At 44.1% G+C, this 576,716-nt stretch overlaps 1 protein-coding gene, 6 long non-coding RNA genes, 1 other non-coding gene and 1 pseudogene across 24 annotated transcripts; 3 read left to right on the top strand and 6 right to left on the bottom strand.

Moving 5' to 3' along the window:
• Positions 1–1,488: 1,488 nt before the first annotated feature.
• On the bottom strand, positions 1,489–61,457 carry LOC105495322 (uncharacterized). 2 transcript variants are annotated; one of them, XR_011608818.1, is made up of 6 exons: positions 60,941–61,457; positions 59,955–60,326; positions 57,137–57,204; positions 54,943–55,074; positions 7,472–7,646; positions 1,489–2,926 (listed from the first exon to the last, which is right to left on the bottom strand). It is a non-coding gene; the product is annotated as an uncharacterized lncRNA (long non-coding RNA). The 2 variants fall into 2 exon arrangements; XR_011608819.1 differs by lacking the exons at positions 1,489–2,926; positions 7,472–7,646 and adding an exon at positions 34,368–37,998.
• LOC139356641 (uncharacterized) lies at positions 9,857–25,636 on the bottom strand. The gene is made up of 3 exons (XR_011608820.1): positions 25,579–25,636; positions 25,097–25,440; positions 9,857–10,183 (listed from the first exon to the last, which is right to left on the bottom strand). It is a non-coding gene; the product is annotated as an uncharacterized lncRNA (long non-coding RNA).
• Positions 11,787–46,263, top strand: LOC139356642 (uncharacterized). Its single transcript, XR_011608821.1, has 3 exons — positions 11,787–11,823; positions 25,358–25,505; positions 46,177–46,263. It is a non-coding gene; the product is annotated as an uncharacterized lncRNA (long non-coding RNA).
• Positions 61,458–62,977: 1,520 nt separating the features above from the next.
• Positions 62,978–77,389, bottom strand: LOC139356640 (uncharacterized). The gene is made up of 4 exons (XR_011608803.1): positions 77,377–77,389; positions 74,244–74,358; positions 73,829–73,899; positions 62,978–71,617 (listed from the first exon to the last, which is right to left on the bottom strand). It is a non-coding gene; the product is annotated as an uncharacterized lncRNA (long non-coding RNA).
• A 34,349-nt stretch (positions 77,390–111,738) lies between these two features.
• On the bottom strand, positions 111,739–364,016 carry LOC105495369 (uncharacterized). Of its 14 annotated transcripts, none has more exons than XR_011608805.1 (16): positions 362,209–362,313; positions 358,647–358,749; positions 349,269–349,389; positions 271,976–272,073; positions 256,880–256,991; positions 254,851–254,955; positions 234,194–234,299; positions 226,936–227,129; positions 220,059–220,317; positions 211,812–212,034; positions 153,885–154,000; positions 152,738–152,891; positions 147,572–147,749; positions 135,481–135,632; positions 118,231–118,343; positions 111,739–115,470 (listed from the first exon to the last, which is right to left on the bottom strand). It is a non-coding gene; the product is annotated as an uncharacterized lncRNA (long non-coding RNA). The 14 variants fall into 14 exon arrangements; XR_011608811.1 differs by adding an exon at positions 116,593–116,781 and having other exon boundaries at positions 152,738–154,000; XR_011608817.1 differs by adding an exon at positions 233,784–233,878 and having other exon boundaries at positions 152,738–154,000.
• Positions 135,254–220,105, top strand: LOC112425989 (uncharacterized). Of its 2 annotated transcripts, none has more exons than XR_011608823.1 (3): positions 135,254–135,263; positions 137,417–137,476; positions 220,076–220,105. It is a non-coding gene; the product is annotated as an uncharacterized lncRNA (long non-coding RNA). The 2 variants fall into 2 exon arrangements; XR_011608822.1 differs by lacking the exons at positions 135,254–135,263; positions 220,076–220,105 and adding exons at positions 135,557–135,630; positions 187,851–187,874 and having other exon boundaries at positions 137,436–137,476.
• Positions 359,691–359,785, bottom strand: LOC112429142 (small nucleolar RNA SNORA27). Its single transcript, XR_003021282.1, has one exon. It is a non-coding gene; the product is annotated as a small nucleolar RNA SNORA27 (small nucleolar RNA).
• Positions 364,017–412,322: 48,306 nt separating the features above from the next.
• LOC105495376 (T-box transcription factor 3) lies at positions 412,323–426,658 on the top strand. 2 transcript variants are annotated; one of them, XM_011764822.3, is made up of 8 exons: positions 412,323–414,024; positions 415,689–415,956; positions 416,864–416,923; positions 417,185–417,331; positions 419,239–419,315; positions 420,451–420,608; positions 422,096–422,766; positions 424,614–426,658. In XM_011764822.3, exons 1-8 carry the CDS (start codon positions 413,636–413,638, stop codon positions 425,073–425,075), a joined length of 2,232 nt encoding a protein of 743 aa, XP_011763124.1. In that variant the 5' UTR covers positions 412,323–413,635; the 3' UTR covers positions 425,076–426,658. The 2 variants fall into 2 exon arrangements, with proteins under 2 accessions (XP_011763124.1, XP_011763134.1); XM_011764832.3 differs by lacking the exon at positions 416,864–416,923 and having other exon boundaries at positions 412,325–414,024.
• A 59,174-nt stretch (positions 426,659–485,832) lies between these two features.
• Positions 485,833–516,544, bottom strand: LOC105495527 (osteoclast-stimulating factor 1 pseudogene; annotated as a pseudogene).
• Between the last annotated feature and the right edge of the window lie 60,172 nt (positions 516,545–576,716).

Below are 576,716 nucleotides of genomic sequence, written 5' to 3' on the forward strand. Positions count from 1 at the left end.
ATCGCTGTAATATCATCGTGCTAGGACTTCAATAAGTTTCATTTTCACTCTATGCATTTAAGATGGCATCATCTCCTGCATTGCAGAAATCAAAGGTTGGTTGTCGCTGGCTGCCAAGCTCATTCTCAGACTTCTTGACTCCGGGATTGGTCAGGAATCATTCATTCGATTGCATAGATGGAAAAGCTGATAAAACAGGCAAACTGTGATTTCATCCAAGATTTCCCGGGAATTTGTAAACGGATTTAGAAATATCAAATAGATTAAGAACCCGAGTTTTAAGTTTGAAACAGGCCTGGGTTACAGCCCCTGCTCCATCATTTACTTTAGGAAAATCATTTCCCCTCCGTGAGTCTCAGCTTCCTCATCTGTAAAATGGGAATAACAGTATCTGATGGTGAGTGTGAGGACCCAGTGGGCTCACGTTTGTAAGGCATTCAGCACAGTGTCCTGAACATGGCGACACTCCAGAAATCATAGTGGAATTTATTTTGCACTCATTGACGATTTCAAACTTCCGACAAACGTTCGTTAGAATGTGTATATGTGTGGGTATATATACATACAATGCCATCCAAAAGTGAATATATATTACATATGTGTGTGTAAATGTGTATTGCATAATATGCATATGTGTATGTGTGTTGTATACATATATGTGTATGTACACATGCATGTACATGCCGAGTTTCACCCAAAGGTGATTATGACAACGTATGCATGTGTGTATATGCACCTTGCATGCATATGTATGTATGTATTTTGTATGTATATGTTTATGTATGTGCCTATGAATGGGGTAGGTATGCATATATACTCATGCAAAGGTAATTTTAATATATGCAAATTATATGCATATATGATCATGTGTATGTACATGCATATATGTATTTATGCGTATATATACTATATATATGTGGTGTGCGTATGTGTGCATAGTGTATATGTGTTTGTGCATGTGTGTATATGTGTGTGTGTGCGCATGCATCTACACACACACACAGACACACACACACACACACACACACACACACACACACACAGTCCTTTCTCGAGCTGTTTTTCTCTCCAGGAGCAATGAAGACAAAAACTCCTCACACTCTGTTTGATTCTCAACTTTCCTGTCCCCAGCAGATACTGGGTATATATTCGCAGATGTGGCAGCCTGCCTGGCTGAACCCCAGAGGTCTAGCATGTCTGAGATGAGGCAAAACCCTCTGAATGCCAAGGCAGGAGATAGAATGGTTAATAACTTTAGTGGAGAACCTTGAGATAAAATGGGTTAAAGTGTTTGATTTTTGCAGCTCTGTAAGGTTACATTCAGCTTCCAGTCCTTGTTTCTCTCCCCTACTCTCTCACCCTCTTTTTCTGCCTCCCGATGAAAAATATGCTCCGGCTTAATAGAATTACTCTCAGAGCCATCAATGCAAACGCTGTTTCAGGGCAATCTCATTCGAACAAATGTATTTTTATTTGAACAGTGTTACTTGAAAAATTAAATCGCTGTATCTGTTCCCTTTTCCCTCCCTCCCCCCAGCCATCCACACGGCCCTCACAATGGGGAGGAGAGGCGAGCAGGGCAGAGCTGAACTGTTTTTAAATGAATTTGATCTGATTTAATGATTCCTCTCTGCATTAATTAACAGTGAAACCAGCCAATATGTTGTGTCATTCATAGATGTATCCACCGGCATCTGCTTTATTTTTGGAGTTGACTGAATGTATCACTCTTCAGACTTATTGTCTTTGAAAAGTTCAGAGCTAGATTAGAGGAGGCCTGGTGGAGATGTGGGGACTGGACATGTCCACATGAGTGCAGGTGTGTGTGGGTTTGGGAACATCTGTGGTCCATTGAAATAGGGGCAGTTACCCAGAGGTTGGTACCAAAGAGATCTAGGATCGAATCTCAACTCAAGTGCCCAATAACCATGTGATTTGGGGCAAGTCCTGCCACTGCTTTCTGCCTCATTTTCTCCCTCTGTGGGTTGGGGATAAAAATTGTGACCACTTCCCAGAGAGCTCGTGAGGGTAGAATGACTACAGGTGCCTGCAGGGGATTGGAGATCAAAGATGGCATCATCTCCTGGATTGCAGAAATCAAAGGTTGGTTTCCAAGGCAGCAAGAAAGCACTAGGACATCAGGGAAAAACTCCCCCAGGCCAGCCTGTTCAGGAGGTTTGCACCTCGATTGTGTTATGGAGACAGGGCCAGCTTCATAGCCTGTAACCTGCGCAGCCACACAGAGCCTGCAAACCGAGGGGCTTCTCCTTTGGTCTGATGCTCTCCTGTCACTGTCTTAAAATACTTAATAATTGTATCTTTTTGTTGCATGTGAAGTCTGACGGGACAACGAGCAGAGGAGATGTGTCATGGGCATCTCCTCCACCATTTCGTGTCCTGCATCTGCATTTAACATGTGCAATATCTGAACCTAGTTTTCTAGAACAAGGGACCCACATTTTCATTTGGCACCAGGTCCTACAAATGATGCAGCTGGTCCTGTACAAAGAGACTGTCCTTGAGTGATGATCTGTTTTAAAAAAGCAGTGCTAAGTTTTTTTAAATGATTCTAAAGAAGGTGGAAAAATTGCTGAGCACCTGCTCTGTATTGAGTATCACGCTTGGTATCATCTATCTCATACATTTACGACTTTAAAATTCTCTAAAATAGATACTTTGTCTTCATTTTTCATAGATGAGAGGAACTGAGGTTTGGAAGAATTAAGTAATGTGTTTAGGATCCCATAGCTAAGAAAAGATGACTCCAGACGAAACCTTGTCTGTCCATGAAACATGGACTCAGCTTTCTTCTGCCTTTTTCTTTTGTTTTTTTCCTTCTCTCCAGTCCTATATCCTCTTTCCTTATTCCTTCCCTCTCTCTTCCTCTTCCTTCATACATAGAGGTCTTCAGTGAGCGCGGGTGGATCTAAAGGGAAGTGAAATGAACTGACTGTAATTTTAATGATTGATCAGTTAGTATCTTCAGCAGGCATCTACACTTCCCAGAGTTGGGGTGTAAGCTAAGCTCAGACACCATATGCCAGTCAATAATTATGCAAAAACCATGTTTGATGCGTGGGAAACTGCTGAATTTAATGTCAAATATTCCCGAACCATTCAAGCCTTCAAAGAAAGCATATGGTTGTGTTGAATGAAAGTCCGTTTTTTTCTGATTTCAAATGAGGCATGGCTGTCACTTAGCGTCTTTTAAAAGATAAATTGAAATGACTGTCCTGAAAGTGTACACAGAAAAATAACAGGTTTGCTGTTTAATCTTTCTGATCCCTAGGACAATGCCACCTCTCTCTATAAATTTTGTTGAAACCAAAACCCCCCACAAATCACTTAAAGCAATGACAGCTCTGTTTTCCCCACAGAAAGGTTTGGTCAGAACAATCTTCAGGAGACTGCACTCAGAAGACATGAAAAGAACAGGTCCACGTACAGAATTTGAAGTTATAAAGTCTAGTAGTAACCTGTATTTAGCACCTACTAAGATGACAGGCCCTTTAAAGATTTTACCTCATGGACGGGCCCGGTGGCTCAAACCTGTACTCCCCACACTTTGGGAGGCCGAGGCAGGCAGATCAGTTAAGCTCAGGAGTTCAAGAACCACATGGCCAATATGGCAAAACCCTGTCTGTACTAAAAATACAAAAATTAGCTGGGCATGGTGATGCACATCTGTAATCACAGCTACTCAGGAGGCTGAGGCAGGAAACTCTCTTGAACCCGAGAGGCAGACGTTTCAGTGAGCCAAGATCACGCCACTGCACTCCAGCCTGGGCTACAAAGCAAGACGCTGTCAGAAAAAAAAAAAAAAACTTTGTCCCACTTAGTTCCAAGAACAGCCATAGGTAAATACTGTTAATACCCTCGTTTAATTGATAAGGAGGTAGAAAATCAGAGTCAATAATCTGCCCGTACAGCTAGAAAGGGGAGACACGAAACTTCACAGCCAGGTATCTTGAACCCCAGAACCAAGATTCCTAACCAGGACTCACTCTGAATTTGCTCTTTGAAGGAAGCAAAGGATGGCCGTCTCAGAGGAAGAGGTAAATGATGGCATTCTCATTCCCCTGGGGGCTGACCTTTTCTAACCAGCTAATTATTTTAATGGCAGGAGCAATTCTTATTCACTAAAATATCTGCTCTGGTCTGTTGTGTTTCTTGATCTGTTTCCTTCCCCCTCCATTGCTTTCTGTGCCAACCCACCCTGCTGCTGCCTCCATTATCTAGAAGAGTTGGGTAAATATGCCCCCTTCAGTGTATCTTTTGGCAAGTTCTGAGTATAGCAAGAACCAAGTTGATCTGGAGCCCAACGGACTTGGATTGGAATTTTAGCAGTCTTCTTACTAATGCTGAGCTCTTGAGCAATTTATATCATGTCTTTGCACCTCAATTTCCTCATCTGCAAACAGGGATAACATAGTTGTAGTGGATACTGTAATATGCTACCCAGCCTCTCCCTTTGGGAGTGAGGGACCTGTTCTCTCACCTCATAGGGGCGCTGCCACCTGCTACTCCTCAACTGTCAGTCTTCTTTGGAAATTGCCATAGCTGCAAAGAGAGCTACCTCATCCAAGTATCCCCCATCTTCCCAGGACAGCTGCATCCCTTACCCTAACCGGGGGAAACCCTGAAGTTTATCTGGCTTTAGAGCTCCCCATGGGGTTGACTGAGGCCCTTGTTCAGACTATAAACCTGGCTTCTCCCTTTTCCCACTCCTGCTTCCTTTCTGTTACTTCCCCTGCTACTGACTCTGCACGTCTTTCTCAAACCTCCTGCATGTTCATCTTCATCTTTTGACAAAATCCCTTAAACTAAATCCTAATTCACTGTTAGCTGTTATTTTATGATTTATTTGGTGGAAAATATACTCAATTGCCTTCGATGTGCTGGGCACAGTACTAGGCACCAATGGTAAAAGTTAAGACTTAACAAACTTGAAAGTTCTTGAAAGGGTGATATGAAGGAGCAAAAGTATAGTGATGTTGTCTTTAGGGAGATCTACATTACCAGACTCCACATGTAGGATTCATTGAATCTGAGTTCCCTTACCTTGTATCCACCCAATTGGTTTAGGAAGAGGAACGTGCAGACTCTGACAAGGGGTAGGGATGGACTTGCCCAGGGACATAGAGGAATGGGTGTTTGTTGTGCCTAAAAAGAGAGCCAGATCTTCTCATTCACAGGCCTGTTCTCCTTGAGTGTGGTCCCCAGCCTCCATCTGGATATTCCAGGGAAACTCCTCCCATGTCTTAGCAGGGATGGCTGTGCCAAAAATGATGCTTCAACACAGGTCCCAGTATTCTGGCAGCCAATGATGGGTGACTAAGAATAAATTTTGCCAAGTGCAAGGCATCCTCTTTCTTCATCACCACCATCACCATCATCATCAGTGATTGATGATGATGAGTTCATCATCACTTTAAGGCATTATCCCCCATAGTCCTCCCAATAATCTATTGACATTGTGAAGAAAACAGATGTTCAAAGCAACTAGGCAAGGGAAATCACACAGCTATTTGCCATTACTTTTAATGGCAATAACCACAGTTACTTTTGCACCAACCTGATAAAAAAGAACAGTGCTAGGATTCAACCCCAGGTTGGCTGGCTGCAGAGCACCTCTCTTCACCATTAAGCCATCTGACTGTCTTTGTGTGCCAATTCTTTAAGCATCATACACTCATTCCACACATATTTCCTGAGCATTTTTTTTTTTTTTAGCAATGGCATCTCACTCTGTCACCCAAGATGGGATGCAGTGGGGTGATCATAGCTCACTGCAGCCTCAGACTCCTGCACTCAAGCAACACCCCCATCTGAGCCTCCTTCCTGAGTAGCTGGGCACAAGCCACCTCACTCATCTCTTCTCTCCATTTTTTTATTTTTAGCCAAATAGAAGTATGTCCGATCAGAGACCTGCAGAATAAGCCCTAAGAGGTATACACTAAGAGGTATATGGGGCAGGGACCATGTTTTTTGGGTTTTGTTTTGTTTTGTTTTGTTTTGAGACAGAATCTCGCTCTGTTGCCCAGGCTGGAGTGCAATGGTGCAATCTCGGCTCACTGCAAGCTCTGCCTCCCGGGTTCACGCCATTCTGCTGCCTCAGCCTCCCGAGTAGCTGGGATTACAGGTGCCTGCCACTATACCCGGCTAATTTTTTGTATTTTTTAGTAGAGACAGGGTTTCACCGTGTTAGCCAGGATGGTCTCAATCTCCTGACCTTGTGATCCTCCCTCCTTGGCCTCCCAAAATGCTGGGATTACAGGCGTGAGCCACCACGCCCAGCCCAGGACCATGTTTTATACTCACTCTGTAATGATGAAAATGAGAGCAAACACTTTGCTTATGTTTAACGTTTCCTAGACACCATTGCAAGTCCTTGGCCTATCAATGTGTGACTCACAAAATTCTTACAACTGCCAACAGGTGAAGAAAAGTCACACAGCTTGCGAGTGTCAGAGCTGGGCTCTAAACCCAGGCACAGCTGGGATCTATGGCCCCTGCTCTTGAGGACTAGGCTTTAGTCCAGGGCTTACAAACTACAGTGCATAGGCAAAATCTCACTGTTGACTGCTTTTTAGATAAAGTTTTATTAGAACACAACCATGCCTGATTATGTATCTATTGTCTACGGCTGCTTTAGGGCTACACTGGCAGAGTTGAGTATCGGCAACAGAGATCTTATGGGCCACAGAGCCCAAAAGATTTATCCGCTGACCCATTACTGAACACACTTGGCGCCCCTGCTCTCTAACCTCTCTTACAGCTTCACATGCGGGTCTCTCAGACTTCACAGCATAACTTAATAAGGTGGATATTATTATTTCATAAAGAAACAGAGACCAAAGGGAAGTTAAATAGTAGGTCCAAATTTAGCAGCCAAGGAAACGGCAAAGCAAGGACTTATTCACAAGCCAGCTGATTCCAAAATGCATGCCAGTAACCCCTGGGCTTTACCAGTGTGCAAGGAAACACGTGGGCAGCTGAGCAGTTAGCCCACCGAGGGGAGAAGTCTTGTCAGTCTGCAAGGCTGGTGTTATTTTTTATTTTTTTTTTTTTTGAGACGGAGTCTCGCTCTGTCGCCCAGGCTGGAGTGCAGTGGCTGGATCTCAGCTCACTGCAAGCTCCGCCTCCCGGGTTCGGGCCATTCTCCTGTCTCAGCCTCCTGAGTAGCTGGGACTACAGGCGCCCGCCACCTCGCCCGGCTAGTTTTTTGTATTTTTTAGTAGAGACGGGGTTTCACCGTGTTAGCCAGGATGGTCTCGATCTCCTGACCTAGTGATCCGCCCGTCTCAGCCTCCCAAAGTGCTGGGATTACAGGCTTGAGCCACCGCGCCCAGCCAGGCTGGTGTTATTGAACCAGTGAAATAAACCTCCATGCTCCCCTCATACTTCCCCACTGGGCCTAGCGGCCACTCAACACAAACCGCCCCTTCCCTCCCACAGCAGGTTCCCCCACCTCTGGCAGTTAGAGTGTCGCCGGGACAGAGAAAGCCATCCATCTTCGTGGGAAGTGACCGCTCCCAGCAGGGTGCTGCCTCCCCAGCCGCTGAACCAACAGGACCCTGACAGGCATGATGCATTCTCCATGGGTCACCATCACTGTCCAGGGTTGGGCTCCTGTGTGGGAAGTTCTGGAATCCAGAGGAGTGGAGATGAGGGGAGACACCAAGCAGCTATTTGTAAATGAGCAGCACAAGGGCTGACTCTGTATAGCCACCTGGAGAGGGCAATAGGATGGAGAGAGAGCAGCCTGACAAAGTGGAGTCTTTCTAATGACAATAACACCAAAAACAACCATAATAATCAATGACAACAATAACAATAGCAAACTCAGAGCCCTTATTGTGAGCCAGGCTCAGGTCTCAGGGTTGTGCATATGTCAGCACTTACAGTATGTAACAATCCTATGAAGTAGAATGATTATTCCCCCCATTTTACAGAGATGCAGTTCAGTACGTTGTCCAAGGTTACAGAGAGAGTTGCTGACTACCTTCTGCAAATCAGAACGCAAGCCCAGGCAGTCTGTCTCTGAACTGCCACCCTTGCCGCCCCTTCCAAGGCTCCTGTTGAGAATGCAAAGTACAATAGGTAGAATTCTGCATGCCCTCACTTCACATCACAACTGCATTTCTTCTCTGTCATTTCTGGAAGGGTTCTACTGCTTGCAAAAATTTGACCAGAAGATCAAGCACAGGACAAAGGTTACTATGTGTGTTGGTTTAATCATTTATTCTGCAAATATTTACTCAGCACCTACAATGTGCCAAGCACCATGCTGCACTTAGTGGAGCAATACGAGGGGGAAAAACAAGCAAGTTTAAGGCTTAAAAGGCTTAAAATCTATGGTGCAAACAGACATCAATGCTCAAGGTACGGTTGTAAATTTGCAAGAGGGAAAGGAGGCAGTACTCCAAGCACATGCAATAGCAGGAGCCCAGAAAGGTTCTTGCAGAAGGGAGACTGGCATCGAGATCTGAAGACGGTGTAGGAGTCAACTTGGGGAGGGAAAAGCAACCTAGGCAGAAGGAACAGCATGGACAAAGGCCTGGTGTGTGAGGCCTGATGCAAGCATTCAAGGAACTGAAAGGCACTCAGTGCAGCTGGAGAACTGAGGGTGCAGAAGTCCAAAGCACACTTTGAGGAAAGAGGAGTAGGTAGGACCCCCAGGACTTTGTAGGTTCTGGGAAGCATCTGGGCCTTTGTCCTAAAAACAACTGGGAGCCACTGGAGAATTTTTTTAAGCTGGCTGTTCACAGACTCAGAATAGCAGATCCCATTGGCTGGGAAGAGAAAATTTGGTTTGGGTTTCACCATCCTGCACTAGGCAGTCACCATTCAGGGTCACATCCACCAAGGACATTCAGGACAGGAATCTAGAGAAGGGCCAAGGAAATAGGAGACAGGCAGTGAGGAGAGGGTAAGGCCTGGGCTCTGGCAACAGGTGAGAGGGAGAGAGGGAGACATAAGCAAAGAGAACACTGTGCACTCTGTCCCAGTCATTTCACCACAGTGATGCAGCAAAAAGAAAATCTGGGGACTCCCCCACTCCCTACCACCAACCCCCTCACAATAGAGTCATGCAAACTCTTCTTGCCCTTGTCCCAGCCTACTGCCCCTACTCTTTGGGAACTGAACTGGAGTGGGGGGTTGCCTTCAGGGTGGAAGCAAGTCTGGCCATGTTTTCTGGGTGCTAGCTCAAGCCTAGAGGGGAGAAGTGTGGTAAGAAGGTGAAGAGTAGTCCAGACAAACCCAGAGTGGAGGACTAGATGAAGCCTCATTCCCTAAAACAAGCTGGGAGCTTTCAACAACTATCCTCAAACCCCCATTCTGCTTGTCATATGCTCCCGTGTGGGCCGGACAGAAGTTGGGTTTCTGTATAGGAGATGGCCCCAGCCTCCCACTGCAACCCTGATCCTGGGTTGGAGCAGCCTGGGGCTGGGGCTGCTTTTTCATGAGCCCTCACTACCAAGGGTTAAATGCAGCAACTTTCCCCCCAGGCATCCTCCTACCTCCTGTCTCCATCCACTCCTACCACATCCATCTTCCCATGAAGATGGTCCTTTCCTTCCTAAGACCCAGTAGTATTCTTCATTCGTACATTAGGAGTGGGGCACAGAGAGGTTGTATGACTTAACTAAGATCACCTGGTGAACAAAATAGAATGGAAACAAAAGGGAAAGGGCCTTTAAAATAAAAATCAACTGTAGCACTTTCTACTTTCTTGGGGAGTGGTAATGTTTGACAATTTGTCTCTTGGGATAAGTAATATATATTATCAATTAATAATAAGTGTTCTAGTTACTACTGCTATATAATAAACCACTACAAGACTTAGTGGCATAAGAAACCATTTTATTTGTGCTTACTCATTCTGTGGGTCAGGAATTTGGACAGGGCACAATGGGAACAGCTTATGTCTGCCCCACAACGTCTGGGGACTCAGCTGGAAGATTTGATAGCTGGGGGTGATCCAATGGCCAGGGGCTGGAATCAGCTGGAGGTGTCATCACTCACATGCCAGGCAATTGATGCAGGCTGTTGGCTGTGACATCAACTGGGATGTTAGCCAGAACATCTACACGAGGCTCAAGCTTTTCCACGTGTTCTGTTAGTGTGTGCTGGTTGGGCTTCCTCACAGTATGGCGACTGGGCTCCAAGAATGAGCCATCTAAGAGAACAAGGAGGGAGTACATGGCCTTTATGAACTAGCCTCAGCAGTCACATAGCATCACTTTTTCTAGTCTATTAGTAAAGGCAATCACAAAGGTCCCCCCAAGTTCAAGGAGACATAGTTCTCACACTCAATGGGAGGAGCATCAGGGTTACACTATGAGACAAACACATGGGATGGGAGATGTTGTGACCATCTTTGGGAAATGCAAAGTGTCTAACAGTCATAGCTAACACTGAAGTATTGTGTTCGATGCACCAATCACTCTTCTAACAACATTATGTGAAACTATCCTATCAGGTGGGTACCATTATTATCTGCACTTTGCAGATCAGTAAACCAAGGTAAAGAGATGGTTCTTTTGTTTGGGATGTAGTGGAATGTGGAATAGCCCTTTAGTGGAGAAAGAAGAGGTTATCATACGGGGGATGGGTGGTGGAAATGGGGCTGAGAGAAACAAATTGTTCTATAGCAATTGTTCCCAAAGTGTGGCCCCCAGACTGGCACCATCAGCATCACCCAGGACATTGTTAGAAATGCAGATTCTCAGGTCCAACCCCAGACCTGCTAAGTCAAGAACTCCAGGGTTGGGACCAGGTACTCTGTGTTTTCACAAGCCCTCCAGGTGATTCTGATTCTGATGCATGTTCAAGTTTGAAAAACCCCTGCTCTGTATGATACATGAATGGGCTTTTAGCTTCTGCAGGCAGATCAGAGAAGGGAGGTAAGATCTCAAGGATAGATTGAAGTGGTAAGAAGGGAGAAGGGTCTGGAAAGAATGGGATTTGAGGATATAAGTGGAGGCAAGAGAAAATAGAAAGACAGAGTTAGTGAGAAATTTCCTGGAGCATGTGATTGATAAATGTTTAGAAACAAGCATGCTGAATATTGAACTTGAAGTTGTTTCTTGTTTCAGGCTACAATAAGCCTGTAACAGTAAAATACTGTAAGTATAGGACATATATATACACACACACACACACAGTTTATGTACACACACACGCACACACATTCTTCTTCTTATACCCTGGTATAGTTCTATGTGCTTCCTGCAAAGCAGTTGCTTAGATCCAAACCCTTTTATATTGTAAGTCACAGGCATCCAAATCAAACTACACTAATTTAAAAAGATGTTTTATTGTTGCATGTGACAGCTAAGTGTACGGATGGCACTACCCACAGACTTTGGAGACTTAAAGGACAGCTCTCCCTCCTGCCCAAATCTTGGTTCTGCTGCCGTCTTGTATGTTGACTCATTCTTTTTTTTTTTCTCCTGAAAAATGGTTGTTCTCCATGTGGCTGGAGGTAAAGAGAGAATGTCTGCAGACAGACAGCTCCCTACTAACATCCTTTCCATTTCCTTCCTCTCATGTACGTTTACAGGAAGGGACTCCAATTGGCTCTGTCTGGGTCATGTGTTCACCTTTGAATCAGTCACAGCAGCCAGAACAAGGGGCTGTGATTGGCCAGCATGGGTCACATGTCCACCCTTGAGACCATGGCTGCAGCTAGGTATTATCAACAGATCCAGCTAACCACATGGTATGGAGAAGGAGAAATTTCCTCAAAGAAAGTGGGATGTCTAGGCTCAAAAGCAGGGCGAAGATGTTGAACAACAAAAAAGAATGCACATCCATGTCAGCAGCGATCACATATCTGTTTGAGTGATCATTTACTTATTTAACCTTTGTTTCTCCAACTTAACATCCCGTGGGGAAAGGGACTACTATTGCGGGCCATAGTGCTGTACCCCTAATGCTTAACTCAGTGCCTGGCACTGGTAGGTGCTCAATAAAACCCTCAGATATTGAAATAGGTTCTGGACTTTTTTTGCCATGTGTCTTATAAAAGTTTGAGACTTTAACAAAAGGAATTTGAAGGAAAAGAGCTGGAGAAATTAGGAGCATCCTGCCTTGAGACATTTAAGGGAGAGAGAGGAGGGAGTTGGTTCTTGATGTTCTCCCTCTCATGGTCTCATTGATACCGATGGAGCAGGGACTATTAGTCCCATTTTACAGATGAGGAAATGGGCTCAGAGAAGCCCCTCAGCTGGTAAGTGGAAGAGTCATCATTGAAGCCTAGATTTTACTCCAAAAAATTTAGAGCAAATTATGAACCTCCTAGAACAGAGTTGAAGCTCCCTGCCTCCCACAACTGTCATGTAGACTCCTGAACCTGGCCTTCCCACCCCTGCCAGTTCCTCTCACTGAGCAAGCCGCTAGCTTCATCATATAAGTTGGACTCCATAGTGCTTCAGCATGCAGGAGGAAGCAGTGGTTGGGGAAATGCCATTAGAAATAAAAAGCACATTATTCTCCCATGTTCTTCCCCACTCCAAACCTATTTCCCAGTGGGCCTGCTGATGCTGAACCAAAGAGCTACACTGCAAGTTAATGAATCATAACAGCAGAGAAAGGAGGAAGTGACTCCAGTCAGCACTCTCCATCCAGAAGGCGTTCCGCCTTGAATAATGGTCTGGTGTAAGAAGGGGAAGGAATCAGTATTCCCATTTGACAGACATGAACACTGAGAAAAACAGAGTGAATTTTGGCAAGTGTAACTCGGTGGCTTTGAATCATCAAGGTCCAATCCTTTAGCTGGGCTCCATGGAAAGGGTGCAAAATTCACCCAGAGACCTCTTGGAGACAGTAAGACAATATTTGATATTAGCATTCTAGCTCATTCGTGTACTTTCCCCCTGAGTCCATTCCATATCCCTTTGAGGTAAGTTTTCTTATGAGCCCATTTTACAGATAACAAAACTGAAGCTCAGAGAAAATAAGTAACAAGCTAAGGTCTTGCACCCAGTGACTGGTTTCTAATCCTATAGGTGCAATGCCATTGCTAATTCCACCAAGAAAATCCTCACCTGTTTGTGTAGGGCTCATGCCAATCCTAGCTTAACATGGTAGAAAAAGCATTGAGGGCCTTTCTGAGGACCTACTATGTAGCAGCCACTATGCTAGGCCCTGAAGATACAACCCTATGACCCATGGAGTTTACAGTTGAATGGGAAACACAGCTAGAAAATTATATATGTGGTATCTGCTGACATGAATGTCTTCTCTTTGTCATTGCTGCACGTCTCTCCCCACTTTTTGAGCACAAATCACCCACTTGTGGGAGGAACTGTCTCTTCTCCATGTCCGTTTCTCCATGAGTAATTCTACCCGTTACATCTGCTTCCTGACACCTGCACCCCACTAAAGCCCAAGGGCTAGACATGTGACCTATATTGGCCAATAATCGTGTTTCATCCTTTTGGCTACGGTGATTGATTGGGTCATGAATGGCCATATGATCCAAACAGAGCCAACTGGAGTTCTTTCCTTGAAATTTACATCAAGAAACTGGGAGAGGAGAAAGGGTAAGGATGTAGTTATGGGACTATCTGCAGACACATCTCCAACCCCAGCCACACACAGAAGACCCATTTTCAGAAGAAGAAAATGAGGTCTTATACAAGAGAGCAAGAAAACCAACATGTGGATGAAAGGGAGAGAAAAAGAGATGTATCAAGTCCTGGAAATCCAAGGGTGAGTGTCCCAAGCAGGAGAACCAGAGAGGGGCTACAGCGACTGTCCCAACTTAGCCTCAAAAGTCATAGACCATAACTTCTACCAAATTCTATTTGTTAGAAGTGAGTCACTAAGCCTGGTACATAGTCAAGAAGAGAGGATTTCAATGCCATTTTTTATGAGAAGTATACCAAGGGATTTGCAGATATGTTTTATAATGTTATAACCACTGCATCTCCTGTTTCCCCTTACTCAGCCTGGGACCATGTTCTTATATTCTTTCCAAGGCTAGAACCCACAGCAACTGCAAGTTATTCTTGAATATCTTTTAGTAAGATGATACTGCCTAATTCTGATGAGGAGAGAGGGAGAACAGGAGCAGGAGACAAGGTCCCTATAATCCTTTGTAGCTATTTCCAAGAGAGGAAATGAAAAGAAGCTAGTAACCACGCTTCCCATTAGTAAGAAACTTTACAACTCTCATTATCTTTCATATCCAAACAGCCTTGTGGATTGGACAAGGTAATACTGTCCACATGTTACAGAGGAGATACGAAGGCTCAGAATCAGAGAAGGGAATTGCTTGTGATGGCAGATACTCAATGCAGTCTGGATTCTACTTCTCAGCTCCCTAATTTTCTCGGGGTCCATCCACTTATTTCTAAGTCATGCTTCTTCGTCCTATGAACTACGCACGTCTCAGATCATATAGGAGAAGCTGGTCCCGCCAGTGAGGTTTACACCCATCTTAACTGCTCCATAAAACCTCATGAGACTTCCTCGAATCCAGAGAAGTTAAGTCCTGACACTTTAACAGCTCGTTCACGATACACAAACCAGATGGACCCGAGCCTTGAATCCATTTCGCACCATCAGGCAGCAATCACGTTATAGGCTCTGCACGCTGGCTAGGCACACAACCCTGCTCTTTGTTCTGTCCACAGACACCCTGAGGCAGGGGTGTGGGATACCTATTTCCTGTCTTGCATCTGTTTATAAATGTGCCACCAAAGAAGAGAGGCTGTTGGTCGTTCCCTCTGGATTTAAAACACACTCTCAGCTCCTCATGAACTGAGACAGGTAGGATTTTAGCAAACTGGCATCTTCTGAAGAAAGTAACTGAGAGATGAGATTTCTTTAGTGACAACCTTCATGTTGTAAAAGATAGAAGTGTAGCTTTTGGCTTTTCGGCTTCTAGGAGTGGAAAGGAGCGGTTAGATCACAGACTCCAGGTGCACCAAAACTTTGCACCCTGATGGGTCCAAACTCCAACTCTGCTATTCATGTTTGATTTGGAGCAAACTCCTGATACTCTGAGACTCTCTTTATTCATCTGTAAGATGAGTATAATGATACATTATTGCATAAAGTTGTTAGATGTAGACTAATGGTGAGCACCACATAACTGGTGCACAATATGTGCTCAGTTTGTGGTAGCAATTGAAGATCTAAGAGCTCAGCAAGGCAATACAGGAAAAAGTACTGGCCTTATGAGGAATTCCATCTAAGAAGTATACAACTGAGCGCTTCCCAAAAGGTGATCCAAGGGACACTGGACTCAGATGTGAAGGAAAACACACACAAAAGAGGGTCTTTCTTCAATTCAGTTTGGGAAAATTTGAAAGAGACAAAAATAAACAGGGTCTTGTTTTGTTTGTGCTGCAGTTCTTCTCGGGGCCTTTATCATACTAATATATCCTGTGGACTTTCCAGGTGGTCAGGCGGAAGGATATATAAGGGTGTGTGTATAGAATGGGGAAGAGGTGAGCTTCCAACATATTTGATCACAGCCGATAATAGAAAGATAGATGATAGGTAGGTAGGTAGGCAGATAGATAATGGGATGGGTGGGTGGATGCATGGATGAATGGATGGGTGAGTGAACAGGCAAATAGATGATAGGTAGACACATAGATGGATAGATACATACATACATACAAACACACATACATGCATAGACATGTTTCCCCGTCCCAACCTCCGTTGACATATTACAGGGTCCTTGTATTTGACAGAACACAATTTTTAAAAAGTCATGTAGAAGATGTTGAGAGGTCCCTAAAAGTGGTGAGTTGGGTTCAAGTAAAGGGAGTCATCTTGGACTGGAGAGGGACTTCCCTTTTGTTTTGGCAGAAAGAAAAGGGGAAATTTTGAAATTTTAGTTATGGTTCATAGTAGGATTGGAGTAGAAAAAGAGGAAATTGAGCCGAGAAGTCATGGTTTCCATGTTCTCCCTGAAGCGGGCTGCAAGATGACCTCTTAGAGCAAACCAAAGGGTAAGAAGGATCTTGGAGCAGAGGGAGGTGATGGGGGATTAAGCCTCAGCAGAGCAGGGGTGGGAGATGACCACAAGGGGCAACCTTGTGTATAGAGGAAATCATCATCAATTTTTATCAATGGGTAACCTTATATTTTAGTGCTCTAAAAGGTTATTTTGAGGCTCGTCATGGTGGCTCACGCCTGTAATCCCAGCACTTTGGGAGGCAGAAGTGGGCGGATCACCTGAGGTCGGGAGTTTGAGACCAACCTGACCAGCATGGTGAAACCCCATCTCTACTAAAAATACAAAATTAGCCAGGTATGGTGGTGCATGCCTAGAATCCCAGCTACTCGGGATGCTGAAACAGGAGGATCGCTTGAACCTGGGAGGCAGAGGTTGCAGTGAGCCAAGATTGTGCCACCGCACTCCAGCCTGGGTGACAGAGCAAGACTATGTCTCAAAAAAAAAAAAAAAATTGAAAGAACTTTACAGAATTGTGGCCGGGTGCGGTGGCTCAAGCCTGTAATCCCAGCACTTTGGGAGGCCGAGGCGGGTGGATCACGAGGTCAGGAGATCGAGACTATCCTGGCTAACATGGTGAAACCCCATCTCTACTAAAAATACAAAAAACTAGCTGGGCGTGGTGGCGGGCGCCTGTAGTCTCAGCTACTTGGGAGGCTGAGGCGGGAGAATGGCGTGAACCCGGGAGGCGGAGCTTGCAGTGAGCCGAGATCACGCCACTGCACTCCAGCCTGGGAGCACAGCAAGACTCCGTCTCAAAAAAAACAAAACAAAACAAAACAAAAAAAAACCCAGAACTTTACAGAATTAAGGAACTCATATTTTCCAAAACAATTACTTTTTTAGTTAAAATGTATAAAGAGAAGTGCATTGCCTTTCCTCTCATAGATACCAAGGTCAGTTGGAAGAATCAGGAATATCTGCCCCCCAATTACAGGAGTTACTTTAGAAAGATATGTATATACTAGGCTGAATAAAGACCCCAGAAATAAGCAGGTCCTACCCTGGAGCCAGTGCATATGTGACTTTATGTGCCAAAAGGGTCTTTGCAGACATGATTAAATTAAGGAGCTCGAGATGGGGGGATTATCCTGGATTAGTTTGGTGAGCCCTAAATGCAATCAAGAGTGTCCTTAAAGAGAGAAACAGGAGAGAAATGTGACTATAGGAGAGGAGAAGGTGATATGATGCAGAAACAGAGACTGGAGTGACACAGCCCCGAGCCAGGAATGCCACAGCCACTAGAAACTGGAAGAGGCAAAGGGCTGATTTTTTGCTGAATCAGGATCCAGCCCTACCAATACCTTGATTTTAGTCCCATATGATTCATTTTGGACTTCTGGGCTCCAGAACCCTGGAACATAAATTTTTATTATTTTAAGTCACTAAGTATGCAGCAGTTTGTTACAGCAGCAAAACGAAACTAATACAATAGGTATGTATATATGTATGGATGTGTGTGTATGTATGAGTGTGTGTGTGGGTGAGAGAGAGAGAGAGGGAGAGAGAGAAAGGGAGAGAGAGCATGTGTGTGTGTATTTCCCATGCCACATTATTAGTACTGAGTCTTGCTGTCACCCAGGCTGGAGTGCAGTGGCACAATCTCAGCTCACTGCAACCTCTGCCTCCCGAGTTCAAGCGATTCTCTTGCCTCAGCCTGCCAAGTAGCTGGGATTACAGGCATGTGCCACCACACCTGGCTAATTTTTGTATTTTTAGTAGAGATGGGGTTTCACCATGTTGGCCAGGCTGGTAGCAAACTCCTGGCCTCAAGGGATCTGCCTCTCTAGGCCTCACAAAGTGGTAAGATTACAGGTGTGAGCCACCACATCTGGCTCCCACAACCACCTTACAATAGAGACTGTTAATATCACCTCCACTGTGCAGGTGGGGACATTAAGATGAAGAGATTTTAGATATCTAGCTTTAGGCTGCACAGGTAGAAAAGCGTGGAGCCAGGCCTCAGATGTGAGGAGTCTATGCTCTTAACTGCACTGTGCTTCCCTGGATAGGGTTATGAGTGTTGAGAAGGCAGGAAAAGGAGGGACAGTCAAGAACATAAAATGGATAAGATGGTAATAAGAAGGAATGGGGTCCGGGCATAGAGTGACTCATGCCTGTAATCTCACCACTTTGGTAAACCAAGGTGGGAGGATCGCCTGAGGCCAGAAGTTTGAGACCAGGCTGGGCAGCGTAGCGAGATCCTGTATCCACACACAAAAATTGAAAAATTATCCAGGTGTGGTGGTGCATGCCTATAGTCCCAGCTACTCAGGAGGTTGAGGCTGGAGGATCTCTTGAGTCCAGGCATTCCAGCCTGTACAACAGTGTGAGACCCTGTGTCTAAGAAACAAAAAAAAGGAATGAAAGAATGAATTACAGGATTATTTACAATTGGTAGGATGAACGGGACATTGGGAGCAGCCTAAATATTCCAGAATTGATGATGGGTTAAGCGCCACTAGCAACAATATCGTGAGCACTTGGGGGCTGCATTCAAGTTCACCTCTTGTCTGCCAGCTGTGAATGACTTCACCTCCGTGAGCACCAGTTTTCTTATCTGTGAAAGTGCTGTAATAATAGCAACCATCTTGTATTTTGTATTGTTAGGATTAAATGAGAGCGACATGAAAAGGGTCTAGCTCAGTGTCTGACAGTACCCACTCAATAAAAAGCTATCATATTAGTTTTATTAGTACCACATACTACCACACAGCCATCAACAATCATGTTGGCTTTTTAATATTAAAACAGAGGCATGAGACAGCAAGTAGTAAAAGGTTAAAAGGTTAGAAACTAGTCAATTCTCCGTATCAATGCAGAGAAAGAAAGTTCTTTCACCAAGAGAAAGAACTGTTTTTCTGGGATGTAAAATTATGATTTTTTTCTTTTGTCCTATTTTTCAAATTGTGGTATATACACATAACGTTAAATTTACTATCTTAACTATGTTAAGCATACAGTTCAATAGTGTTAAGTATATTTATATTGTGTCTTTTGTCCATTTTATTTTTTACATTTTCTACAATAAACACAAATTGTTTTAGTTAACAAGTTAACAGCAAAACATTTTAATATAGTTTTTATGCAGAAGAATTAGCTAATAAAAGGAATACAAAGAAAATAAAGCATAGGGCAGTGCCTGGAGGCTCACGCCTATAATCCCAAACTTTGGGAGGCTGAGATGGGAGGATCATTTGAGCCCAGGAGTTCAAGACCTGCCTGGGCAACATACTGAGACCCTGTCTCTACAAAATAAATTTTTTTAATTAGCCAGACATGGTGGTGCACACCTGTAGTCCCAGCTACTTAAGGGGCTGAAGTGGGAGAATTTCTTGAGCCCAGGAGGTCAAGGTTGCAGTGAGTTATGATAGCGCCACTGCCCTTCAGCCTAGGTGACAGAGTGAGACCCTGTCTCAAAAAGTAATAAAAGATAAAAGACAGAAAATAAAAGAAAGCATAGGGTGGAAGAAAATCTTTCCAACGTGTAAGATAGTCTGAAGGACATACTGTGGAATACTACACAGTCACAACTAGAATGAAGTCATGTCCTTTGCAGGGGCCTGGGTAGAGCTGGAGGCCATTCTCCTTAGCAAATTAATGCAGGAACAGAAAACCAAATACCACATTTTCTCACTTACAAGGGAAGCTAAGGCAGGGCGATGTGGCGATGTGGCTCACACCTACAATCCCAACACTTTGGGAGGCCGAGGCGGGCAGATTGACTGAGCTCAGGAGTTCACCACCAGCCTGGGCAACATGGTGAAACCACAACTCCACTAAAATACAAAAAATTAGCCGGGCGTGGTGGCACACGCCTGTAGTCCCAACTACTCGGGAGGCTGAGGCAGGAAAATTGCTTGAATCTGGGAGGCGGAAGTTGCAGTGAGCCGAGATTGCGCCATTGCACTCCAGCCTGGGCAACAGAGTGAGACTCCGTCTCAAAGATAAAATAAATAAATAAATAAATAAATAGGAGCTAAATGACAAGCATACATGGACACATACATGAGAACAACACACACTGGGGCCTGTTGGAGGGTACAGTGTGGGAGGAAGGAGAGGATCAGGAAAAAAATAATAATAAGTAGTAGGCATAATACCTGGATGATGAAATAATCTGTACAACAAACACACATGACATCAGTTTATCTATGTAACAGACTTGCACATGTACCCCTGAACTTAAAAGCTAAAATAAAAAAAAAAAAAACAGTAGCCAAAATTTGTGATAAGGTTTAACAAATAAAAAGACAAAAAGCTGGCCAGGTGCGGTAGCTCACGCCTGTAATCCCAGCACTTTGGGAGGCCAAGGCGAGCGGATCATGAGGTCAGGAGATCGAGACCATCCTAGCCAACATGGTGAAACCCCGTCTCTACCAAAAAAAAAAAAAAAAAAATTAGCCAGGCGTGGTGGGGGGCCCCTGTAGTCCCAGCTACTCTGGAAGCTGAGGCAGGAGAATGGCGTGAACCCAAGAGGTGGAGGTTGCAGGGAGCCAAGATTGTGCCACTGCACTCCAGCCTGGGTGACAGAGTGAGACTCTGACAAAAAAAAAAAAAAAAGACAAAAAGCTGGTAGAAATAACTGGGTAAAAGATATGAATAGTCAGTAAAGATATAAAGTAATGCTCAACCACATTAGAAATAAGAGGTGCATACACATGGGATAAGCCATGGGCAGACATTTTAAGGTGCTATAACCATTGTTGGTGAAGGTTGAATCATTTTCCCTACACCCTCAGTAATAGTAGGAATAAGCTCTTTATCTCATTCTAAAGAGCAGTTATGTTCTACCTGACAGCATTGAAAATCCTTTCTGCTCTGGCAGTTTCATTTCTAGAACTCTCTTCTAAAGGAATGTCATTATATATACAGCGACCTAAGTACTAGAGGTGTATTGCAGCATTTTTGCATTCACAAAATTTGGAAAGCAATCTTTAAGTAAATCAATGGAGAAATGGTTAAATGAATTATGGCATACTGGTATTATGAAATATGAAGTAACTGTCTAAAAAATGAAAATGAAATATATGTACTGACATGGAAAGATGCCCATGATATTAACAGAAGAAAATGGAAATATCAGAACAATGCATGTAGTATGTACCCATCTATGCTTAAACATAAAAATTGTACGAGGATCACTGTGTGTATGTGTTTGTGTGAATATGCATTCAGAAAAAAAGTCTATTAAGATTGACACAAAAATCTTAACAGTAGTTATCTATAGAAAGTAGCATGGGATTTATTTATAGAAAAAATAAATAAATAAAAGAAGTAAAAGCATGAAGCCTGTTGTCAAAGGGGGGTTTTATCATCGCTGAGCATTTGCAAATGACCTTGGAGGCAGATGCAGCTGAAGCATGCTCTCCCTAAAGGGGTCAGGAATCCATGCTGGGAGGCTGAGCTGGATTCCCCCAGACCAATAACTATCCATCTTGATCACAAAATCAGGAAGTTACTTCCACCACCTCTCTCAATAACTCATTCCAGGGCTTAATAACCTTTCCTTGCAGGAAGTTCTTCCTCTCATCACAGCTAAGTCCTTCCTGCTGCCCTGTCAGCCCTAATGAATAGGTCCTCCTTCCGTCCCTTCATTCTTGGGAATCAAGGGCCAAGAGTGAGGGGCAGGGCAGGGGCTGCTTCGATTTTCTGCAGTTTGTCACTTCCGTCCCATATTGTGGCAATGCCTCTGAGACCTTGGCATGGAAGTGACCATAAGCATCTATTACAGACAGAGGTTGCTGAGGCTTCTCTCTGCAACAAAACTCCAGCCCAAGGGGTCCCCAAGGACCCCCAGTCTGCCCATCCCCACTGCTGGACGCTGTGCTCTACACAAACGCTGCCTCCCTGGCCTCTTTCCTGTCATATTTTATGCATCCTGATGGTCACTCAGGCCAAGATTTACAGAATTCATATCCTTTCGAGATGAAGGAAAATGGGAAACTCAAGATTTACTATCCCCCCAGGAAACGCTAGGAAAAGGTAGACCCAGGAGCTTAGGGGGGTATATAGAAGTGAGTTGGGGAGACAGACAAGCATTTATTTGGTCATGGCCTCAGCAAAGTGGTGCCAGGGGTCTGCGTCCCTGAACAGCAAGCACGTTTCTTCTAGAGCCTTCCTTCCTCTCCCGGTCTTCACTAGAGTGTGTGGTGCAGGACCAGTAACTACAGATTCTGCATAAACTTGGGATTCCCAGAAGGGGATAAACCAGTGCCTCAGTACTTCCCACCCACAGCAAAGATGTTCAGACTTTTTTCAGCATGGTAGTGGGAGGCATACACTTGGAAATCAGTAAAGTTCTCAGTAGAGGTTTGTGACTTAGTAGCAGAAGTATTTGTGGAAGTTATTTTAACCTTGTTGGGTCTACAAAGTAGGATTGATAACAGCACTTTCTTGGTAGAAATTATGTGTGTATTTAAGGAAAAGCATTTAAAGGACTTTGAGCCAGACTGTCCAGGTTTCATTCACAGTCGTGTGAATTAAACTCAACAGTTGTGTAATCTTAGGTAAGTCACTTAAATTTTCCATACCTCGGTTTTCACACCTAGAGAATGGGAATGATTATAGGAATAGTACCAACCTTATAGAGCTAATATGAGTTCATATATGTTAGTTGCTTGGAGCATTGTCTGAAACACAGTAAATATCATATGACTGCATATTAACATAACAAATATGTGTAGAAGATACATCTGGGTGTGTTAAATTGTGTCCGACAATTCCAAGACAACATTAAACTTTGGGGATTAGGCGAACATGGCTTAGTGGGTTAAAAGCTGACTTGTTTAGCGATGGTGCACACATGCATAAAAATTAGTCATGACTCATAACATGTGTGTGCTTTCCTGTGTATACATTAGACGTCCATAAAAATAAAAACATTATTATTTTATTTGCATATTTATTTATTTATTTGAGACAGGGTCTTGCTCTGTTTCCCAGGCTGGAGTGCAGTGGTATGACCTAGGCTCACGGCAGCCTCGACCTCCCAGGCTCAAGTAATCCTCCCACTTCAGCCTCCCAAGTTGCTGGGATTACAGGCTAATTGTTTTATTTATTTATTTATTTATTTATTTGGTAGAGATGGGATTTTGCCATGTTGCCCAGGCTGGTCTCAAACTCCTGGGCTCAAACGATCCTCTCACCTCAGCCTCCTAAAGTGCTGAGATTACAGTCATAAGCCACTGCACATGGTTTAAAAACATAGTAATTTTAAAATAAAAATATGAAAAGTGCAGACTCTGTAGTCAGGTTGCTTAAGCAGACATCTGTGATCCACCACTGACCAGCTATATCACCATGGCCAATTTACATAGCGTTTCTGCCTCTTTTTCTCCCCAGCTGTGAAATAGAAATGATATCAGTACCTAACTCAAAGGGTTAGTAGGGTTTAAATGAGATAAAACATGGAAAGTTCTGAAAAGATTGTCTAGCAAACACTATACAATATTAGAATTTTATTGGTCCAATGAGTGGTTTGGAGTGAGAGTCTTAGATTTGAAAGTAGCTATGTCTCTTCCTAGTGGTGTGGCCTTAGGACAGTCACATCTCCTTTCTTAGCTTCATATTTCTGCTTTACCACATGCAATAACAAGGCCTAATTTGCAGAGTTGTTACAAGGGTTAGGAAGAACATATGTAAAATTGCATTGATATGCATCTGGTCCATGGCAACTGATCACCATCAGCATCATCTTCATCATCATCATCATCATCATCATCATCTATAACAACATCATCTTTAACATCTATTACAACATCAATGTCCTCATCATTATCTACAACAACATCATATGATCATCACCACCATTAGTCAGGAGGAAGCAAGTCCAAATTCAAAATAAGAATTCACTTCATCAAGATGGGATGAGATGCAGATGTGGAAGACTGAGGATGCAAAACCAGAGCGAGAGGTGGATTGAAGGACCTCCTGCCCCAGGCTGTGGCCTTATCCCACTCAGTCCACCATCCCTTCTTTGTATTTCAATCAAAAAAGACCCCAATGTTGAAAACTGAGAGGAACAAGTGATTTGAACAGCCCCTGAAATAGGGTATGATATGCCCCATCCCCTTTTTCCTCTCTAGGAAGCCACCAAAACCACTCCCCTACTCAGCAGTGGGGCTGCCTTCTCCAGCTGGGGAGTTAGAGATTCTCAGGTGCCTCTGCTTGGTAACTCCATCACACACACCTCCTGGACTGAGAACCAACTCAGTTTGCAAGATACCTCAGTGAAGTCTGAGGAGATTAGATCTGTAGGTTGCCCTGAGACAATAATAATCATGGATATTTGTATTAGTCCACTTTGTGTTGCTATAAAGGAACACCTGAAACTGGGTAATTTATGAAGAAAAGAGGTTTATTTGGCTTGTGGTTCTGCAGGCTGTACAGCATGGCACCAGCATCTGCTCAGCTTCTAGTGAGGTGTCAGGAAGTTTTTAATCATGGAAGAAGGCAAAGGAGAAGCAGATATGTCACATGGTGAGAGAAGGAACGAGAGAGAAGGGTGCAAGACAGAGGAGGAGGTGCCAGGCTCCTTTAAGCAAATGGCTCTCACACGTGAACCGATAGACCCTACTCATTACTGCAAGCACCAAGCCATTCATGGGAGATCCGGCCCCATGACCCTAACACTTCCCACCAGGCCGCACCTCCAACACTGGAGATCCTATTTCAACACGAGATTTGGAGGGGACAGACATCCAGGCTATATCAGTATTATTATCTAGTGCTAAGAACGGTGCCTGGTGTGCAGTAGGAGCTCAGTAAATTTGTTAAATAAATAAATGGTTTCAGCCTATATTTACTGAGTGCTTATTATGTGCAAGACAATAAGCTCAGCATCTTACACATGTGATTTTAAGTAAGCCACACAACCAGCCCATGAGTAGCCTTCTATCACCATCCCCATCTTACAAATAAAAAATTCCAGGCACAGAGAGGTGAAATCATCTACCCATAGTCACACAGCTAGAGAGTAGCAGAACTAGCCTTCAACCCAAGTTGAGACTGGTTCCCAAGCTGGTACCCTTTCACCTTGTTTTTCCTGCTACTTCATAAGTTCATGTGCCGTCTACCTGCCGCCCCCACTCCTCTGAGCTCTGTACTCACCCAAGTGTCTTGAACCTGACTAGGCTTTCAATAACCGCCTCTTGAATGAATGAACAAATGTCACAGACCATCTGCTGAGGTCTCCCTGGGAAAATACATCTTTTTAAACTTTCTAACAAGTTGAAGCTTCTTTCCTCCCCAGTTCCCTGGAGCCTCTTAAAACTTCGGGAGGATGCAGCAGTCCTCAGCATAGGAGCCAACAATCAATGAGAGATTAACATCCATAACTTATAAAACACTATGATTGTTTTTCCTCTTCAGCTCAGGGCCCCTGGATCTACAATGTTTTCTCGAAGTGACCCCAAGACAAAGGCACTTTATGGTCCTGGTCTCCACAGTTGCACCTGAAAAAGAGCAGGATGTCACTTGCCCCATCACAAGGTTATGTGAGGCCAAGCTGAGAAAGTTGGTGAGTAGAGCAAGCTTGGTATCAGAAAGCGCACAGTTCAAATCCCAACTCTGTCCTTTATCTGCCTTCTGACCTTGAGCAAGAGAACCTTTTAGAGTCTCAGTTGCTGCATCTCTAGAAGGAGAATGTTAAGATGTTAATAGGTATAATGTGAATAACACTTACTTTATAGGCTATTGTGACGTACTTGGGTTGCTGTTAGAAATACACTATGTGTTAAATAAATGGAAACTATTCCCACTCTCTTTGTTTTGTTCTAAGATGTCATGGATTTAAAAATTCCTTTTGTTTTATGGTGGAAAAAAAGAAACTTGGCTGCCTTAACTGTGCGCAGTGACTGTAAGACTCATGTTGGTTTCAGAAACGAGAATATAAAAAGCAGTGTGTCTTAGCATTAAAGATATAGGACATTAATATTATCGCAATGAATGTGAATACATTTTGTCAACCATAAAAAAAACACACCACACACACACACTGAATAAACAAGGAAGGCAAAGAAAGTAACTAAAATAAGAAGGTGGGCTTTATTATACCCTTTGATGGGTCATAAAACCAAGACTGAGAGAAGTCAGTCACCTACTGTAGGTCACACAGCAAGTGATTCTCAGCTTTAGTTTTTTCTTTTCTTTTCTTTTCCTTCACTTGATTTGATTTTACTTTGCATTTTCTTTTCTTGTTTTGGTTTTTTTTTTTTTTTTTTTTGAGACAGAGTTTCGCTCTGTTGCCCAGGCTGGAGTGAGTGCAGTGACTCTGTCTTGGCTCACTGCAAGCTCCCCCTCCCGGGTTCACGCCATTCTCCTGCCTCAGCCTCCCGAGTAGCTGGGACTACAGGCACCCGCCACCATGCCCAGCTAATTTTTTGTATTTTTAATAGAGACGTGGTTTCATCGCATTAGCCAGGATAGTCTCGATCTCCTCACCTCGTGATCCGCCCACCTCCACTTCCCAAAGTGCTGGGATTACAGGCCTGAGCCACCGCGTCCAGCCTACTTTGCATTTTATTTTCTAACAGTTTATGCATCCGGGTCTTGGCTAAATCCCCTGCTCTAGAGAAACTGATATCACACCCTTTATTATTACCTGGTCTGCAGTTGGTAGATTGGTCCATTTTTTGTGTGTGCTGCCAATGCTACACAATTGCAAGAGCCTCCCTGAAGAACTTTGTCAAAAGAGATTTTCAAATTCATACCCGAGGGCAGTGGAAAAGGCTATTGTTATCAACTAGTAACGTCTGTCATGGGTGCTGAATGGGAGCGTGGTATTGAGCGTGCCATGAATTTTCTGTGTCTGAAGCAATCCTCCGAGAGCTAAAGAAAGACCTCGCTCACAAGAGCTGGAAAGGCCACTGGAGATCATCTGGTCCAAGCTTTTCACTCTATACAAGAGGGGACAGATGCCCATAGAGGATGAGCATCTCGAGGAAATGCAGAGAGAGGGCCTAGAATCAGCCGAGCACACTTTCTCCCACAAAGAGTGTCACCAACCACAGGTGTTGGTCCAAGGAGAGTTGCCTATCGGCAAAAGACCTTTACAAAAGCCACTCTGGAGAGTCCCTTCAGGTCCCTGCTTTCTGACTTGGCCGAGCAGGTCCCTCTGACCTGCCAGGGCCACAGGGAGGTTCCCTCAGGGGCTGTGAAGGCATTTCACCCCTGGCACAGGCTCCCAGAGGCATTTGCTGCCTCTCAACTCCCACCTTCCAGGGTTTGAATGTGTTTACTCTGCTCACAAAGTGGCTTCCTGTTTCGAAGAGGAATGAGTTTTTTAAAGGGTTATAAATGTGATTCAAAAGGCTTTTTGGACATCAAATGGCTCATAAAAAATGAAACGTTTCAATGATTTCAGCATAAATGAATGAAAAACACATGGTGTATGCCTCCTACTCTTTTGTTGCAACAAAAGGTTCTGGTAAACGAAAAATAGAAGTGGCAAATGATTTGGACCTCAATGTACCTGAGACTTGAGTTTCCAGTGCCCAGACTAGAGCTTCTATTACAGGCTAGGGAATAGGGAATATCTGAGCAGAAAGGTTGCTTCATACGGAACAAGCTAAACCATAAGGGAAATTATTTCCATAGGGTTTTATTTATTTATTTATTTTTATCTTTTTGAGATGGTGGCTCTGTTGCCCAGGCTGGAGTGCAGTGACACAATCATGGTCCACTGCCATGTCTGCTTCCCAAGTTCCAGCGATTCTCCTGCCTCAGCCTCTCAAATAGCTGGGATTACAGGCATCTGCTACCACGCCCGGCTAATTTTTGCATTTTTAGTAGAGACAGGGTTTTACCATGTTGGCCAGGCTGGTCTCGAACTCCTGTCCTCAAGTGACCTGCCTGCCCCAGCTCCTGTGATACCATAGCGGTGGGATCACAGGCATGAGCCTCTGTGCCCAGCCGGTTTTTTAAAGTTGATTTTAAACTGTCTTGCTGACCTTACTTATATCACCATGTACCCTTCTAAAGCAGAGATTCTCACCCTCGGCACTATGGGATTTGAGGCTGGACGATTGTGGTGGGGGCTGTCCTGTGCGTTGTAGGATGTCAAGCAGCATCCCTGGCCTCCACCCACTAGATGCCAGTAGTGCTTTCCCCCAAGCTGCGACAACCAAAATGCCAAATGTTCCCTAGGGGACAAAACTGCCCACCTCCCATTCAGAACCTCTGTTCTAGAGTCAGAATTCATTATTGTAGAGTGTTCTAGAGCCAGTAATATGGGGATGAAAGTGAGGGTAGATGAATGGATGACCTTCAGGGAAAGTAAACAAAATTAAACTCTAATAGGAAAATTAAAATAATTAAGGGTCTGCATTTCTATAGAAGTCATATGTAAATTATTATTTGCAGTAGTCTATCCTTTACATGAAAGTAATGTTGAAGGGTCACTTAGCTAATGTGCACAAACATCTGAAACACAGCCAAGAGCCTGAAGTTGACTACACTTCTAATCAACTTGATGAACTACTTATATCAAAAGCAACACATTATTGTGTGTGTGTGTGTGTGTGTGTGTGTGTGTGTGTGGTCAGGTGGGAGCTAATGTGACCATCATCCTGGTTAGCCTAAAATTCTGATTTTAGTACTGAAAGTCCTGCATCCCAGGAAACAATGTGGATGCCAGCAAACAGGAACAGCTGGTCATCCTAGTGGGAGAACAAAAGAGCTTTTAGAGAAGCCCATTACATACTGCTGTAAAGATGGATGTTAACACAGAAAAAAGATAATGAACTCCAAAAGTCACTCACAAACACACATAAATCTTAAGTATATAGGGTCATTTGGTGTAAGAGAAGTAGCCTTCTGTCTCTGAACTTGTAGGCACCCTTGAGTTTGTTTCAGCACCACACAGTAACTGAGGTAGAGAAGGACCCCTGAGCATACAATAAATATTAGTTCTTTGGGGGTGAATGTCAGTGAAAATGATGAAGCAGGTAATTCCAAGGACCCGTCTCCCCACAGCAGCTTTGAAAGATCAAGCAAAAATTGGCAGAATCAACTCTGGGAAACAGTCAAAGGTTTATAACAATTAACCAAATGCTAAATTTTGTAAAAGCAACTTTAAAATGGTTGGAAAGCTTTGTGATTGTTTCCTTGCCCTGCCCCACCCTCTTTCTCTGCTTGGGGGTGGTCTTGAAAATGACAGCTGCCTTCCAAGGTGGGGACCATGGTTCTGGTTTTAAGGGATGCAGAGTAGACCTTATTGTCAAAGAATTATGTTTGTCTGTTTTAACTTGTCTGGGGCCTACCTGAAGGAATGTCCAGGGTGTTTGTCTTTATTATGCCCAAATCAGAACTGGGCAGAAAAGTAGCTACTCAGAGGACATTTCATCAAAACATTATAAAGCAAATGAAAAACTTACTGTTGTCTAGGACGAAAGATACATTCAAGGCAAACAGTAAATGTGTAGGAAGTCTGAGAGGACAAGCTAAGGAGAGAGTTTCTTTGGGAAATTAGGGCATTCAAAAGCCATCACATATACTTGGGAATTTAGACCATGTGCATTCCCAGGTTAGGATACATGATCAGAAAAGATCATAAGCTGTTACTTTATGGTCTTCATAAGTTTTAAATTCTGGCTAATATTTAGGCTTGGAACAAACGGGAAGTGAAAGCTAAGGCTAATTTGTAAATGGCCTGGCTACACATTAAAAGTATGTTCCAATACAGAGCCAATCTGAACAGACGGGGATAATTTGTGTACTTTTCTTTTCTTTCTTTTTTCCTTCTTTCTTTCTTCTTTGAGGGAAGGAGTTCTTAAGGCTTAAGGAAATTTCTTTCAAAATACTAGCCAAACACAAGTTGAAGAAAGAGACTTCAGAGGAAACACATTACAAAGACTACAGAATGTGCACAAATAATTTAGAAAAGGTACTAAACAAATCAACTGCTACAATCCACAGCAAGCACCAAAAACAAATTCTGAGGAGGAGGAAGAATCTGATGCCCAGAATCACTACATTTTAATATTCAAAATGTCCAGTTTTCAACAACAACAAAATGATTAAGCATGCAGGAAAAAAGAAAGTATGGACCATGAATGGGAGAAAGCCACAGAAACTGCCCCCGATGAAGCACAGACATTGTACTTCAGTTTATGTCAAACTAGACAAAAACTTTAAACCAACTATCTTAAATATAAACAGATTTTTTTAAGACATGGAAAAAGAGCCAGAGGATACCAAGAAAAGGATGTCTCAACAAATAAAGAATGTCGGTAAAGAGAAAATAGAAAGCGGAACCACGGAGAAATTCTAGAGTTTAAAAGTAAAATAAATAAAATGAAAATTTTATGACAAGATTTCAATAGCAGATTTGAGCAGGCAGAAGAAAGAATCAATTAACTTGAAAATAAGTCAATTGACATTATCCAGTCTGAGTTGCAGGAAGTAAAAAAGGATATAGAAGAATGAACAAAGCCAGGGAGACTGGTGGAACACCTTAAAATGTCATACGTGCAGTGGGAGTCCCAAAGGAGAGGGAAGAAAGAAAGAGGAACAAAGGATATTTGAATAATAATGGCTAAATACTTCCCAAATTTGATAAAAGACAATGGTTTACACAAGACAAGGGTTTCATTGAGAGAAACCCAATGAGCAATAAGGATATATGATAAGGAATCCACGACCTATTGTAATCAAACGTTCAAAAGACAAAGACAGAGAAGAGAAATAACTACAAGAGATTCTCAAATAACAGAAACACCCAGTTTGCCATTAGAAACCAAGGAGGCCATAAGACAACAAGACGGCATATTTAAAGTGCTGAAAAAAAGGGCGAGGTGGGAAAGATTGTTAGCCAATAATTTTATATCCAGCTAACTAGCCTTCAACAATAAGCAAAAAGTTAAGACATTTTGAGATAAACAAAAGCTGAGGAAGTTTTTCATTAGTAGATGTGTCCTACGAATCTGCTGAAGAGAGTATTTCAGGTTAAAATGAAGACACTAGACAGTAACTCAGAGTCATACAAAAGAGATTTTAAAATCTAGTAACAGTAACTACATAGTTAAATACAAAATCCAGTATATATATTTTTTTGGTTTGTAACTCCTGTTTTTTCTCAATTCTACAGAATTTTTTAAGTAAACAAATAAAGCAATAAGTATAAATCTGTATTGATGGCACACAATGTATTAAGACAATACATTGTGACAATAATAACATAGGAGAAGTGCTGTATAGAAATGGTTTTTGTATGGTATTAAAGCTAAATTGATATAAATTAAAACTAAATTTTTATAAATTTAGGATGCTAATGTAATGCTCCTAGTAAATACTAAGAAAATATCTTTAAAAATACAGAAAAGAAAATGAGAAGGGAATCAAAATGGTTCACTGCAAAATATTAATTAAACCATAAGAAGGCAATAAGGAGGAACTTAGGAACAAAAAAGGTATAAACTATACAAAAATATATATATAACAATGATAGAAGTAAGTTTTTCCTTATCAGTGATTACTTTAAATGTAATGGATTAAAATCTTCAGTCAAAAGAGAGACATTGGCAAATTGATTTTTTTAAATGACTCCACTATATATTGTCTACAACAGACTCACTTTATATCTAAATATGCAAATAGACTGAGAGTGAAACGTTGGAAAAAAGATATTCCATGTAAGTGGTAACCAAAAGAGAGTTGGGGTGGCTATTCTAATATCAGATGAAAGAGTCAAAAATTCCTACAAGAGATAAAGGTCATTATACGTGAAGGAATGGAAATTTTTATATGCTGTTGGTGGGACTGTAAATTAGTACAGCCTTTGCAGAAAACAGTATGGAGGTTCCTCAAAAACTTAAAAATAGGACCATCGTATGATCCAGCGATCCCACTACTGAGTATTTATCTAAAGGATATGAAATCAGTCTGTCAAAGAGATATCTACACTCCCCTTTTTGTTACAGTACTGTTACCAAAAGCGGAATGATTCAATCGAAGTCCCATCAATGTGTGAATGGATAAGGAAAACGTGCTGTATATACACACAATGTAATACTATTCAGCTATTTAAAAAAAAAAAAACTGAAACTCTGTCATTTATGGCAACATGGATGCATCTAGAGGACATTATGTTAAGTGAAATAAGCCAGAAACAAAAAGACAAATACCTCCATGATCTCACTCACTTGAAGAATTTTAAAAATCTGATCCCATAGAAGTACGGAATAGAATAGTGGTTACCAGAGTCTGGGGAGGGTAGGGCTGAGGAGAGATTAGTCAGCAGGCACAAAATTACAGATAGGTAGGGGAATAAGTTCTGGTGGTCTATTGCACAGTAGGGTAACTACAGTTAACAATATTGTATGGTATTGTATATTTCAAAATAACTAGAAGAGAGGATTTTGAATGTTCTCACCTAAAGGAAATGATAAATATTTGAGGTGATGAATAAATTAATTACCCATTGTAATATATACATAAACAGTATACATACCATATATGTACATATGTACTAATGTATATATGTACCAAAACATCACATTGTACTCCTTAAATGTGTACAAGCATTATGTGTAAATTAAAATTAAAATACAACTTAAAATTAACTCTGACACTAAAAAATAGATTTATTGGATTAAGACCACTTCAAATTTATTGTATATATGGAGAAGCAAATAGTCAGGCTCACCTGTGAATTTTACTAATGATATTGCTAGTCATATCTGGTTAAAAGTAATAAGAAAAAGAGACAGAGAGAAAGAGAGAGAGAGAATATTGAATTAAGTGTTTAAACTTATAGGAACAAGAGACCCACAGTTAGTGTAGAAGATTATCACACCTAAAGAAAATGTCCCCAAAAGCTAAATATAAAATGATACCTTTCAAGAGTAAAGAAAGAGAGCAAAGAGGAAATATGACACCCCTTCCCCACCATCCCCCAGGGAGACAGGCTGGGCCAAGAGAACAGACTTATCTACTCTCAGAAGCAGGCCCCCACCCCCAAAGAAAAGAAGGTCATTATATATTGAGAATAGAGTAAATTCATCAAGAAGATATAACAATTATAAATATATACACACCAAATAACAAAGGCCCCAAAATATATAAGGAAAACAGTGAAAGAATTGAGAGAGAAATAGACCATTTTACAGTAATAGTTAGACACTTCAATACCCCACTTCTGATAATGGATAGAACCTTCAACAGAAGATCAGTAAGAAATGGATGATTTAACACCATAAATCAAATATACCTAACAGACATATATAGAACATTCCACTTAACAGGATCAGGAGTACAAATGGAATAATCTCCAGGTTAGACCATCTATTGGGCCACACGGAATTCTCAATAAATTTAAAACTTCTGAAATCATACAAAGCATCTTCTCTGACCACAATGACTTGAAACTAGAAATCAATAACAGAAGGAAAACTGGAAAATTCACAAATATGTGAAAATTAAACAACACACTCAAAGAATAAATCCCAAGAAAATTGTAAAATATTTTGAAACAAATGAAAACAAAAGCATAAAATACCAAAACTTATGGGATACAGTGAAAGCAGTGCTTAGAGAGAATTTTATAGCTATAAACACCTTCTTTAAAAAAAATCTCTAATTAGGCTGAGCTTGGTGACTCACACCTGTAATCCCAGTAGTTTGGGAGGTCAAGGTGAGCGGATCACTTGAGGTCAGGAGTTCGAGATCAGCCTGGCCAACACGGCAAAACTCCTCCTCTACTAAAAACACACAAATTAGCTGTCTGTAGTCCCAGTTTACTTGGGAGGCTGAGGCAGGAGAATTGCTTGAACCTGGGACGCAGAGGTTGCAGTGAGCAGAGATCACACCACTGCACTCCAGTCTTAGCAACAGAGTGAGAATCTGTCTAAAAAACAAAACAAACAAACAAACAAACAAACAAAACCCTCTAATTAATAACCAAACTTTACATCTTAAGGAACTAAAAAAATAAGAACAAACTTTATTAAAAACTAGATGAAGAAGAGGAATAATGGCAGGAAGAAAACAAAAGAAGAGATAAAAGAGACTAGGAAAGCAATGAAGAGAATTAACAAAACCAAAAGTTAGTTCTTTGGAAAGATTTACAACATTGACAAATCTTTGGCTATACTGACCAAAAAAACAAAAAACAAACAAACAAACAAAAACAAAAAAAAACTAAAAGATGCAAATAACTAAAATCAGAAATAAAAGTGTAGACATTACTATTCACCTTACAGAAATAAAAAGGCTCATAGAGAATACTATGAACAATATGCCAACAAATAGTATGCCAACAAATTACATAACCTACGTGAAGTATGATAATCCCTAGAAACACACAAATTACCAAAACTGACTGAAGAGGAAATAGAAAATCTGAACAAACCTGTAACACAACAAGAAAAGAGATTAAATTAGTTAAAAAAAAGATTATGTCTTCACCTGTGAATTCTGCCAAATGCTTAAAGAAGAATTAACACCAATTCTTTTGAATCTTTTTCAAAAAAAAGAAGAGAATGAAATACATCCTGATTTATTCTATGAAAGTAATATTGCCCTGATATCAAAGCTAGACAAAGATGTCATTACACACCAATTAATGCAGATGCAAAAATCCGTAACAAAATACCAGCAGACAAAATTCAACAGCTTATTAAAAGGTTTATGCACCATGACCAAATGGAATTTACCCCAGGAATCCAAGGATGGTTCAACATAAGAAAGTTAACCAAATGTAATGCAACATTTTAATAGAACAAAGAAAAAGCACGTAATCATCTCAATCAAGCCAGAAAAAGCATTTAACAAAATCCAATACCCTTTGATAATTTGAAAAAATACTCACAAAATTAGGAATGGAAGGGAATTTCCTTAAATTGAGAAAAAACACTTATGAAAACCCCAAAGTTAGCATCATAGAGAATTATGAAAGACTGAAAACTTTCTTCTAAAATCAAGAATAAGGCAAGGGTTCCCACTTTCATCACTGCCATTTAATGTTGCATGAGAAATTCTAGCCAGAGCAATTAAGCAATAAAATAAGTAAATAATTTGAATAGACATTTCTCTGAGTAAGATATACAAATGGCCAATAAACACATGGAAAGATGCTCAGTATCATTACTCGTTAGGTAAATGCAAATAAAAAAACACAATGAGATACCACTTCACCCCCACTAGGATAGATACAATTTTTTTAAAAGGAGAATAACAAGTGTTGATGAGCATTACATTGTTGATAGGAGTGTACAATGATGCAGTCATTATGGAAAACAGTTTTGCAATTCCTCAAAATGTTAAACATAGAATTAACATACAGTCCAGCAATTCTACTCATAGGTATATTCCGAGAAGAAATGAAAACAGGTACTGAAACGAATTATTGCACAGATTATCATATCATAACAGCACTATCCACATTAGCCAAAAGGTGGAAGCAAGCAAAAGCTAATTTTATGTTACGTAAATTTTATGCCTCTGGGTAAGTGTGTGTGTGTGCATGTATGCATATGGATGTGCATGTGTGTTTCAGAAAAAAGTTTTAAAAGGTTAAGTCTTGTTGCACATTTTATTTTTCTAAAGACAGGAAATATTAAAACTTGTTAAACTTGGTAAGAATGTTTTCCAGGCAAAATGGCTCAAATTTGGAAATGATAATATTAATTTGGATGCCAAAGAATGCAAATAGTAGTTATTTGGAAAGTTCCCCTCAGTGCGGAACCAGTAAGAAACTAGGACAATTGTCAACAAATTATTTCTGTTTTTCAATCTTCAGTTTGATCTCTAGGAAACCAAAATACCCATTTATCCAGAAACAGCTGATAATTTTCTAAATGGCATCTGGTGGTGGGATAGACAAACTAAGCTAAGGTCAAGGACTCCATGGGTTGTGATGTAAAGTGGTTATTTCAGCATAAATCTCCAGGTGGAACAACTTGTTTTCTCACCAACAATCTCCTTTGCTTTTAAATCACAATACTAGTAATAGTAATAGCATCAAGCACAGCAAACTTGTATTAACTGTTTTCAGACACTGAGATAAGAAACATTGCATATATTGCATAACGGAGCACTCTCAAAGAGTTGAAATTATGCCCGTTTCACTGATGGAGAAACTGCTCTCAGAGAGGCAGTTTTAACCCAAGATTTAATCTCTACATTCTAAAGAGAAAATCAAATTTACCAACAAGCATTACAAATGAATATAATGAGTTTCTCCCACGAACTCTGCAAAAACGCAAGCAATTGTACTGCAATCTGACAATCCACTCACCCCTACTTTTCTGATATTGTTGAAGGCAAAAACATCCTTTGTCCTGGAGCTTCACCATTCAATACAGTAGCTTTTAGCCATATGTGGCTACTTACATTTAAAATAATTAAAATCAAAAAATAAAAATTCAGTTCCTCAATTTCACTACCCATATTCCAAGTGCTCAACGTCAAATATGACTAATGTCTATCGTATTGGTCAGCTTAGCTATAGGACATCTTCATCATGACAAAAAGTTTTAGTGGACAGCGTTGTACAGAAACGCTATGCCACCAAATTTCTGATGCTAGACTGACAATCTTGTGGCTCTTCTCTTCTGATTACCTTCCCACATTTTGGCAAACAAAGTGTGTGAACATGCAAGTGTGTCTGCATATCATGCTTCAAAGAGCTGAACTAACAAACTGAGCTTGTCCATAGCAGTTCTGAGCAGGCATGGCACAAATACTCCTGGCCAAGTTGATTTATCTTGATGTTTGGTTGAATTCCTCACATTTTGGTTCTCTTTGGTAACCTTTTCACCCCGTTCTTTTTTAAGGTAGCTGGCTGTTATAATTCATCATGAACGCATCTCACTCCAGGCCTGGCTCCCCTGACAGAAGGAACAGCCGGTCTTCAAAAGGTCAAAGGCAATTTTCTCCTTTCGTCTTTCTCAGTTTCCAGCATAGATTTGTCACTCTGAGAAAGCATGAATTCTGGATTTGATGTACTTTAATTGATTTCACCCTCAACAAGTCAGACTGTCCATCAGCTCTCTCCTTGGGCTTCCCTGAACTTTGCTTAAGGCTAAGGTTTTCATCCATCTCTGGAACCAAGCTGTCACCAAGCAATTTACTCCCCTTACCAACTCTTCAGGACCCATCTCGTTTTCATTCCTGTAACTCTCCAGAGAAAGAGGAAGAGATTATGCAGGAGAGATGGTAGAAGTGAAAATGAAGGCAGAAAAAAAGAATGGATAATGGATGGAAAATCCTTTTCCTTTATTGCCTTTTTCGGTGAATTTGTCAGATTGTTTTCTACAAATTGTTAATGGGGTGAGATCAGGGAGAAAAATGGGTGGGTGGATGAATGAATGGATGGATGCTTTGATAAATTGATGGGGGGGTGTACAAATAGACACACAGATAAATGTATAAATAAATGAAAGAATACCAGGCACAATCACAAATAACTTGATTCATTAACAGATCTTACAGTTTTTTATAGATTACTCTGCATATGCCAGAAACAGTTTTAGGTGCTGGAAGGATGAGAAAACATATGAAGTCCCTGTCACCAAAGAGCTCACACTCCAAAAAGAAAGGAGGGCATGCAACAATAAGAAATTGCAGGATAGATTATATTAAGGATATTTAAAATACTGTGAGAACAAAGGGGGAAGAGTGAGTCTCAGAGACACCTCATGGAAACCCAGTAAATAATGAGTTTTAAATGAATAAATTAATGTATGTCAAAGTATTTTCTGGGAGGGGAAACCCAAGTTGCTTATTCAAGACTATTCCTAGGTCAAATTATAAAGCATAATATGTGGGTGCCCCTGAGTTCTCTCTGTTTTCCCCTTACTCATGTGAACAGCATAGGCTCATGTAAATTTGTATCTTCCTTCATGAAGAAACATTTAGGAATAAAGGCACCAGGCATGATGGTGCACACTTTTAGCTCCAGTTGCTTGGGAGGATGAGGCAGGAGGATTGCTTGAGCCCAGGAGTTGGAGGCTGTAATGAGCTCTGATTGCGCCACTGAACTCCAGCTTGGGTGTCAAAGTGAGACCTTGTCTCTGAAAACATAAAAAATAAAAATAAAAGGAGTAAGGGATTAATTAGATCTATTACATCTCCCAGGCATTTGTGTATTTTGAGAAGGTTTCCTAGACTAAGATTCCTCGTAGTAAATAACTTAGTCATATATTCCATTTAGTCTTCGATTTTATCTCCAGGAAACTAAAACACCCAGTTATCTAGAAATAGCTGATAAGTTTCTAAATGATATGAGGTGGTGGGATTGACAAACCAAGCCAACGTCAAGGACTCCGTGGGTTGTGATGTAAAGTGGTTGTTTCGGCATAAATCTCCAGGTGGGCCACCTTGTTTTCTCACCAACAAAGCCTGGTATGTAATTGTTGGTTTGTGTCATGATGGAAAGAATGTCCACCACCTTCTTTCTGAAGCCTGGAGAAGACATTTGTAAAACCTGGGTGCTGTCCGTGGTTCTAAGGGCGTTCCGGCATGTTATGGATTTCTAGTATGAAGAACACAAAGAACACCCAGTATGATAATGATCTCTTGTACGAAGTTCTTCTAAAGGAACTATTTTAGATTGGCTACCAAAAGTTCCATAAGGGATAATGACTTTGAGTGTGAAGATAACCTTACTAAAGAGAAACGTTAAGACTTTAATCCTGAGTTCAAATCCTACCTTGGTCACTTCTCTGAGCTGTTTTGTCTTCTATCAAATTCTACTTTATATAATTATTGAAGGAATTGCCTGAAATAATGAGAGGAAGTAGAGGATAATAGTAAGGCTGGGCGACAATGCACGTCCATTCTGATTGCCACACTTTGTGACCTTTCTCCTTCTGTGTGTCGGTTTCTTCAATAATAAAATGTGGTTGGGATAATAGTAGTACATATTTCACAGAGTTATTATGTGAGAATCAAACAACTTAACTTATGTGGAGTAACTTGGAATAATGCTTAGGACATAATAAGAACGCATTAAATGCTTGTTGTCGTTTGCTATTATTAGATCATTTCCACATCATGGGTTATCATGAGTCTGGACCCTTTGCTAAGAAAATCCGGCTTTATCAACAATATTTATTCTTTCAGTTATTCTTTCATTCATTCACCCAATTCAGAAAATAGGTACCCAAGATTCACTCTCTTTCTAATCTTCCCAACTACCAATTACAGAGTCAAACGTTTATATGGCAGGATTCCTCGACAAACACTCAAACTGGATTAAAAGCTGAATGTTGTTATTTAAGGTTAAAGTTATTTAAGAACCCTTCCAACTTTATTTTTATAAATTGAATTGAACTGAATTGAGTGTGCTAACTCCATTGGTGCAGCATCTTTGAGCTTCCTTTGGTTCTGCTGATATTTTTGTTCTTGAATTATTCTAACGGATCCCATTTTTAGTGAGATTTTGAGAATGTTAAAATGAAACAGCACATAAAGTATAATTTCAGTTTCTTCCATCTGGGCCAGAAACACAATAGGTGTGTGGCAATTATAAGTGAAGGCAGCAATAAATACATGCATGAATAATGTGAAATTATTTTAGCTTCTATATCTGTTTTTGTTTGTTATTAATTTTAAGATATCAGAAGCAGAAGAGCAGTAGGGGTGAATAACTCACCAAAATTCCAAGTTGGCTTTTAAAAAGTTTGTGAGGGGGTACTAAATAGTAATGTACCCTAAGCTCTCCTTTATTGACTTCTTTATTTCCTGGGCCTCCAATTCAGGGATTAATCCATCCAATTTATTTGCTTTAGCCTCAGAAAGCAGTCCCACTTTCCACAAGGACAAAGGCTTAGAGCTGCTAGAATGAATGGCTCTGGTTAATTGATGTATCCAAAGTCTGTCTGTACATCAGCCACTCCATCTGTCTGCCTTTGCTCAAAAAGGCGCCTTCCTTAACTCACGCTTTTTGTATTTTTCCATGAACTAGTTCTACATTTTGGGAGAAGGAGCCTGGTTGAACATTTCCATCTTCTTTCCTGTTTCAAAAAGAAAAAGAAAAACAATCATCCTGATCTGTCAATTTGAATAGAAGTGTACTTTAACAAGATCCTAGGAGCTTATTTTCTGCCCCATAGCAAGGTACTCATTGTGTAAGTTCCTGCACTTGTGGATTCTGTGAGGTGCTGACATGAAGTCACAGTCTAGAAACCGGTGGCAGTTTTTAAAATGTGTCTTAATATTGGCTGCCTAGATACTTTTTAAAGCAGATTTATGCTGCATTTTAAAAATCCATTATGCTACATTACGAGCTTATTGTCCATCCGGATAATATCGATCAATTTTAGACTTCCAAAATCTGCATGTATAATTGTCCCATGCAATCAAAATTGTTTATGTGTGTAGTATTTTGAGACATTTATAAAATTATAAATCGGAATTATTTATATATGCCACAATATATTTGATTATGTTGAATGCCCAATTTATATCACCATTCATTGTCATTTTTTCCTCTATTTCATAATCTTGGCCAGTGACTTTACTTTTCTCTATAGAAGATACTTCTCAGACCACTCAAAATTACTGTCTTTGACAGATTATTTTAAAGTAGCACATCTTATGTGGTATGTTCATAAACAGTAGAGTTTGTTCATTATTTAAAAATTTGGCATTAAAAGAGACTAAAGAAAAAAATTAAAGTCAACCTTAATTGCGTCTCTTAGAGATAGCCACTGTTATTTTTGTCAATTTTATTTTAATTTTTGTCAAAATTATTTTGGTCTGTATGTGTGTATATGTTGCATGTATATGTTGTTTGTGTGTGTGTATTTAGGTGTTGAATGCCCGCCAGTTAAGATCATATTACCTTTGCAGTTTTATATCCATCATTTTTCCCACTCAACTTTATATCATGTGCAATTTATTCTTTTAAATATTTTTCCAAAACACAAAACTTTTAATAACTACAAAGTATTCCAGCCTATAAATGAGATGTAATTAAGTTTTTTTTTTTTTTTTTTTTTTTTTGAGACGGAGTCTTGTTCTGTCACCCAGGCTGGAGTGCAGTGGCCGGATCTCAGCTCATTGCAGCCTCCGCCTCCCGGGTTCACGCCATTCTCCTGCCTCAGCCTCCTGAGTAGCTGGGACTACAGGCGCCCGCCACCTTGCCCGGCTAGTTTTTTGTATTTTTTAGTAGAGACGGGGTTTCACCGTGTTAGCCAGGATGGTCTCGATCTCCTGACCTTGTGATCCGCCCACCTCGGCCTCCCAAAGTGCTGGGATTACAGGCTTGAGCCACCACGCCCGGCGAGATGTAATTAAGTTAATCATTGCTAATTTTTGACACACAGGTATTTTGCAATTGTTTGCTGGTGTGAATAAAGCTATGACAGACATCTGTATGCTCTAAGTCACTTTGCTGATTGAGTTCTTATATTTAAGTTCTAGAAAAAGAATTTAAGACTTTGATACCCATGTTGTCAAATTCCTGCAGCATCTCTATGATAAAAATTATCTTCTACTCTGTAGTTGATTGAATTATTAGCTTAGATTTTAACTGTGTTCCTCTATCTATGCCCCTTGCCATCTAACTTTGCAGTTAAGTGTACACACTAAATGCACTTCCTCATCCACTGACTTTCACATCCATGTGAAATAAGTCACATGAAATAAGCCATGTGACTTATTTCAGCCAATGGGATGGTAACAGATGTGACATAAACAAGGACTTGAAATGTGCTTGCACCATATGGCTTGTCTTCTTCTACCTCCACAATCTTTATGAGAAGTGCATGTCCTAGATAGATCATTGGTCCCAAAAGGACTGTAGATGTACAGAGCAGAGCTAGCCAACTGGATTGAGGACATAAAACTTGATGCAAAAGCTATTCAGTTAAGCTTAGATCAACCCACTTCCAGGCAATCTGCAGATACATATGAGCAAGCCCAGGTGAGATCAGTAGAGCTGCCTCTAAGGAATTCGCAGATATGGGAGAAATCAATGCTTATTGTTATATGGCACTGGGATTTGGTGATGGTTACGCAGCAATAACTAACAGATATACCCTTAGTAATTTAATGAGAAATTTCATTTTTCATTTAATAACAAACAAATGATGGCAATACAACATAGTGGTTAATAAAAGAGTCTTGGGAGCTATCTGGACCTAAGCTTGAATGACCTTAGGCATATTGCCTCCCGAAGTGCTGGGGTTACAGGCATAAGCCATCACTCTTAGCACAAGAAAATAAATGATCAGTTACTGAGAATTTTCAGGAATAAAATAAAAAGAAGGATGTAGTTCACAGTGATAAGATGATAAGATAATGAGATTGAGTGGTCAGGAAAAACCTATGTTCTCTTAGAACTATAGTTCTCTATGTTTATTGGGTCTCCATTATTTTAAAAAATCTGATGGATTCTATGGACTCTCCAGAAGAAAAAGAAAAACAAAACAAAACAAACAAACAAAGAAACATATACACAGGCACACAGGGCTCACAGGCATTGCTTATATTTTCTTGAATCTCTGCTTTAGACACTCATCTAAGTCCTATCTTTGGCCATGACATCCTGGTAGCAAAAGCAGAAGTAAGAAATATTCACTTCTGTATTGTCTTAGAACAAACTGTCAAAGCATACCACTTCTCTGACTTGGAAAAAACAATTGTCTGAACTCTCAATAGCTGGTGTCTGCATGTTTTGACAGAGGCACTATGTCATATCGTCTCTGGCAGAGGTAGCTTGCTATGTAGCAGAATTCTTGCTGCCTCTATGATAGTTTAAAGTTGGGATTGGGAAGCCACTCTCCACACAAGGACTACATTTCCCAGCCTATTCCCATTTCCTTCTTAGTGGTACAGTGATGGGACTAATTCTTGCCAATGAAATGTGAGCAGACGCCGTGTATGACACTTTCAGACCAAATCTTTTAAGAAGCCTTCATCTTGCTATGGTTTCACTTCATGCCAGCTGAATGCCGGTGATTATCAGAATCAAGGGAAAGGTGAAACCACACGATAGAGGAAATCTGGATTCTGAAATCACTACATGAAGGAAAATTACTCACCAACTAGAAACGTTCACATATTTTACATGAGCGACAAGTAAACTGAAATGGTGTTAAGTCACCAACATTTGCTATTACCCCTAAATGATATTTCCTAAAGTGTGATCCCTGAAACAGCAGCATCAACATCACCAGGGAGCTTGTAAGAAATGCAAATTATCAGGACCCACTCCAGAAGAACAAAGTCAGAAACTCTGGAGGGGTGGGAGGGACCAGAAATCTGTGTTCTAATTGGCTGTCCAGGTGACTGGGAACCACTGCTCTAAATACGTAATACAGTGTCTACGAATGAGGTTTATAAAATCTGATTTCCTTGGTTCAGATCTTGGCCCAACCACTTATGAGCTATGTGATCTTGGGCATGCTACTTAACTTCTAGTGTCTCAGTATGTTGCTAGGTATGGATACCTAAGGGTAGATCACAACAGTATCTAACTCCCAGGCTTTGACATGAGCATTAAAGGAGATCATCCATGTGGAGGGCTTACAACAGTGTCTGATGCACAGTAAGTGCTTAGAAAACTTTAACTGTAGGGTTTATCAAACTGACAGCCAAGTCTCAACCCCAAAGTTTGCATTAAATGGACTTTTCATTTACCCCCTCTGCTTAACGCTAGTCCCGGGCATGCTTGAACCATGGACACATCTGTCCTGGCAGGCATTCATTCCATCAGAAAATGATTATGGAGGTCCTTCCATGTGCCAGACATCATGCTAGGATCCAGACCTGCAAGGGAAAACAAGGCAGACTGGATCTCTGCCTGGTGATAGGCCTCTGACCTGGCCAACCTCACTGTGGCCAGACAAGCAAGGACAGTGAACAAACAGGTGGCTGAACTGGGCCCTGAGGGAGTAAGACCAACACATTTTTTTCATTGTGCAAACTTCTGGCTGATTTTCTTTTTTCACCCATGCGAGAAGATGCCCTTGCTTTTTCCAACAGCCGCCCTGCATGCAGACTAATCTTTGAATCTATGTTCTCTAAGCTGCTTTAAAATATGATGCTCAGTGGTTAATCCAAAGGCTGTAGAAAGAGCCCTGATGCCAGGTGTAAGCATATTTTTAAAGAAGAGGGGATACTTTCAAAACTAGCACCTGGGGCCAGCCAATTAAATTCCTCAATGAAAAATGCATGAACAAATGGAAGGCTGGATGCCTCCACTTTGATTCTTACTCAACTCTGATTGGTCACAGGTTTGGCAGTTTTGTTTCATTGACCAAATGATACCTGTCACCCCCTCATGAGGACTTGCACCTGCCCTTAAATGAACCAAAGCTGCCAGCTCCCCTCAGCCCCTTTGAATGCTCTTTATCAGCTTTAATTCTTAAAGCCCTAGAATTTGTCAGCTTAGATTCCCCACAGTTCAATGGGCAAAGGGGTGTGTGCTCCAAGCAGCCTGCCAACTTCACCATCACAGCTGCAACTCTCCACAGACACTTTGCTGTGGAAATGCAAAGAATTTTACAAAAGAGTCACCCTAACCTCACATAGTCTGTGAATTCCAGTCCCTCCTGTTCTTTCCTGTTCTTTCACAGGAGATCCAATTTCTCTCTGACTCAATCTTTGCCAGGGCACAAGGTCAACTGGCTGGCTTCTTATACTCCTATGGTCCCAGATGTATAGAGTGGGCAAGAAATGAAAAAAATTAAACAAAATCTATGCCCATAGCAGACATCAATAATCAATTACAGGACTTTTATACCTTGCCTAGATCCATCCTCCAAATTTGTGAGTGCTCCAGACAACCATCACTAATTAATCTTGGTGGTTATTTAGACCTATTTGCCATTACAATCTAGACTAGCCCTTATACAGAAAATAAAACAATAAAAGCAAGAAAGGAGAATGACTTATCCATCTTCAAACAGCATGTGTGAGTCAAAATTTAGATTAGAATTCAAGTGTTCCTAACTTCCAGTCTTGTGCCCTTCCTTATGCCAAGAGTCCATCAGGCCCCTTGAAATATCTGGAGATCCACTCCACCTCTCCAGATTAAACAGTCCTAAATAAATGACCCATGAAATGTCCTTGGGTTCAACTTTCATCTCCCACCAGTGTGCAAGATAAATGGTGTATTAGTCAGCTATTGTAGTAATGCTGCATAACAAACCATCCCACAAATCCAGTGACTAATAGCTACAAGCATTTATTCTCACATTCATGGGTCTGCAATCAACTGTGGCTCAGCTGATGTGGGCTTGACTTGGCTCCATGACTCCACATGTACTGCATGTGTGTTTATTCTGGAGTCTTGGATAAAAGGGCAGTGACTACCTGAGTCATGCCTTTATCATCATGGATTAAGAAAGCTCAAAATCTGAACCAAAACATGCAAGCATATTTAAGGAATCATGCATACATCATGCCCTCTAACACTGCATTGACCAAAGCAAGTCATATGACCAAGCCCAAACTTAGCAGCATGCAGAAAATCTCTGCCTACATTAGGAGAGGGAGGAAGTGGATATTTGCTAAACAGTAATATATATTTTTTAAAACATGGCTTTTAAAATTATCAAGAAACCTTTCAGGGAGGGCTTCAGGGGACTTTTTTTTCACAGTGAGATTATACCAGGCACTCACTAGAGAAAGTTGATAAGCTGCTGAGCACCAGACTTAATCTCTGAGAAAGTTAAATCATGTATTGTGTTAATATTGGCTCTCTGGTTTTATTGCTGATTCCCCCACTTTAAGGGAAGCCTGACATGAAAATTCTCACTCCATGTAAGACAGATCATGAATATTTTAATGGCCAGAAAGTGAACTCCTCAAGAGTCACCTTTATGTCTTCCTTAATGCTACTTTACCACTCCTGGTGTTTTGAAAATATATGGGTGTTCTGAAAGAACATGTTAAATAAATGATAAAATCATGGTGGTTAAGAGTAGGGGTTTGGGAGAAAGAGTAAGCCAGATTCAAAGTTAAAGCCATCACTTACTGGCTGAGTATAATTGGTCACTTGTCTAACCTTTCTAATCCTGTTTCTGCCTCTGTGAGTTGGGGGTAGCCATATCTATCTTGCTGGGTACCTATTAAGTAACATAATGTAAGCAAAATGCCTGGTCCACTCTAGGCTGTCAATATATTCTAGCTCATATTTTAATTCATTCTTTATTAAAACTATCTTAAATCACTGAGTTCCTCTGATGCAGTAGCCAATAGTGTCACTAATCTAATATTTCTAATTCTTTTCTTTTCAGGTACCTAGGAGAATTGTACTTCTTGTCCTCTTTTGAGGATATGCATACCCATGTACTTTGCTTTGGCCACTGAAATATGAACAGAAGGGACCTGTGTCACTTTGGAACAGAAACTTTAAGAGCCATGATCCATGATTTCCATGTTCATTTCCCACTGCTGTGGTGACTATGAAAACATTTGTCAAGATGAACTCTGTATCAGCCTGGATCTCTGAGAGACTTCATGGAGCAGAAATCCTCCAGCCTACATGCATAGTGTATGTAGCATGAGAAAGAAATAAACTCATGTTAAACCACTGAGATTTGGAGGGTGGTTCTTACTGCAGCATAACTCAGCCACTGTGCCTGATATACTTGGTATTATTAAATATGGTCTACTTACAGAATATTATGGATTAGATTTTCAGAAAGATTTATGTTGCAAATAAACCAGCTATACCTGCCAGTATACCAGTACTTCCCCATATCTACAGAGTAGACCTCTTAAGTCACAGAAGTTCAAGATTTAGAAAGAAATAAAGAACACTCTAATTTATACAACTAAAGCCTCAGGAAAAGAAGGGGTGGAGCTGGTCTCACAGACCACTGTGTCTAGGAACTGAAATCCTATTCTCTTTTTTCCTTTACTTCTTCACTCTGCTTCTCTCTGCATGCTGCCTTCTTGTGTCTTCCTGAACTCTGACCTTCTCCAGGCAATGAGAAAGTGGCCAAGTGGCCATAGGTGCTCTGGGCTCATGCACCATTAGCTTCAAGATCCTAGGACCATGTTTCCCAAAGTGTGTCTCAAAGACCATCTTGGATGTGAATTACATGTGCATATATTCCAGCTCCCCTCCAACTTTACCATACTGATTCAGAATTTTTAGTGGTTTGGCCTGGGAATTTGTATCTTACCATGTTTATCAAGTGATCCATAACCAAAGTTGCATACCTAATCTAGTAAAGGACCATCAAAAGTCTGGCAGGAGTGGTGGAGTGACAACATGGGCAGGCCCACTAGGCTTACAGGGTTACAGGGTTAGGGTGAAGGAGACACACAGTCCCCAAAGTTGGGAGTCAGGAGAAGGGATGCATGAAGCGTACACACAACCATGGAAAGAAATTGTGAGCCCAGACAGCGCTCCAGTCCAGTTCTTCTATAATTGGGAAAATACTCTGAAACCTAGTCTACCTGAAGACATAAAGCAGAAAAAAACAAATCTTCCTCTCCTTTAAAGCCATTAGCAAGTTTCAACTTCTAAAAAGTGGGCCGGGCATGGTGGCTCACACCTGTAATTCCAGCACTTTGGGAGGCTGAGGTGTGTGGATCACCCGAGGTCAGGAATTTGAGACCAGCTTGGCCAACATGGCGAAACCCCATCTCTACTAAAAATACAAAAATTAGCCGGGCATGGTAGCACGCCTGTAATACCAGCTACTTGAGAGGCTGAGGCAGGAGAATCGCTTGAACCCAGGAGGCAGGGGTTGCAGTGAGCCGAGATTGCACCGCTGCACTCCACCATGGGTGACAGAGGGAGACTCTGTCTCAAAAACAAACAAAAAAAGTGCATTATGAGGAGGAATTATTAGTTCTTGAGCACCTATTCCACGCTAAGTACCCCTTGACACTCTGCAGAGAATGCCAGTGTTTGGCTAACACAGCACCCATTCTCTACCTCTCCTCTTTCCCATGCCTGCAATTCTAGGGGGCGCAATGTCAAATTCCTCCTTTATCAGTTTCTCTTGCAACCATAAGTTATCAAGAATTGTCATGATGTGACCTGAACAACATCATGGCCAATGACACGTCAGTGAAAGTTACTGAGAGCTTCCAGGAAAGACTTTATTTTCCTTAAAAAAAAAAAAAAAAAATCTGACATTTCTCCCATCCTTTACCCTGAAGGTGGACATGATTTCTGGAGGTGAAGCAGGCACTTTACAACCATGAGGTAAAGGCTAGGAGTATCTTAGAGACGTTCCTCTGATATTATTCTGCCATAAACCCATCCCAGCAGGTGTTGACCTCCAGATTCCTTATTGTATGAGATAATTAAGTGTCTTTATGGCGTTAGTCACTGTCAAATTTCCTTTTTCTTGCAAATGAATGAATTCCCATCAGATGCATTTCCTGATTTATTCCTCATAATAACATAGGCATTATCATTCTCACTTTTTGAGTAAGGAAACTGAGGTTAGTCAGAGAAGCAGGTCATTTCTTTAAGATCACAAATCAAAGAAGCAGTGGGACTAGAATTCCAAACCAGATCTAGGTGACTCAAGGGCTCCTTATAAGACGCCTGCCTACCTGGATGGCTACACATTTTCTTTTCTATTTTTCTTGTCCTGCCTCTTAAAACTATCATGTAATTACATTTTTTTTTTTTTTTGAGACGGAATCTCACTCTGTCTCCCAGGTTGTAGTGCAGTGGTGTGATCTCAGCTCACTGCACGCTCTGCCTCCCGGGTTCATGCCATTCTCCTGCCTCAGCCTCCCGAGGAGCTGGGACTACAGGTGCCCACCACCTCGCCCGGCTAATTTTGTATGTTTTTTTTTAGTAGAGATGGGGTTTCACCGTGTTAGCCAGGATGGTTTCGATCTCCTGACCTCATGATCTGCCCGCCTCAGCCTCCCAAAGTGCTGGGATCGCAGGTGTGAGCCACCGCGCCTGGCTGTAATTACATTTTTTATGTAATTACTAACATACCAGGAGAACAACAAGTACAGTGCCTGAGACACAGAAGATAATCTGACCACGTTCAAATAAGTGTTCATTATTTGAGGTTTATTAAGTAAAGGTAGGAGACTTACATCAAAGACTGAGGACAAGGAAGGGTGGATTCAATATTTTGAATTATTTATTCATGAAGTGACGAATCCTCGCCCGTTCTACTAGTATACTTAGCTATTGCTACGTAACATACAACCCCAAAACTTAGTGACTTAAAGTGATAACCATGTATTATTAAAAGTAATTGCAAAAACCTCAACTGCTTTTGCACCAACCCTAATAATGTCTCCTGGGTCTAGGAGATGGCTGGATGGTTGTGTTTATCTTGGCTGAGCTCAGTTGATTTAGGCAGGGCTTATTTTTGTGCCTATGGTCAGCTGGGGGAGTTAGCTGGGGATTTAGAATGGCCTTGGTTGAGACACGAGTTTCTCATATGCTTTGCTTAGGCTGGTCCATGTTAGTTCATGAATGGATGGCAGGGATTCAAGAGTGAGCAGAGTAAGCAGAAATCTGTTAGTGCTTTTGAAGCCCTGGTTTGTATCGCACCTGCCAAGGGCCAAGCAAGTTACATGGCCAAACTCAGAATCAAGGCGTGGGGTAAAAAACTTTGCCCTGGGTGGGTGTGGTGGCTCACGACTATAATCCCAGCACTTTGGGAGGCCAAGGTGGGCGGATCACCTTAGATCAGGAGTTCAAGACCAGCCTGGTCAACATGGTGAAACCCTGTCTCTACTAAAAACACAAAAATTAACCGGGCATGGTAGCGGGTGCCTGTAATCCCAGTTACTCAGAGACTGAGGCAGAAGAATTGCTTGAACCCGGGAGGCGGAGGTTGCAGTGAGCCAAGATCGTGCCACTATACTCCAACTTTGGCAACAGAATAAGATTCCATCTCCATTTAAAAAAAAAAAAAAAAGAAAAAAGAAAGTATCTAAATGGGAGAAGAGTTAGGGACATCACAGCAATAAATCTCCCATAAATCCCATGATGGATAAGTAAGAAGTAGCTATGTCTATGACCTAGGCCTGAATAACTGCTGGTCTTCCTTGGAGAGGTGAAACAGCTGAGCATGAAAGTGAGGAGCTATTCCCTAAGCAGCCCAGTAGGGTAGGAGAAAGAAGGGTTGTGCCTTAGAAGACCTGAATTTTGAGTCCTGGTTCTGTCATACACTTTCTCTACGTGACCTTAAGGAGAGAGACCACTTCCCTTTCCTGGTTTGGAGTTTCTCTACCTAGAAAACGATAGAGACAAACTTTCAGAGGCCAACGACTAGAGGCCCACAGGCTAGATCTAGCCTATGCATTTGTTTTGTTTGGCTTGCCCAGTATTCTAGTTTTAATTGAGCCAACATTTAAAAGTTACAATGTTTCAGATAGAAATCTGGATTTCTGACCGATATGGTTTGGATTTGTGTCCCTACCCAAATCTCACATCGCATTGTAATCCCCAATGTTGGAGAAGAGGCCTGATGGGAAGCGATTGGATCATGGGGGTGGTTTTCCCCCTTGCTGTTCTCATGATAGTGAGTGAGTTCTCACGAGATCTGGTTGTTTAAAAGTGTGTAGCACCTACCCCTTTGCTCTCTCTTTCTCCTGCTCTGGCCATGTGAAGACATGCCTGCTTCCCTCTTAACCTTCTGCCATGATTGTGAGTTTCCTGAGACCTCCCAGCCATGGTTCCTGTACAGCCTGTGGAACTGTGACCCAGTTAAACCTCTTTTCTTTATAAATTACCCAGTTACAGGTATTTCATTAGAGCTGTGTAAGAACAAAACAATACACTGACTTTGCTCAAAAATCCTGAAAGATTCAGCAAAGTTGGGTCAACATTCCACTACGGCAACAATGGATGCAGCTGAGCTGTGGATCCTTATCTGGGATATGCATTGCTTTTCACTATCTGACCTGCTACAATCTCACTTAGTCCATATTGTCTCCTAAACACTAAGATTTTTCTTACAATTGACTGAACTCACTCATTTAAATTCACCTTTTGTCACTGTAGACATTTGAATTGGGTTTCCTGGAACAAATAGTGTGATAGCTGGACTCTGTGAGTCCATGGCATTGTTTTTTTGGTGCTCAATTTCACAGGTCAATACAGAAATTCTCCCATCAGTGCTCTCTGATTTTAGGCCAGTGGATCTTAACCCTATGGGAACTCAAATCCTTTTGAAATTCTGATGACATCTATGGGCAGAAAAGTGCTCATATAAGCACACACATGTTTGAACACATACACACACACACACACACATAGACAATATCACATGTGCTTTATCACATAGTGCTCCATTATCATAGAAGACGCAATTTGTCTGTCCTGCAATCTATGGTGAACCTCAAGTTCTCCATCAAAGTATTCCCACCATAGTCCTGTCTAGACAATTTTCAGATCTATTTAGGACTAATAGATCTAGACAATTTTCAGATCTATTTAGGACTCCAGAAAAGCATCTTCCCCCAACAAATTTCTTATAGTCAGAGGTCACCGTCTGTTCCCAGTTCCCTCCCCATTTCCCATTCACTCTTCCAAAGAACAGAGAGGAAAACAAGCAAGTTATAGCCAAGTGACCCACGCTGAGAAAAGAGCAGAAGTCAGCAGGGCCCTGACCTTCCTGTGTAGGTAACAAATTGGATACCATGTTTGCACCAAGCCCTGGAGGGAGGGAAGGAAGGGGGGAAGTAGGGAGGAGGAGGGCAGTGTGGGATGGAGGTGGGGTTACAGGGTCAGCAGACTTGGCTTTATGCATCCACACAGCAACTCCATCCACCTCTTCCCAGGAAGCAGCCACTGCTGCAGGGCATGCAGAGGGTAGCAGCTGGAGGTCAGCAGAGGCCAATGCATGCACACACAAGGGTGTGTTTGTGTGCTTGAGTGTGCGTGTCCATTCCCAGCCAAGGGCAGGGAAAGCTACTGAGTTGAATTCTTTTCAGAGATCTCCAAGGACTTTCTGACCCAATCCCCACTTATTAAACATATAATTACTTTCTTTTTTTCTTTTCCCGCATTGCCAGAGGACAGTGTAGTTTGGCCTTTAGGTGCATAGTTTCTGGAGCTAAACTCCCTGAGTTCAAGTCCCACCTGGACCACTTAATAGCTGTGTGAATTTGGAGGGTAACTTTTTTTTTTTTTTTAGACGGAGTCTCGCTCTGTCACCCAGGCTGGAGTGCAGTGGCCGGATCTCAGCTCACTGCAAGCTCCGCCTCCCGGGTTCACGCCATTCTCCTGCCTCAGCCTCCCGAGTAGCTGGGACTACAGGCGCCCGCCACCTCGCCCGGCTAGTTTTTTGTATTTTTTAGTAGAGACGGGGTTTCACCGTGTTAACCAGGATGGTCTCGATCTCCCGACCTCGTGATCCGCCCGTCTCGGCCTCCCAAAGTGCTGGGATTACAGGCTTGAGCCACCGCGCCCGGCCTGGAGGGTAACTTAACCCCTAGTTGCCTCAGTTTCTCATTTCAAAAGAAAGGGAGATAGTAACAATGACTTCCTCAAATATTTGTGAAACCTTAGTAAGTTAATATGCATAAAATGCTAATAAGCACAAACTATAATTATTCATTCAGCAGACACATATAGAGGAGCCTATATATGATGTATTAATTTTCTTGAACATCTATTCTGTGCAAAGCAATGTTCATTTTATGTAAATTATATTAATTTTCCCCCAGAACCCTGGCACAACAGATGCATTTAATTCCCATTTTACAGATGAGGAAACTGAGGTTCAGGGAAGTTGGGTCCCTTGCCCAGGTTTATCCCACTAATGAATGATGGAAACAGTCAGGTCCATCGCATTTCAAAGCCCCGACTCCTAATCAATTCACTGTGATCTTCAATTTGCTTTTGTATTCAAAACACCCAGGTCAACGTTTGACCTATTAAGTGAATGAACCAATGGTGGGTTCTGCCATTCTCCCTTTCTTTGCTCTTTCCACTTTAGTCTTTGTCCAGAGGCAGCCCTGAGGAAGTCATGCACTTCTTGGATATGCACATCTCTTTTCTCTTTCCTGCTCCTTGATACTGTTCCATCAGTCTTCATCTTCCCCACTCAACTGCCGTCCATCTCTCCTACCAGTTCCTCCTCGGAAGTAAGGCCCCAAATATTTCCCTGGCGCTGGAGGAAACTCATTCTTTCTGGTTTAATTCGCCCCGTCTGGCCTTAATTGCTTTGCCCTGTTGTGAGAGGAGACCTCCCATGGTGACGGCCCTGAGGATGGGTTAGGGGGTGGGACGGTGGAGGAGGAAATCAGGGTGAGCTGTTGAGTGGAGAGTGGATTAGTCCAAGACCAATGGGGCAACGGAAGTTGGGGATCTCGGAGCCTGTGGCTCCAGACCCACCCTTGGTTGTGACGTTTACGACTGAACTTGGGCAGGAGCATGTGTCTGGGGGCTGTGCCGGCCTCCCTGGCCCCTACCTTGAGTGTTTGGTCCTGCAGCTCATTAAGCAGTGACACTTAGCACATCATCAAACTGCTTTACAGGCACAGCCCACACAGCTCCTGGCCTCTGGAGTCTGCAGGTAGTGGGGGGATGCTGACCTCCCAGCAACTGGAGCTGGGACTGGATGGACACACAAGGGGATCAAAAGACCTTATGGGAAAAACAGACCAAGAACTGCATTAGGGCACCAGGACCCCTGACCTTTCACCCCCAGATACAAGACTAAGGTGCATCGGAAACAGGGGATCTGGGTGTGGTGTCATGGAAAAAACATGGCATTTGATGTCCTGTGAACAAGGCTCAAATCCTGGATTTGTCACTTCCCAGCAACTGTGAAACACAAGCAAGGTTTTTACCTTCTCTGACCCTCTGTTTCCTCAATAAGGCCAATAGAGGGCTGTTGCTAGAAATACTGAGATGAGACATATGACATGCTTAACCCAGAGCAGGCAATAAATGGTGATTATTTGAATTACCTACTCCTACTTTCCCCCTTTCTGAAGACTGAAGAGATCAATGGGATCAGGCTGACAACCATTTGTTTTACCCCTATCCTCCCTCCCACCTCCGTGCCCCTTTTTTGGTGTGTGAGTTCTGCGCTTGGAGCTCTGAAAGTAAACATTGCCTTTTAATGTCAGAAAAAAATCACAATAAGAAAAGCAACAATAAAAATAAAGTAGCTTCGGGTTAACAAGTGTCTACTGTGATCCAGGTGCATTCTCATTCCAGATAGATAGATAGATAGATAGAGAGAGAGAGAGAGATACATACATACATACATAGATAGAATCCCATTATGTTTTCACAACTCTGTGAAGCATCTACAATAATTATTTCCATTTTACAGAGGAGGAAACTGAGGCTCAGAAGGACTAAGTCATTTGTCTCATGTCTCATGAGTAAAGCTATAATGTAAACTCAAATTTTTGACTCTGAGTTTTTATTCCTTCCAACGTTAGAATGGTGGGAGGGAAGAATAGCATGCCCTTAAAAGGGGTTGGAGGGAAGAACAGCATGTCGGAGACCCCTGGCAGATCAGGGGGTGCTTCTGGTCCATGTCCCCTGTCCTGGGTTCTTGGAGGTCCATTTGCAGACACCCTAACTTCAACCATCCTTCAGAAGCCTCAAATATATTCCTAAATCTTCTTGAAACAGCCCTGGCCATGAAGAGCCTGCTTTCATGGTTGATGCGCAGTGATGAGGCAGGGTTAATACTTCATTAGGTCATGGTGCCATTTTGCATTTTATGGATATTCGGTAACACAAGCAACAACAAACTCACAAGTTCCTGGGCCTCACTTTCTCTGGGGGTGCAGGCCCAGGATGAGGGACCCCTGAACCTGGGCATGAGATAAAAGCCTATGCCTGACTCTCATGAATGTGTGGAGATGAGGCTCCGGGACTTTGGGATAGTGGCCCCTCCCTCCCTCCCACTTCTGTGCCCCTTTTTTGGTGTGTAAGTAAGTTCCGGGCTTGAAGCTCTGAGATTAAACAATCCTCTTGGCCTGCCTGAAAGGTGAGTGTATTTTGTAGAGATCCTGTATTCATTTACTGGTCTGCCACAACAAATTACCACAAACTGGGTGGCTTACACAACAGAAATATGTTGTCTCACCAGTCTGGAGTCTAGAAGTCCAAGATCGAGGTGTCACTAGGGCTGGTTCCTTCTGAGGCTGTGAGAGAAGATCTGTTCCATGCCTCCCCTCTCGCTTCTGGTCATTTGCGGGCAATCTTTTGCATTCCTTAGCTATATTAAGTTGGTGCAAAAGTAATGAAAATAATTGTGATGTCTGCCATTACTTTCAAAAGAAAAACTGTGATAACTTCTCCAACAACCTAATAGAAGTATTGCCCCAATCTCTGCCTTCATCTTCCCATGATGTTGTCCTACGTGTGTGTCCATCTCAAAATTTCTCCTTCTTATAATGACACGGGTCATACTGGATTCAGGCCCTTCCTCATGATCTCATTTTAACTTGATTCCCAAATAAGGTCACATTCCGAGGTGCTGGAGGATTAGGACGCTGACCTAGGAATTTTTCAGGGACACAATTCCATCCATAATAGTTCAGAAACAGAAACAGGACTCACTCTTTTGTCAGTCTGATGAAGTCCATGGACCCAGTTCCTCAAGTAAATTCACAGGAACATATGCATTTAAAAATGTTATATGATTTTTAAAAGTTCATGGACTTTCTGAAACACGAGGTCTAGGACCACCAGGTTAGACCTCTGGTAACTTGCCAAGATACAAATACGTCATGAAGTCCATGACAGCAAGGTGGGGAATGTGGTGAGCTAGGTAAGGTCTGGAAAATAAGATGGTAAGTTCAGTTTGGAACATACTGAGTTGAAAGTGCAAGATGAATATGTTGCTTGGCACCAGTACAATATCCAGTTCCAAACTGTCAGCTTGGAAGGGAGTATAGGACTTAATATTGAGTCCTTTATTCTTTGTTTCTCTCCTCCTTTGTTTCTCAAAGGCTTCTCATATAGCCAATACATGCTAGGCTCTGTGCAATATATGCTGGGCATGTTAAAAACAGTGAGAGCATATGTATCCTCAAAGAACTCACAGACTAATGTGAGAGTCAGCAGTGGGGAAGGATGGAGAGACCCCTGTTATGTATCATGACAGGCATTGTAACAGAAGACAGTGGACCAGAGATGATGTGTTTTACGGTGTGAATGTGTGCTGGACAGTGATTTAGGGAGGATTCTCTGCAGGAAAAAATAAGTGAAAAGTCAATGCTGCAGAGAAGTGAGGAGGATATTGGTCTTCCTATTTCTAGCAACAGCTCTTCCCTATTTTTGGTCTACATGATTCTGGTCAAACTAACTGCACCTTGAAGTCAGAAGATGATATGTAGTCCAAGGCTGGTCAATGAGAGCGTCAGATTCTCCCAAGACTAGTGATTGGTGCAGGGATGAAAAAGCGTTCCAAATCAGACCAATTGGAGCAAGTGAAACTGAATTTTGGCACTCTTGTGTGACCTTTTGGCAACAGAAACTCTCCCCTTTTCTATGAATGCAAATGAGAGACTCTGAGGCTGGAACTACCTAGGATCTTGCCAGCAAAAGGAGACAGCCTGTCGGGGAACAGATAAAACCAAGGGAAGGCAGAGTAGGTGGATGGACCACCCCTGTATGAGACCTGGAAACAGAAAACAAGCTAGTCCCTGGGTTTTTAAGTTATGTGAACATATGCATGTAGGTAAATTTATATAGGTATTTAGGAGTATGTGTATATATTACAGTGTGTGTGTGTGTGTGTGTGTATTTATTTATATACATATGCACTTACCTATCTGTATGGATAGCTGTAACTTTATGGTAGGTAATACACACGCACAAACCCTTATTCGTGCACACACACACACACACATATGCACATAGGGTAAGTAAGTGCATATGTACCAAGGAGGGGTAGGTATTAATTGCCTTAACTGGTTGAAAGTTCAAGTTTAGACTAACTTCAGGCATAGTTGGATCCAAGTACTAAAGAAGCATTTGCAGGCCTTGGTCTGTAGTGCTTTATCATTGGTTCTTCTTTCCTCAACTTTGGCTCTACTCTTAGGCAGGACTGCCCTTATGATGGTGCATCAACTGCCTGTAGTTCCCAGTTTACATCCAATTCAGCAACCCCAGTGAAAACAGAATATTTCCCCACCTCAAACAATTTTAGTAGAAGTTATGTTAGCATACATATGTACATATACATATGTATATATACAGGTAGGTAAATGCATATGTATATTAACACAACTTTAATCAAATTTTCTGCCACTTGTTATCAAAACAGTTCTTACCAATGTGACAGTTTCATCCAAGAGGGCCACATCTGAGTTCGAGCATAGAGGTCCCTGTGGAAGGGCATCTGTGCCAAAGAAAAAGCTGAGTAAGGAATGGGAGCATTATTTAGGTTGATCATATACAGACAGAAGAACCAAACTAGTCAAAGGATAACATTTGAAATAATGCTTGCACAAATGTGCCATGAAATATGGAAAGATCCTTGAAGAAGGTAGAATGGGGTTCACCTTCAACCAAATGATTCCAGCTGAAGGTAGTGTTGCAGTGTCCTTGTACAGCTGAAGACTTGTGGAGCCCAGACAGATTAAGTTAATTGTTAAATGCCTTACTATTAACTAACCAATAAGAACAAATCCCAGGTCTTCTACTGAAATTGTTTGAGGTGTGGCAATATTCTGTTTTCACTGGGGTTGCTGAATTGGATATAAGCTGGGAGCTACTGGCAGTCAACACACCATCACAAGGGCAGCCCTTCCTGAGAACAGAGCCAAAGCCTAGGAAAGAACCAATGATAAAGTGTTACAGACCAAGTCCTGCTATTGCTTCTTTAGCCCCTGGATCCAGCTATGCCTGAAGCCAGCCCAAACTTGAACTTTCAATCAGTTAAGGCAATTAATACCTACCTCTCCTTGCTACATGCTGTGATTGATCTACTGTCTCTTTGGCAGTCAGTTTACATGCTGAAAGTCCTTTAGGAACTCTGTGGCTGTACTAATGCCTGTAATTTTGTCTGAGGGTCCCTTCTGCAGCCCCTGGACTAGAAATATTCTTGTCATCATGTAAAAGAAAAGCCAGATGCAACAGAGACTTAAAAAGCTAAGCATAGAAAGACACATATTGCATGTTCCCATTCACATGTGGGAGCCAAAACAGTGGAAACTCATGGAGGTAGAGCATAGAATGACAGATACCAGAGGCTGGGAAGGGTGTGTCCATAGGGGTAAGGGATAAAGAGAGGTTGGTTAATGGGAACAAACACATACTTAGATAGAAAGAATAAGTGCTAATGTTTGATAGCAGAGTAAGGTGACTACAGTTAACAACAGCGTATTGTATATTTCAAAATAGCTAGAAAAGAGGGCTTGAAGTGTTCTTAGTGCATAGAAATGACAAATACACAAGGTGATGATGGATGCCCTAAATACCCTGACCTGATCATGACACAATCATGCATGTAACAAAATATCACAGGTACCACATAAATGTACACAAAAACTACGTAACAGTTAAAAAGCAAAAAAGACAGCAACAGCCCTCAACTAATTATTGCAGGAATTGAATAAATAACTTCCCCAGTTCCCTTGGCCCTCAACTGAGATAACTCGCTGTCAGCCAGCAATTCCCAGGGAGTAACGCTCCAGTTTCCCTCACTACGACTGGCTTGATAATGATGCCCTTTCTTGACTTTCTTCTCTTTCCTGCCTCATTTTCCACTCCTTTGCCATGATCTCCTGGGATCAGCTCCCACATAAATTACACTTACCTCCTTGTCTCAGGCTCTGCTTCGTGGGGAATCCGAAATAAAACTCACATACCATTTTTGTCAGTCTTAGGTCAGTGAAACTTGTGTTTCTACATCTTACAGCCAACAGAGTCCCGACTAATGCACCAGATTACGAGAGAAATGTCCACAAGCCCTGGAAGTTACTAGAACTATGCTCCATTGATGGAGATGTCAACATCCTTATCATAAAGAAATTTCTCCATCCCAGGGAGAAGCAGAGCAGGCACCTTTGATCCTCAATACTTAGCAGAAGTGCCACAGTCTTCCCTGAGGAAGAAGGCTTGGGGCATTAACAGAGAAAAGAGAGGTGCCTGGATCATTCCACTGAGTGTCTCCTCATCCCATGAAGAGCAGAAACCCTGGATCTTCTAAAAGGTCCCATGTTCTTTTCTCATAAATGTTGCAGGCTCCCTGCTCCATATATTGCCGTTAATAAATTATACCCCACCTCTCTTTTAAGGCTCTTTTGTTATAACTCAGGCTCCCAGTTCCATTAACTCTCCATTACTTGAACACTTCATTATGACATTTTTTTGCAAGCAGAGAGCATGGCTCCTGACACCCTCAGCCAGGCAGGAGGCAGAGATCAAAATGGGCCATTAAGTTCCTGTGGCCAATGCACAATTTTTTTTCCAGAGTCTATTTTCTGCTGCTTTTAAAATAATGGACTCAAATGTTTCTCTTCTCTAGCAAACTCATCTGTAGCATGCCAAGGACAGAGCTTGAGACAGAAAGGTTAGAGTGGCCTGAAATGCAACTGTTTCCTCACATTCTTAATTTTTCCCTAGCAGGGAGGAAGGTTTAATCCTACTTAAGGCAAAGCTGTTCTTTTGGGTTATTGGCTGAAATTCACAATGCTGGCCATTGTGAATCATGCTTTAAAGCCCTAAGCAGTGGTCACAAATGTATGATCCTGAGATGTTGATGAGGGAATGCAGCCCTTGGAAGTCTGGGAAAGATAACTCTTCAAGTGTCTTCCAAAGCCCAAGTGCTCAATGCTATGCTTTCAATATGCCATCTTCTATTCTTGTTTCTGATGGCTTCCTCTGGGAACATAAGCTAAACAATGGGGAATAAAGCAATTTGCAAAATATAAAAGGAAAGACAACATAGGCACATGACATTTATACGTGCTTCATACATAAAATGCACATTCAATAGATATGCATCTACATAGCCAACATATGTGGCTGTGGACTTCATGTGCATGACATCATTTCATCCTCCCATGAACCCAGGAAATTAAGAATTAATATTATATTCATTTCTCAGAAGAAGAGACAAAGTCACAGAGAGGATAAATTACTCACCCAAGCCCACACAGGTGTTAAGTATTACAGTCTGGTTGTGGCTTTGATCAGTCTACTCCAAGAACACATGTTTGTAAAAATATTGCTCAGCTGTGGCTGGGTGCGGTGGCTCACGCCTGTAATCCCAGCAATTTGGGAGGCCGAGGCAGGTGGATCACGAGGTCAGGAGATTGAGACCATCCTGGCTAACACAGTGAAACCCCGTCTCTACTAAAAATACAAAAAATTAGCCGAATATGGTGGCGGGCATCTGTAGTCCCAGCTACTCGGGAGGCTGAGGCAGGAGAATGGCATGAACCCAGGAGGCAGAACTTGCAGTGAGCCAAGATCGTGCCACTGCACTCCAATCTGGGCGACAGAGTGAGACTCCATCTAAAAAAAAAAAAAAAAAAAAAAAAAAAAAAAAAAAAAAAGCTCAGCTCCTTCTTAAATTTTCAATTAAACTGAAACACACATGGGCACATGGACATGTTCACTACACTCATCATGCACATACCCAGATATCATACACCCATGCCAACAGGAGAGTGGGTACACTTCACCTTCAGCTTGGCTGCAATGCTCTCAACCTAATAACATAAAAATCAGTCCTTTTATTTGGACAAGGCCTGACTGTTTACAAAGCACTTTCACATACATTAACTCATCAGCATTGAATTTGCTGACAGGGCTAAGACAAGAAATGGACAAGGGAAGAGTAATACATCATTGACCAAAATAATAATTTGGTCCTTTAGATACAGATTTTCATCTAAGGATGAATTACACCTTTTAGGCACATACAGGGGAGATCAATAGTCACAGAATCTTCATGCCATAAGGGATCTTAGAAATGACTGTCTTAGTCAGCCTGAGCTGCCACAACAAAGTACCATAGACTAGGTGATTTAAACAACACGAATTTTCCTGATGTATATGTAACCAGATAAATAAATAAAGGAAGCAAAACAACAACAACCACAATACAAATTTATATCTCATAATACCGGAATCAGGATTTCCAAAATCATGGTGCCAGCATGGTTAGGTTCAGGGAAGGGACTCGTGAATAGTTGACTTCTTGCTGTATCTTCACATGATGGAGGGAGAGTTCTGGCCCCTTTCTCTTCTTATAAGGGTACTGTATTAGCCTGTTTTCGTGCTGCTGATAAAGACGTACCCAAGACTGAGCAATTTACAAAAGAAGGAGGTTTAATGGACTCACGGTTTCACGTGGCTGGAGAGGCCTCACAATCATGGTGGAAAGTGAAAGGCATGTCTTACATGGTGGCAGACAAAAGAAGAGAATGAGAGCTAAGTGAAAGCGGTTTCCCCTTATAAAACCATCAGATCTCGTGAGACTTATTCACTACCATGAGAACAGTACAAGGGAACTGCTTCCATGATTCAATAATCTCCAACTGAGTACCTCCCATAACATATGGGAATTATGGGAGCTACAATTCAAGATGAGATTTGGGTGGAAACACAGCCAAACCATATCAGATGCTAATCCTATCATGGTACCTTCACCCCCCTTACCTCTTTTAAACTTAATTACCTCCCAGAGGCCCCACCTCCAAAACCATCCCATTGGGGATGAGGGGTTCCACATATTTGCTTTGTCAGAGACACAAACATGTAGTTCACAACAATGAACTAGCCCAGGCTCTTGACTTTCCAAGCAGAGAAATGGAAACCCGGCAGGAGGCAAGACTCTCTGAAGATCTTAAAGTCACATAAGGGCAGAGTTGGCTGTGTGAATGAGGCATTCTTCATTCAGCCAGGAGGCCCACAGTAGATGACTGTAGTCTTTGCTATCGGACAATTAAAATTCAGGCGATGGCACTGTATAACTGTAAACAAGTTTCTTTTGTCTCTAGTTCTCAAGTTCTTTATCTATGAAACGAAAAAGTTGGATGTTCCAAAGTATTATTCATGAAAGACTAGTTTCATGGGAAGTAGATAAGTATCTCATCTAGAAGTGTCTCATCATCAAAGATATTTGGAAAAGCTGTCTCGTTCACAGTGAAAGAAGTTTCCCAGCTGCAGGACTTGTCAGTGCCTTTGACGTACTGAAGTTATTTTTTGTTTCTAAGATGATAATATGGAGAATTTTCCAAATTTGCATGACCAACATGGCATCTGCATCTTATGTACTATCTTGAAGGATTAGAGTAGTGCAGAATCCATGTGAAAAAATGTGGCTGAGATGAATTTTGAAGCCTCATCTAGCTTTAATATTTTATAATTTTATAATTTTGAATGTTTTATTCCTTCACTTTTCCTTCATTTTACTGACATATCATATGTTTCCTAGGACTGCTATTACAAGGAATCACAAACTAGGTAGCTTAAAAAAAAAAAAAAAAAAAAAAAAACAGAAATATAGTGTCTCACAGTTCTGGAGGCTCAAAGTCTGAAGTCAGTATCACCGCCCTATGAAACCTCTGAAACTCATAGAGGAGATCTGTTCAGTGCCTCTCTCTTAGCTGCTGGTGGTAGCCCGCAAGCACCTTGGAATTCCTTGGTTTATAGCTGCTTCACTCCTATTTCTGCCTCTATCATCACATGATGTTTTCTTTGGTATCCCTGTCTCTCTGTCACTTCTCCTTTTCTTGTGAAGACACCAGTCATCTTTGATGAAGGGCCCACCCTACTCCAGTGTGATCTCATTATAACTAATGACATCTACAATGGCCCCATTTCCAAATAAGATTATATTCTGAAGTCCCAGAGATTGAGACTCCAATGTATCCTTTTGAGAGACACAATGCAACCCATAACCTATTCAAGCCATACACGAATGGAGGTATGAGAAGAGATTTCTCAGCTTAAAAGAAATGAGGAGCAAAAAATTATACAACTGGCTGTACTGGCCACTTTGTAATCAATCAACTAACAAGTAGTTGGATTTTTGCTTGGTCAACTTAATTGATCATTAAAGTCAACAGATATAATTATACTTCCAACCATTTTCCTTTTACATGTCCCCCAAATTCCTTAAACACACACACACACACACACACACACGCGCGCGCACACACGCAGCATTTTCTCCCAGCTTTCTTGAAAACAGGATCAAACAAGCTAAACTGGCAGATTGAATGGTAGGGTTCAGCTATTTTGATGGCCAGCAGTACCAAGTGTACTTGGTTCATTTTGGTGGTGTTCTAATGCTGGTCACCAGACTTCGAGGCAAGCCACATCTATATACAGGCCAAACTGACATGTCTTTGTCTAGCTATTGTGGGATGTCTTTGGTCAAATTAGTGGTTGCTTTTGGTGCCTTTAATCATCTTGCTTCTGATCTCAATATTGCTCAAGCAACTGACCAGCTTGGTTCATTCACACAAAGACTCAGTTAAAAATAAGTCAACCACACAATCTGTGTGGTATCGTGTAGGCAAAAGAAAATAACAAAACCCTGAATTTTACATGTGGCTTCTTTTTTTCTCTCTTTCTTCCCTGTCTCAACCAGTCACGTAGACACAACTGCAGAAAGACTGCCATGCTCAAAGGAGAAGGGGTGGGGGGATGACAAGAATAAAACATATACACCATTTCCATTGGAGTATTCACGAGATCTTGAAGTTTTACCCCAGCGAGAAAAAGCTTGGCACCTTACTGATTAATCTCCTAGTACATTCAAATCAGAATATGCTGAGAGCTATGTATGCCGTCCAAAACTCCAGGTCAGGGTGGTGGGGAATGGAGGTGGGGGAAACAGGAATTAAACCAGATTGAAATCAGTTTCTCTCCCAGGCTGGGGAACTCTAGGATTCCTCAAACCTCAAAAATGGAATTGCTGTACTCTCAAGTCCCAGAGTGGCTTGATTCCAAGCCCCTGCAGCCAAAGCCTAAAACGTGGCTTTACTTTGGAGAATTCAAATGTGGCTTTGCTTTCAAGAATTTGGCCCCAGCATGATGGGGATCTGGTGAAACACTTGGAAAAATCAAAACTTGAGAGCTCTCAGCAGCCTGTGGATCCCACTAAGACCCATGGCAAACTGGCCTCTGCAGACGGGCTCTCCTTCCTGATGGAGCTGTCTGCCTAGTTGCCCAGATGCCTCACCTTCGGGAGAGAAGCTGTGCTCATGTTTTGGAATGCTCAGAGCCTCTTTGGGCCCCCTCCTTTTCCCCACTGCAACCTTAAGGCTCAGTGATGAGGCCACAGCTGTTTATGTGCTTAACTTTTCTTGGGATTTTTTTACTTAAGTTACTTGGGATTTTTTTTTTTTTCCCCGAGGCCCTGTCTCTTGCTTAGCTCGATGAGGTGTGCAAACTTCTCCAGACTTCTCCATATCTCTGCAAACACGTGCCATGTACCTACGTGGTAATCCAGAACACCAAGGAAATTAGAACCGTGGATGAAAAACAAGGGGCATGTAGGTTTGCTAAAAATAAAGTAAAATTAAAAATTCCAAAGATGACTTTGAAAAACAGCTGCAAGTTTCCTGATCAAAACATAGCCTTCTGGGGTTATTTCCAGGCCAGGCTGCCTGCCAAAGGCTGTGATGAATTCTAGGCTCCATATGGTGTGTCCCATATAACGGAGATTTGGCACCAGTGAATTCCAGACTCTAACCTGCAGTTCCAAGGCCTGCCCTCCTGGAGATGGGGGTTTACAAGGATTGAGTTCCATGACCATCTGAGACCAGAGGTCTTTCTTCAGTTGTAAAGGAGGGTTTCCATGCAGACCTCTTACTTCTACTGTGGTCAAGTGACAAGGCCCTGGGTTTTGGAGTCCCAAATTCATGGGATCAAACCGTTGCCCTTTTACTTACTGGCAATGCATGTTCAGACAACAGATTTAACCTCTCCGAATTTCAGTTGCTGCATCTGTAAGAGGAAAATTATCAAGCCTATCCTGTGTGGCTGAGTGAACTTATGGAGAAGCTAATGAAAGTACCTGGTACTATATCTGATATGCACTAGATGCTCACAATCTGGCACCCAGCCTTATTATTATATCCCTTCCATTGTTCCCCACTAAAACATGGAGCCAACAGTCAGTGCAGGGCATTCTAGGCCAGGTACTGAAGTCTCTAGAAGTCAAGAACAGTATCTGGGAAATAAAGGTTCCATTCCAGAAATGTTTCTTGAGCACTCCCCTTGTGCCAAGCTGTCCCAAAGGAGTTCAATGTGTAACAAAGGAAATGTGTGCATGTGTATTACTATCCACTGATGTATTTTTCTCTTCTCTCTCTTATTCTGCTACATCGATTTTTGCCATTAAGTCAAAGTGACAGAGTGATAGACTTAGGGAATGGAAAGGTGGTTTCCACCTAGAAGAAAGAGCTTGTAGAGTAACAGCAAAAGAGGGTATGATATAAGGGGAGTTACTCATAGGCAGGTAGGAAAAGAACAAAGCACATTCCGAGTTAGGCAGTCAGGGAAGGAAGAGTCTCCGGTCAACCCCCAGCAGGACTCTACATCCCATAACAAGAGTCAGTGGAGGTAGAATCATCTATATAGGTTTGGAAAAATCTAACTACATCTGGACGGTGGCCCCATTTCTCTGGGATGGAGGCTGCACATTGCTGAGAGGTACCTGGGAGCGTGGCTTGAGAGGGGACCTTCAGTTCCCCAGGGTTTGTGGTAGCATCTAAGGTCCCATGTATCCCAGTGGGAAGTGTTAAGAGGCCAGAAACACAGTGTTTTCTGGGATCACAATGTGGGAGACCTTCCAACCCTCGCCAACATCAGGGGTCAACGATGGCATGGCAGCACGGCACCTGGTGGGTAGGCAAAGCCAGCCTCCCATGGCAGAGAACAGTGAAGACTCGGTGGAGGGTCATCCTATCCAACACCCAGAAGCCTCCCAGGAGATGAAGCAGAGAGCAGAGACACCTTGAAAAAGGAGACACAGCCCTTACCAGGAGTTTCAATTGACTGAATATTTATTAAAGAGACAGTTACCTCTAATCGGCAAATTTAATTTTGTATGCCATTAATGGAAATGGACACTCCAGAGCAAAATTACATATAAAAACTAAAGAAAGCTATGTTTTGTTTCGTAAATTCTTCGGGATACATCTGAATCATAGCATATAAAATGGAACCCTCCTGCACATGAGCGCATCACAGTATGCTGCCACGTGAGTGCACAGAAGGCGAAGAGGGAGGGGCTTTTAACCCAGGCTTGGGAAACTGGCTATAAGAAAAGCTTCTCGAGGGAAACGAGCCCCAAGTGAATCTGAAGTACCTGAGGGGTGGGAAGAATCAAGGTCAGGCAGAGAGTGCGGAGTAAATCTGTGGCAAGGCGGACAACATAGACCAAGGCGGGAAGCAGAAATATGTGCAAAGCAGACAGATTCTCTGCAATTTGAAAGTGATGGAATGCCAAGTGCAATTTTTTCAATATTAATGGGTCCCCTACTGTGTGTCGGGTGCACAGTAGGGGGATCCAGAGGATGCAAGAGTGTGGTAGGGAAGGAGTCTCAGCTGGGATCTCAGGAGATGTCATGACCTTAGGATGTGGAAAAGGAAAACTGTGCTGTCCAAAGTCACTTCAGACCCCCGAAGTGTGGCAGAAATGCGCAGTGAAGCACCTTATGTATCCATGTTAAATGTTTGGGTGCAGCCTAGGTGGGCATCAGGATAGGGGAAGGGGTGGGAGGAGTTAATTAAGTCACTTCTGTCTCCCAGATCTGTCCCCTCTAACTCCTGGGCTGACACAGATCACCTACAAAAACCAAGGCAATGGACCCATTGCCTTGTCTCTGTGACATTCTCATCTTCCTTGCATGGGACCCATTCCCACCAAGGCTTAGGTGTCTTCCAGACTCTGTCACAGTGAGTCCCAGGGTGTTCTGATGCTCATGGCCAACTCCATGCAGGCACAACATAGAGCAGGCTAGGGTCTGAACCTCATTTTCTCTCCCGCCAGCTCCTTAAGGGAGAGCATCTAATACTCCTTCAAGGCACTATCACCTGTCTAGAGATGGGCATGAAAGACAAGGTAGCATAGCTTAGCGTATACAATGCAGGAGGCAATGGAACATTATGAATGGAACATCATCACCGGCCACTTACTATAGTATTTTCAACTTAAGAGTTTGCATATGACTAAAAACAATCATAAAATTATTTTACATTATTTTCACAAGCCAAGAAGTGCTTTGAATTCATTTTTGATTTTTTTATTTCAATTGCCTGCTCCTCCTATGCCAGCCCCAGCCCAGGAATAGGAGGAGTCAGGGTGAGGTGACATCCAGGCATGCAACTGAGACTAGTGTGAAGGGTTATAGAACCTGACAGGTCTGGGAACTCATCTTGGATATGCCACTTTGTAGCTGTGTGACTTTGGGAAAGTCACCTGAGCTGTCTATAAAATGAAGATTGCAGTACCTAACTCCTAAGGATATTGTGAAGAACAAATGCATGATAGCTTAGCATCAAGCTTGGCACATAGTTGGTGATAATGATCATCAACAACTGTGGCAGTTCTTTAAAATAGCCACACATTTTTATGACCCTTCTCCTATCAAGAGGTGGTGTCTGTATCCTCCCCACTCAACTCTGGGTGGGTTTGTGACTTCTTTCACCAAAAGAGTACGGTGGAAGTGATGCTGTCTGAATTCCATGGCTAGCTCATAAAAGGCCATGCAACTTCTGCCTTGTTCACTAGAACACTGGAGCACTGGTTCCTGGAGAGAGTATGGTTACTTTGAGGCCACCATGCTGTGGGGAAGCCCAAGCCACAATGAGGAGTCAGATGTAAATTATCTGATCCAATATCTGAGCTAAGCACAGCCATCAGTCATATAAATGAAGGAACCCCCAGATGTTTCCAGCCGCCAGCCTTTAAGAATCTTCCCAGATGAAACTTGGCCATCATAGAGCAGAGACAAAACAACCCTGCTGTCCTAATCTATAATCCTGATCCACAGCACCCATGAGCATAATGAAATAGTTGTTGTTTTGGGGCACTAAGCTTGGACTGGTTTAAGCAACATTAGATAACTGGAATACCAATCTTCATCATTATCATCACAGATTTTTATTCAAGGTACCATTTGGTAGAGATCTTTATTTGATGTATTCTTAAATAAAGTATATATACTGCAATACAGTGTCAAATCTGAAAATAAGCATTCTCCAGCAAATATCAAGTGTGTTTTGTTAACCAATATTCATATGTTTGCAGAGCCTGTAAACAACTGATGAGCTAGTAAGCATTGGCATGGCAGCTGCCAACATGTTCTTGCAGGAATTTTTGCAATTTAGTAGTATAATAAGAGATTTTACAGGTATCAGTGGCATATAATTATGACCCATATTACATGTCACCAGCTTATTGCTTGATTTTACTTCTCTATTAACAAAAAAACGGTGCTGTGGGTTTTACATTAATTGCAATGAGAATTAATGGCTACTTCTAGGCCATTTTATCTGCAAAAGAACATTTTAGGTTTGATTTTGTTTGTTATTGTTATTCAGGAATGAGACTATCGAGACACATGGAAGACTACCTTCCCTACTGTACTGTAAGTTTTTTTTTCTTTTTTCTTTTTTCTTTTTTTTTTTAGTCTGGCTCTGTTGCCCAAGCTGGAGTACGATGGCGTGATCTTGGCTCACTGCAACCTCCGCCTCCTGGGTTGAAGCAATTCTTCTGCCTCAGCCTCCCGTAGCTGGGACTACAGGTGTGCGCCACCATGCTCAGCTAATTTTTGTATTTTTAGTGGAGATGGGGTTTCACCGTTTTGGCCAGGATGGTTTCCATCTCTTGACGTTATGATCTGCCTGTGTTGGACTCCCAAAGTGCTGGGATTACAGGCGTGAAACACCGCACCCAGCCTGTGGGTTCTCTTAAGGCAGGAATTAAGTATTATCTTCCTTCTCCCGTGCCAGGACCTAATACAGTGTTTCATATATAGTAGGTATAAAAGGGTATGGTAACCATGAAGACGTGACACTCAGGTCTCCTTTCAAGAAATAACTTGCCATTCAGCTGCAAGGAGTGTAGTTAGTGGACAGCCCTCAGCTGCAGTACCTTTGAGATCTACTTCAGCTTTTAAATCAAAGCCACATCTTTCCTTGGGAGCCCCCAGCCAAACACTGAGCATGGGAGAAGTACCAGAGCCTGGCCAGTTCTGCCCAGTGCAGGACTCCTCTAACGGGAAATCTCAGCTCTGGAGGAGCTCCTCATTAAGTTGGTTGAGACTTTGTTGGATCTTCAATGTGATCTGAGGCTCTTTTTACTCCTGTTTCCTGTGCCTTTATCTTTCACAGGCATTACCCCCTAAGACATGTCTTGCATTTCTCACTCCATTTTAGCATCTGCTTCCCATAAGACTCAATGGACACAGGGAGGTGCTCGTCAAATTCAACCTGATTACATAAGAAAATATCTATTTGAGAAGATAAAGCTTTGGTTGATGCTATAGACTGAATGCTTGTGTCCCCCCAACCCCCCAAAAAATTCCTATGTTGAAACTGAATCCCCGGTGTGATGCTATTTGAAAAGAGGGCCTTGAGAGGTGATTAGGTCATAAGGGTGGAACCCTTATGAATGAGATTAGCGCCCCTCTCAGTAGTGCTCCGGAGACCTTTCTCACCCCTTCTACCATGTACGGATACAGCTAGCATTTCTCCCACCTGCTTTTCCCAATCCCTCAGGTATGTTTCTAAAGAACATTTACCTTGCAGCTTAAAGTGGATGTCATTCCAGAATTTGCAATTCCTCCAAATATTAGCTGTTGTGGAAACTCATGGTGAGCCTTAAACCTCCCTTATTCTATCTTTTATTTGACAAATGGAAGGAAATGACACAAATAAACCAGAAGAGAAGAGCCTAGGATCTGAAGGCCTATAGACTTTGGTTCAAACCCTGTTTCCCCACTTACTACCTGTGAAGCTTTGGCTGCATAGACTGTTTTCTCTGTCCTCCACTGCCCATCTAGAAAAAGGGGGCTCCCAATATATCATACTGATTTATTTTTCAGCTCATGGTAGACAACATGAAGAAGAGGAAGAATGAAAAAGAGGAAAAGGAAGGGAGGATGAGAAGAATGGCCAATCTGGGGTACCAATGTGATTTTGAACCAGGCAACAAACTAGAAATTCAACCTGGGGAACTGGACTTCCATTGAACCAAATGATCCCGTGTTCCTCTTGGACTGGCATTTGTTTGCTGGATACCTCCATGTTCCTATCCCATGCTAGCCTCTCTGTTGGTGCAGCTCTGAAAACACTGTAAGAATACCATCCGTTCTATGAGGGCTGGGAGGGTGGCTGTATCCATGTCTGAAGGCATAAGGTAGGTCTTCAGTAATAATTTGGTGAATGAATGAATTTGAATGAATGAATGAGCATGTGAAGCTTTCACTAGCCATGAAACAGCCTTTAGTCCTTTGTCAACAACAGCATAGGAATTAGGGATCTTTGGAAGCCTTGCTTCTTACAAAATCCACATCTCAGCCACAAAGAAGGAGGTCTGGGAGTTATTAGAGAACCTCTTGTTTGTTTGTTTTGCAAATGAAAATCAGAGCTGAGGATGTGCACTGCAGCCAGCTGCAGGGTTCTGAGTTAACCCCTTTAGTGTCACAGAGCCAGTGGCTTCTTTTCAGAACTACATTTTGAGGGAGATGAGCCTGAAGTAGTGGGAGGAGAGGGTGCTCTATTGAATGGAGTCCCAGCTCCAGGTTGAAAGTTATGGAGACCTGGTTGTGCTTCTAAAGAGCTCTGGGAGCTTCAGAAAAATCTCTTGATTTCTCTTCATGTTTGTTTCTCTGCCTAAAAGTTATGGGATTAAGCCAGTTAAGCTCCAGGCACCTCTGAATTCTACTATCCCAACACCAAAATCAGTTTGTGCCTGGAGTGAAATGTTTCTTGGCTGAGTTGGAGTGGGAGAGGGCACATATGAGCCTGTCTGTGGAGTCTATGCCACATCACAAGAGGTGTTTTTCCCTCTACATCTAATAATAATCTTGATAATTATGATAATAGTAATAACTATTCATTGAATGTGTACTGTGTGCTAGGTACTCTTTCAAAACTTTATGTGGGTACTATTTTAATCCTCACTATAACTCTGTGAGGTAGATGCTAATATAATCCCCATTTTACTGATGAGAAAATTGAGAAACAGAAAGGTTCAATGTCTCACCCAAGGCTTTGGGTAAGTGGTGGAGCTTGGATTCAAACCTACGAGATTGGTGCAGGATCCTTTATTCTCTACCCTTTGGGTTCTCCCAGACTGCCTATGTCTACTCAGAACTGTCTTAAGCTTTCAGAGAAAGAAGAGGGCAGTGAGAAGAAGCAGTGAGCCACAGGCATAGTGAGAAGGCATAGATAGCACCCAAACCCTGGCTCCAGCCCTAAGTATCCCTGGGACTTGGGGAGTTCTTCTGCCCTGAGGTCTCAGTTTCTCCATCTGTGAGTTGAAGTAGTCACCCATGGGAATATCCAGGGGTGTCCCCAAGCTGATCAGTAAATAAGAGAATCTTACACCAGAACTCAGAGAAGAGCTCCCAAGACTACATCCAAGGAATTGTATGAAAAGTGTTGTGTGTGGGCATTTAGCTATGGGGGTAGGAGGTTCACGGCTCCTATTAGTTTCTTGAAGCGCACACACCAGGGATCTACAATACAACAGCATTGTCAGTGTAGACTCTCAGCAGCTAACACATCAGAGGCAGGTCACTCCTGTGATCATGGTGTCAGGGTTCAACATCTGGCTGTTAAAAAGAAAAAAAGTCAAATACTTGACTTCATTTCATTATCTTCCAACATCTAGAAATTTCCACAGTAGAAAGCAATAACTTGGCACCCTCAGGCTCAAAATCTCTCTCTTTACGCACAGACCCCTTCTTTCTCCAAGAAGGAAAGTCTCTCTTGCACTTAATACCCTTCAGAATAAGCCAGAAATATGCTGTCACCTGCAAGAATTTCCAAGCAGATCCAACAGAGAAGTGTCATATGGACAAGGTGTGTGAATACAGAGCCTGCAAAAATGACCAGGACTTAGCATGCCCTCAGCCAAATGCTTTGGTGCAGAAACCTTCTGCGTGTGTATGTGTATGTGTGTGTGTATGTGTATGTGTATGTGTGTGTGTGCATGCACATGCGCCTGTGTGTGTGTGTGCATGCAGTGAGAGAAGGCAATAGGCTGCTGCAGTAATACACCAGATGGAAAGACAGTCAGATATGGGTGGGAATCCCAGCTCCTCTCTTTATCAGCTCAGTCATTTCAGATGAGCTCCTAACCTCTCTGAGCCTCAGTTTCCTCCCCTGTAAAATTCCAGCAATTTCACAGTGCTGCTCTGAGGACTTAATACAATAACTCATGTAGTGACGAATTCATGTATTGCAGCTGCCCCATGAGCAGAAGTAGCTCAACATATGGGAGTCCAGATGCCTGGGTGACCTTGGACAATTCTTTCTTTTATTTTTTTTCCTCCCTCCTGAGCCTTAATTTCTTCATCTGTAAAATAGAAGTGAAGTGACAGAGAAGGTTGATGTGTTAAGCTTTCTTTTAGTTATGGAGCTTTGGGTTTTTTTCCCACCCCCAAATAAAATCTCATGGGGAAACCCAATGCATATAACCATGAGAAACAGTGGCTCAGGTTCAAGGAGAAACAGCAGACTCCAGCGGACTGAACCTGTCTTAACCACCCTCGTGCTGGTGAACCTCACAAGTGTTGGGCTGCTGTGGAAAACCAGCATGCCATTTCAGTATTTCCCAGTTTTCCTTAATCTGTGCAGCAAACCCATACTTGCCATGGCTATGTACTACTTCCATTATTTATCTACTTAATATTTTTCTCAACTCAATTGCTTATCAATTGCTCAAATTTAATTTAATCGAAAAGGAAGCCACATGTCATGACATCAGGGGAAGACCAGTATCTATTTTCATAAATAGAAGGTCATGTGAGTCAAGAGTATAAGGAATACTGGATTTATTTAACCTGCTGAAGTTTGACTCCCAGGGATGTCATCTCTCTTTCTTAAAAAGGAGGATTCACAAGGGGGTAAGAAAGCGTTCAAGGACCCTAGCACCCAGCTAAGGCTTTTTCCTTAATAAGCAGGATGGAACGAGAAGAGAAGGAACTCAGCACTGAGCACTTCTCCAGCTGTGTTGCTTCAGGATGCTTTTAATTGGCTTCCACATGTGGCATTGTTGAGAAGCACTCTATGATCACTGTAGCAGGTTTAATGGTGTCTCCTGAATACCTAAGTCCAAGTCCTAACATCCCCCACCACATAACTATGAATGTGGCTTTATTTGGAAATAGGGTCTTTGCAGATGTAAGAATCTTAGGATGAGAACATCCTTAATTTAGGGTGCACCCTAAGCCCAAGGACAAGTGTCCCTATCAGAGAAAGGAAAGGGAGATTTGATACACATTGAGAAAGCCATATGAACATGGGAGCAGAGATTGGAGTGATGCAGGCTTGAGCCAAGAATGCCTGGGGCCATCAGAAGCTGGAAGAAGCAAGGAAGGATTCCTCCCTGGAGCCTTCAGAGGGAGCGTGGCTTTGATGACACCTTGATTCTAGACTTCTGGCCTCTAGGACTGTGGAAGAATACATTTCTCTCATCTTAAGCCACCTGTTTGTGGTCATTAGCTGGGGGCAGCCCTAGGAGATGAATGCAATCACTAAATCTGTTCCCAGTGTAGCATTCATCAACCTAATCCCATGAGTATTTTTTCCTCTACATCCTCCCTTACCAGAGATCAGGAGTTGCCATTTCAGAAGAAGCTCCCCCTTCCCATAAGCGATCTCCCTTCCCCTTGCAAAGAAGTGCCATTGGTTTGTCCTCAGAAGCAGGGAAGGTAAAGACATTGAATAGGCCTGGCCAGAAGACGCTTCTGTGTTCTCAGAACTCACTGTCTTGGAAATCTATCATCTCCCATCCTCCCTCCCTTTACTCCCAGTCCTACCTGAAAGATCCATAGAGAGAGGAAGGACGCGTCTTCGTCTTGGTGAACCAAAGTGTAACTTTGGGTCACTACTTAAGAAAAAAAAAAAAAAAAAAAGAACCCTTATGAATAAACCACGTTTTGCAGTTTTTTAAAAGCCATAATTCCAGAGCGAATCAATGGTTGGAACTTCCCAGCTTAATGCGAGCCAGATTCCTGCCTCTTCACCCTGTTTCCCTCTCTCCGGCTCTCCCTCTCTTTTCCTTGTACCAAAAGCTGTCTGCTAAACTTCTAAAACACCCTTTGCCTTTTTGACCCTTCAACTTGTCTTGAACTTCAGAAAAAATTGGGGAAATGGCACTGAGTGAACTATATATAAGTCCTGGGCGTGTAAGGAGGAGGGGGGAGAGGGGGCCATGCGGGGGAGAGGGCTCACCATGAACTTGGGGCCTCGGATATTCGCTTGGGAAAAAAAAATTCCAACTCTCTTCTGTTAATGGAATTAGTAAATATTTGTTGCTCTGTTCTAGGCCGGTGCCCCAGGGGGATATCTGGAGGAAGGGAAAAAAAGAAGGCAAATAAAAATAAAAGACAAGCTACTTTTCTGCTCCTTTTCCCTCTCCAAAGACACTAAACAGACAAGCTGCAGGATTAGAATGAGGCCTTGTGTGGCTGCTGCGAGCAGGAAGTTGCGAGGGGGCTTTGCAGCAGGGAGGGGGCCATGGTGGGGAAGAAGCAGGCCTGCTATCTGGTAATGGGAACGCCATTCCTGCCTAATGAAATGATTGCTGGCGGAGTTCCTGAGTTACAGCGCAGCCTGCACAGCCCCTGGCTGGCTTCCTGGAGCCCAGAGACCCCGGGCTGGGGCCGGGCCTGATGTTCAAAGAGCGTGCAATGAGGCAGGGAGAGAATAAGAAAGTGACAGAGAGGGAGCTGGTGACAGGGATGAGAGACAGAGAAGTGGAGCAGGGGAATCAGAGATCAATGGCTAGATGGAGAGAAAATGATAGAAACAGTGGCAGATGCGCGGCCAGCGAGATACAGAGAAAACAACGGATGGCGGCAGACAGAGGAAGAGACTCGACAAAGAGCCTCTGTCAGGCCCAGGGAGATGGATGGGAGAGAATCAGAGTGGAGGACCCAGCTAGGCAGAGGCTGAGAGATGGATGGACAGGAAGAGACCTGGACACGGAGGGAGAGAGAAGCGGAGATGAGAAAAACAAAGACGTGGAGAGACAGAAAGATGGGGCAAGGCAGAAACCCTGACGTCAGAAGGAAGTGAAGAAGAGGAAGGAGTCAGGCAGTGGGAGAGACAGACATGGAGACAGGGTTTAGAGGAACAGGAAGGAATAAAGATTCAGAGAAAAGAGACAGGAGGTCCAGAGAGCAAGGCAGTACCTTGCTGCACACGGAGAGTTCAGTGCAAATGGATCTTTGTAAGATTCCATTGCCTTGAAAGGAAGTGAGGTCCTAATAGACTTTGATTATAAAATAAAGAACATATTCAAATAGGACAAAATAAGGAAGGGTCAGGAAAGGAGAGTAAAAGTCCTTCCCTATTGTCCTGCTGTAATCATTCTCTGACTTCTTCAACTTTTAACAGATTTTACAATAAATGCGTGGATGGCCTGGAACATTTTCACCTCATGTACATTGTTTCCGGCCATCCAAGGAGCCTCCAAAGAAGATGTTATGACTTCGACTCTTTTTTAATTGAAGAAGCTGAGAATCAGGGAGGTGACATTACTTACAACGTAATACAGAGAGGAAGGGGCTGGAGTTGGGGCTGTAGTGTGGGTGAACAAAAATAATATAAATGCTGGAAACGGGGAAAGGTTGGAGGTTAAGTGTTCTGAGGACCTCATTTTGCTCAGGAAGGGCTATACGAATTATTACGTTGATTACAGTGATTAATCATAAGCACGGTAAGAATCAAATGTGCCTATTTAGACAATAGAAATAGAACCAATAACTTCTGAAAAAAGAGAGAAGAAAAGGTGGGTGGGGAGGGAAAGGTAAAAATAAAATTTTATCCACCTAATACAAAAGAGAAAAGGAGGAAGAAAAAAGCAAAGACAAAAAGAAAAAAAAGATGAAAATGTGATTGAGTAAAAATTGCTAATGAAAATGCAAAATGACACAGCCATTTTGGAAGACAGTGTGGCAGTTTATTACAAAACTAAACATTGTCTTACCATATGATTCAGCGACCACACTCCTGGGTATTTACCTAAAGGAGATGAAATCTTATGTGCACACAAAAACCTGCACACAGATGGTTACAGCAGCTTTATTCACAAATGCCAAAAGTTGAAAGCAACCAAGATGTTCCTCAGTAGGTGAATGAATAAATAAAGCATCGTCCATCCAGACAATGGAATACAGGGTTATTCAGCATTGCAAGGAAACGAGCTACCAAGCCATGAAAAGACATGGAGGAAATTTAAATGCATATTATTAAGTGAAAGAAGTCAATTGAAAAGGCTCACACTGTATGATTCCAACTATATGACATTCTGAAAAAGGCAAAACTATGGCGACAGTAAAAAGATCAGTGGTTGTTAAGAGTTATGGAGGGAGGAATGAAGAGGCAGAGCACAGAGGATTTTTAGGGCAATGAAACTGTTTTGTGTTATACTATAATGGTGGGCACATGTCATTATACATTTATTGAAACCTACAGTGAACTCTAATGTTCATTCTTGCTGTTGTACATTCTGTAGGTTTTGCAATTGGAAGATAATGATGTGTCAATGTGGGTTCACCAATGGTAGCAAAGGTAGCGGTCTGGTGGTGGGAGGGACTGTTGATGATGGAGGAGGCTGTGCATGTCGGGGCAGAGGGTGTTGGGATATTCCTCTGTCTTTTCCTCAATTCTCCTGGGAACCTAGAACTGCTTTAAAAATAAATACAGTCTTAAAAAATAAATGTAATTGAAACCTCGTAATCAGAAGGTAGAGATAAATTCACACTAGTCTGGAATCCCATTAATCATAATGGGATTAAACTCTTCAGTTAAAAGATGATTGGGAATGATTTTTTTAGATCAACAATGTGCTTTTCCTGAGGCATACATAAATTAACAGAAAGTTGAAAATTAAAGATCAAAAAAAGATTCTAAATAAATACGAATCAAAAGGAAGCTGGTTTTGTAATATGAATATCAGACAAAATAAAGTTTGTGGTAACCCAGCTTTCTATGATATCTAACTATGGGCTCTTGCTCTTGGCACCCAGGGCCAGGTCTCTGTGATCAGACGTCCAGGGCATTGCAGGTGGGGTTGTGAACTCAGATTTCACGACTAGTTTTTCATGAGACACACATTGGGCAACCACTCTCTCTTACCCCTTGCCTTTTAGTTTCCCACCCTGCGCTATGAGACCTATTTTCTGGTAATGACGCATCACTGGAGAGGGAATGCAAGTAAACCACCTTGTGAAATGGTGAGTCACAGAGGCAACAGAAAGAATCAGACACTAGGGAGAGAAGTGGGGGAGAACGGGTTTGAGGGGTGCAGACCAGCTTCCCCCTAGAAGGCTGCTTTTCATTGCAGTGAAACACACCATACTTTCTTATGTCTTCTCCTCCCATGATGTCATCTTATTTCCTCAATCTGGAAATGTCCAGGTTGCTGTTGAGTATGGGTAGCAGTTTTCTGTTTCCTGTTTGTATTAAGAAGGCAAGGGCTGAGTTTCTTGGAAGACCTAAGTATGTGTGGGTTCTTATGATGTATTTAACCAAGAACCAAGTAATTGCCAAATATCAACCTTTTGCCCCTTCATTGTGCTGAGGCAGAATAGAGCATTGAGAAGAAGATAGGATGGTGGGAGTGGAGGGGGACGGCCATAAAACAGATAGCTGTCAATTGCTAATGCCTTCGACCATGACTGCATCCCAGTAACACTACACAGCTTACAGTTCCTCGCTCTTCTGTGGCTTTGCACACGCATCTCCCACTACCTGACATGTTTTCCTTGCCCCATGTCCCCCACTCCCTTTAGCTCTTTCTATTACCCATTTTTCATGCCAGAAAGCCTATCCTGAGTATGAATTAAAAGCCCCTTGTCTCAGTGCTCTGTACTTATTTATGTTAAAATACTTATCACTCAACATTGTAATGACCCATGAACTTCTCTCTCCCTCTCCACTCCCTTTTTCCCAAAAGTAACAAAAATCTAAAAGGAAGAAAAAACATCTCTTTTTCCTTTTATCCCTCTGCTCTGCATCAGGCTAGGTACACAGTTCGACAAGAGCCTGACATGTGAGGGGGATGAATGATGGAAAGTCTCCAATCGAGGACCTTTGCTACCTTGAACTGCAGCATCAAGAACTACACCTTAACCCATCCACAGAGACTCTGATCTTTCCACAGATTTGATTTGCAGAAACATGAAACAACAAAGTTAGAAGGCACCTTAAGAGAAGCTCTTTTCCCTCTGGTTTGTAAATGAATTCTAAATACCTCCACTTTACATCAACAGGGCAATCCCACTCTGACCAGCTTCATTTGAAGAAATGGCCCATGATTTTTTAACAAATAAAATTGTTAAGCTACCGTCCATCTGATCAAGCCCTCATTTTACAGAATGGACCTCCAAGGCCCAGAGAGAAGGGAGGAACAGGTTCAGTGTTGCATCTTGCAGCTATATCTCATTCCTACATTTACCAGGTGTAAAATCTTGACCAACTGACTTCACCTCTTTAAACCCCTTTATTTATCTGTAAAATGGGGGAAGAGTGAACCTATCTCATAAGGGGTTGTTGAGAGTTTCAGTTGGGTAAGTTAAGCCATGTCAAGAGTATAGACATTCAATGAATGTCGATGATGATGATGATGATGATGATGATGGTGATGGGTGTTGTTGTTATGCCCTATTATTCTCTCTCCATCCAGTACTCTTTCTCTACACAGCTAGCTCTGAAACATAATATAATATGCCAGTGACCCAGCCAGAGTTTGAAGAAATGAAACACAAACCACCCAGCAGCCTCGTTCTTCAGCTACAGTTACCCCATTAACAGCAGAACAGTCTCAACAATCTGGATCTTCATCTCCTGGCAGCCAAGCCTCAGACAAGGGGCTCTTAAGATACCAAATTTCTCTAGAAGGAAAGATTAGGAGGAAGTTCTCACAGCCCAGTATTGAGGAACTGAGCTCCCTTTTCTCAGCTTGGTTTTTCCTCCCTGCCTAGTGTCTTTCTCCTGAAGCTGACTTGTTGTGGAAGCTCTCATTCTGTAATGAGGGGCTGCAGTGGCATGAGAAGCCTCCAGTTTCCCCTGCCCACCTGGAGAAAAAGGTGAGGCTGGGTTGGTTGCAAAGAGCCTGAAAACTGCCTTGGTACAAGGCCTTACTCTCCCCAGCTTCTAGGAGTGTTGCCAGATGAATGCTTTCCACTCCCAGCCCTCAACTGAAAAGATCCCCCCTCACTCAATATTACATCTTCCTCCAAGGACAGCCCACATCCAAAGATTGGTGTGGCAAGAGAATTAAGGCATGTCACCCTGTCCCCAACAGAAGGTTCATCCCATTTTCAGAACCCCCATGGGGTCGGTTGAACCTTTCCTGAGACTGCATCACAGCTCAACTTCTCTTTCCACCCAATCCTGATTCTTTTCCTTCCCTTCTAGCTCCAATATATGCCCAGTACATTAATCCTCACCCAAGAACCTGGTCCCTAGGGAGTCTGCAACTGCCAAGTCAGACAAAGTGAAAGGGGCCAATGTGAGCCCCTTGTCTGAAGCTTGGCTGCCCAGAGATGGAGAAAATCCAGAATGAGATAGTTCTGCTGTTAATGGGGTAACTGTAGTTGAAGTACGAGGCTGCTGGGTGGTTTGCATCCCATTTCCTCAAAGTCTGGTTTAATAGGTGTCATTTGGCCAGGTTAGCGAGACCCAGGCTTGAAACCCATTTTTCTGCCCAAGACTTAGCCCCTCTACTAGAACAACAGGTGCACCTAGACCAGCTGTGTCCAGGTCTACCAAAGTAGTATCCACATCACAGCAGCACATGGGGTGACTGCAGGTGGCAACAGACAGGCATTTTTAAAATTTGTTTCCAGGTGCATCCAAAAAAATCTACAACTAGAATGTTCAAATCCCCAAGGTAACAGATTTTTTAGCTTTGGATGAGTCTACAGATGTAAGACAATGTACAAACTGAGTGTGTAATAGATTTGGTGGTTTGCTGGTAGGAAGAATCTGGAAATGCCAGGAAAACTCTGCTCTCATTTTGCAGATGGAGAAATAGGAGTATAGGGTGGGGAAGACATGACCCAAGGTCATCTGTCAAGTTAGAGGCAAAACTGGGTCTAACAACCAGCTCTACTAACTGCGGTTTGGGGTTGGTCTCCCCTGCCCTGACCTGCGTGTGACAAATCTTGCTGACTGAGGAACCAGGTATCCTAGGAGGCATTGGATAGCCATGGAAGTACCTGAGATGCAGGAATTACTGTCCAAAAAGTACAAACCTTAGCTCAGTGGTATCTGCCATCCACAGACTAATCTTCCCACAGATCCAGTGTTTGGCCCAGGTCTCCTTGACCTTCCTCCCCAAGCCCATGCAAGAAAAGTTAATAGGTTCACGCCTGTAATCCCAGCGCTTTGGGAGGCTGAGACAGGCAGATCATCTGAGGTCAAGAGTTCAAGACCAGCCTGGCCAACATGGCAAAACCCCGTCTCTACTAAAAATACAAAAATTAGCTGGGTGTGGTGGTGCTCATCTGTAGTCCCAGCTATTCGGGAGGCAGGAAGATTGCTTGAAGGTTGGAGTGAGCCGAGATCGTGCCACTGCACTCCAGCCTGGGTGACAGAGAGACACTGTTCAAAAACAAACAAACAAACAAACAAAAACCCACAACAACAACAAAAAATGAAACAAAAAAACACTGCCTGGGTTCTGGGTTCAAATCCATATTTCACCACTTCACTAGCTGAGTGACTTGGGCAAGTCACATTTACTCTGAACCTCTCTTTTTCTCATCTAAAATGGACATAAATGCCTACTTCATCAGGTTTTTGGTGAGATTTCAATGAAATAAAATATAAAACTCCCATAGCACAAAGTCTGGTACATTGTTGGCACTCAGTAATTGTGAGCTGTTCAAGATAGATGTGTATGAGGGATTTTCTCTTCCTAAGGGAGAATGTTTCAGTTAGCTATTGCTGTGTAACAAACCAACTCAAAACTTCAAGGTTCAAAACAAAAATGATTTATCATTTTTCACAATCATATGGGTCAAGAATAGCTGGGTGGTTCTTTTGCCCCAGTTTGGGGGCATTGTTTGGGTTCACTTACTGCATTTGACTATTTGCTGGGCTGAACTGGAAAGTCCACATAGGCTTCCTCAGATGCAGGGAAGCTCAGTATTTATCCATGTGGTCTTTTGTTCTGTGTGGGACGTTTCATTATTCAGTAGTAATGTGAGCTTCTTTACAACCTGATGGCAGGCTTCCAGAGTGAAGGTTGCAATCACCAGGCCTTTTAGAGACTAGGCCAAGAACTGGCATATCATAACTTCTGCTATAGTCTATTGGTCAAGGAAGTCACAAGTCCAGCTAGATTCAGAGTGAGGAGAAATAGATTCTACCTATCTTTGGGTGAAGCAGTAAATGTGATCCAGAGCTTTCCTGATTATCCAAGTGGTCCAAACCACTGCATCATGCACCCAGACTCCTTTTATATCATGCTCCCCACATCTCCCAGAGTCCTGTGAATTCTATTGTCATGGCATACATCCTCCAAACTCTACTTCTTCTTAGCTACTGTCTTTCCCTCCCTTATCTTTGCCTGGCTAACTTGTCCTCATCATCCTTTGGTCCTAATCCAATCATCACTGCCTCATGGAAGCCTTATATTATCCCCCAGATTGGTGTGATACCCATTATTTACTTCTCTAGCATCCTGTACCTTTTATTCTTAATACTCATCACCCCTGTAAATAATTATAAATTCATTGTCTATTGCCATCTGAATATGGTCCCATGAGAGCAGGTCCCGAGAACTTTGTTCATCACCTCATCTACAGCTCCTGGTTCAGTGCCTGGTACCTAGTAAGCACTCAGGAACTAGCCATGGATGTCTTGAGCAGAAGTCTTGATGTTTGTACTCCAGACTCACATTGGCCCCTTTCACCTTGTCTGACCTTGAGGCTGCAGATTCTCTAGGAAACATTCTGGGATAAAGATTAATGTGCAGAACATACATTGGAGCTAGAAGGGAAAGAAAAAAATTCAGGATTGGGTGGAAGGAGAAGTTGAGCTGTGATGCAGTCTCAGCAAAGGCCTCAACCGACCCCATGGGGGTTCTTGAAACGTGTGACCCTTCAGCTGGGGACACGGTGATATGCCTTAATTCTCTTGCCACATCAATCTTTGGATGTGGGCTGTCCTTGGAGGAAGATGTAATATTGAGTGAGAGGGATCTTTCCAGCTGAAGTCAATACCTAGAGAGGGCTGGGAGCTAAAAGCATTCAGCTGGCAACACCCCTAGAAGCTGGGGAGAATAAGTCCTTCAATCCTGAAATGGATCTGGGTAGCACATCATGCAATTATGACACTTAAGGTTAACCTTTCAGTGCCATCTTTTTTAAGTCGATCAAATGGAGACTTAAAAAGTCTCAAACCCCAAAGAAGGATCTCCAGTAAATCATGGATCTGGAAGTATTTGGAAAAGGAGGATGAGAAGAAGTAAGAACTCTGCCAATATCACAAGTTATCAAGAAGAGGGAGACTCTCTGGTTCCTGACCAAAGCTTGTCAATAGTAAAACGCACTGGACTCAAACACATCCACAGACTATTCCAAGAGAAAGGCCTCAGGTAAGTTCTCAATACCACTATCACCCAGTTCATCCCCTTGGAGAATGACTTGGGTGATGCCCTAGCCAACCTTGAAGCCATCTTCTATGGACCTTAAGAACATTCTCTTGTCTGCAGTGATTTCCTAAGGAGAAATTCCAACATGGAATTCTTTGACCACTGCATCCATGTTTACATGAACAGGCACTGTCTGGCCAGGGAGTGGTGACTTCTGCTCCAAACAAGAACACAAGGTCCTAGGGACGTGAGGAAAAGAATTCAGGTTGTGCAGAGGTTTACGTTGACGGAAAAGCTCCCCCCGCAGGCCGTGTGGCCTCAGCAGTTCCTCCAGGTTCTTCACTGTCTGGAAAACCACAGCAGAGGAACTCAGACATATGATTTCAGACCTGCAAATTTTTGCCACCACTTCTGCTCCCAAGTAGAGGATGTAACCAGGAAACTCTTTTATTTGCATATGTGTGTGGCATGCATCAGATCCTTTAAGGAGCCAAAACACAGGAGTGACATCATTCCCAGTAACCAAAATGCCAGTAACTGTTGGCATGGATGCAAGGACTACTCCCTGGGTTGTCTATCCTAGCAGCAGGAAGAGCAAACAATTCAGATTATAGGGCAGAGCCCGGGCAGCAGAGACCAGTAATAGGAGGGAGAAAGAACCTCAGATGGCCTGAGAAGATGGCAGAATTCCCAAGCTAAGACTCTCAAGCATATTAGATTTTATTGATCACTTACTATGTATTAGACACTGGACAAGGCACTTTAAGCATTTCACCTGGTTTGCTCCTCAAGGTCACCTTGTTCCCATTTTACCGAGGAGAAAGCTGAGGCTCAGAGAGGGGAAGTGACTTCCCCAGTGGTTAATTGATTTCAAATGAATGTAAATCCAAGTTTCCAAAGCATAGGCTCTTAACCATTGGTTGCATTGTATAGCCCGGCCAATTTGCTTCACCTGAAGGAGTGTTAAAGTGAATTCAGCCCAGTCTTACATCTGACTGAGTGGCTGGGTTAAATAATCATAAAATTATGCCGTGGACAATGCAATGCAGTTCTAGAAGTTTCCTGCTCTTTCTGAACTTCCTTTCTTCTATCTCTTACTGTGTCCCTGTTTCTTCTCTCCTTTCTTTCTCTCTCCATTTATTGAGCTCTGATGTTATGTCAAACAGTGCAGATATACAGAAACTTGTACCATTAGTTCTGTCCTCTGTGTGTCTTCTGGGAGACTCAATCTCCTGGGGAAACCAGATATAAAAGCCAATTATTTCAATGCAGTGGCATGTGGGATGGTGCAGAGATTCAAAGAGAGGTCCCCAGGAACACAGAGAGGTGACTTAGATGCCTGGAAAGGCTTTATAAGGAGAGGCCATTGGAACTTAGACTTGATGGGTAAACAGGGAGCCCCCTGGGTAAAGAAAAGGGAGAAAGATAAAGCTGGAGGAAGTCACCGGGTACAAGACTATGGAAAAGGAATGAGTTTGGCAGACTGGGGAGACCCTGGGATTGGGTGGAGGCCCAGGAGAGTGGAGGATAGCCAGGCTCCAGAGAAAACCCATGTGGTTTATGACAGGCCTTAAATGCCATGTTAAGGTGGCCAGACTTGACCACACAGGCACTGGGGAGCCCCACCAGATATTTAAGTGGGGTGAAGACAAGATGGGTGTTGTATTTTAGAAAGATCATGAGGCAGGTGTGTGCAAGATGGACAGAGGATAGAAAAGAGTGCTGGAGAAACTGAGGATGGGAATCAACCAGAGATTGTTCAAATCATTGCAGCCGAGTGGATGAGGGTCTTCTGGTCACCACTTCTTCTGGGGTGTCTGATGCCCCTGACAAACTCTTTATCCCACTGCCTCAGGGATGCCATGTTTTACCCTCTGCAAGCATCTGTCTCTGTATGGGACAATACAGAGAAGGCAATGCCCAACTGAAAAAGAGCAATCAAATGGTGGACTTTCAGGCTGACCAGACTAAAAAGAGATATTTCAAAGGTCTTTTCACACTTCCAGAGTCCACCACTTATTCTAACTTGACTATTGCCAGACTTATGTCTTCATATTTCATTTTATTTCCATAAAGCCTTCATCTGAATACAACAGACTTTGGGCTGAGATTGGGGCCTGCCTCTAATCCTACTGAAGAGACCCAAGGCTGTTTTTCCCCCAACATCCTAGAGCAGAGAAGAAAGGGTCTGGCAATGGCTCCTCTCTCCCAGCCTGAAATAAAAGACAATTTGGCTGGTGTTTTTAGCTCTCAATATCTCCAGCCACCCTCTCCAGCAAAACCCCAGTCTCCATTAATACTATTACTTGAGATGACATTTCCTCTGACTGTCGTCGTCTCTTTTTTTTCCTCCTCCTTAATTCCCTAATTTGTCCTAATATGCCCATTGCCTGTGTATCAAGTCATCCGTGAAGCCGTCCCATTTCCAGGTTTCTTCCTCCCCATCAGCCGAGTCTCTGTCTCCCACAGAAATTAGAGGGAGGCGGCTGCAAGCCCGCAAGGGCAGGAAATAGAATTAGAGGACGTATTAATTGGGACATCAAGTCGGATTTCGTTCCAGGCACTTCCTTCCGTTAACCACTTTGAAGCTTCCCCTCTGTGGCTCTGTTTCTCATTAGAGGGAGCTCTTAATGGTGAGTGGTGTTTACGCATGGTGCAAATATGTCATGCCCTAGCCTTCGGACTGGCAGGCCCAGCTGATTGGTGAGGGCAAGGGGAGGAAAAGGCCAGCCAATGGGGTCAGGGTGGCAAAGGTGGAGGTGGTGCCTGAGAAAGGACATGGGGGAGAAAAGAAACCACAGAGGTGTGTGTTTTAGGCGGATGAGAGGGATTCCACGAGGGTCCCATTATGTTAAACTTCCCCTTCCCTGCAGTTTCCAGGCTCTGCAAATGTATTCATAAAACAAGCTCCTTTCTTCTTGTTGTTATAATGGTGCTTTTCCCAGCCAGTCATGAGTTTTCTGGCTGCTGGGTTTCACAGATGCCTTGGCCAACACCTTGCAAACTGGCTGAGGTGCCCTGTCTGACACAGAGAAAGGTGCCAGGACACCTTGTCCCTCCTAACTCTCAGTCTTGTCAGCATTTCCATTTAGCGACACTCACTGCCCTCCTTGGCTCTCTACCTGACCCAGCCGCCCCATCCACCCCACATCTTTGAGGTCCTGTGTTTGCAAAGGCTTGCACCTTTGTGGGATCCCCACTCAGAGGCGTCTGTGCCAACACTAATTCACGGCTGTGAGAAGAACCCATTTGCGGAAGAGTATTGGTTTTTCCACCAAGGCAGCCAAAGCCACCAGCCTCCCTTGCTGGGGAAGAGAAGAGAGGAAGAGAAGCAGCATTCGTTTCCCATGATCTATAGTGGTCGCCCCACAAAACAAACACTTCCAGGACACTCTAATCAGGTTTTACTGAAGCTCAACTGTGGGTGTGTTTTGTCCTAATCCCCGAGACAAGGAACCCCAGAAAGGAAACTCCTGTTGCTCTGAGGTGGAGGTCAGGCCCTTCTGCCGCCCCTTCGGCTCTGACAGCCAATGCAAACACCACAGCCGGGCCCTGGACACCCTTCAGTCCTCTTGAGCAACCAGAAGCCAAGAAAAAGCAACAGAAGTCCATGTGAAAAGTGGAGAAGACAAACCTCAGCCCTGAGTGGCAACCAAATCAAACAGCAGCGCCTCGTCAGCCAGTTCACAGACGTGAGGACAAAGGGATTTCAGTTTTTCTTTCTCCTCCCCCCTTCAGCTTCCTTCTCCTCCTCCTTGTTTTTTTATAATTAAAAAGGAAAATGAAAAAAATACTCATTACAACCTAGGACCTTAAGAAGTAGGAAGGGAATGGGAAATATTAGGAAGGCTGCTTGAGAGATCCAGTCTTTGTGTTTGCATGGACAAAGACCATAAAGGCTACAATGTCTCATCTCTGGGCACGTACTTTAAGAGTGTTTGGGGGTCGGGTGAGTGGTTCACGCCTATAATACCAGCACTTTGGAGGCTGAGATGGGTGGATCACTTGAGGCTGGGAGTTAAGAGACCAGCCTGGCCAACACGGTAAACCCTGTCTCTGCTAAAACTACAAAAATTATCGGGGTGTGGTGGCACATGCCTGTAAACCCAGCTGCTTGGGTGGCTGAAGCAGGAGAATCACTTGAACCTGGGAGGCAGAGGTTGCAGTGAACTGAGAATGTGCCACTGTACTCCAGCCTGGGCAACAGAGTGAGACGCTGACTCAAAAAAAAAAAAAAGTGTTTGTAATGGCATAAATCAATGTATACTAACTTCAGGGAAAATGTCGAAGAAATTATAAAGATTTGGGGTTATATCTGGGAACTAGAAGAATCTCAGGTATGCAGACATTTCTCTTTCTCTATTTCTCTCTCTCTCTCTCTCCCCAACTCCCCCCCCCTTTTTTTTTTTTCTGAGACGGAATCTCACTCTGTCACCCAGGTTGGAGTGCAGTGGTGCGATCTTGGTTCACTGCAACCTCCACCTACCAGGTTCAAGCAGTTCTCCTGCCTCAGCCTCCTGAATAGTTGGAACTACAGGCATGCACCACCACACCTAGCTAATTTTTGTATTTTTAGTAGAGACGAGGTTTCACCATGTTTACCAGGCTGGTCTTGAACTCCTGACCTCAGGTGATTCACCCGCCTCAGCCTCCCAAAGTGCTGGGATTACAGTCATGAGCCACCAGGTGTGGCCCATTTCTCTTTCCTGAATCAATCTTTCTCTCTCTCTCTCCATCCCTCCCTCCTTGTCTCTTTCTCTCTCCCTCTCTTCTATTCTTCTTCCTCATGGCAGACCATCTTTTCCTTCTTCCTTATCTCATTGGCAAGCAAAAGATGGTTTCCTGTAGTAGTCACATAAGCTTATTACTGTCCCTGCAACACCGAATCTTCATCTAAGCTTCAGTTCTGTCTTCTTGGGAAAGATATTTTTTATTTGTTCCCTGGGCCTAGATGCCATTTCTGGTCAGACAATTGTGGCCGGAAGAAATGAGTCACCTTGGACAAAGGACAGGTGCAGAGAAACTGCCCCTGCGAATTGTGGGAAGAAAAGCAAGGGCACCATTATCTGCTGACAGACACCCTGCAATTCTCTAACACATTCCAGTCTCATTGACTTCATGTTTCTTTCATCCTGGGAACTACTTTCATTCATGTATTTTATCTGTTAACTTCTTTATTCATCAAATATTTGTTGAATATCTGTCACCCTTTGGTCTTATTTATCTTTTTCCATTTACATAATAACTATTCATTTAATAAATATGCCTATCGTGTGCTTGAGATTATTATAATATACTAATATACAAGATACACTAGCAAGTATCTAGTTATATGTAACTTTCCTCTAGCAAAGCAATTCTAATCATTGCATTAAAAAAAGAAATTTACTTTTATGAGCAGTTCTCAAACTACAAAGCAACTTTTGCACTCTCTCAATCCAAAATTACTTGGCCAGGGAAAAAGAAACACTTTTTCTGTTTAATCTGCCTCCTCACAAAAGCCCAACTGGAATATTTCTGTGCTGTAAACTGACAGGGTCAGCAGCGTGGTGAGTGGAAGAGTCCCTCCTACTCTGGAGTTGAAGAATGTTAGATCAAGTCTATTCATCAGACTAATGACAAAACCATTAGCCAACAAGAAGACAGACACATCTCTGCCAGACGCTTGAGACTTGGAGCAACTAATAAGCAGAATCCCCAGGGAAATGAATTAGGGGTCAAAGTAGAATCATTTCATAGCCTCTTCTCGTGGGAGGGAAAAATGGGTGTGATGTGCTTGTCTCTTTGTTTTTTAAATATCTCAACGATCCAACCTGTAAAATGCCAGTGGAATGACATATCTAGCACACGTTCCTCAAACACGAATGATCTAGAATCCTGGTGTATTTCTACCCTGACAGACCTGCTGATGCAGAAAGACAGATTGACACCTTTTTCTTCTGCAAACAAGAGGAGTGAGAAGACAGATCTTCCAGAATGCTATGACTACCCTGGGGTCCCCAGGCGGCAATTCATCCAGCATACGTTTGTGGGGGCACCTACTGCATGCCAGGCACCTTTCTAGGCACACGCTGCTAGAACCAAGGAACTACAGAATTAGGACTTGGCCATTTGTGTTTGGTCGCAGAGTCCATAAGTCCTCCTTGCAACAAAACATCCAGAGGAAACTGACAGAGGAGTCAAATTCATCCCCAAACTGTGCACATTAAAGGGGGAAAAGAATTCCACAGAACGATGAGATTTTCAGCTGAGCTGTAGGAAAACAGACTTCCTCTCTTCCTCTCTAAAAGGCTTATTTTTTTTCCATAAACCTAAAGCCATGGCACAGGGACAGCAAGACTCAGCCAGGATGGCAGCAGACTCATTGGTTGCTGCCCCTTTGAGGAACTTTTCTACTTTAACTCTTCCCTGCCTCTGCCATACAGTGTCAAAACGCTCTTCTCTTTTTCAGGACTCTGTAGACAAACAAGAGAGGTGTTGTAAGCTCCCCCAACTCTGGAGACCTTAAAGTAGGAGGAAACAAGCACCAGCAGGGCAAGGAAAAGGAAGAATAATAGCAGTCACTGTGGCTACCTGGATATCCATTGAAAACCCTAGTCGTGGTTGTGATTTTTTTGCTTAATATCCAACTTCACTCAGTGCAAAGTCCAAGAGAGCAGAAACTGTATTTGGCTTGCTCAATGGATGTGTTCTCAGAGCTCAGCCCAGCCACTGCCACACGGTAGATGCTCCGTAACTGTTGGTGCGATAAATGGGTCTATCTACATTTGCCTGATATAATTCTCCCAGCAAGATTGGGTATTAATGTCCTCATTTTCCTAGTGACAAAACAAACTGACTGCTCTCATCTAGTAGGTATTAATACCCTCATCTTATAGGTCAGGAGAGCAAGGCTAGGAGAAGTGAAATAACTTGCAGGGGACAGATGACTAAGAAGGTAAATGCAAGAGTTTGTTGATGAGCACTGCTCTATTTTTAGTGCCTAGGACAGTGCCTGCCACCTAGAAAGAGCTCGCCAAATAATGTTGAATGAATATAAGTACAGAGCTGGGGCTCCAGCCATGGGTTGTTCCACTACCCCACACAGCCTTTCCTTGGATGGCATTTCTCTACTAGTACCCCCTTCTACTTGTCCTCTGCCACGACCTACACAGAATACAAAGGTCTTTACACTCCCTGAAGCAGATGAATCAGCTAAATATTCAAACTTTGGAATCAGATAGACATGAATTCAAGTCTCTACCACCGGGTGACCTTGGGCACGCTCATGTAACTTCTCAGAATCTGAATCTCGACATACGATGCTTCCAAGAGGGAGCCCAATTATGACTGGGAGGTGAGGCTGCGTGTGACTTTGGGTATTCCTTATGTTGCAATAAAAAGAGAGGTTTATGGTGCTAGCAGGCTGGGACTGGTGACCCTCTCTATCAAAGGAAAGCAGAAATTCTGATTTACAACACGAGCTGGAGGAGTATGAATGGAACTAAGGGGATTCCCTGGGTGTCTTCCAGCCCCATGCAGCTACATACAGTCGTCAAAGTGAATGGAAAATTATGTCAAGTCTTTCCATTTAAGGACATCAAGGATTTAGTTCTCTCAGAAATAAAGGCTTGGATCACCTCATGGGGTAAATAAACTCAAACACGAAATATGAATGGGATGTGGAAGGGTAGCAAATCCTATCCATGGCCTTATGAGTTTTATGAAAATTTATTGTATCTTGTTTCTTTGTGTCAGACATATATTTACATGTTCTAAATACTTTTGATTCTCTTTCTTCTCCTTTTCACAGACTATGGTATATGGGAATAGTTAAATTTGCCATTTCATAGGTTGCAAGATATTGAAAGAGGGCACAAAATAATAGAAGAAAATAAACGTGACGCAGGAAGCTTGTGCTTGTGGCTAACAGCATTCACTAAGAAGATATGGATTTTTTTTACTCCTGCAGGGAGGAGGCAGATCTGTCTCTGCTTGCATAGGGAGGTGCAGATATTTGAGTAGGGCATATTTAAAAGTGTAAATACTTGGCGGGGGTTGGGGGGAAGGCAAGTTGGGCCGTTGAGAGGATGAACAATATTAGTCATATCTTGCGATTTTTTCTGCTTTGCATCTACTGTGGACTGAAGGTCTGTAAATGTTTGTGTCCCCCCGCCAAATTCATATATTGAAATCTTAACCTCCAACATGATGGTATGGGGAGGTGGAGACTTTGGGATGTAATTCGGTCATGAGGGTGCACCCCAGAGAGCTCTCTCACCCTCTTTCCACTATATAAGGACTCAGCAAGAAGGCAGACAAGCCAGGAAGACAGACCTCACCAGAACCCAACTATGCTGGCACCCTGATGTCAGTCCTCCAGCCTCCCAAATGATGAAACACAAATTCCTGTTGTTTATAAGCCACCCTGTCTGTGGTATTTTGTTATAGAAGCTCAGAGGAAAGAAGCTGGGATCCACTACTCCTTCCAAGAAGTAGCACCTGAGAGGCAAATTCTTGTGTAAGTTATTTACTGAGGATATGTTTTCAACCTGTAAGGTGGTGAGGAACGCAAGATAGAGAAGGGGAGAAACAGAAAAGATGTGTTTTCCAGTGCAGTGCAGCCTCAGCCTGGTCCTGAGGGGAGCTCTAGAGTGTAAATTGCATCATAGAGTCAGTATCTTTTTGAGATAAGGGAGAAGTACTGATGGAAAAATTGGTTGCATTGCATGTTGGGAGTGAGAGATGGGGAAAGAGCTAATTCTCAGGGACCTGTGGGTGAGGGAGTGCACATCACACAAGAGTAGTGCTCTGGAGAAGATGGTAGGTTGGAGTTCTTAACAACAGCACCTGCACAGCCAGTTAAAAGAATCTCCTGGGATCTGGGAGGACACTGTTTTAATTACCTATTGCTGTGTAACAACTTCACTCCAAAACACAGACACTTAAAGCAAGAATAAACATTTATTGTGTCTCACAGTTTTCATGAGTCAAGAATTTGGGAGCAGCTCAGCTGGCTGATTCTGACTGAGTCTTTCCTGAGGTTGCAGTCTTGATGTTGTCAGGGGCTGCACTCTCATCTGAAAGCTGGAATGGGACTGGAGCATCTGCTTCCATGTTGAGTCACTCCCAGCTTACACAGCTAGCAAATTCATGCTGGCTTTTGGCAGGAGGCCTCACTTTCTCCCAACGTGGGCCTCTCCACATGCTGCTTGGGTATCCTCATGACTTGACAGCTGCCTCTCCCACAGCAGGCAATCCAAGAGACCAAGGAAGAAGCACAATGCCTTTTATGACCCAACTCTAAAGCTATGCACTGTTTCCTCTAGCATAATCTATTGCTCATACAGACCAGCTCTGATTCAATGTGTATGTGTGTATGTGTGTGGGGGTGGGGAGGGGGTTGCTACACAAGAGTGTAAACACCAGGCGGTGGAAATCATGGATCACTGGGGGAGATCATGGGACTTGACTACCACATCCAAATTTTATTTTGAGGGATCCCATATGGTGCATTGGTGGCCAGGGAATTTTAGGTGTTTGCCTTTCACTACAGAAGTTGGGAGATTCAACCAGAAAATAGCCATGTGACTTTAGTCCACCCAATCAGATGCCCTGTCCCAAGACTTTGCATTTTTAGTGAATTAGTGAATGATGCAACAGGAAGAGCAGTTCCAGGCCATTCACCACAAGCAGAAGTGTGCTGACCTGAAACTTCCCACCATGAGAGTATAGCTATGGCTCTTGCTCTCCTGTCTCCTATAGCTTCCATAATTCATTCCTGCTTTCTAAACCCAGTTTGCAAAACCTCCTGCCAGTGCTTGGTTATCCAGGCCATGCATCAAATAAATTAAGTTTTGCTTAAGCCAGTTGGAGTTGGCTTATGTTTCTTATAGTCATGTCCCTTGACTGATTCACTGCTTTTTCCATATTTTCTGGAATGAATATATGTTTCTTTTATACTTGGTTGGGGGCAGGGTGTGGAGAAAAGTCCTTTTTGAGGTACTAAAGTACTCAGACCAAATTAAAACTCTTCCTAAGCACGTCTTTCTTTTTGCCTGAGTAACGTATTTCTCACCTCATTCAGACACAGACATACACAAATCCACTAAGTTAAAAAGAAGGGAGAAGGTGTAAGACCTGTGGGGTTTTGGCAGTGGGTCAAATTACCATTCAGTCTGTCGATTGTCATCTGATACTATGCTTTTCTGAACATTGGCAAAACACTGCTAATACTGATGGCTAGAGATAGAATACAAGATGCCTGAGACATGAAAACAGCCTCTCACCCCAGGGTCTTCCTTTATACTAGAATCTGTGATGCTCTTAAGACTAAGGCCAGAAAATCAATAGAATGAAGTTGCAAAGTCTGTGACCTGCTGAGATCTGGGTGTTGGAGAATTAAAAACAGGGAAGCAGTCTCATCAACATGGTTTTGTTTTTTGATTTTTTTTTTTTTTTTTTTGAGAGAGAGTCTTGCGCTGTCATCCAGGCTGGAGTGCAGTGGTGCCATCTCAGTTGACTGCAACCTCCACCTCCTGGGTTCAAGCAGTTCTCATGCCTCAGTCTCTTGAGTAGCTAGGATTATAGACACACACTACCATTCCTGACTAATTTTTGTATTTTTAGCAGAGACAGGGTTTTGCCATGTTGGCCAGGCTGGTCTCTAACTCTTGGCCTCATGTGATCTGCCTGCCTCAGCCTCCCCAAGTGCTGGGATTACAGGCATGTGCCACCATGCCCTGTCTGACACAGTCATTATAAGAAAGTCCAACTCTCTGCTCCAGGACAAAGAGGGAGAGAGGGAGGGAGAACTAAAACATTTCACTGTGAGCACATGCTCCGAAGAGTGAGATGGGAGGGCAAATTTGGTCTTCACTCAGTCCAAGCATCCACTATATTGAGTGTCATTCTAGGGGCATATATATATGGTCCTTAAACACAGCTGACTGTTTACATACAACATGCAACATGCCCTTTCAATACAGTCAGCTACTTTTTCTGGTTCTCAAATACAGAAAGAGATCTTCAATGATGGAAAGAAAACTGCATCTGGTAGACTTACAGAAGGATGAGATATTGGTCTCTAGTACAGCAATAGTCTAAGGGAGACTTGGGGATCTTTTTATTTTATGTTCAGATCACTTTAGGCTGTCACTGTACATAGAGTTAACCCCCACATAAGAAGTAATACCTCTGTATGGTTTTTTTTCCTGATCTTCTCCAAACTTATAAAATAATTTTGACCAGTTTCTCAGAGATTGCATAGCTAATGAAGCCTGAATGAGTATTCGGGTTCCTCTCCCATTTAATTTGGAGTGTTTTTTTCTCTTTTTCCTTAGCAAGTTCACAATGGCCCCAAGAGACAGGTGATTTTGAACCTGACAAAGAAGCATTCCTGCCTGCTGGGATGACAGGCTGCAAAAGTTAAGTAAAGATTGAAGCAAAAATAGACAATAAATTTTGAGAGAGAGAGACAGGAATACAAAACTATCCCAGGGAAACTAAAAACTGTCATCCAAACATATGAAAATGTTCCAGATAGTTTAATGATAAGCAGGAAATTGCTGAAAAAACCAACAGTCATAGAAGGAGAAAATTGCAGTTAGAAGGGAGGATTGAACTGAGCTAAGTGTCTGTGTCATAGAGTTTATTATTTTATTAGTTTTAATAGTTGGACAGATAAGCTAATAGCAATAGGATTTACTTTAAAGATCAACACCACAGACTCTGCTGTTTATTATTCGATAGTAATGTGTCTCCAGTGAGGGGAATATTAAATCTCATAAAAAGCCATTCCTGCAGTTGATCCAGGCCCTTTCCAAGTTGCACGCACATGGATTTTCCCCTATTAGTTCCCATCTCTGGCAAGAGTTTTGTTTGTATAATACTTACAGAGACATCTGCTTCTTGGGAATCTGTGAGAGCTATTTCAGCTCCTAGTTTGGGTTCTAGGACCAGAGGATGGAACTAGGGATCACCTTTCTCATTCTTTTAGCAAGAGCTGATTAACTCATCTGGATCCTGAATATACTTGGAGATTTTAAGTTTCTATCTGTATCCATTTATTGGATTCTAGTGTAATTTTGTTAAATGGCTGTATTGTGTAGTGGTGAAGTCAGAGCTTCCAGGGTATTCATCACCCAAATAATGCATATTATACTCATTAAGTAATTTCTCATCATCCACAACCCTCCTGCTCCCCCAGCCTTCCAAGCCTCCATTGTCTATCATTCCATATCCTGAATCTGTTTCTATGACATAGATGGGAAACTAAGTGTGAGAGATGGGACACCCATATCTCTGAAAATTACTGTGAGAGTTAAAAGCACTAACACATTTAACTCAACTAGCATAGTGCCTGGTAGATCCAGAACACACAACCACTATATAGGGAAATGGTAAGCTTAGCAGATGTTTGCAGATTCTGTAGTCAGAAAGTCTGAGTTAAAAGTCCTAGTTCTGATGTTCACATAGTTTCAAATATCTCCCTACAAGATAGTCATTAATTGCACAGGGAAAATTAATCACTTTACAGTGGAGGAAACTGCAGAAACCACCTTAACCAAATGATCAAAGCCAAACCTCACCAATAACAGGGCACAGTGCCAGCATGTACCTTCTGATACAATGCACCGTGGAGAACATAACATTACTTCTGTGCTGTTCCTGTCAAAAGCACTCACTGTAAATCTAATGTGACAAATCCAAATTGATGAACTTTCTGCAAAATAACTGTCCTGTACTCTTCAAAACTGTCAATGCATACAGTACAACCAAAGACTGAGAAACTCTTCCAGATTAATAGAAACTACAAGACATGACAATTGAATGCACTGTATGATTTAGAATTTTTTTCTTTTCATTTCTTTCTTTTTCTTTTTTCTTTTCTCTTTTTTCTTTTTCTTTTCCTTTTTCTTTTTTTATTTGAGACAGGGTCTAGCTCTGTTACCCAGGCTGGAGTACAGTGGTGACATCACACCTCACTACAGCCTTGACCTCCTGGGCTCAGATGATCCTCCCATCTCAGTCTCCAAAGCAGTTGGAACCACAGGTATGCACCAGCACCCCCAGCTAATTTTATTTTATTTTTTGTAAGGATAGGGTCTTGTTGTGTTACCCAGGCTGGTCTTGAGCTCCTGAGCCCAAGTGATCTGACCCACCTGCCTCGACCTCCCAAAGTGTAGAGATTACAGGTATGAGCTACCATGCATGGGCCTTCTTTTGCTTTTTTTCTTTCATCTCTTTTTATATCTTGTTTTTTTTTTTTTCTTTCTTTTTATTGTTTTAGCAATAAGTACACTATAGGGACTATTTGTCAATTGGTGAAATACGAACAAACTCTGTAGATTAAATCATAAAAGTGTGTCTGTATCCATATCATTCCTCTTATTTTAATAGCTGTTCTGCAGTAATGTAAGAGACCATCCTTGTTTTGGGGAAATAAATACTGAAATATTTAGGAATAAGGTGACATTAAACCTTCAACTGATTCTCAAATGGCTTAGAAAAAAATAAAAGCAGGAGGATAAAACCAATGGGGTAAAGTGTTAACATTTGGGGAAACTGGATAAGGAGTATACAGAAATTTGTTTGCAACTTGTGTACAGGCCTGAAATTATGTAAAAAAAAATAAATGGAAAGAAAAAAGCAATCGCAGCTTTGCCACTTTGGAACTTAGTGTGACTTGATTTCTCTTTTCCTCAGTTTCCTCACCCCTAAATAAGGATTTTCGTACCAGCATATAGGGCTTTTTCTTTCAGGTGACATGGCCAAGACACTAAAACATTAGGTAGTTAAACTTTTCCTTGAGTGAGGAGAAGGGTTGCAGAGTCAGGAATAAGATAAAAAACCAGGACATCTACTACACATGTTTCCAAGTAATAAAAACCATGATTTTGGGCTATGGCTGTTCCCTCAATCAACTGTGTCAAATTGGACATAGCAGGGAATCCTCCTTGAAATAACATTTCCATTTCAAGGTTGCTGTGGAAAACAAGATTATCTGGGAAAAGAACTTCATGCAGTGCCTGGCACATAGTAGGGCTGAAGTCATGGCGGTGCACCTTACTGGTTTCATGATTCCTGGAGGGCAAGAAACCTCCACTGTGCCTCATCACTACGTGTTTTGCTCTTGCCTGCTGGTCAAGTGGAAGTTCTTTCTAGAAAGTCAGTTTGTCTCAGTAAATGACACTCTTACCAGGGTGCCAGCCAGACAATCTCACCCACCAGCCTCATCGAAGTTTCAGGCTGGGTGGCTGCTGACTGATGCCAGGACTGCAGCTCAAAGCAGTTTTCTTAAACATACACACACCTGGTTGGAGGCTCATGATGAGCAAATCCAAGCCAAAGTGACTGGGGAAGGGAAATTAGCATAAAATTGACAAGGTTATGATCTATCTCTTCAGAAACAGAGCTCTGCAATGTTCTGCCTTTTACAAAAATTCCCTGTGGATTTCTTCCTGCTCCTTCCTCACTGGCTCTCCCCACCCCCAACCACAACACACACGCAAACACCCTAGCTTTCTATACTCTGAAAAGCACCCGCTTGCTCAAGTAATCCAAACTCTAATTTATTTAGTCCTTATGTTTCCAAAAATCCTCTAAGAAAAGTTTCTCCCCACCATTCTGCAGACAGTAGACAGTAGTCATTCCTGGGCCACCCACCGAGAGCCGTTCTGAGCTCTTAATGAATTGGTCTTAGGCCATAGGAAGTGCACATCCAAGGGGCAAGGCAAAGGCTACTCTGGAAGGCCAGCTCTTACTGAGAATTGAGATGTCTGCAAGAGCTACGAACCTGATATCACTTACAAGGCACCAAAGGAAAAGCAGCAACCATTTATACAAATCATCTCTCTATCCGGAATTCCTTTAACGGAAGTCCATTAAAGCTTACCACAATCCTGCACAGTTACAGTTCCCTCTGACTGCAATGTAGATTGCCACCTTCTTCCCCTGGGGGACCACCCTCTTCCTTCAGGCCCTGCTCCTGCAGGGAGATCTTTTTCCCATAAAGCCCTAGACTTGATTCCCTTCCCACTGCTTGATCCCTCCATAGCCTGAACTTCACTACTGTGATGGTTAATATTGAGTGTCAACTTGATTGGACTGAAGGATGCAAAGTATTGTTCCTGGGTGTGTCTGTGAAGCTGTTGCAAAGGAGATTAACATTTGAGTCAGTAGACTGGGAGGGGCCGACCCACACGCCGAGTAGGCATCATGTAATCAGCTGCCAACACAGCTAGGATAAAAGCAGGCAGAAGAACATGGAAAGACTAGACTAGATGAGTCTTCCGGCCTCCATTGTTCTGGCATGCTGGATGCTTCCTGCTCTTGAACATCAGACCCCAAGTTCCTCAGATTTTGGACTCTTGGGCTTACATCAGTGGTTTGCCAGGGGCTCTCGGGCCCTCAGCCACAGACGGAAGGCTGTACTGTCGGCTTGCCTACTTTTGAGGTTTTGGGAATCGGACTGGCTTCCTGGCTCCTCAGCTTGCAGACGGCCTATTGTGGGACTTCACCTTGTGATTATGTGAGTCAATTCTCTCAATAAACTCCCCTTTATCTATACATTTATCCTATTAGTTCTGTCCCTCTAGAGAACCCTGACTAATACAGCTACACACACACCCATTACACTTAATTGTAATTGCTTATGTAGTTGATTGACTCCAGGGCTACAAAAGACACAGCTAACATTTACTGAGTGTGTATGGTGTGCCACACTCAATGTTCACTGCATGTATTAACTCTTTTATTAATCTCTCAATGGCCCTCTGAAGTCAGTGCCATTATTATTGTCCCACTTTACAGATGAGGAAACTGAGGACCAACAAGGTGAAGTGACTTGCCCAAAGGCACACAGGCAGGAGGGGTTAATGCCCAGGATCACACCCAGGTTGTCCGTTTGCAGTTTTACATGGACAGCTGACTGTACTCTCTAGGTTAACACATCCCTAAGGAAGGTGCCTACCTTCAGAATCTAGTAGAAAACAATGATGGAGGAACAGAGCAAATATGCACAATGTGTGGTAAGTACCTGTGCTCATTATCAAATATCTCCAGTTCTCCCCTCCCGGTCACATGAGAGGCTCTTACTTCCTGGGTGCTTGTGGCTGGGCAGGGCCATGTGACTAGTTCTGACCAATGGGCTGTGAGCAGAAGCTCCCTGTGTATTATTCAGGCCACACTATTTAACAGGTATGTGAAAACTGTCAAAATTATCTTATCCTCTGCCATGAGAACAAACAGCGTTTGAGATGGTGGCCCCTGCATCAGCGGGCATCCCTAAGTGATTCCAATAAGTGGAAATCCCCTGAGACCCATGATGGACAAACAGTGTGAATGTAAAATAAAACAGTTATTTTAAACCATAGGGATTTTTTTAGGTCAGCATAATCTGGCATGTATCCTATCTGATATATAATAATGTAATTAAATGATAGCCAGATGCTTTTAATTATATTGAAGTTAATATAACTATATTGATGTTAGTATCAAGTCTCTGAGTCCAAGGTCTGCTCTTTCTATGTTAAAAGGGAAATAGCCACCATGGAATACTATGCAGTTTTAAAAAAGAACGAGATCATGTCCTTTGCTGGTACATGGATGGAGTTGGAGGCCTTTATTCTTAGCAAAATAAAGCAGAACCAGAAAACCAAATACCACATGTTCTCACTTATAAATGGGAGCTAAATGATGAAAATGCATGGACACGTAGAGGGGAACAGCATACACTGAGGTCTATCAGAGGGTGGAGGTTGGGAGGAGGGAGAGGATCAGGAAAAATAACTAATGGGTACTAGGCTTAATACCTCGGTAATTAAATAATCTGTACAACAAACCCCCATGACACGAGTTTACCTATGTAACAAACCTGCACATGTACCCCTGAACTTAAAAGTTTTTTTAAAAAGGAGATATAGCAAGTTACAGGGAGGAGTTCAATGCTAGCATGAAACTCCCTCGAGTTATCAGAATAATTAAATGAGAACTGGGTGGCAATTATTTTCCCTCTTGTGAGTCAACTTTATTTAAGTACAACCTCAATCATACAGTGGCCAAAATTCCACAAATAGGGTTACATTAATTAATTAGAACCAGGGCAACTTCTCCCCCATACCTGTGGCCCATGGACTGAGATGTTGGTCAAAGTGAACAAATAGCCTTCCTTTTACCTTCTTCCCAAATGCTGCCTTACTCTTTTCTGAAGGTGCCTTATATGCACTCCAGAAAACCGTGATTGGAAATGCAGATGCTAATTTTGAGAATTCAAAGGTAGGTACAAAAAAGAAATTTCTATTGTGCCATAACAGATTAAAATTCTACCTTTCATGAACCTATGAATTTATTTGATGACCAGTGGCCACTTCTTAAATATATGTGAGTTGGAGCCATCCAGGTGTCATAGCCTAGAAGAGGGCTCTTTAAAGTATGACACTTGACCACCCAAATAAAAATCACCTGGGGAAATGTAAAAATATTCAGATTCTCAGATCTCTGAAGATGGGGGCTTGGGAATGTTCATTTTTATCACTTTCTTGGGCGATCTGGTGTCACTAAAGACTGAGAAGCTCTGCCCTTAGACTAGGTTCGCCAGCAAAACAGAGAGTTAGGCTTCTAGATATTTGAGGAAAAGCCCAGGGTGCAGCTCAACACAAGAACATTCTGAAGATCCACAAGTTGGCTCACTGGCCTTCTCAAGGAGCCAAGGTGTCCAGGTAAACAGGAAGGTGAGCACACACAAAACTATGCCTTCCCCCACAGAATCCCATCTCAGTTGTGTGGTCAACTGAAATGCTCAACTGATCAGCAAACAGCTCTCCCTTGACTACTGATAATTGACCCAGAAGTGGGCACATGGGCTCAACTAGATAAAAAAGAGGGATCTATAGCCCATGCCTGCGGGGAGATTTCAAAAGGAGAGATTTTCATTCTCTCCATCCAGGAAAATCAGTGAAATACACAGACCCTTTGCTATTGTCAACTTTGTTCTTACGAAAAGGAGGAAGAGAGAGAGAGAGAAAGAGGAAGGGAGGGAGGGCAGGAAAAGGAAAGGGAAGAGAAAGAAAGGCTAAGAGAGGGGAGGACATGAGTGAGGAGAGAAGGGAATGGAGAAAAAGGGGAATAGAGAGGGAGGGAAGAGGGAAAGGGAAAAGAAAGAAAAGAGAAAAGGAAGAAAGAGTAGAGGAAAGGAGCGAGGAAGGAAGGAAAAGGAAAGAAAGGAAAGCGAAAGGGAAGAGAAGGAAAGAGAAGGAAGGGAGGAAGAGAAGGGAGGAAGGGAGGGAAAGAGGGATAGGGAATGAAAGAGAAGGGAGGAAGAAAGAAAAAGAGGGGGAGGGAGGAAAGGAGGGGAAAAGGGAGTAAAGAAAAAAAAGAAAGAAAGGAGGAAGGAAGGAAGGAATGGAGGGAGTAAAGAAAGAAGGAAGGAAGAGAGAGGGAGAAAGGGAGGAAGGGAAAGGGATGGGGAAAAGGGGAATAAAGAAGAAAGAAAAGAAGGAAGGAAGAAAGGAAGAAAGGGAGGAAGAAAGGAAGGTAGGAGGGAGAGGATGGGGTAAGGAAGAAAGAAAAAGGAAGGAAGAGAAGTAGGCAGAGAGGAAGTGGAGGGAGAAAGAGAGGAAGGAGTCAGGAAAGATGGGAAAAAGGGAGGAGGGAGGGAGAGAGGGAAGGAGGAAGAGTCTAAGTCCATGTGAATCAAGGTTTTCTATTACTTGCTGCCCAAAACATTCTACCTGATATTTATCAGCATCATTGCTGACAACAACATCACCATCAAGGGCTAGGGCAGGATTCACCGTTCTCCATGGAGAACAAGAGACTGCACTTGTCCTCGCTCAGAATACACTTCCTGTCCTATCTGAAACACATGCACTGTTCTAGAATCTATATTGGGAAGAAAAGAAGGGCAGAACTCAGAACTGGTTCTGGTCCCAGCTCTGCCATTGACCATGTGACTTAAGATGAAAGCTGAGGTCTATTTTTTACATCTATAGAATGAAGAGGTAAAATCAGATGTCATCTGTGTACTCCAAGGATTTTAAATGTGGGACCACACAGACAGTTAATGGCCATCTTTAGTGGCTGTATTAGGGAGAGGGAGGAGACAGCTCACAGATTGCTTTTAAAACTTTGTAGTTTTAAAATAGCTGGCAATCTTTTAAAAGACAGATCAATTTCTCGTGAAACTCAAGCTTTTTGGTTTCTTTTGATAAATCAAAACATTAGTCGACACTGGACCTACATTTACACATGGCAACAATTGGCTCAGGGCCAGAAGCTGCTGTCTTTAATTGAGGCGAATTTGCTTGAGTTACCCACACTCTCCACTACTCCCTATTGCCTCCCAACACTGAGACTAAGTGTCAGCTGCCTTTTATCATCTTACACCCAACTCACTTACTAACTTTCATTTCCTGCCCAGTCTGGGCAGACATTGAGTTTGCAACCCCAAATCTAAGCCAATAGTCTAAGACTTCTGGGATCCAAATTCTCTGGGGCCTTTTAAAGTAGACTGTTCTTATCTTCATATCGCATCCTCATCCAGAACCCAGGAGGCCAAAGGCCTTGGGGAACCACCTGGGAATACTGCCCCTGCCTCCGCTTGCATATGGTGATTCTCAAGGACCAGCTTGTTTTTGAGTTATGTTTTCCATTTCCTCTTTGGACACTTCTGTTCCTTTCCTGCTTTGAGATCTATGTTCCAGCTCACGGGTGGTCAGTTCCTTGGGCTAGATGAAGAAGAATTTTTCCATAATCACCACCTCTCCTGAGTCAGTTTAGAGTTTGAGATTTGCAGTTGCATTATTAAGTTATTCACTGCTGGGGAGTTGGCACTTTGCAAACTTTTAGAATAAACAAACACATCCGCCTCTTAAGCATGGATTGCAACAAATGTTCTGCCTCCAAATATTGGCCACATATATTTTTGCCTGACAACAACAGTCTTAAATAATTGATGTGTTCTCTTCAGTTATCTGAAGCTGTAATTCACCAACAACTCAACTGTAATCTCCTGCTCTAGAGTTTGGGAGATTTTGGTTGAAAGCATCTGACGGCCTTCTTGGACACTCATAGCATGTATTACAAATAGCTTGATTACTGAGCTGGACACTAAGACTGTAGATTTCCTTTTTTTTTTTTTTTCTTTCTTTTTTTCTTTTTTTGAGACAGAGTTTCGCTCTTGTTGCCCAGGCTGGAGGGCAATGGCATGATCTCGGCTCACTGCGACCTCCGCCTGCCGGGTTCAAGCAATTCTCCTGCCTCAACTTCCCCAGTAGTGAGATTACAGGCGTGCACCACCATGCCCAGCTAATTTTGTATTTTTAGTAGAGACAGAGTTCCACCACGTTGGTCAGGCTGGTCTCAAACTCCTGACCTCAGATGATCTGCCTGCCTCAGCCTCCCAAAGTGATGGGATTACAGGCATGAGCCACCACACTCAGGTGGGATGGTACATTTCTGATTTAGACTTTGATGAATCCCTTTCTGCACTGGCCTCAGTTTTCCCCTCTGTAAAGAAGGGGGTGAATTAAGTTGACAGTTTTCAAAGCGTATTTCATAGAACTTTGGACTTACTAGAAGGACCCTCCTAAGGACGACAGGGAAAGCTAGGAGGGAAAATGTGGCACTGTCCTTTTCAACCATTGAAAGGTTCTTCACTGTGTTCTGTTTTATATGGCCCAATAGTTAAAGGGGTGGAGGGGTGTTGTTCTGTGAAAGAAGAAAAGAAAAATGGTAGGAAAGAAAGAAGAAAGGAAGAAGGGAGGAAACAAGAAAAAAAGGAAGAGAGAAAGGGAGGGAGGAAGATCATCAGATTAGTTGGAATGACTCTTCTAAGAGCTGAAAATCTAAAGATGAATTTTTTTTTTCCCAGAAATCAAATATGAAAGGGTCTAATTTAATCTGTCTTTAAACTGAGGCATCTTCGATCTATCCCAAAGCAAAGAGTCAGTATGGTGATTAAGAGAATGGATCCTGAAACCAGGCTTTCTGGGTCCAAAGCTCATGCCTTTCACCTTATATCTGGATGTCTTTGGTCAATCTAAGGATAGCATCTCTATATTCAAGTTGCCTTCCCCAAAAACCATGGTAATATTAGATAGTACTCACTAATGATTTCATAAATAAGTTAGCCCATGTAAGAAACTTAGAGCACCTGGCATGTAGGGTGCCATCTCAGGCCCCTTTACAAGCAGTTCTGGCTTCATCAACAGCAGGTTTACATTCATTTATTAATTTGAGCAAACATTATTGAGAACCTAGTCTGTTCCAGGTGCTATGCAACTTATTCTGAATGTTAAAATGGAAGTAAGCATGGTCCCTGTTCCTAAGATCCTTACAGTCTGGGAGAAGAAGGCATGTAAAAAGCTAACTGCAGGAAACATTCCAGTAGCTGCAACTGTCTGGATGGAGCACAGCAGAATCAGGATGGAAAGGAAGGAGCCAAGGTTTTGATACCAGCTGCAGAGGCAGCAACAGCAGCAGTACAAACCCTGTAATATGTATTCTATATGCATCCTCACAACAGTCATGTGAAGCTAGAGTTATTATTTATCCCTAGTTTACAACTGACAAAGCAGAGGGTATAAAGTTAGTCTGAATTCATTCTATGAGCAAACAAGAGAGCTGGGAATCAAATCCAGGTCTTGCTGAGACCTGAACCTATGTTGCTTAGCCTTGCCAAAAGGAAACTGAGCATAAATTCTTGATGGCTGCAATATCTGTTCTCCCATTGCTTCCACAAACCCCTGACTCTTAGCTACGTACATGAGCATTGAGAATAAATATTACATTACCCAGCCTTCTTTGCAGCCATGTGGTCACATGACTCCAATCTGACCAATAGTTATACCCTTAAAAGGAAGGATCATGTCTCTCTCTTCTTGCCCTTTTTTCTTCAGCTGGAATGGAGGTGGTTATGTGCAATCTTAGACCATGTCCTTAAGAGCAACATTCTAGAGTTGGCAGAGCAACAAGTCTGAAGGAGCCTGTGTCTCTGCATGGTCTTACATGATGGAAACTGCCTTGTATTATATATGTGAGAAAAATAAATGTCTATCTTGTTTAAGCCTGGCAAAAGAAGAGAATTTTATGTCCTAATAATACAGATTTATAGATGCATTATATTTCTACACTTCTTTTTAAACTTTTTTTTTTTTTTTGAGACAGAATCTTGCCCAGGCTGGAGGGCAGTGGTGCTATCTCAGCTCACTGCAACCTCCACCTCCCAGCCTCAGGTGATCCTCCTGTCTCAGCCTCCTGAGTAGCTGGAATTACAGGCGTGCACTACTGCACCTGGCTAATTTTTGGATTTTAGCAGAGATGGAGTTTCAACGTGTTGGCTAAGATGGTCTTGAATTTCTGACCTCAAGTGATCCACCAGCCTCAGCCTCCCAAGGTGCTGAGATTACAGGTGTGAGCTACCATGCCAAGTTGTATGCATTTTATTTCTTTAGGTAAGTTGTAGCTCCAAGAAACTAGGCTTCATGTAGTGTATCTTGAGCTTACCCAAGAGAAAAGCTTTAGCCTCTAGTACGGTTGACATTTGGTCTGGTTAGTGTCTACAAAATTCAAATAATCCATGAATGTGAGGGAGGTCACCATGAAAACAACATCTCTCAAGCTATAGAACCATTTTGCCAACTCAGCAAAGCTTTGAGAGGCTTTTGTAGCTGCACCCCAGTGAACTTAGAGCATATAAAACAGATGGTAAGAGATCCCCTGATCATCAAACCACACATATCATGCCCAATACCAGTCCCACTCCACATGCCACCCAGTCAATCCTTCTTCATTAAAATTATTAATATAGTCATTATTGTTAATATAACAGCTGTCATTTAACAAGAGCGCACCTTGTATATTCTCTGCCATATAAAAAATTTAACGTAAGTAGAGGTTTTAATCCCTATTTTATAGTGGGCACAATTGGGGCTCAGAGAGACCAATTAACTTTCCCAAGATCACAGAGTTAAGAGCAAAGGTAGGAATTCAGCATTTTCTGATGCCAGAGTCCTGCCCCTCTTATATAAGAATGTAATCCAGAAAGAGCTGGGTAGACCAATTCCATTGCCTCTGACCCACTTTCAGGAAAGATGTGACCAGTCCAGATTGGTTGTAATTGGGTGTCACCTAAAAGCAGCCCTTTCTCCTCAGCTCTCTGCTTCCGGGACTTCTTTCAGAAACATAATATATTTCTCACTTTTGAAATCACTGGGTATGTTGACAATAACCCATGCTTGCTCTCGTATCTTAAAGCCAGGCAAGTCAAGTCCAAATTCTTTATCTTCCTGGTCTCCAGACATTAGTGGACTAAATCCAGCTTGCTGGGCTTGGTCCCTAGTTCTGTTCCCTTCGTTCTCAAACTTGCCCCTTTCCTGTGAAGCTGAAGCCTGGCATGCCTTTTTGGAGATGAGCTTTGCACAGAGTCCAGCTCTACGCTCTACTTGTACCCTAACCCTTTGACCTATGATAGATCTTGCTTTAGCTTTCTCCAAGAAGCCTAAGCTCCCAAACAATGACATGGCAACCACCGCCCCCACTCTCTGCTGCTCATCTTGCATCTTGGCCAGCTCTCAGCCTATAATTCTTTCCAAACTTGCCTGTATAAAATAATCATGTACATGAAGTAAAACAGGAGCCTCATATACACACTTAATAACTCTTGTGTACTGTACAAGAGGGAATTCAACTTTATAACCCCCAGAGCTTTTGAATGGTTCTCATTTAGCTTTGCATTCCTGGTGTGAGATCTGAAACTTCTCTCCTCTGCCCCAGTGTGTTGCTGCCTTTTGAAACGGTTGTGTCTCCAGATTCCTTGGGACCATTTCATCTCCATCTCTGCTTCTAATTGGGGGATTTGTGTGTTGCTTTTTAGCCCTAGATGTAAATGTCAGGGTTTCACTTAAAATCCCATATTTTGGGAACTGAGTACATTGTACTGGGGAATCTTCAAGTACAAGCATGTCAAAGTAAATGGAATTAAATGGATCAGGTAATCCTCCCATCCAAGAGCTCAACTGCTGGATAAGAAGATGGGCTGTTACCCTCAGTATTCATCAAATTCCCCGTGTGATGTTGGCCAAGTCATTGGTTCTCCATGGGCTATTTTCCGCAAAGATAATTTTTCTGTAGTAGGCGGCAATTTCCCTGTGTCTCCAGTCAGTTAATTGGGCAATATCTATCTTCCAAGTAAGTCTCTAGATTTGGGGGGCAGTGGGCAGTCAATATGAAATCCTTTCTTATACTGACTCCATAGGCATGGTCATACTTATTAAAATAGCAAGAACAATATACAGCTGTGTTTTTAAAATTAGCTTTATTTTTTAAAATATGCACAAACGGTGGCACCAAAGGTTGAGAGATGGAATTGAGAGATGCAACTGATTAATTTTATTAGTTTGGACCTTGAGCAAACATCCACAGTGCTTGGTCTTTGCCAGACACAGTGGTTGACACTGAGAAGACAGATAAGCTGCTGGATGCAACCCTCGGTTTATATCTTCAATCTCATTTCACTCCCTACCTTACTATACACTCTGGCCACACTGGCTTGCTTCAAGTTCTTCGAGCACACAAATTTCACTCCTGCTTCAATGTTTTTGCAAGTGCCATCTCTTCCAGTCAGAATTTCTTCCCTGCTAGTCTTCAGATGCCTTCTGGGTCTCAACACAAATGGCTTCTTCCATGGGAGGACTTCTTTCCTACCATCACTTCGTTCTCCAGCACTCTCACCTTCATCTCCATTATATCATCTTCATGGTGTGTGTCTCATTTGAAATCACGATGGCTATGTGATTGTTTGCTGGTTTATTAAGAGTAGCCTTTTCTCCCACTGGACCATAAGTTCCTTGAGGTCAAGAAGCCTTGTCTTTCATATTTGTCTGTATCTTCAAGGTCTACAACAGTGTTTGGCATGCAGAAACATTCCATAAATAGGGAAGAATGGATGACTAGGGCCACAATCAAATGAGCTTTGGAGTTATAGTTTTACAAATGCACCTAACTAGCTGGGCACAGTGGCTCACACCTGTAATCCCAACACTTTGGGAGGCTGAGGTGGGCAGATCACATGAGGTCAGGAGTTCAAGATCAGCCTCGCCAACATGGCGGAAACCTATCTCTACTAAAAAATACAAAATTAGCCAGGCATGATGGTGCATGCCTGTAGTCCCAGCTACTCTGGAGGCTGAGGTACAAGAATCACTTGAACCTGGTGGTGGAGGTTGTAGTGAGCCAATATCGTGCCACTGCACTCTAGCCTGGGCAATAGAGTGAGACTTTTGTCTCCAAAAAAAAAAAAAAAAAAAAAGAAGAAGTAAAATGCACGCAGCTAAATATGTCAGGCCCATTCTTGATTGTTCCCTTCAACTATTCGACACCTACATTCTATGATAAAAATTTCTTCTAGAACAGTGTATTTGTTTGTCTGTTAATTTAAAAAAATTTTTTAATTATATATATTTATGAGATACATAATGTATAGTAATCAGATCAAGGTAATTAACATATTTATTATGTCAAACATTTATCATTCTTGTGTTGGGAGCATTCAATATCCTCCTTTTAGCTATTTGATACTATATAATGTGTTATTGTTAACTAGAGTCATCCTACAATGCTGTAGCACACTAGCACTTATTCCTCCTATCTAGCTGTAACTTTGTATATTTAATTGGTCCCTATACCCTCTTCCCTTACCCTTCCCAGCTTCTAATATCCTTTTTTCCACTTTTTATTTCTGAGAGAACAGCTTGTTTTATTGTTGTTGTTGTTGTTGTTGTTGTTTTCAGCTTCCACATATGAGCGAGAACATGAAAGGTTTCAACTTTCTGTGCCTGGCTTATTTCACTTAACATAATGTCCTCCAGTTCTTTCAGTGTTGCTGTGAAAGAGAGGATTTCATTCTTTTTTATGGCTGAATCGTGTTCCATGCTATTCATCCACATTCTTTATTCATTCAACTGTTTTTAGACACTTAGGTTGATTTTATATCTTGGTTATTGTGAACAGTGCTGCCATAAACATGGGGGTGCAGATGTCTCTTTGATGTGTTCATTTCCCTTCCTTTGGATAAATGCCCACTTGTGGGATACTGGATCATATGGTAGTTCCATTTGTAGCTTTCTGAGTGATGTGGTTTGGCTGTGTCCACATACAAATCTCATCTTGAATTGTAGCTTCCATAATTCCCATGTGTTGTGGGAGGGACTGGGTGGGAGATCATTGAATCATGGGGTGGTTTCCCCCCATACTGTTCTCATGATAGTGAATAAGTCTCAAGAGATCCGATGGTTTTATAAGAGGAAACCCCTTTCACCTGACTCTCATTCTCTCTTGTCTGCAGCCATGTAAGACATGCCTTCTGCCTTCTACCATGATTGTGAAGCCTCCCCAGTTATGTGGAACTGTGGGTCCATTAAACCTCTATTTCTTTATAAATTACCTATATCAGGTACCTCTTTATCAGCAACGTGAAAATGGACTAATACACTGAGGAACCTCCATACTCTTCTCCATAGTGGTGTGTTACAAACACATAACCCTGAATTCAAAAGAAAGCCAAATCTATAGAGCAGTTACCGTGACGGTGTGGAGGCTGTAGTTAAGGCAAGGGTGAGGTCTGCAGCCCCACCCATTTTGCCCCATCCCACCTTCTTTCTGCTGTCCTTAAGGCACCTGTATAGCCTCTTAGTATAAATTTTCACGTTTTGTAAATCATTCTGCCAAAAAGACACAGGCACTCATATGTTCATTGCAGCACTATTCAGAGTAGCAAAGACATGGAATCAACCTAAGCGCCCATCAGTGGTGGATTGGGTAAAAAATTTAAAAACGTGGTATATATACACCAAGAAATACTACACAGCCATAAAGAAGAATAAAATCATGTTCTTTGCAGCAACATGGATGCAGCTGGAGGCCATTATCCCAAGTGAACTGATGCAGGAACAAAAAATCGAACACTGCATATTCTCACTTATAAGTGTGAGCTAAACATTGGGTACACAAGGGAGCAATAGACACTGGGGACTACTAGAAAGGGGAGAGAGGGAGGGGAGCAAGGGTTTAAAACTACCCACTGGGTGTTATGCTCACTACCTGGGTGATGGGATCATTTGCACTTCAGACCTCAGTGTCACGCATCATACCACGTAACAAACTTGCAAATGTACCCCCTGAATCTAAGATAAAAGTTGAAATTACTTTTTAAAAAATTTGATAGTTTGAGAGAAATTTTCTTTCAGTTCTGGAAAATGCTGGCAAGTATGCTGTGGACAAATAGGGAGCCTCTGTGGTCAAGTCCTTTTAAGAAGTACATGATTATTTCAAGAAATACTTACTAAGTGTGTAGGACATCCCAGAAATTGTGTCAGTTGCTGGGATACAGTGAAGAACAAGACAAGCACAGTTCCTGCTCTTGAGGACCTTATAATCAAGGGATTAAAGGAAATTCTACCAGGGTAAAGAACATAAATGGGATCCCGCGCTCACGGACTGTGCTGTGCATGAGCTAACGTATTCTGGAAATATGTGGGTATATGTTTTGCCTAAAGTTAGTGAGCATGCCACAGGTCTAGTGTTCCACAAAGCAGGCTTTGGGAAATGCTTGTCAGGGCCAATTGCTGTCAGCATCATCAGGGAGTGAACTCTATACCATTACCAATTTTCAAAGCATTACAACATTAAAAAATGTAAATAATCCTGGATGACTTAATCGGTTTGATCTCTGATGATTCATAAGGCATTTTGAGACTGCTGTGTCTTGGATCATCCTCTAAACATGGGTTATCTTTGTAGTTTTAGCATGTGGATGTATCCATTAAAGGACTCAATATCTAGCTGGTCAGCTTCAAGAGGGTTCCTGTTTTGTGTTTATATCAGTTTGTGGTCGTGTCCCTTGTACTCACTTTTCTAGTCATTCATAAGAGAATATATTAGAGCAGAAATGCCTGTAGAGAGATTTTAACCTTGAAAATATGCTTCCTCCCCAAAATTAGGCAGAGAATTCCAATCAAAGGAGAGAGCTCCTGTCATTCATCCTATCCCTGGAATGGAATTAATTGCTTCTTGCTATGTGTTTCCAGAATGTTGTACATGCAACTATAGATAGCGTTTATCACAGTGATTATTACTCATGACAACCAGGCAGTGCACGGTATTTTGTGCCAGGTGCTTTGCAAAGTATTTTCCATATATTATTGCTTCTACTTCTAACATTCATAGGCATTAGGTCCTAGCACTATTCCTGTTTTAAGGATGAGAAGACTGAAGCTCAGAAAGATAAATAATTGCCCAAGACAACATGATGAATAAGTTGAAGTCCATATGAGTAAGTGGGATTCCAGAATTTAAACCTAAGCCCAAATAATTCCCATGTCTACACTCTCTCCTCCATATTTCCCAATTAATAACTTAAGAATCCACCATGACCAGTTTGGATCTTCAACTTCTTGAGTGACATATTTGAGTTTCATTCAGCCTAATGCAGTTCATGGTGTCCAATGAGTGCTCAGGAAAGGCTAGTTGAATGAACTGTGAGAGACAATATGGTACAAAGAAGAGAGCTTTGGGTTAAATAGTAAGAAAACTGTATCTTTCTTCAGAATATGTAAGTAATCTACCATGTGACCCTGAGCAAGCCCCTTCTTCCTCTCTGAACCTTGGTCTTCCCATCTGTAAAGTGGGAGGATTGGGAAAGATGATTGCTAATATGATCCTTCCCTCTGAGTCCAAATGACCTATAGTGGGAACTGGTGCTACATAATTCAAAAAACATCAGGGTTCCCAAGAAGATAGACATAGTGTTGTTTGTTTCTGACATCTTCAATCCTTAGCAAAGTGCCAGGCATACAGTCATGTTCAATTAGTATTCACTGAATAAATGCGTGGATACTGAGCCTCATCCAAAGCTCTGTTGAGCATAAACACATCCCAGATCCCACATCCCAGAAAGAAGCAAAAAGTCACTTCCTTGTAAGGGAAGATGGATCCACTAGTGAACCACAGCACTGGCTCAGCCTTTCAAGAATAAAATGGTTAGAGTCCAGCCACAGGGAAAGACGGAAGCTGGGGATGGAAGGGCCCCCCAGCGTCCCCTCACCACCCCACCCCACTCGTGAACTTAAATTCCTGGGTCAGATCTTTCATCACCAGTATGTAGCCTCTGGGAAACATAAAGGAGAATGGTCCAAATATTGCTTTGTAAGCTTTGCCTTACATATCACCCTCCCTAAAACAGAGGAAGAAGAGACTCAGGAAGCCAAGAGACATGGCCTTCCAAAAATCCCTTGATGGGAAATAAATAAATAAATATATCAATCCAAGACGTCATTTTTTCTTTGTTAGGAAAACATGTTTTTCTTGTTTGCTGACCCTCTAGCATTTTGGAGCTTGGGGAGTTGACTGGGTGCCTAGTATCCATGAACGTTTGCAAGTTCATCACCCTGACCTTCTTGGCTGTTAAATCTTAACACTGGTTGCTGGAAAGTGCTTTGACTTTAAAAAAAAAAAAAAAGAAAATCTTTGTTTGCTTTTTTTTCCCCAAACACCCTCATCATCGAGCTCATACTTTGGGACTATGTGTAAGGTTTTGTCAGGTAGACTATAGATTTCCACGCAGATAGCCAGAGTTTTCCTTTTCCCATGAACTCCCTGGAATTCACCTGAAAACTAACTGATTATTTATATTCTAGCGTACTTTCAGGAAAGCCATCCAGGACTTTATATCCTCAGGGAAACTGACAAATCTAATCAATTCTTGAGATACAGTTCTGTAAAGTCTTATTCATTTGAATGCCATCAGTTCAGAATTTTTGGATAATTCAGACAGTCTGGATAGAATTTCCTTTTGCACAGCTCTACAAAAATAGTTTCTTAACAAATTGATAATGCAAAGCAGACTGTCGGAGCAGAGAATAAATTGTCATCAAGTCCTTCAGAATAGCATTCACGGAGAAGCAGTCAATGGTTAGTTACAAATTATTTTTATCAAATAATTAAGGTGAATCCCAGGCAATTCACCCTATCGTAGGAAAAGCATGGTACAGGGGCAAAAATATGGCTTTCAATGTATCCAGGCATGGGCTCAAATTCCAGCTAGGCAACTCATGAACTTAAATTACTGTGCAGAAGCCACTTGACTTCTCTGAGTCTTAATTCTGACATAAGGGAAAGTTTGCGGGACGGACATGAGAATTGGGACTCACATAGGAAAAGATAAAGTTTCCTAAACTATGCTCAGAAGGATTTTAAGTATGTAAGATGTTAACACTTAGTGCATGAAAAAGGGCTCCATGGTTTAAGAAGTTTAGGATAAGCTAGGCTAAACAAAATTAAATGTGTTTGCATGCTTGCTTTGTTTGTTTATGTGCAGACCTTCTCAGAGCCTTTAATATTATGCTTTATATTGTGAATCTCCAAAAGAAGGTTATCAGTTCTCCTCCTAGGGAACTATGATAAATATGGCAGTCATTATCGACAAACTGGGGGGTATCTATAAGGAACTGGGGATAGTGTTAAAGGGTGGATCCAAAAGTGTCAAGGTTAGTCCCTACACTAATAAAATTGAAAATGGAATTGGTAAGACAGGACTGGTCCTTGGCAAACCCAACAGGAAGGCAGAGGGCAGGAGAGTCCATTGATGTGTCTATATAGGTCAGTTTCCAGAGGCAGAGAGCAGGGTGGGGAAGGGTGGAGGGTGACCTAAGGGAAAAACAGAAAATATTTGGGATTGAGACACTGTTTTAGAAAGAGTCGTCAGGGATCATCCCTATGAGAAAGTGATGTTAGACGGGAGACTTGAATGACAGGCACCAATAAGCTTTGCAGAGATCTGGGGAAAGAACATTTCAGGTAGCACCACTTTGGGATCTTAGGAGAAATTCACGGGGCATGATGAAATAGAAGGAACGAAGGTCAGTTGTGAGGATGCTTGAATGAGGTGAAGAGTATCAGCAAATGAGGCCTAGATGAGCAGAAGTCCAGTAGGGCCTCGAGAATAAGAAATTCATTTTAACAAAAGAGAAATCTCTGATGCTTAGAGCTGCAGAGAATGAAACAGAAACCCCCGCCCCACTCCATCATTTGAATAAATGGAGGGGAGGATAGTATCGGCAAAACAAATGATACAAAAAATGACACAGAGGCAGTAATTCACCTTGCAGGTCGGGGCAACTGGAAGGGAACCCATCCATGGGTAATGTAAACCATTTCTTCCAAATCTCCTCCATTCTTTCTTTCCTTCCTTCCTAACAGCTTTATTGAGAAATAACGTATATATGATGAAATTTACCCACTGAAACTATACAACTAAATGGCTTTTAGTATATTTATGGAGTTGTGCAACCATCACCACCGTCTAATTTTAGAACTTTCCCATCACCTTGGAAAGAAACCTTGTGCCCATTACAGTTATTTCCCATTCCCACTCCAGTCCCAGGCAAACGCTTATCTACTCCATGTCTATACATTTGCCTTTTCTGGACATTTAAATAAATGAAATCATAAAATATATGATCTTTTACATCTGGCTTCTTCTACCTAACATCATGCTTTTGAGGTTCATCCATGTTGTAGCGTGTTTCAGTGCTTCATTCCTTTTTATTATCCACTAGTGTTTCGTTGCGTGGCTTTACCACGTTTTGTTTATCTGATCACCAGTTGATGGACATTTGAGTTCTTTTCACTTACTGGCCATTGCAAACATTTATGTGCAAATTTTATGTGGATGAATGTTTTTTGTTTTTTTGGTTTTTTTAATTAATGCCTATGAGCGGAATTGCTGGGTCATGTGGTAAGTCTATGTTCAATGACTTGAGAAACTGCCACAAGTTTCTTAAATTGTTTTTCAAAGCAGCTGCACCATCAACTCTTTTTCTTAATTTGTGAAATGTGTGAGTCTTCATCTTTGTCTTCAGCTGACTGGAGCAAACAGGAGCACATGATCTAAATTGGACCAATCAGTTTTTCCTTCCTAAGATCTTCTCATGAGGACACATTGGTGGATGTATGTTTGTATCTACAGTAGTTTGAATAATAGACATGTGCAATAATAGACATAGAAAAGCTGACCACAAAGACAGGAAGTTGACCTATATAGAGAGAAACAGGTGACAAGCCAAATGAAACCAGCAGAGGTGGACAAAGTAGTCTCAGGTCCTGGGTTTCTGGGTTCCTGGTTCCAGGCCCTGATGAGGCCTATCATGCACCTTTGACCTTGTCATCTTCAACATATCCCAATGTCCTGTAATATGTTCCAACAACTAAAAATTCCTTAACTAACTCAACACATTTTGCCTATAGCAATGACTGGGTAGAATAATAAAATAGGCTTAACACTTAAACTATAACAACACAAGCATTTATAAGGTACATACCATGTGTTCAGCACTATATGAGTGCAATATGTCCTGAACTTCAAATAGCACATAGTAGGGTAATTAAAGTTCTAGCAAATTGTCACGGAAGAAACAGAGATGAGCAAAAAGTAGATGAACATTTTTTTTTAATAGAGAGCTTTTTAAAAATGTTGTTCAAGTAGGTCCTTGTACAATTTAATGGAAAAAAAGTAATGTAATGAAAAGCTGTCAAGATTATGGAGTTAAAACTCCTTAGGTGCTGAAAGAGCTTGAAATAAAAGACATCCCTTAAGTACCAAGCATTATAATTATATGCTCCTTTAAAGAACCACAGTCAGTTCTCCTGGCGACTAATCCTGATCGTCTGTCAAGAACTGGAGACGGAGGAGTCACACGAATGTTGGGCAGGATTGTCTAATTCTGGGGCCATCTTGTGGCTTCCTCCTTCCCCCAGGAGCCTGTCTGTGTCATAACAAAGACTTCATCACAAATTGCTTCCTTGATTCTCCCAAACCTTGCCGGGGAAGAAAAGATAGAAAAGAAAAAGTAGTCTCAGTGAAGGAAATATGTGAAAGATCATGGGGAAGGAAATACAGCAGAAAAGTTTCTTTTTTCTTTTTCTTTCTTTCTTTTCTTTCTTTCTTTCTTTCTTTCTTTCTTTCTTTCTTTCTTTCTTTCTTTTTCTTTCTTTCTTTGTTCTTTTTTTCTTTCTTTTCCTTCTTTCTTTCTTTTTGAGACAGGGTCTCACTCTATTGCCCAGGTTGCAGTGCAGTAGCTCAATCTCAGCTCACTCCAACCTCCACCTCCTGGGTTCAAGCAATTCTCCTGCCTCAGCCTCCAGAGTAGCTGGGACTATAGGCACATGCCATCACACCTGGCTAATTTTTGTATTTTTAGTAGAGACAGAGTTTTGTCATGTTGGCTAGGCTGGTCGTGAACTCCTGGCCTTATGTGATCCACCTGCCTTGGTCTCCCAAAGTGCTAGGATTACAGGTGTGAGCCACCATGCCCAGCCAAAAGTGAGACTCTCTGGGATAAATTTCTTAATTAAAGGGTCTATATGTTTCCTGTTATTTGTTTGGTCTCTCAATAGAAGATAAGCCCCAGGAGGGTAGGAACTGTGTCTGGAGTGGTCACCATTGAATCAATATTCTTCTAGAGCAGTATTGGGTGTATAGTAGAAATTCTATTACTACTCGTTGAATAGATGAATGAAGCAAAGTATAGTATTTCTTACTTCCTTATTTCTCAGTTGATGTCAACTTAAGATCTTGCCAGGAGGTACACAATGCAAGAAAAATATTACAGGTGATAAACTATGGAATCTCTGACAACATGTGAAAGACCCAGGGGAGCCTCTCACATGAGATGGGAGATTTCAGCAACTGCAGTGAAGCCTAGAAATGAAAAAATGTTTCATTTCACCTATGCATGGATATCCTTTGTTCATCCCATTGTCATTAAATGTGCTAGGCTCATGCTAAAACCAGAGATGATTCAGTGGTAGCTTTTTTTACAGCAGAAAGAACAGACTTGTGAAATGGTCTTTCTTCAGTGACTTACTACGCTGTAGTTCAGCACTGTACACTAGAAATCTAAGGCAACCCACGTTCGTAATTTTAAGTTTTCTACTAACCTGGGCAACGTGCAAGAACCCTGTCTCTACCAAAAGAGTTACAAAAATTAGCTAGGCATGCTGGTGCGCATCTGTAGTCCCAACTACTTGGGAGGTTGAGGTGGGAGAATCACTTGAGCATGGGAGGTGAAGGTTGCAGTGAGCCAAGATCGCATCACTGTACTCCATTCTGGGTGACAGAGCAAGATCCTGTCTCAACAATAATAAATAAATAAATAAATAAATAAATAAATAAATAAATAAATAAATTTTCTAGTAGTCACATTTTAAAAAGTGAAAAGTAACAAAATTAGTTTAAATAATATATTTAAGTGATTGTATCCAAAATATTATCCTTTCGTCATGTAATCGACATAAAACTTATCAGTGAGACACATTACATTTTTTTTGCATCATAAGTTTTTAAAATCTGGTGTATATCTTATGCCAATAACACATCACACATGGATGCTCTATTTTGTTGAAAATTCTTGATTTATATTTAGAATTCACAAAATTTACAATCAAAAAGACTTTAAAAGCCTTCCAATCGCTGAATCATGTCAGTTTTTAAATCTGAATTTAAACTAATCAACTTTAAATAAAATACAAAATTTAGTTACTTAGTTGCACTAGCTACATGACAAGTACTCAGTAGCCACAGTGCCTAGTGGCTACCATATTGAATAGCATTGATAAAGAGCATTTCATCACTGCAGAAAGCTCCACTGGACAGTGTTGCTTCGGGTTATCTAAGAGGACTACAAGCATTGAGAACAGGCACATGTTTTGCCCTGTATTGTATTTCCTACCACAGTAATTAACACATGAAAAGTGTCAGCAAATCAGTGTTGAAAAAATAAATGAATGAATGGCTGTTGTCACATCACAGAGGTTGGAGGGCTTAAAGAAGACTTATACAAGAAGAGACATTTATGATAGGTTTTCACATATGAGTAGGAGCCTGTTAGGCAAATATTAATAATAAGATAAAGACAGAGCAAGAGCCTGGTGGACAGAGGAAGAGCCTGGTGCTGAATTAATTGTTTAAGTCTAATACGTTGTTAAAAGGGTATTTTGTCATTCATTTGTTTTGCAAAATCAAGATGAAATCAAACTTTTCCAAAAGTCAAGATGAAATCAAACCTCACTACTTTCTAGCTGTGCATTCTTGGGAATATCACTTAACCTCTCTTAGCCTCAGTTTTCTCATCTGTAAAATAAGAGTACTAGTTTCAAAGGGTTGCTTTGAGGACTAATAAAATAATAGATGCAGAGTGTTTACCACAAAGCCTGGTGCATAATAAATGATCAATCAATGTTCAATGTTGGCCATTGTTGGGTCCAGTGTTTAGTGAGTTGTGGTAGAAAAGGTGCTAGATGCCACTCCAATATCTCTTCTCCCCTTTCTTAGTGTCAGAACCCTGGCTTTTAACAGTCCAGAGTTATGTCCTGGCTGAAAACCTAATTCTCTCAGTCCTTGTATAGCCAGGAGCAGCCATCAGACTGGGTTTTCATCGACAAAGTTCTACAGAGAAGTGTTGTGTGTTATTTCTCAGATGTTTCTGCAGAGGGAAGGAGCCTTCTGCTTTTCTCCTTCCTGCTGTTCGGAATGCAACTGACATGCTAAGACTGGCAGATCAGAACATTCTGCAGCACCTTGGTTCCCAGTGAGTGAGAAACTTCACGTGAGGGCAGTGGTAGGCAGTCATTTCCAGTCTTCTTTCACTACAGAACCAGCTTGCCAAGGACCATCTCTTGGGACCATCATTCTGTGAAACAGAGTTTGAGAAATATATTTTAGGTGATCTGGAAGGAATGATGAGGTGGTTAGTGGCTGAGATTCAGTGAAATCCATCTATAAACAGTGGGTGAGGCTTCCGACCTTTCGGGATGTTGGAGGGACGGTGAGATTTCAGCAGGGCCAATGGTCACCTCGCAGCCCCATGGCTGGGCCCAGTCATCAGTCTGTGAGGTCAAGGGGACCGTAGGTGGTTTGGTGGCCAACAGCAGTGACTGCTTCACCATATGGCATGGGTTTGTAGTTTTTCTGCCATGCAGCTGCATGTTTATTGTGGTTCTCCTGCTGATTGTCAATTGACATTACACACTAAAGAATGTTCCCGTGCCTCTCAAATGTATCATGGCTTCTCATAAACTTTTGTTTGTTGTGGCTGAAATATGGGACGATGAGACCTTTTTCAGCCTGTATTTTTGGAGCAGCTGTTTGATGTTTGTAAGAGAACATTTTTTGTGTGCTTTAAACCACCGTAGATGGGAGTAAAGTCAAGAAGTGACTCCTTACTGCACTTTAGAGAAATTTTATCATGGCTTTGGACAATATTTTTCTTAAACTCTCTACCAAAACTTGGTACATCAAGCCAAGCAAGTTGAAATTATTCACAGAGAAGAAAGTATCTTTAATCCTTAACTAGGTTATGGTATCCTTATAAAAGAATTGAAGTAGGCGTTATTCCAGAGACTCACATGAATTTTCATTATCGTAGTCCAGCACAGAGCTTAAGCAATTCTATGCTACTAGAGTTATTTCTTTATCCTGCAGCATGGGCCAAAAATTGGGGTCCCTTGATTTGCTGACCCAGTATAGCATTCAGAAGAAATGAAATAGATCCATCGGGCTTCTGTGCTTGCCAGGCCAAGTGAGCACTGAGGTTATAAAACCTTATATGAATATGATATTATCAATAAATGAGAATTACTATTGTTAAGAGTTATTGTGATGATTTTCAAATAACCCTGCCAACTATGTTTCTAATGTTAAGAACAGATAAATTCCATTAGCAGCTTCCCATAAGCATGATGCTAAGTGCTCTACACAAATAATCTCAAACCTCCCAATAATCCTAGGAGGTAGGAATTATTAATGGCATTTCACGGAAGAGGAAAGTGAAGATCAGAAAAATTAAGTAATTGCCCAAGGACACACATCTGAGACTGGTGTCCAACCTAAGGCCACTAGACTCTCAGGACCATGAGCTTAACACATTATTCTGCAATTACTGCTTAACAGCTACCATGCAACAAAGTAATGAGACTGTTCCTTCTTCTTCTTCTTCTTTTTTTTTTTTTTTTGAAATGGAGTCTCACACTGTTGCCCAGGCTGGAGTGCAGTGGCGCAATCTCAGCTCACTGCAACATCCACCTCCCTGGTTCAAGCAATTTCCTTGCCTCAGTCTCCTGAGTAGCTGGGATTACAGGCGCATGCCACCATACCTGGCTAATTTTTTTGTATTTTCAGTAGAGGTGGGGTTTCACCATGTTGGCCAGACTGGTCTCAAACTCTTGGCCTCAGGCAATGCGCCCGCCTCGGCCTCTCAAAGTGCTGGGATTACAGGCGTGAGCCACCGCTCCTGGCTGAGATTGCTACTTCTTCAGTGACCATAATGTTTACTATTACTCCATAGGAAAAGCATTTGGGAAGATATTTTTTCTGAATGCATTAAAGCAACGTATTGGACTTTCCTTTTCTCATCCTTGAAATGGAGTGCTGACTTCAACAGTATGTGGTGAGGATTAATGAAGTAGTGAATGAGAAGATGGTGGTAGGAGCCTAAGTCTCAGCTAGTGGGATTTGAAATGGTGGGGTTTTAAATTTTCTCATCTGAGCTAGTTCTTTCAGTGTATATTTGGCTTGATTTAAAAAAGAAAAAAAAATAGATTTTCAAAATGGAACCCAAGGCTGTTCAACTCAACGCTTTCCATACCATTACAGCCTCTGCAAATGAGGTTGGTGGTTGCAGTTAGTCATGATTAATTCTGTTAGGCACGCACATATCTTAAAACCACAACTGCCAGATTTTGTGAGCTGAGATGTTCCCAGTTCCCACCCAGACATGCATATGTAGGGATTCCAAAGAGGGTCTCCAGGCATGGCTGAAACATCTCACATGGGGCTACTCTTGTAGTCAGGAATGAGGCTAAGTCAATCCATCCTGGGTCTTCAGGAAGCATCTTGGCTTTCCAAGTCTTGGGCACTACTAGCCAAGAATTGTTTATCTGTTTTGATTTTTGCACTCTTTCCAAGTCAAGGACATCTGTGAAGTGTTTTCTTGATTGCAAATATGGACCCTCTTTAGTTTGCTTGTGTGTGTTTGTTTTTGTTTTGTTTTGTTTTGCTCCATCTAGAAGAATCACCAAAGAGAATAAAGGTACTATTGAGGGAAGACGCTCACCTGACAAAAAATAAAATAAGGAATAAAACAGGAGTGTCGCTGCATCTATAATGTTGCTACCAAAGGCCATGTGTGCATTATTGGATGATAGGAGCTGGTGTAACATTGAGGGGAAAAAAGAAAACAGACTAAAGTCAGATTACATTGTGTTAAACTCCTGGCTCTGCTCTTTATAGCTGTGTGACTGTGAGTTAGTTACTTAACCTTTCTGAGCCTCAGTGGCCTTTTCTGCAAATTGAGAAGAAAGGTGGTAAATAATAATTGTAGGCTATATTTGTTGGATGTTTATTATGTGCCTTTAACTCACTTCATTCTCAGAACAAGTTTTTCAGCTCAGTAATGCTATGCCATTTTAAAGAAAACCAAAGTTCAGAGATGTAATACCAGGAAAGGAATTCTGTGCTCTCTGACTCTGGGGAACAAGTGCTTGCCTAATCACAGAGTTAACACATAAAGTTGCTCTGAGAATTCATTGAGAAGATTCACATAAAATGCAGCCTCCTAACCAAAAGTATAGGCAACAAAAGCAAAAATAGACAACTGAGGCTACATCAAACCAAGATGCTTCTGCACAGCGAAGGAAACAAGCCACAAAATGCAAAGGCAACCTAGAGAATGGGAGAAAATAATTGCAAGGCATATATATGATAAAGAGTTAAAAATCCAAAATATATAAGGAATTCCTATCCTGTGTAACAAAAATCAGATAACCTAATTAAAAAGTGGGCAAAGGACTGAAACAGACATTTCTCAAGAGAAGACATTCAAATGGCTAACAGGTTTGTGAAAAGCTGTTCAATATCACTAATCAGAATCAAAACCAGGATGAGATATCACCTCACACCTTTTACAATGGCTATGATAAAAAAGACAGAAGCTAACAAATGTTGGTGCGAATATGTATGCTGCTGAGGGAAATGTACATTGATACAGTCATTATGGGAACAGTATGAAAGTTTCTCAAAAAATTAAAAATCGAACTATTGTATGATCCAGTAACCCCACTTTCAGGTATTACTCAAAAGAAATGCAATCAATACTTCAAAGAGAAATCTGCATTCTCATGTTCACTGCAGCATTATTCACAATAGCTAAGACAGGGAAGCAACGTAAATGCCCATAGACAGAAGAATGGATAAAGCAAATGTGGTACAGATACACAACGAAATATTATTCAGCCTTGCAAAAGAAGAAAATCCTGCCATTTTCAATAACATGAGTGAACCTAGAGGACATTATGCTAAGTGACATAAGCCAGGCACAGTAGGACAAATACTACATCATCCTACTTATACAAAGACCCTAAAGCAATCAAATTTCTAGAAGCAGAAAGTAGAATGCTGGCTGCCTGAGCTGGAGGATGGAGGAATGGGTGGAAAATGGGGAGGTAATTATTAAAGAGGATACAGTTTTAGATATACAAGATGTGTAAGTCTTTAAGAACTACTATATAGCATAGTGTCTACAATTAGCAATATTGTAATATATATTTTTTAATTTGGTGAGAATAAAAACTTAGGTTAAATGTTCTTATCACGATAATAATATAACAAAGAAGATGGGAGGAAATTTTAACAGGTGATGAACATGTTTATTGCATAGATGGTGGTGGTTTCACATACGTATCTCCAAATTCATCAAGCTATATGCATTAGATATCCACAGCTTTTTGTAGGTCAATTATACCTCAATAAAGTGGAGTTTTAAAATTCCCTTAAGCAAGCCCTAAAATTTAAAAAGGAACAGCAAAAAACCCTGCTACCTCCTGGGCATGACATACTCAATTAAAATAGATTTATGGATATATAAATAGAGCGATTGAAAAAAACACACACACACAAAGAAACTTCAACCTCTCAGAGCTAAGGGGAAAAAATGAAGGTGAGCAGAAAGGAATTTTCAGATAATGAGAGGTTACCACTACAATGAAACCATTGATATCCAACATTGAAGGGTCCGGTGGGGAAGAGATTTGACAGAATGTGATCAATGTGGGAAAAGATGAATAAAGCCTCTATTCTCCCTAAGACCCCAGCCACTGAGGCATCAGGATATGACATGGGAACATCAGCTTCCAGTAGGCCAACAGGTCAGGACTGTCAGGAAATACCTGTGGGTCCAACTAACAGGAATGTGGAGAATCTTCCATGTTAGAATCAGTGACAATGAAAAACTATAAAGCATTAATTAGACCCTTGGCACTGAGTCCTGGAATTGATCTCTTCTTATTCCAATTTTCAAAATTTTCCAAATTGCCACTTGCAACTGTGTAGGTAATACACCATTTATTGAGCCACTGCTATTTCAGAGTCCTGACAGGTGCCGTGGGAAACAGGAACATAGCTGTCACCACCATGGAACTTGTAATAAAAGTGGAGACAATTTAAAATCCATGTGGTAGAATTAAAAGTAAGATGGAAATAAAGGTAAATTGCAAAGTATATGAATGACAAAACATCACATCCACATAAACATGAAAAGTATTGAACCAAAGTTCTGATTATCTGAAACTGTCAATTCACTGGAATTCCTTTCTTCTATTTCACTTTTAGGAAAAATAAATGGATCAAAAAAATAAATGAAGCTGGATTCAGAAATTTAGTCAGAAGGATAGCTCAGGGCATAGTCAACTTTATCGCCAGAACATTTCAACTTTATTTCTGGATATCTTTTATCTACTTTCACTAGACTGCCAATTTCATGAGGTCAGGGCCACATTTTCCTGTTTGTTGTTGCATCCCTAGAGTCTTACAGAGTGCATGACACTTAGTAAGAGTGCAATCAATATTGGCAGAATAAATGCTGACCCCCAAGTGTCCCCCAGGTACTCAATCATCAAAGGAAGATTTCAATTGTGATCACCACTGGCCAAGAAAGAAGATGCAATAATTTTATAAAGATTTTCAAAAATGAGGTGTGGTAGATTAAAGCTGACCACAAATTCTTTCTTAATCCTCTCATTGAGAAATGTAACCTAATTCCTTCCCTTAGAATCTTAACTGACTTTAGTGACTTGGTTGACCAATGGAACGTGACAGAAGGGACATTCTCAAACTTCTGAGACTAAGTCATAAAAGGACTTTTGAGTTCCACATGGGCCTCTAGAAAGAATGTTCCTCTTTCTGTAAGGCTTCGGCTGCCATGGAAGAAGCTCAAGTACACTGGGGTCTCTGTGCTTGGGAGAGGCCATCTGTAAGCAGTCAGTTAAGTCTTTGCTGAACTGAGTTCTAGCCAGGTCCTCCAAGTCACTGCAAGGCACCAGAGTTCACAAAATTATTTCTGTAAAAGGCTATATAGTAAATATTTGAAGCTTTGAAGGCCATATAATCTCTGTCATGACCAATCAACTCTGCTGTTCTAGCATGAAAGTAGCCACAATGCATGAATAAATGAGTGTGGCTGTGTTTCAATAAAATTTCATTTACAAAAACAGATGCCAGATTGGATTTTGCCTGAAGGCCATAGCTTGCTGACCTCTGCTCTAGACCAGCCCAAGTGCCCTCTGCTAATACTGCATGGGACAGAAGAATCACCTAGCTGAGCCTGCCCAAATTCCTAACCTGCAAAATTATAAGTTACAATGAAACAGTTGTTGTTTTAAGCCACTAAGATTGGGGCAGTTGTTATACAGCGAAAATAACTAGAGAAAAAGAGTTGGAACCAAAAAAATGTTGGGGGTAAGGAAGGTAGGGATAACTCTCACTCCATTCTCCATAAGCACTACAGTTGCTACACATGAGCACTGAGAAGAAAATACAGGCATAATCACCCAGGACTGGATTATAAGGTGAGACCATCCAGAAGTAAAGAGATTTGAGCTAAGAGTTAAAGAGGATGTTGCAGATGGGGGAAGGACAGTAAGAAGAGGGATAGAGCATTGGCAATGTTGGCAGGATACCCTTGTTGTACCACTCCAGGGACACTGTTCCTATTGTAGTTCATGTGAATAGAGCCACCTGGAGATGGTCATTATGGTAGCCCTGGTTAGGAAAAATCAGGAGGCAGTCTAAACAAGCTTTGGAGTCAGATGGACCTGGGTTCACAACCTGGCTCTATCTCTTGCTAAACGCATCATCCTAAGCAAGCTCTTAAGGTGAAGCTCTGAAGCTCACATTCCACATTTCAATAATACACTTACATGTAAGTAAAATTTCTGGTACATAATAAGTCTTCAATAATACAACTTTAATATATATGTGTAAATATATAGATATGTGTGTGTGTTCATGTACACAGACATATTTATAAACAAACAGAAAAGCTACAAGGGCAGTGGAGTAGAGTGTGATTGAAAAGCAAAGGTTTTCCAGTGCATTTGTTGATGAAAGTCATCAAATGTGCATGCAGCCCTTGCTCAAAAATTGTGAGAAACTTTAACACATTATCTTAAACACATGTCAATGCATTTAAGAATCACTTTGGGGTCCTTATTGAAATGGATACCCACCTCCTCCCCCAAGAGATTCTGATTCATCAGGCCTGAACTGGAATCCAGGGATTTGAGTTGTTGACAAGTACCACAGGCTTTGCTGATCCAGAGAGTCATCTGATCACACTTTGAGAAACTTCTTTCTGTAAGCCTCATAACATGAAGAACAAGCTCAAAGAGGTAAAGTGGCTCACCCAAAGTCACCCAGTTGCACAATGCAGAGGTGGGTGTCTTGCTCCCTGTCCCATCTTCTTGGCCCTATCAAACACCCACCTACAAACCAAGTGTGACGGCCATTGATATTTTTACTGCGTCCCCAGGTTCTCATTTAAAGGCCTGGCACTGAGCAGCTGCTCTGTGACTATTGGTTGAATGAACGGAATCAAAATAAATCAAATGTCAGAGTTGAAAACAGTTGGGGAGGCCGGGTGCGGTGGCTCACGCCTGTAATCCCAGCACTTTGGGAGGCCAAGGCAGGCGAATCACAAGGTCAGGAGATCGAGACCACGGTGAAACCCTGTCTCTACTAAAAATACAAAAAATGAGCCGGGCGAGGTGGCGGGCGCCTGTAGTCCCAGCTACTCGGGAGGCTGGGGCAGGAGAATGGCGTGAACCCAGGAGGTGGAGCTTGCAGTGAGCCAGGATCGCGCCACTGCACTCCAGCTTGGGCGACAGAGCAAGACTCCGTCTCAAAAAAAAAAAAAAAACAAAAAAAGAAAACAGTTTGGGAACGTTCCAGTCCAATCATCCTATTGTACAGATGGAAAAACTAAGATTAAGACAGTAGAAGGTGGTTGTCCTCATCCACATAGAGAACAAAGGCCTGGATTCTCAGCTCAGCATGCTTTGCTCTCCCCCATTTGGGACTTTGCACAAAAGTGACATGCTAAATAAATGTGGCATGCATTCTGGTCGGTGGTAAACTGAAGCCAAGAGTGATCAAATCCCACCTAGTTCCCATGACACTATAAATCTCGGCATTATGTTAAACGTGGTGGGTAGCAGAATTACCAAAATAATCGTGAAATCAGTCCTTTCTTGGTCTGGCAAAATTGCTCTCAACCTGTCACTCTATGATTCCATGTTATGGCCCTTGGATCAGTCTAAACAATCCCCCTTCTATAATTAAAAAAAATATTCCGTTGCTAATGTCCCCAGTTCCCTTTAGTGAAGGGAGCAGCTGCCAGGTGGGATAACGGAATGCCGGACATGCGAGATGGCAGGGCCAAGAGCACAATGAGCTATTACGAGTTCCATTTATTTTCCTTGGACAACAATTCTTAGAAAAAGGGAATTAAAGGCTGGAGTCTACACCCTCTATAAACTTTTCTGGACAATGCATGAACTATCCATTTTTACACAAAGGGTTGTTTTGTCATCCGTTTGGGCTTGTAATTACAGCTCCTGCACTTCACAAACAAGGGAAACTTGAGCAAATAACTTAGCCTGTGTGTACCTCAACTTCCTCAAATGTAAAATGGGAGTGAAATGATAGCCTCTACTTCTTGGGATGGGAAGATGGAAAGGAATAATTTATGCGAAGTTCTTGGTCCAGAGTAAGTGCTCAATAAATGTTTACCTGTGGTGCCATTTGCAGTTAACAGCCTGACAATGGAGTTTTCATTTAGTTCTCTGTGTTGTAGACTCTTCTATAACCCAAAGACTCTTCATTTGGTTCTTCTTTGGGCCTATACACTCTCCTGCATAGTTTCCATGTAGCTGGGTTTAAGAAAGTTGATTTGGATTATGTCTTACTAAGGGCCCATAAAACAATCACTGTGAGAATGGAAGGTAAAGTTCTCTCTTGAAACCAAAAACATGAGACTTCATTGCTTTTATTTCCCTTCAGGGCACCCACAATGTTTTCTGTTTAAAGGTGGGTGAAACTGGGAGAAGTTGTCAGGAGTGAGACAGAGAAAGCCAAGAGGCCAACAAGGCAACTCTCTTCCAACAGAGAACAGAAAACCCCAACATATGTCCCCAAACTGTTCTCTGAGAATGCTAAGGTGGGAGGGGACTGTGGGTTGATCTAGTTTGGTAGTCTCCAAACCTGGCCTTGCTTAAGAATCCCCTGGGGAAGCCTGCAAAAAATACAGATTCATAGGCCTTGGCTTGTAGATTCTGACTGAATAAGGCTAGGGTCTGGGAATCTGTATTATAACACCTTTTCCCCAGGTGGCTCTCACGTAGAAACTCTAAAGATGGAATTTGGGAACCACTGATCCAGCTTAATTATAACAGATGGAGAAACCAAGGCTCAGGGAAATAAATGATTTGTCTGAGGCCAGCCAGTGTCAGAGATGGGTCTCTAATCCAGGCTTCCGATTCAGCTACAGTACATCTCTTGGAAGTATTTCTAGGGGAATCTAGTGTATTTTCTCAGGTTGGTGTTGTCGTTAGATCACACATGGAGAATCTCAGCCCCTTCTCTTCAATCTCTAGGTCTCAGAAAACCATGAGGCATTCTCTGAGAGACCAGTTGGGAATCAGTCATTTAATATTTCCCCATTTTTCTCAGGGGTACATTCTCCACACCCTTATCTTCCCCCTTACCCAACCAGAGCACACAAAATAGGCAGCTAAAACCAAACGGAGGAATAGAAGCATTCTGCAAGTTTGTAGAAACAGTCATTAAAACTATTAGCAGACCATTAACACCAGCCTGACTGGGATTTTTTTTTTTTTTTTTTTTTTTTTAAGACTGGAATGGTTTTAACATCTCTGATTGCAACTACTGATCTAGGGACACAACCCTGGTATTTAACTCTGCATCTGCTGGTGCAGCAGCTCTGTTAAATGGCCCCTCAATAGCTGGGCACCACTCAATGCTCTTAAGATCTTTAATCTTGAAAAGCCACAAGGTAGGGCCCTTTCCCCATTTTTGTTGTATGTGGTTACCCAGGACTTAGGAGCCAATGGATTAATGTTTCAAAGCTTTCTGAGATATTTGGACAAATCCACCTGATAGTCTAGATTCTGGGGGCTCAGGAGACAGAGTTTATGCGCACATGCTTTATGGGGCAGACTTTGCTACAGCCCTCATCATGGAGATTCCACTTATGGCAGGAAATAAGATTGTATACAGAAACCCCAAGATGAGGAGAGCATCTGGTAAAAGGCCATTCTCCAAGCAAGGCTGGTATTCCAGTAGATAGGCTGGGAGAAAAGCACAGAGTGAGAGCATGACCTTTCTGTTGTCTGTTTGTTGACCTAACCTAACACCTTGGTAATGAAGGGACACTATAGATGCTTAATGGGTATTTAGCAAAGTTCAACTCACATCTTTGTCCATTCAGCAGGGAGTTTTCAATTCCTAAGGAAGACAGCAATGAAAAGTGAGATCAACCTTGCAGTCAGGAGACAGACAGACCTGAGTTTGGTTGTTAAGTCATTTACCAGCTGTGTGGCCTTGGTCAAGTTGCTAAACTTCTCTAAGCCTCAATTTCTTCATTTATAAAATGAGGGAGGCGGAGGTTGCAGTGAGATGAGATCATGCCGCTGTACTACAGCCTGGGCAACAGACTCAGACTCTGTCTCAAAATAATAATAGTAATAATTAATAACAACAGTGCCCAGGAATGTAATTAGTGATATAATTTATGGAAGCGCTCAATAAATGGTAGTTGTTGCTGAGGTTGTAGCGGTTATTATTTGGATGGTTCAAGATTCCAACATACCAGATTCTCATCCCCTAGAAAAAGGGAACCTGAGGCTGCTGAAAACCAGGGCTATTCCCCAAAAATTTTATTAATACTTTAGCTAGGACCTCTATGTTTGCAAGAGACAGAAGCCCAACTCAGTGGGTTTAAGGAAATAAAAATAATTTATTGATTCACATAATTTAAAAGTCTAGGGGTGGAGTTGTCTGCTTTCTGCTATGATTGAATTCAGGTACTCAAATGATGTCATCAAGCTTTAGTTTCTCTCCCCATCTTTTAGTTTTATTTTCTACTGGATTGAATTTATTCTCAAGATGGCAGCTTCATCCTTATACCCCACTAGCCTGGCAAACCCAGCAGAAAGAGAACTCCAGTTCTCCAATAGTTTCAGTGAAAACCCAGGGGCCTCCCCTCATTGGCTCTGACTGTGGCAGCTTAGATCACATTCTCAGCTTTGTACCAATCACCATGGCCATAGGGAAGTGGAACTCTCATTGGCTAGGCTGAGTCACGTGATTCTGCCTGATTACTGAGACTGTGCCTAAAGTCACATGGGCTAAGAATGGCATAGGGAGCATGCCTGCAAAGTACTGGGACTACAGGTATGAGCCACTACACCTGGCCTCTGGTGAGGGCATTTATATATATAACCTCCTGGAGGACAATTTAGCAACAGGTATCAAAATTCAAATGCACATACCCTTTAAGAATTCTAGGAATTTATCCTACAGTAAAGGGCAAAATAATCTATATACAAACACTGTTACTAATAGCAAATGATTGGAAACAATCTAAATATCCATTCACCAGGGGACTGGCTAAATAAATGATGGTACATACATACAATGGAATATTATAAAATGACAGCTATAAAAAAGAATGAAGAAGCTCTTTATGTAATGATTTTGGATGAATTATAACATATATTAAGTGAAAAAGGCAAGATGCAGAATAGTTACTATGGTATGCTATTTATATTAAAAACTTGCAGGTATAGCAAAGAAAATTATTCATAATTGCTTTTAATGAGCATAAAAATTCTCTGGAAGGGCTGGGCATAGTGGCTCATGCCTGTAATCCCAGCACCTTGTGAGCCAAGGTGGGAGGCTGCTTGAGGCCAGGAACTTGAGACCAGCCTGGGCAACAAAGTGAGACCCTGTCTCTAAAACATTAAAAAAAAATCTCTCTAAGGAAACTTAAATGGTAAATGGTAGTTACTTATGCGATCAGAAGGGAGCAAGACTTTTCACTGTATACAGTTTTATACTTTTTGATTATTTAGCCATGTAAAATACACGGTGTTCAAAAATTAAACATTTTAAAAACAAGTTATATATATAGTACAATCTTAATTTTTAAAGAAAACACATAAATGCATAGAAAAAAGAAGAAAATATACCTAAATGTTAGAGTGGTTATTACTGCTTAGTGTTGGATTATGGGTGATACTTACTACTTTCTTCTAAAGTCTTTTCCATATTTTCTGAATTTTCAACAAAGAAAATATATTACTTATATATTCAGAAAAAAAAAAAAAAAGAACAGCATAGGGAGCATCCTGGAAGGAGAATCAAGACAAAGAATGAGAGAATGAATTATGAAGAAACAAAAACAAGAGTTAAACCCTCTACAGTGAGCGTTCAGGTAGGTGGGACAGCTGTCCCCAAACACGGAGGTAGTTCCTTAATCTTGGGCGCAGTGGGAGAAGCGGTGTTTGGAGGTCAGGCCAGGTCAGCATCAGATGGAGTTCTAATCCAATTCTTCAATCCTCTTTAAAGCCAGACTCAGCGTGGGCTCTGATGGCACCAGTGGGAAAGATTAAAGGATGCAAAGGGCAGAGGAGCCAGTGCAGGATTCTGATTGTCTAGGCTTGTGTCAGGTGGCCATTTCTGTATTCAGAGGACTTACATACAAAGAATATTGACTTTTTGTATTTTTCAGAGTTCTCCAGAGAAACAGACCCAATAGGGCATGTGTATGTGTATGTGTGCCTGTGTGTGTGAACAGGGAGGAATAGGGCTTCCCTTGCCCTGGTGGTGCAGCTTTCACTACAGTGCAGCCTTCATTGGTTTTCTCTCCTTCCCTATCTCACTTCCCCATCCCTCCCATTGCTTCCTGGGATCACATCCCAAATAAACCACTTCAGCCCAAATCCTGCCTCTGGGTCACCATCTTAAATCCAGCCATCCAGAAACACAACTTGGGCCATCCTATTCCCCCATGTAAAACCCACCATGGCTCTCAGAAGAGCCCAGATTCTTCAACAGGGAATACGAGGTTCTCCAAGCTCTGGCCATGGCTGACGGTTTTGGTTTCATCTCCTGCTCGCCCCCACACACCACTCCATAGACTTCTTGGAGTCCCCTGAAAACACCATAGCGGGGCCGCCTCCAAGCCTTTAGACACACTGCACTGTCTTCCACGAACTCCCTTCCTGACCCCCATTTCCTCTGCTCCCCGCCAGCCCCATTTGGATGAAATGAACTCTTTTCATTGAAGATAAACTCAAAACTTTGCTTATCCTAAAACCTTTTCTAACACTGGCGTCCACCCCCAGGGCCAGATAACCTGCTCATTAGTATTTCAACTTTACCCTGCACATCTTGATTAGAATATTTTCCATGCTCCAGTGTACATGTACATCTTTCCCATTTAAAAAGATTTTTTTTTTTTTTTAGACAGGTTCTTGCTTGGTTGTCTGGGCTGAAGTGTGGTGGCACGATCATGGCTCACTGCAGCCTTGACCTCCCAGCCTCAAGCAAACCTCCTACCTCAGCCTCCCAACTAGCTGGGACTACAGGCGTGTGCCACCACACCTGGCTTTTTTTTTTTTTTTTTTTTTGTAGAGGTGGGGCCTCACTGGGTGGGGCCCAAGCTGGTCTCCAACTCTTGGGTTCAGGTGATCCTCCTGCCTTGGCCTCCCAAAGTGCTGGGATTACAGGTGTGAGCCACTATGCCCAGCCAAGGAGACTTTTGAAAGTCATGACAATATCTTATTTTATCCTCAGATTGTAGTACAGTAACTAGTATGTGTCTTATCAATTACACAATGCTAGTTGGGTGAACAAGGAAATACTCTGAAGAACCCAGGAAATATTAACACCCACTCTCACCCCTTTGCCCATAACTTGCTTTATAAGAAAGAAAAATAAACATATTTTAAAGGGGCTCTGAAGTTGATAGAATATTGATGTATTAAATGTGTACTGGTAAACCTTGGCCCAGCAGCTGGAAAGTTCATATAGAATAATGATAATGAAAGATGCTTTGTAAGCTGTTAAGTACCAAGGATATATTCAGTGGTGTTTTTATTACAAATAGCATCAACAATTTAGGGAAACAAGAAAAGTAGGAACCAGGGTGCCTTGCTGAAGGTCTTTCAGGAAGTAAATAGGAAAGGCAGGATTATAATGAAGTTTCTGAATTTTGTCCCAACATGTTCTACGTGTAAATAGGCATCTAAAACGTGACCACAGATGTGAAATAAAAGATAGTTCAAGCTTTTCCTGAAGTTTGGAGGTAAGAGTCAGAATCTAATGCATCATAAGAGCAGCTCCCACTTGAGTGCCCTGATCCAGGCCCTTTGCAGACATCATCTGTAAGCCTTATGACTCTGCTGTCTCATGAATATTTTAGCTCCAATTTACAGAAAGAAAACAGAAACTTAGAGGGGTTAAGTCACTTATCTGGAGAGAAGTTGAAGGCCACATATGGTGACTCATGCCTGTAGTCCCAGCACTTTGGGAGGCCAAAACTGGAGGACTGCTTGAGGCCAGGAGTTTGAGACCAGCCTAGGCAGCATAGCAAGTGAGACCTCTGTCTCTACAAAAGAATGTTAAAAGGGTCAGGCACCATAGCTCTTGCCTGTAATCTCAGCACTTCGGGAGGCCAAGGTGGGAGGACAGATTGAGACCAGGAGCTTGAGACCTGACTGGGGCAACATAGTGAGACCCTGTCTCTACTAAAAATTAAAAAAAAAAAAAAATTAGCCAGGCATGGTGGTGCATGCCTATAGTACCAGCTACTCAGGATGCTAAAGTGGGGGGATTGCTTGAGCCGGGAGATAGAGGCTGCCGTGAGCCGGGATTGTGCCACTGCACTCTGGCCCAGGTGACAGAGCAAGACTCTGTCTCAGAAAATAAAAATAAAAACAAAAAAATTAAAAGAATTTTAAAAATAAACAAATAACAAAAAATAGAAAGTGGTTGAGCTCAGATTCAAACCCAGATATAGTTAATTTCAGAACCTTTCCTCTCCTGCCCCACTCCACGCTCAGAAAGAGAAGCTGACATGGCTGAGGAGTTCTGTGTGTCAGGCACTCACTGTAATCCTCATACTAACACTGCAAGGCGGCTTCATTATAATCTCCCCAGTTTTGCAGATGAGGAAACTGTTTCATGGGAGGTCAAAGGTCGAACAAGAATTTGGCCCCTTTGAACACGACAGGCCATGTTCTTTCTATGCCTTCCTGTTTCTTAGTTCTGGCTGTTCATCAGAAAAAAACAAAGAGCTTTTGAAAAGCTATGAATCTCCAGACACCATCTTTTTAAAGCCTGATGCAGTCATTGCCACCACAAAAAAAAAAAAAAAAAAAAAAAATGTGGAAACAAATTAGGTGGGTGAAGGCAGAAAGGAGAGGACTGTTTTCTTCAAGCCAAAGCACCACAGAGAAATCCAAAAGGATTTCTGCAAATGTGCACCCCTTGTTCTGATGCTGACAACTTTGCAGTTGAGGAAGTAGAAAACTCTGACCTCGAATGGATATGGCTTACAAGACAGCAGAGAGGCAGAGTCACAAGAGAAAAAACAATTAAAAGTATGGAGTTTACTTTAAGGTGGGGGTTTCATAAGTGGCTGTCTTGGAGTGGTTAAGTGATAGCACAGCCACACAAATAGCTACTTGGCAGCCTTAAAATGGGATGAATTTGTTTTAAAATTCATAGACATGGAAAGATGTCCAGGACATGGTAAACAAGCCGATAGCGAAACACCTCAAACAGTATGATCGTGTATGTGAGTACAATAGGAACATGCTACTGGCACTTTTTAAAAGCCTAGTAGCATATACTGGTGGGGTGTGGCGGCTCATGCCTGTAATCCCAGCACTTTGGGAGGCCGTGGCGAGCGGATCACCTGAGGTCAGGAGTTCAAGAGCAGCCTGGCTGTCTCTACTAAAAATACAAAAATTAGCCAGGCACGGTGGTGCGTGCCTGCAATCCCAGCTACTCAGAAGGCTGAGGCAGGAGAATTGCTTGAACCTGGGAGGCAGAGGTTGCAGTGAGCCAAGACTGCACCACTGCACCCCAGCCTGGGTGACAGAGTGAGGTTCCATCTCAAAAAAAAAAAAAAAAAAAAAAAAAAAAAGACATTGTAGCATATGTTATAGTACAGTATAGTATAGTACAGGGTAATGTAGTAAATACTATATGTGTGTATACAATATAAACGTATGATGTTCATATACATAGCCATCATTCTGTGTAAATACAGCAGTAAATAGTAACTATAGTAGCAATTGTACTGTATTCATTGTGCATAGACAGTATGAATATGTTATATATGAATATAGTATGATCATGTTTGTTATGTAGTTGGAATACACATAAATATATAGAAGGATGCTCATCAAAATATTGATAGTGGTGGAGTTTGGAGGGATTTTTTTTCTTTCCTTCCTTCCACAAATATTTATTGAGTTCTAATTTGTACCAGACATCATCTTTCGTCCTTATATCTTTTTTAAATTGCTTGAAAATTCTAAAAGCATGTTTTTATTTTTACCACAAAGAACAGATAATTTGAAAATAAAATGGGCTCCTGTCAATATCCCCACCAACCACAGATGGAGACTTTGGCGACGTTTTCGGGAGACCCAGGAGAAGAGAAAAGGTAGGGAGAGGAGAGGCCAACATGGACTCCCCTTGCCTCCTCCTCCCTTGCCTCTGCACACTAAGTTTTTTTCTTTTTGTTGGTCGGGGGTCACCATCTGCACATTTGTTCTGCACAAAAATAAAGCCATCCATCTCCCTTACGGTGGTGTCATGTAAGCTCAGGAAAAACCGCAGCGCACAAGGGGGGCCCTCGGTGGGAAAAGCACTGATCTGCCTCGCCGAGTTCAGAGCTCCCCGAAGGCGTCCTTCGCTAGACTCAGGGGGTGGGTTTTGTTTATTCCCCTGGCTCACAATGAAATGTCAGGAACACATGCTCAGGGTGAGGTGGGGCCCTACCGAGGTTAAAAATGGAACAGCAGCTTTGATCTCAGGCCAACACCAATGACGCTCAGCGTTGGGGCCAGAGGGAAACGTCATGTTCCCTCGCTGTGTCTCTGCAGAAGGCGCAGACATTCCCCTCCTGACTCCAAGAGCAGACGCAGCCCCAGACTGAAAATGGACGGGAGGCACCACACAAGGAGTGAGGCCCGGGGAGCTGGGAGAAGGAGGCCTTCTGTGGGTGGAGGGGAGGGCCTTCTCCGCTGCAAGTGGGAAGCCTCCATCAAAGAGTTCACTCTCTGATGGTGCCAGGACTTGGAATGGAATCTTCAGGGGTGGCTGGAGAGGGGACAAAGGTCAGCAGGCCAAGGAATCTCTTCCCCCTTGTGAGGAAAGTGTGGCCGCCATTTTGTACTCACCTCCCTAGACTCTCTTCCTATGGTACTCAGAAGGCCTCTCTTTCCTCAACCAGCACGTATGTGTTGAGGGTCTGGTCTCTTCTAAAACCGGAATGAGTACTGGAGATTCAACAGTGGCAACATCCAGGCTTGGTCCTTCTTTTCCTTAAGGTCTGGTGGGGAAGAGAGATGTGGGACAGACAGTAGCAACATGGCGGGTTAAGAGTTCTAAGGAGGGCACGTAGAGGGTGCAGGAGATCACACTGCGGGTGGTAACCTGGGCTTGGTTGGGGAGGGCAGGGAGGGAATCTTAGAGAAAGCTGGAGATATGTAAATTGAGGCCTGGCGAATAAAAATAAGAGCTCACTAGGTAAAAGAAGTGAGGGAAGAGTGCTCAAGTACAGGGGACAGCATCTGATCTCAAGAAAGGCAGAGTGTACATGGGAAGACTTGAAAGTAGTGTGAGGTGAGAGAGAGGGTGCAGTGCATTTGAATAAACATGAACTGGCTGCTCCCATTGTTAGCTACTTTTACTACCAAGTTGTTCCACTGCTTCTCAGGGAGTTTGAGTGAAGAAATCTCCCTGCATTCGGGCTGCTATAATAAACCACCTTAAATTGCACAGCTTATAAGCAACAGAAATTTACTTCCCACAGTTCTGGAGACCAGAAGTCCAAAATCAAGGTACCCACAGATTCAGTGTTTGGTGAGGGCCACTTCCTGATTTATAGACAGCCATCTTTTTGCTATACTTTCATTTGGCCGAAGGGACAAATGAGCTCCCTTGGGCCTCTTTAACAAAGGCACTAATCCTCTTCATGAGTACTGTCCTCTCCCAACTTAATAACTTCCCAAAGGCCCTATGTCCCAACATTTTTACCTTGGGGCTTAGGATTTCAACATATGAATTTGGAGGGGACACAAATTTTCAGACCATAGCAAAATCATTATTCTAATTAGACTCAACATTTTCATTGAGCATGCACTATGACCCAATAACTCTTAAACATATGATCTCATTGCATTCTCACAAAAAAACTCTACCAATTTAATAATCTGAAGACTGGACACAGTGGCCTATAATCCCAGATACTCAGGAGGCTGAGTCAGGAGGACTGCTTGAGGCTGGACGTTCAAAACCAGCCTGGACAACATAGCAAGACCCTACCTCAAAACCAGCCTGGACAACATAGCAAGACCCTACCTCTAATCATCATCATCATTATCATCATCATCTGAAGGTCAAATAAATTACTTAAACCCACCAAGGTTATATAGCAAGTGTATATATGTCAGGAGGGGGCAGGATTTCAAACCAGTGCTTTGAATACCACTTTTAGCACTGTTCCATCTTAGTAGAGAAGGATTTCCTTATTCCACTTTGGTGACTGAATCGCTTCCCAGATTAGAGATAAAAACTTCATCCATTTGTCAACTGACCCATTCAGTCAGTCAATGGTTGCACATTCATTGGTGTCTACTTTGACAAGTCCTCATCTCTCCCTCTCTACCTTCTCTTGCCTGTCTCCCAAAGCATCCCCTGGAATATTTTCACACCCTGGGTTATAGGAGGACATCTCAGTCTTCTAAGAGAGGATGGAAACTCAGAGATGGAGCTGTTTAAGGGTTTTCTTTGCAACTTTACTTAAGGTCATATTTTAAAATTCAGTTGCCTTATCTGGTGTTATATATCAAAAGCCATTTGGAAGTGCCTCTGGGCTAGGACTTAGAATATCTTAATGTCATGAGATGTGTTAAAGTCTAAGGCATGGACTTCAAATTTTAGAAGTAGAAATAAATTTTGAGATTATCTAGTGAATCTTCCTGATTTCACAATTACAAAATTAGGTACAAAAAGAGGAGGCAACTTTCCCAAGGGCATATGGATATTTGATACAAATGTTTGGTTACATGGCATGTGGAATATACTTCGCTATTATCTTCTAATTCATGGTAGGTTTCTTCCCTGTGCGTAGGTATTCAAAATCTTAAATGGCTTCAAGAATGAGGAACAAAAGTAAGTATTTTTTATTTTTTTCTTCTGATAACAGCAATAATGAAAGTGTCCATCCTTTCTTCCTATAAGTGAGCAAAAATGTGGGAGGATTGAATACCTCCTTGTAGCTCTGAAAATCCTACAATAAAGTGTGGTTAATAGGCTATATTACAGTTATTTTGTAACCAAGATCTAAGCTACAGAAAAGAAAAATAAATAAAGACACACACTCCTCCATTACTGAATTCTCTCATATATAAAATAGAAAGATAGACCAAGACGCAACAACCATGTCATGACAGAAAATGAACTTCAAAGAGAATTTGATATCAAAGATTTGACATCACCTCTGAGTGTCATGATATGATGGATGGTCCCGAGCTGAAAGGGTTTATCATCACCTTCGTGATCATGGAATCTTCTGGGTTAGAGAATTAAACTTGCAGATGTTACTATTTAAGCTTGGGCCCAACACAACGGAGAAAGAGGACAAGGTACAGGAGTCTCTGAACATCACTTCATCCTGAGCACTCTCACTGATCTCCAGTGAGTTAGGACCCTCTCTTCATTAGACCAAATTTCTTGTATAGAATCTAGGTGTCTGTCCTCCCCAGTAGCTTATCAACACCTTGAGAAACCATGCCTATCTGGTTTGTTCTTGTGTATCTACTGCCTATCACAATGCCTAATGTGTAGCAGGCATTTGACAAATAATTGTAGAATGCAATACCAAATGTTTGGGTATTTGGATTACACATGAATTGAGTGTCACCAAGGAAGATTCTAGAATTTTCTTTGTAATTTCAGTATTGGTCTTTTGCTAATCACTAGGATTTAAAAAGAAACTTTATCATATTTCTCATAATTAACACTATTAGCTTGCTTTAAATAAAACTAGTTCTCCTTTATCTGAAGGCTCATGGAAGGTAGGTTTATAAACAAGAAGACTCAGCATGCAGTCTTCACACCCCGAAATTCTGATATGGGCAAGAAGAGAAAAGACGTTTCCTCATTCATTCTGCTAACTCTTTCTGTGAAAGCTGCTAGGGAGAGTCATAAATCTCGCTATTGTGTGAAGCCCATTTTCTCAAAAGCAGCAAGCAGAAAGATGAAGTCATAAAAGTCACTGAAGCAGGTATCCTAAAACCCCATATCTCTGTCTCAGAGGGTGGCGTTCACAAAAGACATCTGGAAAAGAACCCTAAAAGAGCCTGCACCCCATCAGACGCAGATGCAGAATTTGAGCAAGCAGGGTTAGTGACTTCAACAGAATTGCCACCCAAAGAGTGACAGAGCACGACTTTTCTTTGTCTCCCAGTGACAGGTGACACCGTCCCACGGGCGCCTCCCTAGCAAGGAGCCAAAGCATCATGTTCATTCTTCTGTGGCTAAGCCACCATCAGCCTTTTCAAAACAAAGCAACTTTAACACCCAAGGAATGTTGCTATAGCAGAAAATCTCACATCGCTTCTATTTAGAAGCTGGGTGTCATGGAAACAAGCCAAGGGCTACATGCAAGAAAAAGAAATGAGAAACGAAAACAACTGAGGTGGTTACCAAAGGAAAGGAGACAGCCAGATTGGGAGACAAGGAAGTTATTGGTCTCTGGATGTTCCTGGGCTGGGTAAATTTTGGATTTGTACATTCTGAGCTTTATCTCTGGTGGGGTCTTCTGCTGGTCTGTGGAGAAGACAAGGAAAGTGAACCAAGCCATACTGGGGGTGGGCCATCGTGTTCCCTTTAAGCTGCCTATGGAACCACACTCTGAAAATTCTGGATTTTCAGGTGCTACCATCTTTTCTGGATGGAATCATGCCACCTCTTTTGTTTGTTATTTTTCTTAATGCTCTTGGCTGAGAAGACTAAATTCTTGGGTGGGCCCAAGCAGCGTGGCTTCACTCTGCCATTTTCTGGCTGTGTCACATTAGGCAGGAAATTTTATCATCTCCTGAAGTCACACTGTCCTGCTGTGTAACATGGAGACGCTAATCCAAACATCATTGGATTTTAAATATTTAATGAAATCAATGCCTTAAAGAGTCTGATTTATAGAAGGCAGATATTTGCTTCCTTCCCCTTTCCTCTGTTTCCTCTGTGAATTAAAATGCTCCTTATTAACTGTCAGAAACAACTTGGTGGAAATTAATAAGCCAAGTCTGAAAGATGAACAAAGAATTTCATTCCTTTCACTGAGAGAAGATCATACATCTGGAAACTCGGGATATGGTGACCATTCCTTGCATTGTTTTGGTATTTATTTATTTTCTCAAAAATCAACACAATGACAGCAGTGGCATCCTACATTTGAGAAGTTCTTGTACTTGAAAATTACTCCTGAAATATTTGGAGACTTTTATAGAAAGTCGAATAATTCTAGAAACACCTTGCCAGCAAATAAAAGAGTAAGTGGTGGGGGCTGGAAAACAGTCTACCTTGTGGGAAATTTTCAATTTTGAACAAGTGGCATATAATTGAGTAATAATAGTAATAAGGCCGGGGGCAGTGGCTATAATCTCAGCACTTTGGGAGGCCAAGGTGGGTGGATGACTTCAAGTCAGGAGTTTGAGACTAGCCTGACCAACATGGTGAAACCCCGTCTCTATTAAAAACACACACAAAAAATTAGCCAGGCATGGTGGCAGTTCCCTGTAATCCCAGCTACTTGGGAGGCTGAGGCAGGAGAAATGCTTAAATCTGCGAGGTGGGTGTTGCAGTGAGCCAAGTTCGCGCCATTGCACTCCAGCTTGGGTGACAGACCAAGAGTTCATCTCAAAAAATATATATATAAATAAAAATAATAGGAATAAAAATAGATACAATTAAAATAATCATAACAATAATAATAGCTCCCATTTCTTAAACACCTAAGTATGTGTTGGACATTCTCTGAAACACTTTCTGTATATTATCTCATGAAATTCTCAACACGTGTCCCAGAAAGATATTGTATTATTTATGCTTTTTACTGAAGAGGAAGTCATACCGTGAAGATGTGGCATGTCTTGCCCTAAATCTTGCACCAGTATGCAGTGGAGCCAGGACAGGAATCTTGATCCTTCTCTCTTCAGAGTTAGGAGGGAGTTTTTATTTTTATCATTTAGGGACTATTACAAATCTTTTTTTGTTTGTTTTTTGTTGTTTTGTTGTTTTTGGTTTTTGTTTTTTTTTTGAGATGGAGTCTCACTCTGTCACCCAGGCTGGAGTGCAGTGGTACAGTCTTGGCTCACTGTAACCTCTGCCTCCCAGGTTCAAGCAATTATCTGCCTCGGCCTCCTGGGTAGATGGGATTACCAGTGCCTGCCACCACACCCGGCTAATTTTTGTATTTTTAGTAGAGACAGGGTTTCACCATCTTGGCCAGGCTGGTCTTGAACCCCCGACCTTGTGATTCACCCACCTCGGCCTCCCAAAGTGCCAGGATTACAGGCATGAGCCACACGCCTGGCCACAAATCTTTTTCTGTCTGTCTGTGATATTCTGTTTTTATGTTTTTCAGTGTGTCTCTGAATTTTTCTCTCCTCTCTCACACACACACATGCACCCCCCAAGACCCCCACACTACACACACTATACACAAAGATTCACAAACACATACCTATACACATACCATACATCCACACTGCACACACACGTGTCTCACACACTTCATTTCCAGACACCACACTCAAACACAAAAGAACCATGTAGAAATATACACAACACACATGCTCAGGTATACACACACACACTCACACACACCTTCCACCCAGACACACATGCACACCACACACAAACACATATGCATTACATAGTTACACTGCATGTACATACCCATACACACAACACACATATACCCTACAAACACATGTACACACAGCCATGCACATACTTAGCATTCACACCTTACAGACACACATATCACATACATAGTCACACTGCATGTGCATACCCACAAACGTAACACACATACTCTATACGTACATGTATCACACACACTGCCATACACTTAACATCCACACCCTACAGACACACATACCACTCACACACTCCACTCACACACAGTCCACACACATGTCATATGCACATAAACAAACACCTACCAAACCGACACATACTTCATACATACACACACACACATACACAGAAACCCACTGCACTGCTCAGCACTGGTCAGCAGTTTGGCTGACACACTTGATCCTGTATTTTTCTTCTTCTTCTTTTTTTTTTTTAGACAGAGTCTTGCTCTGTCACCTAGGCTGGAGTGCAGTGGTGCGATCTTGGCTCACTGCAACTTCCGCCTTCCAGGTTCAACTGATTCTCCTGCCTCAGCCTCCCTGGTAGCTGGGATTATAGGCGCCTGCCACCATGCCCGGCTAATTTTTGTATTTTTGGTAGAGACAGGGTTTCACCATGTTGTCCAGGGTGGTCTTAAACTCCTGACCTCAGGTGATCCTCCCTCCTTGGCCTCCCAAAGTGCTGGGATTACAGGCATAAGCCACTGTGCCCTGCCTGATCGCTGTATTTTTCTAACCCCACATTTGCAGATCAGTTTTGATAGAGTAAAATAGATGATAACTCAAATGTCTAAAACCACTATTAGACATTTTGTGTTTGAAATATTTTTGCTGTGATTCTTGGATCAAATCTTTCAAAGCTCTATGAATTTTATTAGGTTTTGAGATTGGTTTGCATTTTTGGAATGATTGTCTTAAACCTTAAAACCATAGATACTTGTTTTTTCTAAGAACCAGAAGATCAAGGTTCTAGTACTATCTGTGGCACTAACCAGCTCATGAGGTCTCACTGCCTCCCTGGGACTCAGTTTGCAATCTGTATAACAAGGGACCTGCATCCCCAATTGTCCTTCCGTTACTCCCCAGGGCTTCTTTCCAGAACACTGAATCTTCAGTAAACAGTTTGAAAATTATGAGACCAACTAATCCACCAAATCTCTTCTATCTCTGCAATTCTGCAATGCTGCGAGGTTATGTAAAGTTAATAATAATGATAATAATAATAATATTGAATGTGGAAAATATGATGCAAAAAGAAACAGTCATAGCACATAATCCAAAACCAAAGATAAATGACATCTTGGATATTCATGCGTGTATTATCTGTGCTAAAATGCCACTTGGCGGCATGAGTAATTAGGGGTTTCATGATGTGGTTTTGGCCGGCCTTCAGTAATTTGTACTTTTGCATCCACAAACTCAACCATTGAAATCTCCCAAATCCCAGTCATCTGATCCAATGTCTTTCTTATTCAGGAATTAATGGCTGGGACAGTGAGAGACAGTTCCTACTATAAAATTATAATATATATATGTATATAGAAAATATTGCTTATTGGAGCCCAGTTACTCGTGCCCTCCAAAGTCCGCTCATCAATAACTAACTTGATGCATTTGGAGGGGCCACAGACTGAATTTAGTCTTCACCTCATTTCATTGTGCACCGGTTGATCTTCCAAATTCAACTGGTGACACTGGCATCTGGCCACGTCGAGAAGGTAGAACAGTTGTGTAGATATAAATGTGTATAAATAAATGGATTTGCATTGGGCCAGACTTTGGGTAGCTAGTAATAAAAAGTGATGAACAAACTCGAGGGACTAGAGAACATCCCCATGGTGCAATGCTTTGGGATGGAAGTGTGCGACTTAACTCTCTGATTTGACCAAAAATGGTCTTTAATAACCAGAGCTGTTATGGAAAACTTGGTTGACTACAAGTTAAACTATAACTGTAGATAAGGGAAGAGAACTCCAACTCAAAGTCAAACTGTCAGTGCTTAGAGTAATCAATCAGAAGAATTGCAAGACATATGCTGAATGTGGCACCTCAAAGTGAAAACAGATGGACTAATGTGTATTGATCTCCAATGGCTTGTTGACACCCTTTAGAAACAGAGGCAATAAAGGGCAATGCAGGGCGGGGGTACTTTAAGTGGAGAGGGGTAAACCATGGGGGATTAAAAAACCCTGCAGCAAGGACTCTTTGCTGAACTCTGAGCTTCATTTCAGAATATTACCCTGAAGTCTTTTGAGCCAACTGCTGGAACTTAGAGAAGATGAAGGACTTTGTTTCTATCACCACCTGACCAATTTCTCTACTCCCTGTCACATGCTTATTTTTATTCTCCCACTCATTATTTTTATTTTCTCATCTCAGCTTCCCAAGCTCTTGCATCTTCTAGATAATTCAACAGGAATAACACAGGTCCTACAGGATGGATATTCACGGAGGACTCAGTCCTCCCCTAATAAAGTGCACGTCACTTTTTTAGGGAGTCTCCTAACTTGTGTCTAAACTGGGATTAGGAGCCACACAACTCAGAGGTCATCATCTTGCTCCAGACATTCCCTCTGCACTTTTATTATGTACAACGGCATTGCCACCTTCCTCCTCCCTAATGTTCTGGAGTCCTTGAAATGCCAAAATTAAGTGGAGGGCTAGAGAGAGGTGTGAAAACATGTCTTGGCCCCTTTTTGTGTTACATTAGCAAACTGTGCCCTTGGTCTAGACTGGCTGGCTTACAGATGGCATGGGAATCTAAACCATTCAAGGAGAGTGAGTGTCATTGGATTATCACTTCCCAACAAGTAGAAAAGGCACCCACAACAGAAGGAGGTACAGGTTGTGAATAAATAGGGTTATTCATTATTAATATGGAATCCTTAGGCATATTAATCTCAGACTATCATAGCCCAACTGAGGCCAGGGAGAGATACGGGTCACACTTTCTGTTTCCGTCTCTTCTTCCTATTTTCTCCCTCACCCCCACCTTGATGGTGGAACAGGAAGACAGTTCCTTTGGTGTTCTGTTCAATGCTGTTCCTAAGTATGGCCAAGTGGTTACTAATGAAACCACCAGGCATCACCATACCAGTCAGGGGGTCTCTGAAATAAGAAGAGTGAGTTGGGGTAGCACTGGGTAATCTGAGAGTGAGATCACCAACCAAAATGGGCCAGGTTATTTATATAGCTTGGGCAGAGGAAATCTTGGAACTTTCGAGAATCCCCTTACTGAACCCAAACCGTTCCATCACCTCCCCCTACCCCAAACCTCAGAGCTTGTTTTATCATTTATTAGTGTACAGAATAACCACTCAATATTCAGGGACAAGGGTCTCTCTTGGGCTTCCTCCCTCCTCATCCCTCACTCAAGGAATTTTGCAGATAAATCACCATGTTAATCCACTTGCCTGAGAGTTATGGGCTGTAGTGAAGCAGGAGAATATCAAAATGGGACTTGGGGATGGAAGGAAGCCCTTGATGACAGATGAAGGGTGAATGTGCAGATGGGCTGCCCCCAGCACAGATGGACCTTCCAGAGAAGGGGAGTGACACAGTCATGGGGACGGGGTTCTCTGCTCAAAACAACAGAAGTTGAACAGGCAAAGAGAGAGTTCAGGGAAAGGGAGGAAAAGAATTAACTGCTTCAGGAAAAGAAAGCGCTGTTCCAATTACGAGTGAAGTTGAGGAGGTAACCCTGTTTGATCTGAGATGGCCCCTTCAGACTACAAAGTGTTTGCTCCTGGGGTAAGAGGCTGGCAGGCAATTAATACGGAGGGCTTCACTGGGCCTGGAAATCTCCTTCCACACTCTCTTCTTATGGACAACCAGGCTCGTAGACTTGGCGACCAATGTGAAGGTGGTGAGGACAGCATCAGGCTCTTCACTCCATGAGTGGGGGAGGTTGGGGGTGTGTGACGGGAAGTCTTCACTGATGACTTGGAACTGGGATGAAGGAAAAGTCCAACAGGAAAGGAAGAAATTCTTGGCTTCCATCTTTGCTGGAATTCTCAAAAATCCATTTATGAGGGGTGTGTGTGTGTGTGTGTGTATGTGTGTGTGTGTGTGTGTATTGTTTGTGTCCGGATAATGTGATGTAGTAGAGGAATATTTATCTGACATAAACTCAACTATTGAGAGAGAAAGGGAGAGAGAAGAGTGAGAATAGTAAATAATATAGGCAGATCTCTGCTCACCACTCTGTTTAATAAACAATTTACCCTACACAGAGGGTATAAGATCTGTCTCTGTTGTTCCCATAACTTGTCCGGTTCCCCACATGTCTTTCATAGTGTGGCAATTTAATAGAGTTTTCAAAGATAATTTTATCTTCATCAAATTATCTTGCTGACTTTAGACAAACTTCACTGTCTATATTTGTGTATGTATGCAGGCACTTTGGGGGTGTGTGGCTATGCGTTGTGTTTAAATGAGTGTGTGCTGTGAATATGTGCATATGTGTATATGGATATTGTGCACACTTGAGGGTATGTGCGTGAGTGAATTGTGTTTGTATGTAGGTGTACAATATTGTGTGTGTTCTGCTGTGAATCTGTATATATTGTTGCATTGTGTACCATGCATATTGCTATTCTGCTTATCAGTCGGATGTAACTATGCTGAAGGCAGAGGTAGAAGGGTTTAACACTGATAATCGGGGAAGTTCAGAGGAAATAAATTTCTGTGAAATTCTCAAATGCATTTTCTCCCCTCCTCTAAACAGTTATCTAAGTTCCTGTAGCTGAACTTATCCTCTACTGCTGCCTGGAATTGATGACAATGAGTATGGGAGAGTGTGTATGTGTCTCCATGTACCTCTGTGAGTCTGTTCTGTAAGTATGTGTAACTTTCTCAATTAGATTAGAAGCTGATACAGAATGCTGTGATCCCGTTCACAAATAAAGAATTTATCCCCACCATCATTAGGAGTTCTGCTGATGGGTGATCCACAGATACTCACTCTCTTTGGGGATTTCCAAGGAGGGCAGTCAGTGACTGGTCAACACAAGGGAACGAGACCAGACTTCTCACTTCAACTTGGGACATCTTTGAAGGGGCATCTCAGCTCCCTAACACCCCATAGGGTTGCCTGAGGGCATCCCTGGGACTGCATTGAAGCCCAGCCTCTACCTCCACCTGACCCTGGTTTCTTTCATCTCTTCCAAAAGTGTCAATCCCAAGAACGCTCCCTAAAAAATATCCTGCATGATAATTTCCATCTCAGAATTAGCTTCCAAAGAACCCAACCTGCAATGCTACAGCAGAAACCAATCCTGCACTCACTGGGCCGTAGTGTGGAGTGGATGTTAGGGGAGATATGATTTGAATATGTGTCTCCTCCAAATCTCATGTTGAAATTTGATTACCAATGTGGGCATAGTGGGAAGTGTTTGGATCATGGGGGTGGATCCCTCATGAATGACTTGTTGCCCTCCTTGTAGTAATGAGTAAGTTCTCCCTCTATTAGCTTATGTGAGAACTGGTTGTTTAAAAGAGTGTAGCACCCCTCCATCTCTCTCTTGCACCCTCTCTCTTGCCATGTGACACACTTGCTCCCCCTTCACCTACTGCCATGAGTAAAAGTTCCTCACTAGTCCTAACCAGAAGCCAAGCAGTTGCTAGTGCCATGTTTGTACAGCCTGTGGAGCCATGAACCAAATGAACCTCTTTTCTTTATAAATTACCCAGTCTCAGGTATTCCTTTATAGCAACCCAAAATGAACCAACACAGTGGATGTCTATTTCAGCCTCTGCCACTCCTATATTCAAACTCATTCATTATCATGGTTATAAACTCAGACTCCAATTTTACAAATATGCTTTCAAATCTTAGCCTAGTAGCCATGTGAGAGTGGAAAAGTTTCAACATTTCTGAATCTCATTCACTATAAACTAAAAAAATCATAATGCCTACGTTCCAAAGCTTATGAGAATCAAATGAGGTAAGATAAGTAAAGCCCTTAGTCAGGGGTCCAGCACCCAGTAAACAATGAATAAATAGTAGCAGCTATAACTATCTTGTTATGTGCATGGTAGGTGAATTATACATAATTACTGATGAGAAAATGTAAAAGCTAGAGCTTCTTGGGAGGTCTATATCAAATAAATCAATTACAAAATGAATGCTGTACCAATGTTCCTCTTGTCATAGTCTTGAAATTCTCTTAAATGAGGATGTGGGCACCAAAATCATGGAGGCTGAACAGCAAAGGACATTTGTGCTTGCCAGCACTCTCTGTTCCTGCTACTTCCCAAGTTGCAAGTTTTCAGACCTCCTGGCCAGCCAGATTCCTGTTTAATATGGTGGAGGGAGGAGGAGGGAGGTGGCAAAGAGACTCACCCTTCACATAATACCAAAATGTATCAGGAAGTGTGGAAAGTAGCCACAGGATCAGTAAATTGTTATGTTGCAGAGGAGGGTGGTAAACAAGGTCCCTCCTGGGTGGCCTCCAAGATGAGTCTTGCCTTTTGGTACTCACACACTTTTATACTCCTCTCTTATGCTTAATAGGGCCGACCTGCAAAACCAATAGGTTATTGTGGAAATGTCAGAAGTGACTTCCAAGACTAGGTCATAAAAGGCAATACAGTTCCTCCTTGCTTTCTGTCTTGCATCATTTATTCTGAGGGAAACAGCCAGTGGCCATGTTATGAAAATGCTCAAGCCACTGTGGGAGAGGCCCATTTAGTGAGGAACTGAGGACTCCTTCCAGCAGCCATATGAGGGTGCCATCTTGGAAGTAGATTCTCCAGCCCCAGTTGAGCCTTCAGATGACTGCAGCCCTGGGTGACATCTTGACTGCAACCTAGACACTGAGCCAAATCCACCCAGCTAAGCCACTCCTGAATTTCTGACCCTTAGAAACTGAGATGACAAATGTTTGCTGTGTTAAGCCTCAAAGTTTGGGGGCAATGTGTTATATAGCAATAGATAACTGATATACCATCATGTTTCCTCATTTGGAGAAGACAGAATTTACCCAAATTCAGTTATTAGCTTAAACTATATGAAATTGTCAATATTGGATAATTTTTAATCCACAAAATGGCAATGTTGGCCAGGTGCAGTGGCTCATGCTTGTAATCCCAGCACTTTGGGAGGCCAAGGCAGGCAGATCACTTGAGATTAGGAGTTCGAGACCAGCCTGGCCAACATGGTGAAACCTCTCTACCAAAAATACAAAAAAAAAAAAAAAAAAATTAGCCAGGTGTGATGGTGTGCACCTGTAGTCCCAGCCACTCGGGAGGCTGAGGTGGGAGAATCACTTGAACCCAGGAGGTGGAGGTTGCAATGAGCTGAGATCAAGTGACTGCACTCCAGCCTGAGCAACAGAGCAAGACCCTGTCTCCAAAAACAAAAACAAAATGGCCATGTTGTACGGTATAACCTCTACATTGACCTAGGTAGGGGCTCAGGTTCTGCTGGTAGAGCTACCTTCCAGGAAAGGCCCAAAAGTAGGGTTTTCAGTTGAAGCTGGCTGTGTTTCTGAAAGCTAGAGTCGTTGGAGAGCAAAATCCTCCCAGCTCACCCAATTGCACATGTTCTGTACTTCCCAGGGAGTTCTTAAAGCAAGGAGGGAACCCCAAAGACACTGCTAACAACTCTCTTCCTCTTTCTTGATCTCACAGTGCTGCTTTTTAAAAGCCCTGCAGTTCATCGAAGCTGCAAGTCAAAAGGCATCCTGCAGCAGATAATTAGAGAGATTGGTTCATGGGCCCCGGACACAGCACTCCTGCAAAGCCTCAAAGAGTCCCTGGTGAACCATTTGCCGGCTTTAATTTCTCAGGGGCTGCTTCAGCAGGTGGCCACTAGCAGGTAGTCAATAGGGACCTTCTGGCCGAAGACTGGGGCCTCTTTGGAAAGGTCAAATCCAGAGGCCGGAGGGCATGGCTCAAGAGGTCACGGGGTCAGGATCCATCACTGTGACAGATGAATCTAAGCATGTCTCTCTCCGTTTCTGGAAGCAAGGCCAAGCCTCTTGAGACAGAGAGGTAGCAGGGGGAGGGTGTTGGGGCCTCACAAAGAAAGGAGAGTCTGGTGTCTGGCCGGCACCTCTCAACTGGTCTTCATTAGGCCAGCCCGACAACCCTCTCTTCTGCCGCCCTCTGTCCCGCACTGATGGGGTGCTGTCTCCAGACCTCTCAACTGTTCCTCATTAGGTGAAACAGTGCGCTTTTGTCTGCATGAAGCCTTCTTTGTTCTGCCAGCGTGGCCAAGCTAGAAAGCCAGAAACTGATACAAAACAATGCGACTCTATCCTGAGGGGACCCCCTCCCTCCTCGATCTTCCTCCCCCTGGCCGGGCAAGGAAGGGCGACTTCTGCCTCGCAGTCATATCCCTGGACGTCTAGCTGAGGATGTGTTCACTGGAGCAGAAAAAATGTGTTAAACGTAGACCAGTAGCTCACAAACTTGACTGCATATTGGAATCACCAGGAGATCTTCAAGTCATGTGGATGCCTGGCCTCCAGCCCCAGGAATTCTGATTTGATTGGTCTGGGGAGCAACTTGAGTATTAAGATTGAGAAGACCTCTCCGTGTGACTCCAATGTGCAGCAAAGTTTGAGAACTACTGGCAGAGATGGAGAACTGCTATCGAATGCCATGCGCACCTGCCCTCCTCCGCATACTTTAAAATCAGGGGATGGTACACCTTGCAGGGCATGGTGCATTCATCTGAACATTCATCTGCTGGGCGAGCAGGAAGGGCTATACCTGTACATGACGGGTAAAGCTGGTCTTTGCCAGCTCTGTCTGAGAAGGCAGTGTGGACACAGCCCACTCAGAGGCAGACCGATGTTTTCATCTTGGCTCTCAGCATCTTAAATTGTGCACAGATATTTCAAGATCCCTTCCAGTCATGCACCTCTTCTTCCCACCTGATCCTTACCATTGAGCTGTCTCCAGGGGGTGGGTGGTGGGGGGGGGGGGGTTGCGAAATCCACATCCTCAAAGATGGAACTGGTGATGGAATAACTTGGCTAGAGACAAGTTGTCTTTCCAGCTCCCATTCCCAAAGCAATGTTGAAGGGGTTATTCATGCAAAAGCTATTGAATCCTGATGTGTCTCCATACCTGCTACTTGTCTATAGGCAGAGTAGGAAGATGGGGTGCAATTTCAGGACAAAGAAAGGCTCTCTTTTCCTATTCCAGCAGGCCCTAAATTATTTCTCCTCCCAACATCGACTAGTAAAAGTCTCACCTCTTTGTCGCCCAGGCCTAAAATGGCAACATCACAGATTTACATAGGTGAAAGCCTCACGATACTGTTTTCAAAAGTGGATGTTAAGTAGCAATGCCAGATTTCAAATGTAAAAACATAAGGCTCCCAGTTAAATATGAAATTCAGATGAACAGCTAATAATTTTCTTTTCTTTATTGTTCACCTGACATTGAAACGTAACTGGGAGTTCTGGATTTTATCTGGCAACACTAAAGAAAGGAAAAGGTTAAGAGCTATTTGCAGGCCGGTGTGAATTAATTCAGCTAGTTTGCTGTTTGCTTAACTGATAATAGTGTTTGATGGAATGAAGCTTCTAATGGGGACAAGGAGGTAGCATTTTTTTACTTTGGGATGCTGTCTGGAAGGATTCTAAGGCCACAGCAATAAACAGGGAAAAGAACGTGCTGATTAATTAACCATGTTTGCCACGGGTCTGGGATGGCAAGTGAAGGCACGTAAGACATACATGTACAGTGACAGGCCAGCATCCTAATGACATGTAATAAATGGTATCACTGGGATATTGAACTTGGGGTCATTTTATAAGAAGAAATGGACAAGCAGCATTTGTCAATGAAACTGTACAAGAAATGGAAAATTGGCTGAGTCTTGAAAAATAAGAAACTATTCACTACATAGAAACTATGCTTTTTCCTTCCTGGACTTGTTTCTTGCTCTTCCCCTAAAGCAGCTCTTCTTATGACAGGCACTCAATAGGTGCTTGACACATAAGCACTGACTCAACACTGAATTAGAAGTCACACAGGGAGACTAATGGAACAGATTTGGAGCACTACTCCCCTTTCTTCCATCAGGCATCTAGTGAGTCATCTAAGGTCGTGCAATAGCAAAACTGTTGGGCCTATAGAAAAACTCTTTTAAGACATTCACGTCATTGAGTTTTCCTGCTCTTCTAGAGATCTGGAGTCAACGAGTCCTCACCCACACACCTCCATTCTCCTGTATTACTGAGAACCAAGGCTCCTTCCGGACTACAGGCATTGAACCAAAACGGAAGTGGAGAGCCACCCTTGAATGGGAATGCCCACCTTTGAGTATTTTTCAGATGGCAGACGGAACCCATTCATCAAACTATGAAAATTCCCTGCACTCTCCAGGAAGAATGGCCATGAAGTGCTTGTAAATACATGTCTTCAGGTTTAAACAAATTGCATCATTATTTTTATTTTTTGAGAGGAGTCCATGTGAAGGGAACTAGAGACATACTTGGGTGTTTGTCCTGCAGACAATGCATGCCTGGGTCTTGTGCTGTTTCCGTATCTTCTGCCCAAGCCAACTGGCCAGCCTCATGGCCTCTCAACAGGAGAAGGGTGCCAATTCCTAACATTCTATTTTCGTACTGTTTGATGATAAAAATCACCCCAGTGGGGCGAATGGCAGTGAACAAAAACAGGAAGCAGCCCCCTGATTAGATAGGAACAGGGTGGCTTGTAGAGTAATAAACAAAATGACTAAGAAGATAAATGACAGAACCATGGATGCTGCCATCTCCTTCCTGAACAGGCCAAGAATAAATGGAAAGAAGAAATCAGGAAAGAAGTCATGTCTTGGGCTACAAGTGGGGGTGAAGGAGGCTTGCTCTGCAATATCACTTTGCAGGGGCCTTCTCTAAGTTGCCTCTTGAGTGAAGGCCATCAGGACAACTATCTGGTTTTCAGTGACTTCCATGGGAAATCTTGCCTAAGTGATTTAGTACCTTGCTCTGATATTTGGAGATCCTCTGAAATCTATGATCTTAGAGCGTTAGCCAAACCAAGGGTCCACTTTGTCATGTTGCTACTCTTGGACAGTGGTTCTCAGTTGGGGAGGGACATGGTAATTTGGCTCCCTAGCAGGCATTTGACAATGTCTAGTTGTCACAACTGATGGATTGTGCTGTTGGCATCTTGTGGGTAGAGGCCAGAGATGCTGCTAAATATCCTATAACGCCCAGGACAGCCCCTAGCAACAAAGAATTATCCAACCCTAAATGTCAATAGTAGCAAAGTTGAGAAGCCCTGATCTAAGGCAAGTTAAGATATAAAAATAGGTGTAAGTATGGGTATGGACATAGGGTGGATACGAATGTGGACATAGATGTAAACATAGACATTTATTGAAACCATTCTGCAATGAAATCTCATTTCTTTTTCTTAAAAAGAAAGACAACTTCATTTCTGATGACAAAAATCTTCACAGGGATAAATCACCAGGAAAGTGAGACTTAGACATTCCCCTATAAAGACCCAGAAACTCCAGGTCTGCTCTAAGCATGGACCTCACCTGATCATCCCAACCAGGGCCTCATGATGAGAGCACATGTTCAAATTCCACCTGTAACATTTACGTCCTGTGTGATCTCTGGCACGTTTCTTATTCTCTCTGAGTCTTAGCTCCACGTTTATGATGTTGACTTAATAACTTCTATATCTTATAGCTGTGATGATAATGAATAGGATTGCACGAATAATGGTCAGTACATTGTCTGTACCCTAGTCAAATAGGAGACATTCAATGAATTGCATCTGTTATTGATCATATCATCATCAACATGCTTGGATTTTAACATACATTCAGGTATTTCTCCTTAGTACCCAAAGGGCTCTTTGCCATTGGAAAACATGATTTAGGGTACCAGGACGCTGAGATAGGACTCTGTCTCAATTTCAGCTGATGTCCCAAGGAATTAAGAACCAATAGGTAAGTTCATCAAGTGGTTTCCTTGAAGTCTCATCATCAGGAGGGATCGTGACAAGCTGAGGTACAGCTAGAATGCACAGCCACTTTGGATATAGAGGCCTGCACTTCCAGTAGTCAGGGAACTGCCAGAATGGGCTCTCCATGACACAGATGTGGGCCAAGTGACCATGCAGGAGAGTCAGCCTTCAGGTACTCTCTTGGGCAAAGTGTTGGAAATCCAATTTCCACTTACAAGAGGCAACCAGCAGCTGCCTTCAGTTTGAGTCCGTCCTTGTCCCCTGCACAGCCCCCAGGTCTGGGCTGCCCTTCACAGAACCACACTACTGGTGGGTTTGGGTGTGAGTGTGCACCTGGGTGTGTAAGGAAGGGAGCTACAGAGAAAGCAGATCTTCCTGTGGCCTGGAAAGATCAGCTTTGTGCTGATTTCCTTCTTTTTTTTTTTTTTTTTTTTGAGACAGGGCCTAGCTCTGTCACCCAGCAGGTTGGAGTGCAGTTTTGGAAGTCCCATCCAGGTAGCAGAAGCTTTAGCACCTTCCTTTGGAAGGTGGGAATATTTAGACTGGTTGCTTTCAACCCTTAGCCAAAATTCCATCAGAAAGTCTCATTTAAATACATGTACCCTAGGATGAGTTAAGAATAGAACTCATATCATGATAGGAATACCGTTTATTTTAATAGCTTAGAGTTTTAAGTGATGCATCAAATGATAATATATAAACACAGGACAGACCTGACATCTAGCATCTGTGCCGCCCCGCCATTATTGCAGTGCAGGCTCAGATTGCTGCGTAGACCTCGTCATTGCAGGAGTCTCAGAAGATATTATTCTCCTCAGTACTGTGTTTGCTGTAAAAAATGATGATAAACCTCTGTGATATGTTCTACAGATGAATTCAGAGGTTTTAGAATGAAGAAAAAATTTACCTTTGACTAGTCTTAGTGCTGGACAGGGTCCTTGGCACATAATTAGCCCTTGGTACACATTTATTGAATTGAATGAGCACCCGTGCTGTAGCCAGTTGAATGTGAGATGTGTGCCCACTCTATTTAACAAAAAAAAAAAGTGAGTCATACTAGCCCAGTGTCTTACCCTAATCATGTGGAGTAAAACAGGGGTTAACTAGCTTTGAGAATTCCTGGATGAATCACTGCCCACAGCTCCCACTGAGAAGGGAGCAGGTCATGTGTTCCTGGCCCCAGGCTGGTCCAGAGGAGGAAAGATGACCCATAGGAGATCATCTGCCTACTGGTCAGTCACTGGTGTGTCATACAGGGCACTGTCCACTGAGACATGACTCAGACCATAAATTCTGTTCTCAGAATTTAGAATTGGGAAACCAAGCTGACGGTTGGTGAGGGTCACCAGTAGCACCAGGTCAGGATGTGGGGAGTAAAAAGACAATGGCCATTGCCACTATAAGGAATGACAGACTAGGTAAGAAAAGGAGGATACAGCAGACTCCAGAAGGGAGAGAAAATGAGAAAGGCCACGGGGCCCTAGAGAGGGGCAGAAATGGTACCCTTTACTCTCTAATTCTCAATTCCAGCTTTCTCAAAATGTCCTTCCTCTTCCTGCCTTTCGCCTCTGGGATTTATCCTATTATTAAGAATCCTATTAATAAGTATTATTATTATGAACATTATTCTGTCTTATTGAGAATAATCTTACAATGAAAATTCCTTTAGCTTGAACCTGTGCGAGTAGACATATATTCCTGAAACATACTTTAGTCAAGTAGTGACTAAAGTAGTGATCCATGTGAGCACCATGGCAAATGAAAATCACTCAGCATTTAGTGAAGGAGGTTGTGATCAGAAAAGCTGGCTAAGAGATCCACATGGGGCATCCTTAAGGGGAGTAAACTGGTGGATTAACCTGCTAAGTTCCATTTTCATAAAGAAAAAAGGTTACTCCGTTTGATAAGATATGAGAGGCATGGTAAAAAGGAGTTCTGGGTATGCCGTTGAGGGATGGTGATATCTTTTTTTTTGAGATGAAGTCTCACTCTGTCGCTAGGTTGGAGTGCAGTGGTGTACTCTCAGCTCACAGCAACCTCCACCTCCCGGGTTCAAGCAATTCTCCTGCCTCAGCCTCCCAAGTGGCTGGGACTACAGGCACGCACCATCATGCCCAGCTAATTTTTGTATTTTTAGTAGAGACGGGGTTCCACCATGTTGGCCAGGATGGTCTCCATTTCTTGACCTCATGATCTGGCTGCCTCATCCTCCCAAAGTGCTGGGATTACAGGTTTGAGCCACCGTGCCTGGCTGAGGGATGATGATATCTTTAGACTGTGACACACTTATGTTCTTTCCCAGGGGGAGCACAATCCTATGAGATGGTTCGGCTTCAAGTGCAAGGAATATTGATTCATTTCATTCCACCAAAGAAATTCTATAAAACTCACTGACTTCTCAGGGCCCACACATATAATGTGTCCTTCCATATAATGTAAATTCCGGAATGGCCACTACACAAAAGTCAAAAGGGAAAAAAATATTTGTTGTAGAGGAAAATGATACCAACATGGAATGAGAAATAGTGCTAAAGATGGAACGAGAGAGCCAGGGAGAAAGACAGCAGGACAAGGAGAGAGAGCAACTTTATCTCAGAGTCTCTATAGTCCTGAAAACAAGCCCATCTTTCAACGTCATAATTAGACGAACCAATAAATTACTTTGGGCTTTTTTTTTCTTTATTTAGGTTTCTGCCACTTGCAAGCACAATAGTCACGGCTAATAGAGTACAGGTAATGAAAGAACCCAGTGACGTATTGTAAACTAGTAAACTATGTTCTTACTAAGATTACAATATGGGTCTCCAAATGACACCAATCCCGCTGCCACCAGCCCTGTCACATTCTGATTCACCATAAAATAAGAAAGAGTGTAAGATAATTTTTTTTTTTTTTTTTGAGACAGAATCTTACTCTGTCACCCAGGCTGGAGTCCAGTGGCTCGATCTCAGCTCACTGCAACCTCCACCTCCCAGGTTCAAGTGATTTTCCTGCCTCAGCCTCCCAAATAGCTGGAATTACAGGCACCCATCACCACACCTGGCTAATTTTTGTATTTTTAGTAGAGACAGGGTTTCACCATGTTGGCAAGGCTGGTCTCAAACTCCTGACCTCAGGTGATCCACCCACTTCAGCCTCCCAAAGTGCTGGGATTACAGGCATGGGCCACCATGCCTAGTGTAAGATACTTTTAATGGAACTTTCCTAAAGGGGGTTAAGTGGAAAAATGGACCCATGATCACAATAATTAGTAAAAGATGGAGTTAAATTACTCTTACACTGAAAACTATAAAACATTGATGACAAAAATTAAAGCAGCCACATAAAAATGGAAAGATACCCTATGTTCATAGATTGGAAGAATTAATATTGTTAAAATGTCCTTATTAACCAAAGCAATTAACAGACTCAATGCAACCTCTACCAAAATTCCAAAGACATTTTTTACAGAAATAGAAAAACAACCCTAAAATTCATATGGAACCACAAAAGACTCTGAATATAAACAAAGCATTCGTGAGAAGAAAAAAAAAAGCTGAAAGTGTCACATTACTTGACTTCAAAATATAACGCAAAGCTATAGTAATCAAAACAGTATGGTACTGACATCAAAACAGACACACAGACCAATAGAACAGAATATACAGCCCAGAAATAAACCCAGCAAATTTTCAACAAGGACACCAAGAATATGAAATGGAGAAAGAATAGTATCTTCAATAAATGGTTTTGGGAAACTAGATATCCACATGCAGAAGAATGAAATTGGACTCTTAGCTCATACATAAAAATGAGCTCAAAATGGATTAAAGACTTAATGTAAAGCCTAAAACTGCAAAGCTCCTAGAGAGAAAAACATAGGGAAAGAGCTCCTTGATGTTCCCTTTCTCCTGGCAATTATTTTTTGGAATATGACACCAAAAGCACAGACAACAAAAGCAAAAATAGACAACTAAGCCTATATCAAACTAAAATGCTTCTGCATAGAAAAAAAGTCAATAAAATGAAAAGGCAACATAAGGAATGAGTGGAAGAAAATATTTGCAAACCATATATCTAATAAGGGATTGATGTACAAACTATACAAGAAACTCATATGACTCAATAGCAAAAAACAAAAAACAAACAAAAAAAACCCACAAATGACATGATTTTTTTTAAATAGGCAAAGGAGATGATTAGATATTTGTTCAAAGAAGACATAAAAATGGCCAAGAGGTGTATGAAAAGATGTTCAATGTCACTAATTAGCCAAGGAAATGCAAATCAAAGCCACAATGAGATATCACCTCACACCTGATAGGATGGCTAGTGTAAGAGAGAGAGAGAGAGAGAGAGAGAGAGAGAGAGAGAGAGAAAAGAAAGAAAGAAAGAAAGAAAGAAAGAAAGAAAGAAAGAAAGAAAGAAAGAAAGAAAGAGAAAGAAAGAAAGAAAGAAGAGAGAGAGAGAAAGAAAGAGGAAGGAAGGGAGGGAGGGAAGGAGGAAGGGAAGGAGGAAGGGAGGGAATTTCTGCCATTTTGTTACTGTATTCTGGCAGCTGTGCTCTCTGGACCACCCTGCAGGTCTCCAGTTGGGTTCGGCATCCCTGAAGCTATGCTTCCATAGTGCTCCAGGGCTCCGTGCATTTCCAAGGGCGGCAAAGATGAATAAATTTCTGCTATAATTCCAGAACCTTCTATGTGTTTCCAAAAGCAAAAGAAATGAATACATTTCTGGGGTTGGTATTGTTTAAGGATGTGGCTAAGGACTTCACTTGGGAGGAGTGACCAGATCTGAATGATACTCAGCAGACCCTGTACAGGGACGTGATGCTGGAGACCCACAGCAGCTTGGTATCCTTAGGACACTGCATTATCAAACCTGAGATCATCTTCTGGAGCAAGGATAAGAGCCATGGACAGAAGGGCCCAAAACACAGCCTCCCAGCCACGTGAAGGTGCCTGTTACCACTTTGCTTTGTGCCATAAGTCAGAGTTCCCTGAGACCTCCCCAGAATCAGATGCTGCTATGCTTCCTGTACAGCCCACAGAACTGTGAGCCAATTAAACCTATTTTCTTTATAAATTAAAAAGAAAAGAACACAAGTGTGAGCAAGGATATGAAGAAGAGAACCCTCGTACACTGTTAGTGAAAATGAAAATCAGTGCAACCACTATGGAAAGTAGTATGGAGGCACCTCAAAAAATTTAAATCAGAAGTACCATATGATCCAGCAATTCTACTTCTGGATATATATTCAAAGGAATTGAAATCAGGGTCTTGAAGAGAGATCTGCACTTTTACGTTTATTGCAGCATTATTCACAATAGGCAAGATATGGAATCAACTTCAGTGTCCATCAATGAATAAATGGACAAAGAAATTGTGATATTTTAAAAAGTATATATTTATGGTACATGATATAATCTTTTGATATATGTATACATTGTAGAATGGCTAAATCAAGCTAACTAACATATGAATTACCTTGTTTTTATTAATTTAAAAATAAATTTTTTTTGGACAGAGTTTCATTCTGTCACCCAGACTGGAAAGCGGTGATCTTGGCACACTGCAATCTCCACTTCCCGGGTTCAATCGATTCCCATGCCTCAGCCTCCCGAGTAGCTGAGATTACAGACATGAACCACCACACCTGGTTAATTTTTGTATTTTTAGTAAAGACAGCGTTTCACCATGACTCTCAGGCTGGTCTCGAACTCCTGGCCTCATGTGATCAGCCCACCTCAGCCTCCCAAAGTGCTGGGATTACAAGCATAAGCCACTGCACCCAGTCAATTTTTTTAAAAAAGTAAAGATAATTATATATATATATGTGTGTAAATACACACACACACACATATATATATGTTTACACACACACACAATGGAATGTTAGCCTTTAAAAAGGAGGAAATCCCGCCATTTGCAGCAACATCGATTAAACTGAAGGTAATTATGCTAAATGAAATAAGCCAGACACAGAAGGACAAATACTGCATGATCTCACTTGTATGTAAAATTTCAAGTAGTCAAATGCATAGAGGTAGGTTATAGAACGGCAGTTGTCAGAGGCTGGAAGGAGGTTGAAAATGGGAAGGTGAAAATTTTAGTTGTGCAAAATAAGTAAGTTCTAGAGATCTGCTGTAGAGCATAGTGCTGACAGCTAACAATACTGTATTGTATACTTAAAATTTGCTAGTCGGGTAGATATTATGTTAAGTGTTCTTGGTACCAAAATAATCATCATGATTAATATCATAATGGGGGCAGGAGAAAACTTTGGAAGGTTACATGTATGTCTACGGCCATGATGCGTGATGGCATCATAATGTATAGTTTTTTCCCAAACTCACTGAGATGTATACATTAAATATGTACAGTCCTTTATATGTCAATCGTACCATAATAAGTGGTTCAAAAATGAAAGAAAAGAATTCTAGTTTCTTTATTATTATCAGACTTTTAGAGCCTTTAGGTTGTTAATTATATAATAGGACTCTCTCAAAGAAAAAAAATAATATTCAAATATTCAAAGAGCTAATTAAAAAAAAAACTTTGGAGATGTTGATCAAAGGCTTATTTTTGAGCCAGTTTAATTATCTTTCCTATTCTGTTTAGGACAAACTGCATTGCACCCTATGCTGACATGCATGAAAAAGAAGAGACACGCTAATGGGAGAGGGAGAGCGTAGGGCATTAGGGTGGAGATACATATACTTCTGCCCTTTTCTTTTCATTTACTTCCAGCCTAACAGTCAAGTGATCACTCTGTCTGCCATGTCCAGGCACTGAACGATGTGTTAGTGACACACAGAAAAACAAGACAAAATTCTTGTGTCCAGAAAATTCTAGTCACAGAGAAAGTAATGATACCTCAATACATAGTGGACCCCCTTAAAAGAAGAAAAGAAAGCTTCCTAGCAAAGAAGATGCCCGGGGTATCAGGAAAGGGGTAGAGGGCATTTTGAATTTATGTAAAAAGTAAGCAAGCCCACCCCAAAGCTCTTCTAGTTTTAAAATTGACGAGTCATACTATCTGCATGACCCTTTCCAAATGTATCTGCTGCTGTCCCTCTGTTGGCCTTCCCAAAGCCACATGGTTAACTTTTGCTACAGAACAGAGATCAGCGGAAATAATTGACATAGATTAAGCTACAGGCAGGTTGTATAGATCATGGGCCCAGATCTAATTCCTGCCTGGTCCACTCAATTACACAGGAGCTTCTTACTGGAGAAGCAGGTGTAGTTACTGTAAATAAGTTCAACTTTGGGCATGGATGTCATTGAGTAACTGCATTTGCCATGCTTGGGTGATACATAAAGTAGCCATCAACGGCATGATGGTTGAACTTGCAAAGATATAGCCAGCCCTTCCTGACAGTCTGGTATCCTCAAGGCAGCCTAGGATGGGGGATAGAAAATGCACTGATAGACTATCAGGAGGCTGGAGTGCTAGTCCTGGCTCTGTCTTTGATTCATTGTGTAACCTTGACTTAAATCCTTTCGTTTTGCCAGGTCCATTTTCCTTTCCATAAAATAAAAAATTAGATTAAAATGCCAAGATAGACAAAGAGGGCAGAACAATGGTACATACATCAAGAACTGAGTTAGATAGAAGTGAGTTTAAATCCTGACTCAACTTACGTAACCACTCTAGGTCTCAGTTTTATCATCTATACAATAGGAATCACAATGGTTCCTACTCTTCTATGACACCTTAAGATCATGTCTATTATAGGCCTGGCACATAGTAGGCACTCAGTAAGTATTCATTATTAGCACGACCATTAGTATTAAGATCCTGAGGTCATTTATTTATTCAACAAGGTTATTTAAATACCCTTTATATCTTCGGTACTGTACTAGTTTTTAAAGTACATTATTTATCTATTGCTATGTAACGAATTACTTGAAAACTTAGTAGCTTAAAATACAAGCAAATATGTATTATCTCATAGTTTCCATGCATCAAAATTTAGCTAGAACCTGGTCCTGGCTTAACTGGGTTCCCTGCTTCAAGGTCTTTCATAAGACTGTAATCCAGGTATTGGCTGGGACTGCAGACTTATCTGAAGGCTCAACTGGGAGTAACTATTTCTTACAGGTTGTAGAACAAAGGGTCTTGAGTCTTTGTTAGCTCAGGTCTTTCCTTGCCATGTGAGCCTCTCCTTACGGAAGCTCACCAAGTGGCAGCTGGCTTCCCCCAGAGACAGCGAGCAAGAGAACCAGCGAAGGCGCACAAGACAGAAATCACTATCTCTTTGTAACCTAATCTTGAAAGTGATATTCCGTATTTTTGTTGTATTTTATGCATTAGAGTGAGTCAGTAAGTCCATTCTTCACTCAAGGGAGGGAATTGCACAATTGTATTCAATATCAGGAAGTGGGGATCTATTGAGGGTCACGTTAGAGGCTGCCTGCCACACAGGGGTACAAACATGGGATAGGTCACTTCAAGAAACTTATATTCTAATGGGGGAGACTAAGATGGAAACTAATAAATGTAAACATAGGAGTTTTCAGGGGATAGAGAGCACAAAGAAAAGAACGATTCTGCATGGTGATGGTACATGATGGTTCTGCCTTGAGGGGTAGGGGGATAATGAGGTCTGACGCTCAAGAGTGAAAGAAGCAAGACCAGAACCCAGCTCAATTTCTAGCTCTGTGAATATTACAGTCTCTGGCCATTCTTTCCACATTGAATGGCTAATTCCCTTGCATAAGGTCCTAGGGTTGAGAATTGACAGAGCCAGAATTCAAAACTAGATCTGTAGAAAGTCAGGCTCAAGCTCTTACTAATGTCAGCCTATTGCCTTTTTCTCCCGAGTCCCCAGCTGATACAGTGTGGATATTTGTCTTCTCCAAATCTTATGTAAACATTTGATCTCCAGTGTGGAGCTGGGGCCTATTAGGGTGTGGCGGGGGGTTTGGTCATGGGGGTGGATCCCTCATGACTGGCTTGGTGCCTCATGAGAGTAGAATGCTGGATACCGGGGACAGGGAGCAGAGGAAAAGGGGGAATTGCTATTCAACGGGTGTAAAATTTCAGTTATGCAACATGAATAAGTTCCAGAAATCTGCTGTACAACATAGTGCCTAGAGTCAACAATACTGTACTATATCCTTAAAATTTGTATAAAAGGGGACGTCTTATGTTAAATGCCTTTACTACAATAAAAAAAAGTGGGGGTTGGGGAGGAGGGATTTAGTTTCCCAAAGGACCAAGTGTTGAAACTTAGTGACAAAATGCTTAACTTTGCTCAACCTTACTATCTTCAACTGTTAAATGGGTCTAAAACAGCAGTTACCTTATAGGGTGATCTGAGGATTCGATGACATAGCCCAAGTAAATATTTGGCTTTGCACATGATAAAGGTCTAGTGAATGTTTGTTGTTACTGTTTTTGTTAGCAGCAGCAGCCGTAGCCTTATTACTCCAGCACCCAAACAGGTGCCAAGAATTTATGCTCTCCCATCACATATTGCTTTGCACAGCAATTGTTTCCAGCCAGCTAAAGCAAAAAGGCTGAATGGCAAATCAAAACCTCCAACCCCATCTCAGAATAAGGAATATTCAATAAACTTCACAATCTAATAAAACATTCAAAGGAACACTAGAGAATTTAAAACTCTTCAAACTGAAAATTACAAAAACAAGTTATTTTATCATATCTAACAACAGTCCAGTTGCAATGTCAACAATGTTCTGATTCTTAGAACGAACAAAGTTCGAATCAAGTTTTGGCAAGTTCTCTGAAACTATATATTTACATAAATTATATGATACCATAAGATGACACGTTCCCTTCACATTGGACTTTTTGCAGCAGGATCATAAAGAGGGTAATTTTTCAGAAATACTGGAGGGCTACATCAATTTTCCTAAAGGCCTCTCTTAATCCTTTGATACACAAATCATTCTCGTCTGAAGCACCTGTCCTGTCAACTGGCCTGATGCTACCACATTCCCATCCATCAGATGCTTTGCTTGTAATTAGAGCCGTTCTCCAGCAAAATTTCCATCCACTTTCTGAAATCCTGCATCTTTTGCAAGATTTGCAATTTCACTTTGCAATCAATTTGCATTTCATTTGCATGGTATGGTCAGATACCTATAGCATGTGGCAACCTGTGAGGGAGTGTCCAACAAAGGTATTGATGTGCTAGTGAATAGTTACACTCGTGTAAAACGACTGAGAGGTTTGCTGGGGAATATGTGCTTGAGTTTCTGGTGATTATTTTTATATCATAACAATGTGGGCTTTCTTATACAATGTGTTGTGTAGGGCTTGAATAACAAATTCCTAACTAGTGGGGTCCCCTAAATTTTGTTTCTAACCCTTGAATACACAGGATATCATCCGGTGTCTGTTACAGTTAATTCTCCTGACTTGAACTAGGCTAAGTTTCTGTCCATAACAATGAGTGTTTCTTGGTCAGGCACGGTGGTTCATGCCTATAATCCCAGCACTTTGGGAGGCCAAGGTGGACAGATCAGGAGGTCAGGAGATGGCCATCCTGACTAACACGGTGAAACCCCGTCTCTACTAAAAATACAAAAAGTTAGCCGGGCATGGTGGCCTGTAGTCCCAGCTACTACAGAGGCTGAAGCAGCAGAATCACTTGAACCCGGGAGGTGGAGGTTGCAGTGAGCCGAGATCGCACTGCCGCACTCCAGCCTGGGTGACAGAGCGAGACTCCATCTCAAAAAAAAAAAAAAAAAAAGAATATTTCTTGACTAAACCCTCCAGACACTTCAGCTCTCACACTTTTTTTTTTATTGTTTCACATGAATCAGTTAGTTCAGACTTGCTGGAATTGTGTTAACTTTAAAAATTGAGTAATAGTCCCAATAATAATTTCTAAACAAAGGGTGTTTATAAGCAGAGTCTTCATTACATAAGAATTTATTATCCAACTCTAACACAGTAATGAGGTTACATCAAGAGGCAAAAAGCCATTTTTAATATAAAAAAGAATTGAAAGGCCACTTGTAAAATGAATACCCATTCCAATCTCATTCTCCACATAACTGACTCAGTTGGTGACCTGGAACAAATAATTTCAACTCTCATATCCTCAGTGGCCTCATCTATTGTTAACTGAACACAAAATTATCCCAAATCAGAGATTTGCACATTAGCTGAGATGAAACATGGAAAATATTTTCAATCAGTACATTGAAGTAAAAAGAAGGGTATGTGCAAGCAGAACCACAGAGTTATCCCTCAATGTCAGTTTTTCTTTTCCACGGCATTGACAGAACAATTGAATTTTAGTCGGGCTGCCCATTTCCCACCTCCCTTGCAGCTAAGTGGGAACATATAACTAAGTTCTGACTAATGAGACAGAGAAAAATGTGTGTGATTTTTGTGTCATTCTCTTAGAGTGAAGGAGCTTATTTTCCCTCACATTTATCTTACTGTTTCCACTGTTTATATTACAAATTTGGTGGTGAAATAACTAGAAAAGTCTCAATGACGAAAAATACTCTAAAGATGACAAAGAAAAATGAGAGACCCCAGCCACTGAAAACTCCAAGATGCAGAGCCACCAGATTAGCACAGTCTTTTATGTGCAAGAGAAATAAGTGTCTACCTTGTTTAATCTATGATTTGGGGGGCGGGTGGGTTTCTCTAAACTATCTTCTGAACTATATCATCTGAACTATATTCTACTGAGATTTTCCTCTTACCTGCCACAACATTAAACACACTTTCATTGGAAGGCAATATTGAGGAGTGGCTAACAATATGGGCTCTGAAGTCAGATTGCCTGTCTCCAAATCCAGCTCTACCACTCCCTGGCAATATGGTAAATTTAACCTGTCTGAACCTTAGATTGCTAATCTACAAATTGGTTATAAGAAGAGTAGCTACTGCTACCTCATGGGATCAATATGAAGTTTAAAGAGACAATGCATGGGAAGAATTTAGCATAATGGCCAGCACGTACCAAGTATTCAATCAATTTTAATCATGATTGTTGTAGGGAAAGGTTTTCAAGACTGGAAAACACCCCAATGCTAAGTTCATCTGGGGGCTCTAAAGCTAAAATGGTGTCATTGGGGACTTGTTCATACAAACTTTGGCTCATCTACTAAGTAGATTTCCTTTTGCAATGTGACTGTTTTTCTCTTGGCAAGTTAGCAAATTTTGGGTTGGAAAAAAAAGGGGGGAAGACCATCATCTCTCACCCTTCAGATTCAGTTTGGGTTTGGGAGATGAGTGTCAAGGATATAGTAGAGCCAGGCAATAGATGACACCCACTTTTTTCCAAGACTGTACCCATCCCTCTTGCCACATGTGCCAACCATACACCTGCTCGCTCTCAGATCCTTTATCTGCTCTGTTCTCTTCCAAATCTTAAGGAGCTACGTTTTCCAAGCTCCTTTGCCTTCTTGCTTCCTTGTACACTCAGCCAATAGGAGGCTCTGGTGGAAGACTAGAGCGAGGGAAGAGGACACAGTTGAGTAGCTATCACTTCACACACCCATCCGGCTCTGGCAGAAGCTACAGCTACTTGATAATCTTGGCTATACTTGAAGGTCCTGGCACTTAGCCTCTGAAAGTAAAAATGCCTCTTTTTGTCCCTTTTCTTTAGGGACAGTAGTGACTTCCTGTTATTGGTAAACTCTAGGTTGCTTCATTTTCTGCTTTCTCAGTTCCTCTGTCACCTATGGATTCAATTTCCTCTATTAAATTCTCTCTGATTGAAGGACCTTTAATGATGCCAGTTTTCTTGCTGGACCCTAACAGATACAAGATGCTAACTTCAGTATTGAGTGCACTGGCTCTTATGTGCTGGGGAGTCAATGTCTATTCGTTGAATAAATGAACACTTGGAGGAGAAATTGATATAATCACCCTGAACCTGGCCCTCCAACCACTCTAAGCACTGTGAGACTAAAAACACCCCTTATGAGATGCTCATTTCTGTTCACAAAGGCTCCCTGCTGGCTAAATCACAAAATATATAAAAATATTCATCTTTCAAAACCACATTTCTGGTCTGGTCCCCCAGACTAGTAAACCTCAAGTCCTTAGGCCCTCAATGCCCAAAGGTGGTAAAATGTCTCTTCTGGGGACTTTCTGGTTACAGGATGATCTAACTGAAAGCAAGATAGATGAGGAGGGTGGAGGAGGAGAGGGTGTAGAAGAAAGCCTAACTTCTCTGAGAAGCTATTTATCTCCAGACAGCAATGTCACTCCTGGGGAGCAGCAGAGTGCTTACAATATTTGTAAATATATATTTGGCCCCAAGAGTTCTCTCCCATGGAAACAGCTAATAAACCGAGCTGCCTGAGTTTACTACTAATGCCAAGACATGTTCCAGGGGCTGATTACATTGCTGTTTTACTATATGGAAAAGAAGATAGAGTGTATGTGCAAGGGGCCAGGGGAGGTGATGGAGAACTCAGAGCTGAAAGCAGGAAAGTTACACTTCCAGGTTGATGAGGTCTTTGTCATAAATATCCCGATCTAGAAATGAAAATTAGAATTGGCACCAGCTGTCTCCTTGAAGCAGGAACTGCCCTCTTGACTCAGAGTTCCAAAATGTTCAGGCACATCTGGCTAAGCAAATGGCCCCCTTACCAAGTTGCCAAACAAAACCTGGAGATTGTAAGTACATGGGAAAGGACCTCTCTCCAAGAAAAATAATACCCCCAGGTGATGTCACCGCTGCCGATCTGTGGACCACACTTTGAGTGGCAAGCTGATGCATTAATCCCCTGTTTATGTTTCATAATTTAAAAGCCCAGTATCCAAAGCAGTGAGGTGGTTTCCATCTGCTCACAGCACATTCATGTCCAAGGTAGGACACTGGTACAACTCAGGGTCTGCTGGAGTATGCCCCTTGTCAAGACAACACATTTCCTGCACATGCCGAAATGTGTGCCCTGGGATTTTCCTGGGACGTTACTTGATTTGCCTCTGAGGATTTCACTGTTTGTTAAGATCTTATGAAAAAACAACCCCCCTCCCCAAGAAAAAAAGACAAATGAAGATCACCTTTGCTACTTGTTAAGAACTAAATTTAAATTAGTAAAGAAACTATTTTGAGTGCATAATTTCAATAATTTTTTTCCATTTCATCCAAGCCAACAAGCTTAATTACTTTTTGTGATGACATTATAATGAGAATCATTGATTTTTACAGTTGGAGGCAATGTTGAAGTTCAACCCCCTCCATGGTCACAATAATAATGTGTACCATTCCCCAAGCACTTGCTATGGGTGGTGTGCACTGGTCTAAGCACTTTACCTATTTTATTCACATGGTAGCCTAGACCAAAGTGTGTTCCTAAGAATATTAATCTCACACTATGCTCCACAAATTAAAGATTCTGTGATCCAAAAACTCTTGCAAAACTTGTGACGTCCTAGGTCCTTCTCAGGGAGACAAAATCAAAACACACATGGACATACAAGAGACCTTAAGAAATCCTACAGTGAGAAAGCCATTGCATTTTTTTGAAAACAAGTTGCTTCCAAAACATCTCTGTCTGTGCATTTCTTACTTTCTAAAATCTAATTTGCATTTCATTTAAATTAGTTAGATAGCTCAATTTCTTATTAATATTCATTGTCATATGTAATTAAGATGGAGAAGGCATCTGGTATCTTAGAGTTTTCAACCATGAAGGTTATTAACCAAAGTGCTGCTGAGCACTTTCTTAACCAGAAAAACAATGACTGAAATCCACCCATTTTTGTTAAGAGATTTAAGATCCTCTAAATGAAGTCTTCAAGCAAATCTATGGGATATCTTCAAACACATCACTCGCTCCTCACCCTAGCATAAGTCAGTCTCAGATGCGTTATAATCGATATTTAAACAACTACAAAGGTGAAGGCTGACCCTAAGCGTCCTTCCCATCCTTCCCCACAGTCCACTTGAGATATTATCTGCAAGGAGTAAACAGGCCCGTCCCCAAAGTCTTGACCACCCTGGTGTGATATCAAACAGCTGCTCAGCAGCCCTGGAAGCCGGCTCCCATCTTTCTCCTGCTAAACTTACAGCAAGTTGAGCTTCCTGGCAGGGCTTCTCTTTGAAGTTCAAGAGGACCCTGTTTATGGTATGTGTGGGAAGGAAAACTAAGGTTCATCTCTCATGGAGCCATCTTTTCCATGAGAACAGAGTGTCTTTCAGGAAGAAGGGGTCTAATTCAGCACCTCAAATAATAAAAGTGGTAACAATAGTAACCCACATGACATTTATAAAGCACTTACCAGTGTCAAAAATAGCACCAAGTACTGTCTTAAGTGCTTGCTAGGAGTTAAAAATTTTAATGGTTCCCCTTTTATAAATGGGGAAGCAGGTTCAGAGAAAGTCACAATAGGAGACGAGTGATGGAGGTAGAACTTCCACTCAGAACTAATTTATGTGTTCCAAAACTGGGTGAAACAGTGGAAACAAATGTTAACTCTCAAAAGCGTCTGAGAGCTGGAATTGAGGCTCAGGCCAGAGACCTCTGGACCTCTGCCCTCTGTGATTATATGGGCATTTTCCTCCCGTAGCAGAATGGATCATCATTTTGCACATTCCTATGCCCTTCATCACACTAGTGTAAATGTTTGCTTGCTTGTCTCTTTCCCACACTAAGTTGAGAGCTCCTTGCTGCAGGCACTAAGGTTATTAGCCTTTAGCCTGGTGGCAATGATTATGATGACAGCTACCAATTCTGGAGAGCTTATCATGTGCCCCACCCCAGGGCTGATATCAAGCCAGGTGGTGACCATTCTGACTGCTTATACACAGGTTGTGCTCAGTGCTAAATAATTCCAGTATGATCCCTGTCAAGCACTATGCTGAGTGTCTTTGTCTGTCTTTTCCTCCTGAATCTTTACCGTAACTCTCTGAGGTTCTTCATCCCATTTTACAGATGAAGAAACTGAGACCCAGGGCAGCAAGATTATATTTGCCTGAAGTCACCCACGTAGTCGATGGTGGATGGAGCTAGTTTCTAGCTAACTATAATTAGCCTGAAAAAACAGTTCTTTTATTCATTCATTGATTTATGCATCGGTTTCCTTATTCATTCAAGAAATTTACACTGAGTATAGTATTCATGATCTGTGGCCTCATGACAAGTTACCTCAAAACTCAGTGGCTTCAAACAAAACCAAGCATTTATAAACTCATTTTTGTGGGTCAGTAATTTAGGAATGGCTTAGCTGGGTGGTTGTGTTTCAGGGCTGCTCATGAGGCTGCAGTTACAAATGTCACCTGGGACTATGGTCTCATCTGAAGGTTTGACTGGGGCTGGAGGATCTACTGCCAAGGCAGCTCACTCCCATGGCTGTTGGCTGGAGACCTCAGTTGTTCACTTCATGGACCTCTCCATGGGGCTGCTTGAGAATCCTCACCACAGGGTGGCTGGCTTCCCCTGAGCAAGTGACCCGAGGGAGTAAGGTGGGCATTGCAATGTCTTTTGTGATCCAGTCTCAGAAATTGCACATTATTTTTGCAATGTCTTATTGGTTATACAGGCCAGACTTCTTCAGTGGCATTGGGGGTTGGGGGGTAGGATTTATACAAGGGCCTGGACACCAGAAGGCAAGGTCATTGAGAGCCATCTTAGAGCATGCCTACAACGAGCAACTACTCTGAACCACAACCAAATGTAGGTATCTGAATAATACAGATCTCCTGGTCTAATGGGAATGACAGGCATTATTTATGTAATCACATAAAGGAATACATGGGATTGGGGGCTGGGAGACAAATGATATGCTTCTCTTAGAGTGTGGAATAGAACGGCCCAGCCCTGCTGGGCAGATGTGGCCAGGACTCTAGTCTCTGCAACATATTCTGTATGTGCCTTCAAGTAAGTATTCAACCTCTTAGTCTCAGCCTTGGCTAGAAAATGGGGACAATGTCAGTGACTCTAGGTGTTGACACATCTCAAGTTATGACATGTCTACTTCTTAAGTGAATGGATATAAAATAAAAAGGTTCTGAATATTTCCAAAGGGCACTTTGGTGCTAGAAGATCATTTCTTGTTGCTTCCTTTGCTTATATTTGCCATCAGATTTATCTGAGAATTCATTAATTCATTCAACAACCATTTATTGAACATCTACTATGTGTTCCAGCCTTAATCTCCTGTGCTGGGCACTGGCAATACATTAGTGAACCAGACAGACAAACATCCTTGCCCTGCAGGAGTTTATGATCCACTGTAGGGGCAGCATGTGGGAGGAAGTGGGACTCACCCCACCTGGTCTCAGTTTTCACCAAAGGTGTCCTGATGTCACCATGGACCTCCTGTGTTACTCAACATATTAACCAGAATCAATCAGAAACTTCAGTCATAGAAAAACAAGCCATCTTGCCACTATGGCAGCCAGAGGATCAGGGATTTCATGGGTGGAAGCATCTCGGGACAGTGGTAGGTCTTATGTTTTAACTACCCATAAAGCTGTACCAATGCATCCCAACTTAATGTCAGCCCTGGCTGCAGTTAATGTAGTTCTTGCTCTTGTATCCCCAATTTCTCCTCCATTGAGGGGAAGCCATCAATATCTCCTGTCTCAAATCTCAAAATAAAACCTCGTAAACTTGGTCACTAGAAAAACACTCAGTAATGCCTGTAATGGATTGAATTGTGTCAACACTAAAAAGGTATGTTGAAGTCTTAAACCCCTAGTACCTGTAAATTTGACCTTATTTGGGAAAAAACCAAAGGCCTTTGCAGATTGAGTAATCAAGTTAAGACGAGCTTGTACTGTTGTATGGTAGGCACTCCTGCAATATGACTGGTGTCTTTATCAAAGGAGAGAAATTTAGACCCAGACACAAATTTAGACACACATATGAGGACACAGACACAGAGGAGAGCACCATGTGAGATGGACAAATGCAGCTGCAAGCCAAGGAACCAAGGATTGACAGCTCCCACAGAAGCTGAAAAAAGCAAGAAAGGAGCTTATTCAGAGTACTGAAGGAAGCATGGCCCTCCTGACACCTTCATTCCAGACTTCAGCCCCCAGAATTCTGAGAGAATATATTTCAGTTGTTTTAAGCCACCTAGTTTGTGTGGTATTTTGTGACAGCAGCCCCAGGAAATTAATGCAATACTCAAATGCTGAAAAGAAACTTTACGTTCATTTCCAGCTCAGCATTTCCGTTGTATGGATGAGCAAACAGATGAGACCCAGTTAGAGGAAAGCAGTTGCCCAAGGTTACCAAGCAAATGTGTGCCCAAACTAGGCCCAATCTCCCAGTCCAGGGCTCAGAAGATACCTTTTTTGTTTGTTTGTTTCTTGTCATCATCAAGCTCCAGTCATCCTCAATGCTGTTATCATTTATTATTGCTGCAAGAAAGGAGGAGGCTCCAGAGTCTGTGTTTTCCAGTCCGCCGGGCGGTCTGTTTTTGCTGGCTTTGCATGAAAACGGCCAGGCTGTTGGCTCTGCGGGGTAACAGGCTGACTCGGGGTGTGATGTGAGTTGTAAGTACAATGACAGACGGCTCCAGGAACAGCCCTGGGCACAGTCTAGCAGAGTGAACCAGAAAACCACAGCACGTCAAGAGCATCTAATGGCACCATGTGGTTTCTCAACGCCGCTCTCTGCCCTCCCTGCCAGGGTGCTTGTGAGCCCAGTGGGACTTTCTTAGTCTTTGTATCACTCCTTGAAGAGGAGGAGGAGGGGAGAGAAGGAAGGAGAGTTTCTGCTTGAAGGCCTCAAAGAAGTCATTTTAGTATGCATAATGACAGCCTTTTATGCCAACTCTGATTCAAAGGTGCATAATTTTTGGCATGCCCAAATAACATAGAAGATGGGACCCGGGTGACAACAAAAGATGGAAGAAATAAAGAGCTGAGCCAGGCAGCATCCAGGAACTGGAAACTGTTGGATGGCACTAGAGCCATGAGTCAGCCCCCTTGGAGATAGCCTCACTGCAGAGTGGACACAAGCCAAGCACTTACAGATGACCTTTCCTCACCTTCAGCCATGATGTTGGCCTTCAGGAAATGAGAAAGCATCAACCTTCTGCCTGTCCTTGGAGTCTGAACATCTGGTTTGAGACACTGGAGAACTTGTCTGATTCAGGAGAAGCTGGGGGATTTCTCTGCAGGCAAAAGGATTGCAGCGTCCCGAGGCTGTCCCTGACTTTGAAATCCACGGAAGTTTCAGCCCTGGCTCAGTTGCTCATTTGCTGTAGGACAAAGTCAGTTCGCGCCTCTGAACTTCAGATTCTTCACTTGTAAAATCAAATATTGATACCTTCTGTGGAGGGTTATGAAGCATCACCTACAAGCTTCCATTATGCACCCTAAAGTGAGATGACCAGTGGATATGTAACCTGGCCCCCTCCTCCCACTTGTCGGCTGGGAAATTTGGGGGAAGACACTTCAAATCCCCATGGCTCAGTTTTTTGTTTTTTGTTTTTTTCCCCCCAGCAGGGACCTAAAGTGGATGTTATGGGGCTAGACCCATACCCTCCCTACACCATGCCCATGCAGGCAGACTCAATGGCTTCTGACTGTAACCGTGAGTACCTACGATTCTTTGCCTGAGGGATTTATTTGGCCTGCATGTGGGACCTGCTGGAAATGTTGGGATTGACTCCTGGAGGAGCCCTGCACTGTGATTGACAGGAATTGGGGCCTGATCTCCCCATCTTCCTTGCCATTTGGTGAGACAGCCCTGGGGTGCATCCTTCCTAGAGATTCCCACTGGGACCATATGCAAGTTGCCCACAGTAGGGATGCTGGTGACATGGGGCAAGGACTGAGGCTTGATGAACTTCTTTCCTTTCCCATCTTACCTCCCCACTTCCTTGCACATGCTTCTTGAGATCTCCTCTCAGATCCTCCACTTAGACTCAAATCCTGTCTCAGGATGGGCTCCTGGAGGACCCTGATCTCAGCACTGCCTCACAGAGTTACTGTGAGGATGAAATGAACAAATAGATAGAAAATTCCTAGAGGAGTGTCTGTTACATGGCAGGGTTGAGATAAATGATTAGTCTGATCATTGTGAGGATTTAAATAATCTGGGAGCCAGGCTCGGTGGCTTATACTTGTAATCCCAACACCTTGGGAGGCCCAGGCAAGAGGATCATTTGAACGCAGGGGTTCGTGACCTGCCTGGGCAACATAGCAAGACCTCGTCTTTAAAAAAAATTTTTTTTTTAAATAGAAAATAAAAATAATCTGGCATGTGGTGCATATAAAGAACCTCAGCCTAATGCTGGGCACAGAGTAAGGGCTCCAGCCATGACTGTGTCATTTTGCAGATGTGGAAACTGAGGTTCAGAGGCCTGAGGCAACTGTCCTGAGGTTGCATTCTGCAGTGGTGGAGTTCTGATGTCAACCTAGATTGATCCCGCTCCTTATAACCTCTTCAGAGGGAGAAAAGGGGAGCAAAACTGTGGCTATTAGGACAAAGTGTTAACATCGACCCCTGAGCCTCTGTTTCCCTGGTCGGCTGAGAATCCAGAAGCTTGAACAAAAGCAGCTTTGGAGCCTCAAGCCCTGCAGATACAAGGCGTGTAGAAACAAAGCCGTGTCTCTCAGTCCTGGCTGGTGACCCTTCCCCGAAGCTATCCATCACCTTGAACAGGGATTTTATGCACCCTGTACGCCAATCACCTCTTCAATTACCTCTCAGGAGGAGGGAGAAGCCCAGTGGTATCTGATGTCCCATTTGATTTAGGGTAAGTCACACTTAAGAGGGCATCTGAGGTTAAAGAACACAGAATTCTGGGCCTGTTTATAAATCAACAGGCTTGAGGTTTTCATTATTCACCTTCTAGATCATGGAGCGATATGACTCACTGGATCATAAAAGAGATCAAATAGCTTTGTTGCTAATAATTCTTTCCCTGACCCACTCCCTGGCACATTTGGTTTGTAAACAGAGTTTTAATGGCATCCCTTGGACATAATAACATCATTTCTTTATAGCACCTTGGCCGCCTCGCCACTCTTGGCTGTAATCAGGTTTAGGTTTAAGCCTCCCTCATTTGTGGGAGCTAATGTTGTTTGGTGTTTTAAGAACTACTTAGGGCTGGGGAGATTGCCCTTTGAAAGGATTGAACCAGCTCCTTTCAGAACACAGCACTCTGATGATCTGGCCTAGAAGCCATGGATACTGTGTCCGGGACCCAGAACTTTGAGATCCCTGACTCTGGCCCTCACCCGGGTTCCGCAGGGAAAACCCTTCCTATGCAAGTCCTCAGTGACTTCAAAGGTGGTATCTCAACTTGTCGGGAATGTCGAATCAGCTCTTGAAGCCACGTATCATTGCATGGGTAAGACAGGATTGTTCATTAATTCACCATCACACACACAGATGCTCCAGGTTTGAAGCTTCTTTGGTTTGAAGCTCCAGGTTTGAAGGGGGTGGCTTAGTGATCACAAAATAGTGTGAGAAACAGGAAAAAAAAAAAAAAAGAGTTGAAAGGTCATTAAAAGGATGGAAAATATCCTTCAGGACAAGCTTTCCCAAACATCAGTCATTTCTGTACCACTCTACAATGTGAGCCAAGTCTGAGCACCCTCTTATTATTATATATGTGTTTTGGGGGGTTTAAATGGACTTACTCTAGATACATTTAAAAGTTTGCCATAAATAGGAAGTAACCATAAAAAGAGATGTGGGTCCACATCTCTAATCCAGAACCCCCAGGGCCAGATGTGTTTCAGAATTCAGAATTTTCTAGACTTTAGAAAGGCAACAGGGTCATATACCCCCAGGACTGCACCCTCATTAGATACGTTCATAGTTTTGCAGCATAACATATACACATTCACGTTAAGATAGATTTTTTTGTTCATGATGAAGACCATTATATGAAAATGAAAGACTTATATTTTTAATTTTTTTGACATTGTAATTATACATATTTATACATTATGATTTGATGTTTAAGAGACCTATAGGTTGCATAATTATCAAATCACCTCATGCATTTATCACTCCTTTGTGGTGAGAATACTCAAAAGCTTCTCTTCTGGCTAGTTCACAAAACTCAATGCCTGACTGCTAACCGTAGTCACCCCACTGTGCAACAGAATGGCAGAACTTGTTTCTCCTCTCTTATTGCAACTTTGCAACTTTGTACCCATTGACCAACATCTCCCCATCTTCCCCTATTCCTGCTGCCCCTTCCTAGTCTCTGGTATCCACTGTTCTACTCTCTACTTCTGTGACATAAATTTTTTAGATCGCACATATGTGTGAGATCATATGGTATTTGTCTTTCTGTGTCTGGCTTATTTCACTTAATAATGTGATGTCTTCCATGTTCATCCATGTTGACACAAATGACCAGATTTCATTTTTTATGACTGAATAATATTCCATTGTGTATATATGCCATTTTAAATTTATTCCTCCATTGTTGGATGTTTAGACTGATTCCATATCTTGGCTATTGTAAATAATGCTGCATTAAACATAAGAGTACAGATATCTCTTTGACATGTGAATGTCATTTCCTTTGTATACCCAGTAGTAGGATTGCTAGATCATGTGGTAGTTCTATTTTTAATTTTTTGAAGAACCTCCATACTGTTTTCCATAATGGTTACACTAATTTACAGTCTCACCAATAGCATGTAAGTGTTCCCTTTTCTCCACATCCTTGCCAACTTTTATTTTGTCTTTGTGATCATAGCCATTCTGACTAGAGCGAGGTGATATCTCACTGTGATTTTGATTTGCAATTCCCTAATGATTAGTGATGTTGAACATTTCTTCATATACCTGTTGGTCATTTGCATGTCTTCTTTTGAGAAATGTCTATTAAACTCTTTTGCTCATTTTTTAACTGGGTTACTTGTGAGGACTTTAGGGTTTTTTTTTTTTTTTTTTTTTTTTGCTTTTGTTTTTGTTTGTTTGTTGTTGTTGTTTTTTGATGTTGACTTAAGTTCCTTAAGTTCCTTATATATTCTGGATGTTAAACTCCTTGTCAGATATATAATTTGCAAATGCTTTCTCCCATTCTGTAAGTTGTCTCTTCACTCTTTTAATTGTTTCCTTTGCTGTGCAAAAGCTATTTAGTTTGATGTCATCCCATTTAAGACAAATTTTTAAAAGGCTATACGTAATCTCCTGTCTCTTCAGTTTAAGTATAACTATTAAATGGTTTATGAAAAAAAAATCCATTTTCAGAGCGCTTAAGACTTTGAAATTTCACAAAAGGGGTTATGAGCCCATACAGTGGGGGTAAAAATAAGCGTAATTAAATTCCAGCTGAATATGATAGTGTGCCTGAAGAAACGAGCCAGAGAGAATCATGCTTCCACATTCTAGTATCAACTTGAGCCTCTCTCTTAGATAAAATGGGAAGGATTGGATGGGAAATGAAAAAACAATAACTGCTCAGAATAGACCTCAATGCTGCTTGATTTCAGGCAGTGGATCCCCAACATCATGTCCAGGAACCCCAGTGGCATGTATCCCCCACATGAGGAGATGCCTATCTATAAGGAATGAGTCGTTCAGTAGAACTAGCTAAACCATGGCATAGATGTTCAGATTAAAGGAGTCTTAAGTTTCTATCTATTCCAGGGGTTGGCAAACCCTTTTTGTAACAGACTAGACAGGAAATGTTTTAGACTTTTTAGACCATATAGTCTCTGTCATAACTACTTTACTATTGTAGCACAAACACAACCCAAGAAGATACCTACACAAATGGGCATGATTGTGTTCCAATAAAACTTTATTTACAAAAACAGGCAGTGGGTCATGTTTTGTGCAGCTTTTCACTAACACTTGAGGAAACTGACACCAAGAAGGAAAATGACTCACTCAAGATGATTAGTAGCAGAGCCAAAATCAGAAGCTGTGAATCTAAAGAAATAAAGGAAAGAGGAGAGAGAAAATCTCAGCTTCTATCTTCAACCCTGGGAATCATTTTAAGGCAAAGTTTCTTGGAAGTCACTCTTCACATTCAAACAAGAAATACCAGGTTCAAAGTGAAGCAAAGGTGGGAAATCTGCATGGATATTTAAAAGAACATACTTAGGTTCCAGGATACAATGCTTGAAAGGAAAACAGAACTTCTGTGGAGAGTCCATCTTTACACATCTTCAGCAGGAAAATCACCCTGCTGAAATGGATCTGGCTGAAATTTTTCTGCCCTGGGCAAAGGGGGTCTCAATTTTCCTTATTATTATAGATTAATCTGATCTATTTAGAGAGGTGTGGGCACCAAAGGGGATTAAGTCTAAAAGACTCCAATCAGGAGGATATTATTTCTCCACTCCATTCAATTTAACGAATATTGATGGCACTCTGACTTTGTACCAGGAACTGTGCACGTCTTGTTGAAGATGGAAATATGTATGAAATATGGTCTCTGCCCTTAAGAAATTTATAATTAAGAAACAATGTAATTGGCCGGGCACAGTGGCTCATGCCTGTAATCCCAGCACTTTCGGAGGCTGAGGTGGGCGGATCACCTGAGGTCAAGAGTTCAAGACCAGCCTAGCCAACATGGCGAAACCCTGTATCTACTAAAAATACAAAAATTAGCTGGGTGTGGTAGCAGGCACCTGTAATCCCAGCTACTCGGGAGGCTGAGGCAGGAGAATTGCTCGAACCTGGGAGGCAGAGGTTGCAGTGAGCCGAGATCGTGTCACTGCACTCCAGCCTGGGCAACAGAGTGAGACTCCATCTCCAAAACAAACAAACAAGCAAAAACAATGTGATTACTTCTCATTCTCAGGGAATAAGGTGCTACAGTGATAGAGAAATATTAGTTATTAAACTTGCTCAAGGAACAAAACAGCTTTGAGTTGTCACATTCATGGAAAACAAAAAAAAAGAACAGCAACCGACAGAGGAGAGTACAGGGAAGGCCCACATCACTCTCCAATCAGAACTACGTGGTCAAACAGGCTTCAGTAACCTCGCTGGATTCCCCAATGCACAGTCATTTCAACAGGGAAGGGTGTATTATGAAGTTTCTTCTTCCAATGCCCTTTTGCCCTATACAAAGAGGCGGTGGCCACAGTATGGGATTCTTTCCCATGTCAATTCAGGGAAGAGGCATCTAAGAGAGATAAGCATGGCGTAAAGAGAGAGAGAGATAGGCAGAGAATAAATTTGAGGAGAAAAAACAGGATGGTCAAAGAGGAAGAGGCAGAGAAAGAAAGAAGAAGGAGAAACAAGATGGGAAAGGGAAGAAGAAAGAGAGAAGGAGAGAGAAGGAAGAGGATAACAAAGAAAGGGAGAAATGAGAGGAGGAGAAGAGTAAGAAGAAAAGAGAAGAGAGGAGAGGAGAGGAGAAAGGGTATCCTGGCAATTGCATTCAATTCCAACTACAAAGGGCACAGAGGGGATGCCATATGTGGCATCCGAGGCCTCTGCTTTCTTTGGGAAGGCATTGAGAGGCTTCAAGTGGGGGAATAGTTAGTTAGATTTATACTGTAATACAAACCCTGTGCCTTCCAAAAGAGGATAGGCTGAAGGAGATAAAATGAGACCAGCAAGGAAGCTGTTGCCATTGTCTGGCAAGAAAGATGGAAGAAGGCACAGAATTGAGCTAGCATAAGAAAAATCTGCCCTTGGACAGTGATGGGCTGTGGTGTCAAGAATGAAGTAAGACTTTCATCCACATCTCTGGATCCAGAAACTTGATGTTTACTGAGATAGGAAGCACAAAAAACAAGGCAAGATACATTATGAGTAGAAGAAATTTCAAGAACATTCTTAAAATAGAAAGGGAAGAGGAGAAGAAGAAAGCAGCCTAACTTCTGAGCACTTTAACATGCACCATCTCATTGAATTCTTCCAATGAGCTTATGTGGTTGGCATTATATCCCTTTTTTTACAGATGTAAAAAGTAAATTTCAGGGAAGTTAAGTAATTTGTCCAAGCGCACACAGTTGTGCATCCAAACCATCTTTCTAGCTCCAGTGTCTGTGACCTTTTTATCTCTATCAGAGACACACAAACTGAAAGACATGTGTATTCTATGCCTTCAACCTGGGGTGCCACATATGGGAAATGGGAAAGGAAGATGGCTATAATCTGGTAGTGGATGTAAATGAATCCCAGGTCTCTTTGGACACCAGATGGTAGGCACCTGGTCTCCAGTTCTAAGCCCAGGTCTTGCCAACAGGTGAGACTCCCAAAATAGAGGATCTAGAGGAATCTCTTATTTTATTGTACCAGGAGGGAGGAAAAGGGAGTCTGTTTTCAGGCTGTTATGCAGTGCAGGGCCTGGTTGGCATTTGGGAAAATCAATCCTCCTAGAAGGAACTGAGGCAGGGCAGCCAAGTTCCTAGGATTATATCTCTCTCACCTGGAAGCCTTCTGCCAAATGACCCCAGGGAAGAGTCAGTCCAATGAAAGATAGGTTTCGTCTCTAAGTAAAACTTGCTTCTAGGGCACCATGAAGCCCCAGGAGGCTGAGAAGAGCCACCTTGAGGGAGGCAGAAGCGGTGAGAGGGAACTCAACATAACAAGCATAATAACAGCTCACCTCTGTTGCCCCTTTCATCTGGAGATCTCAGAGCCATTTACCACCACCCAATTAATTTTCTCAACATCCACTACACCAGCAGCTCCCAAAGAAGGTGTCATTATCGTCCTTTTACGAGCAAGAAAACTTAGAGGTTAGTTGGCTGGCTCAAAGCCACAAAACAGTTGTAAGGCAGAAACCAAATTTGAGATAATTGCCTTCCTCTGATTACAAGGAACCAGAGAGAAAAGACCCATTTGTAGGAGGGGCCCTGATTACCACTCTTAATCATTCATTTATTCATCATTCATTTATGCATCCACCTATCCATCCATCCTTCCATCCACCTATTCATTTATTTATTCATCCATCTGGCCATCATTACTTCCTTCCATCCATTTATTCATCCATCCAACCATCTCCATTGATTCATTCATTAATTCATTCATTTAACAACATTAACTGACATCCTGCTATGTTCCAGGCACCGTGCAAAGTGCTGACGATTACAACCATGACCAAAACAAACCCACGGTATTAGTTCATTTTCACACTGCTATAAAGAACTGCCCAAGACTGGGTCATTTGTAAAGGAAAGAGGTTTAATTGATTCAGTTTAGTATGGCTGAGGAGGCCCTAGGAGACTCGCAATCATGGTGGAAGGCAAAGGGGAAACAAAGTGGCTTCTTCACAAGATGGCAGGAAGGAGAATGAATGCAGGAGGAGCTACCAAGTACTTATGAAACCATCAGATCTTGTGAGAACTCACTCACTCACTATCACAAGAACAGTATGGGGGAAACTGCCACCATGATTTAAATACCTTCACTTGGTCTCTCCCCTGATATGTGGGGATTATGGAATGACAATTCAAGATGAGATTTTGGGTGGGGAACGCAGCCAAAACACATCACCCACCATCTAGTGATTCTTCAAATATTTTTTTTCCATCACGACAGGACTTTGCAGCTAACAAATATATTACCTTTTGTAGAGCCTGTGAAATAAGGGTTTTTATTTCTATTTCACAGCTGAAGAAACTAAGACTTAAGCAGGCCAAGTAACTTCACAGAGCTAAGATCTGGACCCATCGTGTGTGGAGCCTTTTCACACCTTACAGCTTCTTTATTAAGCTGATCTCCCCAGTTCCTGGGAAAATCCCCCATGAGAACTTGATTCAGTGAAGGGTTTTGCACACCTTTATCCAGCAGAAGGTCATGTTACCAATAAAGCCTTGAGTTGACTAATGAAGTAGCTAGACTGATGCCCACACTGAACTGGACTTTCATGGGAGCACGAAAATAAAATAATTTACTTAAGCCAGAAAAAATAGCAAGTCTGATTAAAATGATCAGGGTCTTCATGTGTGTGAGTTAAACCATCAACTAAAGCTGAAGGGCACATATGAAGTCAATTGATATGGTAATTTTCTTTGTTTCTGCTCTGATATGGGTCAACTATGATAGTCTCTTCAACAGGCACCCACTACCCTTCATAGATGAACCAATTTTTCTCTGTTTCTGTTAGAGAACACCAAGATAGAGAAATGAGACAAGAGTCTGGCTGGTCATACCAGTATTGTGTGCCATTTAAAAGCAGCAAGGGCATCCCAAGATGACATTAGCACCATTTAACAAACTGCATTCAAAAATGGCCATGTCAAACTTCTCCACTAGATTACGAGCTTCTTGAGGATGGAGTCATGTCTGTCTGACTTAGCAAAACCCATAACCCTAGTCTAATCATGAGAAAAACATCAAACAAACCCCAATTGAAGGACATCCTACAAAATATCTGACCAGTACTCCTCAAAGCTGTCAAGGTCATCAAAAACAAAGAAAGTCTAGGAAATGGTCACAGCAAGAGGAGCCTAAGGAGATGGGACAACTAAATGTAGTGTGATATCCTGGATGAGATCCTAGAACAGAAAAAGGACATTGAGGATACACTAAGGAAGTCTGAATAATGAAGTATGGGTGTTAACAATAATGCATCAATATTGGTTCATTCACTGTGACAAATATACCATACTCATGTAAGATGTTAATTATAGAGGATACTGCATGTGGGACAGGTGAGAGCTCTATACTATCTTGATGATTTTTCTGTAAATCCAAAACTCTTCTGAAACTTTTATTTAAAAAAAAAAGTAAAATTGAACAGTATAATAAAAAGTAAAGCAGAATGAAGAGGAGAAATTTCTTTTTGGCTTTTTAGTTTCAGTCTGATAGAGTTTGTATCTTTCTGAGACTGTGTGGATATTCTTGTGTAAAATGTATTCATCACCCATTCCTTCCATGCATAGGTAGTTGTTGATTTTTTCTATTGATTTCCAGGTTCTTTGGCTACCTAGGGCACCTGTGGTCATCATCTTGCTCATAGAGAGGCAAAAGTTGTATTGGGGTGTATCTCTTCTGTGGGTCCTCAGCCTATCTTATTGATCCTGTTGTCCTCTTTCTACTAAGTCAAAGGTCATACATCAGTGGGACCATAGACTTCAACATGGAAGGACAAACCACCAATGAGGAATGAGGCAATATTCTCATGAAAAGCCACCGTAGCCTATACCCTCTGCCATCACAAGCCAGGCCTGATGTTGGGATATTGCCTGCCCTCTAACTATTCCTTGAGTAAGTGATCACTATGGAGGCTGCTAACTGGGAAGCATGGGTAATCCTAAATTAGTCCTGGCAAATGCCTCTGCACTAATAACCCTTGGCACTCCCCTCACACCTTTCATCCAGGTAATCTCAAATAACTTGTCCAAACGTTCATTAATCTGGCCCACAACACCCCTGCTATTATTAAGCCCATTTTACAGATGGAAAAACAAACATGAAGCAATACCACTTGGGCAATGAGTTGGTGGCTTCATCCCCAATCCAGTCGCAGGTTCTGTGAGGAAAGGAGTGAAGTCAGTAGGTGCAGCAGCTGGGTACTCAGTGACCCCTGGTCTTGCCTCTAGTTTCTTGGCAATATGGAGAGTCAAATATTGGCCACACAGGAACAAAGAGGCTTTAAAGTCAGACAATTGGGTTTTGAGTTTGTGAATTGGAAGTTCACATACTGTGTGATCGTGGGGAAGTTGCATAACCTCTGTGTTCTTCCATTTCCCTCAACTGTTAAATGAAAAGTAAAAATTACCTTACTTCCTCTCACCGGAGGAAGATTTAGAAGATAGCATGAGTGTAGTCAACTGGGGACAAGAAGGAAATGAGATTCTTGCTGAAATTCAATGCCTTAGATTCTCACTTGAGCCTTTAGGATGGAGCACAGAATCAGGGAGACAAGATCTCAGAACGGGGAACTGAAGGCTAAGTATAAGGGACAGAGCTTAGGGAGTGGTTAAAAGGAAGTCAAGTAAGTTTTGATTAAGTCTTCAGCCATCAGTAAAGACGGGGCCTCCAGGAAGCGTGGAGTCACACGGATATTCCAAAGGACTGCTGTTGGGACGATAAAGTTTCTGACAGGAAAGTTGAAGGGGAGAGGGGAATCTTCATTCTGTACCAATCCTCCTGCCCCACCAGTGCACTAGCTTGCAGTGGCCTAGCTGATTCTAGCCAGTCAAAAATTGGAGGAAGCAGAAATCTTTAATCCACAATGGACAAATGCTGGAGCCTGGGCACTGGTTCCATATGTTGTTCCCTCTGAATAGTCAGTGAGATGCATGGTGGGCTGGGCGCCCTCCTCCTGATCACTTTAAACAGGGAGCTTTCCACCTGAGTACCAACTGTGAAAAACATGCCCCCACTTCTCTCCCATCTCACTATGCAGCTGAGTGACCTGCTGGGCAGGCACAACAGCCAAGGTGACTCAGCATTTGAGTCATCCCCTGTGCCCCACACATGCTCACACACATACACTCAGACTCACATACACACACACTTTCTCACACTAACACACATACTAACACACACACTCTCACACGTTCACACACATACACACACTTTTATACACACACACATTCTCACACACTTCCTCACACATACATATGTTCACACATACACACTCACACACACTTTCACACTCTTACACACATGTGCACACACTTTTCACACACACGCTCATACACACTTTCTCACACATTCACACATGGTCATGCACTTTCCTCACACATTCACATATGGTCACACACACTTTCACACACACACATACACACTTTCTCACACACATGCTCTTTCACATACACACACTCATACATTCTCAGACTCACATACATTCTTACACTCACATTCACATACAATTCTCACACTCACACACACACTGACATTCCCACACACACTTTCACACACTTGCATGCACATGCACTCATACTTTCACACACTTTCTCACTCACACACCTTTACACTCTCACACACTCACACATTCCCTACACACTTACATGCATGTGTGCACACACACTCTCACACTGTCACATTCTCACATTCATACACATACACATTCTCTCTCCATGCACTCACACAGTCACACATTCCCATACACATTCACACACCCTTTCACAAACATGTATGCACACACGCTCAGACACACTTTACACACATGTATGCACACACACTCACACACACTCACATTTCCACACACACACTTTCACACACACATGGATGCACACACACACTTTCACACACATGAATGCACACACAGTCACATTCTCACAGTCTCCATACACTCACACACACGCTGACATTCTCATACACATTCTCATTCCACTCTCCCACACACTTTCATACACACACATAGCCTCACGCACATGCACACACAGTCCCTCACACTCTCACACACTTTCACACACTTGTGCACACACATGCACTCTCACATTCTCATGCTCTCCATACACTCACACACACTCACATTCTCACACTCACACACTCACATTCTCATACTCACACATTCTCATCACTCTCCCACACAACCTCTCGCATACAGCCTCACACACATGCACACACAGTCTCACACACTTTCTCACACACACTCTCACACACATACACACTCTCTCACACACACACCCCATTTCAGGTGAACCATGTGGATGAGCAGTTCCCAGGATCCACAGAGCACAAGAGGTTCCCAGAGGAGCCCTCAGTCTCCTGAACTTCCTTCTGAGCAACCATTGCCTGTATCTTGCTTCTCCCACCAATAACCTGGTGTGAAGGAAGAGGTGAGCGAGAGACAAAGAGAGGAGGGAGAGAAGGACAAAGGAAGGGAGGGAGGGAGTTAATATTATACAGGCTTCAGAAGGGATCAGGCATAGCCTTCTCTATCACCACATCCCATCATGTAGTAGATTTCAAGAAATGCTTTACTGAATGACAGTGAATTTCTATAAGATTCCCCCTCTCTGCTGCCTTTGTGGACCTGCCCAGTAAATCTCCCTGCCGTCCTAGGGCAGGGTAAAAGCAGAAAGGCGAAGTCCAGGCTAGAGGGCTTAACTCAGAAGGCGGCAAATAGCCAGGCCATTGAAACGGTGAGTGACTGAGTTGGTATGTGAGGAACAGAAAAACGGAAAGGCGGAAAGTCAGCTTACTCATAATATAAAGTTGTTATAAGGATGAAACAACACAGTGCATGCTGAGCCCTCATCACAGGGCCCACATGCTCCTCACAGGTGCTGCATAAATAAATGCTAATAAGTTGCAAATAACAATGCAAATAATTGGAGCCGCAGTTTAGTGTCTTGTTCCCATCCCAGCCTGAATAAATGCTTAAGGTGCATTCACAAGGTGGGGTGCAGTGAAGCAGGCTGGATCTAAGTGAGCTATACTCTCATTCATTCACTCAACATGGGGCCAGGTGTGGGTACACAGAAGTAGACACGTGTCAGGGCATGTGCACAAACAGATAAGTAGGATATTGTCAGAGTGGCAAGTGCAATGGATAAAATAATAAGGCAGTGGGGCAGAGAATGATGACTAGGTGGGGTATGAGGACAGTTGGAGAGGGCCTCTGAAAAGGTGACATTGGATCAGAAAGACCTAAGTGATGAGGAGCTGGCCATGCAGAAATTGGCAAGAGGGTCACAGACAGTGGGAACAGCAGATGCAAAAGTCCTAATAAGAACAAGCTTGGCATATCCAAGGGCTGCGTAGGGTGGGAGGAGGGGATCCCAGAGTAATTATTGAGTGCAGATGCTGGGAGAAGCTTCCCTGTTCCCATGGTGATCTCAGAGAGCAGGCTGGGTATCGATACTGGATCAGAGATGAGCACAGTTGGATCTGAGAGGGTGGACCTTGCCTTACTGTAAGAATCTGAAGGCCAATGAATAACTTCACTTCCAATCTTGGACACAATGGTCTTCCATATGGGCAAAGAGTCTAAATGAAGGCTATTTGTTGCAGAAATGCAACGTGCTTCTCACTCAATTTGAAAACCTCCACCAGGTGTGGTGGCTCATACCTGTAATCCCAACACTTTGGGAGGCCTAAGCGGGCGGATCACGAGGTCACAAGATCAAGACCATCCTGGTTAACATGGTGAAACCCTGTCTCTACTGAAAATACAAAAAATTAGCCAGGCAAGGTGGTGGGCGCCTGTGGTCCCAGCTACTCAGGAAGCTGAGGCAGGAGAATGGCATGAATCTGGGAGGCGGAGCTTGCAGTGAGCTGAGATCGCGCCACTGCACTCCAGCCTGGGCGACAGAGCGAGACTTCGTCTCAAAAAAAAAAAAGAAAGAAAGAAAGAAAGAAAGAAAGAAAGAAAGAAAGAAAGAAAGAAAGAAAGAAAGAAAGAAAGAAAGAAAGAAAACCTCCAAGGACAAAAAAATAAAGCTCTCTATGAAAGATGATGCTTGGTAATAAACATGATGCAGCATTAGGACAAATACTTAATGCATGCGGGGCTTAAAACCTAGATGATGGGTTGATAGGTGCAGCAAACCACCATGACACATGTATACCTATGTAACAAACCTGCACATTCTGCACACGTAACCCAGAACGTAAAGTAAAATAAATAAAAATTAAAAATAAATAAACATGATGCAGCAATACTCACTTTCCAAGCAAGATGATGACTTTATGTTTGTTTTTTCACTTGGGAAAAGTGAAGCAGAAAGGATGATAAAATGCCTAGTTAAGAATGAAAACACTTTTAAAGTAAATTCTGCATGCAACTCTGTAATCATACGTCTGCATAGGAACCAGAACTAACCGGTAACATTTTAAAATAAAAATTTTGTTTTGTCTTTGGGTGTTGGGATCATAAGCGATAATTTCTTCTTTTTGCAAAATATTTTCAGTATTGTCACACCACCTTTCTAATTTAAAGGGGGAAAAAATGTATAAACACACTCTGGCAACTTCCACTCTATCCCGGAGATGAAATTGCAGCAAGGGGGCCGTTTCACAGCTTGCCTTAATTTTGTTTCATTCTTCTATACCCAAAGGAGGTTGTTCATCATTACCTGGCTACAGAATTGAATAGGTGTGAAATCCAAGCTGATAGCAATACATCACTCCCTATTGAACTTCAAAGCTCAGGCCAAACTGCCTATAAAAATAGTTTTCATTCCGTGCCTTAATCTCTTTCATACATTTTCATTGTGAGGGGTATTTTTGGGGGGGATTTTAAAAGTTTTACCATCCTTTGGGTGAGTAATAGGTGACAGTTAGGCATAGCATAGCGGAGGTGAGAGAGGGGTGGAAAGCCAGAGTTTCCAGAGTATTGATTTTGGTTCATGATGAGGCCAAGCCTGGACCTTATCAGACACCTTTATCTGAGCAATCACTAACAAGGTAAGTACAAAAACCATATAAAGACTTCTCATCATAAATGTCTTTATAAAAGTATTTATCGACTGCATACTGTGGACAAATAACTGAGTTGTATTAGAGTGGATCGTTTTCTAATTCCACTGCCCTAAAGCCTTAGTGTCGTACAACAAAGAACCTGGAAAAAGCCCGCTATGTTTAGGGCTTTGATGGCTAAGATGCCCAAAATTATGGCCTGCATCCAAAACTTCCTTTTTGCAAATAACTGTCTTTCTGAGTTATGAGGGGTCCACTTATTACTCAATTATTCATGTTACTAGTTTTTATAATTAACTAGAATAAATTACAGAATATGAGGGTCTGAAACTGGAGGGATATTTTTATCCAAAGAAGTTAAAATTTCCACCTGCAAATGTAGAAACAAGTTGTAAAGAATAGTAATAACAATAACAAACATTTGTATAGTGCTTATAATGTGCCAGGCACTATTCTAAGTACTTTTGTATTCATTGATTTAATTCTTCTGACAACTCTTTGAGGAAGACGTTATCATCTTTTTACAGTGGAGGAAACTGAGGCACAGAAAGGCTAAACAACTTGCCCAAGGTCACACAGCTCTTAAATAGAGGAAGTGGAATTCCAAACCCATGAAGTCCAGCTCTTATTGAACCATTCTTTTTCATTTTCAAAAAGCATTATTATTACTAATTTAGCTACTGCTGATATCATGGCTATTGGCACTTTATGTTTGTAGCTTGCTTTATAGTGTGTAAAATGTTTTTGCATATCTGTTCCATCGACCTTGCTGGATGTGATAAAGATGAATCGAACAGGATATATGACTTCATTTCACAGATGAGAAGAATGACACTCAAGGAGGTTAAATAAAGTTGTATTTGTACTTGTATTTATGACTTAGAAGCTTGCATTCATCACCCGTAATCAATGTGGACATCGCATGACTTGGGCATGAGATCAACTTTATAATTACATTATAAATAGATAAATCTCCATTTTTTCTGGTTGGATGTGTAGAAAAGAGGAAGAAAAGCACAAAATAAATTACACTGACTTCAAACTAACGAAAGGAGGGAGCGGAGAAAAGGATGCTTTCCCCGGGGACATCCATTTTCAGATGAGATCCAAAATGGCGGTTGTCTTTTGACAAGTAGAGAGGCAGTGTGCTCACCCTTTCAATGGTCAGTTGCAAAGGGTCAGGGAAAAAAGGGCTGAGAAGGAGAGTCTGGAGACAGCCTTTATGCAGTGAGTAATTACTGTGTAGAGTGGGCAACTCCCCCAGGAAGCAGAGAAAGTTGTAACCCTGAGCATATTTGAAGAAGAGGAAGACAGGCACTTATAGGAAATAAATGATGTGTTCTTGGGGAATAAGACAGGCTTACATGAATTGCAGAGACCTCTGCTTTCTGCAAATGCTGCTTTTAAACAGTAGGTAGGAGCTGGAGCCAAATGGCAAGGACAGGTTTATGTGGATGCTCCTTATTTCTGAGTCAATGTCAACCTTCTTGAAAACATCACCATTGTCGGGGATGAGTTCAAAGCACTTGGTAGAGAACAATGCTTCCTTGTAGGCTGCTCTGCCATTTTCTCCAGCACCCTTGTCCGGTGATATCCACTGCAATGCAGATGTGGCTGCTTGTTTCCTTCATGTATCATTTCTTCCTAGCTTTTTCACCTTTACGCTTCCTGTACCCTCTCCCCACCCAGCTCCACCTGGAATGACTTCTATCTCCTTTGCGTGACTGGCAAAGTCTAACTATTTATCCCTGAGCTGTCAGCACCTCTAAAAACAATCATTTCTCTTCTTCCCTGGGCAAAATTAGGATCTTTCTCCTTCACGCCCTCCCACCCCAGCACCTTATAACATTCCTACTTTAGAGCATTTGTATCTTCTTATTGCATCTGTTCCTTAGTCCACCTCCCCAACCAGATTCTGAAAAAACAGAGGGTGTCAACCAAGCACAACGCAGTTAGGAACAGACTTTGTGGTCAGACCACCCATATGGCCTGAAGCAAGCTCCTTAATTCCTCTGAAGCTTAATTTTCTCATCTGTTAAATAGGGATAAGAGTAATAACATGATTGCTATTAAAATTAAATGAGATAATGTAGTTTAGCAAACTGTTTAGCACAATGTTTAACTATAATTATTATCAATTCATCTCTTTTTTGAAATGGAGTCTCGCTCTGTCGCCCAGACTGGAGTGCAGTGGGGCGATCTCAGCTCACTGCAACCTCTACCTCCTGGGTTCACACCATTCTCCTGCCTCAGCCTCCTGAGTAGCTGGGACAACCGGCGCCCGCCACCACGCCTAGCTACTTTTTTGTATTTTTAGTAGAGACGGGGTTTCACCGTGTCATCCAGGATGGTCTCGATCTCCTGACCTCATGATCTGCCCGCCTCGGCCTCCCAAAGTGCTGGGATTACAGGCGTGAGCCACTGCGCCCGGCCATCAATTCATCTCTAAATCCCCTGAGTCTAGCACCATGACAAGCCATAGAAAATAGTAAATGCTAAACACAATACTTTTTGGTATTTCTTTCAGCATAAAGCCTTTGTGTTCAAATGTAAACTTATGCAAAACAGTATAGAGAATTGTTTTGAGCATCAATTCTGGAGCCAGATATCCTGAGTTTGATTCTGCGTTCTGCCACACTAGCTATGTGGCTTTAGGAAAGTGATTTATTCTCTCTGTGCCTGAGTTTTCTCTTCCATGAAATGGGAACAATAATAGTACCTAATTCAAGTGTTGATAAGGAATAAATAATCTATGGAAAATGCTTAGGATGGTATATTTCATATAAGAAGCATTTTATGAATGACCGCCATTAGCTATAATTAGGATCCCAGTATACAAAAGAGTTAAAGTAGAAGAAGGAATGGGATCTGTGGCTCTGCCCAATCTTTCACTTCAATCCCTCCCCACCCCTCAAAAAACCTTCTCAGGATAAAACTATGTTTTCAAAGCAATGTTTAGCAAACGAATTTTGAAATAACTGATGTTAGCCTGGAGAAGCCCAAGTTTCTCTGCTCCTATCTGCATCAATAAGACAGATGGCCAGTCTTGTAGGAGAAGAGATTTCTGTTACAGTTATCAATTGCTGTGTGACGAACCATCTCAAAAACTCAGGAACTTAAGATAATTACGGTCATTCATTTTGCTCACAAATTTGTAATTTAGCAGGGATCAGCAGAGATGGCATATTCTGTTCCATGCAGTATCAGATGGAACATTTCCAATGAGGATAGAGTATTAATTTCCAACATTTCCAATGAGGATAGAGTATTCATTCACATGGCAAAACTGTCATGTCAGCCTGGGGCCTTTGATTCCCCTCCATGTGGACCTCGTCATGAGGTTGCTTGGACTTCCTCCCAGCATGGCTGCTGATTCCAAGAGCAAGTGTTCCAAGAGGCCCCGGGAGAAGCTGAACAGTTCTTATGACCTAGGCTTGAAAGTTCTAGAATAGCACTCCCATCACATTCTACTGGCTGAGCAAGTTGCTAGAGCCAGACATGTTCAAGAAGAAGAAAATGAGACTCCACCTCTCAGAATGAGGAAGAACACAGAATTTGTGCCAGTCTTCAATCTGCCATATCTCTCCCAGGTGACTGGACCAAGCTGGAGACACCCCCATGAGCCCAGGAGCAGCCTTCCTTCCAACTCTGCTAACACCTGAACAGATCTCCTTTTGATTTTGGACTCTCTGAGAAGTTCTACAACAGCTTTTTCTGAATCACTTTTTCTAGTTTTGTGCAAATAGTAACTGGGAAATCCAGAAGAATGTACTAGAGCAGAGAGTTGGTCAAAAATGTGTTAGTCCTAAGAAGAAATAAAAGGGAGCCTGGACGTTAAATCTGGGAAGGAGAACAGCTCGACGCACACGGATTAAACGTATATCACCCACAATGAATGAAATGTTAACAAACAGAAATAAAGAAGTATTAAGTTTCCCTAGTCATAGTACAGAACCATCCACATAGCAAATTCCATGTATATATTTGAAGATACTGATAACAAAGAGCTAAAGGGCACATTCCTTGCCCTTGGGAAATTTATCCTCTAATGTAAGTCAGGCACCAGCAGACTAAAAAGGCTATGAAAGGAAAGGTATTACTGGGGAAGAGTAATGGATTAAGATATTGAAGTCTTGGGTTGGAATCCTGGTTCCACCATTCAGTAGTTGCGTAATCTTTAGTACCTGAAGAATTGATTCAACCTGTCTAAGCTTCAGTTTCTCCATTAATCTCTTCTGTGAAAAAGAAATCAAATCATGTATGGCAACATTCTTGCCAACCCAGCAAAGCACTGTCCTAAAGTAGTCATCAAATAAATGTCCCCAGTATTGTCAATTGCAGTTATAACTAGTAAAGCACCCAAAAGCATCAGGTTGGCACATAGCCAGGAGGGTTAGACCATCAAAACGGATTTGTTTAAAAGGATGCAATAATAATTTCGACCTTGGAAAATTCCAGGAAAGGCCAGGAGACAGACATCTACTCTGGATAGCTTGGAAGACAGCGGATACATTGGAGTTTATGGAACTCCTAAGAACTAAGTGTCCTTAGTCCCTAGGTTGCAAATTCCTGGGTTAAACTATCATCCTACTAAAGATAAAAAGTGGACTCCTGCACCCACCTCCTCCTACAGGCTAGACTAAACTAGGCATCCCATTTTATGCTATATATCTCCTCTTTCCTGCAGCTCCTGTTGTAATTAAATAATCATTTGTGAAATTATATATTTAATTGACAACACACTAGACTCTAAGCTCCTCATGAAAGCAAAGGCCAAGCTTGTCTTACTCACCCACAAATCCCTAACATCAAGCCCCCCTTTGCTACATAGTATGCCCTCAATACATATTAGTTGAATTAATTACATGATCATTTGATGGAATTTCCAGTTGTGGGTTTCCAAGCTCCTACTCCAGCCATCTGACCAGAATTAAGAACAGGAACTTGATCCCAGGCGGAGGTTTCCAGACAGCAAGACATCTAGGCATAAAACCCACAGCGCCAACGCTTTGCTCCCTGGCCTCGCTCAGGGATCCCACAGATTGCACGTGTTTTGCATATGGAACCCCATTGACGTCACTGGGAATTTCACGGATGGAACAAATGAAGAGGTGGCAATGGAAGTTTGCAGCATGAAGCTGTCAAGAAGAGGTGCTTTGTGACTAGGAGACCAGAGAGCATGTGCCCCAACGAATGAGAGGCAAGCGGCATGCTGACGGGGGACAGTCATTGGCTGCCGTTTGAACACACTGGGGTCAAGGCTCTGTCCAGCTCACTTGGTCCCCAACGTTGGAAGCTTGGGCTGGTTCCATAATAACAGCCTGGGCCTGACTTTCCATCCTGCATCCCCCTCCTCACCCCTGGCTCCTGCTCTCTGCTTCCCTCCCACCAGTCCCCAGACAAAAACAAAAGGCCCATTACGAAGTTATTAGCTTCGTCTCGCATATCCCACGGAGTAAGACAACTGCCAACCCCACTTCGACTTAAAATGTTTAACAGATTTGCCCACATCTAATTTCTGTCACTGTGTTTACAGTACAAGGAACCCAGAGAAGAAAGCAGTGGAGAAAAGTAGTAGGGTTGGGGTTGTGGGGGGGACAGTGGAGGAGGCAAAAAATAAATGCCAAACTCCTTCAAAGGGCGACATTCCTCCTTGTGGTTTGCAAACACTTCCTCTTTCCCCAGCCATCCTGTAATCAGGCTCCAGTGCTCACCAGAGGAGTGTTTACATCCAACACCATTACCGGCAGGGGAGACAGGCGAAATTAAGGCCTCTGGTCTCTGTTCTCTGAGGCCCCATTATCTTTTCCCTCCCCTTTACCCCCTTTCATCAAACGCCTCCAATATATGAAGGGGTAAAAGCCTTTAATGGGATTTTGAAGATCTTAAAAGCCAGGCGGTTTGTTTAAAAAGGAAAAAGACCAAGAGTGGAGCATAGCCTGGGATCCCTGGGTCCATTTCTTGAAAAAGGGAGCAAACTTTGTTCTATTTTTTCCCGTCTGCCAAATCAAGTGTTGGGTTTGAGGTTTGTCTTGGATGGACAAGCAGACCACACAGAACTGCCAGTGCACAGCCCCCTTTCCAGGGATGCTGAGAACTCTGTCCACGGCACTCTCCAGGCCTGGCGTCTTCCCCCCCATCTCTCCGTTGGAGCCATCCCCAAGACCCAAATTGGCACCAACATCCCCGACCGCAGTTAGCTGAGCCTAATGGTGGCCAAGGGAACAGGAGAGAGAGGAGACAGCAGTCAAGGTCAAAGGAAATATTGCATGTTGGCAAATCCAATGGGACGGATGTTGGGAAAACCCCAGTCATACACAACCTCAAAGTTTGGTTAGGAGAGAAACTGGGTTTTCCAAAGCAATAGTGCTATTTGGTATTCTCTTTCCACTTATTTGGGCTAGATAGGCATTGCTGAATCAGCGTTAGATTGGCTTGGGACATGTTGCGCCACAGTTGTCTGGAGGAGCCATATTGGGTTAAAGAGTGATTTCTTAAGAACATTGCATCTGGATAGTGCATTGCATTGAGGTGTGTTGTATTGAAGACATCGTTGAATTAGTGGGCAATATTTGAGTAGAATATTGGCATGTAATTTTGTATTGCCATAGTATTATTTTGATCCCTGGTGCCACGTAGGCTGTAGTATTATTTCTGAAGACATGTTGAGATGCAATACTGTTTGTTCAGGACTGTTGTTGAGTTGGACTATAATGTTACGTTGGCATGTGGTATTGTGTAGGTAAGTGATGTGGTGACACCATCAAGCACTGGTTCTGTTCACCAGAGGAACTGACTCTCTCAGCAATAAAACTCAGTCTCCCCTCCCACTGTAGCCACGTGCTCCCTCTACACAGAAGCTGATGGCTTTCAGGAGACAGGAGACAGAACCGTGTCTCCGGGAATCCCAAGGGAGACCTTGAGGTCATCAAAGCTCAATTACTCAGATTGACGATTGGCTGAACAGCAAGTCAGAATCCCTGGGACTCTCCTACAAAGTGCAATGGGGTCTTGAATTACTGCATTCTCTGGTTTCCCTGATGGCAACAGCCTCCCCTCAAACTGCACAGAACTTCCGACCAAATCTGAAGTTCTGCTCCTTTCCTTGTGCACTTCAAGAAGTTTCCTAAACTCACTAGGACTTGGGGCAAAGGCAGTCCAGCCCCAAGGGCTGGGGGCGACAAAATGTTCCCTCCTCCTTACATTGCTCTCTGCACATTGGCAGGCACAGTTTTCTCCCTTGCTTAAAGCAACTGTCAGCAAAGCACCTTATTCTGGGGACATCTGAACATTTTGACTTTTTTTTTTTTTAAATAATGGAACCAAGTGGTGCCACCTCCAAAGAGAATAACAACAATCACAACAATAGCAGGTACCATGAATCACAATGTCACATTGGGCCAGGCACTAAACTAAGCACTTTATATGCCTTGCCTCATCACATACTCCCTACAGCCCTGCGAGGGAGGTATTATTAGCTTTGTTTGACAGATGTGTTCAATTATTTGTTCAACAATTATTTTCAGAGCAACTGCTATGTGCCAGGCACTGTTCTTGGCACTGGGGGTGCAGCACTGAACAAAACATGCAAATACCACTGCTTGCCTAGAGATTCCAGCCTAAGTTTTATTATGATTATGATTATGATTATTATTATTATTATTATTATTATTAAGACAAAGTCTTGCTCTGTTGCCCAGGCTGGAGTGCAGTGGTGCAGTTTCAGCTCACTGCAACCTCCACCTCCCAGGTTCAGGCAATTCTCCTGCATCAGCCTCCTGAGCAGCTGGGATTACAGGCACGTGACATCACGCCCAGCTAATTTCTTGTATTTTTAGTAGAGATGGGATTTTTGCCTTGTTGGCCAGGTTGGTCTCGAACTCCTGGCCTCAAGTGATCTGCGCCCCCCACCCCCCCACCTTGGCCACCCAAAGTGCTGGGATTACAGGCGTGAGCCACTGTGCCTGGCCTGGGTTTTGTGTTTTTGATATCAGCTACACTGTCTTAGATGCCAGTTGCTTGGTCATTATCCATTAGATGTAAACACAAATGACACAGTGTGCAACCTCTACAGGCTCAAGTGCTAATGTGTTCATGGAGGTCTGAGGCTGAGTCCAGAAAGAAAGAACTGACGGGGAGGAAGGGATAAAGTTTGGCTTCCTTGTTGGGTTATAGCTGACATCTCTGAGCTCTCAAAGGCATTACCAGCAAGGCAGAAGAAACATGGGTGAACTGTGGGCTGGGACAATTTACTCCCAGGCCAGAGAGGGCTGTTGTAATGGAAAGGCAGTACTTTGTTTTTAAACTAATAACAGTTTGTATATGGGACCAAGGCTTCCCTTCGTCCTGGTACTGCAGAAGAGACAGAGGTTTACGGAAGAGCAAGGAATCCAAGCTTGAGAGACCAGGGTCCAAGTCCTCGTTGTACCTTTTCTGGAGATTAGGCTGGTCATGTTGCCCCTCTGAGACTGTTTCTTCAACTGTTAAATGGGAATTATTTTAACACCCAATGGACAGAGCTGAGGTAAAGAATGTTAAATGAGAATATTGTTGGAAAGTGCTTTGCCCATTACAAAGAGCTACACAAGTGTTAGATAATCCACCTGTCTTCCAGGGACCAACCTTCAAATTAAGAACGACAAAATTACAAGCTCAGAAGCATCAAGAGGCTAACCAAGGTCTGCAAAGTGGGGAAGAAAGCCAAGTGGAGGTTGTAGGAGAAATAAAATGGAGTTCACGTTGACATATTGTATATATCACAAGTCCTGTGGTTGGTACATGTATGTGTAGATTGATAGATAGACAGATAGACAATTTCATTCAGAGCAACCATATTATCCCCGTTTCATGGTTTAATAAACAGCTGTTCAAAGAGGCAAGCCAGCTTTCCTGTGGTCACAGACAAACAAAATGAAAACACCGGGATTCAAGTTTAGAATGGCCATCTCCAAAACCCATGTGTTTCCCCCAAAATGTCACCACATTTGCTCAAAGCACTCCCTAAAAGAAAACCTACGCAATTAGGTTTACATTTAAAGGCTCAACCTGTCATTATTACCTGTCTCCTCAAATAAACAGACCCCCCCAACCCTCAGTCACGCCACTTACAGAAGCCCCTGCATGGAGCTAGTTGTCTCGTCTGAGTGGCTTCCTGGAGTTAGGCAATGTGTGAAGTGACCCCTTCCTACCCTTGCATCTTCTCCTGTCTCCTCGCCCTTCCTCAAACAAAGCAGACTCTTACATGTCAGGCAGAGGGTGGCTGATGTGGGGAGCCCCTTGCAGTACTGAGGCTCCACGTCTTGTCTTTTCTAAACATAGGACAGCATTCCCGATATGATAGTGTTCCAGCTTGTATGGTTTGGGCCCCATCCTCCAATTCTAGTTCTGGGTCCTATCCAGAACAGCTTTCTTCTTCCAGACTGTCTCCAGACCATAGACTTTAGTGCTCAAAATGCAACCTTCTCCACTTAGTAGCTGGCTAACGTTAGGCAGGTCATTCGACTGTCCCTTAATCTCGACACAAGACTCCACCCTCCATTCGAGTTTTCCTGTCCCAGTCTCTCCAGATTCAAGTCCTGTCAATCAGCTCCCTGAATATTCCTCAAATTCATTCGCTTCCCTCTTTTCCAATGCCACCAGCATTCACTACCTCTATTTCTCTCTCGGATTTGGTCTTACTACTTCCACTCTTTCCCCCACCATCTCTTCTCCTTACTGTAAACAGAATGAGCCTTTTTAAGTATGCAAATTCACTCATCATATTCCCCATCCGGCCATCCAAAATTCTTCAGTGGCTCCCTATTGCCATAAGGCAATGAGCCAAATCACGAACTAGGTCAGCTCTACAGTCTGGGGTCTTACCAGCCTTAAGACATTGGCCAGACGGCTCAACCTCTCTGCTTTGGTTTTGCAAACTGTGCCTGTAACTCAGAGTTGTTGCAAAAATTAAATGAGTTAATAAATAAAGACTCCTTGGAAAAGTATCTAGTAAACAATAAAGAACTCAGTAAATATTGCCTTTTATGGTCATCTTCATCATCATCATTGCTGTGGTTATGATTTGAATACAGTCCAAAACCCTAAGCATGAGCTACAGGGGCTGGAAAGACCTGCTTCTTGCCTACCTATCCAACCCTAGCTCTCTGTGTCACCCCTTATATTCTATGCACCAGCCATTCTGAACAATCTTGGTCCTTGGGTGCAACACAAGGGGCAATGACTTACGCATAAAGATGTTCATCACACTGATGTTAATTATAATAAAGATTTTTTAAAAGCTAAATATCCATCAATTAAAAATAGTAAAATTGTGGTATAATGAGAGATTACACAATAATTTTAAATTATGACTGATGGATATTTAATGACTTGAGGAAATACTCAAGATATGACAGTATATGAAAAATGATGCAAAACTCTATCTACAGCATTATCTCAACCTGAAGGAAATAAATCAAAATGTTTAACAATGAGCATCTATACTGCTAGATTATGGGTGATTTTCCTAAATACTTTGCCTGTTTTTCACATTTTGTAGAATCAGCATGTATGCCTTTCACAGTGGAGAGGGGGATGAAACATAAAAGAAAAATAAGAAAAAGAGAAAAAGACTCACCTTTTTTGTTTCAAATTTAAATATCTAGTATTAAAAGTTAATTTCATCCAAACTCACTCCCCACCACCCACCCACACACATACAATTGTCATCATTTTCCTCCTTCTCCTGTGTTCATGAAAACAGTATTTTCACTTTGGATTCTAAACAACTGAACTGAAAACTTCCAGAAAAATCAATTTTCTCCACAAACTAAATTAATTTGTTAGGCTCCTCTCCCAGAATAAGAGAAATCTTGAAATTAGAAGAAGAAGAAAAAAAAAAAACCACTCCAGTTTAGAATAAAATCTAAAACACATTTAGTGGCAGGGGGCAAATGTATATTAAAGTTAGAAAAGGGAAGATAAATAAATCATACACTTTTATACCAGGATTTTGGAGTGCTGTTTCTATACCTAAGTTACAAATTGTTGCCTGGTCAACATGCTGTATCTCCCAGGAGCCCAGCTATCCCTTAATGTGCTATTTGGTGATAGTGGTGGGATGTGGGGCGTGTGTGTGTGTGCGCGCGTGCGCGTGCACATGATTCTTGGGTTGACCAGATGTTCTGATGTACTCAGACTTAATCTCTGTCTGTGGGATGCTGGGTTGACCAGATGTCTGAAGTGTGTGTGTGTGTGTGTGTGTGTGTGTGTGTGTGTGTGTGTGTGTTGAGAAAAAAGAATAAAAGGGTAAAGGGTACAGCAACTTTTACTATCTCCCTGCTCTAATAAGTTATAATTTCCTCTCAGCCTCCCTTTTTGGTGGGAACAGTAGGTTCCCATACCAACTGGAACAGGGAGGGGGGATGGGTGTGAGGATCATTTGATGGTTTGTCAAGATATGTACTCTAGCAGCTCATTTTTTAAAAAATGTTTTTAAATGAAAAAGCTTTGCCCCATAGACAAAAAGTGGCATTAATATTCTTGCAAAAGAGCAAAGAACCTCATCCTGAAGGATGCGGGATAATATGACTAATATATCATTAGGAAGCCCTAATGAATTAAAATAGTATTCACATTTTCCTGTGATTTTATGCTTGGTTGTGAAGCATTTCAAAAGGAGGGAATGAAAGAGACAAGCACTGTGGCTTACCTTGTTACTTTGACATTACAAATAAGTGTATTTATGATGGCATTATACAGTTCATATATTTTCCTCTAATAGTGCCAATAAAAAGATGGCATTTTCCCAGCGTCTGCTCTCTCAGTTCATGTTTTATGTCTTACTTTCCTCAACAGGCTGTGTGCTCTTAAGCAAAAGGCTAATTTTTTTTTAGTGAAGGGAGGGGAAGCCAGTGTTCTGTCTTTCTACCGCGTGATTGCTATTTTTCTGTTAGTCCTCAGAAGCACGAAATGCAGTGGGTTTTCTCTTTTCTGTCAAGAGACATACCACACACATGCACACTTTACTAACAGTTCACATTTTTCAGAGTTCTTAACTGCCTACCAGGACCTGGACTTTGTGCATATGACTGCAATCTACCTTCATGACAAGTTTATGAGGGCATGTACTCCAATTATTCCCACTTTTGAGATGAAGAAACTGAGGTTCTTAGAGAACCCAAGCCCACTCCACATGATCGAGGACTCGGGTCCCTCAAAGTCAGTGCTTCTGATGACATTCTTTTGCTTTTGTTATTTTCTTTCATGGTTGAGGCTTTCACTACATGTAATGGATAAATGTTCCAGTTAGCAGCACAGGTTTCAGTCTCACCGAGCCTTTAATCAGGCACATCCCCCTTTTGGATGTGATGGAAATACCATCTTAGTTTCTTCTTCCATAGGTCTAGCTATATGACCTTGAATAAGTAACTGAAAACTCCTGAACATCAGTTTTATTATGCTGGCACAGAATATGAGTTTAAGAACTGTGTTTCATTCATTCAAGTAATATTCAGTAACCTCATCTTAGGGTGCTGGAAAGATGCCAGGTGAAGGAACAACAGTGATAGTGACACAGTCCCTCCTCTCACAGAGCATGCAGTCTGGTGCAAGAGAAAAACACACACAGTGGCCAATGTAAGTGACTGTGACTAGTCCTTTGATGTCAGTACCACATTGGAGCTGCTTAAGATTCCGACCAGCATCTGAAGCACCAATATGCAAAATTACTTCAAAGTTATTTAGAAATATTATGCCAGACATGATGGCTCACAGCTGTAACCCTAGTACTTTGGGAGGCCAAGTTGGGAGGATCACGTGAGCTCAGGTGCTTGAGAACAGCTTGGTCAACATGGCAAAACCCCATCTCTACAAAAAATACAAAAATTAGCCAGGCATGGTTGCACACACCTGTAGCCCCAACTACTCAGAAGGCTGAGGTTGGAGGATGGCTCAAGCCTGGGAGGCGGAGGTTGCAGTGAGCCAAGATTGTGCCACTGCACCCCAGCCTGGGTGACAGAGGCAGGCCCTGTCTCAAAATATATATATATATATATATATAATCATAAAAGTTCCACTCAAAAACAAAACAAAAAACTTGTAGAAGTCAACAGGGCTTCTGCCAGATGATTTAAGACATCATTTGTGGATACAGGAATCAAACATGGGCTATCATAACAATAACTTGAGATTATCACATCAACAAGTTACTACTCCTGTCGATCAATATCTTTTTTTATAAATATATATCTGCCTGTCTAGGCATCCATCAGCAGAACTGAAATGTGAAAAGGCTTGCTAAATGACTGCCAGCTAGAGAGTAAAGTTATTTTTAAGGACTCAGCAAGACTGTACTCTTCAAGATATTCTCAGACCCTCTCCACCTTCAAGTCTCAGCGATTCTGCTGAGTCCTCCAAAACGGGGTTTCTCAGCCTGGGTCCTATAAACATTCTGGGCCACGTAATTCTTTGTTGTGGGGGCTATTCGGTGCATTGTAGACTCTTTAGCAGCATCTATGACCTATATCCACTGGATACCAGTAGCACCTCATCCTACCCCACTATGACAATGAATAATGTCTCCAGGCATTGCCAAATGTCCCCTGGGGAGGCAAAATCATCCCCATTTGAGAACCACTGGTCTAACACTAAAAGGACCTCAGTGTCTTTGAAGGAGTTAAGATCAACTTATGATCTAGCCCAGCATGGCCTGGTCCCTTCTAAGATACCTTTTCTTTCTTCAAGTCAGGGATTAGGAAGGAAGTCGTCAAATGTTTCATTCATTCATTCTCTCACTCCCTCATTCAGCAGATATTGATTGAGGTGTAGTGGCAGTCCTCAGGCACACTCTGATACAAAATCGCTGAGCACTGTAACAATGTCCAAGCAAATGTCATTCAGGACATGATCTGAACTACCGAAGCTGACTGTATTAGCCCATTCTCACATTGCTATAAAAAACTACCTAAGACGGAGTAATTTATGAAGACAAGAGGTTTAATTGGCTCACGGTTCCACAGGCTGTACAGGAACCATGGCTGGGGAGGCCTCAGGAAACTTACAATAATGGCAGAAGGAAATGGGGAAGGAATCACACCTTACATGGCCAGAGCAGGAGGAAGAAAGTGAAGCAGGATGTGCTATATACTTTTAAACAACCAGATCTTGTGAGAACTCAATATCATGAGAACAGCAAGGAGGAAGTCCACCCCCATGATCTAATCACCCCCACCAGGCCTCTCCTCCAACGCTGGGGATTACAATTCAACATGAGATTTGGGAGGAGACACAAATCCAAACCATATCACTGACCAAACCACATAAGTTCTTACTTTGACGCTGCTGCTAATTTCTTGAGCTAGTCCCTTTTCTCAAACACTCAGTTTCATCACCCGTAAAATGGACTCGATATGTACTTTCTAAACATCAGTCATTTGGGTGGTATCTTCAGAATTTCTACCATACTCACCATCTGTGTAACCATTTACAAGCATATCTTGTTTATTGTGCTTTGCTTTATTGCACTTTGCAAATACTGCATTTTTTACAAATTGAAGGTTTGTGGCAATCCTGAGTTTAGCAAGTCTATCAGCGCCATTTTTCTAACAGCATGTGTTCATTTCATGTCTCTGTGTTGTATTTTGGTAATTCTCACAATATCTGCAAGTTTTTTATTATTATCATTTTTTCTGTTGCGGTGATCTGTGATCAGTGATCTCTGATGTTACTATTATAACTGTTTCAGGTGCCACAAACTGTGCCCATACAAGACAGCAAACTTAATCAGTAAAAGTTGTAAGTGTGCTGACTGCTCCACCAACCAGTCATTCCCCCATCTCTCTCCCTCTCCTTGAATCTCTCTATTCTCTGAGACACAACAATATTGAATTAGGCCAATTAATAACCCTACAATGGCCTCTAACTCTTCAAGAGAAAGGAAGAGTAGCACAACTCTCACTTTAAATCAAAAGCTAGAAATAATTAACTTAGTGAAGAAACCATGTTGAAAGCCGAGATAGGCAGAAAACTAGGCTTCTTGCCCCCAGCAGTTAGCCATGTTGTGAACGTGAAGAAAAATTTCTTGAATGAAATTAAAAGTGCTACTCCAGTGAACACATGAATGATAAGAAAGTGAAACAGCCGGCCGGGCATGGTGGCTCATGCCTGTAATCCCAGCTTCTTAGGAGGCTGAGACAGGAGAATCACTTGAACCTGGGAGGTGGAGGTTGCAGTGAGCTGAGATCGCACCATTGCACTCCAGCCTGGGCAACAGAGCAAGATTCCATCTCAAAAAAAGAAAAGAAAAGAAAAGAAACGTGAAATGGAGAAAGTGTTAGTGGTCTGGATAGAAAATCACACCAGCCACAACGTTCCTTTAAACCAAAGCCTAACCCAGAGCAAGGCCCTAACTCTCTTGAATTCTATGAAAGCTGAGAGAGGTGTGAAAACTGCAGAAGAAAAGTTGGAAGCTAGCAGAGGTCATTTGATGAGGTTTAAGAAAAGAAGTGGTCTCTATAATATAAAAATGCAAGGTGAAGATCAAGGACCAATGGAGAAGCTGCAGCAAGTTATCCAGAAGATCTAGCTAAGAGAAGTGATGAAGTTGGTTACACTAAACAGATTTTCTTTATAGACATATAGCCTTATGTTGGCTATATGTTGAAAGGAGATGCCATCTAGAACTTTCACAGCTAGAAAGGAGAAGTCAATGTTTGGCTTCAAACCTTCAAAGGACAGGCTGTCTTGAGAGGGGCTAATACAGCTGGTGACTTTAAGTTGAAGCCAGTGCTTATTTCCCATTCCAAAAATCCTAAAGTCCCTAAGAATTATGCTAAATCTCCTCTGTCCATGTCTACAAATTAAAAAAACAAAGCCTGGATGACAACACTTCTGTTTATAGCATGGTTTACTGAATATTTTAAGCCCACTGTTGAGATCTACTGCTTAGAAAAAAATATTCCTTTTAAAGTGTTACTGCTCATTGACAATGCACCTGGTCACCCAGAAGTTCTGATGGGGATGTACAGGGAGATGAATGTTGTTTTCATACCTGCTACACAACATCCACTCTGCAGCCCATGGATCAGGTACTTTTGACTTCCCATTTTTATTATTCAAAAAATACATTTTGTAAGTCTATAGCTGCCATAGACAGACACATAATTACCACTTCCTCTGATAGAACTGGGCAAAGTAAATTAAAAAGCTTCTTGGAAGTATTCACCATTCTGGATGCCATTAAAAACATTTGTGATTCATGGGAAGAAGTCAAAATGTCAACATAAACAGAACTTTGGAAGAAATTTATTCCAACCCATATGGATGACTTTGAGCGGTTCAAGACTTCAGTGGAGGAAGTAACTGTAGATGTGGTAGAAATAGCAAGGGAACCAGAGTTAGAAGTGCAGCCGGAAAATGTAACTGAGTTGGTTGAGTCCTTTTTTTTTTTTTTTTTTTTTTTTTTTTTGCAACAGAGTCTTGCTCTGTTTGCCCGGGCTGGAGTGCAGTGGCGGCACAGTCTCTGCTACTGCAACCTCTACCTCCCAGATTCAAGCAATTCTCCTGCCTCAGCCTCCTAAGTAGCTGGGACTACAGGCACCTACCACCACATGTGGCTAATTTTTTTATTTTTAGTAGAGATGGGGTTTCACCATGTTGGCCAGGCTGGTCTCAAACTCCTAACCTCGGGTGATCTACCTGCCTCGGCCTCCCAAAATGCTGGAATTACAGGTGTGAGTCACCACAGCCAGCCTGAATTGCTTGAGTCTTGTAATAAAACTTTAACAGATGCAGAGTAGTTTCTTACGGAAGAACAAAGAAAGTGGTTTCTTGAGATGGAGTCTACTCTCGGCGAAAAAGCTGTGAACACTGTTGAAGTGACAACAAAAGACTTAGAGTGTTCCATAAACTTACTTCACAAAGTAGCAGCAGGATTTGAGAGGACTGACTCCAATTTTGAAAGAGATTCTACTATGGGTAAACTGCTATCAAACCGCATCACATACTACAGAGAAATCATTCATGAAAGGAAGAGATAATCAATGCAGTGATTTTCATTGCTATCTTATTTTATGAAATTGCCACAGCCACCCCAGCCTTCAGCAACCACCACCCTGATCATCCAGCAGTTGTCAACAGTGAGGCAAGACCCTGCACCAGCAGAGAAATAATGACTCACTCAAGGCTCAGGTGATTGTTAGCATTTTTAAGCAATGAAGTCTACTTTAATTAAGGTGTGTACATTAATTTTTAGCCATCATGCTATTGCACACTTAATACATTATGATGTAGTGTAAATTAACTTTTTAAAAAATATTTTTATTTTAGGTTCCGTGGTGCATGTGCAGGTTTGTTATGTAGGTAAACTCACGTCACGGGAGTTTGTTGTACAGATTATTTCGTCACCCAGGTAGTAAGCCTAGTACTCAGTTGTTATTTTTTTCTGATCCTCTCTCTCCTCCCATTCTTTACCTTCAAGTAGGCCCCAGTGTCTGTTGTTCCCCTCTTTGTGTCCAGGTGTTCTCACCACTTAGCTCCCACTTATAAGTAAGAACATACTTATAAGCTCCCATTTATAAGTAGTTACGCAGGTTTTAGTTCCTGCGTAAGTACACCTTTTCTATGCACTGGAAAACCAAAAAATTGTGTGACTCACTTCATTGCAATATTTGCTTTATTGTGATAATCTGGACCTGAACCCATGATATCCCTGTGGTATGCCTGTACTTCCAGTATTTCAATATTAAATCAACTCTTTTTATTTACTTAATGTCACAAGGAAATTGTATGACATAGGCTGGGTACGGTGGCTCACGCCTGTAATCCCAGCACTTTGGGAGGCTGAGGCAGGTGGATCACTTGAGGTCAGGAGTTCAAGACCAGCCTGGCCAATGTGGCAAAACCCCGTCTCTACAAAAAATACAAAAATTAGCCAGGCGTGGTCATGCATATCTGTAATTCCAGCTACTCTGGAGGCTGAGGCAGGAGAATCACTCAAACATGGGAGGCAGAGGTTACAATGAGCCGAGATTTTACCACTGCACTCCAGTCTGGGTGACAGAACAAGACTCTGTCTCCAAAAAGAAAAAAAAGAAAGAAAAAAAGAAAAGGAAGAGAGAGAGACAGAGAGAGAGAGAGAGAGAGAGAGAGAGAGAGAGAGAGAGAAAGAAAGAAAGAAAGAAAGAAAGAAAGAAAGAAAGAAAGAAAGAAAGAAAGAAAGAAAGAAAGAAAGAAAGAAAGAGAAAGAAAGGAATTGTATAACATAGTTATATATTACATATATATATACATTCATAGTCACATTTATATATAAAAGGTAACCCCAAAAAAGAAAAACAGTGAAAGCAAAACACAGCTATCGAATTCTAGCTGCACATTGCTGTCAAAGAGAGGTTCTAAGCATACTGCCTTCTCTCTCCATATTACAAACCAGGCCAAACTGAGACTATGTATGTGCCAATGAGTAGTGAAAGAGGCTTGCAAAGGGAAAGCCCTCTCACCATGTGATTCAAAACCATTTGTTTTCACATTTTTGGGCCATCTCAATTCATGCACACCTACCAATATCATGCATATCACCTTTTAGGAAACACAGGACAAGCTATGCCAGTACTAATTCTTAATGCCTTGCTTCATTGGCCTTGCTGGATGGCCTTATGTAAATGACATATTCTAAACTTCAGTTTTCTCATCTATCTAATGGAAATATCATAGCTGAGCCTCAAGGCTGTTATGAAGAATTAATATCATATGTAACCTTGTTTTGCTTTCCAAGGTTCCGTGTTAGCTGTAACCTAGAGAAACCAAGTCTGTGGCCAGGCATGGTGGCTCATGTCTACAATCCCAGCACGTTGAAAGACAAAGTCAGGAGGTTCGCTTGAGGCCAGGAGTTTGAGACCAGCCTGGGCTACATAGTGAGACTGTTTCTACAAAAAAAAATTTAAAAATTAGCCAGGCATAGTGGCATGCACTCGTAATCCCAACTACTCCAGAAGCGGAGACCAGAGGATCACTTGAGCCCAGGAGGTCGAGGCTGCAGTGAACTATGATTGCATAACTGCACTCCAACATAGCCAATAGAGTAAACTCTATCTCTAAAAAAAGAAAAACTTATTGCATTGGGAGTTATACCTGATGTAAATGATGAGTTGATGGGTGCTGACGAGTTGATGGGAGCAGCACACCAACATGGCACAAGTATACATATGTAACAAACCTGCACATTATGCATATGTACCCTAGAACTTAAAGTATAATAATAAAAAAATAAATAAGTAAAAAGAATTAAAAAAAAAAAAAAAGAAAGAAAAACTTGGCAAGTGGCTCACACCTGTAATCCCAGCACATGTAGGAGGCCCAGGTGGGAGGATCACTTGAGGTAAGGAGTTCAAGACCAGCCTGGTCAACATGGTGAAACCCCGTCTCTATTAAACATATAAAAATTAGCCAGGTGTAGTGGTGTGTGCCTGTAGTCCCGGTCCTGGTCTAGCTACTCTGGAGGCTGAGGCACAAGAATCGCTTGAATCCCAGAGGCAAAGGTTGCAGTGAGCCAAGATCACGCCACTGCACTCCAGCCTGAGTGACAGAGTGAGACCTTGTCTCAAAAATAAAAAAAAAAATTTTAAAAAGCAAAAGCAAGTCTCACAACAGTATTTGTAGGGGGCCATTTGAGTAATTCTTAGGAGGTGGCATAGGAAAACAAAACAAACCGAAGTCTTTCAAGTTCATCACCCTTCAGCTAATGGTCTTAGCCATTCACTTAGCCCCTCAGAGCCTCAATTTCCTTGAGTATAACATGGAATCAGAAAAGCTATACTGCCTGCCCTTACTATACATATCCACAGGATAATCAAGGCTCTTTATGAGCTGCCAGGTGAGAGATGTGCATATCTGTAGTGACTTCAGAGCTGCTGGGAATGAACTGTACCTCTCCGGGTGTTCTCAGCTGCACCCAGGCAGGTAATGGGGAAGCAAGAATGGGATGCTTGGGGGTGGCTGCTGCTGAGAAGAGGAGCTACGTAAGAAATATGTTGGAAGGAGGTGCATATGCCTGGAACTGGGGTAAAAAGTTCTGCAAGGCATCCAACGAGGGAACGGAGAGGCCAAGAAGTGGGGGGTGAGGGAGAGAAGAAATGGAAGAAGGCGTCAGGAGCGAGGAAGGGGTGACTTGGAAAACGTGCCCTCTGGTATCAGAATCCTTGGCAGGCCCTGCACTTTTGAGGTTCAAGTTTGTTTATTCTTGGCAAAATGCAACTGCCTGTTTCTCAGAGAAAAGTCTTTAAAAGGCTTATAAAATCTACTCAAAAGGCTTTCTGGACATCAAATAGCTCATAAAAAGGAACATTTTGATGAGTTAAGTGTAAATGAATCAGAAACATACGGATTCCATTTCGCCTAATCTGCCGTTGGATTTAGAAATGAAGGGGAAAACTGCTCGGAGCCAAATTCTTCAGGGGCTTTGCAGACCCCCGAAACCTTTGAAAGCCATTGGCAACGTGAGGCGAATCCCCTACAGAACTTTGCATTGCCCTCCTGAACTTGAGCCTCTAAGAAAGGCCCCCACTGGAGGATTCATTCTGAGCGATAAAGAAAAGAAAAGGGATAAACATCACATGTTTACTATGTTCTGGGACCTTTACTTGGCATGTCACAGCTACCATTTGCTGAGGAGGGGACACCTTTGTGTCATCTGAGAGATAGGGGAGCACAGATGATGGTATCACCAAGAAGACGGGGTGCTAATCTCACACAGCTCCCCCACGGATCAGCTCTGTGAACCAGGCCAAGTTCAAGTTATATCCCTGGCCTCAGTTTCCCCATCTGTAAAGTAGAGTTAAAAGAGGCATGAAGGCCGGGCGCGGTGGCTCACGCCTGTAATCCCAGCACTTTGGGAGGCCGAGGCGGGCGGATCACAAGGTCAGGAGATCGAGACCACAGTGAAACCCCGTCTCTACTAAAAATACAAAAAATTAGCCGGGCGCGGTTGTGGGCGCCTGTAGTCCCAGCTACTCGGGAAGCTGAGGCAGGAGAAAGGCGTGAACCCGGGAGGCGGAGCTTGCAGTGAGCCGAGATCCAGCCACTGCACTCCAGCCTGGGCGACAGAGCGAGACTCCGTCTCAAAAAAAAAAAAAAAAAAAAAGAGGCATGAACCAGGTACAGTGGCTCATGTCTGTAATCCCAGCACTTTGGGAGGCTGAGGCAGGAGGATCACTTGAGCCCACGAGTTCAAGACCAACCTGGGCAAAATAGTAAGACTCCATCTCTGCAAAGACTTTTTCTTAAATAAATAAAATAAAAAAATAAAAGGGGCATCTAGGTAGAAGTGCAGCAAGGGTTAAATTTAAATTTTTTATAGAGCGTCCTAACTCGTACCAGGTACCTAAAAAGGACTTGGTCAAGATTGGCCGTCATTATAATACACGAACCTGGTAGAGTGAGCACTATTGTCATCCCCACTTTAAAGTCAAAGGAACTGAGCCCACGAATGGTCCAGAGACTCATCCCAGGTCCCACATCCACCTGGGTAGACACATGATTTTGACTTGAAGTCTATGATTCAACAGCCCCAGGTCTTGTCACTGCTTTCCACCATTTCCCCAGAGGACTCCAGGGTCCTACCAGAACTGATTCAACTCCAGGAACCTGGAATTAATGTCCCAGTAAGGTTGGTGCCGGGGATCTCACTCCAACCCCATACTGGTGGTTGGAGGTAAGCCGAGATGGGCCCTTTTTCAGAATGCCCAAGTTCTATCTGATGCCAAGACCAAACCAGCCCATGCCCTCCATCAGAGGTGTTGAAGGATATTCCTGGCTCCAAAGCTTTTGACAGACAGGTTAATGGAATTACAGAGAAGAAGCCGAAGATGAAAGGAGGGAGAGAAATCTGGAATCTTGCTGCATTTTCCGTTCACTTTCTGGCTAAGTTTGTGTAATATGGCTGTAAAAATCCACAAAGCAAAATCCAAAGTTAAAAAAAAAGTGTATGTAAATCGGCCAGGTGGATAATACTTGGCATGTTGTACATGTTTTCACACATGGTTATATCAAAGGGGATAATTATAGCATATGGAAAATAGTACATATTGTTTCCATATGAGAGATAGAGAGGGAGTGTTATAAATTATTAAAAGGACTTAAGGGTGAAGAACGTTCTCTTAATAAGAGGAACTGTTTGTTTCTTAGAATTAGTATTTTTAAGCAAGAATCACAAAAGTCGGTGGCGAATGCCTGTAGTCCTAGCTACTCGGGAGGCTGAGTTGGGAGGATTGCATGAGCCCAGGAGCTCAAGGCTGCAGTGAGTCATGATCACACCACTGCACTGAAGCCTGGGTGATAAAGCAAGACTCTGTTTCAGTGAGAGAGAGAGAGAGAGAGAGAGAGAGAGAGAGAGAGAGAGAGAGATTAGATAGAATCACTTCATTTTTAAGGGATTATGGGGACAGGTATTTTTTCATCTCACTTCTTCACCAGTGAGCCTCACAGCCAAACAGCTGGTGGGGTTAAGAAAGCCTGGAGCCCCAACAACAAAAAGACAAACAACCCAATTAACAAATGAGCAAGGAACTCGAGTAGGACATTTTTCCAAATAAGATATACAAATAGCCAATAAGTACATGAAAAGATGTTATTCAGTCATTAGGAAAATAAGACCCTACTACACACCCACAAAGGTGGTTATAATCAAGAAAATGAAAAATAACTAGTGTTGGCCAAAAACAAACAAAAACAAGTGTTAGTGAGGATATGGAGAAACTGGAACCTTTACACATTGCCAGTGGGAATGTCAAGTGCCTGTAATGTAAAATGGAATGCCGTCTCTCTGGCAAACAGTCTGGAAGTTCCTCAGAAAGTTTAACATCGAGTTATCACACAACCCAGCAATTCCACTCCTCAGCGTACATCCAAAAGAATGGAAAACAGGTACTCAAAAAAATATTTGTACACTAAGACTTGAAGTAGCAAAATCCACAATAGCTAAAAGAAGGAAATACGGCCAGGTGTGGTGGCTCACACCTGTATTCCCAACACTTTGGGAGACTGAGGTGGGAGGATTGCTTGAGCCCAGGAGTTCAAGACCAGCCTGAGCGACAGAATGAGACCCTGTCTCTACAAAAACTAAAAAATTCTGTGGGTATAGTGGCACACATCTGTGGTCCCAATTACTTGGGAGACTGAGGTGGGAGGCTTGCAGGAGCCTAGAAGGTGAAGGGTAAAGTGAGCCGCGATGTCACCACTGCACTCCAAGCCTGCGTGACAGAGTGAGACTCTATCTCAAAAAAAAAAAAGAAAGAAAGAAAGAAAGAAAGAACCAAATAACCCAAGTGTACAACAGATAAATAGATAAACAAATACAGCATATCCATACAATGGAATATTAGCCATAAAACGAAATGAATTAGTGATACATGCTATGAGCCTCAAAAACATTATACTAAGTGAAAGAAACCAGACTCAAAAGATTACATATTGTACAATTTCATTTATCCAAAATATCCAGATTAGGTGAACCCAGAGACAGAGCAGACTGATGGTTGCCGGGGTGAAGGGGAGGAAGGAATGGGGAAAAACTGCTTACTGAGACAGGGTTTCCTTTTGTAGTGATGAAAATATCATTGAACGAGATATAAGGGATGGCTGCACAACACTGGGATTGTATTAAGCACCACTGAATTGTTCTCTTTAAAATGGTTAATTTTGACTGGGTGCGGTTGCCCATGCCTGTAATTCATGCATGAGTTACATGGGAGGCCAAGGCTGGCCATTCACCTGAGGTCAGGAGTTCAAGAAAAGCCTAGCCAACCTGGTGAAACCCTGTCTCTACTAAAAACACAAAAATTAGCTGGGCATGGTGGCCGGCACGTGTAGTCCCAGCTCCTCAAGAGGCTGAGGCAGGAGAATCGCTTAAACCTGGGAGACAGAGGTTGCGGCAAGCTGAGATCATGCCACTGTGCTCTAGCCTGGGCGGCAGAGCGAGACTCTCTGTCAGAAATAAATAAACAAATAAACAAATAGTTAATTTTATGTTGTGTGAATTTCACCTCAATAAAAATAAATAAATAAATAAATAAAGGCTCGAGCTCACTTTCCTGTCCTCCACCTGCCAGAACCAAGAACCTTGGCATTCAGCTCAACACCAATAGCTGTAGTTGTCCTAGCATTGGCCTCCCAGGGACTGTAATTCCTTTCCTGGGATGAAGCTGGATGGGCCCCAATGGTGAATATCTGCTTGCTTCTTTGAAGCATTTTAATGAGATACAGCTGCACGAGACCTGGATTTTCACAACCTTTTTTCCTTAAATCTTTACCTTTGTTATTCCCTGGAAAAATAATCCTGAGAGATCTAGAAGGAGCTGGCCATTCAGATCTTTGTCATTCTCAGTATCTGGGCAACCTAGCTTGAATGACAAGGAAATCCGCATCCATGAAGAATCGTGTGTCTTTGTAACTTGGAGGTGACCTGCCTTTATGCTGACAGTAATATAGATTCAAGTATTTCTTTGCCTCCTACTTACTGCGAGCCCCGGAGCAAGTCACTACCTTTCTTCATCTGTAAGATGGGAACGAGTATTATTCTTCAAGACGCTGTGAAATTAACAGCTTTTGGCATATAAAAAGTGTTTAAATAGGCCAGGCACAGTGGCTCACACCTGTAATTCAACACTTTGATAGGCTGAAGTGGGAGGTTCGCCTGAGTCCAGCGTGAGATCAGCGTGGGCACATAGTAAGACTTTATCTCTACAAAAAAAAAAAAATTATAAAATTAGCCAGGCATGGTAGTGCACACCTGTAGTCCCATCTACTTGGGAGGCTGAGGTGGGAGGATCACTTGAGCCCAGGAGTTTGAACTATGATAGCAACATGGCACTAAAGCCTGGGTGACAGGGTGAGTCCTTATCTCTTTAAAAAAAAAAAAAAGTCCAAATAATATCATTTATGTTTATTTCTCACTATCCAGACCTGGTCTAGGAATTTTAAAATGGGGATAATGGGCTGGGCTCAGTGGTTCACCCCTGTAATCCCAACACTTTGGGAGGCTGAGGCAGGCAGATCACAAGATCAGGAGCTCAAGACCAGCCTGGGCAATATAGTGAAACCCCGTCTCTACTAAAAATACAAAAATTAGCCAGGCATGCTGGTGCATGCCTGTAATCCCAGCTACTCAGGAGGCTGAGGCAGGAGAATTGCTTGAACCCAGGAGGTGGAGGTTGCAGTGAGCCGAGATCATACCATTGCACTCCAGCCTGGGGGACAGAGTCAGACTCCATCTCAAAAAAAAAAATAAATAAAAGAATAAAATGAAATAAAATGGGATAATGATGCCCAACAGGCCACGAGACAGATGCAAAAAGGGCACATAGGGGATGGTATTAGCATCCTGATGCTCCACCATCCTTGTAAATTTGGAAATAGATAGACTCTCCCCTGCACTACATGCCTAGGAAAACTGCAGCCCAGGGAGGTTAAACAACTTGACAAATGTCACACAACAAATCAGCCACTGAGAAAAATTAGATCTCTGGTGTCTATGACTCCTAAACTGCTCCCTGTGCTTTGGGGTAGAATCTATGAATGAAGATTTAGAAGCGTCCCTCCAACTAGGTAGGTGCTGACTCCAGTGTGACCCTGGGTACTGCATGCTCAGTGAGTGATATGGACCTACCAGGGTCAGGTGCTAGTTCGGAAACGGTACACTGGCAGAGTGAAGAGAGCCTTCCGACTGAAGGCCACCAACTCCCTGCATCTCTCTGGCAAGCAAGAAAAGGAGGGCTTAAAAAATCCTCTTTTTTAGTATTTATTTCCCAGAATTTGTTCATTCAGCAAATATTTATTGATTTCTTGTTATGTGCCAGGTTCCGTTCCAGAAGCCAAGAACATGAGGTCCCTGTGCACATAGAGCTGACATGCAAGTAGAGAAGATAATAAATGTACAAGTTAGAGAAAAATCAAGAGAATTTCAGAGTAATAAGCATTGTGAAGACAATAAAATGAGGAAGTGGGATTAAAATGTGCAGGGAGCCACGCTAATTTCCATTGCATGGACGTAGAGGTCTTCTCTAAGGGGATATTGAGTTGAAACATGAATGATCGGAAAGAGCCAGCAAAGACCTGGGGGAAGAGTGGTACTGGCAGAGGGAACAGCACATACGGAGGCTGTGAGGTAGAAACAAGTCCGACATGTTCAAAGAACAAAGAAGCTCGGTAGTTAGGGTGGAGTAGGCCAGGTGGGTAGGAGACAAAGATAAGAGACAAAGATAGGAACGAGAAGCTCAGGGCCAAAGGATGTAGGGCCTCATGACTTTCAATTACACAAGAATCTTACCATAGACAACTTAGACAATGCAGATCAAGGAAAAGATTGAAGAGTACCTAGTCACCTGTAATCCCAACACCTGGAGAAGACTGATCAATGGTATTTGGGTGCATGTCCTTTCAAACACTTTTATTTCATATCCAATTATGTAAATGTATAAATATGCATTTACAAGAGTAGGATCATATAATACATCCATGAAACTGGCTTTTAAATTTATTTATTACTGGAAACACCATAAACATCTTTCTCTGTCAGTACACTTAAATATACAGTGTCTGGGACATAGACACTCAACAAATTTGTAGAAGAAAGGAAGGAAGAAGGAAGGGAGAGGGGAAAGACAAAGGAAAGAAGAAGGAAAGGAGAGAAGAGAAGGAGGGATGGACGGAGGGAAGGAGAGAGGGAGGGAGGGAAGGAAGGAAAGAAGGAAGGAAGGAAGGAAGGAAGGAAGGAAGGAAGGAAGGAAGGAAGGAAGGAAGGAAGGAAGGAAAAAGAAAGAAGGAAGGAAGGAGAGAGAGGGGAAGGAAGGAAGGGAGGGAGGGAAAAGAAAGAAGGAAGGAAGGAGAGAGGGGAAGGAAGGAAGGAAGGAAAGAAGGAAGGAAGGAAGGAAGAAAGGAAGGAAGGAAGGAAGGAAAAAGAAAGAAGGAAGGAGAGAGAGGGGAAGGAAGGAAGGGAGGGAGGGAAAAGAAAGAAGGAAGGAAGGAAGGAAAGAGAGAGGGGAAGGAAAGGAAGGAAGGAAGCGAGGGAGGGAGGGAGAGAAAGGAAGGATGGAGGGAAGAAAGAAGGAAGAAAGAATGGGAGAGGGATGGAGGAAGAAGAGAAGAAAGGGATGAAGAAAGGAACGAAGGGAGAAAAGAAAGAGGGGAAGAAGGGAAGGAAGAAAGAAAGAAATTACTCTTAATTGCCGTGTAGCTTTCTAGTGCCTGAACATAGCTTCATTTCTTAACCAATCGCCTATTGTTGGCGTCAAGGTCATTTCCAGTTTTTCCTGCCATCAGCAACACCACAGTGATCATCTTTGTTTTCACATCTCCATGCGCTTCTCCAATTACATACTCAGAATTAACATCCTAAAGTGGAATCTCTGGGGAAAATCGTTTGCACATTTTTAGGGAACTTGCCTCTCCAGAAAGATTTATCAAGATGGCCTCACATCAGTAATGTTCAAGGGTGCTGGGTTGCCCTCACTGCTATGAGTAAAATGTTTTCTTAAAAGACAGAGAGGGCTGGGCACAGTGGCTCATGCCTGTAATTCCAACACTTTGGGAGGCCAAGTTGGGTGGATCACTTGAGGCCAGAAGTTCAAGACAAGCCTGGCCAACACAGTGAAACCCTGTCACTACTAAACATAGAAAAAATTAGCTGGGTGTGGTGGCACATGGCTATAATCCCAGCTACTCGGGAGGCTGAGACATGAGAATAGCTTGAGCCCAGGAGGCAGAGGTTGCAGTGAGCCGAGATTGCACCATTGCACTCCAGCCTGGATGACAGAGCAAGACACTAGCTCAAAAAATAAATAAATAAATAAAATTAAAATAAAAGACAAGGAGAGAAAAAAATAAAAGCAGAGGCATCCAGGATCAGTTTCCTGAGCATCGCTGCCTTTCTGTTGATAAAACATCACCTTACTTCACTGCATCACATAAGCATCTGTTTCTGCCTAGAAATTGAGAAACTTCCTCTGCTGGCCCTCCCTGCATCTTGGGACATTTCTAAAGTGAACCATCTTAGACTTCAAGAAATGAGACCAGCTGATGGGGAAACAATCTTTTCCATTTCTAGTGTTGGTGTTACTGAAAGAACTGCCCCAGATGAGATGCACCCCTTTCTCTCTGCAAAATTAAGAGGTGCAAAAAGATTCCTGGTGCTGACTGCCAACCCCTTTCATAAGCCACTGGTTTTAATATTGGTTTGGCAGCTCCGATAATGATTTCTTTTTTTAAAGCACAGGGCTTCCAGGCCAACTTCAGAATGTGGCCATGAACCCAGCTATGAACCCAGCTATGAACCCGGCCATGAACCTGGCCTGAGCTATGACTGTTTACAGCACTTCACACGTCCCTGCCATCTTTTAACCAAGGCCCCTTTCCACAGTTATTCCTTTTGTCTTTCTCCTTCAAGAAAAAGCTCAAGGTTTTCAAATCATAGAGAAAACAAGCGAAGATGAGACAGGCCCCATCTACAAATCTATGGGGTTTCATAACACTAATAACAAGGCAGCTCGGTTGGCGTACTCTCAAATCTTTCCACTTAGGAGAAATACTATTGCTCCCAGTTTGGAGACGAGGAAACTGAGGCCTGGAGTGGAGTGTTAGCTTTGCCCTCTCGTCACATTGTGGTCAGCAGCAGCATTGGAACTGGAGTCAGGATTTCTGCTGCCTGCTCAGTATTCTGTGAACGTGTCTTCTCTCCTATAAGCCTCTGTTTCAGACATCTCCCTAATCAGGCTCCCTTCTTTTCAGCACCAGAGAGTTGGGAATGCAGAGAGCTGATACATGAAAAACTACACTTGCTGGCCGGGTGCGGTGGCTCACACTTGTAATCCCAGCACTTTGGGAGGCCAAGGTAGGTGGATTACCTGAGGTCAGGAGTTCAAGACCAGCCTGGCCAACACGATGAAACCCCGTCTCTAGTAAAAATACAAAAATTAGCTGGGTATGGTGGCACACACCTGTAATCCCAGCTACTCGGGAGGCTGAAGCAGGAGAATGACTTAAACCCAGGAGACGGAGGTTGCAGTGAGCCGAGATTATGCCACTGTACTCCAGCCTGGGCGACAGAGCAAGACTCCGTCTCAAAAACACAAACAAACAAAAAACGACACTTGCCAGGGACATGCTTAGAAAAGTCAAAAGTGAGCAGACAAAATGGAAGGAAAACTCTCTCCTGCCATTTCACCAACCCAATGCGCTGTCCTCAGGCAAGGCTCTTCCTTCCCCTTTCGAAATGGGTGTTGAAGGTCGTGGCTCCATCTCCGCCTCAGGCCCAGCAGACAGGAGTGTGTGCTGGGTGAGATGTGCCCATTCCAGCTCCAGGAGGAGACACAAGCAGTGCCCCAGGCTTCCCAGCCCAGCATTGCTCCGAGGTTCCCGCTGAATCTGGAGACTGGGAGACCTCAGAGATCTGGCATAAAAGGGAAGCAAAGCTTGGAGAAGCATCCTGATTTCTTTGGGGTAGGGATGAGTCTTTTAAATCTTAAGTCTTCACCCGGGGGCCCATGGGATGCTGGGGAGAAGGTGGGGTAGGAAGGACACAGTCTCAGGGACATGAAATACACACAGCTGGGGCTGATGGAAATGCCTAAGCACTCGGACTAAATAAAAGCAACCTCCTCCTTCCTGCGTTAGAAAAAGGAGAAGAGAAAATGAAAGGAAGCAGAAAAAAAGAAAAGAGAAAAGGAAACGACACACAAAAGGCTGCATCCTCAGGCAGGTTATCATAAAAGGAGCCCTTCAGACCCTGAGGCCCTTTCGTCTCAGTTATTTTTCGGAGGTTCTGTTGGCCCTGTTTCCATTGGCTCAATCTGCCCATGCATTTACCTAATGTTTATTATCTATACCTGAAAGGCGAGTCACAGCCATCCCAGAACAGAACTTAGGCCTTTGTTACTCAATGTACCCGCAGCAAACTCTTGGCCCGGAAGAGGCCAGGCTGCCTGTTTATCCAACTCCTCCCTTCCCAGGCCCCAGCCCTTGCTTCCCCCTCCACGCAGCCAGTCAACCATTAAAAAATTATGCACTTGGCCAGGAGCAGTGGCTCCTGCCTGTAATCCCAGCACTTTGGGAGACCAAAGCGGGATCATCACTTGAGCCCGGGAATTCGAGACCAGTCTAAGCAACATGGTGAGACCCCCGTCTCTACAAAAAAGAAAAAACAAACTAGCTAGGCATGGTGGCACGTGCTTGTAGCCCTAGCTACTCAGGAGGCTGAGGCAGGAAGATCCTTTGAGCCCAGGAGTTCGAGGCAGCAGTGATTTATGATCACACCACTGCAGTCCAGCCTGGGTGACAGAGTGAGACCCCGTATCTAAAAAAAAAAAAAAAAAAAAAAAAAAAGGCACTTCAGGAAACAAAGCAAAATGTCACCCATGGCTCACACAGTGAAGAACACAGAGAGAAGAATCCAGGTGAGTCTCTCTTCACCTAGACCAAAGGAGGGCCTGGCCTGCATGTGCAGTAAAATTTGTCGAAAAAACAATGTCAGAAGCTTTGATGTATTTGCCATCTTTCTTTCTTTTTTTTTTTTTTTTTTGAGACGGAGTCTCCCTCTGTTGCCCAGGCTGGAGTGCGGTGGCTAGATCTTGGCTCACTACAAGCTCCACCTCCCAGGTTCACACCATTCTCCTGCCTCAACCTCCCAAGTAGCTGGGACTACAGGTGTGTGTCACTACACCCAGCTAATTTTTGTATTTTTAGTAGAGACGGGGTTTCACCGTGTTAGCCAGGATGGTCTCAATCTTCTGACTTCATGATCTGCCCACCTTGGCCTCCCAAAGTGCTGGGATTACAGGCGTGAGCCACCACGCCCAGCCTTTTTTTTCTGGAGAAGGAGCTTCACTCTTGTTGCCCAGGCTGGAGTGCAGTGGCGTGATCTTGGCTCACTGCAACCTCCACCTCCCAGGTTCAAATAATTCTCCTGCCTCAACCTCCCAAGTAGCTGGGATTATAGGCGTGCACCACCACGCCCGGCTAATTTTGTACTTTTAGTAGAGACAGAATTTCTCCATGTTGGTCAGGCTGGTCTCGATCCCCTGACCTTAGGTGATCCAACCGCCTCGGCCTCCCAAAGTGCTGGGATTACAGCCGTGAGCCACCACGCCCAGCACCACCTTTCTAAGAGCTGTGCTGTATGTTGTGTCTCAGATTTGAAGAACCTGACAGCTATAGGAACAATGATCCGGCCAGGTGCCGTGACCTTGATGTTAGTCTCCTTCTACAGATGAAGAAACTGTAAAGTTAAGTAACTGACCACATTTCCCAACAAACAAGTGGCAGAGCCAGACATGCAAGCTAGGCAGTCCTAGACCACAGCCTGCGTTCTAGAGCTGTGTAATCCACTAATGTAGCCACCGGCCACGCAGGGCTGCTGAACACTTGAAATGTGGCTGGTTAGGATTGAAATATACTGTAAGTATAAAATACATACTGGATTTTCAAGCCTTAGTATATTAAAAGAAAATACTATCATTTTTACATTTTTATCCATATATATTTTTATACTGGTTTTATATTTTTATATTAGTCTCATGTTGAAATAATATTTTTGTTCTATTGGGTGAAATAAAACATGTTAAAAGAATATCAAGTGTTTCTTTTTACCTTTTTTTAAAATGTGGCTACTAGAAAGTTTAAAACTGCATCTATGGCTCACATATTTCTATTGGAACGTGCAAATGGAGACCGTTGCTACTCACAGGATGGACCAGCACCACACTGGCATCCCCTGGGAGCTTTTGACAAATGCAGGCTTGCCAGCTCCACCCCGTATCTACTTAAGGCAGAATTTGCTTTAAAAAATAATATTATTATTAGAGATGGGCTCTCACTTTGTTGCCCAGGCTGGTCTTGAACTCCTGGGCTCAAGCAATCCTCCCACTTCAGTCTTTCAAAGTGCTATGATTACAGGCATCAGCCACTGTGCCCAGCCCAGAATTTGCATTTTAACAAGATCTCCAGGAGAGTCATGTGCACATCAGTGTGAGAATCATGAAAGTCCATGGTTTTACCAGGTGGTTTCCATGGACTTGTAGTATCTGTGTAATAGGAGGTTGTATATATACACATACATATATATGTATACACACACATGTTTTGTTTTGTTTTGTTTTGTTGTTGTTGTTGTTGTTTTTGAGATACAGTCTTACTCTGTCGCCCAGGCTGGAGTGCAGTGGCTGAATCTCAGCTCACTGCAACCTCCGCCTCCTGGGTTCAAGTGATTCTCACACCTCAGCCTCCCGAGTAGCTGGGACTACAGTCCCACGCCACCACACCAGGCTTATTTATTTTTGTATTTTTAGTAGACACAGGTTTTCGCCATGTTGTCCAGGCTGCTCTCAAACTCCTGGCCTCAAGTGATCCTCCTGCCTCAGGCTCCTAAAGTGCTGGGATTACAGGCATGAGTCAGCACACCTGGCTGGTTTTATATATTTTTAAAGGGGAAAGAGGATGTTATAGGAAGTCATAATTAAATAAGTTAGAGCTCAAACTGGCAAAATCAAACAGGGTCCTTTTCTGTAGGACACCGCAGGGCCTTTGATGTGTTGATGTGCCTTGTGAATTCTCAAGAGGAGTACATGGACCGCAGGGCCCCTCAGGTCCATAGTCAACTGATTATGTGAGCTTGAGCTAGTTACCACTCCTGTCTGTGTCTTGGTTTCCTCATCTGTAAAATTGGGGTCACAATGTTATTGACATTCTCTTAACCAACCTCCTCTTGATCTACTCACCAGATTTCCCTCCACAGATTACAGCTGACCGTTAAACAACATGGGTTTGAACTGCACGAGGCTGCTCGTATTTTCTTCTGCCTCTGCCACCCCTGAGACAGCAAGACCAGTCCTTTCTCCTCCTCCTCCTCCTCCTCAGCCTACTCAAAGACCATGAGAATGAAGATCTATACGATGATCCACTTTCATTTAATGAATCGTAAATATATTTTCTCTTCCTTATAGTTTTCTTAATAACATTTTCTCTTCTCTACCTTTACTGTAAGAATAAATAATATAATTTTATATTATTATAAGAATATGCTATATAATATAGCATATAATACATACATAATACAGTATATTATATATATGTAATATTTTTAAAAGATGAGTTCATTGACTATGTCATTGGTAAGGCTTCCAGTCAATAGTAGGCTGTTAGCAGTTAAGTTTTGTGGGGGGCAAAAGTTATATGCAAATTTTTTACTGTGCAAGAAGGGTGGGTTGAGGGAGTACCCCAACCTGCCGCATTGTTCAAGGATCAACTTTGTGTCGATAGTTACTAAGACCTCCGGGAATACTTGAGCTAGGAGACTCCTCAGTGGAGTCTCATTCAAACCAACCCCTAGCAGCAGTTACTTGTCTTTGTTCCTAAAACTTTTTATGCCAGTTGTATTCATAAATGTCATGTAATTTAATTATATATCATGTAAAGTATTAGTAAAAAATGAGATGAGTTGAAAATGGGATAATAAGTTGAACACCTTGAAAACAATGCCCTTTCTGTGTATCAGGCTCTAGTGCTAAATATATGTGTCCCGTCTCATTTGACCCTCACCACAACCCAGTAAAGTAGCTATTATTGTCCCCTTTTTGACAATAAGGAAACTGAGGCACAGAGAGGCAAGGCAACTTGCTCGGAGTCACACAGCTCCTAAGTAGGAAGGCCAGGATTGGAACCCAGGGAGTCTAACTCCTGGCCATTCTCTCATAACCCCTATACTCCTACCTCCAATCCAATGAGTAGTAATTCTTTGCTGCCAGAGTTACTACTGAGGTTCTTTCAAACTTCTGGACTCTTGAACAAGGTAGAGTAGGAAGAACCAGCTTCTAGCCCCAGCCCTTCCCAACTAGGGAAGGTACTGTCCCTGCTGGGTGGCAGGCTCTCCATCCATTCAATGAGGAGTTAGATCAAGGCTTTGCAAAAGCTTCTGCAACATCCTAGAGGATTCCAGAGAGGGAGGGAAAGGCCTCCTACCCCTACTTCACACCCCACATACACACTTCATCCCTACTTTGTCTATTTTAGATACTGCATTACAATTGTGTTTGTTTGAAGGAAAACAACAATGTTTGAAAACCACTAAATGAGAAAGTGTCTTTGAGCTTCTGTTGCCTGCACAGTGAGTGAAGAGAAGCGGGGAAAGCGGGTGTTTAAAGATGGTGCCAAAAGGGAGGAAGCTTGGATCTGTTTCCGGATCATCCCATCCACATCAGATGCCAAGTGAGGGTTTGATCTGAGCAATGAGAAGACAGAGGGTGGTTCAATCAGGAGGTCCAGAGGAGAGGAACCAAGAGAGTGGCATCAGGACAGAGGGATCAGAGCATCCTACAGGCAGAGCTGGAAGAGTGGAAGCCAGAGCTCTGTACTGTGCTGCAGGCCACTGAATCCTCAGCCCCCAACAGGCCAGCCCTCCTTCCCTGCCGATCATCCCATTATACAGATGATAAAACTGAGCCCGAAAGAAGGCACATGGCTTCCCAGGGTCGCTCATTCTTTCATGCACCCATTCAGCATATATTCCCAGAACACCAGCCAGGTTCTCAGAAGTTAAGAGAGTCCCTTCTGTATTTAGAGGCTCCTGAGAATATTCACAGATGAAGAAAGGTCAAAATGGGACATAAAAACCAGAGTGCAGTGGGTGCAGGGGCTCACACCTGTAATCCCAGCACTTCGGGAGGCCGAGGCAGGCCAAAATTTATTGCGAGCTTCCTGAGACAGTGTGCTTGCGTGTATGTGAGGCCAGAAGTTCGAGACCAGCCTGGCCAACATGGCGAAACCCTGTCTCTACTAAAGATACAAAAATTAGCCAGATATGGTGGCGGGCACCTGTAAGCCCAGCTACTTGGGAGGCTAAGGCAGGAGAATTGCTTGAACCCAGGAAGCAGAGGTTGCTGTGAGCTGAGATTGTGCCACTGCACTCCAACCTGAGCAACAGAGTAAGACTCCATCTCAAAAAACAACAACAACAATAATAATAATAATTAAAAGATTTATGAAAAAAATCAAAGGATGTTTATGTATCACTCTCTATATGGGATGCACTCCCAGTATGGAACATACGTTTGGAGTATTGTGACAAATGTCACCTCTTTTCTCTGCTTTTGTGTGGATGTATGGATTGTGTGGATGTGTGACTATTTGGAGATAACCTCAAATGTCTCAATTTGAGACTCTTCATGAACATGAGGTCAAGAATAAATAGTCCTAAAGGCATCTACTGTAAGCCAAACCTCACTGAATGTTGGAAACAAGAATCTTTTCCTCTGTGGCTGGCTCCCACATCAACTGGGGACACTCATGGGTACCCAGAGGCAGAGACAATGCAAACTGCTCAGCATGTGACAGGGAAACCTAGGAAGCTAGGGAAGCCCAGAGAGGAGGAACTGCAAACCAGAAGAAGCAGCAACTCCCAGCCCAGAGAGCTGTTCCCCCGACAACCCGCCAGGCCTCGGGAGCTGATTCTGCTAGACCTGTTCTCTTGCTGCCCAGGATGGACTGCAAGCTCAGGGCGTCCTGTGGCTTGAAGGACTCAGGGAAGAGACCTCTGGGGAAGCCAGCCCTGACAATTTTGCAGCCCAGTGACTCAGCAGCCATCTTGCCAAGACACAGGCTTCCTCCCTGAGAACAGAGACCCCCGTGCACCCCAGCACACCCCACGTCAACAGAGTCAGAACATATTAGAGCGGAGTTTTGCTCCCCAGTGCCTCTTGTCTCAGCAAAGCCAACTAATTCAGATTTAACCTTCCTCTTAATAGGCCGTGTTGCTGAGCCCTCTAATTAATGCCACATGTTTCCCTCAGCTGTCATCCTGAATAAATGTTTACAAAGCTATTAACGTACTGTATTTGTAAACCGGGACCACTCAGCTTTGGGGAGTCATGTGGTATGCATTTTCTCCTCAAAGATGGAAAAGACTTAGTAATAATAAATACATTGTTTTGCAGGGATGGGAGCAAGGCGTTGCCTGAAGAAAAAAAAAAAATTATTGTGAGCTTCCTGAGACAGCGTGGCTGTGTGTACGTGAGGAATCAGAGCTCTTCCCGAGTTCAGAGGAGCTGCCAGGGGCTGGATTTGGCCCAGGTGGGGCTGAGAGCAGGAGAACTCCAGGGGCAGAAAAAAACAATATGCTAGTTTGAGATCTGAAGACCCAGGCTCTGATTTCAGCCTCCTTGTTCTCCAGCTCTGTAGCACTGAGCAAGCCAGTTTTCTTCTTAGGAACTCAGTTTTTCCATCTGTAAAATGGGAAGTTGAGATTTACAAGCGTTTTCTGTGTTTGATCCAGAATTCGAGTCTGATTCCTTCTCTGCTTCAACTTCTACACAAGCCCTAGGGTGGGTCTTGTGTAAATTCTTCAAAGGTACCCGTGCCCCTAAAGAGGAAGTCCTGATGTCTGGACACGAAATCCCAGACCCGACATAATCTGCTCCACTGGCCTGTCCAGACCGAGGTCTGATTATTCCTGCCTTCTATTCTAGCCAAGCTCCATTGATTGTCAGTTTCCTAAAAGGAGCCCACCTCACTCTCATGTCTAAACCTTTGCCTATGCTGGGTTTCCTACCAGAAGCACCTCTTCCCTTCTGTCTGGCCTATTTCTACTCACTATTCATGTCTCAACTTCTAGATAACTTTTCTAGGAAGCCTTCCTTGACTCTCAGTTCTGGATGAGATTCCTGCACCCACAAATGCATCCACAGCACCACGAACATCTCCTCTCTTAGGACCATTTTATAGTGGCTTATTTATATATCCACCCACTAGAGTGTGAGCTCAAAAGGAGCAGGGACGATGGCTATTCGACTAAATGCTGTGTCCCAGATGCCTCACAAATGGGAAATACTTTCAATTAATGTTGCTGGGAACACATGAAGTGACAGGTGACAGGTGACAAAGAACAATGTGAGGGCCTTTCTAAACACTTTGTAGCTCTAGGAATTTTGGCCCATTAACACGCCATCCTGCAGTGCCCTTCCTGTTTCTCTCAGTAGTACCAATAAGGGGCTCAGAGGCTGGGTGTGGTGGCTCACGCCTGTAATCCCAGCATTTTGGGAGGGCGAGGCAGGCAGATCACCTGAGGTCAGGAGTTCAAGACCAACCTGGCCAACATGGTGAAACCCCATCTCTACTAAAAATACAAAAATTAGCCAGGCGTGGTGGTGGATGCCTATAATCCCCACTACTTAGGAGGCTGAGGCAGGAGGATCATTTGAACCCAGGAGGCAGAAGTTGCAGTGAGCTGAGATCATGCCATTGCACTCCAACCTAGGCAACAGAGGGAGACTCCCTCTCAAAACACAAAAAAACAAAAAGAAAATAAGGGGCTTAGAGAGGTTAAGTGACTTGCCTATTATTATACAATTAGTCTGGGACAAAAACTGGGATTTGAACCTAGGACTGTTAGTCTCTCAAGGCACAGACTCTTTATTATTATTATTATTATACTTTAAGTTCTAGGGTACATGTGTACAACATGCAGGTTTGTTACATATGTATACATGTGCCATATTGGTGTGCTGCACCCATCAACTCATCATTTACATTAGGTATATCTCCTAATGCTATCCCTCCCCCTACGTCACCACAGGTCCCAGTGTGTGATGTTCCCCACCCTGTGTCCAAGTGTTCTCATTGTTCAATTCCCACCTATGAGTGAGAACATGCGGTGTTTGGTTTTCTGTCCTTGGGATAGTTTGCTCAGAATGATGGCTTCCAGCTTCTTCCGTGTCCCTACAAAGGACATGAACTCATCCTTTTTTATGGCTTCATAGTATTCCATGGTGTATCTGTGCCACATTTTCTTAATCCAGTCTATCATTGATGGACATTTGGGTTGGTTCCAAGTCTTTGCTATTGTGAATAGTGCCACAATAAACATACATGTGCATGTGTCTTTATAGCAGCATGATTTATAATCCTTTGGGTATACACCCAGTAATGAGATGGCTGGGTCAAATGTATTTCTAGTTCTAGATCCTTGAGGAATCACCACACTGTCTTCCACAATGGTTGAACTAGTTTACAGCCCCATCAACAGAAAGCACAGACTCTTAACCATGGTAATATCCAACCGCCTAACAGTGCCACCAGCAGCAGGGCCACCACCACCCTCTCCTCTCCCACCGAAGTCTATGCCCTGATACCTCACACTTGCTGATGTAAATGGCTTTAGCACTGTACTCCAGCTTTTCTCATGCATTTGTCATCATGGTTACCTAGAATGTGCTAGTCAGGATTCTCTGGTTGTAAGTGACAGAAAGATAATTCTAACTAAAACTAATCAAACATAGAGATGGGGAGGAATAGCAACTCTTCTGTCAAGTCACAGAAGAGGCAGAGGTCAAACTGGCCTTAGGGATGCCTATAACCATGTCTCAGACCCAGCCAGTCCCTGTCTCTTGTTTCTGTCATCCCCACTTCTCCTTTTGGGTTCCTTTAATTCCCTCAGGCCAGAAGCCATCAGGAAGCCAGAATGGAGGCTACACCTGCACAAACAACAGCAAAGACAACACTCTTCTCCACCAAGGCCCTTAGAAAAATCCTAGGGAAGCAATTTGATTGGTCAAGACTGAGTCATGTGCTCAGGCCTGGACCAATCACTGTGGTCAGAGGTGGAATGCTGTGATTGGCCATTCCTGTTGAAGTGCCACAGTTACAAAAGAAGCAGTTTCCAAGAGGAAGTGGATAAAGATGTTTCTAAAAGAAACAGTCCTGTCTATGGCAGAGGATAGATGATGTCCTTTATTTTTAAAGTCCCAGTTCCTTCCTACAGGGCTATATTATGGGAATCTTCATGAAGTTGAAGTTTTACTTATTTCCTTGTTTCAGCTCAATGCTTGGAGAGGAAGACAAAACAAGACAAAGCCAAAAGCCGACACTGGGGAAACAAAACACCAGTTGTTCCTGATGCAGCCTCTCATCCTCCTGGAGTTCACCTTTTGATGGAGAGGATAGGCAAGTTAACATACAAGCAAAGTCCGGTGGGTAACTGCTCCCACAGAGGAAAGCAAAGAGGGATTCATTGCCAACTGAGCTTTGCAGAGTGTTTTTTGAATGGAGAGGAGACACCTGTAATCCCAGCACTTTGGGAGGCCAAGGCAGAAGGATCACTTGAGGCTGGAAGTTCAGGACCATCCTAGGCAACATAGTGACACCTCGTCTCTACAAAAAATGAGGTGGAAAGGTTGCTTGAGCCCAGGAGGTCAAGACTGCCGTGAGCCATGATGGCACCACTGCACTCCAGCGTGATGACAGAGCAAGACCCTGACTCAAAAAATAAAAATATAAAGGTTATGAATGAAGAGGAGAAAGAAAAGCCAGGGTTATAAAATGGAGAAATGAAACACAGAACTGTTACATCTATTGATGCCCAAGACTGCACCTGGCACCTATTAGATGCTCAATAATATTTTGTTGAAGGAATAAGTTACTGAATGAGAGTAACTTGTCACAGTTAAGGAAAGGAAAGTGTCCCTGCTTGATTACAGGGCTTGAGAGTTGGGGCAGCAAGAATTTGAATCTCAATTGCAGCATCTCCAAGTTGTGCAAATTGGGCAAGTCACTTCAGCCATCAGAACCTCAGTTTCAGCCTCTATAAATGGAAAATAACATACCTACCTCCTACTGTTCAGGATCGGATTCAACAAGCTCTCCAAAGTGCTTGGGCTGGTGCTGAGACACCACGGCGTTCCGGTCTGTGGCAGAGGATAGATGACGTTCTTTATTTTAAAAGTCCCACTTCCTTCCTCTGGGGCTACATAGCTTGAATCCTCATTAAATCGACGTTTTACTTATTTGTTTCAGCTCAAATGCTTGGAGAGCAAGACAAAACAAGACACAGCAAAAAAAAAAAAAAAAAAATCAAGACAAAGTTTTTGTAAGAGCTAATGTCCCTTACAACAAAATACAGCTTTCCTGCAGAACCTCTCCATGGTGAATTGAAAACGGCTTTCACTGGTTTCCTTCCAAGCAGCAGAAACAATTGTTGCCGACCTCACAGCTTTTCTGCGGGAGAGCAACCCCTGCAAAGGGTATTTCAGCTTGCCTGTCTCTATTTAAAAATGCATGTGAAATACCAACCCAGTCGAAATAACAACGCTTCTAAAATCGCTGCTGATGTCCTAGAATGCAAAACCCAAGGAACACAGTCCCCTGGCTCTGCTCTAAGCACGACATATGCTCTGTATTTTGACCCTGTAAAGCCAGAAGCCCGGAGTTTTTCACAGATATTGGCAGCCACCTGAAGGTAACAAGACAGCCAGGCCAGAAAGGATGTTGAAACTATTTTGAGGGTTCTATAAATCTACATTAACATTTTTCTTTTCTTGGATCCGTCCTTTCTCTCTCACCTCTCCTAGCCCCTTCTCTTCTTCCAATTCTCTTGCTCCTTCCCTCTTCCATGACAATGGAAGGAAAATATTTATCCCAGCCCATAGTATTAACTACAGAGAACTCATCACCAAACAGGCACATAGATAAGGGCAGTGCCCTCACTTCCACTTTAGAAGAGAGTATCCCTCTCTTCTATTCCTCCTGGTGCCTCCATAAAAACTGCCTCTTAGGTATAACTCTTGGCTCTCCTGGGTTCAGAATTCCTGTACCAGAAGTTTAGCAAGACCATATTTGCTTTCAGCTGCATGAAGAGTCCACAGCTCACATACAGCCTTGCTTTTCTTTCTCTCTCTTTTTTTTTTTTTTCCCCAGATGAAGTCTCACGCTATCACCCAGGCTCCGGTGCAGTGGCACAATCTCAGCTCACTGTAACCCCTACCTTCCAGATTCAAGCAATTCTCCTGACTCAGCCTCCTAAGTAAACTCATATTACAAGCGCCCGCCACCACCAGCTAATTTTTGTATTTTTAGTAGAGATGGAGTTTCACCATGTTGCCTGGACTGGTCTCAAACTTCTGACCTCAGGTGATCCACCCACCCCATCCTCCTAAGGTGCTGCAATTACATTCGTGAGGCATCCCGCCTGGTCAGCATCCAGTCTTTCGATTCCTGGCCACCTCTTGAGTGTCTAGATGGCAGGGCCCCCACTTTCTCTGGTCCAGGAACCTGGGCTGAGCAGGCTGATCGGTTTTATTTAAAACAGTGCTTCCCAAAGCCAGTCAGTGATGGCTTCGTGGGCGTGGGACCTGCACAGTTGCACGGGGCCCTGCCTACAGAAGAGCCCACCACATAGCTAAATGCTCTGCTGTTGCTGTCTAAAAATTCTTAATAATTTTCGACCAAAAAGTCTCACATTTTCATTTTGCACTGGGCCTGCAAATGATGTTGCTGGAGATGCATAACCATGCACTGTACAGGAGATAATTTTAGCTGCTCCACAGACCAACCTTTTCTTAATTCAACTGGCTACATGTGTACATTGCTGTATGTGTTAGAATCGGCATGGACTCAGTGATCACACTCTCCTTTTGCAGCTCTTATGACTGAGGAAGAGGAAGAATCTACTTATGGGAAAAAGTGAGTCCACTTAAAAAAAAAAAAAAAAAGGAGATATATTAACTACAGATCCTACCAAATTGTGGCAAAAGAAAAAGTGAGGGAAGTAAATAAATTTGAGAATTGCTGAACTTAAAGGACCTCCACCAAATCACTAACTACAAAATATCACTAGCCCCACAACACTATTACTCACCTGCTAGCTAGAGTGCCTGGAGTTCTTGTATTGCTTATCAGAATGTACTCTAATTCACTATGTGCCTTTGGACAAGTCTCTCTGCCCATCCCCCCCCACCCCACATCTCAGTGTGCCCATCTGTGAAATGGGCCAGTTCTTTCATCTTAAAAATCTTGGATTCCCTTGAGTTAAACCAATGGTTTGTAAATGCTGGTCCCCATACTGACTGCATCTGAGCCACTGGAGGAGGTCATTAGAAATGCTCATCCCCAGGCCTCAGTCTGGGGGATTCAGTAGGTTTGAGGTTAAATTTTGGAATATTTTAAACCGACCTTCTCAGCACTTTCGATCGGTAGTCAGTTTTGAGAGCTTCTAAGTGAAAATATTAAAAATCACCCATTCATCATTCAACAAGCACTTGCTGAACAATCCCTGTAGGTCTTCCACAGTGCAGAGTAACGGAGAATTAGACCATCTCTACCTACCGATGCCCTGCACTGTCTGGTTGCAGGAAGAACTTGAACAACAAGGTAATCATATCTATTTCCTGTGTACCAGCTACAAAGAGTTGCATGTATATTAACTGTGGCACACTGGATCTTTCCAAAAACAGTCACAGCAATATTACCAGTTCCATAACGTTGCCAGTTCATCAAGCAATGGAGTCTACTTCCACTCTCTTTGAAACTGAGCAGAATTTTGTGACTTCCTTGATGAGCAGAAAGAGTAAAAGTGACTCTCTGTGACCTCCAGGAGAAGTCATAAAAGGCCATATTTCTTCCACCTGGCTTTCTTCTCACTTCTCTCGGGATGCTTACCAATGGAACCTAGCCATCGTCTTGTAAGGAAGCCAAGTAGCTATATGGAGATGCCATGTGTAGGTGTCCCAGCCATCTGATTCAACTGAGGCCTCACGAGTCTCCAAACATAAGAGCGAGCAAGCTCCAACTCCATGCCTGTAGCACTATAGGTGCCCCTCAGAGCTCACCAGCCCCTACCTTGTTTTCCCTCTCATCTCCTCGCTTCCATGCAGCCTTTCTCTACCCTGTGACACACGGGAACCCAAGCATTATTCAGAGCCCTTTGCACTTCTTCGACCAACAGCCTCGTAATACTATTACTGCTGATGGCTTTTCATTCCCAATGCCAAACCTGATTTGGAGTTCACAAGGCTGAGGGTTTCAATCCAGGCTCTGTGGACAGGCTCCGGGAGCCCTAAGTGACTGTAGCTTACAGACAATTCAATTGTTATTGACATTTGTGTCTGATTGTTCATCAAGGAGGAGCTGTCTTGTAGGCCAAATCATTCTATTACCCGGCCCCCCTTTCACCCTCCCCACTAACGACAAAACACATACGCACCATCAGTGGCAGGCCAATCAATCGTAATATCACTCTACATCTATCAGGGTCGCTTTTGTGTGCCTGAGTTTGGGGGCGGCTGGGGGAGGTAAAAAGGGAAATGGGAAGAAAAAGGAATGGATCTAAATGTGTGTGCTTTGAGGGTCTGAAATGGAAGCATCTACTGAAAACAGAAAAGAATCAATTGCATTGCCAAAAATATCTATAAATATCTATGTCTGTATCCATATTTATATCTATATACTCGACTACTTGGGAGGGTAATTCTTAAGAGGCATGTCATTTTTCAGTTCATTCTGCTTCATTGTGTCCCAGGATAATGTCCAGTTTTATCTTAAATGAGACTTGTGTTGGGTTAAGCAAACTTGATCATAATAGATCCAGTAAGTTGATGAGTTACCCTGCCCCCACAACATAAAGCATCTCTCATTCGTATCATAAATCTTTTCCCCGTTTTATCTCATTCTATTTTTCCAGAGTCCCCCATTAGCCAGACAACCCATTTTAGGGTTATCTTGAGAAAGCTGAAGCCATCAGCCTGCTGCAACTGTTGGCCGCGTCTGACTTCCAGTGCTCTTACAATTCTCATTCATTCCAAGAACAAGTGAAGGCCTCAAACCATCAGTCAGATGAAAGCCATTTTGCAAGGAGTGGTGAAAGGCTTGCACTGAACCATCCACACTTCCTCGGACTCTAAACAATAACACACCTTTTTGGAATGGCTGCCACATGGATTGGTCCCTAAGTGGATACAACAATGACCTTGGTCTTCTCAGCAACAGGACTGAGCTAACTCACAAACCCAAGGCTCTTCTTTGCTCAAAAAGAAAAAAGTGGGCACATTAAAGCAACAATGAGTTCTACACACTACTAGAATGGCTAAAATTAAAGGCTGACAATCCCAAGTGTGGGCAGGGATGTGGAATGATTGAAGCCTTCATACCTTATTGATGGGTGTTAAAGGCTGAATTGTGTCCACATTACATTAGTATATTGCAGTCCTAAACCTCAATACCTAAGAAGGTGACTGTATTTGGAGATAGGGTCTTTAAAGAGGTGATCGTGTTGAAATGAGGTAATTAGGATGGATGGACCCTAATCCAATATGCCTAGTGTCCTCAAAAAATAGGATATCTGGATGCAGACATGCACAGAGATGAGGTGATAGGAAGACACTGGAAGAGGCAGCCAGCCACAAACCACAGACAGAGGTCTCAGGAGAAACCAACCCTGCCAATACCTTGATCTCAGACTTCCAGCCTCCAGAATGGTGAGAAAATTAATTTCGGTTGTTTAAGCCACCCAATCTGGGTATTTTATTATGGCAGCCCTAGCAAACCAATACAGCTGGAGTGCAAAATGGTGCAGCCACTTTAGAAAACAGTTGCCAGTTTTTATAAAGTTAACTATGTACCAACAAATGTAACACAGCAATCTCATTCCTTCTCTTCCATCTCCAGAAGAGATGAAAACATATGCTTATACAAAGACCTAAAAATAAATATTTATCGCATAATTATTTATAATAATCCAAACTATTGAAACAACCCAAATGTCTTCAAACTTAGGAGTGAATAAACAAATTGTGGTATCTGCATATAATGGAATACTACACAGTAATGAAAAGAAACAAACCATTAGCACATAGAAAAACATGGAGGAATCTCAAAGCATTCATTGTATTAAGTGAAAGAAGCCAGACACCAAAGACTATATATAATTTCCATTTATATTACATCCTGGGAAAGCTAAATCTATAAGAACAGAAAATATATCAGTGCAGCCCAGGGGCTGAAGGTGAGAGGAGGGAATTTATTACAGAGAAGCACAAAAGAACATGTTTGGGTAATGGAATTGTTCTATTTCTTGATTGCAGTGATGGATACATGTCAAATTCATCAACCTATATCCTTAAAAGAGTACATTTTATTGTATATATTTCAGTAAACTTGACTTTTAAAAATAATATTATAATAATGAGCTATCCTTTTTTTGTCCAAGGGGTAAATTTTTTAAAAAATAACAACATTCAGGGCTGGACACAGTGGTTTACACCTGTAATCCCAGCACTTTGGGAGGCCGAGGGTAGGAGTTGGAGACCAGCCTGGGCATTATGGTGAAACCCTGTATCTACCAAAAATATATACAAAAATTAGCCAGGCATGGTGGTGCATGCCTGTAATCCCAGCTACTCTAGAAGCTGAGGCATGAGAACAACTTGAACCCAGGAAGCTGAGGTTGCAGTGAGCTGAGATCACACCACTCCAGCCTGAGCGACAGAGTAAGACTGTTTCTTAAAAAAAAAAAAAAAAAATTCAGTATTGATGAAGATCCAGGCAAACAGGTACTTGTATGCCCCTGAGAAGCACCACTGAATATTTCTTTTTGTTGTTTGCTTGCTTGTTTGTTTGTTTTATAATTTCAACTCATTTCAGAATCGGGGGTACATCTGCAAGTTTGTTTCGTGGGTATATTGCTTGATGCTGAAGTTTGGAGTGTGGCTGGTCTCATCACCCAGGTATTGAGCATAGTAGCCAATTATTAGATGTTTCCATTAGAAACACCTTTCTGGAAAGCAAATTGGTCGTTCTCCATCAAAATGTAAAACGTATTATCTTTTGACTCAGTGTATCTTCCTCTAGGAATCCATCCTGCAAAACGACTTGCATATTTATAATAGGTACATAGTAGTATTGTTTTTCATGACAAAAATAAGACAGCAACCGTGGAAAGTTATCACAGAAACAAGAGCTCAAAGATATGCACTCAACTAATGACCTGAAAGAAGAGGAAGCAGAGGCGAGGACGGAGGGGAGATCTCTGTACATGTTATTCAATATGTTTCTTTATTGTTTAAATCTTTTATAGAGAGAATTAATTCACATGTTGTATAATATTTATTTTTTAACCCTGGGCCCAGAACTCCATTTTAATAAATAATAAAATGCTTCTTACTCCACTGTCCTCTTAAATCGTCCCCTTCTCTGTTCTCTCTTTATCGATATATGTACTTGTCATCCCAAACTAATTAATTCATTAAGACAGGCCATCCATTTATATTAGCAGATTTTAGGCAAAGAAATTCTTTTAAAAAATATATGCTAGTGTTTACTGGTGCATGATTATCAAAATGATGACAATGACAATACTGAAAGTCGTAAGAGTAGAAGAATTTGGCTGACTTCACTTAGGCAGACCTGATGATCGAAAGTGTCATATGCTTGTGAAGATTCGCTTAGTGTTAGCTCAGGGGCAGGAGCAAAATAAGGATGAGAGGAGGTTGGAGAAACTGTGGACAATTTATGTCACTGAAGGGGGATTAGAAAACGCTTAGGGGAAGAACAGATGGATTGATGTTAGATCCAGGTTTCCTTGACCTTAGAGGGTAAATATAAATCAAATTAACTTCAATTACAGAGAAAAACACCGAGTTCCTTTGGAACGACGCTATAATCAGGGACTTTGACTTTGCAAATACCTGCTGTGCTTGCAACACTCGTCCACCGGGGCCACCGTAGGAGCATGTGCAACTTGGGCTGAACAAGAGCCTGGGTTTCCTCCAGTTCCCCACACCTGGAGTTGAGTAATAAGATATTCCCTTTGTTGTTGAACTCATCAACCTTGGTGAAGCCAAAGGTTTACTTGAGCTACTTGAATCATTGGAAAGTAGGATGGAAAACAGGTATATCCTTGAGTTATAGTCTTTTCCTGTGGCCATTTCTCCTCTCCAATGAGAGAATTATATCTCATCTTGGAGATTACTTGAATTTTACCAGGTAAGTGTTCTACAAGTGATGATCTCATTGAATTATTTCTTAGTGGGTTTTAAGTTGAAAGTGGGAAATCAAATAATGGGGAAAATACCTATTCACTATGAGAGTTCCTTACCAGCAGGTGTCTCGGTGTCTTTGCCAAACCTTGCGATTTTTTGGCCACCCAATCTAGGGTGGGGGTGAGGAGAGATTCCATTAAATTCGGGGTCAGCAAATTATTCCTGTAAAGGACCAGATAATAAAAAGTTTAGGCTTTGTAAACCTTATGGTCTCTATCATAACTACTCAACTCTGCTGTTGTAGAGTAAAAACAGTAATAGATGACATGTAAATGAGTGGCATGTAAATGACTGTGTTCCAATAAAACTTTATGGGCACCAAAATTCAAACTTCATATAATTTTCATATGTCGCAAAATATTATTTTCCCTTTGATTATTTTTTCCAAGTATTTAAAAAGGTAAAAACCCCATAGAGATACATGCACATGTTATGTTCACTGCAACACTATTCACAATGGCAAAAACATGGAATCAATCTAAATGCCCATCAATGATAGGATAAAGAAAATGTGGTACACATAGACATGAATACTATGCAGCCGTTAAAAAGAATGAGATCGTGTTCTTTGCAGGAACATGGGTGGAGCTGGAGGCCATTATCCTTAGCAGACTGACACAGGAACAGAAAACCAAACTAAGTGGGAGCCAAATAAGAAGAACACAAAGAGGGGAACAGCAGACACTGGGGACTGCCTGCGGGTGGAGGGTGGGAGGAGAGAGAGGATCAGAAAAATAACTACCAGATATTGTGCTTAGTATCTGGGTGATGAAATAACCTGTACAACAAATCCCAGTGACATGAATTTACCTGTATAACAAACCTGCAAATGTACCCCTGAACCTTAAACACTTTGTTTGTTTGTTTGTTTAAAGAGAAAAACCATTCTTAGTTCTTGAGCCCTACAAAAAGGTAGTGGACTGAATTCGGCATGCAGTGCCTAGTTTGTCAACACCTGAATTAAATCATCTTCTCATTTACACTTTTTGGTTGCAAATATAATTGTTTTGAAATGTCCCTCTTACTAAAGCAATGTCTTGACAGATAGATTACTAAATAGGCAGATAATTGATGATAGATAGATAGATAGATAGATAGATAGATAGATAGATAGATTTTTTCTAAAGAAATAGTTGATCATTTGGGATATTAGAATTAAGCCCCTTGCAAGTTACGCTTATCGCAATGCCTAGCATGTAGTATAGGTCAGTACATTTCTCTCAAATAAATGGAGAAAAGATTAAAGGAAAAAGAGTTTAGAGTTTTGTTTTCCTTCCTGGAAATGGTTGATTAATTGATTTATTCATAAAAAAATTATTGTACGTTTACCGTGCTTGCCAGATAAGGTTATAGCAGAAAAAAAAGGCAAGTCCCTACTTTCATGGAACCCAAGTTCCAGGAAGGAAGAGAGATATTAAATAGAATCTATCATGAAGGTGTTCAAAGGACAAGCTGCTGATGGAGCATATAAACTGGGTGATCTAACCCCAGTGACTGGCAAACTCTTTATAGGGCTAGAGAGTATTTTTAAGTTTTGTGGTCCATATATTCTCTGTCTCAACTGCTCAACTCTGCCATTAGGGAACATGTAAATGAGTGGGCATAGTTGTGTTTCAATAAAACTTTATTGACAAAAACAGTCAATTGGTCAAATTGGGTTGACAGGAAATAGTTTGTCAACACTCAATTCAAGCCAGTTTGAGAGGTCAGTTAAAATCTTACTGAAGAGGCGTCTTTTAGGACAAGACCTGAAAGATGATCAGAAGTTCATTATGAAGGAAGGAGCAGGGCAGACACAGAGGGTTCCAGGCAAAAGGAACAGCATTTCAAAGATCTAGCTGCGTCTTTAAGGATTTTAAAGAAATCTAAGTATTTTGGAGTAAAACAAGCAAGAAGCGAAGTTATAAAAGATGAGTTGGAGAAGAAGCTGAAGCCAGGGCTTTCTTAATGGTCTGTACTGTATCCTAAGGGCATAGAAAGTGTCTGTTTTTAATAAGGAAGTGACATGATTGGACCTGAATTTTTTTTCAGTTCATTGTGGCTCTTAGAGTGAAGGGATTAGAGGAGCCAAAAGTAAAGGTGAGACATTCATCATAATGGTGAAAATGAAAAATAAAATCTGATAACATCAGATGTTGGTGAACTGTTCTAATTCACAACTCTTCTGACACCCAATGTGTGTGAATTTTCCTCACACCAACTAAATCTCCACCTCTCCAGACACCAACTAGATGTCCTGCAATTCAATTCAGTTCTGTCAACTAACTACCCAAAATTAGTGTCAGACTCCATGCATTTAAGAGCTCAGTCCTCGAAGACCACCCTCACATCAGATACCAGTCACAACTCTTTGGTTCCCAGCTAATCCATCTTGCTGTCCAGCTTGGCTACACATCAGAGGTTCCCAAAACCTCCCACCTCAGGTTCAATATTTTGCTAGGATGGCTTCAGGAGCAACTCAGGATGCAATTGGAAGAGATGGATAGGATGAAGTGTGGGAGGGGGTGGGTGCATGGAGCTTCCATGCTGCCTTGGTTTGGCTGTGTCCCCACCCAAATTTCATCTTGAATTGTATCTCCCATAAGTCCCCTGTGTCATAGGAGGGACCTGATGGGAGATAGTTGAATGATGGGGGCGGGTCTTTTCCATGCTGTTGTCGTGATAGTGAGTCTCATGAGATCTGATGGTTTTATAAATGGGAGTTCCCCTGCACAAGCCCTCTTGTCCACTGCCATGTAAGACATGCCTCTGCTTCTCCTTTGCCTTCTGCCATGATTGTGAGGCCTCCCCAGCCATGTGGAACTGTGAGTTCATTAAACCTCTTTCTTTTATAAATTACCCAGTCTCTGGTACATCTTTATTAGCAGCATGAGAACAAATTAACACACCTGTCATCTCTGGGTGAATCACCCTCCCAGCACCTCCATGTGTTCACCAACATGAATGCTCTCTGAACTCCATTATTTAGAAGGTTTTTATGGAGGTATTGTTGATTAAATCATTGGCCATTGGTGATTAGCCCAATCTCCAGCCCCTCTCCCCTCCTTAGAGGTCAGAGAGGTCAGGGAGTGGAGCTGAAAGTTCCAATCCTTGAATAGCACCTTACTCTTGGTCACCAGCCTCCATCCTGTAGTTATCCAGGGGTCTCTATCTGCCAGTCAGCACATTTGCCTACAAAAACCTTCTTTTCACTCTAGAGGCTCCAGCGGGTTTAGGAGCTGTGTGCAGCAACTGGGGTCGAAAATCAAATATTTGTTTTTTTGTTGTATCATAGTTGGCAAATAAAAGGACAACCTAGGACACACACAAGCTTCTGGTGGGAGGATACATTGGTCCAAACATTTTGGAAAAATGTTTAGCACTTTCTGCTACAGCTGAACATATCTCTTTCTTGACAGCAAATACTTCTACTCTCAGATATACACTTAAGAGAAATGGGAGTGTTGCATTCACCAAACACAAATGTCCGTAATTGCCCTGTTTGAAAAAGCCCAAAACTGGAAACAATTTGAATGCCCAGCCATTGCAGAACAGATAAATAAATCGTGTTATTCTTATGCAGTACATAGTGTCAAATGCAACACTGAGAGTAATCTAATCGGTCCACAGTTACGTGCAGTGACATAGATTAATTTCACAAACATGAGATGTGCTGAAAGAAAGAAACCAGACATGAGAGTACAGTAAGTTCTGCTATGACATCGTACGTGTACCTAAAAACTACTGTGCTATGTAAGTTCATTCAATAAAAGCCACAGAGTTTATGGGGAAAATGGGATTGGGGGACAATACTCAAAAACTTTGTCAGTGACACATTTTTTAAAAAATAGGAACATAGCCTGGTGTGGTGGCTCACACCTGTAATCCCAGCACTTTGGGAGACCAAGGTGGGCAGATCCCTTGAGGTCAGGAGTTCGAGACCAGCCCGTACAGCATGGCAAAACCCCATCTCTACAAAAAATAAAAAATAATAATAAAAAAAAAATAGCCAGGCATGGTGGTATGTGCCTGTAGTCCCAGCTGCTTGGGAGGCTGAGGTAGGAGGATGGCTTGAGCCTGGGAGGCAAAGTTTACAGTGAGCCAGGATCATGCCACTGCACTCCAACCTGTGTGATAGAAACAGATCTTGTCTCAAAAAAAAAAAAAAAAAAAAGTAATAAAAGTGATAGCACAGTTTCACACATGTAAAATGTTTTTTTAAGTGCATACATACTACAATAAATATGGGACTTTAGAAAAGTCCTGAAGTTTGCTTGTGGGAATGTGCATTGGACCGGTAGCAGCTTGTGAGTTTTTGGGAAGCGGCAGGAGGTTGTCTGAAATCAGGAAGTTGTAACACCAGATGGGGATGAGGGTGGCTCATGACAGTTGCTGTGAACTGAGGAGCAGCTGGTAGATGTTAGAGGAATGTGCATTTTGTGTATTCCTCTGTGGCTCAGTTCAGCTGGGTGCAGTTTTCTACATTTATTTAGTGTTTCTCACAACAAAATTACACATAAGCACTTGCAAAATTTGCCTTACACTCAAATTGTTCCCTAATATATCAATCACCTGAGAACAAACTTGCATTTTCAAAACAAGCATTATAGCAGAACTGGCTCTACATATTGGATGATTCCATTTTCTATAGGATTCGAAACCAAGTAAAGCTCTAACCATGTGTAAGAAGTCAAGATAGTGGTTATCCTTGGGTGAGGGAAGGTAATGACTGAGAAGGTGGGTGAAAGGGCTACTGAGGAATATTGTGTTTCTGGGTGCTGGGCACAGGCTGGCTTCATTTTGTGCAAATGTGATGGTGCTGTATCCTCCCCACATTGGCATTTTACTACATTTATGTTCAACTACAATAAGACATTAACTATGGATAAGTGATTACAAACAGGGTCTCACACAAAACAAAGCAGCAAAGGCAGGAGACTAGCTAGGAAGGTGTTCTGGCCTTTTGAGTAAAAGGGGCTATAATCCCAGCACTTTGGGAGGCCGAGGCAGGAGGATCACTGGAGGCCAGGAGTTTGAGACCAGACTGGACAACACAGCAAGACCCCATTTCTACAAAAATTCATTAACTAATTAAAGGGAATGGTGTCCCAGACCAGGGTGTGCAGAGGAATGGGCAGCCATAGACGGATGGAAGGCTCTGTAGGCTATGGAGTGCCATGACTCGATGAATGTAAGGAAAATTGGCAAATGAAGACTCCAGGATAACTCTTAGGTTTCTCTCTTGGGTGAGGAATCAGACTGGCCACAAGAAAGGAAGCTTCCGTTTGAGATAAGCACCGTAGTGTTTCGTACTGTCAGATTTTCCTGCAACTGTGAGTGGAATTGAGCAGCTTGAGGCCAAGTTCACCACACTGCTAACAAACATACAAACATTTATCTAATTGGATCTACAGGATCTATCCTCTTTCTTGAAAGAATAACGATGAGTCAATGTTATCTTACGAAGGTACCTTCAAGATTTCACTAAGCAAAGGCCATAAGAAAGTCAGGGTTAAATAGGACCTTGGCATGGATGGGCAGAACAGAGGAGAATCCAGAGATCCTGAAGGTACCAACCTCAAGACAAAATGGCATCTGTTTGTGTTTCCTTCTCCACCCTTAAAAAGCCATCTTCCTCCCTCACTCACCCCTATACGGTAAATACCTTGGACGGTAAAGTTTAAAAGTTAAAGACCTGTGGTCTGGTGTGGTGGCTCATGCCTGTAACCCCAGCACTTTAGGAGGCGAAGGCAGGCAGATCACTTGAGGTCAGTAGTTCTAGACCAGCCTGGCCAACATGGTGAAATCTCGTTTCTACTAAAAACACAAAAATTAGCCTGGCATGGTGGCAGGCACCTGTAGTCCCAGCTACTGGGGAGGCTGAGGTGGGAGGATCGCTCAAACCCAGGAGATGGAGGTTGCAGTGAGCCCAGATCGCGCCACTGCACTCCAGTCCATGTGACAGAGTAAGACTCCATCTCAAAAACCAAACAAAAACAGTTAAAGACTTACAAAGGAGGTCAAGGAATCTAAATGTCTTTGGCTTCATGGTTTAAGCTGACCTACTGCTCCTCGGTTTAGAGTTCACAAAGAATTCTTTTTTAATTAATTTGTAATAGTGTATGCTGTAATTATTTTTTGTATATCAAGGTTCAACTCTGCAAAGATCCAAACTCAGCCACTCACTTAATCATCTTCTTTATGGGAGGAATAAATGGGTTTAGGGTCGACGTGCCACAGGCATCCAAGCCTTTCTCAGCTAGTGCATTTTCAATCTGAGTAACTTCAATCCCAAATCCCCAGGGGCCCAGAACTTATCTTCTTCATCTCTTGTAAAGGGCTGAGCAGACTGTGGTATTCAACAAGTCATAAATAATGCTATATGATATATCAATAGCATGTGTAGGCTGGTTGGGAAAGGCTGATTCTGATCAAATCAGGGCCCAAACATCACCCAAGCCTTGGGTTTCATCCAAATGTGACCTCATGGTAAGCCTTTTTGAAAATTGAGAGGAGGGATATACCTGTTTCCCTGCATTTCCTCCATTCATATGGATGTCCTTGCAGGTAGAAGGATCAGGATTTTCTAGAACAGAAGGATCTTTTCCCTTTCTACATATTACTCATGATTCCTCTGGTTTCACACTTGATGGGCCTTCCGTTAATACCTTGTTAAATAATAATAATAGCTAACATTTATACAGCTCTTACACTGTGTTGAGCTCTTACACTGTGTTGAGCACTATAATCATTGCTTTACACGATGCATCTCCTTCAACCATGACATTGACACCATGAGGTAGGTTTCATTATTAGCCCCACCCTTCCTTCCTTACAGAAGGAAGGGTGGAGGTTCAGAGGGGTTTAGTCACGTGCTCAAAGTCACCAGCTAGTGAGTGGTGAGCATGATTTTAACCCAGGCTTAGAACCACCCTATTATACTATGTCTGTAAATCATGATTGAATATCCTAACCTTTGTGCCTGAATCTAGACAAAAAAAGGTGGGAATGATTGAGACTCCGGGAAAAAAATAACTTGCCAGGTGATTCTTGAGTGTTTTTACTTTGGTTTTTTGAGACAAAGTCTCACTTTGTCACCCAGGCTGGAGTGCAATGGTGCGATCTCGGCTCACTGCAACTCCAATTCCTGGGTTCAAGGGATTCTTGCGCCTCAGTCTTCCAGGTAGCTGGGATTACAGGCATGTGCCACCAGGCCCAGCTAATTTTTTGTATTTTTAGTAGAATCAGGGTTTCACCATGCTGCCCAGTCTGGTCTCAAACTCCTGAGCTCAGGTAATCCACCAGCCTCGGCTTCCCAAAGTGCTAGAATTACAGGCGTGAGCCACCATGCCCGGTCAGATTCTTGAGTGTTTAAGCCTCTGAGGAAGTAATACATGCTGCATAAAACAGTTGATTGGCTCTGAGTATAACCAACTCCTTAATGTCATAGAAACTTGGAATTGGGCATTGAAAATAACTTCAGATATTATTTAGTCCAACTCCTTATCCTTCCATGGAATAAGGTGTCCTCTGCTTACATGCGTCCAGGGCTTGGAGGCTCACTACCTCAAGTACCTTGAGTGGCTGGATGGGGAGGTTACCCTTTCCTCACCTTTAAACCTAAGCAATAAATTGGTGCCTAAATCCTGTTGCTTCATTAGAAATACAGATCCATCCACATAAGTCAACACCACCTGCTTTGTTCTCTGGAGAAAACAGAGGATACCAGAACTCATTGAGCTCAAGTTTCCATATTCTACACCCAGCTCCATAATCCCCAAATCTATAAAAGTAAAACAAGATGGCACTGTTTTGTGGTGCATTCTGGGAGAGAGAAAATCGTTTTGAAAGATTTTTGTTTTTTTTTTTAAACACAGGGTTTTGCCACGTAGCCCAGGCTGGTCTCAACCTCCTGAGCTCAAGGAATCCACTCACTCAACTTTCCAAAGTGCTGGAGTTACAGGTGTGAGCCACCGCGCCCAACCTCGAATATTCTAAGAAATGCCCAGGTAACCTCTGCAGCTCTTTCTCCCCCTTGGTGTCCTCTCAATGGCACCAGGGGGTATCATTCTGTTTCTCTGAGCACTCAGGGGTTCAGATAGGACCTCTCCCAAGGCTGTCGTCCTAACTTTTAGCCCACCCTACTTCCCTTCTCCTACCAATATCCAGCCATCTCCACCCTCTTAGTCACCATACGCTTGCTCAGGTGACTGTTGTGCTGACAAGTATTGTCCCTGAAACCAGAGGAACCTGTGTTTATGTCCCACATTGATTGTGTGGCCTTGGACAAGCGTCTTAGCCATTCTGAACTTCAACTGTTCCATTCGAAGACGGGGTTAATAATACCTACCTCAGTCCAGGCACGGTGGCTCACTGTAATCCCAGCATTTTGGGAGGCCGAAGCAAAAGAATCGCTTGAGGCCAGGAGTTCAAGACAAAACTGTACAACACAGCAAGATTCTGCCTCTATTTTTGAAGAAAGAAACATAGTAATAATAATAGCTACCTCAGAGGGATACCGCATATGTAAAAGAATTAGTATCTAGTCCCTAGCACTTTAAAAATAAAAAAAGGCTCAATAAATACTAGCTTCTTAATGTTGAATCACGCAACTGTTTTTCTCCGTGCTGAGGGAATTCTGTGGTGTGAATAGGCCCCAAGAGAACTGAATGCTCAGTTCAGCATGACTCAACTGAAAACACATCTTCTCTTCCAGGCCTCCCTGCTTCACGCAGAGTGTTAGTATTCTTTTGAGTTCAATTCTTGGATCACTTCACCCAAGGACGCACAGGCCATATGCAGCTGAGCCAGTGCTCCAACTCAAGTCTGTGCAATGCCCAGACCCCTGCCTGCCGTCCCACAGGAGCACCTGGACATAATTCAGGACAGAAAAACAGAGGTCTGCATCGTCAATCCACACAGCCACTGCCCCCCGCAGAAAGAAGTACAAAGTGGGTACTCACCTATTTCATTCTCCCCAGCCATTTGCAGGGGTGTCATTTTGCAAGATCCCCAAATTCTGAAGAATATAGCATTCCTACCAGCAAATGACTAAGGTGACTTTCAAACCGAACACTCACTACTGGGCCCTCTTTTCACCTGGCATAGGTGTGTCTTTTGCAAAGGGGTTAAGCTAGCTGTGCGGCCTCCCCAGATGTCTTGAATTCTAGCTCAGGGCTCAAGCTGACAACCCTCACCCTTAGCAGATTCTATGAACACGTGCCAGCTTTACCACCTGCTGGCCCTGAAATAATATCCATTTGTGTACTGATCTGTAACGTATCTCTCCCACGCATGTGAGCCCCATGCCAGGAGGGGATTTGTGTGTCTCCAGTGCCGTTTCCTAGTACCTAGAATCATGCCTGGCGCTCAGGAGACGCTGAATATATGTTCGAATGAATGGATGAATAGACTAGTAGGCCTCCATTTAATCAGCTGTAAAATTAAGATTGTACTTTCTGCTGTGTAGTTACTGTAAAGATTCAATAGGAACACGCATGTGTGCAAAAAGCATGTCGTACGAGGACTTACAGAGTGTAAATGTTTGGTAAGTGGGTGCTATTTAAAACAGATACACAGCACATACATAGACCCCCAGAGACAGGGACAGACAAAAAGACAGACACAGACAGACAAGTACAGATAGGTATCGGGGCAGATAGAGACAGAAAAAATGCAGACACGCAGACAGACACACGGACAGACATGTACAGACGTATGCATGGACCCACACTCACACAGACACACAATGGGACACACAGAAAGCAACAGGAATTCATCCCAGCTATGGCTCTGTTCCCTCACACACAGCCAACCTCCGCCCCAGCGCACCCCAACACCTCCCTCTCCCCCGCCACCCCCTCAACTCCTGTTTGGAAAGTTGGGCCGGCAAGGCAGTTGGATTGGCTGAGACCCCTTCGGCGGTTTTATTTTTCCGAGTGTGGTTTTGAAGCGACATGGCAAGTAATGAGAGGAAATAATTCTGCTCATTGTTGAACAACCAGAGTACACCGTGGCAATGTGTATAACAGATGTGTGTGTGGGGAGGGATTTCTATACATGATTGTGTGCCCCGGTCTGCCTCTGAAGATGGGGAATTCAAATTGGCATTTTGATTCTTTTTAAAGGAAAGTAAGCAGGAGGAGAGCTTGAGCCCACTCCAGGGGTGTATTAAGCTGGACAGCCCTGAACACGTGGAGCATTGCCTGCAACCTGGCTTCTCCCGAGAGAAACCACGAATGCAGGCTGATGTTAATTCCTCAAATGTATACGATATCACACAATCCAGTTTTATCTTTACTTCCCCCAAAAAAGAATCTTTAAAAACTTAAACAAAGCAAAAGGCACTTCATGGCACCATCTAGACAAGCCTAGGAGTCTGGCTACCTTTGACTTGTGGCTGTGATGTCAGACCTGTCCCTTGCTTCCTACACAATTCACTTCATGTCTCTTCTTGATGACAAAGCTCACTCTCAGGCGCTCCTGCCTGTCCTGCGCACTGAGTGTCTCCCCTTCCTCTGAGTTCTCCCAGCACTTGCGTTTTAAGTCAAGGATGCATTATCTTATCTTCGTTTTTACTAAAGAGACCTCTGCCAGAGGTCAAGGTCGTGCTCTTTCTCTCTGGAGAAGCCAGCAGCTTCCTCTGGTCCACAGGCAGGCTGCCTGTGAGCTACAATTCAGCCCCCGGACTTGTTTCGTTTGGCTCACAGTGTTGGCGCACATGATATATTTTTTTAAATTTGATTTATTTGCCAACATTTAAAAATCAGAAGCTTTCACACTGAAAAAATCCCAATTTTCTAGCTTTTCTTGAAAACTTGAAAGTTTTAGCAACCTTAAATCTACATTTCTACAAGGTCATAATCAGCTAGTGCTGAGTGGTGGGTGGTCCCTTGAGACTGCATTTTGCCTCAGTCCCCACCACTTCCTATTGCCCCTTGCACTGTGTCAGTTGCTGTTTATCATTGAGCTTCAGACAGTAAAATAGGTTTTATACCCATGTCTCTTGGCCTATAACCCCAGCAACTTAGGAGACCAAGGCAGGATGATTGCTTGAGGCCAGGAGTTTGAGACCAGCCTGGACAACACAGCCAGACCTCATTTCCACAAAAAATAAGATTATATATATATAAATATATTTTAGTTAAAGGCCAGTGAGTGTACTGTCTCATGCTTCTAATCTTCGTATTTTGCGAGGCTAAGGCTGGAGGATTGCTTGAGGCCAGGAATTCAAGATCAGCCTGGGCCACACAGTGAGACTCTGCCTCTATAAAAATAAACAAATTTTTAAAATTAGCCAGATGCAGTGGCACACACCTGTGGTCCCATCTAGTCAAGAAGGCTGAGGTGAGAGGATCACTTGAGCCTGGGAAATCAATGCTGCAGTGAGCTATGGTTGTGCCACTGCACTCCATCCTGGATGAGAGTAAGACTGTGTTTAAAAAAAAAAAAAAAAAAAAAAAAAAAAGTATACCCACATCTCTTTCAAAAGTGGAGAAACAAGTCAGGCATGGTGGCTCACGCCTGACTTTGTTGGTTTAATTCTACCTCATTAGTTTCCCTACATTTTACCTAGGCATTTGTAAATAATCTCTTGAGTAACTGCCCTTCAAATGGCCCAGTTGGAGGGTACCATCATCTTCTGGCCAGGAGCCTGCCTAATACATCTCTGATGTAATCCCAGAACTTTGGGAGTCCGAGGTGGGCAGATCACTTGAGGCCAGGAGTTTAAGACCAGCCTGGCCAACATGGTGAAACCCTGTCTCTACTAAAAATACAAAAATTAACCCAGCATGGTGGTGGGTGCCTGTAATCCCAGCTACTAGAGAGGCTGAGGCAGGAGAATTACTTGAACCCAGGAGGTGGAGGCTGCAGTGAGCCGAGATCACACCATTGCACTCCAGCCTGGGTGACAGAGCGAGACTCTGTATCAAAAAATAATAAATAAACAAACCAAAGTGGTGAAACAAAAGATCATAATGATTTATTTGGCTGGTGCAAAAAGTAATTCCAGGTTTTGACATTACTTTTTAAATGGCAAAAAATGCAATTTTTTTTTGCACCAACCTAAAAATAACAAAAATAAACGCTGGTCCTTACCTGGAGTATTCTAAATTCTTTATGTGAACGCATTCATTTAATCCTCACAGTGAAGCTCTGAGGGCTGGTAATGAGTGCTATCTTATCATCATTATTATCACTACAATTACTCTATTTTAGATAATAAAAAACTAAGATATAGAAGTTAAGATAGATGAGGAAGGCCATGTGTTTCCATGAAAATGGGATATATTCTTTGTGGAAGTGAAACCTGTCCTATATTCCATGTCAGCACCTTCCATTTGTCCCGCAAATCTACTCTCCACCCCTCCCCACTCTGCTTTCTATCCATGGAGATTGATCCTTGCAGATTATCATGGGTCCCTTCTTTGGCTTCAATTTGGAGACACGGGGAGGAAACAGGAGTGTAACTGAGTGAGGCTGGGGTATATACTCCCCAGCTCCCTCCCAGTGGGGTCACTAAGTCGCTGCATGTTGGCTGAGTCCTTTTACCCAAGATCAGAGTTCTCATAGAGGATCTCTCCATAGAATCACCCTCTTCAGTAAGGTCTCTTTCAGCCTCGGGGAGATAACAGCTCCCAGGAATGAGTAGCCTACGCTTCTGCACTATTTCTATTTTTCGTTGTTGTTGTTGTTGTTTGTTTAGATGGAGTCTCACTCTGTCACCCAGACTGGAATGCAGTGGCATGATTTCGGCTCACTGCAACCTCCACCTCCTGGGCTCAAGCAATCCTCCTGCCTCAGCACCCTTAGTAGCCGACACCACAGATACATGCCATCATGCCCAGCTAATTTTTGTAATTTAGGTAGAGACAGGGTTTCACCATGTTGATGAGGCTGGTCTCGAACTCCTGAGCTCAAGAAATGTACCAGCCTCGGCCTCCCAAAGTGCTGGGATTTAAGACATGAGCCAACATGCCTGGCAAGTCTGCACTATTTCTTGTTGGTTTCATTCTACCTCATTAGTTTCCCTACATTTTGCCTAGGCATTTGTAAATAACCTCTTGAGTAAATTCCCTTCAAACGGCCCAGTTGGAGGGTACCATCAGTTTCTGGCCAGGAGCCTGCCTAATACATCTCTGATCAATTTCATTCATCTGTGCTACCTGCCCAACCCTACAAATTTTTGAGTTTACTACCCCTGACCTAAACCTGAAATTTATGGAAGGCACCAGAGGAGTCCAGTAAGCTTACCAGTAGCTTTCAAAATCTTTTTCTCTCCACCAATGTATTGGCAAAACAATCTTTGACCCAACAAGAAAGCAATTTCTAAAATCATTTCTTTGGGTTGAAAGACTCTACGAGGCAAAAAAAAAAAAAAAAAAAAAAAAAAAAAAAAAAAAAACCACTGGCATTTTGGGAGGCCAGGGTGGGAGGATTGCTTAAAGCCAAGAGTTCAAGACAAGCTTGGACAGCACAGCAATACCAACATCTGCAAGAATTTTTTTTAAAAAAATTGCCAGGGATGGTGGCACACACCTGTAATCCCAGCTACTCTGGAGGTGGGAGAAGCACTTGAGTCCAGGAGTTTGAGGCTACAGTCACTAATGATTGCACCACTGCACTCCAGACAGGGTATGACAAAGTAAGACCCTGTCTCTAAAAAAAAACAAAAGAAAAGAGCACTGGAATAGGAGTGAGAAGTCCTGGATTAGAGACAGAATGCCTCCTTCCAGAAATGTAGTTCATCTTCAGAGACAGAGAAGCCGGGCAGCCAGCTAGGCCTACGTCGTCAAAGGCAGTTGTGCGAGACTGTGGCCCCCAGCAGGGCCCTAACAAGCCTGCCCAGGGGAGAAGGCCACCTGCCCCATCCCTACATCCCCTCAAGCCTTGGATAAATCACCCTTCCCCCAAATAATTACAGTTGTGCAGCTATAGCATGAATGTTTGTTTCTCAACAAAACTTAAACACTGTCTATGTGAGAAAAGAACACTTCTCTTAACAGAAAAAATCAATCGATATTGTTAATAAACAATGTGCATGCTATTCGGGAACAATGGGCACTACAAGGCCCACCAGGTCACTTGGCCATCCTAGAAAAGCATGTTTCTGGATAATCCCAGAGCCCTGGCCAGGCCTCTCCCACCGGTCTCTGAGAGTTAAATTAATCTCATTATTAAGGAGTGAATGAGATCGGAATAGTGGAAGAGGCCCCTTACAGACTAAATCAGTCCTCAGCCAGAAGCAGAAGGAGTGAGAATGTGATGGCACACCCTCATTCTTTAGCACGTGTCTGCTAAGGGCTTCCTCAGTGCCAAGCTCTGACCTGGGGCCTGGAGCTGCAAAGGTCTAGTGCAAGATGTTCTCCTGATTCCCTTGTGGTCCACATTCCAGGGGCACCCACACACTCGAAACCCTGCTTGAACAGGGTTTTCAAAGTGCCAAGGGGTCACAGACACAGTGATTTACAGCAGGGATTTATTCCCCCCAGCTCAGGTGTGCAGATGGAGCAAACACTGGAGAAAGGACACACGATAAGCAGTGGGAACGGCACATGTAAATGCAGAGATGAAAGTCCCATGTGAATGGAGAACTACAAGAAGATCTGCATTGCCGATGGTCAGGCATTCTAGAGACCGCATCCATGCATCCACCCACATTAGAACATAAACTCCCTGAGGTTAAGGATCTTTTCTTTGGTTCATAACTACAGTGCCCAACACATAGCAACTGCTCAGTAAATATTTGTGCAATGAATATATCAAAACATCTACCAAGAATGTTCTAGAAGAAATATTCTGCCAGGAAATTAAACACCCAACAGAACACAGACCCAGCTTTCTAGGTGCTCACAAACTAAAGTAGGTGGTTACAGGTAAGGAAATGGACAGCTGTCATACAATGTGACAAATACTAAGATTTGGGAGCAACTAAAGTGAACGTCTTGGTGAATCAAGTAAGAACCCTAGAGAAAGTGATGTTGGCCAGGCACAGTGGCTCACACCTGTAATTCCAACACTTTGGGAGGCCAAAGCGGGTAGATCACTTGAGGTCAGGAGTTCAAGACCAGCCTGGCCAACATGGCGAAACCTGGTCTCCACTAAAACACAAAAATTAGCTCTGTCGCCCAGGCTGGAGTGCAGTGATGTGATTTCAGCTCACTGCAACCTCTGCCTCCCAGGTTCAAGCAATTCTCCTTTCTCATCCTCCTGAGTAGCTGGGATAACATGCATGTACCACCATACCCGGCTAATTTTTGTATTTTTAGTAAAGACAAGATTTCACCATGTTGGCCAAGCTGTTCTCAAACTCCTGACCAAAAATGACCTGCCCGCCTTGGCCTCCCAAAGTACTGGGATTACAGGCATGAGCCACCCTGACTTTTTTTTTTTTTTTTCCAGTCAATCTTGCTCTGTTGTCCAGGCAGTGGTGCAATAATGGCTCACTGCAACCTGGACCTCCCAGGATCAGTCAATCCTCCCATTTCAACTTCTGGAGTAGCTGGGACCATAGGTGCATGCCATCATGGCTGGCTAACTTTTTTTTTATTTTTTTGTAGAGACAGGATCTCACTATGTTGCCCAGGTTGGTCCTGAACTACTGGACTCAAGTGATCCTCCCACCTCAGCCTCCCAAATTGTTGATATTACAGGCATGAGCCACTATGCCTGACCAGTGTTTAGCTTTCAGTCCAAGGATGTAGGTACTACTTTTATTCCCAATTCACAAATGAGAAAACCAGGCCTTCAGGTGCAAAGTACTCCCCATACAGAGTCATAAGGCTTAAATCACACAGATAACTGAGACTTGAATCCAGGACCACGAGAGGAATGGAGGCATCTTGTAACTAGAGAAGGCAGGTAAAGAAAGGAACAGAGGAGGATGAGGAGGCAGGTGAGTCACTTTATCTACATGCTTGTCTTCCTGGCTCATGAATGCAAACCAAGGCCTGGGTAATTAAGGTGGAATGAAGGTGGGGAGGAAGGAACAATAGGGCTCATTCTCCACCTACTTGGGTATGGTGGTTACCATGGAGACCAATCAAGGTGATGGGACCAGAGATCAAAGGCCTCAGGATTTTCTCCCCCACGCCAGTTGAAGGCTCCACTGTTGTAGCTATTGGAGAACCAGAGAACACAGCTTGTTGTCTCAGTTAAAGAAGAGACAGTCTCATAACATCTGCTGCTGAAGCTGGGGGATAAGACGGGGCCAAATAGTTGTGCCCTTTAATGATTATGTTTTGTTATCTTTGATTTTTTTACAACCATGCTTGTCAAAAACTCAAGCAGTGGATACTAAACAGCTATGCCCTAAAAAGAAAATTCTCTCTCCTAATTGGAGTCTGAGCATTGACACTTTCTAAAAAGACACATAATAAATGGAAAACTTTGGCTGCCATTGTGAAGAAAAACTAGGAGGCTATGGACAGGAAAAGGGAGGAGTCTTCCCTGTATATCCTTCTGTGTTTTTGATTTATTTTTTAATTGAAAAAATATAAACTTTAGGTTAAAATAATAAATATAAATACAATTTTTTAAACTAAAAAAGTATAATATTTAACCAACACTTAAACATTGGTTATGTATCTTATAGATCTTTTCTCCTTGTATAGAAACATAGATATTTAATGTATATAATTATTAACTAAAGATGAAATTATTGGAGGAACTTGTACCAGTCTAGTTCATTCTTTTTAAAGATTTCATGAGGCTGGGCACAGTGGCTCATGTCTGTAATCCCAGCACTTTTGGAGGCTAAGGCAGGAGGATTGCTTGAGACCATGAGTTTATAAACAGCCTGGGCAACATAAGGAGACCCTGTCTCTACAAAAATAAAAAAATTAGCCAAGCATAATGGCGCGTGCCTGTGGTCTCAGTTACTCGGGAGGTTGAGGCAAGAGGATCACTTGAGCCCAAGAGGTCGAGGGTACTGTGAGCTGTGATCACGCCACTGCACTCCAGCCTGGACAACAGAGCAAGACCCTGTCTCAAAAAAGAAAAAAATGTTTCGGGAACTTCTGTTAGGGAACGATCTAGTCAATCTGTTCATGAACAAGTAGGTCCCTACCTTTCTTTAAAGAGAGAATTTAAAATTTTGCCCCTCCAGTTTTATGAGCTCACCTAAGTCATCCTGATCTAAAACGGAGCAGGGCAGCTCCTTGGGGACATCAACACGAAGCCAACTCAAAGCGTTAGCATTTTGACAGCTGAGTCAGGCAGGCCCCACAACCTGGTGAACAGATGCAAGAGCTCTTGAATCAGACTCTTTAGCCCCAAATATGAGCTCTGCTCTTTACTATCATGGGGAATTGGGGTAAACCCCAACATCCTCATCTCTTAAAAGGACACCAGGGTGTCTATACCAAAGGGTATCTTTTGAGAAGCAAATTGAAAAAAAATCTGTATGTAACACTCAGCCTACTGCCTGGTATAGAGTACATAAGCACCCAGAAAATGACTGATTTTAGTATCATTATCACCATCGTATTATTACTTCCTCCGGGATGACCATTAGCTAAGCCTCTTTTCATCCACCCCCTCAGTCAAGACATAGTAATGGAGTGCCTAGTGTGTACCCATCTGGGGTCCACCCTGGAAAAAGATGAAAGCTCACATCAAAAGAGAACCGTAGGCCAGGCACAGTGACTTACACCTGTAATCCCAGCACCTTGGGAGGCTGAGGCGGGTGGATCACCTGAGGTCAGGAGTTCAAGACCAGCCTGGCCAACATAGCGAAACCCCGTCTCTACTAAAAATTAAAAAATTAGCCGGGCATGGTGGAGGGCGCCTGTAATCCCAGATACTTGGGAGGCTGATGCAGGAGAATCGCTTGAACCCTGGAGGCAGAGGTTGCAGTAAGCCAAGATCGTACCATTGCACTCCGGCATGGGTGACAGAGTGAGACTCCGTCTCAGAAAAAAGGGGGGAACTGTAGCCAGCATTGGCTCCAGAGCCCAGAATTCCACGTTATGCTTCTGATCTGAGGTTGGCCTAAACCAGCCCTTCCAAAAAGAAGAGTGGGGTGGGAGGGAACTTACCTGGAGTTCAAAGTCCCTGATACGGCTCCAACTATTGGAACAAAGTGTTTGTGTTCAGTACTCAGGAAGACATGCCCAAAGGAGATGCTTCAAGAAAAATTTAAGGTAGGTCCAGGAAGGACTTCCAGAGGCATTTTACTCACACCTGCTTCTAAGCCAGTGGACTCACGTGGGAAAATCCGTGTGGATTCAGGTTTAAGTTAAATCATTATGGGCCAGTGCTCACGCCTGTAATCCCAGCACTTAAGGGGGCCGAGGCAGGAGGATGGCTTGAGCCTAGGAGTTTGAGACTAGCTTGGGCTACATAGTGAGACCCCATCCGCACAAAACATTTTTAAATATTAGCTTGGCTTGGTGGTACATGCCTGTAGTCCCAGCTACTCAGGAGGCTGAGGTGGGAGGATCACTTGAACCCAGGAAGTCAAGGTTGCAGTGAGGTGTGATCACACCACTGCTCTCCAGCCTGAGCAACAGAATGAGACCCTGTTTCAAAAAATAATAATAATAATAAGGTAAATCATCCTAATAATAATAATAATGGTAACAATATTAGCTACTATTTATTAGGTGTTTGTTATGTGCCGGGCTGTGTGCTAAGAGCTGTCCATACATTATCTAATTTAATCTTTCAATAACCCAAGAGAAATGAAGTGTTCAGATCTACAACAGATGAGCCATCAGCTCAGAGAGGTTAAGTGTCTTGCCCAAGGTTACACAGTCGATAAACACCAAGACAGAGTTCTGACTCTAAAGCTCATGCACTGAAACTGTCTGCCACTCACGAGTCAAAGAGAAAAGACTCTTCAAACTTTGGGAGTATGGACTTCGCTAAGAGACTCAGAAAACTGTGGCTCCCTTTTTCATGCTCCCACAAAGGCCATCACAAAGAACACTTGCAAAGACCGTGGGAAACCAGAAAGCCAACAGCAACAGCCTAGTGGTCAGCACCCCTCTGGGTGTGCTCTGGGGCTTTGCACACAGGCTGGGGCAGAGGGGCACAGAAACCTGAATCATTTCGCACATGGCGGCGGAAGACAATGGATGACATTGTAGGCCTCGGCAGCTAAACCTGAGAACCCTGGGGACCTGGCCACATCTCTCTAATCGGATCCGAAAGCTGCATTCCTTCAGTTCCCCCCAGGTTGCTGCAAATTCCTCCAGCTTATTAAGCAGGTAAGACCCGTCTTTTTGATATAAAAACAATAGGCTGTATGCTAGGCTGGGCTGAGACCTCACAGAAAATAAAACCTTAGCAGCACAAAGCCTATCACCTCAAACACACATCTGGAAAGCATTTTCTATTGATATAAAAATGGATGTGCATATAATACATATGTGTATTTATGAATCTGGTGTATCTGCCGTGAAAAAGGGCCATTCTTACCCCAAAACCAGCCCCAACGATGAGCTTTTTGAATGACTTTGGGGTTGCCTTATTTCAATCAAGGTCAAAAGTTGGGTGGAGGATGTTCATATATGCACCCTTTTCTTCCCCATTCTTGGTCTCCAACACCCCAACTAGGCCAAAGTCTGTCTAGTGTTTTCTAGTGTCGTAGAGCACATACATCTGAAACTAGAACGTGCTGGTGAGGTCTGCTGGTTTAAGGCTCTTCTAAAGCTCTTACTTGACAGAAAACCAGGTTTCTTGGAAGAATGAATTTTGCAGAAGAGCTAGTTTGTTTGCATGGCTTCATTAAGAAAAGAACTAGCGTAAGGAGAGAGCGGCAGGAAAAAAAGGTTGCACTATGAGGTTGCAAGTAAAACAAAGTCATCGTGAGTCTTCTACAGCTCCCACTGACACAGGATAAAGCGTGGTGATTGTTGTCTGAACTTCACAGGGTTTAGTCTCCCAGTCCAATACTCTGTATGAATAATATCATGTTCTAAAGGCCTGGCGCAGTGGCTCACACCCGTAATCCCAGCACATTTGGAGGCCAAGGCAGGTGGATCGCTTGAGGTCAGGAGTTCGAGACCAGCCTGACCATGGTGAAACCCCATCTGTACTAAAAATATAAAAATTAGCCAGGTGTGGTGGTACATGCCTGTAATGCTAGCCACTCTGGAGACTGAGGCAGGTGAATCACTTGAACCCAGGAGGCGGAGGTTGCAGCAAGCTGAGATTGCGCCACCTCACTCCAGCCTGGGCCACAGAGCGAGACTCCCTCTCAATCAATCAATCAATCAATCAATGGCTAGGCAGTCATTCCTCAGAGTAATAAACCAATATACACTGAGAGGCTGTGCAACATACCACACTTGTTAAGGTATCAGGAACAACACAAACTCACAACCACAGAAAACACTTGTGAATTCTCTAATCAATTAGCAACTCACTGCTTTTCATGTGAGCAATTCTGGTGTGTTCTATAGTGAAGAACAGCAAGAGGCTATTTACCCAAGAAGGGTTGCTTATTATATTAGGACGGGCTGAGTTATGATGTAGTAACAAACAATTCCAAAATAACTGTGGATTAAAGCAATAAAGGTTTATTTTTTGCTTTCTCTGCTTTTTTTTTTTTTTTTTCATTCAACTGGGAACTTTCCTTGGCCTTGTTCAGGGACCCAGGCTGAGATGGAGTAAGAAGTCACTATGGAAACAGTGTATCTAGCCACAGCAAAAGAGAATAGTGAGTGTCACCATACATACCAGCTCCTAAAGCTTCCATCCAGAAGTGACACATCTTACAGCCACTCACCTTTCAATGCTCAATGTCAATCACTTAGCCACTTTCAGGAACCGTGAATGCAATCCCACCATGTGCCCAGGAGGAGGAAACATGAGAAGTATTTGGTGGACAATGCTAACAAAAATAAAAATAAAAATTTAAAGAAAAACACAATAATTTTTAAGAAGGTGAGTGGGTGATGTCATCATAAAAATAGGGCATAACATTTACAGAATGTTTTATACTTTATAAGGCACTTTCATTGATATCATCACATTTTAAACCTTAAAACCATATTTCAACATGTTACTTTTTGTTTGTTTTTAATAAATATATTCATTCAAAGAATATATATTTGGGGCTGGGTGCGGTGGCTCACGCCTGTAATCCCAGCACTTTGGGAGGCCGAGGCAGGTGGATCACCTGAGGTCGGGAGTTCGAGACCAGCCTGGCCAACATGGTGAAACCCCATCTGTGCTAAAAATACAAAAATTAGCTGGGCGTGGTGGTGGGCACCTGTAATCTCAGTTACTCAGGAGGCTAAGGCAGGAGAATCGCTGAAACCCAGGGGGTAGAGGTTGCAGTGAGCTGAGATTGTGCCACTGCACTCCAGCCTGGGCAACAAGAGTGAAACTCCATCTCAAAAAATATATATATATACACATATATGTATACACACACACACACACACACACACACACACACACACACACACACAGAGCACATAGTAGGTGCCCCAAATATATATATATATGTGCCGGTCATTGTTTCAGGTGCTGGGGATGTGGTCATGAATAAGACAGATAATGTTCTATGTTCTTGTAGTTTATAGTCTAGTAAGGGAGGCAAATAATAGGGCAATAAATGAATGAATACATAATTGGGATGATATTTTAGACTCTAAGTGAGAGACTGTGGGAAACCAGAATTATAATAAACATAAATTATATTCCATGTTTAATATTATTTCTAATATTTATTATTCTATATTTGTTATTGTTTAAATGAAATTGGTTTATGAAATGAACCATGAACCATGAAATGCAGCATTATTATGAGAAATATGAATGATGCCCATTATATATTACTATTTATATTTATTCTAAATTTATTATTATTTATTATTGTTTCTTATTCAGACTTACTCAGTTACTCCGCTCCATGAGTCCTGCCTCCTGATGTTCTCAGCTTTATTTAATTCCCTCTTTGAATATGGGTGGGACCTATGACTTGTTTCTAACCAATAATATATAGCAAACCAATACAGGATAAAAGGTGATGATTGTTGTCTGAACTTTGCAGGGTCTAGTCTCCAAGCCCAGTACTCTGTATGAATAATATCATGTTCTAAAGGCCTAGCGCAGTGGTGGAATGTCATTTCTGGAATTATGTAACCTTATGAAGACTCTGTCTTGCTAGCAGACTCACTCTAGAGATTTTAAGAAACTGTCCACCTGTTTTTCAAACTGATTTGCACCATTTTACATGCCCCCAGCAGTGTATGAGAGTTCCGGTTCCTCCACATCCTCACCAACACTTGGTGTGATTAGTGTTTTGCACTCACTTGGTTTTTTTTTTTTTTTAAGACAGAGTCTTGCTCTGTCACCAGGGTGGTGCAATCTCGGTTTACTGTAACCTCCGCCTCCCAGGTTCAAGTGATTCTCCTGCCTCAGCCTCCTGAGTAGCTGGGACTACAGGCGCGCACCACCATGCCCGGCTCATTTTTTGTATTTTTAGTAGAGACGGGGTTTCATTGTGTCAGCCAGGATGGTCTCGATCTCCTGACCTCGTGATCTGCCTGCCTCGGCTTTCCAAAGTGCTGGGATTACAGGTGTGAACCACCATGGCTGGCCCACTTGATTTTAAAGAGTCAAGGTGCAGCTGGTGGATACTAGAGCTGCCATCCCAGAGCCCCAGAGCAACAGTGAGCAGGAGGGCTAAGGCTTTTTGAATTTAGGGATTCTGAACTTGGTGTATTAGGGCAACACTAGCTGCTATAACAAACTGACTAAAACATTTTAGTGGTTTCACACAATGGAAATGTATTGTTTATGCTCACCTGAAGGTCCAGGGTGGGTATTCCCCCACATGATGATTCAGAGACTCAGGATTGCTACATACTGTGGGTCTGCCACCCCTTAGGAACTCACAGTCTTCTGTAACCAACAACCCTACGGGGGAAAAGAGGACAAAGAAGCCCTACTGCTTTTTGAAGTCTCCAACTCAGGAATGGCTCACTCTGCTCATATTTTATGTGTAAGATCCGGTCACACGGCCCTAGCTGGTTGCAGAGGAGGCCCAGAACTATTGTCCCTACCTACACCATGACCTCCAAGTGACAACTCCTCACTCTGGAAATGCTGAGAGGTCACAAATGTTTGTTGGGCATCTCGCCATCTCTGCCATGCCCAGGCTTATCTAATTCAGCAAGCCCAGATGCTGATCCCAGCCCCAGAAGGACTGAGGAAGAACCACTGTTCTTGACTTCCTGATCTCCCATGGAGACCCAAGAAGGGGAGGTCCAGATCCAGATTCAGCTGAATACTGCAAATTGCCAGCATAGCTTTCCCATTACTACATTCTAAGGTCTGCCCAGCCACTTCCTGCCTGCTCTCCCCACGACCTCTCGGTTCTCCCAAACAACTCTAGGGGCTTAACCACAACAATTTTACTACTCTTGACAGAACCAGCTTTTGGAGCCAAAGCAACATGTGAGCATTTTCTATTCACAGGAAAGTGGGTGGGTTTCAGCAAGCCCTCACAAGGCTCCCACTGAATTCATGCTTTGGTAAAGAGCACTTGGGGGAAATTCTTCCAGACGCAGAGATTTCCAGATCCTCTGAACATGAGAAGTTGACTAACAAAAAAATAATAATAATAGCAGCTACCACTCACTTGGTACTTCCTGTGGTACTTTACTGTACTCAGCATTCAATGTGCATCTTTGATATTTCTCATAATAATGCTGCATTTCATGGTTCATGGTTCATTTCACAAACCAATTTCATAGATAGAAAAAACTGACACAGCCCAGTAAACTGACTTTTCCCATTGTCATTGGGCCATTAGCAGAGCCAGAATTTTACCCAGGGCCATACTACTTCAAAGCCACATCTTGTTCCTCTATACAACAGCTCTTTCCCTAAGTAACGAGGCATCATTAAGAATTTTCTCAGCCTGCTCTGAGAACATCAGCAAACTCTGTGTTTGCCAGCAAACTTGCCAGGACCTTTGGGAATCTGTAATGACCTTCCTCCTCAATCTCTTTGGTCGGTGTTCCACCTGGAAGGTGAAGGGTCAAAGTGAGAGTGGCCATTTAAACAGTTGAAATGGGAGTGGAGTAAATGGTGATAGGAATGAACTGAAACTATCTTGGGTGGTAACTCAAAGAGGCTTAGAGCATAAAGAATGCCCTTTTAGATCCTTTGGATGCTACTTATGGTGGTGGGCACCTGCAATCCCAGCTACTTGGGAGGCTGAGGCAGGAGAATCGCTTAACCCAGGAGGTGAAGGTTGCAGTAAGCAGAGTTTGTGCCACTGTACTCCAGCCTGGGCGACAGAATGAGACTCCATCCCAAAGAAGAAAAAAAGAAAGAAAGAAAAGGGCTACGATAAATGTGAAGATTCTTTCCTTCTCTCTAGCATCATATTCTCAGAAATTCTTCCTGTGTTGCTACATTCCAATTCTTATAAATGATTTTTTTATGTGCTTTTGTCTAGTTTCATCTGTTTTTGGTGGAAGTTATTTTAATACAAGTTACACTGGAACTGACTTTTTAATTGAAGCCTCTTTCCATGCCTGGTTCAAATCAATCCCTATGCTGTAATGGTTATGAGCCCAGAGTTGGAGCCAGGGTCCTGAATTCCCACCTCTGACACCTTCTGGCTCTTAATCTCTGACTACTTGCTTAACACTCTGTGCTTCCATTTCTATATAAGCATTTCTATGGTTATTATTTATTTAATAAATGGAGAAACCAAGACCCAATATGATACCTGGCAATTTGGTGGCAGAACCTAAAGCTCAGGTATCCTAACTTCCAGTTCAAAGCATAGAGAAAACAATGGCATGGAGATAATAGCTGTAAGAATGTTAATTCTCTAGAGCATGCATCAATATTACTAATATAAAGTAAGGCCGGGTGCAGTGGCTCACGCCTATAATCCCAGCACTTCGGGAGGCCGAGGCATGATCGGATCACTTGAGTTCAGGAGTTCAAGACCAGCCTGGCCAATAATGCTGAAACTCTGTCTCCACTAAAAATACAAAAAAAATTAGCTGGGTGTGGTGGCCCATGCCTGTAGTCCCAGCTACGTGGGAGGCTGAGGCATGAGAATTGCTTGAACTCGGGAGGCGGAGGTTGCAGTGAACTGAGATCACGCCACTGCACTCCAGCCTGGGTGACAGAGCAAGACTCCATCTCAAAAATAAAAGGGGGATTTGAGGCTGCAGTGAGCTATTATTGCAACACTGTATTACAAACTAGGCAACAGAGCAAGACCTTGTCTTTAAAAAAGCAAAATACAAACAAAAAACATGGCAGGGTATGGTGGCTCACACCTGTCATCTCAACAGTTTGAGAGGCCAAGATGGGAGGATTACTTAAGGCTAGGGGCTTGAAATCAGTTTGGGAAACATAGTGAGACGTCATCTCCACAAAAAAATTAAAAAAAAAAAAATTAGTCGGGCGTGGTGGTATACACCTGTAGTCCCAGCTACAAGGGAGGCTGAGGCACAAGGATCACTTGAGCATGGAAACTTGAGGCCGCAGTGAGCCGTGATTGCGCCACTGCACTTCAGCCTGGGCAAGAGAATGAGACTCTGTCTCATAAAGAAAAAAACAAAAAGAGAAAAAAATAGCCAGGTTGGGTAGCACATGTCTGTAGCCCTAGCTACACGGGAGGATCACTAGAGCCCAAGAGTTCGAGGTTGCTGTGAGCTATGATCATGCCTGCTGCACTCCAGTCTGGGTACCAGAGTGAGACCACGTCTCTAAAATAAATACATAAATAATTAGCCCAGTTGATAGCCTTTCTCTCAGAGAGTAGAACCGTTGATAGAATGGGAAATCAGATAGGTGAGTTTTGCCGGAGAAGAGATGAAGGAAATGTCTGGAGCATTGGACTGAGGACCAAGGATGGACCCTGATTAGCCAAGGGTACCAAAAACCACTCCTTCAAAGATTTCCTAATTTGTTGTGGCCTACATTGGGAAGAAGCTCATTTCCTATGTCAAGTTCATCCTGAAGCCTTGGCTTAGACCTGAAACACTTGCAGAAACATGGATGGGGGTGGGTTTCTATTTCTTTGCAGTGTCCCAAGTGCCCGGCTTGTAATCCTCTGAAAATGGGTGAAAGTCATTCTCCAAGACTGTCTACACTATTTTCCACCCGACTCCACTCCTCTGCCCACCAACAGGGAAGTAGGAGGCCTCCCACTAGAACCTCAGCGGGTGCCAATACAATTCTGGCACCACTCACAGCTTGCTTCGTGGTGCTGGGAAAATGACGGAACTCCTCAGCACACTCATTTCCCTATTGCCAGAACAACAACAATAAAATCCACTTCTTAGCGAGCCAGGGGAATTAATTACTTGAGCATTTATTAAGTGCTTTGAAGATGAATGTGTGAAGTATTCACTTTTTCCCTTCCTTACCCTCAGGTTTTCCTAAGCAGGACTAGAAGTCAATAAGAGCCAAGTCCACAGCTTGCATGGAAAGTTCAGGATGTTTCCTAAGGGCACGAGTAGCCTATTAACTCTTACTTGAGTTTCAGCCTGGGCAGTACTAGGGATAAAATGAGTTGGCAGAAACTCTCACAGAAAGGCCTTGGCTCAGTTCTCCTCCAATAGCAAGTCAGAAACTTTCACAGAGCTGTTTGAGTCTCTTCATGTATGTATTCAACCAGGATTCATTAACACTTTCTGTGCACTGGGGATTCGTTTGGGTGCTGAGAATACAGGAATATATAAGAGAGCAAAAAATTATTTCATTCTAGAATTTATATTCCACTGGGAGTTTAGGAGAGGACACACAATAAACAAGAAAGACAAGTTTTATATACACACACACAGAGTATGTAAGATGGTAAAGCGTGATAAAAAGAAAAATAAGTCAGGAAAGGCAGATAAAAATATGAGCGTGGTGGAGAGGAGTTGGTATTTGATGAAGGGTAGACAGGCAAGATGGCATTTGAGTAAAAACTTGGGAAAAGAAAAGGGGGAGCTATGAGGACAAATAAGAGATGAGTGTTCCAGGAAGAGGAACGTTCATGAATAAAGGTACGAGGCAGGAGCTGATCTAGAAGGTTGCTTGAAGGACAGTATGGCTGGAGTGGAAGGAATTCAGAGGGGAATAAGGAAGAGATGAAGGGAGATGGGTAGTGGTGTGTGGAGGGGAACAAGTCATGGAAAGACTGAAGGGCATTATATAATACTTTGGCTTTTATCTGAGTGCAGTATAACTAGAGGTGGATAGATATTTGGATGGATGGATGGATGGATGGATGGATGGATGGATGGATGGATGGATGTCTTAATGGATAAATGAATATTTCGATGGTAGATGTACGTTTGGATAGATGTTTGGATGGATGGATGAATGTTTGGATAGGTGGATGGATGGATGGCTGGACAGATGGATACATACACGCATTTGTCAGAGCACTCAAGATTTTTGGTTGTAACCAAATGACTCTAACTGAGGCAGAAAATAAATGTTCAGGAAACTGGGTAGCTCATAGAATGTACAAGACATATTTGAGGCCAGGTGTGGTGGCCTACGCCTGTAATCCCAGAACACTTTGGGAAGCCGAAGCAGGAGGATTGCTTCAGCTCAGGAGTTTGAGACCAGCCTAGGCAACATAGTAAGACACCATCTCTATTAAAAAAAAATCAGAAATTAGCCAACCATGGTGGTGTGTGCCTGTGATCCCAGCTACTTGGGAGGGTGAGATGGGAGGATCACTTGAGTCCAGGAGATCAGGCTGAAGTGAGCCATGATCATGTCACTGCACTTCCACCTGGGTGACAGAGAAAGACCCTGACCAAAAAAAAAAAAAAAAGGAGGAGAGAGAGAGAAGGAAGGAAGGAAGGAAAGAAGGGAGGGAGGGAGGGAGGGAGGGGAAAAGAAGAGAAGAGAAAAGACAAGATGAAAGAAAGAAGAAAAGAAAGAAAAAGAAAAAGAAAGAAAGAAGGAAAGAAAGAAAGAAAGAAAGAAAGAAAGAAAGAAAGAAAGAAAGAAAGAAAGAAAGAAAGAAAGAAAGAAAGAAAGAAAAAGAAAAGAAGGGAGAAAGAAAAAAGAGAAAGAAAAGAAGGAAGGAGAAAGAGAAAGAAAGAAAGAGAAAGAAAGAAGGAAAGAGAAAGAAAGAAAGAGAAAGAAAGAAAGAAAGAAAGAAAGAAAGAAAGAAAGAAAGAAAGAAAGAAAGAAAGAAAGAAAGAAAGAAAGAAAGAAAGAAAGAAAGAAAGAAAGAAAGAAAGAAAGATTTGAGTGGAAAGTGATATGGTTTCACTGACGTGGTTGTGCTGGATGTCCTCCGTTTGGCTCTCTAGATCCACTCTCCACCCTCTTCATCCTGTTCTGTGCCCAGGAGGCTGCCCTGTATGGCCTAATTCAATGTTTTCTCTTGCTCTGGCATGAGATCAGAGAGAGGGGTGACCGTGTTGACAAGGGATCTATGCCCCGAGTCCCCTCCCTGCCAGGTCATCACAGGTTGACTGTATCTATACCAAAGGCCACAGCTGTTCAGGAGACCTCTCTGTACCCTGTCTCCAGATTCTAAAAACTGTTCCTTGCTCTCACCCCTTCAGGCCTAGGGCTGGTAATATTTCCAATCCCAGAGTACTGTGCTATTCCTCTTCCTAAACACAGCCCACACTTTTGTTAATAGTTCCTTTGTGAAACTCTGCAAATTCCCGGATTTGAATATGGTGTTTGTTTCTTGTTATTTCCTGTCCCTGTTGATGTATTCATCTTTTCATGCCCAGTGCCTAGCTCAGTGCCTGTTATGTTAGAGAAACGGATGGGCAAATGATGGATGAATGGATATTTGGGTAGATAGATGGATTTTTAGATGGATAAATGTTTTCAATTGGTGGGTGGGTGGGTGGGTGGATGGATGGATGGATGGATGGATGGATGGATGGATGGATGGACAAATGGATGGACAAATGGATAGACAAACGGATGGATGGATGGATGGATGGATGGATGGATGGATGGATGGATGTTTTCAATGGATGGATGGATGAATAGATGGATGGACAGATGAATGAATGGATGGGTTTTACAGAGCAGCCCAGATTCTTAGTTGCAACCAACTAACTCTAATTGAAGTAGAAAATAAGTGTTTGGGCTATTGGATGGCTCATCGAATTTGCAAGGATAGTGGGAGAGAAACAAGGGAGGCACGGTGGCAAGAACATCAGACAATGCATCAACACAGTAATAGCCAAGTTAGGATGCCTCAGGTCTTGCCATCACCACCACTGCCCACTGACCCTGGAATAAATGCTAAGTGGTTTCAATGTCACTCCAAGGTTGTTATTTCCATCCTGGGCAGGAATATCTAATCAGCTGAGCAGTAATCACTTGACACACCCTAGCTTCTAGGGAATGGGGAGAGAAAATATGCACCACTACCCGCCCTCATCTCACCCCCAGGTTATGTAGAGATTAGAAACCTTGTCTCTCCTGTTTTCTAATTTCCCCTAAATAAGAAAGAAATTCAGATGTTAAGTAGCTACACACACACACACACACACACACACACACACACACGACACACACACACAAATACAGAACATATTGAAAAAATAACTTGTCCAGAATGTAGCCCACCAAAAGTATGCTTAATAAGTGGTTTTGTGAACAAATAGCCCTTCAAAGAAAATATAGGATTATAAGGCTGGTCTCTTCCCTCAGCAAGCTTTTTTTACTGGTACATGAGAAAGAGCAAAAGCAGAAGAAATAAACATTAGAGATCTAAATAAACCTGGCAAGTCAGAGTTCCCAAAATTGGTCACCCACCAAACTAGTGTCTTATGATACTCTATGAGGGGAAAATGCTCCATAATCAATACTGCATTCTTGACTGCCCCCACTTAGAGATTCACATTAAATATTAGCACATAAAAGGCTCTGAAAAAGGACAGGCACAGTGGCTCACACCAATAATCCCAGCACTTTTGGAGGTCGAGGCAGACAGATCACTTGAGGTCAGGAGTTTGAGACCAGCCTGGCCAACAAGGCAAAACCCTGTCTCTATTAAACGTAAAAATTAGTCAGGCACGGTGGCCGGCTCCTGCAGTCCCAGCTACTTGGAAGGCTGAGACAGGAGAATCGCTTGAACCAGGAAGGCAGAGGTTACCCTGAACTGAGATTGTGCCACTGCACTCCAGCCTAGGTGACAGAGCAAGACTCCATCTGAAAAAAATAAATAAATAAATAAAGCTCTGGGGAGTCTGCAGGAAAAAAAAAATATATTGGATTTTCTCTAATTTCAAACTGATCTACCATGGAATCATCTTTCATATAACAGCCCCAGCCGTCATGGTTTGTAAAAGGGAAGCTGTTATCAGATGTTGCTGGAATCTGGAAATAAAATGGATGGAGCAGAACCCTTTTGAAGAAAACTTCATATTGGAACATGATCTCGCACTATGATAGGGGGCTGGTGGGAGGCAGAACCATTTCCTAGGAAGATTTGAGTTGATAAAGAGACTCATATTTGATATGCAAAGATAGAGATGAGGAGATTCTAGAAAGAAGATATTTGAGGAAGCACTCACCTTCCTTCTTGGCCCTGCGCCATCATGGAAGTTGGCAATAGTTCTTGGAGCAAGATTGAAACTCTCCAAGACCAACCCCATTCTTGTCCAAAATACAGACAAGACACAACCAAAGAGAGGTCAGTCCAACTGCTCATGGACTCTTAGCTTGTTCAAATGAAAAGAACATTCAAGATAAATCCAGAATATCTCAAAACCAAGATCCTGTTGAGTTTCAGAGCTCTGTCCGAGCTCTGAGTTCTCTCTGAGTTCTGTCTGTCTCACTGTTGGAGAAACCGTGACTTATACAAAATTTAACACAGCTTCTTGACTACAGGACTTCTCAGAGCATTTAATATACAATCATCTTTGTCAATCTTCAGTATGGGATAGAGGATGCACATTTCCCCAATATATTTGACCAACAATCCTCCTCCACTTTTAAATAGAGGATCTAACAGAATGAGCATTCCATAGAATACACTTTAGAAAATTAATGATAGTCCAACTCCCTTTTACGGAAGAAGAAACTGAGACCCAAAGAGGGAACATGAACCTGCCTAAGCTCACACATCAAGCAGAGACAACAATGAAATTCAATAATCCTGCCTCCTCCTGCATGGTAAGAAGCCATCATTAAATGATCTTGAAACTCAGCTCCAAGAAATGAAAAGTAAAGCTCTCTTTAATTTGTTATGAGGTGCTTATGGATTAAATGCCTAACAAGTGCACACACATAAAATTTTTTTGAAAGGCAATGAAATTTGGAAAAGTTACCATCAATGGTTTAAAACCCAATGTAGAAGGAAGAGAAGTGGTTGTGAGCAAGTGGCTGTTGAGAGTAGACAAGTGTGGATCTCTACTTGGATGGAATGATCAAAGTTTCATAAAGATTTTTAATAACCAGTTAGTTTTTTAACAGGTCCACCTCTATCCTCTGCCCACCAACACTTTTCCCAATGTCACTGTCTTTAGCTCAGAGGCTCAACATCTCTCCCCAGCACAACTACCACAGGCCCCAACCATTAACATCATCCCTGCCCAAGCGGACTTGCTGAAGTTCAAATCTGACTATGTCATTCCACGTTCCCTTCAGAGCAAAGTCCAATTCCTTCATGAAGAATATGAACCCAGCAGAGCTTTCAAGCCATATCTCCTATCATATGTTCCCTCTTGCCCAACACTGGGACCATCTCACTGTCTCCCAGACGTTATCCACTTTTGTATTTCTCTCCATGCCTTTGACTATGCTTTGCGCGCTGCCCAGAATGCACACTCCTGTCTTCACGTGGAGAACTCCTCATCCTTCAAAGCCCATCTTCCATGCTCTCTCCTCCTTTAAGTGTCTCCGTTGTCAATGGGTCAGCCCATAGTAGAGTCTACCTTACATTTATTCATTCAAAAATCAAGGGATTCTTCCCCTAAAAGGCTGGCAGGTTGGCTCACACCTGTAATCTCAGCACTTTGGGAGGCCAAGATGGGCAGATCACTTGAGCTCAGGAGTTTGAGACCAGCCTGGCCAACATGCCGAAACCCCATCTCTACTAAAAATACAAAAATTAGCAGTGGTGTGGTGGCACGTGCTTGTAGTCTCAGCTACTAGGGAGGCTGAGGCAGGAGAATCACTTGAACCCCGGAGGTGGAGGTTGCAGTGAGCCAAGACTGTGCTACTGTACGCCAGCCTGGGTGACAGAGTAAGACTCCATCTCAAAACAAACAAACAAAAAATAATTCAGGGGTTTATTAAATACCTGCTCTGTGCTGGTCACTGTTCCAGGGGCCAGGGAAACAGAAGTGAATAGGAAAAACAAGGTCCCTGACTGCATAGAATTTAAAATCAAAATCCCAGCTACTCAGGAGGCTGAGGCACGAGGATAGCTTGAGGCCAGGAGTTTGACACTAGACTGGGCCACATAGCAAGACCCTATCTATTTAATAAATAATTTTTTAAAAAGAATTTAAAATCTATTGGAAGGAAATAAAACCAATCAACAGGTAAAAAATTAAATAAGCTATTTCATTCTCAAAAATAAAATCTCATCAGTCATGCTGTTTGTGTAAAAGCACAGTCCATCTCCCTGAACATGCCACTTCTCAACCCCGCAGGAGGGCATCTACAGGTTAGAGTAGCAGGCTGGGCATCAGAAGAAGCTGATCTGGGAGCCAGAGCTTATGGCAGAGTCTGGTGCAAGTCCCTTAGCTCCTTTGGTGCCACAGTTCCTCCCCTAGGGCAGAAAATATCAAGGTTAATAATGTGGCCAATAAACTGCAGGCTGGGGTGGAGCGGAGGCCAGAGATCATGATTATTAAACTCTGCCTGATGCCAGGATGAAAGGTCGTCTATTAAAGGAATAGTGCTATGAGGGCGGGGGTGGGGCAGGTCCTGGCTCTAGCCAGTGGCTACAGAAGGCCTGGGGATCCTCTACGTGAAAGTGCCGCTGCAAAGTCAAGCTGTGATTAATCAGAACTGTCATTAGCCCTCACATTACCAGTTTGCCAGGCCTTCACCCGGAGGACAGCTTGTAAAATCACCCTCCAATGCACCTTGAAGAAAATCTCATGGTCCCAACCCCAAATGTCCCCAGCCTTTGTCCGCCATTCAGATCCCTACACACCAGGAGGAGCTAGGTACCTCCTGTGTGCCAAGACCATCCCACAAATGGTATCTAATAGGCTGCTGTAGCAACAACACATTGGATACCAGTGCTGTTGCCCCAATTTACAGGTCAAGAAACTGAAGGCCAGAAGGATGAGGTGACAGCTGGAGTGTGACAGAGCCACAATTCAATCCCAGACTTTCTGATGTCAAGTCCAGAGCTCCTTCTGCCATGCTCTGCTTGTTCCAGGCCCTTCCTAACACACTGTCCTCCGACCAGGGAGTATTCTGTGTGCGTGTGTGTGTGTGTGTGTGTGTGTGTGTGTGTTTGTTTGTTTGTTTTGAGACAGAGTCTCACTCTGTTGCCCAGGCTGAAGTGTAGTGGTGTGATCTCAGCTCACTGCAGCCTCTGCCTCCTGAGTTCAAGTGATTCTCCCACCTCAGCCCCCTGAGTAGCTGGGATGACAGGTGTCCCCCACCACACCTTGCTAATTTTTGTATTTTTCATAGAGATGGGGTTTCAGCATGTTGGACAGCTGGTCTCAAATTCCTGACCTCAAGTGATCCGCCCACCTCAGCCTCCCAAAGTGCTGGGATTACAGGCATGAGCCACCGCGCCAGGCCTGTTTTTGTTTTGTTTGTTTGTTTGTTTTTGTTTTGGAGACAGGGTCTCACTCTGTTGCCCAGGCTGGATTGCAGTAGCACAATCACAGCTCACTGCATCCTTGAACTCCTGGACTCAAGCCATCCTTCGCCTCAGCCTCCCGAATATCTGGGACTACAAGCAGGCACTACCACCCCTGGCTAGTTTTTAAATTTTTTGTAGAGACTGGCCCCACTATGATGTTGAGGCTGGCCTCAAACTCTCAGGCTCCAGTGATCCTCCTGCCTCAGCCTCCCAAAGTGCTGGGATTACAGGCATGAGCCACCACACCCAGCCCCAGGGAAGGTTCTAGGGCAGCAGCTAAGGTATAGAAAGAAAATAAAAACCACCACTGAGAAATCTTGGCTTCAGATATTCATTTCTTCCCTCCTGCTTTCTCTAATAAATTTGTCTTCATTGCTCCAAGGACCTTCTAGATTGTTCCAGATTCTATAGAAACATTGTGGATCTTTCTCAAGAACACAGCATGCTAGGATTCCGTCAGTCTTCAGAGGAACAGCATTTTAGAATGTTCAAAGGCTGAAAAGAAGGTGAGTCTTGGTAGAAATTCAGGAAATATTGGGAATTTTCCTCAAGCTGTGATTGTCCTCAACTACAAACCTATTCATCACGTGTCCCAAGGCTTCCAAATTCATTAGGGGCATTCTACAATAAGAATCATGCTACCTGGAATTTTATGTAGGATTTCCCAGATCTTGAGAACCCTACTTCAGTTTTCCCATTTGCAGAATGGGAACAATTAACTTCCGTGAGATTAAGAATATGAGAAAACGCTTTTTGCTCTCTCTTTTAACCTCCCCTTTTTAATTGCATCAAGCTAGAAGTACTTAGCCAGGGTTTTCATGAAGCATACATTCATTCATTCATTCATTCATTCATTCAACAAATATTTATTGAGCACCTATATGACGCCTAGTGCTGCTCTTGGCCCTGAAGAGAAAGTCAACAGTAAAACATATACGTATATCTATGTGCAGAGAATCCTTAGCTTCCTTTGGATTCTCCAAGAGTTCTGTGAACCAAAGTTAAAAAGCCACAGGGCTATGATATTACGAGGTGGAAAAAAAAAATATTTCTGTTTCTTGGGGTATATTTTCAGAGTAGCATTTTCAATTGATTTAATCCAGCTAATATAGTTCCTGTGTTCCCATCCACTCACCAGTGTGTTAAGACATAGCCACATAAATTCCTTCTGACCCACGGGCATTATGGGTCCCTGTCCCAGCTTCCTCCACCTCCATTTCTCCATCCATAAAATGGGATTAATGATAACCTCCAAGGATAACATCATATTAATGAGCTGAAGAGACGAAAGTGCTTTGAGTTCATTTAAAAAGGGTGGAGCCAAGAGCAGTGGAAGCTGAAATGTAGCTGCTGTGAGAATGTAAGTTTCTTTCCTGCTCATAGGAGCCCAAGAAGTGTAAAAGGACAGTCTAGCCTCCTGCGGTGAAGCCTGAACAGGCATTGGAAAGGGGCAAGTTTCCAGAGTTATGGACCAAAGCGGGAGAGGAGGTCATGCACATGTGTTTACCTCCGGGTCACTGGTTCCAATGCAGCCTGGCAGATCTCAACTGAAAGTTACTGCCATCTGCTCCGTGACCTCAATCCATTTGCTACCGTGCACATTGTAACTGGCAGCCCGAGTGGGCAGGCTGGCACCAACCGAGACTGAAAATGGGTCACTCCCAAGAGCCCCAAGCCTGGCCTGGGCCCTGGAGTGGGGCAGGGAGTGAGGAGGGAGGAACCTAGAAACTCCATCTACAGTAATAGCTGTAAGAGTAACATGGGTGAAGTCTTCATCCTCTAGAAGTTTCTGGACTCTCCACCATTCCTCAGCTAGGGATCCCAGCAAGCCACGCCACGTACATTCCGTGTAACACCCCCATTCACAGGAGCCAGGTGTCGACAAATCAGAAAACAGAGCATCATGGGGCATATGGTCAATTTCGTATGATAATGACAGCTTTTTATTAAGAACCTACAGTGTGCCAAGCAAGAAGTTCAGCTCACGCCCAGTGTTACTTCATGCAATTACCAGCCCATACCCAGGAGGTATGCACTCTTCCCTTCAATTTACAGATGAGGAAACTGTTCAAGGTCACACAGCACGAGGTGGGGGGCCAGATTTGAACCCAAGACTGTGAGGAGTTACTGTTTAATAGGTATGGAGTTTCAGTTTAGAATGATTAAAAAAATATATAGAGATGGATGGTGGTGATGGTCAGTATGGATCTACTTAATGCCACTGAACCGTAGAATCAAAAATGGTTAAAATGGGGCCAGGCTCATGCCTGTAATCCCAGCACTTTGGGAGGCCGAGGCAGGCAGATCACCCGAGGTCAGGAGTTCGAGACCAGCCTGGCCAACATGCTGAAACCCCATCTCTACTAAGAATACAAAAATTAGCCAGACATGGTGGTGGGTGCCTGTAGTCCCAGCTACTTGGGAAGCTGAGGCAGGAGAATCACTCAAACCCGGGAGGAAGAGGTTGCAGAGAGCCGAGATCGTGCCATTGCATTCCAGCCTGGGTAACAGAGCGAGACTCAGTCTCAAAAAAATAATAATATAAAATAAAATAAAAATAAAGAAAGGTTAAAATAAACTTTGCTCTGAATCTAAAACTGCTCTAAAAAATAAAGTCAAGGTCCGATGCCATGGTTCACACCTATAATCCCAGCAGTTTGGGAGGCTGAGGCAGGAGGATAGCTGTAGGCGAGGAGTTCAAGACTAGTCTGGGCAAAGTAATGAGACCCTGTCACTACAAAAAATAAAAATAACAAAACTAGCCAGGCACGGTGGTGCACACCTGTAGTCCCACCTACTGGGGAGACTAAGGCAGGAAGATTGCTTGAGTCCAGGAGTTTAAGGCTGCAGTGAGCTATGATTTTACCACTGCACTCCACGCTCGGCAGCAGAGCAAGACCTTGTCTCTAAAAATATATATGTTAAAAAAAATTAAAGTCAAATAAATGTTTTAATGGCATTAAAATGGTGGCTTTTGTTATGTATATTTTGCCACAATATAATTAATGAATTGGGATATCATTCTCTATCAAGAGGTCCCCGGTTCTTATCCAAGTGCCCTCCCCTGACTCCAAAAAAAGATATCATTCTCGGACTCCTGACCTCCAGTGATCATTCTGCCTCAACCCTACAAAATGCTGAGATTACAGGCATGAGCCACATCATTCCCAGCCTAGGCAAGATATCATTTTTAAAGGAAACGTAAAGTATACATTCCCTTGCGACCCAGTGAATCAGTCTAGCCAGAGACAATTCCACAGGTGTACACAGGTAGACATGACCGTGCGCAGTGGTTCACGCCTGTAATCCCAGCACTTTGGGAGGCCGAGGCGGGTAGATCACGAGGTCAGGAGATTGAGACCATCCTGGCTAACATGGTGAAACCCTGTCTCTACTAAAAGTGCAAAAAATTAGCCAGGCATGGTGGCACATGCCTGTAGTCCCAGCTACTCGGGAGGCTGAGGCAGGAGAATCACTTGAACCTGGGAGGCAGAGGTTGCAGTGAGCCAAGATCACACCACTGCATGCCAGCCTGGGTGACAGAGCAAGACTCCATCTCAAGAAGGAAGCTTAAATGCAGGATTGTTTGTGATAATGAACCACTGAAAATAACATATATGTCTGCATGCCATGCGTATGGCAATAGCTAGTAAATGCAGTGAATTCGTTCAATGAAGTTCATTCCATTCAATGGAATGCTATACAGCAGAGGAAACATGATGAATTTATTATTACTGATAGGAAAAGGTCTCTTAGGAAAGTTGTTAAGCAAATAATAAGAGTAACAATAGGTTACAGAAGTATGTACATGGTATGAATTTTTACAATTTATGTAAAAATACTAATACACCAAAAAAGTACCATTTATTTTATCTCTGTGTGTGTGTGTGTGTGTGTATGTGTGTGTAGTCAGTTCTGCTACAATGCTTGTTTTGAAAACATAAATTTTGGCTGGGCACGGAGGCTCATGCCTGTAATCCCAGCACTTTGGGAGGCCAAGGTGGGCAGATCACGTGAGACTGGGAGTTTGAGATCAGCCTGGCTAACATGGTGAAACCCTGTCTCCACTAAAAATACAAAGTCATCTGGGTATGGTAGCAGTTACCTGTAATCCCAGCTACTTGACAGGCTTAGGCAGGAGAATCACTTGAACCCGGGAGGCGGAGGTTGTAGTGAGCCGAGATCACACCACTGCACTCCAGCCTGGGTGACACACAAAAAAAAAAAAGAAAGAAAGAAAAGAAAACATAAATTTCCTCCAATGTGATTGATATATTCAGGAACAATTTGAGCATAACCAAATTTTGTGTTTGCTATGCATGATTTTATTCAAAAGAAACACTGGATGAATGTAGAAAACTGCGCCCAGCTGAACTGAGCCACATAGGAATACACAAAATAAACACACTGCAAACACCCACCAGCTGCCTCAGCAATGTCTGCGTGCTACGAGCCACACCCATCCACACCTGGTGTTGCACTTTAAGATTTCAGACAACTTCCCTCCACCGCTTTCCAAGAACTCACAAGCTGAAACCCTTCTGACGCCTACTTGCACAAACTTTAGGACTTTTCCAATGTACCATTTGTATTATAGCATTTACATATATTTTAACCATTTAACATGTGTAAAATTGTGCTACTACTTTTATTAGGTTCCTATTTTTTTTTTTTTTTTTTTTTTGAGACGGAGTCTCGCTCTGTCACCCAGGCTGGAGTGCAGTGGCCGGATCTCGGCTCACTGCAAGTTCCGCCTCCCAGGTTTACGCCATTCTCCTGCCTCAGCCTCCCGAGTAGCTGGGACTACAGGCGCCCGCCACCTTGCCCGGCTAGTTTTTTTGTATTTTTTAGTAGAAATGGGGTTTCACCGTGTTAGCCAGGATGGTCTCGATCTCCTGACCTCGTGATCTGCCCGTCTCAGCCTCCCAAAGGGGTTCCTATTTTTTTTTATATGTCACTGACAAAGTTTTTGAGTGCTGTCCCCTTCCCTGTAACTTGTTGTTTTTTTGTTGTTTTTTTTGAGACAGAGTCTCGCTCTGTTGCCCAGGCTGGAGTGCAGTGGCACGACCTCAGCTCACTGCAACCTCCGCCTCACAGGTTCAAGCAATTTTCCTGCTTCAGCCTCACAAGTAGCTGGGATTACAGGCATGCACCACCACGCCTGGCTAATACTTTTGTATTTTTAGTAGAGACGGGGTTTCACCATGTTGGCCAGGCTGGTCTCGAACTCCTGACCTCAAGTGATCTGCTCACGCCTCTGCCTCCCAAAGTGCTGAAATTACAGGTGTGAGCCACCTGGCCCAGCCACCCTATGACTTTTAATGTGTGATTTTGCATAGTGCTTTGATTTTAGTTATTGTAGCAGAACTGACTGCATACTTATTTTTTTTCCTAAAAAGATACTAGATACATTCTTATACACACACATATATGTTCATGGATGTGTGTGTGTGGATGGATAGAGTCCACATGAATATGCTGAAAGCAGTCAATCAATTTATCATTAGGGATGGAGAGATTGAAGGAGGTGGCTACAGAGATTTTAGTCTTCTTTATGTACATTTAATATTTTTTTAAGGAGAGTTTTTAAGTCAGGTCTTAATTGTATAGCTACATTTTTAATTGTTTTAGAAAAAGAATGCATTATTTGTACACCCACCTTCTTAGCAACATTATTCCCGACAGCCAAGCAGTGGATGCAACCCAGGTGTCCATTGATGGATAATGGATAAAGAGATTGTGATAGATCCATGCAATGGAATATTACTTAGCATTAAAGAATAAGAAAGTCCTGTCACATGCCACAATGAGGATGGACCTTAAGGACATTATATTAAGAGAAACAAGCCAGTTACAAAAAAGCAAACACCTTTTCTTTCTTTTTCCGTTTTTTTTTTTTTTTTTTGAGACAGAGGCTCACTATGTCACCCAGGTGAAAGTGCAGTGGTGCGATCTCAGCTCACTGCAACCTCCGCCTCCCGGGTTCAGGGGATTCTTGTGCCTCAGCCTCCCGAGTAGCTGGGATTACAGGTATGCACCACCAAGCCTGGCTAATTTTAGCATTTTTAGTAGAGACAAGGTTTCACCATGTTGGCCAGGCTGGACTCAAACTCCTGGCCTCAAGTGATTTGCCCGCCTCGGCCTCCCAACGTGCTGGGATTACAAGCGCTAGCCACTGCACCTGGCCTCATTTACTTTTTTAACAGCAGCTGTCCTAATGGGTGGGAAGTGGTATCTCCTGTGGCTTTCATTTGTTTTGTTTTGTTTTGTTTTGTTTTGTTTTGTTTTGTTTTGTTTTGTTTGAGACTGAGTCTCACTCTGTCTCCCAGGCTGGAGTTCAGTGCCGTGATCTCAACTGACTGCAACCTCTGCCTCCTGGGTTCAAGGGATTCTTGTGCCTCAGCCTCCTGAGTAGCTGGGGTTACAGACATGTGCCACCACACCCAGCTAATTTTTGTATTTTTAGTAGAGACGAGGTTTCACCATGTTGGCCAGGCTGGTCTCAAACTCCCGACCTCGGGTGATCTGCCTGCCTCAGCCTCCCAAAGTGCTGGGATTACAGGCACGAGCCACCACACCTGGCCAACAAATACTTTTTCTGCGGGGTTATTAAACTAAGGTAACAAAATAAAAAACAAAACAAAACAAAAACCAAACAATGTGTGATTCTACTCTACATGGCAGCTAAAGTAGGCAAATTCATAGAAACAGAGACTAGAACAGTGGTTACCAGGAGTTCGGGGAAGGAAAGACTGGGGAGTTAGTATCTAATGAGTATAGAGTTCCTGGGTGCAGTGGCTCACACCTGCAATCCCAGCACTTTGGGAGGCCAAGGCAGGAGGATCGATTTAAGACCAGTCTGGGCAACATGGCAAGAACTCATCTCCAAAAAAAAAAAAAAAAAGCTTTTGACTAGCCAGGTATGGTGGTATGCACCTCCAGCTACTGGGGAGGCTGAGGTGGGAGGATCCCTTGAGCCCAGGAGCTGGATGCCGTAGTGAACAGTGATCATGCCACTGCACTCTACCCTGGGCGACACAGCGAGACTCTGTCTCTAAAATTAAAAAAAATAATAATAATAATTGGCACAGAGTTTCCGACTTGAAAGATTAAAAAATTCTAGAGATTTGTTGTAAAAAAAATGTGAATAAACTTAACACTACTAAATTGCACATTTAGAAACGGTTAAGATGATAAATTTTATGTCACGTGTTTTTTTAACCACAATTTTTTTAAAGGGAGGATCCACAGTAACAAACCAATATACCACATTAATTGCATAAAGGAAGCAACATACATGCAGGTTATGCAAAAAGATATGGAATAACCCATTCTTTGCAGCTTCTAAAACAATAATTGGTGGCATATAAGTGAACAAATGCTAGCTGGTTAACGCTGGTTAGTGGGCCTATTGGGTTGGTTGGCTGATTGATTGGTGAGGGCACAATGCCCCACCCAGAGGCCTAACATGAGAGCAGAGTCAGGAGGGTGCCATAAATAACACGTTAACGACATGACGTTCACAGGGCCAGGAATTCAGCAGGCGCCGTGTTGCTTTGCCCCTTTTGAATTCACCATGAAACCAGATCCCGCCTGCCTTCTACCAAGAAGGTGCCTGGAAAATCTGCAACCCAGGCACACAAGCGGGAGAAGCTCCGGGCCCAAGTGCTACAGGTCAACCAGGGCCTCCAGCCCCCGTCCTGTTCACCACCCACAGATGCCCCTGCCAGCTGCTCCCGGAGAGAGGCCCAGAGCTGAAATGGCACGCCTGCGTGCGTGCCGCATAGCGGGAGGACAATTTTGGCAGGCCTCTATGGGAAGCTTGCAGAACACCTGCCTCTGGGGTGTGTGGGGGCTGACCCTCTGTAGGGCCCCCACTTTCCCAGGGCCCTCAGTGATCCTCAGACGTGCCCTGGGTCCCAGCCACCGCTTTCAGCAGCAATCAGAGTAATGGCCCGCATCTGCTCCACTGATGAGTGGGTGGGTCGGGGAGACAGCATTTCCAAGCGCCTGTGCTTCCAGGATCTCAGAGCAGCCCCGGAGGAAAGGCAGCTCCAGCCAGCTCTGTCCCCGCCAACACGACTGGGAAGCGCCATCTCCTCATTCAGAATCACCTTTCCCACCTCTTGGCCCACTCAGACAACCTTCAAAACTAGTTAATGTCTGCGTCTCTAGGGATCCTCCCATGAACCCAGGTCTCCCACCTCTGTCCAAGGCTGTGGAGGTTAGAAGCCCTGAGAGTTGGATCCTCCTTGCCCAGTTCTCTTCCTGGCTCAGAGGAGGCTGCTTAAAGCAAACTAAACAACAAAGGAAGGAGGACAAGGCCTTCTTAGTGTGGAGCTGCTGAGCTGGAAGTCAAGAATCAAAGGATCTGGCCGGGTACAGTGGCTCACGCCTATAATCCCAACTCTTTGGGAGGCCAAGGCTGGCGGATCACTTGAGGTCAGCAGTTCAAGACCAACCTGGCCAACATGACAAAACCCTGTCTCTACTAAAAATACAAAAATTAGCCGAGTGTAGTGGTGCACACCTATAATCCCAGCTACTCCGGAGGCTGAGGCAGGAATAATCGCTTGAACTCGGGAAGCAGAGGCTGCAGTTAGCCAAGATCACACCACTATACTCCCACCTGGGCAAAAGAATGAGAATCTATCTCAACAAAGAAAAAAAAGAAAGGAAAAGAAAAAGTAAAATGGTTAATTTTATGTTAAATGAATCTTGACTCAATAAAAGAAAAAAAAAATTCCAGGATTTCAAATCTATCTCTAATTCCTCCTACGTTTAGACCCCCAAAGTAACATCATTTTCCTGTTTCATAGTTGGGGAAATCAAGACCCAGAGAGGAAACAGAAGTGGCCTCTGCTCTTGGTTTTGGAGCTAGAGTCGGGGTCTCCTGACTCCCCATCCAGTACTCTTTCTGTCTCCATGATGCGTCTTGGGCCTCATCCTGCTCCCGGCCAGCTGTGTCCCAGGCCCAAGTTTTCTCTCTTGAACCTGTTTCCTTATACATAAAATTGGTGGCTTGAGCAAGACATAATACCTTTCCTGTGATTTATAAGAGCATCTGGATGGCCACTAATTTTTACTCTAATAGTTCATTTTACCATGTACTAGAAAGTAAAAACAATTGGTGGGGCACAGTGGCTCACACCTAAACCCAGCACTTTGGGAGGCCAAGGCAGGCAGATCACCTGAGGTCAGGAATTCGAGACCAGACTGGCCAGCATGGTGAAATCCCATCTCAACTAAAAATACAAAAAAAAAAAAAAAATTAGCCAGCTCAGTGGTGTGCACCTGTAATCCCAGCTACTTGGAAAGTTGAAGCAAGAGAATTGCTTGAACCCAGGAGGTGGAGGTTGCAGTGAGCGGAGATCATGCTACTGCACTCCAGCCTGGATGACAAGAGTGAGACTCTGTCCCAAGAAAAAAGAAGAAGAAGGAAGAGAAGGAGAAGGAGAAGCAGAAGGAGAAGGAGAAGGGGAAGAGGAAGACAAGGAGGAGGAGGAAGAAGAAGAGGAAGAAGAAGAGGCAGAGGAAGAGGAGGAGGAAGAAGAAGGAGAAGAAGAGTACAATTAGCAAATCAAACTTTCAGCAATAGAGACTAAAGTGTGTGTATCTAAGTGTTTTCTTTTTTAAAAATTTTTTCATGAGCTGGGAGTGGTGGCTGACACCTATAATCCCGACACTTTGGGAGGCCAAGGCGAGTGGATCACTTAGGCCAGAAGTTCAAAACCAGCCTGTCCAACATGGTGAAAAACAGTGTCTACTAAAAAAATACAAAAATTAGCCAGGCATGGTGGTGCACACCTGTAATCCCATATACTTGAAAGGCTGAGGTACAAGGATCACTTGAACCTGGCAGGTGGAGGTTGCAGTGAGCCAAGATCGCGCCACAGCACTCCACAGCTCTGGGCAACAGAGCAAGACTCTGTCTCAAAAAAATAATAATCATAAAAAATGAAATGTTCATGAATGCTTGCTTTCCTCTAAAAAATAATTCTTGCATTTGCCCCACAAAAGCTAGAGAGCTTGACTATGTCTGTATCCCTTAGTGGTGAGAAAAACTCATGTGTGCAGGCCTTAAAATAGATGTTTATTTATTTTTTTAAGTGAGTTGGTTTAGAGGAAAATATGAAGAGAGTAATCCTACAGGTGGTGTAATCATGGAAAAACAGAGCTAAGAAGGAACGTGGCTGACTGAAGTACAGGACTTGCTGGGTGGCAGCTGTGACATTCTACGAGCCCATGACAAGCCTTGGGCTTCCCCTGCCCCCTAGCATGGCTATTTAGGGTTCCAACCTAAAACACAACAGCCGGGATTGGCAAGGAGACAGACAGGTGGGGCCTTGCGGGGACCCTCACTCGGGGAAACATATGAAGCTTTGTCTCCCAGCAGTCCCACGCACCATACCACTGTTGGTCAGGACCCTTGGACTCCATCCCCGGTCTGCCCAGCCCCCTTATTAGCTTACTTCCCCTGGTTCCCCCTTTACCTCCCCAGATATCTACATGGTGACATCACCCTCCAAGCCCAAGCCCTCGGCTAGCCGCCCTGCTGAGAAGGGACTTTGAGGGAAGGACGTAGGTATAACCTCTCCGGGGAAAAGTGTCTACACTGAAACCGTGCCCAAAAAAAAGTATTTAAATTGAAGCCCAGGGGCATACCTTTCTGATGGTGGAATTTGAGGCCATGTGACAGGTGGCAGGGGGAGACATTTTTGGACAGTGGGGGACTTGCCAACATCTTTTGAGCACATCCCCTAGGCAGCTGCTGAGTCCTGCATTTGGACAGGCAGGCAGTTCTTTTTCTGGGCAACTTCATTTCAGGGGTGGACAAGTTCGGCCTGGCTGGGCTGGCTGGAGGCTCTCAACTCCTCCAAAAGTTACCTTGCTACACACTTTCTCCCCGGCAAGCTCAGCCAAGCATTTGGTGGAGGTGGAAGAATGTAGACGTTCTTGGACAGATCTGAGTTTGAGTTCTGGCTCTTTCTCTGGCCAGCTGTGTGACCATGGGTGTGCCCCTGCACCTCTGGGTCTCAGGATCCTGCCTCCAACAGGAGGTGAATAATTCCAAACTTCGGGCTTCAATTTGAGACTGATCAAAATGGATGTCCACAGAAGGCGGCACATTGTAGGTGTGGATACGCAGTGTATTATTTTAAGAAAAGGTGAATTTTCTTTTAGACATAGCCCATCAGACTATGGCTTGGGGACTAAAAAGAAATGTCACCCAACAAAATATAATCTGTGTATATGTATGTCTGGGGATGAGGGATGAAAACATGAGTAGATTGAGAAAGAGAAGAAAACATTCCTTCAGACCAGGCTCAGTGGCTCATGCCTATAATCCCAATGCTTTGGGAGGCCGAGGCAGGAGGATCACTTGAGGCCCAGAGCTCGAGACCAGCCTGTGGGCAACATAGCGAGACCTCATCTCTTCCAAAAATTTTAAAATGAACTGGGGGTGGTGGGAAGCTACAGTCCCAGCTACTCAGGAGGCTGAGGTGGGAGGATGGCTTGAGCCTGGAAGTTCGAGGCTGCAGGTAGCCGTAATTCCATCACTGCACTCTAGCCTGGGGGCAACCAAGCAAAACTTGAAAAAAAAAAAGAAGAAAGAAAGGGAGGGAGGGAGGGAGGAAGGAGGGAAAAAAGGAAGGAAGGAGGGAAAGAAGGAAGGAAGGAGGGAAGAAGGAAGAAGGAAGGAAGGAAGGAAGGAAGGAAGGAAGGAAGGAAGGAAGGAAGGAAGGAAGGAAGGAAGGAAGGAAGGAAGGAACTTTCCTCCAAATACATTCTTATACCTTTGGTTATTGAACCAGGCAACCTTATGACCTACTCTGAAGATGAAATTTACAAACATACATCATGCAGGAGAATAGCCTAATGTCCGCATAGTCACCCCCACCTCACCCCCTGCCATGCACACCCCCATCCCCACCCCCGATTGCAAACAAGGGCATTGCTTTGTGTCCCCCCTTAAGGCAGTTTGTAAAGAGCCCAAGTAAGGAGCCAAAACGAGGGCAACCCTCAAACAAGCTGTTGGACTTCGCCAAGCAACTGGCCTCCCCATTGCTAATTAAGTTAATCCGGGTGGGTTTTTCTTTTGTTTTCTTGCCTGATTCCCTCCTGCAGAATCAGCAGGAACACCAAAGAGAAATGTTCATGGTAACCCGCCAAGCAGGCCTTCTCTTCAGCTGACAGGATGCATTAACGCCACAGAGAAGGGAAACGTCCCCTGTACACCACACGAGTAATAAAAAACCTATTTTGTTTTCAGCTGACCACACAGCGCATGTGCCAGGGTAAATAGATCTCCTTTCTGCGGCTTTTCACCCCCTTCTCCTCCACCATCCCCACCCTCTTTCCATGTTTGGGGAGTTTTGATATGTCATAACATTGTGTCTGTTTATCTGAAATATTTCCACTCAAAATGCTTGTTTGCTCAACCAGACTGACATGTTGACATAGCTCCCGACAGCTGAGTGACTCCGATTGAAATAAAATGTAAAGTAAACACATTTGCATACAGTTTATATACAGCCTGGGTCTGAGGAAGCAGAGGAAGTAGGGAGATTGCAATCGGAATTTCTTATCTTCCATCACCCCAGCTTTCGGCCTTCGGGGACCCTCCCTTCTTTTTTCCAGCTCTCTGCTCCCGAAATGCCTCCTGAGTCATGGCTCAGCCTGCCTTTGGGGGTCTGAAAAACGTCCTTTCTAGTTTCTGCCTGATCTAGTTTCTTCCCTTCCTCGACGTGTGCGTTTGAAGGCCTGAGTAATTTTCTCACGAGCTCTGAGAGCATGAGCCCAGGCGAATCCAAACAAATGAGCTGCGTGTGTTTGAGTGGATTCCATCCTTCTTTGAGCCTCTTTTTGTGAAATGAGGGAGTTGCAGTCAAGTTGATCTCTTGGAGATTTCCATTGTTGATCTTCCGTGTATCCTTTCTCAGATACTCAGGAACACCAAACTTTTCATGGTTGAGCTGTCTTGTCCTGGCACACAGAGACTAATTTGCGTTTTTTTATTTTTTATGTTTTTAGAGATAGGGTTTTAACCTGTCGCCCAGGCTGGAGTGCAGTGGTGTGGTCCCAGCTCACTGCAGCCTCCAACTTTTTGCCTTCAGGCCATCCTCCCACCTCAGCCTCCCAAGTAGCTGAGGTTATAGCCACAAGTCAGCACACGCATTGAAACTAGTTTTCTCTTTCTTCCTTTTTTCCCTCCCTTCCTTCCCTCCTTCCTCCCTTCCTTCCTTCCTTCCTTCCTTCCTTCTTTCCTTCCTTCCTTCCTTTCTCTCTCTCTCTTTCCCTCCCTCCCTTCCCTTTTCTTCTCTTTCCTCTTCCTTTCTTTTCTTTTTTATGAGACAGTCTTGCTCTGTAGCCCAGGCTAGGGTGCAGTGGCGTGATCTCGATTCACTGCAACCCCCACCTCCTGGGTTCAAGCAATTATCCTGCCTCAGCCTCTCAAGTAGCTAGGATTACAGGCGGCCACCGCTACACTTGGCTAATTTTTGTATTCTTAGTAGAGACGGGGTTTCACCATGTTGGCCAGGCTGGTCTCAAGCTCTTGACCTCGTGATCTTCCCGCCTTGGCCTCCCAAAGTGTTGGGATTACAGGCGTGAGCCACCGCGCCCAGTCCCTTCCTTCCTTTTCTTTTTTGAGACAGGCTCTCGCTCTGTTGACCAGGCTAGAGTGCAGTGACATGACCAAAGCTCACTGTAACCTCAAACGCCTAGACTCAAGAGATCCTCCCGTCTCAGCCTCCTGAGTAGCTGGGACTACAGATGTACACCACCAGTCTAGCTAATTTTTTTTAATTTTTTCAGTCTCCCACTACACCCAGGCAAGGCTAATTTCTTTTTCTTTTCTTTTCTTTTCTTTTTTTTTTTTTTTGAGACAGAGTCTTGCTCTGTCGCCCAGGTTGGAGTGCAGTGGCGCAATCTCGGCTCACTGCAAGCTCCACCTCCCAGGTTCACGCCATTCCCCTGCCTCAGCCTTCCTAGTAGCTGGTACTACAGGCGCCTGCCAGCACGCCTGGCTATTTTTTTTGTATTTTTAGTAGAGACAGCGTTTCACCCTGTTAGCCAGGATGGTCTCAATCTTCTGACCTCGTGATCCACCAGCCTCGGCCTCCCAAAGTGCTGGGATTACAGGCGTGAGCCACCACACCCGACCGGCAAAGCTAATTTCTTTTTTTTATTATTATTATACTTTAAGTTCTAGTGTACATGTGCACAACATTCAGGTTTGTTAAATATGTATACATGTGCCATGTTGGTGTGCTGCACCCATTAATTCGTCATTAACATTAGGTATATCTCCTAATGCTATCCCTCCCCCCTCCCACTACCCCACGACAGACTCCGGTGTGTGATGTTCCCCTTCCTGTGTCCAAGTGTTCTCATTGTTCAATTCCCACCTATGAGTGAGAACATGCGGTGTTTGGTTTTCTGTCCTTACGACAGTTTGCTCAGAATGATGGCTTCCAGCTTCATCCGTGTCCCTACAAAGGACATGAACTCATCCTTTTTTATGGCTGCATAGTATTCCATGGTGTATATGTGCCACATTTTCTTAATCTAGTCTATCATTGATGGACATTTGGGTTGGTTCCAGGTCTTTGCTATTGTGAATAGTGCCACAATAAACATACATGTGCATGTGTCTTTATAGCAGCATGATTTATAATCCTTTGGGTATATACCCAGTAATGGGATGGCTGGGTCAAATGGTATTTCTAGTTCTAGATCCTTGAGGAATCACCACACTGTCTTCCACAATGGTTGAACTAGTTTACAGTCCCACCAACAGTGTAAAAGTGTTCCTATTTCTCCACATCCTCTCCAGCACCTGTTGTTTCCTGATTTTTTAATGATTGCCATTCTAACTGGTGTGAGATGGTATCTCATTGTGGTTTTGATTTGCATTTCTCTGATGGCCAGTGATGATGAGCATTTTTTCGTGTGTCTGTTGGCTGCATAAATGTCTTCTTTTGAGAAGTGTCTGTTCATATCCTTCACCCACTTTTTGATGGGATTATTTCATTTTTTTCTTGTAAATTTGTTTAAGTTCTTTGTAGATTCTGGATATTAGCCCTTTGTTAGATGGGTAGATTATAAAAATTTTCTCCCATTCTGTAGGTTGCCTGTTCACTCTGATGGTAGTTTCCTTTGCTGTGCAGAAGCTCTTTAGTTTAATTAGATCCCATTTGTCAATTTTGGCTTTTGTTGCCATTGCTTTTGGTGTTTTAGTCATGAAGTCCTCCGCAAGCCTAATTTCTTAACTCACCCCGTCCTTAGGAAATGGAACTCCACCTAATTCCTCACTCCTTCTCTCCAGTTTCATAAAGGAATCCTAAGACAGCACTCAGAAAATCCAGGGATAGCAACGCCTTGTCTAAGTCTCCGTATTATACCAGTTGCACATAGGACTAAAAAAGTGCAGCACTTTTTTTCTCTAAGCATCACACAACCTCAGAATCCTGCTCAACACAGAGGTCCCAGTAGCTAACACACAGACTAGAGTTGGCTTTCAAGATGCAGCCCATTTCTCACCTCTTGTCTAATCCAGTGGTTCTTAGAGTGGAGCCCCTGGAGTAAGAGCAGTGACACTCAAGAGGTCTTTGGTGGGATCCAAGACTCCACATTTCTAACAAGCTCCTGGGTGGCCATTGCTGCTAAGCTGAGGACCACACTTTGAGTAGCCAGCCTGTGACGCCCTGTAACCTACCCCTCCAAATGCTGCCAGCCTCTCAGATGCCCATTTGCAGATTCACTTTTGTTCCTCATCCTTGTCAGACAGTCCCAAGACTACAGCAAACTGGACCTGACCACCACATGGGTACATTTCAAAACAGATATTGACACACACTGCAAAGAAAAGGAGTATCAAAGCACAGCATTTGCCTAGAGAAACCCAAACGCTGTGAAAGGGCTGAAAGATAAATTCATGCAAATATGTTTGCATATAGTTGACAGGCTTTTTCCCAGACCCAAACTGCTCTCCAGGTGAGCAAAGCCACCGTTACAACTTGCCTGGGGCCTGGCAGAGCTTGACAGGAGGCAGTAGGCCACCCTACGATTGCAGAGCCTGTGCAACTGACCCTCCTTCCTGCCTCTGAGACCTTCCCCTCATCGATGGGGCTGGACCTCAGTAAATCATTCTCACACTCTTGCCTGTTCTCTGAGCAGAATGGTAGCCAACAGTGGGTTACTCATAGCACCGCGGGTTGCAAGCCTCTACCCTAGGGAAGGTGCATGAAGGCAGCCTCAGACTCTGTAAGCGTCACCAGATAAAGAGGCAAGAGAAGGGGTCAGGTTGGTGGCTCACACCTATAATCCCAGAGCTTTAGGAGGCTGAGGCGGGAGGATCCCTTAAGCCCAGGAGTTTGAGGCTGCAGTAAGCTATGATCACACCACTGCATTCCAGCCTGGGGGATAGTGAGATGATGCCAACTGAAAAAAAAAAAAAAAAAAAAAGAGGCAGAGAAGGGAGGACTACAAAGGAATCCTAATTTATTTAATCGTGGAATATGTGATGCCTCAAAGTGGGCTGTGCCTGGTCATACTTCTGGCCTTTTCCTACCTGTCCCATGCTAAACTCAAAATGCATTCCCTACTCTTCTCTACTTGTTCAATCCAATGTCAAACTCACAGTCCTCCTTTTCATCACACCTAACATGAAGCAAGCGCCTAAAACGTGCCACAGACTGGGCTAATAATTTTACCAAAATTAGCTTACCATAATGCCACCACGTATCACTTTATGAAAGATCAGGCCAGGAGAGGGGCCTCACACTTGAAATCGCAGCACTCTGGGAGGCCAAGGTGGGTGGATCACTTGAGGCCAGGAGTTCGAGATCAGCCTGGCCAACATGGCAAAACACTGTCTCCACTAAAAATACAAAAATTACCCAGGCATGGTGGTGTATGCCTGTAATCCCAGCTGCTCAAGAGGCTGAGGCAGAAGAATCGCTTGAACCCAGGAGGCAGAGGTTGCAGTGAGCCGAGATTGCACCACTGCACTCCAGCCTGGGTAACAGAGCGAGACTCCATCTAAAAAAAAAAAAAAAAAAAAGAATTCAGAAAGCAGAGACTTGGAGAAGAAGCTTGTCCAAGGCCACATCACTTATAAGTGGCAGAGCCAAGGCTTGAATCCTGGTCAATTGGGTTGAAGAGCCAGTGCTTTTGAAGGCTCAGAGCAAGCATTCGCTCCTCCAGGAGGTCTTCCACAATTACCCACTCTCATGCAGGCCCTCCTGTGTGTCCCCGGAGTACCCTCTATGTGACCTCTATTGTAGCACTTGCTGCGCCATCTTGCTTTGCACCTCAGGGCCTTTACACTTGCCGTTCTTACCACCTGAACTGCCCTTCCCCAGCAAGTCTCCAGTCTTTACCTCATCTGGGTCTGTATTCCTTTTCTATGGCTGCTGTAACAAGTGATACAAATGTAATGGCTTAAAACCACACACATTTATGATCTTCCAGTTCTGGAGGTGGACAGTTTAAAATGTGCTGGCCAGGCTGTGTTTCTTCTGCAGGCTCTAGGAGACAATGTATTTCCTTGCCTTTCCCAGCTTCTCGGGAACATTCCTTTCCCAGCCACATTCCTTGGCTCATGGCCCCACGTCCACTCCTTCCACCATCACATCTTCTCTGACTCTGACTTGGAACCACCCACCTCCCTCTAATCAGGACCCTGTGATGATCTAGGGGCCATGTGGAAAATGCAGAATAATCCTTTCAACTCAAGAGCCTTCATGCAATCACCTCTGAAAAGTCCCTTTTCCCGTATCAGGCAACATACAGGTTCCAGGGATTAGGACATGAACATTTGTTTGGGACCATCATCCTGCCCACCAGAGGATTTGTGTGTCAGATCTAAACCAGCATCTTCCTTCACTTTCTGCCACCCTTCCCTGATTTCTTCCCTAGAGCATTTGCCACCATCTGATATATCCTGAAGTTCTTGGCCTGTCTGTTACCTGTCATTGTCCCACAAAAGAAGGGAACGTCTCTTGTGCACTGCTGACTCCCTTGAACAATGCAGACACAGAGGAGGTGTTCAATAAAGGCTTTTGAATAACCAGTGATTTTTTTGTTTATTTATTTATTTGTTTATTTATTTGAGACTAAGTCTCACTCTGTCGCCCAGGTTGGAGTGCAGTGGCGTGATCTCAGCTCACTGCAACCTCTGCCTCCCAGGTTCAAGAGATTCTCCTGCCTCAGTCTCCCAAGTGGCTGGGATTACAGGCATGCACCATCATGCTCAGCTAATTTTTGTATTTTTAGTAGAGATGGGGTTTCACTGTGTTGGCCAGGCTGGTCTCAAACTTCTGACCTCAAGTGATCTGCTCGCCTCGGCCTCCCAAAGTGCTGGAACTACAAGCCTGAGTCACCATTCCTGGCCTTGAATAAACAATGATTGATGTAGTGGTGGATTGTCCAGATTTCTTTTGTCATTGGGACCCCAAGGGCAGACGCCCTGTCTGATGGCTTCATCTTCTCAAACATGAGCTGGATGAACCTACTTTTCTCAGCCCCACTTTTTTGCACCTACCAGCCCCAGGGAAAACAGAAGAAATCCTGAACTCCTCACCCTAGAATTCACACAGTTGAAGAGCGTCCCAACACCCCCAGGGGCTCCTAATAGGGAAATTATACACAGGCAGAGGAAAATGGGTTGTTGGTAATGTCACCCCCATCCTGAGTAAGCCTGCCTGGACCAGGCTGTTCTGTCCTGGCCCCAAGTTCTTTCCCAGCCTTGTCAAACAGTCGAGTGATTTAGCAGGAAAGCAGGTTCTTGCCACATTTATCCATACGTGGGTCAGGGCCACATCCTGCCTATGTGTACATTTCTAAGTACAAGAGGAGAAATGAAACCTTTGCAAGAGTGGTCATACGATTTTTTTTTTTTTTTTTTTTTTCTGAGACTGAATCTTGCTCTGTCATCCAGTGGCACGATCTCGGCTCACTGCAACTTTTGCCTCCCAGGTTCAAGCAATGCTCGTGCCTCAGCCTACCAAGTAGCTGGAACCACAGGTGCATGTCACCATGCCCAGCTAATTTTTTGTATTTTTGGTAAAGATGGGGTTTTGGCATACTGCCCAGGCTGGTCTTGAACTCCTAAGCTCAAGCAATCTGCTTGCCTCAGCCTCCCAAAGTGCTGGGATTACAGGTGTGAACCACTGTACATGGCCATGATTTCTTTTCATCTGCTCCCAACTTTCTACCAACCTTATCCCACCTTCCCCTCATCCCAGAGTTGGTGTTTGAAAATGCTGTGGGAGAAATGAGAATGAAAAACAAGAAATAAAATCTGACTATTTTGCTTCTGTGCTTAAAACCATCCTATGACGGGCGTGGTGGCCCATGCCTATAATCTCAGCACTTTGGGAGGCCTAGGCAGGAGTATCACTTGAGCTCAGGAGTTGGAGACCAGTCTGGGCAAGACAGTGAGACCCCACCTCTACAAAATTAGCTGGGCATAGTGGCACATGCCTGAATTTCCAGCTATTTAGGAAGCTGAGGTGAGAGGATCTCTTGAGCCTGGGAGGTCAAGGCTGCAGTGGGCTATGATCGCACCACTGTACTCCAGCCTAAGCAACAGAGTGAGATGCTGACTCAAAAAAAAAAAAAAAAAGAAAGAAAGAGAAAAAGACAAAAAAGAAAAAAGAAAGAAAAAAACCTTGGGTATCATTTTCCTGGCTTCATCTCTTACTAGCTGTGTGGCTTTGGGCAAGTTGCTAAACTTCTCTGTAGCTCAGCTTCCTTAACTAGGATATGAGGAGAATAAAAGTGTCTTAGTCTGTTTTGTGCTGCTATAACAGAATATCATAGACTGGGCAATTTATAAAGAACAGAAATTTATTTCTCACAGTTCTGGAGGCTGGGAAGTCCAAGATCATGGTGCCAGCAGGTTTTGATGTCTGATGAGAGCCCAGCCCTACTTCGAAGAAGTCATCTTGAATGTCTCATTCTACGCTAGAACTTGTTATGTGGCCTCAATCAACTGTAAGGGGTGTCGGGGGCCAAATGGAGTATTTGGGGAGCACTCCTGTGTCCCAAACTTCTAATGGGAGGAACACTACTGCTCACATGGCCAAAGAGCAGAAGAGAATAAACCCACTCGCAAGCCTTTTTATAGCAGCATTAATTCATTCATGAAAGCAGAGCCCTCAAGACCTAAAATACCTCCCATTAGGCCCCACCTCCCAAAACTGCTGCATAGGGGATTAAGTTTCCAACACATGGATTTGGAGGAGACAACAACATTCAAACCACAGCAAATAGTAACCGACCTCTGTCCTCAAGGACAGAGTAACTTGACTTGATATATATAAAGTGCTCAGCACAATGCCTGGCACACAGCAAGTGCTCAAAAACTGTGGGATATATTTTGGCAGTTCCCCAAAAAGTCCAACGTCAATCTATCATATGACCCAGCAAGTCCACCCCGAGGTAAATACCCAAAAGAAATGAAAAAATATGTCCACACATCCACACATTGTACGTGAATATTCACAGCAGCATGCTACATAATAGTCAAATGTTGAAAATACCCCAAATATCAGGCCGGGTGAGGTGGCTCATGCCTGTAATCCCAGCACTTTGGGAGGCCAAGGCAGATAGATCACGAGGTCACGAGTTTGATATCAGCCTAGCCAATATGGTGAAACCCCATTTCTACTAAAAATACAAAAATTGGCTGGGCATGGTGGTGAGCTCCTGTAGTCCCAGCTACTCAGGAGGCTGAGGCAGAAGAATCGATCACTTGAACCCAGGAGGCAGAGTGAGACTCCATTAAAAAAAAACAAAAACAAAAACAACAAAAACAAATGTCTATCAATGGATAAATAGATAAACAAATTGTGGTGTATTCCTAAATGGATTAATTTTCAGCCATAAAAAGTAATGAGGTACTGGCACATCCTACAACACAGATGAAAGTGAAGACGTGATGCCATCAAAGAAGCCAAACAGAAAAGGCCACATATTGGATGATTCCATTCATATGAAATGTCTAGAATAGGCAAATCCATAGAGACAGACAGTAGACTAGTGCTTCCCTAGGGCGGGAGGGAAGAGCGAATGGGAGTGATTATTTCATGGGAATGAGGCATTCTTCTGGGGTAAAAAAAAAGTCTTGAAACTGGAGAGAGGTGGTGGCTGCACAACATTGTGAATGCACTCTATGCCACTGAACTGTACACTTTAAAATGGTTAATTGTATGTTCTGTGACTTTCACTTCAATTTTTTTTTCTTTTTTTTTTTTTTTTTTTTTTTTTTTTATTTATTGAGATAGAATCTCACTCTGTCGCCCAGGCTGGCGTGCAGTGGTGCGATCTCAGCTCACTGCAACTTCCACCTCCCGGGTTCAAGCGATTCTCCTGCTTCAGCCTCCTGAGTAGCTGGGATTACAGGTGCCCGTCACCATGCCCGGCTAATTTTTGTATTGTTAGTAGAGACAGGGTTTCACTATGGTGGCCAGGCTGGTTTCAAACCCTTGACCTCAGGTGATCCACCCACCTCGGCCTCCCAAGGTGCTGGAATTACAGGCGTGAGCCACCATACCCAGCCCAATTTTTTTTTGTTTGTTTTTTTGAGTTAGCTCACACACATAGTATTCAAGAACTGCCCCCATCCCTGGTCCAAGCTCTGACGTTTGCCACCCTCTCCAATCATATTTACCGCAACTGTCCCCTGACTGTGCTTCAGCCTCTCCAAGCTACAAATGCAAATGAGCCTAATATTAGGTTGGTGCAAAATTGCAGGTTGTGCCATTAAAAGAATAGTCGCCACCATTACTGAGAGCTTCTAGCGTCAGACTATATGCTAAGTGGATTCTACTCTTCTTCTCAGTAACTGAATCGGAGAGGTTAAGCCACTTGTCAGAGGTCATGAAGCTAGTAAAGTAGAAGATGCTAGATTTGAACCCAGAACTGACAGATTGCAGAATCCAAATTTCTAACTACGGTGCTATATTGCTTCTCCCCAGTGATCCTGTCTTTCACAATTGTCCCATTGTTCAAGATGTTCCTTTGACTCAAGGTTCCTCAACTTTGACATTATTGAACACTCTGAGCTGGGTTATTCTTTGGGAGAGGCTGTCCTGCGCATTGTAGGATGTTTAACAGCATCCCTGGCCTCCACCCACTAGATGTCAGTAATAGCCCCATTGTGACAATCGAAGTGTCTTCAGACATTGCCAAATGTTGTCTGGGGGACAGAATCATCCCCCAGTTGAGAACCACTGCCTCGACCAAAAACGATCTCACTGCTAACCTACTGTGACAGACACAAGTGCTCCCCAAATACTTCATTTGCTCCCCTATGTCCCTTACAGTTGATTGAGGACATGTGACAAGTATTAGCCAGTTAACTGTGGGTAAAACATATGTGTCAGCTCTAGGTTGAGGCAATGAAAAGCCCATATGAGATTCTCTCATCTCTCCCTTCTCCTTGGCCATGATGACCAAGGAAGTCAAATATTCCATACGGCAAGTCTACAAAATGGTGGCATTTCCATCAGGCTGAGTCCCCGAGTTAACTATGTGGAGTAGAGTCCCCATTGGCCTGACATGCCTGATAGGCATGTAGGATTAGCAAAATCTAACCTTTGTGGGGTTAAGCTGCTAAAATCTGGAGGTCTGTTCATTACATCATAATTTAACCTATCCTGATTAAGACACTTACTTTGCAAAAATTCTTCTTCTTTACCCTTAATCCTCAAGAAAAAGTTACTGTCGTCTCCTTCCGTGTTCTATGTCTTATAGATATTTCTATTGTTACTTTTATAACAAATTGTGTACATCTCTCAGGAGTCCTAATCTGTCCACACCCTCATCACTGACAACCTTGCTGAAGTGGTGTGATTCTGTCACTTAGTTAATACTATGTAATCTCACCCCACCTGCCCATAGCTATTCAGAATAGCAATAGATCTTTGATCCTAGGGGGGTCAACTCATTCTTTCTCCCAGAAACCAGAGATTTCTCCCAAGAATGGAATGGATAAACAAAATGTGGTACTTCCATACAACAGAATATTATTCAGTCCTAAAAAGCAAAAATTTTGGCCAGGTATGGAGGCTCTTGCTTGTAATCCTAGCACCGTGGGAGGCTGAAGCCAGAGGATTGCTTGACTCCTGGGGTTTAAAACCAGCCTAGGCAACAGAGCAAGTCCCTTTCTCTACAAAAAAATAAAAATAAAAATAAAAAATAAGAAGAAGAAGAAAAGGAAATTCTGATACATGCTGCAACATGGGTGAAACATGAGACCATCATGTTATGTAAAACAAGCCACACACAAAAGGACGAATATTATATGATTCCACTTACACACATACTTAGAGTAATCAAATTCATAGAAACAAAGAGCAGAATGGTGGTTACCGGGGAGTTGGGGGATGCGGAATGGGGAGTTCGTGTTTAGCGGGCGTGGAGTTTTGGTTTTGCGAGATGAAAAAGTTTTGGAGATGGGGGTTGTGAGAGCTGCACATCTATATGATGCCACTTAATGCCACTGAACTGTACACTTAAACATGCTAAAAACAGGTCAGATGTGGTGGGTCACACCTGGAATCCCCGCACTGTGGGAGGCTGAAGCACATGGATCACTTGAGGCCAGGAGTTTGAGACCAGCCTGGCCAACATGGCGAAACCTTGTCTCTTAAAAATACAAAAATTAGCAAGGCGTGGTGGTTTGCAACTGTCATCCCAGCTATTCAGGAAGCTGAAGCAGGAGATCACCTGTGCTCGTAAGGCGGAGGTTGCAGTGAGCCTAGATCGTGCCACTGCACTCCAGCCTGGGCGACAGAGCAAGACTCTGCCTCAAAGTAATAAAAAATGCTATAAATTGTACATTTTATATTATGTATATTTTACCACAATTTTAAAAAGTAAAAAGAAAAAAAATTACCTCTGTGGTCCTCCGAATTTTTCTTATTTTATTTTATTTTATTTTTTGTTTGTTTGAGACAGGGCCTGACTGTCACCCAGGCTGGAGAGCAGCGGTTTGATCTTGGCTCACTGCAACCTCCGCCACCCAGGCTCAAGCGATTCTCCTTCCTCAGCCTCCCAAGTAGCTGGGATTACGGGTACATGCCACCATGTCCGGCTAATTTTTGTATTTTTAGTAGATACAGGGTTTCACCATGTTGGCCAGGCTGGTCTTGAACTCCTGACCTCAGGTGATCCACCCGCCTCAGCCTCCCAAAGTGCTGGGATTACAGGCATGAGCCACCATGACCGGCAGTCCTCTTTTCTAAGGGCACTAATCCCATTCATGAGTGCTCCATCCTCATGACCTCATCACCTTCCTATGGCCCCAACTCTTAATACCATCACACTGGAGGTTAGGTTTCAACATATGAATTTGGGGGTGACACAAACATTAGATACGGCAGGAGGGGAAAAGGAAAAGAAGGCCCTCCTCTTCAGTTGGCCCAACAAACCCAGGTCTTCCAAGAGCATGCTGGGTTCAGCCTAGGCCCAAACACCCTTAGCCCGCAGCACTGCATCCCGGCTGTAATGAAATTACATGTGTGTGCCTACACGGAAAGGCAGCCGGTATGGTTTTGATTTATTTATACTCAGCAACTCGGATGCAGTAGGGTAGTTGCTGTTTGATGTCAGAGCCTTTCTGCAAGGACTTTGCAGGAGCCTCATTTCTCTTTGGTAACCAGAAACCAAGGTTAGCTCTGACTAAATTGTCTTGAAAGTCTAAGCAGGGAAGTTGCTCCAAGAAGTAACTTTCTAAAGGAATGCATTCCCTAATTCAAGTAGGTATGAAATAAAGATCCGATTCCCAGGACCCAAGGGCTTCCCCCAAAATTCAGGAACTCAGACTTATTCCCCAACATCTTAGGAGCCTTCTAGCAAGGGGTAATTTCAGAAGAAAGAATAGAGATAAAAGACCTTTGCCAAAGACTTGCTATGACACCAGGGACTTTACAGATATCCCCTCAATCAAACTCTATTTTTCTGATAAGGAAACTAGGCTGGGAGAAGTAAATAGGATGGATTAAGATGTTGAGGAACTGGGCTTGAACCCACAGAGGGCCGATGCATCTAAATTATTTCAGTTTAACCCCTTGTTGCAGTTACTATTGCTGTGTAACAAATTGTCCCAATGCTTGTGATATAAAACAGCCCATTTTATTATGTTCACAAACTCTCTGAGTCAGGAATTTTAAAAAGGCATAGTGGGTGTTATGCATTGAATTTCATCCTTTGAAAAAAAATAGATTGAAGTCCTAACCCCCGGTCCTCCAAATATGACCTGATTTGGAAATATTGTCTTTATAGAGGAAATCGAGTGAAAATGAGGTCTTTAAGGTAGGCCCCAATCCAGTATAACTCGTGTCCTTATGAAAAGGAAAAATTGGGGCCAGGTGTGGTAGCTCAGGCCTATAATCCCAACACTTTAGGAGGCTGAGTTCAGAGGATCACTTGAGGCCAGGAGTTTGAGACAAGCCTGGGCAACACAGTGAGATCCCAACCTCTATATAAAAAAATATATATATATATATTTATATATATATAAAATTAGGCCAGGTGCAGTGGCTCAGGCCTTTAATCCCAGCACTTTGAGTGGCTGAGGCAGGTCAATCACCTAAGGTCAGGCGTTCAAAACCAGCTTGGCCAACCTGGTGAAACTCCGTCTGTACTAAAAATACAAAAATAGCCAGGCGTGGTGGCACATGCCTGTAATCCCAGCTACTCAGGAGGCTGAGGCCTCCGACCTTCTCAGAATCGCTTGAACCCGGGAGGCAGGGGTTGCAGTGAGCTGAGATTGTACCACTGCACTCCAGCCTGGGCAACAGAGCGATACTTCATCTTAAAATAAAATTAAAATTAAAAAAAGAATTAACTGGCTGTGATGGCACACACCTGTGGTCCCAGCTACTTGGGAGGCTGAGGCAGAAGGATTGCTTGAGCCTTAGAGGTCAAGGCTGCAGTGAGCCATGATCACACCACTGCACTCCAGCCTGGGTGAAAGAGCAAGACCTTGTCTCAAAGGAAAGGAAATCAACACATGGACGGAACAGAGTGTTAGGGTATCAGGTCTTCACATTCCCTTCAACCAGCCCCCCGCTTCTTCAATCTATTTTACACATTGGATTTCTGCACATGATTTTGCTTGAAGAGAGGTTTCCAGAGTTATAAAAGCACTTTCATTTTACAAGATGGGAGATGAAAACTGAGTTCCAAAGAGAAGTAAGATTTGCCCAAGGACATCCAATACTCAACAGAGGTCGTAAGAGAAGAAAGGAAGTTTTAACACACAGAAGTGGCCAGGCACAGTGGTTCACGCCTGTAATCCGAGCATTTTCGGAGGCAGAGGCAGGGGGATCACCTGAGGTCAGGAGTTCGAGACCAGCCTGACCAACATGGAGAAACCCCATCTCTACTAAAAATACAAAATTAGCCAAGCGTGGTGGCGCATGCCTGTATTCCCAGCTACTCGGGCGGCTGAGGCAGGAGAATCGCTTGAACCCAGGAGGCGGAAGTTGAGGGGAGCCAAGATCGCACCATTGCACTCCACCCTGGGCAACAAGAGCAAAACTCCATCTCAAAAGAAAAAAAAAAGACATACAAGCAGTCAAGAAACATGAAAAAAGATGTTCCACGTCACTAATCATCAGAGAGATGCAAATCAAAAGGACAATGAGATACCATCTCACACTAGTCAGAATGGCTATTACTAAAAAGTTATAAAACAACAAATGCTGGTGAGGCTGCCGAGAAAAGGGAACGCTTATGCACTGTTGGTGGGAATGTAAACTTAGTTCAGCCACTGTGGAAAGCTGTCTGCAGATTTCTCAAATAACTTAAAACAGGGCCAGATGCATTGGCTCACACCGGCAATCCCAGCATTTTGGGAGGCCGAGGTGAGAGGATCACTTGAGCTCAGGAGTTTGAGATTATCCTGGGCAACATAGTGAGACTCCATCTCTACAAAAGGAAAAAAATCCCCACAAGTGCACATCTGTGGTCCCAGCTACTCTGGAGGCTGAGGTGGGAGGATCACTTGGCCCAGAGAGGTCAACGTTTATAAGAACTTAAAACAGAACTACCATTCAACTCAGCAATTCTGCTACTGAGTATTTCTCCAAAAGAAAACAAATCATTCTACCAAAAAGACACCTGCACTGATATGTTCATTGCAGCACTATTCACAACAGCAAAGACTTGGAATTGACCTAAGTCCTTATCCTTGGATAAGGAAAATGTGGTACATATACACCATGGAATACTGCACAGCCATAAAAAAGAATAAAATCATGTCCTTTGCAGCAACATGGATGCAGCTGGAGGCCATCATCCCAAGTGAATTAACACAGGAACAGAATAGGAACTACTGCATGTTCTCACTTATAGGTGGGAGCTAAACATTGGGTACTTATGAGCGTAAAGATAGGAACAGATACTGGGGACTACCAGTGGGAGGAGGAAGAGAGGGGGACAGGGGTTGAAAAACTGTTGCCGGGTGCGGTGGCTCAAGCCTGTAATCCCAGCACTTTGGGAGGCCGAGACGGGCGGATCACGAGGTCACGAGATCGAGACCATCCTGGCTAACACGGTGAAACCCCGTCTCTACTAAAAAATACAAAAAACGAGCCGGGCGAGGTGGCGGGTGCCTGTAGTCCCAGCTACTCGGGAGGCTGAGGCAGGAGAATGGTGTGAATCCGGGAGGCGGAGCTTGCAGTGAGCTGAGATCTGGCCACTGCACTCCAGCCTGGGTGACAGAGTGAGACTCCATCTCAAAAAAAAAAAAAAAAAGAAAAAAGAAAAAAAGAAAAACTAACTGTTGGGGCTGGGCGCGGTGACTCACACCTGTAATCCCAGCACTTTGGGAGGCCAAAGTGGGCAGATCACCTGAGGTCGGGAGTTCGAGACCAGCCTAACCAACATGGAGAAACCCCATCTCTACTAAAAATACAAAATTAGCTGGGCATGGTGGCACATGCCTGTAATCCCAGCTACTCAGGAGGCTGAGGCAGGAGAATTACTTGAACCCAGGAGGTGGAGGTTGTGGTGAGCCAAGATTGTACTATTGCATTTCAGCCTGGGCAACAAGAAGGAAACTCTGTCTTAAAAAAAAAAAAACAAAACTGTTGAGTACTATGCTCAGTACCTGGGTGATAGGATCGGTCATACCCCCAAGCCTCAGCATCATGACATCTGCACAGGTAACAAACCTGCACATGTACCCCCTGAATCCAAAATAAAAGTTGCAGGGAAGGCCAGGCATAGTGGCTCATGCCTGTCATCCCAGCTCTTAGGGAGGCAGAGGTGGGAGGATAGCTTGAGCCCAGGAGTTTGAGACCTGCCTGGGCAATATAGTGAGACCCTGTTCTCCACGAAAAGGACAAAAGATTTTTTAAAAAGTGTAAAAGTTGGGAAAAAGGAAAGGAAGAAAGCTTCCTGGCTGCCCATCCTGTTTTCTTTCTTTCACTACTCATCCTTTGGGGTGAAGGTCCAGACAGCACGAGGACATAAACATATGACATTCCATAAATGTCTGGTGGCACTATTTCGTGTGACTACACTTCAAAAGCTTGTTTTCCCCAGCTAGGCCCCTGTTAATCACTGTTCTGAGAATAAAAGATGGTGCCTTCATTGTATCAAGTACCCAGGCTCCAAGGCCAACCAGGCATGCGAGCTGGGCCTCCCTCCCAACAGTGGTGGCCTTACTGAATGCCCTTTCAGCAGAGGGGAGCGTGGGCGGGGCTGGCAAAGCAGGCCCAGGGCACAGGGTTAGCCCTGATAACCTGAGATCAAAGCAGCCTGTCAGCAGTGTCAGCTGAGAGGCAGCCAAGACAAGCGATGCGGGCAGCTTCATCTCCCCGCTGGCCCTAGAGCAGGGGCGGGGAAAGCACCACAGTTCCCGGAAACTATTTCTGAACAGGCTGGAGGGAGCTCCTGGTGCCACTGCTCATTCCAGGCTGGCTCTGAGTTGATCTCCAGCTCTCGCCTGCACCACGCATGGTTTCCTCTCCCAGTTCCACTTCAGTTTTTTCCCGCTCTTTCATCTACGATTTTCAATTTTACCTATTTATTTTATTTATTTATTGAGACAAGGTCCTACTATGTCGCCCAGGCTCGTCTTGAACTCCTAGCCTCAAGCAATCTTCTAGCCTCAGCTTCCCAAAGTGCTGGGATTACAAGCATGAGCTACTGCACCGGGCTTTCCATTTTCATATAGACACATGCATACACACATAATTAAGATTTGTCTTCTCAGATTAGACGTGGTGGCTCATGCCTATAATCCCAGCACTTTGGGAGGCCGAAGCGGGTGGATCACTTGAGGTCAGGAGTTTGAGACCAGCCTGGACAACATGGCAAAAGCCCATCTCTACTAAAAATACAAAAATTAGCCAAGTGTGGTGGCATGCACCTGTAATCCCAGCTACTCAGGAGACTGAGGCAAGAGAATCGCTTGAATTCGGAAGTCAGAGGTTGCAGTGAGCTGAGTTCGCACCACGCACTCCAGTCTGGGACGACAAAGTGAGACTCTGTCTCAAATAAAAATAAAAAAAATAAAATAAAATAAAATAAAATAAAATAAAAATAGATTTGTCTTCTCTTCCCTGTGACATTTCCCACTTTCAAAGTCTCTTAGTCTCTTTCTCTCTCACAGGTCCCACACGCAGGGATGCCTACTGTCCTCTCTACCTCCCTGGCTAATACACACACAGCAGTCTCTCCTCCCAGTCTTCCCATTCTCACATTCACAGATACAGTTTTCTTCAGCTTCCCTTACACACACGTGCACACACACACGCACACACACACACACACACACCTGCCCGGGTTACACTCTCCGAACTCTCTTTTAAAAAAAGAATCCAGAGACAGCTGCCAATTAAAACAATAAAATCTCCTCGCCTTCCTTTCTGTTATTATGAACTCTGGGACCATTTCCACCAGCTGATGTCTGGATTTTTTTTTTTTTTTTTCCTACAAGGTGTTGACTCTTTCATTTGCAGCTGGAGTCAGCAGCCACTGTTCCTCTCCAGCTGTGGCCCCTTTGTCAGCTGGGCAGCTCACAGCTGGCTGCTTTTCATAGCCTAGCTACCTCAGCACTTTTGCAAAGAAAATGCAGGGGAAAGGCCAGGTGCAGTGGCTCATGCCTGTAATCCCAGCACTTTGGGAGGCTGAGACAGGCAGATCACTTGAGGTCAGGAGTTCGAGGCCAGCCTGGCCAACATAGTGAAACCCCATCTCTACTGAAAATACAAAACTTAGCTGGGCATAGTGGCACACGCCTGCAGTCTCAGCTACTCGGGAGGCTGAGGTGGGAGAATTGCTTGAACCTGGGAGGCAGAGGTTGCAGTGAGCCAAGATCACGCCTCTGCACTCTTGCCTAGGTGACAGAATGAGACTCCATTTCAAAAAAAGAAAAAGAAAAAAAAAAGAAGAAGAAGAAGAAAAAGAAAATGGGAGGAAAATTTGAAAATTTACCCTTCCAGTATATCATCTGAGAGATTCTAGAATCTTCTCCACACCCAAAGTTTCAATTATTTTCTCTCTCTACCCTTGAACTCACACATGATCTCTTCACTGTGTGTCCAGATAGTTTGCAGGAAGAGAGAGGGAGAGGAGCTTCCACATATCACTACTTTCTGCCTTAGGCATCTTGGGCTTCAGGATTTCATCTGTCAAGCTGGAGGGATGGTGGATGGGCAGGAGCGGGAGAAGATGGCTCAGGGAGCCATGCCATTGCAGAGAGGCAAAGAGAAAAAAAGAAGCATTTTGGCCAGGTGTGGTGGCTCAGTCCTGTAATCCCAGTACATTGGGAGGCCGAGGCAGGTGGATCACTTGAAGTCAGGAGTTTGAGACCATCCTGGACAACATGGTGAAACCGTGTCTCTACTAAAAATACAAAAATTAGCTGGGCATGGTGGTAGGCGCCTGTAATCCCAGCTACTTGGGAGGCTAAGGCACAGAATCACTTGAACCCCGGAGGCAGAGTTTGCAGGGAGCCAAGATGGTACCACTGTACTCTAGCCTAGGCGACAGACTAAGACTCTATCAAAAAAGAAAAAGGAAAGAAAAGAAAAGAAAAGAAAAAGAGCATTTGGCTGGGCACAGTGGCTCACACCTATAATCCTAGCACTTTGGGAGGCCGAGGCAGGCAGATCACTTGAGGTCAGAAGTTCAAGACCAGCCTGGCCAACATGGTGAACCCTCATCTCTACTAAAAAGACAAAAATTAGCCAGGTGTGGTGGCATGTTACTGTAGTCCCAGCTACTCAGGAGCCTGAGAAGGGAGAATTGCTTGAACCAGGGAGGAAGAGGTTGCAATGAGCCGAGATTATGCCACTGCACTCAAGCCTGGAAGACAGATTGAGACTGTGTCTCAAAAAAAAAAAAAAAAAAGAAGAAGAAGAAGAATAAAAGGAGCATTTATTGAGCCCCTGCTGTGTGCTGCATGCTGTGTGTACCTACCTCCTAAGTGCACTGGAAGCTGTCATTGAGAGGCAGTGGGCATGTGTGCACAGATCTCAGCTCACTGAAATCTCCGCCTCCTGGGTTCAGGTGACTCTCCTGACTCAGCCTCCTGAGTAGCTGGGATTACAGGCACGTGCCACCACACCCAGCTAATTTTTTCATATTTTTTATAGAGACAGCGTTTCACCATGTTGGCAAGGCTGGTCTCGAACTCCTGACCTCAGGTGATCCATGCATCTCGGCCTCCCAAAGGGCTGAGATTACAGGTGTGAGCCACCACTCCAGGCTGAGTTCTTTCTTTCTTTCATCCACTACATTGCTTGATAACTCTGAGCTTCATTTTCCATATCTTTTTTTTTTTTTTAATAGAAATGAGATATCGAGCTCCTGGGCTCAAGAGATCCTCCCACCTCAGCTTCCCAAAATGCTAGGATTACAGGCATGAGCCACCACCACACCTGGCCTCATTTTCCACATCTGAAAAAGAGGGGGATATTAAGTCAAACACTATGAAATGACAAGTTTTGTAGGTCAAAAAATAGTCAGCTCTATTGGCAATGTCATGTGGTGCAGCCAATTAGGACCAACATCACACAGGAGACTCAACTGGAAAAAATGCATGTGCAAGATACACATGCTAACTGGCAGATTATAAGCACTCAGTACCTATTACGTATATTTATGACTACAAAAGCAATATGCAACAAAGACTGATACGGTGAGATGTTGTTGGACATACACCAAAGGCCTGTCCTTAAACATTGTAGTGGGGGAGATATGGCTTTGTTAGAGGAAACCAAAAAATGCCAGTTTGGAAGGGACCCTGACAAGGCATAGAACTTAGCTAGAGAGTTCCTTGGTTAAAAAAAAAAAGAAAAGAAAAGAAAAAAGAAAAAATTTTCTTGGCCTCGGCATTGAAAATTCTGATTCAGGATGTCTGAGATGGGGGTCCAAGAATATGCATTTTTTACTCTCTCCCAACCCAGAATTCTCTAGGATAAGTGAGCCAATTTCCAAAACAAGTTAATTGAGAGAAATAAATAAATAAATAAATAAATAGGAAGGGGAAACAGAAGAATAAAGAGAGAATATATAGAAAATATAGAAATGTGGCCAGGCCTGGTGGCTTATGCCTGTAATCTTAGCACTTTGGGAGGCCGAGGCCAGTGAATTGCATGAGCCCAGGAGTTCGAGAGCAGCCTGGGGAACATGGCGAAACCTCATCTCTATATCAACTAATTAATTAAAGAAAACACAGAAATATAAAGAGTAAAGGCAATTTAAGAGACCCAACCAAAGGCAATGTGTGAAACGCATGTGGATCCTGATTTAAACAAAATAACTGTAAATATATATATAACTGTAGAGATATATATATCTGTATATATGTAACTGTATATATATAACTGTAAATATATATATAACTGTAGAGATATATATATCTGTATATATATGACTGTGTGTGTGTGTATATATATATATAACTATAAATATATATATCAGGGAAAATTTGGACAACTATGAGATATTTGATATTTGATGATCTTATTATTAATTTCAACTATAATAATGAGCCAGGCATGGTAGCTCGCACTTGTAATCCCAGTACTTTGGGAGGCCAAGGAAGGCGGATCACTTGAGGTCAGGAGTTTGAGACCAGCCTGGCCAACATGGTGAAACCCCGTCTCTGCTAAAAATACAAAAAATTAGTTAGGCGTGGTGGCAAACATCTGTAATTCCAGCTACTCGGGTGGCTGAGACACAAGTATTGCTTAAACCAGGGAGGCGGAACTTGCAGTGAGTCGAGATCGTGCCACTGCACTCCATTCAGCTTGGGCGATAGAGCAAGGTTCTGTCTCAAAAATATAATGAATAAATAAATAAATAAATAAATAAATAAAGGTAATGTAATTTTGTTTTTAAAAAACTATATTTAAATCCACATACTGAATTACTTGTGGATTAACTGATGCAATGCCTGGATTTTGCTTCAGAAGAATCTAGCAGAGGGAGAAAATTCAAGCTGGCGGAGGTATGAATATAACAAAATTGGCTCTCGGTGATGACTATTGAACTGCATATTGGCATATGGTGGTTCATCCCACTATTCTCTTTGCTTTTGCACATGCTTGAAAATTTCTGTAGCAAAAAAATTAACACATATATCCCACCTGATTCTTAATCAGTTTGGGAGATCATTAAAGTAATCAACCCTCTTTGTACTAATGGGAGTACTGAGACCCAGAGAGGAGAAATGAATTGCCCAATACATTAAGGGCATAACTGGGACCAGACCCAGGATGTCTCTGCACTTACCCATTGACAAGCATTTCTGTTTTCTTTTCTTTTTTGCAGAGGAGACAGAGTCTCGCTCTGTCACCCAAGCTGGAGTGCAGTGGCGCTATCTTGGCTCACTGCAACCTCTGCCTTCCAGGTTCAAGTGATTCTTCTGTCTCGGCCTCCTGATTAGCTGAGATTACAGGTACACAGCACCACACCGGCTAATTTTTGTATTTTTTGTAGAGAGGGGGTTTCACCATGTTGGCCAGGCTGGTCTCGAATCCCTGACCTCAAGTGATCCACCTGCCTTGGCCTCCCAAAGTGTTGAGATTACAGGTGTGAGCCACCATGCCCGGCCTCACTTCTGAGCCCTTACTCTGTGCCAGGCACTCTGGTAGCACCAGATAACATGAGGACAACATGGTTATCCTCAAGTGGAGAACTCAGCCATTTGGATCAATAACTACAGAGTAACAAGGACAGTGATTCCTTGAGGAATCACTGATCCCCTCAGCGAGAGACAGGGAATCTCCCTATCTCTCAGCTCCATGTCTCACATAGTTGACTTCACCCCATGCAAGCTCTCCTTTCATTGTTCTCAAAGACAATCCCAGAAGCTCCAGGCTAACATCCTACCAATTTAGCAACCTCAGTCAAAACAGTGCTCTAATTAATTACTTAGAGTTCAGGAATGAGTTGCGTTGTCCTGGCTTAGATCACATGGTCATCCATGAACCAATCACCTTGGCCAGGAGTCAGAATGCTCTGATTGACTAGATGGTCATGTGCCTACCTCCGGGCCTTGGAAATGGGGGTCAGCCTCCTGCCAATTTTATACACATAGCAGAGAGGAAGAGCATTTTTCAAAGGAGATATAGGGGTAAGTCACACAAAAGGCCAATGCTGAGCAGGAAAAATTGTAGGTACCCACTGTGAATGTCCTGCTGGTTCATGGAGGCATAGCACCACAGTTTAATGCACAGATCTGGGCCCTGTATCCCTGGGTTTGAAGTTGCCTTCACCACTTTTCCAGACCTTAAGCAAATGAGAATCTCACTGAACAACAGTTTTCTCATCTGTAAAGTGTATAGGAAACTAGGGTCAGCTCAGAGATTCACAAACATCAGAAAGAGAACCAACAGAATAAAGCATCTATCACATAGAAGGTAGTAAGGACAGTAGATATTATTACTTTTAAAAATCTTAGTTCTCAGCCAGGTGAGGTGGCTCCTGCCCTGTAATCCCAGCACTTTGGGAGGCCAAGGCAAGGAGATCACCTGAGGTCAGGAGTTAGAGACCAACCTGGCCAAAATGATTAGTAGAGATGGCCCATCTCTACTAAAAATACAAAAATTAGCCAGGTATAGTGGCCCATGACTAATTCCAGCTACTCAGGAGGCTGAGGCAGGAGAATTGCTTGAGCCTGGGAGGCGGAGGTTGCAGTGAGCAGAGATCTCACCACTGCAGTCCAGCCTGGGCAACACAGCAAGACTCCGCCTCAAAAAAAAACCAAACAGTCTTAGTTCTCAATGCCTATAAATATCCTAACTCCTATTTACCAAAGGGGCTTCTCGTATCTTTCTCTGCCCTCTTCCTCATTTATTTGTTCCACTATCTTTTTTCTTGCTTAAAGAAGCACACACACAGAGTCAACCTAATAATGGCACTCATAAAACAGAGGAGGGGACAAAGATCTGTGTTCATCTATATTTAACTGTGAGCAATCAGAGGCTAGTGTAGTGGAAAACATGCAAAGGGCTTGCAGGAGGAAAAAGAATATTAAAATTGCAATCTCCCAATCACATTGAGACGTCTCTTTGACAGAATGCATAGCACTTCTGTCAAAAACTGTGCTACATCTCCAAGCAAAAAGCAAATCCATTGAATTTGTGTTCAGTGACAGTGTGGGCTGTCAGCTTTGTTCCCATTTTTTTTCTTTTTTTTTTTCTCTCTATGGCATTCTTTTGTAGCTGTCTTTGTAGAATTTGTTCCTGGTTTCCCCCAAAACCACCCCCGCCCTTCTTTTTTTTTTTTTTTTTTTTTTTTTTTTTTTTGAGACAGAGTCTTGCTCTGTCGCCCAGGATAGAGTGCAGTGGTGCAATCTCGGCTCACTGCAACCTCCACCTCCTGGGTTCAAGCCATTCTCCTGCTTCAGTCTCCTGAGTAGCTGAGATTACAGGTACATGCCACCATACCTTGTTATTTTTCATTTGGTTTTGTTTTTTTGTATTTTCAGTAGAGACTCATGACCTCAAGTGGCCCACCCACCTCAGCCTCCCCAAGTGCTGGGATTACAGGCATGAGCCACCTTGGCTGGTTTCCCCCTTTATTCTTCCTCCTTCCACAAAGGCTGGATCAGACCTCAGCCTGCATGTGCCATAAGGCTACACTGTAAAGCTGCCAGTGGCCCCACGTAGGCTCCAGGATACGGCATAAAATCTATTCATCAGTTTCCAGCCTGGATGCTGATTTCCCCAGCAGAGCCCATTCCTACTCCCTTTTCAAATGGCCAGTGCTGGAGGCCAAGACTGGTTAGACAGGCCAGGCACGGGGGCTCGCACCTGTAATCCCAGCACTTTGGGAGGCCGAGGCAGGCAGATCACTTCAGATCAGGAGTTCAAGACCAGCCTGGCCAACATAGTGAAACTCTGTCTCTATGAAAATACAAAAACTAGCCAGGCGTGGTGGCACATACCTGTAGTTCCAACTGCTCGGGAGGTTGAGGCAGGAGAATCGCTTGAACCCGGGAGGTGGAGGTTGCAGTGAGCAAAGATCATGCCACTGCACTCCAGCCTGGGCAACAGAGAGATACTCCATCTGAAAAAAGAAAAAAGAAGATTGGTTAGGCAAAGGAAGGCCATCGTTTGGTGTTCTAAGCCTTATGTGGATGAACTGACATTGGCCAGGAGTTGGCAAAGGACTGATGTGATCTATGGCCAATGGGTGAGAGGATGGCACAATCTCAGGGGTATATTTGAACACTTCCTTGTACCTCAAAAGCCCCAGTGGTTTGGAAGCCCCAGTCCATGATGACGTTTAGTTGTGAGCTGGTTCCTGAAACTCCCACTGATATCAAAGGAGCCCCACTAATAAAAGATCAGCATCCTTAGAGGGTTCTTGGCTGCATTTATTGGGGAAACTCCTCCATCATGATGCCCAGGTCACCCTACCTCATTCCTCAAGGCATGGCTCTCCTTCCTACCTTCCAGGGCACTGCTAGGTCACTAGCCTTAGAGAAGCAAGAGAGAGCAAAGGCTGAAGACATAGCCTACCTAAATCTCACTCCTTAACAGGCACTGAGGTCTTGGCAAAGCCCTTAGCAATATGCCCAGAAGGGATGGGGCATTCAAGTGGGGTTTCAATCTGTAACCAATTCAGAAGAATTTGGATCAATTACACTCAAAGAAGACATAGCTGAGGAACTCTCTCAAATGCCTTCCAGGCCAGGCACATTGGCTCATGCCTGTAATCCTAGAACTTCGGGAGGCAGAGACAGGAGGATCACCTGAAGTCAGCAGTTTGAGACCAGCCTGGCCAACATGGTGAAATCCCATCTCTACTAAAAATACAAAAATTAGCTAGGCGTGGTGGTGCTTGCCTGTAGTCCCAGCAACTCGGGAGGCTGAGCCTGAGAATTGCTTGAATCTGGGAGGCAGAGGCAGCAGTGAGCTGAGATCGCGTCACTGCATTCCAGCCTGGGTGACAGAGTGAAACTCGGTCTCAAAAAAAAAAGGGTGGAAATAGCTTACCATTTAGGAAGTTCTTGTGAGAATCAAGGAGTAAGAGAAAGAGGTGGCCTGAGCCCAGACAGTGGGTAAAGAATGAAGACAAGCCAACAGCTCCAAGAAATATTCAAGAAATAGGATTAAAGAGACAGTTTTAGGCAAAGAAAACAGAGTTGATCACCTAAATAAAGACTTCATCTTAGGGGAACCAGTCTAAAATATTCCCCGTACTGTTAGTTTATGTAGCACAAGGGCCCACTGGAATCCTTTTTTCTTAGTAATTGCACTCATGGACCTATTATATCTCTACACATCCTTGTGTCTTGTGCATAGTGCTTAATCTGACTGGCTCTGAAGTCAGCCTGCCTGGCTGTTGTGCCATTATTTACGGTCTTCATTAGAAGCAGGCAGAGTCTAGATGCACCTTCTTTTTTTTGAGATGGAGTCCGGCTCTGTCACCCAGGCTGGAGTGTGGTGGCATGATCTCGGCTCACTTCAACCTCCACTTCTTGGGTTCAAACGATTCTTCTGCCTCAGCCTCCCCAGTAGCTGGGACTACAGGTGCCCATCACCACACTTGGCTATTTCTTTGTATTTTTAGTAGAGATAGGGTTTCACCATGTTGGCCAGGCTGGTCTAGAACCCCTGACCTCAAGTGATCCACCTGCCTTGGCCTCTCAAAGTGCTGGTATTATAGGCATGAGCCACTGCGCCCAGCCTGAGACTAGATACTTTTATTGGTTCTCTTTGATGCTCTATTTAGTAGGTGAGAAGAATTAAGACAATGAGATGTTGAAGGCTCTAGAACCTTCAACACCAGAAAGCCAGTGCCCCGGTCCAAACAAAAAGGCACATGACCTTATATGAGACCCATGGCGGTGGAGTCAGGGGAGCAAGCTGGCTTCCAGGAGATGTTATTCTGTGTACAGGAGAGAACAAATGCTTTCAGGGTCCCAAAGCTTATAGTTAATATGCAAGAACTATTGAATAACCTCCTGCCCCTCTCGGGGAAGGCACATTTATTTGTCAACATGTCCTCAAATGCCAGTTGATTGATGGTACAAGTTGCTCAGTTTGTTCCTTCAGTGGATCATATCCAAACAGATTGTCCTAAGGCGGAGAAGAGCAAGAACCAAAGGAGAATGCTTCATGGGTAAATTCATGACCCTGGGATCAATTCACATCACTCAATCCAGACCACAAATGGGAGAATTCTACAGGGACACTGATGTTCTTTCATGAGTAGAGTGATTGAACCATCCCAATTTGCCTTGGACATTCAGTGTGCTGAAATAGGGAAAGTCGGTCGGGCACAATGTCTCCTGTCTGTAATCCCAGCACTTTGAGAGGCGAAGGCGGGCCAATCGCTTGAGCTCAGGAGTTCCAGACCAGCCTGGGCAACATGATGAAACTCCATCTCTATTAAAAATACAAAATACTTAGCTGGGTGTGGGAGTGTTTGTCTGTAATCCTCTACTCTGGAGGCTGAGACGGGAGGATTACCTGAGCCTGGGAAGAGGCTGCAATGAGTCATGATTGTGCCACTGTACCCCAGCCTGGATGACAGAGGGAGACCCTGTCTCAAAACAAAAAAAGTAAAATTACAACAAGGAAAGTCTCATGCAAACCAGGACAAGCTGGTCACTCTATCCATGAGCCTTACTTTGACCTCATGTTGCCATTTTGAATGATGTCCTTTTCACTTTATTTTATTTTATTCTATTATTTTTTGAGACAGGGTCTCACTCTCTTGCACAGACTGGAGTGCAGTGGCGTGATCTTGGCTCCCTGTGAGCCCTCCACCTCCCGGATTCAAGCAATTCCCTCACCTCAGCCTCCCAAGTAGCTGGGAACTACAGGCACGCACCACCGTGCCTGCCCTAATTTTTGTGTAATTTTTTTTTGTTTGTTTGTTTGTTTGTTTTGAGACAGAGTTTCACTCTTGTTGCCCAGGCTGGAGTGCAATGGCATGATCTCGGCTCAAACCTCCACCTTCCAAGTTCAAGCGATTCTCCTACCTCAGCCTCCCAAGTAGCTGGGATTACAGGCATGTGCCACCACACCCGGCTAATTTTGTGTTTTTAGTAGAGACAGGGTTTCACCATGTTGGTCAGGCTGCTCTCCAACTCCCTACCTCAGGTGATCCGCCCACCTCAGTCTCCCAAAGTGCTGGGATTACAGGCATCAGCCACCATGCTTGGCCCAAATAATGTCCTTTTGGGAATTTCAGAAAATGAATTAGCAATTTTGGGTCAACATTGTTGGGAGGAAAAGAAAATCAATTTGCTGCATTACAACTATTCCATTCATCTTTTGCAATGGAAAGGGAATTGGTTATAGCCATAGTAGTTAAGATTACAGCCTCTGAAGCCAGAGGCAATGAATTTAAATCTTTGCTGTCCCAGGAATCTGAGACTGCAACGAACCATGATCACGCCACAGCACTCCAGCCTGGCTGACAGGATTTTTTGCATTTGAAAAGAATCCTTCTGACTGCGGGTTAGAAAATAGACTCCTGGTCTCTAGGAGGCCAGGCACAGTAGCTCATGCCTATAATCCCAGCACTTTGACAAGTTGAGGCAGGAGGTTCACCCAGGAGTTTGAGACCAGCCTGTGTAATTCAGGAAGACTCCATCTCTGAAAAAAGAAAAAAAAAAAAAAAAAAACTGGGCGTGGTGGCACCCACCTATGGTCCCAGATACTTGAGAGACTGAGATTGGAAGGATGGCTTGAGTCTTATCTTTCTCAGGCAAGCGATAACGTGGTGGTAGCCTTGTTTTGACCATAGCTTAACCTCTTTATGTACATTATCTCACTTAACAACATCTTCAAGGCTTAGAAAACTCCCTTCCCCTGGAGATAACCCATTCCTTCTTAAGGAACGACCTGATTGTCATGCTTTCCTCTTATATTCAACACGTTCAGTAAATTTGGTCCAATCTCCTCAGCTACGCATTTGCAAGGAGCCACCTTGTAAATGAACTGTATCAGCTAAGGTATCCTGTAGGGAGAAGAATAACAGAAATTCCTCAAGGAGCTGCCTCCAATGGGAAATTCCAATTGAGAGATTAAAAAGCTCTAGGGAGCTTGTGATCCAGAGGATGGAGTCTAGGGTGGGGTTTGATGAAAAGTTCTAATAATAACAGCTGATGGTTTTGAATGCTTCAGACAAGCCGATACCATGTTCAGCATTTTCAACGCATTTTCTTATATGCAAAGAATGAATTACAATCATTCTGATTTTACAGAAAATATCAAAGGTTTTTTGTTTGTTTGTTTGTTTGTTTTTTAGAGAGACAGCATATTGCTCTGTCACCCAGGCTGGAATGCAGTGGCACAATCATAGCTTAATGCAGCCTCCATCCCCTGGACTGAAGTGATCCTCCCACCTCAGCCTCCCAAGTAGCTGTGACTACAGGTGTGAGCCATCATACCCGGATAATGTTTTTAGGTCTCATTATGTTGCCCAGACTGGTCTAGAGCTCCTGGCCTCAAGTGATCCACCCGCCTCGGCCTCACAAAGCACTGGGATCGCAAGCCTGAGCTTCACACCTGGTCTGTTTCTTTTCAACCAAGAGTCTATTCTCTAACCTGCTGCTAGAGAATTTTTTTTCAAAGGTAAGGTGGTGATTTTGATCATTCCAGATGTATACATGTATGGAAACATCACACGGTGCCTCATAAATATATAAAATTATAACTTGTTAATCAAAAAAAAAGTTTAAGGCAGACAAAAACTAGAAACCACTCTGGTCTTCATCAACAGGAAAAGAGTTAAGCAAACCGGTGTATTCATATAAAGAAATGCCACTCCACAATAAAAAAGAAACTACTGATACAAGTTATAGCATAGGTGAATCTCAAATTATGCTGAATGAGAGAAAACTTTATACACAAGCCTATGTACTTTATAATTCCACTCATCTAAAGTATTGGAAGACACAAAACCAACAAGGCAGAAAAAATCAATAGTGGCTGCTTCCAGCAGGGAGGGAGGAGTGATGACAATATTATCTATCTTGATAAGGGTTTGGGATGCAGAAGCGTGTGCATTTGCAAATATTTAAAGAATGATACCCTTAAGATTTGTGCGTTTCACTGTGTGTAAATTTTCTCTTAAAAATTTGAACAGATATTGAATTCTAGTTAACGATATGCAGACTAAAGTATCTGGGGATAGAGTAACTGATATCGGTAACTTACTATTTTTGATTTTGCTTGTGCTTTTGCTTTAGAGACTGTGCATGCGGCTAAACCTGTAACTTACTTTGTAATGCAACAAAACAAAAGACAAATTGATGGGCCAGGTGCAGTCACTCACGCCTGTTCCCAGCACTTTGGGAGGCCGAGACAGGTGGATCACCTGAGGTCAGGAGTTCAAGACCAGCCTGACCAACATGGGGAAACCCCATCTCTACTTTAAAAAAATAAATTATTAGCTGGGTCTAGTGGTGCATGCCTGTAATTCCAGCTTCTTGGGAGGCTGAGGCAGGAGAATCGCTTGAACCTGGGAAGTGGAGGTTACGGTAAGCAAAGATTGTACCATTGCACTCCAGCCAGGGCAACAGGAGTGAAACTCCGTCTCAAAAATAATATATAAATAAATAAATTGATGAATAAATGGGTAGATGTGTGATAAAGCAAATATAACACAATGTTAAGGGTAGAATCCATACAGATGTCATATAATTTTTCAACTCTTCTGTATACTTGTAACTTTTTGTAATAAAATCTGAGGGGTATTAAGGGGATAACTTCTTGTTTAAAATAACAAGAAGTAACATTATTCAGATGCAAAACCAAAGCTCTTAACAGTCCTCAAATTCTGCAGGATCTGGGCCTTCCCCCATCACCGACTCTCTGGCCTGATATCATGCCACCATTTGAATGTGTCCTTTTCAATAGCGATTGAACCCTCAAACCCTCTCAACCCTCTTTTTTTTCTTTTTTTTTTTTGAGACGGGGTCTTGCTCTATTGCCCAGGCTGGAGTGCAGTAGTACCATCACAGGACACTGCAGCCTCAATCTTCCACGCTCAAATGATCCTCCCACTTCAGCCCTCCAAGTAGCTGGGATCATACCTGGCTTTTTTTTTTTTTTTTTAATTTTTTGTAGAGATGTGGCCTATCTTGCCCAGGCTGGTCTCAAACTTCTGGGCTCAAGTGATTTGCCCACCTTGGCTTCCGGGTGCCGGGAAGTGCCAGGATGACAGGCATGGACCACTACACCTGAACCTCTCAACCACTTTATTTCCAGCTGTGGCAACCTCCTGGCTTTTCTTCAGACACACCAAGCACATTCCAGCCTCAGGGCCCTTGCACTTGCTGTGTCTTCTGCCTGGAACACTGTCCCCCAGAGCCTGATTCCTTAACTTCTTCCGGTCTCTGCTCCAGTATCATCTCCTCACTACGTACAACAGCATTTCCTTTCTCCCATCACTTTATTCCTTTGCCTGCTTTTAGTGTCATGTTTTTTTATTTTTTTAATTTTTATTTATTTCTTTTTTGAGACAGAGTCTCACTCTGTTGCCCATGCTGGAGGCCAATGGTGCAATCTCGGTTCACTACAACCTCCCCTCCTGGGTGTAAGCGATTCTCCTGCCTCAGCCTCCCAAGTAGCTAGGATTACAGGCGCGCATGACCACGCCCAGCTAATTTTTGTATTTTTAGTAGAGATGGGGTTTCACCATGTTGGCCAGGCTGGCTGGGCTTGAACTCCTGATCTCAGGTAGTCTGCCCACCTCAGCCTCCCAAATTGCTGGGATTACAGGTGCGAGCCACAGTGCCCGGTCAAGTGTCATGTTTGATCACCAGCTGACACAATATTCATTTTGTTTGTTTGCTTGTTTTGCTTTGTTTTGTTTTGTTCTGTTTTTTTGAGACGGAGTGTCACTCCGTCACCCAGGCTAGAGTGCAGTGGCTCTATCTTGGCTCACTGCAACCTCCGTCCCCTGGGTTCAAGCAATTCTCCCGTCTTAGTCTCCTGAGTAGCTGGGCGCCAGCCACCATGCCCGGCTAATTTTTGAATTTTTAGTAGAGATGGGGCTTCACCTTGTTGGTCAGGCTGGTCTCGAACTCCTAGCCTCAGGTAATCCACCAACCTTGGCCTCCCAAAGTGCTGGTATTACAGGCGTGAGCCACCAGGCCCAGCCAATAGTCATTTATTTATTGTCTGTCTCCTCTCACTGCAATGCAGGGATTTCACTTTGTTCCCTGCAGAATGCCAGCACTTAGAATGGCCCCTGGAAGACAGTACACTCAATAAATACATGTTTCATAAATACAGTGATGAATGAGTATGATGCTGACACTACCAACAGTGAAAGCTAATCTCAACTGAGAATTTGGTAAGTGCCTGGCACTGTGCTAAGCTATTTACTTCCATTATCTCATTGAATCCTCCAACAGACCCATTACTATTTTTACAACTAAAAGATTTAGAAAACTCCTACAATTTAGGAAGATTAAGTGATTTATCCCTAAACAAGTGTCAAAGCTGGGAGAGTCCAACCCAGTTTTGTTTTGGGCCATCCCAGAATCTTTCCACCTTGCTGCAGGGCAGGGAAGATCTCCTTCTTCGAGAAGGAGACAAATGTCTCAGCTTGTCACCAACAGGCCCTAACTGCCAACATAAAGACCCAGATGCCTGTAGATTTGGGGGCATCAGACTCTCAATCATCAAACTTCCTATGATACTTTGTGTCCCCTGTCCCCCAGACTGCAAGGGTTAAATGGGCTGACCAGCATTAATGGGCTATCAACTTCTTGATCAGCTCCTCTACTTCAAGGAGGGTGAGACAGGATTGCTTGAGACCAGGAGTTCGAGACCAGCCTGGGCAACATAGGAAAATCTCATTTCTACAAAAACTTTTAAAAATTAGCTGGGCGTGGCCAGACGTGGTGGCTCACGCCTGTAATCCCAGCACTTTGGGAGGCCAAGGCACGTGGATCACAAGGTCAGGAGATCGAGAACATCTTGGCTAATATGGTGAAACTCCGTCTCTACTAAAAATACAAAAAAAAAAAAAAAAAAAAAAACAGCCAGACATGGTGACAGGCGCCTGTAGTCCCAGTTACTCGGGAGGCTGAGGCAGGAGAATGTCATGAACCCAGGAGACAGAGCTTGCAGTGAGCCGAGATAGCGCCACTGCACTCCAGTCTGGGTGACAGAGTGAGACTCTGTCTCAAAAAAAAAAAAAAGAAAAATTAGCTGGGCGTGGTGATATGCACCTCTACTCCCAGCTACTCGAGAGGCTGAGGTGGAAGGATGGCTTAAGCCAGGGAGTTGGAGGTTGCAGTGAGCCATGATCATGCCACTGCACTCCAGCCTGGGCAAGAGAGCAACAGAGCAAGACCCCATCTATTAATAAAAAAGAAGTAACAGAAGCAAATCCTAGTATTGTGAGGAACACAGTAGACCATGTATGGAAAAGGGTCTAACACAGTGAACAGGACCCAACAGTCCAGGGGAAAATGCTAGTTCCATGTCCACTTCCCCAGCTTGTTTTCACAATAAAATCTTCGGGTGGCGGGGGAGAGGGTGGTAAGGGATACATGTCGCTTCTTGTTCACAATAACTTCCCCTTTTATTCAGATGCAAAACCAAAGCTCTTGGGTTGGGTGCTCGCATTTGTCATCCCAGCACTTTGGGAGCCTGAGGCGGGAGGATTGCTTGAGCCCAGGAGGATTTTGTTGTTCTTGTTTCTTGAGTCAAGGTCTGGCTCTATTGCCCAGGCTGGAGTGCAGTGGTGCGATCTCGGCTCACTTCACCCTCCACATCCCTGGCTCAGCCTCCTGAGTAGATGGGATTATGGGCAAGTGCCACCATGCCCAGCTAATTTGGGTATTTTTTTTAGTAGAGACAGGGTAGAAACCCAGCCATGTTGCCCAGGCTGGTCTCAAACCCCTGGCCTCAAGCAATCCTCCCACCTAGGCCTCCCAAAGTGCTGGGATTACAGGCATGAGCCACCACACCCGGCCAAGCCCAGGAGTTCAAGACCAGTCTGAACAACATATGAGACCCCATCTCTATAAAAACAAAACCAAAGCTCTTAACAGCCCAGTTCAGTTCAACAGTTCTGCAGGATCTGCGCCTTTCCCCATCCCCAACTCTATGGCCTCCTCATCTCATACCATTATCTGAACGTGTCCTTTTCAAGGGCAGTTGAATCCTTTCAATCACTCTACCTCCATCCCTTGTGGCCTCCTTGCTCTTCTTCAAACATACCAAGCACGTTCTGGCCTTCAAGGGCACCTTGTCTACTTCAAGGACACCCTGAGACACACTCGGATAATTCTGACTTTTAGGCAATGTCAATCTAAATAACAAACAGAGCGAAGATCTCTAAAAAGAAAAGATGTTAATTTGGGAGTAGAGCACTGCAATGGGAATGTGCATGCCATAGTAAACTATGTGTGCATTCAGAGAGGTAAAGGAAGACAAAGGTTTTTAAAGGACAAAAATGTGGAGGATTACATAATTGTTTTGAAATAATCATCCTTGGCTACAAAGATCAATAACAAGGGTGATGCCGGTCTGAAGCTGGACAGATGTCCTTGCAAAAGTAACTTTTTTGTGCTAAGGTTGCAGTGGCCTTTGTGCAAGACTGTGGTATTTGCAGTCTCTTGTGATGTTTTTGTTATCAGTCATCCAAGCTTGAGAACACTCTGCATGTCCTTCCCCAGCTCGATTTGTCAGGGTTTTCTTAATTATGAATGACTCCATTTCGGGTTCTGACAATTTTCGCGGCAAACTGGGCTAAGTGCTCTGCGTTAGAAACTGATCACAGGCTATGCATTTCTCTCTTTGTCTACACATTACAGATAGGACAGCTAAAGTTCAGAGAAAATAAGCAACTTGTCCAAGATTACAGTTTTTAAGTTGTAGGCACGGTCTGGTTCTTGTCTTGTTCCTCTCAAGGTAGAGAGAGAGAAATTCCAACTGAGGAAATCTAGAAAGGCTCCTTGGAGGAGGTGATGATTTCCAGAGTCTATCATTGTGGCTTAAATATCTGTTTTCTGTAATACCACACTGGACATCCCCCTAGGAGGCTGCAGTCTGAATTCTTTTATTTTTATTTTTTATATTTTTAATACATTTTTAAGATAAAAGAGACAGGGTCTCACTATGTTGCACAGGTGGGTCTGAAACTCCTGGGCTCAAGTGATCTTCCCACCTCAGCCTCCCAAAGTGCTGGGATTACAGGCATGAGCCACTGCGCCCAACCAGCAGGCTGAATTCTATAACCCAGAGCTTTGCCACTTCCTTCTGGCTTTGACTTGAGCAAAAGTAGGCATCAGCAAGAGTCTTCTCTTCTGAGCACAAATTAAACCCTCAGTTTCACAAGGACCTCTGCCCAATAGCACCTACCCACATTTTCCTAATGTTCCTCTCCCCTAATGTTCTCACATCTAAAGAGATTTGAAAAAGACCCTGTTCAAAGACTCTGAAAACTCCCTTCCACTGATTGGTTCTATCAGACCTACTTTTTGTCACCTGGTTAAAAAAAAAGCGGGGACTGGGAGGGATCACAAATACAAAGATATCCTTAGGATGGATGAACCACCATGCTGCCCTTTAAAATATGTATGCTCTGTGTATTTACAATTATTTGTTCCGGAGGGATTTCTTCTCTTCCTTCCACATCTCCTAGCTGTGTATACAATAAAAAGGATGGGGCTGGACGTGTATGATTTTTTTTTTCCCTCTGCTGTGTTTATCCACCCAAGCAAGTATTTTAAGTACTTTGTTTCCATTATGCTATTCTGAGCCCATTACTTGGTAGGGTGATTAAAGATTGCTTTTGGCAAGAGAAGAGAAGACAATATGTTTGTTACTTCCATGACTGTTAGCCTTTCCCAGGCAGTCTTCAAAGGGAAAAACATGAACACATGGCATACAAAATACATACTGGCTTCGTAGTGGGAGCCCTGGAGAACGTCTGGCCCTTCACCTTTGCCTGAAATCCAAGCAGCCAGGACAGGAGGCGTGACAAGGGTTCTTTCTAGGGCATCTTGGAGACCGCCCACCTCTCTAGGCTCTTCTGTCTCCCTCCTTGCTTGTGTGCTCATGAACTCTTTCCCTCGGCTGGGGTCTTCTCGGGAACTTCCCTACTTTTCCACCAGTGTTTGAATGCAGTCATGGACAAGACAGATGAGCTCTCCACTTTCTTTTATTATTATTACTGTTTTGCAAAAAAATTAGGACAGGGGTCTCACTATGTAGCCCAGGCTGGTCTCGAACTCCTGGGCTCTAGCAATCCACCACCTCAGCCTCCCAAAGTGCTCAGATTACAGGCGTGAGCCACCATGTCCGGCCAGGCTCTCTACTTTCATGGAGGTTAAAGTCGAGTGCAGTGCAGAGACATTAATAAAACAATCACACGGCCAGGCATAGTGGCTCACGCCTGTAATCCCAGCACTTTGGCAGGCCAAGGCAGGCAGATCACTTGAAGTCAGGAGTTCCAGACCCGCCTGGCCAACATGTTAAAATCCCATCTCTACTAAAAATACAAACATCAGCTGGGCATGGTGGCACGTGCCTGTAGTCCCAGCTTGGTAGGCTGAGGCAGGAGAATCACTTGAACCTAGGAAGTGGAGGTTGCAGTGAGCCAAGAGAGCGCCACTGTACTCCAGCCTGGGTGACAGGGAGGCTCCGTCTCCAAAAGAAAAATCAAACAAGGAAAAGGGAGTGGGGAGAGGAGAGATTATTCAAAGGGAAAGAAGGTAGGGTAACCTAGACCCACAGAACAAGGACCAGAGTAGCAGGAGATGTAAGCAGGGGTCAGAGAGGTCAAGCGAGCCCATCGTATACACACATCATAGGTGATAAATATTATTTAGTTAAAATAGGAGTGGAAGGAGGAATCTATTCCTTGTGGAATAGAAGCCAGTCCCTGCTTTCTTAACAGCTGGGTGGCTGTTAAGACATTTGTCTTTGGCAAGACATTTAAATTGTCTTTGGCAAGACTTAAAAATGTCTTTGGGCAAGACATTTAACAGTTCTTAACCGCCATTTCCTCATCTGTCAAATGGGAATCCATAAGTCCTACCTTACAGGACTTGTGGTGCATAGTGGGAGCACATTAAGTGTTAGCTTCCTTCTTTGTTCCCAATTGTCTTTGATGAGTTTGACTTTTCTCTTTCTTTTTTTTTTGTTTTTGAGAAGGAGTTTTTCTCTTGTCTCTTGACGGAGCTCTTGAGACGGAGCGATCTCGGCTCACCGCGACCTCCACCTCCCCAGCTCAAGCGATTATCCTGCCTCAGCCTCCCAAGTAGCTGGGATTACAGGCACCCACCACTATGCCTGGCTAATTTTTTTGCATTTTTAATAGAGACGGTTTCCCATGTTAGTCAGGCTGGTCTTGAACTCCTGACCTCAGGTGATCCGCCTGCCTCAGCCTCCCAAAGTGCTGGGATTACAGGCGTGAGCCACCATGTCTGCCCTGAGTTTGACTTTTCTTGCTTCATTTAGCATCTTGGGAGACTCGCAGGAAGCCAAAAATAAACAAATAGATGAAACCCATCACTGTATTTGCGTACATGCTTGCTTGCTTATTTGAATAAATGCCCAAGACCTGTCTCTCCGGCCTGGGGGCCTAATTCCTTGCAAGGTTGTTGTAATCCCTCATCCTCCATCCCTCAGATTGGACGGAGTCTCCTTGAAGTCAAGCAACTGATCTCTCCCCAGAGTCTTGGGAACATTAGCATCTCCCCGGCCTATCTTCCAGACCATTGTGACAAGCAGATGAGATAAACGGTGTGTAAGGCTCACAAGCCAAAGATTCCTGTTGCCCTCCCTGGGCTGGGAAAAACATCTGCACTGATCTAGACAGAGTTACAAGTTGCACGAATGCATTTTCCTTGAATGCTCTCCTTTCAGTCAAGGGCCCCTTGGATTCAAAATGGCATCTGCAAGTTCAGGCATGTCCAGACTGCTTAAAATGTCTGGGAGTCCTTCTCTTCTGGAGCCAAGTGGGCAACTTCAGAAACTCCACCCGCTTACGTGGAGTGCAGGCAGTGGCTGTTGCAGCCCACGTGCTTCCTTTGCACCGAGGTCTCTTGACGGTGGAGCCATGCTTGTTTCTTTTACACACGTCTCTTTGTTTCATTGTTTCCACAATACTGTGAGAGAGGGAATGGCCTTCCCATTTTTACAGAGATCAAATGAGGGATTCAGTAACCAGCCCGAGGTCTCCATCTTGACATGGAAGAACAGAATTCCTGTCACTCTTCAATGGTGGCTTGATGACCAGTTAGCGCTCCTGCTTCCTTCCCCAAAATTAGATTACCTGGGTCCCAGGGAAGCACTCTGGAAATTCTCAGGTCAGATGGGGGCCTCAAGGTGGGATTTCCTGTTCCAAATGCTGGATTTGGATTTCTGGAGACCCCAGGCTAGTTAACTAACATTTCCCTTCACTCCAGCCCTCTTTCCACCACTCTATTAACCCCACTTTAGCTCTAGAAGGTGTAATGACAATAATAATCATAATTGGCACAATTTATTAAGCACCTGCCAAACACTAGGCATAGAACTAAGTAACATGTATTTGCTCATTTAAAGAAGTTAGGAATCCTACAAAACGACTATTAACGTTATCATCCTCATTCTACAGATGAGAAAACTGAGGCTCAGAGAGGAAGAAGTCTTCACTCAAGATTTCAAATAAGTAAATGGTAGTGCCAAATCTAAAATTTGGTCTGGCTGACTCCAGGCTCTGAACTACCTGCTCACTGCCTATTTTTCTGGTTCCACACTTTTACAAAGGTCTCTACTCAAAAAGATTGCACCAACCCACGCGCAGTAGTGTGTACCTGTGGTCCCAGCTACTCAGAAGGCTAAGGTGGGAGGAATGCTTGAGCCCAGGAGTTCAAGGCTGAAGTGAGCTATGATCGTGTCACTATATTCCAGCATGGGAGACAGAAAGATACCTCATCCCTTAAAAAAAAAAAAAAAGAGGAGGAAAAAGAAAGAGAGGAAGAATGAAGAAAGCAAGCAAGAAAGCAAGCAAGCAAGCAGGCAAGAAAGAAAGAAGGGAGGGAGGGAGGGAGGGAAGGAAGGGAGAAAAACTACACCAAAGTCCAGTAAAATCCTGCCCTTCCAAACTCTGAGGACTAGCGCAGGCTTCTGTGGTTCTTCCACCTCCACCTCAGAGCCTCAGTTTCCCCACTTGTGGAATAGGGAACGGGACTAGATGAGCTCCGAGGTCCAGCTCAAACTCTGACAACTGTACCCCAACACGAAAGCAGCCCCCGGTCCTCAGCCCTGTCCCTGACCTGTATCCCTCCTAGGATCTTTCTCTCCTCATATGGAACATGGGTGAGAGCCTCAACAATTCACTGTTCTACTCCCTGACTTCAAAGAGGGAGAGGAAAGTGTTGAAAGTCACAGCTGAGCTGCTTTTGTCCTCACACTACTGCAGCCTGCGCTTCCCCTTCAGGCTACTCTCATTCTGGGAGCCTAACTTGGCGGGTTCCCTCTGGAATTCTCCCTCATTTGACTAGCAGGGGAGTCTAGTTCCCTAAGGTTGGAATCAAGGTCATGCCTTGCAGGCATTTAGCCCCACCTTGACAATGAGCTTCAAGAACTATGTCTTTTTTCTAAATCATCACAATTCTATCATTATCAAAGTTGTCCTTTAAACAAGGACTCCAAATTCTTTACCCAGAGGGCGTCTTGGTTTGTGAAGGAATAATCCAGCACAAGTCTTCAGGCCCACATTCACAGTTCCCACAGCCCAGAACTCTGGAAAGCGGCTGTTATTCCTGACCTCCTTTGAACTTACTTTTTAATTAAAAAATAAAAATTGGCCAGGCGCAGTGGCTCACGCCTGTAATCCTAACACTTTGGGAGGTTCAAGGCAGGTGGATCACTTGAGGTCAGGAGTTCGAGAGGCCAGGCTGGGCAACATGGTGAAACCCTGTCTCTACTAAAAATACAAAAGTTAGCCAGGTGTGGTGGTGCGCACCTGTAATCCCAGCTACTCAGGAGGCTGAGGCAGAAGAATCGCTTCAACCTGGGAAGTGCAGGTTCCAGTGAGCTGAGATGGTGCCACTGCACTCCAGCCTGGGTGACAGAGTGAGACCCTGTCTCAAAAATAAATAAATAAAAATGCATAAACAACAAGATGTTTTAGAAAAGTCTTTTCGTTTTTGTTTGTTTTGGGGGTTTTGTTGTTGTTTTGAGACAGGGTCTTGCTCTGTTGCTCAGGCTGGAGCACAGTAGCACCCTCATGGCTCACTGCTGCCTCGACCTCCTAGGCTTAAGTGATCCTCCCACTTCAGCCTCCCAAGTAGCTGGGACTACAGGCACCTACCACCACATCCAGCATTTTTTTTTTTTTTTAAGAGATGGTATCTGGCTATATTTCCCAGGCTGGTCTTAAACTACTGGTCTAGAGCAATCCTCCCCCTCAGCCTCCCAAAGTGCTGAGATTACAGGCATGAGCCATTGTGCCCAGCCGGAACTGTGTCTTTAAAGCCAGAGAGAGCTAGGTTTGAATCCCAGTTCTGCCATCAACTATCTGCATTTTCTTTGTCCCTGTGGAAGACACTTATGGATTCAACACTTATGAAGGTCCTACTATGTGCTGGGAACTGCGTTATGAGGCACAGTGCTAAACAGAAACAGTGTTACCGCCCTCTTGGAGCTTCCTTCCTCATTGGAAGAGGTGGGAGAGTGGAGGCGGATGGCAGGCAAATTCATAGGACATTTTCAAGGGCAAGTAAGACACAGTAAAGGAAATGGCGAGGGACAGGAACACCTTCCTTATACATCCTCAGAGAGGACATCTGAGGAGAGACTTGGTCATGGAGTCCATCCTAGGAAGGACTCAGGAAAGACCACCAGGCAGAGGGAAGAGCAAAGTTGCCTTCTCCACTTAAAGATCAGAACCAGGTGCAGTGTGGCCGCGGGGGCGCGAACCAGAGGCTTGGTAGGACACAGATCAAAGTTTGGATTTATAATTAAAATTTTAGAAAACATTAAAAATAAAAATAAGAAAACAAAGTTTGGATTTTATTTGAATGCCACGTGAAGTCACTGGAGGATTTTTAAAGCTGTTTTCATTTTTTTAATTACGAAAGCAAACTGTTGGAAGAAACTGACAAACTCCCCACCACTGGCGATCGAATTTGGCATTCCCACCAGTGGAGTCAGAACACTCCGGTTGCTCCCCATTTTCCTCAACACTTGGAATGACCCGTCTTTAATTTCAGCCATCGCTGTGGTATCACACTATGAGTGGTGCCACATTGTGGTTTTAAATTTTGTTTTCCTGATGATTAATGATGTCGTTTTTTTGTTTGTTTTTGTTTTTTTAAGGTGCTTTTTGACTATTCACATAGCTCCTTCTGTGAAGTGTCTTGAAAATCCCTTTGCCTATTTATTTATTTATTTATTTTTAAGACGGAGTCTCGCTCTGTCACCAGGCTGGAGTGCAGTGGTGCAATTTCGGCTCACTGCAACCTCTGCCTCCCGGGTTCAAGCAATTCTCCTGCCTCAGCCTCTGGAGTAGCTGGGATTACAGGCGCCTGCCACCACACCCAGGTAATTTTTCTAGTTTTAGTAAAGACAGAGTTTCACCATGTTGACCAGGATGGTCTCAATCTCGACCTCGTGATCCACCCACCTCAGCCTCCCAAAGTGCTGGGATTACAGGCGTGAGTCACTGTGCCCGGCCTAGTTTAGTAGTTAATTTAGTTTAGTTTAGTTTAGTTTAGTTTAGTTTAGTTTAGTTTTTGAGACAGGGTCTCGCTCTGTACCCAGGCTGGAATGCAGTGGTGTGATCTCGGCTCACTGCATCCTTGACCACCTAGACTCAAGTGATCTCCCCACTTCAGCTTCCTGTGTAGCTGGGACCTCAGTTGTACACCACCACACTCATCTAATTTTTCAGTTTTGTAAAGACAGGGTTTTACCATATTGCCCAAGCTGGTCTCAAAGTCCTGGGCTCAAGCAGTCCTCCCAAGTGAACCACCAGATGTGGTGGCTCACACCTGGAATCCCAGACTTGGCCTCCAAAAGTGCTGGATTACAGGCATGAGCCACCACACCTGGCCGCCCACTCCCATTTTTTTTTTTTCTTTGAGACAGTCTTGCTCTGTTGCCCAGGCTGGAGTGCAGTGGCATGGGATCAAGTGATTCCTCTACCTGAGCCTCACAAGTAGCTGGGATGACAGGCACGGGCCATCACACTCAGCCAATTTTTGTATTTTTAGTAGAGATGGGGTTTTGCCATGATGGCCAGGCTGGTCTCGAACTCCTGGCCTCAAGTGATCCACTCACCTGGGTCTCCCAAAGTGCTGGGATTACAGGCATGAGCCACCGCACCCAGCCAGCCCCTATGTTTTAATCTGGTCATTTATCTTCTGATTAGTGACTTACAAATGTTCTTTTAATATTCTGATACACATCCTCTATCGAACACGATTTACAAATAATGTCTCCTGGACTATGGCTTGCCTTTTCCTTTTCTTAACAGGGTCTCCCAAAAAACAAATTTTACAACCTGATAAAGTCACCTATTTTTATTTTGCAGTTTATGCTTTTCTTGTACTAAGAAATCTTCCCCAGTCCAAGGTCACAAAGATTTTCTAGTGTATTTTCTTCCAGAAGTTACATTGTTTTAGCTCTTAAATTGCTTATATTGGGGTAAAGGTTAAACATACACTTACCGTACACCTCGGTCATTTCACTGTTAAATATCTACCCAGGAAAAAAAAATCGTATGTCCACAAAAAGGCTTACAGTTTTTGTTTTTGTTTTTGTTTTAATTAGAGACAGGATTTCACTCTGCAGTGAGCTATGATTGCACCACTTCACTCCACACTGCATTGCCCAATATGCAGTGGCGTAATCATAGCTCACAGTAGCCTCGAACTTCTAAGCTCAGGTGATCCTCCCACCTCAGCCTCCCAAGTAGCTGGGACTACCAGTGCACACCAAAAATGAAGTTTTTTCATTTTATGGTAGAGACAAGATCTCGCTATGTTGTCCAGGCTGGCCTCAAGCGATTCTTCTGCCTTGGCCTCCCAAAGTGCTGGGATTATAGGCATGGCCACCAAGAATGGTCAGGACTTAAACTCGTATGCTCCTACCAGCATTATTCATAAGAGGAAAGAAGTGGAAATAAGTGTCCATCCACAGGTCAATGACTATACTGTAGTACTCTCCTATAATGGAGTGCTATGCATCGATAAAAAGAAACCACTGATCCCTGCAACAACATGAAAGCTGAGCTCAAAAACATGATGCTGAACAACACAAAAAATGCCAAATAAAAAGAAGTTTATACTGCGCAATTTCATTTCTATGAAAGGATAGAAATGATTGCACTCATCTACAGCAAAGAAAGGCAGATCAGTGGTCACCAGAAGCCTGAGGGAATGGGTGGGGGTGGGCAGGTGGCTGGGGAGTGTGGAGGGGGAATTTTAGGGAGTGAAGAAGAATGTTCTACATCTTGATTGTGTTGGTGGTTACACAACACTATGTTTTGATAAACATTTTATCATTGGGTAGGATTTGATAAGCATTTTATCAAAATTTATTGAACTGTACACTCAAAATTGGTGTGTTTTATTTTGTGTAAGTTACATTTCTCCCTAAAGTGGAATTTAAAAATAATAAAACAGATGTTGGGGAAGAATGGGTGCAGGGTAAGGACAGAGAGGAGAGTTAGGCCTCGGGATCATCTGGGCGGAGGAGCAGGGGAGGTCAGTCCAGGGAAACAACAGGGAATGGTAATTACTGTTGTTGTTTTTCTGCCTTGTCCTCCCCTTGAGCCAGGAACAGGCTCTCATTTGTAGCTGCGCTGACCATTTCCCCCACCCCACAGCCTGCCTTCTTCTCTACTGAGTCATCCCTCAAGGTTATCGTAGGGAACACGGGCTTTGACTTACGCTGGACATCTCCAAGGGCTGACGCACATGCTCAGGAAACCATGTCACCAGCCAAGGTGACGCGGAGAAATCCTGTGATGCCACCCCCAGGCTCCCAAGCCTTCTGTTCTCTCACCCAGCCGCCGTCTTTCCTTTCCAAACCATCTCCTAGAACCTAGGTCCAGCGCAGTGAGGATGGCTGATAAAATGAGAGCGAGACACCTTCTTAGCGACTGTGTTTGTTTCCCATGGTTGCCATAACAAAGTGCAGCAAATTCACAAATCGGGTGACTTAAAACAAGAGAAATGTGTTCTCATGTGGTTCTGGAGTTCAGAAGTCAGAAATCAAGGTGTTCACTGGGTTGGTTTGTTTTTTGAGGATCTGAGGGAGACTCTGTTCCTTGCTCCCCTCTTGGGTTCTGGTGATTACTGGCAATCCTTGGAATTCTTCAGCTTTGTAGATGAGAATGACTCCAGTCTCTCCCTCCGTCTTCACATGGTGTTCTCTCTGTGTACCTCTGTGTCCATTTCTCTTTTCTTATAAGAATGCTGGTGCTGGGCGCTGTGGCTAACACCTATAATTCCAACATTCTGTGAGGCTGAGGTGGGCGGATCACTTGAGGTCAGGAGTTGGAGACCAGCCTGGCCAACATAGCGAAACCTGATCTCTAATACAAACACAAAAATTACCCAGGTGTGGGCAGGGTGCGGTGGCTCACGCCTGTAATCCCAGCACTTTGGGAGGTCGAGGCGGGTGGATCATGAGGTCAGGGGTTCGAGACCAGCCTGACCAACATGGTGAAGCCCCATCTCTACTAAAAATACAAAAATTAGCTGGGCGAGGTGAGGGGTGCCTGTAGTCCCAGCTACTCAGGAGATTGAGGCAGGAGAATTGCTTGAACCCGGGAGGTGGAGGATGCAGTGAGCCAAGATCACGCCACTGCATCCCAGCCTGGGCAACAGAGTGAGACTCCATCTCAAAAAAAAAAAAATTAGCCATGTATGGTGGCACACACCTATAATTCCAGCTACTCGGGAGGCAGAGGCAGGAGAATCACTTGAACCTGGGAGGCAGATGTTGCAGTGGGCTGAGATCGTGCCACTGCACTCCAGTCTGATAACAGAATGAGACTCCTGCTCAAAAAAAAAAGAAAGAAAGAAAAAAGAAAGAAAGAAAGAGAGAGAGAGAAAGACAGAGAGAGAGAGAAGGAAGGAAGGAAGGAAGGAAGGAAGGAAGGAAGGAAGGAAGGAAGGAAGGAGAGAGAGAGAAAGAAAGAAGGAAAAGATAAAAGAAAAGAGAAAAGAAAAGAAAGCAAGCCAGTCATTAGATTAGGAGCCACCCTAATCCAATATGACCTCCTATTGAGCACCTACAGTGTACCAGGAACCATGCTGAGACTTGTTCACACATCATCTCATTTAAACCTCACAATGTCTTCAAACAAATGAGAAAACTAAGGTTCAGAGACCTAGGAAACAGGTGCCCCCACATCCATTCAATCCCCTGAACATCTCCCAATGGTCTGCCTTGATTACATCTGCAAAGACCTTACTTCCAAATAAGGTCACACTCACATGTATACAGATTAGGACTTGAACTTTCTTTTCTTTTCTAAGGGACAGGGTCTTTTTTTTTTTTTTTTTTTTTTTTTTTTTGAGATGGAGTCTCGCTCTGTCGCCCAGGCTGGAGTGCAGTGGCCAGATCTCAGCTCACTGCAAGCTCCGCCTCCCGGGTTTACGCCATTCTCCTGCCTCAGCCTCCCGAGTAGCTGGGACTACAGGCGCTCGCCACCTCGCCCGGCTAGTTTTTTTTTTGTATTTTTAGTAGAGACGGGGTTTCACTGTGTTAGCCAGGATGGTCTCGATCTCCTGACCTTGTGATCCGCCCGTCTCGGCCTCCCAAAGTGCTGGGATTACAGGCTTGAGCCACCGCGCCCGGCCTGGGACAGGGTCTTACTCTGTTGCCCAGGCTGGAGTGCAGTGGTGCCTTCAAAGCTCACTGCAGCCTCTACCTCCTCAGCTCAAGTGATTCTCCCACCTCAGCATCCAGAGTAGCTGGGACAACAGGTGCATGCTACCCTGCTTGGCTAATTAAAAAAAAAAAAAAATGTAGAGGCAGGGTCTCACTATGTTGCCCAGGCTGATCTTGAACTCCTGGCATCATGCCCTCCTCCCACCTGGGCCTCCCAAAGCACTGGGATTACAGGTGTGAGCCACCATGCCTGACCTTGAACATTTTTTTTTCTTTTTGAGACAAAGTCTCACTCTGTCGCCCAGGCTAGACTGAAGTGGTGCTGTCCCGGCTCACTGCAACCTCCATCTCTCGGGTTCAAGAGGTTCTCCTGCCTCAGCCTTCCAAGCAGCTGGGATTACAGGCACCCCTCACCTCGCCCAGCTAATTTTTGTATTTTTAGTAGAGACGGGATTTTATCATGTTGGTCAAGCTAGTCTCAAACTCCTGACTTCGTGATCTGCCCACCGCAGCCTCCCAAAGTGCTGGGATTATCTCCCCCAGATGGCAGTGGGTATGCACAGAGCTTCACACATTGCGTTTCATATCTACCAAATGCCCTGAGCCATTTATCATAAGTACATGGAGAGCCACCATGCCCAGTCTGAACGTTTTTTTTTTTTTTTTTTTTTGAGAGATACAACTGAACACAGTACAGAGACCTTATTTTCCTTTAACCAAAAGGAAGCACCCAGGGGTCCAGCTGGCTGGAGAATAGGAAGAGAGGAGAGAACACTGACCTCGAAATCACAAAGGTGCAGAGTTCAAATCTTGATTCTGCCACTAATTTGCATTTGGTGCTGGTCATTTCACTGCCCCTCTCTGGACCTCAGTTTTACCATTTGCTAAATAAATCTTCACTGGGTGCAGTGGCTCACGCCTATAATCCCAGCACTTTGGGAGGCCGAGTCAGGTGGATCACTGGAGGTCAGGAGTTCGAGACCATCCTGGCCAACATGGTGAAACCCCACCTCTACTAAAAATACAAAAATTAGCTGGGCATGGTGGCGCATGTCTATAATCCCAGCTACTCGGGAGGCTGAGGCGGGAGAATCACTTGTACCTACGAGGTGGAAGTTGCAGTGAGCTGAGATCATACCACTGCACTCCAGCCTGGGAGACAGAGCGAGACTCCGTCTCAAAAAAGTAAATGATAAAAAAAAAAAAAAAAGATAAAATAAAATAAATAAATCTTTTATTCCCTGGATGGAATTGCTGCACTTAAAATTAACAATGGAGAAGAAGAAGAACGAGAAGGAGAAGGAGAAGAAGGAGGAGGAGGAGGAGGAGGAGGAGAAGGAGAAGGAGAAGGAGAAGCACAGTAGCTCATGCCTGTAATCCCAACACTTTCAGAGGTTGACGCAAGGGGGATTGCTTGAGGCCAAGACTTTGAGTCCAGACTGGGCAATATAATGAGACTCCGTCTCTATTTAAAAAAAAAAAGAAAGAAAGAAAAAAAGGAAAATGAAATTACTGAACTTTTAAGATATAATGGATGTGGTTAGCATTTATTGAGCACCTACAGTGTACCAGAAACCATGCTGAGACTTTACACACATCCTCTCATTTGAACCTCACAATAACTTCAAACAAAATGAGGAAATTGAGGCTCAGAGACCTAAGTAACAGGTGCCCCCACATCCATTCAATCCCCTGAACATCTCTCAGTGATCTGCCTCTCTGTGCTGCATTGTATAGTGTAAGTGTCATCATTTCTTGCTTGGATTCTAAAAAGGGCTTCCTTAGTTTTTCCCCTACCCAAATCTATCTCTTAAGCCAGAATGACTTTTTGCTAATAAAACTTTCTTTCATAAAGTTCCTCAGTGGCTCCCCATGACTCTCAAAATTAAGCTGAAATTCACAAGAAGGCTCTCCAGGACCTACATGATCTAAACCCAGCCAGACTTCATCCTCATCTCACCCTGCTCCCTTCTCCAGGTTAATACTTAACTCATCCTTCAGAATTTAGCTTAGATGGCCAGGAGCGGTGGCTCATGCTTGTAATCCCAGCACTTTGGGAGGCCGAGGTGGGAGGATCACTTGAGGCCAGGAGTTTGAGACTAGCCTGGCCAACATGGTAAAACCCCGTCTCTACTAAAAATACAAAAATTAGCCAGATGTGGTGGCAGGTGTCTGTAATCCCAGCTACTTGGGAGGCTGAGGCAAGAGAATCACTTGAACTCAGATGGTGGAGACTGCAGTAATCCAAGATTGCACCACTGCATTCCAGCCTGGGCGACAGAGTGAGACTGTCACCAAAAAAAAAAAAAAAAAAAAAAAAAAATCAGCTTAGATACCACTTCCACCAGGAAGTCTTCCTTGCCTGCCTCTCAGGTATAAGTCGGGTCCCCCTACTTGGTACTCCAAGAACACTCTGTTATCACAGCACTCAGCACAGTGTGGTTTTGTTGCCTGTTAAGTTGTCTATCTCCCCCAGATGGCAGTGGGTATGCACAGAGCTTCACACATTGCGTTTCATATCTACCAAATGCCCTGAGCCATTTATCATAAGTACATGGAGAAAGCCAGGACTGAAAGTCATTGCTGGCTGACTCCAGGGACTGTGTTCTGTCTACTGCTCCATACGGATGTTGCTGGAGACACAATAATCTGTCTAGACTAGCAGGCCCCAGAGGGGCTAGGCCCAAGTGTACAAGGGCTTGGAATGGAAAACACATGCTTCCACTTTCCAAACCCACATCCGTGGCAGACATTATTAATGGATCACCACATTTCTTCTCACTGATCCCAGGCTTAACACAGGGCCCCAGCTAGTCTCCATCAGTTGATTCAAACTTACACCTAAGGAGGCAGGCAGGGTGGTACATACTTATAATACCAGCTAGCTACTTGGGAGGCTGAGGCAGGATGATCACTTGAGCCCAGGAGTTTGAGACCAGCCTGGGCAACATAGTGAGACTCCGTCACTACAAAATTAAAATTTTTAAAAATTTAGCCAGGCAAATTGTTGTTGTTTTTAAATTTCAGACAGGCCCTCAGCTTGCACCTGACATGATGTCTGTTTACCATTGTTATCTATTGCCCAATGACCCTGTTTTGTGGACCAGAAAAAATGAAGCTCTGGCTTTCCCAATATCACGTGCAAGTTCATGTGAAAGCAGAGACAGGCCCTCTCCACTCCCAGTTTGGTGTAATTTCACCACCCCTGCTGGCATCTGGAGACAAGCTTCTCATGCTATGTGGTCAGCCTACCCTCAGGACAAATAGAGAAAGAAGCTTTCTTGTGAAACTGGGCCAGTATACTCACAGAAGACTCTAAGGACAAGAACACCTTCTAGAATGACCCAGGGGTCATTCTAGAATGACCTTAAGTTTCCTGGAGGCAAGCCAGGCATGGAGGCTCACGCCTGCAATCCCCAAACTTTGAGAGGCTGAGGTGGGGGGATCATTTGAGCTTAGGAGGTTGAGACCAGCCTGGGCAAAAAAGCAAGACCCCATCTCTACAAAAAATAAAAAATTAATCAAAAGTGGTGGGTGACCCTGTAGTTCCGGGTACTCAAGAGGCTGAGATAGGAAGGTCATTGAGCCCGGGAGGTGGAGAGACCCTGACTCTAAAAATAAATAAATGAACAAACAAATACAATTTTAAAATTAAAATTGGCCAGGTGTGGTGTCTCACTCCTATAATCCCAGGACTTTGGGAGGCTGAGGTGGGAGGATACCTGAGGTCACGAGTTCGAGACCAGTCTGGCCAACATGGTAAAACCCTGTCTGTACTAAAAATACAAAAATTAGCTGGGTATGGTGGCCCGTGCCTGTGAGCCCAGCTACTCAGGAGGCTGAGGAAGGAGAATCGCTTAAACCCAGGAGGCAGAGGTTACAATGAGCCCAAATCACACCACTGCACTCCAGCCTGGGCAACAGAGTGAGACCCTGTCTCAAAAAAAGAAAAAAAAAAAAAAAAACAAAGTCTTTTAAACTAAGAAACCAACATTGGTTCATTACTCTTAACTAAACTCTAGATCTTCTTCAGATTTCATCAATTTTTCTGGCCCAGGATCCTGTCCGGAGTACCACGTTGCCTTGAGCACATTCCCTTTCTGATAAATACAGTTCCTGGATTACTGCCTTTCTCCTGGCATGTAATTCCTTCTCTCACTCAGAAATGAATTTGTCTGTTGTTTTGCTTTGGTCTGGCTCATCCCCTCTCCCCCATTTTACAAATGATAGTTTAGGGAAAAGTTTCACCTGATTCTATCTAATATTGTCAGCAGCCCTTGTCCACCACATTCATTTTTCCTCTTTCTGTTTTAAAGTCTAGTTCACATCATCAAAATGGCCACTAGCGCTTCCTGAAAAACTTGGCAACACATTTTACTGTATTTCAAAAAAAAAAAAAAAAAAAAGTTCTGCTTTTTTTCCCCCGTCCCCCCACCCCAAACTTCGTTTGTTCTTTTATGACTAAGGATATTTATCTCCTGCTTGCTTTAGAAGTTTATGAGCTGCTTTTCCTTTGAATTCCAGGCCAAGGTCAGTCCTCCTTTTGTCATGATGTCACGGCTTGTTGCCGTGGTTACCCCTGTGACATCATCAGACCAATCTGGGGGCCCGCTGGGGCAGGGGTGAGAGAGGCTTTGAAACCGTTCCTTTCATCTGTCGTTTGTGAGGGCAGTGTTGCTGCTTTTTGTAAAAGTTTTTGAGAATGGCGAGGCAGTAAAGGGAAGAGTTAACAAGAAGATTTACTACACCCCAAAATGCTGCAGACCCCTAAAAGTCAGGCCACAATCAAAGGCTGCAGACTTCTGAAGGGAAAAAAGCTAAAGGAATTAACGCATTTCCAAAAACCAGAACCCTGTATCTGTAAAACGACCACCAGTGTGCCACAAGGAGAAACACGCACGCACGCACACACGCACACACACACACACACAATTGGCCCTCTCAACCAAATTGCCTCTAGATGGAATGTATTTCACGAGGTGTCCCTTGGTCTTTAATCTAATCTGTCTCTCCCTCAGCATAAAAGCAAAAGTAGAGAAAAGAATTACAAACCAGGAATGCTTGGTTTGAAAGGCTTTTTAATAAAAGGAGAAAAGAAAAAGAACAAAAGCCAAGTGAACACTCAACAGACAGTTTTCATGTCACTAAAACAGCATCTTGAAAAATGTTAATCTTTTTTTTTTTCTTTTCCTTAGGGTCAGGGGAAGGGGAAAAAATGTGTTTTTATTGTGAACATGTGTCAAGAGGACTCCATCCCATAAACTCGGTACTCACAATAAGTATATTTGTGTAGTAATTAATGTGAGATCAGAGACACAAGTTTTGCCAAAAGGCCGTTGTCAGTATGGGGTACATTATTTGGGTCAAGAATCCAGTTTTCCAAATGTGGTATACATTGCGCTCGCTGTAATTAAGCGTTTTGTCATCTAACGACAAAGCGAGCAAGAGTGACTCCCAGACGGATTATACCTAAAACACAGTTTCCAAATGTTTTTTCTTGGCAAATCTTTTAAGGAAACTCTATGCAGAAGGAATGTCAAGACATCTGTAATTAGATCTCGGAGAAAAGGGTGGAAGGAAGATTACTGGGCTATTTTTTTTATTTTGTCTCTCAAAGAGACCCCCTGTAATTCCACGACCTGGCTGTCAAGAGCCTTATCCATCACCGGTTCCTGGGTCATCTGTCTTTACATTCACTTTCTTGCCGAGGTCTCCAGTAACACCCTTGCAATGCCAATTCTCCTCCAAGAAGCTTTCTGCAAGCCGCTGTGAAGACAGAAAGGACGGCGTCCAAAGCGTCTTGGGCCAGGCCCATTCTTCAAACTTGGTAGATTTTGTTTCTGAAGGTTTCTGCTTTGTCATGCGCCTGGAGGTCTTATTAAGAAAGCAGAGGCCAGGCACGGTGGCTCACACTTGTAATCCCAGTACTTTGGGAGGCCAAGATGGGCGGATCATGAGGTCAGGAGATCTAGACCATCCTGGCCAACATGGTGAAACCCCATCTCTACTAAAAATACACAAATTAGCTGGGCGTGGTGGTGCGTGCCTGTAACCCCAACTATTTGGCAGGAGAATGTATTGAACCAGGGAGTCGGAGGTTGCAGTGAGCCGAGATCACACCACTGCACTCCAGCCTGGTGACACAGGGAGACTCTGTCTCAAAATAAAAAATAAAAAATTTAAAAAAAAGGAAGAAAAGAAAGCAGAATGGAGTGCAGTTTGTAGGGTCCCAGGGCTGCAATTTGGAAGACATTCGTATTGCAAGGGAAATTGAAGAGGGAGCTGAAAGGATCCTTCCAGCCCTGTGCATTTCAACTTTTTGGAGGGGCCACAGCAGTAGCGGGGTGCATACTGGGGTGCATAGCCCCATCTGGGTCTGATATTGGATGCTGGTTTGCATCTGTTTCTAGTTTTGTATGTTGGTATGGGCCTGCTTGTGCATGAACATGCTCCTGTACGCCTGCGGGTCTTTTGCATGTGTTTGCAAGCATGTGATGCCTCGCTGTGCATGGGTCCAGGGGTGCTGTCTCTGAGCATATTGCTGTGTGTGTTTCAAAGGCCCCTATGTGCTTGCCACACATGCAGGGGCATTTATAACTTTATGTATGTGCAAGAAAGAGCAACTGGGAAATATACTGCATTCATTATACTTTATACTCCCTTTTCTAACCAACAGGCTATCCGCAAACCTCTCAGCTCCTCATCACCCAAATACGATCTTAGGGTGTTCACAAAACGAAACAGGTCATAAATCTCAAGACTGGCTAGAACCTGGGGAGTTTTAGAAAGAGAGAGGAGAGGGGAAGGGCGGCAGGAGGGAAGTGGGTAAGAAGAGTTATTTTGATGAGGAATCTCTGCCCGTTCGTGCAGCACTTCTCCGTGACGCCAACTTAGAGGCAATTTGCTCTTAGCACTAGGTGGGATCAGTCCTAGCGTTTGGGGATTTCTGCTCTCACTCGACCCCCTCCTCTTCTCTGTGCTAACAGTCAAGAACAGATGTGCCCCACTTTAATAATGCTGACCAGCTGGGGAGGTTGCAGCAAATGTCCAGTTTTTTCCCCAAATGCTGATGTCTGAGGAGGCCTCTGGGATGAAGACAGGGGTCTCTCAGGCACATTTGGGACTCTCTTGCTTCCAGAACCTTCCTCAGGTTTCCCTGAAAGAGGACACTAAAGAGAATATGGAATGCCTATGGTCTGTGCTTTTGGCATCCATGTGGCTGCATTAGTGTCCATTATGACCTAAGATGCCAGCAGTGTAATATTCTGGGGTCCCCTGGACTGAGATGGGACCAGCGTGGGTGATAGGATTCAGGACAGAGCTGTGAGGCTACACTTTCCATTTATTTGTTTGTTTGTTTGTTTGTTTGTTTGTTTGTTTGTTTTTAAAGGTAGGATCTCACTCTATTGTGATCTCACTCTATGGAGTGCAATGGCACGATCATAGCTCACTGCAGCCTCGAACTCCTGGGCTCAAGCGATTCTCCCACCTCAGCTTCCTCAGTAGCTAGGACTACAGATGCACTCCACCAGGCTTGGCTAATTTTTTTTTTAGGTAGAGACAGAGATCTCACTATGTTGCACAGGCTGGTCTCAAACTACTAGGCTCAAGCCATCTTTCTTCCTCTGCCTCTCAGTGCTGGGATTACATACATGAGCTACTGAACTGGCCCACTTTCCCTTTATTTTTATTTTTATTTTTTTTATAGAGAGACAGGGTCTCATCTCACTATGTTGCCCAAGCTGGTCTCAAACTTCTGAGCTGGAGTTCTCCCACCTCAGCCTCCCAAAATGCTAGGATTACAGGCATGAACCACCGCACCCAGCCCCATTTTCCCTTTAAATGGCTGAAAAGAGGCAAGCTCTGATTGTCGCCCACGTAGATTATTTTTTCCCCTCCAGAAGATGAAAAGGGCCATTTGTTTGTAGAAGTCTCAACCCGGCACATTGGTCCATTTCATGTGTCAGTTTGCAGTTTTCTCCCCTCTCTAGGGCTGCTTGGGGAACACAAAGGCAGGAAATTCGATTCTACACAGACCCCGTGACACCTCTGTTTGAGGGTGTGTGTGTGTGAGTGAGTGAGTGTGTATTTGTATGGCGGCTGACAACGTGTTCTCTTCAATCAGATCATTGCTTCATGGTCTTATTGTTCCTGCAGCTTTAGAAACAGCTGGGGGGATTCTGTAAGAATCATTTGAATAAAACTTCGAATAAACTGTCCACTACAGGGTTTGGGAAGACAAACCGGTACCATTGGATTTTTTTTTAAGACAGTCTTCTCTGATTTTCCAAATGTATTTCTTTAATATATGTGCTCCTCTCAGCACATATATTCCCTTTTTTTTTTTTTTTTCTTTTTTTTTTTAGACAGAGTCTTGCTCTGTCACCCAGGCTGGAGTGCAGTGGTGAGAACTTGACTCACTGCAACACCTACCTCCCGAGTTCAAACAATTCTCCTGCCTCAGCCTCCTAAGTAGTTGGGATTACAGGCATGCACCACCACACCTGGCTAATTTCTTTTGTATTTTTAGTAGAGAGGGGGTTTTGCCATGTTGGCCAGGCTGGTCTCAAACTCCTGACCTGAAGAGATCCGCCCGCCTCGGCCTCCAAAAGTGCTAGGATTACAGGTGTGAGCTACTGCGCTAGCCTCAGCACACATACACTTCTAATTCAGGTGCAACATACACAGAAAACTACACATATAACATATGCATATCCAGCATCCCCAGAAGTCCCCACAGTGTCTCCTTCCAGTCAGTATGCACTAGGATAAAGCAATCACTCTCCTGACATCTAACAGAATCAATTAGCTCTGCCTATTTTTGTACTTTTCATCAACAGAACCACACAACATCACACTTGAGTATCTGGCTTCTTTCCTTCAAAATTAAGTGTGTGAGGCCCAGCATGGTGGCTCACACCTGTAATCCCAGCATTTTGGGAGGCCGAGGCAGACGGATCACCTGAGGTCAGGAGTTCAAAACTAGCCTGGCCAACATGGTGAAACCTCATCTCGACTAAAAATATAAAAATTAGCCAGGTGTGGTGGCGGGCACCTGTAATCCCAGCTACTCAGGAGGCTGAGGCAGAAGAATTGCTTGAACCCGGGAGGCAGACGTTGCTGTGAGCCAAGATTACCCCACTGCACTCCAACCTAGGTGACAGAGCTAGACTGCCTCAAAAAAAAAAAAAAAAAAAAAAAAGTAAAAAATGGGCTGATTCAGTAGTATCTCGTTATTACCAAAAGTATATCATCAATACTTACAAACAAAATTAAGTGCGTGAGATTCACCACATTGCTCTATGTATTTGTAGATCGATGACTTTTCAACTGGGGTTCACTGTGTGCCTCAGGGGATGTTAGACAATGTCTGGAGACATTTTTGGTTGTCACAACTGGGGGTGCATCTAGTGGATGCATACCAAAAATGCTGCACAACATCTTACAAAGCCCAGGACAGCCTCCCTCCCCGCTGTCCCCCGCCACACACAAATTACCCAGCCCCAAATTTTAATAATGCAGAGATAAAATTTTCCAGTTTGGATCCAGCATTGTCCTGGCTGTGCTTTGATCCCTCTGAAACACAATTTTTAATACTTCCTGGATGCCTAGGCAGGCACAGTGGAGCTAGCCTAAACTTCAAGTTCAAATCTTCAGCTCAGAGGCAAGTTTACTGGCCTCCAGTTTTATCCCCGAGGTGGGGGCAGGGAGAGTGGAAGGGGAATGGGATTGGATGGGAAGATGGAAGGGAGCAAAAGAGGGTCTTTCCCTAATGATTTCTTAATCTTCGTCTGGTGATGAATTTGACCTTAGAAGGACGTTGCAGGCCACATCTGCCTCTTTGGCAAGCAGGGGAAGGAAATGACAGAAAAGTTCTTACAGAGCCACACCGATGTACACAGACATAAACAGACAACCGCACAAGTCCAAACATACACCCCCCAGAGCTCTGAACACACACATACACACGCACGCACATACATACTCACCAGCCAACGCCCGGCCACAACGGCAGGCCCCAGAGACACACACTAGAGGGGAAAAGAAAGACCAACACTGTCCTTAAAGGAGCCTCTCTCCACATCCAGCTATTTAAAGAAACAGTTAAGACAGCCAAGTTCAAGGAAACCCAGCCAAGGCAATGACCACTATCTGTCTTGTTCACCACCATATAACGCTTGGGCCAAAACCCAGGGTTTCTCCACCTCAGCACTCTTGATATTTCCAACTGGGTAATTCTTTGTTATAGGAGCTGGCCTGTGCATTGCAACACATTTAACAGCATCTTTGGCCTCTACAAACTAGATGCACCCCAAGTTGCGTCAACCAAAATTGTCTCTAGTTATTCACAATGTCACCTGGGGACATCACCCCTAGTTGAGAACTACTGACCTAGCCATGCAGTGGGCTTATAGAAGCAGCCTCCAAATGAATTTTTTTTTTTTTTTTTTTTTTTTCTGACAGAGTCTTGCTCTGTTACCCAGGCTGGAGTGGAGTGGCATGATCATGGCTCACTGCAGTCTTGACCTCCCAGGCTCAAGCAATCCTCCCACATCAGCCTCCCTAGTGGTTAGGACCACAGGCCTGTGACACCATGCCTGGCTAATTTTTTTAAATTTTTGTAGAATTGGGGTCTCACTATGTTGCCCAAGCTGGTCTTGAACTCCTGGGCCTAAGCAATTCTCCCTCCTCAGCCTCCCGAAGTGCTAGAATTACAAGTGTGAGCCACCATCCATAATCCCAGCCCCAAATGAAATATTTGTTGATTCAATCAATAAGCCACTCTCATTCCTTCTTGAAAATAAATGGGGGCCAGGCATAGTGGCTCATGCCTTTGGGAGGCTGAGGCAGGTGGATCACCTGAGCCCAGGAGTTCAAGAACAGCCTGGCAAACATGGTAAAACTCTGTCTCTACTAAAACACAAAAATTAGCCAGGCATGGGGGCGGGCACCTGGAATCCCAGCTACTCAGGAGACTGAGGCAGGAGAATCGCTTGAACCCAGGAGGTAGAGGTTGCAGTGAGCCGAGATCGTGCCACTGCACTCCAGCCTGGGCGACAGAGCCAGACCCCATCTCAAAAAAAAAAGAAAAGAAAAGAAATGGGCTCCCAAGAAGAGTCAGCTGATCTCTCCTCTTCAGCATCCACATATATCAAGAGTTAAAAACAAAACAAAGTCGGGCACGGTGGCTCACACCTGTAATTCTAACACTTTGGGAGGCAGAGGCTGGCAGATCACCTGAAATCAGGAGTTCAAGGCCAGACTGGCCAAAATGGTAAAACCCCATCTCTACTAAAAATACAAAAAAATTAGCCGGGCATAGTGGCACATGCCTGTAGTCCCAGCTACTCAGGAGGCTGAGGTAGAAAAACTGCTTGAACTCAGGAGGCAGACAGTGCAGTGAGCCAAGATCGTGCCATTACACTCCAGCCTGGGCAGCAAGAGTGAAACTCCATCTCAAACAAACAAACAAACAACCACCACCACACAAAAAAAAAAAAACCAAAAACAAGGCCAGACGCAGTGGCTCACGGCTGTCATCCCAGCACTTTGGGAGTCTGAGGCGGGGAGATCACCTGAGGTCAGGAGTTCGAGACCAGCCTGACCAACATGGAGAAACCCCGTCTCTACTAAAAACACAAAAGAAATAGCCGAGCACAGTAGCGGGCACTTGTAATCCCAGCTACTCGAGAGGCTGAGGCAGAAGAATCGCTTGAATCCGGGAGGTGGAGGTTGCGGTGAGCTGAGATCGTGCCATTGCACTCCAGCCTGGGCCACAAGAGTGATACTCCGTCTCAAAAAAAAAAAAAAAGTGGAGCTAGGTCCTAGGTTTCTTCCAGATACTGGAATGGAATCCCAGCCTCTGAGACTAAGGCCTATGCTGGATTCTGCCTGGGTGGAGGCCGTCTCTGCCATCAATGACAACCCTTGAAGAAGCAGCCCCCAGAGAGATGCCTACACCACATGTGCTCTGTCATTTGATTGAGGGACATTAATGCACTTTTCTGGATGCTGATTGGGTTTTAATTGTGTTTGGAACATTGTGCTCCCCACACACCAGCTGAATTTGCTTCTGCATTCAGAAATGTGTTCACCTTCTCTTTTCTCTGATGTGTCTGCAATGCTGCAGTTGGTGGCAGTGACATGGGCGACTGGGACCAGACAGTGCATCTATGGAATTTTCCACACATTAGCCAAACCGGATCTGGAGCTTTCTTTATGTTTTAACCCCCTCAAGGACACATGAGTCTGGAAACAGGCTGGGAAGTGGGACTTCCGGCAGACTTAGCTGTAGGCTTAGGCGTCTACTGTCTGCATGTGGGAAGTAGGTCAGCCTTCCACCATCATCTCCAGCAACTGAAGGTCATACAGTCATTCAGCAAACATCCTCCAAATGTCAGAGCAATCAGGCACTGAGGTTACAGAGATAATATACCTGTTTCTGGCTTTCAAGTAGCAAGAGAAAGACTACAACAGCTCATCCAAGCATTTATTGTCAGGTAGTCTTCCTTGCACACTTTATAAATACTCACTCAATGAATCCTAAAAATAACCCCCATAAAATAGTTTGTTGTTGTTGTTGTTGTTGTTGTTGTTGAGACAGAGTCTCACTCTGTCACCCACACTGGAGTACAGTGGTGTGATCTCGGATCACTGCAACCTCCACCTTGTGGGTTCCAGTGATTCTCCTGCTTCAGCCTTCCAAGTAGCTGGGACTACAGGCGACTGCCACAACGCCCAGCTAATTTTTGTATTTTTTGTAGAGACAGGATCTTACCATGTTGGCCAGGCTGGCCTCAAACTCCTGACCTCAAGTGATCCGCCCGCCTTGCTCTCCCAAAGTGCTAGATTTACAGGCATGAGCGACTGCGCCCAGCCAGGAGTGTTTTTTAACACCTTTATTGAGGCATAGATACACAAATAATAGGATATATTTATTTATTTTATTATTATTATTTAAAATAGAGATAAGGTCTCACTATGTTGCCCAGGCTGGTCTTGAATTCCTGAGCTCAAATGATCTTCCTGTCTCGGCCTCCTAAAGTGCTAGGATTACAGGCATGAGCTACTGCGCCCAGCCAGAACTGGATATTGGATATATTTAATGTGTGTAAGTTTGATGAGTTCAAATGTGTATGGACACCCGTGCTACCATCACCACAGTCAAAGTAATAGACATATCCAACACCTTCCTAAGTGTCCCGTGTGCTTTTGTTTTTGTTATTGTTTTTTGTTTGTTTTTCCTGTGATAAGAACATTTCACATGAGATCTACCTTCCTATCACATTTTGAAGTGCACAATGCTGCATTCACTATAGCACAATGTTGTACAGAAGAGCTCTGGAATTTTATATCCATTGAACAACTCTCCATTTTCCCCACCCCCAGCTCCTGGCAGCCACTTTGCTTGTTTGTTTGTTTGTTTGTTTTTGAGAGACATAGGATCTCACTTTGTTGCCCAGGCTGGAGGACAGTGGTGCAAACATGACTCACTGCAGCCCCAACCTCCTGGGTTCAAGTGATTCTACCACCTAAGCCTCCCAAGTAGCTGGGACCACCAGTGAAATTGTTTTATTTTTTCTTTTTTGTGGAGATGGGCTCTCCCTATGTTGCCCAGGCTGGTCTCAAGCTCCTGGGCTTAAGCAATCCTCCTGCCTTGGCCTCTCGAAGTGCTGGGATTACAGCTGTGAGCCACCACGCCTAGCCAAAAAGTTCATTCTTTTTCTTCACCTTTTTATATTTTTTTTCTGTAGGACCAATGTTACTTTTTTTCCAGTTTTATTTGACATACACTGGGAGAATAGGTTTCTCTGTTTCCATCCTACCTAGACCATGGACTCATTTCGGTAAATCATGAAATAATCATCATGAATCTAGATCTGGCTCTAAGCTGCAGGTTCACAGCACACCCAGCAACAGACTGTCTCCACACAGCTTTAGACCTCCCTAGAGCATGGACTTCGTGGCTGTAAGGCAGAGAAAACTCTCCTAAGACAAAACTGGAGCACGGGCCAGGCACAGTGGCTCACGCCTGTAATTCCAGAACTTTGGGAGGCTGAGGCGGGAGGATCGCTTGAGGTTAGGAGTTCAAGACCAGCCTCACCAACGTGGTGAAACCCCATCTCTACTTAAAAAAAACAAAAACAAAACAAAACAAAAAAACAAAATTAACCGGGTGTGGTGGCACATGCCTGTAATCCCAGCTACTTTGGAGGCTGAAGCAGAAGAATTGTTTGAATCTGGGTGGTGGAGGTTGTAGTGAGCTGAGATCGCACCATTGCACTCCAGACTGGGCAACAAGAGGGAAATTCTGTCTTAAAAAAAATAAAATAAAATAACTGGAGCATGGTTCAACTCAAAAGCATCCCATGATTCTAGTTACAAAGCAGAGTTCTCAAGGGTGCAAGTTCTAATGCTACAGAATGTTTCTTCTTGGTAAACATTTCTGGAATCAAGGTTTAACCATTTTTGGGTTAAATGGACATAAATTGTGAAAGCCTCTCTGCTGGAGACTGGGAATTCACAGAAGGAATTGCTAGTCCCTGCACTGTGGAGCTCAGCACTGACTCCATTTGCAAATAAACAAGTCCTTCCAATTTTCCAGCACTTTACAAACTAGGAAGCATCTGCCAGACAGAGGCAAGAGTTGAACAAGAAGCCAAGTCTAGCATGAAGGAGTCCAAATGTATCTCCTAAAGCAAGAGGCCAGACCACACAATAAGAAACGTTAGGGGCTGGGAGCGATGGCTCATGCCTGTCATTCCAGCACTTTGGGATGCTGAGGCGGGTGGATCACCTGAGGTCAGGAGTTCAAGACCAGCCTGGCCAACATGGTGAAACCCTGTCTCTACTAAAAGTACAAAAATTATCCAGGTGTGTGTGGTGTCACACACCTGTAATCACAGCTACTCAGGAGGCTGAGGCATGAGAATCACTTGAACCTAGGAGGTGGAGGTTGCAGTGAGCTGAGATTGCACCATTGCACTCCGGCCTGGGCGACACAGTGAGACTCCAACTCAAAAAAAAAAAAAAAAAAAAAAAAAGAAGAGTTAGGAGCAGGGATTGGAGACATAAGAGACCGGTGAGACAAGGGAAGTTAGAGTCATAAGTGAAGGCAATGCCCAGAATATGCCTAGCTGTAAAGAGAATGTTTTAGATGTTCTGCCTAAACCATTGCTTAGCTGATGCAACACCCAATCCCAGCATTCCTCTCCCTTCCTGCCGCCTACCATGAGTCTGAAAAATGAAAGATTCACGTTCCTGGCCTCTTGGCAGCTACAGCTGACCATGCTGTTTGAGCTAATAAAGTCTTGCTCCATTGCCAAGGCTGGAGTGCAGTGGTGTGATCTCGGCTCACTGCAACCTCCACCTCCCACGTTCAAGCGACCCTCCCATCTCAGCCTCCTGAGTAGCTGGGATTACAGGCACGCGCCACCATATCCGGCTAATTTTTTTTTTTTTTTCCATAAAGACGGAGTTTTGCTATGTCGACCAGACTGGTCTTGAACTTCTGACCTCAAGTGATCCGCCCTCCTCGGCCTCCCAAAGTGCTGGGATTACAGACATGAGCCACCACACCTGGCCAAGTTTTGGTTTCTTATAAAGGAGAAATGCTCAAGAGGAAAGCCTTCCTTCCGGTGCCACTCTTTTGTCTTAATGGCAGAGATGTGATGCCTGGAGCTGAGGCAGCCATCATCGAACAAGAGGCAAGCACGAGAATAACAAGAGAAAATACTGAAGATGGTGGAAGTGTAATCGAGAAAAGTGGGGTGCTGGTGACCTCATAGGGCAGCAGCCCACCTCTGGACTATCCATCATATGAGAAAGATGGGCCCCTCATCATTTAAATGACTGTCAATTGGCTTTTCTGCTACTGAAAACCTTCTGAGAGTAGCCGGGCGCAGTGGCTCACACCTGTAATCCCAGCACTTTGGGAGGCTGAGGCAGGAGGATCGCTTGAGGTCAGGAGTTTGAGACCAGCCTCGCCAACATAGTGAAACCCTGTCTCTACTAAAAATACAAAACTTAGCTGGGCGTGGTGGCCCGTGCCTATAATCCCAGCTACTTGGGAGGCTGAGGCATGAGAATTGCTTGAACTCAGGAAGTGGAGGTTGCAGTGAGCAGAGATTGTGCCACTGCACTCCAGCCTGGGTGACAGAGCGAGACGCTGTCTCAAAAAAATAATAACAAAAACAAAAACCTTCTGAGCATATTTTAATTTCCATCTTGCTCAACAGAGTTGTGGGTGGGGTGGAGAACCTTTGTTGGACAGGCTGTGGGTGGGAAGCAAATTTCATCTGATACAGTATTGGCAAATAAGCTGGGAGAAAAGGTGTTTGTGAACAACCGGAAATCAGCTACCTACACAACTGCAGGGCGCGGGTATTAGCTAAAGCCTGGTGCGTCATAAAATTTTAATTCAATTTAATTTTATTTTTTTGAGATAGGGTCTCACTTTGTGCCTAGGCTGCATGCAGTGCAATGGCATGATCATGGCTCACTGCAGCCTTGACCTCCTGGGCTCAAGGGATCTTCCTGCCTCAGTCTCCCAAGTAGCTGGAACTACAGGAGCACACCACCACACCCAGCTAACTTTTATATTCTTTATAGAGATAAAGTTTGATCATGTTGCCCAGGCTGGTCTTGAATCCCTGGGCTCAGGTGATTTGTCTACTTTGGCCTCCCAAATTAATTGCTGGGCCTATAGGCATGAGCCACTGAGCCTGGCCCATGATGCATCCTGACAGTGAAACACAACTGAGCTCCTAGTGTAGAGACAGATTTACTGGCATGGGGAAGCCCATTCTATATTGCTAAGGTTTGTAAAAGCAGGTTAGCAAATAATCTGAAAAGAGAGATCTAGAAAGGTGTTCACTGGAAGGTAAAGAGTGGGTACAATTTGGTTTTTATTGTTCTTGTTATGTCTGTATTATTTAAATGTATCATAGGCCGGGTGTGGTGGCCCATGCCTATAATCCCAGCACTTTGGGAGGCCAAGGCGGGTAGATCACTTGAGGTCAGGAGTTCGAGATCAGTCTGGCCAACATGGCGAAACCCCGTCTCTACCAAAATACAAAAATTAATGGGGTGTGGTGGCATGCACCTGTAGTCCCAGCTACTCAGGAGGCTGATGCAGGAGAATTGCTTGAACCTGGGAGGCAGAGGTTGCAGTGAGCTGAGATAACACCACTGCACTCCAGCCTGGGCAACAGAGCGAGACTCCATCTCAAAAATATGTATATAAATAGATAAATAAATATACTATATGTAGAATATATTACAATATATATTATATATGTGTATGTATATGATTTACCTGATGAATAGAACCATTGACAGTATATGTGATATGTACCTGGTACAGTGGTTCACACTTGTAATCCCAGCACTTTGAGAGGTTGAGGTGGGAGGTCCTCTTGGGCCCAAGAGTTCAAGACGAGCCTGGGCAACATGAGCAAGACCCCATCTCTACCAAAAAAAAAAGAAAAAAAATTAATTAGCCAGCCATGGTGATGCATACCTGTAGTCCCATAGTGGTGCACACCTGTAGTCAGGAGGCCAAGGTGGGAAGATCACTTGAGCCCAGGAGCTCAAGGTTACAGTGAGGTATGATCACACCACTGCACTCCAGCCTGAGCGACAGAGGAGAGCCCATCTAAAAGAACAAAAAAGCAAGCTGGACTTCGTGGCTCACACCTGTAATCCCAACACTTTGGGAGGCCAAAGTGGGTGGATCACTTGAGCCCAGGATTTCGAGACCAGCCTGGGCAACATAGTAAGCTCTTGTCTCTATAATAAATAAATAAGTAAATAAATACAAAAAAGTATATGTGATATCTTATTTTCATTTTAAAATGTATATACCATACACAGAAAAAGACTGGAAAGATATATGGTAAACTATGAATGGTTAGCCCTATGTAATGGGATTACAGGTGATTTTCATTTTCTTCTCTTTCCTTATCTGCCTTTTCTACTTCTCCTATAATGAATATATATTACTTGTTTAATTTTTCAAGTGTTGTTGTTTAAGAGCTACTCCTCTTATTATGTTTGCCAAAGCCTCAGAGCCTCCATTGGGAAATACGTTAATCCAATCAAGATCTTCTTGTCCTGGAAACAAACTCCAGGGCTGGTCTACTATGATTTTAAGTATCTAGCAGGATATGAAATTAGGGGAGGGTGGAAGTCCCCCATTTTCTGGTCATTGTCAACTTTATAAAGATGGCAGCCTAAGGAACTCCCTAAACTACTCAGTCCAGCCGGTTGGTGTTGTCTTTAAACTCCAAAGCCAAAGAGGGGGTGGTAAGTGGGAAATCCCACTTTCTGATACCAGCGATAAGAGATTCTCCTGCTCTTCTCCTTCGAGATAAATAACACTGACCCTCCATGCAGCCCCTCTTGGAAGAAGAGCCATAAAAATATGGCAGGCAAAAGCATCTGTAAAAGGATGACAGGATGACATAATGCCAGGAAAATTTACGATTGATTTAGCAGACAGAGGTGGCTGTGAGTTTGGGGGCCCTCCAGAGTTCAAGCATGCCCATAAAAGAACTCAACAACCCGAAGACTCTACTGGGAGAAACAGATCTCCCTGCAAATCCACCTGTCGCTGGTGAGCAGAAATTCCCTGAGGGAGTGGGAATTGGTGTATGTGTGTCTGGAACAGTCAAGGATGGAAAGAGGAAGACCCTCGGAGTGGACAAAGGAGACTTCTCCAGTGATTTAGGGCCCTGGATCTCCCCCCAGCAAAAGTCTTTCTGGTGCCCTAGGGGTCTTGAAAAAGTCAGCCCACAGAGGGACAACCATGGAAAACGAAACTCAAGGGGCTTGGGGTGGGAGGGAGTGTCGAGGCCCAGTTGCTGCTGTCTGGTAGAGCTAACACACAGGCCCCAAACATGCGTGACCTCTGGTTCACATCAGCGCTGCTGATCAAAAGCAAGCAGCTCACTCTGCCCGGCCCAGGCCTCCCCATCCAGGGAGGATTCAAAGCTACTGGCTTCATGGCCGGTGTGGCTTCCATTAACCCAGAGGTTGGTGTTGCGGACTTCGAGAAAAGTTGAACATCAAACGTAATGAATCACGAGAAACCAATAGCTTGGGCCAGCCCAGTGACCTTTTAAAGAAAGATAATATTACTTAAAACGAACATAGTTGTGGAACCATTAAGATAAACAGTATTGGTTCAAACTCACTTCAATTTCGACTGCAGACAGCAGTCTGGGAAGACGGGTAAGTGCCATTCTCCTCACCATGGTTTGTCTAGCCCCTATCTTGCTAAGTCGAGCACATGTCTTTCGCTGGCCCCTAGATAAACAGCAAGGAAGATGCCATGCTGGGGATCAGGAGCACTGCAGTTGCTGAAGAGAGCATTTTCCGTCATGAGATCTTTGTATGTCCCAAGAATTTCCAGCATCAAAACCAATGAAATGCTTATCTTGCTTTCCTGCCCATTGTTAGGTACACAGATAAGTATCAATAGCCCTCCCCCAGCATCCACCGCGGTTCTAAAAAATCGTAGACAATCCAAAGGCTAGTGTGTGTGTGTGTGTGTGTGTGAATGTGTGTGTGTATGTGTATGTGAATGTGTGTGTATGTGAGTGTGTGTGCGTGTGTGTCTGCATGCGCATGCTCACATGTCATCCTTTTATTTATTTTTATATATATATGTATATATATATATATATATATTTTTTTCTGCATTGTCCAAACATTTGCATGCAAATAGACATGGGGTATTTTGAGATCCAGACAGAATCCTCACTTCAAGAAATCAGATCGGTTTCAGGCAATTCCTGGGTTCAGCGAGAGGCCAGTCTACCCAGAAACGTAAACCAGTTCCAGCCAGGGTTAGGTGAATACTCACTAGACAGACGTATTGGCCCCACATAGGTTCAGCTCAAACGCACACACTGAAGTACACGCACACACACACACATGCACGCATGCATGCACACACTAATTTTGTGCTTAGCTGTCATAAAACTTAAGACACTTATATGAGGGTGAAAGGTCAGGAGGGGGAAGCATTATTTTCTGTTATTAATTACACCTTATCCATTCTACATGTGCTGCACTCGTCTTAGATAAAGTTACGATTCTGTTTTATTAGGAAGCCTCCAGGATCATGTAAAGGGGGATTTTGGATTGAGACAAAGGAAATCGCAGGATGGGGAAGGGGGGGTCGGGGGTTCATTTGTTCTCCTGCTCAGAAGCCAAGCCAGGCTTCTCCTCTGCCATTTCCGAGACTGAATCTGCACATTCTTGAAATAGCTCATCCTGCAAATGCTAAATGAACCTGGTCCCTAACCATCTCAATCCTGAGCAGACTTTGGGAGAAGAGAAGGAAAGGAGAAGGCAGTGAAGGAGAACGAGTGGGGTAAACCACCGGCCAGGTTGCTGCTGGGTTCAAAGACAAAAGTGAGGCCAGCCAAGGGGAAGACTTGAAAGTTCAAGTTCAAATCTGTGTCACCCCTGCCTGCCTTGCAATGGGTAGCTGCCTGCAGGGATTCTGACTGAACTTGGAGCTCTCCTGAGGGGGGATAGGCCTGGGGATGGAGTGCTGGTTGGTTATAGACAGAGGGAGGCCCTGGTGGTCAGACGGAAGGGGCCCTTGAGCCCCATCACCCCTGGCTAACAAGGAAAAAAAACTGTCCATTGTGGGAAAGAGGGACCAAGACTCCCCAGACCAAAGAGGTTACAAAATGGCAGAGTGGAAAGGGGATTGTAAGAGAGTAGAATGCAGCCAGAATAAAACTCCAAGACTAAAAAAACCTAGATTTGAATCCTAGCACCAACCTTTTCCTTGGTTAAGTCGCTAGCTCGCTCTGAGCCTCAGTTTCCCCCATTTGGAAACAAGGAGAAATAACATCCATAATAGCACGGATAACACTACGGTCACTAACAGCAACAATTACACGAAAACCACTGCAGCACACAGCAATGAGGATAATAAGCCCTTCCTATGGTACTGTAAGGTAGCATAATGAGAAGCACATCAGGCCCCATAAATCATAGTGCAGATATAATTTATTGTTATTAATATGATCTGCCCTGTCCTTCCCCAGCCCCTCGGGCTGCCAGGAAAGTCTGTGCTCTGTCATCATGCACTTGAAGACAGGTTGTTTTGTCCCTTCTCTCTTCTTGTTTCTAATCACAATGTTCTAATTCTCCGGCTGAGGTTGAATTCAATTCTCAGTCGGAGCTCGATGCCATATATTACCCCCTGTCCAGGACAGCGATCTGGCTTCTGTCTTCTAAGCACTCCAGAGCCGCCAAGAGCCGAGCGCTTACTATGTGCCAGGCACGGGTTCCACTTTCAGCATTAGCAATCACATGTACGGCTCCCAGCAACGCAGTCAGAGAGGTATTTGTATAATATCACCCCCATGCCACACAGGAGGAGACTAAGGTTCAAGAAATTGATCTCCTCCCAAGACTGTCTCACTCCAAATGAGCATGTTCTTCTGCCACCAGTGCATTAACACCATGCCATCGGGTCTTTGGACAACTTGGTAAGGCAGACTCCAGCTTAATCCAATGGTCATGGTATACACAAAGAAACAAACTCAAGCAGGACCCTGCTATCTCTTGAGTTCAATTAAGCATTCATCAACCCTCAACTGTGATTTCAAGGAACATGGAAGACTAGGAGGGAGGGAGGGAGGGAGGGAGGAGGCAGCCTGCATGAAGTTGGAGCATCTCTCTCTGCACATCAGAATGTTTCCTGGGGGTTCCGCCAGGAATTGAGGCCTGTGGGCCCCACTGGGAGTCCTGCCAGTGAATCCAAGGCCCCAGCTCCCTTTGATCCTCTCCACAGTTCATCCCTCCCCTGATGGAATCCCACCTTGCAGCCCTGATGTCTAACTTGTGATATCCTACTAGTGTCCCTAAGAGCACCAGGCTTGCCAGGGACTTTGAGGTCTGGTGACACTGAGAGGGACTCAGTGTTCTGGGAGAGAAATGACAGCAAGCTTCCTAGGGATAGAGCACCTCCATGTACCGGATATTACCTTGCAAGTCCCCTCGCTGCTCACTCACTTGTTCCCTTATTTTTTTCTTTTTCTCTTTGAAACAGGGTCTCGCTCTGTTGCCCAGGTTGGAGTGCAGTGGTGCGATCATGGCTCACTACAGCCTTGATCTCCCGGGTGCTCAAGTGATTCTCCCACCTCAGCTTCCCAGTAGCTAGAACTACAGGCATATGCCACCATGCCTGGCTAAGTTTTTGTACAGATGGGATCTCACTATGCTGTCCAGGCTGGTCTCGAGCTCCTGGACTCAAGTGATCTGCCTACCTCAGCCTCCCAAAGTGCTGGGATTCCCAGCATAAGCCATGGCCTCTATTTCTCCTTATGTAGCTGAGTTGTCATGTTTCTGTTTTGCATGTGTTGTCTGTATTTCTGACCCTCTCCTTGGCTCTGTTCTTCTGTATTTCTACAGAAGAGAAATTCTCTTCTGTAGAAGACAGAATTTGTGGGTAATTCTCTGTCTCGCTCCCTTTCCTTTTTTCTTCTGCTGCTTCTTTCATGCTCTCAGACTTTTAGACTTTTAACCTCTATCTCTTCCCTCTCCTCTCTGTCTCTCTCTCTCTCTTTCTCTCTCTCTGCCTGACTCTTTCTTTCTTTGTCTCTCTATTTCTCCTCTGTCTGTCTCTGTCTCTCCTTACATGGCCTCTACTGCATCTCTTCCTCTTTCCCCATATGTGGCCTGCCTGTCCATCCTCTGATTCCCAGAGCACCGGAAAAGTCCAGTCGTTCCACAGAACAATTAGCAGCAGCCACCAGGGAAACATGGCTCATGGTAATGAGATTCACCCCAGTCCAAAGTCCATCCAGGGCACGCAGGGTTTGGACAACCCTGTCCAATACCTTACTCACCTTCTGTCCATCACTGAAAACAAGGCTGTGTTCACAGAGGACCAGGGTCATTTCAAATAACTGAACATGCTATTAGGAGACAAAACACTGCTGACAAGGATTCCTGGGAGGTTTTTGTTATGTGGGGGGTCAACAGCCTCCATTCTCCCTGAGAGGCTTCCAGACGTGCTCATCAATTTTCAATTTACTTTTTAGTCCAACATTGCTGGGGGCTTCCAGGCCCACACTAAGAGGCTGGCTCTACATTTTCATGTTTTCCAGCCAAAAACGTCCCTTTGGCTAAACCTTGGAGCTCATCTACATTTTGAAACATTGTGAACCAAACCAATCCACACGTATGAAGGGCCAGGGTCTCCTTGGCACAGCGCCACCCCTCACCCCAACATACACACACTTACTAGGTCAGTGTCTGCCAAGAACCCAGCATCTGCTGAGCCATTTGACTAAAGTTCCTCTTTTTTTAATATTATTTGTAGAGACGGGGTCTACGTGTGTTGCCCAAGCTGGTCTCTAACTCCTGGGTCTAAGTGATCCTCTCACCTCAGCCTCTCGAAGTGCTGGGATTAAAATTCCTTCTTTTAGTTTTAACTTCTCAATGGAAGTGAATAGTATTAATTTTCTTACTGTAAACAGAAGGCTGAGATTCAGGTTAAACACAGTGACTTTTCCGAGGTCACTCACCCAGTGTGATATAGCAACCCTGCTGAATCGCTCTCTTTCACAGGCAAGAGAGAGAGAGAGTAAGAAATGAGCCTGGGCCAGGCACAGTGGTGCACACCTGTAATCTCAGCACTTCGGGAGGCCTGGCCCGGGGGATCACTTGATCCCAGGAGTTGGAGACCAGCCTGGGCAACACAATGAAACCCCGTCTCTACAAAAGATAAAAAATTGGCTGGGCATGGTGGTGCACACCTGTAGTCCCAGCTACTCAGGAGGCTGAGATGGGAGGATCACTTGAGCCCAGGAGGCTGAGGCTACAGTGAGCTGTGATTGTACCACTGCAGTCCAGCCTGGGTGACAGGGCATGACCCTATCTCAAAAAAAAAAAAAAAAAAAAAGCCAGGCATGGTGGCTCATGCCTGTAATCCTAGGACTTTGGGAGGCCGAGGTGGATTGATCATCTGAGGTCAGGAGTTCGAGAAGAGCCTGGTCAACATGGTGAAACCCATCTCTACTAAAAATACAAAAATTAGCTGGGCATGGTGGTACTCACCCGTAGTCCCAGCTACTTGGGAGGTTGAGGCAGAAGAATCGCTTGAACCCGGGAGGCAGAGGTTGCAGTGACCAAGATCACACCATTGCACTCCAGACTGGGCAACAGAGTGAGACTCTGTCTGAAAAACAAAACAAAAACAAAAGTGAAAAAAGAAATGAGCCTGAGCTTTGATTATTGTTTTCTGCTGATCCTCGTCTCACTGATTTTCTTTCTTCTCTTACCGATTTGCATTAGAACCGGGTTTTGTTTCTGCATTTTTGTCGCTAAGCTTCCAGCACCCATCCCCGTGCAGAAACAGAATTTCTCCTCTCTAGAAAACAGCTTTTTTGGCTGGAGAAATGCTGTTTTTTCCACCATGTAGGAGCAGGAGGCAATCTGAATAGTTAGCTTTTGGAAGGCAAATTTGGCATCCGGGATTGTTTTCTGCCTTATTAAACTTTTCAGAAACTGTATCTCTTTTAAACAGCCTGTGGGGGCTCTCCCCCCACCCAGTTCCCCCTCCAAAGGACCCTCTCTATCAGCCCACACGTTCCCTCATCCCATCTGTCAGAGGCTGGAGCCAAAACATGTCCCAGGAAAGCCGGAGGAAGGGGCGAGGCAGGGAGAGAGATGCTAATTATCATCACAGAACCTTTGAAAAGTATCTTGAGCAAATCGAGTTTGTCTAAAACGCATCCAGCGTTTAACATTTAATAGGAGCTGATCAACTTAATGCACCATATGCGATGGGTAAACGGATCCTTCCCCTTTAAGGGCCTGTTGACGTGAGGTGAAGGAGAAAAACAGTTGTTATGATTCAGAAACTCAGGATGAACCCAATTAATCAATGCTGGGATGATTTGAATCATGTGGCCAATGCTTGGTCACCTCTCTGATATCCTATCCTCAGCCCTCGGAAGACGCAGACGTGATTAATGTCACCTGTGACCACCACGTCTCCAGGCAAGACCCCCCCAAACCTGGCAGACAGAGAAACAAATTAGATCCAAAGGTACGGGATCAGTTTCAGAGGGGACAGGCCCCTGGCTGGGGAGGGGGATGGTCTCTGGGGGTGCCTGGCCTGGCCCGTCTGTCACAGGCGGGCAGAAGATAGAGGCCAGACCATGTGGGGGCTGGGAGAGAAGGAAGGTTTGGAGATGGGGTGCTGGTGGTAAGGGCATACGACAGGCTCAAACCTCAAAGCTCAAAGCGCTTGGCTGGGGCCCTGAGCACGCCCGCATCTTTGAGGTTTTTTTTTTTTTTTTTTTCTTTTTTTGGTATAAAAATAATTGCTCAAGCTTTTCCTCCCTCTTAGGGTTACAGTCAGTCGTGTCTGCCCTGGGCCTTGGCTGGGAGGAAATGAGTTTGAGAGAGAGAGGGTGAGTGTTAATCAGAGTTACTTTGATTGCTTTGAAAGTCTCTGCCTGTTACACACACACACACACACACACACACACACACACACGCACACACGTTTTTATCCCTACTCCAAATAGCTTCTCAAGTTCATGAATTACACGATGGGGACTCCTCCTCTTTTTTAAATCTCCTGATTCATTCTTTTTTGTTCCTTCCTCTTTTTTGTATCTTTTATCTCCCCCTGCTCTCCTACCATCCTTCTTTCATTCATTCAACCAACATTTCTAGGAGTGCTGGAGGCACCTGGGGGACTTCCTGGGAAAGGAAGATAAGATTCTGGGAAAGATAAGCAGCCTAAGATAGCAAAGATTCCCATTTCCTCATTTTTCTCACTGACTTCCCAAGTCTGTGATGCTGCTAAAGTCTAAATGTCTCAAATCCTGTTTTGCAGTTCCTCCCCCCCACCCCCCTCAAAGCCTTTGCTAGCCCCACCTCCACCTGGAGCATCAACCCCTTATCCTTGGGGATAATGGACTTTTCCATCAAGACTAGCCCCAGATGCTTCCCCATGACGTCATCCTGGACCATCCAGCGATCATTAAGCTCTACCTCCTCTCAAGTCACTGGAAGTACACACCAAGACTTTCAGAGCCTTATTTACATTGTCAGTGCTGTATCCCCAGCGCCCAGCCCCTAGCATGGTGCCTGGCACATAGTATGTGCTATAAGTATCTGTTGAATAACGGAATGAAGAGTGCTATAGAAAATTTCAGCTTGACATCACCCTATTGACTTTTTTGTATTTTCTTGTTTTTTCTTTCTTTTTTTTTTTTTTTTTTTTTTTGAGACAGAGTCTCACTCTGTCATCTAGGCTGGAGTGCAGTGACGTGATCTCAGTTCACTGCAACCTCCACCTCCTAGGCTCAAGTGATTCTCATGTCTCAGCCTCCCTAGTAGCTGGAATTACCAGCGCCCACCACCACGCCCGGCTAACTTTTGAATTTTTAGTAGAGATGGGTTTTTACCATGTTGGCTAGGTTGGTCTCAAACTCCTGACCTCACGTGATCCACCTGCCTCAGCCTCCCAAAATGCTGGAATTATAGGCATGAGCTACCATGCCTGACCCCACCCTATTGACTTTACAAATGTGCTAATTAAAAAATAATAAATACACCTTGTCTTCTTCCAGAAAGATTTTAAGATTTATTTGCAATGCAGATTCCTAGACCAGAAGAAGCTGGATTCTATAGGTCAGGAGTGTGGCCCTGGAATCTGGGCCAAGGGGCTCTGATGCATGCACTCTTCAGAAAACTGAGGAACTCTACTGGGAACAATAGAGAGCCACTGAATGTTTGAGAGTACGAGCATGACTCTTTCAGTATGTGCTTAAAGGCGGGCATGCTGGCTGCAGTCTAGGAGCTTCAGTAGAGGAACCAGGGGTGGGTGGGAATGAAGGGTTAGGAGACCACATGAGGAATAAGGATAGAAGTTCCAGAACTTTCTTGTGAGCTCAGAGGCAGAATCTTATTAAAAGAGGGTTTAGGAGACTTAGCATGGTTTACTTGGAGTATTTTAGGAGAACCAATGGGAACTTGAGAGAGGCTAAAACCATCCCTTCCTAGGCTTTACCTCTACATGGAAGCAAGTGCCATTAAAATGGAGAAACTGGCAAATCACAAAGTTGAACTATGTGTGGGGAAGGAGTAAGTGAAAGAGAGAAAGGAAAGTTATGCCCCTTCTCTACTTCTATTTCTTCCTCTCTCCATTTCTGAAAGCCCCTCGGCAACCCCCAACGTTCCAATTTCAGCGGCACCCACACCCCCAAACCTGCAGGGTCTGCAGAGACCAGACTCATAGCTTCTCCCCTCCCTGGGTGCTCACAAGAGCATCTGGCCACGGACCCTGAGCTCTGGCCGCGGCATCTGTTTGCAATGTTTGACTCGGTAGTTTTATTTCTGCTTGGCGGTATAATATAAACTATCTTGTTACACGGCAGGCAGGCTGGGCGCAGAGCCGGGCCGCTCTGCAACTCTGCTGCAGAACCAAAAGCGAAGCGTAAATGAGCTGGTGGGATTGGACAAGGCCCCCTTTGCAGTCAGAGGAAACGGCGGCTCTCCTTGAAAGTTCTCCCCGGCTTGGGCCTCTGCTGTTTCAATCCCAGTGCAGCCTCTGGCCGACCCCTGGAATCTATACCACCTACAACCCCCATGAATATGCACACACACAAATACACACACCCCACCACATCTTGTCCCTTTCTGGGGCCTACAGAGCTAGACCAGAACTCCTGGCTACAAGGGCGAATGTTAGTTAAAAGCTTGACTTCTGAAGTGAGCCTGTCTGCCTGTGAATTGTTGCCATGCGAGCTTGGGCAAATGCCCTCCTCTCCCTGGGTCTCAGTTTCTTCATCTGTAAAATGGGGTTCATGATAATTACTCCCATGTTACAAAGCTGTTCTGAGCCTTTTATGAGGCAGTATTTGCAAAGTGCTAAGAGTAGCGCCCTGTATGTGGTGTGCGTTCAATAAATGTCGGCCGTTACTACAAACATTAAGATGTTTGAAATGAAATTCAAGAAAGACCAGCTCGCGCTGGGAGCAGCAACTGGGTGTTACCATTACACTCACCCCAGAGTGAAGGAAATTAACATCCTCTCAGGATGCTGGGGCAAGAACAAAAGGAAATTTCCCCTTTTCTCACAGGATCCCCTTTGGGGTGGGGGGCCAGTCCTCTACTTGGAAGTAGGAGACGGGTAGGCTCCCATGCCTGACTCCCCAAAGAAACAGATATTGGAGGGGAGTTCTGAGATGTTTCTTGTTTTTTGCAGAGATGCGATGTCATTATGTGGCCCAGGCTGGTCTCTAACTCCTGCGCTCAAGCAATCCACCCCCCTCTGCCTCCCAGGTAGCTGGGATTATAGGCATGAGCCACCACACCCAGCCAGTTCTGAGAGCTGATGGAGGGGCAGGAATCCCCTCCCCAGCTTCCTGATTTCTCATGTCAGTGGAGGAAGTTGAGGTGAAGAAACGACGGAATCTATACTCTGGGAGGCCCTGAACTTATCCCAAGCTCAGCTGCCCTTGGGTGGATGTTCTTGTCCCTGACTGTGGTGGGAGGACAGACTTCTGCCCTACCACAGACCCTGTCTTTGGGCATTCCCAATGACAAAGGGGCAGTCCTAGATCCAGAGGGACAGTCCCTGTGCCCCGCACCCCAGCAGCCTCCCTCTAGGAGACTGAGAGACAGCCTTCCCTTTTCTGTGTTTTTCTCTGCCTTTAATGCTCAGCCTAGAACTTGGAATACGCTAGGTGCTCAACAAAAGTGGAACGTGTGTGTGCTCACAGGAGCATGCTGCAGCAATTAGAGCTTGTGTGTACGTGTTGGACCTTCGTGAGTGTGTGCGCACATATTTGATGAGGACGCTTGTATCTTGGGGAGGTCCTGTGACCCTGTGATACACGTGTGTGCATACACTCATGTCCCTACCGCTGAACGTGGACTCTCTGTGTGCCCAATGAGTGTCTGCTTGAGGCCCTGCCTGGCCACAGACAGCCTTGGGAAGTCCATGCTCAGATGGCCACTCCAGGCCTGACAAGATGAAAATTTTAAATTGGAGATGGGGTGTGCTGGGGTGGAAGTAGTGTTATTGAAAACCATTTAGGCTGGGTGCAGTGGCTCAAGCCACCTCGAATCTGTAAACTCAGCACATTGGGAGGACTCAACGGAAGTTCAAGGAGTTCGAGGCGTTCAAGGTCAGACTGGACAACATAGCAAGACTCTATCTCTACAAACAATAAAAATAAATTATTTTATTTATAAAAATGAAGAAAGTAGTGGCCCTCACTACTCAAGAGGCTGAGGCGGGAGCCTTGTTTGAGCTCAGGAGTTGGAGACTGCAGTGAACCATGATCACACCACTGCACTACAGCCTGGGTGACAGAGCAAGACCCTGTCTCTAAAACAAAACAAAATGAAATGAATTTACATTGATTTGGTTTTCTGTCCACCACTGGCCACAAATCACAATGACTAGTTCTCTCGTTTCACTCTATCTCTGCTCTCTGTACATGTGTGTGTGCGCGCGTACATGCACGCATGCCTGAGTACCCTGTCTCTATCTTTCTGCCTCCGAACCTGCCTCCATCTCTCTTTTCTGTGTTTCTCTGGATCCCGCTCTCCTTTCTGCATGAGTTTGACTCTGAGTCTCCTTGCTCTCCTCCCCGCCCCATCTGTGTGGGTCCAGCAACCCGCCCCTCCCTGCTGGCCTGTGAATCATCACTCAGCGGCCCTGCCTGATCCAATGCGGGCTCCTTTGTTCACAGCCTACCCCCACAAGCACTCCTCCACCCCTGCATCACCCTCCAGACCCTGTTCTCCTTTGCTCCTTTCCAAGTGGCCACCTCTCCAGCCCGTAACGTGAACAAAATGCATGCCTGCCCTAACCAGGACAGCACTCAGGCATACAGAGGTGGGAGACAAGGGTCAGAGCTTGGCCACCCGCCATGTGACCCCTGGGGCCATTAAGGAGACACCCCATCACCATTCCCTCTGCCCCACAATTCCTCCCCGCTGCAGCTCCAAGCACCCCTGGGCAGCCTGCAGCACCGGGCAAGGGCAAGTTCGCGTTGAGGTTGGAGGCCAAATGCCTTCCCTGACTCTGAGTGGCCTTGACCAAGTCAGCGTCCCTCTCTGAGTCTGAAACATAATGCCCAAGGCCAACCTGCCTCTAACTGGAGGGACACCGCAGAGCCCCCCATGCCTCCCCGTGCTTGGTGGCATCCTTTACTCCTCTCATTTCCTGGAGCAGATGCAGAAAGCCTAAGATTTCCATAGTGAAAAGGTCAGCTCCCCTACAGAGTCTCAAGGAACAGGAATCTCAGGGTCAATCCACCCCAAAGCATCCATCAGCACACTTCTGAAGATACTGTTCACAACCTAAATGATACCAATAATTGCAGAAACAATGGACTTCCTGGGACTCTGGCTTCGGGTGTCTGTGGTCACGTCAAGGACAGTCCAGCTTAATGCCCAATTTAGGGCAGGGAGGAAAGGGAGATGGGAGTTTGGGGGGGCGGTTTGTTTGTTTTGGTTCATTTTTTTGAGACGGAGTCTTGCTTTGTCGCCCAAGGTGAAGTGCAATGGGGCAATCTTGGCTCATTGCAACCTCTGCCTCTGGGTTCAAGAGATTCTCCTGCCTCAGCCTCCCGAGTAGCTGGGATTACAGGCATGTGCCACCTCGCCTGGCTAATTTGTGTGTGTGTGTGTGTGTGTGTGTGTGTGTGTGTGTGTGTGTATTTTTAGTAGAGAGGGGGTTTCACCATGTTGGCCAGGCTGGTCTTGAACTCCTGACCTCCAATGATCCACCCACCTAGGCCTCCCAAAGTGCTGGGATTACAGGCATGAGCCACCCCACCCACCCAGGAGTTTTCTTCTCTCTGTCACATTGCCTCTGCACGTCCCCTTCCTTTCCCCTCTGCCCAGCTAAAATCATCTGTAAAAGTCTTTCCCTGTCTTGGGGTCACTTACTAGCTGTGCGTCTTAGGCAAGTGTCTTCACCTCTCTGAATCTCAGATGTTATACTGTTAATTATAATACAGCTGGCTCACATTAGGGGCTAGACAAAGAACAGTCCTTAAATAACAGCAGTAATAATAATGAGGTGGAGGAAGGTGGGCTGGGTGAGGGTCTGCCGTGGACTATGTCTATGTGGGCCTCAAATCAGTTTGTATGCACATAAGCTGCTGTGGCTGCGTATATATGCCGGCATTGGCATGCAAAGCTTTTGGGCTTGGAGACCCCGAGCCAATACCCACCTGGAGTTCCATAGCCCCAAGAAAAAGGAGGCCCCACACAAATCCCAGTGATGGGGAGACAATCTACTTCTCTTGTGGAAGCACATGTAGCCTATCCCTGGGCTGGGATCAAGAGGCCCTTTGGGTGCCTGAGAAAGAAAGAGTGCTTCTTCAAAGACACAATGAATCTCCAACTGCCACCACCCTCCAGAGGCCTGGGAGCCTCGACTTCATAGAACGTCAGGATTTGGGGACTGGTTGTGCTTGGCTCTGCTTCCTGGCTGTGGCCTCATGAGCTTCTCAGAACATGATCACCACCAAGTGCCTGAGCAATTAAATAATCTGTACCGCCATGATTTTGCATGATTTGCATGTACCCTGTACCACCGTGATTTTGCAGAAACTGAGGCCCAGGGAGATTGAATGACTTGCATAAAGTCATCGTAAGTTGAGGACAGAAGGGAAACACAGTTCTGTCTCAGGCTCTCTTAGGCCATACCCTTTCTGCTTCACTCAGAGCTAAGGGAAGTACTCTGGCCTGGGGTGGGGGCATGCGCAGTCATTCTCAGACCATTTGGATACCCTCTTTTTTTTTTTTTTTTTTTTTGAGATGGAGTCTCGCCCTATTGCCCAGGCTGGAGTGCAATGCCGTGATCTTGGCTCACTGCAACCTCCGCCTCCCAGGTTCAAGTCATTCTCCTGCCTCAGCCTCCCAAGTAGCTGGGATTACAGGCATGTGCTACCACACCCAGCTTTTTTTTTTTTTTTTTTTGTATCTTTAGTAGAAACAAGGCTTCACCATGTTGGCCAGGCTGGTCTCAAACTCCTGACCTCTTGACCCGCCCACCTCGGCCTCCCAAAGTGTTGGGATTACAGACAGGCGTGAGCCACCTCACTGGCCTTTGTTTTTTTCTTTTTTTTTTTTTTTGAGACGGAGTCTCGCCCTATTGCCCAGGCTGGAGTGCAATGCCGCGATCTCAGCTCACCGCAACCTCTGCCTCCCAGGTTCAAGCGATTTTCCTGCCCCAGCCTCCTGAGTAGCTGGGACTACAGGCGTGCACCACCACACCCAGCTAACTTTAGTATAGATGAGGTTTCACCATGTTGACCAGGCTGGTCTCAAACTCCTGACTTCAAGAGATCTGCCTGCCTTGGTCTCCCAAAGTGCTGGGATTACATTGGATTCCCTCTTGACTTAATGTAAGACCTTAGGTCCTACTCCACCCCTCACCAGGTCTCAGTTTCCCCATCTAGAGGGTAGCTGGACCTACCAGTCTGAGATCCTCTCATTCTATTTTGCAGCTTGCATCACAGAAAGTGAGAACCCACTTCCACCAGAATGTGTCAAATTCACATGAAGTCAGTGCCCGCTGTGGGCCTCCTTCCTACTAGGGCAGGCAGCCCAGCTGTGCGGCTGAACTAATGGCTTAACCTTTCTGAGCCCCTTAAAGGAAACGATTGAAAGTCCTTACCTATAGAGCTGTTAACATAAGAGCTTAGCATCATGCTTAGTGTATAGTAAGTGCTCAATAAATGCTGCTGTTTTTAAAAGAGAGTCTCACTCTGCTGCCCAGGCTGGAGTGCAGTGGCACAATCTTGGCTCATTGCAACCTCTACCTCCTGGGTTCAAGCAATTCTTGTGCCTCAACCTCTCAAGTACCTGGAATTTCAGGCATGTGCCACCATGCCCAGCTAATTTTTGTATTTTTAGTGGAGACGGGGTTTCGCCATGTTGGCCAGGCTGGTCTCCAACTCCTGGCCTCAAGCAATCTGCCCACCTCGGCCTCCCAAAGTGCTCGGATTACAGGCATGAGCCACTGAGCCTGGTGTTATTATTTTTATTCTTATTTGCATCACCTGATTTCTGCCACTGCCCAGCTTTGATTACAAGATCTGCCTCCTCGCTCCCCCTAGTCCAGCCTTCATCTCCTCCACTGCCCGTTCTGCCCTTGGACTAAGAGGAGATGGGGTAGGAGATAGAGGGTGGACAGCACTCAGCTTGCCGGCTGGTGCCCCTGGCTAACTGCCCAAAGCCAAGGCTATCCACCCCAGAGAGGCCACCTTTGAAGTGACCGCCTTATGTAACTGCCCCATGCCCCCTCCCATCTTCCTGTTTGTCCCTAGAGTGACCTTGGGGAGGAAAACTGCAGCCCAGGACCAGTAATTCTGGGGTTTCTTTCATGTGACTCAGGAGAGAGCTGGGAAGGGCAGAGGGATGCATATGGGTGGTTAGGGGTGCCTCTACCTGAGTTTAGGTCCTGCAGTCAGCTCTTTCTAGCTGTGTGATCTTGGGCAGGTTACTCAGCTTCTCTGTGCCTCAGTTTTCCTGTCTGTCATGTGGAAAGTACCTAACGCATAAAGACATTGTGAGAAATATGTAAGTAGACAGTTTACAGCAGTGCCTGGCACATAATTACATGCTTAATAAAGGGCAGTTGTGGCTGGGCACAGTGAATCATGCCTGTAATCCCAGCACTTTGGGAGGCCAGGGTGGGAGGATCACTTGAGGCCAGGAGTTCAACACTAGCCTGGCCAATATAGCGAGACCTCATCTCTATTTTTTTTTTATAAAAATTACACTATAAACGTATATTTAAAAGGGCAGTTGCTATAGGTACTTAATTTTTGTTTGTTTGTTTTCATGTTTCTTTTCAATATGTTTTCTCTGACAGGATGCAATGACAAGCACCCAGCTTCTCTGTTTTGTTTTAAGACGAGGTCTCTCTCTGTTGCTCACGCTGGAGTACTGTGGCTCCGTCACAGTTCACTGAAGCTCTGACCTCCTGAGTTCAAGTGATCCTCCTGTTCCAGCCTCCTGAGTAGCTGGGACTACAGGTACAAACCACCATGCTTGGCTAATTTTTAAATTTTTTTATAAAGGGCTGGGTGCAGTGGCTCATGCCTGTAATCCCAGCACTTTGGGAGGTCGAGGTGGGCAGATCACTGGAGGTCAGGAGTTCGAGACCAACCTGACCAACATAGTGAAACCCCATCTCTACTAAAAGTACAAAAAATTAGTAGGCATGGTGGCAGATGCCTGTGATCCCAGCTACTGGGGAGGCTGAGGCAGGAGAATCGCTTGAACCTGGGAGGTGGAGGTTACAATGAGCTGAGATGGCACTACTGCACTCCAGCCTGAATGACAGAGCAAGACACCGTCTCAAAGAAAAAAAAAAAAAAATAGAGACAGGATCTCACTATGTTCCCCAGGCTGGTCTCTAACTCCTGGCCTGAAGCGAGTCACCTACCTCTGCCTCCCGAAGTTCTGGGATTATAGGCAAGAGCCACTGCACCTGGCCTCTGAGTTTTAAAAGGCTATTTCCTTTGCCCCACTTGAACAACCAATAAAGACATAAGCCCCAGTGGTAAAGTGAAAGGGGAGTGGTATTTAATAATTATATATTAAGCTGTAAGATAATTATTGTTATTCAGAGCACTTGCTCAAAAGTGGATTTAGATTTTAGTAAGGTGGCTGAGAAACTAACCTCAACAGTCTGGCTGAGAAACTAACCTCAACAGTCAGCCTCAATTTCTCCCATCTGTAAAATGGGTGTTAACATCTAGCCACAAAACTGGCTGAAAATTGAAGGAGGCAATCTGTGGAAAGAACAGAGCTGGACACTTACTGAGTGCTGAAGCTTACTTCAGTTGAATCAGTCCTTGTGTGTCTCCACTGTCTTCCTTCCCCAGACTTCTTTTTTTTTTTTTTTTTTTTTTTTTTTGAGACCTACCTAGTCTGGCTCCATCACCCAGGCTGGAGTGCAGGGGCGCCATCTCGGCTCACTGCAAGACTACAGGCACATGCCACCACACCCTGCTAATTTTTGTATTTTTAGTACACAGGGGATTTTACTATGTTGTCCAGGATGGTCTCCAACTCCTGACCTCAAGTGATCCTCCCACCTCTGCCTCCCAAAGTGCTGGGATTACAGACCTGAGCCACCACCCCGGCCCCTTTCCCAAGACTTCTAATGTGGGTTACGGAATGTGTACACACACACACACACACACACACACGCCCACCATAACCCTTGAGAAGCACGGTGGTCGTAGGGGCATTTATTCTAGTGTTTCACCTCCCCTAACGCTTTCGTCCTCCCAAACAGTCTGAAGGCGGCTGCTGAAAGGCTCCAATCCACCGGATCTCTCGGAGTAACCGCCTCCGCCTCCGCCTCCCCTCGCGGGTGTAGACCGAGACTCGCGCGAACGGGAGGGAGGAAGAATGTTTGCGCAGCCTTCAAACGACTTGGCAGGCAACAAGAGGGAAAAGGCCGCTCCAGGGAGAGTTCAAATTGAAATTACACGGAGGGAAGAACGTGCAGATCAGCGCTGAAGCTCATTAAAAAAAAAAAAAAAAAAAAAAAAAAAGCGAGGTGACTGAGAAGAACAAACACGCCTCCAAAAGGAAAATGGAAAAGTTCGTAAAATGCGCTCTTCAAAGCCTAGCAAGGGGGCGCGGGGGAGGAGGCGGGCAGTGGCCGCCGGGCAAGGCCGCTGCCCCCTAGGCCGTTCCGCCTCGGAGTCTGGAAGGGCGAAATTGGCCCAACTTGCATTTCCTCTAACCCGGGAGGTCGAGCGCCTCTCGCCCTCTCCTCCGAAGCGCTTCTCCTGCTGGAAACCAGAGAGAGTGGGGAAAGTGGCCCGGAGTTCGAACCTAAGCAGAGCCGGTGGTGACGGGGAGGACGTTCCCAATGGGAAGTCGCAGGCAGGGACAAAGCTAAGTCCTGAAAAGTAGGCCAAGGCTAGATCATTTGTTCGTTGGACATCGGGCATCGTCTGGGTTTTATTAAAACCGTTGGAAAACTTTAAAGTTTTAGGCAGGGGAATAGCACGACGTGATTGGGTCCTCCAGAGTAGAATCTAGACAGTCCCCCTCCAACCCTCTCCTAACTCCCCACAATTCTCCCAGCATCTCCACCTCCTCCCGCTTGGGAGAAGGACGGGATCCATGAAGTTCACGCGGTGCGCTCTATAGGCCTCGGCTGGGAAAATCCAGCGCGCCCCTAGGCGCACGGGGAAGCGTCCACCAGAACCGCCTCTGGCTCCCCGGGTCAAAGTCCCCATCCTCAGTCTCCTTGTACAATTCATTAACTTTGCAGACACCCGTTTGATTCGCCGGATCATTCCCGGACGCTTTAGAGAAAAGCCTGGGCATTAACCTCAGGGCTCGTGCGCACTGCCCGACGTCAACCACAAGTGCAGGATTCTCGGAAAAGATCAACCGCTCCAGCTCCCGAATCCCGGCAGACCCTTGCCCGGGGAGAGATTCTCATTCTCTCTCTCTCTCTCATTCTCTCTCTCTCTCTCTCTCTCTCTCTCTCTCTCTCCTCTCTCCTCTCTCTCTCTCTCTCTCTCTCTCTCTCTCCCCCTCTCCCCCCCCCCCCTCTCTCTCTCTCTCCTCTCTCTCTCTCTCTCCTCTCTCTCTCTCTCTTTCGCTTCATGGACCTGAGAAAGAAATTTATTTTCTATAAACCACTGAACTGGGGCAGTGCCGGAAATTCTCCTCACTCTGCAGCTTCCAAGGTGCTTCCAACCCCATTGGCGCCGCAAGGATCCCACAAGATCGGGAAAACGAGGCTTGGGAAGGGTCGGGTGCCCCCCAAGGCAGGCTGCTTGGAAGAAACGGAGCCGGCCTGAACCCCGCGTTTGCAGGTTTCAAATAGCGGCGCGTTTTAAGAGGCCTTTCTGACCTCTCAGAATTACTAGTTCGAGCCCCCTGGTCCATCCTGCTCGGAAATTCGGCCTCTGATCGAGGAAGCCCTGTGGGGAAGAGCGCTGGTTATTTATTCCCTTGTCTTCCTCCTCACCGTCACTACTGCACTCTCTTTCCCCTTCTCCCCGTCTGAGTTTGCTACCATTTCTTGGTCAAAGCCCCACAGCATAGATGAAGGGAGATGAAAACTCACAATTTCTCACTCCAGAGCCTGCGCCTGCATTCACTGCATCAGGGTTCTCGAACCTTAAGGAGCTCACAATCACCTGCGGGCTTTGTTAAAACCGGAATTCTGCGTCCCGCCCCCGGACACCTCATTCAATTGGTCTCAGCTGGGCCTGAGAATGCGCGTTTCTAACCGGTTCTCGGGGTACGTTTTGGGAAGGACTGCTCTATGTGTTGCGTTGAAGCCCTCTAGGTTCCTTTGTTCATACAAAAACCCTCTTTAGAGGAAAGGACGTCGTTCTTCTCTGTGTCCCCAGCGTTTACACAAGGCTTGCACACCAGTGCCTAATAAATATTTGGGCTTAATCATGAACGCTTAGAGCTGTCACGGTGGTTTACGGATGTTTAGCGTGTGCCTGGCATTTTTCTGGGCACATGAGGAGTATCTGTTTAATGCTAGTGACAATGGCGGGAGTTAAGACCCTTATTTTGACATGGATGGCTCAGAATGGGGATGCCAGGAACCGGGAGAGGAGACTCGGGCAAATCATGCCTGTATCCAGATGCATGGAAGCCAAGGTCTGCCCAAGGGACAGCTGAGTCCCGCTCCACCAACCTGCGACAAACCGGCTTAAAGGCACTGTTCAGGAAGACTCAGCTCTCCTGGCTGGTAATGGCTGGGAAAGGGTGGAATCACCTTCACAGAAGACCTACACCTCCAGAGTCCCTGTGCCATGGAATATGTGCCCCTCATGCCCTTAAACGTCCACCTTGCAGTGCTTTTCCTTGCCGGTCCTTGGCGGGCAAACGGAGAGACCCAGCACCAAGCTTTCTATGCGGGAATCACCCCTCAACCTTTCTGAAGGATCCAGAACCTCTCTCCAGGGCTGGGAGGCCTCGGATTCTGGAGAATTCCACAACTTAGAGTCAAGAGGGATGGCCTATCCAAACAGTGGAGGTGATGTGGAGGATCTTGGCATTCCATGCACAATCCTAGCCTCACCTGGGAGAACTGCCACTCAGGTGATGGTCTTGGGCCTGGTGCTCCAGGAGAAGGGAAGAGGGTGCCCCTGGAGAGACTGGTGCTCCCATTTTACACCCTCCAGAGAAGTCTGGGACCACGCTCCTGTGTTCCAACTCCACTGAGTCCTGCATGCAGCTTGGTGTTCCCTGGCCACATCATAAAAAGATTTACAAGACTATGTTAAACTGGCAGTAAAAACAATTAACTTTAATGGCACCTTGGGTGGGTGGCTGGGTGGGTCGGAAGGAGGGAAGGAGGGCGGGTGCTTCCTCCTCTTTGGACTGGGAATCCAGGTGAGGGAGGGGACCCGCTTTCAGGTCCCTTTTGGGTTTCTTCTATTTGCTCCTCCAGGGATCCCCCACGGGGCTCTGGAGTTCAGAGGTTCAAGGTTAAAGTGAAAAGAAGGCTGAGCATAGAGACTAAAGGAGATTTCAAGTCCCACTTGACAGTTCCTGGCTAAGTGATCCTAAACAAGCCTCTTAACCTCTCTGAGACTCAGTTTGCTCATCTATGCAATGGGAATTTGTAAAAATAAAAATAAAATAAAAAAGCCTCCTCTGTCAGGGTTGTGAAGATTGCAAGTGACAGCAATTTGGAAGTACCTCCCACCATGCCTGGCATGTGTGTCTGTGTGTTTGTGTGTATGGATATACATAAAGCATTTTGTGTGTGTGTGTGTGTGTGTGTATAAGCATTTATTAAGATTGTGTGTGTCTGTGTGTGTATGTTTAATAAATGTTAGTTTCTGGAGTGCTCAGGCTTTCCAGGTGTAAAATGAGGTGAAAAGACCAGGCTTTTGCAAAGGTCAGAGCCACCTTTCAGAACCCTGACTTAGCCAGCACCACTTCAATGTTGGTTTCCTGCTAAAATTGACCTGCTTGTCCGGCCAGTGACCCCGGAAGTGACCCCATGCTTGGGTAGACAGCAGCCCCAAGCTTTGAAAGTGACCTGGATTTCTGGAGCGCTGGCAAGGAAATGAGAGTGGCTGGGGGTAGGGGCCTGCCTCCCGGGTCTCCTGGTCCAGTCCCGGAAAGCCCTAATTCTGCAGGTCTCCCTGGCCTGGAGACAATTAACCATCAATTGCAGAGAGACCTCTGTCTGTCTGTGTCTGTGTGTGGCCCTCTCAGCCAGCCAGGACCAGGGAGGGCTCCCCCACCAACCCTAGGACTGCCCATGTAAGGGCACTTGCCCATTGGTCTGCTGTTCTGCTTTGGGCAATGGGTGGGGACACAGAAGAGGGAAGAAGTCATCATTTCCCCATCCTCCTCTCCCAGAGGCCAGTTCTGTATGCTGCAGAAGAGGTCGACCCTGCCTTAACCTGCACCTCTCCCTAGAACTCAGTCAGGCCCCATCCATGAGGCCCCTGGCTCTGCCCCTCTCTGGTCCAACCACCTAGGAGCCCATGGCTAGATGCACTTAAGCCTGGAATGAAGCTGCTGTCATCAGACTCGAAGAATCCATTAAACACCAGATCCTGCATCCTGCCTTCTTCCTCCATGGGTTCCCAGCAGCAACTCAGTACCAATTCCATTCATTCTGTACCTCTCTCCCCTGGCAGATACTTTCCCCTGTTTATTTCAGTTCAAAATTAAACAAATTTTAAAAGTTGAGATAATGATGGGAGGTAAGGTGAACAGGATAAAAATGTTGGGAAGCCAGGCACGGTGGCTCACGCCTGTAATCCCAGCACTTTGGGAGGCCGAGGCGGGGGGATCACGAGGTCAGGAGTTCAAGACCATCCTGGCTAACACAGTGAAACCCCGTCTCTACTAAAAATACAAAAAAGTAGCTGGGCGTGGTGGTGGGCACCTGTAATCCCAGCTACTCAGGAGGCTGAGGCAGAGAATTGCTTGAACCCGGGAGGCGGAGGTTGCAGTGAGCCAAGATCACACCACTGTACTCCAGCCTGGGCGACACAGCAAGACTCCATCTCAAAAAAAAAAAAAAAAAAAAAGTTGGGAAAAGCCCAGTAATATGAACTTGGGTATAAATCCTGGTTCTGCCACTTAACCTCCTGGGACCTTGGACTTACCACGTAGGCTTTCTGAGCTTAGCCAATACATCTATCTGTAAGAGGTCTCTGTCAGGGCCAGCCCTATGCTCAGCCACATCGGAGTCCCTTTCTGCTCAAAGGGGTGTGTGTGTGTTTTTTCGCTCTCTCTTTTTCCTATATCCCATGAGAGAAGTGTAGCACAGTGCTTTCAAGCAAGGGCACTGCAGACAGACTGCCTTGGTTTGAGTCTGATTCTGCCTCTTACTAGCCAAGCCACTTTGGACAGGTTACTTCTCTCTTTCCTCTTCTTTTTAAAAAATTATTATTATTACTATTCTGAGACAGAGTCTCACTCTGCCACCCAGGCTGGAATGCAATGGCGTGATCTCAGCTCAATGCAACCTCCACCTCCTGGGTTCAAGTGATTCTCCTACCTTAGCCTCCTGAGTAGCTGGGACTACAGGTGTGTGCCACCATGCCCAGCTAATTTTTGTATTTTTTAGTAGAGACAGGGTTTCGCCATGTTGCCCAAGCTGGTCTCAAACTCCTGACCGCAGGTGATCCACCTGCCTCAGCCTCCCAAAGTGCTGGGATTACAGGTGTGAGCCACTGTGCCCGGCTCTTGATGACTTTTTGTACCACCGAATTAACTAGTTTTCCTTACTTCTCGAGCTCTAGTTATGAAAAAAAAAAAACAATTTTTTTTTTTTTTAAGCCGAGGCTGGAGTGCAGTAGCGCCACCTTGGCTCACTGCAACCTCTGCCTCCCACCTTCAAGTGATTCTCCTACCTCAGCTTCCCAAGTAGCAAGGATTACAGGCTCATGCCACCACAGCCGGCTACATTTGTTTTTCTTCTTTGAGACAAGGTCTCACTCTGTCGCCCAGGGTAGAGTGCAGTGGCACAATCTCAACTCACTGAAACCTCCATCTCCCGGCTTCAATCAAGTCTCCTGCCTCAGCCTCCTGAGTAGCTGGGACTATAGGCACACGCCACCATGCCTGGCTAATTTTTGTATTTTTAGTAGAGACGGAGTTTTGCTATGCTGGCCAGGCTGGTCTCGAACTCCTGGCCTCAAGTGATCCACCTGCCTCAGCCTCCCAAAGTGCTGGGATTACAATAAAAAGTCTTTATTATTTAAGGCCAAAGTTGGGATTTTCCTTGCAGAAAATATATATATATGTAACTAATATACCTTTTTTACCGAGTGACCTTGATTGGAAACCCACGGTGTGGCCTCTTCACTAAGCATCCTCTGGCAGGGTTGGGGAGTGGGGCACTTTTCTCCAGACGCGCTTTTGCTCTCTGTCTCCACTGGATTCTCTGGTCAGATTTTAGGCCTGCATTCTACTCTAGCAGGAGATGCTGCCTGACTCTAAGGCCAGGTCAGAAAAGACCATTCAGCTTCCACTTGGTTCTCACAGAACACACGTTCTCTGGTGCTCAATCTCAAGAACTTCTTTCTTAGAATTTGGTCACCATGACATGAAGAATCCCAAGATGCAAGAAGAGGCCATGTGGAGGTCCTCCAATCAACTGTCCCAGCTGAGCCCCGCCTTTGAGTCATCCAGCCCCAGTTCCAGACATATGAGTAAAAGAGGCTTCAGATGGCTCAGGCTCTCAGCTATTCAAAACATGCCCAGTCATTCAAGTCTTCCCACCTGAGGCCCAGACATCGCAGAGCAGCAAGAAGCTATTCCCACTGTTTCATTCCTAGATGCCTGACCCTCAGAATTTGTGAGCATCATAAAACAGTTGTTCCTAGGCCACTAAGTTGGGGCTGGTTTGTTACAGTGCAGTAGATACCTGGTACAATGACATGCATCCATCTGAGCCTCAATTTTCCCATCTGCAAAATGTGGATATGAGGGTCTTCCAGAGGAGATCCGGGAAGTGAGTGGGCCCATATAAACAGCAGATGACCCGCAGCCTAAGGCCCACTGGATTCGAGAGATTATAATACAATATGCCACCCAAATAAAGTGAGGAGCACAGACTAGGCACCCTGAGATTCTCAACACCCAAATTTCCTCCTCCCTCCAGCCACTCCCAGAGAAATTCAGACCAACACTTCATCCAGATCTTATGTCCAAAACGAATTCCCACACCCCACACCCCGCCACCACCAACTCTCCTTTCCATTCCAATCAGAGAATTAATTTCCAGAAAGCAAGACTGCCAACAGCAGAAATAAATCACAACAGAGCAGGAGATGAACATTATCTAAAGTGAAACAATTTAGCAAAAATCTCTCCCCCTCCCTCACCCCGCTCCAAACCAATAACAATTCAATTATCTGGCCGTCACTCTAAATGAGGGGGCAGCCACGTGGCATCCCTGGCGTGGGAAGGGGAACACTTTGGAAAAGGAGATGAAAACCAGCCAGGGGAACACACTGATTAGACAAGCAGGAGGCAAAGCAGGGAGGTGCCCAGCCCTGGGATCAGGGAAAGGAACAACAGCCAGCACCCTCATGTTCACTGGCCTAACACTTTGTTAGACATGATGCTATTACATCCATTACTGTGCTTGACCTTCTGAGAAGGCCTGAGATGTTGACTGAGATAATGTAATCCATCCCTATTCAAAAGACACAGGAAGTGGTGTTCAGAAAAACATTTTTAAAATTTCATTTGAGACGGACTCTCTGTCTCCCAGGCCAGAGTGCAGTGGCACAATCTCGGCTCACTGCAACCTCCACCTCCCAGATTCAAGTGATTCTCCTGCCTCCACCTCCCAAATAGCTGGGATTACAGGCATGCACCACCATGCAAGGCTAATTTTGTATTTTTAGTACAGGTGGGGTTTCACCATGTTGGCCAGACTGGTCTCAAACTGATCACCTCAAGTGATCTGTCCACCCCAGCCTCCCAAAGTACTGGGATTACAGATGTGAGCCACCGCGCCTGGTCCAGAAAAACTTTTAGGTGTGATAAAAGGAGCTCTCAATTTGGAGTGGGAAGAAGTTGATGTGTTCATTTAACCCACGACTGTTTTGTCTTTCGTTTAGTTTTGGGATGGGGTTTTGGTTTTGATTTTAATTGAGACAGGGTCTTGCTGTGTCATCTAGGCTGGGGGGGCAGTGGTGCGATTACAACTCACCTCAGCCTCGACCTCCTGGGCTCCAGCAATCCTCCCACCTCAGTCTCCCGAGTAGCTGGGACTACAGGTGCGCACCACCATGCTCAGCCTAATTTTTAAATTTTAAGTAGAGGTGAGGTCTCTCTATGTTGTCTAGGCTAGTCTCAAACTCCTGGGCTCAAGCAGTTCTCCCACCTCAGTCTCCAGAAGTGCTGGGATCACAGGTATGAGCCACCATGCCCAGTCCCATGATTATTTTGAAAACCTACAAAAACGCCCATGCCTAAATACCCTGACTTGATCATTACCTATGTATGCATGTATTGAAATATCACATGTGACCCATAAATGTTTGTACACATTTGTACAAATATTATATATCAATTAAAATGTTTAAATAAAGATACTTTTTAAACACCAGTGGAGCTTACATTTTACTATAAAGAGAAATATAATCAAGCACAAGCGTCATAAGTAAGGGAATTCCATGGCTTGTTAAAAGGCAAAATGTAGCCAGGCACAGTGGCTCATGTCTATAATCCCAGCACTTTGGGAGGCCGAGGCAGGTGGATCACTTGAGGCCAGGAGTTTGAGACCAGCCTAGCCAACATGCTGAAACCCTGTCTCCCCTAAAAATACAAAAATTAGCCAGGCATGGTGGTGCAAACTTTGTAATCCCAGCTACTCAGGAGGCTGAGGCACAAGAATTGCTTGAACCCAGGAGGCAGAGGTTGCAGTGAGCTGAGGTCATGCCACTGCACTCCAGCCTGGGTGACACAGCAAGACTCTGTCCCCCCACAAAAAATAAAAATAAACTAAATAAAAGGCAAGATGTGCTATCAAAATAGAACAAACAAGAGCAAGGTAGTTTGGAGGGAGAAGGAGAGGTTTGTACTTTTGGATGGGGTGGACAGCAGAGGCCTCAATGAGAAGGATCATATGAGCAGACTTGAAAGACATGGAGGGGCCAGGTGCAGTGGCTCATGCCTGTAATCCCAACACTTTGGGAGGATGAGACAGGCAGATCACCTAAGGTTAGGAGTTCAAGACCGGCCTGGCCAACATGGCAAAACCCTGTCTCTACTAAAAATACAAAAATTAGCCAGGCATGGTGGTAGGCACCTGCAGTCCCAGCCACTGGGGAGGCTGAGGCAGGAGAATCACTTAAACCTGGAAGGCAGAGGCTGCAGTGATCTGAGATCACACCACTGCACTCCAGCCTGGGTGGCAGAGCAAGACTCTGTCAGAAAAGAAAAGAAAAAAAGAAAAGAAAAGAGGAAGGGAGGAAGGGAGGAAGGGAGAGAGAGAAAGAGAGAAAGGGAGAGAGAGAGAGAGAGAGAGAGAGAGAGAGAGAAAGAAAGAAAGAAAGAAAGAAAGAAAGAGAGAGAGAGAGAGAGAGAGAAAGAAAGAAAGAAAGAAAGAAAGAAAGAAAGAAAGAAAAAAAGAAAGAAAGAAAGAAAGAAAGAAAGAAAGAAAGAAAGAAAGAAAGAAAGAAAGAAAGAAAGAAAGAAAGAAAGAAAGAGCGGGAGGAAGGAAGGAAGGAAGGAAGGAAGGAAGGAAGGAAGGAAGGAAGGAAGGAAGGGAGGGAGGAAGGAAGGAAAGAGAAGAAAAGAAAGACATGGAGTAGGCTGGGCACAGTGCTTTATGCCTGTAATCCCAGCACTTTGAGAGACCGGGGAGAGAGGACTGCTTGAGCCCAGGAATTCAAGACTAGCCTGGGCAACATAGCAAGACCCTTTCTCTACAAAAAAATTTAAAAATTAGCTGAACTTGGTGGCATGCGTCTGTAGTCCTAGCTACTTGGGAAGCTGGGGTGGGAGGACCACTTGAGCCTGGCTGGTCAAGGCTGCAGTGAGTCGTGATTGTGCCACTGCATTCCAGCCTGGGCAACAGAGCAAGACCATATCTCAAAAAAATAAATAAATAAAAATTAAAAAAAGAAAGAAAAAGAAAAAGAAATGATATAGGAGAGAGGGAGGAACCAGTCCCACATCAAAGAAATCTTTAAGCAAAAGAAATGATCAGAAGCCCAATTCTACCACTTACTAGCTAAGCGACCTTGAGCAAGTCCATCTCTGATCCTCAGCCTCCTCATCTGTAAAAGGGGTGTCCTGTTCCCTAGAGTTGTTTGCAAAGATTGTGAGATGATATATGTCAGTGCCTCCCAGGGTACCCAGCTTATAGTAAGTTCTCAATTTTTATAGTCAGTGCTCTACAAATCTTAATTTGCAGAGCATTTTCCTTCTCATCTGCAAAAACAAGTTCCATCAAGTATCCTCCCACCATAGAATTAGTACTCTAGTCCTAAGAATTAACAGACTACAGGACAATCCACAAGGCCAACCATCTCCTCCACACCGGGTGCCTTCTAAGTGCCCGGCACCCTGCCAGCCTCTTTCCATGTGCTTATCTCAGTCACCCTCCCCGTCATGCTTTGAGGCCAGTAATTACTATCACCATGCCAGCCTCAAAGCCTGTGCTCTCAAATTCCCATGATGTCACGTCACTAAGCAGGTCTCAGCTGTCACTTCCAGTCCCCTAGAAGAGGCCACAGATATGCAGGTTGCCCAAGAGATGGAAAGAACTGGAGGAATTGGCCTCGGTTACAGAATTCTGTCCCTCGAGTGGACACTGGGAAGAAAGAATTCTGTTACTATCCCCAGAGACCCATCTGAGATGGAGTGCCACTGTGTCTTCACTCTGATATCACTATCTGGACTCAGTGGTCTTAAAAAAGGTGGTATAGCATAAAGCTTAAAAGCCACTAGCTTTTAACATCTAGCCAGTTACGGCGGAATGCACCTATAGTCCCAGCTACTCAGGAGGCTGAGGCGGGAGGATTCCTTGAGCCCAGGCAGTTGAGGCTGCAGTAAGCTATGATCTTGCCACTATACTTGAGCCTGAGTGACAGCAGAGGTCTTGTCTTTAAAAAATAAATTAAAAATAAATACATACATACATGCATACATACCCCTTTGTCCTGGGTTCAACATCCCGCCTTACCACTTAGAAGCAAATATGACTCAAGGGAAGTTATATAATCTCTCAATGCCTCATTTTCTTCATCTGTAAAATGGAGATAATGAGGAATTGAGTCCACCCTCTCTCTCCCCTTGGCAAGACCCCATTGCAATGGTCCCTATAGGCCAGGTGCAGAGATTCATACCTGTAATCCCAGCACTTTGGGAGGCCGAGGCAGGAGGATCACTTGAGCTCAGGAGTTTGAGACCAGCCTGGGCAACATAGTCAAACACCCTCTCTATAAAAATTACAAAACTTAGCTGAGTGTGGTGGTGCACATCTGTCGTCGCAGCTATTCAAGAGGCTAAGGTAGGAGAATCACTTGGGTCCACGGGGTCAATACTGCAACAAGCCAAGTTCGTTCCACTGCACTCCAGCCTAGGCAACAAAGAGAGACCCTGGCTGGAAAGTAAAAATAAAATAAGTAAATAATAAATACATACAATACAATTTTAAATGGGAATAACGATGTCACCTCCTTTCTAGGGTTTTAGATGATGCTCTGCAAATAAGCTTGTCAGGCGCGGTGGCTCACGCCTGTAATCCCAGCACTTTGGGAGGCCAAGATGGTGGATCACTAAGTCAAGAGATCGAGACCAACCTGGCCAACATGGTGAACGCTCATCTCTACTGAAAATTCAAAAATTAGCCAGGTGTGGTGGCGCACTCCTGTAATCCCAGCTACTCAGGAGGCTTAGGCAGGAGAATTGCTTGACCCTGGGAGACGGAGGTTTCAGTGAGCTGAGATCACTCCACTGCACTCCAGTCAGGGTGACAGAGCGAGAGACTCCATCTGAAAAAAAATTAAAATAATAATAATAATAATAATAATAATAATTCCAAAGGCATTTGTTATGCACTGAATTTTGTCCCCCCAAAATTCATAATTTGAAACCCTAATTCCTGGTACTTCAAAATGTGGCTGTGTTTGGAGACAGAACATTGAAAAAGATAATTAAGTAAATCAAGTCTTTAGGATAGACCCTATTCCACCATAACCAATGTCCTTAGAAGAAGAGAAGATAAGGGCTGGGCACAGTGGCTCATGCCTGTAATCCCAGCACTTTGGGAGGTTGAGGCAGGAGAATCATTTGAGACCAGGAGTTTGAGACCAGCCTGGCCAATATGGTGAAACCTTGTCTCTACTAAAAAATAAAAAGTAGATTAACTGGGCAGGGTGGCAGATGCCTGTATTCCTAGCTACTTGGGAGATTGAGGCAGGAAAATCGCTTGAACCGGGGAGGTGGAGATTGCAGTGAGCCGAGATTGTGCCACTGCACTGCAGCCTGGGTGACAGAGTGAGACTGTTTCCAAAAAAGAAGAAGAAGAAGAAGAAGAGGAAGAGGAAGAGGAAGAGGAAGAAGAAGAAGAAGAAGAAGAGATTAGGACACATGGAGAGACACCCGGGGCACACATGGACAGAGGAATGACCATGCAGAGAGGCAGCAAGAGGGCAGTTGAGGAAGGGGCCACACCAGAAAACAGCTCTGCAGGTACCTTGATCTTAGACTTCCAGCCTCCAGAACTGTGAGAGGATACATTTCTGTTGTTTAAGCCACCCAGTCTGTGGTATATTCTTATGGCAGCCCTAGCTGATTAATACAATGTTCGGTTGTTGTTTTTGTTGTTTTTGTGTTTGTGTTTGAGGGTCAATTGATCCTCCCACTTCAGCCCCACAAAGTGCTGGGATTACAGGTGTGAGCCACCACACCCAGCCTGTTTTGTATTTAAGGTAAATTATTCTAGGCTAGTTGTGATGGCTCACACCTGTAATCTCAGCACTTTGGGAGGCCAAGGCGGGAGGATCACTTGAGGCTAGGAGTTAGAGACCAGCCCGGCCAACAAAATAAAAACAAACAATTCTAAAAGAAGACTACATGGCCGGGCACAGTGGCTCAAGCCTGTAATCCCAGCCCTTTGGGAGGCCGAGGCGGGTGGATTGCCCAAGTTCAGGAGTTCAAGACCAGCCTGGGCAACATGGTGAAACCCCGTCTCTACTAAAATACAAAAAACTAGCCGGGCATGGCGGTCTGCTCCTGTAGTCCCAGCTACTTGGGAAGCTGAGGAAGGAGAATTGCTTGAACCAGGGAGGTGGAGGTTGCAGTGAGCCAAGATCGTGCCACTGCACTCCAGCCTGGGCGACAGAGCAAGACTCCATCTCCAAAAAAACAAAATTAATTAATTAAATAAATAAATAAAAGAAGACTACAGACTACAGGTCCAAAGAGAAAGTCAAAGAACCACATCCTCTCCACTACACTACCAGGCAGGCTCGCTCAAGTACTCACTCCAGACTGCTCCAGTTCTCTGTGGTTGTTCTTGCCCTGTAGTTTCTCCACCACTCAAAGCAGTGATACCTAAAGAGCAGAGTGGGTCAGGTGTAGGGGCTCACACTTATAATCCCAGCACTTTGAGAGACCAAGGAGGGAGAAATGCTTGAGGCCAGGAGTTCAAGACCAGCCTGGGCAACATAGCAAGACCCCATCTCTACAAAAAATAAAAAATTAGCCAGGCATGGTGGTACACACCTATATTCCCAGATACTCGGGAGGCTGAGGTGGGAGGCTTGTTTGAGTCCAAGAGTTCAAGGCTGCAACGAGCTGTGACTGTTACCACTGTACTGTAGCTTGGGTGACAGAGCAAGACTCCATAGTATAAAAATAAAAATAAAGAGCAGAGTCCCAACCAATCTCTCTTGTCTTTGTACTCCTTGTATCTTAGCCCTTCCATTTCCTAGGTGGCTGACCTTGGTCAAGTTAAAATCTCTAAGCCTGGGCCCCCTGTGGTGGCTCATGCCTATAATCCCAGCACTTTGGGATGCTGAGGCAGAAGGATCACTTGAGGTCAGGAGTTCGAGACCAGCCTGGCCAACATGGCAAAATCCCATCTCTACTAAAAATACAAAAAATTAGCCAGGTGTGGTGGTGCATACCTGTAGTCCCAGCTACTTGGGAGGCTGAGGCAGGAGAATCACTTGAACTCAGGAGGTGGAGTTTGCAGTGAGAGAGATCACGCTACTGTACTCCAGCCTGAGCACCAGAGTGAGACCCTGTGAAAGGAGAAAGAGAGAAAGAGAGAGAGAAGGAAGGAAGGAAGGAAGGAGGGAAGGAAGGAAGGAAGGAAGGAAGGAAGGAAGGAAGGAAGGAAGGAAGGAAGGAAGGAAGGAAGGAAGGAAGGGGAGAGAGAGAGAGAAGGAAAGAAATTCCCAGTGCTACTGCAACCATTAGCAACCAAATACACCAAGGGCCTATCATAGCACATGGCACATAGAAAGTATGTAACAAATTAGGTGGGGCGCAGTGGCTCATACCTGTAATCCCAGCACTTTGAGAGGCTGAGGCAGGAGGATCATTTGAGGTCAGGAGTTCAAGACCCGCCTGGCCAACATGGAGAAACCTTGTCTCTACTGAAAATACAAAAATTAGCCAGGTGTGGTGGTGCGCACCTGTAGTCCCAGCTACTTGGGAGGCTGAGGCAGAAGAATCATTTGAACCTGGGAGGCAGAGGTTGCAGTGGGCCAAGACCATACCACTGCACTCCAGCCTGGGAGACAGAGCAAGACCCTGTCTCAAAAAAAAAAAAAAAAAAAAAAAGGAAGGAAGGAAGAAATTATGAATTATATTATTTTTTCTTGTGCTGATACACAGGGTCCATACTCCATGACAGAAAGAGAAGAAGGAAGAAAAGGACAAGATAAAAGAGGAAAAAAAGAACTATCAAATCCTGTGCACTTAACTGGTGTCTGGCACTGTCTGAGTGCTATATACATGGACATTCCTGGTTTTTTTTGTTTGTTTGTTTGTTTTTAATTAGTGCCTGACATCAAATACTTGGCCATGCTTAGTTCTCATCATAACCTTCCATTTTACAGACAAGAAAACCGAGACCTAGAGAGGTTACTTTACATCCTCAAGGTCACACAGCTGATAATAAAAGCAACTGATTAAGCTAAGAAACACATCCTTTCAAATAAGACTCCCACTAAAAAAGGGCTGGAGGGTGGCTGGGAGACACACGCTCCAAATTCTTCGCCAAGTGCGACAGGGACTCACTTGAGCCTATGGAGTGCTGACAGGTGGAGAGGGTGTTTGTGCAGGGCTTGGGGACCACGCCACGGTTCCAGGAAAACCCCCATGCACCTACTGAAACACATCCAAGAGTCATCTTTCTTGGAGTAAAACACTCCCAAGGTCACTGAGTGTGTTCCCAATCAGAGGATCAAAAAGGATGAGGGGACAGGCCAGCTCTGTCTGAGATGCTTATCCCCCACCCCACCCCCACACAGGGATCCATGCTCCACCAGGGCTGGGGCACCACGCCACACCCCTACGGATGCATCCCTAGCCCCATGGCCTCTGCTTCTGATTGGGCTCAGTTTATGGGAGGCATGGGCAGGAGACAGGAGGAAGTTCCATTTGGGGTGTCTCTTCCCTGTCCTCTCCCTGGAAGTGGCTGTGAGGTTCCATGACCACAGCTCATGCCGGACAGTCCCGTCCCCACAGTTCCAGCCCTTGCTGGGCTCCATTCACCCTAGTCCCGGCCCCTGCCCCCTCCACTGCTGGCCCCAGAGTGCTTTAGCCTCCCTTGTTGGTTTCTTCAGCCATGTCCACCTTTCTATAAATAGTCCTGTATTAAACACTCCCTGATTGAACAGAGTTGAATGAATTCTGTTTTTCCAGGACCCTGATCACAATAAAGTTAGTGTGAAATTGGAAAAAAAGATCCTAGTTTCTAATCGCCTCTCCAAAACCCAGTTTCAGACAAAGGTAAAGTCGAAGTCCAAAGATCTTAGATGACCTTCTGAATCTAAAATAAAAGTTGAATTTTTAAAATATTATTACTACTATTTTTGAGAAGAGTCTCACTCTGTTGCCCAGACTGGAGAGCAGCAGCGTGATCTCAGCTCACTGCAACCTCCAACTCCCAGGTTCAAGTGATCCTCCTGCCTCAGTCTCCCAAGTAGCTGGGACTACAGGCATGTACCACCATGCTTGGCTAATTTTTGCATTTTTAGTAGAGATCGAGTTTCACCATGTTGGTCAGGCTGGTCTCAAACTACTGACCTCAAATGATCCACCCACCTCGACCTCCCAAAGTGCTGGGATTACAAGCGTGAGCCACTGCGCCCGGCCGAAATTATTTATTATTTTTTAAACTTTTAAATGGCCTCAGATATCAGCTCTGTCCAACTCTTTTCATACGAGTTCAGACCACTGTGAAGAATGTACTCAGTCTGGTGACTATATACAGACAGACCTCAGTTCATATCCTGATTCTGCAAAGGCTATGAAGTTTTGGCCATGCCACCTATGTTTCCTGAGCCTCAGCTTGCTCATCTGAACAATGGGAAGAATGCACATTTTATAGGATTGTTGAGTGGAGGCCACAGTGAATGGAAAGTGAATCACTCAGCACCTAGCCCCATAGTAGGTGCTCAGTAAATTATTGTTCTCCTTCTCATCTTTCTTCCTTTCCCTTCTCCTTCTCGAACTTCCCCCTTCCTTTACCTGAATTCCTATCCTTAACCCAAAAAGGAAAGAGGTGAGAAAAAAAAAAAAACCATCAACACATCAGGATTGCTCCATGGTTCACAAAGAACTTTCATAGCTGTTACTTCATTCCTTGAAGCAAATTGAAACTCTTACAGGTGAAAGGCCATAGCTTCCAAGTGTCTCCAGCCAACCAGATCAGGAGCAGAAGACATCAGCCTTTAAAACAATAAGTGAGAAAAATCAGGGTTTCTTGAAACCTTAATTATCCTTCAGTTATTACTTGCTCTGAAACAAACCACCCCAAATGTAATGGCTTCAAGCAACCATGATGTATCATTTCTGATGGGTGGGCTTGTGCTGGACAGTTTTTGGAGTGAGGACCCCTAAGATAGCCTCCTTATATGTCAGGGCTTTGTAGGTTAAATGCTGGAGCCCACCGGGTCTTGATGTGAGCTCTCGTCACTCAGGGATCTACTTGAAGCTTTCGTTGCATGGTACCAGAAGATGTCACAAAGCATCATTATCCCCATATCTTGGTTGGTTTTTTTTTTTCTTTGGAGACAGTCTTGCTCTGTCACCCAGGTTGGATTGCAGTGGCATGATCTCGGCTCACTGCAACCTCCACCTCCCAGGTTCAAGCAATTCTCCTGCCTCAGCCTCCTGAGTAGCTGGGACTACAGGCACATGCCACCACACCGGCTAATTTTTGTATTTTTAGTAGAGACGGAGTTTTGCTATGCTGGCCAGGCTGGTCTTGAACTCCTGGCCTCAAGTGATCCACCTGCCTCGGCTTTCCAAAGTAATGGTATTACAGGTGTTAGCCCCCATGCAGGACCCAGACTCCACCTCTTGATAGGAGGAGGGGCAAAGGCCTAATACAAAGGAGCATGGAAGGAATTTTTGCAGCCATCCTTGAAGTCCCCCAGTTCAGCTCCCTGACGCCTGACAAGTAATTTGCTGTATGGCATAAAGTTGGTAACCTAACTTTGCTATTCCTCATTTATACCTTTAGATCTCTGGAGAGTCTAGTCCTTGACTTATCCACCACTGAAGGTCATGAGGAATTTATCACAATGTGACCAAGTTCATCCTACAGTCTAACGGAAACCCACCCTCATCATCACACAACAAACTTGGCATTTCTCCTTAACTCAAAGGGAGGTTAAATTCCCAAACAAACAGGCTCATGGATCAGGAATGATACAGTCCATTGCACCCAGCTCTCTGTATTTGTAGATCAAACTGAAGCCCAGAGCTGTTGAGTGACTTTTCTCAGATTACACAGAAAGCACCCGTAGAAGGGAAATTGAACGCAGGTGCTGGTGCCTAATCTCTTTCTCGCCTCCCTTTAAACACTTAACGCTAGGGAAATTATAGTTCTCTGCTCTTCTGATCAATTTTCCCCAGTTGGCTAGCGTAAACAGAAAAGTGCCTCAGTTTCCCCTATCAGGCTGTTGGAGTTGGCCATCACCCCTCGACCTTTCTCCCAGGTGTGCTGTGAACACTAATGAGTTAACATGTCTACAAGTCTAAAGAACCTCGCTTGAGATATAATTACAGAGAATTACCATCCACAGCCTTCTGGGAAGGATCTTGTCAGAGTAGGTAAATAAATTACATCTTGTGGTTCTCCCTTCCCCATGGGCTGATTAACTCTTCTGGAGAATGTTCCCCAGTGATTGAGGTGATGGAACCCTTTTTACCAGCCCATCCTTCTGCCATTTGGGGCTCCGGTCTGTCTCCAAAGACTCCCCGGGCTCCCAGCCTAGAGACACATAGCTTCTAGGGCCTGATTCTTCTGAGAATGGGCTCAAACCTCTTGTTGGGAGCCTGAGTAGGATGGCTACCAGCCTCAGCCGCAGACCCAGGTGAGCAGGGTTCTAAGAGTTAAACGTCCTCTGCAAAATTCCTGGGTAAATACCATCCAGGCTGCCAGATTTATTGCCTTTTAATGCCTCCCTTGTCATTCCATTAGCCTTTCCTTCTGATACCTCTATCTTTTCCATCTGACTTCTCCCCACCCCAAATGTCATAACCCCGAGTTAGGTTTTTTCCCATTAGCTCCTGCACCGAGGTCTGGCCAGAAAAATATCACTGGGCTCCCCCACCCCGCTGAAATATTTACTTAGATCTTCCTTATCAGTTCCCCAGCATCTCACTGCTTCCCTCATTTTCTCCCATAGGCTGCCAATCTCCTCTTCCCGCTTCTGAGAACTTCTCTATAGAACTGTTGGCTGCTTGTTAAATTGACCTCCAACTCAGTCCACTCATTACCCCTAGAGCCTTCTCTTTGTTTCAATTTAGCCAATGCATGCCTTGAACTACTGTCCCAAACCTGGCTCCCACAAATTCCACAGCTGGCCACACGTACCCTGTTCAAAAACCTTCCATGATTTGCCATAGCTCAAGAACTATGTGCTGGCTTCGCGTGGTGGCTCACGCCTGTAATCACGGCACTTTGGGAGGATGAGGCGGGTGGATCACTTGAGCCCAGGAGTTTGAGGAGGTCTCACTATGCCTGGGCAACATAGTGAGACCCCCATCTCTACTAAAAATACAAAAAGTTAGCTGGGTGTGGTGGTGAGCACTTGTGGTCCCAGCTACCTGGGAGGCTAAGGTGGGGGAATCACCTGAGCCCAGGAGGGAGGCTGTAGTGAGCCTCCCTGTGATTGTGCCACTGCACTCCAGCCTGGATAACTGAGGAAGAACCTGTCTTTAAAAAAAAAAAAAAAAAAAAAGCAAGCAATGAAGAACAATGTCCTGACGGTGAGCCCAGCACACCACAAGCCCCTGGCAGTGTTGTCTAATGGCTGAGACACATGATCTGGATCCAGGTTGACTGAATTAAAATCCTAACCCAGTCACTTCATCTATCTATGACCTTGGGTAAGTTACTTGACTTCTCTGTGTTTTAGTTTCCTGATCTGTTAAAAGGAGGGACAAGATTACCAACATCCTCAGTGGTGGAGGTGGGTAAGGTTAGGATGAGACTCCATAGGTGTTAAGTGTTTCACATAGTGCTGGCACAGGGTAAGTGATCAAGAAATATTAACCCTTGGCAGGACGCAGTAGCTCACGCCTGTAATTCCAGCACTTGGGGAGGCCGAGGCGGGCCGATCACCTTAGGTCAGGAGTTCGAGACCAGCCTGCCCAACATGGTGAAGCCCGTCTCTACTGAAAATGCAAAAAATTAGCCGGGTGTGGTGGCGGGTGCCTGCAATCCCAGCTACTCAGGAGGCTGAGGCAGGAGGCTGAGGCTGTAATCCCAGCACCTCTCAAGAGGTGGAGGTTGCAGTGAGCTGAGATCACGCCACTACACTCCAGCCTGGGCAACAAGAGTGAAACTCTGTCTAGAAAAAATAAATAAATATTAACCCTTATTACTTGTCAACCCAATCACCAGTGCATTCTTATACCTTCAGCTTACCCTGGTTCACTCCACCAAATGATCTGCCATTTTCAGAACACTTTCTGCCCCTATTCATCTCTGTGTGCTGCTTCCTTTGTCTTGAACATCTCTTCTCCTCCAACACCACCTGGTGAACTTGGCTCATGTATATGGTGCATCCTAAAAGGCCCCTCCTCCAGGAAGCATTCCTTGATGCCTCCCTCACGTCTCCACAGCACTGAGCAGCAATAGTCACAGTTGTAGCCAGCTGCTGCCCTTGTCACATCCTGACTTCAGAACCTCCAAGGCTCAACCCAAGGATCGTCCATGTTAGAAGTCTTTCCGGGCATCATGCAGCAGACTCTAAAGGCCTGGCATGTTCTTTTTTTATTTTAATTTTATTTATTTATTTTGGAGACAGATCATTTTATTTTATTTATTTATTTATTTTAGCAGAGTCTCGCTCTGTTGCCTAGGCTGGAGTACAATGGTGTGATCTTGGCTTGCTGCAACCTCTGCCTCCTGGGTTCAAGCGTTCTCGTGCCTCAGCCTCACGAGTAGCTGGGATTACAGGTGTGTACCACAATGTCCAGCTAATTTTTGTTTTTTGGTAGAGACAGAGTTTCGCCATGTTGGCCAGGCTGGTCTCGAACTCCTCTTGCCTTGGCCTCCCTAAGTGCTGGGATTACAGGTATGAGCCACCACATCCAGCCCCTGGCATGTTCTTGATGAGTGAACAAATGGATGAATGAATGAATGATAGATGCAACCAACCCAACTTTATTTTCTTCTCTATACTACATCCCCCTCAATCTGGGCCCATTCATCTTTGTTGATTTGCTGCTGTGTATAGAATTTTATTTGTTTCATATCTTTATTCTCTCTCTCTCTCTCTTTTTTTTTTTTTTTTTTTTTTGAGATGGAGTCTTGCTCTGTCACCCAGGCTGGAGTACAGTGGCCGGATCTCAGCTCACTGCAAGCTCCGCCTCCCGGGTTTACGCCATTCTCCTGCCTCAGCCTCCCAGGTAGCTGGGACTACAGATGCCCGCCACCTCGCCCGGCTAGTTTTTTTTGTATTTTTTTAGTAGAGACGGGGTTTCACCATGTTAGCCAGGATGGTCTCGATCTCCTGACCTCGTGATCCACCCGTCTCAGCCTCCCAAAGTGCTGGGATTACAGGCTTGAGCCACTGCACCCGGCCTTTTTTTTTATATATACAGGGTCTCGTTCTGTCACCTAGGCTGGAGTGCAGTGGCATGATCACAGCTCACTGCAGCCTCAACCTCCTGGGATCAAGCAAACTTCCCACTTTAGCCTCCCAAGTAGCTGGGACTATAGGCAAGCACAACCATTACCAGGTAGCTTTTGTGTTTTTTGCAGAGAAGGGTTTAACCATTTTGCCTGGGCTGATCTCGAACTCTTGGGTTCAAGAGGTCCTACTCGGCCTCCCAAAGTGTTAGGATGACAGGCATGAGCCATGGTGCATGGCCTTATTCTCTGTTTCTATGCTGATCTTTTGGGCCACATAAATTGTTCATTTTCTTTTTCTTTTTCTTTTTTTTTTTTTTTTTTTTTTTTTGAGACACAATCTCACTCTGTCACCCAGGCTGCAGTGCAGGCGCACAACGTCGGCTTGCTGCAACCTCCACCTCCCAGGCCCAAGCAATTCTCATGCCTCAGCCTCCTGAGTAGCTGGCATTACGGGCGTGTGTCGCCACGCCTAGCTAAAATTTGTATTTTTAGTAGAGACGGGGTTTTGCCATGTTGGGGAGGCTGGTCTCAAACTCCTGACCTCAAGTGATCCACCCACCTCAGCCTCCCAAAGTGCTAGGATTACAGGCATGAGCCACTGTGCCTGGCCTCATTTTCAATTTACAATATTTTAACCTGGAGAAATGATGCTCAGCTCCTTCATTCATTGATTCATTTCAGCAAAATGTACTGAGCCTCTACTGCGTGCCTGGGAAGGTGCTGTGCTGTGTTCTAGGAATGCAGATGTGACCCAGGGTGAAGGTTCCTAACCTCATAAAGCATTAGGGAGGAAGACAGACAGCAACTGAAGGATCATATAAAGGCACAATTCTGATAAGTGCCATGAAGGAGAGGTATGGGGCTAGAGAGGGTGTGTGAGAAATGATATACCCCTCACCTGAGGGGTTAGTTAGGAAAGGATTCTCAAGAGCAATGAACTTTGAGCTGAGACCTGAAGGATGAATAGAAATCTCTCAGTGATAAGAAGGCAGTATTGGCCAGGCATGGTGGCTCATGCCTGTAATCCCAGCACTTTGGGAGGCCAATGCAGGTGGATCACAAGGTCAGGAGTTCAAGATCAGCCTGGCCAAGGTGGTGAAACCCTGTCTCTACTAAAAATACAAAAAAAATCAGCTGGGCGTGGTGGCAGGTGCCTGTAATTCCAGCTACTCAGGAGGCTAAGGCAGGAGAATCACTTGAACCCAGGCAGCAAAGGTTGCAGTAAGCTGAGATCGCACCATTGTGCCCCGCCCGGGTGACAGAGTGAGGCTCTGTCTCAAAAAAAAAAAAAAAAAAAAAAAGAAGGCAGTATCCTGGGTCCTGTTGCAGAGAAATCATGGCAAGGATGGGTGATGAAAAGAAAATCAGGGCTGGGCATGGTGACTCATGCTTGTAATCCCAGCACATTTAAGAGGCCAAGGTGGGAGCGTCTCTTGAGGCCAGGCAACATAGCAAGACCCCATCTCTTTTAAAAGAAAAAGAAATAACCAGACATGATGATGTGCACATGTCCCAGTTACTCAGCAGGCTGAGGTGGGAGGATTGCTTGGGCCCAGAAGGTTGAGGCTGAAGTGAGTTGTGCTTATGCCACTCCAGCCTGGGCAACAGATCAAGATCCTGTCTCTAAAGAAAAGATAAGAAAAGAAAACCAGGGGGTCTTGTATCAGTCAGCTATTGCCACAAAACAAACAACCACAAAACCTCAGAGACATACCACAGGAAGCACTGGTTTCTCCTGTGTTTGCAAGTTGGCTGATCTTGGTGGACCTCGGCCAGGTTGCCCTGCTTCAAGCTGCAGGTCTGACAGTTTAGCTCCAGATGCAAGGTGGGCTCCAGTCTGCCCCCAAGTGTGTCCATTCTGGGTGGGCCCCAGGCCAAAGGAACACCAGCTCTCCTCACAGCAGTAACAGAGGCATGAGAGGTCAAGTAGAAACAAGCAATGCCTCCAAAAGCCTGGGGTCAGAACTGGCCCACAGTCATTTCTGCTCACTCTTGATTGGCCAAAGCAGATCACATGACCACGCTTTTTAAAGTCAAAGATTAGAGGGAAACTGCCTAATCTCAGGCATAGGGTATGAATACAAGAAGTGTTGTTTTGATTTTTTTTTTTTTTTTTTTTTTTTTTTTTGTAGCGATGAGGTCTCGCTACATTACTCAGACTGGTCAATTCCTGGTCTCGATCTTCCTGCCTTGGCCTCCCAAACAAAGTGCTGGAATTATAGGCATGAGCCACCACAGCAGCCTGGCATGAAGTTTTGGTGTCAATAATTCAATTTATTACAAGGCGAGAGCAGAAAAAATGACTGAGAACATGAGGTTAATGGAGCTGGAGAAGAGAGAGCAGGAGCTAGATCCTGCGGGGCCTTCCAGACCTATTAAATGTTGGTCCTTCCCTTAAGAGCAATGGGAAGCTATGAAGATATATAATGTGGCAATAAAGAATGATTTGATTTGATTTGCATTCTGAAATGATCCTCTGGGCCAGGCATGGTGACTCAGGCCTGTAATCCCAGCACTTTGGGAGGCCTAGGCAGGCAGATCACTTGAGGTCAGGAGTTCGAGACCAGCCTGGCCAACATGGAGAAACCCCATCTCTACTAAATATACAAAAAAAGAAAAAAAATTAACTGAGAGTGGTGGCATACACCCGTAGTCCCAGCTACTTGGGATGCTGAGGCAGGAGAATCGCTGGAACCCAGGAGGCAGAGGTTGCAGTAAGCTGAGATTACCCCACTGCACTCCAGCCTGGGAGACAGAGCAAGACTCTGCTAAAAATAAATAAAATAAAATGATCCTCTGGCTACCGCTGTAGGGAACAGATTAGAAAGGGCAAAAATAACCAAAATTCCACATGCCCTATACCTTCCAGTTCTACATGTGTTTGAATGTGTGTGAGTGGATGTTTATGCTTCTACAGGAACACGCCCAGATCTTCCTCAGAGAATGTGGCAGCCTAGGATTTCTCTTTTCACACATCTGAAGAGCAGCTAATCTGTACATCACCTGGAACAATATCAATTCCATTGCTTCAACTTGCAAACTCTCCACAATGCACACCTTCCCAGCACAGGGTGCAGGAAATTTCCATTTGTTTTATAAATATCAACTAATTTCACTCCCAAAAGGTGTTTCCCTTTTGTCATAATTACCATAATAGCAACAACCATCTCCAAACATTCTGCACTGTAAAATTTGGCAAGGATTTTATCCAAAGGCCCTACGAGATACAGCAGGACGCTCCAGCCCCCATTTGATAGACATATCGTAGGTTGGAGGGTTGGAGAGGTTGTCTGGCTGGACTTGCTCAGCATATCTGGGATAGAAGAGTCTGAAGCCAGATATTTTCACTCAAAACCCATAGCTCACTTTTCTGCCAGTTTGCTTGTCTGACTTGATCACGAAATTTCAATCAATAAGCCGGGCTGATGCTGTTTTTCTAGAACCTTTTGACCAGTAGGAGCCATGACTAACCTGATAGGTTCAGATATGAGTCTACAACTAAGTCCCTCACTTCTTAGTCTCAGGCTCTGAGAACACCACCAACGCTCCTTCACTTGCAAACATTCCTGACAGTCTCTGGCTTCCCTCAGTCAAGGGAAACATCCATCTTAAGAGTAACCAGCCAGAAAAACCTGTTTGCCAGCAAAAGTGCACCATTTTTCACAAAGACACAGAAGGACAGCGGCTGTGTGATCTGAACAGCCACCAGCCTAAAAATCATGGAATACAATCTGACCTTTCTTCTACCACCATGAAACCACACCTCGGACTCCAGTTTTGCACCTGACCATCATGGGATAGAAACATTACAGAGGGAGGGTGGGGATTGTGTATTGAAAAACAAGGCGGCACAGCAGGACTGCAAGTTTGCAAGATTGGAGTGAAAACTCAAGCTGCTTCCCTCTTGTCAGCCTTTTTGAATGAAAGGAGATTTACTGCGAGCATCAGCTGACAGTCTTTTACAGCCATTGCAAATGGATTTGAACCAGCAGGGTAGCAGATGAACTGACCACGAAGGGACTCTAGAAGGCTCATTTTAAAATATATCCAACATCGTAGGTGCCCTAAAGTGGAACTCCTTGCCAGAGAGGAAGAAGAAGGATTTAGTTGGAACCTTCGGAGGCCAACACTGTTAAACATGTGGCCAAACTGCTGAGGGTTTCAGGATGTAAATAATTTTCAGTATCACTTGCTCAGCCTGCCACTTTCAGTCCATTTAGTAAGATCTGCCTGCAGTGCAGGCAAAAGTCTTGAGGTCCAGTTGATGGGGTATTACATTTATTATTGATAAAGGTGGAGAGGAAAAATGACTTGTGTCTGGGTAACACCTGGATGTTGTTGCCATTTATCTAGCAGATAGTTGTGATTTAACCATAGCTGCTATGTACATCCCTTTCCTAGTGAACTGCTCATTTTGTCTTCGTCTCTTTTTCTTTTTTACAGGGTCTCACTCTGTCACCCAGGCTGGAGTACAGTGGAGCGTTCATGGCTCACTGCAGCCTAGACCTCCTGGGCTCAAGCAATCCTCCTGCCTCAGCCTCCCAAGTAGCTGGGACTATAGTTACATGCCACCATGCCTGGATAATTTTTAACTTTTTTTGTAGAGACGAGGCCATGCCACATTGCCCACACTGGTCTCAAACTTCTAGTCTCAAGCAAGCCTCTCAACTTGGCCTCGCAAAGTGCTGGGAATGCAAGTGTGAGCCACTGCACTGGCTTTTTTTTTTTTTTTTTTTTTTTGAATAAAGGTGATTCTTTAAGTACAGAATTAAATATGAACTATTAATATTAAAAGATATCCCAAGTAAATAAATTCAGAATAAAAAAAAGAAATCCTTTTTTAAAAAGAATACATTCTCTGGCATAAAAATATATTTCTTCCTCACTTCTTTTTAAAATTATTTTATAGACAGGGTCTTGCTATGTCATCCAGCTTAGTCTTGAACTCCTGGGCTTGAGTGATCCTCTCTCTTTGGCCTCCCAGAGTGCTGGGATTACAGGTGTGAGCCACTGCACTTGGACAAAAATATACATTTCAAACAATAAAAAAAAGTGGTGCATTTCCTCTGGTTGTTCCCCACCTCCTAAGGGTTTTCCCCTAGCCCACATTCCCCTGGAGGCCTGGACAAAGGCAAGCTGATACCAGTGGAAATGGGGAGAGGAGAGATTTGCCTCGCAGGGAACCCAAGAAAGAGCAGCCGCACCAGCTTCCTGCGTGGTATGTGCGTGTTTCTTCTCTCTCCGCTCTATAAAGCAGTGATTAACGCTTTGCAAAGAGGCACAGACACACCTCCCCCGCAGCAAGAAAGCCCCTGCCAGATTCCCCAGACTTAATTCTGCTGTTAACACCCCTCAGGCGGAGGGGAGAAAAGTAAATCCCCTCCTTCACCAAGCCGGCCTGCGGGCAATGTGGTTTGTTTAAAGTCTCTTGGCTGAGCCACTGACCTGCCTCCCGTGTGCTCTGAGGGAGCGAGCACTTTAAAACCAAAAATGAAAAAAACATCACCCCCTTCCCTGAAGCAGTTTCCGGTTTGTATATATCATTGCCCAGGTCCCCTTAAACTGATGAAGGCCTTGGCAGGAGAGCCTTCCTTTACTTCTCCCAGAATCGGTGAATAGTGGGAAGACAGAGAGATGAACACTTTCCACGGAGTTTCGTGGGTTCCCCTTTCCTTTGGTTTGCAAGCAGAGTTCTGACTGGTCTCCAGATCTAGAAAACGCCTGATGAGGTTGTTCCCTCCACCCCCAGATTGTTCATGAATAGACCACTGGGTGCAAGAACAACTCCTATGCACATTTGTTTTTAAATATTATCCTTTGGAATTTCCATCTTAGTGAAGTTTAATTCATATGTCAGCTTCACAGAAGACATATATAACTTAGAAATGTAGATATATACAGATATTGAATAGCATCTACTCAAACCTTAGTTATGAATTATGTGATGTCCTTTTAAGAAATTTGGGGCTAGGGTGAGTCTCGATCTGTTGCCCAGGCTGGAGTGCAGTGTCATGACCTTGGATCACGGCAACCTCGACCTTCCTGCTTCAAGCAATGTGGTTTGTTTAAATTATCTTGGCTGAGCCACTGAACTGCCTCCCGAGTAGTTGGGATTACAGGTGTATGCCACCACCCCTGGCTACTTTTTGTGTATTTTTAGTAGAGACGGGGTTTCGCCATGTTGCCCAGGCTGGTCTTGAGCTCCTGGGCTCAAGCGATCTGCTCGCCTTGGTCTCCCAAAGTGCAGGGATTACAGGCATGAGCCACCACACCTGGCCAATTTTTTGAAAAGAAAGAAAATAATGGATATAATCAGGGATGGTTGAGGATTACACAGAGAGTTTATAACATGATGTAATCATTGTCTTTTGAGGTGTGTTCAATAACACTATTGTGGTCGTGTTGTTTAAAAAAAAAAAAAAAGAAATCATTCTCAGGCTGGGCACTGGTGGCTCACGCCTGTAATCTCAGCACTTTCGGATCACCTGAGGTCAGAAGTTCGAGACCAGCCTGGGCAATATGGTGAAACCCCATCTCTACTAAAAATACAAAAATTAGCCCGGGCATGGTGGCTCACATCTGTAATTCCAGCACTTTGGGGGGCCAAGGTGGGTAGATTACGAGGTCAAGAGATCAAGCCCATCCTGGCTAACACAGTGAAACCCCGTCTCTACTAGAAATACAAAAAAATTAGCTGGGAGTGGTGGTGGACACCTGCAGTCCCAGCTACTCAGGAGGCTGAGGCAGGAGCATCACCTGAACCTGGGAGGTGGAGGCTGCAGTGACCCGAGATCATGGCACTGCACTGCAGCCTGGCAACAGAGCGAGACTCCATCAAAGAAAGAAAAGAAAAGAAGAAAAGAAAAGAAAAGAAAATGAGAAGAAAAGAGAAAAGACAGAGAAAGAGATTTGATTAGCTCCATTTATTTAATCTCTCTTTTTTTTTTTTTTTTTTTTTTTTTTTTTTTTTTTTTTTTTTGAGACAGGTCTTATTCTGTTTCCCAGGCTGGACTACAGTAGCAATATATCATAGCTCACTACAGCCTCAACTACTTGGGCTCAGGTGATCCTCCTGCTTCAGTTTCCTGAGTAGCTGAGACTACATGTCAGCACACCCAACTAATTTTGTTTTTGTTTCCAAAGATGAGGTCCCACTATGTGGCCCAGGCTGGTCTTAAACGCCTGTGGTTAGGCCCATTTTATAGATAAGCAAACTGAGACCTGGAAGGCCACAGTCACTTGCCATATGGTACCAAGACGAGGAAAGGCAGAGTGGGGCAACCTCTGAGCTAAGACCCTTAGCCATTATGATTGTTTTCTCTCTGTGACCTTAGACAATTACTTTTCCTGTCTGCTCCTCAGTTTCTCTAGGTGTAAAACCTAGCTAAAAGGCTTATTTTCCTCTTAGCTCTTCTTCTTCTCCATTACCTTTCTGACTTTTATTTATTTATTTATTTATTTGCTCTCCATTGCCTTTCCTTTTTTTTTTCACTTTTCCCAGAAACATGTCAGAGGCAGCCTGGTGCGGAAAAAAAGAGAAGTTCAGTCCCAAGTTCTAATTCTAGTTCTGCCTTGTGCTATTTGAGTGACTTCAAGCAAGTCACCTAACCTCTCTGAGCCTCACCTTCCCCAATGGTAGAATGTGAAAGAAAATCATGAGTAGGCCAGGCACGATGGCTCACACCTGTAATCCCAGCACTTTGGGAGGCCCAGGCAGGTGGATCGCTTGAGTCCAGAAGTTCAAGACTAGCCTGGGCAACATGGCGAAAACCTATCTCTACAAAAATACAAAAATTAGTTGGGCGTGGTGGTGCACACCTGTAATCCCAGCCAGTGAGGAGGCTGAGGCATGAGAATCACTTGAATCCAGGAGGCAGAGGTTGTGGTGAGCCAAGATTGCGCCACTGCACTCCAGCCTGGGCAACAGAGTGAGACTCCATCTCAAAAAAAAAAAAAAAGACAATGGCTACAAAGAGCCTAATTCAGAGTCTAGTATAGAGGAAGTGTTCAAGTAAAGGTGGGTCTCTTGTACCTTTCCCCTCTCATGCTCCCCCTACAACCCCCAATGTTCCTCACCTCCCTCAGCTCTTGGCTGAAAGGTCACCTTCTCAGTCAGACTGTTTCTGACCACCCTTTAAAATTCAGCCCTGCCATCCCCATGCCTGAACTACCTGAACTGCTTTATTTTTCCAATGTTACTTATTACAATCAAACATGTATTTTACCTGTTTTTGTTTATGATCATTATCTCCCCAGTTATAATGTCTTTGGGGACAATAGTTTTTTGTTTGGTTTGGTTTCTTTGTGTTTTTTGCTTCTTTCTTTGTTTGTTTTTCTGAGTCAGGGTCTCACACTGTCACCCACGTTGGATTGCAGTGATGTGATCTCAGCTCACTACAGCCTCCACCTCCCAGGCTCAAGCAATCCTTCCATCACAGCCTCCAGAGTAGCTGGGACCATAGGCATGTGCCACCATGCCCGGCTAATTTTTTGTCTTTTGGGTAGAGACAGGGTTTTGCTATCTTGCCCAGGCTAGTTTTGAATTCGTGGGCTCCAAGTGATCCGCCCTCCTCAGCCTCCCCAAGTGCTGGGATTATAGGCTGAGTCACCACACTCAGCCAGTCTAATAGTTTTTAATGTGGTTAATTCACTGCTACATCCTGAGCCCCAGACACATGATAGGCCCTTGGTAAACATTTGCGGAATGAATGAGTGAATGAAAGAATGAATGAGTATCAGACCTAGTATTGGTACCTTTAGATAAAGCAAGCAAAGAGCATGGCATGGGTCTTGCATAGTGTAGCTGATTCACAAATGCTTTTGTTCTCATTTTGCTGGGACCCCAGAATTCACTGAGATCATCCTTTTCAACTCTAAGCCACGTTTGATTAACTTATGAGTGTTCTGAGTTTTCAGCTTTCTTATTTCTGTCTGTCACTTAAATCAGTCTCCAAATGCCTGTCCCAATGGCACAGAGTTCTTGAAGCTGTATTTCACCAAGGACAGTGAGTGCTGCTGTCCTGGGGCCATTTGCGACTTCCTTTCCATGAGCAGAGGTGTTTCACTAAGTGCTCTGCTTAAAGGCAAAAAATGCTTCAGTTCCTGACTTATCTTTGTGAAGGGATTACTTGGTGCTAAGGTAGGACTTGTCTACAGATCCTTTGGGGCAAAAAAAGCTGCAAAGGTGTTTACAGGGTGATGTTGGGGGAAAGGGGGAGGGACGGATTCTTTTTCTAGGTGGAAAACTGAGGTTTCAGAGAGGCCAGAGCTGCACAGAACTTCACCCCAGAGGTGGAGTGTGCATGTATTAGGATAGAGGTATTGATAGACACTTTTAGGAGAAACTTCCCTCCCCAAGCCCTGTCTTTGAGCCAAAATCAGCCTAAGCCAGACCTTGGTCTTTCCTGCCCTTCTGGGAGATATTCCTTGAAAAGCTGTTTAGAGAATGGCTTTTCTATTCCACAAAAACCATCTCTTTGCCTTGGCTCTTGGTACAAGCACATTGCCCCAGCTTTCAAAACTGTGCCTATTTCTCATGAGAATCCTCCTCTGTCCCCATAGGGACCAAGAGACCAATTAGTTCCTTAATAAGTCAGGGGTTCATACCCTGCTATCTTCCAATAGACTTTTATGGGGGTATAGAAGTCCATGGACAGAATTCATGAATCTGTGAACTTGGATGGAAAAAAAAAATCACACTTTCATTATCACTAAACTTGCAGTGAAATTAGTATTTCCTTCTATTATGAATATAGACAACAAACCACCACGGGGATTAGCAGTGGCTGTGACTTGGTCACCAACAGAAATCTCAGGTGTTAGGCCAGGCGCGGTGGCTCACACCTGTAATCCCAGCACTTTGGGAGGCTGAGGCAGGCAGATTACCTGAGGTCGGGAGTTCAAGACCAGCCTGGCCAACATGATGGAACTCCATCTCTACTAAAAATACAAAAATTAGCTGAGTGTGGTGGCGCATGCCTGTGGTCCCAGCTACTCAGGAGGCTGAGGCAAGAGAATCGCCTGAACCCAGAAGGCGGAGGTTGCAGTGAGCCGAGATTGCACCACTGCACTCCAGCCTGGGTGACAGAGCGAGACTCCATCTCAAAAAAAGAAAAAAAAGAAATCTCAGGTGTTTGTATATTACATTACAGATGTGACTGTGATCCTGAAATGTTTTCTGCTCATTCCAACTTCAAAAGTACACTATTAGGGCATTGCGCCATGGCTCACGTCTGTAATCCCAGCACTTTGGGAGGCTGGGGCAGGATGATCACTTGAGCTCAGGAGCTTGAGACCACCCTGGGCAACATAGTGAGATCCCCATCTCAAAAAATAGTAATAAGGCCAGGCATGGTGACTCATGCCTGTAATCCCAGCACGTTGGGAGGCTGAGGCAGGCAGATTGTCAGAGGTTAGGAGTTTTAGACCAGCCTGGCCAATATAGCAAAACCCTGTCTCTAGTAATAATACAAAAATTAGCTGGGCGTGGTGGTGTGTGCCTGTAATCCCAGCTACTTGGGAGGCTGAAGCAGAGAGAATTGCTTGAACCCGGGAGGTAGAGGTTGCAGTGAGCCAAGATCGCGCCACTGCACTACAGCCTGGGCAACAGAGCGAGACTCTGTCTGAAAATAATAGTAAAATAAAATGTCAGTGTAGTATATATTACAGTTCCTGCCCCCACCCCTTGCCCTGTTCTACCAGTAAGGCAATGGGGACCCAGATACTTTCCCAGTGCCTGTGAATTCCCAGGGAAAGTGCCAGGCCTTTCCTTGTGGCTTCTCTGGTAGCTGGTGGCCTGCAATCTGCCCCCTCTCAGTCCTCCTAAACCTCTGTAGGGTCTGGGCTAGAAAGTCAGGGACTCCACGTTCCTGGCGTGGGTGTCAAGCATCCCTTCTGAGTGCCCTGGCTCCAGGGTCCCCCGGCCTGAAGGGCCCAGCTGAGTGGGGCTTTCATCAGCCTCTGAGAGGTGGCAACAAGTTTCAGGGCAGGGTGCCTGCTCCCCACTGCCCCCACTTTTGCAGACCAGGCAGAGTGCTGGGAGGACTGGAAGCAAGATTCCAGAGGCATCTGGAAGTTATCAGTAACTCAGCTCTCTGGCCAGTGGGGTGGGGTGAGGCCAGTGGCAGAGGGCAGAAACTGGCTGGAGGGTAGAGCGAGGAATCCCACACAGATTCCTGGGGCCAGACCCAGCTCCTAGGGGGAAAGGGTGGTGATGAGCTGGCTGCAAACCTCACACCCTGCCCAGCCCTTTTTGGGCAGCAGCACCAAAGACAGCTGAAAGTCAATGATGATATTTGTCTGAGAGGAAACAGAGAAGGAAGAGCAGGTGGGCAGAGAGGGAGAGAAGCAGCCAGCCTGCTCCACTGGGCAGCACTTGAAGACCACGGCAGGGAAGGCGGGGCTGGGCAAAGCTCACTCTCTGGTCCACTTGAAGATTCCTGTTTCAAAACTAACCCTGATGGCTTCCAGACAAGTCGGCACCAAGGGTCATTTCTGGAGGCTGTAAGTGTTGTCGATAGCAGCTGTAGGGACAGGTGTAAATCAGCCTATGCATTCCTCCCCTCGACCCCTCCCAGCTTTCTGCACCTGAAGCAGGTTCCATTTATTACTGCACACCAGCTCGGGAGGTCTAAACACACACACGCACACACACACAGACACACAGGTATATGCAGGCATGTGCCCTGTGGGCACTATTTTTTTCTTTCTTTTTTTTTTTTTTTTTTTTTTAGTGCTCCTTTAAAGCAAATTCTATCAGCTGTTTGTTAAAGCAAAGCAAACAAGACTTCCCAACCAAAAAAAAAAAAAAGAAAGAAAGAAAAGAAAAGGAAAGGAAAATAAATCCTTGTATTTGCTACCTTTTAAAATACCTTTCTTGGCAGACTGGGAGGCAAGTAAGGGAGGAGGTAGAGTGAGGGAAGATGAGCTTCGGTTTATTTGAGCTAGTTGGAGTGATGAGCTGGGAGCCTGCAGGGGGTAGGGGAGGGGGTGCAAATGCGGACTTCACCTTCACCAGGCTACTCTCAAACTTCTTCCTCATCGTCCACCAGCCTCCTGTGGTTCAACAAAGTTCTGTTTTCCCAAGAGACTAGGAAGGAGGCTGCCCTTCATCGTCCCCTCCCTCTCCGTTGCAAGCAGGAATGTCTAGAAAATTGTGCAGCCCCTCTTTACTGGGCCAAATGCACTCTGGGAATAGGGAGGACTCTAGGGAATCCCATTTCTCTTCTTGGCCAAGTAGTCCCTACCAACCAGAACTTCCTAGTGGGTTTGTGTGGCGGGTGCCATTGGAGTGGTGAAGAGGCTTTTCTGCGAAGCCAATGACAAAGAGAGAAACACAATGTCTTTTTCCCCAAGATCCCAGCCACACACTCTCCCCCACCCTCTACCACAAAGGCCCTGCTGGGAGCCCCCGGAAACCCCTAATGAATGAGAACCTCTCTCCTAAGTTGCTAGTATCTGTTGCTTTATACGGTTTTGAAAACCATATTCCCCAAGGGCTGGAGGCTATTCGGGAATTGGTCGGTTTGAGAAGCTCTATTGTGATTTAATGGAGGCATTTATACCGCGTTAATGTCACACGTATGTTAAGTAATACATCCGGAGGGTGGCCCGGCTCTCTGGCTGTCCATTTCCCCACCATCTTTCTTATGTTTCCTTTTGGCCACTCCTTTACCATGTGCTTTCCTTAGTCCCCACTTTCCCCACTTTCTTTGCCTCCAGGTGCTTCTCCTTTTCTTTGTCTCACCTCTTCTCTCTCTCTCTCTCTTCCCCCCCGCTCCTCCCCGCCACCACCACGCCTTTGCACTTGCTTCTTGCTCTCTGTGTTTCTTAATCTCTGTCCTTTCACCCCACCCCCAGGCTGCCTGATCCATCTCTCTCTGTCAGTCTCTTCTTCTCTAACCTTCATCTCTTCTCCTCTTACCTTCATCTCTTCTCCTCTTCTCCTCTCCATGCCTCTCCCACTGTCAGGGTATATAAGGGTCTCTTTTCATCTCCTATGCCTGTCTGTCTTCCTCCCTTGTTTGTCCTTCTTCCCTCATCCACAAATACCCTCTCTCACTTTCTCTCACCCTCCTTCCCCAACTCCACTGTCCTCACTCTTTTCCACCTTTCTCATCTCCTTCCCCTCATCTCCTCACCCTCCTGCCAGACGCTCAAGCTGGGGGTCTGGGAACAGCCCCAGCTCTTGCCTCAGTAGATCTGCAATGCCCCAGAGAACATGGAAGGGGGACAGTGGGCTTCTGCTGCTGGCTTGGAGTTTTGCAATTGTACCCTGGCCCTAGGAGTCGGGACCTCAGCGCCACACAGCTGCTGTGAGAGACAGGGGGCTCTGGGCATCCCTAGGAGTCAGAAATTCTCTCTGGTCCTGTTCACATGCAACCCCCTCCTCATTTTCAGAGGTCATTGCTTCAGGGGCTCCACCAGGGACCCACTAATGTTCCTTTATTCTCTACAAGTTCTTATTTCTCAGTAGGTCTGAGAACTTTTTCTCCTGACCTCAGGAGATGGAGAAGACCTGGGCAGAGTGGAGATGGTGGAAAAGGCAGGGGATTACATTCAAAGTTAGGACACCAGGGTCTCTGAGCCTAGCTGGGGACTTGAACTCTAGTGCAAGGAGAGGAAGGGAGCACTTAGTCTCTGGGATCCATCACAGTTTTGAGATGCCAGGATTCGGGAAAGGGGTCCACAGGAGCTAACCCTTCAGTGGGAAGCTTAATGGAGGATCTCACTTTAGTATCATCTTGGGGAGAAGATAAGTAATGGGGTTTCAGACTGAGATGGGAACAGCACTGGTCAAGAGAGAGTAAGAATAATAACAGAGAGAAGGCATAATATATGCCAGGTAGTCTTCTAAGAATGTACTCTGTGTATATACATATATAATATATATAAACTCTGTGCTTCAGTAAATATATATATATCATTATGTATATATAAATATATGTATATATTTACCATTGTATATATAGATTTATATATTTACACATACACACATATACATATACACACGGAAGCACAGAGTTTAACAAGTCCAAACAGCTAATGATTCATGAGCACTCGCTGTGTGCCAGGGGCTGGGCCGCGCGATGCATATGCATGATTTCCCTTACTCCTTGCAGTGCTCCTCTGTGGGAGAGCCTGAGAGTCTCATGTTTTTCAGAGGCGGCAAGGGAGGCTTACAGAGGTAAATGGAGGGATACAAAGTTCCAAGGCTCCAATATGCCATCTCCCAAATTCCAAATGCTCAGCAGGAGGTCGGTTAACACTTCGTTGAAAGCCACTGACCCAGTCTACAAATGTCAACAGCTATCACAGTGGACCAAGCAGGCCCACAAGGGACCACCTCTGCACACACCCGAGTGTGCACCTGCTGGCTGGAACCTGGTCTGTCCTCGCCTACACACGCAGCCTGGCACACCTGCGTGGCAGAGTCCTCCGAGCTGTGGGTCCCACTTAGGGGAGACTGGGGCCATGGAAATTGGTGTGCTCCTTTCCTAGTATGGAAAACAAGACATTCCCAGTGTTTCACCTCCTCCTCTGCGCATGAAGGTGGGTAAACGTCCGCGGAGTGGGACGAGCTGGAGAGCGGCTGGCTCTTGGCGTCAGGCAGGAATTCTTCCAGTGTTGACCCCCCAACCCCCGTCCATGTACAAGAACTGCAGTCTTGCCACCAACCAACCCATTCGCCGACCCTCCTTCGCAGGCATTTCGCCCGTCTCTTCTCTGATCTACAAGGAGCAGGGAAACCGAGGCCCAAAGTAGTTGACTGTAAGCGCGGGCGGGAAGCTCGCCAGGCTCTTGCGTGCGCACCAGGCTGGGATGTGGGGAGCGGAAACCACAGTCCCGGGCCTCCTGCGGGCGGCGGAAAGCAAAGCCAAGCGCGGCGCAGGCACCTCCGGACCCTGAACGAAACAACAGTTGGTCAAGCGGGCAAAGGAAGAAGAAAATAAAAACGCGGCTTGGGGCATTTGGAAAGCAGGGCATTCTCCGAATCATCCGCTGGAGTCGCTACTTGAACCTCAAAGATGTGGTGTGGGAAGAGGCAGTGGGTCTACAGAGCAGGGATGGTGCGGAGTCAGATAGGGTTTGCTTCTGCAGCTAGGATCCTGTTGACGGTAGATAGATGTCTACGCAGATCCAAGCCGCGAGGCGTGGGGCAGCGGAGCGGATAAGTGGAAGAAAGAGAGGAGATTCTGACCTCAACTTTCAATTCCGAATTCCACGTGCATTCGAGGAAAAAGAGACGGAAAGACTGGGGCGGAGGGAGGGAGAAAGAGACAAAAGCAGAGACTGAGATAAAGACAGACGACAGAGAAATACTAGAAGGACCGAGATTCGGGCCTTAGCGCCAAGTTGAAAGAGGCGAAGCGATTCCAGCGACCCTCGTCCTGTCTGTAAACATTTGGTGCCAAGCCAGGCCAGGCGGACATGTGATTCCCTGAGGCCCTCTCGGTGCCAAGCGGCGGGCAACAGGAACCCAATGTCCACCTAGGGGGGAACCCTCGGCCTTGCCTCTCCTTTGCTGTGTGACTCCAGGAAAGTGTCTCTACTTCTCTGAGCACCGAGTTCTCTCCCTTTAGTTCTGGAAGGCCAGCCAGCACGTGGAGCAAAAAGGCCTTGAAACAAGGTCGGGCGCGGTGGTTCATCCCTGTAATCCCAGCACTTGGGGAGGCCGAGGCAGGCGGATCACCTGAGGTCAGGAGTTCGAGACCAGTCTGGCTAACATGGTGAAACCCTGACTCTACCAAAAATACAAAAAATTAGCAGCCAGGCGTGGTGATGGGTGGCTGTAATCCCAGCTATTCGGGAGGCTGAGGCAGGAGAATTGCTAGAATTTGGGAGGCAGAGGTTGCAGTGGGCAGAGATCACACCACTGCACTCCAGCCTGGGCAACAGAGTGAGACTCAGTCAAAAAAAAAAAAAAAAAAAAGCCGTGAAAAAATTGGGTTTAGGATTTGTGACTCCCCTCCATTCCCCCAACAGAGCTGCTTCTGACGAAAACACCCGATCACCCGGATCTTCAGTGCCTTAGGGGGTATTTGAGAAGAAATGTAAGATGAGAACACAGCAGGCACTCAATAATTGCTCTTGTGTTGCAGGTCTGCCTTAATTCTAAATCTCCGTGGAGTGAGGACACAGGTTGCCCATTACCAAGCCCTTTCAAAGCCCTGAATGATCTCAGAGGGTTCTAACCGCCTTGGGGAGGGTGAATCCAAGGTGACCCAAGGGTGAAGAATCTATCCAGCAACACCTCAGGCCTCTGGGCTCCAAAGTCAGCGCTCATTTCTATCCATTCCCCCTAAGTCAAGGATTCCCGACATCCCGAAACCACCCAGCCCCAGATCCTGCCAGGCTGAGGTTGGAGCTTTAGAAAGAGCGACCTCAGGGAGGAGAGTTTGGAGAGGGCCGCTGCTGGGGTGAGGGGAGGAGCGCCTGCAGGTGGGAAACTTGGACTAAGTTCAGGAGAGAACCAGGGAAGGGGAAAGAGGACGGGGATGGTGAGGACAGAGGAAAAAAAAGAGAGAAGTGAGGAGAGAGAGAGGGAGAGGGAGAGAAGTCAGGAGAGGGAGAGATGGATAGGGGAAGGGGGAGAGGGAGAGAGAGAAAAGGAGAGAAAAAGAAAGGGAGGGAGAGAGGGAGATAGGGAGAAAGGAAGCGGGAGATAGGGAGGGAGAAGGGGAAAGGGGAAGAGAGACAAAGGGAGAGCTAGAGGGAGAGAGAGGAGGAAAAGGAAGGGGGAAAGGAGAGAGGAGAGGAGAGAGAAAAAAGAAGAAAATAAAAAAGAAAGAAAAAATGAGAGGAAACATGACGGACGCTAGAGCCCGCGAGAGCGCCTGGGTCTGCTCTGCGCGCAGGGCGCCGGGCTCAGGACGCCTAGGCGTCCAAGCTGTGTTCCCCACTGCGCCCCACCCCGCCCAAGGGGAGAGCCCCACGGACCATTGTGGCTTGCACAAAACCCGCGCCCCAAGAGCCTTTGCCAGGCCGCTGGAACTTGATTCATTTCTTGACTAATTAACTGGAAGCTACGTCGCCCCTTCTTTCAGGGCCCAATTAATTCGCCGCGGGCGGTGGGGCGGGGGCTGTGCCGCGGAGGCGCCCGCCTGGAGCCCCTTTGTGAAGGGCTGTCTGGGCCATATTGATTCTAGACACAAATGCGCGCGCGCACGCACACACACACGCGCGCGCGCACTTTCCCCTGGTTCCTTCGTACTGAAAAAAGAGGGGGCGGTAAAGATCTGAATTTCCAGAGTTTAAGAAGGTTTTTGTCAGACTCGCACTCCCCACCCACCAATTGCATTTGCTTCCAGAAGGAAGGGACCAAAGAATACAGGCAGTTTTCAAATCTGCGCGGGAAAGGGTTAGATGGAATTTCTCTTCCTAAAGGGCAAAGATCAAAGAAAACAGATCGCTACTGTGTACCTACTGTGTGCGTGTGTCGGACTCCTACTGTTTTGCTGTTAAAAGTCGGACTCGAATTAGACAAACCCCAGGGTAAATTCCAGCTCCCCAAAACACTGGCTGTGCGACTTCGGGCAAGCGTCTGTCTTTCTCTGCGTGTCTCGGTTTCCTTGTCTGGAAAGTGGAGGTCACTGAGAAGACTCCCGCCTCATTAGATTATTGTGGTTGATAAGCTGATGTGTGGGAGAACTCTTAGAACATTATCATCTTCCTGAGTGTTTCACAAATGTTCTCGCCAATAAATTGTATTTTATAAGAAACCCATTTCTCAGGTGAGGAACCCGGAGCTAAGAGTGGCCCCGCTGCGCAATGACCCGGGCGTCTGATTCCAAGGCCGAGAAGTTCAAGAACGAAATCTACTAGGGAGCTCTGATGATTTCACCACTCGGTGGTATGGGTTACACCAGCTGAGTGGAAGTGGGGGGGGGGCGCTCTCCAGGCCCGGTGCACCCCTAGGCTCACCTGAGTGCGACTTGAGGCTTCTTCCTGCCCACCCACTGCCATCCTCCGTCCAGTTCAGTAATGACAGCGAGGAGGCAGAAACCCTAAATCCTGAAACATTTTTAGTGGAACCCAGTACGCAGGAACCGGTGAGATTTTTCCGTTTCGTCGAGGTCCGCGTCGATTGTATTGACCTCCCTGTGGGCCAGCGTGTCTTCTCCATCGATCATCTGAACGAAGTCTGGGACAGAAATGTAGACCAAAGGAAATCGCAGGCGTCTTTGCAAAGCTGGTGGGAAGCACCCAGCGGCTGCTGGAAAACGAACGGGTGTCCTAAGCCGGTTCCACCCCCTCCCAGGGCGCCGGCAAAACGAGCTTCTCACCCCACTGCCTCTTATTCGATCACTAATTCATTTTTTACTTTGGTTATGTTTTTAAAACAAAAATTAAAGAAAAATAGTTTATTTGGTCAATCAACAAACATTTGATGAACACACTGCATGTGCCAGAGACAGCGCTGAGCATTGGGATACTAACGGTGGGGAGAGGTCTGTACAGAAGCATAAAACCCTGGCGGCGGGGGAGGGGTTATGGAAACCTTTTTACTGTCAATTTTTAACAATGTGAAGGCGCAAGCCTCCCTAGTTGTCTATCCCAAAGTTTTCTGTTTGTGCAGAGCGGCAGTATTACCCACTTGTAGGCTAGGCGTGTGCTCAGAGTGCAAGAAACGGACCGGAGAGTTTAGAAGTGAGGGCCTTTGAGCTGGGAGCTGGGGTGAGCAGATCCGAGAAAGTCTTTTGCGGGACAACGGCTGGGTGTTAAGCTCTGGCTCCCGCGCACGCCTGGCGCCCGCGGTGACCTCCGCCAGTCAGGTCAGTAACGCTGTCTGGATTTCCAAGGCTCCCAAGAGCAAAAAATCACCCAGCCCTACCTCTCCACAGCGCGTAGAAGAGCTAAGGCTGATTGAGTTTGGCCTTTCTTGCCCAGAGATCTTGAAATTAAGCCCTCTCCTGTCCCACTCTTCGTGGGCCTCGATTTTCCTCATCTTCAAAATGGGATTAATAATATACTTTTACCGGGGTGAACAAAACTCAGGACCATAAGCATTAAGCTGGAAGGGACCCATCTTGTATTCACCCCCTTGTCTCCAGCACTGCGAAGACTATCTGGTACCTAGATAGGTACCAGCTCAATCAATATCTGTTCAATGATGGAGTGGAATTTTCTATCCATTATACCAAACCTCTCTTCCCACTACCATCTTAGAGTAAGTCGGCTTTTCACTGTCTTATTTTATATATCAGAATCCGTTTAGGGGAGTAGCTAATAAATTGAATACTGGTTCTTTACAAATGCACTTTGGAAGTGGTTATTTGTTTTACAAAGGCAGAGAAAATGCCCCCTTAGTCTCTTTCTCTCCCTTTCTTTCTTGGCTTTCATTCCTGTATTGAACGATTATTTATTGAGCACCCATTAGCTGTGAGCACTGTGATCAGAGCTGGAGAGATGAGGAACCCCATCTCTTACAAAATAGAAAACCTAATTTTAGACACTTCTACACAGACTGTGTAGCCTATTAACTTTATTTGGCTATAGTTGGTAGTCTTTTTTCTTTGCCGCCTAGCTCTTTAACTTTTGACAAGATCATAAAGGTGAGGACATTGCTTGGTACACAATAGGAACTCAATAAGTGTTGGATGAATTTATTCTTCCTAATATTGTAGCCCACAGCTCCACTCTCAGCTGAGGTCTTAATCACCTTGACAGAGACCCTTCCAAATGACTACTGAAGCCAGTCATACAATGGACTGAGCAGTCCTCCAAGGGGGTCCTGTGCCCATGAGATTAGATTAGAACCCACTCCTGTGTTCCCAATTTCCAGATACAATTCAGATTGGTTCCCAGGTAATGTCAGCCACTCCAATTTCTAACGAGTGGACCGGGGCTGGGCAGGCACCAGATTGGCCTTTGCAAAAAGGGACGTGGGACCCTGAGGTTCCTAAAACCATGTACCCTTTGCAGATCTCCACACTTGTCTGGCTGTGGTCCTTTCCAGACCACTCTCCCGCAGCACACACACACACACACACACACACACACACACACTCACGCACTCACTCAACACCTTTCCCGGTAAACAGGAGTTAATACAGTGCAAGCAGAGCTTTAGAAATGAGATGCTAGTTTGCGCTGAGAACCCTCTTCCCCCACTTCCTGGCTTGCACCTAACTTCTCTTGCCCCAGCTCCCACATTTGGCAGATTCCAGGTGGCCCTCTCCTGCCCCAGACTCCAGGAGCAGCTTCAGCCTCCTGGCATATCTGGAACTGCCACCGCAGAGGCTCCGAACTGAGGCCTCAACCCAACCCAACCAGTTGACAAGGCCCTCTGGGGCACACAGAAGACACTGTCCACCAGCCACGTCTCCCCCAAGCGCCATCCAGCGGAGACTGCAAGGGCACCTTCCGCAGGGGTTCCCGATGAGCCTCTCCAGAAGGGAAGAGCAGAGGTTTCCAAGTGGGAAGCAATCCACTCCTTCTCTACCTCTGCAAATTGGGGCACTCCATCTCCAGCCTGGGTCCTGTACTTCCTTCTCTGCTTCAGACTGATTCAGGTTCACCTAGTGTTCAAGTAGCCCCTTTTATTTATGCGGAACTTGTGCACTGGACTGGGAAGTTTTTAAAAGAGAGAGAGAAAGAGTGTTTTCACTACCACTGCCTGGAAACTTTCCTGTGGCAGCTGAGGGGTTCATCCTGGGCTGGGTGACGCTTGCAGCTCCGTGGACATGTTAAGTCCTGTCTTACTAATTCTACACCTATGCCCTTATTCAGACTGGAATCAGGCGCCTTGACTCCCTGTCTTTGCATGCAATGCAGGCTGTTAAACTTCTTCCCTGAGGCCCCATGGGTGTCGATCCCCCTGGTAATGGGTCTCCTGAGTAGCAACTTAGTGTGCAACCAATCCTAAATGCAAAGAGAGAAAAATGCCCTCGTCATGCACCCAGAATGTTATCGCTAATTTTTTGGAAAAGTGCCTGTGTACACACATATTATACCTATTATTGAGTGGGTTAGTGGGAGACTAAAAACACCGAACAACAGTTGTGGTGTGTGTGTGTATGGGGGGGTATATTCTCCAATTCCCTGGTAATTTGTAACAGACAGACTTTATTGCTCCAAGAGAAAAAGAGTAACTGCGTAGCTGCAAAACAAATTTAGTTCCGTCTATATTGATCAAATAGGAGTCTGCCCATGGGGTGTGATTGCGATGCATTTTTAAAGTCTGAGATTTAATGTTATATTCTGGGCTACTTGGAATGTCCATATACACACTGATAACCACAAAAAAAAAAACAGTTTAGAAACACACATGCATATTATTTGACATTTAAATAATGCAATGAGAGATGGGCTTAAGGTTGGACCTATACACGACTCAGTAAGCACTCTAAACATTAGGAAGATCTAAACTGAAGCGCTAGAAAGGTCCGTGACTCTGTTCTTCCTAGCAAGCCAGCCTCACCTCCCCTTCAGATTCCATCTGCAGCAATCTTCTTATACCCCTACCAGAGGGAATTTCTTTTGCGTTTGACTCCTGCCTCACCCAATCTCCCCAACTCAAAAACTTCATAATTCAACTGCAATATCCCTGTTTTACAGAAGTCTGTTCCACTCCCTTAAAAAAAATCATATGTCGAAGTCAAAAGGTCTCACTGACTCCAACAATTCTCAAATTCTAGATGGAGACATGCAATGGAGGAGCCCGTCCTGGTTATATTCGCTGCATTAATACGCGCACATAAAAGTGAATGCAACATCATATTTTAACTTGTCTAATAGAAAAATCCCAACTCTACCATACCGTCCTTCCTCCTCTCCCTGTTCTCAAAAGAATTAGAGTCCCAGGAAGTGGGGAAGGGGTTGGCGGGAGGCGGTGGGGGGGGAGGTGTCGGGCAATGAAGTTGCTTGGAAGGGAAGAAAAAAAAATTCGAGACACTACACCTGCAAACTTTGGATGGCTGTATTCGGCCCCAATTGGCTTAATTGTAAATCTTTTCCGCATGGCCCCAACTCCTGGCCCGAGCGTCTGGGTTTAATAATGCGCCTCGGCACCCCAGCAGGGCCAGGTTGAAAGACAGAATCCCCCACTCCACCCCCATCCAGCGCAGAGGTAATTAGAGCAGCGCTCCCCACTTCCCCATGCATCCATGCTTGAGGTACCAGACTCAGACATGTGGAGAACTCGTATTTCACCGTCTGAAGACAAGAAGAGCCTTTCAAAAGCAAATGTACCCCCAAATCAGAAGTGGAAGGAAGCTTCCCCTCCCTCCCAACTCTGCGCGTTTGGCTTGCAAGGGGCGAATGGGAAAGAAGGGTGTCTGCACCAGAAGCCAAAGACAGGCTCCAACTCCCTGGGCTGGCAGCGTAGGGATGACCTGTTTATAAAACTTGCTGCTGAGAAAACATGTAAAAACACACCCCAGCGGTGGGAGACGAGAACTCTCCCTCTCCTCAACCCTCCCGGCTCCCCACATGAAGATTCCCCAGCTCGGCTTCGTTCTCTCTAAGCCTGTTATTCTCCCGAGAGTTATCTCCTTGCAATCGCTTTTCTACCATTTTGGGAGACAGAGTGTCCTACATTTCTCTTTTATTTTTGGTTACCCCTCCCCGCCCCCCACGGCCCCCGGCAAGATCTTTACCGTCCACTCCCGATTTGTCCTTTGCAAGCGGAGGGAGGGGGGAAGGTAGCAATCAATGCGGCAGAAAAAGACACATCGGACGGAGTGGGGCGGGAGGTGGAGGTAGGTGAGCGGCTTCTAACTGAATTCCTGCAATCTTGATATTGGTTCTCGAAAGGAAAAAGACCTGCGCTTCGCTGCCCTGGGTCCGCCGCGCTTTCTTCACTTCCCACCCTGGGAGCCCGCCGCGCCGCGCCCCGCCCCGGTAGCTTGAGAGGGAAGGCAGGTACCCAGCGCAGGGTTACCTGCAGGCGGTTCGCAGGTTCCCGGATCTGTCGGGACCTTGTCGCGACCGAGAGCTGGGGAAGGACAGCCTGTCCGAAACCTCTTTGCTCTCCTGCAGGCCTGTGCAGCGTTTGGGGCAAGATCCGAGCCCTGTCACCCCCTTCCACCCTTGCGTGAGAGTGCAATCCGAGACCGTGAGCTGCTTCTCCGGTTCCGTGCTCAGCGAGGCCTGGATCCGCACCGAGGCGCGTCCAGCTTACGTATTTGCAACAGGGGTAAGGGGTGGGGTGGGGGATCTAGGTGAAGCCCCCCGGGGCGGAAACATGGCCAAAAGGACCTTATGGGACGCTCTGGGGTGTCGCTCACTCCCAGCTCCTTCCTGGGGCTCGAAGTCGTCCTTTCCCAAGCCAAAGGAGGAAAGGGCGCTGCGAGGGAAGACAGAGGGCGGGTTCCCGACCCGGGAAGGCCGGTCCTCTCCACTCGCCGGGAGGATTTTTAGTAACTGGCTCGGAGATGAAATGAATTGAGGCCTGGGCGCCAGTAAAAGCAACTATTAGGAAAGGCATATTAGGAAAGGCACTTTCACAATTCCAAACATTCTCTCCCTTTCTGTGTGTGTGTGCGTGCGTGCGCGTGCGCCTTCCTCATTCCCCTTCCTCTAAAAATAAATAAAAATTTTTTTGAAAGGAAGGGAAAAAAAACATATCTAGCCCTCATTATTCAGACCCCAATTTAAAGACTTTTAAGGGCTTCTGGGATCTCTAGGGCCACAACCTTCACCTATCCCTTTATAAGGATTGGGAGAGAGAATAGTCTCTCCAGTCGGCACTGATCGGTCCCTGGATATCCTACAAGACTTGGGACATTTTAAAATACGCAGCATTTGTTTGTATTATTTGGCGTCAAGGATGATTGGTTTGGGAGGGACACATCCCAACTCAAACTACAGTCACATTGTTGAGGCCTATAGTTTCTCTTGCTGACGTGGAAGGAGGAGGAAGCTAAGCAGAGTGTCCTGAAATTAAGATGGACACCCTGCAGCTACTCTTCTGCCCAGTGGTCTGGGTGGCCATGGTACAGAGTCAGTGATCATAGAAGATGGAGGGGGTGGGGAGGCTGGCGCTCAGTTCCAAGTTTGTGTGAAGTGAGTTCGGCCAGAGAGTTTGCCTGGTTGCAAGACCACTGCTTAGCGGGCAGGGCAGGCCTGGGGTCAAGATCCTGAATCCGGGACCTACATCCCGACCTTGGCAGCAGATTTTCACGTGTTCTATCTGCCTGGCACCCCCCAGAGAAGCAAGATCACCACCCTGTGTTCTAAGACCAAAATAGGATAACCACACAGAAGATTAGATTTTTTCCATAGGAGTATGTTACAGCAGGAGGGATTGCATCTGTTTTCAGTGCAACAGTAAAACCTAGAACCCTTCAAGTGCTCACACTACCCCAATTCCTGTGCCCACCTCGAGAAGCTAAAACCTTCCCTAAAGCCTGAAGTGCCCCCAGGACAGCTTCATCTCTATGGGGCATCAGTAGGTATGATGTTATCACCTTCCTTCTCTCCTTACCCTAACTGGATTTTCAAGACATGAAAACATTTGCTTTGGGAACACAGGTGTGCTGGGTGGCTGGCAAGGCATGGAGGGAAGTTTGCAAGAAGGAAATGGAAAGAAGAAGGAGGAAAAACACACACGACGACTCTGCGCCCACGGCCCCCTTTCATTTGCATCGTGCTTGGAAATAAATGAACCCCCAAACACCAGTGAACTTTCTACTCTCACCTTCTTTAATTGAAATCCAGTACGGGAAATAGTAATGGATATTGTGCTCAAATTGAGGAAACGTGTCTGGGGCTATGAGGGGAGAGTTAGTTCAGCAGATTTGGAGGAGCCGATCTTTCTTTGGCCTGCCAACCTTCCTGACAGTAGCGGTCATTTAATTTGCTATGCCCTCTCACTTACAGATCTTCCTGCGCCCTCTGTCACATATGCTCCCCCGGGGGCAAAACCCCACTCAGCCTCACAACCCTGCCACCTAACAACACTACCAATGAAAATGGAAAGAACGAAACAGCAGCAAACCGCAGAAGTAAGTTCTCCCATTTGAATGTCACCCTCCGTCTGCACGGGAGGACTGTTAAATCTCTCCTCCACCCTCTTAAAGTATTCTGTCACTTAGTCCCTCTACCCCACAAGTAAAATTTTGATAGAGACCTCTGAGAGGCCACTTACACCCTTACCTGTCTGGACTGAAAATCTGGAAAGAGGATGTTGAAGAAAGAAAGGTGCTGGGTGGTCAAAAGTGCCTGGGGCAAAAGTCAGCTCTGGCCTGTGTCTTGGTGGTTCTGGGTCAGATAAAATGAGAGAAAAAATTCCTGGCCCCTTCCTTGTGAGTTCATTTCTGCCGGCCTAAGTAATGCCCATTGCATTATCTTTTTTTTTTTTTTTAAGTAATTGGGCAACACACACACACACACACACACACACACACACAGAGGGTTGAAGATATAGATTGACTTGAAATTAGGAAACCACAATTAGTTCCCTTTCCTGAGAGAGGAAAAAACCTTCACAGATGTAGAAAAAGCACTCTCCCCAGACACAAACACATCCTTCAATCTTACCTCTCTCATTTCCCTTCTAACTTATCTAAATCGCTGGCTGTGTACAAATTTGCCATTTTGCAGGGTGATCAGCTTTAAGGAAAGGTAGGTGCTAATAAGAATAATATGGAGGGCAAAATGTATTCATTTCGCCTCTGCCAAAAACATATTTACATTAAGGAAGTATGATGAGCATGGATTAAGTGCATAGCGAATGATGCTTTAGAAACGGCATAAACCAACTGGCGCCAAACTGAGCCTCTGTACTGAAAATATTACTTCTCCAAGCTAGACAACTTTCACAATCTTCTCTCTCTGAAACATGCTACAGATGCTTGCACCAAATTGCCCAGATCAATAATTTAGAGGAATGTCAGAGGATAGGAGAAATGTGCGTTACAGGAAAGCTCCGTGCTGCTGGGGCAAGTAGGAAGCTGGGAGCTGGGGCTATAGAGCTCCACTTGCAGCTCCTCACCCTAGATGCCTGCCCTGGAAAAGATGGGGAGGTGGCTTTAGAGCTTAGGGAGCAAGGATGGGGTTCAACTCTGGAGAAAGGGGTGGCTTTGGAAATGCCAAGAGGAGAAGGTGAAACTGCCACCCTAGGCAAATGCACACAACGTTTTTCCATCTCTCAAGACACTTTATCTTTCCAGTCAAGGAAGTGAGGGGAAGGTGTTTGCTTCAGCCACAGGAAGAGGGATCTCCATGCTGTCATGGTTGCTGGGAAAGATGAGGGAGAGAAAGGTGGCAGTGTACGGAGGCACCAGGTCAGAAAAACAGGAGAGAATTCAGACAGGACCAAGACAGCCAGAGAAAATAGAAAGAAAGGATAAAGAAGACAGAAACAAAACAAAACAAAACAAAGCAAAACATGAGAAGTGAAAGCCTGGGAAATAGATACAAGACAAGAAAGAGAAATAGAAACCAAGAACAAGATTGATGCAAGGAAGAGAACAAAAAGTAGAAGGAAAAAGAGTAAGAAAGATTCCAGACCCACATTCAAATGATCCTAAATGGGGATGAGCAGAAAGACAGGGAGACCAAAAGAAAAGGGTGCGGGGGCGGGGTGGGGAAGAGAAAGAAAGGCAGGGAAAAAGAAACAAAAGGTGAATGTCCTGCACTGTCTGTCTGGTCCAACCAAGAAGCTAGTGTCTGCTCTGGAGGGAGGAAAGGTGGTGGAGCCCAGCCTGTCTCCAAGCGACTGACAGGCAGCCTCTGGACCAGAGAGGAACTACGCTGTCAAAGCAAGCTTTGGGGAGGAGGAGGGGGTGGGGGTTCATGGTGAGTGGAGACTCGTGGAGGAAGAGCAAGCCTCCACTGGGTTCAGCACTGCCAGGGGGAGAGTCAGGGTTCCGGGTAGCACAGCAGTGCTAATGTATGTACCCCAGAGGGGTAGGGGGTGCTAGGGCAATTTGCAGGAGGAACCACAAACAGTAAACTAGATACTCCCCAGAGAGCTACTTCCTTGGGATCCGTGATAAGAAAATCACTTCCTCAGGTGGGAGAACTGAGCCCAAAAGAGAATGAGAGCCCTAGGGGGGCAGGCACCTGGTCAGTTTCAAAGCTTGTCAATATCAAAAGAGGCTGGGATCCTGAGATCAAGTGAACTGGGGCACTGGGCAGAAACGAGAAGCCATTGCCAAACTGCCAGGATGACCAGAAAGCCCCTCCCCCAGGAAAAGTTCATACATGAACCCACCCCTGTACGAAACTTCTTAATTAGGTCTCCTACCCCCGGAGAATCTTGGATGCCCTTCTGTCAACAGAATTCCCAATTTAGTGACACCTCGGACTGAAAAGAGCTCTGCGGCAAACGGGGGTGAAAGTTTAAGAGGGAATAAGCATGTAATAGTCTCTTGCCAGACCTCACACATGCTGAAGGGAATATTTACAGCAAACTGGCCAAAGTAAACGACCCCGCCTACCCACCATCCTTTTCCCCTCCTCCCCGCCTTTTTTGTAAACTTCAGATAAACACCATTTGATCACAAAAGGGTCGGTTTGTCCCCTTTATAGTTTGAGGCAGGCAGTGCGGCAGGGAAAAGTGGTGCGGGCTAAGCTTCCGTCTCGGGCAAGGCCAGCTTCTTTGCTGGCACCGTGGCCTGGGCTAAGGACAGTTGATTTGGTTTTGTTCCCCTCACCCCCACCCGACCCCACCCCCACAAACGAACATTATTTTCGGGGTCCTCCCCCCACCCACCTTTAACACTCGCCTACATGCACTCACACTACTTTAAATGCTGCAGGCATTGCAGATAGAGAGGTTTTTCAGTTAATTTACTTTTTTAATTCCAGACCTACAATTAAATGAAAACTCTTTTTGCGAAAAGGTGGAGGAATATTTCAGAGACACCAGAAATTATCTGGGTCTTTTCTGACCCGAAATCTGCCCTCTTTCTCCCTTCTCCTGCCCTTAAGTCACCCTCTTCTTGGACTCTGTTAAAGGGCAGGCTCTTTCAACGTCTCTAGTCTGTCTTTTGTTGAGTGTTAAGACCGAAGGAAAGAGGATCGAGGGGTCTGCAGAGAGAAAAAGACCGCGGAGAGCCGGCAGCTGGCGCCTAATGCCGGGGTCCGGGGCGCGCTGGCCTCGTGGGTTCTCCCGGAGGCCAGGCCCAGCACAAGCCTTCTGAACACGCTGGCCAATGTTTAACCCGAATGCAGTGGCCACCAGGCCGCTTTTGTTTGTTCGCAAATTAATCACCCAGCGCATGGCCGGCGCCAGAGTGGGTTTATCACCCACCGGGAGGGGGGCGCGCCGGGCACGCAGAGACAAAGAGGAGTTCGCACCTTCCCGCTTTTGATCCCAGAATTACGGCGGCCTCCCTGCCTAATACGAGCCTCCTGGGGCCGAGTCTGGGAGGTCAGTCATAATTGGCGGAAGTTTGCAGACCATTAGCAAGATGTCGACATTTTCGATTCGAACCCCGCAAACTTTCCTCTCGTTCTCTGCTTCGCGCGCTGGAGGTGGGGGTGGGGGAGGACATGAGGGTCAGAAGTAGTGATCTGGGGTGATCCCAGGGTTAAGTTAGAGCTATGGGCAAAAAATAGGCAATTGAGGGAGGAGGACAGTGTGAGGGGCAGAACTCCCTCTCAGTCCACCCGCGGAGCCAAAAACAAGTCGAGACATTTTTTAGTAAAATCCGCAAGCTCCCCTCCCATTTCCAAAGCAGACAGCTGGCCAATGCGGAGGAATGTCTCCCTGCTGTGCGTGGGACGCTTGGGGGCACCGAGTGGGTGAGGAGGGGGTCGGTCACAGTGTGGTTGTAGAACTACTTTGCTTCCACTCCAAGTGGTGGGGCAGAGACTGGCCTGCGAGGGCAGGCAGGCAAAACCAGATCGCTGGGATTTGGGGCCGCTCTTGAAAGTGCAGCGAAGCGGCCCCAGGCCCCGGAGGCGAGCAGTGTGGGGGAGGGGGATGCACTTTTTTTTCTATCTTTTTTGGGGGGATCCCCAGAGATTCATGAAACCTTGCAGTGACCTCCGTGTTCTGTATAAGGCGGGGAATGGCCTGGCCTTTCGCACCCTTCAGGGCGGGGCGTAGGGGATGCGGGAGGGGGTGTTATGAGCCAACACTCTAGGGTCCACCACCTCATTTTTTTCCCCTGTCTCTCCTTTCTGTATTTTAACCACTGGCAGAGACAGACAGAGAGGACGCCAGAGAAAGACACACTGAAAGGGAAAGAAAGGGGCGAGATGGCGAGCCAGACGGAGTTCGCAGAACCACTCTGTTCTCTCTGGTGACTTCAGGGAATTCTCAACGCTGGCGCCAAACTCTCTTAACCATGTGCGTCAAAAATGCGAGGCTGGAGAAGCTTGCCGCCTCAAAAGGTCCACCCCTATCTCAGCGTGGTTGGCCCACAAGAGCACTTCATTTTCACTCGTCCCTTGCTGCCACGTTGGGGTTTCGGAGTTGCTGGGAGTTGCGGGGGTGCACAAGGCAAAATGCGAGAGAGGCCTGCGCTGGCCTGCAGAGACTCACACATCCAAAGCCAGGGGTCTCTGAAACCCCTAAGCCCCCAGATCAGCCCTTTCTCCGTTCCCTTTCCATCGAAGAAGCTTTCATCTCAGGAAAGATAAAAGAACATTGTTTTCAAGATTTCCCTCCATCTAAGCAAGGATGGTCCAAGTCATTGGCTCCCAGAATCAAGAACTGTGGGCTTAGGCGAATCCTCTGACCCCGACCGGGCGCTGCGGTAACAGAGTTAGTAATTCGGCGATTGGTAAGATCCGGTCGTTTCCCTCTCGTCCGCCCAAGAGGAGGCCCCCACCCTACCCGTACTGAAAACAGTCATCTCGCCTCTGAGGTGGGGGCGTTTCACGGTTTGTTTTACAAACTCAGCCTCCCTCCCCGACTTCTGGCGAGATAAGTCTCCGGGGTGGAGAAAGAACTGAGGCACCGAGAGATAAGTGCGATGCCTAGAGAAGATACCAGGCTGGCGCGCCTCCCCCAACCCACTCGCCCACCCCTTACCCTCTGCTGTGCACCCAGCCGGGCCTCGAGGTGAGGGCAGCGGCTTGGAAGGGACAGGCTCAGAACCCAGTCCCTCGCTGTGCTCGCTTTGTCCAGATCCTCCATTCTCTTCTCTACACCCACACCCACATCCAGGTGGAATATGGGGGCCCGCATGCAAATGAAAGACGAGATCCAAAAGGGCCGGGTAAATGCATTTCGTAAAAATCCTAAGTCCATCTTCCCCAGGAGCTCAGACAGGGTCAGCCGCGCAGGCTGTGTACGTGTTTGTGTGTACGTGTTTTTCGGTGTGTGGTTCAGTCCCACTGTGTTGGCGCGTGTTCGAGTACAGATGCACTGGGGGTGTTTGGGTCTCCGCACATGGCTGCAGGTGGGGCACAGTGGAGAGGAAGCCCACACATCCGTGTGCTCCCCTAGCCCAGATGCAGGGGAGACCAGCACCGAGACACCCGAGCCCGGGAGCCCTTTAGCGGCGGCCAGGCGGAGCTTGGCTCCACGTGGGGCTGGAGAGCACTCAAGCCTGTAGTCTCGGCGCTCGCCTCTCCGCAGCCGCCGGCTTTTGTAGAACCGAGCAGCCGGATAGCAGCTCGCGGGGAGGCTCGGCCACCCGCCCGGCTCGCCTGGGGCCGGGAGAAGGAGAGCTGGAGAGAGTACCGGCTGCGGCGGTCGGAGAGGCGAGCGGAGTGCAAGAGAGGCGAGCGCCCCTGCCCGGCGCCCGGGCGCGCTCTCCGCCTTCCCCTCCCGGCTCGCCTGCTCGCTGATTCCCTCCCTCTCTCCCTCCCCCTTCCTCCTTGGCCCTGCCTCCTCCCTCGATCCCCGGCTGGATGACTGAGGCATTTCAGACGTGGGCTGAACCAGAGCGAGCGAGCTCAGCGGCTGCAGCGATCTCTCGATAAGCCACCTAGAGGCGACTCTGTGCGCGCGCTCCCCAGTGGCTCCCGCCCTCCCTCTGATCATGTTGACATATTCACAGGACAGGCAGTAGTACCGATGCGGCGCTGCGACGTTACAGTTTCCGACACCTTCTTTTTATAACTCAGCTCTATCCCCCAGCACTCGACCTGTGAAAACCACGCCTATGCAGCAACACAATTGGTCCGAAAGCGTCAAAGAGCCAATCAAGAGGCCTCCGGCTCCCCGCAGCCCACAGCGCAGCCCGACCTTCTAGAGCCGCCGAGCAGACGCCCGGTGAATTCTAGAGGCGGCGGAGGGTGGCGAGGAGCTCTCGCTTTCTCTCGCTCCCTCCCTCGCTCCCTCCCTCTCCGACTCCGTCTCTCACTCTCTCTCTCTCCCTCCCCCTCTCTCTTTCCCTCCGTTCCATTTTTTCCCCCTCTAAATCCTCCCTGCCCTGCGCGCCTGGACACAGATTTAGGAAGCGAATTCGCTCACGTTTTAGGACAAGGAAGAGAGAGAGGCACGGGAGAAGAGCCCAGCAAGATTTGGATTGAAACTGAGACACCCTCCGGAGGCTCGGAGCAGAGGAAGGAGGAGGAGGGCGAACGGAAGCCAGTTTGCAGTTCAAGTTTTGATAGCGCTGGTAGAAGGGGGTTTAAATCAGATTTTTTTTTTTTTTTTAAAGGAGAGAGACTTTTTCCGCTCTCTCGCTCCCTGTTAAAGCCGGGTCTAGCACAGCTGCAGACGCCACCAGCGAGAAAGAGGGAGAGGAAGAGAGATAGGGGGCGGGGGAAGAAGAAAAGAAAGGTAAAAAGTCTTCTAGGAGAACCTTTCACATTTGCAACAAAGGACCTAGGGGCTGGAGAGAGATTCCTGGGACGCAGGGCTGGAGTGTCTATTTCGAGCTCAGCGGCAGGGCTCGGGCGCGAGTCGAGACCCTGCTCGCTTCTCTCGCTTCTGAAACTGACTTTCAGGAGCGGCTTTTTAAAAACGCAAGGCACAAGGACGGTCACCCGCGCGACTATGTTTGCTGATTTTTCGCCTTGCCCTCTTTAAAAGCGGCCTCCCCTTCTCCAAAAGACAACTTTCCTTCCTCCCTTTGAAGTGCATTAGTTGTGATTTCTGCCTCCTTTTATTTTTTCTTTCTTTTTTTCTTTTTTGTTTTGTTTTTCCCCCCTTTTGAACTATGTGCTGCTGTTAACAACAACAACAACAAAAACAACAAAACACAGCAGCTGCAGACTTGTCCCCGGCTGGAGCCCAGCGCCCCGCCTGGAGTGGATGAGCCTCTCCATGAGAGATCCGGTCATTCCTGGGACAAGCATGGCCTACCATCCGTTCCTACCTCACCGGGCGCCGGACTTCGCCATGAGCGCGGTGCTGGGTCACCAGCCGCCGTTCTTCCCCGCGCTGACGCTGCCTCCCAACGGCGCGGCGGCGCTCTCGCTGCCGGGCGCCCTGGCCAAGCCGATCATGGATCAATTGGTGGGGGCGGCTGAGACCGGCATCCCGTTCTCCTCCCTGGGGCCCCAGGCGCATCTGAGGCCTTTGAAGACGATGGAGCCCGAAGAAGAGGTGGAGGACGACCCCAAGGTGCACCTGGAGGCTAAAGAACTTTGGGATCAGTTTCACAAGCGGGGCACCGAGATGGTCATTACCAAGTCGGGAAGGTAAGCAGTGGGGGCCTCCTCCCCTAAGCTGCTGGATAGTTTTATCCTCCCTTTATCTCTCTGCTCCCAGAACAGTCGGTTGGTCGGTTATTACGGCTTGGACGAAAAGTTAGATCCCATAGAAATATGTGCACAGACTTCCAGGCCCTGCCCCAGTGGCAGGAAATTTCAGCTTACCTGGGCATCTGCACGGGTCTTATATTTGGTCTGCATCGTGGGTTCCCTCCCCAACAGACAATTTTTCAATGGAGCGTAGATATCCCTGCAGGGAGCAGGAAAAAAAAAAAAAAAAAAAAGGCACTCTACTGCAAGAAATGCACTCTGCAAACCCTCCTGGAACATCCTTATTTCTTTGTTGATGTTGTGTTGTCTGTTTTATTTTGTTCTCCAGAAAGAAAAACTTAAAGCCCTCTCCTTTTGTGTGGGTAGCGGGAGGCCTGACACCAGTCCCCGGCCCTTTCTGCCCTCCAGTCTAGCCTCTGGGTCTAAAGGGGCCTGCTGCTGCCCTGGTCAGAGAGAAATCGAAGGGCATTTTGGTTTGTTTGCCCACACCACTTCACGTGTCTGTAACCCAAGGGCGAGTTCAGCAGGCAATTTTGCATAATTTAAGATTGTGTTTGCAGACTGAAGGAGCCAGTGAGGAGACACACACTGCTTTTTTAATGTGTGAATATTATCAACCATATTTTACGTAATATTTAAAGGTCCTTGCCTGACCAAAACCTGCCTGGAAGAGAAGATCCTGTAACAGTCATTTAAAAACACTGATTTTTTAAAATAGCATTGAAGCCTGTAAAGGCATAAAGTTAAAAAGATAAAAATAAAATCCCCTTCATGATATCTTAAGCATTCTGTCTCCTTCCAAGCTAAATGAGGCCAAAGTTTGGCATAAAATCCTCAAACCCACAAGACATTTAGTCAGTTTTCCAGCGAAGTGCTTCCTTGCTTCCTTTTAAGTCAAGACTACAGAATGCCAACATTTCTGTGAAATTAACAGCAATGTGGTGGCACAATCTTGCACTTTTGGACTGGCCTAAGGAGTGGGGGAATGTGTTAGCAGCTCCATGGGCAGATAGGTTATCAGGCCAGGGAGTGCACCGAAATCTGCAAAATTCGTTCTGCGAACTCACTGACGACCAGTTTCACTTCGCCCACAGCGGGATTGCTATTCTACAGCAGGGAGGGGTGCAACTTGACGTTCATTTCCTTGATAAGTTTAACATTTTCTCATCAATGGGTGGTGGAAAATTCTAGTCTTAACTGACCGCGCTTTACTAAAATCTTACCCCAACCTGTTTAGAACTAGATACCCACAGAAAAAGACATGGGCAAGAATTTGCTATCCGGAGGGCAATCTGTAAAGTCGTACAAGGAAAAAAAAATATTGAAGAAATTGTTAGACAATGTAGAGAAATGCAGTGCCACAATGCATTTGTTTTGAACCTTGGGACATCTAAATATGGAGAAACTGAGAATATTTAATATATTAATTGTGGAAGAAAACAATTTTGCAGCCAGGTGCCTCACTCTGAAACATATAAGCTTATCAGTCACAATAGAAAGTCTTAAACTTGGTTTCAATATTATATGATACATAGGAAATCAAACCCAAGATTATGGGTGGTTTATCTTTCTTTTTTCTTTTCTAATCTTTCCTTTTATAGGCGAATGTTTCCTCCATTTAAAGTGAGATGTTCTGGGCTGGATAAAAAAGCTAAATATATTTTATTGATGGACATTATAGCTGCTGATGACTGTCGTTATAAATTTCACAATTCTCGGTGGATGGTGGCTGGTAAGGCCGACCCTGAAATGCCAAAGAGGATGTACATTCACCCGGACAGCCCCGCTACTGGGGAACAGTGGATGTCCAAAGTCGTCACTTTCCACAAACTGAAACTCACCAACAACATTTCAGACAAACATGGATTTGTAAGTTTCATTGCTCTCTTCAGTAAAATTTTCTCCTTCTTCACTGAGTCAAAGGCAGTGCTTCCCCATTTCATGAGTTTCAGCCCAGACTTCTCCTTTGCTTCTCCCTGAGCATAGCAAACTTGTCCTTGTCCGGAAAAAGGATTCGGGGTGTTTCTCTCCGGATAATGGAAGACCTGGCGTTCTAAAAGAAATGGGGCAAGAAAACTTACTGGCTTGTGTTCTATAGCATTTCCAGCTCTTTGGTAGATGCCTGACCTGAGAGTGAAGTTAAAAACCATTTTTTAAGAGCTAAAATCAATTTCAAGGCTATGTATTCATAAAGGATTTGTTTTGTTTTAAAATATCATTCTTCTGTTTTGAAACCAGCCATATTATTTTCTTGGGAAAGTTTACGTTTTGGAGACTTGACTCTGTTGGTTAAATGGTGTGAATACATTTTTAAAAACTCGTTCTTTTACTAAAAAAAGAAGTGGGCTTAGGTGAGAGTCAGGCTTACGCTAAACGAGGCTTAGATCTTCAGAAAAAAATGGTTTGTGTGTTGGGAGTGTATATATGGATTCAGTGAGAGTGCTTAGAAACTTAGAAAACTTGGATTGCTTGTAGAAATCAGGCAAAGGACCTTTTGCGCCTTTTCCTACCCCTCCCCAACATTTCAATAAAATAAACAGAGTGATAAGCAAGGAGTAAGCAGAAAGATTAGGCCCAGGAAGACGCGAATGGCGCGGAAATATCTTCAGCGGGCAGGAATTGCATTTGAAGCCCTTGATTTGATTAAGGCATAAATATTCCTCTCTAGAGTTCAGCCTTTCAGGGCTTTAAGTGGATTGGGCTCGTCAATTAGTGGGCGCTTAAAGTACTGAATCATTTTGTAAATTAAAATGCATGTTTTTCTCTATCTTTTAAGACTTTGGCCTTCCCAAGTGATCACGCTACGTGGCAGGGGAATTATAGTTTTGGTACTCAGGTAGGCTAGGGTTCAAGGTACGAATGATCCTTAGATGGTGAGGGTGGGGGGGACCCTTTGGCAACTGAGGAGCAATTTGGATTCTCCAGAAGATAACATCTGTGGAGCAAAATGTACCCAGGGGGTACTCCAAGGAGGTGGGCTCGGTACAAGCGTGGTACCCTGCGGTGGGGAAGATTTCAGCCTGGCAGGGGTTCTAAGATCCCATTTGTTCTGCTAAATCCTTGTTTTATGTATGTCTCCTCTTCCCTGCCCCTGCAGACTATATTGAACTCCATGCACAAATACCAGCCCCGGTTCCACATTGTAAGAGCCAATGACATCTTGAAACTGCCTTATAGTACATTTCGGACATACTTATTCCCCGAAACTGAATTCATCGCTGTGACTGCATACCAGAATGATAAGGTAAACCCAAGGGACTTTCCTTTTTAATGGTGATATTTTGCCTTCCCCTTAAAAGCTGCTTTAAGTCAGGATGAGAAAGTTACAAGAGAGTGGAGATGAGAGTCTTGAGTTTTCTTTTGTGAAGCATTTGGGTGGAAAGGACAATGACACCTCAAGGAGACAGAAAAACACCTTGACTAGGTAGGAACAATGCTGAGCAAAAAAAATGACATACTAATTTTGCCACAGAGAAGCTCCTGTAACTGCTGTCATTGATGCTACCCACTCCTCCATTCCTTGGGCTTTGTCCTGTTTATTTTAAGGTTCATCTTCCCCTTGAGGAAGAAGGATCAAGAAGTCATATTCAAAAGGAACCAGCTAAAAAATTAAGGCAAAAGCATTTGGGATCCTGGGAGGGGAATCCTGGTAGAGACCAGCTTTTCTGCCCTAGCCAGAAATCCTGAGTAGCTGGTCTGGTTTTTATTACCTTTTATGCTGCTGTGTTTTTTATGATGTGTGTGTATGTGTGTGTGTGTGTGTGCGTGCGCCCATGTGTGTGCGCATGTGTGTGCATGCATGCGTGTGGTTGGAAAAACCTACCCTGATCACAGGGTCATACCAATGGAGTTGTCTGAGGCTTTTGAGTTGAGGTGGCCAAAGTCACCACTTCATTTGAATTTGTCCCCCCCTGGCCCTGAATCTGGAGATTAGAAGGATCCCCAAAAGGGAAAGCACCTGATATCTAGAGCTATGGTGGCCTGAAGGTCATGGGCACAGAAAAAGTGACCCTTAGTGCCGATTCATCAGTTCCCAGATTGACTGTTAGCAGTTATAGGGGTGGGAGGAGGGACTGAAGACCCCCACTCTGCAATCCTGGACTTGAGAGAGAGTCCTTTTTACCTGACAACACACTTCATTTTGAACTCACTGTCATTGTCACTGTCCTTGGGTCCTCTGTGGACTTCATGGTGGGGATGTTCCAGCTAAATTTCTTTAGTCTGAATACCAGAACATCATGATCATCTCTCCCTGTGAAACCCGAAGTCTTGGATAGAGCAATTTATTCCAAGAACATGAATCCAACCAAGGGTCCCCGTTTCCACCTCTGAGTAACTCTGTGTATATAACTTCTCCCCACCAAGGGGAAGGGATTTGAAAGATTACACACTATGGCATTTTTCTCAGAGTGCAAAATGCATGTACCCTCTAGACCCAGAATCCTGTGAAATGAAGTTGTTAATGTAATAATAAAATGTAGCATTTTTGATCAGACAAAAAGGCCATGGGCCTTCTCCACCTAATGGCCATGGCAGAGAATATAAATGAAAACAAATGTTTCCAGTGGTCATTCAGTACTATAATTGTCAATATTGTAATTTCCTCAAACCACCCCCCAAGCAAAAAAAAAAAAAAAATCAAACTCACTGCTGCACTCACTCCCGCACAAGGGTAGTGAAACCCCATAAATCATTTATTGGATTCATGGGAAAGGGGTGTGTGTGTGTGTGTGTGTGTGTGTGTGTGTGTGTCAAGGGAGCATGCTATAATTTATGATTGATTGCACTGTATAAAAATCAAAATGAAAGCATAATTTTAAGATCTACAGGTTTTCCCTTTTGATGACTTTGACAACACTTCCATGTCTAAACTCAAACTGTTGGCTGCCCAAAGAAAAGAATTTCTTTGAATAATTTCATCCCCAAATCCCTGGTTTGGCCTCATATAGGAGATACAAGCCCTGCTACAGTTTCCTTTGATTTTTCTCTTAGTTCTCTCCAAACTTCTGCCATTATCTCCTTTTCCTGGCATATCTATATGACTTCTGTTGGCAATCACATCTCTAGACTTGTTGAGTTGGGAAAAACACCCTCAAAACATTCTAGAAAATGAGGCCAATGTCTCTGTCTTGCTTGTGTCTCTTCCAATAGATAACTCAGTTAAAAATAGACAACAACCCTTTTGCAAAAGGTTTCCGGGACACTGGAAATGGCCGAAGAGAAAAAAGGTGAGTTGAAACAATTATTTATTAGATAGTTTAGAAAAATCACTTTTTTTTAGGATCCAACTCTGAAGTATTAGAAGTGAGATGCAGGCACTTGTCCTGAGAAAAGCGGGTGGAAATCATTCACTTTCCCCACTGCTACATGCTTGCTGCTGTCAGTATACCCAGGACAAGTACTTTTCCTGCCTCCTTACCTTTAAGGAAGTTAACTAGGCTACACCTTACATACTTATCTCTGGAAGAGAGGCATCAGGGATAATAGATTATACAGGGATGCCTATTAATTCCTAATTAATTTAAGTTCATCCTAGGCAGGTCCCAGAAAGAACCATGCCATTGACAACATGCTTGGGAATTTTTGCAATCCTGTCTTCCAAATACCATCAGACAGAGCGGGGGCCTTTGGAAAGATGTATGGCTCCCTCCGTCCTTCGTGGGGACAGTGTATCATTTTGCATTAAGTAGACAGCTGGAGAGTATATGGAAGAGGGTCTCCCCTCCCCCACCCCCTTTCAAAGAATTTCTAAAATCCAGAAAATCACCCCCACATTTTTAATAATTCATGGAATTATTAAATGCCCTTGGGATGGGCATTAAAAAATAATTGGTAACAGCTCAATATATTTTTATTCCAATTAATTTATTAGTAAAACGATTACAGTAAAGTCAGCATAAAATAACCACTTCCTCCCAAAATCTTAGCAACCATCCAAAATTTGGGTATGCTGGGGACAGACAGCATTGTGTTTGCAGGATTGGACACCCAGTTCTCCCTATATAAGACCAGCATTCCAGCTGTCTCCGACTAGATCCAGCCTCTCCTCTTGCTTTTAAATAAAAGTTCACAGCCCAAGCAAATGCTTTTTCCTAATGAAACCCCCATCTTGAATAAATGCAACTGAAGCCTCCTTGCTTTCTCCCTAACCCTGTGCCACACTCTTCAGCCCAGTCACAGGGTCAAGAACAATGCTTGGGTCTATGTTGCTGCCCTGGGGCAAGCACGTTTCAGCGCATTGTGTTGTCCCTGGGCTGCAGGCAGGGTGTGAGGCATGTGTGTGCCGCTTTGGAAAGGGTAAGGGAAACAAAGAGGGGAAATGTATGTTACATTCTGTAACGTGGGTGTGGGCTTCTGCCACAGAAAACAGCTCACCCTGCAGTCCATGAGGGTGTTTGATGAAAGACACAAAAAGGAGAACGGGACCTCTGACGAGTCCTCCAGCGAACAAGCAGCTTTCAACTGCTTCGCCCAGGCTTCTTCTCCAGCCGTCTCCACTGTAGGGACATCGAACCTCAAAGGTAAGCCATGCCACCTTTGTGATCACTGGACTCCAGTGCCTCGGGACCTGGAAGAGTTGAAGGGGGATGGGGCCCAACCGGGCACTTGCCTTTTAAAAGCTAGAACCCTTCTAAACATCCTTAAACAGAAGCCAGAGTTCAAAAAGAGCTATCAGGTGTGTCTCCCCTTCCCCCCTAAGGCAGTAGAAGGAGAGCACCGAGGCCTTTCCCCTAGATCCTTATTTGGCTGGTCGGGAGAGGAGGTGGGTGTCTGTTTGCATACTACCTCTTGGCAAGCAGCTTTGAAAACCTGCTTGAAGCGCTTCTCTCTTTTCTCTCTGTCTCTGTTTCTTTCTCCTCCCATTCTCTCTAACCAAGAGAGGCTCCAACTGCTGACTTTTCACTGTCTTTGAACTCTAGGTTACCATGTGTTGGACTGGGTGGGGGGGAAGCAAGGGATTCCCTGCCACCTGGAACCGGGAAGGTGGCCTAGAAAACATCCAGCTAGAGAGCAACAATTGACCTGGGAGAGGAGGTGGAGCCCTGGGGATCTGCGGTGGAGGTAGAGCTAGGGGAGGGGGTGAGGAGTGGACGTGATGGCTCAAATCCCCCCTCAGTTTCCTGTGTTTAAAGAGCAAGCACTATTTATTTGGAAAGACACACACACTCTCTCTCTCTCTCTCTCTCTCTCTCTCTCTCTCTCTCTCTCGACGGGAAGAAACCTGTTTTTTAGTGAAATAAAATGCAAGTCCTTTATGTCTTCAATCCATTTAAGCTGTAAACATAAAATAGGATCCCTTTTTCTTTTCTTCTGGTGGAACACCCACAGAGGGTGTGGTGAAAGCAAAAAAGAATCTATGATTGTCTCCGGGCCGTGAGCCGGCTGCCTGACACTCATCTCTGTCTGCAGGGACTGGGGCAAATACAGAAGGTTCAACCGAGTGCTGGTGTTGAGGGACAGGTGTCCCTTCTGCCATTATCAATTCAGATGTCAGGGTTGCTGCCGAACAAATCCTTCCAGAGTAATTCACAAATCTGTGGAAGGTGCTGCTCTCTGTCATTCACTGACCAAAAACTCTTATAGTAATTAGAATATGTTCCAGCTATGAGTTTTAATGTTAGTTTTTACTTTTAAAAAGTTAATTTGCAATTGAATGGGGAAATGTATATGAAATCTTGCACCGCAGGAACTCAACAAAAGAAGTAAAATTCATTATAATAAGAAGGGCTACTGATTTGGGGGTTTGTCCATCTAAGGGAAAGTTTAAACTCTGGGTAAATACTTTAAATTCATTAATCGCTTATTGAATTTTCCAGCAATGTTGTTGGGCACGATTATCCCCATTTTGCAGATGAGAACACTGAGGTGCAGACAGACTAGGGGGCTTTCCCCGGGATTACACAGCCGCTAAGCCACGAGCTGGGATTCCAACTTGGGAACTGGAGTTCTATTGGCTCAGATTGGAGCTAACGCCCTTCTGCCTTGTTTTTTTCTTCTCCTATGGTAGATTTATGTCCCAGCGAGGGTGAGAGCGACGCCGAGGCCGAGAGCAAAGAGGAGCACGGCCCCGAGGCCTGCGACGCGGCCAAGATTTCCACCACCACGTCGGAGGAGCCCTGCCGTGACAAGGGCAGCCCCGCTGTCAAGGCGCACCTTTTCGCCGCCGAGCGGCCCCGGGACAGCGGGCGGCTGGACAAAGCGTCGCCCGACTCGCGCCATAGCCCCGCCACCATCTCGTCCAGCACTCGCGGCCTGGGCGCGGAGGAGCGCAGGAGTCCGGGTCGCGAGGGCGCAGCACCGGCCAAGGTGGAGGAGGCGCGCGCGCTCCCGGGCAAAGAGGCCTTCGCGCCGCTCACAGTGCAGTCCGACGCGGCCGCCGCGCACCTGGCCCAGGGTCCCCTGCCCGGCCTCGGCTTCGCTCCGGGCCTGGCGGGCCAACAGTTCTTCAACGGGCACCCGCTCTTCCTGCACCCCAGCCAGTTTGCCATGGGGGGCGCCTTCTCCAGCATGGCAGCCGCCGGCATGGGGCCCCTCCTGGCCACCGTGTCTGGGGCCTCCACTGGCGTCTCGGGCCTGGATTCCACGGCCATGGCCTCTGCCGCCGCGGCGCAGGGACTGTCCGGGGCGTCCGCGGCCACCCTGCCCTTCCACCTCCAGCAGCACGTCCTGGCCTCTCAGGTATGGATCCTTCTTCCTGCCTCCTCCAGTCTTTCCACCTTTCCTCCACTTTCCCTGTCCTTTGCCAGCAGACCTGCACCGACCCCTTTGGCCTAGTAGCTGTAATAATTTTTACTGAGCCATTACCAGGTTCAAGGCTTAGCTCATTGAGTTATCATGACTTCATTCTCCCCATTCACCCCAGAAAAACTTTAAAATTTTTCCTACGTTAAAGGCCGTTTCCAGCAGAGTAGATAGGTAGTAATAAAGATAACAGCTAGACACAGCACTTACTTTCAGGCATTCTTCTAAGTGCTTGCACTGTATTGACTCATTTGACCTAACCCTTCAGGGGTACTATTATCACCTCCATTTTACAGATGAAGGGGAAGACGCCCAGAGATGCTGAGTCACTTGTCCAAGGTCACACAGCCCGGTACATGGTGGAGCTGAGACTCAACCCCAGGCTGTCTGACTCCAGGGCCTCTTTGAGGGTTTCTGATTTTAGCTTCAGAGCTGACACGTCTCTTAAGTGTCTCATAGTCAACCCTCCCCCCGGGAATGGGACTCTAGGCCTGGGGAGGAGAAGTGAGTACTTCCTGAGTAGGAGTTCAGTCTCGATTCCTCCAGCCTTTCCTCCCATTCCAAGCTCTTCTCCCCACCCCCAAACCCAAGCAGGCCAGCCTATTCCTCAAAGGGTTAATGGTTGTGCACACGTGGGAAATGTCAGAGGACAGGGATAAGCAGGGACTGGGGCAGGCCTAGAGGCCTGTGTGTGGCTCAGACAGCTGTGCTAGGGGGAAGTCTCAGGCGGCTGGAAACACCCTGAACTCGATGAAAAGGTTCTATGAGGTTTTGCATGCTGTTGCCTTTTGTTTTGTCTGAGCACATTCGTCTCCCTTCCCTGAGCCAAGAAGCCAGATTGGCCTCCCCTCCAGGGAGGAGGGAGCTGAGAAAAGGCTTGGCTTCTGGCGTTTCTCAGTTCCTCCCATTTCCTCTGCTGGCTTCGCCTGGAGACCCTGTCCTAGGTGGACAGGTGGTTGGTAGATCAGGGGCTGCCTGGACAGACAAAACCTTAAGGGCACCTCAAGGCATGGTGCAGAGAACTGGCCCAGGCCAGGGTCCCTGCATCTTAGATGCTGCTTCTGCCAATTCCCAGCTTAGTGCACTCCTGAACTCCTGGGGCCTACCTCGGCTTCTCACCTGGAACACCAGTAAATCATGCTGGACAATTTCTTTGTCTCTGTTTATAGCAAATGCCCTTTTATTTCCCTCCCCCATTTTCCTTTTGCTTAAGATCTTCACTTTTTTTTTTTTTGGAGAAACTTCTAGGATTGGGGTAGGAGGATGGGGGTTGGGGAAGAAGAAAGATTTTAAAAATTATTCTTAATAATTTATGTCCTCTGGCTTCCCCTTGCTTACCTTTGTGGGGTAAACTGAATCTGTATCCCCATTTAACAGGTGCAAGGAATAACCCTTAAGGGGAGATTTCCTGGGGGCTGCACACACTGTGTGCAGCATATTGCAGGCTTTCACTCATTTAATATCTACAAAGTCCTCAATAAGCACATGAATTACTTATGATTTCCCTGTTTTTTCTTCCTATAAGGAAGCTGAGGCACAAGAAGTGAATCAAAGTCTCTTGGCCTAGGGTGACACAGCTAAGATTTGTACCTAGAGATTTCTGAGTGCTGACTTATCTCCTGCCCCCACCCATCTCTTCCCCCCAAAAAACACCACCACCACCACAACAAAACATATCAGGGATTCATGGCTTGCCCAATGTTGGAGGGGCAGAAGAGAGGAGATGGATGAGGTAGGCTCCTCCCACCTGGCTGACTCGCTGTGTGTCTCTTTTCTCACCCCAGGGCCTGGCCATGTCCCCTTTCGGAAGCCTGTTCCCTTACCCCTACACGTACATGGCCGCAGCGGCGGCCGCCTCCTCTGCGGCAGCCTCCAGCTCGGTGCACCGCCACCCCTTCCTCAATCTGAACACCATGCGCCCACGGCTGCGCTACAGCCCCTACTCCATCCCGGTGCCGGTCCCGGACGGCAGCAGCCTGCTCACCACCGCCCTGCCCTCCATGGCGGCGGCTGCGGGGCCCCTGGACGGCAAAGTCGCTGCCCTGGCCGCCAGCCCGGCCTCGGTGGCGGTGGACTCGGGCTCTGAACTCAACAGCCGCTCCTCCACGCTCTCCTCCAGCTCCGTGTCCTTGTCGCCCAAACTCTGCGCGGAGAAAGAGGCGGCCACCAGCGAACTGCAGAGCATCCAGCGGTTGGTCAGCGGCTTGGAAGCCAAGCCAGACAGGTCCCGCAGCGCGTCCCCGTAGACCCCTGCCAGACACGTCTCTTCATTCCAGTCCAGTCCAGGCTGCCGTGCACTTTGTCGGATGTAAAATATACCACGGGCCCGCCATGGCGTTAGCCCTTCCTTTTGCAGTTGCGTCTGGGAAGGGGCCCCGGACTCCCTCGAGAGAATGTGCTAGAGACAGCCCCTGTCTTCTTGGCATGGTTTATATATCCGGGATCTGGATCAGATTCTGGGGGCTCAGAAGCGTCGGTTGCATTGAGCTGTTGAGGGTGGGAGTTCCAACATTTATGTCCAGAGCAACTTCCAGCAAGGCTGGTCTGGGTCTCTGCCCACCCGGCGGGGAGGTGTTCAAAGACATCTCCTCAGTGCGGATTTATATATTTTTCCCTTCACTGTGTCAAGTGGAAACAAAAATAAAATATTTCAAAAAAAAAATCGGGACAAGTGAATACATTAACATGATTCTGTTTGTGCAGATTAAAAACTTTATAGGGACTTGCATTATCGGTTCTCAATAAATTACTGAGCAGCTTTGTTTGGGGAGGGAAGTCCCTACCATCCTTGTTTAGTCTATATTAAGAAAATCTGTGTCTTTTTAATATTCTTGTGATGTTTTCAGAGCCGCTATAGGTCTCTTCTTGCATGTCCACAGTAATGTATTTGTGGTTTTTATTTTGAACGCTTGCTTTTAGAGAGAAAACAATATAGCCCCCTACCCTTTTCCCAATCCTTTGCCCTCAGATCAGTGACCCAGGGGAGGGGGGGATTTAAAGGGAAGGAGTGGGCAAAACACATAAAATGAATTTATTTTATCTAAGCTCTGTAGCAGGATTCATGTTCTTTGACAGTTCTTTCTCTTTCCTGTATATGCAATAACAAGGTTTTAAAAAAATAATAAAGAAGAAGTGAGACTATTAGACAAAGTATTTATGTAATTATTTGATAACTCTTGTAAATAGGTGGAATATGAATGCTTGGAAAATTAAACTTTAATTTATTGACATTGTACATAGCTCTGTGTAAATAGAATTGCAACTGTCAGGTTTTGTGTTCTTGTTTTTCTTTAGTTAGGTTTATTTCCAGGTCACAGAATTGCTGTTAACACTAGAAAACACACTTCCTGCACCAACACCAATACCCTTTCAAAAGAGTTGTCTGCAACATTTTTGTTTTCTTTTTTAATGTCCGAAAGTGGGGGAAAGTGCTATTTCCTATTTTAGCCAAAATTGGGGAAGGAGTGCTACTTTCCAGCTCCACTTCAAATTCCTTAAAATATAACTGAGATTGCTGTGGGGAGGGAGGAGGGCAGAGGCTGTGGTTTGACTTGCTAATTTTTCTTTTGTTATTTGTATGTGCTAGTCTCTGATTTCCTCACAACGAAGTGGAATTTACTACTGTTGTCAATATCGATGGTGTTTTGAATGGTGCCTATAGAGATATATTCACAGTTCAAAAGTCAGGTGCTGAGAGATGGTTTAAAGACAAATTCATGAAGGTATATTTTGTGTTATAGTTGTTGATGAGTTCTTTGGTTTTCTGTATTTTTTTTCCCCCTCTCTTTAAAACGTCACTGAAATTTCAATAAATTTTTATTGAAATGTCTTTAGGCCTTGTGTTAAATGCTTTTCTTTGGGAACCTTTCCTGAAGGTGGACAGTCAGGAGAGACTTTACTCTCTTCTTGTTCTGAGTTTACCCCCTTCCCTTCGCCTTTAAATAATTAAGACCGCCCCCAGCGAACCAAAATGAGATGTCACTCAAGTTACAAAGCTAAAAACAAAAGTCCCTTACTTGAGCGAAGGGAGCCACTTCAATCTGAAATTACTTTTCCTTTAAATTAGGGAGCAAAGCGGGGAGACGGAAAGGGGCCTGATGAGAATACAGAAAGAAGAGTGATTTCAGATACTTTCAAATTTTAATGGAAAAAGACTGACGTGCTCCCTAAGTTAGGTTTTCCCACCCAAATCCGACCAGAAATAAGCTCGGCAGTACGAATGTTTTTCGTTTTAAGCTCGCCCTCCCTTTTGACATCAATCTGGCGAATCCAAGTCAAAAATATCTTCTTGCACCAGTGTGTTTGGCTCGGGGAAAAGGCCAGCAGAATCCCCCAGCAGTCCGAGCGGGCTTGGCTAGGCAGCAACCCTCCAGGTTGTAGAAGTGGACAAGACGCAACGCCTTTCCACTCCGCAACCCCCCACACGCCCTGCAGTCCCTGGTGCCTCAAATTGAACCAGGCTGGCCCAAGGCGCCCCTACGAGGCCCCATCCATCCCGAGTTGTGCGTGCGAAGCGCGGCCAGCTCCGCGAAAACTTAGCTGTGTCACGCGAGGGAGGAGGGAAATTATTCCTGAAAGGGGAAAGGTAATTCCAGGGTGCACATTTCACCCCCTCCAAGGCAAAAGTCACCCAGGAGGCTGACATCCTCCCCTAGTCTCCCCTTCAAACCAGTCTCCAGGCTGTTGGGGAGTTGCCTTTTGAAGTTCAATTTATCTTTGAAACATTCAATAAAAAATGATGAGGCACTGTCAGTCTTTTGGTCTCCCGACCCCCAGCCTCGCCTCCGAGGTGTGTGTCTGTTGGGGGGTGGGGGCGGCACTGGAAGGTTCGAGGGTTAGTCCATAGCCCTTTTCTTGCCCTGGGGGCCATGACGTGAAGACCCAGCTGGAGCCTGCCTGGCGGCTGCCTCCTTCCCCACCCCCCAACCCCCACCCCCTGGAGCCCGCCAGCCCGGCCCCACGTCCCTGTCACCTTCAGGCCTCTTGAATGACCGGAGAGGAGGACACCCCCTCCCTTCCCTCATCCTGTACTTGGAAGGGATCGAGGTCGAGACCTTTTGGAGAGCGGGGCAAAGCCCCTTCCATCTCTGGCCAGGCACGTGGGGACCCCTACGGCCTCCTCTGCGATATCTCCCGGGGGTGGGAGGGAAGACAGACAACCAGAGTGTGTTGGTGCGGAGTTGGGGGGCGGCGGGGTGCGCTGCGGGGGTGGCAGGGCCAGAGCCGAGATGGGGCCTGGGGACCTTTGAGGCGGGGGCTCCCCCGAGGACTGGGAGATGTTCAGGGCGCGCACCTTCCGCGCAGCAGCTACAGCCTGAAGGGGCCAGCTCTGGATCCAGCGACAAGGCGCGGTGTCCGCGCCTCTGAGAAGGTGGTGGTTGGCTGGTGGCGCCCAGCGGCGCTCTCTCGAATTGGGGAAAAAAGAACTCAGCCTCAAAGAGGGAAGAAATGCTTTTCTTTTCTCTTCTTTCTCAGTCCAAATTTGCTTACCTCCTCCCCTCTCTCCCCCCGCCCCCGATTTGGGGACCCTGCTCAGATGTGTGTCCAGTCTCTCTTACTGGCGTTTTTTTTTTTTTTTTTAATCTCCTGTGTATCTCATTTGTATATTGTGATGTTAATGAGTAACTCCTGTGGCGCTGATGGACAGGGGTGGAGGGGATGAACGGCTCGCAGTCTCTCTGGATTTTGCTGCCTATTACTCACCTGGCGCCGGTCGCAATCTCGCCGCAGGCTTTATGGTGGCTGCGGCCGCCCCAGAGGCCACTCAGGGCAGGCGCCTTCGCCTTTTTTCTAGGCTTCGAGTGCCACCTATCTGTCTTGTCTACGAATGCGTCCAGGTCGCCGCAGTGGGCTTGGCACCCCAGCGCCTCTCGGGTTCCGGAACTTGGGCACTTCGCCTTTGCTCCTTCTCATTCCCCCCAACTCCTAGCCCCACTCCCCTCCTCCTCCGTCCCCAGCCCCATTTTCAGCCTCGGAAGAAGCCGCCTTCCCCTCTTTCCTGGATATCACTTTCACTCCTGTTTGTGCCTCAGATGAGAAAAACAGTTCTGCCCTCCTCTGGGTTTCCAAAGAATGTTAGAAAATTCAGTGCGGGAACCCTGGCTCATAATTCTCTGGACAAGTTCCTTGCTGCTTCTTGTAGATATCTCTAGACCCTTGTTCTGGACCCCGCCTGGCAGGAGATAACCTGAATTCACGATGGGTGGATAGAGAAAGGATACCTCCTTCCCCAACATACACACCTCAAATTCTGCCCTGGGGACAACTTCCTTGTACCAGGGCTCTCTTTTTTACTCTACAACTTTGGAAGTTTTTGTTTTTTAGCCTGGCCGAGTCTACAAGGACAAAGGCCATGACTCGCGGGAGCAGCAGTCCCTACGAGGGTCAGCCTGCAGGGCCCAGCGCCTTCGTGATTTGTAGATTTAAGGTGACAAATGCGGGTGCCGGTCAGAGGCCTCCAACCCCTGCCTGTCGGGAAGGTCGGCTCCAGTCGGGGCTGCGCCCTGGCGTCTGAGACCGGCGGAGGGGAGGGGATGGGGTCGCCTTTTGCTGTGCTTTGAGCCGCGGGTGAAGGCGTCCGGGTTCCTGCTGACCTCCCGGCGCTAATTGCAGGGGCCGAAGGGCGCGCTCGGGCAGAGGCAGGGGTCACGACCTTGAGGCTCCCTCCTCCCGAGGTCCCGGCAACCCGAAGGAGCCGGGTGTGTGCAAGAGGGAGTGTGTGTGTGTGTGTGTGTGTGTGCGCGCGCGCGCGCGCGCGATTAGGGCCTCTCTCTATATCTGCGCTGTTCTGGGACCCACCCTTTCTTTGCGGTGACAGTTCCCGACGTGTAGGTCCTTAAAAAAAAATTCCATCCAAGAAGGAAAACCCAGGTTCTGACCTTTCCCCTAAGCCAGCAGACAGATAGCCGCCTTCAGGCTGCTATGAGAGGCTTGCAACGCTTCACGACAGCGCGCTTTCTGCCTCGCTGGTTTCCAATGTAACCTCACGGCAACCAGCCAAGAGAGTGGCTGTTGGGGTGCAGCTGCGAGGCCGCCAGCGGCGACCTGGGCTCTTCTGTAGGTAGCCCAGTATGGACTCCTATCTATGGGTAGCTCTTGGGTGTCTGTGTTCTGGGACCAGGAACTGCAGGTGTTAGAAGGATATGTGTGTGTTTGCGTGTAGCTGTGCGTGCTCCATCTGTAGCTGTCTCTTCCAATTTGGGTTTAGAAGTTCATGCGCAAGACAGTTCCGGATGTAGATGCATTTGGTTGTTTTATAATCAAGATGCGTATAATCAAGAAGTATATGTTGCAGATGTCGGCGTTCAAAGTACACGAAACAAGAATAATATAAATACTTGGCATACAAGGGGCACGTGCACAAGCCAGGCACTCAGTGAAGCACCCCATAAAAGTGACCCCCTTTAGCCTTCACAGTTAACCCTATAAAGTATATATGATCTTTATCTCTGTTTTATAAGAGAGGAAACTAAGGCATAGACCGTTAAATCACTTACCCAAGATCCACTGGGGAAATTATGGAGCCAAGATTCAAACCGAAGTGGGCTCCAGGATCCACTGTAATTCCCTTTCCTAATTCAGGTGGAGGTGTAAGTACCTGCGGTGCATATGTCCCGGATTTACAGAAGTCTGAGGGGATGTTCTGGATTTTGGAGTGCGTCGCAAGCTTTTTTTTTTTTTTTTTTTTTTTTTTTTTTTAATACGAGAACGTTTAAATTTCTTTGTACATCTGTCGTGCAATGTACAAGGACAGCTTTTATTTCAGCGTCCCACTCCCCGGCCAACCCTCTTCTGTGTCCCGGGACACCCGTCCCAGCTAAGACCGCGGTTTTGGGGCCTTTGTTCCCAGGTAGAGGAAGAGAGAGGTTGAATGGGGAACGCAATACTCTATTTAAAAATGCCTGCGGCGGGGCACTGAAGCTGATCGCGTTCTGTTCCTGATCTGAGCCGCGAGGGAAACCGCGGGGGAGAGGAAATTACAACAGAGCTGGCGTGCGCCGGGGCCGCAGGACGACCACCACGCTGACGCCGGGGTTTCCCTCTCCCGCGGGGTCTGGAAGCAAGACTTGGGCTTTGGGTGTCTGAGGCTTTCTCTACTCGCCTCAGATCCTCTCCCGCGTCCCTAGCTGTGTTCTGTCTACCCAGGAGCGAAGGCCGAGCGCAGTCCGGGGACTGCAGGTGGAGACGCCGCAGGCACAGAGATCTTCCCTCTTTCTGTGTTCAACCCTGCCCAGCTTCCAGTAACCTACAAAATTGTAGTTTTTTCTGCCCTCTCACTTCCAACGTTTTGGTCCCAGCTAGAAGCCCAGGGGTTCAGCTGGTGGAAAGAAGGATTCTACCGAGAAACCGGCGAGGGTGTGCCAATGTGGTGCAGCCCTGCGAAGGAAAAGCGCCGCCTGGTTACCGGGCGATGCGGCCCAGGTTCCCGCAGCCTGGACAACTGCAGGCCCCACGGCCCTAGACAGCCAGAGCTTGGGTCTGGCTGCACATTGGGTAAGGGTGGAAATAAGTGGCTTGAGTAGGGAATAGCACCTGCCCCCAAAACGTAAGGCTCTTCTGTGCCGCGGCTGGGGTGAATTCTGACTGCCTTTGGGTCCTGGGTCTCCCCAAAGCGGGGAATAAGACTCAGGCGCAGTCTCTGGAATGGGGGGCAAAAGAGAGGAAGGTTTTGGTGCGGGTGGAACCCAACCAGTTGGAATCTGGACCGGTACTGTCCGGGCGGTCCGGCTCTTCCCCTCACTACCCCCACTCCCACCATGGCCCCCCCATTCCAGCGCTCCCAGTCAGCCTGTCTCTTTGAGCTTTTGAAATGCGATCCCCGCGCCACTTCGGTTTCCCGCTAATGACCCAGGCTCTGGTTTCGGGTTGGGGAATTTCACCCGGAAGACAGACTGGCTTCCCCAGGCCCGCACAGTCAACTCTAGCCTAGGTGCTCTTCGCGCCCGTGCGGCGGGCCCAGGAAGGTCCACCCCTTGTCTCCCAAAGGTCCCCAAAGCGTCAGGAACACCGCAGGCACGGAACTGACAGTCGGGCGCGAACTTTTTTCCTAACACTTTTGCGCATTGTCCACCCCAGTCCCCACCGCGGGCATCTTTGACAAAACTTTTTTTTTTTTTCTTTCTTTCTATGCCGGGACCAGGAGCCCTTCACTCGCGCAGAAGCGCCAGCTGTCTCCGGTCGTTACCTTAGTCACCCTCAACCTCCGACCCTCCCAACCCAGGCATACAGCCGCAGTGGGAGCCTGTTAGAAGCACCAGCGCTGAATATGTATCCGCCAAATGGTGCACCCACCACCCCAACCGACACCCGGCTTTCCCCCCACCCTGCCCCCCGGGCACCCACTCCTCCAGAGCCAGCACCCTTGAGCTAATTGGGGATGAGTCCCAGGGCTAGGACTTCGAATAGGAAGAGAGTGCTCAGGACTTCCCGTGAATCCCCTGAAATCATACGCAGGTTTGTTATTGTGCAGAGGTGCACATTTCTCGACGGGATCCTACAATTTATCTCAGATTCTCAGAAGTGTGTGAGCCCAAACAAATTAAGACGCTCCCATCACTGCTCCGGGAACAACACGAAATGGGAGGATTGGGGAACATTTAAAGTGGTCCCTAACGATTCTAGTCTTGGCTAAGCAGAATTTAACTTTAGAAGTTTTCTCTTTGTGTCTCTCAGGGAAGGACGCTCTTTCCTTGCTTATCTTAAATAGTCTCCAGACCCCAAGGCCTCGGGCATTGTATAATTTGTTGAGTAATTAATGATATTAACTTATCAACTCAATGGTTATGAACAATCATTATCGCCCTCCAATGAATTCTATGTTAATTTCCTGTTGCTAGGGCCACCCCCACTGGGCTATCACAGGTAATAAAAGGAAACCACTTTTCATAAAACAACGTTGCTTTTTAGTAGGTGCCTCCCACCTCAAGATCAAGGGTAAAACGAGCTACAGGGAGTCCACTTCATGGAGAGACTATTGGGGTCCAGGTTGAGGGTTCCCTGGCCCCTGCACCCCCACACCTTCCACCTCCACATACTTCAGGATGACATTTGCTATGGACAGGTTTCACCCATGTTTGGGTCTTCAGAAAGGCTTAGTTCTTTCCATACCTGGTGTGTGTGTGTGTGTGTGTGTGTGTGTGTGTGTGTGTGTGTGTGTGTGTTTTACCCTTATTCTTGTGATTACTTGGAGAGGGGCTTGAATTTTGGAAAATCAGAGTGGATAGTTTGGAAGGGGGTAGTTTGGGGCCTGAGAATCACCTGAATCTTTTCCTTGGGGCAAAAATGAACAAGCGGGAGGCTTGGACCTCTTTCAATGCAGGTAATTCCCTTTCTCTTCATTGCTCAGCAAAGCCTAGAACAAAGTAGGCACCTGCCTGAAACATGTGTGGGTGAAGTTTAAATGTGCCCAGGGGTTCCACTAGTTTGGAAGGCAGAGGTTACAGTGGTTCCAGTGGATGTATTTTCTCTCTTGTCATTGTCTCCTTCTTGTGTCTCTTTCACTTTTTATTCAGGCAAACATACCAACCACACATGAAAATTCACAGACATAAAGGAATAGTGTAGACACTGCAGAATGTTCAAGGGAAAAGATAGTTATTCCTCTTTCCTCCCCTCTGTTAAAATAGGATTACAGGGAAGTCCCTTGTCACTCTTAGGCCCTGACTAAATAAATGTCTCTTGGCGGTGCTTGGCCACTTAGGGATGGATTTCTTCCTGGCGTCAAGGAAATCAAGACAATTTTCAAACAAAATGATGTAAACCAAGGCTACCCACTCCTCTCCACTGCCACCATCCCACCCCCAACACTTCTGTTTCAGTTGTTGCAACAAGAAATTCCCCTGCCCACCTCTATTCTACTCCAAACTTCCCTTCAAGGCAAATCACAAAAGTATGGATGATGAGGCCAGTGTTGGGTGACAGCCTGTGTCTGCCTCGTCAGCAGCTGGGGACACAATACCTTTTCTCTATTTGTCAATAAAAAGGTCATTTCTTCACTGGTTTTCCTTGCCATTAAAGTTCTTCTGGTGTTATTTCTTCCATTTCTTGAAACATCCTTGTCTCTGAGGTGGGGCAAAGACGTCAAAACAGAAAGGGAGGACTGCAGTCTGTGAGCACTACCTCTTGGTTCCTCCTGAATGGGGAGGGGGTGGAGGTGGAGTATAGGGGAAATGCAAACTACCTGTTTTGCAAAGATCAAGGAAGAGAGGATACATAAATAAAAGAAACGCCAAGTGTTTGCCTCTGCCTTTGCTAAGATGCTGTTTTGCCGCCATCTGCTGGTGTCATGGGAAAGTGCATGAGGCTTTTCTAATACTTCTGGGCGGCTGTCACATACTCATTTATCTATCGTTCATTTATTCAGCAATTAATCATCACCGGGACATGCTCTCTGTTCTCATGGAACTTGCATTCCAGTGAAGCAAGCCCCGCGGCCATTCCCTGAAAACTAAGAGATAGAGAGAATGTGTGTCCTTTGGCCAGGTGGCTTAACTTTTCTGGGTCTGAATTCCTTATAAAATAAAAGTGGAATAATGATACCCACATCCTTACAGGCAGATGTGCTGTAAAGAGCAAGGGACAAATATCCTTGCAAAGCACCTGCTCCGTCAGTAGTTTCTACTTCCTTCCCCTTTCGGGAATTCCAGCAAAGGCAGAATTTATTTAGGTAGCTTTGTGTGTGTGTGTGAGGCAGGGTCTCAATCTGTCACCCAGGCTGGAGTTCAGAGGCACAATCTCAGCTCACTACTTCTACCTCCTGGGCTCAAGCAATTCTCCCACCTCAGCCTCCCAAGTAGCTGGGACTGTAGGCTTGTGCCACCTTGCTCGGCTAATTTTTTTGTATTTCTGGTAGAGACAGGGTTTTGCCATGTTGCCCAGGCTTGTCTTAAACTCCTCAGCTCAAGCAATCCACCGGCCTCAGCCTCCCAAAATCCTGGGATTACAGGTGTGAGCCACCATGTACAGACTTACTTAGCACTTTTTCCCTCTTGAGCGTTCTAGAAAATTGCTTCATCTCCTATGCCAATTTCCAATTTCACCAATCTCCATCTATTTAATTCAACTGATATTTATTTATTTATTTATTTATTTATTTATTTATTTATTTATTTGCTGAGACTGAGTCTTGCTGTGTCGTCCAGGCTGGAGTACAGTGGCGTGATCTTATCTCACTGCAACCTCCACCTCCTGGGTACAAGTGATTCTGTCTCAGCCTCCTGAGTAGCTGGGATTATAGGCATGTGCCACCACACCTGGCTTATTTTTGTATTTTCAGTAGAGATGGGGTCTCAGCATGTTGGCCAGGCTGGTCTCGAACTCCTGACCTCAAGTGATCCGTCTGCCTAGGACTCCTAAAGTGCTGGAATTACAGGCATGAGCCACTGTGCCTGGCCTCCATATTAATTGAGTCAAGATTCAGTGTGTGGGTTTAAAATACTCCAAGATGAGTAAGATGAGGTTGGTCTTCCAGTTAGCTGTCTTTTTTTACGAGGCCTCCTGGTACCGCACTTACTGAGAGAGGTCTGGGATGATTGTGCCAATTCTAGCTGCTGCTAGCAGCCTTTCCCACCAGTGGTAATCCTGGCATTATGGGGTTCCCCAAATCCACTCCTGACTGCCTCCCCTCAAACCCATTGGTCATATCACACAGGACCTACCCCAGGGCCCTCATCAGCTTCCTGCTTCAGTGACTTCTGTGGCATCAAGTCAAACCTTCCCTGCCTCCCACGGCATGCCTGATCTGGCCCCCACTTCTCTCTCCAGACCCACTTTGCTCTCTATTCTTATTTTATTTTATTTTATCTTATCTTATTGTATTGTATTTTTTGAGATGGAGTCTCGCTGTGTCACCCAGGCTGGAGTGCAGTGGCATGATCTCATCTCACTGCAACCTCTGCCTCCCCTGCCTCAACCTCCCAAGTAGCTGAGATTAGAGGCATGCACTACCATGCCGAGCTACTTTTCCCTTTTTTTTTTTTTTTTTTTTTTTTTTTTTTTTTTTTGAGATGGAGTCCGGCTCTGTCACCTAGGCTGGAGTGCAGTGGCAGGATTTCGGCTCACTGCAATTTCTGCCTCCCAGGTTCAAGCAATTCTCCTGCCTCAGCCTCCTGTGTAGCTGGGATTGCAGGCACCTGGCACCATGCCTGGCTAATTTTTGTATTTTTAGTAGATGTGGTTTCACCATGTTGGTCAGGCTGGTCTCAAACTCCTGGTCTCATGATCTGCCCGCTTCAGCCTCTGAAAGTGCTGGGATTACAGGTGTGAGCCACCGCGCCTGGCTGCTACTTTTTGTGATTTTAGTAGAGACCAGTTTCGCCATATTGGCCAGGTTGGTCTCAAGCTCTTGGCCTCAGGTAATCCTCCAGCCTCGGCCTCCCAAAGTACTGAGATTATAGGCATGAACCATCACACCCAGCCTATTTTATTTTTTGAGACAGAGTCTTGCTCTGTCGCCCAGGTTGGAGTGCAGTGTCATGATCTCTGCTCACGGCAACCTCCACCTCCCAGGTTCAAGCAATTCTCATGTCTCAGCCTCCCAAGCAGCTGGGTTTACAGGCGCCTGCCACCAAAACAGGCTGATTTTTTGTATTTTTAGTAGAGATGGGGTTTTGCCATGCTGGCCAGGCCGGTCTCAAACTCCTTGTCTCAAGTGACCCACCTGCCTCGGCCTCCCAAAGTGCTGGGATTACAGGCGTGAACCACAGTGCCCGGCTTCTTTAAAATCAAACTATGTTGTCCAAGTCATCATACTTCTTTTCTCCTACTGAACATCTTTGCACATGCTGTTCTCTTAGCCCAAGGTTTTTTAGCCTTGGCACTCTTGACATTTCGAACGGGGTGATTCTCTGTTGTGAGGGGCTGTCCTATGCACTGTAGGATGTTTAGCAGCAGCACTGGCCTCTACCCACCAGCTGCTAATAGCATCCTCTTCCCTAGTTGCGACAATAGAAAATGTCTCCAGGCATTGACAAGTGTCCTGGGTCGGGGGAGAAGAGGCAAATCACCCCTGGTTGAGAATCACTGCTTTAGCCTGAATTCCTTCCCCACTTTTTTTTTCTTTCTTTCTTTCTTTCTTTTTTAATTATTATTTTCTTTTGAGACAGGGTCTTACTCTGTCACTCAGGCACTGGAGTGCAGTGACATCATCACGGCTCACTGCAGCCTTGACCTCCTGGGCTCAAGTGATCCTCTTACCTCAACCTCCCAAGCAGCTGAGACCACAGGCACACACCATCACACCCAACTAATGTTTTGTTTTTTATAGAGACCGGGTCTCACTGTGTTGCCCAGGCTGGTCTCGAATTCCTGGGCTCAAGTGATCCGCCCACCTCAGCCTCCCAGAGTGTTGAGATTACAGGCGTGAGCCACCCAGCCTGGCCCCCACTTTCCCTTCGGGTTCATTTCAGCACATGCATCACTTTGTCCAGAAAATCTTTCCTAGCCTCCCACACTGCTTTAGGTCTCCCTGTTACAGGTTTTCAGGGCCTCTAACTCCTCTTCTACTGAGCAGATAATAATTATAATTAGATAACAAATTCCATAATGAGATATTTAGTATATGTACCCCCTAGGGGAGCATAAACAACCCATGGCAAGGACCTGGTGGGCGTCATTCACTGACCTGCTATCAGGAGACCAGGCAAATAATGGGCAATTAGTGAGGGCTTCTTACAAGATCACCAGCAACTGATCAAAGCTGACCTCAAAGTCTGTTTAGCTGCATTTCCTCTACTTGAAATATTTGGGTCATTTGGGACTTTTCCACTTGTCACTCCAGCCTTTCTCCACTGTCCTTTCAACAGCATCAATGATTTTCACTTTTTAATATTGATTTATTTATTTGATTATCTCTTACATGGAGATGGGGTCTCACTTTGTTGCCCAGGCTGGTCTCCAACTCCTGGCCTCAAGCGATCCTCCTGCTTCTGCCTCCCAAAGTGTTGGGATCACAGACACGAGCCACTGCACTCAGCCATACGTTTTTAGATGGTAAAGCAAAAAAGAACAATACTTGATGACATGTGAAAATTACATGATATGCAAATTTCAGTGATCATAAATAAAGTTTTATTGGAACTCAGCCATGCCCATTCATTTACATATTGTCTTGTTTCAGCAGGGACTGTATGACCCTCCAAATTGGACATGTTTATTATCTTCTTTTGCAGAAAAAGCTTACCAACTCCTGGTCTAAAGAAAGCGGTGGCTACTACATCCATTTGCCAAAATAGAAAACTGTGTTACAAATCACGCAAAAAAAGCCCTGGGCCAGTTCGTTGCAGTGAGACAGAACCAAAAAAAGAAAAACAAAAATGTGTAGACCAGGGGCCCAGTCTCCTGAAGGCTAGGCTCCCAAGGTGCTAATGAGGTTAATAATAAGAATTTAAAAGTTACTTTGAAATGAAAATGAGCTATAGCCCATGAAGACATCCAGCATTTAGTAGGTCCTCAATCAAATAGCCTGTTCATTCACAAAATGTCCCCTCCTCAGGGCAGGGTCTTGGAGAGAACACGCTGGTTGCAGGATGTCTCATCTTAAAATGAGTCAGTCAAAGGTTAAAAATAACAGATTGTGGGAATCAAAGGAAGCTGAATGGTGGTGGGTACTGCAGGCTCAAGGTGAAGTCAGCTTTGTTTTAGATTCCACTTCCAGTGAACTAAAACCAGAATGCCTAAAGCTGAAAGACAAAAGCTGAGGTTCCTCTGAAAGGAGGGTTTTGTGATTCGCTTTCCTTTAGGCTGAATGGGGAGACATAAGGTCATGTTTACTCCTTTCTAATGCTTGTAGCAATTCAGTGCACACAAAGGAGACTACAATAATTTTCTTTTCTCTTTCCTTTCTCTCTTCGTCCATCCTTTCCTAGTGCAGATAACAGCTTTGGCTGGTCAGAAGGTAGTGAGTTATCTCAATTGATTGTTCACAGTCAGTTACAGATTGAACTCTTTATTCTATTCCTTCTCCTTTTCTCACTACTGTATTTGACTAGTCTTTCTGAAAAATAAAATAATAAATTGAGAAAGAGTGGGTGCAGTGGCTCCTGCCTGTCATCTCAGCACTTTGGGAGGCTGAGGCGGGTGGATTGCTAGAGCACAGGAGATCAAGACCAGTCTGGGCAACATAGCCAGAACCCGTCTGTACAAAAATAAATAAATAAATAAATAAATAAATAAATAAATCCAGTGTGGTGACACGTGCCTGTAGTACCAGCTACTCAGGAGACTGAGACAAGAAGATCGCTTGAGCCGAGGAGGTCGAGGTTGCAGTGAGCTGTGATGGCACCGCTGCACTCCAGCCTGGGTGACAGAGCAAGACCTTGTCTCAAAAACAAACACACAAAACCCAGCTTTCACTGTAGGTTGAGCTGGGGAAACTGAGGCTCAGAGACTCTAAGTGATTTGCCCCAGGTTCCCCTTCCAATGCATGACTTCATCACAGAACACGGGGCCTCCCTCTCTGCGTCCCCTTCCATCACAATCGCCCCAGTGCCCTGGTCCTCTCAGCTTCTGCCTAAATGAGAATCTCCTTATTAATCATCTTGAAGCCCCAGGACTTACAGAAGCCAAATCCAAGCTGAAAATGGAGGCAATTACCCAGATAATTTAGGTAAACGTGGGGGTTGTGTTGTGAGTGTTTTAACATCCACATCTGAATTATTGAGTAATTGTTTCCCCTCCTGCTCCCCATTGTGTTGTTGAAGAGGCCAATTCTCCACAGACAGCCCCTGTTTGTTTTGTCCCCAGTTGAACAAGGCCTGGTAGCTAGGGAGAAAGGGCAGGAACAAAACCACAGGGAGAGAGAGGCGGACTGGGTGGACTCTGGAGGGCCAAGCCAATTTGTGTTTGAGGTCAATCACCTTTGTGCTGCCACAAAAACCCCATCCAGGAGGCACACTCAACGCCCTAGCAATTCTGCTCTGTGAAAACACTCCCAACATATGTAATATCAAAGCAGCTATGGTGTGCGTGTGTGCGCACGCTCGAAAATAAAATTGAGCAACTACAGCAGAGTTTTGGAAAAGAAACTAAAAACAAGTCTTCTATAATTTCTTACAAAAAAAAAAGAGTGGATTTTAGAGTGAGATATGTCTGTCCCCCTCCCCTCTCATGCCTCCCATTTGCTTAGGAACTGTGTGACCTTGGAAAGGGCTGAAGCTTCTTGGAGACTTCACTTCCCTCCTCTTAAAACAGGGCTGATAATAATCCTTGCTTTATGGGGTTGCTGGGAGATAATGCAGATCCCGCACAGAACCCCCCAGGGACTCCAACAGTAAGTTTGATGCACGCCTGCTATGATGATTATTTGTGGGGTCTGAGATCCCATCTGCTAAAGTGAACACAATCACATGCATATCCAGAAACAAGGCAGACCTCCCAGCCGGCCGGCTTCTTTCCTGGTCGGCACACCACGGTGAAACAGGAAGGCTGGTGCCCCACGGACACCCGAACAATGGGAAATCCATGCATTAAAATTTTATAGACTGCGGCAGCCCAGTTCAAAAGAAACAGGCTTTAAAGAAAAGCAAACTGGTGTCCAATGACATCAAATAGAACCAGGAGCTCCAAAGTACATAAGCTTCTTGTCTCTGTTCTTATTTATTTATTGCCGTTGCTCACGCCAGTCAGGGCAGCAGGGGGTTGGCAGGCTTACTCATGGGCCCAGATAAGGAAGTGGAGGCGTAGAAGGGTTAAGTCCTGATGTCAGGACTCAAAGCCATTTCAAGGCCAGAGAACTCCACGTTCCATAAACACAAGGGCAACCCAGCAAGCCAAAAGGAGCACAAAAATGTTGAGTGTGAATCAAAACATATGTAGTGATGCTAAAAATCAAACAGGTGTGCTCTCGCCAATCATTGCATGTCCATAGCAACCTTCCATTGGGAACAGCCATTCCCAACCCAATTGCACATTAAATTCACCTGGGGAGACTTAACGGTTCCCAGTGCCTGAGCTCTACACCAGACTGGTTGAATTAAAGTTTGGGGGATAGGCCCTCTCCGGCTTTCTTTTTTCTTTTCTTTTCTTTTCTTTTTTCTTTTTTCTTTTCTTTTCTTTTCTCTTCCCTTATCTTCTCTTCTCTCTTCTCTCCTCTTCTCTTCTCTTTCTTTTTCTTTTTCTTTTCCTTTTATTTTTTTTTGAGACAGGATCTCACTGTATTGCCCAGGCTGGAGTACAGTGGTGCAATCAGGGCTCACTGCAGCCTCGAACTCCTGGGCTCAAACAATCCTCCAGCCTCAGCCTTTCAGGAAGCTGGGACTACAGGCATGTACCATCATGGCTAGCTAATTTTTATTTTTTTATTTTTTACTTTTTGGTAGAGACAAGGTTTCACCATGTTGCCCAAGCTGGTGTCAAACTCCTGGGCTCAAGTGATCTGCCCACCTCAGCCTCCCAGGATGCTGAGATTACAGGTGTAAGCCACAGTTTCTGGTCCAGTATTTTAAAAAGGTTTTCCAAGTGATTACAAAGAACCTCTACACCATTTTGAGACATTGGCAGTTCCTACAAGCTACTCACAATCTCATTAGTTGTTCTTAGGGGTGAAAAAAGAAAACAAATATTTTCCACTTTTTGAGTTAAAAAAGACTTTGAAAAGAGTGAGGAAGGCCAGGGGTGGTGGCTCATGCCTATACTCTCAGCACTTTGTGAGGCTGAGGCAGGCGGATCGCTTGAGCTCAGGAGATCAAGACCAGCCTGAGTAACATGGCAGAACTCGGTCTCTCCGAAAAATAGCCAGGGTAGTGGCATGCACTGTAGTCCCAGCTACTCAGGAGGCTGAAGCAGGAGGATCACCTGAGTCTGGAAGACAGAGGTTGCAGCGAGCTGAGATCGCGCCATGGCACTCCAGCCTGAGTGACAGAGCCAGACCCTGTATTTAAAAAAAAAAAAAAAAAAAAAAAGCAAGAAAGAAGAAATTTCACTCCCGGCCCCTAAAATTTGGCTGGTTGTTTCCTATCTGGGCTCCAGCTTCAGTGGGTCCACAATCCTCTGAAATGTTAGTTTTCTGATGCTGTATAGATGTGCATTTTTCTGGGTGGATGATTCATAGTTTTCTTCAACTTGTCAAAGTATGTGGATAACTATGCCCCTCTCCTGAAAAGGTAAAAAGTCACTGCTGCAAGATTAAATCAAGTATATTCCAGGAAGGAGATTGTGGAGGGCTAGAGATAAACCTCGCTGTACTCCATCCACTGCCGTTGTACGCCACACTTTGTTGAAACTGTTCACATGGCCTTATCTTCCGTGATTCTCTTGGCCTCCATCAACTCTGTGGACCATGTGTCCTTGAAACTGCTTTGTTTCCTCAGCTCTCATGACCCCATGGTCCTCTAATTCTAATTATCTCCCTACATCTCTGGCCATCTTAGTACCCAGTGCACACGTGAAAGGTCTCCCCACTTCTCCCCTCCCCTCCCCTCCCCTTCTCTTCCCTGTTTCCTGGAGCCTTGCTCTGTCACCCAGGCTGGAATACAATGACATGATCTCTGCTCACTGCAACTTCTGCCTCTTGGGTTCAAGTAATTCTTGTGCCTCAACCTTCCAAGTAGCTGGGACTACGGGTGCACACCACCATGCCCAGCTGATTTTTGTATTTTTAGTAGAGATGGAATTTCACCGTGTTGGCCAGGCGGGTTTTGAACTCCTGACCTCAAGTGATCCTTCTGCCTCAGCCTCCCAAAGTGCTGGGATTACAGGCATGAGCCACTGCACCTTGCCAACAGGTTCTTTCTTTTTGCCTATTCTTTAATTCATGCTTTAATTCTGGATTTGCATCTTCAATTCCTCTCTCTTCTTGGTCTCCTGATTTCATGGTTCCCTAATAATGTATTGGCTTCAAAATCAGTCCCTGTCTGGGCAGATCTTTCTCTTGAGTCCCAGGAGCAAGAGAAAGAACTAAGCGTCTCTACCTAGACATTTCAATGATAACTCAAAGGCCGTATATTCAACCTGAATCCATTATCCTTTCTCCCCCATACCCCATCTGCAATTCCTCTATCATTGATGATTTCCATCCATCCACCCATCCATCCATCCATCCATCCATCCATCCATCCATCCAACAATTATCTACTGAACCCCTCCTCTGTGTCAAGCATCATGCTAAATGCTAAGAACACAGAGAGGCCCCAAACAGAGATTCCCTGCCCTCATGGAGTTTACAGTCTGTTGAAGGAGACAGTCCCTAAGCAAGAAAACACATAAATGAATGTAAATGCACATAATGTGAGAATATTTCTCAAAGGGAAGAATGGGATTCCAGGTAAAAAAATAACTTGAACTGATGCACCATCCCACTGGAGTCAGATATATCCATAAGAAATTCAAGAATAACCTGGACATTTTTAGGATGGTCTTGGATGGTTTTCTCAAAGAAAACATCATTAATGCTGAGACGTGAATCACAACTTGGGGTTAACCAGGTGGCAAGTAGAGGGATGTTTAAGGGATAAAGCGTAGGGTAGTCAGCAGACTCCCAGGAAAAAAAAAGCAGTGGGCCAGGCATGGTGGTTCATGCCTGTAATCCCAGCACTTTGTGAGGCCAAGGCAGGCAGATCACTTGAGGTCAGGAGTTCCAGACCAGCCTGGCCAACATGGTGAAACCCCATCTCTACTAAAAATACAAAAATTGGTTGGGCATGGTGGCACATGCCTGTAGTCCCAGCTACTCAGGTGACTGAGGCAGGAGAATCATTCGAACCTGGGAGACAGAGGTTGCAGTGAGCCGAGATTGCACCACTGCACTCCGACCTGGGCAACAGAGCAAGACTCCATCACACACACACACACACACACACACACACACACACACACACAGAGCAAAACAAAACAAAACAAAACAAAAAGGAAAAGGAAAAAAAAGAAAAAGAAAGCAGCAGGCTTCATCTGTCAGAGGAAAGCAGATCTATGAAAGAATAAACCTGAGAAAACAACCGTTTCCATGGCACAAGACGGAGAGGGGGAATTTGGCTGCAGTCAAGTATATAACATCACCATAGCCAGAACACGGTGGGATGAAGTTCATGTATTTATTTAGTAAGTATTTATCGAGCATTTATCATATGCCTTGCACTATTACCGATGGACACAGTGAGGATCAGACCCTACACCCATGGAACTGATTGCCTATTCAGTTTCTGCTTAAGGGAAGGAATGTTAATTGAACACTTTGGAAGTCCTTCACTTTTTTTTCTTTTTTTTGGCCATCAGTCTAGAGATTCGTAAAACCTATGGACTCTTTCTCAGATTAATGTTTTAAGATGAATAAAATAAAATGCATAAAATTTCAAAGAAGACCTATTATATTGAAATACACTTCTCAAAAACTCCTTTGCTTGGACTAAGGGGGTATCTTCAAGGTGAAGATGATGACTACAGCTGTTATATCCAGAAGCTGTAACTTTTTTTTTTTGAGAGGGTCTCACTCTGTCACCCAGGCTGGAGTACAGTGGCACAATCATGGTTTACTGCAGCCTCAACCTCCCAGGCTCAAGTGCTCCTCACACCTCAGACTCCAAGTAGCTGGGACTACAGGCATGTGCTACTACGCTCAGCTAATTTTTGTAGTTTTTATAGAGATGGGGTTTCACCATGTTGCTCAGGCTGTGTGGCACTTAAAAAAAAAAAAATCATCTATCCAACTCCCTGCTCTGAGGGTGTGGTTATTGGACAACTTCAACTTCATTAATTCAACTTGCCAAACAGATTCTACCTCTCCATTAGAGTTTTCTTTTTTTCCTTTTTTTTTTTTTTCTTGAGACGGAGTCTCGCTCTGTCGCCCAGGTTGGAGTGCAGTGGCGCGATCTCGGCTCACTGCAAGCTCCACCTCCCAGGTTCACGCCATTCTCCTGCCTCAGCCTCCAGAGTAGCTGGGACCACAGGCACCGCCACCACACCCGGCTGATTTTTTTTGTATTTTTAGTACAGACAGGGTTTCACCGCGTTAGCCAGGATGGTCTCGATCTCCTGACCTCATGATCCACCCGCCTCAGCCTCCCAAAGTGCTGGGATTACAGGTGTGAGCCACCACGCCCGGCCCCCATTAGGGTTTTCTAAAGATGACACCTTGGTCAGGAGACTCAAGAAACTGACTTGGCAGTTGTAGGGTTCTTTGTAGATTGATAAAGTAGATTTCTTTCTTTCCCTGTTTTTGTTTTAGAGACAAGATCTTATTCTGTCACCCAGGCTGGAGTGCAGTGGTGCAATCTTAGCTCACTGCAGCCCCAAACTCCTGCGCTGAAGAGATCCTCCAGCCTCAGCTTCTCAAGTAGCTGGGACTACAGGCACACACCACTGCACCTGGCTAATTTTTAATTTTTTTATAAAGATAGAGGTCTCACTATGTTGACCAGGCTTGTCTTGACCTCCTGGCTTCTAGCAGTCCTCCTGCCTCAGCCTCCCAAAGTACTGAGATTACAAGCATGAGCCACCACCCCCAGCCACAATATCATGCTTAATCTTCCCAATGACCCTATGAATTAGGTGATCCTCTTTCCTTGGTGGGAAGAGAGAAAATTTGAAGAGCTAGATTGACGGTTCAAACTCACATGGTTAATAGATGGATTAAAGTTCCAGAACCAGGCCAGGCATGGTAGCTTACACCTGTAATCCAAGCACTTTGGGAGGCAGAGGTGGGTGGATCACTTGAGTTCAGGAGTTTGAGACCACCCTGGGCAACATAGCAAGACTCTGTCTCTACAAAAAATTTAAAAAAAAAATTAGCTGTGCATGGTGATGTGCACCTGTAGCCCCAGCTACTGGGGAGGCCGAGGTGGGAGGATTGCTTGAGCTCAGGAGGCAGAGATTTCAGTGACCTGTGATCACACCACTGCACTCCAGCCTAAGTGACAGAGTGAGACCCTGTCAAAAAAAAAAAAAAAAGAAAAAGAAAAAGAAAAGAAACCTTATAGAACCATTATTCTGCATCCCTGTATATCACCATAGAACAGAATGCTCTATTTGTTCTTCATAGAAAATGTGAACTGTAATGAGAACCTTTGGCCAGGAAAGAGTTGTTGTGGGAGAAAACACTATCACTTAAAGGCTAGAATCTGGTCGGGTGCGGTGGCTCACGCCTGTAGTCCCAGTACTTTGGGAGGCCAAGGCAGGCAGATCACTTGAGATCAGGAGTTTGAGCCCAGCTTGGCCAATATGGTGAAACCCTGTCTCTACTAGAAATACAAAGATTAGCCAGGCATGGTGGTGGGCACCTGTAGTCCCAGCTACTCAGGAGGCTAAAGTGGGAGAATTGCTTGAGCCCAGAGGTGGAGGTTGCAGTGAGCAAAGATCGTGCCACCACACTCCAACCTGGACAACAGAGTAAGACTCTGCCTAAAAACACACACACACACACACACACACATATATATATATATATATATATATATATATATATATATATATATCCAGAACCTTCTACATGTTGGGCTGTAGGAGCTTCAGGTGGGTTCTTTTGTTTCCTTGGGCCCTCTGTTTTTACCCCTGTGATACGGGCGCATTGGACCAGTGAAACTCCCAAGGCTCTAGACATCAATGTCACCATAAAAGTCAAGACCATATCATGCCCCCTTCAGTTAGCTTCTTTTTCTAGAAGATTCCTCATGTTTGGCACCAAATCCCTGAATTAGTGTTTAGTTGGCTGAAAGCCATGAGACCGTTGAGAAAAAAAAGTGGAAGGCACACATTTATAGTCATGGGACCCCATAACCATCATCTGCCTTTCCTCTGGACTTCAAAACACGCCCAAGCTCCATTTCCTTTCTGTGGCAGGATTCATTTTACGAGCTCAGGAGAGACAACACATGTCCCCCACCCCGTCAGAAATGCCAGGACCCACTTTCTTGTTGAATGGCAGGATCGGCGCCCACAGACGGGGGGGCGTCCTTGGCAGGAGGTTTAATGAGTTTTCTGTCTCCAGGGTGCTGGACGATTTCGCACCCTCTTTCTCCCAGTCTTGGACCCTGAGCTCTGCCGCCGGGTGGCTGGGGAGAACAATCCACTCTTTCTGGAACTGACATCAGTCCATGGGAGTGGGAAGGAAGTGCCCGAGAATGGGGGCTGGGGGGCAGATCCTGCTGACACCAGGGAGACGACAAAGGCAGGCATTGCAATGTCAGGGCCCTCCAATAAGGGCCTTGTTGTCCTTCCCTTTTCCGAGGGTCAGAAGGGAGCCCTGGCGGGGCGGAAACGGGGTAAGAATGCAGTGCCATTGTCCCTGACGGGGAGGCTCAAGTGGGCCCCCTGTCAGGCCCCAGAGTAGGCTCTTGAAGACCACTTCAGACGGACCCCTGAGTCTTCAGGGATTAATTAAGGGCAAGTGGGAAGAGAGGGCTAGCACACTCCAGCTCTGGGCTCCTGAGGGGTGAGGGCTGAAGGCTTTGACAGAAAATCAAGAAGAATTCACACTGTTTACTTTTCTAAAAAGCATCAAAAACATCATCTCTGTTTTCCAAGGCGCTCCGCCACCCTGCCTTGATAATCCCAAGACACAAGGTATTGAAGCTAAGAGAAAGGCTCAGAACTGATAGAAGGCTGGTATTAGGGACAAATTCAATTTTCTGTCTTTCTTTTTCTTTTTTCTGAGACAGAGTCTCTCTTGCCCAGGCAAGATGATAGCTCACTGAAGCCTCAGTCTCCCGGGCCCAAGCCATCCTCCTGCCCCAGTTGCTTGAGTAGCTGGGACTACAGGTGCATGCCACCATAGCCAGCTAATTGTTAAATTTTTTGTAGAGAGGGGGTCTCACTATGTTGCCCAGGCTGGTCTTGAACTCCTGGCTACAAGTGATCCTCTTGCTTTGGCCTCCCAAAATGCTGGGATTACAGATGTGAGCCACTGCACCTGGCTGACAAATTCGATTTTCTGAACAGAAACATTTCATTTGCTATTCAAGATGGCACCTGTGGATAGCCCTGGTCTGTGTTTTTTAGGGGAATGTAGCAGCCACAAATAGCCCCCCAATCAAAGCCATCAGGAATGGAGGTAATAGAGAGCATACCTTCTTAATGGGGATGAAAATTGATTCTTAGAAAGGGTGGTTCAAAAATTTAATTTTATTTACGTATTTATTTATTTATTTATTTTGAGAAAGAGTTTCTGCTGCCTAGGCTGGAGTGCTGTGGCACGATTTCGGCTCACTGCAACCTCCATCTCCAAGGTTCAAGCGATTCTCCAGCCTCAGCCTCCCAAGTAGCTGGGATTACAGGTGCCCACCGCCATGCCTGGCTAATTTTTGTACTTTTAGTAGAGACAGGGTTTTGCCATGTTGGACAGGCTGGTCTTGAACCCCTGACCTCATGTGATCTGCCTACCTGGGCCTCCCAAAGTGCTGGGATTACAGGCATGAGCCACCGCACCCAGCCAAAAATCTGTCTGTATATAAAGCACAAATATACATCAAGCACAGAGACATACGCAGTGTGTCTGTCATATTACAATTTCATGGGGTTGGGCCATTAGGAACATGTAGAAAGGATCCTCAGGAAGTGCAGTAATGAAAAGATTGAGAACACTGGCTGAGAGTGTATAAATTCTGGTGCATTTAAAACCCAGCTTTGCAGCTTTCTAGCTGTGTGTCCTTGAGTTAGTTACTTAACCTCTCTGAACTCCTTGTTTTCCTACGTGACATGTATCTAGCAAGCATTCCATCACTTAGTTATTTTTACTATCAGGAATACATAGAATCAGCTTTCTCACTGTATGTCTTCCAGGATTTGCGTGCAAGATTCACTAAACTGGAATCCTATGTTGTTGCCCCAGGAGCATAATTCTCCAACCTTAACACAATTGTTCGACAACTGGTTCATTCAGGTTTTATGATTAGGTGTGCTGAGTGCCGGAGACTCAGAGATGGGTAGTACAGAGCCTGCCTTTGAGGGCCACAGTCTCCCATTCTGACCCATTACGTTTCCTTTGTGCCTATCAAAAATGAGGTGCAGGAGAGACACCTGAGAACACACGGCTATGTCTGCTTTCAATCAATTTACTACCGTCATCATCAACATGCTCAGAAATCATGCCATGTTCCCATGCATTTAGCCATAGTGAGGATCTACCAGAACGTTCCATTTTACCTTGGGCCCACTACGTTCTGAGTCCTTTGGCCACGTCATCCTGTCAATATCACCACTTTTATTGGGCTTAATCCCTATTTTGCAGATGAGAATGTGGGTTTGGAGAAGTTGTGTGGCATCTCTATGTCCACACAGCTAGTCACGGCAAATGAAATTGGAACCTAGATTCCCCTGATTCTGAATTATGTATCTCTACATAATTTAATTTGCAACAAACGGCCTCCAGTTTATTTATTTATTTGCTGATTTATTTATTTATTTCAGAGACAGGGTCTTGCTGTGTTTCCCAGGCTGGAGTGCAGTGGCACAATCGTAGCTCACTGAAGCCTCACTTGAGCCTGAGCACAAGCAATCTTCCTGCCTCAGCCTCCCAAGTAGCTGGGACTACAGGCGCACATCATCACGCCCAGCTAATTTTTTCTTCTACTTTTTTTTTTTTTTTTTTGGCAAAGATGGGGATCTCACTATGTTGCCCAGGCTGGCCTCGAACTCCTGGCCTCAAGCTATTCTCCTATCTTGGCCTCTCAAATTGCTGGGATTACAGGCATGAGCCACTATACCCGGCCCAGCCTCCAATTTAAATAAAATAATGAAAATAATTGACTTTTATTGACTGTAGGGAACTACTGTATTATAGATACTACCTTCTGCCAGATAACATACTAAGTGCTAATGGGCATTATAGCAATTAATTATCACAGCAACCCTTTTATTCTGATTCTTCAGATGAAGAAACTGAGACTCGACAAATTAAAGTCATTTGCCTATTCTCACACAACACGGAAGTGGGAAAGATGGAGTTTGAATCCAGGCCCAACACCTCAGTGTGTGCTTCTAATCACTTCACTATGTCCCATCCCTTCATTCACTTTTTTGACACAAGGTCTTGCTCTGTAATCCAGGCTGAAGTGCAGTGGTGAAATCACAGCTCACTGCAACCTCACCTTTCTAGCTCAAGCAATTCTCCCACCTCTCAGCCTCTAAGTAGCTGGGACTACAGGCACACACCCCATCACCTGGCTAATTTTTGTATTTTTTATAGAAATGGAGTTGTGCCATGTCACCCAGGCTGGCACTGAACTCCTGGTCTCAAGCAATCAGCCTGCCTCGGCCTTCCAAAGTGCTGGGATTGCAGGCGTGAGCCACCGCACCCAGCCCATTCATTTTTTTATTCAAGCAAATCTGTACTGAGAATTTACTGGACTGCGATTGCGGAGGTTTCTCCTGGTGGCTCCTCCTCTGAGGGTTTTCTCTCTTGGTTTCTCATTGCCTCTCTTCCCTTCCCCAAAACTTTAAAATATGGCTGGAGAGTGAAAGTTCGATTGTGGGAATCTGATGGCGTAAAGGTTGGGAACATGCTGCTTCTCCCTCCCTCTGGCGGGCCAGGTCTGGAGTGCATTTGCTAATTCTGTGAACTGGGCCAAAACATTTCACCTCTCTGGGTCTCAGTTTCCTCATCAATTAAAACAGGGATAATAATACCAGCCCCAAAGTGTTGTGCAAGCAAAAGAAAATCATGTGGGCCAAACACTCATGAGAATATTAACATATGAAAGGGTCCTTCCCTGGGAACGGAGATCCACTTCTGTCCACATGGCTGGAACCTTGGTCAAGGTCAGATGTAAGAGTGGAGGCGCTGGGCCCGGCTTCCAGACTCTTAGGAGACCCATTTGTCTGCCGTGTTCTGGCTGTCACTCTGTATCCTGAGCCATGGACGAAGAAAAGTCTCACTCTCTGAAGCCAGATTTCACTCACTCATTCATTCATTCATGAACTCAGTCACTCAGTCATCTACTCATTCACTAACTTGGTCATTCACATATTTATTTCTTCTATAATATTTAATAAGCTACTGTTCATTATATGAAATATTTCACAGAGTCTCCTGGTACTTGCAGCCATGAACAAAGACAGTGAAGGTCACTACTCGAGTTCTAGGTCACGGGGACAGGAAGAGTAGAATTCAACTAAAAAATGCACGTGATAAATACAGATTACAGTAAGTGCTACGCAGAAAGTAAAAAATAAACAGGCTGAGAGACAGTGCCAGGGAGGGCCCAGTTTAGACAGAAGGGTCTAAGAAGGGAACCTAAGAGATGACACTGGAGGGGAAATCTAAAAGAAATAGACAACCAGTAGGAAAGCCCGAGTTACAGGTCTCTGATCCCCTTCCCGATAGCTTTGCTGCTATTGTCGTTAAAATGCCATTAGGACTCATTTTTAAAAATTGAAAATAAAGGAATTTTTAATTAATGAAATAATATACAAGAGGGTGCTTAGCATGGGTATAGCTTTCTTTTTTTTTTTTTTTTTTGAGACAGAGTCTCGCTCTGTGACCCAGGCTAGACTATAGCGGTGCGATCTCAGCTCACTGCAACCTCTGCCTCCTGGGTTCAAGCTATTCTCCTGCCTCAGCCTCCTGAGTAGCTGGGACTATAGGCACCCACCACCATGCCTGGCTAATTTTTTTGTATGTTTAGTAGAGAAGGGGTTTCACCATATTGGCCAGGCTGGTCTTGAACTCCTGGCCTTGTGATCCACCTGTCATGGCCTCCCAAAGTGCTGGGATTACAGGCATGAGCCACCGTGCATGACTGCATATTTTATTTTTAACAAAAATATTGTTTTGACTGGGCGCGTGGCTCATACCTGTAATCCCAGCACTTTGGGAGGCTGAGGTGGGTGGATCATTTGAAGTCAGGAGTTTGAGACCAGCTTGGCCAACATGGTGAAACCCTGCCTCTACTAAAAATACAAAGAAATTAGCTGGGTGTGGTGGTGCATGCCTGTAATCTCAGATACTTGGGAGTCTGAGGCAGGAGAATTTCTTGAACCCAGGTGCTGGAAGTTGCAGTGAGCCGAGATCATGCCACTGTACTCCAGCCTGGGTGACAGAATGAGACTCCACCTCAATAAATAAATAAATAAATAAAATAAAAACATTGTTTTGTAATTGAATTATTTCTTTACAATATTAAGAACATTTTGTTTCTTGTCCGTATCTTCGCTGTTTTATTTTTGAGACAGGGTCCCATTCTGTCACCCACGCTGGAGTGCAGTGGTGTGATCACAACTCACTTCAGCCTCCACCTCCCTGGCTTAAGTGACCTTCCCTCTCAGCCTGCCGAGTAGCTGGGACTACAGGGCTGTGCTATGAAGCCCAACTAATTTTTAAATTTTTTTGTAGAGATGGGGTCTCACTGTGTTGCCCAGGTTTGTCTTGAACTTCTGGGCTCAAGTGATCCTCCTGCGTTGGTCTCCCAAAGTGCTGGGATTACAGGCGTGGGCCACCTGCCCTACTCCTTCACCATTTTAATACTTGCAAAATTTGGCAAAATATGGCACCTTGTGGTTCTACCACCATTCTATAAATAGGTATTTCTATTGTCCATACAAGTAGACATTTCATTTGCTATTTAATAGGCAGTGTTTTTGCTCTTTAAACCCTTGTTCATTCGCCTTAGTCTCCTCCCATGTTATGGATTCCCCCAGATACATTCCAAGAGGGAAAAGAGTAGGAGGCATGTTTGAGGTTTATGATACATTTCACCAAACTGATCTTTACGGATTCATACTAGCACCCACCCTGAAGGATAATATCCAAAGAGGCTTGTCTCCTTTCCTTCCCTTTTTCCTAGTAAAGAGGGTGGGAATGAAGACCTGCCTACTGGATCCCAGGCAGCCTGCTACGGAGGACTTAATTAGGGCTAATGATTTCTTGTCTTTGTGAGGACAGCAAGACGCCACTGGGTCAGGGAACCTCAGCCTGAGAAGGGAGACTCTCTGTAGACGTTGAAATGCAACCGTCTCTTTTTGCAAATGGGTAGGATGGTTTTTCCACAGACTGGGGATGATAGCGCCAGAGCCTTAGAAAAACAAAGGCAGGAGGCCCCTGGGGCCAGCAGCTGCTTCTGGGGTCAGGTCCACCAAAGATCTCCTAATTTATTCATTTACTGCCTCTTGCCTTCAGGAATTTTAAGAGGAGAAAACAAACATTTGTTTGTTCATTCTTCTTGTTGTCTCCAGAGATCTCAAACTACCTCAAGATCTAGTGATCTGAGGAATGAACTCGGTGGAATTCTGCAAACTCCGCCTAAGCAAAAGATGCTTTAGAAGGATGAAGTGGTGAATAAATGGAATTTGGGGGGATAATGGTCTTTGAAAATAAATGTTTTGAAAAATTTGAAATGCATCCAAACATAATGAACCCCTCCCTTCCTATCAAGCAGTTTCAACAATTATTATTATTATTAATTATTATTTTGAGACAGAATCTTGCTCTGACGCCAGCCTGGAGTGCAGTGGCATGATCTCAGCTCACTGCAACCTCCGCCTCCCGGGTTCAAGCAATCCCCTGCCTCAGCCTCCTGAGTAGCTTGGACTACAGGCACCTGCCACCATGCCCAGCTAATTTTTTGTATTTTAGTAGAGATGGGGTGTCACCATGTTGGCCAGGATGATCTGGATCTCCTGACCTCATGATCCGCCTACCTCGGCCTCCCAAAGTGCTAGGATTACAGGCATGAGCCATGCCAGGCCTTTTTTTTTTTTTTTTGGCAGAGTCTTGCTCTGTCACCCAGGCTGGAGTGCAGTGGCATGATCTCAGCTCACTACAACCTCCACCTTCCAGGTTCAAGCGATTCTCCTACCTCAGCCTCCTGAGTAGCTGGGACCGTAGGCATGTGCCACCATGCCTGGCTAATTTTTGTATTTTTAGTAGAGATGGGGTTTTGCCATGTTGGCTAGGCTGGTCTTGAACTCCTGGCCTCAAGTGATCTGCCTGCCTTGGCTTTCCAAAGTGCTGGGATTACAGGCATGAGCCACCATGGCTGGCAAACAATTATGATAATTTTGGACAGAGACTTTTCTTGTAAGGATCTTGTAGGTCCCAAACATTCTTATTTTGGGGAGACCCTGACCCACATCTTAAAATGCACCCACATTACATAATAAATACAATTTTATATATTTAAAAGAGCTCAATTGTCAACATAAAGTTTTGTTGTTGTTGTTATTTGAGACAGAGTCTTGCTCTGTCACTGAGGCTGGAGTGCAGTGGTGCTACCAAGGCTCAAGTGATCCTCCTCTTTCAGCCTCCTGAGTAGCTGGGACTACACGCTTGCACCACCATGCTCAGCTAATTGTTTTATTTTTTATTTTTATATTTTGTAGTGACAGGGGTCTTGCTACATTGCCCAGGCTGGTCTTGAACTCCTGAGCTCAAGTGATCCTCCTACCTCGGCCTCCCAAAGTGCTGGGATTACAAGCATGAGCCACTCCACTGGCTGACATCAAGTTACATTTTGTCCACATGTAAGCATTACTTTTAATGTGGCGATCCTCCCTTCCTTGGGTCATCTGAAAAAAGGTGTCTCTGGCACCCGGCAGTTAGACTGGGCCTTGTTGTAGATATGCAGAATGACACCTAGATCAAGACAAAAGATGATTCACTAGTTGAAAACCTTTTAAGACCATGGGGCTTTAGGTCCAGGAGCCTGGAGGAGGAATTGTCAAAGGTTCGACACAAATTTTCCCTACTGATGAAAAAAAAAAAAAATCAAAGAAATGAGGTTTTTTTCCTCTGTTAATTTTGCTATCCCATCTTGAGCACTTCCTCTGTTCCTCAGATTGTGCCAAAGTCCTTGTCATCCACATTTGATAAGGAGGAATGACAATTGTACCACATCACAGTGCTGTTGTGAAGATGAAAGGAGATCCCTCTAGACTGCACAGCGCTGGCGCCGAAAACACACTCAGCCATGCTCACGGTTAATATTCCTCTTCCTGTTGTTTCTGCTGTTTTTATTGCCAAACCGATGTTATTCCTACTACTCATTTTTAGAGGGAAATACAGGCTCAGAGAATTAAAGTAGCTCCCTTAAGATCACACAGCACCTGCCAGAATCTGAATTAAAACTCTTGTCTTATCCACCAGATGATAAGCTCTCCTGTGATCTCTGCAGTCAAAAACCCCTGGGTTCAGAATTTTGTCTCCATTGCTTACAGACAAACCCATCATTTATTCCATCTTCTTTGAGTGTTTGTGTTCTCTTTTGTTAAACCAAGATACCAGTAATATCTACTTACACAGTGACCAGAGGCTTACCATCAGGTTATGTGTGAGAAAATCCCTTGTAATCAGCAACATCTCCCCTGGATGTTAGTTATTTTTCTCGGTCTATTACTATTTTCACAAAGTAAGGCCACTAATAGATTAAAAGGGGGAGTAAACCAAGGAGCAGATAATGTGGGAATGTCAGCAGGTGACATTGCAACATCTCACAATTGTGTCCTCACTACTTGGCCCACTGTGTGTCTCACACATATTAGATGGGGGGGAGAGAGAGAGAGAGAGAGGAGGAGGAGGAAGGGAGGGATGGAGGTAAGGGAAAAAAAAGAGAGAGAGAAAAGAACATAGAAACAAAAAGAAAGAAGGCCAGGCACAGTGGCTCATGCCTGTAACCCCAGGACTTTGGGAGGCCAGAGCAGGCAGATCACCTGAGCTCAGAAGTTTGAGACCAGCCTGGCCAACATGGCAAAACCCCGTCTCTACTAAAAATGCAAAAATTAGCCGGGTGTGGTGGTGCTCTAGTCCCAGCTACTCAGGAGGCTGAGGCAGGAGAACGCTTGAACCTGGGAGGCGGAGGTTGTAGTGAGCTGAGATCGCGCTACTGCACTCCAACGTGGGCAACAGAGTGAGACTCCATTACGAAAAAAGATAATAATAAAATAAAATAAAGAGAGGAAGGAAGGAAGAAAGGGAGAGAGAAAAATAAAAAAGAGAGAAAGAAAGGAAATAAAAAAAGGAAGAGAGGGAGGGAGGGAAGGAAGGAAGGAAGAAAGGAAGGAAGGAAGGATGGGAAAGAAGAAAGAAAGAAAGAAAAAGAAAGAAAGAAAGAGAGAGAGAGAGAAAGAAAGAAAGAAAGAAAGAAAGAAAGAAAGAAAGAAAGAAAGAAAGAAAGAAAGAAAGAAAGAAAGGAAGGAAGGAAGGAAGGAAGGAAGGAAGGAAGGAAGGAAGGAAGGAAGGAAGGAAGGAAAAGAAAGAGAAGGAAAGAAAGAAAGAGAGAGAAGGAAGGAAGGAAAGAAAGAAAGGGAAAGAAAGAAAGAAGAAAGGAAGAGAGAAAGAAAAGAAAGAGAGAAGGAAAGAAAGAGAGAAGGAAAGACAGAGAGAGAGAGAGAGAGAGACATTCTTAAATGAAAGCATGGGTTCCTATCCTGTGGGCCCCAGGGATCAATGGATGGGATTTAGGAGGGGAGTAGGTCTAGGAATTCTGGAGAATGGGAGGCCACCTACCTATTGGGTGTATGTATTTTCCTGGGAGAATAACAGGTCTTCCTATCAATCAAACCCAATAAACTGCTCTTATACATTTATGTATAAATATGTTTTATTTCTTGCAAAGACAATTTCATAACAGAAACTAACAACATGTAGACCAGGCACAATTCCACCAATAATTTGGGGTTCCCTTTTCCACTTTCTCTTCCTGTCCTTGTATTCAGGAATTTAAATAGAACCATTGTCCTAAAGTAGATAATATTTTGAAATTCACTTATTCTTATTCTTATTATTATTATTATTATTATTGAGACAGAGTCTCATTCTGTCACCCAGGCTGGAGTGCAGTGGCACGATCTTGGCTCACTGCAACCTCCACCTCTTGGATTCAAATGATTCTCCTGCCTCAGCCTCCCAAGTAGCTGGGATTACAGATGAGTGCCACCATGCCAGCTATTTTTGGTAGAGACGGGGTTTTGCCATGTTGGCCAGGCTGGTCTCGAACTCCCGACCCCAAGTGATCCACCTGCCTCAGCCTCCCAGAGTGCTGGGAATAGAGGCGTGAGCCACTGCACCCACCCTCACTTATAATTTATTCTTATTACTCAATATAATGCATTCTCCATGTTGCTTGATAGATTTTACATTCATCATTTTAATCATTAAATAATAGTTCACTCCCTTACATAAGAACCCATTTAATACACGGTGGTTGTGAGATTTCAGTTAATGTAACAAATGAAGTTAGAATACCGTTTGGCACATAGTAAGCGTCATAAATATTGATGTTATTTCCATTTTATCCCCAAACCAGTTTATGAGGTTGCCATTATAATGACACCCATTTTATAGATGAGAAAACGAAGGTACAGCAAAGTTAGTTAGCTTGTCTTAGGTCACACAGCTAGTTAAGGAAGGAAGCCCAAGAAATTGGTGAATTAACAGTTTCTGAATTCCTGCATCTTCCAGCTGGCCCACTGCCCACCTTAGGGTAGTGCTACTTACAGTACAAAGAACCAAGTCTTTGATGTGCTAATCCCATTTGTTTGTATGGAGATCAGAGGAGGACACCTGGATTTATTTATGCAGTTCCTGACTCCAAAAGCCCCTATCAGGCCTCCTGAGATTAGCTAGATTAGCTATTTAAATTGTGTTGTTTGATTCTTGCTCCCCAAAGTCAAGACTTTCCTGCTCGCCCTGATTTTATAACCCCAGGCAATACATGTAACCTTTCAGCTCTCAGTTTCTTCCTTTTTTTTTTTTTTTTTTTTTTTTTTTTTTTTTTTTTTTGAGACGGAGTCTCGCTGTGTCACCCAGGCTGGAGAGCAGTGGTGAGATCTCGGCTCACTGCAAGCTCCGCTTCCCAGGTTCATGCCATTCTCCTGCCTCAGCCTCCCGAGTAGCTGGGACTACAGGCGCCCGCCATCATGCCTGGCTAATTATTTCTATTTTTAGTAGAGACGGGGTTTCACCGTGTTAGCCAGGACAGTCTCGATCTCCTGACCTCGTGATCCACCCGCCTCGGCTTCCCAAAGTGCTGGGATTACAGGCGTGAGCCACCGCACCAGCAGCTCTGAGTTTCTTTATCTCTAAGATGGGTACTCTATTCCCAGAGGAGTTGCAGGGACACTCACTGGATAAAATGTAGGTCAACCCTGGATGTCTCCTCTTCCTTTCAAGTCCAAATTCATCTCCTAGAAACTCCATTTCGGCCTGGCACGGTGGCTCAGGCCTGTAATCCCAGCATTGGGAGGTCAAGGCGGGCGGATCACGAGGTCAGGAGATCGAGACCGTCCTGGCTGACATGGTGAAACCCCGTCTCTACCAAAATGCAGGAAAAAAAAAAAAAAAAAAAAACTCGCCAGACATGGTGGCGGTGCCTGTAGTCCCAGCTTCTCAGGAGGCTGAGGCAGGAGAATCGCTTGAACCTGGGAAGTGGAGCTTGCAGTGAGCCGAGATCGCGCCACTGCACTCCAGCCTGGTGACAGAGCGAGATTCCGTCTCAAAATAAAAAAAAAGAAACACACACACAAAACAAAGAACAAACAAACAAACACAAAAACTAACCCAAAACTCAAAACTCCATTCCAATTTCCTTTTCTTTTTCTCCCCTCTTCTACTTAGTAACCTATAATGGCCACCCACAATCTCCAACTGGGAGTCCACTTTCCTCACCTCTAAAATGAGATTACAGTCAGAAGTTTCGATGAGGATGAAGTGAAAAATATATTTAAAGCTCAGTGTGTTGCACTTAGGTTTTTTTGTTGTTGCGTCTCTTTAGCCCAGGCAGGAGTGCAGTGGCATGGTCTCGGCTCACTGAGTCCTCCGCCTCTGGGTTCAGGAGATTCTCCTGCCTCAAGCCTCCAGAGTAGCTGGGACTACAGGTGTGCGCCACCACGCCCGGTCTCATTTTTGTGTTTTTAGTAGAGACGGGGTTTCACCATGTGGCCTGGCTTGTCTTGAACTCCTGACCCCTTGGCCTCCTAAAGTGCTGGGATCACAGGCGTGAGCTACCGCACCCAGCCAAGTTGCACATAGTTTCTACAACAAATGACTCTTCATTTGTTGTTGCTGTTAGAGAATAAGTGACACGTCCAACTAGTTAGAGAGCTAGCATTACCTCGATCAGCCTGGTAAGATTTGCAGGCCTACAACTCTTTCTACCCTTTGCCAATTTCTTTTCTTTCTTTCTTTCTTTCTTTCTTTCTTTCTTTCTTTCTTTCTTTTCTTTCTTTCTTTCTTTCTTTCTTTCTTTCTTTCTTTCTTTCTTTCTTCTTCTTCCTTCCTTCCTTCCTTCCTTCCTTCCTTCCTTCCTTCCTTCCTTCCTTCCTTCCTTCCTTCCTTCCTTCCTTCCTTCCCTCCTCTCTCTCTCTCTCTCTCTCTCTCTCTCTCTCTCTCTGTCTCTTCTCTTGCTTGCTTGCTTGTTTTTTCTGAGATGGAGTCTTGCTCTGTCACCCAGGCTGGAGTGTAATAGCATGATCTCGCTCACTGCAACCTCCACCTCCCAGGTTCAAGCGATTCTCCTGCCTCAGCCTCCGATTAGCTGGGATTACAGGCACCTGCCACCACACCTGGCTAACTTTTTTGTATTTTTAGTAGAGACAGAGTTTCACCATGTTGGTCAGGCTGGTCTTGAACTCCTGACCTCAGGTAATCACCTACTTCAGCCTCCCAAAGTGCTTGGATTACAGGTGTGAGCCACCGCACCTGGTCTCCCTTTGCCATTTCTAAAACACTTCTGACCCACCCAACAACGATTACATCCAGTTTCATTTAGGATTGGGAAGAACTTTCTCTTAAAGAAGAAAAAAGGGAAGATAATTGAACAGTCAAATACTCGAGTGGCCACGAGATGGCTCTCCCGGGAGGCCCGGCTTGATTAACCCCCAGCATTGATTCCTCAACACCGTTCCCTCCCTGAAAGACAGCGTCCTGTATGGGATGCCAGACCCCCTTGGACTCTCATGGCTCCAGCCCTCAGAACTGTGAGCCCCTTGGAAAACGACCCGAGTCCGCCTTTTCTTCTGGTCCCTCTTGATTTCTTTCTGGACAACACATTTTTGTGGGGCTGCCGCTTGCTATCTGGCTTGGTTGCCCTCTGGGTTTTCAGTGTGTGCATATGAACAGAGGACGCCAGATAGCTAATCTTACCTCTGACCAACCCTCTCAAAGGCACAATCAAGATAGAACCCAGGACTCATCTTGCATTGCAAACCTCAAAAGCCGGTTGAGCTGAGCTAGTGAAGACACGCCTCAGCCGTCTCTATTTTGGGTGTTTCCTGCATTCCAGCTGATAAGGAGACACCTCTGAGGAGCCTGAACTGCCTGCCCAGAAGGCAGAGTGGGTGAAAGTTTTAGACAGTCTGGGCACACTCAGGGTGCAACAGTGAACACTCTCACACAGCACTCAGCATTTTCCAGAACAGTCTTGCTTCCTCTGTCTCTCTTGACTTTCACAGCAGCCTGCCAGGGCTGACAGGCAATGGGCCCTTTTGTCTTTTTGTTTGTTTCTTTCATTTTATGGAGAATGAGGTCTTACTATGTTGCTGAAGCAGGACTTGAACTCCTGGCCTAAAGCTATCCTCCTGCACCTGCCTCCGTAAGTGCTGGATTACAGGTGTGAGCCACCGTACCTGGCACCGTACCTGGCAATTGGCCCTTTACTTTTTTTTTTTTTTTTTTTGTAGAGACAGAGTCACTATGTTGCCCAGGCTGGTCTCGAACTCCTGGGCTCAAGCAATCCTCCCACCTTGGCCTCCCAAAGTGCTGGGATTACAGGCATGAGCTACTGAGCCTGGCAATGGGCCCTCTTGAATAGAGGGGAGATGCTGACGTTCAGAAAGATTAAGGAATATGCCTAAGGGCACCAAGGTCACAAACCCTAGAACTTCTCACAAGCTGATGAGTTCCAACTCCTGGTCCCCAGTCCTCTGAGTGACCCCTCCTCTTCAACTGTCCTATATTTAAAATCTTCTGCTAGAAACCAGGACTTTCAGGAAAGACCTGTTCACCTTTTGCTGGTTCTGAAGTAAACAGGTCTCAAGCTGTTCTTGGATGACAGTGAATTCAGGGACTGCACTGTTTTCACTAGGCCTCACAGGCATTGGTACGTCCCCAGAGATTCTGGGGAGATTGGGGAGGCTGGAAGGATGAGGTCCTGGTAATTCATGTGCATTGATAGTTGGCTTGCATTGGACAGATGCAAGTTCCGGATCACCTAGAAGTAGTTTATTTTGGAAATGTGGATGCCCACTTCTGTATCCCTGTACACTACCACGTGCGCACCCACCAGGAACGCCTAGATTTTTTTCTTAAAGTGCAATGCAGTCAGTTTCACCATGACCAAATCTTGATTGGATACGCCATGAATTCAGCACCCAGGGAAGAAAATCCACAGAGGTATAACTCCATGTTTTTCTTGGAAATAAATTTGGAGTAACCATAAAAGTTTCTCTGTCTGTGTGTGATTGTGTGTGAGAGAGTGTGTGTGTGTGTGTGTGTGTGAGAGAGAGAGAGAGAGAGAGGAAAGAAACAGAGAAAGAAAAAAAGAGAAGAAAGAAAGAAAGAAAGAAAGAAAGAAAGAAGAAAGAAAGAAAGAAAGAAAGAAAGAAAGAAGGAAAGGAGGGAGGGAGGGAAGGAAGGAAGGAAGGAGGGAAGGAGGGAGGGAGGGAGGAAGGAGAAGAAGGAAGGAAGGAAGGAAGGAAGGAAGGAAGGAAGGAAGGAAGGAAGGAAGGAAGGAGGGAGGGAGGGAGGGAGGGAAGGAAGGAAGGAAGGAAGGAGGGAGGGGAGGGAGGGAGGGAAGGAAGGAAGGAAGGAGGAGGGAGGGAAGGAGGGAAGGAGGGAAGGAGGGAGGGAAGGAGGGAAGGAGGGAAGGAGGGAAGGAAGGAAGGAGGGAAGGAAGGAAGGAGGGAAGGAAGGAGGGAAGGAGGAAGGGAGGGAGGGAGGGAGGGAAGGAAGGAAGGAAGGAAGGAGGGAGGGGAAGGAAGGAAGGAAGGAAGGAAGGAAGGAAGGAAGGAAGGAAGGAAGGAAGGAAGGAAGGAAGGAAGGAAAGGAAAGGAATGCAGGCAGGCAGAGGCAGAGAGAGTCTGAATTATTCCAGGACTGATTTCTTTAGCTGTGGCTAAATGATTTTTTGTTAAGTAAGACTCTTTAGAGATTACTTAATTTTTGACATATATATATATGTATATTTATATATATATATATATACACACACACACACACACACATTTTTTGAGACGGAGTCTCATTCCGTTGCCCAGGCTGGAGTGCAGTGGCACAATCTAAGCTGACTGCAACCTCTGCCTCCTGGGTTCAAGTCATTCTCCTGCTTCAGCCTCCTGTGTAGCTGGGATTACAGGTGTGTTCCACCACACCCGGATAATTTTTGTATTTTTAGTAGAGACGGGGCTTCACCATGTTGGCCAGGCTGGTCTCGAACTCCTGACCTCAAATGATATGCCCACCTTGGCCTCCCAAAGTGTTGGGATTACAGACGTGAGCCATCATGCCTAGCTTGTTTTATATTTTAGTTGTCTTGTATTTGGCTAATTTTTGTATTTTTTTAGGGATGGAGTTTTGCCATGTTGCCCAGGCTCCTCTTGAACTCCTGGACTCAAGCCATCCACCTGCCTTGGCCTCTCAAAATGCTGGGACTATAGGCATCAGCCACTGCACCCAGCCTCACTTCCACTTTTTTTTTTTTTTTTTTTTCCAGACAGAGTCTCACTCTGTCACCCAGGCTGGAGTGCAGTGGTGTGATCTCGGATCACTGCAACCTCCGCCTCCCAGGTTCACGCCATTCTCCTGCCCCAGCCTCCCGAGTAGCTGGGACTACAGGTGCCCGCCACCACGCCCGGCTAATTTTTTGTATTTTTAGTAGAGACAGGGTCTCACTATGTTAGCCAGGATGGTCTCGATCCACTCGCCTCGGCCTCCCAAAGTGCTGGGATTACAGGCATGAGCCACTGCACCAGGCTTTTTTTTTTTTTTTTTTTTTTAACTCCCTTATATTGATCCAGAGCCTACTATGTGCCAGGTACTATGTAAGTGCTTCTTCATTTAATTTATTCTTCTCACAAACTGATGAGGTAGGTAATATAATTATATCTCCCCATTGTACAGGAGAGGAAACTGAGACTTAGAGACGTGGAGAGATTTTTCCAAGATGCTTTAGTTGATCTGAGCCTCATTCCAGGAATGTGACTTCCAGAGTTCCCTATCACCTCCTAACTTACCCATCTAGGCCAAGGTTTCTCAGTGTGGCCATTATTGGCATTTTGTACCAGATAATTCTGCATGGTAGGGTGCTGTCCTGTGTAGAATGTTTAGCAGCATCCTTGGTCTCTACCAGTAGGTACATGCCAACAGTAGCATCGCCCTCATTTGTGACAACAAAAAATATCTCCAGACGATGCCAGGTGTCTGCTGGGGACAAAATCGTCCTCCTAAAAACATGAGAACCACTGTTCTTTGCTAATTTCTCATTCCTAAAATGCAGGGTAGGACCCAAATATACTTTGCCAGAATGTAGGAATAATTGATTGATTCTTTTTTTTTTTTTTTTTTTTTTGAGATGGACTCTCCATCTGTCACCCAGGCTGGAGTGCATGATCTCAGCTCATTGCAAACTCCGCCTCCCGGGTTCAGGAGATTCTCATGCCTCAGGCTCCCGAGTAACTGGGACTATAGGCGCGCCACCACTTCCAGCTAATTTTTATGTTTTTAGTAGAGACAGGGTTTCACCATGTTGGCCAGGCTGGTCTCGAACTCCTGACCTCAGGTGATCCTCCCACCTCGGCCTCCCAAAGTGCTGGGATTACAGGTGGAGCCACTGCACCTGGCCAATTTATTGATTCTGGAGTTGGTTTATGTTTTTCTCTTTCATTCCTGCAAAAACTGTATTCACCTTTCGCCTTCTCCAGAAACTTGGATCCACTAATGGGTTCCCTCCTCTCTATGATATGGCAAAGCATGTTAGTTTTACTGTATCCTTTCCATCTCTCTGGGTTTCAGGTCATTTTGTGGCCCTGGCTAAACGCTCCCTGCTGTGACTAGACTGGGAGAAGGCCCTGAAGGTAAAGTCTTTGTTTTTGAGGGCTGAGCGCTGTGGCTTATGTCAGTAATCCCACCACTCTGGGAGGCTGAGGTGGGCAGATCACTTGAGGTCAGGAGTTCGAGACCAGCCTGGCCAACACAGCAAAAACCCTTCTCCAGTAAAAATACAAAAATTAACCAGGCACGGTGGTGCACGCCTGTAATTCCAGGTACTAGGGAGGCTTGAGGCACAAGAATCACTTGAACCTGGCAGGCAGAGGTTGCAGTGAGCTGACACCATGACACTGCACACCAGCCTGGGTGACAGAACGAGACTCCATCTGAAAAAGAAAAAGAAAAAAACCTTTGTCTTTGTGATCGTTTTTATCCATCTTTGATCCCAAAGCAAACCCCAGGGCCTGGCACAGAAGAGGTGTAAATATCTGTTTGGCAAATGGTAAACAAGGTATAGGTGGGTAGCCAGAGAAGACATTTAGGCAGAGGGATTAGAAGTGAGTTTTCTTGGCCAGGAGCGGTGGCTCACGCCTGTAATCCCAGCACTTTGGGAAGCCAAGGCGGGTGGATCACCTGAGGTCAGGAGTTTGAGATCAGCCTGGCCAACATGGCAAAACCCCGTCTCTACTAAAAAAAAAAAAAAAAAAAAAAATTAGCCAGGCCTGGTGGTGCATGCCTGTAGTCCCAGCTACCCAGGAGGCTGAGGCAGGAGAATCGCTGGAACCCGGGAGGTAGAGGCTGAGCCTAGATCCCACCACTGCACTCCAGCCTGGGCAACAGAGCAAGACTCCATCTAAAAAAAAAAAAAAGGGCCGGGCGCGGTGGCTCACGCCTGTAATCCCAGCACTTTGGAAGGCCGAGGCGGGGGGATTACGAGGTCAGATCGAGACCATCCTGGCTAACACGGTGAAACCCTGTCTTTACTAAAAATACAAAAAATTAGCTGGGCGTGGTGGCGGGTGCCTGTAGTCCCAGCTACTCGGAGGCTGAGGTGGGAGAATGGCGTGAACCCGGGAGGCGGAGCTTGCAGTGAGCCACGATCGCGCCACTGCACTCCAGCCTGGGCAACAAAGCGAGACTCCGTCTCAAAAAAAAAAAAAAAAGTGAGTTTTCTCTTTCGCCTACATGTATTTCATGTATTTGTGTGTTCTTTGAATTGGAAATTAAAAAAAAAAAAACAGTAAGAATGAGCTACTTTTATATCATACAAAGTACGTAATAGTAAGCTGAATTCACAGTATGCTTCCAAATGAATTTTAAAAAAAATCTACACAAAGACATACAGCGAAGTGTCAACAGGGATTGCCCCTGGGTAGGGTTAATTTTTCCTTTATGCCTCTCAAGCGTTCCCAGGCAATACATGAGTGGTGCCTGTACCTGCTCTGGAATGGGGGAAACCCAGCATCACACCCTGGTTCCATTGCTCACTAGCTGTGTGACGTGGGGCAGGGTCTCGCTTTGTCACTCAGGCTGGAGCACAATGGCATGAACATGGCTCACTGCAGCTTTGAACTCCCAGGCTCAAGCAATCCTCCTGCCTCAGCCACCAAGTAGCTGGAACCACAGGCACATGCCACCATGCCTGGCTAATTGTTGTATGTTTTGTAGAGATGGGATCTTGTCATGTTGCCCTGGCTGGTCTCAAACGCCTGAGCTCAAGTGATTCACTGACCTAGGCCTCCCAAAGTGCTGGGAGTAGAGGAGAGAGCCACCATGCCCGGCCTAGAAAGGTCATCTTCTAAGCTTCGATTTGTTCATCTGTAAAATGAGATGAGAAAAGCAGGGACCTCCTCTGAAGGATTTGGAATGATTAAAAGAGATAAGGGATGCAAAACAGAGTGCTTAATAGGGGTTTGATTAATGCCAATAATTCACATATTGTTTTTATCAAACAGGCATTCTTTTTCTTTTTAACACAAAAATCAGATCAAAACTAATAAATGTGATTTAAAAAAAAAAAAAAAACCTCTGGGTGAGAGGGTTATCAGGACATCTCTTCCCCCTTAGCCCCATGCACAGTCTTGAGGAGCAAGGACAACTGGGTCACGGAGTGCCCTGGGGAGGGCCCTGAGACGCCCAGTGGCCAATTGAGAGGAGCCTGTGTGGCTCTGAGCTCGGAGCTGACTCAAATCAACATGGAAGTTTCGTGATAACATACCTGCACTCCCAGAATAAAACAACACTGCAGAGAAGCCCCACATTGTCAAAAATCTCGAACGAAGTGTTCATTCTTTGTCTTTGAGGTTGATTTAATGATATTTAGTTTTCCTAATTATTCAGCCAAAGTAGATGAGGAATCTGTTGTTCCCCTTAGTGTCCCCAGAAGCAGCCAGGGGCTGGACACTGACCGCCGTGGAGACAAATATCATAGCTCCTATTATTCAAGTGCTAATGGCCTTGTTTAACCATCACAGCAACCCCACAGAGATTTGTGCTAGTTTGCCTAGTTTACAGGTGAGAAAATTGAGGCCGAATGTGATCTTAATTTACCTATATTCAGGACACCTTCAGGATAATTAGATCTAGCCTGGCCTGGTGTCATTTAGAAACTTGCTGCTACTCAAAGTATGGTCTGTGGACCAGCAGCAGAGCCCCAGAGTCCGTAAATATGTAGCATCTCAACCTGTTGTAGCTACTGAATCAGAATTATGTTCAAGGCTGGTTTTGTTTGCTGTTTTCTGTGTCCTCTGTTTACTCTCATGGCCTTAAACCAGGCCACTATCAGCTCTCATCTGAATCACCCTCGACAGCCTTTAACTGCTCCCTCCTGCTCCTTCTCAACCAATCTGGAACCAATCTTCCTCTATATCTTTCAGTGGCTCCCTATTGACTTTGCATTAACTTCCTAACATAGCTTTTAGGGTCCTTCCCATTCTGGATCCTGCCTTCTCAGCCTTCATCTCACATCTCACTCTCTCATTACAGCCCATGCTGCATGGTCCAGGCTCACCCAATGCCCTTCCTGGCGTGCAACCCCACCTCTGGAACTTTGTCTGTCCTCATCACCTGGAAGATGCTTCATTTTTTCTCTATCCCTGGATTGATCTTACTTGTTCCCCTGTTCTCACTGGAGCACTTCTTCTTTGACCAAGTACATTCCAGCCCCTTGAGCTTGTTCCATCCCATAGGAGTTATCACGTCTGCCTGCTGATTTATCTCCCTTTCAGATTTTAAGCACTTCAGGGACAAAAGTTGTCTTACTCATCAATGCAGCCTCAACACTTAGCATGAGATCTTGCATGTGGTGCATTCCCCCTGCATTTTTTAAAATTTTATTTATTATTATTTTTTTGAGACGGAATTTTTGCTCCGTTGCCCAGGCTGGAATGCAATGGCACAATCTTGGCTCACTACAACCTCTGCTTCCTGGGTTCAAGCAATTCTCCTGCTTCAGCCTCCTGAGTAGCTGGGATTAAAGGCACCTGCCGCCATGCCTGGCTAAGTTTTTGTATTTTTAGTGGAGACGAGGTTTCACCATGTTGGCCAGGCTGGTCTGGAACCCCTGACCTCAAGTGATCCACCCACCTCAGCCTCCCAAAGTGTTAGGATTACAGGCGTGAGCCCCCACACCCGGCCTGGTGCATTCTCAATAATGGCCCTCAGTGTCCACTATCTGGTTGCTTCTGGGTACGCCAAGGAAAACAACAGATTCCTTGTCAGCCCGAGCCGAATAATTAGGAAAACTAAATATCATCAAATCAACCCCAAAGACAAGAAACAAGAAATTCATTTGAGATTTTTGAAAATTTAGGGCTTCTCTGCAGTGCTTCCCCCGCTCCCCGCCCCGGAGTTCAAGAATATTGTCATGAATTAACTTCAAAGACTGAAGTTCTGTGTCTTATAGCTGGGCACTTGGAGTGAAATCCCCTACGTTAAACACCCTTCTCATGGTGCCGCAAGAGCCATCACTCTTGGGATACTTTAGCCCTTTTATTTTATAACATATTTTTTGTCTTTGTGATATAGAGCTGCATAGGATATACGTGGTTTAGCCAATACTTATAAAGTGAACATCAGTATTCACAGCATACAAAAGAGCAGCCCCCCAAACTCCCCAGGTATCTCTTCCTCTTCCCCACAAGTAGCCACTACCCTGAATTTGGGGACAATCATTTCCTTGCTTTTCTTTATAATTTTACGCCCTACATAAGGATCCTTAGGCAATAGAATTTAATGTGGCCTCTCTTTTGCTTTTGAACTTTATATAAATGCAACAATGCTTGACATGTTTTGGGGCTCTGGCTTCTTCCCCTCAACATTCCACTGGTGAGATTTCTCCCTGTTGTTCGGGGTAGCTGCAACATCCATTTTCATTGCGGAGTATATTTCATTGTATGGTGATGCCACTGTTTCTTCATTCTACTGATGATGGGTGCTGTGGCTGTTTCTAGTTTGGAGCTATCATGCAAATAATTTGTGAGCAACATTCTTGACTCCATCTATGTCTTTTGGAACACATGCACCTGAGTTTCTCTAGGGAATAAATCTGGGAGTGGAGGTGCTGGGTCCTAGAGTCTGCATACATTGAACTTTACTACATAATGAGACACCATCCTCCACAGAGGTCGCAATACCTTTACTCTTGGTCTCCTGGGTAAGAATTGGAGACCCTGGGAGTTTTCTTATATAGCCTATCTTAATCTCCCCACAAAGGTGCATTAGAAATTTAAGAAGGAGGAAGAGAAATAGTTCTAGTCCATAATCTCGAGTTGCCCGAGGGCTTTTTCTTTGACCTGCAGACGCAAGTGGTTGCAAAGATGGAAGCAGGAATGAGGCGGTCCTCTCTTTGATGCCTATCTGAGTTTGGAGCGGGCGGGGATGACATTTGGGCTTCTCTAGTGAGTCAACCAGGAAGAATCTTCCCCACTGAGATGCATTTGCCCCACCCCAGGCAGCACAAGAAGGGGAGAGAAGTCACTCTTCTGGGCAGTTTTCAGGGCAGAGCCTGATGGTGGCCTTTTGGCTCACATTTTTTTCAACAATAAAGAACTCATCGAGTGTCTGAATTGTATTTTGTTCTTTTTTCCTCAAATGGAATACTTGTATGGTCCTTTCCAGTTGTGAAGATGATGCTGTATGTGTACACACACACATATATAATTGGTGAAATTTGTATACATGTTAGATAATAGAAATAACCGTGCTGTGATTATGTAAAAGGAGAATGTTCTTGTTCTTAGGAGATGCACACTGAAGAACTAAAGGATAGAACATCTTGATGTTTTCAACTGGCTTTCAAAATGGTTCCACAAAAATAACAATCATAACATGTATATAGATATAGAAGTAGGTAGATAGGTAGATACAGGTATAGGCATAGGTATATAGATAGATATGGGTATAAGCATATAGATAGATATAGGTCTAGGTGTAGGTACACAGGTAGACAGGTATAGGTACACAAGTATGTAGGTAGATATAGGTATAGGCATAGGTATACAGGTAGATGTAGATATAGTTGTAGGTATATAGATAGATATAGCTATAGGTATATAGGTAGATATAAGTCTAGGTGTAGGTATACAGGTAGATAAAGGTATAGGCATAGATACGTAGGTAGGATAGAGGTATAGGCATACATATATAGAAAGATACAGGTCTAGGTATGTAGTTGGATATAGTACAGGCATAGGTATGTAGGTAGATGTATGTAGGTAAATATAGGTACAGGAGTAGGTATGTAGGTAGATACAGGTACAGGCATATGTATATAGTATAGGCATAGGCATATATGTATATATGTATAGGCATAGGCATATTGGTAGATATAGATAGACATGGGTATAAGTGTAGGTATATAGAGAGATATAGGTATAGGTGTAGGTATATATAGAGATAGGTATAGGTGTAGGTAGATAGAGAGATAGGTATAGGTGTAGGTAGATAGAGAGATAGGTATAGGTATAGGTATGTAGAGAGATAGGTATAGGTGTAGGTATGTAGAGAGAGATAGGTAGAGGTGTAGGTATATAGAGAGATAGGTATAGGTGTAGGTATATAGAGAGATAGGTATAGGTGTAGGTATATAGAGAGATAGGTATAGGTGTAGGTATATAGAGAGATAGTATAGGTGTAGGTATATAGAGAGATAGGTATAGGTGTAGGTACTACTAGAGAGATATATGTATAGGTGTAAGGTATATTCAGAGAGCTAGCTTACACGTGTTACTGTATCTAGCTCAATAGTACTAGGTGTAGCGTACTATAGAGAGATAGTATAGGTGTCGGTATACTACGAGCGACTAGGCTATACGGTGTAGCTACTCTCGCAGAGCACTTACTCTTACACTTATAGCTTACGGTAGCCTCAGCGAGCTAGGTATCAGGCTTACGGTCTTATAGCGACTCGGTCTCAGCTGTAAGGTATACTAGAGAGAGATAGGCTCACGTTACTCTTTACTTACACTACTCCTACGGTATAGGCTGTAGGTAACTCGAGAGATATAGCTTAGCACGGTATAGCTGTAGGTACGACTAGAGAGACTAGGTCTAGGTACACGGTATACTTAGCAGAGACTAGTCTAGCTTCACGGTATACTAGACACACGCGTCTCACGTACACGATACTTGAGCAGCACTCTCTCAGCGTGTACGTCTAGAGAGACTAGTATAGGTGTAGCTACTACTAGAGAAGACTAGGTCGAGGTGTAGGTATATAGAGAGATAGGTATAGGCTCACGGTATATCAAGAGCTTATAGGTAGCACACCGCTCCACTTAGCTTACTACGACTTACACTTCGAGTGTGCCCAATAGTTGCCCCGCTAAATCCCTGCACGCCACAGGCCAGTCCTTGGACTTCACTTGCCTACCTATACCTGCAACTCACTACTTATTCTATCTTTGAACCATATCAAAGCTAAAAGTGATCTCCGAATTCCACTGCCCAAAGGTAAGCACTGTTTGTATCGGATGGATCTCCCATGTAACTCTGAGGATGCACATGCACATGTAGTGCACACACACAGACATACACACAGACGCAATTTTTTTTCTTTTAATTTTTTATTTTAGGTCTGGGGTTATACGTAAAGGTTTGTTACCCAGATAGACACATGTCACAAGGGTTTGTTGTACATATTTTTACAATACCCAATAGTTATCTTTTCTGCTCTCTCCCTCCTCTGACTCTCCCCCCTCAAGTAGGCACCAGTGTCCGTTGTTCCTCTCTTTGTTCATGTGTTATCATTTAGCTCCCACTTATGCATAAGAACATGCAGTATTTGGTTTTTTGTTTCTGTGCTAGTTTGCTAAGGATGACGTCCTCCAGCTCTATCCATGTTCCTGCCAAAGACATGATCTCATTTTTTTTATGACTGCATAATATTCCATAATACTCCATAATATTCCATAATATTCCATGGAATATTCCATAATATGGGTATAAGCATATAGATATTCCATAATATTCCATGACTGCATATGTACCATGTTTTTTTTGTTTTTTTTTTTTTTTTTGTATCCAGCCTGTCATTGATGGGCATTTAGGTTGATTCCATGTTTTTGCTATTGTGAACAGTGCTGCAGTGAACATTCACACGCATGTGTCTTTATGGTAGAATGAGGCAATTTTGCATACATGGGATTGTACTATACTTGCTGGCTTGCACACTTGGTGTTTATTCAAGAATGTATTGTTGCTGTCTCTTCATGTCGAAGTTTATACACATTAGGTCAAGGTTGCTCAGCATTCGTTAATACAAGAACCCTTCAGCCTATTTAACCAGTTCTGTTTGGTTGGTTTCGCCCTATTATTGAACTTCCAATTTTTCCAGTTTTTCTGCTATTATAAACAACACTGCAGTGAACATCCTTGCACACAGATCTTTGCTTGCATATCCCGATATGCTTTTTGGTAAAATCAAGTACTTTAAAAAAAAAAAAAGTTTTAAAATCTTTAGTGAAAAACTTCATGGTGTGCTTAATCTTTTTTTTTTTTTTTTTTTTGAGACAGAGTCTTCTTCACCCAGACTGGAGTGCAGTGGCGTGATCTCGGCTCACTGCAACCTCCACCTCCCAGGTTCAAGCGATTCTCCTGCCTCAGTCTCCCAAGTAGCTGGGATTACAGGCATGCATCGCCATGCCCAGCTAATATTTGTATTTTCAGTAGAGATGAAGTTTCACCGTGGTAGCCAGGCTGGTCTCAAACTCCTCACCTCAAGTGATCCACCCGCCTCAGCCTACCACAGTGCTGAGATTACAGGCATGAGCCAATGTGCCTGGCCTTCATTTTTAATGACTATTTATTGTGTTTTGATCCTTACTCTTTGTCCACAATGCTTTACTTTACATGATCTCATTTAATTTTTATAACATCAAGACGGTGTGGGTACTGACATTATACATATTTGAAAGATGAGGAGACAAAGGCTGAGAGGTTAATGACTTATTCAAAGTCATGCAGCCAGCTTTATCTAATTCCAGAAGTCTGGGGCTCTTAAAGGATTGGCTTTGCTTAAAGTAAGAGGCGCCTGCAATTTCCTTCGATAATCAAACCACACAAAAGCCAGGCTGATTAGACTTTTGAGGTCCCCCAAAGGTCATGACCAGAATTGAGGTGGGCGTGGTGAAGCCTTGCAGATTCTGCTGGAGCTCTGCTGCCCCCTGGTGACCATGCTCTTTCATTGCTTAAATGGTTAGTCCCTTGGCAGCGGCCAGTTGTAGTTAAATTCATGCTCTTTAGGTAAGAGTAAGACTAGCAACGTAACAGTGATTATCTAAATATTTTCTGAGACTCTTCACTGAGAGTTACATACACTATTAATCCAAGCCCTGCAACACAAGAGTTATCCCCATGTCAGAGAGAAGAAACCAGGGCTCAGAGAAGTTAACCCCTCCAAGGTCAAGCGGCTTACTAGTTGGCTAGAGTTCCATTCCAGTTCTCGCTGGTCCTTAAGCGTACACCCTTTCTACTGCCCCATACGTCTTCCTGGTCTGGCACAAAGCAGGATCCCGGAAATCCTTCAGTAAACTTAATCTGAGCCAAAGACAGTTTGGTACAGAGACTTCAAGTATGGATTCCAGGGTCTGATAGTCCTAATCTTCATCCTGCCTCCGACACTTTCTTGCGCTATGACCTTGAGGAAGTCACTTGACCTCTCAGAGGGCCATGTGAAAACAGGGATGAGATGAGCAATGCAAGAAAAGGGCTCAGCCCAGGCGCTGGCATTGAAGAGGCAGCCAGTGCACTAAAACTTCATATCAGGGGAATAGCATGAGGCCAGGACTGAGAAATAGCACGAGAATGAGGCCAGTTCACTCAGAGGAGAAGCGGAGAGAGTTTGGGAGAGTCGAGCTGGAACCAGGCTCTGAGACTGACACAATGTGAAGAGGTGTCTTTGCTCTCTGGGACTCCGTTTCCCCTGTCAAAGGCATTCTTTCTACAGCTACTTACTGAGGTGCAGCCGCTGCTCTTGGACCAAAGCAGATGCTGAGTCTCACAATTTTCTCATTTCTAAAATGAGAACAAAAAATATACAACTATTCACAGCAATTTTTTTTTTTTTTTTTTTTTGAGGCAGAGTCTCACTCTGCTGCCCAGGCTGGAGTGTAGGGGCATGATCTTGGCTCACTGCAGCCTCCGCCTCCCAGGTTCAAGCAATTCTCCCACTTCAGCCTTCCAAGTAGCTAGGAATACAGGCACATACCACCCCGCCTGGTTTCACCATGTTGGCCAAGCTGGTCTCGAACTCCTGGCCTCAAGTGATCCGCCCGCCTCAACCTTTTAAAGTGCTGGGATTACAGGCATGAGCCACTGCGCCCAGCCATATTCTCAGTATTCTTATGAGGCAGCAAATAGGATAGTGCCCCTCAAGTGGCTGTTTTGTTAATAAAAGGGGTACATGAGCTCTGGTCTCAGCAGTCAAGGAGAGAAGCTTGGATGTCTCGAGGGAATGAAAAGAGGTGAACTGATGACTAACATTTGTTGAAGGTTTAATATTTAATATTTGCCAAGCACTTTTCTGAGCATTCACAAATATTACTTCATTTAATACTCACATCAGCTTTATAAGGGAAGCAATTTTACTGGTCGGCCGGTATGGGTGATGTCGGGCCAAGTGACCCAGAGTTGGCCAATCACAGATTCCTATGTGCTGACATCAGTGATTAGCTCAGGGAGAACCATAAAACCCCAACCTAACCAATCGGATCATTTCTAGGCGTTATGTACCTGAATGCTGGAGGCAAAAGGCTTTTCTTTTAGCTTTGGGGTGCTAAGGTGATTGATGTCAGGCAATCACCTGAAGCTGCCTGGAGCCACTCTGTAGCCAGGAAAACCCAGCTAAACAGCTTTAGAATGAGACCAGTGCGTTGAGAGGCAAGATAAAGAGGGCTGAGTTAAGACCAGTCAATATTGTTAGAATCTCTGTAACCACTTTTTCCTTTCTACATGCGTAAACCAGTGAATCTCGTTTTTCTCTTAAAGCTAGTTTGAGTTGGAATTCTGTCACTTACAACTATTGGCTCTCACCAATGCACATCTATTAGTCCACTTTCACGCTGCTATAAAGAATACCCAAGACTGGGTAATTTATAAAGGGAAGACGTTTAATAGACTCGCAGTTCCATCTGGCTGGGGAGGCCTTAGGAATCTTACAATCATGGTGGAAGGCAAAGGGGAAGCAGGCACCTTCTTCACAAGGTGGCAGGAGAGAGTGAGTGTGAGAAGGAGGAAGTGCCAGACTTTAAAACCATCAGCTCTTGTGAGAACTCACTCACTATCACGACAACAGCATCAGGGAAACCACTCCCATGATCCAATCACTTCCCTCCTCCACACCTGAGAATTACAGGTCCCTCCGTAATCCCTCCCTCGATGTGGGGATTACAATTGGAGATGAGATTTGGGTGGGGACACAGAACCAAACCATATCAGCGCATACACAAATAATGCTAATAGTTATGGCCACCAACACAATAATATTAATAATAATGTCCTTCTAGATGATTGGCATTTGACATGGTCTTCAAGACTCGAACATTATACCCGCTGTGAACCCTTGCTGGAGGGACTTTATAATGAACGGATTTTACATCATTTTCATCATTGTTGTGTTTTTTATTCTACTGAATTGTAAAGTCATATACACCTTGCTTTTATGTCTTCTTGACTTTGCCCATTCTGTTTCTTCCAACTGGTTTGTTCTCTGCTTCCCCATCTGTAAGAAATCTGTTTTGCAGTTATAAAGAGGACCAGTTTCTGAATCAAACAGAACTTGGTTCAAATTCCACCTCTTCTACTTCCTAGCTCTTTGACCTGGGTCAGCTCTTTAACCTGAGCCTCTCTGAGCCTCAGTTTTCTCATCCATAAAAATGGGTATTCTAACAGTACATGGTACACAAGATTGATGTGATTTGGTTAAATTCTGGAAGTTATCTATAATTGCTAGTGAATTTTTTTTTTTAGATGGAGTCTCGCTCCGTTACCCAGTCTGGAGTGCAGTGGCGCGAACTCGGCTCACTGCAAGCTCCACCTCCCGGGTTCACGCCATTCTGCTGCCTCAGCCTCCTGAGTAGATGGGACTACAGGCACCCGCCACCATGCCCAGCTAATTTTTTTTTTTTTTTTTGTATTTTTTAGTAGAGACACGATTTCACTGTGTTAGCCAGGACAGTCTCCATCTCCTGACCTCGTGATCTACGCGCCTCGGCCTCCCAAAGTGCTGGGATTACAGGGGTGAGCCACCATGCCTGGCCGTGAATTCTTTAATATTATTTTATTATGGAAGACTGTTTCTTGGTGGTGTTTGGGGTTGTGGCCAAAGTTCAATGGAGATAGGGGTGGACTGGAGGAAATGCCTCTGTTTGAATTTTCCCATCACAAATTTCAATCTAGGTTAATCAGCATGTATATCAGGGACTTAGCGTAAGCTACCATTTATCCCCAGAGATAAAGGAATTCCCATAAAACCCTAGGCTTCCAAGCAAACATCTTCCCACACTCAGCACATCCCATTCCCACAATCTGGGGTCTCTCCAAGGAATACAGCAGCAGCAGGCAAGATATGAATGAGTCCCATTGTGGAAAGGCATTTTGCGAGATGCCCATGCAGGACTCTTATTTAGGAAAATAATTCTCGATAAGCTGAAATGTCTCTGTCTGGGTAATTCATTCTGGGGACCGACCTTTGGGTGTCATGGTTCTGATAGCAGATACATCACTTTGATTCTTCCCAGCTTTACCTGGCGTGAGTGTTCCTTATCAAAAGCATGTGGGTTCTGCGGCCAGAGAGACATGGGTAGGAATTCTGGTTTCTCCGCTTACCTGCAATGTGAACTTGGTCCTTCAAATCCTAATTCCACGTCTATCAAGCAGGGATATCTTCCAAAGCAGCTGTTTTAAATATTAAATTAGATGATATCTCTGCCCAGTGACTTGACACATAGTGTTCCAGGTATCCCTAGCTTTGTGGCAAGCCGCCTTAAAACTTAGTGACTTCAAATAGCAACAATATGCATTTTGCTCATAGATGTACAACCTGGGCAGGGCTTGGTGAAGACTGTTTCTCTCTGCTCCACTCAGCAACAGCTGGGATAGCTCAACGGTTATGAGCAGAGATCATCAGAGAGCTCACTCATTCATGTGTCTGCTGGTTGATGCGGGCTGCTGGTTGGTAACTCAACTGAGACCGTTGGCCGGAACATCTACCATGTGGCCTCTCCGTGTAGCTTGGGCTGCCTTACAACATGGTAGCTGGATTTCAAGGGTGAATGTCCCAAGCGAGAAATGGCTCAGATGGAAGCCATATCATTGTTTATGACCTAGACTCAGAAGTCACACAGCCTTCCTTCTGCAATATTCCATTCACTGAGCCAGTCACCAAGGCCTGCTTAGGTTCAAGAGGAGAAGTAGCTCTATCTCTCGATGGGAGGGTGCCAAGTTTCTGGAAGAGATTATGGCATCAGAAATATTGCTTTAATCACTTTTGGAAAATACAAATTGCCTTTGTTTTTGTTGTTTTTGTTTGTTTGTTTGTCTTTTTAAACAGAATCTCACTCTGTTGCCCAGGCTAGAGTACAGTGGCATGATCTCGGCTTACTGCAACCTCCACCTCCCAGGTCCAAGCGATTCTCCTGCCTTGGCCTCCCCAGTAGCTGGGACTACAAGTACATGCCACCACACTCAGCTAATATTTTGTATTTTAGTAGAGATGGGGTTTCACCATGTTGCCCAGGCTGGTCTCAAACTCCTGAGCTCAGGCAATCTGCTCACCAGGGCCTCCCAAAGTGCTAGAATCATAGGTGTGAGCTGCTGTGCCTAGACTAAATCGCATCTTTTAATGAGTGCCAAAGAAAGAGCAATTCTTAAGATCACTCACTCTCTGAACATTACAAATATATTTTCTTTTTTGTTTGCTTTTTGTTGTTTTTGTTTATTTGTTGAGATAGGGTCTTGTTCTGTTGCCCAGGCTGGAGAGCAGTGGCACGATCATGCCTTACTGCATCCTTGACTTCCCAGGCTCAAGAGATCCTCCCACTTCAGCTTTGTGAATAGCTGGGACCAAAGGCGCGCCGCCGTGCCCGGCTAATTTTTAAGTTATCTGTAGTGACAAGGTCTCACTCTGTCGTCCAGGCTGGTCTCAAACTCTTATGCTCAGACCGTCTGCCCACGTTGGGCAAAGTGCTGAGATTACAGGCTCTGGCCTACATATGTATTTTCTAAGACATATATATTCTCTTACCTGAAAGACAGGAGTAAATAATATCTGCTTTGCAGATAAGTTGGAAAAATAACAAATAGCATATGAAATATCCCGATAGGTAGTAGGTGCTCAATAAAGAGTGATTAAACTAGTAACTCATGGCCAGTCACAGCGGCTCACACCTGTAATCCCAGCACTTTGGGGGACAGAGGTGGGAGGATCATTTGAACCCAAGAGTTCAAGACCAGCCTGGGCAACATGGTGAGACCTTGTCTCTACAAAAAAAACACAAAAATTAGCCTGGTGTGGTGGTGCATAGCTATAGTCCCAACTACTCGGAAGGCTGGGGTAGGTGTATTGCTTGAGCCCAGGAGGTCTAGGATGCAGTGGGCTATGATCATGCCACCGCACTCCAGCCCGGACAACAGAGTGAGACACTGTCTCAATAAATAAATAAATAAATAAATAAATAAATAAATAAACAAACAAAGAAATAAAATAGTAACTCACATTTGAATACATAGATACAGGGAGGGGAACATCATACACTGGGGCCTGTCGGGAGTCGGGGGCAAAAGGAGGGAGAGCATTAGGAGAAATACCTAATGCATGCGGGGCTTAAAACCTAGATGACAGGTTGACAGGTGCAGCAAACCACCATGGCACGTGTATACCTATGTAACAAGCCTGGGTATTCTGCACATGTATCTCAGAACTTAAAGTAAAATAAAATAAAGTAACTCGTATTTATTGAGCCATTGCCAGGTACCAGGCACTACTTTCTGAACACTTCATTGTGTTTTGTTTTATTGAATCCTCACAAGAACCCTATTATATAGGTTGTATTATTATTACTGTTTCACAGATAAGGAGGCTGTGGCTCAGAGGAGTTAAGCAACATGCATAAGTGTCACACAGCTAGTTGTTAGGACTCCCAGGATTCAAACCGAGGCAGCGCCGCTAGAGCATGAATGCTTTCAAACACAACACCATACTTCCTCTTAGTGGTGATGTTTTGTTCTCAGTACAAGGGTTTACAGTGTGACCCAGTGGAAATCCTAAGACCCAAGAGACTAAAACCATAGACCCAAGAGACAGGAGGTAAAGTAGAAAAGGCAATTGAAGGCTGAGACTTGATGGACATCTAGTGCCAGTGAGGTGAAGGCTGAGGTTGGTTTGTGCCTTACACAACCATGATCAATACAGCCTACAAATGACACCCCAAGCAGGTAGACATGAGGATTCCTGGTCACTCTTGGTTGAATACAGCTAGCCATTGAGGTAGTCTTTTCCCAGTATCTGCTCAGCTACCATTTTGCCCTGCCAAGAAGTTCAGCTTTTATTACATACGTAATTTTGCCTTGGTTTTCTGATGAAAGTAATATGGATTCATTGTAAAAATGAAAAGGCAAAAGTACATACAGAAAAAAGGAAACATTTTAGCTGGGCATGGTGGCACATGGCTGTAGATCCAGCTACTCGGGAGGCTGAGTGGGGAGGATCACTTGAGCAGAGGAGGCTGAGGCTGCAGTGAGCCATGGTGGCACCACTACACTCCAGCCTGGATGACAGAGTGAGACCCTGTCTCAAAAAAAAAAGAAAAAGAAAAAGAAAGTAAAAGTTTTCTCTAATCCCTTATCCTACAATGTCACTCCCCAGAGGAAATCACCATCTGTAGTTTAGTGAGTAGTCTTTCTCATTCTTTTTTTATTTTTTTATTTTTTTTTCAGACAGGGTCTCACTCAGGTTGGTTGCCCAGGTTGGAGTGCAGTGGTACAGTCATGGCTCACTGCAGCCTTGACTGCCTGGGCTCAGGCGTTTCTCCCATTCAGACTCCTGAGTAGCTGAAATTACAGGTGCATGCCACCATGATGGGCTAATGTTTAGTATATTTAGTAGAAATGGGGTTTTGCTATGTTGCCCAGGCTGGTCTCACACTCCTGGACTCAAGCATTCCACCCACCTTGGTGTCCTCGAGTGCTGGGATTACGCGCATGAGCCACTGCACCTGGCCCTTCGTTTTTTAAAATATAGAAAACATTAGATAAGGCAAAACCTATTTTCTTGCAATTTGCTTTTCCTTCTTCTTCAAGTTAACAATGTATCAGGGACCTCTTACCATAATAGTACATTTAAACTGCTGCTGAGTGCTCCATAATACAGCTGTGCTCCAGTTTATTTCACTAATCCCCAGTTCATGGACACTGAGGTTATTTTCACTTTTTGTTGGTTATAACTAATGCTGCAACAATTACATTGTTGTATGCTTGGGTGAGTATTTCTGAAGGATAGATTGTTTTTCAATTATGCTGTAAATTTTAGATTCAGGGGGTACATGCGCAGATTTGTTTCATGAGTATATTATGTGATGCTGAGTTAGAGATTCAGTTGAACCCGTCACCCAGTGAACATAGTACTTGATAGGTAGTTTTTCAGCCCTTGCCTCCTCCCCTCCCCCACCACTTTGGGAGTCTCCAGTGTCTGTTGTTCCCATCTTCATGTCCATGTGTACCCAGTGATTAGTTCCCACTTGTAAGAGAGAACATGGGATATTTTGGGGTTTTCTATGTTAATTTGCTTAGGATCATGGCCTCCAGTTGCACCCGTATTGCTGCAAAGGACATGATTTCATTCTCCTTTTTTATGGCTGCATAATATTCCATGGTGTATATGTACCACATTTTCTGTATCCAATCCTAGGTTGGTTCCATGTCGTTTCTATTGTGAATGTGCTGTGATGAACATGTGAGTGCAGGTGTCTTTTTGGTAGGGAAGGATGGATTATTAGAAATAAAAGCCAGGCATGGTGGCTCACGCCTGTAATCCCAGCACTTTGAGAGGCCAAGGCAGGTGGATCACAAGGTCAGGAGATCGAGACTATCCTGGCTAACATGGTGAAACCCCGTCTCCACTAAAAATACAAAAAAAATTAGCCGGGTGTGGTGGTGGCTGCCTGTCGTCGCAGTTACTCGGGAGGCCGAGGCAGGAAAATGGTGTGAACCCGGGAGGTGGAGCTTGCAGTGAGCCGAAATCGCACCACTGCACTCCAGCCTGGGTGACAGAGCGAGACTCTGTCTTAAAAAAAAAAAAAAAGAAAAGAAAAGAAAAGAAAAGAAAAAAGAGAAAAAAGAAATAAAAGACATAGGCCAGGCATAGTAGCTCATACCTGTAATCTCAGCAATTTGGGAGGCTGAGGTGGAAAGATTGCTTGAGCTTGGGAGGTCAAGGCTGCAGTGAGCTGTGATTGTGTCACTGCACTCTAGCCTGGGTGACAGTGAGACCCTGTCAAAAAAAAAAAAAAAAAGAAAAAAGAAATAAAAAACCAAGAACAGCAAAAAACTAAAAATCAACAAAAACCACCTGCTCCTTAACACACCCAATTTAGGGTCTTTCCCTTCCCTACTCCCCTACCAGTGCTACCTGGGGTCACCTCCCAAATAAACCACTTGCCCTCACGTCCTTGTCCCAGGGTCTGCTTCTGGGAAAACCCAGCCCAAGGGAACACTCTTCCTGGACAGTTTTTTCCCACGAACACACAGATGACATGGATGCACCTCCTAATCCCAACCCCCGTGCTGCTTCTTGGTTTCTCTCCAGTGTCAGTGCTGGAAGTGACCTATCAAGCAGCAAGGATGGGCATTGAGGCTTCTAGGATGTAGTCACAGAGGGAGAATATAAGACTATATTGGCAGGCCTAGATTCCCGTTCTTGCTCTTTTATCGTGAGCTGGTGGATCTCAGGCATGCCACTCATTTCTTCTGAGCCTCAGTTCTCCCCCTTATATAATGCCTGGTCTTATTGGTGGTTAAGATGAGATCACCTAAAGCTGCACTTTTGTTTAAAATTAAACATAAGGGCTGGGTGTGGTGACGCACATCTGTAATCCCAGCACTTTGGGAGGCCAAGGGTGGAGGATCATTTGAGCCCAGGAGTTCGAGACTAGCTTGGGCAACATAGTAAGACCTTGTCTCTACAAATAAAGAAATTTAAAAAGTTAGCCAAGGTAACTTTTTGCAGTGATCTTGGCTTTTTGCAACTTCCGCCTTCTGGGTTCAAGTGATTCTCCAGCCTCAGCCTCACAAGTAGCTAGGATTACAGTCACCCATCACCATGCTCGGCTGATTTCGGCAATTTTAGTAGAGATAGGGTTTCATCATGTTCGTCAGGCTGGTCTCAAACTCCTGACCTCTGGTGATCCACTCACCCTCAGCTTCCCAAAGTTCAGGGATTACAGGTGTGAGCCACTGCACTCAGCCTGGAATGTCTTTTTTGAAGGCCTTTTACTGAATTCTTACTTTGGATTTTATTTCATTCACCTTAGTCAATTGTCTTTTTTTGGCCTCCTTTTTTTTTTAGATTGGCTCTCACTGTCACCAGACTGGAGGTCAGTGGTGGCACGATCACGACTCATTGCAGCCTCGATGTCCTGGGCTCAAGTAATCCTCCCACATCAGCCCATGGGGTCTCTGAGACCACAGATGCACACCACCATGCCATGCCTGCGTGGCTAATTTTGTGCGTGTGTGTCTGTGTGTGTGTGTGTCTGTGTGTGTGTAGGGATGGGGACTCGCTATGTTGCCTAGGCTAGTCTTGAACTCCTGGGCTCAAGTAGTTCTCCTACCTTTGCCTCCCAAAGTGCTGGGATTACAGATGTGAGCCACCATGCTCCTTCAAAAAACATGTTTTGTTTTTGCATTAATATGAAAATGTAATAAGAAGATATTAATATGAAAAAATTCAAACAAATATAAAACTAGAGTGAATGGCTTTATGGACCCCCAAGTACTCACTACTGATAAATTAATTACTGATTTTGAAGTGACCTATAACTAATGGCTAATCGCGGGGTTATCCATAACTCTACCAAGAGTAACCGCTATCCAGACCTTTTTTTTTTTTTTTTTTATTGAGACGGAGTCTAGCTCTGTCGCCCAGGCTGGAGTGCAGTGGCATGATCTCGGCTCACTGCAAGCTCAGCCTCCCGGGTTCACACCATTCTCCTGCCTCAGCCTCCCCAGTAGCTGGGACTACAGGCGCCTGCCACCATGCCTAATTTTTTTTTTTCTTTTAAATATTTAATGGAGACAGGGTTTCACCATGTTAGCCAGGATGGTCTTGATCTCCTGACCTCGTGATCCGCCCGCCTCGGCCTCCCAAAGTGCTGGGATTATAGGCCTGAGCCAACACACCCAGCCTATCCAGATCATTTTGAAGGAAATCTTGCAAATATTAAACACAATTCCTACTATTCACAGTGGAGACATTTCCCCTAGCAGCTGGCAGAGAAGGAGAGGAGCAGGAGGCATTCTCCATCACCACTCGAGATACCCAAAAGCGTGTGAGAAGAATGGAGTTATCTGTGGGCACAGGGAGTCGTGCCAAGACTTGAAGAGTTTCCAAGTCAACAGATAGATCTCATGTGACCTGTGACCTCAAGTTGAGCAAGAACTGGCCACCGAGGCACTGGGTGTTCCCGTCACCTCCCCTCTCACCTAAGGCTTTGGTGCTACAGACTGAGATAGCTGCTCAGCCATAAATCGCAAGCATTGAGAACCTCAGTTTCAGCAGCTTTGTGATTCTCCCTGCCCTCTCCACCCTGTGATGTTGAAATTTGTTGCTTTGCTCCATGTTCTAGCCGTGGGTGTAATTATTGTCGTGGGACCAGCAATTAACCTTCCGCAGAGTGACCAGTGACTCTCTGGCTGAGTGTCCTGTGGCAGAGGGAGACAGCTTGTCGGGTTCCAGCGGAAGTGCCTGGGATGTCTGCTTTCGGGGAGGAGGCGGTGGGCAGAGGACACTGGGGCCAAGGAAAGGTCCATTTTTCCCACTGGTCTCCCCAGAATGAGAGCAGGGAGGGTATCTCTGAACTTCACGAGGGAGAATAATATCTTCATCTGCACTTTGGAGATGCTGAGCCAGGCTGGAAGGTGCCCCCTTTCTAATTGTCTCTTAGAAAGTCCTTTATTTACAAACAGTTCCTGTCACATAGTAAACACACACATATTTCTTTATTTTTATTTTTTGAGACAGAGTCTTGTGCTCTGTCACCCAAGCTAGAGTGCAGTGGTGTGATCATAGCTCATTGCAGCCTCGACCTCTTGGACTAAAGCAATCCTCCTGCCTCAGCTTCCCAAGTAACTGGGATGATAGACGTGCACCATTATGTCCCACTAATTTTTTTTAAAAAAAGTTATAGAGATGGGGTCTTGCTTTATTGCCAGGGCTGGTCTGGAATTCCTGGGCTCAAGCAATCCTCCCACCTCAGCTTCCTAAAGTGTTGGGATTACAGGTGTGAGCCATCACTCCCCACCCTGCCAGTAAATTCTCTCCCTACAAAGGGAAAGAATTCTGACTTCTATTCTGACTTCTACTGCCATAGAGTATTTTGCCTATTTTTGAACTTCATGCAAATAGGACCACACACTATGTTCTCTTTTACATCTGGTTTCTTTCAGTCATGTCTGTGAATTAATCTATCTTATCGCATGTGGCTTTAGTTTTTTTCTTTTTCATGACTGTATAATGTTCCATTCCGCGACCATACCGCATATATCCATTCTGTTCTCAATGGACATTTGTTTTGTTTTGTTTCCCAGCTTCAAGTTATAGCAAATAAATCTGCTTAAAATATTCTTATGCGTGTCTTTTGGTGTACATAAGCACTCATTCTGAGGGGAGTATGCATTTAAGAGTGAAATTTCTGGATCATGGGGACATACATGTGTTCAATGTTATTAGATACTGCCAAGCAGTTTTCCAAAGTGATATTACCTATTCACATTCCCCAAAGCATTGTGTCCTATTGCTCTACAGCCTTACCAGTTGTTAGTACTGACAGTATTTTTTAAATTTTATACATTCTGGTGGAGGATCATGAGACATAAAAGCTAGAACTAGCGTGTGATACAGTGTGGCAAAGAAAAATTATGAACGCATTGTATTCACAACATCCAAGGACACTTTTGGGTCAAGCTTTCTTCCTATACTCACTTTTGGGCTTCAGATTTTGTCAATCACTGGAAGGGACTTAAAGGTGGAGGTAAGGAGAAAATAGAAATATTTGCCTTATCTTAAAGGCTGAAGATAGGAAAAAGGCACCATATTTGAAATCAGCCTCCCAGTAGCTCCTACCTGTTGGCTAACTCTTTCCTCTGATGTGTATGTCATAAAGGCCAAGCTTCTCCGCTGGACAGAAATTCCTGTTGTAACCTGTATAAAGTCCAGCTGCCTGTGGTCCAGTCCCCTCCCGAGTTGCATTCACAGCAATAGCAATCTGGCAGGGATGTCTACTTCTGTAGGATCATTCTGAATTCAGGTGTCGACTGTGATGCAAAGCATATCTGCATGTGTGCTAGAGACAAGTGTGACCTTGGCCTTGATCCAGGTGATGTCCCCCAAATGCTAGCCAGAGTAAATAGGCGTAAATTTCCACAAGCATGATCGTAATATATTATAAGTTCCGCTTCTAGTAGGTAGGTATTCTGGAATATTCTAATGGCTGCATATGAATTCATCCTGAAATCTCCCCAAACTCTTGTTCACTCATCTTTGACTGGATAGAAACCATGAACACTTAGCTTAGCCTAAGTTATAGCAGATATGCCCAATTCTTTTAACAATAAATATATTTTAAAATTTGAGTAGTATTATTTTGAGAAAAAAATTGTAACAAACCAGAGAATTTAGGGTGTGAAGTGATCAGAATTTCCAACCATTCTCACAGAATGGCGGGGATGTATCACTGAGGAAGAAACACATAAACAAGAAAAATAAATGTGTTTAATTTATGACCTGACTTATATGTACATATATATGTGAATGTATATACATGACTTCATATATAAAATAACATTTACATATATACACACACCTGTATACTGTATGTAGTTTCTTATCTTATACTTTATATATATGCATGTATATAATGTTTGTCTATATGCAATTGTGTATGTAAATTCATATATCTATGAATGTATACATATATGTATGCATCTAATGTGCATAGGTATATATATAAATGCATATACATATGTATATATGTGTATGCATGTATACATATATCTGCAATTACATGATTAACTTTTTTAATGTGACACATGGTTCTTATGTGTTGATTAGAAGAAGAGGTTAACTCTCTCTTTAGAAAGTCTAGAAGATGTTCCAGTAGCCTGTCTAGCATCTAGAGATGCTACCATCTTCTTCATGGCCAATGTCATGGTTCAAAGAGTCACTAAAATATACTAGTTGGAAGCACCAGGATCTCACAGACTTGGGGTTAAAAACTCTCTCCCTGCTGACAAGCCATGGGGTGTTGGGACTCTGAGCCTCTGTTCCTTTTTCTTTTTGTAAAGTGGGAGTAGAAATACCATCCTCTTGGGATTTTTGTGCACGACAAACAGGATGTTATGTGCAGGGCCTGTGTACGTGCACATCCAGTGGCTGATGTACATGAAGCACGTGGTGAGTGTCAGCCGCACTCATCATGGTTCCGAAGTGGGTTGAGGCTGATTTCCCATTCTGGCCGCCGTGTGGGAAGTGGGTCGGAGGGTGCTTTGGGTGGGGCGTCCGGTGCTCCGGTGGAAGGGAAGGTATAGGGCGTTTGAGATCTCTGAGAGCCCGAAAAAGAGCTACCAGGGGCCACCGAATGCTTTCTCCTTTACCGGGACAAGGGAGGTGGGAGATTTTCTGGCACCTGGTACCTGGCAGAGAAGAGGGACACTGGGAGACAGATTCAGTGAGAAACATAAAATCTTCCTGTTTATGCTCGTGTTTGTCTTCTTCCTGTGTGATGTAACCTCAGGGGGCCACGAGACTCTTTATTATATTCAATATAAGGGGGCATTGAACTGGAGTTGTCCTACACTGTGCTGGGAAATGCCATGAAATGGTAGGTTGTCGGTAAATAATGATCCCTTCTCTTTTCTTTAGAAGTCAACATTCCCTTACAGGTATTATCATCTCGTGTCATCTTGTGACCTCTTGATGACTTCCCATTTTTGCAATGGGAATGAGCTCAGAGTGTGGGAAAAAAAAAAAAACAAAAAACTTCCAGGCTGACAGTGAGGACCTCTGTGCAGGGTCAGAGCCCAAATCTTCATTCACTCAACATAAATATCTACGCAGCGTCCCTGCCACTCTGTTCAAGCTTCAGGAATCACTCAGGCACAGCATAAAGAAACCACTGAGTAAAGCAGTCACCCCATTCATAAGTGACTTAAAATGTGCAGAATGGAAATAACCTAAGTAGGCTGGGCACAGTGGCTCATGCCCTTAATCCCAGCACTTTGGGAGGCCAAGGCAGGCAGATCACTTGAGGTCAGAGGTTTGAGACCAGCCTGGCCAACATGGTGAAACCACGTCTCTACTAAAAATACAAAAATTAGCTGGGCGTGGTGGCAGGCACCTGTAGTCCCAGCTACTTGGGAGGCTGAAGCAGGAGAATTACTTGAACCCAGGAGGCAAAGGTTGCAGTGAGCCAAGATCATGCCACTTCACTCCAGCCTGGGCAACAGAGCTAGACTCTGTCTCAAAACAAAACAAAACAAAACAAAAAGAAATGCCCAGGAGATGGGGATGAGTTGAAACCATTTATCTATCTATCTATCTATCTGTCTGTCTGTCTGTCTGTCTGTCTGTCTGTCTATCTATCTATCTATCTATCTATCTATCTATCTGAGCTGAGTTGAAGCCTTATAGCATGTTTGTAAAGAATATTATACTGACAGTAAAAACAATCTGTTTACCTGTATGATTGACCTAGGAAGACAGCTGTAATATTTTCAGTAAAAAGATTGGTTAGAAGATAGCATATTTAATATTCTTGCAAATGTTAACAATGTTTTATCTCTGGGTGTGGGCTTAAAAGAGTCCTTTTTTTCCTAACTGCATATGTGTATTTTCTATTTCTTCTGCAACAAAGTTGAATTTCCTGTGTAATTGAAATAATAAAAGCAAATATGAAATAGACAGAAAAGTAAAACTAGATTTGTCCCCTTAAAAATATGTCAGGATTAGGCAGGGCATGGTGGCTCACGCCTGTAATCCCAGCACTTTGGGAGGCCAAGGTGGGCGGATCACTGGAGGTCAGGATTTCGAGACTAGCCTGGCCAGCATGGTGAAACCCTGTCTCTACTAAAAATACAAAAAATTAGTCGGTGGTCGTGGCAGGTGCCTGTAATCTCAGCTGTAATCTCAGCTACTCGGGAGGCTGAAGCAGGAGAATTGCTTGAACCCCGTAGGTGAGGAAGGTTGCAGTGAATTGAGATCACGCAACTGTACCCCAGCTTGGGGCAACAGAATGAGTCTCCATCTCAAGCAAACAGACAAACAAACAAAAAACGGTGTCAGGATTAAAGAAGGGGCAGTTATCTGCCCAATGATGTGCTACCTGGTAAGTAATAGAGTTGAACCCAGGTCTCCTTGTTCCCAAACTGAACCCAATAAAGGCAGCTGCTATCCACTGGAAAAAAAGAAAGTCATGGCACATGAACACCTGCTCAACATCAATAATCATCTGGCAAATGTAAATCAAAACCACAAAGGCGTACCACTTTACATCAAGTAGGATGGCTACTATTAAAAATAAAACAAAACAGAAAACACAAATGTTGGCTGGGTGCCGTGGCCTATGTCTGTGATCCCAGCACTTTGGGAGGCCAAGTCTGGAGGATTGCTTGAGGCCAGGCATTCAAGACCGGTCTGGGCAACCCAGGGAGATCCCATCTCTACAAATAACAAAAAAAATTAGTTTGGTATGGTAGCAGGTGCCTGTGGTCCCAGCCACTCAGGAGGCTGAGGCGGGAGGATTGCCTGAGCCCGAGTGGTTGAGGCTGCTGCATGAGCTGTGATTACACGACTTCACTCCAGCCTGGGTGACAAAGTGAGATCCCTTCTCAAAAGAAAATACAAATGTTGGCAAAAATGTGGAGAGATTGGAACCCTTGTGCACTACTAGTGAGAATGTGAAATGGTGCAACTGTTAAAACAGTAGGGTGGTTCCTCAAAAAGCTAGACATAGACTGCTATGTCTATAGAGGGACAGAACTAATAGGATAGATGTATATATAAAGGGAAGTTTATTAAGGACATGATCACAAGGTCACAATAGGCCTTCTGCAAGCTGAGGAACAAGGAAGCCAGCCCGAGTCCCAAAGCTGAAGAACTTGGAGTCTGATGTTCAAGGGCAGGAAGCATCCAGCATAAGAGAAAGATGTAGGCTTGGAGGTTGAGCTAGTCTAATCTCTCCATGTTCTTCTGCCTGTTTTTATTCAGGTCTCGCTGGCAGCTGATTAGATGGTGCCCATCTGGGTTAAGGGTGGGTCTGCCTCTCCCAGTCCACTGACTCAAATGTTAATCTCCTTTGGTAACACCCTCACAGACACACCCAGGATCAACACTTTGCATCTTTTAATCCAAAGAAGTTGACACTCGATATTAACCATCGCATAGACTGACCATATGATCCAGCAATTCCACTGCTGGGTGTCTACCCCAAAAAACTGAAAGCAGGGACTTGAAGAGATATTTGCACACCCATGTTTATAGCAGCACGTATCACAGTAGTCAACGGGTGCAAGGAAGCCAAGTGTCCATTAACAGACGAGTGGATAACCAAAATGCAATGTATCTATGTAATGGAACAGTATTTGGCCTTAGAAAACACAGAAATTCTGACAGGTGCTACCACAGGGATGAACCTTGAGGATATTACGCTGAGTGAAATAAGCCAGACATAAAGAGACAAATATTGTGTGATTCCACTTATAGGTGGTACCTACAGTCGTCAAACTCATAGAGATAGAAAGTAGAATGCTGGTTGCCAGGAGATGGGTTGGAGAGTGAATGAAAGGTTATTGTTTCATGGGTGCAAAGTTTGAGTTTTATAAGATGCAACAAGTTCTGAACCCCGTAGGTGAGGAAGGTTGCAGTGAATTGAGATCGCGCAACTGTACCCCAGCTTGGGGCAAAAGAGTGAGTCTCCATCTCACTCTGATGGTGATGGTGTTGACACAGCAGTGCGAATGTATTTAATGCTACTAAACTGTATGTACACCTAAAAATGGTTGAGATTGTAAATTTTATATTATATGTGTCTCACAACAATTTTAAAAAATCAGGTGAGGGGAAATTAAGCAATAGGTCAATGAGGTACGTGTTTTAGATTTTGTGTGAACAAGGCCAAAAAGGTTGTAATTAAAAAAAAAAAAATCAGATCTGGGAGAAGCAGGCAGAGATAGAGGTTGTCAGAAAAATAACATGTTAAGAATACATGTTTGGCCAGGCATGGTTGCTCACACCTGTAATACCGGCACTTTGGGAGGATGAAATGTGAGGATCATTTAAGGTCTGGAGTTTGAGATCAGCCTGGCCAACATGGTGAAACGCTGTCTTTACCAAAAATACAAAAATTAGCCAGGCCTGGTGGCAGGCATCTGTAATTCCAGCTACTCGGGAGGCTGAAGCAGAAGAATTGCTTGAACCCAGGAGGCGGAGGTTGCAGTGAGCCAAGATCAAACCACTGCACTCCAGCCTGGGTGACAGATAGGGACACTGTCTCAACAACAACAACAACAAATATTTTTTTCTGGGAATGGAGTCAGACCATTTAAACCATCTGTTGTACTAATAACAATCTATCATTCTAAGATTAGCTTGTACTATATTCTTTATGTAATGAGAACATTTCTCTTTCCTATTTTTATATTTATTTATTTATTTGAGACATGGTCTCACTTTGTCACCCAGCCTGGAGTGCAGTGGCACGATCGTGGCTCATTGAAACCTCAAAATCCTGGGCTCAAGCGATCCTCTTGTCTCAGGCTCCTGAGTAGCTGGGACAATAGGTATGAACCACCCCACCTGTATTTTATACTTCTTTAAAAAAAAAAAAAACAACTTTATAACTCTTGTTTTCACCAAAAGTGTTCATAGAAAAGAAATGGCACAATATTATACCAGAAAATTTCAAAACAATCTCTTTTTTCTATCTTGTGGTTATTAAATGTGTTTGGTTTTAGTGCATAAATATTATTAACATTAAGCATTCAGAAAAAACAACACATTTTCTTTTCACCAATTTTAATGAAGGATTTTTAAGGCTGGAGAAGTATCAAACAGGTGAAGAAGCTTACAAACACCATCAGAAAGTACTGAGCTGATCAAACCCAAGACATTTGCAGTGGCTGCTACGGACCCCTTTAGCAATTGGGAAAGCTCCAACCCCGTTTCAGGATAATGTTTTTCATGATGTAAAATGCTTAGAAGAAACCAGTTCTATTGGGAAAAAAGAAGTCATCAAAAATTTAAAAAATACAGTCATCAAAATGGAAAGAAATTTTGTACATAGAAATACGTGGCCGGGCGTAATGGCTCATGCCTGTAATCTCAGCACTTTGGGAAGCCGAGGCAGGTGGATCATTTGAGGTCAGGAGTTTGAGACTAGCCTGGCCAACATGGTGAAATCCCATCTCTACTAAAAATACAAAAGAAAAAACTAGCCCCAGGCGGGCCGGGCACGGTGGCCCACGCCTGTAATCCCAGCACTTTGGGAGGCCGAGGTGGGCGGATTACGAGGTCAGGAGATCAAGACCACGGTGAAACCCCGTCTCTACTAAAATATACAAAAAATTAGTTGGGCGCCATGGCGGGCGCCTGTAGTCCCAGCTACTCGGGAGGCTGAGGCCGGAGAATGGCGTGAACCCGGGAGGCGGAGCTTGCAGTGAGCCGAGATTGCGCCACTGCACTCCAGCCTGGGCGACAGAGCGAGACTCCACCTCAAAAAAAAAAAAAAAAAAAAAAAAAAAAACTAGCCCGGGGCGGTAGTGGCGTGTGCCTGTAATCCCAGCTAATCAGGAGGCTGAGGCAGGAGAATCGCTTGAGCCTGAGAGGTGGAGGTTGCAGTTAGCCGGGATCGCGCCACTGCACTCCAGCCTGGGAGACAGCGAAGCGAAATTCCGTCAAAAAAAAAAGCCCAAACAGAAATATGTGAAGTAAGAGGAAGAAAATGAATATTTATGAGGCTCCACTAGGCACCAGAACCACGTTACGATTTAATCTTCACAATACCCTATTGTAGAAGAAGGAAGTATTACTGTCATTATTATTGTCATCCCCTTTTTGTATATAAGGAAACTAAAGATCAGAGAGGTGATGTGACTTATTGAAAGTCACACACTGATATGGTTTAACTGTGTCCCCACCCAAATCTCACCTTGAATTGTAGTTCCTGCAATTCCCAGGTGTTGTGGGAGGGACCTGGTGGGAGGTAATTGAATCATGTAGGCAGTTTCCCCCTTGCTGTTCTCGTGGTTGTGAATAAGTCTCATGAGATCTGAAGATTTTATAAGGGGTTTCCCCTTTCGCTTGTCTCTTATTCTCTTTCTGCCTGCTGCCATGTAAGTCGTCCTTTTGCTCTTCCTACATCTTCCACCATGATTGTGAGGCCTCCACACCCATGTGGAACTGTGAGTCCATTAAACTTTTTCCTTTATAAATTACCCAGTCTCAGGTGTGTCTTTATTAGCAGCATGAGAACAGACTAATACACACACCTAGTAGGTGATGGATGGGATTCAAATCTGGGGCTACCTGACTCTAAAGGCCTGGAAAAAAAGAGATAAATTAAAGAAGAATTGGTGAAAATAGTGGCAGATTAATGATGATAATGATGGTGGTGGTGAGGATGATGATAAAGATGGCAGCTAAAGCTTATATAGACACTGCATTAAGAGCTTTCCATGTTAACTTGCTTAATTCTCTCAACAACACTGAGGCAGATAATCTTATCTCTATTTTACAGATAAAGAAATTGAAGTGCAGAAAGTTTAAGTAACTTTCCTAAGACCACATAGCTCATCAGTGACCATTCAAAGTCAAGCATGACTACGCTCTACTGCCTCTTGGACTAACATTAACAATGGGCCAGGCATGGTGGCTCACACCTGTAATCCCAGCACTTCGGGAGACCAAGCCACGTGGATCACATGAGGTCAGGAGTTCGAGACCAACATGGCCAACATAGTGAAACCTCGTCTTTACTAAAAATACAAAAATTATACAGGCATAATGGCACACGCTTGTAATCCCAGCTACTTGGGAGGCTGGGGCAGGAGAATCGCTCAAATCCGGGAGACAGAGGTTGCAGTGAACCGAGATCATGCCACTGCACTCTAGCCTGGGCCACAGAGCAAGACTCTGTCTCAAAAAAAAAAAAAAAAAAAAATTAACGATGACCTAAAGTTAACTTATTATTTTCTTGCTTACTTAAGTATTGTCTACCTTCTCCACTAGAATGGAAATTCCACTCTAGAAAGTTCTTTGTCTTCTTGAGGGCTATATTCCAAGAGCCCATTGCATTACAGTGCCTCACACCTGTAATCCTAGCACTTTGAGAGGCCGAGGTGGGTGGATTGCTTGAGGTCAGGAGTTCAGGATCAGCCTGGCTCACACCCTGTCTCTACTAAAAATACAAAAATCATCTGGGTGTGGTAGCATGCACCTGTAGTCCCAATTACTTGGGAGGCTGGGGCAAAAGAATTGCTTGAACCTGGGAGACGGAGGTTGCAGCGAGCCTCGATCACATCATTGTACTCTAGCCTGGGCGACAGAGCAAGACTATCTCAACAAAAACAAAAAACAAAACCAAAAAGCTTTATTCAAATATAATATTACTAGATCAACGGCAATATTTTCCTGAAAAGGCAGAATATATAATTCAAATTTACAAGTCAGAGATTTAGAATTGTACATACCCTTTTCCTGTAATGTGTGAATTTTTCAACTAAATTAAGCTAAAATGAAAATTTTGTTTGTTTTCTTGTTCCAGCTGTTACAATATGAATATTTTGAATGAATCAATAAAGGAGTAAGAGCTGAGAAAAGGAGTTAGAGAGACAACATGGTCCAGGGAGGAGCACAGGATGCACCAAGGAACTTCTGCTGGCAGAGCTGTGAGTTAAAATATGCCACACATCTTTCCTGAAATATCACATTAGAGCTGGAAGGGACCTTGTGGGAGCATTTAGCCTACCAATCTATTTACAAGTGGGGAAAGGGAGGCCAGGGTCGCATCGTGGATAAGTGACAAAGTCCAGGCTTGGTTTTCTGCCTTAGAAACCAAGGCCTGTATTCTCAGCCACATTGCTAAATTCCCTGGCTTCAAGGGCCAGCTTCATTACATCCACAGAACTTGTTTAAGTTTATCCTTCAGTGGGGACCATCTGAGGCTGCAACGTGGAACTCTTTCCAAAAACAACTGTCCTTGTGTAGAGGTCTGCATGGTGAGACCTGGAGGTGTGTGGTGGCTGTGGGGGCTGCAGGAAAGGGGTAAACCTCATTTTCATTGCTGGGCAGAGAGAAGGAAGGCGGACCAGGCCCATAAGTACTATAGGCCATGACTCTCATTTCCTTCCAAATAACTCTCTCAAGCTGTATAAACTTTCTGCCTGAAAAATAAATGACTGCCCCCTTAAAATAAACATTTACACCATCCACTTGCCTGCATTCACTGCCCAGGAATGAGGCTCACCTATTACTATGCCCAGAAGTTTCCGCCAAAAGCCTGCAAACTTGTATTTTTCTCCATGACCCTCAGTAACCACTGTTTGACAATCACCATCTCCCAGGAACCCATCAAAGCAAAAAGAAAGAAAGAAGGAAAGAAAAACAAAGAAAGAAAGAAAGAGAGAGAAAACGGCATGCAGGTGGAGTACATAATAATAGATTTGTGTGGAAGCAGGGATTTAGTCTCATGAATTCTGAAGTCAAGTCACATTGCATACTTGAAAGGAGAAATCTAAGAGAAAGGTGGATGGGTGTCAACATTTCTAATAAAATAGGCAATTAGACAATCTATTTGGTGATTTATTTCTTCTTCTTCTTCTTCTTCTTCTTCTTCTTCTTCTTCTTCTTCTTCTTCTTCTTCTTCTTCTTCCTCTTCTTCCCTTCTTCTCCTTCTCCTTCTTCCTCTTCCTCTCTTTTCTTTTCTTTTCGCTGGAGTGCAGTGGTACAACCATAGCTCACTGCAGCCTTCAACTCCTGGGCTCAGGTAATCCTCATGCGTCAGCCTCCCAAGTAGCTGGGACTACAGGTATGCACCACCACACCCAGCTAATTTAAAAATATATATATTTTGTAGAGACTGGGTCTCACTATGTTACCCAGGCTGTTCTCAAACACTTGGCCTCAAGCAATCCTCCCATCTTGGCCTCCCAAAATGCTGGGATCACAGATGCGAGCCACCATGCCTGGCCTTGTTTGGTGATTTCTTGAGAAGGAGTTAATGATACATGAATGAAGTAAGAATCACTTGTAGATTTCACCCATTTATTCATTCATCATTAACTGAGCCTCTATTATATGGTAGGTACCAGGCAGGCACAGTCTCATTATTACAGTACAACTGGAAAATGGCAATTATGTTGTTTATACCATCATAGTGACATAGCTCTGTTATAATAACCACCACCAAAACCAAAAATGCCTAGTAGAAGAGTTCTTTCTCTTATGCAAAGCATCATTTTTTTTTAGCCTCTGAAGTCCTCTTGAGAAAGGTAGTGGTATTATCACTGTTACTGATGCTTAACCCTATATTACAGGGTATAAAAATGAAATTCCAAGAAGTGCTTTTATGTTAAGGAATTGGTATCACTTTACTTAGCACCTCTTCTGAATTGTTGGTATTAAATGGTATAAAAATGTTCTGAGAAGAACAGGGTTATGTTACTTACAAAGCTAAAATGGAGGAGGCTTTAACTTATTCATTTATCTGATAATTAATTCACTTATCAACATGTATCTGTAATGTGCTTTTTATACGCTTTTTATACACTAAACAGCGGGTTCATTATTCAGTTGTCTAGGCTTTTATTTCTTTCCTTTTTTTTTTTTTTTTTTTTTGGTGGATTCTCACTCTGTTGCCCAGGCTGGAGTGCAGTGGAGAGATCTGGGCTTACTGCAACTTCCATCTCCTGGTTCAAGTGATTCTCCTGCCTCAGCCTTCTGGGTAGCTGGAATTACAGGCATACACCATCACGCCCAGCTTATTTTTTTAATTATTAATAAAGACGGGATTTCACCATGTTGGCCAAGCTGGTCTCAAGCTCCTGACCTTAGGTGATCCACCCGGGTTGGCCTCCCAAAATGCTGGTATTACAGGTGTGAGCCACCATGCCTGCCTGCCTGCCTTCCTTCCTTCCTTCCCTCTTTCCTTTTCTCCTTCCTTCCTTCTCACTCTTCCTTCCTTCCTTTCTTCCCTCCTTTCTTTTTCCTTTTTTCCTTTTCTCTCTCCATCACTCCTTCTCTTTCTCCCTCCTTTCCTCTTTACTTTCCTTTCTATCCTAATCTTCTTAACTTCACCTACTTGACTTTTGAAAACTTCCTCAGAAATGCTCAGTTGTTCACAACCCCTCCTGCCCTACCAGTGTGTTACTCTTACAGTCTGAATTCCCTGAAAATCAGATTCTAAGACAAAGATTCAAATATACCAAGTTTATTTGGGAGGAGGATATTAAGAAACACCAGCAGGAAGGTGGGAAAGTGAGACAAGGAAGAAGGTCAATAAATGGTGCATAATCATACCAATTACCCCTGTGAACAGCTGCAGCTCCATCCTGCTGGGGGATGCTGGAAGGCAGTGTCAGCATGAGACTCAGAGTCATTCCAAGTGGGGAGCGAGAAAGGAGGGTCATTATCCACTAACTTTCTACCATCATTGGTTGAGGGCTGCTTCCAGAAGCATCAGTGCACTTGATTTCCTGTCTTGTCCACACATTCTGGCTTGGTTTTTGCACAGGCTGAGTTCTTCAGCATTCCTAATAAAATAGCCCTCAAGTAGGGCATCATAAGCTGCACTAAGCAACTGTATTAGTCCCATTTTTGCACTGCTATAAAGACACTGTCTGAGCCTGAGTAATTTATAAAGGAAAGATGTTTAATTGACTCACAGTTCCACATGTCTGGGGAGGCCTCAGGAAACGTACAATCATGACAAAAGGTGAAGGGAAAGCAGACACCTTCTTCACAAGGTGGCAGGAGAGAGAAGACTGAAGGAGGAACTTCCAGACTTGTGTAGAACCACCTAATCTCATGAGTACTCACTCACCATCACAAAAACAGCATCGGGGAAACTGCCTCCATGATCCAATCACCTCCCTCCTTCAACACATGGGGATTTCAGGTACCTCCCTTGACACATGGGGATTACAATTGGAGATGAGATTTGGGTAGGAACACAGAGCCGATTTGTATCATTCTGCATTGGCCTCTCCCAAATCTCATGTCTTTTCACATTTCAAAATCAATCATGCCCTCCCAACAGTCCCCCAAAGTCTTAACTCACTCCAGCATTAACCCAAAAGTTCAAGTCTTAAGTCTCATTTGAGACAATACCAGTCCCTTCAGCCTAGAAGCCAGTAAGATCAAAAGCAAGTTAGTTACTTCCAAGATACAGTGGAGGTACAGGCATTGGATAAATGCTCCTGTTCCAAATGGGAGAAATTAGCCAAAACAAAGGGGCTACAGGCCCCATGCAAGTCCAAAATCCAGTGGGGCAGTCATTAAATCTTAAAGCTCCAAAATAATCTCCTTTGACTCCACATCTCACAATTAGGGCACACTGATGCAAGGGGTGGGCTCCCACAGCCTTGGACAGCTCCTTCAGGGGCTGGTATTGAGTGTCTCTGGCTTTTTTGGGTGCATGGTGTAAGCTGTCACTGGATCTACCATTCTGGGATCTGGAGGACATTGGCCCTCTTCTAATAGCTCCACTAGACAGTGCCCCAGTGGGGACTCTGTGTGGGGGTTCTGGCCCCACACTTCCCCTTTGCACTGCCCTAGCAGAAGTTCTCCATGAGGGCTCCACCCTTGCAGCACACTTCTGCCTGGACATTCAGTGGATTCTATACACACTCTGCAATCTAGGCTGAGGTTTCCAAACCTAAACTTTTGACTTTTGTGCACCTGCAGCCCCAACACCACCTGGAAGCTGACAAGGCTTGGGACCTGCACCCTCTGAAGCAATGGCCTGAGCTGCACCTTGGCCCCTGCACTTTCAGCTGGAAGCTGAAGTGGCTGGGACACAGGGCACCAAGTCCTGAGGCTGCACACAGCTGTGGGGCCCTGGACTTGGCCCATAAAACCATTCTTCCTTCTTAGGCCTCCAGGCCTGTGATGGGAGGGGCTGCTGCCAAGAACTCTGACATGCCCTGGAGACATTTTCCCCATTGTCTTGGCAATTAACATTTGGCTCTTCATTACTTATGCAAATTTCTACAGCTGGCTTGAATTTCTCCCCAGAAAATGGGTTTTTCTTTTCTATCACATTGTCAGGCTGCAAATTTTCCAAACTTTTATGCTGTGCTTCCCTTTTAAACTTATGTTCCAACTTCAGATCACCTCTTTCAAGTTCAAAGTGTAGCAAAATTTTGCTCCTTAGTTCAGCTGAGCATCTGTAATTCAAGCTACTAGGGAAGTGGAGACAGGAGAATTGCTTGAACTGAGGCGGCGGAGGTTGCAGTGAGTTGATGTTGCACCACTGCACTCCAGCTTGGGAGACAGAGCAAGACTCCATCTTAAAAAAAAAAAAAAAGCCTGAGTTCTTATCACACAACCAGGAAAATTTAGGCACTTAGACACACTAAATGAAGGGTGGGTAGAGCAGGATTTTATTGGGCAGAAAGGAAAAAACTCAGAGTCCTGCTAACAGGCCTCCCACCTCTCAGATTGAATCCTAGGCCACCACACAGGAACTGAAGATGCCAGGCTTCTCCCGCTTCCCACAGTGTGTAGGTGGGCATGCTCAGACAAGGCCCTGGGCAGGTTCCCTCATCTGCACAAAAGTATCTGATGTAAACAAGTGTTTACCTGTTTAATAACCTTTCCCTGTGGTCCTCCCCAATTCCCTGAGATTTCCTTTTACAAGTCTTTACATCAGATACTTCTGTGCAGATTGGTGGGTTGGAGATTCTCTGGGGACCCCTTTTTATCTGCCTAGGCATTTGGCTGTCTCAAAAGTTACACAGATCTCTAGGACAGGGGCAAAATGCTGCCAATCTCTTTGCTAAAGAATAGCAAGAGTGACCTTTGCTCCAGTTCCCAACAAGTTCCTCATCTCCATCTGAGACCACCTCAGCCTGGACTTCATTGTCCACATCCCTATTAGCATTTTGGTCAAAACCATTCAACAAGTGTCTAGGAAGTTCCAAACTTTCTCACATTTTCCTGTCTTCTTCTGAGCCCTCCAAACTGTTTAAACCTCTGCCTGTTACCCAGTTCCAAAGTCACTTCCACATTTTCAGGTTATCTTTATAGCAGCACCCTACTCTCCACAGTGCCAATTTACTATATTAGTCCATTTTCACAGTGGTATAAAGATACTATTTGAGACTGGGTAATTTATAAAGGAAAGAGGCTTAATTGACTCACAGTTCCACGTGGCTTGGGAGGCCTCAGGAAACTTACAATGATGGTAGAAGGCAAAAGGGAAGCAAGCATCTTCTTCACGAGGCAGCAGGAGAGAGAAGAACAAAGGAGGAACTTCCAAACACTTATACAACCATCAGATCTCATGATAACTCACACACTATCACAAGAATAGCATGGGGGAACCACCCCTATGATCCAATCACCACCCTCCCTCAACACATGGAGATTACAGTTCCCTCCCTCAAAATGTGGGGATAGCAATTTAAGATGAGATTTGGGTGGGGACACAGAGCTAAACCATATCAGCAGCCTTGGGTAACTAGAAGTGAGTGGTTGGGAGTATGGAAGGAAGCAATAGTGCCTGCTACACTCACCAAGGTCTATTTCTAGACACTCCACAAGTCTATGTGGATATAGGGTCTTCCTGACTATAATCAGATAGATACATGCAGCTATGAAGTCCTTCTGTTCTAGATCCTGCCCTCAGCGTTTCCCTGAACTGCCATCCATAGATGTCCTCTGTGCTTCAATGTCCCCTGAACTCCTCCACCACACTGCTGATACTCACTGCTGGAGTGAACATTCAAAGTTGTCCTGATGTCATGCTATTGCACTCAGCCTACTTAACTGTGTCCCTAATGCACACATAATGTTCTAGAGCAGCTTGGACCATGGAGTTAACTATTCCATCTGATGTCCTTGAGCAGCTTAGGCCATGGAGTTAACTATTCTATCTGCTGCCTCCTGATCCAACCATTCACTTCTCTCTTGTTTTTACCTGTTTGATAACCTTTCCCTGTGGTCCTCCCCAATTCCCTGTGCTTCTACTGGTGACCAGGCACGGTAATAGTTCCCAGAACCCAGGCCTACTCAGCATAGTAACCCATCTACCTACTACAGTGATTGGCCCTGAACACATGATCCAATACAGCCAATCAGAACTATTCCTTGAGATTTTATACAGACACCAAGAGGTAGGAGACTTCCTTTTACACTGTGGTTGCGTGTTGAGAGGATGTTGAGTTGGAGCTTTCTACACCCATAGTTACCCCTCCTCCACCACATGGAAGACACATATGTGAAGAAGATGAGGATAAGCCAGCAGCCTCCAGGGAGGAGCAAAGCTAAAAGAGAGAGAGAGAAAGAGGGAGGGAGGGAGAGAGAGAGAAAGAGAGAGAGAGAAAGAGAGAGAGAGAGAGAGAGAGAGAGAGAGAGAGAGAGAGAGAGAGATCCTCATGCCATCAGTTGACTTGCATTCACTGTCTGCAACCAGCTCCTGCATCGATCTTTCCAGTAACAGATCTCATTATTCCTACTTTTGCCTAAGCTAACTTGCATTCAGTTTCCTTCATTTATTATACTTTCCACCTACTGTGAGTAGAGACAAAAGGAAATGCCTTCTTTTCTTTTCTTTTAGATGGTATTTCATGGCATCTTGATGCTGATGATTTAATTCTTTTTTCCTTTTCTTACATTTTTTTTTTTTAAATAGAGATAGGCTCTCGCCATGTTGCCCAGGCTAGTCTCAACTTCCTGGGCTCAATCTATCCTCATACCTCAGTCTCCCAAGTATCCGGGACTACAGGTTTACACCACCATGTCCAGCTAATTTTTGAATTTTTTGTACGGAGAGGGTCTCACTATATTGCCCAGGCTGGTCTCAAACTCCTGACCCCAAGTGATTCTCCCACCTTGGCCTCCCAAACTGTTGGGATTACAGGTGTGAGCCACTGTGTCTGGCCTATTTAATTATTTCACATTTACCATCTAGCAGAGTGACATGGACTGCTAGTGACATTTACCTTTACTTTTAACACTACTCTCTCTTCAGGACACACTGGGATTAGAGGTAAGAGAGGCTGGTTGGGGGACATACGAGACCCATTGCATGACATACTCAGGACTAACCACTGCTGCCTTCCCAAAATGCAGGCCTTGTGGTAAACATATTGGTCTTCTCTCTCATGCATAGGAACTTTTTTTGCTCCCTTGAAAATCTGATTTCTTTTGCCTGCCTCCCCTACCCCAGGTCTATCAGACATGCCTGTATATACCTCAATCCAATTTCTTTCTTTCTTTCTTTCTTTCTTTCTTTCTTTCTTTCTTTCTTTCTTTCTTTCTTTCTTTCTTTCTTTCTTTCTTTCTTTCTTTTTCTTTCTTTCTTTCTTTCTTCTTTCTTTCTTTCTTTCTTTCTTTCTTTCTTTCTTTCTTTCTTTCTTTCTTTCTTTCTTTCTTTCTTTCTTTCTTTTTTTTGAGACAGTCTCGCTCTGTCATCCAGGTTGGAGTGCAGTGGCGTGATCTCGGCTCACTGCAAGCTCTGGCTCCCGGGTTCAAGCGATTCTCATCCCTCAGCCTCCTGAGTAGCCAGGCACCCACTACCATGCCTGGCTAATTTTTGTATTTTTAGTAGAGATGGGGTTTTACCATGTTGGCCAGGCTGGTCTTGAACTCCTAGCCCCATGTGATACACCAGCCTCAGCTTTCCAAAGTGTTGGCCTTACAGGCATGAGCCACCACACCCAGCCAATCCAATTTCTAATAATCATAACTTCTATTTATTGAGAGTATACAGTTTCTTCATTACCTAAACACTTCACCTATACTAATTCAGTTAGTCATCATAAAATCCCATAAGTCAAAATATTGCTAACATCTAAGTGGTGAAAAACGAAGCTGAGATATGTGTCCAAGTTCAACATAGGTGGTAAGTGGTGAAGCCAGGTGGAGTGACTACGGAGTCCTCCACACTTTTCAATGTCTTTTTACCTTTCATTATGATTATTTTCAATCATACACAAAAGTAGAAAGAATAGCACCACAAACCCCAGGTAACAATCACCTAGCTTCAGTAATAATCATTATTTTGCCATGTGTGTTTTATCATTTCTCCCTCTTTTTTTTTTTATTTTTTAATTTTTTATGGAGCCTCACTCTGTCACCCAGGCTGGAGTGCAGTGTCGTGATCTGGGCTCACTGCAACCTCTGCCTCTCGGGTTCAAGCGATTCTTGTGTCTCAGCCTCCTGAGTAGCTGGGACCACAGGTGTGCGCCGCCACGCTTGGCTAATTTTTGTGCCTCAGCCTGCTGAGTAGCTGGAATTACAGGCATGTGCCATCAAGCCTGGCTAATTTTTGTATTTTTAGCAGAGATAGGGTTTCACCATGTTGTCCAGGCTGGTCTTGAACTCCTGACCTCAAGCGATCTACCTGCTTCGGCCTCCCAAAGTGCTGGCATGAGCCACCGTGCCTCACCAGATTTTCTTTGTTTCTGAGACACAGTCTCACTCTGTTGCCCAGGCTAGAGTGCTCACTGCTGCCTCGACCACCTGAGCTCAAGCAATCCTCCTACCTCAGCTTCCCCAGTAGCTGAAACTACAAACATGTGCCTTCCCACTAGGCTATTTTTTGTATTTTTGTAGAGACGGGGGTCCCACTATTCTGCCCTGCCTGGTCTTGAAATCTTGGGCTAAAACCATCCACCTGCCTCAGTCTCCCAAAGTGCTAGGATTACAGGCATGAGCCACCACACCTGGCCTACAATTTCAGATTTTGAAGTTTAGGTCACTAATGAATTTTTAGTTGATTTTTGTTTATGATGTAGGATAAGGGTCAAGTTTTATTATTTTCCATGTGGATATTGTTTTTCCAACACTATTTATTGAAGAGACTATTCTTCCACTATGGTGTCTTCTTGGTGGCCTTGTTGAAAATTAGTTGATGGTATATGCTTGGATTTATTTCTTGTCTCTCTTTTCTGTTCATTGTTCTATGTGTCTGTTTTTAAAGCATGTAGGGTTTTTGTTTGTTTGTATGTTTTGTTTTTGAGATGGAGTCTTGCTCTGTCACCCAGGCTGGAGTGCAGTTGTATGATCTCAGCTTACTGCAGCCTCTGCTTCCCGGGTTCAAGAGATTCTTGTGCCTCAGTCTCCTGAGAAGCTGGGACCACAGGTGCATACCACCACACCTGGCTAATTTTTGTATTTTTAGTAGAGACAGGGTTTCACTATGTTGGCTAGGCTGGTCTTGAACTCCTGGCCTCAAGTGATCCACCCACCTCAGCCTCCCAAGGTGCTAGGATTACAGGCATGAACCACTGCACCTGACCCATGTATAGGCTTTTGAATGTGACTTCCTTTACTTAGAATACTGCTTTTGCAATTCGTGCATGTTATTGAGTCTATTGGTAGTTTGTTACTTTATATTGCTGGGTAGCATTTTATTGTATGGCTGTAGTACAGATCATTTACCCATTTATCTGTTGAGGGACACTTGAATCGTTTCAACTTAGGCAATTATAGATAAAGCCGGTATAAACATACACATAGAGGATTTTTTGAGTAAACACTGATTTTCATTTCTTTTGGACAAATACCCAGGAGTGGGATTGCCAGTTTTTATGGCAGGTATATGTTTAGCTTTATAAGAAATTGCCAAACTGTTTGCCAAAGTCGCTAAACTATTTTGCATTTTCTTTTTTTTTTTTTAATTTTACTTTAAGTTCTGGGATACATGTGCGGAATGTGCAGGTTTGTTACATAGGTATACGTGTGCCATGGTGGTTTGTTGCACCTATCAACCCGTCATCTAGGTTTTAAGACCTGCATGAATTAGGTATTTGTCCTAATGCTCTCCCTACCCTTTCCTTCTACCACCCGACAGGCCCAGGTGTGTGATGTTCCCTTCCCCATGTCCATGTGTTCTCATTGGTCAACTCCTACTTATGAGTGAGAACATACAGTGTTTGGTTTTCTGTTCCTGTGTTAGCTTGCTAAGAGTGATGGTTTCCAGCTTCATCCACATCCCTGCAAAGGACATGAGCTCATTCTTTTTTTGTGGCTGCCTAGTATTCTATGGTGTACATGTGCCACATTTTCTTTATTCACTCTATCATTGATGGGCATTTGGGTTGGTTCCAAGTCTTTGCTATTGCAAATAGTGCTGCAATAAACATACATTGGCATGTGTCTTTAGAGTAGAATGATTTATAATCCTTTGGGTGTATACCCAGTAATAGCGTTGCTGGGTCAAATGGTGTTTCTGGTTCTAGATCCTTGAGGAATTGCCACACTGTCTTCCACAACCATTTCTCATTTCTACCAGCCGTGTATGAGAGTTCTAATTTCTTCTATTTTGCTCTCATTTAATACTCAAATATGTTTTTTAATCTAAAGTGCCTTTCTATGGTTTATTTGAGTCAGAATCTACAAAATAACCACATGTGGTATTTAGTTAATATGTCAGTTAAGTCTCTTTTAATCAATAATAATTTTCCTTCCTCTTCCACTCTTTAATGTCATGCACTTATAAGGAACCAAGTCATTTATTCTAAATTTTCCACATTTTGGACTAGGTTGATTGCATTCTTGTTTCCTTTGTCCTCTCTATTTATCAGGATCCAAAGTCTGAATGTGAAACTTGACTAGGCCCAAGTTTAATTTATTTTTTGGCAAGAGTAATTCATAGGTGGTATGATATATTACTGGTTGATTACATTAGAAATACCTACTGTCTGGTTGGTAAAAGTCCGACTCGCCGGGTGCGGTGGCTCACGCCTGTAATCCCAGCACTTTGGGAGGCTGAGGCGGGCGGATCACAAGGTCAGGAGATCGAGACCACGGTGAAACCCCGTCTCTACTAAAAATACAAAAAATTAGCCGGGCGCGGTTGTGGGCACCTGTAGTCCCAGCTACTCAGGAGGTTGAGGCAGGAGAATGGCGTGAACCCGGGAGGCGGAGCTTGCAGTGAGCCGAGATCGCGCCACTGCACTCCAGCCTGGGCGACAGAGCGAGACTCCGTCTCAAAAAAAAAAAAAAAAAAAAAGTCCGACTCATCTATTATGAAGTTTACAATCAAATGTTCATTGAATTATTTTATCAGTCATTGCTGATTATTGCCTAGTTCTGTTATTCCATTAGGAGATGCAAAATGATTTTATATATATATATCTCTTCTGCATCTATGAAATGGAATTCTTACATAAAGAAGAACTATCCCTCCTCACCTATTTATTTACCATGAAATATAGTTTGGGCAGAGCTGGGAGTGGTGGCATGGACCTGTAGTAGCAGCTACTCCAGAGGCTAAGGTGGGAGGATTCCCTGAGCCCAGGAAGTCGAGGCTGCTGTGAACTATGGTTGCACCACTGTACTCCAGCCAGGGTGACAGAGAGACCCTGTCTCATAAACAACAACAACAAATATACCATTTGAACAGAGAAGACAGGATAAATGCTTTGTTACTTCTTTTTTGTTATTTACTAGTGTCTAGTAGGATGAGTTGCTGCCATAGCAAATTCAAAAGAGGACCAAAGAGATTTTTTTCAGTATTATTGTAAATTCATGATTTTTTATATTTTAATTCTAATTTTTGAAGGAAGCTCAAAATCGTTTCCACAGGGCACATTCAAATCAGATGGTATGGCTGGACCCTTGTTTGAAGTCCTCTAGGCATTTCCCAACAGTTTAGGTGACATTGTCAGCCAAGGCTCACTGTGGAACATGCCGTGTCCCTCTCTACCCACGCTTGTCTGAGTCTCATCTCTGGACCAGCTGAGAGACCTTGATAAAGATGCCTTTTCCTTTCCCCAAGCCATAATACAGGATGTCAGTATGATTTTCATTTACTCAGCTCAGCTAGTTTGAGTTGAGTAAATGAAATCAAAACAGAGAATTTTTGTCTGTAACCGGGAGCTCCCAAGGGTAGATCAAGAGTTTGGTTTTTGTTGTATTGAGTTCAAGTGATGTAATCAGAATTCCATCTCTCTCTCAATTCCTGGCTGTTGAGAATTTGTGTTGGTGTCATTCTAGGGCAGGCTCTGTTTGCAAAGGGGCCCCAGAGGTTCTTATACAGCCTGTGGGGTCATTATTAGGCTCTTTTATATTCAACTACTTGTTATGGATAAAAAGCATACTCATCAATACATGGAGGTTATTGGCTGCACAGTGAATTATAATAATGCAATTTTAAAGTTTCATAATCATTAGTGCTAAGCTTTACCAAGCGAGTTGTGACTCAGATGCTCAGCAGTACCACAATCTCTAATAGGTTCTTACCCACAGGTGCCTTGTCTCTGCCTGGGAATTCATCTGTTGTAGGTGTGTGCTTGGATGGTGTCAGGAGCTGGCTAGAAGTGGCTGGGAGATGGTATCCCAGGGGCAGCCCTCAATTAGTAACAAGCAGGAGTTCAAGGATAAATTCCCCAGTTCCTCATTTCTCAGCAAGACATCAACTTACAGAGTTTCCCAGAAGTCTCCAGGAGTGCTGAGACAAACATTGTCATGGAGACCCTAACCCAGTGGCACTAGAGGAATTAAAGACACACACAGAAATATAGAGTGTGGAGGGGGAAATCAGGGGTCTCACAGTCTTCAGAGCTGAGAGCCGCAAATGGAGATTTACCCACATATTTATTGACAGCAAGCCAGTGATAAGCATTGTTTCTATAGATTCTAGATTAACTAAAAGTATTCCTTACTGGAAATAAAGGGATGGGCTGAAATAAAGGGATGGGTCTGGCTAGTTATCTGTAGCAGGAGCATGTCCTTAAGGCACAGATCACTCATGCTATTGTTTGTGGTTTAAGAACACCTTTAGCGGTTTTCCGCCCTGGGTGGGCCAGGTGTTCCTTGCCCTCATTCCAGTAAACCCACAACCTTCAGCGTAGGCATCATGGCCATCACGAACATGTCACAGTGCTGCAGAGATTTTGTTTATGGCCAGTTTTGTGGCCAGTTTACGGTCAGATTTGGGGGCCTATCCCCAGCATGTCCCCGTTATTTGTTTTGGAAAGTGGTGAAAGCAAAGGCAGCTTTGTCATGGTGAGCTACTTCTCGCGGGACTCGGGATCTGCATCTGCAGACTATACAAAGACAAACAACACAGATTAATAACACAATCGTCATTAAAATCACAGAGCTTCCAAGTGTTTTTATCCATTTTAATGGGTTACTAGTTGCTAATCTGTCTGCAGCTCCTTCAAGCACTCCAGTTTCTGGCATTAAGGTCAGGTGTGCCTGGGATGCGTTAAATATTTGTTCTTTTAATTTTGCAACATCCAAAGACAAGTTTGCAGAGTATCCTTCTAGATTTTTTTTATTCTTTCCCAAATTTTGATCTTATTAAGAGCCATTAATAGTTTCCACAAATCCTTATGTTTAGCTCCTACAGCAGGCCATATCATTTGAGGTTGAGGTGCCACTATACCGCCATATTTCCAGATAACAGGAAGTCTTGCCATACTTCTTATCATTTCTACCATCTGACCATTTTGTTCAGACCAGCTGAACACAGTGTGGCCGTGGCACACACAATGAGAGGTGCAATTCAAGCTAAACATTCCCTTAGGAGACCAATCAATAATGATTCCATAGGAATAATTGTTCAGCACCTCTGCCTGTTCTGCAATGCAGTCTTGCCAAACTAGTACGTTCATGTTTTCTGGCCAGGTTCAATTTTGTTTACAAATAGGTTTTTGAGGGCGGTATGCCTCAATTATAGGAGCAGATTCATGATGGTGAATACTGAGATTAGAAAGCATGTGTAACTGTGTCATAGAGTGATTACATCCAGACATTATTGCCAGCCAAGATTGATAAATATACCCAATAAGTATAATTGTTCTGTGTCAGCCCATACTCACGGCAATGGTGATCCCCGCTATCATAGCTACCATTAAATTACTCATTGTGGCTGGTTGTCCTGCTTTCCTCAGGTTTTCTTCTGCCATCTGCAACAGCTTCTTGATCGGTCCCCAAGTAGGTGGCTGTGTTCGACGGGTGTTCCTCGTAACAATTGGGCTCCTCCTCAGCATCAGTCTCGACATGGGCGGTCCTCGGGATCCTCCTTGAATCTCTTCCTTAGCATCTGGTTCATGATAAGGTTTAAGGTATCTTGATGGTATCCAAACTGGCTGTTGATTTGGTCCTGGAGAAACACAAGCATAACCTCTACCCCAAGTTGTTATTTTACCTATTTCCCAAATTTTGGTATTGGATCTCTCTACCAAACCAGTTGTTCTGCTTCAGTCTTTGCAGCTGGTTTCTGTAGCTGCTGTTCAGCTGCTGATAACATCTGGCCTTTAGGCAGGCTCAAAAAATTTAAAGTTAATAATGCTAGATTCAGTTGCATCTGGGGTGTCCCACAGTCCCTGTTTTACCCCCTCTGCTTTTGCAACTGCTGTTTCAGGGAGAGATTCACTCTTTTCACTGTGGCTTGTCCTTGAGAATTATACACGATGCCAGTAATGTGTTTAATATTCAATATAGAGAAAAATGTAGCTAGAGCTTGGATAGTATAGCCTGGGGCATTATCTATTTTAATAGAAGCTGGAATGTCCATCACTGCAAAACACTGCAAAAGGTGACATTTAACACAGGCAGAAGACTCTCCTGATTGGCATGTAGCCCAGACAAAGTGAGAAAAGGTGTCCACACATACATGTACGTAAGCTAGTCTCCCAAACGAGGGAACATGTGTGACATCCATTTGCCAAAGAGAATTAGGTTGCAATCCTCGAGGATTAACTCCTCTTGTAAAAGATGAGGAATGTACCATTTGTCAAGTTGGGCATCACTGGATAATAGCTTTATCTTCCTTCCAGGTAATGCTCTATCTGCTTTTGAGACCAGCAGCATTAACATGGGTTAAATTGTGAAAGTGTCTAGCATTAGTTATTGCATTAGCAACTAGGTGATCAGCCATTTGATTCCCTTCAGTTAAGGGTCTTGAAAGAGGTGTATGAGCCCTAATGTGAGTGATGTAAAAAGAGTGCATTCTACTCCTAACTGCTGTTTGCAATTGGGTAAATAAAGTCATCAGTTGTTCATCTGTATGAAATCGTAACTGAGCATATTCAATTAATTGTGTGGAATGAACCACATATGAAGAATCAGAAATCACATTAACAGCCATGTTAAAAGCAGTCAATATCTCAATTATAGCTACAAGCTCTGCTTTTTGAGCTGAAGTATAGGGCGTCTGAAAAACTTTACCTTTCGAACCAGAATAAGAAGCTTTACCATTACTAGACCTGTCTGTAAAAACATTCTCAGCACCTTCAATTGGTTTAAATTTAGTTATTCTAGGAAGGATCCAATTAGTTAATTTCAAAAATTGAAACAGTTTCATTTTAGGAAAATGATTATCGAGAACGCCCACAAAGTCAGCTAAATGGATTTGCCAAGTAAGACTGTTTATAAAAGCTTGCTGTATTTGTGCCTTTGTGAGAGGGACAATAATTTTTCCAGGATCATATCCATGTAATTTAACAATCCAAGTTCTCCCATTAACTATCATAGTAGTGATTTGATCCAAATAAGGAGTTAGAGTCTGTGAATTAGGACGTGGAAGAAAAAGCCGCTCTACAAGATCTTGCTCTTGAACAATTACACCAGTAGGTGAATGCTGAGTTGGAAAATTAGAAAATCTGGAGTCTTCTCTGGATCTATTTTATCTATTTGAGCTTCATGGACTTGCTTTTCAATTAGCTGCAGCTCTGCCTCAGCTTCTTTTGTTAATTGCCAAGGGCTAGTGAAACTAGGATCTCCTCTAAGAATAGAAAATAGATTATTCATGGCATAGGTAGGAATGCCTAGAGCAGGTTGTATCCAATTAATGTCCCCTAGTAATTTTTGAAAGATATTTAATGTTTTCAATTGATCCCTACGTATGGTTACCTTCTGTGGCACAATGGTAGTGTCATTTACTAAGGTCCCCAAGTAGGAGTAAGGAGTAGTAGTCTGAATTTTGTCAGGAGCTATAATTAAACCATCATGAGAAATCAAATTTTGCAAGTGATCATAACATTGGAGTAATATTTCTCAAGTGGGAGCAGCACAAAGTATATCATCCATATAATTAATAATGTAACACTGTGAAAATTTTTTACGAGTAGGTTCAATTGCTTGCCCTACATAAGTCTGGCAGATTGTTGAACTGTTTAACATGCCTTGTGGCAACACTTTTAAATGAAAACACTTAGCAGGCTGCAGGTTGTTTACTGAAGGTATTGCAAATGCAAAACATTCACAGTTTTGTTCAGCTAAGGGGATAGTAAAGAAACAGTCTTTTAAATCTATGACTACAAAAGATCAATTTTTCCGAATCATGGCAGGAGAAGGCAATCCTGGCTATAATGTCCCCACAGTTTGTATAACTGAATTAATGGCTCTAAGATCTGTCACCATTCTCCATTTACCTGATTTTTTCTTAATTATGAAAACTGGGGAATTCCAAGGGGAAAATGTTGGAGCTATGTGTCCATTTTCTAATTGTTCATTAACGAAGTCTTCTAAAACCTCCAGTTTCTCTTTACTTAGCTGCCATTGTTCTATCTGAATTGGTTTATCTGTTAACCATTTTAAAGATATAGGTTCTGGAGGCTTAACAATGGCCATCATCAAAAATGATATCCTAAACCTCGGGGGAACTTTGTCTTTCTGCTTGAAGCGGTTTCTTCAAACCTTGCAAATTTTTTCCTAGTCCCATACCAGGGACATACTCCATTTCATGCATCATATGTTGACTTTGAGGGCTATATAATTGCTCTGGAATTAGAATTTGTGCTCCCCATTGTTGTAATAAATCTCTTCCCCATAAATTTATAGGTACAGAAGTTATAATTGGTTGACTAGTCTCAGGTTGTCCATCGGGCCCTTCACAATGCAAAATATGACGACTTTGATATACTTCAGGGGCTTTACCAACTCCAACTATGTTAAATTGAGCAGGCTGAATTGGCTATGCCGACGGCCAGTGCTGTAGAGAAATGATTGAAATGTACGCTCCTGTATCTTCCAAACCTTTAAATTTCTTTACCTGAATAGTTATTTCACAGGTAGGATGTTTATCAGTAATTTGATTTATCCAATAAGCTGCTTTGCCTTGTTTATTTGTGCTTCAAAATCCTCCCATTCATTTAATTTCACTTTTCCCGTTTCCACATATGGCACAATGAGGAGCTGTGCTATGCGCTCTCCTGGCTCTGCTTTCCAGGGGACAGAAGTAGATACAACAATTTGAATTTCCCCATTGTAATCTGAACCAATGACTCCTGTGTGTACTTGCACCCCTTTTAAATTTAAACTAGACCTTCCTAGAAGTAATCCTATTGTCCCCACTGACAAGGGTCCGTAGACCCTTGTTGGGACCTTTTGCGGGGGTTCCCCAGGCAGAAGGCTCACAGCTGTTGTGCAGCATAAATCTATTGTGGCACTACCGGCTGCGGCGGGGGACAGACATCGCACAGCGGGGAGGGAATGGCCTGAGCCAGAAATGTACTGGTTTGGAATGAGGCCCGGGACAGGCCCCTCATGGCTTTTCCCGAAATCGGGTTTCCATCTTTATCAAACTTAGAGTGACACTGATTAACCCAATGTTTTTCTTTTTTTACATTTTGGACATATTTCAGGCTCAGTAGTTTTCTTTCTTCCCCTATCTGGTGGCCTGACTCGCTGATTTTTTCCTACATTCTTTTTTAGTATGACCTTGCTTCCCACAGTTAAAGCAAGCTTCAGGAAATGGAGTATTTCCTTTACCCACTCTCAGTCCTGCCATTGCCTGGGCTAGCAGAGTAGCCTTATGCAGATTGCCTCCGATATCATCATAGTCCTTGATATAATCAACTAAATGTGCTTTCCCTCTAATAGGTTGCAGAGCAGCCTGGAAATCGGGATTAGCATTGTCGAAAGCTACACTATATCCTGAGCAGCCTAATCTGCAGTCACCTTTTTTAAGAGACTCCTGTAACTGAGCTATAAAATCTGCATACGGTTCTTTTGGTCTCTGTTTGACAGCACTAAAGGAAGGGTATTGTTCTCCACCTGAAGTGATTTTTCCCCAAGCTCTAATGCACACTCCTAAGCTACTCTATGGCATCCTGCTGCATGACCACTTGTGCATCTAAACCAGTCCAAGTGCCGACCCCCAAAAGTTGATCTGCAGTTATATTAATTTGAGGTTGGGCCTGGGCATTGTGAGCAGCCTGAATGGAAGCTTCATCTGCCCGCCAAGTTTTAAATTGTAAGAACACAGCAGCAGTTAGACAAACTCGAGTAAGAGGGTCCCAGTCGGTAGGAATCATCCGACTGGAGATTCTTTAACAGTTTTTTAAACATTCTTTAACAGTCCCATTACAAAAGGAGAACCTGGTCCATACTGGTTAATAGCTTGTTTAAATTCTTTGAGTAATTTAAAAGGAAAAGGCTCAAATGTAGCTATAACATTACCCTGTTGGTCTGGGGGGGTGTATTCTAACAGGGAACTGCCAAGCCTCTAAATCACCCTCTTTTCTAGTTTGTTGAATTCCTGCCTAAGTAGAACTGAGAGCGGTCGCTTGAGGCGCTGCTTGAACAGTCACTGGCGCAACTACTTTTCGCCCAGTGTCCTCCGGAAAAGAAAGATCTGGGGGGTCAGGCCACATTTTTTCTTCAAAATAAGGAGGGGGTGCAGAATGGTAGGGATGAACCTCTTCCTCCTTTGCCGCTTTAGCTTTAGCTGGCAAACAAACCTGCTCTGTTACCTCTTCTGTTACTTCATTTTACTCTCCTTCCTCCTCATCATCAGTGTGAAAAGGTTCCGAGGTAGAATGAACCAGAGCCCACACTTGTCCCATTGTTACTCTGATGCTTCCAAGTGCCCCTTCTTACTCACCACGGGGATAGCTTAAGAGTATTCGGGCGTCCTCCAGCTTAGTTCCACGTTCTCCCACCGTCACCCCAGTGACCCTTTGGCCTGAGTTCGAGCCTCCACATTGGGAGCCGCTTGCTGAGACCAGCTTGGTCATGGAGACCCTAACCCAGCGGCGCTAGAGGAATTAAAGACACACACACAGAAATACAGAGTGTGGAGGGGGAAATCAGGGATCTCACAGCCTTCAGAGCTGAGAGCCCCACACAGAGATTTACCCACGTATTTATTGACAGCAAGCCAGTGATAAGCATTGTCTCTACAGATTCTAGATTAACTAAAAGTATTCCTTACTGGAAATAAAGGGATGGGCCAAAATAGAGGGATGGGTCTGGCTAGTTATCTGCAGCAGCAGCATGTCCATAAGGCACAGATTGCTCATGATATTGTTTGTGGTTCAGGAATGCCTTTAACGGTTTTCCACCCTGGGTGGGCCAGGTGTTCCCTGCTCTCATTCCGGTAAATCCACAACCTTCAGTGTGGGCGTCATGGCCATCACAAACATGTCACAGTATTGCAGAGATTTTGTTTATGGCCAGTTTTGGGACCAGTTTATGGCCAGATTTGGGGGCCTATCCCTAGCACAGGAGGATTGAGTCCCAGCTGCCCACACCAGTCACCTATTCATTAATTGGCTTCTTTTCTTCTCTGTCTCATTCCCTAGCTCTACTAGTGGTACTTTCAGGGGTCACCTCCCAAATGGATTAAATGCCCTCAAATCTTTATCCCCCCGCTCAGGAGGAATTCTGTCTAAGACAAACCACAAGTTTAATATATGAAATGTTTCTTTTTTTTTCAGTGTAACAAACAAGACACGCACAAATCGGAAATATTACCACTTCTAATACTGGTACTCAAACATAGACTTATTACTGTTACATGATTTTTATTTCTTTCTGGTAAATAACTTTACCTGCCTAGACTCAGGAGTCGGATTGAAATGTCAGACTTACTGCAGGTTAGGTGAAGACGGGATGATGGTTGACAATTGAGGACTGGGGACATGGGACCTGGAAAACTTTCAAAAGCCTCTTCCCAGTTAGACAGCCCCCTTTTAGTGTTACATTTGGCTCTTCACAGGAAGAGATGTCTCAATGATCGGCTCCAACCAAATCAAATAAATGTTGATGATTTTATAATCCAGTACTAAAAACAGCACACACCAACCACGTGCTGTTTAGATTATTTTATTGATCTAAATATATGGATAAGTAAGTGCATGTTTGTATATGTGACATATATCATATATACATATATAAGAATATTTATTATATAATCTGTTTATATATGTTTTTATATTACATATAGTTTTTTTCTCTTGCTAGGATGTTTTATATATTTAATCTATATTTATTTTTATCATTTTAAAATTTTTTTTTGTTAAGACAGAGTCCTGCTTTGTCACCCAGGTTGGAGTGCAGTGGCATGATCTTGGCTTACTACAGACTCGACCTCCCTGGGCTCAGGTGATCCTCCCAACTCAGCCTCCCGAGTCACTGGGATCACAGGCATGTGACACCACACCTGGCTAGTTTTTGTATTTTTAGTAGAGACAGGGTTTCGCCATGTTGCCCAGGCTGATCTTGAACTCCTGAGCTCAAGCAATCGCCCACCTTGGCCTCTCAAAGTGCTGGGATTACAGGTGTAAGCCACGGTGCCCAGCCCAATGTATATTTATAACATTCCCCACAATCATCTTGGGTTGGCACCAAGGCCTTTAAAAATATAGAAATTTAAAATGAAGGGAAGGCTAGAAAACTATAAAAAACTCAACACCCTTTAAAAAAATTTTTTTTAACTGTCATAGAATGCAAATAATATAAAGTTCACCATCTTAACCATTTTAAGCATACAGTGCAGTGGTGTTAAGTATATTCACATTGTTGTGCAGCTGATCTTCAGAATATTTTTATCTGGCCAGGAGCGCTGACTCACACCTGTAATCCCAGCACTTTGGGAAGCTGAGGCGGGTAAATCACCTGACATCACGAATTTGAGACTAGCCTGGACAACATGGTGAAACCCTATCTCTACTAAAAATACAAAAATTAGTTGAGCACAGTGGCGGGCGCCTCTAGTCCTACCTATTCAGGAGGCTGAGGCAGGAAAATTGCTTGAACCCAGGAGGTGGAGGTTGCAGTGAGCCGAGATCACACCACTGCACTCCAGCCCGAGTGATAGAGTGAGACTCCATCTCAAAAAAAGAAAAAAAAAAAAAGAAAATCTTCCTCTTGCAAACCTGAAACTCTATACCCATTAATCAATGGCCACCACCATTCCACTTTCTGTTTCTATGAATTTGACTATTTCAGATACCTCATATGAATCATACAGTATTCGTCCTTTTGTGATTGGCTTATTTCACTCAGCATAATATTCTCAAGGTTCATCTGTGTTAGAGCATGTGTCAGAAATTCCTTCCTGGCCAGGTGCAGTGGCTCACGCCTGTAATCCCAGCACTTTGGGAGGTCAAGGCAGGCGGATCACTTAAGGTCAGGAGCTTGAGACCAGCCTGGCCAACGCGGTGAAATGCCATCTCTACTAAAAAGAAAAAAATTAGCTAGGTGTGGTGATGGGTGCCTGTAGTCCCAGCTACTTGGGAGGCTGATGCAAGAGAATTGCGTGAACCTGGGAGGTGGAGGTTGCAATGAGCGGAGATTGCACCACTGCACTCCAGCCTGGGTGACAGAGCAAGACTGTGTATCAAAAAAAAAAAAAAAAAGAGAGAAATCCCTGTCTTTTTAACACTGAATCATATTACTCTTTTTTTAAAAGACTCTTAAAATGTTTATTCTTGTCAGAATAGCTGATGATTTTCTATTATGTATTTTGGTTTATTATTATAGTAAGCCTTCCCTCCTTTGAAAAATCCATTCAAAATACGTCAATCCTTGAGGTAAAGAAGTTTAACCAAAATACCATCCTGATTTTTTTTTCCCCCAAGACAGAGTCTTGCTCTGTCTCCCAGGCTGGAGAGAAATGATGCAATCTTGGCTCACTGCAACCTCCACCTCCCAGGTTCAAGCAATTCTCCTACCTCTGCCTCCCCAATAGGGATTACAGGTGTGCACCACCACATTCGGTTAATTTTTGTATTTTTTAGTAGAGACGGGGTTTCACCATGTTGGTCAGGCTGGTCTCGAACTCCTGACCTCATGATCCACCTGCCTCGGGCTCCCAAAGTGCTGAGATTACAGACATGAACCACTGCGCCCAGCACTCATTTTGTTAAAGAAAAAAATTATAAAATTCCTTTAGCTTGATAAATAGAAATCATCTCTTCTTGTTCTACTCTGGTGAACATAAATGTATTTTATACAGTAAAGAATCCAGTCATTTATTGGTAAACCAAAGGTAAGAACCCTTCATTTACCTGTTCTACTCCAACACAGTACAACACTGCCATGTTCATATGTACTTAAAAAATAATTACCAACCCTCTTCTGGCAGACAAAGTTTTGGAATAGCAAGAGCATTGCTTAATGTTCGAACTGCATCTGTCTCCTGTTTCTTTTACAGGAGAGATCCATGGGCGTTGTTAACCATTCCCAAAGCCAGCTTCTTCTCATTGTTTCTTCAGCCTGTTCTGACACCTTTTGCCTGAAGCAACTGGACAATATCTGCATAACCCTTCCAGGCAGCAGCATGCAAAGCTGTGTCTCGCAACTTGTTCTGTTGGCTCAGTTAAATCCTCGGTTGAGTAAATAGCATTTCCACTATGTCTCTGAAATCCCATGACAAACCTAGTCTAAGGCAGTGCTTCCAGCCTCGTCTAAGCCATTAACACCCACTCGGTTGTCCAAACACTCTTGCAACCAACTCAAGTTGCCTCTTTTTGCTCCTTCAGACATAGATTGTCAATGGATTCTGCCTGCTCAGCCGCATAGTTGCTTGGAGTTTGTCCAGTCCTGCCTTTGGAGGTGCCTTTCCACCAATTGACGTCATTCATATCAGTAATGTAGATGATATCACCTGCCTCAAAGCATAGTTCATCTGGAGTTCTGGGTTCAAATGTATAGAGGGCTCTGAAGACTTTATCTTACCCTGGTTTGACTGGTTTGGGTGGCAGCTTCGACATCTCACTTCCTTGAGCTAGTGAGTTGCAAATTCTAAAGATGACGCTGAAAAGCCCCGCTTGCCTGCTACCTGGCTCTCCAAACACCTCAAGGTTACTTTTTGTCTGGTTTACAGTTATTTGCCTTCAAGGACTGGCGCCCACCCTTGGCTCTCAATGATATTTCATTGTATGGATATACCACATCTTGTTTATCCGCTTACCCACTGGGGAACACTTGGCTTCCTTCCACCTTTTGGCTATTGCAAACAATGCTGCTATGAATATAAATGTATCAATACCTCTTCAAGTCCTGCTTTCAGTTCTTTTGGGCATATATCTAGAGTGGAACTGCTGGATTCAACACCCTTCATTTTTAATTTTTACAAGCCTCTTCCCTCTGAGACCACCAGCTGGAGTTTACCACAGAGAAAACAAGAAAGAATGAGCTGAGCTGACCTCTGTTCTGGGGTTTCTGTTAAGGCCAGTTCTAAATGAATTTTGAGACCCTCTTGTGGGATTACCCAAGAACACTTTTTGCCATAACTTGTTCTCAGATTACAGAGTCTTCTCTTCCTCAGCTGCCCCCAATTTACCACCGTATTTCCTCTGTTCTCATAGTCAGCCACTAAGGCTGCTGGTCCTTCACGGGATCTTCATGGACATCTGGATAAAGTTCAAACTCTTTAGCAAGGCAAACAGAAACACCGTATTTGTAATCCGGTTCTTGCCTACCTCTTTAGACTTATGCCTGAGTGTTCCTACAGATGCATGGCATTTTGAAATGGAATGGGGTGTCAGGAATGAGTGATAAGGCTCAGGAATGGGAAGACAGCAATGCGTGTATATGTACATGTATACAATTATAAAACATTTGTGCGTGTGTGTCTGTGTGTGTATGTGTATGGGTATATAGATAGATAAATTAATTTTTTTTTTTGCCACCATGCCCGGCTAATTTTTTTTTTGTAATTTTTATTTTTAGTAAAGATGGGGTCTCACTATGTTGCCCAGGTTTGTCTCTGACTCCTGGGTTCAAGTGATCCTCCTGCCTCAGCCTCTTAAAGGGCTGGGATTACAGGTGTGAGCTGCCATGGCTAGCTGATAAATAGACTAATTTTATATAGATGGAGTCATTTTCTATATGTGTATCTCTTTAAATTTATTTGTTTTTTTTTTTTTTTTTTTTTGAGACAGAGTCTCACTCTGTGGCCCAGGCTGGAGTGTGGTGGCATGATCTTGGCTCACTGCAACCTTTGCCTCCTAGGTTCAAGCGGTTTTCCTGCCTCAGCCTCCTGAGTAGCTGGGATTACAGGCACGCGCCACCACGCCTGGCTAAGTTTTCATCTTTTCAATCGAGATGGGGTTTCACTATGTTGGCCAGTCTGGTCTCAAACTCCTGACCTCAAGTAATTCACCTGCCTCGGCCTGCCAAAGTGTTAGGATTACAGGCATGAGTCACCGGACCTGGCTTCATTCTCTGTATAATTTTAAAACTCTGTATAATTTTAATATAAAATATTTCAAGCATAATCAAAAATAAAGAAATAGCTAAATAAATCCCCATTTATTCATTATCCATCTTACCAACTCACAGCCATCTTACTTCATTGATACTTCCAACCTCTCCTCCTTCAATTATTTTGAAGCAAATCCCACATGTCATATTGTTTTTATACTTAATATCTTAGTATATATCTCTAAAAGATAAGAACTCATTTTTAAAATAAAGGCTTTAAGATCACTCTTGGTGTTGTACATCCTATGGAGGTTGGACAAATGTGTAACAACATGTATTTGTTGGAACCGAACTGTCGATTCCCTCCTGGGCAGGGGTCACCGTGAAGGATCACCGACACGAGATTCACAGCAGAGAGTTATTTATTACTAGCGCGCTAGGGTCCCAAGCTCTAAGTTGGCCCTGGGACCCCGAGTGCTTGTTACAGGTTGTTTATATAGGCAAACACAAGTTCAAACACAGCTTAGGGCGCGAAATTCAAACAAAGCTTTAGGCGCGTGGTAATTGGGTCTGTCTATGGCCTGAGCAAGGTATCTTGTTCTGATTGGTTGGGGCGGGACCTTAGGAGGTTCTTTCCTGGAATTGCTGATTCCGGGAACATCGGGAACATTGAGTCAGGGTGGGACCCCATGAGGTTATCAGGGTGGGACCTCATGAGGCTATCAGGGTGGGACCTCATGAGGCTATTTCCCGGAATTGTCTTTCTATTTGGGTTCTGGGAACATCGGGGGGCTATCCGTGGCCATCTGGGGTTTAAGTTTCATGATGGCCAAGCTCTCTAAATTTTATGAGGCTTAGGAATTATGAGGCCTAGTTTCATATTCACCTTATAGTATCATAATCAGAAGTTTCGCTGCCTTAATAATCCTCTAGAATAGGGGTCCCCAGTCCCTGGGCCATGAACTGGTTCCTGTTCGTAGAAAATGGGCCACACAGCAGGAAGTGAGCAGAGGGTAAGCAAACAAAGCTTCATCTGTATTTTCAGCTGCTCGCCGTCACTCCCCTTACCACCTGACTCCGCCTCTTGTCAGGGCAGTAGCTGCATTAGATTTTTTTTTTTTTTTTTTTTTGAGACAGATCTTGCTCTGTTGCCCAGGCTCTGGAGTGCAGTGGTGTGGTCTCGGCTCACTGCAATCCCCACCTCCCAGGTTCAAGCAATTCTCCTGCCTCAGCCCCCTGAGTCGCTGGGATTACAGGTGTGCACCACCATGCTCAGCTAATTTTTTTATGTTTAGTGGAGACAGGGTTTCACCATGTTGGCCAGGCTGGTCTGAAACTCCTGACCTCGGGTGATCTGCCCACCTCGACCTCCCAAAGTGTTGGGATTACACGTGTGAGCCACTGTGCCCAGCCTGCATTAGATTCTCATAGGAGCACGAACCATATTGTGAACTGTGCATGCAAGGGTTATAGCCTGCATGCTCCTTATGAGAATCTAATGCCTGATGATCTGTCACTGTCTCCCATCACCCATAGATGGGACCATCTAGTTGCTGGAAAACAAGCTCAGGGCTCCCATTGGTTCTACAACATGGTGAGTTGTATAATTATTTCATTATATATTACAACATAATGATAATTGAAATAAAGTGCACAAGAAATGTAATGTGCTTGAATCATCCTGAAACCATATCCACCACCCCCACCACTCCATCCTGTCCATTGAAAAATTGTTTTCTACAATACCAGCTCCTGGTGCCAAAATGGTTGGGGACTGCTACTCTAGAACTCTTTTATTATTTATTTATTTTTCTTCAATTAACCCAAAAGCTAGATAGAACTCTTAAAACATAACTGCAGTGTCATTATCATAATAATTCCCTAATAACATCAAGTTTCTAACCAATCCTTAAATTTTCTTAAATGCAGCTGGGCACCATGGCTCACACCTGTAATCCCAGCACTTTGGGAGGCTGAGGTGGGAGGATTGCTTGAGCCCAGGAGGCCGTGCCTGCAGTGAGCTATGATTGTGCCACTGTGCTCCAGTCTGGGCAGCAGAGCAACACTCTGTCTCAAGAAAAAAAATTTCTACATGCTTTTTTATTTTTTAACAACCTGTTTGAATCAAGATCCAAATAAAAGTCAGATGTTGTTTTCGGTTAATATATCTCTCAAGACACTTTTGATCTATAGATGCTTGCTATCTGTTTCTATAGCTCTGTATTTATCTATAGCTAGATACAAAGGTGTAGGCCTACATAGAAATACGATTCCATTTATTTGTATTTATTGTGTTATTTTCTTTTTGTCCATAGAGTTTTCCCCAGTCTGGACGTTCCTGGCTGAATCTCTGCGCTGTCATTTTGCCCCCACGTGTTTTATGAATTGATAGTTAAGCCTAGGGGCTTGATCGGGTTCAAGTCCAATTTTTGTTTTTGTTTGCAAAACTACTTCACAGGTGGTGTCTGTTCTTCCATTAGAAGGTACATTACACCTGCTTGTGTATCTTTTGTGATGTTAATGGACACTGACCATCAGTGCCAAAACTCATTACTTCATAGGGTGCAAAATGGTGATATTCTAATTGCACCATTGCATCTTCATTAATTGTGTAGAGTACTTCTGTGAAGAGAAACTTCTGTTCATGTCCTTTTTTTTTTTTTTTTTTTTTTTTTTTTAGAGAGAGAGAGACTCTTACTTGGTCACCCAGGCTGGATTGCAGTGGTGCAATCATTGCTTACTGCAGCCTCGAATTCCTGGGCTCAAGCAATCCTCCCACCCCAGCCTCCCAAGTAGCTGGAACTGCAGGCATGTGCCACCACACCTCGCTAATTTTTGTATTTTTTGTACAGATAGTGATTTCATTGTGTAGCTCTGGCTTGTCATGAACATACACTCTTTTATTACCTTAAGGTATCATTCTTACATGAAAAGCAGGGTAAATGTTTATTTCTTTTCCTTTATTTTCCAATTTTCAAAATAATGAGTTGGTTTCCTAGCATCCCCTAAAAGGAATTAGTGAATTCTTGAGTGTCATTATGAACTCTTGAATTCAAATGTATTTAATGTATTTCAATGTGTTATCCTTATTTATGCTCAAATTCTCTCGTTTTTAGCCAGTGAGAGCCTATCCTATCAGCTTCCGAGTCCTTTGTCCAGACCTCAGGAGTTTTTAACAGCTTCCCAGCCTTTTGGTATAAAAATATGCCCCCTGCCCATCCATTTCCTTCCCCCAACCTGTAATCAGTCATTTAGCCAAGAAGCCTTGGTTCCTTTCAGTGTAAATTAATATTTGGAGACCACAATCTGAGCATAATGGGAAATTTTTCAATACAAAACATTCAATATGTTTTATTTAATTAATTAAAGAAAAATAATTCCTTGTACAGGAGAAAAAGAAAAGGGAAGAAATTTAGTACAACTTTCTTTACCACAAAAGATAGCCTTTTCTTTAAAAAATCTACATAAAGACAATAAGGTCGTGAAAAATATTGAGTTCTTAGAATCATGTTTGAAACAAACTTCAGGATGGGTATAGTAGCGCACACTGTAATCCCAGCACTGTGGGAGACCAAGGTGGGAGGATTACTTGAGGCCAGGGGTTGGAAACCAGGCGAGGCAACATAGAGACACTCCCATCTCTATAAAAATAAAAATTAAAATTAAAATTAAAAAAGTAGCCAGGGGTGGTGGCACATGCCTATAGTCGCGGGGCTGGGGCCAAAGAATGGCTTAAGCCAGGTGGTTGAGGCTGCAGTGAGCCATGTTTGCACCACTGCACTCCAGCCTGGGCAACAAATCAAGACCCTGCTTCTAAAATATAAATAAATAAGTAAATAAATAGGACAAATTGCAATATTTGACAGTTTGAATACCTGAAAAGATTAAGAAGTGAGTATTCTTTATTACTTCTCACTTTCCCTCCCCCCATCCTGACTTCTTAGTTATATTGTTTTATTTTGTCAACGTTCGTAACATGAATATTCTATTTTTGTAATCATGATTTTCATAGCTCTTTTTGAAGTTTTAAAATTTTTAAGTTTTTATTGATACATACAAATTGTATCTCTTTCTGATGTGCAACATGATGTTTTAAAATATGTATATATTGTGAAATGGCTAAATCAGGTTAATTATTAACATATGTGTTACCTCACATACTGATTTATTTGAAGTGAAAACACTTAAAATCTACTCTTAGCACAGTTCTTTAATCTTAATTTTCTATTTAAATGGGCACAGCACTGAGCATCAGTCCTTTTCTTTATACCTGAGTTCTTTGTTTTGATATATGTTTGTCAAGATTTAGCCATCAATTTTTCATGGCATATATTCACTAATTTAATTATTCAAAGTTTTCCTATACAAACTATGCTGCAGTGAACCTTGACAGTGTGTGTGTATTTTTTTGGTGGATATCTATGATTTAGATGTTGAGTCTAAAATGCAAAGTTGCTAGGTGAAACAAATGTATACATTTTTTATAAATTCTCCCAAATTGCCCTCCAAAAATTTCTTTTCTCTTTTTTGGATACAGGGTCTCACTCTGTCGCCCAGGCTGGAGGGCAGTGGCAGGATCTCAGCTCACTGCAGCCTCGACCTCCCAGGCTGAAGTGATCCTCTCTCCTCAGCCTCCTGAGTAGCTGAGACTACAGGAACACACCACCATGCCTGGCTACTTTTTGTATGTGTGTGTGTGTGTGTGTGTGTGTGTGTACTGTCTGTAGAGTTGGGGCTTTGCCGTGTTGTCCAGGCTGGTCTTAAACTTCCGAGCTCAAACAATCCACCCCCTGTTCAGCCTCCCAGAGTGCTGGTATTATAGGCGTCAGCTACTGTGCCTGTCCTGCCCTGCACAAATTTCTACCACTTTGTCCTCTCATCTGTATTCATGAAGGTATGTCGCTCCATACCCCCATCAACTCTAGTTATCATCACTAGTTTAAGTTTGCCAATCTGAGAGGTAGTCTAATCCTAGTTGACAGCATGGTGTCTGGAGGAAGATTCCCTGGGTTCAAATCCCAGCTCTGTCACGTATTGGATATATCACCGTGTCTCCGGTTTTCTCACCAGTAAGTTAGGTATAATAGTAAAAGTCATATCATAGAGTTGCCGTGTGGATTAAGTAAGTCCTTATGTTCAGTGTAGAGTGCTGAGAACATGCTCAACATAGTAATATAAAGAATTTAAGTGTTTGCTGTTAATATTGTAGGGCCCCAAGTAGTATCACATCATGTAATGGATGTTTTGTCATTGTGAGTGGGGATGGGTGCAATGTTTAATAATCAGAAACAGAGATACTATCTTTGTGAAAGAATATCCAATCTTGAAAGAAAAAAGACAATGACTTGTGAAAATATGTATTGCAAAATTAAAAAGAAAATATAGAAACCTAGAAGTGGTAGCATTCTAACGGTTGATATCTTTGGGTGGTGATACGGTTTGGCTCTGTGTCCCCACCCAAATTTCATCTCACGTTGTAATCCCCAAAATCCCCAAGTGTTAAGGGCAGGACCTGGTGGGAGGTGTTTGGATCATGGAGGTGGTTTCCCCCACGCTGTTCTCCTGTTAGTGAGGGAGTTCTCAAGAGATCTGATGGTTTTATAAGGAGCTCTTCCCCTCTTTGCTTGTTTGCTTTCTCCTTCCTGCCACTTTGTGAAGAAGGTGCCTGCTTCCCTTTCGCCTTCTGCCATGATTGTAAATTTCCTGGGGCCTCCCCAACCATGCTGCACTGTGAGTCAATTAAATCTCTTTCCTTTATAAATTACCCAGTTTCAGGCAGTTTCTTTCTTTCTTTCTTTCTTTCTTTCTTTCTTTCTTTTTCAGCCAGTGCTGGTGTCTCAGCCTCATGAGTAACTGGGATTACAGCCACCATGCCTGGCTAATTTTTGTATTTTTAGTAGAGATGGGGTTTTGCCATGTTGGCCAGGCTGTTCTGGAACTCCTGGCCTCATGCGATCTGCCTACCTCGGCCTCCCAAAGTGCTGGGATTACAAGTGTGAGCTACGAGACTCAGCCTCAGGCAGTTCTTTACAGCAGTGTGATACAGGTGATGAGGTGTGATACAGGTGATGAAGGAAATGGTCTTTCTTCCTAATGCTAGAAGGGTGTATCTTAGCTTCGGACACCTAAAAGAAAGTTCAGAGTCAGCTAGTCTGCTTCCTTGCTAGGGGGCGAGGGCTGGGAAAAGAGGGGGTGACTGGTCAGCCTTGGGCATAGGAAGCTGTTTCAGCCTGTGCGTGGTTCCCCACAACTAAAGAGCCAGTTGTTTCTAGGTTATAATTTTCCAGGTGCAAGAAGTGGGGGTCAGGGCAGGAGAATTAGCCCGTGTGTCTCCGCCTGTTTTAGTGCCTGCATTGGGCAATGCTTCCTCCCTTAACGACCGTCCAAAACCCGGGGTCTGCACATGCACATGGGGGGCGCCCCACTTGTGTCGAAAAGTATGCCTCTGGAAATATGCTCTATAAAAGTGAGCTAATTGAAACTTACACGTCTCTCCACTAGCCCAGAGAGTTGTTCTTATCTGTCCATAGGGAGCAGGTGGGTGGCAGAGGCCACCAGACACTCCCTTCCTAGAATGTTCCAGAAGCTCTTTCATGCAGCTGTAGAAATAAGTCGGGACGTCCCTCATGCTTATTTTCATTTAGGTGCTGTCTTTAACTTTTTAAAAATTTTAGTCACAAGTCACTGAAAGTTTCAACAGGTGAGTGTGAGATCATGTTGCGTTCACCTAACAGAGCACCCGGCAATGAGTCTGAGCATGATAAATATGTGCCAAGTGTCACTGAATTGGAACTGGGATTTAAAGAGACAATCAAACAGCAATTTCTGTTAACCCTCCAAGTTATCCAAATCCAAATCTTCCTTTATGATTCAAATTCTAGTTGTTAGTTGTTTCTTTTTTCCTTCTTCTTTTTTTTTTTTTTTTTTTTTTTTTTTTTTTTTTTTGCTGTATGACTTCCAATAGGTGGCTTAACCTTTTGAATGCAGTTTATTTTTTATTTTTTATTTTTTGAGAGACAGGGTCTTGCTCTATTGCCCAGGCTGGAATGCACTGGTGTGATCACAGCTCACTACAGCCTCAACTTCCTAGGCTCAAGTAATCCTTCCTCCTCAGCCTCCCAAGCAGCTGGGACTATAGGTGTGTACCACCATGCCCAGCTAATTTTTAATTTTTTTTGTAGAGATGGGGTTCTCACTTTGTTGCTGAGGCTGGTCTCAAATGCCTGGGTTCAAGCAATCCTCCCACCTTGGCTTCCCACAGTGCTGAGATTATCGGTATAAGCCACTGCACCCAGCCTGAATGCAGTTTCTTCTTGCAGAATGGATATAAGTGTGTTCACCTCATAGAGTTGCTGCAAGAATTAATTGAAAAAATAAATGTAAAGTTCCTAGTATGATTCTTGGCATACATCAGACACTGGAAAAATGATATTAACCACGAATGTGCCATGTAATTTACACACATTATTTTAATTAATTCTTCCAACAGCCCTTTGTGGTAGCTATTTTACTCTTTAGCTCCATTACGAAAAAGAGAAAATAATGGCTCAAGTAGGGGAAACAACTTGTTCAAATCACCCAGTGAGCCAGGGAAAGCCAGGATGAGAAAATAGACCTTTATGCTTCTTAAAGTTTTAGCAAACGGTGCACCACTTCCTTTCCTATTCTCCACCCTAGGTACCTTCTTTGCCCAACATCTGTTCTTTGACCTCAGTAGGGATACTTGCTGGTCAATTAGAAACCAACCCCTTACTGAAACTTGCTTTTAAAAGCCCAACCTCCCTGCCCTGTCAGCAAGTGGTCCTCCTAAGTAGCAAGTGCTGTACAATGAACTCACACAGAAGTTTCTATATGATTTTTTTAACAAGGTGTGGAGTATACTGCTAGCCAAACTCTACAATTGGCTAGGGGTTGGTTACTGCCACATAAAACCAAGTTGTGACACTCTTACAGCTACTGGTATTTCCTTTCTTGAAGTTTTGTAGCTGGGAACTCACCAGTTGAGCAGAGAGGGAGGTTTCAGAGAGGGAGGCAGGGTAGTGACCAGTCCAGGGGACACTGAGCCAAATGGTCACAGCAAATCAGAGTGCCCTGGTTTTCCTGAGTTTTAAGACACTTCGTTCCCTGTTTATAGACTTGTCTATCAATTGCTCCCAATGAATAATCTGATTAGGTTGAACCACATGAAATTTTTGACATTTGAATGCTTTTAAGCTACAAAAGCAGCACGTTTATATATAGTTCAATCTAATACACACTAGGTTTGCTGATAGAAAAAAAGAGGGAGGGCTTCTTTCTCCAGACTACTTCTAATACCAGTTATCATGAGCTTATAAGTATGGCTGGTGCTGTGCTAAGTGTGCCACTTACATCAGCTTGTGTAGTGGGTGACATCATCATCTCAGTGATCCATAGGGATTATGCATTTTCAATAAGTCCACTTTTCTGAGGTTCAGAGAGTGAGCTTCTCACCTAAAGTCACAGAGCTGTCCGACCTTAAAGACATTGTTTACAAACACCAAGCTATATTCACTTTCCCCTCCACGTCGATCCTGTCTTTGTAGCAAATTTGACTTTGAATCTGTCAGGTTCACTACTCATCTGTAAGCTTTTTGGGAGCACGGGTCATGTCTTACTTATCTGTGAATTTCCATGAAGCACCTAACCCTTTAGTGAATGTTCAGTTGGTATCTGCGTGATAATTCCATGAGGGTGTACTGAGAGTATACAGGGTTCTCCAGAGAAACAGAACTAATATGATATAGACAGACACATAGCAGGGGATTTATCATGTGATTGTGGAGGCCGAGAAATCACACAACATGCTGTCTGCAAGCTGGAGAACCAGGAAAGCTGGTTCTTCCTCTACCTTTCTGTTCTATTCACGCCCTCAACAGATTGGATGGTGCGTGACCGATGGTGAATCTTTTTTACTCAGTGCAGCAATTCACATGACAGTCTTTTTCATAAACCCCCTCACAACCCATCCAGACATAATGTTTGAGCAGGTATCTGGGCACCCCTCCGCCCAGTCCAGTAGACAAATCAAATTAACCATCACAATCTGCATGTGTTCAAATATGGGAAGGAACTGGCTGTATACGGGGCTCTAACATTTAAGCAAAGCTCTAAATTAGTCCCTGTCACTTGCCTGGTCTCTAAATACCTGGGTGGAAGTCTCTGCCACTTGCTGGTAGGGGACAGTCTCTCGGAGTCACAGTTTCTCCATCTGAAGGAAAAAAGGCAAGGGGAGACTCATTCCCACCTTGAGGAATGACTTGGAAGACGCAGATTAGAATAACTTATATTAAGTTAAGTGAGGATGATGTAAGACGTGGCACTCGACTCTGGAGGCAGAGCTTAGACACTGGACCAAGTTGACGACTAGCTGAAACAGGGATGGAGCGGAAGCAGCTTTCCATAAGACACACTGACCAGGGTGCCGTTTCAGTTTACCATTGCCATGGGAACATCCAGGAGTTACCATTCTTTCCATGCCAATGACTCCACACCTCAGACATTCTTACCCTTTTTCTAGACATTTCTGCATAATCCACACCTTAATCTGCACGTAATTAAAAGTAGGTATAAGTATGACTATAGAACTACTGAGTTGCTAGTCTCAGCACGCTGTCTATGGGGTGGCCCTGCTCTGCTGGAGGAGTGACAGAGCTGTAACGCAGCCTGGGCTATAACACTGCTGCTTCAGTAAAGCTCTTTTCTTCTACCGCTGGCTCGCCCTTGAATTCTTTCCTGGGCGAAGCAAAGAACACATCAGGGCTGAGCTCCAGTCTGGGGCTGGCCTGCCCTGCATCAAGGTTACCATATGAAATAGAGTGCTAAAATATATATTCTTAATTGTACTAGACTGAGTTTATTTATTGCTCTATCATTTAAAATTCCTGGCACAGAATATGTGGTCAAATAGAAATGTGTCGAGAAATGATTTGATATTTTTGATAGAAAGTGTCTCTTTTCACATCCAAAACATTCTTTCAAAACTGCATGTTTTTTGGTAAATTTATTTAACAAATTCATGTAATAAATATTTAGTGCCTACGATGTGACAAGCATATAAACACTGAAAATAGGGCAATACATTTAAAGACAACAGGTCGGGCACGGTGGCTCATGTCTGTAATTCCAGCACTTTGGGAGGTCAAGGCAGGTGGATCACCTGAGGTCAGGAGTTCTAGACCAACCTGACCAATATGGTGAAACTCTGTCTCTACTAAAAATACAAAAAATTAGCTGGGCGTGGTCATGGGCGCCTGTAATCCCAGCTACTCAAGAGGCTGAGGCAGGAGAATCGCTTGAACCCAGGAGGCAGAGGTTACAGTGCGCCAAGATAATGCCATTGTGCTCCAGCCTGGGCAACAGGAGCAAAACTCCGTCTCTGTCTCTCTCTCTATATATATGTGTGTGTGTGTGTGTGTGTGTGTGTATACACACAACAATTCCTGCCCTTGGGAGCCAATGGTGAAACCCATCCAAATTTAGGCAAATTGCAAACTCATAACAGTTGAAGTGAGCCGAGACCGCACCACTGTACTCCGGCCTGGGCAATAGGCAAGACTCCATCTCAAAAAAATAAAAAATAAAAATAAAAGGGAGGCAGGCATCTCTAAACTCTTGAATACTTGTTAATTTCTTTCAAGTTTGCCTTTCAGGGCATTTGGAGGAAGGAAGAACAGGGAGGTGAAAGACAAAGAGGAAAGTCCAGAAGAGCTGGCACACATGGAGGAAGAGGGTGATAACTCAGAGGCACCGAAGGAAAGAAATTAGAGCGGAAATCTTGCCTTGGGGAGAAATGATCTGTCTTCCTCACAACACTAGGCCTAACCCATAATTCGTGTTCTGACAAGCAGTCATAATGGCCACAAGAAATGTGTAGGCATGAGGTGTTATGAAGTGCATATTAATTGCGTTGACCTCTGGGACACCATTCCTTTTCTATCTGAGCATCTGATGTCCTGGTGTTTGCACAATCAAATGCTGAATCCTCATTCATAGACTTTGGAGAGCTTAAATGCTCGGGAGAGGAACTTGAGAAGAACCAAGGCACATACACACTTAATAGTTTTATTTTTATTGCTTATAATTTGCTCTGCAGTCATCTCAAGTGATTAACAAGAAGCCCAGGCTTCATTTCCATGAAAAGAATATGTCTTTATATTTCCCCGTCCAAAATACACAGCAGGCTTTTCTCTTACTGGAAGGTCAAGAAATGAAATGTATTCCTGGCTTTTACAATTCAACATTTTGAGGCTGGGGGCAGTGGCTCACTCCTGTAATCCCAGCACTTTGGGAGGCTGAAGCGGGAGGATGGCTTGAGCCCAGGAGTTTGAGACCAGCCTGAGCAACATTGTAAAACCCTCTCTACAAAAAAATACAAAAATTAACCAGGCGTGGGGGTGCATGCCCGTAGTCTCAGCTACTCGAGAAGCTGAGGTGGGAGGATCGCTTGCACCCGGAGGTTGAGGGTGTAGTGAGCCATGGTTGTGCTGCTGTACTACAGCCTGGCTGACAGAGTAAGACTCTGTCTCAAAAAAAAAAAAAAGATAAAACATTTTTTAAGTGACTTTTTTTTTTTTTGGAACAGCGTTTGGGGAATCGAGGGAAAATGCCACCAGGCAATGATGGAATGAAAAGAGAAGGAAAATTGAACATAAGTTATACCAACAGAGATAACTAAAGATGTTCTTTTCTCCTAAGTTTAAAAGACTGGAAAGTCTTTAATTCTCCCCCAGGAGTAAATTCTCTCTCTCTCAATCCTGTTCTCTCTTGTTTCTGTCCAAGGTTAGATAAAATTATGCCTATGAGGGTCAGGGGATTTATTTCACTGTTAAATGGAAACAGCTATACAAATTTTAATGTAGAGATTATCTTTATCTTCATAACCAGGGTCTTAGAATTTTGCAATCTAATTGTTCTATTCAATGGTTCTCAAACATTTCTTTGGAGCTGAGGAAGCCTTTCTTTAAATGAAATCTCTCAAGCAAGACCAATATGTGTAGCAGTAAAAATAAGAGCTCCTGGAATACTACTCAGCAATAAGAAGGAAAAATAAAGCACTGAAATACAAGACGATTTGCAAGAATTTCAAGGGAACTTAACTAACTGGAAAAACCAATCTCAAAAGGTCCTGTACTGCAGGATCCCATTGATATAATCTTGAAATGACAAAATCATAGAGATGGAGAACAGAATAGGGATTGTCAGGGATTAGGGAAGCGAGGACACTGGGAAATACGTGTGGCTTTACTAGGGTAGCACAAAGGTATACTTGTAATGATTGTTCTGTATCTTTACGGTGATGGTCCCGCATATCTACACGTGATAAAATTGCATAGAACTGAACACACACATGCGTACAAATGAGCACATGGAAAACTGGTGAAATCTGAAGAGGTCAGTGGATCACATCAATGTCAATTTACTGGTCGTGATGTTGTACAAGATATGCAAAACTGGGTGAGGGGTATATATGGGATCTCTCTGTATTATTTTATACAACTGCATGTGAATCAATGCTGATCTCAAAGTTGAAAGCTTTTTTAAAAATCAGAATTGCCTTAGAAGTTGTTTGGGACTCATTTCCTCCTTGTTTTCTTCTCCCTGAAGTGAGTACCTTAGAGCACCATGAAGAAACCTCAGGTCAACTCCAAGACCTGCATTTGGCAACGAGGAGCTCCCACCCAGAGATGGAGGGTGACCTGTGCTCACTACACAGTGAGGGGGTAACAGGGCTGAAGACTCAGCCTCATCTCAACACTCCAGATTTTCAGCCTAAGATTCTTTCTTCTAAATCTAAATTATTGTTGTTTTTGAGACAGGCTCTCACTCTGTCACCCAAGCTAGAGTGCAGTGATGTGATCTCAGATCACTACAACCTCTGCCTCCCAACCTCAAGGGATCCTCCCACCTCAGCCTCCCGAGTAGCTGGGACTACAGGCAGGTGCCATCACACCCACCTAACTTTGTAGTTTTTGTAGAGACAGGGTCTCACTGTGTTGTTCAGGCTGATCTCAAACTCCTGGACTCAAGTGATCCACTTGCCTCCGCCTCCCACAGTGCTGAGATGACAGGTGTGAGCCACCATGTCCAGTCCCAATTGTTTTGTCCTTGCTGAATATTTGCTGTAAAGAAAAAATTAACTAAATATATGAAGCCACCTAAAATCATTAATACTGGAAGCTAATGAGGACTTGTAAAACCCTGTGAAGAGGGTAATAATCTTAACCCTGTTTTACAAGTGAGGAAATTAGAGCACAGAGAGGTTAAGTAATTTGCCCAGGGGTAAACCCTAGCAAGTGGCTCTGCTGGGATTAGAACCCACATGGTCTGGCCCATGAGGGTTCCTTAATGCTGGGCTAAGCACATACTAATCACACAAGATGACATGTGTGTGTGTGTGTGTGTGTGTGTGTGTGTGTGTGTGTACGTGCATATACACAGGTGTGTGTCTTTCAAAATTCAAGTCTGCAAGTCTGCTAAGGCCATCATAGAAATGAGATTTGGGTTTAAAACTCAGCAACTTTCCTCTAATGCTATGTGTTTCTCCTACCTTCCTCCACTGGAGAAATTTAATTTGCTCAGGAAACTCCCATTATGCCACCAGGGAACCAAAAAGTGACAGAACTTTGGCAGCTCCAACTGAAGGCTCCAGTGCCTGCTGCCCAACTCAGCTTGACACTGCAAAGGGAGGGGAAGTTCCTCCCAAATGTCAGGTAGCGCAGACATCCAGAGCTGGCCTCGTGCCAAACCCCTACGACAATGCCCAGGCCTTGTCATTTACTCCTGTTTCTGCTTACATCATCCAAAGATGCTTCATTAGCTCCTCTTTATTTAGCTATCCATCAATGTCTCTGTCACTTTTGTTTTTCATTTATTTACATATTTTTTGAGATGGTGTCTTGCTCTGTTGCCCAGGCTGGAGTGCAATGGCACGATCTTGGCTCACTGCAACCTCCACCTCCTGGGTTCAAGCGATTCTCTTGCCTCAGCCTCCCAATTAGCTGGGATTACAGGCATGCATCGTGATTCCCAGCTAATTTTTGTATTTTTACTAGAAACGAGATTTCGTCATGTTAGCCAGACTGGTCTCAAACTCCAGACCTCAGGTGATCCACCTGCCTTGGTGTCCCAAAACGCTGAGATTACAGGCATGAGCCACCACGCGTGGCCTGTCCTGTCACTTTTATTGCCCCTTCTTGATTTTAAAATTTTTACTTAGCTGTCTATTCTGAATATGCCCACACCTTCCCCATCAGAATCAATCATTTCCCAGTACATAATTCATTTGTATTAAAGGATCTCCTATAGTTTTATTAGGGGTGGGTTTTGAAACAGAGTTGCGCTCTCGTTGTCCAGGCTGGAGTGCCATGGCACAATCTCAGCTCACTGCAAACCTCCGCTTCTGGGATTCAAGCGATTCTCTTGCCTCAGCCTCCAGAGAAGCTGCGATTACAGGCACCCACCACCACATCCAGCTGATTTTTTGTATGTTTAGTAGAGACAGGGATTCAGCATGTTGGCCTATAGCTTTTAATGTGGTCGCTTTTTCGGGACTATCAGAAGACCCTGAATTTTCTGTTGTCTCATGAAGGGTGTCCTTGAGTTCGGATGATAAGGATCAGGCATTGGGAGAACACAGCAAGTAACATGCTCGCTTACACAAGCAACTTTTTTTCTTTTTACACAAAATTATATCATGTGGTAGTATGCTTTTTTCACTTAATAAACTGGACTTTTTTTCAACATCATTTTGAGAATTACTGTACTGGGTTAAATGGTGTCTCCTCCAAATTTATGTCCACCCAGAACCTGTGACTGTGACCGTATTTGCACATGGAGTCTTTGCAGATGGAATCAGGCTAAGACGGGGTCTCTCTGAATTAGAGTGGACCCTACATCCAGTGACTGGCGTTCCTATGAGAAGAAAATCTGGGCACAGAGACATAAGAGAAAGAAGACCCTATGAAGACAGAGGCAGATGTTGGAGCGATACAGCTACAAGCCAGGTGTCTCGGCCCATTGATGTTGCTGTAAGGAAACACCTGAGGCTGGGTAGTTTATAAAGGCAACGAGTTTATTGGGCTCACCGTTCTGCAGGCTGTGTGGGAGGCATGGCACCAACACCTGCTTCTGATGAGGGCCTCGGGAAGCTTCCACTCACGGTGGAAGGTGAAGGGGAGCTGAAATGTGTGAAGATCACATGGCAAGAGAGGAAGCAAGAGACCGAGGAGGGAGGTTCCAGGCTCTTTGGAACAACCAGCTCTCGCAGGAACTGATCGAGCAAGAACCCAGTCATTACTGCGAGGACAGCGCCAAGGCATTCATGAGGGGATCCATCCCCGTGACCGATGGTCATGGGTGTTTAGAAATCAGGTTGCTTTAGAAGCCTCCCATTCTGCCCTACCTCCAACACTGGGGATAGAATTTTAACACGAGAACTGAAGGACACACAAACCGAACTACAGCATGAAGGAATGCCAAGGATTGCCGGTGACCACCTAAAGCTATGAGAGGGGCGTGGAATACGTCCTACCTCAAGGCTGTCAGAAGGAACTTGGCCGTGCCAACATCTGCATTTCAGACTCTGGTCTCCAGAACTGGGAGAGAAGAAATCTTCATTGTTTTTGGAAAACCAGTTTGTGGTCATTTGTTATGCAAGCCCTCAGAAAATATTACAGCTACTTAGTACTGCATCGCATGGATCTATTAAACATATTTAACCAATTCCCTAATGAATACTGGTTTGTTTCTCTCTTTTTTGAGCCATAGTCTTGCTCTGTCACCCAGGCTGGAGTGCAGAGGTGCAATCTTGGCTCACTGCAATCTCCGCCTCCTGGTTTGAAGCAATTCTCGTGCCTCAGCCTCCTGAGTAGCAGGGATTACAGGCACATACCACCACGCCCAGCTAATTTTTGTATTTTTGGTAGAGTCGGGGTTTCACCATGTTGCCCAGGCTGGTCTCGAACTCCTGAGCTCAGGCAATCTGCCAACTGTGGCCTTCCAAAGTGCTGGGATTATAGGTGTGAGCCACCACACCTGGCCAACACTGGTTTGTTTCTGTCAAGAATATTTTTGAACTCTTTGATTGTTCATTTCTGTATCCTTATGCCATTTTCTGATAAGTTGTCTCCAAGTGGTCAGTGGTATAGTACTGAGCACAGCTGACTTTCTAGTAATTGATTTCCAAAAGGAATTTTGTTAAAGCAAAAGGTGCTTTTAAGGATTTTTATTTATACCACAAAGTTCATTTGCCCATTCACCTGCAATTCATCAGAGGACCAGTTATTCTATCCCCCATCATGAGATGGCATCATTTAATATTATGAAATACTTGCTTATAGAATGCTTCTAGAATATCCTTCTTGTTTTTCACCACTTACCCTGTGGCCCCCTGTTAGGCAGGTACCACACTGTCTTATCAACCATGGTATCCCCAGAGCCTGACACATGGTGGTGCCCAATAAATATTTGCTAAGTGACTAAATAAATAAATGATGCCCATTAAAATCATAGCAGTGATAGCCTTTCCTCCCCCAAACAAATTGTTCCATATGCAATTTGACAACAAGGGTTAACTTATTAGGTATCATTTTGGTCCAGATCATTGATAAATACTTACAATCATATAAGTCCCTGTGTACTCAGCAATGTGCTAGGTACTAAGCAGATGGGTAACAGGCTAGATAGGTACATATACAGCATTTTTTACAATTGCCTTGCTTTTGCAGAATTTACATTGGATTGGGAATTTATTTTAGAAAGTTGTTATTGGAATTATTCTTTTCCTATATCCAGCTAATTTTCCTTTTTTAATAACAACTTTACTAAGATATAACTTACATACTGTTAATATTCACTCTTTTAAAGTTTATAATTTAGGCCAGGTGTGGTGGCTCACACCTGTATCCCAGCACTTTTGGAGACTGAGGCAGGTGGATCCCTTGGGGCCAGGAGTTGGAGACAAGGTTGGCCAACATGGTGAAATCCCTCTCTACTAAAAAATACAAAAATTAAGCGGGAGTGGGCACACACCTGTAATCCAAGCTACTCAGAGGCTGGGGCATGAGAATCGCTTGAACCCAGGAGGCAGAGTTTGCAGTGAGCCAAAATGGTGCCACTGTATTCCAGCCTTGGCGACATAGTGAGACCCTGTCTGAAAAAAACAAATAAATTTAAATATATATATATAATTCAATCATTTCTAATGTATTTAAGAGTTGTGCAGCCGTCACCACTGTCTAATTTAGATCCTCTCTTTCAAAAATTCCATATTTATTAACGGCCACTCCCTGTTCCTTTCTCCTCCCAGGCACTGGCCACTACTAATCTTCTTTCTATCTCTATAAATTTGTCTCTCCGCATCCAGGCAACCTTGCACCTCTGCTGGACAGAGTTTATGCCTGTGTTTCGTAATTCCCTAATGTTTTGCATCTTTAGGAATTTGACAGATGCCTAAATGGCCAATAGCAAACACCCAGAGGCTCTGCAGAATTCTAAAACATCATTCAGAGTTAGTAAATGAAAGCAGAAAAGTGCATCATATTTTAGGAAAATATTCAGTCCATAGGGTCAAAAAAGATTTATGCTTAATTAAACCCTCAGTTTTGTTGTACATGCTCACTTCTTGCGCATTTTTGCTGGTATTTCTTGCCAAAGGAAACAGCTCTGTCAATACACTTGCTGCCTAATGAACTTCATCAATTCACTGAAATGCTGGGTCTTCTCATTTGTGATGACACTTCATCTGCCTTATGTTATCAGGAGGTGAAGACTTCCACGGAAGTACATTTTCCGGATAACTAAAGTTAGCTCTTTCAAAGGCCACTCCTACATTTCAATTATATTTTCTTATGAACATCATTCTAAAATGCATACATATGCTGGCTGTGTGGACAGAATTCTAAGACGATTCCCCAAGACACCCCTGTCCAGGTGTACATGCCTTATTTACTCATCAGGCCTTTGAATATGATAGATGTCACTCCTGTGATTAGCTCACATCACATGGCACAGTTACCTTTAATAAAGAGAGTTACCCAATGGGCCTGCGGTAAGTTCTTTAAATCTGGGTCTAGAGGTCAGAGACGTCAGGGAATAGAAGCTTAAGAAAGATTCAGACCTGGAACAGTGGGACTTACCTGTAGTCCCAGCACTTTGAGAAGCAAGCAGATTGCTTGAGCCCAGGTGTTTGAGACCCACCTGGATAATATGGTGAAACCCCATCTCTACAAAATATACAAAAATTAGCTGAATGTGGTGTCAAGTGCCAATGGTCCTGGATACTGAGGAGGCTGAGGTGGGAGGATCACTTGAGCTCGAGAGGTTGAGGCTGCAGTGAGCTGTGATAGCACCACGGCACTGCAGCCTGGGTAGCAGAGTGAGACACTGTCTCACAAAAGAAAAAGAAGGTTTCAGTGCACCATGTTGGGTTGAGCATGGAGGGGGCATCTGGCAAGGAACGGGGACATCCTCTAGGAGCTGACGGCAGCCCCAGCTGATAGCCAGCAAGGAAACAAACACCTCAGATCTATAGCCACAAGAAGCTGAATCCCACCACCCATAGCAATGAATGTGGAAGAAGACTTTTCCCCCAGATCCTCTAGGCAAGAGCATAGCCCAACTGACACCTTGATTTCAGCCTTAGGATATCCTAAGTACAGTACCCAGTCATTTTGTACCAGACTTCTAACCTACAAAACTCTGAGTTCATAAATGGATGGCATTGGAAGCCACTCACTAAGTGTGTGGTATTTTGCTAGAGAGAAATAGCAACAACAGGAAACTAACACAAACACCCGTCTTTTAAATAACTGTGTTTATTTTACTATAAAACAACTTTTTAAAAATCTTTCTTTTTTTTTTAAAGAAAGTCTCTATTTCGTGATGCCTGACTAGCCCAGAGAGGAAGGTAAGAAAAGCGGTCTTGGTACAAGGGTGGAAGTATGGGCTGCCACTTCAAGTCATGTCATTAGATGGGGGGTTAGCAGAGGCAAATCAAGACAGTCACGATTGCCTTGCAAATGTTTGAACTGATTCAGACAAATGTTAAAATCTGCCACATCTAGTCCAGTAAAAATGGTAGGAAAAAAAACCTGCCACAACATCCAATAAGCGTGGGAAAAGATGCTCAACATCATTACCCATCAGGAAAATGCAAATCGAAACCACAGTGAGATACTGCTTCACACCCACTGGGATGACTGCAGTCCGAAAGTCAGATAATAACAAGTGTTGACAACAATGTGGAGAAATGGAAACCTTCATACAATTGTCCCTCCCTCTCCTTAGGGGATTGGTTCCAGGATACCCTGAGGATACCCGAATCTGCAGATGCTCAAGTCCCCTAAATAAAATGGCACAACATTCGCATGCAACTTACACACTTCATCCTGTATATTTTAAATGATGTCTAGATTACTTACAATATCTAATACAATGTAAATGCTATGTAAATAATTGTTATATTTTCCTTTTTATCATGTTATTACTGTATTGTTATTTTTATTGGTTTTATTGGTTTATGTTTCCATCTGCAGTTGGCTGAATCCTTGGATGCAGAACCCAATGATATGGAGGCTAACTGTACGTTGTTGGTGGAATGTAAAATAGTCCAGCTGCTTTGGAAGAGACTGAATATCGCTCTGATGGTTAAAAATAGAACAATCATATGGCCCAGAAATTCTACTCTTAGGTATATACCTAAGTGACATGAAACACAAGTCTGCACCAAAACTTGCACTAGAATATTCATAGCAGCATTATTCATAACAGTCAAAAAGCAGCAACAACCCAAATGCCTATCAACTGACTAATGGTTATATAATATGTGCTATATCCATACAATGGAATATCATTTGGCAATAAATAGAGATTAAGTACTGATATATACTACAGTATTTATGAACCTTGAAAACATTATGCTAAGTGAAAGAAGCCAGGAGGACCCAATATAAGATTTCATTTATAAGAAATGTCCAGAACCGGCAAAGCTATAGAAAGAAAAAGAAGATTAGTGGTGCCTGGGGCTGGGGAGGGCAGTGGGGATTTAGGAATGAGGGCTATGAGTGGTAGGATTTCTTTCAGGGTTGTGAAAATTTTCTAAAATTGATCATATTGATGGATGCACAACACTGTAAATATGCCAAAAGCAATTGAATTGTACACTTCAAATGGATAAATTGTACAGTATATGAATTATATCTCAGTATAACTGTTTTTTTAAAAAGATGCACAGTATATTGCAGGGCCACTCCAAAACCACCTGGCGTGTACAGGGAGGGGCCCACGAGCTGGCTGGTCCCCTTAGCATCTTCTCAGGGGAACTTGGCACTGTCTGCATACATGATGTAAAAGGTGACCAGGGAGCAGCAAAGCCAAGAGCTGAGGAGTAGAATTCTTGCAGCTGCAGCTGCTCAAAAGTCCCCATTCAGGGCTTTACTGGCAAGGTTCACCTTGGTTAAAATCTCCTCATGTCATTTGTATGGTCAGAGTGATGTTGAGACTGGTTAATGTTTTGACTAAAAATAGAACAATGGTGAGAAAATGAAAAAAGAGACGGTGGGGTATAAAGGGAGCTAAATCTACATCTATCCCAACCAGAAATCAATACATAACAGTTAATGTTAGTAAATTGTGTAATAGGAGTGGAAGCATCTCATTTAGACATGTAGAAGTAGTTGCCTAGTGGATCAGCTAAAGGTATTTAATGTGGCTGCCTCTAGGAAGGGGCCATATGGAGACAGATAGGGGAGGAGAGTGCTATATTTTACTTTGAGATTTTTAGGTGCTATATTATTTTTTAAACTATTAAATGGAACCATATGAAATTGCCATTTTCATAGGTGCAAAATGGTTGAAGACAGGCCATTTCATATGATTCAAACTTATATCTGAATGCATTTACTTTGGTTACATATTTTGAAAAATAATAAAATCTATTGGATAAAAGATATCGGTATTATTCTGTTCTCATGCTGCCAATAAAGACATACCTGAGACCGGGTAATTTATAAAGGAAAGAGGTTTAATTGACTCACAGTTCATCACGACGGGGGAGGCCACAGGAAACTTACAATTACGGCGGAAGAGGAAGTCAACAGTACCAAGGAGCTGCAGGTGGAGCCTGTCAGCCCCCTGCACTCCACGCAGCTGTGCAGCTAGCTCCTTCTATAAGGTTTATCTGAGCTGTGCTTCTCCACGGTTGCCCATATTTGTTGGGTAATTACCTGGTCTAAGCAGTTTCCATCTCCCCACTCATTAATTTTCAAGATGATTCTGCAAGGTAAGATAGGAAAGAGAGGCACGGTGAAATCCGTCAGTTAATTATCTTGCCCAAGATGGGACCATGAGTAGCAGACTCCATTCAGGGCCAGACAGGAGATCTGACTCCCATTTCCAAGCTCTGAATTTTCACACTACCCCATGTTACAATGGATGTATTGTTTTATGCGTAGAAGACAGTCTGGAGACACATCCACCAAACTCTCATGGTGGCCTGTCACAGGGTGAAGGTGAAGATTTGAGAGATACCTTTCACGTGCCAGATTTTGTTCTAATTTATATCTTATTGTACAACAAGAATTGTTAACTTTGTAATAATAAACAATATAAAGTGATTGTGGAAAAAACAGAAAGGTTCCAAGCTTGGAAATCTGCCTGTTGTGGGCTACAGGTGCCATCAGGTGTAATGGGGATAGAGGGGAAGGTACCTGAGTCCTTTGTTATTCTTGGGAGTCCTGTGGATGCCTGGGGACCAAGACTGGTGGAAGATGAGCAGAGAGGCTGTTACCATCCAATTTCTACTCCATTTCCACCGCTAAGTGCTTTGAGCAAGGTTGGTGTTACGTGCCTCCTCAATGTGGTGGTTTTTCTGTTTTTTGTTTTTTTTTGAGACAAAGTCTCACTGTGTCACTCAAGCTGAAGTGCAGTGGCACAGTCACATCTCACTGCAGCCTCCAACTCCTGGGCTCAAGTGATCCTCCCCCCTCAGCCTCCCAAGTAGCTAGGACTACAGGCACACACTGTCACTCCTGGCTAATTTTAAAAAAGAAATTTAGAGATGGGATCTTGCTATGTTGCCCAGGATGGTCTTGAACTCCTGGCCTCAAACAAATCCTTTCCCCTCAGCTTCCTGAGTATGTGTAATTGTGACTCGTGTCAATGTGCCAGCAACCCCCAAATCCATACAGTGAAGTCCTAAACCCCAGTATCTCAGAATGTAACTGTATTTGGAGACAGGGTGTTTAAAGTGGTAAGGAAGGTAAAATGAAGTCACTGAAGTGGGCCTTAATCCAGTATGACTGGTGTCCTTACAAGAAAAGGAAATCTGGGCACAGACGGTACAGAGGGCAAATGATGTGAAGATGTGGGAAGATGAGAGCCATCTACAAGCCAAGCAGGGAGGCCTCCGAAGGAACCAACCCTGCTGGCATCTTGATCTTGCACTTCCAGCCTCCAGCAGGGGGAGAAAATAAATTCCTGTTGTTCAAGCCCTTCCATCTCTGGATCTCCGGTACGTCATAGGCACCCCGAGCAGACTAGAAGAGTTGGTTAGGATCAGAAATGAAATGAAAATGAAGCAGCCACCACCGCTTACCTGGTACCCTCTTGCCTCATTCCAGCTCCTGGCTGTTCAAGTCTCACTCTCCAGCTTGGAAACGGGAGAAAACCTTGGACCAGAAAACCTGGAGCCCAATAGGCCTGGATTTAAAGCCCAGCTTTGCTGTGTGAGCACAGGCAAGTGTCTTTACCTCTCTGAGCTCCTCATCTCTAAAAATGAAGGACGATCAAAGCTGCTTCTCTGGGTGCATGAGAATTACATGACACACTGGGAATGGGGCCCACAACTCTTGGCGGGGCACACAGTAGGTGCTCAACTTGTCAGCTCCATTTCAGTTTCTGCCGACTTCCACCAAACTATGCGGCTTGGGATGAATTTTGTGTCCCCAAAGTTCATATAGTGAAGGCCCAGACTCCAGTACCTGAGAGTGTAAGTGTGTCTGGAGACAGAGCTTTTAAAGAGATGGTTAAGTTAAAACAAGGCTGTTAGGGTGGGCCCTAATCCAATGTGACTGGTGTCCTTATAGGAGGAGGAAGTTTGGACACAAAGGAGAGACACCAGGGGCATGTATCTGCAGAGGAAAGATTGTGTGAGGAGATCGTGAGAAGACAGCCATCTGCAAGCCCAAGAGAGACCCTCGGAAATGCACCTTGATTTTCTTCATATTTAGCTGAAAGAAAGTGCTTCCTAACCATTTTGAAAATTTGGCACAAAAGCTGCTAAGAGTTTTGAAGACTGTTGCCCTGGGAACAAGAAGTGACAGAAGTGGGGCAAAGAGCTACCTCCTTTCTCTTTCTCATTCTGACATTTGAGTCCTCCCCTATTTCTTCCTTTTAAAATTTTACAGATGTGCTACTTTACTAAATTAAAAAAAAATTGCTCCCAGGTTTTGGCCCCCCAAAAAGATTTTTTTTGAAGGGCAGTCACTGTTGCCAGTTGGATCCGTGGCCACTGCCCAGATCCCCATACCATGCTGTCAGAGAAGACCTTCAAGCATTGCTGCACCTTCAAACAAAGAGTAGATGTCTGACTTATCCAATAGTAGCATCCAAACCAAATCCCGGTGATAATAGTGATGTAGGAATTTTCTTCTCGGTCAACTTGCAAGCCACGGACCCCTGGATGGTGATGCCCTATCCAGGCCTGAGCCTCGCTCAGTCACACTGATGTGCCCCCGCTTGCCTGCATTACAGCTTACAGCAGTTCCCAAGCTCTTGTACCACACCCAAGAGGAATGAGGATACATTGGACATTGAAGGATGAGGAGGGCGGAGAAGAATTTTATTGAGTGATGAAAATGACTTTCAGCAGAGAGGGGACATGGGGTTGGTCCCCCTATCAAAAGGCAGGAAATTTCCCCCCATGTGGCTGGGTTCAGGGCCTTTTGTGGACTTAGAATAGGGAGGGTGCACTGATTGGTTTGTGAGTATGCAAAAGAGTTAAAAGTGAAGACACCACTCAGAGGTGGGCATGACAGTGTAGAAAACCAATTAGGAAAGGGTAGGTATATGTAAAATAAGTGAAGGGTGGGGATCAGTCAGAGGCAAGCGCTCCAAACGGGAAGACAATTTCTCAACCAGGTCTGGGGATTTAACTTGCAGCTTGGCTTTCAGGCTTTAAACTGTCTTCTGCTTGGAGGTGGGGCTTCACTGGGGACCCGCCCCTATCTGCCTCCTGTTGCTATCGATAGAATGATACCAGGGTGAGAAGCAGCTTCCTGTCCTGGATAAAACGAAGTTTCTTGTACCTGATCGAGTCAATGTGAGTGAACTCATCAAGATAATTGAAGGCAGTTGCGGCTCAATGCTAATCAAGCCTTCTTCCTGTTGGTGAATGGACTCAGCATGGTGAGTATTTCCACACCAACCTCAGAGGTGTATGAGGGTGAGAAGGATGAAGATGGATTCCTGTACATGGTCTATGCCTCCCAGGAGATGTTTGGAAGGAAATTGTCAGTAAACAACTAGAAAAATGCATCTATTCTAGAATTTTTAAAACTGTTACCAAGGGAAAAAAGGGATGTTACTAACTGACATAGATCAGTTCATCTAATCACAGATCATCAAACAGTAGTGCTCCCATCTAGGAGAAGTTGGATTTGTATTTCAAGTGGAAAAACTGAGTTCCCAGTGAGTATGTTCACTTTTGGCAACTATATTATTATTATTATTGTTATTATTGAGATGGGGTCTCACTCTGTTGCCCAGGCAGGAGAGCATAGGTGTAATCTTGGCTCACGGAAACCTCTGCCTCCCGGGTTCAAGCGATTCTTTTGCCTCAGCCTCCTGAGTAGCTTGGATTACAGGCATGTGTCACCACACCCAACTAATTTTTATATTTTCAGTAGAGACGGGGTTTCACCATGTTGGCCAGCCTGGTCTTGAACTCCTGACCTCAGGCGATCTGCCTGCCTGGGCCTCCCAAAGTGCTGGGATTGCAGGTGTGAGCCGCTGCACCTGGTCCATATGTATATTTTTACATTATGTAAATTTTGTTGCTGTATTTTTTTTTAATTTAAATTTTTATTTTTATTTCAAGTTCCAGGGTACATGTATGGGATGTGCAGGTTTTTTACATAGGTAAACGTGTGCCATGGTGGTTTGCCGCACCTATCAACCCATCACCTAGGTATTCAGCGCTGCATACATTAGCTATTTTTCCTAATGCTCTCCCTCCCATTATATAAATTCTTAACTTGTCTGTCTCGCTTGTATACATCATTATAGCTGACATTATTGTAACTACTGTGTGATAAGTAAGATTCCTATAAGAAATACTGCTTTAAAAGAAAATAACGTTCTGAGGTGAAACATAGTGACTTATATCCCACATTCGTGGGTGGTTCACTTTATTTGTAGGATCTTTAAAACAAGTATTATACATTTTTAATGAACTAAGTTGAACAAGGGTGCAATTAAAAATTGTTATATATATATATGTAGTTTTTGCAGGTTCTGGAGTAAGTTTACTCACTTTCAAACTTCACATCTGTCCCTTTTCTGGGTCTGTGATCTTAAGAAATTTACTTATTCCTCCTTACCCCCAGCTTTCCACATCTGTAAAATGGGGATAATATATGTAACTCTCTGAAAAGGCTCGTTGTGATACTTGAATGAAGTAATGTGTGTGCATATAGAAAAAACAAACTGTTTCTCCTCTTCTGTACTCTCACAATACTTCCGGTCCCTAAAATGTGTGAGGTTTTCCCATACCAAGCACTTCTCCAACCCCAGCTGGATGTCCTATAATTCACTTCACTTCTAACACTAACTGGAGTTAGTGCAGACCCCATAGGTTAAGGGCTTAGTTCTCCACTTTACTTATTTATTTTCATTTATTTCTATTTTATTTTATTTTTTGGGATGGAGTCTCACTCTGTCACCCAGGCTCAGTGCAGTGGCATGATCATAGCTCACTGCAGACTCGAACTCTTGGACTCAAGTGATCCTCCCGCCCTGAACTCCCAATGTGCTGGGATTGCAGGCGTGAGCCACTGCACCTGGCCCCTAGTCCCATACCTTAGATGCCAATTGCAAATTCCGGGAGGTTGTCATCTGTACTTTTGACCAACTGGCTATAAATCAGAGTTCCCTCCTCCTCGGGTTCAATAATTTTCAAGGATGACTCACAGAACTTGGGATAACATTTACTTATGTTTACTGATTTATTTCATAATAAAGGATATGAAAAAGGGTATGGAAGATCAGCTGGATAAAAAGATACATAGGGTGAGGTCTGGAAAGATCGCAAGCGGAAGAGCTTCTGTTCCCAGGGAGCTGGGGTATACCATCCTCCCAGCACACAGATGTGTTTACCAACCGGGGAGCTCTATGCACCCCCCAGTACAGGGACTTTTATGGAGGCTTCATCACGTAGGCATGATGGATTATTAACTCAATCTCCAGCCCCTTTACTCTCCCAAAGGATGGGAGGTGGGGCTGAAAGTTTCAAGCTTCTAGTCACGGCTTGGTCTTTCCGGTGACCAGCCCCCATTCAGGAGAGTCACCTCATTAGAATAAAAGATGCTCCCATCACCCAGGAAATTCCAAGGGATTTAGGAGCTCTGCGTCAGGAACTGGGGTCAAAGACCAAACACTAGGAAAAAAGATGTGCTTATCACCCAGGAAATTCCAAGGGATTAGGAGCTCTATGTCACGAACTGGGGTCAAAGACCAAATACTAGAATAAAAGATATGCATATCACCCAGAAATTTCCAAGAAATTGGGAACTCTGTGTCAAGAACTGGGGTCAAAGACCAAATAATAGAACAAATGATGCACCTAGCACGCCCCCATCACTCAGGACATTACAAGGGTTTTAGACACTCCGCCAGGAACTAGGGGCAGAGACTGTATAGATATAGATATATAATTATTACGCCAAACTATGTAAAGAGATCAACATGGTGTGCAGCTATGGCTATGGCTCCTGTCCTTCAAGTGATGGCTGAAAGACCATTTCTCTGATTTCTCTGCTCACCCCAATCCCAATTCTATTCCACACCAATATTCTGCTTATGTAGTTATTCATTTAACACCTGTTTTTCTTCTTATTTATTTATTTGAGACAGGGTCTCTCTCTGTTGCCCAGGCTAGAGTACAGTGGCATGACACTGGCTCACCGTAGTCTCAACCTCCTGGGCTCAAGTGATCCTCCCACCTCAGCCTCCGAAATAGCAGAGACTACAGGTGCATACCACCTTACTTGGCTAATTTTTAAAATTTCTTGTAGAGACGGGTTCTCACCTTGTTTCCAGGCTTGTCTCAAATTCCTAGGCTCAAGTGATCCATTTTCCTCGGCCTCCCAAAGTGCTAGGATTATAGGCATGAGCCACTGCACCCAGTCTGCCTTTCCATTAGAGAGAAGTCCCTATGGTGAAAAGGAAGGATCAGGTTTGGTTATGTCTTGCTGTATCCCAAATGCCCAGGAAAGGCATCTCCTTTTCAAGACTGAAAACTGAAGCTCAGATAGGTGAAATTTGTTCATAGGTGAAAGAGACCAGAATTCAAAACTAAGGTATCCAGTCCTCCTGGTCACCTCATTTCAAACCTATGTATAATTTGTAACTTTTGGGATCAGAACTCAACACCTTCCTGTAGTCTAGATATGTTGGTACCAGGAAAGCTAAAGACATTTTTTACTTTGGCTTAGCCAGGGAGCTAGAGGTCATGCAGGGAACACATTAAACAAACAGAAGTTTACTAGAAAAAGGACAAGAATTTCCTAAGGAACAGAGTGGCCCTGGCTGGTTCTGCAACTCTCAGTCAGGTTCCAGCTAAAAAGTGTAAGCGTGAGTGAACGTAAGTGTGGGAAGGGCTGTGCTGTTCTTGGAGCCAAGATCCTCAGGAAAGCTAAGTTGGCCAGCTATCACCTCATGTCCTGATGGTTTTTTATGATGACTCTGCAGAGTTGATGATCCTTGATAAACACAGAGAGGACCAGGTGTCAGCTTATATTGAAACAGTCTGCTGTAACCCTGTTTGGGGGCAGAGGTAAAAAATTCAAAGCCTACAGAAATATCTAAAGAGAAAGGCAGATAAACATATAAACAAAAATCCTAGCAGCAGAAAATCCATCTCAAAGGAAAAATCTCAGCTGGGTATGGTGGCGCATGCCTGTTGTCCCAGCTATTAGGGAGTTCTGAGTGAGGAGGATCACTCGAGCCCAGGAGTTTAAGGCTGCAATGAACCATGATTGTGCCACTGCACTCCAGCCTGAGTGACACAGTGAGACCCTATCTCTAAAAATGAAAAAGAAATAAAGGAAGAGAGAGAGAAGAGAGGAGAGAGAGAGAGAGAGAGAGAGAGAGAGAGAGAAACCTCTATTGACATGAATATTCTTCCAGAATTTTGTTCTCTCTCTTCCCCATCACCTTGCCCCCTTTCTCCTACACATCCAAATTTTAATGATTGTATAGTATTTCATCAAAAAGAAGGTAGGTCATTACCAATGTAATTATATTAATCCTCTCTGTTGGATTTTACATTGTTTCTAGTATTTGCCTATTACCAGACAAAAACAATGATGATCATTCTTGCATATAACTTTTTCCTTAACTTGTGAAATTATCTCCTTGGGATAATGTACTAGAGGATAAATTGCTGGATTGCCCAATTGCCTTCTAAGAAAGATTTGTCCCAGCCGGGCGGGGTGGCTCACAGCTGTAATCTTGGCACTTTGGGAGGCCGAGATGGGTGGATCACCTGAGGTCAGGAGTTCGAGACCAGCCTGGCCAATGTAGCAAAACCCCGTCTATGCTAAAAAATAACAAAAATTAGGCCAGGCGCAGTGGGTCACGCCTGTAATCCCAGCACTTTGGGGGCCAAGGTGGGCAGATCACAAGGTCAGGAGTTCGAGACCAGCCTGACCAACCTGATGAAACCCCGTCTCTACTAAAAATACAAAAATTAGCTGGGCGTGGTGGCCAGCGCCTGTAATCCCAGCTACTCAGAAGGCTGAGGCAGGAGAATCGCTTGAACCCGGGAGGCGGAGGTTGCAGTGAGCCAAGATCACGCCATTGCACTCCAGCCTGGGCAACAAGAGTGAAACTCCATCTTGAAAAAAAAAAAAGAAAGAAAAAGAAAAAAGAAAAGACAAAAAAAGAAAGATTTTTCCCAATTTGCATATCCACCATTCATCTTTGAAGGTGTTTATTTCTTTAGATATTTAATATCACTGGGTAGTAAAACATATCTTAGCCTTTGCCATTCTAAGAGGCAACACATTAAGTCTCTTTATTGTTTCTTATTTGGAACACAAGCTTCTGGCTTATGAGTTGCCTAAAGGCATTATAGGTGGCCAAGTAGCATATAAATGCTCTGTTCATCTTAGATGGTCCCTTATTATATTTCAAATTCAGGAAAGCCAGATTTCATGTATGTTTTGTTTTCTGTTATCTCAAGAAAGTCGTTCCACTTTTGGGGTCTTAATTTACTCATCTCTAAAATGAGAGATTTAGACTAGATTATCACAAGAGTCCTGTTAATCTGTAGGTAGTGGATTTGTTCTCTCCTGAAGTTCATAGCTGGCAATTGCCTGGAACTTGGCTGGGACTGACCTGGGAAGAAGTCTATGTACTTGGCAGATGGGCAGGAAATATTAGTCAGGACTTTATTGAAGTTAGTTAGACACAAAAGAAGATGCATGCATGAGATCAGTAGGAATGGCAGGAAGCAGGTACATTTCAGGAGCAATCGCCATTTTAAAAGTTGAGAGGTACCATTTTTCTCTGCCCATCGGTTTCCTGTGCTCAGGTCAGACCTCAGCGTGCAGCTGGAAACTTGTCTACCAGTTGTTTCTATCCTCACACCTCACAACTTCACCATCAGAGAGACAGCGAGAGTCACTCTCTCTGGTTCCTTGTTTAAAAAGTTTCTAGAGCATGGTTTTAGTAATTAACCAAGCTTGGTTGACGTGCCCAATTCTAGAGAGCTAAAAAATGATGGTACTGTGAATGGTTCAGCTAGTGACAGGCAATGCATTTATTGATCAGCTATTGTTACCACCACGCTTTGTAAGAACCACCACAAAACTCAATGCCATGTGTTTATGCCATCAGAATACGAGAATGTCTGTTTCCTCACACACTTGAGAACCTGGGTGTTATCATTCTTTTTCCACTGCTAACAGCAGTGGAAAAAATTTCCCTGTTACTCTAATGAAAATGTATTAATATTTGTCATGCTAGTGTTCAGTGTGTCCTCAGTGGCTATAGGTATGTCTATGTCAATGAATTGTATATTTATGTAGTGAAGAAGCCTCAGTGACATAAAATGATAATCATTTATTCTCATAGATCTAACACTCAGATGAAGCTCAGGTTTGGAGGTTCAGGTGCGTTCTCCCTGGAGGTTCGTGCATTGGCTGAGATGGCTCTCCTCGTTTTTTTCATCCTCCTTGGAACAGTGGACTAACCAGGGCGTGCTCTTCTCATGGTATAGTGCTTTTGAGATCCATCCATGTTATTATATGCATCGTAGTGTCTTCCTTTTCAAACTTTTTTTTTTTTTTTTGAGAGACACTTTCATTCTGTTGCCCAAGATAGAGTGCAGTGGTGCTATCTCGGCTCACTGCAACCTCTGCCTCCTAGGTTCAAGTGATTCTTGTGCCTCAGCTTCTTGAGTAGCTGGGATTACAGGCACGTGCCACCATGCCTGGCTAATTTTTTATTAGTAGAGACGGGGTTTCACCATGTTGGCCAGGCTGGTCTCAAACTCCTGACCTCAAGTGATCTGCCTGCCTCGGCCTTCCAAAGCGCTGAGATTACAGGCGTGAGCCACTGTACCTGGCCAGTTCCTTCCTTTTTATTGTTGAGTAGTATTCCTTTATATGATTATGACATACTTTGTTTATCCACTGACCAGTTAGTTGATGAACATTTGGGTTGTTTCCAGTTTGGGGCTATGATGAATCAAACCACTATGAATATTTAAGTATAAACCTTGGTGTAAATGTGTTTTTATTTCTCTTGGATTAAAGTGAGAAATGGGATTGTTGGGTTGTATAGTAAGTGTATGCTTAACCTAATAAGACACTGCCTATTTCCTAAAGTGAACATATAATTTGTATTGCCTCCAGCAACAGATAAGAGTGCCAGTTGCTCTACATCCTCTTCATTCTAACAGTGTCTGCTGTGCATTGTAGTTTTTATTTGCATTGTCATAATGACAATTGACGTTGTATATGTTTTCATGAACTATTTACCATCCACTTATCTTCTTTTTTTAAAAAAATTATTTTTTGAGACAGAGTCTTCTCTATCACCCAGGCTGGACTTCAGCTGGGGTTTTGCCATGCTGCCCAGCTGGTTTCAAACTCTTAGACTCAAGCAATTCACCCACCTCAGCCTCCCAAAGTGCTGGGGCTACAGGCATGAGCCACTGCGCCTGGCCATATATCTTCTTTAGTAAAGTTTTTTACTCATTTTAGATCAGGTTATTTATCTTCTTCTTATTGAGTTGCAACTTTTTAAACCTCTTCTCAATGCATCTTGTTTCTTACCTAACTGTTTTGTAAGTATTTCTTACAGTTTGTGCCTTGAGTTCTGATTTTCTTAACAGTGTCTCTTATATTTTATATGGTGAATGTTTAATTTTGTTGAAATCCAATTTATCATTTTTTCTTTTGTGATTCATGTTTTGTGTGACCTATGCAAAGACATCTTTGCATACCTGAGGACACAGTGATTTTCTTCTATATTTTCTCCTGAAATTTTGTTTTCTTCCTGAATTTAGTTTTCACTTTTACATTTAGGTCTACAATTCATCTCAAGATAATTGTGTGCATTATATGAGGAATGGGCTGATATTTGTCTTTTTTGCATATGATTGTCACACTGATCCACTGACATTTATTGAAAGGATTATTCTTGCCCTATTGAATTTTCTAGGTACTTTTCCCAAAAAGCAATTGAATATTTATGACGTAGTTCAATTTCTACTCTCTGTTCTGTTCCATTGATCTATTTGCCCATTCTTATGACAATACCACACTGTCTTGATTACCGTATCTTCATGGTAAATCTTAAAATTGGTGCGTGTATGTCATCCACCCTTGTTCTTTCATTAAGCTGATTTGCCTAGTCCAAGTCCTTTACATTTCAATACAAATTTTAGAAGTGGTTTATCAATTTCTACAAAAAGATGACTGCTAGAGTGCTTTCAGGATTGTGTTGAATCTATAGATGAGTTTGAAGAGAAATGGCATCTTAACAATATTGAGTTTACCAATCCATGAACTAGTTCTGCTTCATGTAACTTGAAGCACATTAATTGACATGTAGGGTGGCTATGTTTTCTTGATGAAAAGAGATTCCTTTTGTTATTATAAAACATCCTATTTTATCACTGGTAACATTACTGGTTATAAAATTTACTTTATTTGATATTAATATTGCTAATCAAGTTTTACTTAGGCTGTGTTTATGTTTTATTTCCCTGTGCTACTGCCTGGAACTTCTCCCTAGGCAGTAAAGCGGGAAAATCATAGACTTTCCCTTCTTTTTGTTCATTCTCCCAGGGATCAAATTCCTGCCCTTCTTGTTTGACAATGTCCAGAAAACATAATTCAATACATTTTTCAGTGTTCTCCTTTTTTTAAGGTGAAGGGGAATAATAAGACCCCTTTTACTTATCTTGGCTAGAAGTGGAAATTGCAGAAGTATGTGAAGGCAAATCCTGAATTCACATCATTTCGCTTCCATATGATATGTCTAAACATGGGACGTTTTATTAAAAATCCACAATACCATTCTCATACTTCACAATGCCCAGACCATATTCATTTCTTCTATGAATGCCTAAAAAAATTAAAAGTGTTTAGACAGTTGGTTTGTTCACTTGAGAATCTAGACAAGGTTCACACTATGCATTTAATTGTTTGTCCCTGAAGTGGCCCTGGAATATAGCTTGCATCTTAAAAAAAAAAATAGTTATATTGTGATATACTTCATATGCTATACAATTCATCCATTTGAAGTGTACAATTCAATTGCTTTTGGTATAGTCACAGTATTGTGCATCCATCGATACAATCAATTTTAGAACATTTTCACAACCCCCAAAGGAAATCATACCCCTCATAGCCCTCATTCCTAAATCCCCACTGCCCTTTCCAGCCCCAGGCATCACTAATTTTCCTTCTGTTTCTATAGCTTTGCCTATTCTGGACATTTCTTACAAATGAAATCTTATACTGGATGCTCCTGGCTTCTTTCACTTCGCTTAATGTTTTCAAGGTTTATCAATATTGTAGTATATTTTAGTACTTCATCTCTTTTTATTGCCAAATAATATTCCATTCTATGGATATAGCACATATTGTATATCCATTAGTCAGTTGATAGGCATTTGCTACTTTTTGACCGTTATGAACAATGCTTCTATGAACATTCTAGTGCAAGTTTTGGTGCGGACTTGTGTTTCATGTCACTCAGGTATATACCTAAGAGTAGAATTTCTGGGCCATATGGTTACTCTTTTTTTAACCATTGTGGGGGATGTTCAGTCTCTTCCAAAGCAACTGGACCATTTTACATTCCACTAGCACAGTTGGCCCTCGATATCATTGGATTCTGCATCCGAGGATTCAGCCAACTTTGAAACATGAACCAATAAAACCAATAAAAATAACAACATGGTAACGAAGTGATAAAAACAAAAAAATACACTAAAGCAATTATTTGCATAGCATTTACATTGTATTAGATATTGTAAATTTAAAATATACAGGATGAAGTGTGTAAGTTATATGCGAATATTGTGCCATTTTATTTAGAGGACTTGAGCATCTGCAGATTCCCATATCCTCAGGGTATCCTGGAACCAATCCCCTAAGGAGAGGGAGGGACAACTGTATGAAGGTTTCCATTTCTCCACATTGTTGTCAACACTTGTTATTATCTGACTTTTGGACTGCAGTCATCCCAGTGGGTGTGAAGCAGTGTCTCACTGTGGTTTCGATTTGCATTTTCCTGATGGGTAATGATGTTGAGCATCTTTTCCCAGGCTTATTGGATGTTGTGGCAGGTTTTTTTTCCTACCATTTTTACTGGACTAGATGTGGCAGATTTTAACATTTGTCTGAATCAGTTCAAACATTTGCAAGGCAATCATGACTGTCTTGATTTGCCTCTGCTAACCCCCCATCTAATGACATGACTTGAAGTGGCAGCCCATACTTCCACCCTTGTACCAAGACCGCTTTTCTTACCTTTCTCTCGGGCTAGTCAGGCATCAAGAAATAGAGACTTTCTTTAAAAAAGGAGAGAGAGTTTTTTTAAAAAGTTACTTTATAGTAAAATAAACACAGTTATTTAAAAGACGGGTGTTTGTGTTAGTTTCCTGTTGTTACTATTTCTGTCTAGCAAAATACCACACACTTAGTGAGTGGCTTCCAATGCCATCCATTTATGAACTCAGAGTTTTGTAGGTTAGAAGTCTGGTACAAAATGACTGGGTACTGTACTTAGGATATCCTAAGGCTGAAATCAAGGTGTCAGTTGGGCTATGTTCTTGCCTAGAGGATCTGGGGGAAAAGTCTTCTTCCACATTCATTGCTATGGGTGGTGGGATTCAGCTTCTTGTGGCTATAGATCTGAGGTGTTTGTTTCCTTGCTGGCTATCAGCTGGGGCTGCCGTCAGCTCCTAGAGGATGTCCCCGTTCCGTGCCAGATGTCCCCTCCATGCTCAACCCAACATGTTGCACTGAAACCTTCTTTTTCTTTTGTGAGACAATGTCTCACTCTGCTACCCAGGCTGCAGTGCCGTGGTGCTATCACAGCTCACTGCAGCTTCAGCCTCCCAAGCTCAAGAGATCCTCCCACCTCAGCCTCCTCAGTAGCCGGGACCACTGATGTATGCCACCACATCCAGCTAATTTTTGTACCTTTTGCAGAGATGACATTTCATCATATTGTCCAGGCTGGTCTCAAACTCCTGGGGTCAAGGAATTTGCCTGCCTCTTCCTCCCAAAGTGCCGGGACTTCAGGTACATGCCACTGTGCCCAGTCTGAATCTTTCTTAAGCTCCTAATCCCTGATGTCTCTGTCTCTGACCTCTGGACCCAGATTTAAAGGACTTATGGCGGGCCCATTGGCTAAGCTCTCTTTGTTAAAGGCAACTGTGCCATGTGATGTGAGCTAATCATAGGAGTGACATCTGTCATATTCAAAGGCCTGATGAGTAAATAAGGCATGTACACCTGGACAGCGGTGTCTTGGGGAATCGTCTTAGAATTCTGTCCACACAGCCAGCATATGTATGCATTTTAGAATGATGTTCATAAGAAAATATAATTGAAATGTAGGAGTGGCCTCTCGAAGAGCTAACTTTAGTTATCCGGAAAATGTACTTCCGTGGAAGTCTTCACCTCCTGATAACATAAGGCAGATGAAGTGTCATCACAAATGAGAAGACCCAGCATTTCAGTGAATTGATGAAGTTCATTAGGCAGCAAGTGTATTGACAGAGCTGTTTCTTTTAGCAAGAAATACCAGCAAAAACACACAAGAAGTGAACATGTACAACAAAACCGAGGGTTTAATTAAGCAGAAATCTGTTTTGACCCCATGGACTGAAGATTTTCCTAAAATATGATGCACTTTTTCTGCTTTCATTTACTAACTCTGAATGATGTTTTAGAATTCTGCAGAGCCTCTGGGTGTTTGCCATCGGCCATTTAGGCATCTGTCAAATTCCTAAAGATGCAAAGCATTAGGGAATTATGAAACACAGGCATAAACCCTGTCCAGCAGAGGTGCAAGGTTGCCTGGATGCAAATAGGCAAATTTATAGAGATAGAAAGATTAGTAGTGACCAGTGCCTGGGAGGAGAAAGGAACAGGGAGTGGCTATTAATCAATATGGAATTTTGTAGGGAGAGGATCTAAATTAGACAGTGGTGGTGGCTGCACAACTTTTTTTTTTTTTTCTTTTTTTTTTGGGACGGAGTCTAGCTCTGTCGCCAGGCTGGAGTGCAATGGCGCGATCTCGGCTCGTTGCAACCTCTGTCTCCTGGGTTCAAGCAATTCTTGTGCCCTAGCCTCCTGAGAAGCTCTGATTACAGGCGTGTGCCCCCATGCCCTGCTAATTTTTGTTTGTTTTTTAGTCGACAGGGGTTTCACTATGTTAGCCTGGCTGGTCTTGAACTCCTGTCCCCATCAATCCAACTGCCTTGGCCTCCCAAGCTGCTGGGATTACAGGGTTGAGCCACCACACCCGACCTGAATTATAACCTTAAAAAGGTGAATATAATAGTATATAGGTTATATTTTAGCAAAGTTGTTATTAAAAAAGAAAAATTAGCTGCATATAGGAAAAGAATAAACCCAAGAAGAGCGTTTAAAAATAAATTCCCAATCCAATGTAAATTCCACAAAGGCAAGGCAATTTTTAAAAATGCTTTATATCTACCTGTCTAGCCTGTTATCTATCTATCTAGTGACTAGCACATTGCTGAGTACACAGGAGGTTATTTATTATAAGTATTTATCAATGATCTGGATTAAAATGATACCTAATAAGTTAACCCTTGTTGCCAAATTGCATATGGAACAATTCATTTGGGGGAAGGAAGGATATCACTGCTATGATTTTAATGGGCATCCATTTATTTATTTAGTCACTTATCAAATATTTATTGAGCACCTACTATGTGTCAGGTTCTGGGGACACCATGATAGATAAGACAGGATGGTATTTGCCTAGCAGGAGGTCACAGGGTAGGTGGTGAAAAATAAGAAGGATATTCTAGAAACATTCTGGAAGCAAGTATTTCATAATATTTAATGATGCCATCTCATGATGGGGAATAGAATAAGTGGTCCTCTGATGAATTGCAAGTGGATGGGCAAATGAACTTTGTGGTATAAATAAAAATTGTTAAAAGAGTGCATCTCTTTGCTTTAACAAATTTATTTTTGAAAATAAATTACTAGAAAGGCACCTATGCTCAGCACTATACCACTGGCCACTTGGAGACAAGTTATTAGAAAATAGTATAAAGGTACAGAAACTAACAATCCGAGTTCGAAAATATTCTTTATAGAAACAAACGAGTGTTGGCCAGGCACCGTGGCTCACGCCTACAATCCCAGCACTTTGAGAGTCCAAGAAGGAAGGACTGCCTGAGCTCAGGAGTTCCCGACCAGCCTGGGCAACATGGTAACACCCAGTCTCTACTAAAAATACCAAAATTTGCAGGGTGTGATGGCACACACCTTAATCCCAGCTATTCAGGAGACTGAGGCACAAGAATTGCTTGAAGCCGGGAAGCAGACGTAGCAGTGAGCCAAGATCGCACCAGTACACTCCAGCTACACTCCAGCTTGGGCGACAGAGCGAGATTCCATCTCAAAAAAAAAAAAAAAAAAAAAAAAAAAACAGAAAGAAAGAAAAAGAAAAACAAACCAGTGTTCATTAGGGAATTGGTTAAATATATTTAATAGATCCATGCGATGCAGTACTAAGTAGCTGTATTATTTTCTGAGGACTTCCATAAGAAATGACCACAAACTGGCTTTCTTAAAACGATGAAGATTTCTTCTCTCCCAGTTCTGGAGACCAGAGTCTGAAATGCAGATGTTGGCACGGCCAAGTTCCTTCTGACAGCCTTGAGGTAGGACGTATTCCATGCCCCTCTCATAGCTTTAGGTGGTCACCGGCAATCCTTGGCATTCCTTCATGCTGTAGTTCGGTTTGTGTGCCTTCAGTTCTCGTGTTAAAATTCTATCCCCAGTGTTGGAGGTAGGGCAGAATGGGAGGCTTCTAAAGCAACCTGATTTCTAAACACCCATGACCATCGGTCACGGGGATGGATCCCCTCATGAATGCCTTGGTGCTGTCCTCGCAGTAATGACTGGACGAGAGCTGATTGTTCCTAAGAGCCTGGAACCTCCCTCCTCGGTCTCTTTCTTCCTCTCTTGCCATGTGATCTTCACACATTTCAGCTCCCCTTCACCTTCCACCATGAGTGGAAGCTTCCCGAGGCCCTCATCAGAAGCAGGTGTTGGTGCCATGCCTCCCACACAGCCTGCAGAACGGTGAGCCCAATAAACTCGTTGCCTTTATAAACTACCCAGCCTCAGGTGTTTCCTTACAGCAACATCAATGGGCCGAGACACCTGGCTTGTAGCTGTATCGCTCCAACATCTGCCTCTGTCTTCATAGGGTCTTCTTTCTCTTATGTCTCTGTGCCCAAATTTTCTTCTCATAGGAACGCCAGTCACTGGATGTAGGGTCCACTCTAATTCAGAGAGACCCCATCTTAGCCTGATTCCATCTGCAAAGACTCCATGTGCAAATACGGTCACAGTCACAGGTTCTGGGTGGACATAAACTTGGAGGAGACACCATTTAACCCAGTACAGTAATTCTCAAAATGATGTTGAAAAACAGTCCACAATTTATTAAGTGAAAAAAGGATACTACCACATGATATAGTTTTATTTGTGTAAAAAGAAAAAAAGTTGCTTGTGTGAGCGAGCATGTTACTTGCTGTGTTCTCCCAATCCCTGATCCTTATCATCCGAACTCAAGGACACCCTTCATGAGACAATAGAAAATTCAGGGTCTTCTGATAGTCCCGAAAAAGCGACCACATTGAAAACTATAGGCCAACATGGTGAAAACTCATCTCTACTAAACATACAAAAAATCAGCTCGGTGTGTGCTGGGCACCTGTAATCACAGCTTCTCTGGAGGCTGAGGCAGGAGAATCACTTGAACCCCAGAAGTGGAGGTTTGCAGTGAGCCGAGATTGCGTCATCACCCTCCAGCCTGGGCAGCAAGAGCACAACTCCGTTTCAAAAAAACAAAAGCAAAAAGAAAAACAAACTATAGGAATTTATTTGATGCAAATGAATTATGTAATTATGAAATGATTCTGATGAGGAAGGCATGGGTACATTCAGAACAGACAGCTAAGAACAAATTTTAAAATCAAGAAGAGGCAATAAAAGTGACAGAGACATTGATGGATAACTAAATAAATATGGAATGAAGAGTTAATGAAGCATCTTCGGATAGCGTAAGCAGAAACAGGAGTAAATGACAAGGCCCGGGCATTGTCGTAGGGGTTTGGCATGAGGCCAGCTCTGGATGTCCGTGCTACCTGACTTCCCCTCCCTTTGCAATATCAGGCTGAGCTGGGCCATAGGTACTGGAGCCCTCAGTTGGAGCTGCCAAAGTTCTGTCACTTTGTTGTTCCCCGGTGGCAAAACAGGAGATTCCTGAGCAAATTAAATTTCTCCAATGGAGGGTTTGAGAAACACAGCATTAGAAAAGTTGCTGAGTTTTACACCCAAATCTCATTTCTGTGATGGCCTTAGCAGGCATGCAGACTTGACTTTTGAAAGACACACGCCTGTGCATATGCGTGTACACACACACGTGCACACACATGTCATCTTGTGTGATTAGTATATGCTCAGCTCAGCACTAGGGAACCCTCATGGGCCAGACCATGTGGGTTATAATCCCAGCAGAGCCACCTGCTAGGGTTTACCCCTGGGCAAATTACTTAACCTCTTTGTGCTCTAATTTCTTCACTTGTAAAACAGGGTTAAGATTATTACCCTCCCCAAAGGGTTTTACAAGGCCTCATTAGCTTTCAGTATTAATGATTTTAAGTTGCTTTAATATATTTAGTTAATTTGGTCTTTACAGCAAATATTCAGCAAGGACAAAACAATTGGGACTTCCTGGACATGGTGGCTCGCACCTGTCATCTCAGCACTTTGGGAGGTGGAGGCAAGTGGATCACTTGAGTCCAGGAGTTTGAGATCAGCCTGAAAGACATAGTGAGAAAAACAGTGATCTGAGATCACATCACTGCACTCTAACCTGGGTGACAGAGTGAGAGCTTGTCTCAAAACAACAACAATAATTTAGATTTAGAAGAAAGAGTCTTAGGCTGAAAATATGGAGGTGTTGAGATGAGGCTGAGTCTCCAACCCTTTTAGCCCCTCACTGTGTAGTGAGCACGGGTCACCCTCCATCTCTGGGTGGGAGCTCCTCGTTGCCAAATGCAGGTCTTGGAGTTGACCTGAGGGTTTTTCATGGTTCTCTAAGTTACTCACTTCAGGGGGAAGAAAGTGAGGAGAAAGTGAGTCCCACCCAACTTCTAAATCAACTCTGATTTTCCTTTTTAAATTCAACTTTGAGATCAGCATTGATTCATATGCAGTTGTATGAAATGATACAGAGAGATGCCATATATACCACTCACCCAGTTTTGCGTATCTTATACAACATCATGACCAAAAAACTGACATTGACGTGATCCACTGACCTTGTTCAGATTTCACCAGTTTTCCATGTGCTCATTTGTACACATGTGTGTGTTCAGTTCTATGCAATTTGACCACATGCAGATACATGGGACCATCACAGTAAAGATACAGGTCAGTCATTACAAGTATACCTTGGTGCTACCCTAGTAAAGCCACACCTATTTCCCAGTGTCCTCGCCTCCCTAATCCCTGACAATCCCTATTCTGTTCTCTATCTCTATAATTTTGTCATTTCAAGATTATATAAATGGAATCATGCAGTACAGGACCTTTTGAGATTGGTTTTCCACTTGGTTAAGTTCCCTTGGAATTCCTGCAAATTGTGTTATTGTGTTGTTCATCAGTGCTTTATTTTTCCTTTTTTTTTTTTTTTTTTGGAGATGGAGTTTTGCTCTTGTCACCCATGCTGGAGTGCAATGGTGCGATCTTGGCTTACTGCAACCTCTGCTTCCCGGGTTCAAGCGATTCTCCTGCCTCAGCCTCCTGAGTAGCTGGGATTACAGGTGCCCACCACCACGCCCAGCAAATTTTGTATTTTTAGTAGAGATGGCGTTTCTCCAGGTTGTTCAGGCTCGAACACCCGACCTCAAGTGATTTGCCCACCTTGGCCTCCCAAAGTGCTGGGGCTGCAGGTGTGAGCCACCACGCCCGGCCCTGTTTTTCCTTCTTATTGCTGAGTAGTATTCCAGCAGCTCTTATTTTAACTGCTGCACATATTGGTCTTGCTTGAGAGATTTCATTTAAAGAAAGGCTTCCTCAGCACCCAAAAGAATAAGAACCATTGAATATAACAATTAGATTGCAAAATTCTAAGACCCTGGTTATGACATAAATATAATCTCTACATTAAAATTTACCTAGCTGTTTCCATTTAACAGTGAAATAAATCCCCTGACCCTCATAGGCATAATTTTATCTAACCTTGGACAGAAACAAGAGAGAACAGGATTGAGAGAGAGAGAATTTATTCCTGGCAGAGAATTTAAGACTTCCCGTCTTTTAATCTTAGGAGAAAAAACATCTTTGGTTATCTCTGTTAGTATAACTTCTCTTTGCTTTTCCTTCTCTTTTCATTCCATCATTGCCTGGTGGTATTTTCCCTCAATTCCCCAAATGCTGTTCTTCAAAAAAAAAAAAGTGACTTTAAAAACAAATTTTGTTAAAAAAAATTTTTTTTTGGAGACAGAGTCTCACTCTTTCTCCTGGGCTGGAGTGCAGCAGCACAATCATGGCTCACTACACCCTCGACCTCCTGGGGGCAAGCTATCCTCCCACCTCAGCTTCCTGAGTAGCTGGGACTACAGGCAGGTACCACCACGCCTGGTTAATTTTTATATTGTTTTCATAGAGGCAGAGTTTTGACATATTGCTCTGGCTGATCTCAAACTCCTGGCTCAAGCCATCCTCCCACTTCAACCTCCCGAAATGCTGGGATTACAGGTGTGAGTCACTGCACCTGGCCTCAAAAAGGTGAACTTTAAAAGCCAGTAGAATCTAGGGTGGCACCCAAACCTGTGTATTTGGAGGAGCCACTTGAGTGGCATCATTGACTAAGGTGAACCATGTTCAGGTTTCAGAGACATGAGTGAGGATGATCTGAACGGCCTGTATCTGTTCACATTCCAGCGCCCTTCCTGCAACCATGCCTGAAAGGGTCCCAAGTCCTTCTTTAGGCATCATTTCCATCTATCATATCATATCATTTAAGACACTCTGCCGTGATGTCTGGGCCCTCTTTGATCAAGGGGCCACCTGGAGGGGAAGATCTTGAATTTGGCCAACGTTCGATGATGTGAGAGTGAATGAAGATAATGGGATTAGCCGGGCATTGTGCTACACACCTGTAGTCCCAGCTACTCAGGAGGCTGAGGTAGGAGAATCGCTTGAAGCCGGGAGGCGGAGATTGCAGTGAGCTGACATCGCGCCACTACGCTTCAGCCTGGGTGACAGAGTAAGACTCCATCTCAAAAATAATAAAAAATAAAAAAATAAAAAAATGAGAGGGAAATTAATGAACCTGAGTTTATGTCTGGGGGATTATCAGAAGCAAAAAGAACCGATGTGTGTAAACAAAGATATAGGCATAAAAGTGTAGAAGAATAGGATAAGAGGTTGAGTGCAATAGCTCACACCTATAATCCCAGCACTTTGGGAGGCCGAGGTGGGAGGATTGCTTGTGGGCAGGAGTTTGAGACCAGCCTGGGCAACACAGTGAGATTCCCATCTCTATTTTTTTTAATTGTTAAAAAAGGATAGGATAAGAGTACTTTTATTTGTCCAGAAAAGTAATATAAATGCAACCGGGACATGAACTTAGTTTCTCTTCACTTTCCCCAAGAGGTGAAGGGAGATTTTCAATCTCTCTGGAATATGAAAGTACTATCAAAATTCCATAAAATCGGTGATGTTCACCATAAAACATGCCATCCGTATTAGTTATTGATTGAAGCACAAAATATTACCCCAAAACTTAGCAGCTCAAAACAACACACATTTATTACCACACTGTTTCTGTGGGTCAGGCATTTGGACATGGCTTCACTGGGTCCTTTTCTTTGGGATCTTTTCCTGGAGGCACTCCGGGTGTTATGCAGGGCCTGAGTTTGATTTGCAGGCTCAACTGAGAAAGGGCCTACTTCCCAACTCACTCCGTGGCTGTTGGCAGGCAGGATTTGGATTCTCGTTTACTGTTGGCCAGAGGCCACTCTCGTTTAATTCCTTCCTCCCGCCCTTTTTTTTTTTTTTTTGAGACAGGTTTCACCATTGCCCAGACTACAGTATAGTGACACATTCATGGCTCAACTGCAGTCTCAAACTCCTGGGCTCAATCAACCCTCCTGCCTCAGACTCCCAAGTAGCTGGGATTATAGGCACACACCACCATGCCCAGCTAATTTTTTATTTTTATTTTTTGTAGAGATGGGGTCTCACTATCTTGCCCAGGCTGGTCTTGAATTCCTGAGCTCAAGCCATTCTCCCTCCTCAGCCTCCCAAAGTGCTGAGATTACAGGTGTGAGCCGCTGCACCTGGCCTCCACCCTCATTTTTTTTTTTTTGTCATGCAGGTTTCTCCAACACAGATTCTTGCTTCATCAAATCGTGCCAGCTCAGAAGGCAATAGAGAGATTCTGCCAGCAAGACGGAAGTCACAGTTCCCTAGAACCTAGTTATTGAAGGGACACCCCGTAACTTGTGCCATCTTCTATCTTTCTGAAACAGGTAATAAGTGCAGCCCATATTCAAGAGGTGGGGGGTTAAAGAAAGGTGTGAATACCAGCAGGAAGGAATCACTGGGAGCCCTTTGAAAGGTAGACCAACATCATACCACCCTTGTGTTTGTTTATAAAAGAGAAAAATGGCAACTCTTTCACTATGATAGAAAATAAAATCGTGGGCAAGCTAAGAGACCTTAGTTTAATCACCCAACCAATGCTATCCTAATCTTCCCATCTCATGAACCATCTCATCCAGCCCTGGGGCCTGTTTGTTCAAGCCTCCTCTTGCACTGACTTCCTTCGTTGGGTAAACATCTTTAACTTTCTTTCAGTCCTTCAGCATTTTGACAATGATCAACTAAATTTCATTTCTTTGTCGTTACGATCATCTGAAATCATGTCAAAACAAAAACGTCTCTTTTCCCCCACACTGATATTCTTTGTCCAATTGTACACCTCCCTCTGCCTATTTCCTTTTCTGATTCAGAATTTGGAGAAGTAATAAACACAGAAGAAGAAAATCAGCCTCACTCACATTTGTGGACATGCAAGTTCTAGCCCCAAAAAGTCTGTGATACATACACCAAATTAGCAAAGAGGAAGCACGTGGGTTACACTTATTGTTAAGGATGTGGAGAATGCAAAACTGGAGAGCAGCTTGGCAGATCTGATCAATGCGAAAGACTCATAGTTTATGACACTCATAGCAATTTCCAGGAATTTCTCTTACGCAGTTCTCACAGAAATGTGCAAAGATGCAATTATTCGTATGTTCACTACAGCATTGTTTATGTAATACAAGGTATGGGAGAAGCTGAACAGGTGTCACTATTGTCCCATGGGTAGGAGAAAGAATGACACCCTATTGAACTCTATTTAAAGTCATGACAATGGACAAATGACACACATCTGCCCGTTCCCTCCCCTCTATTATACTCCCTGGATATTTTCACTGTCTTAAGCCTAAGGGTAGCATACCAATTCTTCAAACAACTGCAGCTTGTTTTACTTTTAGGGGATTTGAATGCAATTTCTCCTTTTAAAAACTGGGTTTTTTAAAATTTATTTTTGAGACAGGGTCTTGCTGTGTCACCCAGGCTGGAGTGCAGTGGCACAGTCATGGTTCACTGCAGCCTCAACCTCCTGTGCTCAATCAGTCCTCCCAGATCTGCCTCCCGAGTAGCTGGGAGTACAGATGCTCATCACCATGCCTGGATAATTTTTAAATGTTTTGTTAAGATGGGGTCTCACTCTGTTGCCCAGGCTGATCTCCAAAATATTGCATGATCTCATTTATATGTGGAATCTAAATAAGACAAATAAATAGAAACAGAGGGCCGGGGGTGGTGGCTCAAGCCTGTAATCCCAGCACTTTGGGAGGCCGAGACGGGAGGATCACGAGGTCAGGAGATCGAGACCATCCTGGCTAACACGGTGAAACCCCGTCTCTACAAAAAATACAAAAAACTAGCCGGGCAAGGGGGCGGGCGCCTGTAGTCCCAGCTACTTGGGAGGCTGAGGCAGGAGAATGGCGTAAACCCGGGAGGCGGAGCTTGCAGTGAGCTGAGATCCGGCCACTGCACTCCAGCCTGGGCGACAGAGCGAGACTCTGTCTCAAAAAAAAAAAAAAAAAAAAAAAAAGAAACAGAGAATGGAACAGTGGTTACCAGCTCAAGCTCCTCCCACCTTCACCTCCCAAAGTGCTGGGATTACGGATGTGAGCAACTGTGCTTGACCTGGATGCAATTTCTCCATATGCATTCATGCATGCATTCATTCATTCATTCATTCATTCATTCATTCATTCGTTCGTTCATTCAAAAGTGGATCCTGTTGTATCCTCAGTAACCTTTCTGAACCATAGGGTGTCTCAGGTTTTTTTCTTTTCTTTTCTTTTTTTCCAGAAGCAGACCCAATAAAAGGTGTGAGTGAAAGTAATTTGGAAGGTGGATGACAAAATGAGACAGGGCAAGATAACAACCAATATAGGGTGTTTGAAAGCATGTTGCTAGTGTGGGCAGCTGGCATTTGATCCCACTGCAGACCTCGGAAAGACTGTGTAAAACATTTCTCAGAAAAATGTCTCAGAGTCAGCCTAGCTGAGAGACAAGAAAGCTGAAATATGTATTCACCAGCTTCCATCTTTCGTGAATTAAGGAGTACTCCCAGGGCATGACTCTCTGACCTCCCAGCCTGGCCAGTACATGAACCTGGCGCTCCTGCAGACAAAGAAATTCCCCAGGGCAGAGTCATAATTTTGCGGTAAGAAGCCACTGGCATGCATGGAAATAGTGAATGCTAAGGGAATCTAGGTGGGGCCCATACACTGTCTGCCATAGAGAAGTAGGACAGAGGATAAGACACATATGGCCCTTACCCTTATGCATTTACATTTTCCTGGGGCACCGATAATAAGCAAACAAAATAAAATAAATTGTGCATTGAAGAAAATAAAAGTATTACACAACAGAGAATGAAGGAGGCATTCTCCCACTATTCTCCCACTCCAAATAGAGAAATTCTGGAAAAACGTGTAATCAAAAATGTTTTATATACAGTGAAGCTCAGATGTAAGAAGGGGAACTCTTCGGGTGGCAAAAATATAAAAGGATTTGCAAGCGGTAACAGGAAATGGGAGTTAAAATCAAGGGGGCACATTGGGAACTCTTGTACTCTGTTGGTGGGAAGGTACATTGGTACAGCCTTTACAGAAAACAATATAGAGGTTCCTCAAAAAATTAAAACTTGAACTACAATATGACCCAGCAATCCCTCTGCTGGGTATATACCCAAAGGAGATGAAATTAGTATCCTGAAGAGATATCTGCAGTCCCATATTCACTGTAGCATTATCCACAATAACCAAGACATGAAGACAACCTAAGTGGATGACTGGATAAAGAAAATGTTATACACACACACACACACCATGGAATATGATGGAGCCTTAAAGAAGGTGACTTTGCCATTTGCAACAGTATGGATGAATGTGTAGGATATTATGCTAAGTGAAATAAGCCAGACACAGAAGAAAAAAATACCGCATGATCTAATTTATATGTGGAATCTAAATAAGTGAAATACATAGAAACAGAGAATGGAACAGTGGTTACCAGGAGTTGAGGGCTGGAAAAAAATGGGGAGATGTTGATCAAAGGGCACAAACTTGCAGTTACAAGATGAATAAATTTTGGAGACCTGATGTACAGCATGGTGACTACAGTTAATAATATATTGCATACCTAAAATTTGCTAAGAGTAGATTTTAGGGGTTCTTACCACATACATACAAAGGTTAAGTATATGAGGAGATGGAAATGTTAATTTGCTTGACTGTACTAATCATTTCACTGTGTATATCAAAACATCATGTTGGACACCTTAAATTTATGCATTTTTCATTTTAAAAATAAATAAAGCAAATTGAGTGAAGATACAAGTAAAAAAAGGAAGGAAGGAAGGAAGGAAGGAAGGAAGGAAGGAAGAAAGGAAGGAAGGGAGGGAGGGAGCGAGGGAGGGAGGGAGAGAGAGAGGGAGAGAGGGAAGGAAGGAGAGAAGGGAACCGAAGGGAAGGGAAGGGAAAGAAAATAATCAATTGGCATATAGAGCCTGGGCATAATGCCCAAGAAGGAATGAGAGTCAAGGTCAAGGTCATGGACACTGACAACAGGAAACTGGAAATGAGCTCTCTAAATAAAGCTAGAAGTCAGGAAGGGGCCATACTGTCGATGACTGTATATCAGAAAGACTAAACCCACTGGCCAGAGTACACAACCCATACCAGGATGTTTCTCTTAAGCTGTGGTATGAAACAGAATTCATTGTGAAAAATTAGAATCTCAAGCCTTTGCCATGTGTGTCATGTCGGAACTTGGACAACCTGCTCACGTGGAAACACTCAACCAAGAAGCCGACAACAACAATGACAATACAGCTCTGTGGAGCCTGAGAAGGATTCACACCCAAAGAATTAGAGCTAAGAGAAATTTGAATCTGGAAATGATTTTAAAATGAGTATGTTTAAAATGTCTAAAGAGTAAGGAAATGAATCAAATGCATGAAAAGAAGAAGCCCCATGAAAAACAAACATAATAGATAGATCTTAGGATGAACCCAGGGAAAAATCTAACAAATCGATGTAAATGTGGATGTTGTCAGCAGATAGATGGCATTTGAAGCCATAAGACTGAATGACAACGCCAAGGGAGTGAGTGTAGACAGAGTGTAGATAGAGACAGAGTGAGGATAGACAGAGAAGATGACCGAGGGCAGAGTGGGGGATCCAACATAAAGAGAGAGGGGACTGGAGGAGGAATCAGTGAAGGAGGCTCAGAAGGAGCACACAGTAGAAAGAGAACCACAAAGTGTGTTTGGTATCTGCTAAGGCAAGTGATAAGAATTTTCCATAGAAGAGAAAGTGATAATCTGTTGTAACTGCTGCTGCTGGGTAAGTAAGAGGATGGGAAATAGAACATTGGACTTAGCAATGCGGGAAAAAAATGGTAACCTTGATAAGAGAAGTTTCGTCAAGTGGTCAGGGCAAAAAGTGGGTCTAAGAAAGAATGGAAAGAGAAGAATTGGATAAAGTGGGTACAGATGGTATTTCAAGTGTTTCATTTCAAAATTCAGTAAAGAAATAGGAATGTAGATGGTGAGGGATGTGAGGTCAAAGGAAGGCTTATTTCTTTTTCTGAAATTGAAGACATAGTGGGAAGTTTGCATACTGATGGAAATGACCCAAGTGGGAGGGAAAAATGATGCCATAGGAGGGAGGGGGCAGAACTGTTGCACTGCTGTTCTTCAATAGTTGAGAAGGAATGGTGTCTAGGTACCCAAGTGAGCAGGCACTTAGGAGTAGAAACTGAGATGTTTCTCTGCAAAATCAGGAGACAGCAAAGAGTAGGTAGAGAGACCCTATGTGGGAGTCCAGAGAATTTCTCCTCTGACTACTTCTATTTTCCGAAAACAGTAAAAAGCAAGGTTGTCAATTGGGAGTGAAGGAGGAGAAGGAGGCATCAGGGGTTTCAGGTGTGAAGATGAGGTGCACAATAGTCTTCTAGGACTGAGAACATCAATGTCATAGGGGAATAGAAAATTATTGCTTGGCAGCTTTAAGGGGTTTAACTTAGGGTTTGTAGTTATGATTATTGCGGTTGTATGCTTTTTCCCTCAGCTACATTGAACTGCATGGGTATGAGGCAAAAAAAAAAAAAAAGGAAAGTTGAATAAACAAATTTTTGATTTTGCCAAGTGACTTCTGTGAAGTCAATGAGGGAAGGAAGCTGTCATTATAACGACTGATCATGAAAATTAAGCTGAGTAAGGAGGAGAGAGAAACATCAGGGAATACAGAAAAGGCAATGAAAAAACCTTAAAATGTATAAGAGAGGAAAGAAGTAAAATAATGAGATGGTGCTAATTTATAAACAATGGATACAGAAAGCCTCTGTGAGGAGACAACATTTCAAAAAGGATGTGAAGTTTAAGAACGAACTGCCCAGGCAAAGAGACAGGAAAAAAAAGTTGGGGGGGGGGTGGAGCTTGACTATTCTAGGATACATAAAAAGTCTACAAAGACCGGGAGGTTGGCTTGAGAAGGCTTGGAAAAGTAGGCAGAGGCTACGTCATGCAGAGCTCTGCTGATCAAGGTAGAGAGTTGGGATTTTATTCCGAGTGCTATGAGAAGTAACTGAGGAGTTTTAAAAAGGGGTGTAATAAGATCTATATTTTTAAAAGTTCATTCAGCACTTACAAAATAATACTGGTAGACATTTGACAAGTGTGGTAGAGTAGTTTAAAAAGTACAAAGATACTTAAACAAACAGAATAAAAGAGGCAATTGTCAACTCCAGGAAAAAATGAAAAATTAACCAAGACAGTAACGTGATTAGAAGGTATTATTTAGCTCAGCTTTTAAGAAAATTAGTACAGTCATAACAATGTAAACACTGAATATTTATTTAACCAAAAATTTGCAGGACAGGGAGAAAATAAAGAGGAGAGGTAGTTATAAGGGAACTAAATCCTTATCTACCATAAGAGGTAGTTAACAGACTAAAACTGATAAATAAAAATGACAGTATGCATATATTATTCAGTTTTATGCGGATAAACCCTAGAAAAAGCTGCCTATGGGTAGTGGGATTGAAGTTAGGATGGAGAGGAACAGAACTGACCAATTTTACATATAAAGTTTTTAGTACTCTTTGAGTTTTAAAAAATCACACACATTGTTCACACTGTAACTGCCTGAGATTTTCTCAATTAATATTATTAAGGGGTGGATATGTGATTTTCTGGATGGTTCGATTTACTCTTCTGTCTTGTTTTAATAAGAAAGTTGCTACCTGCAAGCTCTAAAGGGCTTTTATCGGCATTTCGAATTTTTGCTTGTGAGCAAATAACAGGAGAATCACTCTCCTGGTTGCCTTTGAGAGACAGAATTCTGTTTAATTTGCAAAACATTTATAAATTCTCAGTATTAACTCAAAAAATTCACGCCCATGCTTTTTTTGATTAAAATAAAAATTTCTGAAAAGTAACATTCTGGCTGCCGTGTGGAGTGTGCAGTTAGAAGGTATGGAGGAAGGCAATTAGATTCCTACTGTCTTCCTCCAGGCTAGGGGTGATTGTGGTGTGATAGGTACTGTGGTAGTGTAACAAAGACGGACAAAAGTAAAGACATTCAGGATATTTGAAAGTAGAGCTTATGTGATTTGAATTGATTCAGTCATTGTTTTCTGTACCATTCGGGCTCAATGATTTATTCTCTCCTCTTTATTGGAGGTTATTCACAGTACCCATACGTCCAAAGGAACAACCTCAACAGAAGCTGAATCTGCGTTGGTTTTATTGTTTCGCTTTCAAGCTTAATAGTTGGATGTTTCTACCACTGCATAATATTGGGGTGGGATTGAAGTTGAGAGGTTCTGATTCCTCTCCTACGACGTGGTAGTATGGTTTGGCTGTGTCCCCACCCAAATCTCATCTTGAATTGTAGTTCCCATAATCCCCACACGTCGAGGGAGGAACCCAGTGAGAGGTAATTGAATGTTGGAGGCGGTTATCTCCATGTGGTTCTCGTGATGGTGAGTGAGTTCTGACAAGATCTGATGGTTTTATAAGGGACTTTTCCCCAACTTCACTCTGCACTTCTTGCAGCTGCCACGTGAAGAAGATACGTTGGCTTCCCCTTCCACTATGATTGTAAGTTTCCTGAGGCCTCCTCAGCCCAGGGGAACTGTGGATAAATTAAACCTCTTCCTCTTATAAATTACCCAGTCTCGGGTGTATCTTTATTACTAGCGTGAGAACGGACTACTAAAAGTAGGCTCTTGATAATTCATCAGAGGATTAACTGCTTTACGAATTAATTATTGCAATTCATATGAGCAAGAAGCAACCTCTGTTGCATAAAACCACTGAATTGGTGGCTTTATATTCACATGTGACATGGATTCATAGCTCTATGTAACCGGAACTATTCACATTTTGGACTGGACAATTCTTTGTTGTGGGCACTGCCCTGTGTATTTTAAGATGTTGAGCAGCATCCCTGGCCACTACCCACTAGACCCCAGAACCACTTCTCTTTCCCTTCAATTGCGACAACCAAAAATATCTCTAGATATTGCTGAATGTACCATGGGGAGCAAAATCACTCTCGTTTGAGACCTATTACTCTACAGCACTTATCACAATGGAAATTATAGAGAGATATATATATATTAATATAACATAGTACACACACATATATATATATGAATTTTTGTTTAATGTCCATTACTCTTACCAGAATATAAACTCTCTGATAGTCAGAACTATTTTTTTTTCTGAAGGGCAAGGTGGGTGGAATCACCAGTAAATGATTCAGTATTGCTAAGTTTAGCCTCAACTAGAATCCTCTAATGTCTTTTTTCTCTCTCATGTACCCTGTGACATTCTCCCCATCCAGACTTTATTCACTTAGTTTGTAGGATGGAAGAGCACTCGATATTCGTCATTTTATCTCATCAACCTCCACCCAGTCCAGATCGTTCCCCATCTTGTCTACCATCTTCACACATTTTTTTCTAAAATATACCACAAACTGCCAACTATGGTTATTTTAGGAATGGATTGGGGAAGATAGGAGACTTTAAGACAGTCATGATTTCCTCTACATGATATCGTTCCATATACGTTTAACTTTTTCCATTAAGTACATAACAATTTTTAATCAGGAAATAATCATAATAAGTATATGTTTTTAAAATAAAAATAACCCCATTTTGATATAGATCTAAACCCTTAATGAGGAATGTTAAAGGATAAACCATGGAGCTAGGAAAGTAAAACATTTTTATAAGCAGATTACACTGTAGGCAAATGTTGGCAGCACTGTTTGTGTGCGCATGTGCATGAGCATGAATGTTTATTACTCATGTGGTCCTAATCTCCATCTTGGGCCCCCCATCCAAGCCATTCCTGCCAAATGTCCATTCAGTTTCTCAGACAGACTAAACAAGATGTGCAAAGAATGATCAGTAGCAATTTCAGACTATGCAGGCAGAAGCTGGAATGAAATAAAATGAAATGCTTCACTTAAAGGATTAAAAAAAAAAAACTTTTATTTTGACTGGGCACAGTGACTCATGCCTGTAATCCCAGCACTTTGGGAGGCCAAGGCAGGCAGATCACGAGGTCAGGAGTTTGAGACCAGCCTGGCCAACATAGTGAAACCCTGTCTCTACTAAAAATACAAAAAATTGGCTGGGCATGGTGGCGGGCGCCTGTAATTCCAGCTACTAGGGAGGCTGAGGCAGGAGAATGCCTTGAACCTGGGAGGCAGAGGTTGCAGTGAGCTGAGATTGTGCCTTTGCACTCCAGTCTGGGCAACAGAGTGAGACTCTCCCTCAAAAAAAAAAATTATTTTAACTTCAGAGAGTACAAGTGGAGGTTTGTTATACAGGTAAACATGTGTCATGGGGGTTTGTAGTACAGATTATTTCATCACTCAGGTATTAAGCATAGTACTCATTAGTTATTTTTCCTGATCCTCTCCCTTCTCCCACCCTCCACCCTCCAAAAGTCCCCAGTGTATATTGTTCCTCTCTAAGTGCCCATGTGTTCTCATCATTTAGCTCCCACTTAAAGTGAGAACATGTGGTATTTGGCTTTCTGCTCTTGTGTTAGTTTGCTAAGGAGAATGGCCTTCACCTTCTTCATCCATGTCCCTGCCAAAGATGGGTTCTCATTCTTCTTGATGGCTGCATAGTATTCCTTGGTATATATGTACCACATTTTCTTTATCCAGTCTACCACTGATGGACATTTAGGTTGATTTCATGGCTTTGCTATTGTGAAGAGTGCTGCAATGAACATACGGGTGCATGTGTTTTTATAATTTCCGAAACAAACTACTATAGCAATTTGTTAGCTGAGATAGGTATCTATGTGCCTAGAAGCTGAGAGATATAAATTGTCATCATCATCATCTTTGTTTGACGACTTACCACGTAAGTCACTGTGCTAAGTGGCTTCAATTTCCATCCCCCACTCTTTTTCTTTGAGACAGAGTCTCACTCTGTCACCCAGCCTGGAGTGCAGTGGTGCGATCTTGGCTCACTGCAACCTCCACTTCCCGGGTTCAAGTGAGTCTCCTGCTTCAGCCTCCTGAGTAGCTGGGATTCCAAGCAAGCACCACTATGCCCGGCTAATTTTGGTATTCTTAGTAGACATGGGGTTTCACCACATTAGCCAGGCTGGTCTTGAACTCCTGACCTCAGGTGATCGCCTGCCTCGGCCTCCCAAAGTGCTGGGATTATAGGTGTGAGCCACCGTGCCCGGCCCATCCCCTACTCTTTAAAAACTGGTAACACCTTTAAAGGTAGGTACTAGTATCCTCCCATTTTTCAGATTCAGAGAGGTTGAGTAACCGTCTAAGGCCATACAGCAAAAAGTTGACATTCAAAGTCAGGTCTGTGACTTGGGGAATATCCTTAAAGGTTTTGTTCTACTACCCTACTCCCTTGGTGTTGTAAGGGTGGGCTTGGAAATCTGATAGACCTGTATTCCCATTACTGTGTGAGCTTGTGCAAGTTACTCAACCTCTCTGAGCCTTATTTTTTCATCTGTATAATGGGAATCAAAATGTCCACTTGAAATAATGCACTCAAATCCACCTTGATAATTGCCTCACTGGGTTCAATAAAAGGATTAAATGAGGTGATATATGCAGTTTGCCAAGCACAGTGCCTGATGCATAGTAAACACTTAATGAATACTTCCTGTGATAATAATGATAGCAATATGATTACTGCTATGAACAATAATTACTATGTTTTGGGCAGTTACTATCTATTAGACATATTGTAAATGCTTTACTTTCGTTAACTCAATCTTCACAATAACTCTGAGAGGTGAGTATCATTAATATCTCCATTCAACAGGAAAGGGAAAAAGTTCAGAGAAGTTAAGATACTTTCTCAAGATCATACTGCCTGGGAGAGGCAGCAGTGATATAAAGTGCTTGGCTCAATCTCTGGCACACAGGTGTTCGACCGATGACCTCTTCCCTCCCCTTTAATGATGAAAACTTAGAGGTGACCTTGGGGTTTACTGGTGAATAAGGAAGCAGAGAGAACTGCAAGGAGGATGGGTGAGTTAGACCTTATGTAGTTTGCTGTGAAGCAACAGTGTTTTCCTCAGCCAGTAAAATGTTGCTACCAGCAGATGAGTTCTTATTTTTCTGTTTTTTGTTTGTTTTTGAGTTGTAGTTTTGCTTTTGTTGCCCAGGCTGGAGGGCAATGGTGCGATCTCGGCTCACTGCAACCTCTCCCTCCCGGCTACCAGCAGATGAGTTCTAACGGAAACAGGTGACAACACTTGGTTACTGCAGAATTTCCAGACACCTTGCAGTATATAAGAAGGAACATGAATCCATAGATCGGTTCCATCTGGGGTCCTGAAAGTTCTTTAAAACACGGCTAATGTGGTCTCAAGTTCCCTGGGTATGCTGTATTGATTGAGCATGTGCACAGTGCTGGTACCTGCAGCTCTCAATCCCAGAGCCACTTCCTTCTCTGCTGGACAGGCTCTGCCAAGGCAGAGTTGGGGAAGGTTTTTAGATCCCCAACCTCCAAGAAATTAAAGAGTAGAGCTGCAGTGTCTATATGCGCAGCTTCAAGCAATTAGAATTGTGGGGATTTATCCAATGCTATTGCAGGGTAAGTGTGCAAGACTCCTACTCTTTGAATCATCTCCTAAAATTATTATTTATTTTAAATTTACACTGAGTAAAATTCAATTGCTTTGGTATATAGGTCTATGTGTTCTGACAAATGATTACTATACTCAAGATACTGAGCAGTTCTACCATCCTCCAAATTTTCCTAGGGCTGCATCTTTATTGTCAACCCTTCTCCAACCATCAGGCTCTTAACTACTAATCTGTTTCCATCCCTATAGAATGTTATATAAATGGAGCCATAGATATGTAGCCCCTGAGTCTGGCTTCATTTATTAAGCAAAATACTCTTGAGATTCACTCATGTTGTTGTGTCAAAGCTTTTCTTTGGGACAGCAGAACACTTGGCAACATCCATCAGAAATGAAAAATGTGTACATATGCTGTCAAAATTGTCTTCCAGAGTTCCTTATTTTTTGCAACAAGCATTTTTTTTGCTTTTAAAATTTAAAAGATGTCCATTTCTAAAGGAAACAAATTCATGAGTCACTCTTCTGACCAATGTAATCCATATAAATATATTTATTCATGTATTTTTATATTTTTATACAGTTAATATCCATGTCCCTTTTTGGGAAAAATACACAAATTACAGACTATAATGATAAATACATTACCCATGATTTTTCGTCACCAAGGATCATGTTAACATTTTGTGAAATATCCTAATGCACATTTAAATATTATATCCTTTCATAATTAAAAATGGATCACATGAGAAATTTCCTCGTTCAACAATATCTAGTAAAAATATTTGTACTTCTTGGCTGGGTGCAGTGGCTTACACCTGTAATCCCAGCACTTTGGAAGGCTGAGGTGGGTGGATCACTTGAGGTCAGGCATTCGAGACCAGCCTGGCCAACATGGTGAAACCTCTTCTCTACTAAAAATACAAAAATTAGCCTGGTGTGGTGGCACCTGCCTGTAGTCCCAGCTACTTGGAAGGCTGAGGCAGGAGAATGAGAATCACTTGAACCCAGGAAGCGGAGGTTGCAGTGAGCTGAGATCGTGCCACTGCGCTCCAGCCAGGGCAACAGAGTGAGACTCCATCTTAATAAAGAAAAAAAGTATATTTCCATATAACTCTGCTGTAAGGCATTTACTGGAAGTGAAATCCCTGGGTGTGTTACTAGAAAGTATTTTTATAAATAAGGTTGAAATGAACAGGTTTGTGTATAGATCTTGGAGTACTTGACTGATAACTTCCCTAAGATCAACTTCCGGAAGGAAATTCCTGGATCAACCCACATGCATTTTTATGAGACATTAAATTCGCTTTGCCAAACTGCTCTCCAGAAATGATGTATCAATTCAACCTCCCAGGAATTCTATGAAAGGATGAATTGGGAGAATGGTATGAGAATGCCTGTTTCTCCACATCTTTGCTAACATTGGGTTTTATACTTTTTTCATAGAAAGTTTTAAAATTCCTCCTGATGGAGTGAAGCCCCTGGAGGTGAGGGTCTATGTGAGGATATCTGGACATACTCCTTGCTTTAACTCTTTTCTTTTGGTCCAGCCCATGGTATTCTTTCTGGGGACAGGACAAAAAGGAATTTTGTACAAATACCTGGAATGGGGATCATCAGGCTTAAATATGGTTAGGATTAAGTGGGAAGAGGGTTCAAGAGGCACACGGAAAAACAAATCCTTGATCTTGTTCTTTGGGAGGCGTTGCTGGCATGCACTTGGAATATAGAACTTCCGGAAATGCCCGTGAGTTCTAACTGTGCTCAGCACAGTCTTCTGAGAGATGCTGGAGGACCCTCCAAGGGCATATGGGAAAGATCAAGTGGGCAGGGACTCTCCGTTTCCCCCAGAGTATCCTCTATCTCTGTTTCATAAATAGGGCTTCAAAAATATTTTATTTATGAGGACATCAGCTCCATTATTAATTTAAACAACACTGTCTTAGACCAACCACCTATTTTACCTACTACAAAATCAAAGCCCAGAGAGGGAACCCAACTTGTCCAAAGTGACACAGCCCATCCCTTGCAGAGCTGACTTCCGCCTGACTCTCAGGTCCAGGCTTTCTCCTTGCTACAGTGACAAGTGCAGTGACACTACAAGTTAAGTCATTCACATGAGGCCCTGGCAACATCTGCTAAAAACAAAAAGACAGAAAATACACTTTGCTTTTATCCACCCAGAAATCTCACTCTGGGAATCTAACCTGAAGAAATAAAAACATCAGAATATGTACAAGGTTGCTAAAAAGATGAAATAGGGCATTATCAAATAACTTAAAACATTAACTTGTGTTTTAAAGAAGAAAAGGAAGATGCAAAAAAAAAGCATACATATTATGATCCAACTTTTTTTTTTTTTTTTGTAAATAGTAGCAACCTTGCCCATGGCTGTTATGTATGTATATGTGTATATGTATAACTATACAGATATGCAAATATATGTATAGGGCTATAAAATACGGAGAAAAATACAGAGGTATACATACCAGAGGAAACGTAGGGAGGAGAAAAGGAGGAAGAATAAGTAAAAAAGGAAAAGAACAAAAGACTGCACACACGTGCAAGGCATGTAGGTGATCTCACCACGGATTCATATAAAATTGTGTATGTGGTAAGCATATACTTTCAGAAACTGCATATTTAAAACATGTTTTAAAACGATCATTCACGTCTGTGGGTCTAAAGAAGATTATAAAAGCTTTTATACCTTTAGAAGTGCTTTAACACGTTGGTTCATTTAATCCTATAAATTCAATGTGGGATAGAAGTTTCTGCATTTTACAGACCCAGAGAGGCTGAGTGACTTAGCCAAGCTCCTGAAACCAGTCAGCCGCAGGGCTGGGGTGGTCTCCACCTGTTCGACTCGAAACTTTGTGCTCTTTCCATTCCCTGGTGGAGGTAACACGCTAGGGTGAAAGGTTTGGGAAGGACAAAGAGAAGCCACGTAGCTTACAAAATCAGTTTCCTTCACACAGCTGGGAGCAGGCTTGGCATGTGGCTTCTTTTCCTTTCTTTTCCTTTTTTTAAATTTTAAATTGGCAATAATTATATATATTTGTTGGGTACAGTGTGATTATTTTGATATATGTATACATGGTGGAATGGTTAATTGAGATAATGAACTTATCCACCATCTCGAACGCTTATTATTTTTTTTGTGGTGAGAACATCTGAATTTTACTTTCTTAGCAATTTTGAAATATACAATACAGTATTATTAACAATTGTCACCAGGCTGTGCAATAGATCTCAAAAATTTATTCCTCCTATCTGACACTTTGTACCCTTTTTGATTTTCTTTTTTTATGTTTTGTAATTTTAAATATATTTACACTCATTTTTCATTTATATTTCAAACACCAACTCGAACCAGAGGTTTGTATTCTTTGGCCCACACTTCCCCCTTCTCTCCCCACCCCCAGACTCTGGTACCTGCTATTCTAATCTCTACTTCTGAGTTCAACCTCTGCAGATTCCACATATACATGAGATCATATAGTATTTGCCTTCCTGTGTCTGGCTTATTTCACTTAGTACAGTGTTCTCCAGGTTCATCCATGTTGTCAAAAATGACAGGATTTCCTTTCATTTAAGGTCAGAATAATATTCCATTGTGTATATATGCCACATTTTCTTTATCCATCCATCTGTCAGTGAATACTTAGGTTGATTCCATCCCTATCTTGGCTATTGTGAATCATATTGCAATGAGTATGGGAGTGCCGATATCTCTCTGACATACTGATTTCATTTCCTTTGGACACGTATCAGGAGTGGAATTGCTGGATCATATGATAGTTCCATTTTCAGTTTTTTTGAGGAACTTCCATTCTATTTTCCATAATGGCTGCACTAATTTGCCTTCCCACCAACAGTGTACAAAGGTTCCCTTTTCTCCACACCCTTGCCAACACTTTTTATCTTTCCTTTTTAAATTTTAGAGTATTTTTAGGTTTACAT

The sequence above is a fragment of the Macaca nemestrina genome, chromosome 10 (genome assembly GCF_043159975.1).
Source record: "Macaca nemestrina isolate mMacNem1 chromosome 10, mMacNem.hap1, whole genome shotgun sequence".
NCBI classification, from domain to species: Eukaryota; Metazoa; Chordata; class Mammalia; order Primates; family Cercopithecidae; genus Macaca; species Macaca nemestrina.

Excerpts from the sequence above, each read along its gene's own strand:
- LOC105495376 (XM_011764822.3), top strand. The coding sequence starts at position 413,636 with ATGAGCCTCTCCATGAGAGATCCGGTCATTCCTGGGACAAGCATGGCC. Across the intron at positions 414,025-415,688 it reads GTCATTACCAAGTCGGGAAG|GCGAATGTTTCCTCCATTTA; the intron begins GTAAGCAGTGGG and ends TTCCTTTTATAG. Across the intron at positions 416,924-417,184 it reads ATTATAGTTTTGGTACTCAG|ACTATATTGAACTCCATGCA; the intron begins GTAGGCTAGGGT and ends CTGCCCCTGCAG.